Source organism: Antechinus flavipes, chromosome 2 (genome assembly GCF_016432865.1).
Source record: "Antechinus flavipes isolate AdamAnt ecotype Samford, QLD, Australia chromosome 2, AdamAnt_v2, whole genome shotgun sequence".
In the NCBI taxonomy this organism is placed as follows: domain Eukaryota; kingdom Metazoa; phylum Chordata; class Mammalia; order Dasyuromorphia; family Dasyuridae; genus Antechinus; species Antechinus flavipes.
This window is the reverse complement of record NC_067399.1, coordinates 31,887,280-32,463,995: the sequence shown is the minus strand read 5'-3', so window position 1 is coordinate 32,463,995 and position 576,716 is coordinate 31,887,280. Positions and strand designations below refer to the sequence as shown.

The window sequence follows — 576,716 nt, the reverse complement described above, 5'->3', positions numbered from 1 at the left end:
AACCACTATGGAGATTCTTGGAAGATAACTTGTAATGTCTCGATAAGTTTGTTCTGACCGATCAAAGGAAAAGCTAAATAGATACAGAGTGTCATTTATTGTCCAAATTGTGGCACAGATTAGGTGGGTGACCATAGATCTCATCCATCATTATCTTCTTGGGCAGACAATTCAAATGAACAAAAGTGGTTGGGTCGTGTGTATTGACTGATGGACAAGTTGTATCCAAAGTCAAACAGGAGGATGAGCAGGCTGGATTGCCTTTGAGAAATTATGGAACTCTTTTAATTATGGAACGTTTCTAATGACACCAAACTTTTCTTGGTACATCTTTTTTTTTTTTTTTCAGATTATGAAAGATTTTTTTTATTTTGAAGAATAGCTTTTTATTTTCAAAATACATGCAAAGATAGTTTTCAACATTCACCCTTGCAAAATCTTGTGTTCCAAAATTTTCTCCCTCCATTCCCTAGAAACAAGAAATCCAATATATGTTAAACATGTGCAATTTTTAAATACATATTACTACATTTATCATGCTGCACAAGGAACATCAAATCAAAAAGGGAAAAAATGATAAAGAAAAAAAAATCAAGCAAAAAGTAACAAAAAAGGTGAAAATACTATGATGTGATCCAGTCCCCATAATCCTCTCTCTGGACATAGATGGCTCTATCCATCACAAGTCTATTGGAACTGGCCTGAATCACCTCATTGTTGGAAATAGTCACGTCCATCAGAATTGATCTTCATATAATCTTGTTGTTGCCATGTACAATGATCCCCTGCTTCCATTCACTTCACTTAGCATCAGTTCATATAAATCTCTCCAGACCTCTCTGAAATCCTCCTGCTGGTTGTTTCTTATAGAACAATAATATTCCTTAACATTAATATACCATAATTTATTCAGCCATTCTCCAATTGATGGATATCCACTCAGTTTCCAGTTTCTTGCCACTACACAAAGGGCTGCCACAAACATTTTTGCACATGTGAGACCTTTCCCCTTTTTCATGATCTCTTTGGTATATGAGCCCAATAGAGACACTTGGATCAAAGCGAAAGCACAGTTTGATAGCCCTTTGGGCATAGCTCCAAATAAGTCACAGCTTTTAAATACTTAGTTTGCTGTGGATCATGCAGCTACAAGTCATGGAACAAGTCATAAAAAATTATGAAGAAAAATCCCTCAGAAGACTGAAGGGAGGTACCTGGTGGGTGTGAATAAGCTGTGGTATATAGCAAATAAGGAACTATGAAAAAGAACTGAAATAAAGGATGTCATCAAAAAAATATAGAATCAAAAAGGACGGGCTAATCATGTGGTGAGACCAGTGGATAAACCATGTGCTTTGGAGGCACCTTCTCAATGTGAGTAAGTCCCTGTGGGGAACATATGGGAGGAGATGGAGGACCCAGAAGGCACGAATAGGTTGCCATCTTGGTCAACAGAGGAGTCATCCACATCGATAAAATGGCAAATCATTTGAAGACTTGATTAATTAATAAACTATCAGGATGGGGGCAGCTAGATGGCACAGTGAATAGAGCGCCAGCTCTGAAGTCAGGAGGACCTGAGTTCAAATCTGGCCTCAGACACTTAATACTTCCTAGTTGTGTGACCCTGGGCAAGTCATTTAACTTCAATTGCCTCAGGGGAACAAAAAAGAAAAGAAGCCATCAAGATGCTCTGACTTGCTCCAGTCATAAAGCTAGCTTGAGTATATTGGATCTTGAACCCAGGTTTTACCTCCAATTCTCTTTCCACTGTAGCCCTCAATATATTTGCCAAAGAGCTTAGTGACCACATCACCAACATACAGAGAGTATTAATGGCCAGCTCTTTAGAAGCCTCTCTAGATAGTAAGTGCATCATTAGTTACAGTAGAAAGTTAGCAACTGTCTATCTTCCTTCTCCAACTGCCCCACTCTAGGCTAACTCCTTCAGCTCCAGCCCTGCCCCATTGATTTCCCTCTCTCCACCAATGGAATTTGTCTTGAGAAGTTCATTTGAGGGCCTGTTTCATGAATTTTAAGCGGCATGAAAATTGCTAGTTATAGCTCTAAGAGCCAGGGCTTGGAAATGTTGAATGGATATATGAAAGAAAGAATGAAGAAACGATTGCATGAAATGCAAAGAGATGAGTAGTAATCAAGGGAAGAGGCAAAGTAACTGCCATAATATATGCCAGCAGAATCTGGATTTTTTTTTGGAAAGAACCTATTGATTTCCCAGCCCTGCTCTACTGATTTCCCTCTCTCCACCAATGGAATTTGTCTTGAGAAGTTCATTTGAGGGCCTGTTTCATGAAGTTTCAGCAGCATGAAAATTGCTAGTTAAAGCTCTAAGAGCCAGGGTTTGGCAAATGAAAGAAAGAATGAAGAAATAAATACATGAAATGCAAAGAGATTAGTAGTAACCAAGTAAAGTAACTGCCATAATATATGCAAGGAGTATCTGGATTTTTTTCAGAAAGAACCTTCGGTTTTCCTTCATGTACAGTTTACTTCCGTCATATATAATAACATACATATATATAACACTTGAATGGATCCTACAAAGTCAATAACACAGTGATGGTTGCCAATAGGAGGAAGACCAGGGCTCAGTCTCAGCATTTAGAACAATCCCTATCCTGGGGGAAATGGGGAGTTAAAATCTTTGGATTCGAGAGTCTTTTTGATCCTAGATACAGATGCAGAAGGGAAGAGAACTCTGTCCACCAAGACAGATCCCAACCCCTCCTTAGTAAGTAAATCCAGGGGAGTTGTTGGATGTTCAATGACTTGTGCACTGTCGTACAACTAGGTATGAGACGGAAGATTTAAACCCAGACCTTCCTGATGATTCCATCATTCTCTAATGGGCCAAGCTGCCTGAATTCCTTATGTGGCAAGGAACATAGTGTGACCAGAATTATCATACACTCTGTAAAATGAAGGAGCTGAATTAGTTAACACACCTTTATTTTTTTCCTTTTTTAATTAAATCTATTTTATTTTTTCTTAATTAAAGTTTTTTTATTTACAAAACATCTGCATGGATAATTTTCCTACATTGACCCTTGCAAAACTTTTCTGTTCCAACTTTTCCCCTCTTTCCCCCCACCTCCTCCCCTAGAGGGCAGGTAATACATGTTAAATATGTTAAAATCTATGTTAAATCCAACATAGGTATACATATTTATACAGTTACCTTGCTGCACAAGAGAAATTCGATCCAGAAGGAAAAAATAAAGACCCTGAATGCGAGCAAACATCAGCAGAAAGTGTGACACACCTTTCTTCAGCCTTGGCTGTGTGACAGGGACTGCGCTAAGTGTGATTGATCCCTTAAGGGCTTTGTCCAGCTCTAACTCTCCTAATTATAGAATAATGGCTTTCCTCCCCATCCCCACCCCTATCAACAGGGAAAGAGAAATAAGGAGGGCGGGAAATGAGGGTGATTTCCACTTTCTTAATTTCTGCAGTGTTCTCCCTAATTCATGGGCCTGCCTCCAATTTCGGCAACAGCCCTCTGTAAACCCCCCAAATGAGGAGGAGATTCAAGCCCTCTCCAAGCGAGCATTTATTAATCGCCCACTAAGTTCGAGGCACTGTGCGGGGTCTCTGCTCCCCAGAATCTCACGCGGTACCGGGGAGCTAGAGGGGTGGAATTGGAGGAAGGAGAGCCCGGAAGTAGGAAGGTCCTCGAGGCAGGCCCTGCAGGATGTCAGGGGTTCTGAGACCCCCGCTCCCCCGGGGCCGGAGGGGAGGACTAGGATCGGGGCCAGCGCCCTTTCCCAGGGAGCCAGAGAGCCCGGCTTCCCCCGCCCCCGCAGCCACCGCGGGCCCTCCCCTGTGACTCACGCGAAACCAAGTTGAGCGAAAAGTTGTCTGGCCAGTTACTGACTGAGGACCGAGCCGGCTCCGAGCGCGGGAGGCTCTCAGGCAAGTGGAGCTGGACAGCGGTCGGGGACGGGAGGGAGCCCCCTGGGAGTAAGGGGGGCGGCGCCCGCGCGGACGGAGGGCCGGGTGGCTCGTCTCCCCCCGGGCTGCCTGCGAGGGGAGCAGCGGGCGCCAGCCCCTGGGCGCGGGCTGCAATCGGATGGAGCTGTTTCCCCAGGGGAAGGTGGGGAACGGGGTTAGATCTAGCCCGGGCAAACCTGGGGCGATCCAGGATGTGGGGGAGACCCGAGGGAGGGGAGGGGAAGCTGGGGAGAATCTCTAGCTGAACCCCGGACTGAGACTGTGGGGAGGGGACTCACTCATCGTGGAAAGCCCGCCCTCCTCGGGACTCCGTGGCCTTCTGCTGCTTCCCACTCTAGTTGCCAGAGAAAAGGCAAGTTCGGGCCCAGAAATCTGCTCTGACAAATTCTGAATCACAAAAGTTAATGAGGAAAATCTCTGGCATTTAACCGTTTCCAGTTAAATCCGGCCTCTCCCACGAGACTGCCAATTAGTTTCGGGCAGAGAGAATGACCTTTCTCTGCATCTCTTGCACAGTGCTAGGCACCCGGGAGCCGCTCGGTCAAGGCTCATATGAGAATGAAGAAAGACTGGGGAGTTGAGTGGGAGTGACCGGGGGGGGGGGTCCCCTGAGCTGCCGGACTGGGACCAGCCCCCCCCCCCCCCCCCCGGCTGTGGCTCGGGGTGTCGGCCCGAAGAGCTCTTCCTGGTCCTTCTGTAACTGATCATCCCCCAAAGTAGGTTCGGGCCCCGTTTGCAGGTGGCTTCGGGTGCCTGGGGACTTGTTTGATTTCTTGCTGCGGTTCGGCGACACTGACTGATTTCCGTTATGAAGTCAGGGAACAAGTTCGGTTCAGCCTGGTTCGGGCATGTAACAGGACGTTGCGATGCATCTAGAGCTGGAGAATCATCATTTCAACGGTTCCCAACTTTTGAGTTAACAAAAAAGCAGAGGCCGCAACGTTATAGTGGTTGTGCCATTCAGAACATATGAGTCAGGTGGACTGTAACCAGGGTGGGGCAATAGGAAATAGGCTCCAGGGCACCGAAATTTAGAAGGGGGGAGGGGGGAACGGAGAGAGAGAAGTGTGTATATGGAGGGCGGTGATGCGGCGGATTGAGGGCCATTGCTAGAGTCACAGCTTCAGACAAATGTGGGACCCTGGGCAAGTCCCTTCACCCTGTTTGTCTCCCTTTCCTCATTTGGAAATTGGGCTGGAGAAGGGGGTGGCAAACTCCTCCAGTATCTTTGCCAGGAAAACCAATGGAATCACTAAAAGTTGGATGCGGCTGAACAAGGAAAAGGATCGCCAGAAGAAAATAATACTCAGTCTCCTTTACAAAGTTTGCTTCCCGGCAACAGATTAGGAAACTGAAGTCAGTGTCTTACCAGTGACTTGTAGGGCAAAAATAATTACGCTAGGCCTTCAGCCTCGTGGAAGCAACCAGAGTATTAATTACCCTTCCTGCTCAATTAAATGGCCCTACATCGCTTTTTATACAACAAATTACAAAGATGATTGGAGGGAAGGTTTACAGCTCTCTTGGCTCATAGCCCCAGGATCAAAACCCTCGTTTCAGCTCTGAGGGCAGGTCAGACCCAAGGCTTCCCGAATTTCTCCCTTCTCCAGGAATCAGCATTAGGAACCCACAAACTCTTGGGTGGAGTAGAATGAGGCAGGCTGGGGAGCAGAAAGTACCGCTAACCTTGGGAGTCACGGAGAAGGAAGCTCTCCTTGCTGAGGCACTAACCAGCAAAGATGGGTAGGTCAGCTCCCCTCACTTCAGTTCCCCAAACTATGTATCCCAGCACAAGAGGTTTGTGGCTGTACCCGGAAGGACCTTCAGGTTCATTTGACAGATGAGGAAACTGAGGCTCCCAGTGTTCAGTGGTTTGCCCAAGTTGCTGGGGATTTAAAAATTAAAAAGAGACAATTCATATCCTCAAGAAGCTTATGGCATTGGGGCTCCTATATATATAACTGGGACACCGAGAAGTGATTTTAAGGTGTATTGGGGTGCTGTGGAGATCAGGCTTAGCCTCTGAGCTCTAGTTTGCTAGGAAATGGGGGAACGTGGATTAAACGATCTCTTAGAGCCATTCTCACACTAAAATTCTTGATTTCTCTGAAAAATCAGTCTACAATGCTAGTCAGCTTGGAAGCCAAGCTCTGGTCTTCCCTCTGTTGTTCTTTGTGAGTGACCACAGACAATTCATATTAACTCTGGTTTTCCCCATTTACAGAATAAGGAAGTTCTATTAGGAGGAAAAAAAAACCCACTTAAAAAAATCATTCTTTTTTAAATTTTGAGTTCCAAATTCTCTCCCTCTTCTACCTCTCCTCCATCCATTGAAAAGGCAGTAAAGATATACCATAATACATGTGAAATCATATAAAACACATAGAAAAAATTTTAAAGGCAAAAAAGCTGCTGAATTCATATTTTTATGAATTTATATTTTATTCATCATAGCAGCATCGACCTGCATTTGCAAAACAGCCATATAGAGAAAAGCGACTGCTTATTTATTTTACAGAGACATTTAATGAGGCAGACCCTTATCATTTCTTTGAGGATACCCAGGAATTTGAGACCCACAAATTTTGGGGACCATTGGTCCGATCCCATGTTTTAATTTGGATTAAATTAAATATAAAAATTAATTTAATTTAATCCCTCATTTTAAAAGATGGGGAAACTGAGCTTCAGAGAAGTTAATTTCGTGATTCCCTTTGACCCTGAAACTGTCATTAGGTAATCTAAGCTTTGGGAAACTCATTGTTGGGAGAAAGCTTTCTATTTTTGTTTTCTTGCTTTTATTTTTATCTTTGGTTTTTATATCAGCATTTCTGGATATTTTCCTTCTTCTCCCCTCACTGAGTTTCTAAAGAAGAATAAAAAGAAAAGATAGGCCCAATCTGGGGGACTCTCAGGTTAGGAAACTGGTCCATACTTAGGGCAGGGCATACGTAGGGCAAGGACGGTGACAGTGGCACAATTTAGTCTTAGTTAACTAGAGCATTTAGAAATTAAGGGACTTAGACAAGGTCCCACAGCCAGGATGGGGGAGAGGCTGTTGAACCCTAAATAAAAAATCATAGACATCCCCCCCTTCCTTGCCAGTAGGACTGGAAATTGAGTTTAAAGAGCCCGGGTGCATTATCTCCATCCTTGCTAGGATAGGTCCCCCTCCTTTTGAATATTGTCCCTTGCCTCCATCTCTCCTGTCCAAAACCTTATCTTGACCCTTATTCTGTCAGGATTAAGTTATGATCCTTTCCTGGAATTATGGCTTATCTGTCCTCTCAGCGTCCTTGTCCCCCTTATCTGCCTTTGTTTCCCCTATAAGTTTGTATACTCAAGTTATGTATCCTGTTTGCAAACCCTATTTGCTAAAACCCTATATAAGGCCCTGCCTCGGTTTATCTGTGCTGAATGCTTTGGACAAGAATCCCAACCAGTTAGCTAGCTTAAGCTCCACTTTAAAGATTGCAAATCAGTCTCTGTCTGCCTCAGTTTCTCTGGTATTACAAGGCAAGACTATATCCAAGTAAACTCTGCTGAGAGAGACGGAGACAGAGACAGAGAGAAAGACTTAGAGACAGACAGAAATAGTCAGACAGAGACAGAGACACAGAGGCATAGTCAAAGACAGAGGCAGATAGAGACTCAGAGAGAAACAGAGAAAGACAGAGACAGAGACAGAGAGAAAGACAGAGACAGAGACAGAGAGAAAGACAGAGACAGAGACAGAGAGAAAGACTTAGAGACAGACATAAATAGACAGAGACAGAGACACAGAGACATAGTCAAAGACAGAGGCAGATAGAGACTCAGAGAGAAACAGAGAAAGACAGAGGCAGAGGCAGAGAGAAAGACAGAGACAGAGACAGAGAGAAAGACAGAGACAGAGACAGAGAGAAAGACTTAGAGACAGACATAAATAGACAGAGACAGAGACACAGAGACATAGTCAAAGACAGAGGCAGATAGAGACTCAGAGAGAAACAGAGAGAGACAGAGACAGAGGCAGAGAGATAGAGGGACAGAAACAGACAAACACACGGGAGATAGAGACAGGGACAGAGGAGACAGACACTTTGCTTAGAAAGATAAAAAGACAAAGAGATAGATACAGAGAAACAAAGACAGAGACAGAGACAAGATAGAGAGATAGAGGGAGACAGAGAGACAGAGACACTGCACTGAGAAAGACAGAAAGACAAAAAGAAATGAAGAGAGACACAGAGAGAGCATGAGAGGGAGAGAGAGAGAGGGCGAGAGATAGAGAGGGAGAGACAGAGAGACAAAGAGACAGGGACAGAGACACTCACAGACAGAGACAGAGAGGGAGGGAAGGAGAGAAGCAGCTTAACAAATCAAATACGTTGGCCGAACCCAAGAACAAAGCGGCTTTTGCAGATAAGGGAGGGAGCTTCCTCCCTAGTTCACAGAGTTCCCCCAAACTCCTAACCTTGCTCAGGAAAGGCGGGCTAAAGGAGAGGGGGAAGGAGGGGCACCTGAGGAAAGCGCAGGCATGGGTAGGGCCCGGGTCCCTCTGCATTCTGGGAGAGAAATGAGGATGTGGCCTGGAGGAGGGGGGAGGGGAAGGCAGAGACCCCACCCTCGCAGGGTGTGACTAAGCGGTGCAAGGCCGAGCTCCGGCCCGCCCGCAGCTGTGGGAGCATCTGGCACATCTGGAGCAGAAGCCGCCGCTTAGCGGCCTCGCCGCCGGTTTCCTGTGTCTGGTCTCTCCAGCCCCAGCCCCAGCCCTCAGACTTCCTGGGCAGCCAGGGCTGGACCCTGCTTCTCTTCCTCCGCAGCCCCCTTCCCGATGCCTCTGGGCAAAAGGCAGGGCCCCCAATGGGTCTGATTACCCTCCAAATAACCCGATAGAACGCCCCCTCCCTGGGGCAAGGATGGAGTGCCAGGCTTTAAGAAGACTCTTCTCCGTGAGTTCAAGCCTGGCCTCAGACACTTACTAGCTCTGTGACCTTGGGCAAGTTACTCAACCCCGTGTGTCTCAGTTTCCTCATCTGGAAAATGGTCTGGAGAAGGAAATGGCCAACCACACCTGGTTGTATCTTTGCCAAGGAAGCCCCAAACGGGGTCATGAAGAGTCAGATGTGACTGAAAACAACCCAAGGAGACCTGAGATCAAATCCTGCCCCACCACCCATTAGCTGTGCCAGTCCCTTCGCCCTTTTCAGTCCGACTTTACTCATCTGTAAAATGGGGATGATAATAGGGGCCCCTCCCTCCCAGGGCTGGGGTCCCCCAAAGGTACCGGGGCTCTCCTAGCCGTGTCTTCTTTAAAGAAGTGAGACCCCGTGGCCAAATCAAGCAAAAGCATTTCGGGAGGCCCGGGCCCTCTGCAGGCTAGACTTCTGGAAGGAGGCGGCGGCCCGCAGGGATCGTACAGAGAAGGTCAGGACAAGCCGAACTGGCCCGAGCAGGAGAACCGGAGAATCTCTGGAGGTTCTGTAGGGGTCCGGGCCAGGTCCGGAGGAGATGCAGGGAAAAGTCCGCGCTCGGGATTCATTTATTGTAGCCAAGGAAAAAGGGAAAGTGCCTTTGTGCTGATGAAGTGGAGAGGTGGGAGTGTGGGGGAGAGGGGGCTGTTGTTTGTCACGGAGGTGGTGCCGGGTCGGGCCAGTGAATTGGTGAGGGGAGGCAGAGACCCAGAGACCGAGGACCAGAGACACCGAGAGAGACAAGAGACAGAGAAAGAAAAAGTCAGGGAGAGACAGAGAGACAGAGACAGAAGCAGAGACACAGAGACCGGGAAACAGAAACAGAGAGACACAGACAGACATGAGACAGGGAGAGACAGAGACAGAAGCAGAGATACAGAGACAAGAGACAGAGAAAGACAGAGAGACAGTGACACAGGCGGAGAGATTAGAGACAGAGACACAGAGACAGAGAGGCAGAGAAAGACAGAGGGAGACAGAGGCAGGATTATGGCAGCAGGTGAGATTCCTTCACCGGGATGGTTGTAATAATCAAACGAGATCACATTTGGGCGCTCACATTGGCATTTGCGGGCTCGCTCGAGCTGAGCCTCGGCTTCTCCTCTTGTTCGAGGCTCCCGGCCACCTGGACCCGCCCTTTATGGGGTTAGGAGTGTTTCTGCTTTCCCGAAGGGGAGCCTGAGGGTGAGGGCGTTTCAGAGCTTTCCCCCCAATCATAGAATGTCCCGGGCGCAGGGATCTCCTCAGGACCACGTGGCTTCGCAGTCCAGGCCTTCCCCACCTGGCAGAGAGGAAAGAGCCCTGACTTTAGAGCCAGAGGTGCTGGATTCGAATTCTGCTCGACCCTGGACCACCCAAGGGCCATCCCCCGGCTCGGGCTAGTCTGTGGGCAAAGACAAAAACAGACTCATCTCTCGGAGGAAGCTGCTTTTCTTTTCTAGGCCACAGTTTCCTCTGTACAATGGGCAGATGAAGTGGGGGCCCTTCGAACCTGAATAGATGATCCGAGGGACTTTAAAGAGTCTCCCATTTTACAGATGAGGAAACTGAGGAACAGAGAAATTTAGGGACTTGCTAGGGTCACATGGCCAGAAGCATCCAAGGTGGGAAGCGGACCCAGTCTTCTGGACTGTTAAGTCCTAAATCCTCTGCCAGCATCATCCTGCCTCCAGCCTGGCTGTTCCCTCTCTCTCCCCACCCCCAGCCCGCTTCCCTCCACGACCCCCCTTCCCCCGGTCCATACCACTTTGATTGTTCTGCTCCGTTTAAAGTGTTGGACATAGGAAACTAAACCCTTAACCCGGGACTTCCTCTAAGCCCCTTCCTCGGCCTGCTGCACATGGAGGCCACATGTAGCTGGAGATGATGCGAGAGGAGAAATCTGAGGGGCGGCAGGGGGAGGGGTCAGAACGGGTGGGGATGAGGTTTGAGGGAAATGAGGGTGAGGGAGGAAATGAGGGGTCGGGCTGGAGGAAGGTGAAGAGACCTAGCAGAAACAAAAGCAAGGGGAGCCTCTTACACTGCTGGGTCTGGAGAGTGAGGTTCAGGTGCGAAAGACTGGATGGGGCCTGGGAGAGGGACGGCAGAACTCAGCTAACCTATTGTGGTATTTTTGGGGGGGCCGAGGTAGGTGAGGGGCTGAGTTAGGGAGAGGGAGGAAGTTTGGGGGGAGAGAAGAGGCAGGCAAAGACTTAAAGGAAGCCCATCCATCTCCCTAAAAGAGTAAATGTAGAAAATATTGGTGGTGAGGAAGACCGGCCATAGATTATTGAACCCACAGTCTTCCCTGGTCTAGTTAAATCTGTCAAAAACAGTAAAGAGGTGGGTGAGTCTAGTATTCTTGTCTTGCTTTCTTACCTAGAGCTGTGCTCCCCCCTCCCCATTTCTTCTTAGGCTGTTCTCTTAACTGGCCCCTTATAATATTGTAAGATACGGAAGAGAAAAAGTTCACTATCATATAGTTCACAAATTCCATTTTCCTATCCATTTTTTAAAAATGAGGACCGCCACCTTCCATTATTGTGGCAATTCACCCATTCTCTATTGTCTTTCTTTTTAAATAATTTTTTTTCTAACAAAAACATTCCCTCCCTTCCTCCCCCCAAGCAAAACAAACATTGATAATTAATCCCTGTTAAAAGAAAAGTATCTCATTCTGAATCCATCAACTATCTTGATGAACAGCATGTTTTATCACGGATCCTCTAGAACTGTGGTTAGTCATTGTATTTATCAGAGTTCCTAAGTCTCTCCGTTTTTTGTCTTTACAATATTGTAGCCATGGTCTAAATGACTGGCTTCACGTTGTATCAGTTCAGCAACTCTTCCCAGGTTTCTCTGAAATCATCCCTTTTACCATTTCTTACAGCACAATGTATTCAATCACATGCGCCTTAACTCCTTCAGCCATTCCCCAGTTGATGGGCATCCAATGCTTTGCCATCACATAGGTACTTTTGTACATATGGGTCTCTTTACTCTTCCTTTGATCTCTTTAGGGCATAGACCTCGTAGTGATCTTACTGGATATTTAAGAGTTTGAGGGGCAGAGTTCCAAATTACTCTGCAGAATGGCCGGACCAGTTTACAGCTCCATCAACAGGTCATCAGGGTCCCTGTTTTCCTATCATCTTCTATCATTTTTCATTTTCCTCTTTTGTCAGCTTTTCTAATCTCTTAGGTATGAGGTGGAACTTCAGAGTTTTTAAATTGTCATTTCTGTAATTATTAGTAACTTAGAGCACATTTATAAAATATTTTTATTGTTAATTGGAAATTGCCTATTCATCTCCTTTGATCATTTATTAGTTGGATCATTTATTCTTATAAATTTGAATCTATTCTCTATTAAAAGTGAGATTTTTAATCAGAGAAATGCTAACTAAGATTTTTTTTTTTTTACCGGTTACTTGCTGATTTTCTTATCTTAATCATATTCCTTTAATTTGTGCAAAGCCTCAAAATTTCATGTAATCAAAACTGTCCATTTTGCCTTCTGTGATCCTATTTCTTGTCTGGTCATTAATTTTTCCCCTATCTAGGAATCTGACAGTTAATCTCTTCCTTTCTCTTTTAATTTGTTTATGATATCACCTTTTACATCTAAATCATATGCTGATCATCTTTGAATACAGTGTGAAATGGTGCTTTCTATAATTTTTTTTTTATTGATCCATTTTGTTTGGACATAATCCACTCCTTTCTTTTACATACATTAAGCACATTGCCTGAAAATAGTTAAAGAAAGCCGCCCGACACTGTATTTGCAGTGGGACATTGCTTCCACAGTGTGAAATGTTGGTCTATATCTAGTTTTTGCCAGATTGTCTTCCAGCTTTCCCAATAGTTTTTGTTCCAATAGTTGGGTTTATCAGGTGGGCTGCTATGCCTGTATACTTGTATATTATATGTTTATTATATATATTACATATTTATTTTATATTATATATTTAATCTGATCTACTGAGGAAAGAATATGAAAGTACATGATGACTGACTGAACATAGGAAAACAAAAAAGCAGGATGAGGTAAAGGTCATAGCTTTAGAGGTCATTTAGTACTCAATCTCTATTTGTTATCCAGTATTATTATGGCTTTGTAATGTAGTTTGAGATTGGGTTCTGTTAGGCCTCCTTTCTTCTCACCTTAAAAAAAATTAATTATCTTGAAATTCTTAATTTTTGTTTTTTCAGATGAAATTTGTTATTTTTTCCCCTAGATTTATAAAGTGACTCTCTGGTAGTTTGATGATTAGTTTAGCATCGAATAAGTGAGTTAATTTAGGTAGTATTGCCATTTTTATTATAGTGCAATGCCTACTCATGAACAAAGAACACTTCTCCAATTATTTAGTTCTATATTTATGTGAAGACTGTTTTGTAATTGTGTTATCTCCCTGGTCTTTCAACTAACCCCGACAAATGGCTCAGCAACCACATCTGCCTAAGGAAAGGTCAGGTGAATTCATCAAAGACAACCAGGTAACCTTTTACTATGATAAAAATAATAATAGCTAGGATTTATAGAGCATCTTAAGATTTGCAAATTACTTTGTAAATATAATCTCATTTTATCCTCGCAACAACCCTTGGAGGTACATGTTATAATTATCTTCATTTTATAGATGAGAAAATTAAGGTTTACACAGATATAATAATTTGCCTAAAGTCACATAGCTAGTAAATAAGTTTTTGAGGTTACATTTTTAAAAATTCAATTTGATTTTATTTTGGGTTCCAAGTTCTCCCCTCCCTACTGTGCATTTAGAAGGCAAGAAAAAAAAAACAGAACCCATTCCAAACATGCATAGTCATTCAAAATAGTCATTTTGAAAGAAATGCAAGAAACAGTTTGGAAGAAACACCCACATTAGCCAAGCTTAAAAAAAAAAAAAAAAAAAACAAAACTTTCCACATGCACTCTGAGTTTATCCTCTCTCTAGAAGTGGGCAATATATTTCATTATAAGCCCTCTGGAAATGTATTGTATTGATCAGAGTTCCCAAATCTTTCACAGTTATTTGTCTTTACAATATTGTTATTATTGTATGACTCGTTCTTCTGGTTCCACTTGCTTCACTTTGCATCAGTTCATACAAGTCTTCCCAGATTTATCTGAAACCATCCTCTTCATTCTATCTTATAGCATAGCAGCATTCTGTCACATTGATTTATTTTAAGTTGCTCAGCCATTCCCCAAGTGCTGGGTATTCTTTCAATTTTGAAGCTGTACAATATTTTTGTCCGTGTGCACCTTGAGGCTAGATTTGAATTCAGGTCTTCCTGTCCAAGAGCTACCTCACTGCTCTCTAGGAGATCCATTTGCCATCAGTCACTTCTCTTCTATCTTTATGATGTCAAAGATGATTCAAAGCAAAATGAACTTTCTTGCTTGATTGCAATAGTCCTTTGTCATCATTCTATTTCCCTTTTAGCATTTCCTCCTTTCTCCAATAAAGTTTCATTAAGTGAGCTTAGAAGCTTCAGCTCATTTAGAGCTCATTTATAGGCCTCTGACATAGAATCAGGCTAACTTTGAAAAGTCAATCCCTATTATCTGTTGGTGCTTTCTAGTATTTCTTTTTTATTGATATATTTTGTTTGGACATAATCCACTCCTTTCTTCTCCATACATTAAGCACATTGCCTGAAAATAGTTAAAGAAAGCTGCCCAACACTGTGGGACATTGCTTCCTACTTGGGTAGTTTAGAGATTGTTAACTCTGATTGTTAAATATCAGTATTGGTTGTTGTATTTGACCTAGGTTTTTATTTTCTTCTTCTTGTACATAGCTTTCTAAAATCTAAACTGATTAACGAATTCCTTGGTTATCGCTCTGGGGAAAATCCCTCCTTTTTTTCTTTATCGGAATTTGCTTCTCATTTGTCTAAAGAATTTCATTTGTGACACTTTTCCATTCTGTCTGGACTGGTTTCCACTGTAGAATTTTAGTGGATGGGAGTCTCCCTATCTTTTCTCTAATACTTTGAATCTGCTCTCCCCCAAGCTAGGGTGCATATCCTATCGAGTCCATCTCTATCCCAGATCCAGAGAGAGAGCTTATTCTCCTCATTCTCCATCATTTCCACAGTGCCGCTGATTCCTGTTGATGAGATCCAGAAAATTATTTCTCCCTGTTGGGTCTTTCACTTTTTGAAGAGTGAAATTGTCATTATTATTCGGATCAGGAAATGGGAATTCGTGTCTTTAAGCTATGATTCAGAAATCCAAATCTGAATCTGAATCAAAACCACATTCTTAACCCATTTTTCCCTCCCCAGTGATTGCTAATTAGCAGCTGAGGCAAGATTGAAAGTGTTTAGCAACCGAGGCAGGATTAGAAGGCTCCAACTATCATGATCCAACAAGGCAAACATTCTCCAAGGAAGATAACAGCTTATTAGCTGGGCACAAACCTGCTAATAAAGCGGGTCTAGTAAGTTGCCTCAGTTTACCCCAAAGAGGAGAGACAGCTTGTTTTTATAAGAATAGACCGGGGTAAGTAAAAGAAGAATATAATTTGTTACAGAGTCGACAGCGTCATGGGGGTGAGAACAATATAACTGGTTACATCAGGAAAAAAATTTCATACATACCTGGGGAGCCAGGAATACCCCTCTCTATCTTGGAGGAATGCTTTGTTGATTTATGGGATCCACCTCATTCCAAGGCTATTGATAGTAGATCATGGACTCACTGATTCCTGGGAATGAGATAAGATTGTTTTTAATTGGGCTACATGGGACTTGATTAGCTCAAAGATAACACAGTCATCATGGAGTTTCTCAGGAGGAACAAATTTTCTTGGCACAAAGCAATTTGCCGGTGCTGTTGCCTAACAATTCCCTCAGAAATAGTGTTTTATGAGAATATGAACCTCTAGACTTAGCTCAGTTTTTCTTTAACTACAAGTGATTGATGGGAAGGCTGCTTTGGCATCTCATTGTGAGAGAAGCCCGAACGTTTGAGCTTTCGGGACAAAGAAAGGTTTGAGTTATAGGAAATTCAACATAGAACCATTTTCAGGATGGAATCCAATGTAAACGACAGGATCGACGTTTGGTTTTCACCCTCCGATCCAGGCTCTGTTTCTGAAACTCTCATGGGTTGACCTAAGTTTTTGATCTCTTATTGTATAGAGCTTTCTAAAATCTAAACTGATTAATGAGTTCCTTGGGTATCCCCATGGGGAAATCCCTCCTTTTCCTCTTTATTGGAGTTTCTTCTCCTGTCTCAAGTATTTCCTTTGCAACAACAGTCTCCCCATCCTGTCCGGACTGAACTCCAGTTTGGACTGATAGACCCCAGGCTGGAATAGGGCGGGAGCATCAGTTCTCACCGCTGCTAACATTTCCGGGTTCTCCGTCGCCTTCAGGAAAAGTCCAGAGCTCTCTGCTTGGCATTTGAGGCAGAAGTGAGAGAATTTGTCATCTCTCGGATAGAGATGATAATAGTGAGGGGGTAGATAAAGGGAGGGAGAATGGGGAACCGGGAGAAGGGAGAGGGAACGAGAGGAACTCTCCGAGGTACCCAGCTGGGGAGAGAATTCTAACGGCCTCTTTAATCTTCTCTCTCTAGGTACGACAGCAGCCATGTACGGATCCATCCCCAAGAGGTACTGTGCCTGCTCCAGGCCTGCTCCGCCTTCCCTCCTGGTCCCATCTCCCCATCCAGGGCCTAACTGCTCTTAACCCTAACTTAAGTTTAAACCCTGCCTTTTTTTGGCTAGGTAGCTGGGGTTAAAGGTCACACCCCTAATCAGTGTTTTGTTAAACTATGTCTTAAGAAAGAATCCGACCCCAGAGCATATCCCGGTGGGGAGGGGGAAACAGGGAGGGATTGCACTGGCTTCTGGCTTGTGAGCCAGAGGATTTAGGCGAGACTCGGGTCCACAGCTTGTCTCAGACATTTATGGGCCGTGGGAAGGGGAAGGACTTAATTCTCTGCACTCGGTTTCCTTGTCTGTAAAGTGAGGGGGCTGGTGGATGGGGCCTCTAGTCCCTTTCAGCTCCAACTCTTGGATCCTGTGATTCCTCCTTCTCTGGACTTTGGTCCCAGTCCTTTCCTCTCGGCCCGGTCCGCCTCCTTAATCCTCTGCAGGGTCCGAGGTTTGGACACGTTGGAACCTGGTCTTCTCATCCCTACCCATGGTTCCCATCCCTGCTCCTTCCCAAAGGCTTCCCAGTCTTCCTTGGGCCCCCTCCCTTTCCCCCCTTCCATGCTCCTGCGGCTCCCCGCTAAGTCTCTGCTCCCCGCTTCCCTCCTGGCAGTGCTTCTCCGTTTGAATCTACAGTGCAGGCGCCGGGCCTTCACGTGTGGAGGGTGGAGAAGCTGAAGCCTGTGCCCGTGCCCCCCGAGAACCGCGGGGTCTTCTTCTCCGGGGACTCCTACCTCGTCCTGCACAACGGCCCCGAAGAGCAGTCCCACCTGCACCTCTGGATCGGTCAGTGGAGCCGAGCCCAGAGAACGGGCACAGGCTGAGGCGAAGGGGGGCACTAAGGGGGCAAAATCGGAGGCAAGAGGCGGAGCCGGGGAAGGGCAGCTCCGGGGGGGGCGCGGGGAGGGCCGAGGAATGCTGACGGGGACCCCAAAGCCCCCCTCCCTGGCCTCTCCGCCCCTTCTCTCCCCTCCCAGGCCAGCAGTCGTCCCGAGATGAGCAAGGAGCCTGCGCCGTGCTCTCTGTGCACCTCAACTCCTTGCTGGGGGAGCGGGCGGTGCAGCACCGGGAGGTCCAGGGCAACGAGTCGGACCGCTTCATGAGCTACTTCCCTCGGGGCCTGCAGTACCAGGTCAGAGCCCAGGCTGCGGGCAGGGCCCCAGTGGCTCTGCTCTCGGGGTGACTCACAGTGAAGGGCGGGCAGTGGCCCATCTGTGCCAGCTTGACCATTCAGGTCCCGAAGGCCAGACTTCCCTAAACATCAGCCCCAGTGGGCTTTTGGGGGCTTATTTCATCTCCATTTCCTCCTTCAGTCTCTTGTAGGATGATGGTTGGGGGCCTTGGGGCTCTTGCTCTCTGGGGCCTTGGGGCACCCATTCTCTGGGGCCTTGGGGTTCTCTGGGGCCTTGGGGCTCCCACTCTCTGGGGCCTTGGGGCTCTCGCTCTCTGGGCCCTTGGGGCTCCCACTCTCTGGGGCCTTGGGGCTCTCGCTCTCTGGGCCCTTGGGCCTCCCACTCTCTGGGGCCTTAGGGCTCCTACTCTCTGGGGCCTTGGGGCTCCCACTCTCTGGGCCCTTGGGGCTCTCACTCTCTGGGGCCTTGGGGCTCCCACTCTCTGGGCCCTTGGGGCTCCCACTCTCTGGGGCCTGGGCTCTCGCTCTGGGGCCTTGGGGCTCCCACTCTCTGGGGCCTTGGGGCTCTCCCTCTCTGGGGCCTTGGGGCTCTCGCTCTCTGGGTGCTTGTCGGTCTCTCTCCCAAAGCAGGAGCCTTAGCTCAGCTCGGCCTCTACCATCTGTTCTAGGAGGGAGGTGTGGAGTCCGCATTTCACCGGGCCGCGTCTGGAGCTCCCTCAGGCCCCATCCAAAGACTCTACCAGGTCAAAGGCAAGAAGAACATCCGAGCCACCGAACGGGCCCTGAGCTGGGGCAGCTTCAACACCGGGGACTGCTTCATTCTGGACCTGGGCCACGTGAGTTGGCGAGGGCTGTGTGGGCGGGCCTGACTCCCGCTAAACTGAGCGAGTGTGTTTGGGGGGGGCTGCCCCGGGGCAGGGAGCCCCCCACCACTTGTTGGCTCTGTGTGAAGGGCTGGCCCGGGCAGCGCCATCTTGCCCCTCCACTAATGCTGGGCGGAGCTCCAGCATCCTTCCTTTCCTGGCGTCCGTGGCATGATGGGGGTGAAGGACACTAACTCTCACCCAAATGCCCGGCGGGTGTGGGCGAGTTTCTGCCCAGTATAAATGGAACCAAAGTCAGCCTTGAAATCTGGATCCATCCATTGCTCCATGGTGAGCTCTTCTGCCTCCTTCTGGTTCTCTGCTGAATTGCGGCCAGTGTAAAAAACCCTGCTCAAGGCCGTTCCCACCCTTTTGTGAGTCAGACCCCGGCAGCTCAAGCAAAAATCTTCCCTGCCGCGTCTCAGCTTCTGAGGCGCAAATGAGCGGTTCCAGGGAGTGCTGGGGGTGCTTCTAGAAGGATGAGGAGCAGGCCGCAGCATGGGGGCCCATTCCTTTTAGTAGTTTTTATTTTATTAAAAAATAACTGAATAAAAAGAGAAAAACAGGAAAGGAAAACAAGACAAAACAGAACACAGTCATGTGCCCAGCAGAACATCTACAACCCTTTCAGTATTTTAACAAGAGAAATCGGGTTAAAAGGACCATCGAAGGTTCCTCTAACGGGGAAATAAGCTGCAAAAAGACAAGTGTGTGTGTGTGTGTGTGTGTGTGTGTGTGTGTTTATGGAAGGAGTTATTTTCCCTTCAATGTATTATAATGAATTATATTCTTAATATATTGACTTTGAGGTAGTAGCAAGAAGGTTAAATGGAAATATTTAGCAATATTTAGAAAAACTGTCAGGGCTGGGACGAGAAATTGACTGATAAGTTCTAGGAAAGTGTCCCCATCTCTTTATCTTTCTGGGCCTCGTTTCCTCATTTGCACAATAAGGATAATATCAAGATTTTAATGAGGATGATACAAAGTGGTTTGTAGTTATTGTTTTTTTATGGAGATAAAATGAAATAATGAACATAAATGTCATTTATTATTATTCTCTGTTTCAGAGTTATCAACCTAAAGGTGATCACTCAAACCAATAAACAGATGTGCTATCTGAAAGCCATTGGCAAAGAGAGCAATACTGGATAAAGCATATTACAAACGTGGAGGAGAGAAAACAATAAAGTCTTATTAAGGGGAAGATCAGGGTTAGTTTGAACCTAGGGAATAGCTTTAAAGTTCAGCTAAGTGGCTAAGGGCCTGGAGTTAGTAAGCTCTGAATTCATTTACTAGCTGTGTAACCCTGGTCAACTCATTTAACTCAGTTTCCTCATATGTAAAAATGAGTTGGAGAAAAAAATGGCAAACCACTCTAGGACTCTTGCCAAGAAAATCCTAAATGAAGAGTTGGACAATACTGAATAACAATCTATAAAGGTATTAGTCTCCTATTAACATCCTGTACAGGGGTCCCAGCCATGGGGTTATTAAACTAAAAGTATATTTTTAGTGAGGTGAAACATGTCTAAACTAGGTAATAAAGTCTTGTCAACAACATAGAGGATCCTATTTTTCCAGAACTCCATGGAGCAGGCAAATTTGTTTTCCTTTTGAGAAATGAATGCAAAATGTAGGAACTAATTAGGAATTTAGGAAATGTTGAAATTTTGGGAAGAATATAATTGTGATAAAAGAAATATAGACATTAGTTGGGAGAAGAAGCAGAATTAGCCAAGGGAGACAGTTTTAGTCTGGAAGACAGTCTATACTAGACCTTACAAGTACAAGGAAACCCAACTGAGGCATGGAAATCTAATCTTGTCAGCTTCGATATATACAGATCTACCAGGTCCAGTGATGCACTTAGTATTTATTCACACCTATCATGTTTGGGTTTATTTATTTCTTTTTTATTTAATTCTTGAATTAACTTTCTTAAAGAAGCCTCAACTAGAAATATATAATTTGTCACAAAACAGAATTTTTCCCTCTTGGGACTTCACATCAATGGAAAACTTGAGGAAGTATAATTTATTCCTTCTGAATTCATTTGCCACATTCCCATCCCCATTCCCAACACTCACTTCTCCCTGAGAAAGAAGCAGCCTAATTTTTAAACAATTTGGACAATGACTTTCTTTTCAAAGTGCATTCTACTCCAAGGAAGCAAACCAGAGAATGGGAAATTGGCAGGGACCCAAGAAGTCAACAAAAATAATCTTATTTCCTCATTCTAATAGTCATTACTAATTGAGCTAAAATGTTGCTTTGACTTGTTCGGAGTCAAATTTTAACTCAGAAAAGTTTTTCATGATCTTGACTGGCTAAATAGATCCCATGATAAACATAACTGAGCAACTGGGAGTTTCTGAGGGCCAGTCTTCTGGAGTAGGTATTGCTGACAAATTCTGTTTGAGTGCTATTGGTGATGGGAAGAGATCCTTGGTTTAAAGAGAAGAGCAGTCAGTGGGTGTCTGCAAGGGCCTTAGCTGTTTACTGGAGCACCTTCCTTCTCTACTTGAATATAGTTGTCTTTTTTTCTTTCTGTTACTTTATACAGGAAAAATCCTTTCATTTCTTTTCTTTTTTAAAAAAATATTTATTTTATTCTGATATGTAAGAAATAAAATAAGCATTTCCATAACATAATAAAATAGGAAAAAAGATAATAGTACATGAAATTGCAAATCTATTATAAACAACTTGTTATACCTTTTAAATATATAATAAAGTTATCATGTCATTTCCTTTTTTCTTTCCTTCCCTACTCTAGACACCATTAGACACAAATATGTAAACATGTATACATGTAAATATGTAAAACTTTTTTATACAGCTATTTATCAGTTTTTTCCTCTGGATGCAAATGGTGTCTTCATATAGCTTTTGTAGTTAATTTAGCTAGTTATAATAGTGAAAATGACAGATATTCAAAGTTGTTCTTAAAACAATATTGCTCCTATGGAATACAACATTCAGTTCTGCTCATTTCACTCTGTGTAATTTTGCAAGTCTATCCATGTTTTTCTAAGTTTGTGGAGTTCACTTTTTATAACACAGTAGTATTACATCACAATCATACACCATAATTTACTCAGTCATTTCCTTATTGATGGGTATCCCTGCAGTTTCCAGTTCTTTGCAGACACAAAGAGAGCTGTTATAAATATTTCAGGACATATGTTCTTTCCTTTTCCCCTGATTATCTTTGTTTTTCTTCTTCTTCCTTTTTTTTTTTTTTTTTTTTTTGCTGAGGCAATTGGGGTTAAATAACTTGCCCAGGGTCACATATCTAGGAAGTGTTAAGTGCCTGAGACCGGATTTGAACTCAGGTCCTCCTGACTTCAGGGCTGGTGCTGTATTTGCGGCACCACCTAGCTCCCCACCCTGATCATCTTTGGAAATGAACCTAGTAGTGTTATTGCTGGGTCAAAGGCATAGGCAGCTTAATAACTCTTTGGACACAATCCATGGTCATACAGCTAAGTAAATGTCTGAGGTTGGATTTGAATTTGGAAGATAATAAAGTAGGTAAGAAGGAAGGAAGGAAGGAAGAAAGAAAGAAAGAGGGAGGGAAGGAGGGAGGGAGGAAGGAGGGAAGGAAGAAAGGAAGGAAGGAAAGAAGCAAGGAAGGAAGGAAGGAAAGAAGGAAGGAAAAAAGGAAAGAAGGAAGGAAAAAAGGAAGGAAGGAAGGAAAGAAGGAAGAAGGAAGGAAGGAAGGTAGAAAGGAAGGAAAGAAAGCTCGATTCCAAACCACTTTGTACCCCACAGGATTAATAACTGTGTTTATAAAATATCTTAAAATGCCAGTTACTCTGTCACATTTTACAGACGGTTTGAGCTGCCAGGAAGATGAGTGGTTTGCCCAAGGTCACAAGGCTAGTGACGAAGCAGGGACCTCACCCCCAGAGCCGGAGCCCATGGTGGCCCCCAAAGCCCTGTGCTTGTCAGACCATCTCCGGAGCACTGGGCACTGGTTTGGAGTGGCCCATTTTTAGAGAGATTAATAAACTAGTGTGGCCGGGGAAGGAGCTCAGTACCTGGGATAGCAGCCTGTTCCTTTTGGGGCAGCCGTCATTATCGTGGGTTTTATTCCCTTATGTTGGGTTGAAAGCTGGCCGACTTTATTGGTTCTCTCCTCTACTTCAGCAGGTCATTTCCTTTCTATAATGGTCTTTCTGATTTTGAAGGCAATTATCATGTCCCCCCAAATCATCTCTTCTCTCTCCAAATTCTGTTGACAAACATTATCTTCATACATCCAATAAAATTCCCATCTGTTGGAGGACCTCTATAAAAAGTGGGTGCACCAGCTCTCTGGTCAAGCACCCTTGGGTGGTCTTTCTGTGGCAGAGGGGCAGAACCTCTCTCCACCTTGGCAGAGATCTAATTCCCCCGGGGGGCTTCTCAGCTGGCAGAAGGTGCTGGTGCTCATGGGAGGAGGTGGCAGGTCCTTTCCCATCCCGGGCTGTCTCTGCCCTCAGGAGGGGGAAGGAGGAGGCGAGGGTGGGGACCCGAGGCATCCGCTCCTCACTCTGCCTCCTCTTCCTTAGACCATCTTTGTCTGGTGCGGGAGCAAATCCAATATTCTGGAACGAAACAAAGCCCAGGATCTGGCTCTGGCCATCAGGGACAGTGAACGGGGGGGAAAGCCCAAATGGAGATTGTCACCGACGGGGAAGAGCCGCCAGAAATGATCCAGGTTTGGTGGGACGCCAGAAGGGAGGGAGGCTAGTTTGGGGAAGGAATAAGCAAAAAGGGGCCCTTGGGTGGGTCGGACCACGGAAGAGAGTCGTAGGCTGGGGAACCAATGTGGCGGGAGGGGACCGTAGCTTGGAGAGGCACGTGAAGTCCTGTCGAGTCGTTCTTTGCAGGTCTTGGGGTCAAAGCCAGCCCTGAAGGAGGGAAATCCAGAGGAAGACCTCCGGGCTGATCAGACAAATGCGCAGGCTGCCGCCCTGTACAAGGTGAGATCCCAGGTCGGGGAGCGGCGGGTACCGGGACTGTCGGTTTGGGAAACTGTGTAAAAAAAATCCTTCTTAGCCATTCTTGGATTAGAATAAAAAAAGAAAATAAGATGAGTGATTTTGGCTGGAGAAGTCTGAGCTCAGTGGTTTGTTCCAGTGCTTGGGGAGGAAAGATTAAAAAAGAAAAAGAAGGGGGCTGGTTTTAGGTCTCCCTAAAGGGAAGAGGGCTGATGTCTCCCCCTACTTCCACTCAGAGTTTCTTGGGGAAGTGGTATCCTTAGCCCACTGTATTAGGAATAAATCGTTTCCTCTACTAAACTGGGGACAGACTGTTCAGTGCTTTGGGAATGAAGGGCTTCTTCCGGATCAGGGATTGAGAGCTGGAAGAGACCCTGGAGAGGCTTTTTCCCATTTCCACCACTAGGTGTCCTCACCTCACACCTACCTCCTGGATCAGAGGCTCTTAATGTGGAATCCACACTGGAGAGATTTCAGTTGGTCCATGAATTTTGATGGGAAAAAAAAAGACATTTATTTTCACTAACTTTGGGCTTCTTTCATAATTCTGTGCAGTTTATTTCTTGCGCTTAAAAATAATGTTTTAAGAAAGAGTCTCTAGGTCTTCCCATGATCCAGAAAGGATTAAGAACCTCTGGCCTAGGTGATCCCCCGAGATTAGGGCCTCAGATAGTCTGCTTCTGAGTTAAGAAACAGGGTGGAGAGGGAGGGGGTAGGGAATAAGCAACTTTAGATCATGTATATAATGCATTTTGTAATTCTTAAATTACTCTCTAGGGACTTTTGTTGTTTTATAGATTATTTTATATATAGCTTTTTATTATTATATAATATATAAGTCTATAGATCATAGCTATTATAATAGCTATAATAATCTATATGTATCTATATCATAGACATATACATCTATCTATATTATAGATAGTATATCTATATTTATATAAATATAATATATATATATTAGAGAGTACAGTAGAGAGTGAATGATTTGAGGCTTGAGAATTAAGAAAAAGTGATGTGGGTGGTGGGGCTGGTCAAGTATAGTGGAGTAAAGATCATGCCGGCCTCCTTTTACCCCTGGCCTTTTTCCACCTCCTAGGTTTCTGATGCTACCGGCCAGATGCACCTGTCAAAGATGGCGGACTCTAGCCCGTTTGCAGTTGACCTTCTGATTGACGATGATTGCTTTGTGTTGGACAATGGCCTCTGTGGCAAGATCTACGTCTGGAAGGGTACGTAGAGCTTGAATGGGAGTGAAAAGGGATTTATGGGACTTCTCTTTACAGGGGCTCCGCTGTGACGTCTGCTGGTTATTTTTAAGGATTCTTGGAGTTTTCCTAGACTGCATGTTCGCATATTGCTCACTCTTCTCTATTTCTTCCCAGTCCTTTTTGGTGGCTTTCTAGATTGACTTTATCCTGGACTGACACACTTCAGTCTCCTATTTCATTGGGTCTTGTGTTTGCTTAATGTCCGCACATTGTCCATGTAGGGCTAGCCTGTGGGGCTTCTTTTCCCAGGGCATGGCTTTTCCTTAGCCCAGAGAGGAAGCGTAAAGGGGGAGAAGGAGGACTGGACCTGGGGATGATTATGCACTCTCTCCTTACCCTCTCTAAGCCAGTTGGTTCCAACTTCCTGAAGTTGCTTCGAGGATTAAGAAATGTCAGGATGTGCCCAGTAAATCTTAAAGTGCTTTGTAAGATTCAGTTCTTATTAATTAGCTTGTTGCACTTGGTATTTTAAAAAACATAGCAGTCCTTTGCTTATTTTTAATATTGGTTGATTTCTAATGTTCTTGTGTGTTTTAAAAGTCATTTTTTTCTCTTTGGGATTTGCTTTTTGAGGGACCTCCCTTTGGCCCTCTCACCCCAGCATTTTTTATTGGCACTCTGGGATTGAGACTGGAGACTTCAGAGTTGGTGCCGGAACCGTCAGCCCCAACTTGAGCCACAAGCATGAGGCACGAATCTCTTTAGTAGCTTACACCAAAGAGAGTCCCCATGGAAGGCTTCAATAATAGATAGAAATCGATGGATTTTTAATAAGTGGATTTTTTAATAAGAAAAGAACATTGACATCAGATAGCAAGAGAGTTATAGATTTTAGTGCCTTTCGCCACACTACAGAAAAGTTTCAGGCAGGCAGGTTAGAGTGGGAGCGTGATAACCTGGAAAGGCCTTTACATCTGCCTCCTAAGTTTTGTCGTATCAAACGTCACTTGAAAAACTTGACGGTGCGCTACAAATCGAGTCAACGAGCATTTATTAAGTGCTTACTATATGCCCAGGGCTCAGGATACAAAGAAGGCAAAAAATAGTTCCTGCCCTCAAGGAGCTTATACACTGTTAGGATAGAAAATAGTCGGGGATACACAAGAGATGGACAGTGGGAGCAGCGGGCAGCGGTGGAGCCGAGAAAGGCCACTTGCGGAAGGCAGGGTTAAGTTGTCTTGGAAAATCCAGGAGGGGAAGGAGGCAGGGAATTCCAGGCACGAGACGGTCAGAAGGTGGTCACTAAAATGGGAGACACGTGTCGTGTGGACATTGTATATACATGGGTCAGTGTGATTAGATTGCCGCGTATAGAACGGGGAGGAATATGTGAGAAGATAATTTCCTGATGGTGTGAAGGCAGGTGTAAGACAAATAAAAAGAGCTCCTTTATGCAGGTGATACACAGTGAATCTGCCGAGAAGTTATGAAGGAGTCATTAATTACGGGAACTTGTTAAAAGAATTCTATATCATTTTACATTCGATGGGGTTTGGTATTTTGAAAATGCTGATGGGGAAGACGAGGAATGGATCACGTCAGGTGGAGGAGCAGCTTGGGAAACGGGACAGACATCAGTCAGGAATCGTCCGGTCCTGCATCTCAGGGGCAGATGGACGAGCCGGAGATCGGACTGTGCGAAGGGCAGGCGGCATCCGCCTTAAAGCCGGCAAACCTGTTGTCTACCTGGCAACTTTTTCCTTTCATTGCTAGATTTCCTGAAGGAAGAGCCTGACCTCCCTGTGGTTCCCTGACCTCTGGCTTCTCTCCCCTCATTCTCCTGAGACTGTGACAGTCCCTCAGAACCTTCTCACCCAGCTTTTCTTAGTATAGCGTGGGCTGCTCCTAACCCCTGTTTCCATGGGAAACATTAATAGCATAAGACAGGGTCTCAGCTAAGGGGCAGAGGGCAGCCTGGGAAGGAAGGGTGAGTCCCAGAAAAGCTGAGGAAGAAGGGACCGGTTTGGGTAAGACTAGTTAGCATTAACTCAGTGCTTTAAAGTTTGCAAAGTACTTAGGAACTATTTTATCTGCAAAATAACCCTGGGAGGTCGGTGCCATGGAGGAAGCAGACAGAGGGGAAATGACTTGTCCAGGCAGAAAATGCGGTCAGGCTCGAATTCAGGTCTTCCTGAGGGGGACCCGGTGCTCTCTCACTGTGCATTTAGCTGTCCTTAGTAAGTGAACAGATATTGTTGGGAGAGGAGTCAAAAAGGGAACGAGATTGGTTTTAGAAGGAAAAAAAGCTGAGGCGGGGATGTTCTGGTTTTATAGAAAGGACCATGGCTTCTGACGTGCTGCCCGCCCAAGCAGGAACGTCCAGCACGGCTGCAAAAGCAGGGGCGGAACCGTGCCCTTTTAGAGACACCAGCTAGTGTCTGCCCACCAGCGTCTCTTTGATTAGCCCAGGAGAGAGAGGGCGTGCTGTGCTGGGGAGGGAAATGATCAGCTGCCCTGCCGCTCGAGCCCTTCACAGTCGGGCTCTAACCTAGTCTCACCAAGTTCCAGAACGCGGGCTCCCCCCTCCCCTTAGAAAGTGGCTCCCTCCGGAGCTCTCGCTGCCGGCCCCTGAGGCTCCCGGTCAATACCCCATCGTTCGTATTCCCGGCTCCCCTTCCTTGGGCTTCCCCTTGCATCTTCTGTATTGTCTGCAATGGACTGGTTTTCCTATGGACAGCACCTAGCAAAGTGGCGGGTACATAGTAGGTGCTTAATAAATGCTGGTTGACTCAATCCGAAAGAAGGCCGTCGGAGTTCTCGTTAGACAGAAGCCCAGGAAGCTGCTTAATGTGCTTATGGCCTCGTTTGGGGGTAACGTGGTGGGGTCCGCTTCAGTCTCCTAAACTGAGAGTTAGCTGCAGTGTGGCTTGGGCGAGGTTCTGACTGGATCCCCTACGAGCACCTTTATTTGCTCTTTTCCCCGACGCAGGGAGAAAAGCCAACGAGAAAGAACGGCAAGCCGCCCTAAAGGTGGCGGAAGACTTCATTTCCCGGATGCAGTACGCCCCCAACACCCAGGTGAGGCCCCTGCCCCTCCCCCAGGCTCTGGACCGTCTCCTTTCAGCCTTGGCAGCGCTAGGGACAGTCAAGCCCCTGCCTCTGAGTGACTGCGCGGGGAGCGCTCTCTGGCTGCCGAAAACTCCACACTCGGGGTGTCTGTGTAGGAAGCGCCCCAAATCCCGCAGTCGCTCCAAGTGTGAGGGGGCAGCGAGGCGGTCAGTGCGCGGAAGCTTCGTTCGCAGACTCCCACCGGCTGCTTCCCTCCCAAGCGACGCCTTAGAAGCACTTAGGTCACGGTCCCCCGGTCTCCCCGCGGCGTCTCCCGGCCGGAAACGTCCCCCCAGAGGGAGGAGAGAGCCGGGGCTCACCCAGATTCTGAGCGGGCCTGCCCGGGATTTAGGGTTGCCTCTGGGGGCCGGGCCCGCCGGGAGCTGGGCAGGGAGGGAGGCCCCTCCATCAGGGCCAGGAGCAGCGCTGCCAACGCGCCCATGCGCTCTCCCTTCTTTGCAGGTAGAGATTCTGCCCCAAGGTCGGGAGAGCCCCATCTTCAAGCAATTTTTCAAGAACTGGAAATGAGCGTTCCCCTTTCCCCCTTGGCCCTTGCTCCCGGCCCTTTAACCACATGTTATACCACGGTTTATACTCTCCCTACCATGGCTGGCCAATGGTTCCCCGTGCCCCTTCCCCACTTGTGCCCTCCTGCTTCCATCTCCCAGCCGCTTGTGCTTGGCATCTTGGAGCTAATTAAAAGGAATGAACTGGACCCACTTCCCCCTCCCTTTCCTTGGGGCCCGACCAGTCCCTACTGATCCTTTCTAAATCTCCTTCTCATGGGCGGTGGGAGCTTGAGCACGAGGCCCAGGCGGCGCTGCATCTGCCCAGGCCCGGGAGTCCGGCTTCTGGCTCGGCCGGTCTCTGGCCACAGGCCTCGGGACCACCTAGAGCAGACTGGGGAGGGGGCTGTGTCACTACTCTGCCCTGGCCACCCTCGGAAATCAAGAGGGGCCACTGATTGCTGTGGGACGGAGATGTTTCTGCAATTGGAAGAGCTGGTAGGAAACCAACAGGAGGAAGCATTTTCCCCAGGTTTCGGGATCACTTTTTTTTTTTTTCCTGAGGCAATTGGGGTTAAGTGACTTGCCCAGGGTCACCCAGCTAGAGGGGCCATTTCCATAGCAGGATTTGTTTGGTTTTATATTCCCAAGGTTTTCTCACTTTGTGGAAAGCTCCCACTTCTTATAAATTCAGGATGTATCCCATAAAGAATATATCCCAGTAGATGATTGCGCATACGTACAATTCTATAATAAACCAATGATCCAGTTTTCCAGTGTGTCCTATAGAACCGAGTCTCCTTACCTGAGTCACACGTTCTAAGCATTCTAACAGGGAAGAGAAAGCGGGAGGAAGGGTCTCACAAAGTCGGGGGCCAAAGCGTCATGAGAAGTGGGGGCAAGGTCACCGTCCCCGAGGCAGCCAGAGAGCCCAGAACAGCCCCATCACACGAGACCAAAATGCTGCTTTCAATATGGCCGCTTTTTTTTTTTTTTACTTCAGTTACCCCAAGCCAAGCGGTCTCTGGGCTGACAGAGGTAACCGGAGGCTTATCGGGCATCTCGAGCCGGGTCTGTCTGTAACCCGAGACCTGTGACTGATTGTGGGACCTGGCTGTTAGCACCAGGTGACCTCAGGCGCTCTTTGCCGTTGCTCCCAAGCCGCGGGTTAACGAAAGAGCATTTATTCAGTGCTCCCCATGGGCCAAAGCGCTGTGCTGAGCTCTAAGCACGCGGACACGAGGGGGCAGCGCCCGCTCTCTGGGAGCCCCCGCCCGGGGAGGGCAGATGGGAGGGCGCTGGCCCGGACCATTTCTGGAGGCGAGTGGGCCCCACGGAAACAGAGCACGGTCTCTGAGAGCAGCACGAGGCTTCTTAGAGGCAAAGTAAAAATCACAGACAGCCCTTAAAAAATTAAGTAGAAGGATTTTTTTTTTCCTCCAAGCTTCTCCAATTCCTTGTACTTTTTTTTTTTTTTTTTTTGCTGAGGCAATTGGGGTTAAGTGACTTGCTCAGGGTCACACAGCCAGGAAGTGTGAAGTGTCTGAGGCTAGATTTGAACCCAGGTCCTCCTGACTCCAGGCTGGCGCTCTCTCCACTGCGCCCCCTAGCTGCCCCTGAGTACTGATAAGACCTCAGCTCCAGCCTGAAGCAGTACAGCTCCCGTTTGAGAGGCTGAGGGGGGTGGGGCAGTTTGAACTGCTGGAGTTTGGGGACCCAGGGCTTTCCTCATGCAGAGAGTTGGGGGGAGGTGGGGGGGGCTTATGCTCCAGGGGAAGCTCAGGGCTTCTCCTCTCCTGGCGGGGGCTCAGGGCTCCTCGTGCCTGACGAGAGCGGGCAGTCCCACTGGTAACTGGAAGAGGAGTTTCGCCCTTTCTGGATGGCCATTTTCTCCCTGCACAGTCCCTGGCTCCCCGGCTTTAAGCGAGGGTGTTTCTGGGGCCGTGGAGGGCTAACTGGCTTCCATGGGACTCAGGGCAAAAGCAAACTTCCCTCCCCCGAGACTCCTGCGGACGACGACGGCTACAAAGAGCGACACATCGAGGGATGTCACACAGCGGCCCCGCTGCTGCTCTCTCTCCTGCTTCGTACTGAGCCCCGCTTCCCTGCTGCTGCCTCTAACTATACTCAGAAAATTAATGAAAGGGAAATAAAAATTCTGTGAGAATCTAAAACTTGGGTAATCTTTTTTTTATTTGAGAACTGCTCCTTCCTCCGCCTGGCTGTCTCTAGCCAGCTCCCACGTGAAGGTGGCGGGAAGATCAGGAAGCCCCGGGGCTCCGGTGTCCGGCCTAGGGGAGCCACCCGGCCCTGACAGAGGGGACAAGGGCCCAGGCCAGCCTCCCGCAGGCCCGACAACCTCCAACAGCGGTTGCTGCCGTCACTGCCTTTTTCTTCTCTTCTATCCTACTGCTCTTCAGGCTCAGACTAATTCTGCTCCTAGTCACCGAGGTCATTGAGCCTGGAAAGCTCTCGTGCCAAAGAATGAACGCTCTACTTCTTTGAGTTACTCTCTCTTACCTCAATCTGCCCATTCCTCACCCAAATATCGGGCAGAGCGAGAGCTTACAGCCCCACTGGTCTCTGCTGAATCTCGGCACAGAAGCGGGAGCGCTAGGGAGGCCTCTGCTACGCGGACAGGCCGACAAACCTGGGCACGGTCCGCGCGGAGCGGGCTCTAAGTTTTGCTGCCCGTGCTTCTGGGGATCTGGCCCGGGGGTGCTTACCACGGCCTGGGGGCTTGAGGTACTAGGGGATTCTGTCTCCGGGCCAGGTTCTCCCTCTAAAAGCTATACCTCAGCGACAGAAAAGGGCTGACAGGCCGTACTCCTAGGTGACGGCCCGCGCGGGCCCCTCCCAGAGCGTCGAGCTCTGGCGTCCACATCTTGGGGCTGCTGGAGCCCAACAGCCTGCACCCCTCAATTGTGTCTAGTGCAGGTCACATATTCCTGTGAAGGTGAGGGTCTTTGGGTGGGAGCCATGGGATTCAGGGATGCTCTGCGTTCTCGACAACTTCCCCGGGGAGAGCCCTTTGGTCCTTTTGGTCAAGTAGATGTCCAGGTTCCTGAGCAACTGCTTTGGATTCCTTTTGGCCAGGATTTCCAGGTCTGGAAGGGAAAGGGCGGATAGACTCCTTTATCCAATCCCGATAGAGGGACCTATCCCACAGGTAGCTCTCTGACGGGAGATGAGCCTGCAGGCTGGCCCAGGCCCAGAACCCCAAAGGTAACCGCTCTGGGAACACTCCTGCGTTCTGGAAGCTCTGGAAGCTCCCAAGGAGAAAATCTCAAGAGAAGGCGGTAGAAGGTCCTTTCAAAGGCATGAGAGCAGGACTGAGGCCTGGCGGGGACTAAGGGAAGCCAGAAAGGAGGGGTATGGACAGCGAGCAAGTGCTAAAAATGGGGGCAACGGGGAAAGAAAGCAGCTCTAAGGGACACACAGAGGCAGGCTGCTACGGAGCCACTTTAAGAAAACACAAACCTGCAGCTGAAGGAACTGGCCTAGGGGTGCTAAGGTTCCCCTGGGGGGAGGCACACACCTTTAAGAACAAAGCTGGAGTCTAGAATGGTTTTCTGCTGGGTCTTCCAGATGTAGGCCAGGTGGAGAAAGATGGCTGCATACAGGCTGTTCACGACCGGGATCACCGTATGCTGGCGATTGCATTCTCTACGAGGCAGGGGAGGAGAACACGAGTGACTGACTTTGGAAAGCTCAGCAAGTCATTCTTATGCCCTGTACAATATGGGGGGACCTCCAGAATCACTGTTCTTCTCACGCCACTACTGGTGGCGTCTCCCCCACTGACCACTGATCAGAAAGCCCATTCTCGGGCCATTTCCTGACGCTCTCAGGTTACTCTGGAACAGCCCCAGAGAGGGCTTGCTCGTGCTAGAGAATGGCTCCGATGAGCACAGATTTTACCCCTGACCACACGCCCACAAGCGGCTGGTCGCGGACTGGGCCAGAGGCGGATGAGGGACGGGCTGGCCAGTCGGTCCTGAGCCGCGCTGAGCCGGCGGATTTTCCACACGAGCAGCCTGGGGACTCACTTGGAGAGACACTCCTCCCGAAGGGCGTGGATCACTATCTGGGTGATGTTCACGGACATCACACAGAAGGGAAAGTGCTGGAACAGAAAGGACACCAGGTCAGCAGGAGCTCCGGCTCTGATGGTCTTCCCCTGCCACCAATGGCCTTTCCCCACCACCAACGGCCTTTCCCTGCCATCGACGGCCTTTCCCTGACACTTCTACATCCTAAAGCCCCTCTGGGCCATCAACCCTCCAACACCTCCACGACCTCCCTTCCCTAGGGCTGAACTTGAACCCAATGTCCAGCCACTCCCTGCACGTCACTCCGTGTCCCTAGAGATGGGGCACCATAAGGGTCAGTTCCCAAACATTCAGCAACGGACCGTAATCAGGAACGGACTGAACTCAGCTTGTATGGTTCAGCAAAATACTGAGGAGGCAAAATGGATTCCATGGCATGCTGGGCCAAGAATCAGGAGGTTCTAATCTCCTATCAACTGCTGACCTGCTATATAACTTCAGACAATTCATATCAAGGCTCTAAGACCAGTTCCTCATCTGTGAAATGGGGATAATATTTGCCTTACTTATCTCACTCACAGGGTGCTGTAAGGAACTATGAAAACACTTCTCAAGTTGTACAGGATTAATCAAATTAAAGGTATTATAAGATACATTAGAATGAGAAAAAATTAACTATTAAAATAAATCAAGAGCAAAACCAATTTAAAAGCAAATAAACTCTGCCCTGAAGAACTGTGTTATGTGCTGGTGGTTTCCTGTTCTCGAGACCATCTGGACCAGGTACTGTCCTACAGAGTTGGGTCTAAACGGGTGGGGATGAGGTTCTTAGGATCAAGTTCCTTAAAGAGGAAGCCGTTTCAAGCACCTTTAGAGCACTCAAAGGGAGATCTTGGGGTCATCCCTCAGGCCGAGTGTCCCAAACTTATGTTTGATCCCTCAGGCAGCTCTTTGGAAGGATTGAGGGCCTGAGTTTAACTCCAAAACCCACAAGGGGGGTTACACAGAAAATTTCATTTGTCTAAGGAATCACTGAACATACTTTTAGAGCATGAAAGGGTTTAAGAAATCACCTCATCCCTCGCTTTCATTTTTACAGATGAAGAAATAAATGATACGGAGCTGAAGTGACTTGCTTCTGGTCCCACAGCCAATTAATAATAGCCACGGAATCACTATCCTTTCTACTGCTGCCTCCCCACCCCCTTGTACGGTAAGTATGTTAAATTAGTAAGCATTAAAGAGAAAAACACAGTCTCACAAAGAATCCCATAGAAACAAATGAAAACGGAATGATATGGTTGTAGGCAGATTAAAAAAAAAACAGCTAGAGCTCTCAGCTTTTAAAAATAGAACTGGGTGGATGAATGCCTAGCTGGGCTGATTTTAGGGAAATGGCCTTGAGCAAGCCCACAGAAACATGGACACGGAAAACCAAGCGGCCCTCACTCTCCGATCCCGCTGTGCTGCGGAGGACGATCTGTGGCACGGGGGTGGGCCCTTCCCCCCCGAGCACAGACCAGCGAGCCCCCGAGGAATCAGACTGGTCACGGGCGACCTGAAGACAACGCAGGCTTGGTTCCACGTACGAATGGCCCCCAGCACCTACTCTAGTCGGGCCGAGTGTGACTTTTTTCTTAGGAGACTGGGCTTCTCCACAAACCAGCAGAGACCACCTTCCAGGACGGCAGGCCCGAAGACCAGCCATCCTGAGCTTCTTTCTGAACGGAGGGCGTAAGAAACCATGGCAATGAGGCCATCTTGGGGCGAACAGCTCCGGAAGGCCGAGGGCGCCGTTCCTCCTTTTGCCCTGGAGGCCGCAGTGCACACAGCCGGAATGGGGGTGACTGCTCAGAGAGAACTCAATCCGCCCCCTTCGAGGTGCAGAGGAGGCCCAGGGAGGGAACATGCGGGGGGACTCCGGGCTCTGCCTCTAACACCAGAGGCAGCAGAATTAGAGGGAATTTCCCCATGAAGCTCAAACAGAAACAACCAGAGGGGAAAGTCGCCAGAGCTGAGCTAGTTGGAAATGCACTTCTAAAATGGTTTCCCATTCCAAATCCAGATGAAGAGGACCAACTTTCCAGTGCTTAGCTTCATCTGAGATCAGAAGGGGTAATGCGGGAGAATTTACCCACAGAAATAACAGGGGCACTTGCTGTTTACAGCACGCAGTCGGTGCTTAATAAAGGCTTGTTGAGTTGAAGACATTTGGGTCCCTGAGTGGGTCACCAAGCCTGAAGCTGGACCATGACGGCCTAAGAAGTCCCTGGCCAATTACCCATGCATATGTTTTGTCCTAAAAAGCTATAATAAAAAATAAAATTAAAAAAAAAGTCCCTGGCCGTCCCGGGGAATAACAAGGTCATTAACAAGCCCTGTCCGGAATGAGCTGGGGGGGAGGGCAGGCTTGCGAGCTCCCGAACGCCGCTCTTCCCTTTACTGCGGCCTCGGCAAGGCTTTCACTTTGCAGAACATTCTCCCTTTCCCCACGAGGGTCAGAGGCTGAAAGTGGAGAGGAGAGGAATTCCCTAAGGAATATTAGCTCAGGCCTCAGGGAGGCCGGCCTGGGGTTCGCCTAGGGCTGGCAGCCCACGGCCTGTGGCCTGCTGTGCGCCCCTCACTCAGCCCAGGACTGGCCACGGCGCCGGTCAGGGGCTGCAGCACAGCTGGGCCGGCCGTACCTGGACGTGGTGCTGGGAAAGGCGGAAGATCTCATGGGCTAGCAGGAGGGTTTTGGCGTCCATCACCAAGTAGAGCAGATGCAGGAGGGCCAGGAAGCCCGCCCCTCGAAGGTCTGTGCCCGGGTTCGATCCTGTAAGATAGAAGCATCCGGGAGGCAGGGCGGGAGCCAGATCTTCCTGGGGCAGCGAGCTCAGGAGCCCCCTGCTCCCCTTCTACCTCCCCTCCCGCCAGGGTCCTGGACCACTCCGGGAAGGGGGCTCCTTTCTGCGCGCCACTGCCTGACAAATTACTTTTCAAGGTTCCACAAAGGCAGCGAACACGGGGTCAGAACTGTTTACCCCAAGGGTCAGGGAGCAGACCAAGACAAAGTGCGCCCCGACCTGGAATCAAAGGAATCCGTCCGAGAGCTTTCAGTTTGCTTCGTGGCCCACCCGCCCCGCCCCCAGTTCCAGGCTCGGAAGCTTCTGCTCTGTTACCTTGAAAGCCCAGTTCCTCCCAGTGGGTCCCGGAGAGGGCGCAGTCAAATCTGGAACCCGTGAGCCTCTTATAGATGGTCTGCAGGACGCGGCCGTGCACGGGGTCTTTGTGGTCTAGGCTGCCTGCGTCACAAACACACAAGCCCGCTTTCCCCCCTGCGCGCCTCCCCATGGCGGCCCTCCAGAGGAGGAGAGCTCTCAGGCTGGGGGCCGGGCCCTGCCCTCCCCCGCCTCCCTAACTGCCTCCCGGGCTTCCAGCTGACCGAGGTCAGTGACAGTGCTCCCCGCTGACCGAGGTCAGTGACAGTGCTCCCCGCTGACCGAGGTCAGTGACAGTGCTCCCCCGCCCCGCCCTCGCCCCTCTCCGCAGGTGTCTGAGGGCAGGGCCCTTCCCCCAGGCCTGGGTCCCGGGCACACCCGAGGGCGTCACTTACACTGGGCAATGGCCAGGATCAAGTCGCGTTCTTCCTGAAGGCCGTCGCACAGCTGGGGGGGCCCGAAGAGGCAATGGAGGAAAGCCGAGAGCCCCCTGCGAGGAACCGTTGACTGGATCTTTTCCTGAGGAAAAGAAAGGAGCAGTGAGCTGGGGATACTTCTACTTACCCAGGAAGCAGGGGCCCCCCAGGGGCCTGGGCCACAGACCGGGGAGAGGCCCTCTGCGGGACCATCTAAGCCTTAAACCCTTTACAGCCCAAGTCCCCCGCAAGCTGCGGCCCCCCCCCCCCTGGACTTTTCTGGAAACAGACTGGCGACAGCCTCCTGCGGCTGGTGGGAAACACCCCTCGGGGCTGGCGTGTCAGGGCAAGCTCGCCCGGTGCTTGGTCCACGAGTTCCTCCCCTTGCAAGGGGCCAAGAAGGACAAGGGCGTGTGGACCCCCATTCTAGCCCGCTGGGCCGGGGCCTTTTCTGTCATGGTCCCTCCGGTGAAGCCTTTGCACCCACCTCACAAGCACGATAAATACACAACAGAATCACCAATGAATTACCAATGGAACCAGGTCTACCAGCACAGAGAAGTCAGAACCCGGCAGCGTGATGTCAGGACCCACACCACAGGGATGGGCTTTCTAAGCTGAACAACGCGGGGGCCCGGCGTATAAGGGGCCTGGGGTATAAGGGGCCCGGCGTATAAGGGGCCTGGAGTATCCGGAGCTCAGGGTATAAAGGGCCCGGCATATAAGGGGCCCGGCGTATAAGGGGCCTGGGGTATCTGGGGCCCGGGGTATCTGGGGCCCGGGGTATCTGGGGCCTGGGGTATAAGGGGCCCGGCATATAAGGGGCCCAGGGTATCCGGGGTCCGGGGTATCTGGGGCCCGGCATATAAGGGGTCCGGGGTATCCGGGGCCCGGGGTATCTGGGGCCCGGCGTATCTGGGGCCTGGGGTATAAGGGGCCCGGCATATAAGGGGCCCAGGGTATCCGGGGTCCGGGGTATCTGGGGCCCGGCATATAAGGGGTCCGGGGTATCTGGGGCCTGGGGTATCTGGGGCCCGGCATATAAGGGGCCCGGGGTATCTGGGGCCTGGGGTATAAGGGGCCCGGCGTATAAGGGGCCCAGGGTATCCGGGGTCCGGGGTATCCTGGGCCCGGCGTATAAGGGGTTCCTGCATATCCGGGGCCCAGCCTTCCCCAGGCCCAGGAATGCCTTCCCCTCCCAAGCGCTCCTGGCTGGCCGCTCTCCTCCGCCACCGCCCGCTCCTGTTCTCAAAGACTCCCTTCACCCCCTTTCTCTGGGTGGGACTAGTTGTTCTGAAGTGACTAACCCAGGAGACCCCCGGCAGTCTCAGCGGTTCCGTTCCTCGTTTTCCCACCCCCCCAGGTTATGTAACGACTCAGCTGACTTCCCGTCCGCCCGGCCGGGCCAACTCCGCGGTGTCTGCACACAGGACGCCTTTCATCCTGCCTGGCTCCTTCCCCCGGCCCCCTCAGCCTGACCGCCCGCCGTGGCCGTACCCTGCAGACGGAGAGGTCGGCTGTCTGGAAGTGCTGGAGGGCCTCGTTGAAGGAAATCAGCTGCCCGGTCCTGTCTGGCCTCTCCCAGGAGCCTGTGGACAAAGAAGGGCGCGCTCTGGGGGTCACATCCTGTCTCAGAGCTGCTCCTACGTCTACACGGGTCCCTCAGCTCCCCCTCCTGATCCGGGCCCGTTATCCCACCCGCCCGACCTCTGCTCCACCCCAGGCGCGAGACCCCCGGAGCACTGATCCCCTTGAGGGGCTCAGGCCAGAGGCCGGACCTTAGGCCAGGGAAGAGGGAAGTGTCCCTGGTGCTCCCCGACCCAGCCCCCCCCTGCCAGCTCCCGCAGGGCCGCGCTCCTTCACTGACCCACTTCTGGCCGAATGCTCTCCACTGACTCCCACTCCTCCTCGGCTCTGAGCATCTCCAGACTGTCGCCCGCGGCTGTGAGAAAAGGGTCAGGGCGTGGCTGAGTGAGTCACCGCCTTCACTGTGTGTTAAAGGGCGGAGGGGCTCCGGGCGGCCCCGGGGACACAAACTGGGGAGCTGGCTCTCCCCATCCCGAATCCGACCGGGGGCCGGCGCTTCCAGGAGGGCCAGAGAGGGCGGGAATGGCTGCTTGGGCCAAGGCTGGAGACTCGTGCTGCCTCCCAATGCTCACCCGGGTCACTTAGTCCCAAGTTAAAACAAGAGACCCAACGAGCAGAGACTTGAGCTTCTCCCCCAGAGGAGAAGAGGCAGGGAGAGAAGCCGGAGGGTTTGTGAGGGGGCTGGAGGGACCTGGGAAGAAACTTGAATGGAGAGCCTGAGGGCTCGATGCAGACAGAAAGGAAACCGAGCCAAAGCAGCATCGCAGAAGTCCAACTGGAAGGGAGCTCAGGCGTTCTGGCCAATCCCCCCATTTCTCAGTAGAGAAGACTGAGGTTCAGGGAGGTTCTGTGATTTGTCCAAGGTCCCACAGCTAGTACACCTAAGAGGCAGGATTTGAACTCAGGCCTCTGACTCCATTCCCTTCAAGACGCTGCCTTCCCTGGGCAGCTCTACTCTGGGAACAGAAGGTTTCTCTTCCATCTTCTGGGTTATTCTTTGAATATTCAAATGTCTATGGTTGATAATGAGTGTCAAATTCTTAATAAAAAAGAAAACTTGGAAAGTCAAGAAGTCAAAAAGATGATGTCTGAGAGGATTTTGGACTTTAGGTTACAGCTTAAAACACAGAAATGGCAGCCTGGGGGCTGAGAATGACTGCAGCTGAGCAAAGGCTGGAGTCCTGTGAAAAGGGCTTGAGAGAGAAAAGGAGGGGAAGGGATCCGCTGGGTACCATGCCCGCCCCGCAGAACCCTGAACCGGCCCACGAGGGTCCGCACATAGATTTCAGGAGGGCTGTGATTATGAGGAGAGAAAAACTATAACTATTTTTCACTAACTTCTACTTGAAATTTAACCTCTCCTTTCCTTCAATGGTGAGTTTTCAAAAGCCCACATTATTCAGACAGGCCCGTGGGACAAAAAAGGCCAGAGAGGACAGCTAACGCAAGGAGGAGGGGCCCCGAGAGTCCACGAGGCCGAGGAAGGAGCCCTTGGTACAGGGCCAGCCTCGGGGGCCGCTCTCCAGAGGCAGGAAGGCCTGGCTGACAAGGGAGATGGAGCTCAGGCAGAGGGGGAACACGCCCGAGAAGGAGCCCGAGCTGATGCCTCGAGGGCAGGTTGTCTCCGGAGAGCCACTGGGTGCCTGGGGGTGGGGAGCACGGCGGGCCCCAGCAGAGACGAGCGTCACCATGTAGGGACCCGCGCAGACCAGGAAACAGTGACAATCTGGCCGAGGCGGGCTCCAACTGTCCAGGTATCGGGGCGCTCCCTTTCTGCAAAAGCGACAGGTTCACTAATTCCTGAACCAGTGAAGGGGGACCCCATTCTGCGCCTGCCTCCCGTCCAAGGGAAAACTTGGCAGCCGGCTGGAAATGAGGGCCCTGGAGAGAAGGAGAAGGAAAGCAGACAAGGGCGACGGCCTTCGCATCTGTGGGGTTCGAGGAAAAGACAGAAAGGGGCCATCAGACTAAAACTCTACAGCGGAAGTCAGGAACCCCTCAAGAATGATTGGGGAGACACAATTCCCAAGGAAAAGCCAAGAAGAATGCATGGAATTTACTAACCAGCTCAGGTTTTAAGCATCTCATCTGTTGGATGGATTAAAAAACCACCCGACACTCACAAATTTTGTTGGCCCCAGACCGGCTTCGCACCCCATTCAACTATCTACCAGGACAATGGGGGCACACTACTACTGGCTGTGCTGAGCTCCCCCACTGCTCCCAGACTTTCAAAGGCTGGCTCTGGAAGCACCAATAGTACCAATCCTACCATGTGACAAGCCACCACTGCAGTGATGATCCCCCAACTACTGGGGACAAAAGTCCCTTCTCCAGCCGCTTTCCCCCATGTGTAGCCTATTCCCCATCAGAATGCCAATTTTTTGAGAGGAACCACCCCATTTTTGTCTTTTGTTAAGTCCCTAGAATTCTCACACACAGAAGGTAATGTCTATTAAATGCCTTCTAATTAAGAAGCCATGTACAAAGTTAGAAGCAAGGACAAATATCAAAGCATGGTTACACAAATGTGATATGGTCTCACAGAAGTCTTGGTTCTCTACCTCAACAAGCTAAGGCTGTTGAAGAAAGGGAAGGAAAACAGAAAGAGATATATATGTGTTTTTTTAAATACAATGCACTGAGAAATAAAGGAGAGTCTAAGCAACAAAAGGGTCCCTATCATACAGGACAGTTTGGTGATAACTGACAAGGGTGAAGGCAATGATTTAATTTTTATTTTGTTTTTTTTTTCTTTTTTTTAAGAAGAAGAATGATCTTTGGATTGAGAGGGCCAAGACAAACACAGTTAACAGAGAAGACTCCCAAAATCAGTAGGAAGCTAGTCAAAGAACTTCTGGGTGTCCCTGATGAGTTCAAAGTACTTGACCCAGCAGAACTAGATCTTTGGGGGCTGAAAATACTAGCACATGCAACTGCTGAACCACTATTGATCATCTCTGACAGGCTACAGAGCAATAATATACATCAAGAGACTTAAGGAGTCAGTGCCATGTAATGAAAATCTGGTTTTAAGAGGGCTGAGGAAGAGACCCACTTACAGAAACATTGTATAAGAAACATGGAGTGCTAGAAATGCTATTTTGGGGGATTTCTCTTGGCCAAAAAGAAGGATTCTGTGGTGAAGAGAAGTTTACTAGGAAATGATAATAATGTTGGTGGGGGAAAGGAAGCAAAACTTATCAAAAGTCTTTTTAAAAAGAAAGATTGTGGAGGAAAAAAGACAGGAATAGAGATACTAAATGTCCCAAATGTTTTTTAAAAAAGAGAATGGAGTCTGGAATCACAGACTGATGAGCTTTACACTTAATTTCACAGGAAAATGCTAGAATGTATTATTGAAGGGATGGCTAGCGAACATCTGGGAAAAGAAGCAGAAATGACAAAGAACAAGTCCGGCTTCAGCTTTTCATAAATTCCACCACATTGGGTTCTTACGGCTTTTCGGGATTCTTTGCACCAGGTGTGGGGCAGGAAGGGACACCAGCTTGAAAGCGGGGAGATGTGAGATGTAAGGAAAGGTTCAGAGACAATATGAAATTATTGGAAACCCACGAGCTCAGAGCTGGGAGGATCTTGGGGCCATGAAAAAGGCTTCCCTCACCCAAGCTCTCAGGACAATGGGGAGGGCTGTTCTTGATTAATTCTGATGTGATGAAGGCACAGCCTTCATGAGTGGTGTAATAATAACTCCAGGCTATTTGGCCTTGGAAGTGGTGGAGAGACCTCAATAATAATAGAGACCCCAACAGTTTTCAAGAAGTTCCAGGTCCCTTGGAATAGCCCACCTTGGAATGTCACCTTAGGAATGTAGCTACTGGGAAACATGGCCCAACTTTAGAGCACGCGTGGGAAAGAAGGGGAGCTGGGCCTGATCTCTTTATCCCAGGAAGCTATTCCTTTGAGGACATCTGGTTTGTCATCCAAGTGTCTGGGTTGCCATCTCACTCCTGGATTTCTCAGCTTAAGAAAGGGGGTTTTGTTAGCTCCCATTACCAGACCTCCCAGCAATTATGTGAACCCCAATCCCATGATGTCATTTACTTGGCTCTGTTTTTTGTTCTGTATTCCCAAATCCCTATAAATTCACTGCCTCCTCTTTGCTCTCTTGGAATTTAGCTCACTTGAATTGGCATTACAATTGTAATAAAAATCTGCTTTGACTTGGAGATTATCTAAGCCTCCAAATTCTTTTGGGATATCAGTATCACTGGTCCAGAATAACAATATTCTGGGGTTCTCTTGAACCCCAGCAATCTGACTTGGTGTCATGGTAGATTGGCCAGAATAAAGACAATCTCAACCCAAGATGTCAATCTAGCATTTCAAGTGTGGGGAGATTTGCCTAAACCTGATGTCTTTCTTTTTCTTAGTACTTTGTAAATTACTTCCTCTGATTCTCCTCTCTCTTCAGGAGATAAAAAGGTAAATATTGTTCCTCTTTTACAGCAAAGGAAACTGAAATCCAGGGAAGATAACTGAAAAAACAATCCAGGAAAATAGGAAAAGAATTGAGAATAGCTAGTAACATTTGCAGAGGGCTTTTCTGAAAGTACTTTCAGGGATATTTTATCTGCTCCAAACAACAACCTTTAAGCTAAGTAAGGCAGATATTATTCTGATTTTACAGATTGAGAAATAGATACAGAAATTAAATAACTTGTTCAAATAACCTAAGAAATCAGCAATCAAGCTGGAAGCAGAGTCTGCTCTTCTGAAGCAGAAGAGCCCAGTGCTCATGATCAAAAAGCAAAGCCCATGGGATCCTCTGAAAGGGAGCAGGAGACAGGGAACAGCTCTCTGGAGGCCTGACTCAAAGCTCTAACTACGCCTGGGGTTAGCCAGAAGACTCACCGACCGGCTCCAAGCTACTGTCTTCCTCAGTCAGATCCTGGAGGTCCATCTGGTATTTCAGGACGGATACCTGCAGGAGCCAGAGACCATCAGTATGGGGATGGATCCCAATGATGCCTCTGTGAAGTTTCATGCATTAAAACGCCCTGTCGCCACCAGGTTTTCAAGCCCTGGAATTAAGTCCTGGGGCCTCATAAGGAAAGGTTCAGAGACAATATGAAATTATTGGAAACCCACGAGCTCAGAGCTGGGAGGATCTTGGGGTGTGATGACAGCCCTGACCCGGAGGCTTTCCAGTCAGACTCAGGAACCCTCTCTCCCATCATTCCAGATGAAGCCCCTCTTTAAATAATCTGCCCTCCCTTCTTTTCGAGGTTTCTGTGTCTTAAGAAAACACTCCAAGACAAAAAAGCATCTCAGCTTGCGTTGATACTTCAGCTTTAGATAGCACTTGGAGGCAACAAGATGCCTTCCTCACAAGAACCTCACGGGGGAGGCAGTGCACTCGTTATTCCAATCTTACAGATATGGAAACTGAAGCTTAGAAAGCAAGCTGGATAACTTCCTGAAGGTCACGCAGGTAAGCGAGGAGCCCAAAATGAGGATCTGAATATAGGCCTGCTGACTTTAAGATCACTGCTCTTGTCACTAGACCCCAGTGACCCCAGGGAGGCTCCTTATGTGGCCGTAACTCAGTGAAAATATCTGAAGGTCATTTTCTGGAGGGGGGGACCCTGCCTCTCTATCAAAAGTTCCAGGGTCAACAATACAGCAGAATGTGTTTAACATATATTGTATTACTTGCTATCTAAGGGATGGGGGGAAGGGAAGGGAAGGGAAGGAGAAAAAAAAATCAAAACACAAGGTTTTGCAAGAGTGAATATGGAAAACTATCTCTGCATGTATTCTGAAAATAAAAAGCTAAAAACCAAAACAATACAGCAGAGATGGCAAATGTTAATAATTAATGGAACTGGATAGTGCTCCTTGATTTTTGGGACGGAAGCCAAACAATCTGAAGTAAGTAACAATCTGAAGAGTTTCAAAGCTTCTATGATTACAAATAATGAAAGGGCAGTACAAAGAGCTAGGGGACGTCCACATATACACTAATGCTGGCTGAATGATGGATCTATGGGTCCAGAAAAGCCAGAATCGACTCAGGTAGAGATACATACTGGAACACATCTGACGGCTGGAAGGAAGCCGCCGTTCTCATCAATCAGAGAGGACTCCACAGAAATTCTCATAGTCTACAGGAATTAAGGAGAGGAATCAGTTTACTAGGTGTGCATCCATCTCCCATTTAATAGTTTCACGCCCATTAAATGTCTTATTGCTTCTTAACTCCAATGTTCTTTAAAACAAATTCATTTCTAGGAAGGTAACTTTTTAAAAAGGGAAGAGAAAACTATCAAACTGCCTCACATCCTGTTCCCTCAGTTCACAAATGGGGAAACTGAACCCGAACATCAGGGACTGGCCTCCTTTGAGTTCTGATGCAGCCAGAACTCCTCCCCGTGCTAGCCCTCGACACACTGCTGACTCCTCTGAACTCTTGAAAGAGTTTACCATTGCACACGTAGGTACCTCGCCTTCTCTAATGGACTGTTCCGAGAATCACCGACTCTCCCCTTTGGAAAACACCTCGGCCATCTAATCCACACTGTCCCTGAGAATAATTCCCTTTGTTACAGCCCTACAGCGGTGGTGCCTCCGTTCCAGGACGGGCGTGTCCTCGCCCAGCACACCCTGCCCTTCCCAATCATTCTGAAGGTCATCAGCCAGACGCCACTGCCCATCCCCCCTCACTCGATTCCTCATTCCCATTCCCTTCAACCCTCCCTGAAAAATGACAATCAAATGTCGCCCGTGCCCTCTGGAAGGCCTATTCTATAGGCAGTAAGCTTCTCTTCACCCTCAATCTTTTCCTCTCCCACTCCTTCCATCTTCTGGCTGTCACGGCTTCCCCTAATGATCCACCTCCTTGGCCACCCTTCCCAACACTGGCTGCCCCTTCACTCCTTCCCCTCACTTACTGGTCAAAGCAGGCTCCTTGCTCCCCCCCACCCCCAGATCCTCCCCATACCCCATCACTCGTGCTGTTTATCTCTACTGTACAATCAAATGGTGCGGCTGATTCTTGTCATTCATGCTCGTTGGTTCTATAGTCACGGGACCATGAGTTAGAGAACAGGGAACTGCTGCTCCCTTCTCTGGCTCCTGGGAGCCCCGGGTCACAACAGGGCCTTACGCACTTTCCAGTCATGGACAGCTTGTTCTGGTTGTTAACAATGAACGCAGGACCAGCAGCCCTGTCATTCATGTCTAAATGAGGCTTCCCAAAGGCACAAACTTTCTCTCTCAGGGGCTTCCCAGCCTTTAGGATCACTAGACAGCAGTAAAACACTGTCTGGGGCCATTTAAACAATGAAATCTCCGACAAATAAAGTGGAATACTATGGCACCGCAAGAAGGCTGCTTGTTCAGAGCGGGGAGATAATCACTGCATTGACCCTTGCTGTAACAGGTCCTCGCTCTGCACGTGGCCATGGGGGAGGCAAGTGAATCCCCAAATATAGGAGGTGTGAAGAACTGGGCTGGCTGGGCCAGTGCCCGCAAACCTCCACGTCACTCCCTTCCTCCCCAGATGGAGCTGGTCCAGGGCTCCCAGGTTTTCTGGCCCTCCTACTAGGGTCTTAATGTACCTGGGCTGTCATTCAGTGTTCTCTCCTGGCTCCCTCCTGCCTCTCTGACCGCTCCTTCTCCGCCTTCTTTGCTGGATCCTTTTGTGTCTAAGGGTGTCCTTCAGGGCTCTGTCCTGGGCCCTCTTCCATACACCTTACCTCAGTGACCTCATCTGCTCCCAGAGATTTAATTACCTATCGGATGATTCTCAGATCTGTCTCACCTAAACTCGATCTCTTCCCCGATGCTTAGCATAGCAACCTACCCAAACTAGATGCTTTCCAAATGTCTGGTAAATTAAACTTGGATATAAACATTAAGTTCCTCAAATGGAAGATCTTCCTGGATGGGAGGAGAGTTTAAATGTGATGAATGAAGGTCAGGATACTAAATCTTTTCCCATATATTTCTAAATTTATTTTCCACTCACATCAAAAAATTATCTTCTCTAATTCTGTCCCCAGGTCAGAGTACTTACCTGGTCTTCTCCTCTCCCTGCCCCCTTAGGGGGATAGCAAGCGCCTTCATTCATGTCTTAACAGTATTCCTTTTGGAAAGCCTTGGTGGCTCAGCACAAAATTTCTGGTAAGGCTGGAAATTGAGAAGCTGCAGATGATGAAAAACCACGGCCTGTCTTTTCTCTGGTCACGCAGGCTGAGGCTGAAGAAAGAGAACTCATAAGAAATCAGAAGGCTCCCATCCAGCCACCTCTGGGGGCCTCACTTCTCCCTTGGGATCTCCCAAAGACGCGCTGATTCCGGAGACGTGGATTGGCTAACTTTTCTGCGCTATCAGGCCAACCTGTTTCTATAGCTCAAGTTTCTGGATCCTCAGATCCACAGGAACAGTCGATTCTGCCTCAGTTCTGCTAGCATGATCACTGGGCTATGCTTCCACAAACCAGAAAGTCCTCACAAGATCCAGGCTCAGGGAAGAGTTGGTCTTCTTGTGCAGCAAAATCCTAGGCAGAGGCGGAGCTATTGGGATCAACCCTGCAACAAAAGCCAACTCACATTATCATTTGCAATGGTGGTCTCCACTACAGAAGGGACCTGTGCCCCAAGAAGGGGATGGCACCATGCCAAGGGTAACCAGCTGCAGGATGGGATGAAGGGGCTCATGTCACCTTCCACTATTTTCTTTTTATATTGTTTAATTTGTTCTGGTTATTCATGAAAATCAATTTTTAAATACACATTTCTTTATGAATCACATTAGGCAATCCATTATCGTCAATATAATTCCAGCCTGCCCTTTGCAACATTCCCACTGCCTTCTCCCAACCTTTCCCCTCTTGAACCAAGTAGAGGCTCGTTGGGTCAGTTGCAACAGTTGAACAGGCCATACTCCTTTCCCTGCCCAGCCCTCCCCTCAACAACGTGCCCACATTCCGCCCCCTTATTACCTCATGGCCGAGGCAGGTGCCCACAGGAAGGTATCTGTCTCCTTTTTGTTCTTGCTGGGACAGAGTGAGCATGTTGCACCACTGGTCTCAGGATATTATCTTTCCCTTAGAAACCACCGACTTCCAAACTCCCGCTTCTGTTCAGTATGTCACCATCCTTTCAGTCACCTTCCTCCTCCACAAATCCAATCTAATCTGTAGCCAAATCTTGTTCATAATATCTGACACCTTGTTTTTTTCTGCCCACTTCTCTCCACTGAGATGGCCCCTCTCCCCAGACTAATGCAATAGCTTTCTCCTCTGCTTCCTGAACTTGGTTTTCCTTAATAGAATCCAGCTTCCATACTTGTCAAATTGATAGTCCTAATACACAGGTCACTCCTTTACTCAATCAAATGGTAGTTCACCATTGACTCTAAGATGGCATTTCTTCTTTATTTCATCCCTTTTTAAATGTCTATTTTTGTGCAAGTTTAATAATATATGTAATTATTAGTAAATCAGATATAAATACAAACTTTATATATATATATAGCACACAATTCAAATACATTTTATATATATAGTTTTATAAAGTTACATACATACATATATTTGAACTGTGTGCTCAAAATTTGTTTTACTTGTTGGGGTATGTGGCCAAGAATGTCTGGAGACTAATCTAAAATGTCTTTGATGGGGTGGGATCTGGATCATGATTTAATCAATATAGGGAACTCTGTAATTTGTGGAGAATTAATAATCTTAGTGAGTTGTCAGAGGCTCTACAAGATTGGGTCATCTGAGTGAGAGAGAGGGAGAGAGAGAAAAAGAGAGAGAGAAATAGAGAGAGAGAGAGAGAGAGAGAGAGAGAGAGAACGCGCAAAGACTAGATTGCCAGGCCTCCTAATCCAACAGCCAGCCTTTACTCTATACATTAATCTGCCCCGACCCACGTCACACTTTATCAGCTTGTCTAGGGAGCAAGAAGCTGGGGAAGCAGGATGTCCCGCACCCCCAAGCAGGCTGAGCCAGCACTGTGAATAGCAGGTAGGAGATGATCAGTCTGACAAAGTATGTTCTCTTCAGTTTAGGCCAGAGTCCTGCAGGTGACCTCCAATGAGATCCTATCTTTAAATACCAACACGTGGAAAATAGGGAAAAGAGCAATTATGTGGCAAGCAGAACGATGGCTGGAAGACAGGTTACAGAACCAGTGTAAAGAAGGAAGGTTCACCTGTCCTTGGAAGAGAATTTTTTTAATAAAGATGAATCCTTTTCAAATCATCATATATTTATCATCACATGTTATTTGCAAGACAGCAGGTGGTATGGCGGACAGAGCGCTGGGTCTAGACTCAGGAGGACAAGTTCAAATCCAGCTTCAGATACTGCCTAGCTGTGTGACTCTGGGCAAGTCTGCCTCAGTTTCCTCCTCTGTAAAATGATCTGGAGAAACCAGCATCTCTGCCAGAAACCTCCAATGGGGTCACAGAGAGTCGGACAACTGAAAAATGATGAGCAATACCACCACTCAATGCAAGGCGCTGTAGCAGGCGCTGCCATTTTTGCATCTTTCCTTTGGGCAGGAGAGCAGAGCTGAAATGGGAAGAGGATGAGAGTTCTGAGTGCCCTGACCTGTTCTCAGATACCAAGGGGCAGCTCTGTGACATCAAAGTTCTCCTGGAGAAGCCATGAATCATGGGACATTCTCATCTCAGGTGATCCAACTTGGGGATGACCAAAAGCACAATGTGTGTGTGGGGGGACATTACTGAGGACAAATGACTGCAAAGGAAGCACACGAGTGGTACAGAGAGGACGAGGAAAAGGTCAAACCCTCATCCACACAACACCGAAAGCTCCATCAGCACCTTGGAAAGACCCTCTAAGAAAGGGTGCGACGTCACAGAGCCAGAGCTCAGAGTCAGAACTCAGGGAGTCAGAGCTCGTGGAGCCAGAGCTTGTGGAGTCAGAGCTGGAAGCTACTGAGCTCACGTTGTGCACACGAGGAATGGGAGGGGGGAGTCTTCCAGGCAGTAATCTCTGGAGATGAGATTTAAGCCCAGGGTCTCTGTGTAGTACCAGAAAAACTGAGGTGAGTGGAGACTGGTTTAATTTTAAGTGGAGAGTTTAATAAGCCCGCTGGCCGTATGGGAATATGTTCCAAAGGCCGTGGTACCAGAGAAACTGAGGCACAGAGCTCATACAGGGTTTCAGCTAACAATACGGACGCTGAGGATGCAATTAGCCTGACATCTTGCAGCTGTTGTTATCTTTTGGGAAACACTTCAAAGGCAGAACAGGGAAAGAAAGGCAGATGAGGGAGGCAAGGACACTGGGAGGAGAGGAGACAATTCAGGGAAGGACAAGCCTGTCAAGATATGCTTTCTTATCTAGGATTAAGTTATGATCTCATAACTCCTTGTCTTGTGGAGGACAGGAGGCAGTGAGACATGGGACAATTCTCAAAGTCCCAAGGGAGGGAAGGCTAGAGATGGGGAAACGGGCGCCTGGACGATGTTTTTCTTTGCGATCCTTCACTGTGACACAATGGTATGTGAAGGGGGGTCGGAGCCTCAAGGTTTAAAGTTTTCTTTTAAACCAAATTTTCCCAAGCCTAATTGCACAAATAAAAAGAGGAGGGGGGTATGGCCTGCTATCCAGGCCCAACCAGTAGCGTGGCACTGCACTGCCCCTTCGCAGGGATTGGAAAAGCCGAGCTGGCTGCCTTCTACACTGGAGGAAGGTCTGCCCTCACCAAGCAGGCGTCCGTATATCTGCAGAAGGGGAAGGCCCTCTGAACAGGTGCTGGAAGTGAGTGACTGATTTCATCCATGTCTACACTCAGGCAGACAACACAAGTACGTGAGAGCCCGGTGTCTCAGCAGCCAAAAGTCAAGCGAGGTCTGGGGCCTCGTTCACAGAGGTCAAGCTTCTAGGACCCAGGAGGGGATCGGTGGCTCTCCTTCTCCCCATTCAGCCCCTAGCTGGGGCAGTGCCTTCAGGTCCAGGAAGTGCAGCTTTAGGAGGGTCAGAGACAGGGCAACCAGTGTAGGGAAGGGCCCGAGGCCCCCACAGAAAGCTCAGGTGAAGGCAACGAAGAAGTCTCAGGTGACACAGGGTTACTGTCTTTTGGAGGAGGCATTATACTTGCTCTGCTGCCTTCCAGGGGGAGAGCCAGGGGCAACACAGAAAAGGGACACATTAAATCCGATCTCAGGAAAAGCTTCCCAACTATCAGCGCTGCCCGGAGAGCTGGGGGCTCCTCAGGCAGAGGCCGGACGACCACTTGTCAGATGCAGCCCAGTTAGGCTATGCACTGGGATATCAGAATACATGGCTCCATCGCTCCCAGCTTCTTAAACCATGGGTCGCAACCCTACATGGGGTCGCGTGACTGAATATGGGGGTCGTGAAATTATGATTTGTTATCAGTGTTTGACTTGCATGTATCCAGTCAGGTAAAAATCTCTCACGTGAAAGGAGGCTGTGAGCGGAAAAAGTTACGAAGGCCTGCCATCACTCACTAAACAAAGAACTAGGGATTATGGGAGAATAGTGTATCTCTGGCTGCCTGCAGGAGTTCATACCTAATTTCACTCATAGAAGAGACGTTTCCAAGATGGCTCATGCTCAGGAAAAGCTAGGTTAGAGATACCCTCGCCCTGGTGAAAGGCTAATTACAGTTTCATCGCTGTTGCTAAGACTGTTTTTCATTCCCAGTGAAAACTGGCCTCCTGTTCCCATGACAACCAAACTAAACATCAGGCGGAGCTAAGACTCCCAAATGCTCCCCGTCACTTGGGAGGGAAGCCTGTGGGAGTTTACTTCGTGACCTCCATGGAGCAGCAGCTGGGGAGAGTGGAGGCTCCTAGACGCAGCTCAGAAGACCTGCATTTTGCAGCAGATACAAACATCAGAGCCCGAAAACAACACCCCCTTGAGAACACGGAGGCCCTGAGGGAGAAGTCACACAGTTAGAGAGAAGCAGAGCCAGAGCGTGGGCCCCTGGGGCTGGAGCCAAGACCCGCTCCGGTGCCCCTTTGGACAACTCCTCCTCTCTCTGCACTTCACTTTGCCCTTCCACAAGGGTCATTTGCAAATAAACAAATACGATCCATTCCTATTTGCAAGGTACTATTTTAGGTGGCAGGAGCTTTCCAATAGTCACTCTGGGAATGAAAAAAAGTCTCCAAAAAAAATGTCGATTAGAGGAGGAAAAGCATCATAGGGCAAATTATTTCAGTTCTAAGTCTCAGTTTACTCATCTGCAAAATAGGAAAGAGAGCATCTACCTCATGAAGTTGTTGTAAGGCTCAAATGAGATAACTTGGGTAAAATGCTTGGCCAATAGTTAATGGGCTATTTTCTGTCTCTACAGCATCTCTATATTCCCCTTTTCCCACTCACTCATACTTGGCTTACTCCTTCTAAGTGGTTTCTTTGCCTCAAGTTTTTTCTTATTCCACTCCATTGTCCACAAAGCTACTGAAATTATTTTCCTAAAACTTAGGAGTCTGACTGTGATAACCCACTGACTTCCTACTACTTCTAGAATCAAATAGAAGCTCTTCTGTTTAACACTGGAAGCTTTTCATAAATTGACCTTCTCCTCCTTCCTCCTTTCCCCCAATATCCCCACATTTCTCCCCTCCACACTCTCTTGGGTCCTGTACTGATAATCTATATCCCACTTCCACGCCTTTGCCCAAGCTGTTCCCTCCTGACCTCAGCTTCTCATACTCCCTAACTTCTTACAAAAATGAGTGGAAATACCACCTTCTATAGAAGGCCTCGGCCAGTCCTCCCAGCCCTCAATGCCTTCCCCTCTAAGGCTGCCTTCCGTTACCTCTGTATACAGCAATACAACCTATCTATGTTCCATATACATCTCTCTCTATATATCTACTCTGTGTACAAATATATATATCTGTACACATTTATATGTTTATATATACACTCTGTCTATATACATCTCTCTCTCTATGTGTGTATATATATATACCCTGTCTATATACATCTTTCCACATTCTGTACCCATCTATACCTATTCCGTATACATCTACATACCCCCCCCTCTCTCTATATATATACCCTGTCTATATACATCTCTCTTTCTCTCTCTCTCTCTATATATATACCCTGTCTATATACATTTCTTTATATTCTGCACACATCTATATATATATATATATATCTCTATATATATATCTACTCTGTGTACAAATATATATATATATATATCTGTACACATTTATATATGTTTATATATATACCCTGTCTATATACATCTCTCTCTCTCTATGTCTCTATATACCCTGTCTACATACCCCCCCTCCCTCCCTCTCTCTCTCTCTCTCTCTCTCTATATATATATATATGTACCCTGTCTATATACATCTCTCTCTCTCTATTTATATATATATATATATATACCCTGTTTATATACATCTCTCTCTCACTCTCTCTATATATACCCTGTCTATATACATCTCTCTCTCTCTCTCTCTCTCTCTCTTCTCTCTCTATATATATATATATTATATATATACCCTGTCTATATACATTTCTTTATATCTCTATATATATATCTACTCTGTGTACAAATCTCTCTCTCTCTCTCTCTCTCTCTCTCTATATATATATATATATACACACACACCCTGTCTCTCTCTCACTCTCTCTATATATACCCTGTCTATATCCATCTCTCTATGTCTATATATACCCTGTCTACATACATATCTATCTCTCTCTCTCTCTCTCTCTCTCTCTCTCTCTCTCTCTCTCTCTCTATATATATATATATATATATATACCCTGTCTATATCCATCTCTCTCTCTCTCTCTCTCTCTATATATATATATATACACCCTGTCTATATACATCTCTCTCTATATATATACATATATATATATACCCTGTCTATATACATCTCTCTATCTCTCTCTCTATATATATACCCTGTCTATATACATCTCTCTCTGTATATATAGATACCCTGTCTATATACATCTCTCTCTCTCTCTCTATATATATATACATATATATATATATATACCCTGTCTATATACATCTCTCTCTCTCTATATATACCCTGTCTATATACATCTCTCTCTGTATATATAGATACCCTGTCTATATACATCTCTCTCTGTATATATAGATACCCTGTCTATATACATCTCTCTCTCTCTATATATATATATACATATATATATATACCCTGTCTATATACATCTATCTCTCTCTCTATATATATACCCTGTCTATATACATCTCTCTCTCTCTCTATATATATATATATACCCTGTCTATATACATCTCTCTCTGTATATATAGATACCCTGTCTATATACATCTCTCTATATATATATACATATATATATATATATACCCTGTCTATATACATCTCTCTATCTCTCTCTCTATATATATACCCTGTCTATATACATCTCTCTCTCTATCTCTCTATATATATATACCCTGTCTATATACATCTCTCTCTATATATATACCCTGTCTATATACATCTCTCTCTGTATATATAGATACCCTGTCTATATACATCTCTCTCTCTATATATATACATATACATATATATATATATATATATATACCCTGTCTATATCCATCTCTCTCTCTATATATATACCCTGTCTATATACATCTCTCTCTCTATCTCTCTCTCTCTATATATACCCTGTCTATATACATCTCTCTCTATATATATACCCTGTCTATATCCATCTCTCTCTATATATATACCCTGTCTATATACATCTCTCTCTGTATATATAGATACCCTGTCTATATACATCTCTCTATCTCTCTCTCTCTATATATACCCTGTCTATATACATCTCTCTCTCTATCTCTCTCTCTATATTATACCCTGTCTATATACATCTCTCTCTCTATCTCTCTCTTATATATATACCCTGTCTATATACATCTCTCTCTCTCTCTATATATATATATATCCTGTCTATATACATCTCTCTCTGTATATATAGATACCCTGTCTATATACATCTCTCTCTATATATATATACATATATATATATATATACCCTGTCTATATACATCTCTCTATCTCTCTCTCTATATATATACCCTGTCTATATACATCTCTCTCTCTATCTCTCTCTCTATATATATACCCTGTCTATATACATCTCTCTCTGTATATAAAGATACCCTGTCTATATACATCTCTCTCTGTATATATAGATACCCTGTCTATATACATCTCTCTCTCTATATATATACATATATATATATATATATATATATATATATACCCTGTCTATATACATCTCTCTCTCTATATATATACCCTGTCTATATACATCTCTCTCTCTATCTCTCTCTCTCTATATATACCCTGTCTATATACATCTCTCTCTCTATATATATACCCTGTCTATATACATCTCTCTCTGTATATAAAGATACCCTGTCTATATACATCTCTCTCTGTATATATAGATACCCTGTCTATATACATCTCTCTATCTCTCTCTCTCTATATATACCCTGTCTATATACATCTCTCTCTCTATCTCTCTCTCTATATATATACCCTGTCTATATACATCTCTCTCTCTATCTCTCTCTCTATATATATATACCCTGTCTATATACATCTCTCTATCTCTCTCTCTCTATATATACCCTGTCTATATACATCTCTCTCTCTCTCTATATATATATATATATATACCCTGTCTATATACATCTCTCTCTGTATATAAAGATACCCTGTCTATATACATCTCTCTCTCTCTCTCTCTCTATATATATATACCCTGTCTATATACATCTCTCTATCTCTCTCTCTCTCTATATACCCTGTCTATATACATCTCTCTCTCTCTCTATATATATATATATACCCTATCTATATACATCTCTCTCTCTCTCTCTATATATATATAACCCTGTCTATATACATCTCTCTCTCTCTCTCTCTCTCTATATATATATATATACCCTGTCTATATACATCTCTCTCTCTATCTCTCTCTCTATATATATACCCTGTCTATATACATCTCTCTCTCTATCTCTCTCTCTATATATATCCTGTCTATATACATCTCTCTCTCTATATATATACCCTGTCTATATACATCTCTCTCTGTATATAAAGATACCCTGTCTATATACATCTCTCTCTGTATATATAGATACCCTGTCTATACATCTCTCTATCTCTCTCTCTCTATATATACCCTGTCTATATACATCTCTCTCTCTATCTCTCTCTCTATATATATACCCTGTCTATATACATCTCTATCTCTCTCTCTATATATATACCCTGTCTATATACATCTCTCTATCTCTCTCTCTATATATATACCCTGTCTATATACATCTCTCTATCTCTCTCTCTATATATATACCCTGTCTATATACATCTCTCTATCTCTCTCTCTATATATATACCCTGTCTATATACATCTCTCTCTCTCTCTATATATATATATACCCTGTCTATATACATCTCTCTCTGTATATATATATACCCTGTCTATATACATCTCTCTATCTCTCTCTCTATATATATACCCTGTCTATATACATCTCTCTCTCTATCTCTCTCTATATATATATACCCTGTCTATATACATCTCTCTATCTCTCTCTATATATATATACCCTGTCTATATACATCTCTCTATCTCTCTCTCTATATATATACCCTGTCTATATACATCTCTCTCTCTATCTCTCTCTATATATATATACCCTGTCTATATACATCTCTCTATCTCTCTCTCTATATATATATACCCTGTCTATATACATCTCTCTCTCTCTCTCTATATATATATACCCTGTCTATATACATCTCTCTCTGTATATAAAGATACCCTGTCTATATACATCTCTCTATCTCTCTCTCTCTATATATATATACCCTGTCTATATACATCTCTCTATCTCTCTCTCTATATATATATACCCTGTCTATATACATCTCTCTCTCTCTTATATATATATATACCCTGTCTATATACATCTCTCTCTGTATATATAGATACCCTGTCTATATACATCTCTCTATCTCTCTCTATATATATATACCCTGTCTATATACATCTCTCTATCTCTCTCTCTATATATATATACCCTGTCTATATACATCTCTCTCTCTCTCTATATATATATATACCCTGTCTATATACATCTCTCTCTCTCTCTCTCTCTATATATATATATATATACCCTGTCTATATACATCTCTCTATCTCTCTCTCTATATATATACCCTGTCTATATACATCTCTCTCTCTCTCTCTATATATATATATACCCTATCTATATACATCTCTCTCTGTATATAAAGATACCCTGTCTATATACATCTCTCTCTCACTCTCTCTATATATATACCCTGTCTATATACATCTCTATCTCTCTCTATATATATATATATATGTGTGTGTGTATATATATATATATATATATATACACCCTGTCTATATACATCTCTCTCTATGTCTATATATACCCTGTCTATATCCATCTCTCTCTCTCTCTATATATATATATACCCTGTCTATACACATCTCTCTCTCACTCTCTCTCTCTATATCCTGTCTATATCCATCTCTCTCTCTCGATATATACATACACACCCTGTCTATACACACCCCTCCACATTCTGTACCCATCTATACATATTCCGCATACATCTATAACTAGCTCTCTCGGCACCCTATTTACATCAGTGTACAAGACAGTGTATATGAGCATCCTCTCTCTACGTCCCCTCCCGGCCCCGTTAGAATGGGAGCTCCTTGAAGGCAGGGCAGGGCTTTTCTTTTGCAGTCACAGCGCAAGGTCCGGAGCAGGCACTTAAACGCTCACTGGACTGGATCGCGATGCAAAGGGCTGGGGGACGCACGGAAAGGCACAGACATTCCCTGCTCTCAGTCTGTCGGGAGGACAACGTGGGAACAACCACGTACCCACGTGCTGGGTTTTGTTAAGAACTTTGATAAGTCTATTTTCCTACCATCGGCCCCCGCAGCCCAAGGGTTGTATTTGATGCATTTAAGAATACTCGAGAAAAGGGGCCACAACTTCCCCCCAAGGGGCCCGCGCCCCAGAGCCGGGCGGCCCTCAGTTTCAGAGGCGGTGTCAAGCTGCCCGGCCAAGGGCAGCCCCCAGCCCCATCTAGACTCCCCGCCTGCGTAGGAGCCCACGAGGCGCAGGCGCAGGTGCAGCCCGGGGGCTGGAGAAGTTACTTTGTGCCCATCCCTCAGTCACGCCTTCCTTCTGCCCAGAAGGAAGCTCTCGGGGGCGGCCGGGGGGGTATAGGACCTTCCGAGGCGGGTAAGGGACCTACTTGCCTCAGTCTCCTAGACCGCCGCCATCCCGGGGGTCTCCATCCTCCAGGAGCCGCCTCCGTGTAGCAGCTGCCGCCTCCGTGTAGCAGCTGCCGCCTCACACCAACGCCCCCAGAGTCCGCACCTGCGCAGTGCATCGTCCGCGCGGGCCCACCCGGGAACTACACTTCCCAGCAGGCTTGACGAGCGCCCCTTACGGCCGCCGGCCAAGGACAATTTTTGCCTGACCGGGCAGAGGCCCGAGGTGCAAAGTTCTAGGTCGCATCTCTGGGTTCTTCCGCGGACTCGCTGCCAGCTCCAATGGTACGGGATGGGCGGGATGGGCGCCCCGGCGGAGGCGGAGCGATGTCCGCAGCCTTCTTCCACTGGATCGGGTGAGTCAGGGCTCCATTCTCCGCAGGCGGCCAGCATGATGTGGTTGTGGGCTGCGTTGGTGGCGGCGGGGGTCGCGCTGCTAGTGACCCGGGTCCGGAGGTTCCTCCTGGGCTGCGGTCCGAACCCCTTCGCCAAGGACCTGAGGAGACCGCGGGCGCCGCAGGTGACCGACCGGGAGGCTCGCAAGAGGGTCCTCAAGCAAGGTGCGTACCCGCGCGGGGCCTCCGCTTCCCATTTTGCAGGGAGGGGGCGTGTCACTGGGGGAACCCGACACCCGAGTGGGCGAAGTACCCCGCGGCTTCGGGCTCGCTCGGCCTCAGTCTCTTCACATGTCAACTTAGGTCCGGGGTCCCTTCCAGCTCCCTCCTCCCGCCAGTGACCGCAACTGCGCTCGGGGCAGCGCGGAGGGGCCGTCGGGGCCGAACGTGGTCAAATGCTTAGGTACCAGGTCAGCCTGCTCGATGAGCTCTGGCCACGAAGTCCTACGGGTCTCGCACAACGATCGTCCCGGAGCCCTTTTGGGCAGAGTCCAGTTACTCTTGGAGTGGGTGCCCCGGTGCTTGCGCGGAAGGGCTGCTTAGCGAGTGGGCAGATCCCGGGCACATCCCCTTCCACCCTGACCCTACCAGCCACTTGGCCCTCATCCCGAATCTCCGCTCCCTTTCAGCGCCTGCTCGCTCATTCTCTTGCAAAACTCCTACCATTCGACTTCCAATCTTTTCTTTCACTTGGAAATTGAACTCTCCCAAATGATCATCAGATTCCTTGTTAAAAATGATCGAAAATTTTAAACAAAACCCTATTTTTCCTTCGAACTTCTCCAACCCCTATTGAAAAGAAAAAACTAAGTAAATCACTTAGTCAAAAAAAACCACACTAATTCCCTATGTTAAAAAAAAAAGTTCCCACCTGTATCCTGAGTCTCTTACTTCTGTTGGGAGGTGCCACGGGCCCTCTGGCCTTCCCTGGACTTTGCATTCATCAGAGCTTTCAAGTCTTTTAAAGTTATTTGTCTTGACAATGGTATTATATAAAATGTTCTGCTTCAGCTTTTTTTTTTTCACTTTGAATCATTTCATTCAAGGTTTCCCAGACTTCTATTATATAATATGATGTTTTTATCTGATTTTATCAGCCATTTCTCATTAGATGGGCACTGTCTTAGTTTCAGTTCTTTACCATCCCAAAAAAGAACTGTGGGAAAGATTTTTGTAGGCTTGGTCCTTTTGCTCTTGCTTTGATTTATTTGGCTGCAGGCAGAGCAGTGGGTTTATAATTAAGTAACTCTTTGGGCTCCGTTCCAAATTGCTTTCCAGAATGGCTGAAGCAATTTACAGCTCTGCCCTGAGGGCCTCGCCCACTCCGAGATGGCACAGGGTAGCAGAAAGGATGCTGGGTTTGGGATCTGAGGACCTCTCTGCCTGTGTCCGCACTGTCCCGTACCACAGACACTGCAAGATCCCCGGCCCGGGCACCACACCGGTCTTCAGTCCCTCATTCTGTGCCGGTGCCGTTTGGGCTGCAGGTCCCGAGCTGTCCTGAGCCGTCCCTTGTAGTTCTCAGTTGCTGTCCTCTTGGCTCTTCCTGCTTTGCCAGTGGTGTCCATGTTCCCCCTTGGCTCATAATTGCTCTCTCTCCCACACTTTGCCTGCAGCTTTCTCGGCCAGCCGGGTGCCCGACCGGCTGGACGCCGTGGTGATCGGGAGCGGCATCGGGGGCCTGGGCACCGCGGCCATCCTCGCCAGAGCGGGAAAGCGCGTCCTGGTGTTGGAACAGCACACCAAGGCGGGGGGCTCCTGCCATACCTTCGGCCATAAGGGGCTGGAGTTTGACACAGGTAAAGTGGGTCTGGGGAGAAGCGGGCATCCACCAGGGGAGCAGCACAGGCTGTGGACAGAATCACTGGCCTGGGGGCCCAGCCGGACTCTGCTTCCTCCTGCCTCCCGGGGCCTCAGGGCCCATTTGGCCTCCGTGGTCCCTTCCCCTTCAGATGAAGGAAGGATCTCAGTAAAGTCCTTCACCAGGTGTCTTGGACCAGGATTGGGGAGACCGGACAGAAGCAGACACTCCTTCCTAGGGAAGCTTGTTTTGTTTTGTTTTTTTTTTAATTTAAAGAACATACTTTATGACATTATAAAAGAGACCAAATGCTAGTGAACAGTAACCTTATGACAGCCATTGAAAAGAATCCAATCAGAGTCATTCTTTTTTTTTCTCCCTCAGATGTATATAGTAATTAAGTAACAATTCATTAGCTCAGTTGTAATTGGGAAATAGGATACAATTTCCTTAGCATTTCAAAACCTTTTAATAATATCAGTGCAATACATGTGTATCATCTGTTTTCGCAATATAATCACAAAGGAAAACATTAGGAGGGTTTTTTTTTCAATTAGGAAACTCAAAGGAAAGTGCTTTGTTTTTGAACAAGATTTAGAATCTTTTACATTAATGTCATGCTCAAATTCTATTACGTTAAAAGAAAAATCTGGTCAATATAGAGTCCCTGCTTTACCTTCTGAATCCAATTCTCCCTGTGCAACAAGAGAACTGTTCGGTTCTGCACACATTTATTGTATCTAGGATATACTGTAACCTATTTAACATATATAGGACTGCTTGCCATCTAGGGGAGGGGGTGGAGGGAGGGAGGGGAAAAAATTGAAACAGAAGCGAGTGCAAGGGATAATGTTGTAAAAAATTACCCTGGCATGGGTTCTGTCAATAAAAAGTTATTATTAAATAAAATAAAATTTAAAAAAATATATAGAGTCCCTGCAGTTCATCTGCCTTGCAAAAGAGCCTAGATTGCTGTCTATTAGATTGTATTCAGGTAGTCAATTTTTTTTAATGATCCACTGATAATTGCCTGTGAGATCCATCAAATATAATGAGATAATGAGCATGGTCATTTTAAAAATTACACAATTGTTAAATATTATTAATTTTATAAGACCAAGTGCTTTGGACTTCTCATTAACTTTTTTTTTTTCTTTTGCTGAGGCAATTGGGTTAAGTGACTTGTCCAAAATCACACAGCTAGGAAGTGTTAAGTGTCTGAGGTCAAATTTGAACTCAGGTCCTCCTGACTTCAGGGTTGGTGCTCTACCCACTGTATCACCCAGCTGCCCCTCTCATTAACATTTGTTAAAACTGATCAGATATTTTTCTTGTGCAGTATGATAAATGTGGAAATATATTTAGAAGAATTGTATATGTTTAACCTATATTAGATTACTTGCTGTCTAGGGAGGGGAGAGGAAAGGAAAGAGGGAGAAAAATTTGGAACATAAGGTTTTGCAAAGGTGAATGGTGAAAATTATCATTGCATGTATTTGGAAAAATAAAAAACTATTATTTTAAAAAAATAAAACAAAGTTGATCAGCTAGCTAAAATTATACTCTGATAACTATAAAATCCTGACAGGTTAGTAAAAGCCACAGTTAAAAATTATAACATACATGAATTTCCATGTTTAGTGAGGGGCAAAATAGAACACCCTCCCACAAAAAGGCTCTCATTAACTTTAATTCCCTGGAGATGAACTAAAGTCTAGGGGAAACCCAAAAGAGCAGGGTTAAGGCCTTTTGTCCTTTTATTCTCTTTAGCTTCGCTCATGGCCTCTCTACCTCCTCGAGTTCTAGACTTGCTCAAACCACTCCTTTCCACTGTTTGACAGGAATCCACTATGTTGGGCAGCTGAATGAGGGCAGTGTTAGCCGCTTCTTCCTGGACCAGATCTTTGAGGGGCAGCTGGACTGGGCTCCCTTGGACTCCCCCTATGACATCGTGGTGCTGGAGGGGCCTAATGGCAGAAGGGAGTTCCCTATGTACTCCGGGGAGAAAGCCTATATTCAGGGCCTCAAGGAGAAGTTCCCCAATGAAGAGGCCGCCATTGACAAGTACATGAAGATGGTGAAGGTAAATCCGGGGGCCTGTAGAGACCCAGGAAGAGCCACCATGGACTTGCAGGGGGACATGTAGATCGAGGAGGGACAAGAGTCCTGGGCCCACCTGCTTCTCCCCAGGACTTGGACATCATTGCCATGACTAGGCCATTGCCTCAGAGATTCCTCAGTTATAAGGAGATTCTGAGGGCTCTCTTGAAGATATCAATATGTTTCTGGCAGAAGTGGGCGGTCTTTAGTACCTAACAAGTCATTTAACAGTTCAGCTTGCCTCAGTTTCCTCATCTGTAAAATGGGGATAATGTTCACATATACTTCTGAGGGTTGTCATGAGGATCCAGTGAGATAAGACCCTGGGCTGGCACTTACTAAAGGTCATAAAAGCTATCTTTATTAACTAAATCTTAATAGGCTCTAGTTGATTAGATTCCTGAAGAAAAGGGATAAGGGCAGAGGAGGTTTGATGGAGGGAAGGAGGGCTCAGGACAGGTCGGGAACATTGGACACTGCTGTGGAGAATGAGCCTTCTGTGGTCTGTGGGAGGGGCACAGCCTGGGAACATGGGACCTATGGGTGGAAAATCCCTAAAACAAACATCGGGGACTCCCCAGTGTTACCTGGAGTAGAGCAGGGCAGGACTCAGATCACTGAGCTCCCCCCGGGAACAGCATGGCTCTGAGTTAAGGATGATTGGTCAGATGCTCAAGATCCTGATCTTTCTAACTGCCCCTTTACATTTAAGCTGAGCTTCTTTCCCAGACTGCTAGTGCCTGAAATCTGGCACGGGGACTCAGCTCTGGGCCAGCAGGGCCAGAGATTCAGGAACTTCTTTCTCCTGCGTTCCTTTTTTTTCCCAGGAGGTAACCAAAGGAGTCGCTCATATGGTCCTGCTGAAGACCATCCCGTTGCCTTTGGTGAGGCTGCTGGACAGTCTGGGGCTGCTGGCCTTTTTCTCCCCTTTCTTGAGAGCGGCCACCCAGAGCTTGGAGGAGGTGCTCAGCCAGCTGCCTGCTTCCCAGGATCTCAAAGCCGTGCTCAGCTACATCTATCCCACCTATGGTACGGACCGGGGGCTCTGGGATTCTGGGGGTAAAGGGCGTGGGAGCTTAGGAGGGCGGGCTGCTGTCCTCTTGGCTCTTCCTGCTTTGCCAGAAGTGGGAGTAAGAGGAGTTTGGGGGCCCTCAGGAGTCAGTTAACAAGTGCTCCTGTCATCTGTAGACCTCCAGGTGATAGAGCTCTGGGCCTGGGGTCAGGGGGAACTGCGTTCAAATGCAGCATCAGGCATTTAGCAGCGGTTCGACTCTGAGCAAGTTTTCACTTAATCTCATTTACTTCAGTTTTCTCAGCTGTAGAATAGGAATTATAATAACACTGCCCCCCCGGGGTTGTTGTGAGGAATAAGTTCATATTTGTAAAGTGTCGGCACAAAGCCGGGCACGTGGTTGATGCCGGGTAATTCCAGGTATCTTCATTATTATCACTGTTGCTCTGTCCCACAAAAGTTTCACTTTGTGCCGGGGAACCCTGGCTGTCCTGTGAGCAGCAGTGTGACATCAGAGACGGCGGAGGTTCCCGGGTTTGGTGGCTGACAGGGTTCCTGACAGATTGGGGTGGGGGAGGTTCCCTTCGCAGAGGGAAGCTCCTTTTGGAAGGGAAGTTGTCCTGACCTGTGACTGGGAGGGCCAGGCCTAAGATGCTCCCCTGGCTTTTCTCCCACAGGTGTCCCCCCGAAGAGCTCCAGTTTCTCCATGCACGCCATCCTCATCCACCACTACCTGCGCGGGGCCTTTTATCCCCGGGGAGGCTCCAGTGAAATCGCCTTTCACCTCATCCCAGTGATCCAGCGGGCAGGGGGCGCGGTCCTGGCCAGGGCCAGGGTGGAGAGTGTGCTGCTGGATTCTGCTGGAAGGGCCTGCGGTGAGAGCGGGGAGACCCCGCCATGAGAGTGGGGGCAGACTCAGGAAAGCGAGGCAAGAAGGGAGCATGGGGGGGCCTCCGAGGTGCAGTGAGAACTGGGCGCTGGGGTCTGCAGCCGAGGCGGGGGGTGCACAGCTCTGCCGAATCCTGCGGCAGGGAGACGTTCCTGGAGGTTTCCTGTGTGCTGAGCAGGGCTGTGAAGTACAGGAGGGGGTGCGTGGCGAGGTATGCCCCTCAGGAATTGCTGAGGTTCGAGAGAAGAGAGACTTGGCAGGGAAGCCAAGGGGGAGAGAGTTCCAGCAGTGCGGACCAGAAGCGGCGAGAGGCTGAAGCAGCTTGGGGACTGTTTGAGTGGGGAGAAGAGGGCGGTGTCAGAGATATTGTGGAGGCGGGCGTGACGGCTTCCTTGTGATGAGAGAGTGGGAACTCACCGATAATGTCGTCTGGAGCAGGAGACCCAGATATTGGCCATCGGCACCAATAAGCCTAAGTTGTTGGTATCATCACATAGGTTGTGACAGGATCATTGCACAGGGACAGACCAAGCACTAGAGAGATCTAAGGGCAGGAAAAGATTCCGCGGCAGAAAAGTTTCCATGGGAAAGGTGGCATTTTCAGTGTGGGTGAAACTGAGGCAGAACCAGGGGGCTGGGGGTGATGCGGGGAAATAGCAAAAGCAGGAAAGCAGAATGTGTATGAGGACCAACAAGAGCAGCCCCTTTTTAGTGCATCAAAGTAACTGAATAATAAATGACCTTTTATAAGTGCTTAGGAAAGTCTCAAAGTGCTAAGTGCTGGGCCGGAGGCAGAAGACTTAAATCCTGCCTCAGACACTTCCCAGCTGTGGGACTGCCTCAGTTTCTGCTTTCCTGAAAATGCTTTCCTGAAAAAAATCAGCCATTCAAGTCCTCCTTCTTATCAAAAGTCCCACCATAATTCCAGCATCCCCCACCGTCTCCTCCCTAACTCTGACCCTGAGGAAGGGCCAGCCCTTCTCCTGGCCAAAGTCAGTCCTTCTACATGGCCTGTGATACCAATAGCTCCTGCCTTTTCTAAAACGACGCCCCTCTCTCCTCGCCACCTTCTCTAATCTTCCCCTTCCCTAGTGTCTTCCCTGTGGTCTACAAACTCTTGCTCATGACCCCCTCAAGTTTAAAAACCTTCCCCACGGGATCATCCCCTCCCCGGGTCCCACAGGGAGAAGGAAATGACAAACTACTTCAGTATCTTTGCCAAGAAAAGCTCAAATGGGCAGGACTGAAAACAGCAAGAAAGTGCTTCCCATGGGTGAGGCTGGGGGTTAGCTACTCAGGGTGCAAAGAAAAGGGAAAACAACCCCTGCCTTCAAAGGACTCTTGTGCAGGGTAAGACTGCTCGTACATAACAGACAGATGCAAAGAACCTGCCATGGAAGATCCTAGTAGCAGGGGGACTAGGGAAAAGAAAGCTAGGAGCTAAGTCTTGAAGGAGGAGTTTTCAAAGAGAAACAGTAAGATTGGACAACTGGCAGGACGTCGAGATGAGTAAGAGTGGGGAATCGGGAATGACTCCTTGGTTACAAACCTGGGGCCTGGGAAGATGGGTGATGGCTCCCTCAGAAGTCAGGGGGAGGCTCAGAAGGTGGACGTATTTGGGGAGCAGGAGAATGAGTTGAATTTGATGTTTGAGACGCCCTTAGTACCTCCCCTTTGACATCTAATGGACAGTTGGTGACATAGGATTGGGGTACAGGAGGCAAGGATTGAATCTGGAAATGAAATCATCTTCCAAGAGGCGGGGGATCCTGCATGAGAAATGGGGGAGCAGTCAGAGAGGTAGGAGGGGAACCGAGAGGGAGAAGAGCGTTTCCAGGAGCAGCAGCAGGTGGTCAGCGGAATCTGATGCTGCAGGGAGGTCCAGCACTCAAGAAATCGTTGGGAAGGATGAGCTGGAACCCAGATTAGGGGAGCTTAGAAGAGAGTGAGTTCAGGGGAAGCAGACGGCGTGAGCAGAGAGCAGAGAGAGGGCTTCAGCTCAGAGGCGCTTAGGGTGGGACCCGGGGAGGGGATGATCCCGTGGGGAAGGTTTTTAAAGTTGAGGGGGTCATGAGCAAGAGTTTGTAGACCACAGGGAAGACACTAGGGAAGGGGAAGATTAGAGAAGGTGGCGAGGAGAGAGGGGCGTCGTTTTAGAAAAGGCAGGAGCTATTGGTATCACAGGCCATGTAGAAGGACTGACTTTGGCCAGGAGAAGGGCTGGCCCTTCCTCAGGGTCAGAGTTAGGGAGGAGACGGTGGGGGATGCTGGAATTATGGTGGGACTTTTGATAAGAAGGAGGACTTGAATGGCTGATTTTTTTCAGGAAAGCATTTTTTTTTGATTCATTCATCTTTTATTATTCTTTTGGCAAGCCTCATAATATGAGCAAAACTATATTGCTCGCGATAATTAAACACATTCTTTTGCTTTATACAAGTTGTAAACATAGTAAAGTAGATAAAATATTGGACAAAGACATATTCCAGAACTCTGACATATCCCTTTTTGTTCCAAGTTAAGGACAAAGGAAACCCTGTGAAGCTCCAATTATAACAGGTTTTATATCATACAAAACCTAAATTAGCATATGCTGTACTTAATCAACATCTGCCATTATTTAAACTCTGATTTTATATTAATACTTAAATGACAGTAAATAAAGTTGAATCAGAATAAAAATTCTATAAAAGAAAAAACTCCCAATAGAAATCTTGTTCATATCTACTTTTTAAAATCCCACGAACAAGACAATATTTAGCTCATGATAAAAATATGATAGCTATCAGGAAAGCTTCTAAGCTGAGACAGTCAGGCGAGGGGCTGCTGTGGAGGGTTTGGGATCAGAAGACAAAGTTGGAGTCGGCCGCCGTGGTTAATGGCTTGGGGAACTGAGGAAAGCATTGCCTTGCTGTAAAGAGCCCAGTTGAGATTAAGGATATAGAGTGAGGGTCCGGCCTTTGGGCTGTGTAGGGCTAGGGGGCTTCTGTTCCTTTCTGTGCTTCCCAGACCTCATCCCATTTCCTCTGCAGGTGTCACGGTGAAGAAGGGCCACGAACTGGTGACCATCCATTCTCCCATTGTGATCTCCAGTGCAGGAATATTTAATACGTACCAGCGCTTACTGCCTGAGCCCGCCCGCCACTTACCAGGTAAGGGCCGCTTGTCCTTCCCGGCTGCATTTCCAGGCTGGCTTAGGCAGGATGGGTCACTGCCCCCGGGCCCTGCGCCTGGCCAGACTCGGTGTCCGGCTGGCGGCTTCCTCTTGCCGTGGGCCATGAATCCCGATCGTCCTCCCCTTTCCTGATCCTTCTTTGCACGAACCCTTCTCCTGTCCATCTGTCTCTCTCTCTTGATTGTCTGTTGGCGAGTAGCTAGTTCTTGTGTAGCATGTGGCACTTTTCACAGCGCTCTGTAGGTATTTTTGCATTTGATCCTCAGAACCCCAGGAGGCAGATGCTGTTATTAACCCATTTTGCAGGTGAGGGCACAGACAAACAGGTGAAGTGGCTTGTCCAGGGTCACACAATTGGGAAGTGTCTGAGGCCGGATTCGAACTCGGTGTCCCCGCCAGAAAGCAGGAAGCTTGGCGGCTGTTAGGCAGCAGTCATCGACATCATATCCTTGGGGTTCTGAGTCCCTCCTTGTGCTCCGACAGTTGCAGGATTTCGCAGGGGCTGCGTCCCTCTCCCAGCTCACACACACGTTTTTAGGTTTGGGACCGGCAGTGGAGAAATAAGTCCAGGTTCTGTGGGAGGCTTGGGGGTCCCCTTGATCAGGGACTAAGAGGCCAGAAGAAGCTTGTTTGGTGGGAGATGGGCTTTGTGTTTGAGATGTGTAAGAAAAGCAGGAAGTCAGTGAAATTCAATTGGGGGGGGGGCCACAGGCAATTACTGAGCACCTACTATGCGCTAGGCACTGGGCTGCTGCAAGGATGAGGGATTTGACATCAGAACACCTGCATTAGAGCTGCTCACTTCCTCTGTGATCCTGGACATTAACGCAGTGAGCTAAAAAGCCATCATCCTCTGAACAAGGGTTCTTGGCAAGAGAAGGAGAAAGGAGACAGGCTCACAGGGTAATAGCCCAAAGGAAGTAGCTTGAACACCAAGGGGCAAAGCAGGGACAGAGGGCAGCAGAAAAAGGAGTCTGAGTGTGTGACTGCAGATTTCTGCCGAAGATGGAATCTCCTGGAGGATTCATTGGAAGGGTTTGTTGGCTGAACAGCATTAGCAACTGTCCTCGCCCACTGGGGGATTTTGGGTTGTGTCCGTGGGTCAGCTGAACCATTTGCTTTTTCAGTCTTTGCTACAAAGGAAAGTTTGCTGAAGAGAGAGGAGGGAAGAGGGGAGGAGTGCATTTGGAAATGAGGGTTATATCCCAATGAAAATCCCCAATAAAAAGTGAAAAGTGCACCTAGATGAGACCCAGCACTGTGGAGAAAGGGAGTGAAATGTGTTAGGATCCTGTGGAGAAGCTGGAGAAGTGGGGCCGGAACGGGATCATGTGCATGTAGAGGGGTTGACTTTGGCGAGGAGAAAGGCTTCATCTTCACAGGAAAATGAGATGAGGTTAGAAATCTTGGGGGAAGAAATGAGGGATTGAGGCAATGAAGACATGGCTCTGAGAATGGCCTGTTTTTTCAGTGAAATAGGGGACTAAATTCTCAACTAAATCAAGGAGAACTATGGGAGGCTCGAGAATGGTTGGGAAAGTTTGGAAATATTGTTATAGTGAGAGGTACAATGATTCCATGAAGGAGACATAAGAGAGGAGAAGGAAATGAGCATTTGGGTGATACCCATGATGCACCAGGCACTGCTTTACAGTTATTATCTCATTTGATACTTACAACAACCCTGCTGTTATGATCCCCAATTTACAGATGAGAAAACTGGGGCGCACAAAGTTAATTGACTTGAGCAGGGGAAGTGTCGGAGGCCATATTTGACCTCGGCTTCTCCTGCCTCCAGGTCCAGGGTCCTCTCCCACAGGGAAGGTCCTGTTAAGATTAAGTAACATAAGTTTGTGTGGATCCAGTCAAGAGAGTTTCATGAATTTGTTCAGGTTCATTCAGTAGCACATAAGTGGGGCAAAAGTAGGGGATGGTCATCATGTTCCAAGGGCAAGATCTCCCCTAGAATAAAAAGGCAAGGGATTAGAGAGAAGAAGCTAGTATAGGAGTGAGCTTATTGGTGTCCTTGACAGTAGATAAGGAAGTTCAGAAGAAGGAAGAGTTTCGGGGGAAAGATGATGAACTCAGTTTTGGACATGTTGCGTTAAAGACGTCAATGGGACATCCAGTTTGAGGTGTTCGATAGGCAGTTGGAGATGTGAGCCTGGAGGCTGGGAAAGAGATCTTCAGGAGGTCAAAATGGGTAAGGGAAGAGAATGTCACCAGTATAGGGGTGATGGGCTGGGGAAAATCTGCTGGGTGGCTGGATTGGAAACAGTAGTTTGGGGCACAGCAGATTATATCAGTCAGATCAAGGAATTTCAGAATTCCTTGCCCTTGTGGGTGATGGCACTGTGTCTGTAGGAATGATGGGAAATGAATAAGCTGAAGAATTAAGAGATAAGGGGATGAGGGAGTATCAGTAGATAGGTAGAGTACTCTTGGTATGAAGGGAGGGGCTGAAGGGCAAAGAAAGACTGTGGCCCAAACACTGGACTCCCTCGGGCAGGAAAAAGAGCAAATGAGGTCTGCAGACAATAGCTACTGAATCTAATTTTAAAATTTATTTATTTTTAATGTACATTATTTTATGAGTTATCTTGGGAGAGAAAAATCAGAACAAAAGAGGAAATACCATGGGAGAGGTAAAAAAAAAAAAAAAAGTGAACTTAGCATGTATTGATTTATATTCAGTCTCCTTAGTTCTTTTACTGGACACAGGCGTTTTCTGTCCAAAGTCTTTTGGGATTACTTTGGATCACTGAACCACTGAGAAGAACCAAGCCTTTCAGAGTTAACCATCATACATTCTTTTTTTTTTTAATTTAATTTTATTTAATAATAACTTTATATTGACAGAATCCATGCCAGGGTAATTTTTTACAACATTATCCCTTGCACTCGCTTATGTTTCGATTTTTCCCCTCCCTCTCTCCACCCCCCCCCCAAGATGACAAGCAGTTCTATATATGTTAGATATGTTGCAGTATATCCTAGATACAATATAGACCATCATACATTCTTGCTGTTATTATGTACAATGTACTCCTGATTCTGCTTGTTTTGTTCAGCATCAGTTCATATAAATCTTTCCAGGACTTTCTAAAATCAGCTTGTTCATCATTTTTTATAGAAAAGTAATATTCTATTACCTTCACGTACTACAGCTTGTTCAGCCCTTCCCCAATTGATGGGTATCCACTCCTTTGCCAATTCTTTGCTACCACAGAAAGAGCTGCAGTAGCTACTGAATCTTGCTTGGGTGATAAACATGGATTGAGTGTACCTTGTAGGGAGAAAGGTGACTGAGACATGGCAGTGGAAGTGGCAGTGAGGAGCAAGGAGGATTCCAACTCCCCTACTAGATGAGTGGGAGGTGGGGAATAGGAGGTAATGAGTGAAAGTGCAACCAAGATGGCAAAGGGTGGCTAGGGAAGCTGGGTCATTGGGAGAGCCAAGACTCATTGAGGATGGGAAGATAGAGAAGAGAAAGGAAAAAGTCAAGATCAAAGTGAGTGTGTTGCCTGTGGAGCAGTTCTTCCGGCAGGTTCAGTACAGAGGTTTCAGATTGGATGATTGGGGTGGGAAGTTGAGAGGGATGGGAATAAAGGAGCGGTCAGTGGCTGATGGAGAACCGGGTTTGAACTGTTGTTCACAGTCTGAAGGTTTGCATCCCTGGGATGGGTTGTGATTATGATTAATGGAAGTATGTTAATTAAGGAGCCAGGTGATTGTTGTCCACAGGGTCTATCTTAGGGTGGATTTATCTCAGGGCTCAGTGTGGCTAGAAAGAGAAGGGAGCATGATGGTACTTGGACGGGGCGAGCTACCCCTGTGGAGCGATGCTGCTGAGCTATAGATAGCTACCTTATCAGTCAGGGACTCCCTTCTCTTAATCTCAGAATTGCTTTGCCAATCTCATTTGCATCCTTTCATTGAGATCTTTCATTTCTTTGCTTTTTAGTACTTTGTACATTAATGTAAAGACATCTAGACCAGGACTTTTATGGTTGGAACCTTTCTCGGATATTTTCCTTGGGCTTGTGAATTTATTGGAATTCCTCTAATATCCTTCCTCTGATGTTTTGTGCTTTATGGTACCTAGTTTGGGTAATAAACAGGCAGTTTATTTTCTGTTTTCCTTTCTGGTTTAGGGGCAGGGGAAGGGAATAAGAATCTGTGAAGCTCTACAGTGTTGAGGAACTTACAGATCTTATCTGGTTAGATTCTCACATACTCCTTGCAAGTAGGTGCAGGTGAATAGGTGAGGAAACTGAGGCAGACAGTGGCTAAGAGACTTGCCCAGGACCACACAGTATATGTGTCTGGGTCCAGAGTTGAACCTAAGTGTTCCTGAGGTCAGGCCCAGTGTGCTTTCTACTGCTTATAACACCAAGCCACCCAGCTCTGGCTGTGGCCGGAAGCACATCATTCCTGTTTTTTAGGCCATGAGCCAATAGCCAGATTTAGGTTTCACATATCAGTTTCTTACATTGTTCACTTCCTAAATTTGTCTTTCTCTTATAAGACTTTTGTTGATAAGTCAGCAGCAGCGATTAAAATATTTGGGCCACTGAACCTTCAATTTCTTAACAGAATGAATTGATGAAGAAACTTTTATTAGGTATTATGAAGTGCCATCAAGTAGAAATGGAGACATTCTGCTCTCAGGGAGTTCACACGCACAACACTTGTGAGAGTTTAGGTAGAGGTAGATAAGAAGGTAGATAGGACATCCACTGAAATGGAGGGGGCTGTAGCAGAGTGGACGGCCTACTGGTTCTCCCCCTTACTGGAATGGTCACAGCTGATGAGATCTAAGTCCTCTAAGGGGTGTCAGCAGCCCATGGCTCCTGCCTGGCCAGCCCAATGGCGTGAGGGAAGGGAAGAAGACTCCTCCCAGGGAGTCTCCATGTGCTACTGGCGGCTTATACAGTTAGCCTTATTACTGCACGGAGGATGAGTGACGCTTCTGCCTTTGAGAAAAGCCTCATTTCTGTTGTTTAGCTCGAAATGTCCTCTACTACATTCTTCTACTCTCTAACCTCCAGACGCAAGTCAAGATTTCCTTCTGCAAAAGGATCCTTTCTCAATCCCTTTCTTCCATGAGATATTTTAGAAGTAGGAATAGTGTCCCAGTCTGTTCACAAGAGGAAGAGAGAGTATCCAGCCCGTTGACACAGGTAAGATGGGTACGCCAGCAGGCAAGCCTCTCTGAGATCTGTGACTTTAACCAGCCCCGTCTGTGGGCATTTCCATGACTGCCCGTCTGTGTCTGGCTCCTGAAGTCCTGCTCTTTCTGACAGGTATAAAGGCTCAGCTGGGTATGGTGCGGCATGGGGTGTCCACACTTTCTATCTTCATCTGCCTCCAGGGGTCCAAGAGCGACCTAGGCCTGGAAGCCAACAACCGTTATGTCTACTTTGACACAGACACTGACCACGCGTAAGTGCTAAAAGGGGAGGGACGTCTGTGATCTTCCTCTTTCCTAAAGTCTGGGCAGGAAAGGGGCCCAAATGACTCATGAGCCCGGGGTCTGTTCTTTCCAGCCGCCCACTCTCCTTCATTGAGGTCAGGCCCCTGGTAGCTCCTGTCTCTTTTTCTCCTCCATCTCCTAAGCCAGCTGCCTCTCTCCTGTCCAGCTCCCACTTCTACATGATTCCTGTCCCCTTCTTGTGAGAGAGTTCAGGTCCATTGATCTCATTGACTCATCTCCTTTTTCTGCCCACAGGATGGAGAGATACCTGTCCCTCTCCAGGGAAGAAGCCGCTGCACACATCCCCTATTTCTTTATCACCTCCGCTTCGGCCAAAGACCCGACGTGGGAGGACAGATTCCCAGGTGGGACGGAGGCCGTGGAAAGGGGGGCAGGGAAGAGGGCAGGAGGGGCTGGGCGACAGGTATAGTGACTCGAGCTCTGTCTCCTCAGACCAGTCCACACTGATTATGATGTTTCCTGCTCGCTACGAGTGGTTTGAGGAGTGGAAGGACGAGCCCCAGGGCAAGAGGGGGAGTGACTATGAGGCCGTGAAGGAATCCTTCGCAGAGGCTTCCATGTCTGTTTTGATGAAACTTTATCCTCAGTTGGAGGGGAAGGTACTAGAATAAGTGGGTAGAGGGAAAAGGGTGGTCATGAAAGTAAGTGATAGAGAGGGACTATCTCCTTGTCTCAGTGTAAGAGAGAGGGGTCCTAAGGGAATGTCACATCTGGGGGTGAGGGGATATAACCCTGGGCACCTTGGCGGGGTGCAGACGGGAGAGAATACAGAGAACGGAGAAGCTGGCATTAGGGGTACTACTGGATTTCCTCACCTCGGTTCCCTTCCTCATCTTCTCAGGTGAACAGTATTTCAGTAGGGTCCCCACTGAGCAATGAGTTCTTCCTGGCTGCCCCCCGTGGAGAGCCCTATGGGGTCGACCATGACCTGAGACGTCTGCAACCCCACGTCATGGCCGCACTGCGGGCCCAGAGCCCCATCCCCAATCTCTACCTTACAGGTATTCTGTCTCACTCTGAAGTCTTTCTGCTGTTCCTAAGTGCCATCGCATAGCTCCCCACCTACCCCTGAGCCTAAATCCCTTCCTCTTCCCAGGCCTTGCCTTCAGTATTAGTGATGAGCACATGGGAGCAGTCAGCGGCACGTGAATCCCAGCAAAATCAGGGTAGAGGGTCAGGGGAATAATGGGAAAAGGAACAAGGACTGTGGGGTGCCTCAGGGCAGTGCCCTGGAATCTCCAGTGCTGCTCTGAGCAGTGACCCCCTAGCACCCAGGGCCCCCTTGTGTCCTCAGCTGGCAGCCACTTGTGCTGCTCTGATTAGTGTCCCCAAAAAGGCAAAGCTCCCAGAGAGGCAGAGCAGAGGCCAGACCAGAGGGCCCTTCCTCTCCTGAGCTCCAGTGCCGGACTGAGAGACGGGGTCGGAGTTCCCTGAACCCACGTTCAGACCCTAGAACTTGAGAGCTCAACACAAAGGGGACATCTTGTCCAACTCCTACATGAAAGGTTGTTCCCTCTCTGAGTGAAGACTTGGGCTGAGCCTCTAGTTCAATCCAGTCCAATCCAGTCCAACTCAGTCCAATCCAGTCCAACCTAGTCCAACCCAATCCAGTGCAGTCAACGTTGATTTAGCACCTGCCACGTGCCAGAGGCTGTGCTGAGCACTGAGGATCCCTGCCCACCCTCTAAAGGGGAGACAGCATGCAGAAGGAGGCAGGAAAGGCAAGGGGGAGACCAAGGGATGCGCGCTGTGGGAGTCCTTGTTCCTTGGAGTGGGCACCAGGACGCAAAGGTGGAATGGGCTGAGAGTCCAGCTTCTTCCCTCTACAAAGGAAGGCGTTGGGAGTCAGAGGGGAGAGGAGGCTGAGGGTCTATCACTTTGTGATGTCAGTCCAGGCGAGCATTAGCTTGGGGATGACATTAGAAGTGAGGGACCCAACCGGGGGAAGGGGGGGCTCCGTGTTCCCTGCAGTCACACCCCCACCATCTTGGATGGCTCTCTTGTTAGTAAGGTTCTCTTGACATGACTCCCGTGACCCTGCTTTTGTTTTTGCCTTCTAGGACAGGATGTGCTCACTTGTGGTTTTTTCGGGGCCCTTTTTGGAGCCATATTGTGCAGTAGCACCATCTTGCAGCGGAACGTGTACCAGGACCTCCTGCGGCTCCGGACTCAGGTCTTTGCTTCCCCTGCCAAGAAGATGAATTAGTCCAAGTGGACCCTCTCTGCAAGGGAGTCCTAGGTCCCACATGAGCCTGTGAGAACAGGGGAAGGTTCCAGGACCTTTAACTCTTATAACTTGTAATGTAACTCAGTGCCTACTACCCTCTGACTTGGGGAAAGGAGTAACTGCTCAATAAATCAGAGTAATTTTAACAGTAATTGTTGACTCTATTTCCAGTGCATACCCCACAGGGACTTTCTCTGATTTTGGGGCGTGGTTCTCAAAGTTAAGTCTCTGAGGCTCTGCTAGCTGGGCTCAGTGGTGTGGCTAGCCCTACTTCTGTAACATGGATTTTTGGAATTAGGTACACGATGTACAGTAGTCAGTCACCATATAATCATGTTTGAGAAACCTAAATTGCCATATAATCTAACATTTGGGAAACCTAAATCGCCAATAAGCTAACATTCGGGAAACCTAAATCGCCAATAAGCTAACATTCGGGAAACCTAAATCGCCAATAATCTAACATTTGGGAAACCTAAATTGCCAATAAGCTAACATTCGGAAAACCTAAATCACCAATAATCTAATGTTTGGCAAACCTAAATCACCAATAATCTAACATTCGAGAAACCTAAATCACCAATAATCTAACGTTCAGGAAACCTAAATCACCAATAAGCTAATGTTTGGGAAACCTAAATCACCAATAAGCTAACGTTCGGCAAACCTAAATCGCCAATAATCTAATGTTCGGCAAACCTAAATCGCCAATAATCTAATGTTCGGCAAATCTAAATCGCTATATAATCTAACATTTAAGAAACCTAAATCACCATAAAGGCTAACGTTCGACAAACCTAAATTGCCAATAATCTAACATTTGGCAAATCTAAATTGCCATATAATCGAATGTTTGATAAACCTAAAAATTCAAATTTTGGTGGAGTGAGAACTCATTGTTTGACAAAAATTTCTGGGAAAACTGGAAAGCATTTGGGCAAAAACCAGGCAAAGACCAATATATCACATAGTATACCATGTAGGATACTGTCAAAATGGGAACATGAGAAGCAAATGTACTTGTGGCTACAAAGGAGAAAATGCCCCTTCTGGATAAAGATCAGATGACTGACCAGGGGAGGAGTGACCACACCTTTCTCTGTGTCACATTACCCTGGGAGCACTGAAAATTCCCAATCCCATAGAGCCAGCTCTGAAAACAGCAGCATGGAAAAGCCTGAAATGTAGAATGATGTCTGTCTTCATCACCACAGAGCCTTAATATATATTTAAAGTCAAAAAATGGGCTGGAAAAATCCACAAGCAACAGTAAATTATGTTAAGCTGGAAGGGAGATTAATGGAGGCAGGGTCAGAAGGAAAACACTTTTGAAGAAAGATTTGTTTTAAAAAAAAGAGAGAGAGAAAAGGATAAACAGAATGGAGGAAAATGCAGTAAGTAATCATAATTATGAATGTGAATGGGATGAACTCATAAAATGGAAGCCGAAAGCAGAGCAGACCAGAAACCGGAACCCTATGATATGCTGTTTACAAGAAATATTCACAATGGAAAGACACATACAGAGTTAAAATAAGGCACAGGAGCAGAACCTCTTAATGTTTCAGCTGAAGTAAAAAAAGCAAGGGCAGCAATTATAAACTCAGAAAAAGCAGAGGAGGATTCTGGGATGATGGCGGAATAGATGGATAAATTTCGAGCTTTCCAGATTTCCTATATACAGAACAAATTTGTACTTCAGGGCAAACATAGACTGGTGAAAAACCAAGAAGAGTTGGGGTAGAACAGGGGTCCTTTTGGTATAATACAAGGAGATCTGAAGAAAGACCCCAGTTTGGGGTTAATTTGTGTGAAGTGCAAACCCCTCTGGGCTAGCTCCACAGAAATATCAAATGGGGACCCCTGGAGATAGCTGGGCATGGCTGGAGCCTCAACAGGAACCAAAGGCACTTTTACCTCCCAGACTGTGCTGCAGAAACTCAGCCCTGGTTTAGGAGTCAGCACACCAGAAGTGCAGACACAGTAGGGCAGGAACGTTGATGACTGTGGACACTTGCTGGAGTGGGGAGTTCTTGGTCTGGGGTTTCAGGTCAGGAGAAAAAGCTGAAGTGAAGCTAGAGGCTCCAGTTTCTCTAACCCACAATTAGAGATGCTTACACTAATACCTCATATTAAAAAACAAACAACAAACAAACTGGCAAAGAAGAAAGAACCCCACCATAGAAACTCACTAGGGAAACAGGGAAGACCAGGAATTATCTTCAGAAGAGGACACTGAAGAAAAAAAACTTTTTCTACCTCAAAGAGTAATGTGAAATGGCTCCCTGCTCAGAGAGAATTTATGGGAGAACTCAAAAAAATAATCTAAAAACCAAATGAGAGACATTGAGGAAAAAAATCAAGAAAAACAAGATTATGGGAAAAAAAGATAATCAACTAGAAAAGGAAATACAAGTTCTTGAAGACTAAAATAACTCAGAAAATTAGAATTTGGCAAAGGAAACCAGTAAAGCTATGAGAGACCAAGAAATAACAAAACAAAATATAAAAAATGAAAAAAGTAAAACAATGTGAAACATCTCATAAGAAAAACAACAGATCGGGAGAACAGATCAAAAAGAGAAAATATAAGACTAATAGGACTGCCTGAAAGTAATGACTAGAAAATGACACAATATTGTAAGAAATAATCCAAGAAAATTATTTTAGAGTGATAGAACGTGAAGGGAAAAGTAGAAATAGAAAAAAAAAATCTACCAATTACCACCTTAACAAAATTTTTTTTATAGAAAACACATAGGAATAGTATTGCTAACTTTCAAAACTCTCAGATCAAAGAGAAAATTTTGCAAAAAACAAGAAAAAAATTCAAATACATTCGAGCTAAAATTAGAATTGTACAATCCCATAATTCAAAATAATTTTTCTTAAAAATGGCTGTGTGTATGATTTTTCCAATGATATTCAAGTTCATTTTGACTATTTAAGTTATGCTTTAACTCTATTTGAGACAACTGTCTCAAATAACATTTTTAATGACAAAAATTGCTTGATGTTCTAGTTCTAATTTCACAAAATGTTCATTTTGTGGGGATTTTCATTCTGATGAAGTGTAATGACCTATTTAACATTGTGACTTGTGTTGAATTTTTTTGTAAGTCACTTCCATCTTGAGCCGTTTGAAAGTGTAGAAATAAAAATCTAAAAAGACTGAAGATAAAATTCTAAAAAAAGAAATTAGAATTGTATAGGACTTAGCAGCAGCCACAATAAAAGACCACAGATCCTGGAATCATATTTACAGACAATCAAAAGAACTAAGCCTGTGGCTAAAAGTATCATATCCAGCAAAATTATCCATAATATTGAATGAGAAAAAATGGACATTCAACAAACTTGCAGATGACCTGAACTTAATAGAGTATTTAACACATAGGAATCAATATTAAAGATCAATTTCAAAGAATTTAACATGGACAAGTTGTTTTATGTTTTCTTACTTGGGAAATATATACCATATGTTTGATTGACATTAGCAATAGGGTAGCTCAAAAGACAGAGTTAAGGTAAAAATAATAATCATGTTATACAAATGAGATTCAGAGGAGGATTAGACACAGAGGCATTAGAGGGAGGAGGAAGGCTTGTAGTACTAAAAACTTCACATCAGAAATGGGTTAAATAGGCAACACTGCATATATATCATGAAAAGTATAGCAGCCTCCAAAATCTATAAAGAAATAAGCAGGGAGGAAACTAGGTGGTACAGTGGATAGAGTACCAGCCCTGAAGTCAGGAAGACCTGAGTTCAAAATCTGGTCTCAGACACTTAACTCTTCCCAGTTGGGTGTCTCTGGGCAAGTCACTTAACCCCAATTGCCCCAGCAAAAAAAAAAAAAGAAAAAGAAAAAAGAAAAGAAAGAAAGAAAGAAAGAAGCAGGGAGGGATGGGCAGACAGAGAAACAAAGGGTGCAAAAAGACAAGGAAGGGATCCATAGGTGGGGGAAGTTAAGTAATAAAGCAAGTTAAGGATCAGAATTAAAGCAAAGAGTCAGCAAGGCTAGGAAAGATATGTATAAGTGTATATGTGTGTGTGTGTGTATCTACATATGTATACATAAATATATCCTTTCTTAACTAGAGTCTGCTTGGGAGAAGTGAGGAAGATGAAAGGGGTAAAAAAGAATAAAGGAAAAAAGGTGCACAGCAGAGAACAAAAGAACAATTTACAAGGAAATAAAAAAAAGATGGATGCTCATGAATATAGTTTCTTCTACTAACATATATGTATGCATGTATATACTTTCTTGAACTGGTAATTCATTGTTATATATTTTGAATTCTTCCTGATGTTTTGCTGGGCACATGACAATGTTGTCTTTTATATTCCTTTTCTATTTTTTAATTGTTTTTTAAAAAATAAAAGAAAAAGAAAAAGTAGACTTATTTAAAAAGACATAATCTGGGGAGGGGGGAGAAACGGTGCATACAGAGGGTACCGTAATGTAGCATGTAGCACAGGGGATCACTTTCACTACAGTAGCAATTCTCAATAGGGCTTATTTTCGGGGGAGGGCTTATTTTAGAGGAATCTTACACAGTAAGGGGAGGGCTTATTTTCGGGATAGGTCTTATTATCTGGGAAACACGGTATTTCCACAATTAGCGTGCTGCACAAGAAATATCAGATCAAAAAGGAACAAAAAATTGAGAAAGAAAACAAAATGCAAGCAAACAACAATAAAATGTTGTTGTAGCCCACGATGTTGTGGTCCATATTCACCTCCCAAAGCCCTCTCTCTGAGTCTTTCTTCATCACAAGACCTTTGGAACTGGTCTAAATCATCTCATTGTTGAGAAGAGTCACCTCCATCAGAATTGATCATCGTATAGTCTTGTTGTTGACAAGGACAATTTCTTGTTGTTTTCATCTTCCAGGTGCCTAACATGGCCTTAGCAAATGCTTCTGCAATTGAAATGAGGAGGTCTTAGCAACTCCAGAGCAGGGGCACCAAACATGACTGTCACAGTGAAATACATCCAAGTGTTGCCTGAACCAGAATAAAATGGGTTCAGGTCTTACCTTACAGGAAAAATGACCGCGGGAACAGGCTACACAAAGGTTACATGGCTCACTCATAAATCATTGCCTGTGAAGTAAGGGTTTAATGCCCATACACATATGGTGACTTTTCCTGTTTTTTGAGGGAAGATAGAGAGCCTCTCTTTCTTTTCACATCCCACTTCCTTATCACCTTGATGTGTTTGAGATTCAACACCAAAAGAGGTGATTGATGTTCAGGCATAGAATGATGGATTTAGGGGAGCAGTTGGCACCAAATGTTGGAGTTCAGTCATGTGAAGAATTCACAATGGTCATTCTCTTTGGCAAAAGATAGGCAAAAGGCATCTATGAGAAGAGATTACAGACAAAATGAAAGGGTAAAGTAGACATAGGAATGGTAAATATAAAATAGGTTTGGAAGCCCTTGTACTTAGACATCATGAGGCATGGGGCGGGGATGTGAAGAAAGACACCATGAGGCAGAAAGTCTAACACAAAGAGCACGTGGGCCATGAACAGATTTGCTGGGGAAATTTAACCTGGGGGTTGATGTGCTTCTGATTGAAAGCAGTAAGATGGGCTTACCCAAGACTTCCCCAGGGGGTGGGCCTGTAAGGTTGAGCTGATCCCCATCAGTGCCCTTCCCTGCTTGCCTCAGGGAGTAATTTTATCAGTACTTCAGGCTATCTCTGCCAACCTGATCTAGTGACCCAGGACTTCATCAACCTGACATCGTCTCTCTTCTCCCTCTCTGTTCCCTGTGTTGTAACTCTCCCTAAAGTCTGAGTTGACACACTAGTGATTAGTAGTAACATCTGGGACCTGAAATAAAGGTTACCCAAGAACAGAAAGGGATGCTGGTGCTGGAACAACACACCAAGTCTATTTCTAGTATCTTGTTTTGGGCTAAAAAAAAAACCCCAAAGTAGAGATGAGCATAGTAAAACTGGTGAAATTTTTAAAGAACCTGCAGATCCTGAATTGCCGTTGTTTGCCCTTTATTCTTGAAGAGGACCATCACCCCAGGGAGGTGATGCTGTGACAGGTAAGTGAATTGGATTTAAGTGAGAGAGGGCTGTGCAAAGTCACCTGCCTCATTTTCTCCTCCAGAACCATTGGCCAGAAAAAGATCAGGAAGCTTAGAGATGGAGTTAGATGGAATGGGAGACCTTGGTCTTTTAAAACTAAGGTCTTTAACAGGTCTCAATTTGACTGAGGCAACACCCTTTTAGTGATTAAGGCTGGATAAATATTAATGCAAAGAATGGCCTCTTACCTTGTTTAAAAAAACCCAGTCTGAGAGGGGAAGACGCTTCTGGTTTCTGGCCAAAACAGAAACACTTGCTATTTACATTCACTCTAAGTCAATCAGCCCAAACTATGACCAAGCTGGGTTTGGTCTGGGACCTATTGTTGGCCAACCAATAAGAGCCAGAGTGATTTGAGTTTAACACTTGGTCCTTAAGAAGGAAATCTACGTGATAAACCCCAAGATATCTCAGGTGGTTCCTGGGCTCAAAAAAATTTTTTTTATGTTCTTTTGAATGGAGCACCCACAAGGATAAGGATAATACCCACAAAGCAAGCAAGCTAGAAAGAGCTGATTCTATCAGAAAGAAAAAGCTTGAGAATCCATGGCCTAATTTTAATGCTGGTGAGATAGAATTACCTTTCAAAAAAAGATCTGAAATGTTTCCAGGTGTTTTCAAATTTCTCTTTTTAAAGAAACTGAAAAAGAATTTTGTAGCTCAGCTCCATTTAGATAAAACCTTCCCTCTGGCATTTGAAAAACTTGCAGAGATGTTTGTCTCTTTTTTGTTCTTCTGTATTGATAATTTAACCAAGAAAACTTGCTATTTTCAGTAGTATTCATAATGCTGATTTCAAGAGCTAGAATCGAAAGATTAATCTCATTCATAAAGTTAAAAATAACTGCTAAATACACCAACAAATGCCTAGAAATACTTTCTTTCAAAGGGTTTCAAGATAAAAAAAGAAATTTCCACCCTTGCTTTCAAGATTTTCAAGACTTGTCTTGAAAGCCAATGAATGTCCTTGTGGCAGAAAAGCACTTGGTGTTCTAGTCACATTTCTTGGAAACTTTTAAAAATAACATTGATTCAAAAACTTGCTTCTAATAAAATTGGTGACTTTTGGAGTTTTGGCAAAAAGTCTTTCAAAGTTGTGGGAAAGGTCTTTGTTGCCAATACATATTTCTATAAAAAGCCATGAGTGACAATGATGTCGTCTTTTTTTCTCTAAAGTGGCAAAAATCAGTATGGAAACAGCTCCCTCGCTAAAAGAAGCAATTCTTTTTTTTTTTTTTCTAGTCAGATTTTTGTTTAGCAAAATGTAACTTTCCATCATTTCCAGAATGTCAACAGATCTTTATAGTTTCCAAAAAGGACTCACAAATTAAAAATTCTCCTTTAATGGCGTCACCATGTATATAGTAAATAAAAGCAGAGATCTAGTTATACTGAGAAAATACTGGAAAGGCAATGAAGAGACTATGAATTCTTCAATGACTCATTTCAAAATGGTTAAGATGAATATCAATTATTCTAAAACACATCTTATCATTTAACAACAGAGCCTCTTTTGGTTTTCTCCTCTGTTCCAATCCACAAACTAAGTTGGTTATTTCCAGTGCTCAGAACTTTACTCTTCAATAGTGTGAGGTTTCTTCTGTCGAGCAAGCTGGTCAGCAACTCTATAGGATGCTTCAAGGAAAGATTTTTGCAAAGTAGCAATTCCTAGTTTGGGAAATGCTCCAACTTTTTCCAAATTGAGCTATTGTTGAATGAAAAAAATCTGCATCATTAGACACGAGATGTCTTTCAGGTTTTTTGTCTTTGTCTTTCCATTATCTGTGGACAGAATTGGTTCTAGTAGTATAGGTCATGTACTGTGACCAGTGTCTGGTCTAGTGTCTGCTGCTAGTGACCAATGTCTGGAGGCTCATCGTGGGCAGCAGTGGCCCGAACCCTTTTGCAGAGGGCGTAAGGAAGCCTCCATAGGCTCTGGTGACCAACCGAGAGGTTAGAAGGAGAGTCCTTAAGCAAGGGGAGCTTGGGGAAAGGGCACAGGGCCAGGGAGATGCAGATCCATAAATGACTAGTGCCACTAGACTAGGATAGAAAAATCCAATATAAAAAAGAAAGAAAGAAAGAAAGAGGGAGAGAAGGAGGGAGTAAAGGAAGGAAAGAAGGAAGGAAGGAAGGAAGGAAGGAAGGAAGGAAGGAAGGAAGGAAAGAAGAAAAAAAGAAAGAAAAAAAGAAGGAAGGAAGGAAGGAAAGGGAGGAAGAAAGAAAGAAAGAAAAAAGGAAGGAAGGAAGAAAAAAGGAAGGAAGGAAAGAAGGGAGGAAGGAAGGAAGGAAAGAAGGAAGAAAGAAAGAAAGAAAGAAATGAAGGAAGAAAGGAAGGAAATGAAGAAAGAAAAACAAAGAAAGGAAGGGGGCAGGGAGGAAGAAAGAAGGAAGGAAGGAAGAAAGGAAGGAAGGAAGGAAGGAAGGAAGGAAGGAAGGAAGGAAGGAAGGAAAGAAGAAAAAAAGAAAGAAAAAAAGAAGGAAGGAAGGAAGGAAAGGGAGGAAGAAAGAAAGAAAGAAAAAAGGAAGGAAGGAAGAAAAAAGGAAGGAAGGAAGGAAAGAAGGGAGGAAGGAAGGAAGGAAAGAAGGAAGAAAGAAAGAAAGAAAGAAAGAAATGAAGGAAGAAAGGAAGGAAATGAAGAAAGAAAAACAAAGAAAGGAAGGGGGCAGGGAGGAAGAAAGAAAGGAAGGAAAGGAAGAAAGAGAGGGAGGGAAGAAGGGAGGAAAGAAGAAAGGGAGGGAAGGAGGAAAGAAGGAAGGAATTCTAAAAATAAAAACAAACACCAGATGAACAAAATAAAAAACAAACCCCCCAAAGAATGGAATTGATAAATAAAATTAGGAGGGTTTTTTGATGGGCTATTTTAGGCTAATTTGATTTCTTTTTAAAGAGGAAAGAGCAAAACCTAATTATCCACATAAAAAGTTGAAAAGGAGACTCCACAACAAATGGTACACCGGATCAGAGGCAGAAAGGCTTGAATTCAAATCCAACTTCAGACACTAATTAATTATGTTATCCAAGGCACTTTAGATGTCATGAGTTTCTCAATAAAAATGAAAATAATAGCAAATATCTGTCAGAATTGTTTTGAGAATAAAAATACAAATATTATAGAGTGCTTTGTGAACTCTATTATTAGCATTATTATCATTAGAAGCTATTTGGCTTAACTGCCAATAAAAATGACAAATGAGATGGATGAATCTTTACAAAAATATGAAAGCCCAGATTAATAAGACAAGAAATGGAAAACTGAAGTAACCTCACTTCAGAAATATAAGTCAAACAAGCCACAAATGAACTCACAAAAGGAAAAATAAAACAGGGAAGAGATAGATTTATAAGCAACATTCAAAGAACAATGAATTCCATTATTTCACAAACTGTTTACAAAAATTGAAAAGGGGAATTCAATCAAATTTTTTTCTATGATCCAGGAATAATCCTAATGCCTAAAGCCAAGAGTTAAAACTGAAAGAAAATACCAACATCTCTAATGAAAATTGATATAAACATCCTAAATGAAATAGTAGCCAAGAAACTACAGCAATACATCACAAAAATTCTACTCTATGGCCAGGTAGTATTTGTTATCAGAATGCTGAATAGGTTCAATATTAGGAAAGCAATAATTGTGATATACTATTTTAATAAAAGAGCAATAAAATTATGTTTATATTAATAGATAAAATTATTTTTGACAAAGTACAACACGTAATTCTGTTTAGAAAAATACTGGAAAACAATGGAACAAATGGACCTCTCCTTCATACAACAAGCAATATCTATCTATCTAACTGGTGCAGTGGATAGGACACTGGGCCTGAATCAGGAGGACCTGAGTTCAAATTGGACCTCAGACACTTACTAGCCGCCGGTGATCTCCGGCAAGCCTTACCTTGATCTTATTTGTTTGTTTTCTCATTTGTCAAATGAGCTGGCAAACCACTCTGGTATCTTTGCCAAGAAAACCCCAGATGGGTTCAGAAAAAGTTGGAAATGACCCAACAACAATATCTACCTAAAATCCAAGAGCCAACATTATAGGTGAAGGGGATCTTTGCAATAAGATCATCCGAATGGCCCCGAGTTGGGATCCTGGCAAACTGAGAGGATATGGCCCTGGGGACCGAACTAAGGGAGGATTTGGGAGGAAAGAGGGTGATTTGGGTTTGGGGTATGTTGAGGTTCAGTGTCCTAATCCAGTGCAGAACGTCCAATGTGCAGAGGGAGATGTAAGACTGGAGGTCAGAGCGAGGCGGGGCTGGTCAAATAGAGCTGAGAATCATCTGTGGAGCTGATCGGAGTCTGGGGGCTGAGGAGGTCCCCAGGCAAGAGCACAGAGGGAGGAGAGAAGGCCCAGGGCAGTGCCTCGAGGGACACCCATGTTACTGGATGAATTCCAGCCAAGGAGATGGAAAGGAGGGCTCAGGTATCGAGGAGGAGCATCCCAACCCTGAGAGAGGAGAGGACCAGGGGGAAGGTGGGGACCAGCAGGGGTCAGAAAGGAGGGAGCCTGGACAAAACCCTGCTCCCTTTTGATGAAGAAGTCACTGATCACCCGGGAGACACGAGGTCAGCTCCCTGCTGAGGGGGAGGGCAGGGAGGGCAGGGGCAGGGCTTGGGGCACTGCCAGGACCAGAGGCAGAGCCCTCAGCCCACCCTGGGTGGGCCCACTTGTTAAGGCTCCCTTCCTAGGCCCCACTTTGGCTCCTGTTCCTGGCATAAGGTGTAAATGGTATATATCACACAGATGGTGTAAGGGACTTTGGAATTCCCAGCTCAGAGAGGAAGACAAGGTTGCTCCAAGCAGGGGAGGGTTTGCTGCAGTATGGCTGCTGTCCTGAAGGCTGAGGACAGGCTAATCCATATGGGGAAGGCTGGGGAGCTTCCTGCCATCTTTGGGGGAGGAAACAAGCATTGCTTGAGCACCTACTATGTGCCAGCGACTGTGCTGAGCCCGTTATAAATGGGATCTCACCGGAGCCTCAGCAGCCTGGGAGGTAAGTGTTACTGTCCCCCTGTGTTAATAAGGAGGCAGGGGCTGGCAAAGGTTAAGCAGTGAGCCGGGGGTATCTGAGAGCCGGCCCAGAACTGGGTTTCCCCGGCCTGAGCCCACCTCTGCCTGCTGCTCCCCAGCTGCCTCACTGGCTCCTTGGAGGAAGTGAACCCTTTGCTCTGCACCGAGAGGAATCCCCTGCGTCCGGCAGCTGAATGCCCTGGGCCAGATAGACCAGTGTGAATGGAATAGGATTTGTGTGAGTGGAGAAAAGGGATCAGAAATAAAAGACATTGTGGAGGAAAGGCTGCAAGTGTGGTGGGAGAGGGGGGTTCCAGGATAATGTTGAACATGTGAACCGGGAAACCGGAAAGATGTTGGTGTCTTGATTGGGGGCTAGATATGATGAGTAGGGCTTTCAGCACGTTGGGTTTGATCCATCTCCAAGACAGCCAGTGGTCAACTGGTGGGTTTGACGCTCAGAGAGACTGGGCGTCCACCTGCATAGGGATGATCGTGCAATCCATTTGAACTGACGGGGTTGCCAAGAGAGATAGTGTAGGAAGAAAAGGGTAGCAGACTTAGAATAGATGCTTGAGGAACACGTACAGTTTGGGGGCGAGCCGTGGATGATGAGTCAGCAAAGCCAAGGGAACAGTCGCAGGAGGAGGGTTAGTACCGCAACTACCCCGAGAAGATAAAGGGAGAGGAGGTCCAGGGGTGGGCAACAGTAACAAAGGCAGATAGACTGAGCAGGATGAGGACTAAGGGAGCATCAGCTCTGGCTGGGGACACCTAGAAAGGTAAAAACAGTCACTCCCCTCAAGGGGATCATTTACTAACAGGAGAGATGGCACATAAACACTGGAAATTAGAAATAATCCAAGAGGGAGGGCAGTAGCAGTGAGCACAGACTGAGAAAAGGCCATTAGGTCTGGCAATGGAGAAATCACGAGCCAAAAGGGAACCATCCGTGATCAGACTGGCCCACCCTGGGCTTCTGGGCTGGGGCAGAAGCGCAAATCCCCTTCACTGGGCAAATTTCACTAGAGGCAATCGAGGGGAAAGGACTGGAGGCTGGGAAACCCAAGAGAATTTCTTGTTCTGCCAACTCTGCTTTGTTACAGAACTGGGCCCAACCAGCCATCTGGAATTTGGCTGGAAGTGACAGTGAACTCTCTCAAAAGCTGAAGTTGCTAGAGATGTCCAGCGTGCTGTTCTATAATTCAAAGAATGGCGTGCTTGCCAGAGCGGGATTTGGAGGACCCCAGACAGACCCAAACATGGCTTTTTCCTCAAGCTGAATCCTAAAGAAAGAATTCTTTGTATTCTTTCAAGTTTCTGATAAGTGCTGGAGAAGTTATAGATATAAGTATAAAATGTTTTCTATTAGCACATTTTATATCATATGTATGCTGTAAAATGTCATATTTAGATATGCATAAGTAAATACATATAAAATACTATATCATATATGCCATAATGTAGTATATATTAATGCATACATATATTAAATATAACATAGCATATTTATGCTATAATATTATAGATACTCAAAATGTAAATACATACAAAATACTATATCATATCTACTATAATGTAGTATATATTAATACATACATATATTAACTACATCATAGCATATTTATACTGTAATATATGTAGATATACAAAAAGTAAATACAAATAAAACATTGTATCATATATACTATAATGTAGCATATGTTAATAAATACATATATTATATAAATATATCATAACACATATATGCTGTTATATATATTTATATAAGTATAAATATTTAAAAACCAATAGAGCCAGAATCAATAGAACTGGTGACTTAAGTTGAATCCAGGTCATGAGATGGGTTTTGGATGTCTTGGAGAGGAAGGCACCCTGGTGGCTTTTTTCAGTCTCCCTTAATGTTGGTGGCTCCCCTCTATGATCATCTCCAGTTTTCTCTGTATGTTTGTGTGATCACATAGTTGTCTGAATGTATTCTCTTCCATTAGGTTTGAGCTCCTTAAGGGCAAGGACATTTTTTGCTCTTCTCTGTAGCCCCAATGTTTAGCACCGTGTATGATTCAGAGTAGATCCTTAATAAATGCTTGCTAATTGACTGAATCGTCTCCTGGTTTGGGACTAATGAGTAACAGGTCTTCCTGCTCAATGTTTGGTCTGTCCCAGATGAATTCTGGTCCAGCCCAGCCTGAGGGACAACAGAGACTGGGGCCAAGGCTTTCCCTTCTTGAGCATTGGGTCCCCATGCCAGTCCCTGCCTGGCATGTTTCTTTGATGTTTCCAAGGGTCCAACTCTGGGGCTTTCTCAAGGGAGGGTCCCCCTTTGGGCACAGAACTTTATATAAATTATGGGCCTCATTTCTAGTCTCACGCTCTTGCTTTGCTTGAGGGGCCCTTTCCTGTTGCTTGTAGACGTCTGACTGACTTAATCTGCTCTTCTAGGGTAAAAGATGTCACTTGTAATTTTCCATTGTATTTTTTGATGATTATTTAGTCTCAGCTAGTGGTACATTGGATAGAGCACTGAGCCTGGAATCAGGAAGACTTACCTTTATGAATTCAAATCTGATCTCAAAATGTGACTCTGAGCAAGTAACATCACCATGTTTTCCTTAATCTCCTTATCTATAAAATGAGCCAGAAAAGGAAATGACAAATTATTCTAGTATCTTTGCCAAGAAAACTCCACACTGGGGGAAGAGTCAGACACAGCTGAACAACAACATTTAGACTTATGCAAGCTTCAGGATTTTACTGACAAATGGGGGAGTGGGGAAGGACACAGAAGGAAAGCCAAGCACCTTACCTCCCATCTTGGGAGCGATACCAATTGGAGAGGAGATGATGGGGGTCTAGGATATGACTTGATTTCCCTACTGCATACTTCCTCGCCTTTTTAGGTGGAGAGCCTATCAGCAGGGTCTCCGCTCAGCCAAAAGTTCTTCCTGGCTGCCTTCCATGGACAGACCTATGACACTAAACATGACTTCTGGCATCTACAATCCCTTGTAATGGCCACAAATCGAGCCCAGGACATCCCCCCCAAATATCTTCCTATCAGGCATAATGCCTCGTGATGCTAGGACTTGAATTTCCCAAGACTTCCTCTTCCATTCCCTTCATTTCCTTAGGCCCTCTACCTCGCACTAAGAACCTCAATTCCTCAGCCCTGTCCATGCCCTTCCTCCACAATCCTATATACTGTGCTGGAGCGTCTGTAGGACTTCAGGTAAGGGAAGACAAGTGAGAGGAGAAGGAGGAAACACTGAGTAGGCTAATTGGTGGCACCTCTAAGCCAAGGATTTTCCTATTTTTGTATCATAGACCCCTTTGGTCATTTGGTGGAACCTAGAGACCCCTGCTCAGAATTGTGTTTTTAAGTGTGTAAGATAAAATACATACGATTCCAAACTGATCATATGTATAGTTATCAACATATGCATATTGATATCTGTATATATACACATATGTCCAAGTTGTGCAGCAGCACCATCCTGCAGAGGAATGTCCACTTGGACCTCCTGAGGTTCCACTCTCCGGTCTCTGCTGCCCTGCCCAACAAGAGGAATTAGCAGAGTCCAAGTGGACTCTCTGTGGCAAGGACTTTGGGGTCCTGAGGGGATCCAAGAGAGCAGGACCCATGAACTTTTAATACATCCCAGCAATGACCACATTTTGCTTTATTACAAGCGGTACCTATTCAATAAAGTTTTTGATTTAATTCCCAGGGTCACTCCTAAAGTGAAGGTTTTTTAATTTAAATATTTGATCATGGTTGTAAAAGTTCCCTGAAGATCTTCCAAGTATCCCAGGAGGCAATATTTCTAGCATTGTTTATAAGATAATGATCTTATCTTTATTTCAGTTTATGGCTTGAACAAATGATTTATTAATAACAATGAATACAAGTCAAACATTACCTCACTGTTGATAAATCAGGTTTTAATTCCTTCTTTTTGGCTTAAAATATGACCCCATTTGTGCTCTTTGGGAGGCCATGATAAGGTCTTGGGGGAAAAGCTTAAGTGCCTCATTTTAGAAAATCAAGAATAATGTTCTATCTTTGAATTGGGTACAACAGAGATTTTGTATAGTTTTATGAGATAATCCATAGGATAGAAGTTCCATGGTCTGTATCCCAAAGAGATTATAAAAAAGGGAAGAGGACTCACGTGTGCAAAAATATTGGTAGCGGCCCTTTTTGTAGTGGCCAGAAACTGGAAACTGAGCGGATCCCATCAGCTGGGGAATGGCTGAATAAATCATGGTATGTGAATGTTATGGGATATTATTGTTCTGTAAGAAAGGATGATTTTAGAAAGGCCTGGAGAGACTTACACGAACTGATGCTGAGTGAAGGGAGTAGAACCAGGAGGTCATTGTACACAACAACAAGAAGATTATGTGATGATCAGTTCTGATGGACTGACTGTGATTCAGACCAGTTCCGATGGCCTTGTGATGGAGGGAGCCAGCTGTATCCAGAGAGAGAACCATGGAGACGATGGATCACTGTATTTTCCTCTTTCTTGCTGTTTTTCCTTTCTTTCTCCTTTTCTTCCTTTTTGATCTGATTTTTCTTGTGCAGCATGATAAATGGAGAATGAGTAGACCTGCACGTGATCAGCATATATTGGATTACTTTTTACACGCACGGTTTTGCAAGGGTAAATGTTGAAAACTATTTTTGCTTGTATTTTGAAAATAAAAAGCTGTTATTAAAGAAAGAAACAGCAAACAAAAAAATTAAATTAGAAGACTAAAAAAGGCTATAAGCTCCATGAAGACCCACACCATCTCTTATTTACCTTTCTCCATCTCACATCATGTAAATGTATCCCGAAAAATGCTTTAAAACCTTAAAGCCTTACAGAAATTCTGGTTTTTCTTTCTACCAGAACCTAACCCTGAGCTGAGCACAAGTAGCAGGTACTTAAGTGTCGGATTGAAGGCCAGATCACGTGGGTCAACGAGATCCCGCTTCATTCCGCAGCCCCTCTCAGAACGCCCCCCGGAGATACAGCGGAGCGCGGCGCGCTGAACTCGGATCTCTGTCTTAGCTAGATGTGGTCCTGGAGGCAGCGAGACCTGAGTTCAAATTCAGCCTCGCTGCGTGATCCTGGGCTAATCACTCAATCTCGGTTTGCTTCAGTTTCCGCATCTGTGAGATGGGTTTGATAGTAACGCCCCGCCTCCCAGCGTTGTGAAGATCCCGCGAGATCGCCCTTGTAAGGTACCAGGCACTTGGCGGGGCCGCACACGTGTTCCCGTACCTGACTAGCGGAGCAGCCGGGGATGTTCGTGGGCAGAGGGTGTGGCCCCTTTGCCAAGGCCCCGGAGGGACTACAGCGAGCGCAGGCAAGTGGCTGCGGGGGCTGCTGAGGGTCTTGCGCCAGAATTCAGATTTTAGCCTGAGGAATCTTGCGTGTAGCGAGAAAGTAGAAGTGGGGGTGGGGAGGGGGCGCTGCGGCCCTTGGAGGAGCGTCTGCATCTGAGAGGCTGCGGGGCAGGAGGAGTCCAGAAGAGGGCAGCAGAGCGGTCGACAGAGGGTGGCCACCAGAGGGCAGTGCAGCCGACACGTGCTACAGAGCCAGGAAGGCCGGCGCCCGTCACTCACGGACATCCCCCGGGATACGGGGCCTGCGGCTTCAGACGTAAGGCGCCCTGACCCACGTGCCCCTGTTCCCAGGGGGAACGGACGCTCCTCTGTCACTCCTTCTGGCCCGCAGCTTGTCCAGTTTTAAATCGTAGCTGAAAGTTGGCACAGACGCGGCTGAGGGGGAGACGGCGAAAGCTTTCCCCGTGACAGTGGGAGGCAGCGCGGCGGCCCAGCCCGGGGCTGAGGAAGAGAAGCCTAAGGCCGGGAAAGGGCGGTTCTGCCGAGCGCGGCTAGTGTCGGTCGCACGTTCCAGAATCGTGCTGTTCGCGGGGAGGTGCTGGGAACCCCGAGCGTGGGCCCGGCTCCGAGGGGAGATAACCCAGATACCCAGCACGGAGACGGGCTGCCTTTGTTTTGTCCGGGGTGGAAGTTAGGAGACAACAGGGAGAGCTCCTAAAAGGAGAATGGGCCGCCTGCAGCGGGAACGGGTTCTCCCTCGCCGGAGGGTCTGAAGCAGACTGCATGGCGGGTTTTCCAGTCATTTCCAGAAGATGCTGATGCTGTGGGAGGGGCCGGGATTCCGCTTTCTGTCTGACATGCACCGCGTGATCCCTGTGGCCCTTTCTAACTTAAAAAATACATAATGCTCCGCTAAGATGGCACCCCCCCCCCTCCACCCAACCCCCGCTTATTACTGTTTTATCTCCCCCACTTCTCTGTTACAGTCAATGGCGCCAGCGTCTTCTCAGTCTGCCCGATCCCAACTTAGAGGCCATTCGGATGATCTTACTGGAAAGATCCCCTTTACATACAATGTTGGCTCTTGGTTTTAGAAAAATGTTGTTATTGGGTCATTTCCAACTCTTCCTTAACCCATTTGGGGTTTTCTTGGCAAAGACTTTGCAGTGGTTCCCCATTTCCTGCTGCAGCTCATTTGGCAAAGGAGAAAACAGACAAGGTTAAGATAAGTGGGGTCACGTGGTGAGAAAGTGTCTGAGGTCCACTTTGACCTCAAGTCTTGCCGACTCTAGGCCCAGTGCCCTGTGCATACACCATCCAGCTAATCTAGATAGAGATTGCTCGTTGTATGAAGGAGAAGTCCATTTGTTCCGATGTCTTCTAGTATTTTTGTAAACAGAATTATGTATTGTATAAGAGGAAAAAATTGGTAGGATTCTCCTTTTTCTATTTTTGCAAGAAATTTGTGGAATAATGAAATTCATTGTTCTTTGATTGTTTGGAAAAAATTACTTATAAATCTATTTCTTCCCTATTTTTGTTTTTTAGTTTTATGAGTATATGACTTACTCAATTCATTTTTCTGAGATGGAGTTACTTCAATTCTCTATTTCTTGTTCTACTAATCTTGGCATTCATATCTTTGTAAATATTCAGCCATTTCATGTGCCATTTTTATTGCCAAAATAGTTGAGCAAAATAGCTTCCAATAATACTAATAATAGCTAACATTTAAATATCATTTGTAGGTTTGCAAAGCACTTTACAAATATCTCGTTTTATTCTTACAACAATTGTGAGAGGTAGGTACTATTGTTATCCCCATTTTACTGAAAAAACTTCGGCATCACATAGTTAGGAAATGTCTGAAACTGGATTTGAATTCAAGCCTTCCTGCCTTCAAGTCCAGTTCACCATTTGTTATGAATTCTACTTTTTAATTTTTCATATAGATAATGTTTTTGCTCTTCTTTTTAATTAGCCTAAAATAGCCCATTTGAAAAACCCAACTCCTACATTTATTTATTAATTCTTTTTTTTGTTTGTTTTTTATTTTGTTCATCTATTTTTTTATTTCCAGAGTTTCTTTTTTTTTCCTTCTTAAGATTGGACCTTTTTTGCCCAGTGGGAGCAGCTTCTCATGGATCTGCTTCCACATATAATAAGCATGAGTCCTTTGGCCGGCTCCCTTTCTAAAACGGGCCAGTTTACCCCACCCTAGACATTCTTGTATTCACCCTAATTCTTATCCCCTCCCCCATTCCTTTATTTTAGCCATATTGGTTCTGCACTTAATGCTTCAGAATTCCCAAATTTAAGAAATTCACCAGACTTAGCCTCCTCAGAAGCATGGATTTCACCACCTACTATACCTAGCTAATTTGGGATTAGGGGTTAAGTTGATTGATTTTTTTAGAGTTTTTTGTGATGATTCATTGATTTTTTTCTTTTGTTAACAAAAATCATTAGAAATAAAACCCTTTTATATTTTTAGAGATTTCTTTGGTTGCATATTAAAAATTCTGGTTTTCTCCTTGTCATTATTTTAACGAAATTATTTGTTGTTTCTATAATTTTTTTTTAAACCTGCCAGTGCTTTAGGATTAGGTTAATCACCTCTAATTAATTTAATCATTTCAATGACCTTTTATTGAGTTAATTTTATTGAATTGTAATCAATAAGGATGTGTTTAATATATCTGCTTTTTTTTTTTTTTTTTTACAATTGTTTATGAAGTTTTTAAGGCCTGAGATGCTGTCAATTTTCATAAAAGTTATTATCCACAGGTAAAAAATATGTTTTCTCCTTTTTATTCCCTTCAATAAACACCAAAGATCTATCAGATTCTAAAATCCTGTTCATTAATTTTTTTGGTTAGATTTGTCTGACTCTGAAAATGATATATGGATTGATTCTACTATTATAGTTTTTATTATTTATGTCTCTCTTCTTCCTACCCTTTATCTGCATTATATTCCAACCCATTTTGATTAAAAATGTGACTACTGCCACCTTGCTCCAGCACCAAGACTGGTTTCCTAGCTTTGGCCAGGATAGCCGTTACTACTCAGCCCCCAATATCACTATCAATCACCACTGCATCCAGCTACTCTGGCACCCGGGGGATGGCAACACAAGGGCAGGAGAGAGAGAGACAGCGTCTCAGACTGCACCAAGGGCTCAGGAAGGAAGGTATGGGAACAAAATAAGAGTCACCGGCTTCATACAACATGAAAATCACTATGGGCATCTCAAAAGCAGAGAGACATATCATTGGAATAGGCCAGGTCTGTTCCAACAGAACATTTTTCCTCTCTGCCAAGCAAGACCAGAGTGAGCTGGGAAAGGCAAAAGTGACTTCTGAACTTAGAGCCCAAGCAATAACATCATTCCATGATGTACCAGGGACCAGCAAAAGAGAAGGGAAGAAGGTATAATCCAGTGACTTTCACACAGTAGTCCAGGAAGGAACGTTTGCTGAATAGAATAAGCACAGCTGATGTAAATTGCTGTACAATTACTGTGCCTAATTAAAGATAGAGCCTGGGGGCCCTGAAGACTTTAAAGGAATTCAGGTATGAACTTCATGGGCATTGTGGTTTCAGTTCTTGGCCAGTCATTATAGTAGTTATTGCAACTTCAGAAATTAGAAACATGAATCAGAAGTCCATCAAAGGTCTAAGTTCAAGGATTAGATTATACTCTGCTTTTCTGTCAACCTTCTAAATTGCTATAGCATTGTTCAGATAAGGAAACTGAGGCTCAGAGAAGAGATTTGAATTTACAGCTGTCTGGACTCCAGAAGGAGAACTCTACTCTTTCTCCTATCTGCATTGCTCCTATCTCAGACTGCTTTTTTTTTTTTTTTAAATTAAAGCTGTTTAATTTTCAAAAGATATCCATGGATAATTTTTTTTGACATTAACCTTTGCAAAATCTTGTGTACCAATTTCCCTCCCTTCTCCCCAACCCCTCCTCTAAATAGCAAGTAATCCAATATATATTAAACATGGTAAAAAATATATGTTAAGTCCAATATGTGATTACATATTTATACAATTTTCTTGCTGCACAAGAAAAATCAAATCAAAAAGGGAAAAAAATGAGAAAAAAAACAAAATGCAAGCAAAGAACAAAAAGAGTGAAAATACTGTGTTTGTCCACATTCATTTCCTGCAGTCTTCTCTTTGAGTGCAGATGGCTTTCTCCATCACAAGATCATTGGAACTGGCCTTAATCATCTCATTGCTGAAAAAGCCACATCTATCAGAATTGATCATCGTACAGTCTTGTTGTTGAAGTGTACAATGATTTCCTGGTTCTGCTCATTTCATTCAGCATCAATTCATGTAGGTCTCTCATCCTTTTGGTCATTTCTTACAGAACAATAATATTCCATAACATTTGTATATCGCAATTTGTTCAGCCATTCTCCAATTGATGGGCATCCACTCAGTTTCCAGTTTCTAGCCGCTACAAAGAGGGTGGCCACAAACATTTTTGCACATGTGGGTCCTTTTCCCTTTTTTATCATCTCTTTGGGATATAAGCCCAGTAGAGACATTGCTGGATCAAAGGGTGTGCAGTTTGATAGCCCTTTGAGCATAGTTCGGACTGCTTTTTCTATTCACACCTTGCTTAAGAATCCTTCTCCGTGCCATGCCATTGGTCACCAGTGCCCATGGAGGTCTCTCTGCACCATCTGGGCAGGCTTGGGGTAATTGGCCAGGCCCTATTCACAGCAACATGAATCCTGCCACCCCAGCCACACTATGCTGTGCCTCGGGGAAATTTGGAAGCAAGAGATGCATAAAAGTTGCAGCTCTTAGAGAAGTCCTTTAAGGCCACCAGGCTGCCCATCCCATTGCATTGTGGGTGCAATGACAGAGCAGGGATCACTTTGTGATTGCTTTGGACACCTGTCAGCCACCCCTTGATGCTAACTTCCTCCCTGTCCTTACCCACCTGAACTCCAGAGTACGGGATTGTTCTGTGCCAAGTTAGGGCTGAGTTGAATATTGGAGTAGGATCAGAAATTCATCTTTTAATGTGGACTTTAAAAACGACTCCTAACCACTTTGGGAAGGCAGGCAGGAATAAGCTGGAGTTCTTGCTCTCAGGAAGCTTGTGGTCTTCTCTGGTACATGAAATACTTGAGACAAACTAAGATGGATAGATGGATGGATAATGGATAGATGGATGGAAAACGGATGGATAGACAGATGGATTGTAGAGGGCCAGAACTCTGAAAAGGTATACTTGAATCCAGGACAGCAGGATGCTTATAGTTATAGTATAGTGTAAAATAATGGTTCTCTAAACATATACTTAATGTGATGGTGATGTAATGGGCAGTTAGCACATGCTCAGTTGTTGTAGTGATATAATAGTGAGGTATTTAAGATAAACAGAGAGAAGGAGTCTCTCAGCCACAGACACAGAGAAGACTCCGGACACCATCTCTGACCAGCCTCGTGGTGGCCCTCCTGCCTTCATCACTTCTCCATCTAAAGACGAAGGCCCATCCAGAGACCCTCCAGAGAGCTAGCCCGGATATTCCAATGCATGTATAGAAAGAGATGGTAGAGAAACAAACCAGAGACATACAGACACACACACACACATGCACACACATACAAAGGCAGAGAGACAGAGAAAGAGATAACATTATTAAATACATTAACCCCTTAACTAAGTGCCAGGCACATGCTACGCATTCAGGATACAAATAGAAGCAATCTCTGGTGTGTTCTACTTCTACACTGGCTGCCATACTCCCCGGAAAACAGCAAACATCCATGGCACAAGGAAGCCTTCCCAATCAAGCTGCTCTCTGAATTTCCAACCCACCCTCCGATCCCCAAGAGGTACTTTGGCTGTCTTTCTTCCCTCTCAATGTCTACCCCTGTTCAACTAGAACCATTTTATGTTTTGTTTTCCCCTAATAGACTGTAACTTTTTTAGCAAAGCACAATGCCTGACAAAGCTCCTAATAAGTGCTTTATCACTCCATCTTTATATCTGTTTTAAAAAAGACAGTCCCTGCCCTCAGAGTTTACATTCTACTGGAGAAAGTCAAGAGAATATAGAAAGCTGATGAATGGGGGTAATAAGGAGCATAGATGCCCATGTTAATACATGACTAATGAGGAGGGAAAAGTCTGGAGGTGAAATAGCTCAGGCAATAAAATTCAAGACAGCCGCAATGAGGAAAATTTAGAATTTATTTAGTACCGAGCTAGGGGCAGAGTTCTAATCAAATTCCGTGCTTTACAGAACTAAAGACAGCCTTATAAGCATTTCTGTTGGGCCTGTTACATTTTAATCTGTGATTCGCATTTTACAACAGGAAGATAGGGGGTTTTACAGGATAAGAGGAGAAATCCCACCAGGGCATTATCATAGATAGATGGTTTCGGGTACCACCCTCTTGGTACCATCCTCCCGGAGCAGATATCCTAAAGGCATTGTTGAGCTGGCCTTTTGGAATGCAGAAGAAATCCCCCAATCTAAAAACTGAGCAAACTTTCTTCTGCTGGCCCGAGGCAGAAAGGAGGGATTTGTCCATTTCAGAGGAAATAATGATATTTATTGATTTTTATATTGTGTTTTCCTTTGGTTGCAACCATGTGTTTTAGATAATTTGGCACTGAATTCACAAGATTTTCTTCACATTCTTTGATTATTAATCATGAAACCATGCTTTTATCACATTAAATAATAAGTATATATTCCTTGAATAATCCATTTTCCCAAGAAGAGCTTTTATTATTCTTCACAGTTTTTTTTTTTAACAGAATATAACAGGCAAATTCCAAGACCACTAAAGCATGCTTCTTCCTTCCTTTGGATATGGGAGGAGCCAATGAGCTCAGCTCTTAGGAGATCATGCAGAGGGCTAGACTGAAGTAATCCTCACAATAATCTATGGAGCATCTGTAGACATTGTAACTGCATAGGTCTGTTAATAACAAGATGAAGCAAAAGAAGCCTCTTTGATGGGCTGCAGCAGTACAGCTGGCCTTGGGGGTCGGTCAAAGGGAACTTGGCTAGCCAGGTCCTGTCCTTTCTTGGTAAGAGAAGATAGACACATCTTCCTTATTTAAGACCAGTATCAGTCCCATAAACCTGGGTCTCAGATTCTTTGTCTTGCCTTTATTCTTTGGCTTTAGATGAAGGGATTGTGGGCTACAGTCATATGAATTTCAATGATGATAATGATGATAACTAACATAGCTCATCCACTATGTACCAAGTAATATGCTAAGTGAAGATCAATAACCTATTGATTCAAGCTATATTTTTAAAACCCCCATTTTCCCGATAAGGAAACAAAGAAAGTATTCCCTTAGGAATTGGTAGAAATGTTTGTATTTCTTTCTTGGCTCTTTTAAAAAAAATAATTATCCTATTATTGAAGCTAATTAATATTAACTGGATAAGTAGAACAGGAGCTCTAGTCTCTAGTGGTAAATAGTCTGGGATCTACATTAGAATGGGATCTGGAATCAATAACACTGAAGAAGAGACACCTCAACCCCTCAGGGATACCCCTAAGAATCTTGTGAGAAAGTGATATAGTCATCTTTATCCTATTAGAGTAAGTCTAGAGAATTTCCAACCCATTCTCCAATCCCCAAAAGGTATTTTGGCTGTCTTTCTTTCCTCTCAATGTCTTCACATCTTTTTGGCCAGACAGATTTTGTAACCTTTCCTGATGATTTGTATGCTGCAATCACTTATGGGGTATGAAGATCTCCATTTGAGAATTTCTGTATTTCCAGAATAATTCTACTTCTCAGAATTTCAAGATTCATATTTCCCTCAATGAGAACAAAACTTACAAAATGAGAGTGATTTTTTTTTAATTTTATGATATCTTTTTATTGACAGAACCCATGCCAGGATAATGTTTTACAACATTATCCCTTGCACTCACTTCTGTTCCGATTTTTCCCCTCCCTCCCTCCACCCCCTCCCCTAGATGGCAAGCAGTCCTATATATGTTAAATATGTTGCAGTATATCCTAGATACAATATATGTCTGCAGAACCGAATAGTTCTCTTATTGCACAGGGAGAATTGTATTCAGAAGGTAGAAGTAACCCGGGAAGAAAAACAAAAATGCAAAAACAGTTTGCATTCATTTCCCAGTGTTCTTTCTTTGGGTGTAGCTATTTCTATCCATCATTGATCAATTGAAACTGAGTTAGGTCTCTTTGTCAAAGAAATCCACTTCCATCAGAATACATCCTCACACAGTATTGTTGCAGAAGTATATAATGATCTCCTGGTTCTGCTCATTTCACTCAGCATAAGTTCATGTAAGTCTCTCCAAACCTCTGTATTCATCCTGCTGGTCTTTTCTTACAGAACAATAATATTCCATAACATTCATATACCGCAATTTACCCAACCATTATCCAATTGATGGGGATCCATTCAATTTCCAGTTTCTAGCCACTACAAACAGGGCTGCCACAAACATTTTGGCACATACAAGTCCCTTTCCTTTCTTTAGTATCTCTTTGGGGTATAAGCCCAGAAGTAACATATACACAGTTTGATAACTTTTTGGGCATAATTCCATATTGTTCTCCAGAATGGTTGGATTCATTCACAACTCCACCAACAATGCATCAGTGTCTCAGTTTTCCCGCATCCCCTCCAACATTCAATGATAGTGATTAAAAAAAAAATATTACCCCACGCTTTTAGATGGATATTTTTCATTCTGGTGAAGATGTCCAACTCCTAGCAGGCTCAACCTGGAATTCTTCCGACAGTGGTTTGGTATAGCCTTGAATGAAAATATGAATTTCATCAGTAAAAATAACCTTTTTTTTTTTTTTTTCCAGTTCAATACTTTAGTCCTTGTAATGTCTTGCTGGTGAAGAATGGTTTCTTTTCACAGCAACAGTCAGTAGAAGTTTCCTGTTTTGTTTTGTTTTTACTGGTTTCACTTTCTCAAATCTATCCTGCACTTTAAGGAATCAGTATCAATCTATAAATCTCTTTAAGTCTTTGCTTCCTTTCGAAGGACACATTTGTCTATTTTGTAGACAATTTTGTAGGTTCCTAGCATTGTTTTTCATTTTGGTAGTTTTTTCTTTTGAGTTTCATTTAGACTGATTTTGTTTCATTACAGGACTGAATGAGTCAAATGTTTGCCTTCCTCATCCCAACAACAACTGCAATATCTCTAATTGTCAGTGAAGTGGGCTCTTTAAAAGTCACAATTTTTGTGCATTTCTCTGGAGTAATATCCATTCACAAAAACACCACAAAAAAGGATGATGAAGCATGACTCTAGATGATAAAACTCAGCACTCAACTGACAGAAAGTAGGAAAATCAGCTCAATCCAATCTTAGCTGTTTAAAGTTTCTGAGTCAGCCTGGTGTCATTAGAAGCAAACTCACATAATCACTGCTGTCAAATATTAAGATCATATCAAAATTATTGCTTTTGTAAAATAATTCATGCACCAATTTAGATAGCAAGAGTTGTAGAATCAACCAAACTTCTTGTAAGTCATCATCAAGATGGTTTTTAATAATATTTTCAATGAATTTTTAAAAATTCTTTTCCCCCAAATTCTCTTCCCTCCCTCCAGTTCTTCTCCATCCAAATGAGAAGGCCAGCAATAAGATTTTTATTATAGATGTGAAGTCATGCAAAACATATTTCCCTATTAGCTATGTTACCAAAAAAGGACAAGAAAAATTAAGTGAAAAACACTATGTTTTGGTTGCACGGAGATTCATTAGTTTTCTTCTATCTTTATTTGGCATTTTTCATCATGACTTACTTCTAATTGTTGTTTATTATTGTATTGATCCCAGTAGCTAAGTCTTTCACAGTTGATCATTGTTATGACACTGCTATTAGTATAAACAATGTTCTTCTGGTTTTATTCACTTCACTTTGTATCAGTTCTATATCTTCTCAGGTTTTTCTGAAACCATCCTCCTTGTCATTTCTAATAGCACAATAGTATTGCACTGCCACCATATATCACATCTTGTCCTGCCTTTCTCCAGTTGAATGGCATCCTCTCAATTTCCAATTCTTTGCTACTACAAGGAGTTGCTTTATGTATAGGTTCTTTTCCTTTTTCCTTGATCTCTTTTGAATACATACCTATAGCTGAATTAAAGGGTATTATGCACAGTTTTAAAGTCCTTGGGATATAGTTCCAAATTGTTCTCCAGAATGGTTGAACCAGTTTACACTTCCATCAATAGTGTATTAATGTCTCAGTTCTACCTCCTTTCCGGCATATCCCATTTTCCTTTTCTGTCATGTTAGCCGATCTGAAAAGCATGAAGCTTTACCTAAATTAATTTGTATTTGTATTTCTCTCATTATTAATGAGAGCATTTTTTCATGATTATTGATAGTTTTGATTTCTTCTTTTGAAAGCTGCCTTGTTCATAGCCTTTAACCTCAAGATATTTCTCGATTCATTCCCATATTTAGTCTTATCCTCTTGAATTCTGGAATAATACAGGGTCCTACTTGAATATTTTCTTAATTATTAATAAAAAATTTAACCTCTTTTTCATTAATCAATCAATTAGCTTGAACTCTCACTTCATTTCATTTGACATTTGTTGAGTTTAGAATTTATTGAAGGAATTGGAGAAATCTCCATTCCCAATAGTTACTCATATCTTTCTATTAAATCCTTTCTTCTCCTTTAATTAAATAAATATTAAACTGCTAAAAATAAAAGTTAACAATGCAAATAATAAAAAAAAGACAAAAATATTTATTTTATTTATTTTGGCTGTAAGAATGGTCACAATTATAATCTCCTCAAAACTTTACTATAATAGCAGATGACTTCTTTTTATTCCTGAGAACTGTTCCACACCATTCAGGTCATCCAAGTAACAATATTTCTTCACAGAATTTGCTTCACTTTCTTCCCAAGAAAAAGGTTAAAACAATCAAATTAATAATTTTCAGCCAAATTACATGAAGAGAGGAGCATCAAGTCAGAAGAAGCCATGAGTTGGAGCTGAACTGAAGATTGAGAAGGCTCTGTCAGAGGCACAACCAGATTCATCTTCATCTCACACCACTGTGGTGGCTGGACTCCTGCACTTCCCCCACTGAGACCAAGCTGGTCTGAAAGACTCTCCAGAAAGCTAGCAGAGCCCCAAGTGAAGGAGACAAGAGATTCATTCCATCTCTGTGCTGGTTGGAGGCAGAAGAAAGCAGAGGCAGAGGCTAACGGACAGAACCTTTGGATTTGGAGACATTCGGAGGGAGCTCTTGGAACCGAGCAGAAAGATAGGCCTCTAAGAATCTAGCTATCCAGGCCCAAGGAAAGAGACAAGACTTGGAAGGAGAAATAAACATTTGTATTTTTGCCAGCTGGCTGCATTTGGGGTAATTGTTGATCTGAACTGATACTAAAGCTGCCTCCAAGAAAACCTCCCCGAGAAACCTGCACCTCTCCCCCAGAGAGAACTATCATCTCTTATATATTTTAAAGAAGGAAAAGTTCACCTATCTCCTTCTTGTCTTCTCCAGGTTTTCTCCATTCAGGACAGAAAAACAATTCTAATTTTCTCTTAGCTCCAACTCTCAGCAATCTTCCCAGACAGATCTACAATAGTCTATTTGGCTCTTTAAGCTATTATAACAGAAACTGTAGAATCTGTTAGAGGAGATTTTGAAATAGATGTTACATGTCTCCCAGAGACCAGAAATTTTCATCCATTAAAAATTATTTGTGTGTACATTGAATCCACATGAATGTTACATTAAGTCAAAATATATAATTACATATCATAATGCACAACACCATTTAATAGGCTATTTTAAATAAGGAGAAAAATAACAATGTAATGTATTAATAGCAATATGTAATAACGATAGGTTATTGATACATTTATAACAATTCAAAAAGTGTAAAATAGCATTTAATATATATGCATCTATGTCCTGAGCTTGTCTGGTCATACCTAGTTTATCTAACTTGAAAGTGCTCCTGAGAAGCCTTTGGAGCATGTCCACATTACCTTACAGTGGGGATAGCCTCCTTTTGTTGTCTCCAGGACCACAACACACCATGTCTTTAAAAACTGCCAGACTGGGACAGTCTCACTCTTTCCTGCTGTTTCTAGGGAAAGAAGATCACAATTCACCCACAGCATGGGCCCCGTTCCTCCCTCTTACCTCGGAGCCCCCAGAAGTGGGCCCGCAGATGCTTGTTTCTGTTCTGTTTCACTGCCCATGTAGATTATGTACATCTATATGTTTCTCTCTCAATTGGGCTCACAGTATAGACTTCTTTAATGTCTCTTCTCTCACCCTTCTCCAAAGGAGACTTTGACTTCTGCCAGAAGGGGAAGTGAGAGGTTGGGGTCAGAAGGCGGCATCTTCATTCTTTGTGGAGAGAGAAGAGATACTGTGCTATAATTATATCCTTCTACACCTTTAAATATTATTAATCTAAGGGATATAAATTTGAGATTCAAGCTATTGTTCCTGTTCTTTACTAGGAAAAGAGGGCTTCAAGTTCCATATCTAAGGTTTGACCACTTTCCCATCAAATTCCAGTTTCACAACGATCACATGTTGCAAATAGCAATGAAATCCATTTATCCAAGTGAACAGTAAAACAAATCAGAGACCGTGTACTCCGAAGAATATACCGGACAATACAGAATGAAGAAGCTCTGTTGTTGGGAGTGAACCCAATCAAGAGAGCTTAATCAAGGGAAAGAATCTCAGATCCCACCCAAGAAGAAATTCCCAGGAATCTCTAGGGTAGCAAAATGGGAACAGGGATGTGACGTGGACAGAGATTTCCAGTTCCTCTCATGTCAGCTCTTTCCCAGTCTTTTTCCTCTCTTTAGTGACTTGCAGAGAGGTTGGGATGTCCCATCTCCCACTCTTACCAATTTTACTTGCCCTTCATGCAGGATAGGGGCATTGAGAAATCAGCCTTCATTAATATAATCCATCTTTCAAGTCAGGGTTATGTCATTATTAAAATGAAACCTAGAGTTTCTGTGCAAATAGTCAAATTCCAGGAACAACATGACTTCTAACCTACTGCTTGTGTCTATCAGAGGGTTGAAAGTCATTATAAGTGTTAAAACTTGGAACAAATTATAAATTCTGCCTAGTTTTACTTACTTTTCATGAAAATTTGTTACAGATTTTTCAATTTATTTAACGCATATAGAAATTACTTGGTCTTGTGTGCATTTATCAGCAGATTTCTTTAAACTCAGATAAACATTATGCTTTAAACATATCAATTACATCACATATTTTAATTTTATTTTATATTTTTTGAAGTTGAAATATTGAAAAAAAGGATTTTTGATGGAGTTTATGCATTACATTTACACTACTGGATACAGTACAAAGAAGGAACAAAAGTTTTTGGTAATGAAAAATTCTTGCTAATGGAAAGATAAAGGCAGCAAAACTGAGAGACATCTCATGTCTTATCCATCCTGGAAACACATCTAAAGATGATAATTTTTTTTTTTCATTTAAAGATAACTGAATTTGGAAAAAGCAGAAGCACTGTTTTTTCCCCTGACGATATTGGGGTTAAGTGACTTGCTCCAGTTCACACAGGTAGGAAGTATTAAGTGCCTTGAGGCCAGATTTGAATTTAGGTCCTCCTGACTTCAAGACTTGAAGCATTTTTTAAACTTGGAATTGCTGTTTTGCAAAAATCTTTTTTTGAAACATCATACAGAGTTGCTGCCCAGATTACCCAACAAAAAAAGCCGCACACTATTGGAGAGATTTTAGTAAAGTCCTGAATATTAGAAATGTCCAAACTGTTTGTGTGACCAGAACAGAGGAGAAAACTGAAAGAGACTCTGTTGTCAAATGATAGGATGTGTTTTAGAATAGTTGATATTCATTTTAACAATTTTGAAATGAGTCATTGAGGAATTCACAGCCTCAGCATTTCCTTTCCAGTATTTTCTCAGTACAGCCAAATCTCTGCTTTTGTTCACTGTATACACGCTGACCCTGTCAAGGGAGAATTTTTAATTTGCGATTGCTTTTTGGAAACAACAAATGTCTGCTTATGTCTTTTATTTTCCTAAACAAAAATCTGAACAAAAAAAAAAAGAATTAGGGGCAGCTAGATGGCACAGTGGAAAGAGCACCAGCCCTGAAGTCAGGAGGACCTGAGTTCAAATTTGAATCAGACACTTAACATTTCCTAGCTGTGTGACCCTGGGCAAGTCACTTAGCCCTAATTGTCTTGGCAAAAAAAAAAAAAAAAAAAGTATTTAAAAAAAAAGAATTATATCTTTTGCACAGAGGGAGCTGTTGCTATACTGTTTGTTTGTTTTTGACACTTTAGATAAAAAAGGAAGCTCTTGACATCATTGTCACTCATGGCTTTTTATAGAAACATACTTTTGCAACAAAGACCTTTCCAACAACTTTGAAAAGCTTTTTGTCAAAAGCCACAAAAGTCACCAACTTTATTAGAAGCAGGTCTCTAAATCAATGTTATTTTTAAAAGTTTTCAGGAAATGAAACTAGTACATGAAGTGCTTTTCTGGCACACAGAAATCCATTGGCTTTTGAGAAGACAAGTCTTGAAAATCTTGAAGGCAAGGGTGGAAATTTCTCTTTTTCAGAAAGAAAAAAGAAACCCTTTGAAAGAAAGGATTTTTAGTCATTGGTTGGATTACCTGGCAGATGTTTTTAATCTTATATATGAGATTAATCTTTCAATTGTAGGTCTTGAAATCCTCATTATGAATGCCACTGGAAAATGGCAAGCTTTCTTGGTTAAACTATTAATACAGTATTAATACAGAAAAAGAGCATAGAGTCCAACATCTTTGTAAGCTTTCAAATGTCAGAGGCAGGGATCTTCCTAAATGGAGCTGAACTCTTTTTCAATTTCTTTAAAAAGAAATCTGCAAACACCTGAAAAGGTTTCAAAACTTTTCCTAAAGGTGAATCTATCTTACTAGCACTACTATTGAGCCTTAGTTTATCAAGCCTTTTTTTTTTTTTTCTGATAGAATGAATTGAAGATGTTGACCTAGTCAAATAAAATTGGTTTTAGGATTATTGTCCTAAATAACTATTTAATTAAAATAGTATGTAACTAATTTTTTTTAAAAAGCTTGAAGAAGTTTTGTATTTCTTGAGAGAGAATTCCTTTCCTGTGTTTTTTTTTTTTTTATTTATTTATTTATTTATAGCTTTTTATTTACAAGTTATATGCATGAGTAATTTTACAGCATTGACAATTGCCAAACTTTTTGTTCCAATTTTTCCCCTCCTTTCCCCCACTCCCTCCCCTAGATAGCAGGATGACCAGTAGATGTTAAATATATTAAAGTATAAATTAGATACATAATAAGTATACATGGCCAAACTGTTATTTTGCTATACAAAAAAAAATTGGACTCTGAAATATTGTACAATTAGCCTGTGAAGGAAATCCAAAATGCAGGCAGGCAAAAATAGAGGGATTGGGAATTCTATGTAGTGGTTCCTAGTCATGTCCCAGAGTTCTTTTGCTGGGTGAAGCTGGTTCAGCTCCATTGGAACTGATTTGGTTCATCTCATTGCTGAGGATGGCCAGGTCCATCAGAATTGATCATCATATTACTATATTATATATAGATTGTTGTTGAAATATATAATGATCTCCTGGCCCTGCTCATTTCACTCAGCATCAGTTCATGTAAGTCTCTCTAGCCTTTCTGAAATTATGCTGTTGGTCATTTCTTATCGAACAATAGTATTCCATAATATTCATATACCACAATTTATTCAGCCATTCTCCAATTCATGGGCATCTACTCAGTTTCCAGTTTCTGGCCACAAAAGAGAGCTGCCACAAATATTCGTGTACATACAGGTCCCTTTCCCTTCTTTATGATCTCTTTGGGATATAAGCCGAGTAGTAACACTGCTGGATCAAAGGGCCTTTCCTGTGTTATAAAGTGGGTAACGGGAGCTTTAATTTCATTTGTAATGTGTCTTTATAAATAGGGGATTTTGTCTCTTGAAATCATGACAAAAAAAAATTTAAATGAACTGAATATCCAACATGACATGCGTATTGTTTTGTCAATAACTATCTCACAGTTTAATATTATTATTCAAACTAAGCAACAGCAGCAATCACACTGAAATGTCTAAAAAGTAAAATTTAGGTGCAGAGCCAAGATGGCAGAGATTCTCCTGAGCTCTCCCAAGTTCCCTTCCAAACAACTTTCAAACATCACCTCAAAATAAATTCTAGAGCAGCAGAAACCAAGAAAAGGCGAAGATAAAACACTTTTGTAGTATAAGACAATTTGGAAGGTTGGCAGGAAAGGTCTGTCTCCTTGGGGTCAGAGTGGATTGCACTTAAGAGTCGGCCTTCCATTGTTTGCGGAATACTGGTTTTATATGTATAAATGATATAGTCATAAAAATGTTAGTTGTTATTGGCATTTTTATTATTAGCTTTTAGAAATTTGCATTTGCCAATGGAGCATGGTAAAAAAATCAATTGGTACAAAACATACCCTAACTCTTTCCCATAAGTACATATGAACTGTCTCAAAAGCCTTAGTGCAGATTTAAGCTATTAGGGCTTTAAACTTCACTGACTTTTGGGATGTTCTTTCGCACCTTTGCTGGATCTTCATGAAGTTCCTAAATGTATTCTTCTGAGCTTCTTACAAAGTTCTGAAGCTGCTTTTCCTTGTCCTCAGCTTCCAATGCTGACACCACCACAGTCACCACCATGCTGGGGCTACTATAGAACACCAAGGAGAAGCCCAAATCTCAAGGATTCTCCTTGATCAGAGAAGAGAGAAGACACAAAGGCTCTTCCCCTTTCCCTTTCCTCCTCCCTAAATTATTCCCTCTCAAGCTTGACTGGAACACTGTCTCCTGAATCTCAATTAGAATTGTAGAAGATAAACATGAGCCCTGTAGGGCAATCACTGACTCCTGAACCAAAGCTAACACAGTTCTTGGCGAAAGTCAAGACAAATCTTCTGGAGTTAACCATATAAACATCAGGGCTGTAGGAAGGACATTAAACTAGGTTCCCTGGAACTCATCTGAAGTTCACAGAGTTTCTATGTTCACATACACTTGTTCTTTCCACCTTACCCAAGTCTCAGAGTTGAGATGGATAGTGTGGTTTTTTGGTTAGAGGAAGAGTTTCCTAAACTGTAAAAGGAATTCTTTTTTCCCTTAATATTATCAGAGAGATACTTTGAATGAGAAGAACAGAATTGAAGAATTTCTTTACAACGACTGGAGCAATTCTCCATGTAAAAGAGGCAGCTGGTAGCTTATCAGTTAAGAGTGTTGGGCCTGGAACCATGGAGACAAGCTCAAATCCAACCTCAGATATGGATGAGTTGTATAACTCTAGGTAAGCCCCTTAACCTCTGTTTACCTCAGTTTACTCAATTGTAAAATGGTAAAATAGTATCTACCTCCCAGTGTTGTGAAGATCAAATAAGGTATTTATAAAGCATAGTGCCTGACACATAGTAGGTGCTATGTAAATTTTATTTTCATCCTTCCCCCAACTCTTCAATTCAAACCTCAGGTATTTAAGCATCTGTATGAAGTTCTGTAGATATTCAAATGGACCTAAAAGGAATTCAGTAGTTTCTCATTATCTTCATTATAAAATTGAAAATATATCATCTTTACTTGACCTTTGGTTATTGTTTTCATTGAAATACCAGGAGAAACTCCAAGGTTATTTATGCAATCATGAGTCCTTTAAATATATTCTTTTACTCACTGGAAAATATTTGGAATTCAATCACATATCCCAGTCCTCAAATGGAAATAGTCTAATCTTGTCCCCTTTTTCAGTGAGGTTTATACTCTGTTTAAGAATTGGAGCTTTTACCTCTTTATCATTTCCTCCCTTTTATCTTTTATCTTCATTTCATGAGATGGGGGGAGAAGTTTACTGAGACAGAAAGATTGTGAAACTGTAATGATCTTCTTAAACATGAATATATACAACTATTTTTTAAACTAAAATTGTATAAACAGGTAAAATAAGCGTATGTTTTCATAACTAGAATTTATGATTAGTCACTTTTTCTTACAAAAGTGCCATTTATTATTTCACAAGATATTTCTACATGTATGGTTGTTTTAAAATTGCATTATTTTTAAATCGACAAGTTCTACAATAAATTTTGATTAGAAAACTTCTTGGAATATTTTGGTAGGTATCTTGAACTGTTTTTTTTTTTTAATCCTCTAATTTTAGGGGCTTGTAAACATTTCTATTAAAGCACAACAGAATATGTAACCATTATTATGTGGTTAATTATTATACTATAATTACATAGTTAACATATTATATAACAATATGAATCCACTGAACAACGACTTGTCATGTCTGAGAACTGAGTTCGATGATCTTTGATTGGCTGATTGATTCCTTAGACTGATTTCCCGCTGACAAAAGTACCCGGATAGAACATCTTGTTAGTTAACTGCAGGAAGGCGATTATTTGATTGAATCCACTCCTTGTTGCTAAGGCAGCTAGGTGGCGCCCTGGTACCTAGAGAGCGGAGTCTGGAGCTTAAGACTGGTCTTACTGAGTTCAAATTCAGCCTTAGATAGTTGTGGGAGCCCTGCGCAGTCACTTACCCCGGTTTGTCTCGGTTTTCTCATCTGTCAAATAAGGTGGAGAAGGAAATGGCAAATCCTGCTGTAGCCTTGCGTCTCATGGCCGGCTCCCCCCCCCCCCCCCCCCAGCCAGTAGGAGTCTCATACTAACTTCCCCTCTCCTCTCCCCCCTTCCCCCCGTCTCCCCCCCCCCCCCCCCGCTTCTCCTGCTGTCAGTAATCACTATACAGCAACCCTTTCTCTTTGGAGGTTCGCTCCATTCAACTATATACTCCCTCCCCCTCTCCCTCAGCCCAGAGCTTTGCTACTGTGATCCACCCGTTTCTACTGCAACAGGGACCGCATCGGTTAGTTACCTGTTCCACACAAGAACGTGTGCTAGGCTGGAGGGACACAGAGACCAAATAGTCCTCGTCCTGGGGGAGCTTACATTTCATATAAGATTTGTAAATCCTTTATGCAGCTTTCTCGGCTGCCAAATGGCAGGGAGTGGGATACATAAAGAGGATATTGGCGGAGAATTGAAAACTGAGATGGGCCGGGGATCCGCAAAGGTTTAGCAGCCGGCTCAGTCTTGCCTCTTCATCCCAGCCCCCGATCCTCCGCATAACCATCTCCTTCCTAACCCAGGAACCGAACGGAAAGATGGATCTTTCTGTTCTCAACCACCCTAGGAGCTCTCTGCATTTGACACTTGCTCCCAGCCCGGACACGGATCCCTGACCCAGCTCTCTCCCGGTGCGAGCCCATTTGAGTGGTTCTTCTAAGCTGCTAGATCACTACCCGTCTCCTGCACCCCCTTCCCCCCAGGCTCTGTCTTGAGCCTTTTCCCTCTCCATCTTCCCTCTTGACAATTTCATCAGCTCTTAAGGGTTGCAATGTATCTATTCCAGGGCCATCTAGCCCTGACCTCTCTCTAGTACATCACTGCCACCCGCCGGCCGGACGCCTCCCCCTCAGTGCCCTCCTCCGATCTTTCACTCCATCCTCCCAGCGCTTTTACTTCTCGCGCTCCCCCTCCTCGCGCCCGGCGCTCTCTCCTCTGCTAAGGCGAAGCTCTTTTCTCCCCGGTGCCGCTCGCCGCCGCCCGTCCCCCTTCACGGCTCTCCGTACGGGGGCCACCCGATGGCCCGAAGCCTTCAGGAAGCGGGCCAGCCGACCGCTGCCTTCACTCCCGGGGCAGCGGAGCAGCCGGAGGCGGCCAGCCTGATGTGGCTGTGGGCGGCCGTGGGGCTGGTGACCGGGTTCATGCTGCTGATGGCCAAGGTCCGGAGGCTAGTTCTGGGCTGCCGCTGGAACGGCCCGAACCCCTTCGCGGAGGACGTGAGGAGGCCGCCGCGGGCGCTGGTGACTGACCAGGAGGCCCGGACAAGGGTGCTCAAGCAAGGTGCACGTGGGGCGGGAGGGGAGGGGAGCGGGGAATCCGGACGCAGTTTCTGGAGTCCGGAGACCCGGGGGTTCGAATCCCTGCCCGGAGCCTCAGTTTCCTTCTTTGTAAACTACTATAGTAACTTGGAGGATTTATGGGAGAACTGCAACAAAGCATTCAATCCAATCGAATAAGGGTTTACTCAGCGCAGACAGCTGCAAGACAGTGGGGGTGGGGTGGGAGAAGACAGGGGCCTCTTACTCTGACAACTCCAGCAGGGCTATCAGAAGAATTTTAGGATCTTCAGTCATTTACTTTTTAAAATATTAAATATTAAATATATATATGTATATATTAATAATTAAATCAAAATTTAAACATTTTACAACAATATTCTATTTTTCCAAAAACATGCAGATAGTTTTCAAAATTCACTTTTGCAAAGCCTTATGAGCCAAATTTTTCTCTCTCTTTCCCTCTCTCCCCCTTCCCCAAGGACTTCCCCAAGACAACAAGCAATCCGATATAGATTAAACACGTACAGCTCTTCGAAACATATTTCCATATTTATGATGCTGCCAAGAAAAATGTGATCAAAGGGGGAAAAAAAAACAAAGAAAGGAAAAAAATAAGAAAGCAAATAACAAAAAAAGGCCAAAACATTATCCTCTGATCCACTCCATAATTCTCCCTCTGGGTTAGGATGGTGATTGTTGAAAAGACCTAGCCAGGTTCTTGAGTATGATGCTTTCCCCTTGCAGATTACCAACCATCTCCCTTACCCATATTTTGTCTGTGCAAAGTTGTTTGTGAGTTTGAGATCAGGGATGGTGTTTTTGCTCTTTGAACCCCCAGCACTTAGCACATATAAAAACACTTGGTGCTTATAAACTGCCTCAGTTTTCTCTCTTGTTAAAAGGAAGAGCTTGTAATAGATCTAAGACTCCTTTGAGCCTAATCTGTGATTCTATAATCTCTGCCTCATCTCCTCACCCCTAAGGCACTAGCCTGCTTGTGGGCAGTTCTGCCAGTCTCAAGTCTCTTCCCATTCCAGTCCATTCTCCACATGGCCACTGTGGATCTTTCTAAAGCGTAGTTCTGATCACTCATCCCCTCTTCCCCCACTCACTAAACCTCAATGGCTCCCTGTCACTTCCACAATCAAATATAAAATCCTGATTAGTGTTCAAAGCCCTTCATACCCTGCTGTCTCTTTTCTAGTCTTCTCACCCCTCAAGCCCCACTATACACTCTGTCATTCAATGACTGTGTCCTTATTGCAAGACACTCAGACACTCCATCTTCAGATTCTGGGCATTTTCATGGGCTGACTCCTACAACTGGAATGCCCTCCCTCCTTATCTCTTCCCCACCTGACTTCTGTGGTCTTCATCAAGTCCCAGATAACATCCCACCTTCTACAAGAAACTAATCTCAATCCTTCTTAATTCTGGTGTCTACTGTTGATTATTTTTGACACCATACACATACACACACACACACACACACACATACACACACTTTGTTTATGATATTTTTACATGGTCTCCCTTATTAGATTGACCTCCTTAAGGTTGGGGGCAGTTTTTACTATTCTTTATATCCCCAGTGCCTGGCACATAGTAGGTACTTTATAGATTCTTCCCGGCTGACAATTGCCAAAGACCTGGAAGGGGTGCCGCAGCCAGCTTTGTCCTACTCCAGTCTGTGGCATTGGGTGCTCTCACATCACCACTGCAAAACTTATTCCTTTCTCTGTCATGTACTATTTTTCCTAGAGATGGATGTTGTCAATGGCAGCCTCTTTATTGGGAAACTTTTCCTTGAGGCCCTGAACATAGGCTTTTTCCCCAGAGTACATAGAGAACTCTTTTCTGTTTCTGCAGCACCACAGTGTCAAATGGGGAACCCCCAGGGATCTAGAGATCCTAGAGATGTATGTTGAGAATGACCCAGTATCTAGGCTTGAGCATTTGGGGCAGAGACCTGGAGCTTTCGGCTTCCCTCTACGACAGTGAACCACTTTCTCTCTGTCCAGTTGGCTCCAGCAGATGCATATAAGCCTTCTTTCTCTGTTACAATCCAGGGTTTCCTATCCTGAGTTATTGTTGCTTGGACTCCAAGCTCTGGGCTCACCTTTCTGTTTCTCAGCTTCCTATAGTCTGTTCATTCAGGTCAAGCTGAGCAGGTGAGAAAAATGTACATGGGATTGGATGACGTGTCTCATTTTTACGCCACAGCCTCTGAGAACATTCTGATGCACTGGTTTTCCTAATTGCTTCAGTCCCCTCAGCGCATCTCCCTTAGTTTCCCCGTTCGACGTTCTCCCTCCCTGGTCTCTCCCTCCCTCCCTGGGTTGCAGCTTTCTCAGAGACTCCAGTGCCAGACCAGCTGGATGCGGTGGTGATCGGGAGTGGTATCGGGGGTCTGGCAGTAGCTGCAGTCCTCGCCAAAGCAGGGAAACGGGTCCTGGTGTTGGAACAGCACACTATGGCAGGGGTCTGTTGCCATACCTTTGGCCACGATGGCCTGGAGTTTGACACAGGTAAAGAGAGGCTGGGGAGGGATTGGATGTTCAAACGCAGTGAAAATTTTGTCTCGAGCCGGGGAGGGGACCAGCATCCCCACAGAAATGGGCTTTTCCTCAAAGGTGAACAAGGCTGTAGATTTCTAATCATTATCATGTGACTTTGTTTCCTCTTTCTATCTCCTGTGGGGGTACTTCCCATTCCCTGATATTGTTTGATAGGAATCCACTATGCTGGACAGTTGAAAAAGGGAAGCTTTTGCCGCTTCTTCCTGGACCAGATCTCTGAGGGGCAGCTGGACTGGGCTTACCTGGGTTCCCCATTTGACATCGTGGTGCTGGAAGGATCCAGAAACAGAAGGGAGTTTCCCATGTATTCTGGGGAGAAAGCCTATGTTCAGGGTCTCAAGGAAAAGTTTCCCAATGAAGAGGCCGCCATTGACAAGTACATGAAGATGGTGAAGGTAAATCCGGGGCGACCTGGGGGGCCTGCAGAGACCCAGGAAGAGCCAACACGGACCTGTAGGGGGACAGTGTAGATCGAGGAGGGACAAGAGTCCTGGGCCCACCTGCTTCTCCCCAGGACATTGAAGGTTTGCCTGGCACTGCCAGGCCATTGCCTCGGGGACTTCCTCCTTTATAAGTACTGAGGCCTCCCATGAAGACACAAATAAATATCTTATCGGGCAGAGATGGGCAGTTAAGTCTCTGGAATCTAATCAAACCCAAATAGGCTCTAATTTATTAGATCAGCTCCTGTCCCCTTCTAGGATCCTGAAGAAAGGGGATAAGGGCAGGGAGATTTAATGGAGGGAAGGAGGTTTCAGGATGGGTTGGGAGCATTGGACACTGCTGTGGAGAATGAGCCTTCTGTTCTCTGTGGAAGGGGATACAGTCTGAGGGCATTGGACCAATGAACAGGAAGAACCAAATTGTGGAAACACAACTAAAACATTCTCAACTCTCCAGTGTTATCTTGAGTAGAGCAAGGCAGGGGGTTCACTGTGTTCACCAAAGAACACACACTGATTTCTTTTCTTTTCTTTTTTAATTTAATAGTATTCTGTTTTTTCCAATTATATGTGAAGATGGTTTTAAACATTAATTTTTGCAAGATTTTGAATTGCAAATTTTTCCCTCCTTCCTTTACATCCTCCTTCCTCAAGACAGCAAGCAATATGATGTAGGTTATACATGTACAATTTTTTAAAAAAATATTTCTATATCAGTCATATTGTGAAAAAAAAATCAGAACAAAAGGGAAAAACACAAGAAAAAAATTTTTAAAGTGAAAATAGTATGCTTTGATTCACATAAGTCTCCAGAGTTCTCTCTCTGAAGGCGGATGGCATTTTCCATCCCAAGTCTATTGGAATTGTCCTGATCACTGTATTGCTGAGAGAAACCAAGTCCTATAACCTTGCTGTTACTGTATACAGTGTTCTCCTAATGCTGCTCACTTCACATCAGTTCATATAAGTCTTTGGGATTTTTCTGAAATCAGCCTGCTCATCATTTCTCATAGGACAATAGTATTCCATTACATTCATGTACCGTAATTTATTTAACCATTCCCCAATCGATGGGCAATTATCTACTCAATCTCCAATTCCTTTCCATCGCAAAAAAATAGATGCTCAAACATTTTTGCACATGTGAGTCCTTTCCCCTCTTTCATGATCTCTTTGGGACACAGACTTAGTAGTGACAGTGACCAGCACTGATTCTTACTAAGTTAAGGATTTATGAGTCAAATGTTCAGAATGGAGATCTTTCTAAGATGTACTTGAGAAGGACATCCCTTTTCATTTGGAATGACCCAGTATCTAGGCTTGAGCATTTGGGGCAGAGACCTGGAGCTTTGGAGGACCCCTTCCCCAGAATGTTTAGTGATTGAAATCTGGTTCATGTCACTGGGGCTTCAGCTCTGGGTCAGCAGGAGCAGGATCACAGGAACTTCTTTCTCCCTGTATTCCTTTCTTTCCCCAGGAGGTAGCAAAAGGAACACTTCATATGGTCCTGCTGAAGATCATCCCTTTGCCTTTGGTGAGGCTGCTGGACAGTCTGGGGCTGCTGGCCTTTTGCTCCCCTTTCTTGAGAGCGGCCACCCAGAGCTTGGAGGAGGTGCTCAGCCAGCTGCCTGCCTCCCAGGACCTCAAAGCTGTGCTCAGCTACATCTGTCCCACCTATGGTATGGACCTTGGGCGCTGGGGATCCAGGTGGTAAAGGGCGCATCCAGAGGAGGGAGGAGGGGTGGCCTGCATGCACAGGCTGCTATTCTCTTGGCTTGTCCTTCTTTTGTTAAAGATAAACAATGCTATTTAGCCTTTATGAGCTGGTGAACATGCAGCTGACCCTGGAGGAGAATTCTCCACTCTATGCTCTTGACTAACTAGAATTTGCTTCTCTTTCTCTCTCTCTCTCTCTCCCCTCTTTTTTTCTCTCTATCTCTGTCTCTCTCTCTTTCTCTCTCTTCCCTCCTTTTCTCTCTCTCTCTCTCTCTTCTCTGTCTCTGCCTATCTGTCTCTCCCCTCTCCTTCTCTCTCTGTCTCTCTCTGAGACAGTGAGGGTTAAATGACTCGCCCAGGGTTACACCGCCAGGAAGTATTACGTGTCTGAGGCCAGATTTGAACTCAGGTCCTCCTGACTTCAGGACTGGTGCTCCATCCACTGCACCACCCAGCTGCCCCTTGTTGCTCTCTTTAGACATGACACCATTACAGTCTTGAGAGGAGGCTTGACCTGCTGCCCCAGAGAACAAAGGGCCCTTGCTGGATTGTTCCAGGCCTCAGCCTACACCAGGGGGTTCTGGGGACGATAAGATCCGGGCCCTCTGTGACAGTGAGCATCCGCTGGCTCCAGAAGTGATTACTGTCCCAGGCTGGCCGGCCGGGGTCCAGCTGAGCGTGCTCAAGTTTCCTCCCCTCTTTCTTCTAGGAGTGATCCCAAAGAATGCCAGCTTCTCTATTTATGCCTTACTCATGAACCACTTACTGGACGGAGCCTTTTACCCTCGGGGAGGCTCCAGTGAAATCGCCTTTCACATCATCCCTGTAATTCAGCGGGCTGGGGGCGCGGTCCTTACCAGTGCCACGGTGAAAGGCGTGCTGCTGGATTCAGCTGGAAGAGCCTGTGGTGAGAGGGGGGAGGTCGGGATGTCCCAGGCACCCTTTCCTGGGTGGGAGACGGGACAGGCGGGATAGCACATAGGGAGAAAGTGTAACTGGCTTCTCTGTGGGGAGAGGATTCTGAAAGCTCCCTTCAGAGCAGTGGGGGCTGTCAGCTAGTCTGGGAGACACGGGAGATCATGTGTTCACGTGCTTTTGAGCATTGGGGTGGGGTACTGTGAGTCAGACACAGACACAGACACAGAAATGAATAAAAGGTAGCAGCCGGCAGTCAGGAGCACAGCATCTGGAGGGAAAGACAAAGCTAACTCTACGAGTGCTCCTTCGGGAAAATGGAGGGTGTGAGCTGCTGCTGCAGAGGCAGAGACACGGCTCAGTGGAAGAGGAGCCACTGGGAGTCTGGGGCAGGCAGGGATTGGGAGCGGGAGACACAAAGAGGGTGTTGTGGGGAGCTGTGTGAGTAAAGGCAGGACCCTAACTTTCCCTTCTCTGCCTCAGTTTCCTTACTGGTGAAAAGAGAAGCATAATAATGCCGGCCTCTCAGAGCTCTTGTGATGGCGGATCGAGGTAATAGGGAGATTTGCGCTTTGCCAACTTTGAAGAGCTCTATAAAGAGCTCCTCTCTCTCTCTAAAAAGCTCACTCTCTAGGATGGAGTCAGGGCACATAACTCCACAGCAGCAGCAGCAATAGTAGTAACAGCAACCTGTAAAGGCAGATTAAGTTTAGTTTATTAAGAGCTTTTACTTTCAAAATTGGGAGTTTGGGTTTTTTCTTTAAGCCACAGGGGGCCACTGAAGACTTCTGAAATTACAATCAGAGCTGTCCCTTAGGAAGACATTTCTGACAGCCGTGTGTAAGACTGGGGAGAAACAGGGAGAACAGCTGGTTCTGACTGTCTCCTTGGCTCAACCTTGACTGGATTTGGTGCAGGGAAGAAGTACAGACTACACTGGGTTTTCAGGTTTGGAAAAGAAAGTGATTCTGGTACAATTGACCGAAATAGGGCATTTGGGGGCAGATTTGGAGAGGAGGAAGAGGAGATTTGGAGGAGGCTGTGTCTGCATTTGGGCACATGGAATTTTAGACAGCCAAATAAGATCTTGTGCTCAAGAAGGCTGAGAGCAAATATTCAGATTGGGAAGTTATCTTTCTTGAAATGATGGCTGGAACATCAGATGTAGCTAATTCACCATGGAGGACAGAGGGTGAGGTTGGAACCCTGGGAACTTGTCCATAGTTAGGAGTGGGAGGAGGAAGGGGAGGCAGTGTGGGAGAGAGAAGGGAGAAAGGTGTCAGCGGAGCGGGGCATTAAGGAGGCCTGGGGAGGCCACAGTGTTCTAGGGAGGGAGCACCAGTAGTGTAGGAAGAGTCAAGGACAAGGACAAAGGACCTGCAACATCTTTACAAAGCTAGTCGATGGCCCCGGAAGGGGTAGGAGGGGTGGGAGGTGAGAGGTGGCAGGGCTCCCCACCATTTCAGCTTTGTCAGTGTCTCTGGGAAGGCCTTAATTTAAATGGAAGAGTATTCGCTTCAAGCCAAATTGTGAAATAAAATGTTTCTTCCTGCACTCTTGCCCCACGTCTGTCCTTTTAACAGCCTGGGGTACAAAGTCATCCTAATCCTGCCCCTCGTTATTTAAGTGCTCCTAGTACCGGGGTCCAGCTTTCTGGGTGCATGGATTGTCAGTCAGTCAACAAGCGTTTAATTTAGCACTTCCTCCATGCCAGGCTTTGTGCCGAATGCTGGGGATACACAAAAAGCATTCTGGGCTCTCCTCCCCACATATCCCTCCCCCAGAGCAAGAACTGTCCAACTCTTACCTAGGAAAGATTCAAGGGAACTCACATCAATGTTTTAACGGTTAATTCAATGACTGTGTTAGCCCCCCTCCGATGCCCTTATCGACTTTAAGGGCAAAGACTTTAGCTCCAGATGCATTTATGGCTGTGGGAGATAATGGGGCTGGCATCCTGGGGCCCCCTTTCAAATCCACCAGGGTTGTAGCTGGGGCCCTGCCTACGCATGGGCCCACCCTGATAGAAAGATGAAATGGCATGATTCCATCCTGCTAATGGTAGGGTCTGAGGTTGACCCGCTACTAGTTATGACCAGCAGGAACTCTAGCAATACCAGCACACAGGCTAGTGGTTCCATAATGGGAAATCCTTATTCCCCTTGTCTCTCTCCCCCAAATTCTCAAATCCTCCAATTCGCTTAAAATTCTATTGCTGACTTTAGACAGAAAGTCCTATCTTGCATCCAGAAAAAGAATTAAGGAGACTGGATGTAAATCAATATGTGCTCTGTTCGCTTCTTTTTTTCTGCTTTTTTTTTCCTCTCTCCCACAGTTTTTTCCTTTTGCTCTGATTTTTCTCTCCCAACATGATCCATAAAGCAATGAGTGCTAAAACAACCAATCAAATTAATTAATTAATTAAAAATAATCAAATAGAATTCTATTGCTGGAACATCAATCCTCCCTTTAAAGCCTCAGATCTATTAATATGCAAACTGATCCCTGGGGAAAGGCTAATCCTTGAAGTTATTGGCAAGTGATTCTGGTACTATTGACAATAATGTCTGAAGACAGACACAGCCTCCTCCAAATCTCCTTTTCCTCCTCTCCAAATCTGCCCCTAAATGCCCTGTTTTGGTCAATAATGACAATAATTATTGACAATAATGCCAGAAAGAGGAGGCATTTATTTATACTTGTTATATTAATGGGAATGAAGAATTAGAAAATAGGGAGAGACCTTAACAATTAGATCCCTAAGGAAGAGTTAGAGCTGGCTGTTAATCGTACTTCGAGAGCCAGTGGTTGAATGAAAAGGCTAATTGTTTTGGTGGCTACTGAAAGGGGAAGCTAGGACTCAGAAAACTTTAGCTATTCTACAATTTTGTTGGAGATCCAACCTGCCTAAAAGAAAACAGGGCAGACCCTGATAAGGGAGAGAAAGAAGACCCAGGAGATGCAGTTTGGAGAAGTCTCGCACTGTACTACTCTAGAACCAAAGCACTCTTGGAAAGTCCTAAAGCCTTTCCCTTGTTCTCCAAAGGCACCTGTACTTTGTACACTTCATCTAGTTTCCTCTGTTCTGCAGGTGTCAAAGTGAAAAAGGACCGAAGGCTGGTGAACATCTTTTCTCCCATTGTGATCTCCAGTGCAAGAATATTTGATACCTATGAGCATTTGTTGCCTGAGGAAGCCCGCTGTTTACCAGGTAAAAGCCACTAGTTCTGTGGGGCCATCTTAAAGCAAGTCAGCTGAGTTTGTGAGAAAATGTTTCTTCTGCTCAGTTTCTCAAGTGTCCTATAGTCCTTTCTTATTTAGAAAATGGAAATATCTATTCTGATTTCCAGCTCCTGACTAGTCCATTCCCAGGTTAAGTATTTGTGTTTGGGCTGAAGCCCAGGAGTGGGATGGCCACTTTCTTGTTGCTTTGTTCCTCCATTTTTCTAATCTTTCTTGATAATATTGGCTGTTTCCTAATAGTTTCTGTCTTTCCTCTTGCATGTTTATCTTAGTGGAGGGAGAATGGGATTTGTAGCCAAAATGTTTGAGTTTAAATTCTGTATTTCTTGCTTTCTAGCTATATCTAGCAGGGAGATATATATATATATATATATATATATATATATATCATCTCCAAATAATGAATGAAATAATCCATACTGGCAAGGAGCTTAGAAGACAAGTACTTAAGTAAATATATACAGAGAATAAACATAAAGAACATATATAAATAAATACAAAATAGTTAAACATAATATTGAATTATAATTAGGTAGATAATTAGGAAGAAAGGATGGGTTCAGCGATCCTTAACCCTATTCTAAAACGCTAAAAAGGTCCCCAATGATCTTGTGTATTGAACCTTAAAGTTCTAGAAGTATTGAACCCCTAGAGATGTAGGTAAGCACAAGGATTTGGGGGATCTAGGGCAAGGCCAAGTAGAACTGACCATTCCACAAGAAGTACTGCATAGGAGCAAGAGATTAGCCTTGGGACAAAAACTCCAATTCAGGAACTTAAAGCTGGAGAGATGAGTAGATAAGAGAAACACCCACACACCCACCCACCCACCTACCCACACACACAATACACACACACACACACACATATGTACCGACACGCTCATGTCCACATACACACAAACACGTGCACACACGTGAATTATTGCAAATCAAGCTCACAATCCCTGCAGGCAGAGACACAAAGGAAAAAGCTGATTTCCATGCAAAATTGGATTTTCCACAAGAACTACATGAAGACAAGGAAACTGTAAGTGAAAACTGCCTGAATCCCTACAGAGTGAGAGTGAACAAACAGAAGAGTCCATCCACCCATCTCCCACCATGGAGATCTGCTTTCCTAAACTGTGCTAAAATGCACACAAATAAATGCACAAAGGAAGGGCAACTAGGTGGCTCAGTGGATAGACTGCTGGCTCTGGAGCCAAGAGCATCTGAATTCAAATACTTATTACCTGTGTGATCCTGGGCAAGTCACTTAACCCTAATTGCTTCATCCCCACAAAAAAAAAAGTCAAATATAATACTGAATTATAATTAGATAATTAGGAAGAGAGGATGGGCTCAGAGATCCTTAACCCTATTCTGAAATGCTAAAAACAGTCCCCAATGATCTTGAGTTCTGAACCTCAGAGTTCTAGGAGTATCGAAGAAGAAAGAAGAAAAGGAACAGGTTGGAAAAAATGCTTAGAATTTATCATATGTCTTAAAAAAAAGTTACACAAAGTAGATATTTCCAGGTTCATAGATATTCTTTTTTTGTGTGCTTTGCTATCTATATGTAAATGTCCTTTTTTGGGTATTTAAGTTTAGATTTAAAAAATGAAATTGCAAAACCCCAAAGCAAACTAAAACATCCCAAAGAAATGAGGTTTCAATAAGCTAAAAAACAAAAATAAAGATATACTTTTTATGGCTTATTAGGAAAGGATTACCCAGTGTTATACAGGCGTGTAAACTTCGTGCATGATTACCTTACAGGTGGTAGATTTTTAGTCTAACCCATTCATGTAAGATTAGGAATCTCAGGGCCACAGACAGTACCTTGGCTTGCCTGGCATGAGTTACACAGCTAGTTAGGGCATTGGTTCAGGATACCCAGATTCCACTTTTAACTTTGCTTAGATTAATGATGCCAGCTCCAGACTCGTTTCCTCATGAAGCACCTCTCATAGGCCGCAGGTTATTTAAGGGAAGAAAGAAGAGTTTGCGTTATACTCTGAGCAAATCCTTGTGGAGAAGTGCTTGGATAAGAAGTTATGTTAGATTTAAATGGTGACTGGATCTTACAGTCCAACGTTATTCCCTTGGCCCCTGCCAGGTTGTAAGTTTCTGGGGTTTTCAGATAGATCACAAATCAGCCTTCTGTCCAACCCAGTTTATCGCCATCCAGTCCTAATTGTATATCCCTAGACAGGTTTAGCTTAGCTCTATAAAAGAAATGCTAATTGCCATCATTTATATAAATTTATATAAATTATGCCAGATCATCACAGAACAAAATAAGAGTTATACATGTTCATTCTGAATGAACTTTGTGGTAAGATTTGTTTGATTATAACACTGAACTGTCCACACATGCCGTCTAATTTTGATTTTAAAATATTAATGCAATTTGCTTGTTATGCAACATTCATTTCTTTTTTTTTTAACCTTTCCATTTTTTTAATTGAAGACCAATCAATTACAATACTTACTAGACTCAAACATGATTCACTGACTTGTCTGCTGATGATTTATTCCAATTAATACTTTTAAAATTTTATTTTTTATTATAGCTTTTTATATACAAAACATATGCATGGGTAATTTTTCAACACTGACCCTTGCAAAACCTTCTGTTCCAATTTTTCTCTTCCTTCCCCCCACCCCTTCCCCTAGATGGCAGGTAGTCCCATACATGTTAGATATGTTAAAGTGTAGCAACATTCATTTCTAATATTCTTTCTCCTCCCTTGTCCACCCCATGGAAACTTCCCCTTCAGTAATAACAAAAATCTTCATTAAACTTTTAGATGGCTAGAGAATGCAATATTGTTCACCCTTCACCCATTACCTTTTAAACAAAGATTTTGTTTACTTGTTCTGGGCAAAGGTACTGGAGCGGTTTGTCATTTAATTCTCTAGCTCATTACAGTTGAGGAAACTGAGGCAAACTGGGTTAAATGACATGCCCAGGGTCATATGGCTAGTATTTATGGAATTCCTGAGTTAGCCAAGACCTTAGTGGTCCTTTCATGAAACATTTACCAGAAAAAAAAGCTCATTCTATAACAAATCTGATTAAGTAATCTTTTAGTCTTTACTTAGAAACCTTACTTTTTTTAAAATAGAAAACATTACTACATTATAATGGTAGTCCATTCACTGAATTTTAGCTATAAATATTGGGATATTTTCCTTACATCAAGTACAAATTTTTCTCTTTGCAAATTCTACCCATTGCTTCTATTTTGGCTTTGGAGCAAGACAAAATGTGTGTGTGTGTGTGTGTGTGTGTGTGTGTGTGTTAGTTCTTTTACAATTAGTTCTAATTTAGTCTTAATTCCTTTCCTAAGATTGGATTATTTGGGATCTCTATTTGGTCTAAGAAGAATTTTGAAGCTATTTCTCTATTTCTTTAGTGTTCTCAGCTTTGTTAGCACATAACTGTGTGATATATTCTTTTTATTATTTTTTTCTGGTTTTGCTGTGATTTTACCTTGATCATTTGCTATTTTGTTGATTTTTTTTTTGCTGTCTCTTTTTAAAATCAGATTAGCTAAAGGTTCCTCAAAGTTTTCAAAGAACCAGCTTTTAGTTTTATCATTCCTAAGGTTTTATTGTTGTGGTTGTTGTTTCCAGTTTCTTTGTGATCTATTTTTTTTTTTTTTTTTAGAACTCCTCTTCTGTGTTTATTTTATTTGTTAGCTTCCTAATTTAAATGCACATTAATCCTCCCTTTTTCTATTTTGTCAATGTATGTTTGTAGGGCATTGTGAACTTTACATAAGATTGAGTCTCCAGAAAATAACAATATGCTCTATAGAGCTCTGATCCCCCTCTCCAGTCCTTCCCCAAGGACTTTTTGAGCTGCATTCCACAAAGTCTGATATGTTTTTTCCTCATGATCATATTTATTCATATGATTATTATTTCTATGATTTGTTCTTTGATCTACCTGTCATTTAGGATTTCATTGTTGTCTTCCCTTGGGTTTGTCTTTTATGTATAGACCCTAAACCAACGAGTATTTTCATTACATTATATATGGTATGTAAAGGATAGGTTTATTATTTCTACCTTTTTACTTTTGTTTGCAATATCTCTGTGACCTAACACCATCAGTTTTCATAAGAGCTCATAAGAGTTCCATATGGTACTGAGAAATATTTATATTATTTTGCAATCCTATTTAAAAGAATTTGTTCAGTTCTGTTTTCCTTCTTGTTTATCTTTCTGAGAGAGAAATTGAAGTTTCCTGCCATTGCTGTGTTACTATCTATATATTCTTGTAGCTCAGTTAGTGTCTTCTTTATGAATGCTAAGAAATTTGGAGCATATAAACTTGATACTGTAATTAATTTGTTGTCTGTTTTTCCTTTCAGCCCAATTTTGATTGCTTGTTATCCTTTTTTAATTTTTGACAGTTTGCTTTTGCTTTGTCACATGGCCTGATCACACTTCTGCTTTTTTGAATTCATTTAAGGTAATTTCTTCCCTAGACCGTTTTATTCTGTGCATGTATTCGTTTTGAAAATTTGTTTCTTGCAAACAATAGTCTATAGAGTTTTGTTTTCTTATCTAATCTGTTATTGTTTCTCAATTTTTTGGATTGTTTAATGCATTCATATTTCAAGTAATGAGAGTTTGGATTTTTTTCCCCTCCATTTGTTTTTAATGTTGGATTTCCCATCCCTATCTCCTTCTGCTCTAAACAGTACTATATATCTTCAGGTATTTAATTTAGCTAGTCATTTTTAAGGTGACTGTCTTCCCAATGGCTCTTTTCCACTCAACCTCAGTTTCACTCAACTCCTATATGTCACCTTTTGGAGTTTTGCTTATTAGTACCTTTTTCCTTCCTAATTTTGTGATTATTTAATTCTTCTCTTCTTTTTTCCCCTTAGATTCCACCTTCTTCTCCTCCTCTTCTATTAGTCATGTTATTTTTAAAATTCATTTTGTTGTGCCCCTTTCCAGAGAGGGTTTTTTCCCTCACTCTCTAGATCTTTATTCTTTGGCTCACGTCCCTAAATTTATTTAGTCCTCTATTCTCTGCATTCTTCATGGATCAAAAATTCCTAGGTATTTTTTAGGAGGGCTCTGCTTTCCCTTGTGAGCAGTTTCATTGACTGCCATGTAAAATTTGCTCCCTGACTTCCCCTTTTCCATTGTGCCTCACTCCCAGACAAATATAAGTTCCTGCAGATGATAGAGGGTACTGCTCCATGGCAGGACGCTCCTTCCTCTACCACATCTCTGGTTACACAACTCAACTGATCTGACACATCCCTGGTCACCTTCTTTCCCCATTCGCCTCAGAATCTTCTCCCTGGCTCCTTCCCCTTTCCCTCTTGCCCATTCTTTCTTCCTTTCCCTAAGTGCTATTTGTTCCTAGGAGTTCCAACTTGTTTCCTCCTTTGGGAGGGGCCCTCCCAAGGCAGGCCAAGTAGTTTTTTCAAACCTCAAATCTCCACAGACAATACCAATACAAAGTCCCTGTGTCCTCTCATTGTCTTCATCAGAGCTGCCTTAACTCCTGTGTCATCGTGTACGTTTAGAAAGGCATCTCTTACTGGTCTCTTGCTGTTCCTCGGTTATTCTTGCTGTCCTTAGCTGATGCATTCATTCATCTCTCCTGTATTTCTATTGTATGGGATGTTTGAAAAGCAAATCCTGTAATATCTTCAGATCTGCTATTCTTTCAAACTGTCTGTGAAGTACTTGAACTTTTTCTTTCTGGCTGCTTGCAGTATTTTCTCCTTGACTAGGAAATTCTGGATTTGGTCTATAATATTTCTGGGAGTTTTGAAATTTCTGATGGTTCAGAGAGTGATTGATTCTTTCAGTTTCTACTTTATCCTCTGATCCTAAGAGATTGCAGCAATTTTCCTTTTTGGTTTCTTGAAATATGATGTCTAGGCTATATTGTTGTTGCTGTTGTTCATGGGTCCGTTCCCCCTTTGATCTCTTTGAAGTACACTAAGACCAAGTAGCAGTAGTGTTAGATCAAATAATATGTACAGCTTAAATAGATTTGGGGACACACTTCCAAATTATTTTCCAGTATGGCTGATCATTTCACAGTTCTATCAACCATGTATTAATGTATCTGTTTTCCCATAACCCCTCTATTTTTTATCATTTTTAATTTTTTGGGCCAATTTTGCTTATTTGATGACTGGGAGTTATACCTGAGAATTATTTTAATTTATATCTCTATAATGATTAGTGATTTAGAGCATTTTTAATATAAATTGATATTGATAGCCTGAATTTTTCCTTGGGAAATTATTTGTATTCTTTGACCACTTATCAATTGGGGAATGGCTCTAATTCTTATAACTAAATCAATTCCCTATATATCTTAGAAATGAGACCTTTATCAAAAACAAAGATTTTCCCCCTTGATTATTTCTAATTTTTTTCTGCATTTGTTTTGTGTAAAACCTTTTTTCATTTTATATAGTCAAAATTGCCATTTTACTTCCTGTGAACTTCTTCATCCCATTTTTGATCATAAATCTTTCTTTTATCCATACATATGATTTCTTTATTAAATTGTTTATGATGTCACCTTTTACATCTGTCATGTATACAAATGCAGCTTACCTTGGCATACAGTATGAATATTGATCTATATTTATTTTTGCCAGACTGCTTTCTCATTTTCCCAACAGTTTTTTCAAACAATGGGTTCTTCACACCATTCCACTAAAGCTGAGATCTTTGAGTTTATGAAACATTAGGCTACTTTGTTCAATTACTTCTAAATATTATATATCTAATCTTTTTTATTGGTCAGCCTTTCTATTTCTTACTGAGAACCAAATTGTTCTGATGTAATTTATAATATAGTTTGAGATCTGGTACTGTTAGGATCTTTCCCACTCCCCCTAAGACCACTAATTCCCTTTAGTTTCTTGATATTTTGTTCTTCCAGATGAATTCTGTTATTATTTTCCCTAGCTGTATAGAATAATCTTTTGGTAGTTTGGTTAATATAGTACTGAATAAGTACAATGACCTTGGTAGTACTGTTATTTTTAATATTGCCTCAATCTACCCATTAATAATGAACAGTTCTCCAATTATTTAGATCTGGTTTTGTGTAAAGACTCTTGCAACTATGTTCCTGTATTTCCTGCATGTACCTTGGCAGGTAGATTCCCAAGTATTTTACATTTTCTACAGTTATTTTATCTTTTAAGTTATACATGTACAAATCATTTTTATAATACTTTTATTTTTCAAAATATATAGAAAGATAGTTTTCAACATTCACTCTTGTAAACCTTATGTTCCAAATCTTTTTCCCTCCCTCCTTTCTCCCTCTCTCTCCCCTCCCCTAGACAGTCAGTAATCTAATATAGATTAAATATAACAATTCTTCTAAACATATTTCCACATTAATCATGCTGCACAAGAAAAATCAGATCAAAAAGGAAAAAAAATTGACAAAGAAAAAATCAAGTAAGCAAACAACAAAAAAAGATAAAAATACTATGTTGTGATCTACATTCAGTTTCCATAGTTCTTTTCTCTTTCTATTTCTTCCTGATGGATTTTGTTGGTAATGTGCTGATGATTTAGATGGGTTTATTTTATAACCAGCAACTTTGCTGAAGTTGTTAATTGTTTCAATTAGTTTTTAGTTGATTCTGTTAAAACATCCTATCATCTAAAAAAGTGATAATTTTGTTTCTTTTTTGTCTGGAATTCCTTTATTCTCTGGAATTCCTCTTTCTTTTCTTTTCTGATTGCTATAGCTAGCATTTCTAGCACCATATTGAACAGTGTGACTGTCCCCTTATCATTCCCAATCTCTTATTTATCTTCAGTCTGTCTACTGGCTCCTTCCCTACTGCTTATAAGCATGCCTAATTTCTCCCCCATTCTCAAAAATTCATTTAATCTGTCTTCCCACAATTATCACATATCTCTTCTGCCTTTTGTAGCTAAACTCCCTGAGAAGGTCATCTATAATAGGAGCCTTTGCTTCTTCTCCTCCCATTCTCCTTAACTCTACAATCTGGTTTCTGACCTCATCATCTCTCCTCAAAGTTACTAATGATCTCCTTTTTTAATTTGTTTGCTTTTTATCTTGAAAAGAATAATTTAGTGATGAGTACCCAGTTAAAGGAGCGGAAAGATTAATTCCCACTATGGTATCTTCTTCTCAAGATTTCTCTTCTGACAATTTCACACACAGATAATAAAACCAGATAAAAGTTGCATAGTAGCTTCCTACTTCATCTACTTCCTAAAATAATGAATAGAATTCAATTCCTCAGAAGAGTATTTGGATAGATAAGCAGATCCTGGTATATTAGAATCTGATTCTCTAGAATAGAGAGGGTATTATGGCACAATAAAAAAGGGCCATGAGAAATGTTTCTTCAGTCAGTGACATTAATATGTATTCTAGCCAACGGATTTTAATTTCACTGCTGAAAGCCAATAAGGCATAAAACTTCACCCTCAAAATCAAGCTAGATAGAAAGACTAATCTGAAAAAAGCTGCCAGCTGCTAGTATTTTTAAAATGGAAAAGGGGAAAAAAGTCTCAGAGCTCCTGAGAAATATTGCTATTATGAAGTTACCAAAATCCCCAAACAGATTCCTATTAATCCCAACCAGCACTTTCCATTCAATCCCAGTCTATTTTGAGGAAGGTCCAGTCCTCCTTTTCAATAAGTCTATTTTCTGAATGATAAGTATTATGAACAATGGTTTCAGATTTATTGACCAGTGAATTCTTTCTGACAACATGAAGCTTTTTTTTTTTTTTTTTAACCTAGAAGCTCTAGATTTGGGCTATAATATTTCTTCAAGTTTTCATTCTGGGCTTTCTTCCAAGAAGTGACAGATTCTATTTCTTTTTTACCTTCTAGTTCTAAAAGATCTGAGCAGTTTTCTTTTATGATTTAATGAAATATGATGTCAACTTTTTTTTGGTCATGGATTTCAAGTAGTCTGATGATTATTAAATTATATTTTCTTGATCTCTTTTCCAAATCAGTTGTTTTTGCTATCAATTACATTACACTTTCTTCTTCTTCTTCTTCTTTTTTTTTTTGTGTTTTATCTTTGTGTTTATTTATTTATTTATTTTTTAATGAGGGCATTGGAGTTAAGCGTCTTGCTCAGCGTCCCATAGCTAGCAAGTGTCAAATTCTGAGGTCAGATTGAATTCAGGTCTGCCTGACTCCAGGACCAATGCTTTATTTGTAGCTGCCTCTTGACATAAATAAAGAGTAAGTATTAAAAGTATCGCTTTATCAATTTCAAAACAATTTCTGTTTGGACCTGTGCTCAAGCTGCATTTCTGAGTTTTTCTTTGTACAAGTTTTCAAGTCATTCTCTTCTTCAGGTTTTGTCTTGAATTTCCCTATCACCGTAATTTTATTTGTTTGTTTGCTAATTATTCAAGCCTGCTTCCTGACTTTGGACCTTATGTGAGGGTCAGTTTCTTCAGACTCCTGGAGGGAATATATGAACTGAGCTTTTGTTCTCTTAGGTCCTTCTACTGCTTTCTTGGAGTAGTGAATGTTGTGTTACTTTAGGATTTCAGGGTCAGTTTAAGCAGGGAAAATTCAAACTTTCAGTACTCACAGAGTGGTCTGAACTGGGGCAAACTGATTATTGATTTTCTGGTCTAGGATCAGCAATATCCTGACCTGGGTTTGGGTCTTAGCTACATTCTTGTGGGCCTATCTCTGGTTGGAAATTCCAATCAACTGCTGCTAGACTCATCTACTATTAGCCAGCTGGGAAACTGTACAGAAGCTGCAGACTTCCTATTTACCTGGAATTCCTATCCTAGTATGCTATTGAAGGTTTCACAATGGGCTAGAGACTAGAAGTAAGTCCCTGCTTTTTTCCTAAAGTCAGAACCACACAATTCCTGCTTGCTTTTAAACTTGTTCCTCACTCAGGACACAGTCCAGGGAGTGTGCGACCATTGTTCTCCACCACCCCTAGGCATAGATCCCTTCCTCAGTCTACCCTAGTACACAGGGTAGTGAAAGAGCTGTCAGATGGCACCCATTCTTGCTTCCATTCCTAGTTCAGGGAGCCTCTGGGACTGTTTCCTGCCCTGATACTTTCTGCTTTTGTATATAGCCTCCATCCATTTTCAGTGTCTGGGCACTAGAATGTTCTTGACTAGACCCTTCCCAGGTTTCTGTATTTCTCTCTGTCGCAGCATTGACCTAGATTGGAAAAATGATTTGATGTGACGTTTTCTTGCATTTCCACATCTGGGCTTGATCTAATGCATTGTCTATACTTATGAGCTGGGCTATCCTTCCCATTGCTCTATTATATTCAGTGTGCCTCTCTTTTAACAGCCCTTCCAACACCATCTTTGTATTTTGTTACCTTCATCAATGTGATATGACTAAGAATGTACCTCAGAGTTGTTTTAAATTTCATTTCTCTTACAATTAGTGGTTCAGGGGTATTTTTTCCATATGTTTACTGATAGTTCTTTTGAAAAATTAGTTTATATGCTTTGACCACTTATCTATTAGGGAATGGCTCTTATTCTTATATATTTTGTCTTTTTCTTATAGATTTTCGATGTTATACTTTTGTTAGAGATATTAAAGGAAAGGAAGGGTAGGGAAAGTAAGAAGCATTTATAGTGCCAGACAATGTGCTAAGTGCATAACAAATATTATCTCATTTGGTCTTTACAACAACGTTGGGAGGTAAGTATTGTTACTATTCTCATTTTAGTTGAGGAAAATGAGGTAGTGGTTAAATGACTTGCCCAGGGTCATAAAGCTAGTAAGCTGTCTTGAGGCCATATGTGAACTCAGATCTTCCTGAATCCAGGCCAAGTACTCTTCTCTACTGTGCTTTTGGACTAGCTGCATTGATTTTTTGCATATAAAATTTTCTAATTTAAGCAATCAAAACAGTATTCTCATTTTTGGCATAGTTTTAGCAAGCTCTTTTGTTTAAAAGAATGAAGGTATAATAGTTGCAGTGAAAATAAGGGAAGAAAGAAAGGTAGGAATAAGCATTTATTAAGCTTTGTGCTCAACATTTTGCAGATCTTATCTCATTTGATTCTATCCTGTAGGAAGTGTGAATCAGCTTAAGTGAAGTGAGAGTATAAAGGCTAAGGTACATATTTAAGCATTCCCCACACATAATGCTAACAGGAGTAATGGAGATGGCCTAGGAAATGGGGAGGAAGAAAGAAAAAGGGGTTGACATGTAGGGATAAGAAGAACATACAGATGAGAGAAGGTGGAGAACACAAAGTTGAAGAACTTCTTTCCTAGGTGGCTGCAGATTTGGAGCAGTAGGAAAAGGAACTTCATCCAAATATAAAATAGGGGCCAAACTGGATAGGACATTGTCCCATAAGACAGACGGGCAGATTTAAACCTTCAGGCTTTTCCCAAATCAATGACTGTGGCCAGTGCCAGTACATGCACAAGCACTGTTGTCCCTCTGTTGCTGCGACCTGAGGTTACCATGGTCCTGTTCACAGGCATACAGAGCCAGCTGGGAAGGGTGCAGCGTGGCCTATTCACACTCTGTGTCTTCATCTGCCTGCGAGGCTCCAAGAAAAAGCTGGGCCTGGAAGCCAACAACTGTTATGTCTACTTTGACACAGACACTGACCATGCGTAAGTGCTAAAAGGGGAGGGACGTCTGTGATCTTCCTCTTCCTCTTTCCTAAAGTCTGGGCAGGGAAGGGGCCCAAATGACTCACGAGCCTGGAGTCTGCACTTTCCAGTCGCCCATTCTCCTTCATTGAGGTCAGGCCCCCGGAAGCTCCTGTCTCTTTTCCCCTCCATCTCCTAAGCGAGCTTCTTCTCTCCTGTCCAGCTCCCACTTCTACGAAGGGAGAATGATTCCTGTCCCCTTATGAGAGCATTCAGAGGTTCCACTGATTCACACTGTGGGGGAACCATCATGTGGCTTATCTCCCTTTTCCCGTCCACAGGATGGAGAGATACCTGTCCCTCTCCAGGGACCAAGCTGCGGCACACATCCCCTATTTCTTGGTCACCTCCGCTTCGGCCAAAGACCCGATGTGGAAGGACAGGTTCCCAGGTAGGACGGAGGCCATGGAAAGCCGGGGAGGGCAGGGGGGGAGGGAAGAGGGCAGGAGGGGCCGGGCACCAGGCACAGTGATCTGAGCTCTGTCTCCTCAGACCAGTCCACACTGATGATGATGCTTCCTGCCCGCTATGAGTGGTTTGAGGAGTGGAAGGATGAGCCCCAGAGCAAGAGGGGGAGTGACTATGAGGCCATGAAGGAATCCTTCGTAGAGGCTTCCATGTCTGTTTTGATGAAACTGTATCCTCAGTTGGAGGGGAAGGTACCGGTGGGGGAGGCAGGTCAGCCTTAGCTCTCTGGCTTGCTCCGGGGATCCAGAAGTATGGTCCTGAGGGGAAGTCGGAATGCTGGGAGGGGGCCCAAAGTCCCAAATAGCTGCCCTTAAAGTGGTACAAACTGGAGAAAATGGAAAAGGAGGAGCGATGGTGTCTGGAGCTTGAGTGAATTTCTTCTCCATCTCCACCACCTTCTTTACTTCCTTAGGTTCACAATGTATCAGTAGGGAATCCACTCAGCCATCAATTCTTCCTGGCTGCCCCAGGTGGAGAGCCCTATGGGGCTGGCCCTGACCTGAGCCGTCTGCAGCCCCACATCATGGCCACAATGCGGGCCCAGAGCCCCATCCCCAATCTCTACCTTACAGGTACAATACCTCCCCCGTCAGGACTTGAGCTGCTCTTCGTCCTGCTGGCTCACACCTCTACCCCTCCATCCTCACCCATCTTTGAAGTTCTAGAGCAGCAGAAACTAGTAGGTCCCAGACAAGGCTAGGAGACGGTGGGGAAAGGAGATAGAGGGAATTGATTTGTGTTGCCTCAGTCAGGGATTCTGAACCTGGAGTTGACAAACTTGTTTAACATTTTTAACAACTACATTTCAATATAATTGATATAAAAGAATTGGTATTTTGTTTTATGCATTTAAAAACATTCTTTAAAGGGGTCTTCCAAAGGGGTCCATGTCATAAAGCAAGTGAAGGACCCCAGTTCTAGGCAGATTCTTTGGACTCCTGCTACTAGACGAGGTAAACTGGTCTCTTAGCTCTTGGGTCCCTCTTGATCTGCACTCAGCCGCAGATGTTTTACCCACATCCTCATTGATTTCCCCAGAAAAGGAGAATGTCCTCCTGGGAGGTGGGAGCAGGCTCAATCTGGACCCCTGGGTCCCTTCACCTTCTCCTAGGACTTGGGCACAGCCTTCAGAATTTCCTGGCTGAGCAGCAGACTTGCCGTCCTGCTCAGCCCAGCATTCCCATGACCCTGCTTTTCCTTTTGCCTTCCAGGACAGGATGTGTTCACCTGCGGTTTGTTCGGGGCCCTACATGGAGCCCTGTTGTGCAGCAGCACCATCCTACAGAGGAATGTCCACTTGGACCTCCTGAGGCTCCACTCTCGGGTCTCTGCTGCCCTGCCCAAGAAGACAAATTAGCAGAGTCCAAGGGATCCTCTATGGCAAGGAGTTCAGGATCCTGAGTGGGCCTGAGAGCTGGGCAGAAAGCAGGACAATTGACTTCTGCAGTTATTGTAATGGTATTTTTTTCCCTGAGGCAATTGGGGTTAAGGGTCAGGGCTGGTACTCCATTTAGCTGTCCCATTGCCAAATGACTTCCAAGGCACCACAACACTTCATCTAGTGCCTTGATGAAAGCCATAGTTACAATACATAGCTGTCACTTTGGTATCGGAGGAAGTTTTTTATTTTTTTGAAGTTTTTAATTTTAGATCATGATTGTTAATCAGGTCCCTGGAGGTCTTCCAGGTAGGTCAGGGGTGTTTCCTAGGAGTGTTTAAAATGGGATCACACTTATCCTAAGGCTTCTGTTCTGGATTAGTAATTTCCTTAGGACATTAAACATAAAGCAAACACCTCCTTTGTCATCTCCTACGATGTTCTTTACTTAGGTACTGTGATCCAGTGTCTGAAGTCTGGACCTAGTTCTGGTTCTCCTCTTCAATTCTGGTGTCCCTAGGCCCATTTCCTCAGCTGTCAAATGTAGGGGACAGCCAACTTCATTTCTAAAGTTCACAACCCTAAAAATACTGTCCCGTCTCCTGTGTGAGGCGCTATGATGTAGTCATGGCAACAAGCATCAGTTCCATGTCTCGTATGTGCCGAGTGCTAACAATACAAAGAAAAACAAAAAATGGATGCCCAGTTCAATGATACATGGAGAGAACTGGCTGGGTGTCCAGGAAAGCTGCCACTGACAAATGCTGGGCAAATCACAGGGGACCCCCTCAGGCCATCAGCAGCAGAGGGGTTCCCTAGACCAATGAAGTCATAGGTTTAGAACCTGTGCCATACAATTTTTTTTTTTTAAGGAAAGAAAGTTAGGAATTTTCTGCCTCTTAATTGTAGCCTGAGGGCTTATCTTTCCTGACTCCAAGTGCAAATTCTGCCATCAACTGATGTTTCTTATAGGATTATTCTGAAGTTTTCTATCAAAGGCCAGAGACCCCCTTCTGAATAATCAATTAGTGAGATTTTATCTTAAAAGCAGAAGCCCTGCTTTTCTTATTTTTCTACATGCTAAATCCCTTTTCTAAATTATAAGCTCCAAGCTCCGGTTACTATCTGTCCAGAGCAGGCCTTTAAATGTCTGTTAAACTTCACATGCCTATCCTCCTAACTTTCTGCAATGTGGGGAAAGGATAAGTAGAAAGGTTTTTCTGAAGATATCAGTACAGAGACTTTACAAGAAGGCATAGGCCAAATTTTTAGGAAGAACTAGATTCATTTAGAGCTTGCTTTTAAATCATTGACCATAGCCACCTAAAACTGAAGAAAATCAAACTTAAATGGCGAGATTATAGGTAACTCCACTGGAGTCATTCAACTTTTCCACTTACTCATGCAGCTCTTATGATATTTCTGGAAAGTCCTGGGAAGGGGAAGGAGAGAGAGGGAATCGTAGCAATATCCTCAACATCCTAGGAAATTCTCAAAAACCTTTGGGACTTCTGTCTATTTTCTATCCCCTGAACTTCCTCACAGAAGAGGAGAGCCCCAGGCTTATCAACAACAGCTAATTAAAGGTTTAGCTAGAACAATGTTCAAAAGTTTTTGGGGTTAGGTGAGAGCATAAATTCAGCATGTTTCCTTTTTGGGGATAATATTCTTCCTAAGCTATGGCCTCCTATCATTTTGTATTTTTTAAGTGGAAATAAAATTTTCACCAAATTGGTATTTTCTTTCTAACAAGACACTTGTCCCTTAGGAAGAACATTACTGATAAGTGTCTAGGATGCTGATGGAACTTTTAAATCTGTCACATGAAGATGTGTTGAATGACTGGAAAAGCAAAGACTTGAAAAAACACAAAGACTTGGTCAAATATCTGGAGGGCTGACCCTAGAGAGCAGACTCAGGACCAAGGGCTGTAACTTCAGGCCTGCTGTCAGGGAAAACCCAACCCTGGGAGCCGTCCAAACCGCAATGCGTTGCTGCTGCCTCTGGAGCCGTTGGGCCACTTCCTTTTTCAATATTAGTAGTAAAGACGCAATAGTATTCCTCAAATTCATTAATTCTGTAAAACCATTCCTATACTTGTGTTATACAAGGAAATAATGTGCACCTAAATAACGATCATCTTATGTCTATACTAATGAAGGATTTTATTTTTTTAAATACACATTGTTTTATGAATCATATTGGGAGAGAAAAATCTGAGCAAAAGTGAAAAACCAAGGGAAAGATAAAGCAGAAAAAAGAAGTAAACATAGCATGTGTTGATTTACATTCAGTCTTCTTTCTTTTTCTGGATGTACATGGCATTTTCTGTCCAATATATGGGATTTGCTTTAGATCACTGAACCACTGAGAAGAACCACATCTTCCATAGTTGATCTTCACACATTCTTGCTGTTATTGTGTACAATGTATTCCTGGTTCTGTTGTTTCCCTCAGCATTGTTCATGTAAATCTTTCTGGACTTTTCTAAAATCAGCTTGTTCATCATTTTTTATAGAACAATAATATTCCATTATCTTCATATACTACAACTTATTAAGCCATTCCCCAACTTAAGGGCATCTACTCATTTTCCAGTTCTTTGCTACCACAAAATGAGCTGCTACAAATGTTTTTGCATATGTGGGGTCCTTTTTTTGACTTCCTTGGGTAGTAGCAGTAGCACTGTTAGGTCAAAGGATATGCATAGTTTTATACCCTTTGGGCATAGTTCCAAATTGCTCCCCAGAACAGGTTTATCATTTTACAACTCCATCAACAATGCATTGGTGTTCCAGTTTTCTCATATCCCCTCCAACATTTATCATTATTTTTTCTGTCATCTAGCTAATTTGAGAGGTGTGAGGTAGCACCTCAGAGAATTTGCATTTTTCTAATAGTGATTTTGATCATTTTTAAAAGTTTTTTTTTGGGGGGGAGAGAAGGCAACTGGAGTTGTGACTTGCTCAGGGTCACCCAGCTAGTATTAAGTGTTTGACTTTAAGGCCAGGGGCCAATCCACTGAGCCAGCTAACTGCTCTAATGAAGGATTTTAAAATATTATGTGGGGAATAAAAATCTCCATGTTCTTAAACTAATAAATAACATACACATTCAATCAGGTTGGATTTTCTTAACACTGTTAAAAGTTTTAGTTATGGCACAATTCTACTTTAGAACCTCTGATTTAAACATATCTTTTTATTGTGCAGGAAATCTGGATTGAGTGACATGACTATCTCATAAGCTTCTTTGTGTGTTTTCAAATTAAAATGATCATTGAGAAGACAGCACAGAACTTTCTACACTATTTTTCATCTATTTTGGGGGGGGGGCATTAAAATGAACTCTTTATATGTAAGCCAACTCTGGAGTGACAATCTCATCTGATGGGTTTTGTGATGTGTTTGTTCTGAGTTTTACATTACAGAATTGCTCTGGTTTCAGGACTGCAATACAAAACTGCCTCCAGACAGGGACGGCACTGGCAAGTGGACAGAAATCAGCAAACATCAAATAACTTTTAACAAATCAGGTGATTTATTGGTGTAATTTGGAAAAGTTTGGAACACTATATATCAATCCACCAAGAAGGAAATGGGTCAGATAACCCAGAACGGCGATAATGTGAAGTCAATGACTCCTTTTTGCAAGGCAGACTTGGGAATCACAGAACACAGATATCAATGACTGAAAGCTTTTTAAAAGAAGCTGGTTGCAATGCAGTTGGAAATAAAAATCACAGCTCATAAATTCCAACCTTAGGTGTGAATAAATCTCAAGATAAAGTTATTTGGGAAAGCTTTGCTTGATACGCAGAACAGACTATGGCACAGAATATTCTAACTAAGCCCAGATGGTTTACAGGCAAAAACCTTGTCAGTCTCCAACTCCTACCTTCTGGCAGAATGTCCAAGCAACTGGGTCTGATGTACTGTCCAGGTTCTTCCCAGGTTTCTCAACTGTTTCAAAACCGTATGTATAAAGGATTCTAAGTCGGATTCAGCTACGTGAGATTTTAAGGAGGATGAAAGAATTTTACCAAAATTCCTTTAAAAAATTAACAGAAAAAAAATTACCATAGAAATAGGACAGAAATGCATAGCTATTTAGCTGATTTGGGGGGAGGGCAAGGGGAGAAGGAAGGTGTTATTCAGCCCTTTTCAAAAGTAGCTCCTGAAATTTTGTCTTTATTCCCAAATTTCTGGCCAGAGTCTGGCCGCCTAAAAGATACTTGAGAAAAAAATTCTGGAGAAACTGGCCCCAAATTTCCCAAACTGCCATCTAGCTCCAAAGTCCTCCTTGACAAGAGTTTTGGAAGTGAAAAAATCTTAAGCTCTTTGCTCTATTTCAGTATTAAAAAACCCAGCTCCTTCCTTGATTCAAGAAATTACAATTTCCAATTTTTATTGGAAAGATCAAGTCTGTTAATGCAGCATCATACTGCCCTAATAAGGTTAAAATTCTCAATACCATAAAATTCTTCTACCTTGTATTCTTCTTTAGGCGCAAGTCTGTTAATGCAGCATCATACTGTCCTAATAAGGTTAAAATTCTCAATACCATAAAATTCTTCTACCTTGTATTCTTCTTTAGGCGGAACCAGAATTCCTAAACAGCTGAAATCTTTAAGTGACTACTTGCCAAATGGCAAACTTTGGCTATAGGAATTCCAGTATTTACCAAGCAAGACAGAGTAATGATTTCAACCGAGAAGACAAAACTACGTCCATTCTAAATGTCTGAATATTAAAACAAAACCACAAATGTTTAAATTTCTAAATGCTCGAACAAGTTAGTAAATGGTTAGGGAGCTCAAAGAAAATAATGCATATGAACTGTTCAAGGTGAAAAAGGTGGGAATGGAGGATATAGGTGAGGATGGAGGGGTGGTAGTGGAATGGGAACTGGCACAATCAAGAGTAAGCAGGTAATTCACAGGTTAGTGGTAAGATTGCTCAGATTTTAGCACAAAACAAGTATTCTGACACAGAAGAGTTAAGCTTACAGCTAAACTGGTATTTGATTGTTGAGTTTTGAACACTGTGCAAGGAAACCTGGATTTATTCTGAGGCAATGGGAGCTTTTTGAGCAGAAAAATGTAGTGAAAGGAATGTTTCAGGAAAATGAAGCTGTCAGCTGCCTAAGGTGAAAGAAAAGGGGGAAAGAGACTGGAGAAAACAGGATCAGTTGAAAGGCCACTACAATCATTCAGGGGTGAGATGAGAAGGTCTGGATTAGGTGAATGACAGTTGAAACTAAACAAACAAAACAAAGACAGAAGTGAGAGACATGTTAAATGAAGAGTCAATATAGTTCTGCTTGAAGAGTAATGGGACCTGGGGAACAGGAAGAATTAAAGTGACTGTAAGAAACAGGCTAAGTTGGGAGTGAGGAAACAGTTCGAAGGATGGGCATGAGTCTGGTTTTAGCCTTGCTGAGTTCTAAGGGACAGGGAGCCAAACACCTAGGAGGAAACACTCAGCCAGTGAGATGCAAGACTTGGGCTCATGAGGGAAGCTGGGGTTCAAGACACCAAGTCACACAGTGAAGGAGTTCCCTGAGTAAGTAGTAGAATGACAGGTGTTGAAGCACGTTCACTGTTGTAAGGGGGCAGGATGAAGAGAAGCAAGATGTTCCAAAAAAGAGCAGCTGGAGATGGAGAGGGAAAAAGAAGTAATATCACCAAACCAGAGGAGGAAGGACAGACTGTAAAATGTCACTTGCTTGAAAAATTGGGCAGTGACAAGGAGAATGAAAGAGTGATCACTAAAAGGAAGAGAGGTAAAGAGAAGAGGCAGGCTGCGTGCTTAGGACTAATAAGAGAGGGAGAAACTAAAAATGCTCAAAGCTGCAACTGGAGAGAAGGCAAACTATGAAGGGTCTTGGGAAAAAAGGGAGAAAAACATGCAAAGTTGGGGATGGGGAGTCTGCTATAGGATGAAATAACTTTGTTACTTTTGTGCAGTGAGGGATGACACAAAGAAGCAGAGATATGAGCAAAGATTAAACTAGGTGACAGGACCTTGTTCTACTCAATGAGAGAAGCAGAAATGAGAAAAATTGGTCAACTCAAGCCACAGAGTTCCCACAATCTGAAAGGAGTGAGAATCCATATGACAATTTGAAATGAACTTCCGGCAAACTTCCAGGCAGTGCACTGGCTTGTTTGTAGCTGGATTCTCTGGCTTTCCCTGAGGTAAGCTCTTCTGCTCGGGCTTTCCCTTTACCCAAAGTTCTTTCAGATTCTCTGGAACAAACCAATAAAAGCAACTCTCCTGTGACTAACTTACTTTAAACAATGTTTCTGGCAGTAAAACCAAACCACACCTCCTGCCTTATTACCCCGGACATAGCAGAGCAGCTCTGCCCACAGGACCACCAGAGGTTCTCCAGAACCCCTGCAAACAGAGTAAGTCCAACTGGCCAGGAAGTTCTTGGAAAAGTGACGTCAATGACAAATGCAAACTGGGTTTAATGGGAAATCTGCTCAATTCAAAAAATCTTTTGATGAAAATGATATGGTTCTCCTCTACAGATTTTTACTGTGCCTATGGATGAAAATTTGGACCTTTATAAATGATAATTTTAGAATTCTAAATAACTTAACCTAGGGGCTTTGCTCCCAAAAACCAGAGCCAAATAGAAATTCAGTGCAAGTGAAGGGAAGTTGTTTCCCTCATTGGTAGTTTTCCTGAAGCAATCTGCAAACATTAGGAAGAATGAATAATTTACACTGCATGGTAGGATTCCACAAATGTTGAAGAATTCTCAAATCTCTTCCCCCTTTGGTCATTACCATCTCTTACATGAGTAGGGCCTGAGAAATATCCTAACTTGGGTCTGTTCTGGAGCTGGCAGAGAGAAACAGTCAAAGAGTGCAAAGCTTCCTGCTAAGGCAAACCTTTCTACCACAAAGCCCCAGGGGAGAAGTGCAGCAACAGCACATCCCGGGCTAGGATTTTCCTTTGGTCACAGCCCAATAAGCTCTTGCTCCTCTTCACTCATCCAGAGAGGAGGAAAGAACGGAAGAAAACAGCATAACAACCAGAAAACATAGGGAGTCTGATTTTTATCAAAGTGCAGGTGCAAAGAAGAAACCATCCCCTGCCTTGACTGGCCCAGACTCGCCCAAGAGTCCCAGTTCAGGCACCATTCTTCAGGGCTCTTGTACTTCAGACACAAAGCAGTAGGGTGGGCATATTTCTCAAGATGAAATCAGATCTAAAACAACAACAAAAACAATGCAGCTTATTTCCAAGAATTCTTTACTCCCCACCCTGCTTCGAGCTCTCTGTGATTTTGAAAAATTTCCCAAGATATAAAAATGGCTTTGCAAATTTAAATGAGAAAAAAAAGACATACAAATATAGGAATGGTTAAAATGAGTGGCAGAATAAAATGTACTTTGCAGTCTATCTAAAAAGCAATCTAGGGCTCCGACTGTGCCCAGAGGGCCAGCGAACTTGAAAGGGCAGCAAGGCCCAGGGTTGAATTCTGAAACTGGCCTGTATGGCCTCCTCATCTCAGGCAGAAAGCCAAGCCTGGCTCTCTCTATGGACGGCAAATGGCAGCAATGGGATCTTTTTCTTGGTTGTCAACCCTGACCACCTCAAAGGCAACCCCTCTATCATTCCTGCCAATGCTAAGGGCAAGGAGAAGTAAGAGTCCACCCTGAGGCACAGAGGCACTTGTGGTGAAGAGCTTGGTCAGGTTCATTTGCCTCCGGTCAACCTGAAATTCGCTCTGTTCCAAATATACAAGAATTAAGTCAACCCCTACTAATCAAATACTCACTATGTCTTAAACATCTGGCTAACAAAACTACAAAGTCCATGCTCGTCCTAGGCTGTTTTGTGCAGGGAGTCATGGAGATCTGAGTTTAAAGTCAGTTCTCAAGCTACTTACTACCTCTGGGACTCCAGGAAAGTCTGTGCCAACTTCAATCTTCTCATGTGTAAAATGGGGATACCTCCTCCCTACCTGCCTGCCAGGGGTGCTGGGAGGATTAAATGAGATCGTATTTATAAGCTGAGCAAAGCTTAAAGGGCTCTAAATCGCGACTTCCTGATCTTCTTTCCAACCTACAGATGCTGCACAACTGTGGGGTTGACCACCATGCCTGAAGCAGGAGCCATCCGCCCAGGGATCCTGGAGTCTCTTACCTTCTGGTCCAAGCGTTGGTAGTCACTGGCCTTTGGTCTCCTGGTGACTTTGGCTCGCTTTCCTTCCAGGGCAAAAGCAATAATCTGGCAAGAGAGACAGAGGGATGATAGGACTCAAAAAATACGTTCTGAAAGTAGGAAGGTTTTCCTAGCTTTAAAATTAGAGATTAATCTGGAGATTAAATGCTTAAAACTCTACAGAACAGCACAATTTTCATGTCTGGTCAAAAAGAAGCCAAGTTTCCATGGTTATCTACCTATAATGTAGTACACTCTGCATACTTCTGGACAGCCTGGTGGCATAATGCAGGCCCTGGAAGAGCCACCTGCTGAATTTGAATCTGGCTTCAAACTCTCACTAGCTGTGTGACTCTGCTAGTCTCACCTTCCTCAGTTGCCAAAAGGAAACTCCAAGTTGGATATAATTGAAAACTGATTCACCACCACCATATCTGACTATAATGTCGGAATAAGTAAGGTCGGTTCTTGCAATATTAAATTCACATTTTGGTTACGTTCCTAAAATAAAATATTTTAAAGATAGGCTCAAATTCATTTTCGTTACTAACTACTTTTAATCAGGGAATCTCTTCACATTAGGAATCTACACCATTCAAGAATAGCATTTCTAACTTTTAATAACATCTCCTTAATAAGATCCTTTAAGGTTTACAATCACTTTGCAGATTGACAAAATCATGTAATCCTACAATTAGACAGCAAACAATTTTCTTCATGCTTTGGGGAATGACTTGAGGGGAGTCCTGTTAATAATAGCATCTCTATCCTATGAGCTTGGTAGAAGTATTAACTTACAAGCTATAATCACAGCACTTCTTTTTTTTTTTAAAGCATATTTTAAAAAATCCCTCTTTTACAACCTGGCTGCTTAATTTTTCTTACTTTAGACTGAAGTAATATAAATGTTCAAGTTTTTTTAATAAGATTTGACACTGTCTAAAAGTCAATGGAAGAACAGGAGACTCAGAAAAGTAAATAGCCTAGCTGGATCCTGAGGTGACAATGTGAACCCGAAATCCCAAGTTGCTGACAGACATCTGAATAATACGAAATCTCCTTCATAATGAAACTTTGAACCTACCTTTCGCTTGTTGTGATAGGCAATGTACAGGACAGCTACCAGGATGGCTGCTGTGACTAAGTATGCAAAAAAGTGGCTGCTCTCTGAATTTTCCTTGCCAGGGCCACTCTCCTTCAGATAAGGGATGCCATGTTCAATATTGTCTGATGGATGATTCAAATTGTTTTTTGGTGACTGTTCTTTAAATGCTTCACCAGGATTAAACTCAAGAAACTCTTTATCAGAATCAGAGGTTAGTTCAGGTCTGTCTTTTGTGTCGGATTTGGACTCCCCTGGGCCAGCTTCATATTTGCCCTTTCCTGTGTCGGTCCCCTGATTGGCCTCTTCTGTCTTGGGTGAGGACTTCTCTTCCTGGTCGCTGGGCTTCTTTTCTGTGTTGCCGGACTTATCCTTTTCTGTGTCCGGTGAGGAGTCCTCTGTCTTGCCCTCTTTGGGGCTGGTCAGTTTGTCCTTTTCTGTGTTAGTTAGGGAGCTCTTTTCTGAGTCGCTTGGCAAGCCGTTTTTCAGATCAGTGGGCTCATCCCTTCCTGTGCCCGGTGGAGAGTCCTTTTCCTGGTCGTTAGAGTTGTCCTTTCCTGTCTTGGTGGGCTCATTCCTTACTGCCTCCATTGCAGAGTTAGCTTCCTGGTCGTTGAGCTCATCCTTTCCTGTGTTTGGTGGGGATTCGTTTTTGTGGTCGGCAGAGTTGTCCCCTCCTGTGTTGGTGGACTTAGGTGGGGAATTGCTTTTCTGGTCATTGGACTTGTCCCCTCCTTTACTGATGGGATTATTCCCTTCTGTTTTAGGTAGGGAATTCTTTGCCGGGTCGTTGGTGGGCTCATTCCTTCCTGTCTCCACTGCAGAGTTAGCTTCCTGGGCGTCATCCTTTCCTTTGCCTAGTGGGGATTCGTTTTTGTGGTCGGCGGAGTTGTCCCCTCCTGTGTTGGTGGACTTATTCCTTTCTGTCTTGGGTGAGGACTTCTCTTCCCGGTCGCTGGGCTTCTTTTCTGTGTCCGGTGAGGAGTCCTCTGTCTGTTCGGAGGGCTTACTCTCTTCTGCCTCCCGCCCGGAGTCATCTCCCTGGTCGGTGGGATTTTCATTTCCTACGTTGGCTGCCGAGTTTGTTCCTGGTTTGGTCGGCTGGTTCTTTGCTTTACTACTGGCAGGCCCGCTTCCGGCCCCCGAGTCTGCATTGGAAGCCGCCCTCGAGGCTGAGGGTTCCGCTGGGTGGCCGGCAGCGCTGGCATCCTTCTGGTGGGACTCCTTTCTTGGGGGGGCCGCAGAGTTGGCGGGCTCTCCTCCTTTAGGATCAACGTTGGCTCCTGAAGGAAAACAGGAGGTAGGGGTTGTGACAAGTTATGGGGGTGTCGCGACAAGTGGAGGTCATGACAGGTGGGAGAATCGCGACAACAGTGGGAGAAGGAGAAGAAAACGGACCGTGTGGGATGAGGCAAGAGCGGCAGCTGGGAGGGAGGGCCGGGGCAGGGCAGGAAGACACAGAAGGAGGAGGCCGTAGGGCAAAGAGCGCGGGTCTGCCGGAAACCCGGCCCCAGGGCTGGGAGTGAGCGAAACCGCGGCCGAGAGACCGCTGTCCGGCTCGGGCCGAGCCCCAGGGGCTGAGGGGGAGATGGGCCAAGGGTCCCGGGTCCGGGGGCGGTGAGGAGGTTGGTTCCTTACCGGTCGAGATAACAACACTCCATAGGAGCACGAACCAGAGCAGGAACCGCATCCTGCGGCAGAACACTGCGCTTCCGCCCACGCACCCTCTCGCGAGAGCAGCGGGCTTGTGGCGGGATCTTAACGTCACTGCTAATCAGTCCGGCTCCCCGCCTCCTTCCAGAGCGCGATACCGAGAGCCCGCGCTCTCCCTCCCCGCCTCCTGGGGGCGTGGCCAGGCTGTGGCCACTAAGCGGTGGCTGGCGCAGTTTCCGCTCCAGTCCCGGTCTCTCTCTGGCGGCCGGAGGTGGCTCTGCAGGGGGGCGCGAGGCGGGGACCTTGCCCAGCCTCCCCCGCTCAAATCCTGTCACCTGCGTGTCCTGTCGCGGTCCGCTTGGAGAGCGAGGAGCAAACCGCAAGTTCCCGAGGCAGCGCGCCTTCCAGGGGCTGATTTACTCAGAGACAGCCCGCCGAGAGGGGCCGAGTTCAAATTCTGCCCCGGACTCGTCCTGGCCAGCGAGAGCGGGCGCCTGCTCTGCAGGGTCGCCGCGAGACGGCCAAAAGAGAACTGACTTTCCCTCCTAAGCCTTCCTGTTCCCTTCGCCATCCTCCCAGTCCGTCAGACCCTCCACCTCGGGGGCAGGCTGGAGGGTTCCCTCCTCCTCCTGCCCCGTATCTGGGGGCCTGCCCCTCTCACGGCGGCAGAATCTCTCCTGGATTCCCCCTCGGCAGCCCCTCTCCTGGATTCCCCCCCGCCCCATCTCCAGAACACGCTCGGTTCTCCGCTCTGGCTGCCCCAGTCCTGGCGCAGACGCTTTGCCACCTTACACTCAATGACTGTAGCCGCCTGTGGGGAAGCGCCTGTCTGAAGTCTCCCCGACGCCAATTCACCCTCCATTCAGCCCCAAAGCATTTCCCTAAAGCAGGTCATTTCCTGAAGCCACGTCACTCCATCCCCCTTCTCCCTATGCATGCACCCAATAAACTCCAGCGGCTCTCGACTGCATCCAGGATCAAAAAAAATCTGACTGGCCTTCAAAGCCCTTCAAAGCCTAGCCCCCTCCCAGCTTTGCTGTCTCCTCCCCCTTATGAAACCGGGATGCTGCCTTCTAGCTCTTTACAAATAAGACTTCCATCTAATGGCTCTGGTCATTTTTCTCTGTCTCTCCCCTGTCCTTAGAATACTTTTCCTCCCCCCACTTCGATTATTGAATTCCCTGGTTTCCTTAAAGTCCCATCTAAAATCTTTATCTTCTCCAGGAAGCCATTCCCAGCCCCTCTCAATCCCAGTGCCTTTTTATTGATATAATTGGCTTGGTATGTATTTGTTTCCCCCATTAGACTGTAAGTTCCTCGAGGGCAGAGATTTATTTTTGCCTCTTTTTGTATCCCCAGTGCTTAACCACAGTGCCCTAAGGCCCCTCCTCAAGGGGCAAAACAGATCAGAGTCACTAATCAAGAGAGTGGGAACTAATCAAGATAGAACTGAACATATCTGATAACAAACTCTGTCCCAGTTGCAAACTCTAAGAGATGCCAGAACCCTCCAGTAAACGATTTCCTGTGTATTACAATACTATACTGGGATAGAAAAGAGAGAGCTGGCTTAGGAGCAGAGAAGACTGGGTTCAAGTTTTGCCTTTGGTGATCTTGGGTGATGTAACACTCAAAGACTCTAAATGGTGGAGAAGGGGCTGATCTTCACTGATAGAGGAAGTTTCCTTACTTGGAGACTTGGAACTCTACAGCGGTGGAATCACAGGTCAGGGCTGAAAACTCCCCCAAAAAACCCCAAAATATTAGACTGTGTTCTCTTGGGGTTGCATTCTCCATGCAGTAAAGCTCCTTTCTTTTGGCCTCAGGTAAGATGGATGAGAGCTTTTTGTCCCCCCTTCTAAGAAAGCCCTAGATGAGCCTAAAAACCCTTTACTAGTTCTCCTTCAGTCACTTTACTCAACTGGATCCAAGAGGAAGATGAGACACCAGCACCTGATTTCCAGTATATCCAGCTACCAAGAAGGCCTGTTTCTAGAAGTGAGAGAATAAGGGTATTCAAGAGAATTGAAATTAAGCCAGGTCAACAAGGGGTTTCCCTCAGGGCATCAAACTACGTGGGCGCTAACAGCACCAGGGAGCCTTCTATGGCATGAAGATGACAAAGTTTAGCACCTCCTTAGCAAGAATAGTGAGCAAAAAGAAACTATGGGAGGAGCTCACACCTGTCCACTCTACTTTGCTCCCATGAGAAAGTCCAGTAACTCTCTGCTGGTAAAAACCAGTCCTTGCCCTCAAGGAAATGATCATCTTTAACTCTTCAGGATAAAAATACAAACTCCTCAGTTTAACAAACTCTTCACAGTATGGCTCTGGATTCTCTTTCATTACTCTTATAAACACATTAGATCAGTGGTTCTTAAAATGTGATTAAATCTCCAGAAGTACCTAAAACCCTTTGGGGTTAGTGGGATGTGGTCAAAACTCCATCTTTGAGAGCCAGGACTGTGGAGCTTTTTGTGGCCCCAGGGCTTAGCATGGTGCCAGGTGTATTAGGTACTTAATAAATGCTTATGGGCCCACAGACTCTCTTATTTCCCATGGTGTGTGTACAGAAATAGACTCCGGGGTTGGTGCTGCTGGGAAGATGCAAGTGAGAAACTGCTCCCATGCAGAGCTGGACTATGAGGGCTCGGAGGCTATGGCCACGGGGATTAAACATTGAGAGCTGGAAGGGACATCACCATTCAGCTACTCCCGCCTTCTTACTCTGCAGATGAGAAAACTTGGGTGAAAAAAAAAAAAAAAAGAGAAAACTTGGGTGGAGACGGGTGAGTGACTTACTTGCCTCTGGCCACGATCTTCCTGAAGCAGGCCATGGGTAATTCTATGTTTCTACATCCTCTCAGGGATCTTTAAAAACACACTAGGCAATAGGAAGCCCAAGAGTATATGTTGGCAAGAGATGGCGGAGCCCGATCTGTGTGGGGGAGTGAGAGTGTGACAGTGTATGTGTGGGGGGCATTTCAAGCTAAAGATATGGCCGGCTGTGACTGTGATCTGCCATGACCGCTGCCATTGGGGAATGGAGGGTTTCACTCTACCTGAATAATTTGTAATTTAGGGAACTTGGCTGTGTCAGGCTTCTACTAAATAGAAATGCATTTGTCCTAAAACAAAGAGAAGAAATAGTTTAGAGATCCCATCGTGGCCCACAAAACCCAGAGTCTTTTCCCTACTCTTGAAACTACTCCACAGCCAGGACCAGTTCTGGAGGGAAATGAAGGCGTTCAGTTGGCGCCCCAGATTTCACCCGGCTAACGCCCTCTTTTTCTAAAGGATGAGTTAGGGTGGCTGACCTTCATGGGAATGTGTGATCGGTTCCTCAATGGGAGCCACTCCCAGTATGGGAATTGGCTTTACCAGCAACAAGTCTTGACCTTTCTATTTTTCCCTCCCTCCCTCTCTGTCTCGGTCCTTCCCTTCCTTTCCTTCCCTCTCTCTCTCTCTCTCTTTCTCTCTCACGCACACACACACACAGAGATTTCAAACTGGAAAGAGAACTTCAAAGATCACTTAAACCAATCCCTTCCTTACACAAATGAGGCTCCCAGAGCTAAAGCCAGGTCCCCAGGAGCCAGATTAGAACTCGGGTCTTTTTTGACTCTAGAGCTGGTGAATTCTTTCCGATGCCCCACCCGACCCAGCTCCCTGGCTAGAGGAGTCGAGTTTTTGCATTTCTAGCCACAGAACTCAGGACACTATCTGGCCCGATCTAGATCCTTAATATTGCTTGATCTGAGCAAGCCAGGCAGAAATTTAACAATGTGTCCAGATCATATGGCTAATGTCAGAGGCTACTTTTGAACCTCTTCCTGCCTCCCCTAGCCTTTGTCCACTAGGTCTGCTTCTTCAGTGCTTTACCTTTCAGCTCTTTCAGGTATCCAGGTCTGGGGGAGCCCCCGCTTTCTTGGATCAGAAGCCCAAGACCATGTATGGCTAAGAAAAAAATTGAGATGGATTTGGCACATCTCAGCAAGCACTGGGGCTCTTGCTGGCACTTTGGACATAGGAGCCTGGCTGGCCAGAACTTTCTCCCCTCCTCCCCACCACCCTCCCCAGTGGGAGAACACACTGTTGGTCATAATTCCCAGAACCCAGTGTGCGGTAGGCTCACTGTGTGTACTTATTTGCCCATTAAATTAAAGGTTGAATGGAAGGCACATATACCAAGAAGGGCTCTTGCAACTGCAATTTTATTTTCTTTTGTGAAAATAATGTGACAACTGGGAGTTCAAATTGCTCCAAAGACATAAAAACAAAACAGAAATACACACAAAAAGAAGCATGTAGGGGGTAGGGAGCTGAGAGGGAGGGTCTCAAAACTTTGGCAGACTGTGTTAACCGGCCCTCACCGAGGGGCCAGGACTTGGGGTCCAATCCTTTCCCCAGGACTGTGAGGATGAGGTTTGGACTGGTCATGGAGACAGAGAAGATACAGACATTTTTGTGGAGAAGGTGTCTCACATTTGTACACCGCCAAATACTGAGGGGTAGGGCCAAATGCTCTTGTTCGAAGAGGAGAGGGAAGAGATTCCTGTCATAGTCATCGAGTCTGGGGGTTGAGAATGAAAGGGGGTGGCAGGGGGGGGTGGGAGCCAGTAGATAATCCCACTGAGGACAGGGGGATGCTAGTGGAGTCATTAGAATTCAGCTTCTTGGTGGACGGCGTAGCACCCGGCAGAGGACGAGGCCGGGGGGAGTAGAGACATGAGGTATCTTGGATACTGAGAGCTGAGGACGGGAAGGGATGGAGACTCGGGAGGAACAGGGAGAGGAACCAGGTAAGGAGTCGTAGGGGCTACAGACATGCAGACCAGAGAGAGGAGGAGGGGTTAGCGGTGGGAGGGATGGGACTAGGGGCAAGAGAGATGTCTCCTCTGCACAGGTCAGTCCACCATAGACAGAGAGGATAACAAACTACTTTTCAGATTTTTTTTTTCCTTGTCTTCTTTTTTTTTTCTTTTTAAAATTTTTTTTATTTAAAAAAAAAAGCTCTTGAAATCAGCTACCGTTTACATCTACAAAGAGTAAAGCGCTGCTGTTACCAGACACTTTACCGAACAGTCCAGAGTGGTCAAATATTGACCAATAAAGTTTCCTTTTGATTTGTTCTGAATCGCTACTTCTGGAGGAGCCCCTTGGCAGCAAGGAGAAGATGGGGCGGGCTGGCTTAGTGAGCAGGTTTGGTGACCAAGGAGAGGGGCTGGGCCTGCAGGGCATGGAGGGGAGCCTGGAAAGAAGGGGGGGAAGTCAATAGAGTGGTGGGCATGGAGCTGAGGGGGAGGGGCCGGGAGAGGAGGGGGGGCTGGCTGCCCAGGGGGCTGGCGGCGGCGGCCGCCTTGGCGGACAGGAAGGCGGCGGAGTGGAGGGCCAGCTGGGCCCGGGCCTCGGGCTTGGTGGTGAGGGACAGCGGCTGCGCTTGCTCCGAGTGAGTGGCTGCCGGGGCGGCTGGGGAGGCCAGCGCAGCAGAGGGGGTGGCTGGGGAGTCCAGCATGCTCCCGTGGGAGGAGGCGGGGCTGTCACAAGGCTTCTCGGGTGGCGCGTAGTGTAGACACGGCTTCTTGTTCCTGGAGGTCAGGGCGCCTGCGGAAGGAGAGGGAGCTTTAGGCGGGTAGGAGGGGGCAGGGCCTTCGCTCCGGGGTGGAGGATTAACATCATATTATATTATAATAATGCTGTAATTACCAGCTACAATAATATAATGATGAATAATTGTGCTGTGATAATGATAATATAATGATCAGTCACCAGCTATAATAACGTAATGATATTCTGCTCTAATGATAATAACGATTGCCAGCTGTAATAATATTATAAAGCCTCTTGGAAAGGTCAGTTATTAGTATGGTTATCACTCTAGAGTCTGGGAAATGAGGCAGCTGCAATGTCCTCGGCTGCAGGAAGGGGGGAGGCGGTGACTTCTGCTGTTCCTAGGATTTAGAGTGGGAGGGGACCTTGGGGCTCCAGCCAACCTCCTTCTCAGGTAGGTGAGGAAGCGGAAGTCCCGAAGGGGACCGGACCGAGCCCTGGACACTGGGCTCGGGCCCTTTCCGCCGAGCCATCCAGAGGTTTATAAAATACACTGGACAGCGCTTTCCTCCCGCGCTTAGCAGTGGCACATGGTCGGGGCTTACTGCAGGTTTATCGGCCTGACGGCAGGGATGGAGAGCCGGTCTCAGGGTCGGAGCCCCACACCCGCCGCCCCGGGGACGCCTCCTCCTACACATTGCGTGTGGCCCAGACCTCCTCAAGGAGGGGCGTGTGTGGGCTGTGTCTGGGGAAATGGGGAACAGGGAAAGGGGGCTCACTTTCAGCCTCTTGAACTTGCGGCTGCGGCTGCGGGGGAGGCTGTGACAGCTGCTTCTCACGTTTTCTCTTCTTCTTCTTGCCCTGAAACGGAAGCCCACAGAGAGCGGAGGGCATTAGAGACGTGGCAGCCGCGGCCCAGTCTGGAAGAGCCGGCGGGAAGAGAAGGCAGGGAAGGCAGCTGTGCTCCATGCCCAAGTTTTCTTTCTAACAATGGGACTTCTGCCCTTGCCGGGGCCCCCAGACTCTTAATCCTTCCCTCTCAGTAACTTCCCTTCTGATCTTTACCTTATGGGCTTAGAGCAAGGAAAGATCTTGCTCTTCCAAGGACCTGAAGCACTATTATTCCTTTTTTTTTTTTTAAATTAAGTAATAGCTTTTAATTTTTAAAATACATGCAAAGATAGTTTTCAACATTCACTCTTACAAACCCTGTGTCTCGTTTTTCTCCCTCCCCTAGAAGGGGAGATTTCTCCCCAGAGTCAGTCAACAAACATCTCTTTCTCACTTTCTGGCTCAAGCCATCGGACATACGTCAGACATGGCACTCTTACTCCTAAGAGGGGTCTGACTTGTGCTGATTGGCCCTGGACGGGCAGCCTCAGAGGCAATGGAGGAACTCACAGACACAAATTTAATCTGGGGCTCAATGGCTGGGAAAAAGCTGCCGGATGAGGGGGCCTTGGAAAGTGGACACTGAGGTCCCCCCAATGGAGGCCATCCCTCCAAGGCTGCGCGGATGAAGCCATACAGCCATTCTGATTGGGAGGGTGCGGGGAACTGCTCCCCAGTTCCCTCCTAACTCTGGGATTCTGAGGATGTAAAGCCAAGGTGAATGCTGGGATTTAGGACCCCCCGGCACCATCCAAAGTTTCCTGCTGGGGACTTTTTCTCTCCCTAGATCTGTTCTGTGGGGCAGGAACCCCGTCTATCTGTGCAGAGAGGTCCCTGCCCGGCTGACCCAGTTAGTCAGAGCAGTGAGAGATTAAATCACCTGCCCAGAATCATGGGTCAGCCAAGGGGAGGACTCATATTGGCTCTTGCACGATTGACCATCTACGGATGACCACCGAAGCCCAATGCTTGGAGCCCACTAAAGCTTCCCGATTCCCGTCGCCGGGAGGGCACTTACGTAGTTGTCCCGCGCTGACCAGGTGGGATAGAGCTGGGAGTGAAGCTGCCTCTCTTTGCGGGCCAGCTCGTAGTACTTGGCTTGTTCTTCCCTCGAGAGCGAATGCCACTGGGGGGGAGAGAAAGACCAGGAGCTGGAGAGGCGGGAAGGCAAGAGCTCTCCCCAGCGGTCAGTCAGCAAACGTTTATCACTTTCTGCAGGCAGTCAGCAAACGTTTCTTTATCACTTTCTGCAGTCAGTCAGCAAACGTTTCTTTATCACTTTCTGCAGTCAGTCAGCAAACGTTTCTTTATCACCTTCTATGCCGAGGGAACTGGGATGCAGAGCGCCAAGGGCACCGACAATCCCTCCTCAGCGAGCTTACCTTCTAAGGTGGGAGCTAACATATAAGTAATAGAAATACACAGCGTAGACAGAGAGAGGGAGGGGAAGGCCCCAGCAGCTGGGGGAAGCCAGAAAGATATTCTTCGGCTGAATCTTAAAGGAAGTCAGAGGTAAGAGGAAGAGGAAAGGCAGAAAGTGCTGGAGGCACAGGACGGACCAGGTTTCCTGCAGAACACGGACAAGAGTCCAGCTTCAGAAGAGAGGTTTTGAGATGTGATTTTGGAGGCCATGGGGAGCTCCTGGAGTTCCTTCCCTGGGGCAGGGTGTGGTTATTATCCGAGCCCAGAAAAATCACTTTGCCAGTTTGGCTGAGTAGGGAGGGAATGGACTCGAGGGAGGGCAGAACGAGACTTTGTTATGAGAACCCTACCATGGAGAAAGATCACTTTCGGGAGTGGGCAGTCATGGAGGAGAAGGCCCTCTCTGACCTCCGGGACATCATGAGTAGTGCCCATCAGGAGCCATTTGTTTAATATTCACTCTGGTTGCCAAATGTGAAGACCGAGTAACCCTTGGATACCTTAGAATCAGCCGGAGTCAGGATAAGCAAAAGTCCTTGGTCCTTATTCTTGGTTTTTAGGGGTAGAAGTGAAGGGGATGAAAGCAGTGATCCTGGCTTGTCTTACTCCACCCCCTGATCCTTCCACAATTCTCTGTATACACCAAAAGATCAAACCAGCACAGAATAGTGGGAAGGGCCATTTCCCAAGCATATGCTAATAGAGTATTGTCCAATCGGTGATTAGCTTTAAGTGCTCAGTTGTCTGACCCCAGTGCATCAGTTTCAGCCCTTTATATCCAAGTACTGAGGACACAAAAAAAGGATCTGTCCTCAGAGCTTACATTCTAATGGGAAATTCTCAATGTTCAGCTGGATTATGAGTCCAAAGACCAAGGGAAAAGCGATTCCACTGTTCACACCCTTTGACCCAGAGATCGCACTGCTAGGCCCAAGAAACTCAAAGACAGGAAAGTTATCCCTTTGCCAAATATTCATAATGACACTTTGTGCGGTAGCCAGAAAACTGGGAACACAGAGACACAGCGGTTGGGGGACGGAATTGGAGAATGGAGGATGGAATTGAAGGATGGGGGACCAAATAATGGCAGAAAAAGACAATGGGGTTTATTGAACTGTAAGGAAAGGTGATTATGAAAGATTCAGAAAACCTTGAAAAGACGTATTAACTGATGCAGAACAGAGAAGTAGAAACAGGTACATCATACACATATTGACTCTTGCAATATAAATAAAACAAAGCTATACATAATGACGATGGCTGATCCTGGCACTGAAGGATGACATATGGTCAATGATGGAATATGAAAATAAGATATGACAAAATAGAATAAAATTGCCACTTGTCCTGCAATGCTACAGATGCTCTTAGTCACTTCTTTATTTTTCTTCATTCCAGGGAAAGGATCCTTGGGATGAAACTGAAGGGAGCAAATTCAGAAATGACTGTGATATCAAAAGAGAAGGTTTCAAAAGAACTTAACAATAAAAAATGATTTTTAAAAAGCCATTTAGGATTCAATGTGAGAATAATGATGATGGTGATTTTTTTTTAAAGGAAACTTTAAGCTTCTTTAAGCTACACTAATGGCAGTGGGAGAGACCTACCCTTCTTCCCAGGATCTGGTTGATAGCTGCGCTCTCTTTCAGCGTACACTCAGCGACCACCTTGGCCCTCATCTCCTTCATATACAACATGAAGGCATTGAGAGGTTTCTTCACATGGGGCTTCTTCTCTTCCTCCTTTTTCACCGTCACTGGGGATTTCCTGAGAACAGATGGGATTGGATAACGTTTGGTAATCCTCACTGACCCATCCATGGAGATGACCTGTTCCCTATTCTGCCTTGAGGCCCTTGGAACTGGGAAGTGAACAGAAAGCTGGGGGTCCTGCTCCCATCACTTCCCAATGGCTATTGTGGTCCCCACCAATGGGGTGTATGACATATTCTCCCGGGTATGGCAGTGAAACAGTGAGAGGAATGAATTTGGAGCCAGTGGATCTGGATTTATATCTTCTCTGTGTTATTTTTTGGCAAGTCACTAACATTTTCTGGGCCCATCTGTTGAGTGAAGGTGTTGTGTGACATCATTTTGAAGGTCCCTTCTAGCTCCCCTATTCTATGGTTCCAACACTGTCTACTTCACTGAAGGAGACAAAGAGTTCTTCGATGTTTCTGGGAAAAAGTTCAAAATGGAGGGAATGGAACATAAAGAGTCCAAATGCACTATTTCCAAGGGAGAAAACCTAAGGAATGGTTGCCTGTATTGTCTTAGCTTCCCAAGCTACATCACATCATTGTCAATGTGCTGGGGACTGGGGGTGGAGAGAACCGAACCCCAGAACTCCCTTCTGGTACAAGGGTTACTTACGCGCTTACGGATGGGCTCATGGTGGGGGGTGTGGGCTCCTGTTTGACAATGGGTGAGACGATGGCCGGATGGGGGATCCCTGATGTGGGCAGACCATGGTGGGAAGGGGCCACCATGTGTGGAGAGAAGCGACTAGAAACCAAACTGCCGGGAAGTGAAACAAAACATAAGAAAAGATATAAGCTCAGAATTAATGTTCCAAGTCTATGATCAGAAACCACCCTCAGCCTAAGAGCATGAAAAATAAATAATAATCTCCCAGGAGAGCGTCTGAGGAATGGGAAGCTCATTCCCTCCTCAGAGAGAGATGCTAATTCACCCCTGTGTCAGGTAGCTGCTCTTTCTATGGGTTGGATACCAGAAGGGAAACAGTGGCTGCCTTCAAGGAAGTGACAGTGTATTGAGGTGAAAAGACATTCACAGAAGAAGGGAAGAAGAGAAAAGGGGTATATCAGGTGTAGGACCAGAAGGGAAAGGGGCAAGACACAGGGTCAGGTGGAAGAAGGGGTGAGAGCCACTGAGAGAAGGATGGGAGGTTCACAAGAAAAGGGTGTGATGGGAGAAGATCTGCAGTAGATGGAGGGGGTGCTCCCTAAATATGGAGGCCTTTGGGAAGGAATTAGGAGGGAAGGGAAAGAAGGAAGGAGGGATAAGATGGAGGGATGAGGCTAGGGAGGTGAGAGCAAGCAAAATCTAAGGATTAGGGAAGTGCTAATCATAGGAGAGGAGCCAGAGTTAGAAGGAAGGGGATACGAGGGTCTAGAGCAGTGGTTCTCAAACTTTTATTTGCAGCATCTTTATCCTATTAAAAATGATTGAGGATCTCTCCAAAGCGTTTTTGTTTATCTGGATTATATTTATAGACATTGACCATATTGGAAATAAAAACTATTTTTGAATTTGTAGACCCTCTAAAAGGATTTCAGAGATCCCCAGGATTCTCCGACCATACTTTGAGAACCACTGATCTAGATTCCCGGGGTAACCGAGCATGGGCTTCCACTTGTTGTTGAGAGAATGGGTCCTAAAGCAATGAAGAAAATTCTAGATAGGGAGACAGAAGATGTGGGTTCTAATTCTGCTCTTCCCTCTATTACCTTTAAGGACACTTAATCTTTCAGCTGTTCTAGGTGATTTTCAATCCCTGGCAGCTGAGAGAAGGCATTGCTGTGCACTAGCCTAAAGTGTTCTATCAGTTAAATCACAAGCCTGTTCCTGTCATCATCCTTCTCACTGGAGCCAGGATCCCTTGTCCAAGAGGAGCAGGTGGGGAAGAGAGTCCCTGCCTCTATTCTGATTGACAGGACAAAGGCCAATCGATTCGAGGAAAGGAGAGTAACCTGGCAGGGGATCATCCCCCTTCTCCAGGAGCCAGCCCAGTCAGGAAACTTACCTGGACATTGAAGCATTCATGGCAAGGGCTGGGTACGGGTGCCGGAAGCCGCCGGGAGGGATGGAGTACATTGGTTGTCCTTGCCTACATGTCAAAAGCAAGAAAATCTCATCAGTGCATCAAGAAAAGTGGAGGCTGATGGGGGGAAGGGAGACAGAAAACAGAGAAGTCTAGATTCTGCTGGAAAGGGGGAGGTGGGTCTCCAAAGATAGAAGAGGGGAGCAGCATCTCATATGTGCTTTACTGTTTGAGATGTGGATGGCCAGAAGGGTAATTAGACTATAAAAATATATATTCTAGGGTTCATGGGTAGTGACCCCATATAGGGTCTCAAAACTAAACGTGAAGGTCATGAAATTATGATTTATTATCAGCAGATATTTGATTTGTGTCCCTATTTTATATACCTATATACCTGGGGTCATGTAAACGTTTCCCAGGAGAAAAGGGGTCATGAGAGGAAAAAGTCTAAGGGTACACTTCCTGGATAGGTTACACTGCTCTGGATTTAGATTAGAGAAGAAAAAGCCTGGTACAGGCTGACCAGGTTATTTAGGGACTGGGACAAGTGAGAAGGGAGAGCTTCCATCTTCCTTACTGTGGGACAAGCCAGCCCAGTGGATGGGGGATCTGACCAACAGCTCCAGGAGACAGCGGGTAATAAGGTGACAGCTCAGCAGGATGAGGTGGCCTGGGGATTCCTGTTTTGAAAGAAAGACCCATTATATGGTGCCCTGGCTCCTCTCCTAAATCCATCATACCCCACCTTATTTCCTGGTATCCCATTCCATTTTTATCATAAGAAATATCTGCAATTGCTAGCATTTATGTAGCGATTTATATATTATATAATGTCTTACATGTTCTCATTTGATTCCCAAAACAATCATCTGAGGAAGGTTAGCACCTTATTATTATCTCCATTTTATAGATATATTGAAGCGAGATCTGAACTCGGGTCTCAGGGACTCCCCGCCCAGCACCTGAGCAGTTACTGTTGGGCCCAACTGCCTCATTCCTTGCCACGTTCTCTTCCTCCAAGTCACTCCCCAGAGCTGCTGTCAGCTGAGACAGGGCAGGGTTGGGCACTGGCTGTTTAAGCAGACACTGTTCTTGATGAGCGGAATTGTATCACTCAACAAGCCTTCATTAAACACTTACTAGGTGCCTAGACCTGTGCTAAGTGCTGCAGATAAAAAGGAAGGCAAAAGACAATCCCACCCTCAGAGAGCTCACAACCCAATGGGGGAGAACGTGTAAACAATGACATATAAACGTCACACGGAGGCATCATGGGTACAAGGTTTCCTCAATGGGAATGCGTGACTAATGAAATCAGAGATCCAGATTAAACAATAGTATAATGCTACTTTCTGAATCCGTGTGGAGACGCTTACAGGTATAAAAATTGATATGGGGGCAAAACCATTTCTAAGAATTCTACCCCTCCCAATCAAAGGACTATCTCCTTTCCCCCCAAACTGAGGGTATTCTGAATTAAAGGGAAGGGCAATTTTATCACTACTGCCAGGAAAATGGATTAATTTCAATGGAATGGAAGGGACAAGTGCTTGGAAGCTAACCATTTCCTGGCCTCTGTGTCCAGGAGGTCACAAAGTAGGGAGGCCACAGCAGAAAAGGTCTAACCTGCCACCCACTCACTCACCTGTCTTTGGATCAATCTCCGGGGAGAGGTGTGCCGGTGGGGAGCCAGGGGAAAAGTGGTCATTGCTGTAGGTGATGAGGGGAGTCAATGGGTGCATATGGTGAGGGTGCTGGACCACAGGAACTTTGTTGGACTGAAAGACAAAGAGGAAAAACAGAACAGGTGAACAGCAGGCAAGAGAGAAGGTACAGGGGGCTCCTCATTGTGAGCTAGTAAACCAATCAACTTCCTTCCTTCCTTCCTTCCTTCCTTCCTTCCTTCCTTCCTTCCTTCCCTCTTTCCTTCCTTCCTTCCCTCTTTCCTTCCTTCCTTCCTTCCTTCCTTCCTTCCTTCCTTCCTTCCTTCCTTCCTTCCTTCCTTCCTTCCTTCCTTCCTTCCTTCCTTCCTTCCCTCTTTTCTTCCTTCCTTCCCTCTTTCCTTCCTTCCTTCCCTCATGGAGCAAGTGCTTACTGAGTGCTTACTCTGCTCTAAACTTTGGGCTAACCTAGGATAAAACAGTCTCTGAGATCAAAGAGTTCACATTTGCTTCATTCTAGTAGGGAAAGGGGCAACCTCTGGCCCCAGGCTCGTCTCCACCACATTCAGGATGCTCGCTATGCCAGGAGCCATGGGTGGGTGGAGAAAATCCAGAAGGGAAAGAAAAATAAACGCAAGAGCTTCCAATCTCTCTGGGAGATACAATTTACACCAGCAGGACAATCAGAGGACATAGGACTTTGCGCAGAGACTCTGAGATAAGCATGGACTTGTTTTGTTACACATCCAGTTGGGGCAGGGGGTGGGGTTGGACGGGAGAGGAGTGAAGAACTGTAACGTTAGCTCTTCGGCAGCACCACACGCCGTGGCCAAGAATGACAAGGCGAGGCTCCACTGAAACAAAAGCCCAGTTGTCCTGAAGCCCAACACGCTTCAACCTCTCGAGACAGCCTGAAGGACTTTTTAGGTTTGATGGATGATTTTCTGCCCCAGGAGTGGGCAGCAAGGTAGTACTTTGGATATAGAAGTGAGTCTGAAGTTAGGGAGACTCATTTTTCTGAGCTCTGGCTTCGTATACTTCCTAGCTATTTGACCTTGGGTAAGTCTATTTGCCTCAGTTTCCCCATCAGTCAAATGAGCTGGAGAAGGAAATTACAAACCCTCTAGTCTCTCTGCCAAGAAAAACCCAAACAAGGTCACAAAAAGTCAGACACGACTGAACAGCAACATGTCCTGTCACCCCCACTCATATTCCCCTTCTCTCCTCTCTGCCAAATGAAAAGATGGAGAAAGCCATCTGCATCCAGAGAGAGGACTATGGGAACTTAACAACATGGTATTTTCACCTTTTTTGCTTGCTTTTTTCCCCTCCTCAATTTTTTTTTCTTTTTTGGATATGATTTTTCTTATGCAACATGATAAATATGGAAATATGTATAGAAGAATTGTATCATATATTGGATTACTCGCTGCCTAGGGGAGGAGATGAGGGAAAGGAAGGTATGAAAATCTGGAACACACAAGGGTGAATGTTGAAAACTATCTTTGCATGTATTTTCAAAATAAAAAGCATTATTAAAAAAAAGTCTTGGTTATAAAAGAGAAGAGGAAAAGATTACATTGGAAAGTAGAGATAATAGAAAAACAAAAAATATAATAAAAATATTTTTTAATATAATATAAACTTTAAGAAAGTGAGACCAGTGCATCTACTTTCCTTCTCTTTCCCAGCTATCTCTCCATCATATACCTTACCTACAACTGATATTCCAAAAGCAGGCATCTAACCAAGCTACTCCCTTACTCTACAATATACAGTGGCTCACTAGTGTGAAGAGAAAGACCCAATTTTCTTTGGCAAAGTTTCTCCTCATTATCTTTCTAAAGTGACTCTAGATGACATGGAATGTTCTAGATTAACTGGATTACTTGTTTGTTCCTGGATAATAAATTCCACCTCCCACCTCCTGGCTTTTGTACAGGTTGTCGGGCCTAAATACTTTGGAACATTCCCTGTCTTCACTTGTGCTAAAGTCTTAGATCAAATGCCACCTGTGACACATAGCAGCCACAGAGCTCATAGGATAGAGTGCCTGGGCCTGGACTTTGAATCCAGCTTCAGGTACTTACTAGCCACATGATCCTAGGCAAGTCATGTAAATTTCTGCCAGTTTCCATTTACTCCACTGTAAAAGGGAGATGGCAATAGCACCTCCTCCTAGGATTATGAAGATATTTGAATGAGATCATATTTATAAAGCACTCAACACAAAGCCTAGCACATAGTAGGTGCTTAATGAATATTCCTTCTTTCCTTGTCCGATCTCTGCCAAGGCAGCATTGTTTTGCAAAAACCTTGTATTTAATTGTCTATGTGCCAAATCAATGAATCAAAACACATTTATTAAGCACCTACTATGGGCCAGGAGGGCAACTAAGCAGTGATGCTGGACTGGAATGAGGATGACTCATTTTCCTGAATTCAAATCTGGCCTCAGATATTTCCTGGCCAAGCCACTTTACCTTGTTTGCCACAATTTCCTCATCTGTAAAATGAGCTAGAGAAGGAAATGGCAAGCCATTCACTCCAGTATCTCTGCCAAAGAAAACCCCAGATGGGATGATAAAGAGTAGACATGACTAAAACAATTGAACAAACATGCCAGGAACTCTTCGAAGCCCTTTACAAATATTATCTAATTTGATCCTCACAACAAACCTGTGAAAGTAGGTGATTTGCCAAGGGTCAAGTGGCAGGAAGTGACTGGGGCTGGATTTAATTTCAGATCCAATGCTCTAATCACCAGCTGCTTGGTATAGACTGCTTCATTTTTTGTGTTTTTCTATCCTTGGGGCCTAGCACCGTATCTGGTATGTAACTGGTGCCTAATAAATGCTCGTTGATTAAATGAATAAGAATTTTTTGTTTGTCCAAAGAACTGTCCTATGTGCTGGGTGCAAAGATGAAAAGGAGGAATGATTTTACGCCCCAATAGACCTTTACTCCCATTCTTTGAAGACAGATCTTTGATGTTTGTTACTATAGTTTGAATCAGGATTTTACCTTCTATAGCATTGTGTTTTAAGAGAACTCTTTTCTAGAAAGCAGTAAATGATACAGTGGCTAGACTGATGGACCCATAATCAGGACAAACATTAGTCTAATTAAATCTAGCCTCAAATACTGTGTGACCCTGGATACATCACTTAAGCTACTTACCTCAGTTTCTTCATCTGAAAAAAGGGAATACTAATAGTGACTTGGGGGTCACTGCGATGATGAAATGATGTGCAAAATTAGAGAGTCCACCCCCGACCTGTGGCAGAGGATTCTGAGCTCATGTTGGTCTGATGAGTCACTGTAACTCAACTCTAACACATTGATAGCTTTCTAGAAGGAAGGGCAATAATCTAAAATGATAACAATATTTGTACAGTCGCTACAAACCTGAAAGAGCTCACCAAAGATTAGCTATTATTATTTAAAATACATTGATTTTTGTTTTGTTTTTCCAACTCCCTAATTCCCAAAGATACACCTACTTTACAGTGAGCCAGCACTTGTAACAAAAGATAAAGCATAGAGGAACAAAGAAGTTCAGTGCACAGGATCCCACTGGAGCCCCACACCTATAATCTGCTCCCTAGTTTAAGAAAGCAGGGAGGGGGGATCCATTATATTTACAAAGAAAAGAACGCCTCAGGCCTTCTGGAGCTGGGCTCTGCAAGGGACCATTCTAAGAGGAAACCTGAACCTCAGAAATGGGAGTAGGTTTTTTTTTTTTTTTTTTTTTTTTTTGCTGAGGCAATTGGGGTTAAGTGACTTGCCCAGGGTCACACAGCTAGACAGTGTCTGAGACCAGATTTGAACTCGGGTCCTCCTGAATTCAGGGCTGGTGCTCTATCCACTGCGCCACCTAGCTGCCCCAATGGGAGTAGTTTGTACAAGCTTAGGGTAGTTTGTCCAGTGTAAGCAATGGGAACTAATGAATGATTGACTAAGAGTGTGCTGATTGGATCTGGGCCCAGTGAGTGAGTGGAGAGACAGAACTGGGGCCTAAGACATGAAGTGATGATCCTAGAATTAGCCGGCCAACAGAGCCAAGGAGCAAAGCCACAGCCAGTGGCTGCCTCTTATCTAAAAGATGACTCAGGAGCTGATTCATCCGCTACACATGTGACTTGGAAGGGTTGGTGGGAAAAAAACCCAATGGGTCCCTTTAGAACAATTTTCAAATGACAAAAAAATGGACTTAATGCCTCTTCTAGAACATAAACCTTTAAAAAACAGCGGTCCAAAAGTGGTTGGCTGTAGGGATTTCAGCCTCCACTAGATGGTGGCAAAGACCAGCGAATTCAAGGTCAGTAACAGGAAGAAAATTCAGCAAGCTTTGTTCAAAAACCTGCCTATCATGGGGACAATACCAGGTTAGATAAACCTTGATCCCTGCTCCCAGGGAGCTGATGATCTAGCGGGGTCTTAGATTCTCTGATGTAGGGTTGGAAGGGTTAGATTCATGGGGTGGGAGGTGAAAGCGACAGTCAAAGGCTTACTGGACTTCGGAATTCAGATTCCTGAATGCCAAATAATTATATGGAACAAGCTTGGCCAAGGAGCCAACAAGAGCCGATTCATTTCCCCTCTGCCTTGAAGAGGCTTGATAGGTTGTTTTGCTGAACTTTGTTATTATTAATATTATTTTTGTTATATCTTCCATCCTTCCTTCTCCCTCCATGTGTTCACTGATGTGCTGGTGACTGAGGAAGCTAGGTAATGAATGGTGCTGAACTTGGAAGCCAGGTAGGTCAAAGTAAATCCTGCCCCAGACCCTTACTTGTGGGACCCTGGACAAGCACAGCTTCTGCTTGCCTTAGTTTCCTCAACTGTAACATGGGGATAATCATAGGACTTGTCTGATTGTGGAAAAATCTGGAATGACTTACATGAACTGATACTGAGCTAAGTGAGTAGAACCAAGAATATTATACACAGTAACAACACGCAGTACTGGACACAGTAACTACAGGATTATGTGATGGTCTGATCTAATGCTAAGTTTGGTGAGCAGAACCAAGAGAACATTATACACAGTAACAATCCATAATACCTGGACACAATAACAACAGGATTATGGGATGGTCTGACCTGCTGCTAAGTTTGGTAAGAAGAACCAAGAGAATATTATACACAGTAACAACCCACAGTACCTGGACACAGTAACAACAGGATTATGGGATGGTCTGATCTAATGCTAAGTTTGGTAAGAAGAACCAAGAGAACATTATACACAGTAACAACAGGATTATGTGATGATCTAACCTGATACTAAGGTTGGTGAGTGGATCCAAGAGAACCCTGTACACAGTAACAAAAAGATTATATAATGATCAACTATGGGGGAGTTGGCTCTTTTTTTTTTTTTTAAACAATGATTCAAGGCAACTCCAATAGACTTAAGTACTTCCAGAGAGAGAACTATGGGGACTAAATATGGATCAAAGCATGGTATTTTCACTTTTTTTGTTGTTTGCTTTCATTTTTCCTTTCTCATGTTTTCCTTCCTTTTGATCTGATTTTGCTTGCTGCAGCATGATGAATATGGACATTTGTTTAGAAAAATTGCACATATTTAGCCTCTATTAGATTAATATTTGGGGGGGGAAGAGAGAAAAATTTGGATCACAAGATTTTATGAAGGTGAATGTCAAAAACTATCTTTGCATGTATTTGGAAAAGTAAAATACTATCAATAAAAATAATAGTACCTATAGTTGTCGTGAGGTACATGTTTCCTTCCCTGTTTAGTTTTCTTTCTGTCGGACTCTCAGACAAGTTACTTTCCTTCTGGTTCCATCTTGTTTCTTCCCTTCAACCCAAGTCAGAGCTCTGTCTCTAAAACCCCCTAATCCCAGAGCAAGTAAAGTATCTAGATCTCCAGGTCTCACTTTTGAGTTCAGGGTGGACATTTCTGAAAGACCTCAAGGAAAACTGAAGAGCAGCAGTTTACAAGTCAACTCTCGGGAAATGGGGAGAGAAGAAGAAAGAAGCATTTATTAAGCAAATACTACGTGTCAGGCACTGTGCTTGGTAAATATTATTTCATTTGATAGACATAATAACCCTGCAATGGAGCTATTATTATTCCCAGCTGAGGAAATTGAGGCAGAAAGAGGTTAAGTGGCTTGTTCAGGGCCATACAGTTACTAAATGTCTGAGGCCAGATTTTAACCCAGTGCCTTAAACCACTATGCTACCCAAGCATCTCTTGGCAGAAACTAACCCCCCTTTTCCACCTTATCCTCTTAACTGCTTGTTTAAGATCAGTCCTCCATATGTCTCTTGACTTTCCCCACTGTTTGCTGCTCACTTATTGGCTGATGGTTAAAATATTACAAATTACTTAACACTTCCAAACATTAATTTATGTGAAAGACTCAGACAGCGACGTTCTGTCTCCAGAATTTCCAGGAAGGACAAATGCGATGGAGAACTATTTGTCACACGATGTCACTTGAGTATTTATATTACATGTGTGGATGTGGGTGATTTGTTAAAAATGACTTTTTCTTGGCCAATGTATGCTATTCAAGTAGATGGCCCAGCTGATGAGCACATTAAAGTCCTTTTTGGCCTGAGCTAGGGTAGAATTTTAAGAATTATTTAAAAAAAAACAAAAACTCTCAGGGGCCACATCTAGAAACAAAGCTCCTAGTTTTCTTTCCTTCTGTCTGACTCTAGGAGAAGCTACTTTCCTCCTAGTTCAATCCTGTTTCTGCCTTCTAGTCCAAGCCAGAGCTCTGGCTCTAAAATCCCCTAATCCTAGAGCAAGCAAAGACCTCAAAGGTGCGGGAACTCACCAGTGTGCCGAGCGATTCATTCATTAATGGACAGCTCTAAATAGTCAGGGAATGTTGCTTGATATCAGGGCCTACATTGCAACTGCCACGCGTTGCCCCTGCTCCAGCCCTCTATGGAAGAACAGGACAAATCGAATCCCTTCATGTGAAAAGTTCTTCAAGTATGTGAAGATGCTCCAATATCCCCTCCAAAGACTTCCTGTTTAACTATCCTTATTCCTTTGGTCAGTCCTTGCAGGACATGGAAACTGCTCTCCTCGATATGCTCTCCAGTGTGTCAATGTCTCTCCCTTCTGGGGTTGAGAATGAGGAAGAGTCATCAAATCTGAGATCTTGAACATTTCTTTGAGATCTTCTGGCCCAACACTCATTCCGCAATGGAAGAACCTTTCACTAACAGTATGTGTATGAGCTGCAAACACTTTTGATTCTCCCAGCCACTGCTGGACTACCTCCAGTGTAGAAAGGCTTGCCACTTTGAGAGATCAGTCTGTTTTGTTGCCAAATAAAGCTCTGTTGGGAAGTCCTTCCTGAGCCAACAGCTGTGTCCCTTGAACTGGTAACTCTTGATCCTAGACAGAGTATTTCTGGTCCCTTTTCCAAAGGATAGTACTTCAAATATCTGAAAAGAGCTATCATGGTCTCTCACCTTCCAAGCCTCCTTTAGTCCAGGCTAAACAAACACTCGTAATTCAGCACAGTTCAATAATAAAGCTGACACTTCTTTAGTGGATCTGATGTAGGATCTCATTTGATGTACTTCCTTCTCCCTGAAGCCCCCAACTCTGTGAATTGGTTCTGTTATTATCCCTCTTTTACAGGGAAGGAAACTGAGTCTGAAGGAGATGACGTTGCTTACCCAGAATCACACAGCTAGTAAATATCTGAGGTTAAGGTAATCTCAGGTCTTCCTTACTCCAGGCCCAGCGCTCTAGCTACATACTTAGGCTAAACAAACACTACTTGAGATAAAAGGGAGAGGAAGGGAACACCAGCAGCGTGGTTGTCCATCCTTCCTTCCTAAATGGGCCCTCCTGAATCAGGAGGGGGATATCTTGCCTTGCAAGTGTTTGGATTTTAGGGAGACAGGGCTGTGCAAAGTCAGCAGGCTCACTCTGTTCAGGAGAGATGTATAAGCGGTGTTTGAGGAGTTTTGAAGGAAACAAGGGATTCTAAGAATTCTGAAGAGGGGAGGAGCGAGTGAGTCCCAGGAAATGGCGGTCAGTGATTACAAAAGGTGTAGAGACAGAAGATAGGGTTTGGTAAAGCAAAAATGCAACTTTGGGTGGGTCAGAGAATTATAGGAAGGGAAGTGATGCAGAATAATACAGAAGGATAGGTGGGGAACAGGTTGTGAAGGTTTAATAAGCCAAACAGAAGGACACATCCCCGCCCTGGCCAACAAAACACACAAATCCACTGCAAAAATACCAGCCCTGAAAAAATAGCTAGCTCAGCATGAGCTGTCACCATTGCTGCCAACATAACTCTGACTAAAGTGGGGAGCTGGGTTTGCTTCGTGCAACAAGCCTGAGGAAAGTGAATGGTGGAAGGCTTTCGCCACTCGCAATCCTAGAATTTCAGGGCCGGCTGGATTTGGGGAGATGGCCCGACTTTAATGCCTTCATCTCAAGAGGGAACAAACCAGGGGTCAGAGGTGAGCTGATGGGTGTCCAATCACAGGTGGATCATGGTCGAAGCAGCATCACAAAGAAACTAATGGGACTACTGGATCAATGGGCATTCTGCCAAGCTCCAAAGAAGCCAGTGATGGAAAATGCCATCTGGATTGTGCCCACCAGGCTCAGCAGGATCCCTCCACATGTCACCTAGCCATGTGATGGCTTAGCTAAAAAAACAAACTAAAAACAATTAGGTATTAGGGAGGCAGCGAGGATCATGGAAAGGCCGCTGAATCTAGGTTCATGCCCTACCCCTGTTACTCATTAGATAAGTGATCTTGAGCCAGTCACTTCTCGATTTCCCATCTTCAGAATGGGGACAGTGGGGATGGACTATATGGCCCTGCCGGCCCTTTGGAGCTCTCAACCTAAGATTCTATGACCCTCTGTAATTGCTCCATTATAAAACATCAACACGCCCGATTTGCACAATTGGGATGTTGCCAAGGAAGCGCCAAACAAGATCAGCCTTCTTGATGGAGGACTAGAACCGGAAAACTCCTGCATCCATCTTCCTAGACAGCCTGAGCATGCAGTGGCAGGGGAGGCTTGGCGGTCAATTGCTTGCTGCAGAAAAGCACTAGTGACTCTCTAAGGTAGCTCAGTGGGTGGAGCATCGGGCCTCAAGTCAGGAAAACCCAAATTCAAATCTAGCCTTGCACATTTAAATAACTGTGTGACTCTGACAAGACCCTTAAACTCTCTCGGATTCTGTTTTCTCAACTATAAAGTAGCATCTACCTCCCAGAGTCGTTGGGAGAATCAAATGAGATAATATTTGGGAAATGATTAGCACAATGCCTGGCACATAGGAGGGCTCTATGTAAATGCTAGTTATGGCGGCAAAGATATTGATCATAAGAAAGATGGGAACAACCATAACGACTCCATTTGAACTAATCCAGGACAGAAAAGGAGATAAGAAGGTCTGGCTGGGAACCAGGCAAACAGGGATCCTGAACTCCAGTGGGAGAAGCAGATTGTCCTGGGGGGATTTCAATGCATGCATAAACAGAGATATTCGCATGTGAAAAATTAGAACGGATCAGAAGAGATGATTAACAGCAAAGTTCAACTCTTCTTCAGAAAGTTTGCCGCAGAGAGGGATGGTAGCAATTAACAGCTTGGGTAGTCAGAGTGGGCGTGATGAATTCAAATCTGGGCTCACTTATTAGCCCAAGTGATCTTGGGCAATTAATTTACTTGGCTTCTAAAAGCTTTCGTTTCTTTAACTGGGGGTGATAACAACATCTACCTCTAGCACGGTTGTTGTAAGGATCAAAAGATTTAATATTTGTGAAGTCTAAACTGATATAAAAATGCCAGTTATTGCTATTATTATAGTTAATATATTATTATGGTTATTGTTGTTCACTCGTGTTTTAGCCCATCTCTTTGTGACCCCATTTGGGAAGTTTTCTTGGCACAGGTCTTGGAGCAGTTTGTCATTTCCTTCTCCAGATTATTTTACAGATGGGGAAACTGAGGCAACCAGGGTTAAGTGACTTGCCCAGAGTCATACAGCTAGTAAGGGTCTGAGGCCAGATTCGAACTCTGGAATATGAATCTTCCTAACTTCAGGCTCACTTCTCTATCCACAGCACTACCTCGATGCCCCAGATAACCCCAATGCATATTATTTGTTGCTTGGGAAGTAAATATTATTGTTCCAATTTCACACAAATGTAAGAGACTGATTCGTGCAGGGCCACAGTCGAACTGTGAATATCCGAGGCAGGTTTGGGACCCAGGTCCCCTTGCAACCAGTCCAGCACTTTTTAAAAATGGGTGCCATTTCTGTGACACTCTTAGGGGTCACAAAATGCATATTACTGTGGGAGCTGCCCCAGTGGCTGAAACCCATTTCCTACTAAGCAGCTCACTAGGGAGACCCCAGGCATAGATTAGGTGAGGAGCTCTCCTTCGGATTACTGAGAATGTGCCAGCGGGTCGTGCCCATATCCCCAGAGAGGAAGGTTTGGGCAGACAACATTTTCAAACAAAAGGCGACTTTCCAGTAAGCTAAGCTTATTTAATGGGGGCTGGACAGGTGAAATGCCACTCAATAAAGTCCTTTACACTGCCCAGAAAAAAGCAAAGGGAAATCTGGAGGATCCGGTGTTCCATGTAGGGGATCTTACTACTAAGAGGCACTATGCTCTTAAACAGGTCGATTTCCCTGTTAACCAATCAGATTCCTCACCTACAACTCCGGAATCCTGGATGGTCATCTAAAAACGAACAATTGTTTAAGAAAGAAGATCCAGTAATAAATAGAATGTTAGATGTGAAATCAGGCACATCTGGAATGCAGCTGTAGGAACTTGTTGGCTGTGGGATGCTGGGAAGTAATTTTTTTGCCTTAGTTTCCTCATCCATAAAATGGGGATAATAACAGCACCTACTTTTCAGGGCAAATTGTTAAGATTAATAATAATAGCTAATACTTATATATAGCTTACTATATGCCAGGCACTCTGTTAAGCACTGTACAAATTATTATATAAGTCTTGTAATAAAACTATGGGAAGTAGATGCTCTTATTATTCACATTTTAGAGACGGAGAAACCGAGGCAAATAACTTAAATGACTTGGCCAGGATCACACAGGTTATTTTTTTAATTCTTAAATATTTTTATTTAATAGGACTGCTTGCCATCTTGGGGAGGGGGTGGAGTGAGGGAGGGGGAAAATTCAAACATAAGTGAGTGCAAGGGATAATGTTGTAAAAAATTACCCTGGCATGGATTCTGTCAATATAAAGTTATTATTAAATAAAATAAAATTTAAAAAATATATTTTTTTATTTAAAATTGTGAGCTCCAAATTCTATCTCTCCTTTCCTCTCTTCCTCCCCTCCCTGAGATGAGTAGCAGTCAATATAGATTATACATGTGCAACAAATACAGTTACTTTTAAATGAGATAATGCATATAAAAGTAGAAGACAAATGCTTTCTATTTGTCAAAATACAACATTCAAGTGGCACAAAGTCTCTGGAGGAACCCTGACCATTTCCACATGATCTGAAAGATTTCCTTTGACATTATTCCTTTGACATTCAATAGTTCCAGCTCTGAAGGTTCTATTGATTTCAGGGGTCCTCAAACTTTTTAAAGAGGGGGCCAGTTCCCTGTCCCTCAGACTGTTGGAGGGCCGGACTATAGTAAAAACAAAAACTTTGTTTTATGGGCCTTTAAATAAAGAAACTTCATAACCTTGGGTGAGGGGGATAAACGTCCTCAGCAGCTGCATCTGGCCTGCAGGCCGTAGTTGAGGACCCCAAACCTACACAGTGTTTCTACAAATGATATCTGGAATCATCCGTCCAGATCTGAGTCTAGTTATCACCTGATCTTTCTCACCTGTAAAATAAGGATAACAATTTTCATAGCAGCCATCCTCACAGGGCTAATCTGAGACTTAGAGGAGGTCATGGAACAGCTAGATGAAAGAGTGTACTGTATTATCCAAGAGTAGTAATAAGTAAATAGAACCTAGGACTTGGAATCAAGAAGAACTGAGTTCAAATTCTGTCCCAGACTCTTTCTAGCTGGGTGATTCCTTGTAAACACTTAACTTCTCTCAACCTTAGTTTTCTTATCTATAAAATGGGAATAATAATAGTACCTACCTCCCTGGGTAGTAATAAGAATAAAATGAGGTATTTGTAGAATGCCTTGCAAATCCTTAAGTGCTTTGTAAATGCCTATCATTATTAATGTAAAATTAATAAACAAAATATTTACTAAGTAACTAATAAAATACATGACATAATATTTACATTTTATATATATATATATGTTTCTTACATATTATAATTATTCAGTTTTCTTTTACTCATGTGACTTTCCATTACCCTTTTTAAGGCTTTCTTGACAAGGACACCAGAGTGGTTTGCCATTCCCTCTCCAGCTCATTTTATAGATGGGGAAACTGAGGCAAACAGAGTTAAATGACTTACCTAAGGTCACATAGCTAGTAATTGTCTAAGGCTAGATTTTAACTCAAGTCCTCCTGACTCCAGACCTGGCACTCTATCCATTGTGCAACCTAACTGTCCCATAATGTAATTATGTGAATAAAGATAAGTATATTATAAATAAAAAATATATTATATGTAAATATATATTATATATAATATATCAATAAAATCAATAAAATGAGTTCTGAAGGGACAATTACATTTTTTGCCTTTGTAGCCATAGTTCCTAAAACGTCTTTCTCTCTCTCTCTCTTTCTCTCTCTCTCTCTTTTTCTCTCTCTCATACATATACACACACACACACCACTTCCTGCTTGAGCCCTCCCTTCTAATTATTATAGAGTTCCTAATGAGGGAATTCCCTCCACCAAAGTAGGCAGTGAGCAATTCAGAGCCTTTTAGTATTTCAGGGGGATACAATGAGAAGCAGAATGACTTGTCTCAGATTATCAAAGCACAATGTGTTTGAATGGGACTTGGTACAAGTTGAGGAAGCCAAATGGTTATCGAAGAATCGTTGCTGCCCGTCACAGAGTCATATTTAAGAAATGTTTCTCGAATTAAATAATATATCTAAAGCACGTTGGAAGCTCTGGAGTATTACATCAAATTTGGTTATCATTTTTACTGTTGTTTTAGGTATGCCAACAGCTAGGTGGCAGCTTAACAAAATTTAAACGCAGATTTAACAACATCTACAAGAAGCTTCTGTCCCTTATGAACTTATAGTGAAAAGCACCAAGCTCTCCTAAGAGATAAAGAGCTATGATTTGGCAAAGGATGGGAATGAGGTATCCTGCTCCCCCTCCAAAAAGAGAACAGGGGAAGGGCCCTAAAGAGGTTACTGAGTTTCAAAAACTGGATTTGACACTACAGTGATAACCAATGTAACTAGGTTTCACTAGGACACCTAGGAACTTTAGTAAACTTGACATTAGAAAGAAATGACTTTGAAAACTGCCTCAGGCACTTGCTGGTTCCCTGACCATGGGCAAGTGGCTTAACCTCTTCCAGCCTCAGTTTCCCCCTCTGCAAAAGGAGAATAACAAGGATAGCTCCTCTCGAAGGTGGATATATGTATCAGATGACATGATAAATGTAAAGTGCTTTGTAAACCTCAGTGCTTTATGAATGTTAGTTGTTCTTATTTCTTTTTTTAATTTATTTTTTAATATACATTGTTTTATGAATCATGCTGGGGAAGAAAAATCAAAGCAAAAGGGTCTCCAAAAAAATTTCTCCATGGGAGAGATAAAAAAAAAAACAGATAAAAGAATAAATAAAATATAGTGTGGGTTGAGTTACATTCAGCCTTCAGTTATTTTTCTGGATGCAGATGGCATTTTCTATCCAAAATCTATTGGGATTGCTTTCGATTACAAGAACTGTTAAGAAGAGCTGAGTTTTTCATCATTGATTATCGCACACTATTGGTGTTATTGTGTACAAAAGTATTCCTGGTTTTGCTTGTTTTGTTCAGCATCAGTTCATGTAAATCTTTCCAGATTTTTCCAAAATCAGCTTGTTCATTTTTTTATAGAACAATAACATATTATTACCTTCATGTACCACAATTTGTTTAGCCATTGCCCAATTGGTGGGCATCCATTCATTTTCCATTTCTTTGCTACCACAAAAAGAGCTGCTACAAACATTTCTGCACATGTGGGTCCTTTCCCCTCCTTTATTATTTCCTTGGGATACAGAACCAGTAATGATACTGCTGGGTCAAAGGGAATGCGCAATTTTATAGCCCTCTGGGCCTAGTTCCAAATTGCTCTCCTGGATGGTTGGGTTATTTCACAATTCCACCAACAATATATTAATGTCCCAGTTTTCCCACATCCCCTCCAATATTCGTCATTATCTTTTCCTGTCATCTTAGCCAATCTGGGAAGTGTGTGGCGGTATCTCAGAGTTGTTGTTGTTCTTATTTCTTAATAATCATTTGCCTTCTTGGTTCCTTTGATTTGGGATCCTGGTAACCTCTCCTTTATGATCCCTTCTCCTCAGTTTTATATATATGGGTTTTTACAATCTGGCCCTCACATACCTTTTCAGCCTTATTACCCATCACTCTCCCACTCACTCACTCTTAGTGTTGAAGTAGACTGGCCTTCTTCTTCCTCTTCCTCAGATTCATTACTCCACCTCCCCTCTCTGTGCCTTTATACATGCTGTTCCCCATGTCTGGAATCCTCTTCCTCCTAATTCCATCTCTTACTGTTCTTAATCCCCAGTTTCCTTTGTGCCATGTTCTACATGAAATCTTTCTTCATTACTCATCTTTCCCCCAAAAGTGTCTTCCTCCCCAAAATTATCTTGACTAACTTTAATACACCTACTGATGCTAAATTCCCACTCAATTTCATGTCCCTCTTAAATTCAATGACTTTGTAATTTCTCCTTAACTCCACTGAGGGATGACCGGTCAGTTTGTTCAGTCATTTCAGTTCCTGGCAAAGTTACCAGAATGATTTGTCATTATCCTCTATAGCTCATTTTACAAATGGGAAAACTGCAAACAGAATGAAACAACCTGCCCAAAGTCACATAGCTAATAAGTACCTGAGACTAAATTTGAACTCAGGAAGATGAGAATTCCTGACTCCAGGCCAAGTGCTTTATTCACTATGGCACCACCTAGTCGGCTACCTAAGATATCACCACCACATACCAGTGTCATTTCCTTAATCAGAAAATGACGTTTCCCTATCTGACCATAATCTATCACCCTCTCTCTTCTGGTCTCTCATCCCTCCTAATCCCAGCATTCACTCTCATGGGGACTCTCAAATCTATCCTCTCCTCGGTATATTCTCAGGACATTACCCCTTCTCTTTCTTTATTTTCCCTCTCTTCCTCTGCTGGTCTAGACACAGCAATTCTGCCCATCAAGGCCTACATCACTTCATAAACCCTTAATCCCAGCCTCTCCTGTCTTGGTCAATAGGTAACAAACCTGATTATTCTCTAATCTTCAATCCTTTATCTTTGCCCTCCAAAATGTCAAACTATTTCCCAATGCCTTAAATATATTTAAATAAATATAATAAATATTATTATATAAATAAATATATTTATCTTAAGTTATTATACTATATTCTTCATTATATTCTTCCTATATAGCTTTCTCGCTCAAAGTTCTAGGAAAATTTTTTTCTATACTTGCTACTTTCTTTCATGTCACCCATTGTTCAACCCTCTGCAAGCTGGTTTCCAACACCATCATTCAGCTGAAATTGCTCTTCAGAGTCACCAAAGTTCTCAACATCAGATCTGATGGTTTTCCTCAGGTCTCATCCTTCTTGACTTAGCTCTACATTTGAAACTTGAGACTTTTCTCTTGCTGGGCATTCTCTTTCCCTTGGGTTTTCCAGACACTACTTTCTCTTTCTTCTTCTACTCAACTAAGCACTTTTTTTCATTCTCATTAGAAAATACATCCATTTCATGCCTTATAACTGTGGTTATTCCCCAGGGGGACTGTCCTGAGCCCTCTCTTGGTGACCTTATCAGCCCTCATCTCTGCAGACAATTCTATTAACCCCAGTTTTTACCATGAACTTCAGCCCCAGATCATTAATTGACTAGTGGACGTTTCAAAGTGAATATTCTAGAAACACCTTTAAAAACCTTTTAAAAAATAAGTATTTTTTTTCTCCTTCTCACCCTTAATTGCAAGGAAAAAAAACTTCAAAATAGCTACCTAATACTCCTTATATTGGAAATTGAACTCATAATCTTCACTCTTATATTGATCCCTTTTCTTAATTCGCCCATTTCTGCTGAAGGCTCCATCACTTCTTCAGTCATTCAGATTCTTAGGCTTAGCTTTAGCTTAGAATTCTCATTTTCTTTTACCCCAGAAACCTCATCATTTGCCAAAGCTTGCTGTCTCTACTTTCCGAACATATTTTGCATCAATTCTTTCTCCTCACAAAGCTCCCAAGTGACTTGGGGCCCTCATCACTTCTAAACCAGATTTCAGCAATGTCCTCATTGGTCTGTCTGCCTCAATCCACTCACCAATCCGGTCCATCCTATAGAACACTGCAAAAGGGATTCTTCTTAGGTCCTGTCAGCCCCTCTACTCAATCGGTTTCAATGGCTCCCGATTGCCTCTCGAGTAAAACAAAACCCTCTGGTTATTTTTAAATGTCCCATCTGGCATTTTTAGCCTGACTATATAATTCAGCCCTCGGCACTGTGCAATCCAGTCAATTTGACCTTCTCTTTACTTCTTGTAAAAGATTCTCCATCTCTTACCTCAGTGATTTTGCATGGGCCATCACTCCTAGAGTGTATTCTAGCTCACCTTCCACCTAATATAGACCTTCAGACTCATCATAAAGACCATTTTCTCTACAAGGCCTTGGGTGATCCCACCTGTTCGTGCTCCCTCCCAAATTTTGTTATCATTCAGTCATGTCTTAAAGTATTTGTGATCCCATTTGGGGTTTTCTTGGCAAAGATACAGGAGTGGTTCACCATTTCCTTTCCCAGCCCATTTTACAGATAACAAACAGGATTAAATAATTCACAGCCAATAAGTATCTGAGGTTCAAATTTCTTCAGGGATGCTAGATAGTGCTGGGTCTGAAGTCAAAAAGACTTATTTTCATGAATTCAAATCTGGTCTCACATACTTCCTAGCTGCCACGTAACCGCCTGTGCCTCAGTTTCCTCATCTGGAAAATGAGCTGGAGAAGGAAATGGCAAAATCTCAAGTATCTTTGCTAAAAAAAAAAAAACCCAAATGGGGTCATCAAGAATCAGACATGACTGAAAAATAACTGAATTACAACATTTATCCTCTTCATATTTATTTGCTATCGATTTGTCTTTCCTGCTATAATGTAAGCATCTTAAAAATAAGAATTGTTTTATGCTGGATTCCGTATTTGGTGCAGTTTCTGGGACACTGTTGGTACTTAATAAAAGTTGCTTGACTGAATACTAATTAAATTAGCCTCTAATAGTCTTTTACCAAGTTCTGCTACTTTTTCTTCAGACATGGAGTGATCTAAGGGAAAAACATAGCTGGGGATGATAGGTACAAGGTAAAGCGAGAACTCTTTGCTCCTTCACCTGGGTTTTCTACAGAACGGGACAATATGGATATTCTCATGAGTTACAGGTCACCCTTTCCCAGAAGTAGATCCAGAAGTGAGGGCTGGAAACTCCACCAAGTCCTAGCTCTTATTTCACAAAGCTTTGTCTAGTTACTTTTGTACTTAATGATTTCTCATCTCTGAAAACCAATGATCCTTAGGATGTGGAAGCACCAATTTTAAGACTTTGATTTTGCCATATTGTCCAAGACCACGAGAGGGCACTCATGTGATAGCTGATGTCACTCCTTCATTTGTTCAGTTTGGACCTGGGTCTAGGTTCACTATGGGGAAAGGAGAGCTCTGTAGCAATGTTGCCCATGTTATTTTTTCTCTGCATACCCTGTATGAGGTATTATACAGGATCACAGATTGAGACCAGGATAAGACTGTCCCGTCTTTCCCCTATATTTGAGCAATACAGAAATAGGAGGAGAGGTAAAGGGACTTGTCCAGTCTCAGACACTTCCTAGCTGTGGGACCCTGGGCAAGTCTTCCTCAGTTTCCTAACCTGTAAAATGAGCTAAAAAAGGAAATGGCAAACCACTGGAGTATCTTTGCCAAGAAAACCCCAAATGGGATCACAAAAAGGTAGACATAAAACCAAATCTATCTCTTTTAAGGTCCTTCCTGATGCCAAAGACACCAGCCTCTATCTCCCTTGCCACAATATTTCTCCATGAGGTAGTTAAATGCTATCTTAATACCCGTACTTTGTCTCTGTTAGCATAGAAACGAAGAAAACCCAAGAGGGGCAGGAAGTGAGGGGAACAGCTGTGGGTTTGTTATGAGTAATTTCAGGCTTTACATTTATCCCTATCAAATTTCATCTTATTAAATTTAACCCCAAATTCTTGACCATTAAGACTCTTCCTGCTCCTTCTCCCCAGTAGGGGGGTGGGCGAGGGTCTAGATTGGGCTGAGCTGGTCTTCTACTCTTTCATTCTGCATTTTAGTCTTTTCTCCATTCAAAAGAGAGAAGGAGTACACTCCTGGGTTCTGCCATGCTCATCTCTACCAACCCAAGTATGGAATTATCTTGTTATTTGGACCTTTGGTGATCTCTGTGGTTCGGGAGGGAAAGTCTCCCTCTCAAAGCAGATGTAAGTAACTGGGGTCTTAAGAGTTGAAAGGGACTTCAGAGAGCATACCATGTGAGCCATTCACTTTACTATGAGACAATAGAAGTACAGAGATTAGGGACATTTAGTCGCATGGCTGCTATGTATCCAAAGACAGTTCCATTTGACTAACTCCGATGTCCTTACATCAAGTTGAAATCTGCCTTTTTCACCCAGAGCTCCTCTTTTTCCCATTTTGGGGGACCAAGCAGAAAAAAGTCCCAAATGCCATTTCCTCAAATACTAAAACACAGCACTTTATACTCCAGAATGACAGAATTTTAGGGATCTTGTCCAACTCATACACGAAGAAATCTCTACCAGAACACACTCAACGAGTGGCTAGTTAACCATTCTTTGAAGACTCTACCTCCCAAGGTAGACAACATCACTTTTAGACAGTTCTAAGTAACAGGACGTTTCCCCTCCTGCCCAGCATGGAGTTTAACTCTGATGCAGTTCTAGCATTGCTCCCCATCAGTTCTGCCCTCAGGGTCCAAGAAAACAAGCTAAATCCTTTCTGATTCTGGGCATTTTCCCAGCACTCTCTTCTTCCTCCCCTTAGCTTTCTAACTACCCTGGTTTCCTTCAAGCCTCAGCTGAAGGCTCACTTTCTTCAAGGAGTCTGTCCCAGTCCTCCCTGATCTTAATACTCTGATACCCTAATCCTTCATACACTCTGAGATGATCAGTACATATCCTGTATAGAGCTTGCTTTTGCACAGTTGTCAGACTATTGTTTTCCCCCAGCATCTTGAGGATGGTCTTTTGCTTTTGTGTAGCCGACATTCAGCAACAGTTCAGTTTTATCTGACCCTTTATGACCACGGGACCATCCACACCGATGCCGTCTGTGGGATTCTTTTGGCAAAGATGAATGGCTCAAATGCTATGATATCTGAAGTCCATGGTAACTTACTATCTGACCATTTCCTTCTCCAGTGTCGGCAAACAGAAATAGAGGGACTCTCCAGGGTCACACGGCTAGTAAGTGTCTGAATCCAGATTTGAATTCAGGTCTTCTTGACTCCAGGACCAGTTCTCTATCTACACAGGTACCTAGCTATCTCCATGGTACATAGTAGGTGCTTAATAAATGCTTACTGACTGACTTCCTCCAAACAACAATCCATCAGATCTTTGAAGACAACTATCGTGTCTCTGCTGAGCCATCTTTTTCTATTCTCATTTCCTTGACCCAATCCTCAGATAATATGGACTCAAAGCCCTACCCCATCGTATCTGTCCTCCTATTTGGTCAGCCCTGCCCTAACTCACTGGGCTTACATCTATGTCCCTTTCTCCTTTCTCTGTGTGATGTATTTCCTAGATTTAACTTTTCAGGTTCAGTAAAGTAGGATTTTGAATTCTCCAGCTATAAAATTATTAAATGCCCAACATTTGCCTCTCCTTAGACCCATAAAGGGGAAATGGAGGGGTTTGTTATAGAAAAAACGGGCCTCGAGTGCTTTGGGCATAGTGGACTTACCAAGTGTGCAGGGGATGGTGACCTTGTGTCCTTCACTGTGGTGCTTGATGGGACATCGATGAGGGGCCATTTCATCTGCAGGTACTAAAAAGAGAACAAAAAACAGGTTAGAGAGAGAACTACATTGAGGAGACAGATGCCATGGTTCAGGGAGAACTCGTTTCCTGCCTCAGTCTCTTGGGAATTAAGGGCACACTGGGCTGAACTGCCCCGATCCCTAATTATGAATGGGCTATATTTTTTCCCCACCATTTTTGTGTCATCGCCATCACCATTACCATTACCCTTGCATACCTTATTTTCATTTTAGCTTGAATTACCACTTATTTCTTGATCTGATTTTCTATCCCTAAACATTTATCCAGGCCTTCAATAACTTGCATTTATCTAAGATGGAGTATTGGATTCAAATCCTTCTCCCATCCTACATCCTGTGACCAAAGGTTCAATTCTGTAATCCCTCTGGGATTCACTTTCCTTACCAATAAAATGGGGATAATAATACTACTAATAGCCACCTTACAGGGTTGTTCTGTTTTGTAAACCTTAAAGTAATGCTGTGTATTCGTGATCATTACTAGTCTGCCATCCTATTCTCCAAATCACATGGAAATGTTCTTTTCCATTTAGAGTAATGGGTAAATTAGGGTAAAATTCTCATTTTTTCATGTACTAATAGGAAATCAGAAATCTCAGATATGAACTAACCAATCAGCCTTGTGACCATCAGCAAATCACTTAGCTACTCCAGGTCCAAGTTTCCTTACAAATAAGGACAGTGGACTAGATGGGTTTGTAAGGATATTCAATCTCTATACTTCCATCATTTCAAAAGCTCTCATGCTGGGGTAGGAGGGTAGAGGGGTAAGCATGGGAATTAAGGAAATCATGGCGGCCTATTACTTAATGTCCAGAAATGGGAGAAAGGAACACTCTTGGGGTTTGGGGTTGTATGGAAGAAGAAGAGCGAGCCTAACAAAATTTGCATACAGTACTCTCACTCAAGCTCTATGACTTTGGGATAAGTGACTTCCTCTCTGGACCTCAGTTTTCTTATCTTTAAATGACCTAAAGAAGGTAATGGTAAACCAGTCCAGTATCTTTGCCAAGAAGACCCTAAATGGCGTCACAAAGAGTGAGACACCATTGACATGACTGAACATGTCATGTTCAGATTTTGCTGTTGGCAAAATTTCATTTTCCTCTTCCTCAAGCCCTCAGCTGCTCCCTTTTCTCCTACACTCAGAGCTGATTATTTAGTCTCTTACTTCACTGAGGATAATACAAATAATAAATAGTTAATATTTATATAACACTTCAAAATATGATCCGCTCAACAATCCTGTGAGGTAGGAGCAAGTACCATATCCATTTTATAGTCAAGTAAACTGAGATGAAATTACAGAATAAATATGACAGGGAGTTGATAATCAAGACAAGAAAGAAGATATTAAAAGAATAATCACATAGTTGTTTTTGAGGAATTCAAGTCAACTGCTCCAGATGAACTGTATTTTCCGGTGCTGAAAGAGCGGGCAGATGTGATTTTTGAGTTGCTATCATGATCTTAGAAAGGACATGGGGAACAGAAGCGCCAAAAGGTCACAGAAGGGTAAAAGGCCTGGTTTTGAAAGGGGAAAAGAAGAAAGCCTAAAAGAGTAGACTTGTAAACCTGATTTTGATTCCTGGGAAAATTCTACCATGGGACATTAAATCAATGGATGGTGAACACCTGGAAAGAATAGTGGTAATTATGGAGTCAGCTTGAGCCTTCACCCAGGACAGCTTCATATGTAATTCTGAGGTGCACTTTATGAATTTAATTCTGTCCTGTTGTCATTTATGACCTTCTTACATCCTCAGTTAGGAAACACAATCTGCAAGGGAGCAGGGACCATCATGGTTGAGTCAAAGATTGCTCTAGATTTGAATGTTGAGGTACTTGTGGGTCCTTCCCCCATCTCTAGAAAGGTCCCACTTTTGGGTGTGACAATGGTCAGTTGATTTATTCCATTGGACCTTGATTTCTTCATCTAGAAAATAGCCCAAAGGCAGGCTATAACATGTGGATATGCTAGAAAGAGCACTTTCTTTGGGGTCAGAGGATTTTCCTGCTTAATACCTAAATGGCCAAACCATTTCCTTTTTGCAGATCTCTGCTTGACCATCTACAAAATGATGACTCAGAAGATCCATTCCAGCTCTAAATCTATGATTTGAGTGTCACCTGGCACTCAATGTCTCCCAAGATGCCGAATTTCTCTCTTTTGTTCATTATCCCCACCTGGAATTGAACCAGGAAAATCTCTGAAAATATTCAGGATAGGCTCATACTTATGTGGTGGTAACAGGGTCCCCAGTTCTGAACAAAGCTACCAAATACACCCTAGATATTTCAGACCTTAGCAAATGTGTAAGACACAAAGAGCTCTCGAGATCCCAATAACAAATCTAGAAACACTTAAACTCTCAGGGAAGGAGAAAGAACTCAGAATTGCCATCAGAGCAAGCCTTTTGACATTTCAATGAAGCCTTGTTTTCCATAGTCCTATATAATCCCCCCCAGAACATCAGAACTCATTACTGGCTTAGACACGCAATTTCTTTCTAATATTCCCATGTTCTTCAATCAGAGATTGTTTTTTCAGTCAATAAATCTTGATTATGAGTCTACTACATGCCAGACACTTTCTAAACCTGGAGATATAAAAAAAAGTAAAAAATAGTTCTTATATTCAAGGAGCTTACCACTTAATGGAGGAGCTTGTAATCTAATGGGATTTGGGAACTTTTCATTTGGGGTTCCCTATGAGGCAGCTAGAAGGCTTGCTAGTGAATTCAAAATTCTACCTATTTAAGGCAGGAGTTGGGAGAGCAAAAACATTGCATCCGAGCTGCCCATTAGGGCCAAGTGGCTTTGTACAGGTAGTACGTCTTTCTACAGGAAATCAATCAGTGTTCTGGTTGCTATCACCTCTTGGGGCTGGACATGACCACTCTTGGGATTTTTCCTTCCAGACTAAATTTCAGCCAACATATGTCTATTTCTACCATGTGCTTCTGCTACAAGTCACCATCAACTATTCCTCCGGGGGAAGGAATGAGAGGAAACCACATGAAAATAACCCATCCCCAGAATTCAGTCTGCTCTCCTGCCTGCTGATCAGTCCTCTGAAGAGTGGAAATACAAACAAAGGAGGGAGTGAGATGTCTGGTTGCTTGCCTAAATCACTGACTTGCCCCTCTAACAAGTCTGTCCTGCAGAGTCTCAACCGGTCAATCATCTCGGAGGCTAGGCTGTTCCTGTCTCGGAAGGTGAATCTGTAAGGCCCCATTGTTCATGTCTACATTTCCACAGGAGGGCAAAGGATAGTAGATTTGCAGATGGAACTAGGAGGTATCTAGTTGTAAAATATCTGAAAAAGGGTGACCCAGACTCTACTCGAGGAGCTCCAAGATGTCCAATGTCCCCGTTTGGATAACTCTGCCGTTTTCCTGACGTAAAACCTAAGCCTTCTATTTCCCAGCTCTGCTTCTGAGACCAAACAGAGCAATGTGGATCCCTCTTTCTCCTAGCAGGTCTCTACATCTTCTCGTCTCCAGGCTGAAAAACCCCACTTCCTTCCACTGACCCTCACACGGCCTCAACTCCAGGATTATTAGTCTGAGGGCCTTTGGTCAGTGTCCAGTTTATCTCAAATGTACCCATTACTTAAGGATCTCATGATCCAGTTGCAGTCCCAACAACCTAAGTGAAAACTCCATGAAGTCAGGGATGATAATGATGATGGTAGTGTATGACTATCATAGCTAATGTTGATAATAGCACTTACTATGGACCAGACAGATCAGTGGACAGAGAACCAGGCCTGGAGTCAGGGAAACTAAACTTCCTGCATTCAAATTCTGGACTCAGCTATGTGACTGTGGCCAAGCCATTTAATTTTCTCATACGTAAAATGAGCTGGAGAAGGAAATGGCGACCACTACAGTGTCCTTACTAAGAAAACCCCCCAAAAGAGTCACAAAAAGTCAGATCCACCCGATCAACAAAAATGACCAGCACATTGTCATGTGCTAAGCATTTACAAACTCTACCTCATTTTGTTTTCATTGACAACCCTGGGAGGGAGAGGCTATTATTATCATTCCGATTTTAATAGATGAGAAGACTGAGGCTGGTTAGTGACTTGTCCAGGATCACACAGATAGTATTGGAGGTCAGATTTGAACTCAGGACTTGCCGAGTTCAGATATGCTCCTTTCCTTTCAGAGATCACAACGTAATTAAACCACCTGTTTCCCCAGTGTCCACTTTGTATAAAACAAGTACTTGGGAGTCCACGTGTCGGGTCAAGAAGATATGACTTGAAATACACTGTAGACACTAGAAATCATGAACACAGAGACATCCCATCATCCCTGGGAGACTCAATCTGCCACTTCTAAAATGAGACTAATGATTCCCGTAGTCCCAGCTCCCTCAGAGGATTGTTGTGAGCGTCCAAAGAGGAAACCTATAATAAAGCTCTTTGGAACTTTAAAACTACTACGGAAACAACGGCCATTATTCATACTAAGTCTCCGCTTTCGGATTGTCTGTCTTGTAGGGTTGTAAGAGGAGAGAGATCTGCAAACTGTAAAGTGCCATCTAAGCGGAGGAATCAGCACCAAGCTCTACAGTGAGTTCTTCCTGCCAACTGTGAGAACAGCCCAGAAAACAATACCAAGAGGGTGTTGGGGCTGGGGGAGGGGATGGCTAATTTGCTTCCAAGTGCTTTAGATTAACTCCAGTATTAAGTCTCACATATGGAGAGCCTAGGAGGGCCTCTCCTTTTCAAATCAATTTGGGCTTGTTTTGCACCCAGATGCCACGGTTCTTGGACAAAATGCGGGCTCTGTTCCAGGGTGTTTGGAGAGCAAGACCTCATGACACCGTTCCTGGGGCTTCCGGATCGAGAGCTGGAAAGGGACCTTGGTGGTCACCAGGGCCGCCTTATCTCATTCTGCAGGTGAGGAAACTGAGGTCCAGGGAAATGAAGTGACTTTTTAGCAATCACTAAATGAGAGACTTAAACTTGGAAGGGGCCATTCAGGATCAACTGCCTCATTTTATGGATGAGAAAACGGAGGCACGGGGTTTCAAGGGACTCGAATGATCAGAGACATAATTTGAACTCGGGTTTGCTGGCTCCAGACGCAGTGCTCTTTCTGCTATACCACCCTGCTGCTCTCACATCAGTGTGTCCAGTTCCACTTAAGGCAGTAGAGTTTTAAAGCCCAGCCCCTAGTCCGGGGTCCCCCTCGTTTTGCGGTTGCTCCCCATCTCCACGTAAACGGCCACTTGATTGGTCGCCCAGGTCCCGCCGCCTCAGGCACCCGAAGCACCGCTGGGGCTGTTCCGTGCGGGGTGACGTTCTTGGCTGGGGCAGCTCAGAACCCCGTCCTGTGGGATGGCAGCCGGGGAGAATGTGCAGCCGATTAACTGCAGCTGTGCCCTGGAATTTCCCCAACATACAAATCTTCGTGATGTAAAACAGCTGGGAGGAAATCCCAGCATGCCCCGGATAGCGGCAGAGCTGCCAGTAAGCTCAGAAGATTAACCCTCTGACTCCCAGAAGTTAGAAGTTTCCTCTCTCCCTCCCAGTGAGGCCGTGCTCCGTCTTGTACGAGGCTCCCCTTGCGGGGGGAGTGGCGGGGGACCTTGGGGTGGAGGGTCAGCAGATGGGAGAGGCCCGAGGAATTCCCACAATCCCCGTGCTCTCTCACCGGGGCCCTTTCAGGAACACGGCTCAAGCCAGAAGCAGGGAAATCGAGTCTCAAGTTACAGAGTCAACAGCAATTCCTCCAGGAGATACACATTCCAACCAGAAAGGAGGGTGAAGGAGGTGACTCCCCCTATGTCCCAGGTGAGCAGGGCTCCCCTCCTTCTGCCTCCTCAGATATAAAGTGCTTCAGCGAAACAGAACATGGTCACGCTCTGGCCTCTGTCCCTTTGTACCTCACTTTCCCTGCCAGGAAAATATTGGACTTTATCTTGGAGGCGCATTTGGGTTATTATAAAATTGTACTTCCTATGTTCTTTTCTGATCCAGGAAACTTCTTCCGCCAACTCGGCTGGGCAGTCAGTACCAATGAAATCGAGAGCCTGGGAGGGTCGAGATTTGGATGAGGAATAGCCCGGAGCTGGATTACCCTGAGAAAATCACACAGGTTCCGTGTCTGCAGAATGAGCCCTTTCCAGCTTTCGATCTAAAATCTTTATGATCTCCCGCTTGGGTACTGAGCGGAGAAGTGATTTGTTGAAGGACTTTATTAGAGACAGAATTTGGACTCTTGGGTAGCTAAAAGGATGCTGGATTTGGAACACGGAAGCTGTGTTCAGATCTCTGTTCTGCCACCTGCTGCCCAGGTGACCTGAGACCAACCAGCATGAACCTCAGTTTCCTCACCTGTTAAATGACGGGGCTGGGCCCTGACAAGTAGGATCCTACCGTCCCACAAATGCTCGTCCTTTGTTTTCAAAGGACACCGATGACACCATGGAACTACATCTCGACTTGCACCTGAATTGGGTTTAGGTGAGGCAGGGTTGTCCAGAGTCAGCCTCATTCTCTCTTTCAGGGTCATCGATGTCCACTGGCAAGCCAGAAGTCAGAGCAATGGCCTGGATGTGCTGGATGACCGTGGCCTCCGGCTTGTCTGACCAAGCCCTAAGTGCTCTACAAACTCTCCCTGAGTGGATTTGAATCATGAGCTTTTTTTTTTTTTCCTGAAGCGATTGGGGTTAAATGACTTGCCTAGGGTCACACAGAAAGCGTTAAGTGTCTGCGACCAGATTTGAACTCAGGTCCTCCTGACTTCAGGGCTGCTGCTCTATCAAACCATTAGCTTTTTAATCAACAGCCAAACATATTTACTGATTGTACCATAGAGACCCATAGGTTGGAGGGAGAGCTAGGTCTCAAGGTGGGAAGATCTGAATTCAAAGTCCAGCCTCAGACGCTTACTATCAATGACCCAGTCACATAACCTAAGCCTGCCTCAGTTTCCTCATCTGTAAAATTGGGATGATAATGATCTGAGGATCAAATGAGAGGCTTGTAAAGCACTTCGCCAACTTTGAAGTGCTCCATAAACACTAGCTACTGTCTACTTAAGATGATTATTACAACTGGCCCCATCATCTCTAGCTAGCTAGGCTGTCCTATAGGATACACAACTCGGCAAAGACTGTGGCTGAAGAGATGCTCACGGGGCAGGGAGTCTGTCGCCTTGTCCTTCCCAAGCATCCCTAATCCCAATCCTGTGCACCCAGAGCTCTGCCAGCCAGAGCAAGGGCATGAACATCCTGGCTCTCTGGCTTCTCATGGCAGACTCAGCCCCCTGGGGCTCAGAGCGGGGAGCCCTTTGAAAGAGGATCAAGGCTTTCTTTCCATTTAACGCGGGAACAAAATGGCTCTGTGTCTCCTTCTTAGGATTTTAAAAATATTCTATTGATGTTCTTTTATTGGGGGAAGGGGCTTCCCGCTCCTTACAACAGAAGCCCTGCCTTATAAAATGAAACCAGTCAGGACTATCCCAGCCCTCTGGCTGCATCCGAGAATCATGGACCTGGAGCCCCTCCCTGGAGAGGTGACTCCCGCAGCCCCCGGTCGCATAATATGAGGGACCGAGAGGCCACCGAACAACAAAATCAGCTCCCTGCCCGGCTTCATAATTGTGGAGACAATGAACTGCACCCGGAGCCAGGGACATTGTTGAAAGGAAAACAAAACCGACTATTCTTGTCTCATCAAAAGAGGCTATTTTAGAACCCTCAGCAGTGCATTCCCTCCAGCGGCTCAACGTGGGGGCAGGAGCACCCAGAGGACCTTCCGAGCAGAGCTGTAGAGCCAGCCAGCCAGGGGAACCGTCTTACTTTACAAAAAGGGAAACTGAGGCCCAGGGAGGATAAATGGGGAAAAGTCTCACAAAGAAGGTTTGAATTGAACTCAAGTTAAAAGGGGGATTACATGCATGTCACTTGGTATTTGTTTACCTCTTGTATTTATTCACCATCCCCACCAAACCGATGTAAGGGCCTTGTGGGCAGGGGTATTTATGAGTTTACATTTGTAATCCCTGGGCTTTGGGTCGGGCCTAGAATACAGCAGGAAATTAAGAGTCAGCTAGTCAATGATCGGAGGTCAACTATTAATTAATTATCCATCATCCTCTTGGTCCAGGACCTCATTACTTCTCCTCAGTCTCCAGTCTCCTCCTAAATCTCATAGTACACAGGTCTGGAATCATCAAACCTGGCCTCAGACACTTCCTAGCTGTGTGGCCCCAAGGAGTCCCTTAACCCTGTTTGCCTCAGTTTACTCCTCTGTAAAATGAGCTGGAAAAGCAAAAGGCAATCACTCTGGTATCTTTGCCAAGGGAACCCAAAAGGATCATGAAATGACCGAACAGGAACAAGCCCTCCAGCCTCCGGCCTCCCCACCCAGATTGCTGCCAAAGCAATGTTCCTATAAAATAGCATCCGCTGGACTTCATGCCCTTTCTCAAGAAGCTTCGAGGGCTCCCTCTTGCCTCGCTGTTTTCCTGGTGCAGTTCAGACACCGCCAGACTTTTAGGAACCCCTAACTGCTACCCTCATCCTGACTACCCTCATTTATTCTGCGTAGATTATATACTGTTTATCCATGGTGTCTGCCCTGATAAAATGTAACCGTTGCAACAGAAGGGATACTTTCATTTTATTTCTTTCTCCTTCGTGTCTCGTTCAGTTCCTGGCATGTACTAGGCACACAATAAATGCTCGGGGATTGATTGATTGGCTGCATGGAGGATAAAATACAAGTTTCACTGTTTGGCTTTTAAAGCTCTTCACAATCTGGCTCCAAGATATCTTTTCAGACTTAGCGAACATTAATCTCCTTTGCACATTCCAAATTCCAGCCAAATTGGCCCTCCTTGTTTGCTCTTTCTCACGGGACCTTCCATCTTCCGTCTCCGAGCCTCTGCCCAGCCTGTCCCCCCCGGCTGTCCCTTTGGATCCCTCCTCCCTCTTCCTTTCAATGGCAAGGCCAATTGTCTTGACCTCTGTCCTGCTGCAGGACCTCAATGACTGTGGAGGAGAGAGGGAGGCTGATGGGACCTTGTCTCATTTAAATCCAATCCATGACATCACTCATGATGTCACTGGATACAATAAGGCTCCCCAGCTGCCTTCTAGGCTTGCTCAAGTACCAGCTCCTAAAGGACAGGTCTCTTCCAATCCCTCTAGTCCCAAGAACCCTCTGTTTTCAAATCATTTTGCATCTACTTTACATATAAATTATGTATTGATTTTCTGGGAACATGTTCTTGCCTCCATTTCTCTCCGTCAGAGAGAGAGAGAGAGAGAGAGAGAGACAGAGACAGAGATAGAGAGACACAGAGAGACGGAGAGAGAGAGAGACAGAGACAGAGACAGAGAGAAGAAAGATAGGAAGATTATTAGTTCCCTTTGGGCAGGACCTGTTTCGTTTCTGAAAGAACAGATTTTCACTCCACGGCAGAGCTGGCCGGCCTGAAATCCCAGGCCATGACATACGTAGCCAGAAATTGAGGAAGGCCTCCAGCACAGTCAGGGGAGTCCCTGTGGACATCAGCTGGTGCTCCCCTGCCCGATTCCCCCTCGAAGGAACAGGCTGTTTGTCCCAGGTTAAGCTCATCACCTATAATCTCATCACCATGTGGTTAAGTCAAGTCTGTCTCCTTTTCTCTCTGATTAGAGAGCTCCTCCAATGCCTTCCTTTACACAGGAGAAACTAAACTCTCAGCTCATTCCACTTTGCTTCTCTACCCTTGTTTCAACTCCTTGGAAAAAGATGCTCCTGTGCTGGGTACCCTGGTATCTGTTCCCCAACTCCCTTTCTTGAATCCTTTGGTCTCCCTCATTGGAATATGTTTTTTTTTTTAATTTATCATATTTGAGCACTTTGAGCAGAATGCCTGGCACACAGTAGCTGCTTAATAAGTGTTTATTGTGTTGGATTTTGTACAACTGTACAAGACGAGCATAGAAAAGACTGGCAATGAACGGTGGCAATCTATATTACAAGGCGCTCTAAAACTCAGATATATTATCTACTTACCTGTTTTATATTCTTCCCCCTTTACCCCATCGCAGAATGTGAGCTTGTTGTATACGGGGGCTGCTTAGGAGTTTATATTTATATTCCCCGTGCTTAGCAGAAGGCCTTGAATACAGCGGCCAATAAATAGTCAGTCAGTCGATAAACATGTATCAAGTACCTATGTGTCTACAAGTGTTGGACCGGCTCCGATTGGCTCTCACTTCTCTAGCTAAGAAGCTCCCTTGTTGGTTCAGGTTTCAGGTTTCTGGGCCCAGTTCTGAGCTGCCCATCTGGATAGGCTACAGTTGGAAAGGAGCCTTATCCCAGCCCTTGTATTTCACTTAGTGGATTGGTTCAATACCTCCAGAAACGGCAAAAGATGGTTAAGTTCAGCCTCTGTCTAGAAGAGTAAAGGACTTCAGAGAAAAGTTCCTATCTCATCACAAACCACAGATTTGATGTCCTTGAATATCTGAAAATTCTCGGCTCTTGACATAAAAACAAGACCTGAACAGAAGCTCTAAAACATAAGGTAATTGGTGCATCGTTCTCTAAAGGGTACTCATGAAGTAAGTATGAAGTAAACCTTTCCTACTTTTTAATGTGTGATTCTAGACAAGTCATTATCTCTTTGAGGACCTCAGTTTCTGCTTCTAGAAAATGGGCTCATCATATCTGGCCAGTCTACCTCAGGGGTATATCAAAGCCCCCTCCCCCCCGTGCTATTTTTCTAAAAAGAAGTACTTTCTCTATCTTCTGGAATATAAAGAATACCAAGACTAGGAAAAAAATGAACCTCCCCCTTTTTATATACAAGATATACGTCCAGTTCACTAATTGCCCAATCAGCAGATCAAAAAGAGCTTCTGTCTTGGAGTCAGCAATCTAACCTGCTTGATGATTTCTAGGAGTCTATACTCTGATTGAGAAAGTAGAACTTCAATCATTTAATGAATATTTACAAGGTCATGGGATTGACGACCAGAAGGGGCCTTAGATATCAAAAGTAACACTTATCATTTAATATGAGACCAGAGAAGTGAAGGGCACAGCCCAAGATGGCATAGGTAGGTAAGTCAGCAATCGAGGTAATATTTGAAAACAGATGCCCTGACTACACAGTCAGCCCTTTTTCTTTCTTTCTTTTTAATTAAAAATTCTTACTTTAAAAACATATGTAGGAATAATTTTTCAACATTAACCCTGGCAAAACCTTGAGTTCCACTTCCCTCTCCCTTCTTCCACCCGCTTTCCTAAATGCAGTAGGCTCCTTTTCTACTGTTCCACATGAGGCTTCTTGAGTGCCTACACATGCTGTAAGTTAGGGGTGGTGAACGATCATAAAGAATGAAAAGATATTGGTCCCTAAATGAATTTACAGTCTGATTCTTAAATGACCTATCTCAAAAACTCTCTTTAACCCATCTATAGATTTTTTAACACTGGCTGTCTTCCTGCATCCTTTCTCCTCCCCCTCAATTTCAGGGAAATTGTACCTTGTTGTTTCTCCTACCAGTACTATTGTAGTTTCGTGCTTCAGCTACCTCATTACTCATTGGCTGCCTATTAATGGTGGGTGGGTCCCAATGTTCTGTCTTGGGTCCTTTTCCCTGTTTTCTCTATTGGGGTTATCATTTGTTCCTATGATTTCATTTATAATTTTGGAGATGTCTTTTCCAGCTCTTACCTCTCTCTAGAATTTTATATCCAAACCCTCAATTGTCTGTGATAGCATTACTTGGATGTTCAATTGGAATCTTAAATTCAGTATGTCAAGTTCTTTATGAAAATCTTCTATTCTTCCAGTCTTTCAGGTTTGATACATTGTCACATCATTTCTTTTTGCTCATCTTGATTGCTGTGACCAAAATTTAATTATAGTTACTTATAATTAACCTATTATTTCCCAGTTGAGTCTTCTACAACTTCTTCCCTCCTTTCTTTCCTTCCTTCCTTCCTCCCTCCCTTCCTTCATTTCTTCCTTCCCTCCCTCCCTTCCTTCCCTCCTTTTTTCTTTCTTTCCTTTCCTTTCCTTCCCTTCCTTTCTTCAATATGACCATAAATCCAATAAAGGACTCCATCACCTCTCTCTTTCCCTATTCTAACAGTCACCCAATTGGTCCCCTGACCCCTACAATCTTTCCCTTTTACAATCAATTCTTTTCATGGGAACCAAAGATATCTCACCAAGCATGAGTCTTTCCATGACATACTTCTAGTCAACTTTCAATGGCTCCCCATTATCTACAATATAAAATACAAATCCTCTAGCATGTAATTAAAGGACTCTACTACCTAGCTCCAATCTTCCAATCTGGCCTCATTTCATGCATGCTACATTTCAGCCAAATTGACTATTAGCTGCTCCCTGAATATGATTCGATGCTTCACTTCCTGGCTTCATGTGCTCACAAAGTTAACTTTCCCTGCTTAGAATGTATTCACTTTCTCATCATTGCCAGTCAACATCCTGATCTTTCTAGAAAGCTCAATTCAGGAATCTCCATTATGCTCCCTTCTGGGATCTCCCCTTGTTGTCAGTGCTTTCTGCTTCCTTAAATTATCTTGGATTTACTTATCAGTATGCATTTTATATCCCTTTAATAATAATGATGATAGTGAGCATTTATATAGTACTTTAAGACCGCCAAAGTTTTTTTATAAGTATTTTGTTTGAGCCTCCCAACAATTCTCGAAGGCTGGCCAGAGGAAAACTGACGATCATTATTGAACAGCTAGTAAGTATATTAGGCTAGATTTGAATTCAGGTTATACAGACTATTCCTGTCATACCTGGGGGCTTCTAACTGAAGAGCAGAATACAGTTCCTTCTTTTTAAGGTCAATGACTAATTTTTCTCCCCAGAACCACCATGGCTGGCATATAGTAGTTGCTCAATCGATCAAACCAAGCAGCTAAGAAACAAGAGGAGGGGGCAAGCAGTTCTAGTTCTGGCAGTTGTGTTGGGAGACAAAGAAATGATTGAGAAGGTCAAGCACCAAATTCAGTCAATCATTTGCTAAATAAACGCTTACTAGATGCTCGGCAGTAGGCCTATAAAGAAAGGCAAACACAATGGCTGTTCCTCACATTTTATTGCTGGAGGAAAGATGTAAGTACCAAGGTGGATGCAGGATATATAGAGTAGAAAGATGACTGCAATGGATACAGAAAAGGGAAGGAAAAAATGGAAGCAGCGAGGGCCTTGAGCAATTGTCTTCTGCAGAAGATGGGAGGTGAGTCGAACCTTGAGATAGAAGCCATGGGGCAGAAATTCCAAGCATGGGGATAACAGGGCAAAGGTGTAGGAGCAGGAAATGGTGATCTCTGGGCAAAGAATTGCCGTAAACCAGGCTAGCTGGATCACGGAGAGGATGAAAGAGAATAAGGGACAAGAAAAAGGGGGACAATGACAAAAATTAAACAGTCCCTCACCTCAAGAAGATGACATGCTACCTGTGGGAGAAAAAAACAAACAACAAACGTCTCTCTGTGTCTCCGTGTCTGCCTCTCTCTTGATCTACCAAAAAAATAAAATTGATTTTGTGGGTAAGGCACTAGCAACTGGGAATAGTCTCGGGAATAGAATAATGAAGCTTGAGCTGAGTCTTTAAGGAAACTAGGGATCACGAATGACAGATGTTCTTAATAAATATTTGTTGAACTCAATAGTGGGGGGAAAAGGGGAGGAGAGTTTTCTTTTTGTCTTTTTATCTCTTGTACCCGCTCAATACTTGGCCCTGAACCGACATGTGATTAATACGTTTCCATTTGATTGCAAAAATCATAAAATTCTAAATGTCTAATTTTCTTGTTTTTGTAAACAAAATCGTTTGCAAGTTGTAAACAATTGTTGGATTGAATTGACATGATCTTTTGGCCACGGCGGACCCCCTGCACTGAGTCACTCACTGGTCTTGTCCAGGTCTCTACCTTTCCCTCCAGTGATTTCTATGAGAACACAGACCCCGTCTCAAACATTTCCTATACGCCCCGTTGCACTGGCACAAAGAAAGTCCTTACTGAATAGGGTTAAAATAGTAATGAAGAATTTCCTATGGACAGACAGATCTTCTATTTAAGAAGAGATGTCTGGCTTCCACCATCTTGTGTCTAGCTCCTGGGGCTAGAATGGCCCATTCTTTGTTAGAACGAATATCCAAATAATGTCAAACAGGGCCCAAGGCATGCCTCTGCTTCCAATAAGACAACCTGGTTTGTGTCGGTGATTCAGCCACCTCCTCCTCCTATTTTTCTCATTTGGGAGCCAAGCTAATTAATGGAGCTGCGGTAAAGGCACCATGCTGGACTTCTGCAGCTTTAAGCCTAGCTACCAGGGAATGACAGGAGCTAACAGAGCCTTCCTTCAGGCCCCAGCACATTCTGTAATTAATTAGGAGTGATTATCGCACTGCATAATGCTGTCTGATCTTGTATGCAGTGTTCTCGCCTTGAGGTTATCTTCCCCTTCAATAACGTCATATTCCATAATGTGAGTTCATCAGGACTATACAATGGGGCTGTCCTTGAGCATGGTGGTGGAGATGGAAAGCCAAGTACAGAGAAAGGCCCAGACAAGCCAGGGCTAGACAAATCTTGGACGGATTCACAAGTGATCTTGTGGGAAGTTTTATAGAGAAGGTGGAATGTTATGCTTACTTGGTGATTCTGTTTAGGGTCTTAACATTTTAGTTTAGATGAAAATTCAATAAGTTGGTGAAATAGATCAATCAATCAAATGCATATGCTTTTATTTATTAAGAATTTGCTGTATACCAGTTATCAGAGATGTGCCAGTTCATATTGATCGAATAGCTGATTGTTAACATTTCACTGTGAGCATTTACACCTTGGAAATGAGTAAACATTACAAATCGGGATTTGATTTATTGTTTTGTGAACTGCCTAGTACTAAAAAGTCAGAGAAAATGTTCATAAGGGAGATTAAAGTTTAAAAAGTGTTTCATGTTTACATTTTTCCCTATAGAGACGGTTATTAAACATTTACCAACCTATCCCTGCCAGGTATCGTGATAGATGCTGGGGGCACAAAGACAAAAATATTCTCATGGAGCTTATATTCTATTAGGAGAAACAATGTATACACAAATACGTAGAGAATAAGTGGAAGGTAATGAAGAGTTGAATTCATTAAACTAACTGCTGTAGTGACTGGAATGTCCTCATTTGGGGGGTGGGGTATCCCAGTAGAGCCTTGAAGGACCCTTGGGATTCGAAGAGGCAGATGGAAGGAAAAAGAGCATTCCAGGCAGGGATGGGGCAGCCTATGCATAGACACAGAGAAATGACAAATAGAATATTGTGAATAAGAAACAGTAAGACAGCCATTTTGACTAGACCACATAGTGTCTGAGTGAGGGTAATAGACAAAAAGGCTGGATATGGGCTGTGAAGGCCCTTAAATGCCAGGCCGAGTATTTGATGTCCGAGATAACAAGAGGTGGATGGAGATGGGAGTAATATGGTCCAACCTGGGCTAGAGGAGTGTTACTTCAGCAACTCCTTCTCAGGCCCAAAAAAAAGTGATTTGAAGGTAAAAACTTGAAACTTCAGTAAACAGCAAAACTTTGCAGAAGATTTCATTGACAAAAATGTGCCTGGGAATTTCTAAGTTTATGGATATTTTTCCCCCAGTGGGAGGAGAAGCTGGAATGCATCCCAGGTATTGAGGAGACAGGAAGCAGGATCTGTGTGTAATCAGAGGGAACAGGAAGGGGGCTTATCTCAGGTCTGTAAAATACACAACACAAAGGAATGACTTCGAGCTGCTGAGGTCTCCCTTCTTCAGCCGAGATTTCAAGGCATTTGGCGGCTCTGATCTACCCCATTCCTCCAGAGTGCTTAGAGAGCCTGTCCAAAATAAACAACTCCTGGGCACAAGGAAGTGGGAAGTATTTGGACAGGCTCCCTTTGTAATTCCGGGGAGAAATATTCTTACAAGAGAACTCTGGGGAACAAGGACCATAGGGCAGCCCAAAGGGAGGATGCTGCCCCAGACTCTGTTCTGAATTTTACAATCTGCTGCTGGGAAATGGGTTCATATCCTAATTCTCCCTTGTGTGAGCACGAGCAAGTCACTTAAGCATCTCTGGGTGCTAGTTTTCCCATCTGTAAAATGAGATCATTTGGCCTTTCCTAAGGCTGAGCTTCTAACATTCCCTCACTCCCCTAATATTGGTTTAAACAAAGATATTCCTATGAACACACATTCGTAGAAATGACTTTCATAGCAATCCAATTTCCCCACTTAAAGCAGCAAGTGATAGTGTTTTATCCACTATCCTGGAATAATAATAATAATAACTGACATTTATATGAGGCTTACTATATACCAGGCATTGTGCCAGGCACTTTACAATTATCATCACATTTAACCCTCACACCTACCCTGGGAGGTAAGGCGCTATTATTATCCCCATTTTGTAGATGAAGAAACTTAGGCGAGAAATATCAAGACTTGTCCAAAGTCTCCCAACTAAAATAAGTACCAGAGGCTGTATTCGCATTGGATCTTTCTGCCTCGATATCCCACTCTCTGCCCTCTGCCCTCTGCACCATGTAGCCATCTCTAAGATGGCACGTATTCAAATCCTTTTAGCTACAGTGAGCCACAGGCAACGCTCTAAGATCAACAGAATCACCGACTGCAATGCCAGTAATGTCTTGAAAGAAAAAGAAAGAAGCCTCTATTTATAGTGTCAAAAATATTTATAGAAACATAATTTGTTTATCCTTGCTCAGTCGTTTTTCAGTCACGTCCGATTCTGTGTTCCTCCATTTGGGGTTTTCTTGGCAGATACTAGAATGGTCTGCCATTTTTTTTTCAACTCATTTTACAGATAAGGAAACTGAGACAAACAGGTTTAAATAACTGGCCGGGTGTCTGGAAGTGTCGGAGGCCAGATTTGAATTCAGGAACTCCTGATTCCAGATTTGGTGCTTGATCTCTTTGCCACCTAGATGCCCATTTACCCAATATTATTTGTTATTGCATTTATTACCACCCTTCTTTCCACAAAACAAAACAAAACAAAAAACAACAGAAACTGGAACTAGTCATAATTGCTATTAATGAAGGGGATAGCTTAATGAATTGTATATCCAAGGAATGGCATACTAGAACAATATTAAGACTTAAAAGTATGTTAAAACACTAAAAAACAAACAAACAAACAAAAAACACTTGGATTTGGAATGTTCAAATCCTTCCACTGCCTCGAAATGAATGAACATTTTAATCTTTGGGCTTCAGATTCCTACTCTATATAATGAAGGGATCAGATGAAACTGAGTGTAATTGAGAGTAACTGTGTGTTACTCTGGGCAAATCACTTGACTTCAGATTCCCCCTCTGTAAAATGGGTTTTATACTATTGTTCACGTCCCAGAGTTGTTGGGAAGTGGTTTGCAAAATTGCTACACAAATGCTCTGTATTATTACTATTGTTGTTAGTGTTAATTGAGCCTAACTCTTAGCACACAGTTTCCACTTAATATATTATGTTTATTGATTGACTGAACTAATTATCCAGAGTTCAATGAACCAATCTATATTTCAGAGACAGGACTTGAATCCAGAACTTTTGAGCTCAACAATCTGCTGACTATCTACTAAAATATATTAGAAAAGACAATTAATAAAAGTTGGCTGGATTGACTACTACAAAGTCCATAATAAGATTCCTTAGGGAGATTCTCCATCGGTCTGAGCTAAGATAACTTCATAACATCTTCAAAAGGTGGTGAGGAAAAGAACAATTAGGTGGTGAAGTGGATAGAGGGTCAAGAGGACCTGAGTTCAAATCTGACCTCAGACACTAGCTATGTGATCTGGGGCAAGTCATTTTGCCTCAATTTCCTCAACTGTCCAATGAGCTGAAGAAGGAAATGGAAAACCACTCCTGTGTCTCTGCCAAAAAAACCAAACAAACAAACTCAAATGGAATCATGAAGAGTTGGACATGACTAAAATGACTAAAAAATAACAGACAAAGCCATGTTAAATGGAGACTGTCTACATGACAGACAGTGTGACATAGTGGAAAGAAAACTGACTGTGAGGCCAGAAAATCCATAATGACTCCAGCCAATTCTCTAATCAACTCTAAGATTATAAATTGTCAAGAAAGTGCCAATCTACAATTTCCAAGACAAGTCCAGTGTCTGTCCAAAATTCTTATGAGAAAGTCTATAGTCTTTTAGGATTTACAAGGAATTTTATTATAACATTACCAAGAAAAAAGTAGTATAAGTGCTATTATTCAAATTTTACAGAGAAGAGAAACTGAGGCTAGGAGAAATGAAAGGATCTGCAAATGGTTATTTGAAGGGAATAAGATTTAAACCCATATTTCTTAACCCCTTTTCCATGACAGAATAACAATTCTTAATATTATTCTGAAGCAAAACACACCAAAGTTTGGACAAAGATGTTACTTTAAAACTGGAGATGGACAGGATGGATGTTCTTGTCCTGGGTACTGGGTAGCTTTTGTTTTTTTTCTAAGACAGATGCTACAGTTGAGAAAATTGTAGAGACCAGGTGCCTCTCATGACAGAATTTGGTGTACAGCCAAACCTTCCTTGGCTTCATGGGCAATCTTTGAGAAGGATTGTTTGGTTAATATTAGCTGCTTGGAAGTGCCCCAGATTAAGGGTGCACCTGCTTTGCAGTCTGAACAGGGACTGGAGAATTGCAATATATAACCTCCCCCGAAAAGTTTTAATTTCAATGTTTTCCTGATAGAAACTCTGAAAAAGTTGTAAATGTTTTGTAAACGATCAAGAGAAGTTTCTATTTATGTCTCTCAGAGCTAGTCCTGGGTGGCATAAATTATTAGGTCAACAGTTACTGAGTAACTTTCAGTTCTATTACAAATTTTTAATCAACGACTTGGGTAAAAATACAGAAGATATAATTAACAAATTTACAGACAATGTGAGGTTAGGATAGGGAGATATCTAATACATTTAGCTGAATGAAATGAGATATGGAAGGTTTTAGGATAAAATCCTAAAGGAGGAAATTTAATAGGAATAAATGTAAAGTCTTACAATAAGGTTCAAAAAATCAATAGTAACAAGTCTAACGTGTTTGAGATGCAACTTCATAGTACACAAGGAAAAAAATGAAATGAGAGTTTTTATTAAGTGTATGATAATAAGTCAATAGTATAATGTTGCTGCCAAAAAAAGGTAAAGGGATTCATCTTATGGGCAGTGGGTTGAACTAAAATAACTCCACATGTCTTTTTCAACTCTGGGATTCTATGATTCTAAGTCTTTACAAAAATGGAAAAAAATTTATGGCCATAAAATAAAATGAAAGAGAAAACCATTCTCTGGACTTTACAAAATCTATATTCCAATCCAATTAGGCTAGATGGGGTTCCTTCACATCCTTTCTCTATTTTCACACATGACTCCCAGAACTTTTTCTGTCCTTTAAGACTTGGCTCAGATGCTTGCTACAAAATCCTCCTGAATCCCTTCTCCACACTGTCAGCGCTTTTTCTGCGCACACTCAAATTGCTTTTTATCTATCTATTAACTGTGTCTATTTCATACCTCTTCCAGTAAAATGGAAATTTCTTAAGGTCTAGAACCGTCCTTATGCTAGAAATTGGAGATGAAAAACTAAAAACAAAAACAAAATTTTTGGCTTTTAGGAAGCTTTCTTCCTCATGGAATGGATGTGAGGGATAGCCACTAAAACAAAAGGAATCCGAAATTATTCAGATGTATGTAGAGGATCATGGAAACCAGGGCTAGATCTGATCTTGGAGGTCACATGGTAGAATCTTCCCATTTTACTAAAGGGAAAATTGAGGCTCCTAGTTATTAAGTGAGTAGCTTCAGGTCCAGATCTGATCTTGGAGGTCATGTGGTACAATCTTCCCATTTTACTAAAGGGAAAATTGAGGCTCATAGTTGTTAAATGAGTAGCTCCAGGTCCAAAAGATAATATGTGGTACAGCCTAGAATTAAACTCAAGTCATCTGTCAAATGGTGCAGTGCCTCCGGAGCTGCTTAGGTGAATTGAGTCCTGGCTCTGAAGTGAGAGAATCTGGATTCCCACCCAACTATTATCTGTGAAACAGATAATAGTCATTTCCCTTGTGTGGTATGACATTGTTCATTTCTAAAATGAGTAAGTTGGGTTGTCAGCTCTGAGGTCCATTGACATTAATGACACTGTGACAGTTTGAACAGCTAGTATTTATATGGAGCTTTTGACCATCACAGCAAACCTAGGTGACAGGTACCCAATTTACAGATGAGGAAACTAAAGCTATGATCATCTTTCCTTGGGCGCACGGACCCGGAAAGTGAATGGATCCAGTGACGTTTACACAGCTAATACCCATATCAGAGGCAGGTTTCTATTATATCACAAAATCACAGGAGAGATATAGAATGGGCTAAATTATTGTAGATATATTTTGGAGCTACGTGCAATATGTAAATGCATCTAAAAAATGGAGAGGAAAGGGCCAGCCTGAAAAGAAAAGGGACAACACATCCAGAGCTAGGATACTCATGCAAACCATCAGAACAGCTTTGCTGAGACTTTAGCATCCATCTTTACGGTGAATGCCCCTAATCTGGTTGTGACACTGTGACATCCAATGGCTGAGGAGACATCAGCTCAGCTCTAGTCCATCACCGCTCCTCTCTGTGACAGTTTTCACTGGTGAATTTTTCACCACAGAAAACAAGAGTTTAGAATTGAGGGAAGAAAAATCTGGAAGGCAGAACTCTGATTTTCAGTTAAATCAGAAGAGGGGAGAGATAATACCAAAGTACCAAGGCCCTGGGGTGGAGATGGGAAAGGGGACCCAGAGGATCTTTTACCATAAGGTGCTCAATCACAGGTTCAAAAATGTACCCTCATCAATGCCGGGATCTTGTTGTAAAGCCTCGTGATCTATGTTAAATGATTCCCCTGGAACCTGCTAACAAAAAGTGCCTACTATGTGCAAGTTAGAGCTTTCTTAAAAATTATTTTTAATGGAACCATTAGGCAGCTAGGGAGTAGGTAGTACGTAACAGGAAGTGGATAGAATGCCGAGATTGGAGTCGGAAGATTCGTCTTCCGAGTTCAAATCCTGGCTCCGACATTTGCCAGCTGTGACACTGTGGATGAGTCACTCAAGCCTTTTTGTCTCAGTTTCCTTATCTGTAAAATAAACTGGAGAGGGAAACGGTAAGTAAACTACTCCAATGTCTCTGCCAAGAAATGGAGTCATGAGGAATCAACAATGGCATTAGTCATGGTCTATCTATTAATACATTTCATGAATTATCTGTTAATATTCTACAGTAAAAACCTGTACGACATGGGGGAGATGCTGCAGGCCTGTAATCCCCGTTCCAGGTGATCTTGGGCATTCTGAGCCACAGTGATTTAGCCAACTGGGCATCCAGGTTTGCACACATATGGGGAGCCCCCAAGGGCAGGAAGCCAACAGAAAGGGAGAAAGCCTCTTGTGTAATCAGTAGTAGGAAAGTTGCTCTATTTTCAGCCTGGGAGAGATGTAGGAGATCCAGTCTCAGAACCAAGAGAAAACCAAGACCTTCTCAAAGAAGAGGAAATTAAATGATGAGAACACTCAGGTAATCAGAATTTTTGTTCTATGTTCTGCTTGAAGACAACCGCACAGTATGCAGCTAGGTGGTGCAGTAGACAAAGCACAAGAGGAGCTGAGTTCAAATCTGGCATGAGAAACTCACTAATGGTGTGATCCTGAGCAAGTCACTTAACCCCAATTGCCCATCCCCCCAAAAATGAAAGGGAAAATAAATAAATGAATGAGAGTAGAAAAAGGCATGGAGCTGGTTTAAACCCTCCCTTTGGGATCATACTTTCAGGATTACCTTAGACAAGTGTTTCTAGCTTATCTGTGAAATGAGGGACAGGGGAATGAGAAGACCCCCAAGCCTCTTAGATGCAAATCTCAGATCATATCAAATACTAGGGGACAGCTTGGTGCACCTCCCCTAAATCCTTTCCCAGGCTAAACATTCATATCTCCGAGAGGTCCGTCAGGCTGAGTCCTTCGACTGTATCAGCCAGGAGAAAAACATGAAACGTGCCCCATGGCATGTTGGGTGAGCATCCCATCCCTGGAGGTTCTCGAGTCAAAGCCGAATGATCGTGACCTTATCCCGGTCAAGTTCTACAATGTGGCCAGATCTAAGGAACCCTAAACAAGGAACCTTTCCCAGCTCTCCAAGCAATTCAAAGCTCTGGATGATGGGGAGCCATCCACGAGCATAAGCAGAAGAGGGACTCCACATTGCCACCTGGTGGCAATCTTCTCCCCCAGTGTTTCTGCCCTCCTCCTCCCTAGGAAGGACCTCATTTCCACCAGTGCACATTTAAAAGTCATTCAGCTAAGAGATCTTTTGGATTGGAGCGCATGGATTTAGAGCAGAAAAGGACTTCCAAGATCCATCATCTAGTTTGAAGTCAGAAGGGAAACCCCCAAAAGAGTTAAGTGACCTGCCCAAGATCACACAGAGCCGCCTTTTGAACCCCAATCCTCTGCCCCCCAATCCTGCTGTACCCCACTGCAGCCACAGGAATTCTCTGTCGATGACGCACAGTTTATATTCAGCCAGTGGGGAGTAAGGGCGGAGGCAAGCTAAGGCAGCGAGATCCCCCCCTCCCTCCCTCCCTCCTTCAGACCCTTCTAAGTGATCTCCTTGGCGTCTGCCTTCAGGAGCCTCCTGATGCCCCTTGACCAGCCGGGCCTCCAGTGGAAACAGGAAAGGATCTGATAGTTGGTATTCACACTTATCTTAGGCATCCGCAGCCTCCGGGGCTGCCCTGAGTGGGGGGGAGGAGAAGGGGCTGGCTGCAGCTGTTGGGTTTCTATTCCTGGGAGCTACTGGAGGTGGAGGAAGCTGGAAGGAGACTGTCCAAGCCAGAGGAGCCCGCCCGCCCGCACCACAAGGGTGTTCAGAGGCTCACATGTCGCCAAGCCGGACCCCTCACAATTCTACCTGAGACCAAGTTAGACTGCCTCCGTATACGCTCCACTCCACAAAAACAGGAAAAGTCAAAATAAAGCCCCTTCTCTCTGCTATAAGAATCCCAGAGATACAATTTTTTTTACTTTTTTCTCATAAGATAGAGAGTTAGATGGAGACCGTGACGTGGAATCATGAAATAGGGAGTTCAAATCCTTCATCACATATTTATTATTAAGCCCAGGTAGATCATTAAACTTCCCTCTGCCTCAGTTTCCACATCTGTAAAAAGGACATAAGAATAGCAACTACCTACAGGGAACACTGTGAAAATCTAAGTGTGATAAAATGTGCAAACCTATGGGCATATTCTTAACGCTGATACTTTCCTTTTGTCAAATCCACCTCTTTCTGTCCCCATAAGTTCCCATCAAATTCCGTATCCAAATATATATAGGAAGTAGGAGCTGAGAGTTCCCAGCCTGGAGAAAAACCTGGATGAGAAATCCCTCCACCAGTGCAGATCACGACTAAGCGAAGACAGTTCTAGGGCGTTTGATGCAGTTTGTAGAGGATACCTGCGCTCATGGAACTTGTTACGGTCAGAAGCCAAATTGGAATCCAAGATGTCTACTATTTCCAAGCATAGCACTCTACCTGCTTTCTCGGAATGTTGGAAAATTATAATATATTATTTTTCTGCTTCAACTCTGGAGAGTTCACACGAGTTTTTAAATACTTCCCAGAATCCTTCATACTCGTGACTTGCTTCATACTCATATATCAATATTCCACTATATTCATGTCCCACAATTTCTTCAGCCATTTCCCATATCAACAAGCATATTTCCACTTCTTTGGGAAGCATTTGATGAGTGTGAGTAATTTTTACATTGGATCTACCTCTGCCTTTGAGGTCCGGAGAGTGGGAAGTATAATCAGCTCCCAGAACACAAGTAAGGGCAGAAGTGTAACCTAGTGACCAAAATGGCATTTTGTCTTATCCAAGTTCACAAACTCATGGAAATCTACCTTGAAATGATCTGAGGACCCAGGAACTCAGTTTGCTGAACCCCTATAATAGGCAAGGGAAGAAAGACAGAAAAAGCAGGAAGAGGGTTGGGACTGAATAAAATGCAGCAATTGGAAGGGAGGTCCTCTTGGGTTTCTTCTAGGCCTGTGATCTTATGATCCAATTTGGTTGTAGAGCAGAGAAAGTGGAAGGAAGCAGGAATAATTCAGCATTGGTAGAATGCTTTGTAGTTTTCCTTTTCTTTGAATAACTATGTTCTGGGTGGTAGCAGAAGTCTCCTTGGCTCACTTTGATCCTTAAATCTTAAAGTCATGGAATTTTCAGATTTATAATGGGCCAGGAAAAGGAACGAGATAGAAAGAAAAGGAGAGACAGAGAGAGGAGAAAGGAGGGTGAAGAAAGAGAGTAGAAGAAAGAGGCAGAGGAAAAGAGAGACAGAGAGAGAGAAAGAGAGAAAGAAATTCACATACACACAGAAGCACAGAGAGAGAAACAAAGAGAGAGAGAGAGAGAGAGAGAGAAAGAGAGAGAGAGAGATAGAGAGAGAGACATACAGACATGGGGGAGAGACAGAGATGGAGAAAGACAGACACAGAGAGGCAGACGGAGACAGAGACAGACAGAGACAGAGAGAGAAGAAAGAGAGATAGAGAGAGGAAAAAGGAAAGGGTGAAGAAAGAGACAGAAGAAAAGGGAGATCGCAACAGAGACACAGAGGAAGAGGGAAAGGGGCAGAGACAGAAAGGAGAGAGACAGAGATAGACAGAGACATATAGATGTGGGGGAGAGAGAGACAGAGACAGAGACTGACAGAGAAAGAGACAAATAGAGAAAGGAGAAAGAGAGACAGAGAGAGACAGAGACAGAGAGAGAGACAGAGACAGAGAGACAGAAAGACAGAGAGAGAGAGAGACAGAAAGACAGAGAGACAGAGAAAGAGAGAAAGAGAGAGACAGAGACAGAGACAGAGAGAGAGACAGAGACAGAGAGACAGAAAGACAGAGAGAGAAAGAGAGAGAGAGAGAGAGAGAGAGGTCATTCAGCAGCCCATGCACCAAAGAATTGCAAAAATGCCACGAGAGCTGGCACGTATCAGCTTTGCCCGGTCTGTGCTCCGCGGGGTCTCATGGAGTTCTGCATTTTAGGCCCTGAGTGAATGGGCACAGCTGGGCACGGGCCTGGCAGACAACAGTTGCAGTAAAATGAAAAAGGGCTTTAATTAACCCAGCGCTGGCGGACCTGCAGTGATGGGGACCCAGAGGGTCACAGCAAGAAAGGACACTTGTGTGCAGGGAGAGGATGTCCTGACCTCCACTGGGTGTGGACGCTGTATTTCGGTCTGATGGGACAGAAGGAACAGCAGCACGTTCTGCAGGAAGGGACCCCCCAGACCCCAAGAAACTCAAGGCCCGGCTGAGGGAAGTGTCTGTGGGAGGATTCGAAGCCAGGTTCTCTCCCAACAAACCCAGAGTCTGCAGAAGCGGGCTTGGGCGCCCCAAATACAACACTGGCGCTTTGATCAGGGTTCTCTCTGGGCCTCGGTTTTCTCTTCTGGAAGTGCAGGGATCGGCCAAGCTGGTTTCTAAAAGCTCCCTCCTGGGCTACAATCCTCGTGTCCTTTTCTTAATGGGACGAATGTGTAGCTTTCCCGGGCCGGGAGCCTCTGGCATAACTTCGGCGCCCGACCCTCGCCACAGCCCTGGGACCATGAGCCTTTTTACAGACGAGGAAACTGAGGCGGACAGAGGCACCCGCTTGCCAGGATCACACGGCTAACAGGAGTCTGAAGCTGGATTTGAACCGGGACCAAACCAGCCAGGAGAGACGGGAGGGAGCTCCGAGTTCCAGCTGTAGAAGTTCCGGGATGTGACAGAGAAGGGAACCCGGAGGGAGCGGAGCTGCTGCAGACCAGAACTAGAACCTAGAACCCGGAATGTCCGGTTTGTTCTCCTCCCACAGCGTAATCGCTGGTGAAACAAGGGGTGACCCGTTACCGTGCGCCTTCTACAGAGCAGGGGAGACCCGGACTCCGAGGGCGCCCCCTCCCAGCTGCCCAAAGAGAGGAAGAGCTCGGAGGCCGGCCTCGGGCGGGGGGGAGGGGACTGCTCGGAGGCTGCCAGCTCCCAGGGGGCGGGGCAGCCGTGGGAGGGGGCGGGGCAGCCGTGGGGGGGGGGCGGGGCAGCCGTGGGAGGGGGCGGGGCGGCCGTGGGAGCGGGGGCGGGGCGCCAGGGCCGCCCCCAGGAGCGACCTGTGGTCTGTCGGCCCCACGACCCCGTGGGAGCTGCGGCTCCGGTGGGTGACCTCGCTGCGAGCCCAGCTAGGAGGGGTTTCCGAGGCCTGCTGCCTTTGAAGCTCCTCCAAATCCCACAATCAAAGCGACTGGGCCGGAGAGGGGAAGTCCCAGGATCTGGCAGCCGGACAGCTCACTCCTTTCTGCTTCGGAGCACGGGGGGCGGGGCCGGGGGCTAAGATAGCCACACAGCGGGGGGAGGGGGGGAGAAAGACAGAGACAGAGACAGAGACAGAGATAGAGATAGAGACACAGGGAGAGATAGAGACAGAGACAGAGACAGAGACAGAGATAGAGACAGAGATAGAGAGGCAGAGGCAGAGACAGAGAGAGAGACGAGACAGAGACAGAGATAGAGATAGAGAGACAGAGACAGAGGCAGAGACAGAGACAGAGACACACAGAGAGCCACCAGAGGAGAATCACAGCCCCGACAGAAGACTCTTGGAGGCTGGCCGGTCGGGGCTGGCTCCAGAGCCACACGCTGGAAGCCAGGCAGAAGTACAGCCGGGATTCAAACCTAGGACTTCTGATGGCAAACCCATTACATCCACGAACCCTATGCCTCCCCCTTTCCTCTCTCTAACCGTACAAGCTCTGCCCAATCAGTCTGACAGGCAACTCAGAGCCGGTGCATGAGTCAGGAAGGCCCCCAGTCGCCCAGGGCCTGGTCCCTCCGGCAGGAGCCTCCTCCTCGTGCTCCGGGGACACTGAGCGGTGACTCGGGAGCACCCAAGGGGTTCACACAGGCTGGGAGATGGGACGCCCTTTCATCTACTCCCCTGCCAGGGATGCTCCTACTCCCTGACTCCGGTTAACGCCCCTTTCCCACCAGCTCTTGGTCACGTGGCCAGGGCCCAGCCCCCTGGGAGGAGGAACCTCCCCTCCGAATCCCAGCCCCAAGTTCCCATGTGGAAAAGACTCGGGAGTTCATTTAAGCTACAGGTCAGGAAACTGAGGCCTGCGGAGAAGTCCCATTGAGTACCAAGGGGCCGACAGAAGGAGAATTGGAATAAAGGACCCCTAGGTGGCAGCCTAACACAAAGGGAAAAAACACTGGCTCTGGGTTCAAATTCCACCTTTAACACCATTTGTACATACATGGGCAACAACAATAATAGCAGCTAAGATTTATATAGCATTTAAAAGATTCAAAACACATATTTTTAAAATTTGTTTCTGCTAAAAACTCTGGGAGGTAGGTGTCTTCATTCTTCCCATTACACAGATGGGAAAACTGTCTTTGAGACGTTAAGTGACTCTGCTAAGCGGCCGAGGTAGGACTTGAACTCAGATCTTCCTAGCTCAAGCCCAGCACTCGACCACCAGCTACAACGCCTTTAAGCTCAGTGATGGCTTCTAAGATGCCTTTTGCCCCTAGAATTTTGATTCTGGAACGATGGGAAGACGTCCGTGAGATGAGAGATTAGCTCAGCTCCCATCTCCTAAAAAAGGGCCGGGCCGGGTCCCCCAATTTTACAGCCTTGTCTTGCCTCACTTTGTATTTCCATATGCATGTATTTTGGAGAAGGAAACAGGAAACCCCAGCAGGATCCTGGGAAACCCCCGCTGGGTTTTGGATGGCTTGACTGCTGTGGACGAGAATCAGACGCCAGTGGACAGTAACACGGATGTTCTCCTGCCAGACTACACCTGACGCTTCCTCGCCCACAGCCCAGGCGCTAGCACATAGTAGGGGCTTAGTCAATACTCCTAGACTGAATGAAGTTTTTGTAGCCCCATAAACAAAGGCCCAGCAGTGTGGCTCCTCCATAATTTAAGAACGAGGAAATGGAAAGCTCTGAAAAGGGATTTTTGAAAAAAGGAGGAGATGGTACCAGAAAGGGGAGCAAAAAAGGGGAATTTTTTTAAAAAGCCTTCTGAACCGTGCTCCCCGTGGGCAGCCAGGCCATGGGCACGCACTCCTTGCCGCCATATTGAGGCCATAAAGTTTTCCAACTGGGCACATTCCAGGGAGATTAGCACAAGGCCTGGGCTGGCTACTGCCTCCAGTCTCTCTCCCTGGCTCCCTCCCTTCCTCCCGGAGCAGGCAGGCAGGCAGGCTGGGCCATGAATGGGACTTTTAACTCCGTCCCTTCTCCCCACCGGAGTGCCTCACACACAGTACAATGCTCCCCGCTGTTTGCCCATTAACCTCCCATTTGCCAGACAGCTTCTCCCCAGCTAGGGATTAGCGCCCCCCCAACTCCCCCGCCCCAATTCAAACAATAATCCCCTGGCTCCTCCAGAGGAATTCCAAAAGGCTTAGGGACAATAGACCCGGGACAACAGGCCCACGGCTGCCCTCCCCTGTATTAATCACTGTACAGGGGCCATTTCTGGAGAAGCTAGCAGAGTCGTAGACATTCTATCTGGAATCATAGTAACGGCTTGTTTCTGGTCCCTTTCCCTTCCAAGGGGAAGAATGATGGATAAGGGCTTCCCCCCCAAAACAATAGGGTGACAGAAAAACCAACCCCTCCCCCCTCTGCTGACATCCATTCTGACCCTATTTTTGCAACTGAACTTGGGACCTGAACCCCTCCCGACCAGCTCTTGGGCCAAACGCTTAGAGAGAGGAAAACAAAAATGGTAGACGTGGAAAAATGAGACATGGGGGTGAGAAGAGAGGGCCCTGAGATTTGTCAACCTGGTAGAGACTGGAACCCCCCCCCTACTGTGAGCTTCTCTTTTTTCAAAGAAGTAAACTGAGTTCTCAGAAGATCATAGAGTTACATCTGTACAATTCATAGATCCGGAGGTAGAAAGTGCCTGAGAAGGCACCAGTCAAACCCATTTAATATTCTTAAATGGCACCTTTGATGGAAGTCAATAATTAACATTTCCCAGCTCTAGATAGTTTACAAAGTACTTTATACCTATGATCACATTTTACATGAAATCTTTCCTGATATCTCCCCCCGCCAGCTGCTACTGACTCCCCTCATTTGATTTCTGTTTATTTTATTTACTCCTATTTGTGTGTCTTCCTCAATTGTCCCAGTTGTTAAACCCGCCCTCCTTGTTTTACTGTATCTTGTGTGTTCTTATTTGAGAACGTGTATTCTTCTGGAGAAATGTAAGATCCTTCAAAACAGGGACAGCATTTGTCTGTTTATCTCTAGCACACGGTGCAATACAATGAACTGATCGGGAGGATGAGCGCCCCAAAAGCGGGCAGGCAAGTTGCAAAGCCAAGTTTTAGGTCATATTGTTTGAGCTCACACAGCTATGGCCGGGAGAGGAGGCAGGCAAAAACCTCACCTGGCATCCCTGGTTCTCCCCAAATGCCCACAAACATCCCATCTGACTCAGTCAAAAAAGACGTCCGTAACCAGTACTGGAGCAGCCACTAACGGTTCTTGAATTCGGGCCCTGAGTCCCCTGTCGTCCACTCAAGTATAGAACACTTTGTTATTAGACCAAAGAATCAAGAAGCTTGGATAAGAGACGTTCCCGGCTGGCTTGGAATTGATAACTGAGTAGTAAGATAAAATACAATCACGAATAAGTATGCTTTCCAGGAATATATCATCAGTGTGCTCAACTACCCAGCAATGAAAAGACAAACATTTATCGAGGACCTACTATGTACTGACATGCTAGGTGCTAGGAATGGATAGAAAATAGGAAAAAAAAAAAAAGGGCCAGTTACTCCCTCCAGAACTTCCTACTCTGCTACCAAGATACAGAAGGTAGTGCCAGGCACATAGTAGGTACTTAATTTAGATGCACTATAATATACACATAGCTTATATGGAAATACAATATACACATGAGAATTGTGTAACCGTGGTGGGGAGAGGGGAAGAGCAGGAAAATGCTCTTGAAGAACACAGGAGATGGGACTTCACGGGAGTAGAAGGTTCCAGGAATGAATCATTCATTCCACAAACAATCTAAGAAAGAATTAAAGTATTATGTGAGGTCCAAGGAAGAAGGTTTTTACTGACTGGAGAAGGGGTGATGGGCACTCCTGCTGGGCTTTAATGCAAAGATAGGAAATCAGAAGGCAAAGGTGGGAGGTGGGGACGGGGTGGATGACATTCCCAGGAAGAGCCTGGGCAAAGACATCTGGACAGACGGGGCTGGTTTTCTGGGATTCAGAAGGCAATTGATGTATTTGAAAGACAGAATGCACAATGGTTAAACTTCATCACTATCATCATTATCATCACCACCATTATCCTCCTCCTCATCATAAAGCATTTATTGAGTACATACTAATTGATCCGTTAATGAGATTAAATAGAATGGATCAAAACAGCAATTATATCTGACCGTGTATGCAGAGTTCCGCACCCATAGCTCTCCCTCTTCCAGAGGAAGTATGCTACCATTTAAGATCATGACTGGTCAAAGCATAGTAGTCATAGATCAAAAAGGACTTCAAAGGTCATCTAAGTGATAATATAATGTGCTGTCATCTAATATTTATTTTAAATTATATATTAAAAATAAATAAAATTAAATAATATCACAAAATGACAAATTATACCATTTAAGATTGTTTAAATTAAAATTTCTTTCAAATGAATTAAAATAAAAAATTTTATTTATATCATCCCTATAATTTTGTAATATAAAATCATATATAAGATATTATATGCAACTTATTTATAATATAAGGAAAATGAGGCTTAGGGAGAAGGGACTTATGCAAGGTCACACTCAAATAAACAACAGAGCTAGGATCCTAACTCCCAGACCAGTACTTCAATCACTGCCAAATGTGGTTTCATCTGAGTTTAGTTGGATGCAACTTTTCCCAGAAACAGTTCAGGAAGAAGGGACACATGGAAGGAAGCTGGATGGCATCTAAGTGGTGGGGCAGGGAAAGCCTTTTTGAGAATGGAGAGACCCCAATACATAGGGAGAGGAGGAGATGGAAGTTCTTGTATAGACTCATTGGTGCTGCCATTAGAACCAGTTATTGTCATTGTAATTCAATTCTGAATTGATCAGAAGCTGCTCAGGAGGAGAAGGGGAAGGTGTTATCAAGATACTATTTTCAAATTTGATTTCTTCCTTCAAACATTAAATGATTTTCTAAAGCTGTTGTTGCTTTCTTGTTTTACCATCGTCTCACTAAAAGACAGATACTGGTCCTGAGGAACGTACAAGAAGATGGTGCGATCTCTGTTACATCTGGACAGAAATGCTTTGGAACTTCTCTATTAATATTGATTCCCACTGGCAGAGTTTTGTCCCTATGCCTTCTTAGGGTCTACGATCTTGATGCTATAATCCCAAAATATATATCTATATATATATGTGTGTGTGTGTGTATAAATATATATGTGTGTATATATATAAATATATACATATACATACACATACATCCATACTTCCATATATATATACATACTTCCCACAATGATTTGTTAGTTGATATCAATTAATAATCTAGACATAATTAACTTTAAGAAAAGAGATTATTACTAAGTGGTACGGGATACAGAATGTCTTCCACGTCTATCTCATCCCCCCAAAAAGATAATTCCATATCACAATCTCTCATAACTATATAAAGAATCCAGCGGAAAGTGGGACCAAGCTATAAGCCTGGAAGACACATGTTCTAGCCCTTCTGTTGATGCAAAGAAACAGCCCCTTACTATTGGTAGGAAGGGGACAGAAGGATTGGACATGTTCCATGGCAATCCCAATGGCAGAACCAAGACGGCCTTCCTGGCTTCTATTTAACTCCTCAGAGCTTAGCACAGTATCAAGCCTATAGTAAGAAAATGAATCAACTATCCCTACTTGTCCCATCCTATTTCATCCTTATCTTATCCTAACAACCAGCCAATCTTCCCTCTATCTCCTCTCATAAGCACACACCATTACAGGGAAGCAGATTTTGAATAGAAACAATAATAAGAACCACATCTGATATTTAAAGACCCTTTAAGTCTCCTCTATGCTATCTCACTTGATCCTCAAATCACCCTGGGAAGTAGATATGCTGGGGATCAAAAAATCCCATTTCACAGATGAGCCAACAGGCTCAGAGGTGAACACACTTGTTCACGGTGACACAAGCAGCGACTAGAGACTTTGAATCCTGCCCTTGTTGCCTTCAGAGCCAGCCTTCTCCCTATTATGGCCTGCTACCTTCTCGAAGTTTAAAAACACTTCATCTTTATTGAGGAGCTTTAATAATTTTTTTAAAAAGCAGCCCCTAATTACTTAACTACTACATCTTCACAGGAAAACCTCGTTCTGTTGGTGGATGTTGGCTCTTCCCCCATGGTGGTACAAGTTCATAGCAGACAGGATCTCGAGCAGGATTTTTAAAGCTAAAGGGTCTCTACCCCCTCCACCACCACTAAAGGCCAGAGATCCTGTTTGCTTACAATTGCTCCACTAGTTGCTCATTATTTTTCAGGCCATTAAATCCCACTCAACTCTACAAGTTTTGTACAAAAAACTCACCATGGGCAGGTATTGTGGTGGGGACACAAAAGTGAACAGCCCCTGCCCTTGAGGACCTTACACTCTGTTGGACAGAGAGCAGGCCCTTTTCAGTTCCTTTACTTTCCTCAGTCTCCCTTCCTTGACCCAGCAGTTCGAGGGGGCCAGAAAGTTTTGGAGAAGACAGGATGTGGGGGCCAAGATGAGGCAGGGGAAGAGTATCACAAGAATTACACGTCAAGAATCATACTAACTGGTTGGTAAAAGTTCCCACACATATTATGCTGCTACCTAATTACTGAGAATCCTCCAAAGAGTTGCTGTGGGTTATGTCTATTGATACCCACCATATCAGAAAATAAAACCTTCTGTGAACTTCACAGACCCCTGGGAGAGTCGTCCCTCAGCAAAACTAGGGAGAATCTCTCTTTACGCCCAAGCTTCTTAACTTGCCTAAAGATATACTACTTTGTAGTGTCACGGTAATACCTAGAATCCAGTCTGAGAGCAGGGCTCATTGGACAGCAGCGACCTTTGAGATCCCGAGGAAAGCGGAAGGCCCGTTCCCCATCTAGATGAGAAGGGAAACTTCTGGGAATCATCCAGCTCACCCTAGAGTCTGCTTCAGTTTGGGGACTCACCCCTTCTTAGAGTGCCCCAGGGTCCGGCACGCTCTGGCATCCTGCTTCCCCTTTTGTGTACTGTCTTTACCAATTAGATTGTAAGCTCCTTGAGGTCAGGAATTTTCTTCTTATTTGAATTCTCAACCCATTGGCCAGTGCCTGACATATAGCAAGTGTTTAATAAATGTTTTTCATTATTGATAGCCTAATAAGTCAACTATCAGGTATTTAATAAATGCTTACTGTGTGCCAGGCACACAAGGTATAATCAGAACCAAAGTTAATAAAGTAAAACAATATTACATATTTAATATTAACACAATTATTATAATTATTGCAGGTTTTAAAAGGAGGTAGAAGATAAGTCTTGATCTACCTACATATCAGTGAGTTTTCAAAAATAATCCTAATTTTATTTTTAAAGGCCTCCTAAATGAAAGGCTAGTTCCTTTTAAGTTTCCCTCTGTCACCTAACTTATTTCAAGCCATTTTCAAACTCCCATGATCTTATTCTTATTTAAGAATAAGAAAGCAGCTCTTTTGTGGTGGCAAAGAATCAGAAAATGAATAGGTGGACGTTCAGTGGAGAATGGAAGTTATGTATAGGAAAATAATGGAATGTTATTGTTCTATAAAAAAGGCTAATTTCAGAAAAACCTGGAAAGGTTTACACGAACTGTTATAGAGTGAAACAAGCAGAAATAGGCGAATATTGTACAAAGCAACAGCAAGATTGTGCGATGATCAGCTATGATAGATGTGACTTTTCTCAGGGGTTCAGTGATCTAAGGCATTCCCAATAAATTTTGAATGGAAAACACCACCCACATCCAGAGAGAAGACCATGGAGACTGAATGTAAATCAATACATGCTATGTTCAATTTTTTTCTGGGTTTTTTTTTTCTCTTGTGGTTTTTCCCTTTTGTTCTGATTATTCTCTCCCAATAGGATTCATATGGAAACATGTAAAAAATAAATGTACATGTATAACCAAAAAAAAAAAAAAGTTTTACTGGGGAAAATAAGGAAAAAATTAAAAAAAATATATGTGTACAACCTTAAGTCAGAAATATGAATATATTCAAAGAAGTAAACAATTGAGGGAATCAGGAAAGGCTTCACTATAAAAGATGCTACATGAGTTTATGCCTTAAGGAAAGCAAAAATCCCTTAAAGAAATCTCTGCTGAGGTGGCTAGGTGGCGCAGTGGATATGAACACTGGCTCCAGTCAGGAAGACCTGAGCTCAAATATGGTCTTAGATATTTGGCACTTGGTAGCAGTGTGATCCTGGGCAAGTCATTTAACTCTCATTGACTTGTAGAAAAAAAAAAAAAAACCTATGCTGCTTGCAAGATTTTGAAGGAACAACAAAAGTCCCATAAAGGTCATTTAGTGAGCAGGAACCCTATAAAAATAGCTACCACCAGGTGGTGTCTGATTAGTGAAATTCAAGCATGGAGATGGAGAGCCATCCAGTGGAATTTGCGATTTAGAGACGTCAACAAGTCCAGACCCCCTCAATTTTAAGATAAAAAAATTGAGACCCGAAAGAAGCCATATGACTTGCTCATGGTCACTTAGATAAAAAGCAGTAATGCTGTGATTTGAACCCAGGTCCTCGACTGAAAATTTCATACTTCTTCCACTCTACCTTGTTATCTCTTGTATATAGCAAGAGAGATACCCATGAGTTACAATTATTTATTACAATAATTTGTTATCACATAATATTATACTGCACCATAATATATTATAACACATAATGTTATACTATCATAAAATGTAATACGTTATTATATAGTATATTATCTTATACTGTAATATAATATATCACAATATTATCATAAAATTTTAATATTCAATATAATGATTTAAATTTACTCATATGTTAATATTAATTATAATCAGAACCAAAGTTAATAAAGTAAAACAATATTACATATTTAATATTAACACAATTATTATAATTATTGCAGGTTTTAAAAGGAGGTAGAAGATAAGTCTTGATCTACCTACATATCAGTGAGTTTTCAAAAATAATCCTAATTTTATTTTTAAAGGCCTCCTAAATGAAAGGCTAGTTCCTTTTAAGTTTCCCTCTGTAACCTAACTTATTTCAAGCCATTTTCAAACTCCCATGATCTCTCATCTTTGATCTGATGCTGGTAGCAAGTCAGTCCCTACTTTATCTTTCTATGTGACCTTTCTCCACATCCTCCAATAAAGCTTCTACAGGAGGTCAACTCAAAGAGAGAGGGGCCTTGCTTGATCCCTATCTAGTGACATTTTATGAGTATCAAATGAAACACATGAACACCCCAGTAGTCATTCCAGTCATTTTCCAGACAAACACTCCCACCCCCCCGGAGGATATCCTTGAGAATTTTCTGAACAATTTTTCTCACAACCAATGTGGGGTTTCTCCATAATTCTTTCGATAAGCTCCCCCCACACACACACACCAAAAAAAAAAAAAGTTCTTTTAAGAGTCTGGTATTCCGTGATTTGTAATGCATATCACCACAGAAAAAATGGGAATGTTAAAAACACAAGCCTTTATTTCAGCAAGACTCTCGCCCAAGAAAACCTCTATAGAATCCTTCCTATCCCTCCAAAGAAGTAATGAAGCTGGCTTCTCTCTTCCTTTGTAAATTGTGGATCCAGCTGATCGACCATCGTCAGGGGTTGCCCAAGTGGTACTGGATCAGTCCTACGGGCCATTCTCCCAACTAAGTATGCTGGTCTGAACAACAGGCAGATCTCATCCATTTGATTTTTCTTAAGTAGATAGTTATGCTGAATTATCTTAAAGAAGAACAAACCTCAACTGGAGTTAACATGGGGTTATCAGAAATCAAGAGACCTTGGAGGATTTAGACCTTGATAAGAAACCTGTCTTTCCTGTTGGCTGACACTGGATGGCCTCCAAGACAGAGGAGGCTTACCTTTGGTGAGCTCGTGGATTTCTAGCTCGCTAGATGTGAATAATGGGAAAGTTTTCAAACAAGGCCGATTTTATTGCTGCATTGTTCAAAGAATCACGTATGATTCTGTTATATTCATGGGGTACATCTTGTTGGAAAACAGCCATTAAAAGTGAATGTTAGGAGAAAGATACTAAATATTTATTTTCTATTTATTTACTGTATGATATCGGAAATAGCTTCCCCTTTCCTGGGTTGCTCTGAACAGCCTTTTAGAGGGTCTGTCCATAATTATTTCGCACCCAGCTGTTCCTAATTTATTCATTCGAGGCTACTCCCTCTATGTGAAAGATATAGACCAGATTCTTAAAGGGGTCAGACACATTAAGCCCATCCAACTAAACAAGACGTGGTTTAAACAAAATTAAACAGGTTTCCTCACAGCCTCACTCAAGGAATTGTGACATGTTTAATATTTCATAATTGATTTCAAGACAAGTATAAATCATAATCGATTTCAATGCAAGTATAAATAAATATAAGTGAATTCAATTCTTCTGTGTGTGTATATGTCAGAGTTTTTTCCTTGGGGGTGGGGGGGTGGTGTGGGATGTTTGGAGGAGGGAGCTGTTATAAAAACTTATTAAGTCACCTGTCATTATGAAGGAGTTTTAGATTAGCTGTATATGCGGGTTTTTCAAGAGTACCTCCCCCTAAGTTGTTTCTAAGAGATCTCTAGAGTTGATCTCTAGGGAGGAGAGTAGTTTAAAAAAAAATTATTGATGACTTCTGTTTTTACATCTAAGTAATTTCTGGAAATACCCTACCCAATAAACAAAGAAAAACACTTAAGCAAAAATATACAGTAATCCTCTCTGATATAATATGTCATCTTCCTGCCCCATAATCCCCCATCTCTCTAAGGAAAATGCAAGTTCTTAGAATCAATGTGCTTTTGAAAGATAATTCCATTCCTAAAAACCATCCTTCATGGAAAGCAAGCACCTGCTAGGGAAACTATAATACTGGAAAAACTATAACAGAGCAATTATCTCTAAAATGTTGTGTCCTCAAAAACAGTTCTTCTGCAAATGAAGCTTTTATGACTCAGTTTCCCTTTCTGTAATAAAAAGAACCCTATTGGCAATGATTCTTAAGGAGAGAAGAGCCAGTAGAAATCATAAATTCCGTTGGATCATCCCAAGAAAGTCAACAATGGAGCATGATTTACTGAAGTATGATAAGAGAGATGGTCTTTCTTGTGATGAAAAGTGCCGTCCACACCCAGAGAGAAAACGATGAAGACTGAATGTGGATCAAAGCATAGTGTTTTCACCTTTTGTTGTTGTTTATTTGCTTGTGTTTTTTTTTCTTTTTTCCTTTCCCCCCATTTTGAACCAATTTTTCTTTTGTGCAGCATGACAAATATGGAAATATGTTTGGAAAAAAAGCACCTATTTAACTCATATCAGATTGCTTGCTCTCTTGGGGAAGATGGAGAAAAATCTGGAGCTTAAAGTTTTCCTGAGGCGGATGTTGAAAACTACTCTTGCACGTATTTGGAAAAATAAAATAACCCTTAAAAAGAGAGAGAGAAGTGGTCTTTGAGGCCAATGGAAAGGCCGGCCTGACAAATTCAACTTCGGATTCTTTACTTTTCTGGCCCGTTTCCTAACCATGTCCCGCCCCATCCTTTACCCCTTGCCACAGTTTTCGAAGAAGCAGCTAAAAAGTAGCGTCATGGCCGGCTCTCACTCCATCCCTCCCTCAAATCGACCCCCCAGCTTGGGCACTAGGCAAGCAATGTGGAAGGAAAGCACGGCCTGGCTGGAGGCCAACATGCAAAAACTGGGAGAGAAGGCTTGCTCCACCCTGGGCTGGGCTACAGGGAGGAAATGACTTTTGCGAGGGCTCCGTGCCCAGGAGCCCTGGAGGTGACACAGAGCTCTCAGGCTCCAGAAGAGATTGCAAAGCCCCCGAGGAAATGGAGTTCACCTGGTCACCCTGCCAAGATGAGAAGACACGCTTGGCATTCACATCGGGCCTGGGAGCAAACTCGCCTTTTCCTGGCACATGTCAACAGTATGGAAAAGAAGCCCTGGGGATAAGGAGAAAGGGGAGGGGGAGAGAGAGGGAAGGAGGAAATGAGAAATAGAGGAGAGAGAATACAGAAAGAGAAAAGGGAAAAGAAGGAGGGGGGAAAGCAAGAGGAGAGAGAAGGACAGAGAGAAAAAGAAAGAGGGAAGGAGAGAGAAAGAGAGAGACAGACAGAGAGAGAGACAGAGAGAGAGAGAGAAAGAGACAGAGAAGATAGTAGAGAGACAGAAAGAGGACAAGAGAAAGAGGGTAGAGAAGAGAGAGACAGAGTGAGAGATAGAGAGAAGAGGAGAGAAAGAGAGACAAAAATAGAGAGAAGAAAAGAGAAAGAGAGCAGATAGAACAAAAACAGAGGGAGAGACGGGGTGGAGGGGAAGAGGAAGAGAGACAGACAGAGAGATGAGTGAGAGAGACAGAGAGAAGAATAGGAGAGAGAAAGAGGGAGGAAAAGAGAGAGGCAAACAGATAGAGGGAGAGAGAAAGAGACAGAGAGAAAAAGAAAGAGAGGGATGGAGATTGGAAGACAGAGACAGACAGAATAAAAGAGAAGGATATTGAGAGAATGAGAGAGACAGAGAAAGAAACAGGAAAAAAAACAGGCAAAGAGGAAAAGGGGGAAGAAAGGAAGAAACAGAGAAAATGAGAGAGAGAGAGAGAGAGATGGAAAGAGACTGAGAAAGAGAGAGAGAGAGAGATGGAAAGAGACTGAGAAAGAGGAAAAAAGAAAGAGGTGGAGAGAGGAAGAGAGACAAAGAATAGGAGAAAGAAAGAGAAACAAAGAGACAAGAAAAAGATAAAGACAAAAAAATAGAGATAGAATAAGGATAAGGAGAAACAGACACAGAGACACAGAAAAAGGGAGAAATGAAAGGAGGGAGAATCAGGGAGGAAGGGAGAAAGAGATACAGAGAAAGAAAGAAGAAGCAATGATGCTGAATAATGAAGAACCCACAGATCTTTAAAAGATTCTGTTTCTCTGGAGAAACCCCATTTGGGGCCCTTCGTTCTACTCTCAAAGGTATCCCAAGATAAATCATTTTAAAGCCCAGGTCATCATGAAGATGGATTCCATCCTTCAGCAGCTGTCCTTCCTGATGGGAGTCCCAAAGAAAAAGATCACCACCCAAATCCAATTTTCCAACTGAGCTAAAACCGCCTTGCCCTGCAAATGATTGGAAGCCAGCCTGGGCACTGCCTCACTCCACTTGGGAAGGAAAGGAAGGAGGGGAACAGAAGGGGAAGCAAAGCAAAGCCTGTGGTCCCCTTTCCCCTACTCAGCTCTCTCCGGATTTCTCAGGAGGAAAAGAGGCAAGTCAGTCAACAAGTATTTATGAAGCGCCCACAGGATCGCAGATTGGAGAGGATACACATGGCTGCTGGACCAGCCCCAGAGCGGCTCTCATTCCTGGCAGTTAAAGAAAAATGAATCTTCAGGCCAGGTCTGTTAAGGAGGAGGAGGAGAAGGAGGAGGGGATTCACAGTGAGCAGGGGAAAGATCACTGGATTTGGAGTTAAGGGTCCGGGGTTCAAAAGTTACGTCACCGTGACTACTCGTAAAAATGAAAGCCGAGCTTGAAATCTAGGAAAATCTGTGCTACAAATTCTTCCTTAGATGCTTCGTAGCCGTGCGACCCTGGACAAATCATTTGACTTTTCTATGTCTCAGTTTCCGTTTCTGGGGACTGGAGACAATGAATAGGGTCTACTATCAGGGTCTTTATGAGGATCAAAGGAGAACACGTTGATCTGTGGTGGTACTTGGAGGGCTGGGTTTGAAATCCTTCTGGGATGCTTACAAGCTTGTGTAACCCCCCAAGAATGAGTCATTTAATCCCTCTTGGCCCTCAATTTTCTCATTTGGCAAATAGAAATAAGAATAACACCTACCTCTCCCCACGGTTATTGTAAGGATTAAATGAGTTAATATAAAGACATTTTGTAAACCGACATACCATATAAATGCTCGTTATGATATAATTATTATTAAAGTGTTTTGAAAACTTAAAGTGCCACATTAATACTATTATTCCACTACCACTAGCTGAGTTACTTTGGGGAGGTCACCTCAGCTCTGCGACCCTGCGTTCTAACGTGTGAAATTCAGGGGTTGGATCAGATATCCTCGGAGGGCCCTGGCAAATCCTGCTTTTCAACTCCGGGATCTGATGCTATCGCTCATGTTGGGGTCTACACCGGAGCCAAGAATTCTTTTGGCTTTGTGCCGAGGCTTATTCACTCAGCTCGGCTGGGTCTACACCCAAGGGAATGGGTTGTTAGCCATTTGTGGGCAGCCCGATGGTCCCTGGGGACCACACCGGAGTGATAAAAACAGAGGGTGTTCAACCGCCCCTGAAACGGTCATCTCGAGCGGTGGGTGGGGGGTAACGGCCCGATCCGGATGCACCTCGCCAAACTCTGTGTGGGAATGGAGCGGGGGGCAGGGGGCCTGCCCAGTGGCCTGGAGAAAAGAACACAGAGTTTTGGAGAAGTGAAAGGACCTTTACTACCCATTAGCTATGTGACCACTAGATGTCAAGGAACATCTCCGTGGCCCACTTCCACTTCTGGAGCCCCAGTCGCTGAACTAGTGGGGCCTCTGAAATTCCTCTCAGTTCTAAATCGATAATGTTATGATCCCCGGTGGGATCAGGACCCAACCCACCCAGCACAGCACAGAGGAATACGTTCAGTCTGAGGGCTTTCAGAACTCCAGGCTGGGTCCACTCCACGCCTCCTGTGGACCGCCATCTTCCCCGAGATCATGTGGATGCAACTACTGGGTCACTAGGCTTGCACAGGTGAGCTTCTGTGGCACCTGGCCAGGCTCCTGAAAGCTCCCGCCTGCTTTTCAGCTTCTCTTTATTCCTCATGAGAAAGTAAAGCTTCCTTAAGGCAGGGATTTTCTTGTTTGTTTCTGTGGCATCTGTAGCCCAGGGCTTAATATTTAGCAAATGTTTATCTTTTTTTCTTTCTTTCCCTCTCTCTCTGTCCAGGCTTCTGTCTCTCTCCCCAAACTGCAGAAGAACAAAGCGGGCATCTAGGCTCACTGTGACTATCTGGGGGAGCTTGCAGAACTGTGGCTGAATGGCCAGGATGGATAGGGATGCTGATCTAGAGCTGGGGAGAGGCCTGCACACTGGTAGTTACTTCCTATCTTTGTAGTCACAATTTCAGACTAAAACAAAGAAACAAATCCTAAATCCCCAGAACAGTCACCTTGAGAAGGCACTCCGTTGGCCAAGGGCTCGGGCTTCCTCACGTCCCAGGAGTCTCCCACCAACCCTGGGAGGAGGCCTAAACTTCAGTGCCTTCTCTCTGATGCTGCCCCCAGTTTGTCTGGAGACACGGTCTTTGTACATGGTTGTTTGCTTTCTGACTCCCTCATTAAATTGAGAGATCCTTGAGAGAAAGGACTTTTTTGGTATCTAAGTGCTTAGCACATAGTAGGTGCTTAATAAATGCTGACTAATTGACAATAGATATTATGCCTGGCACATACTAGGTCTTATTAATGCTGGTTAACTAATTTTAAATATGTTCAGCACATAGTAGGTGCTTAATAAATGCTGGATGAGTGACTCTAGGTCTTATGTCCAGTATACAGTATGTGATTAATAAATGCTGGTTGACTGACTTTAGATGTGCCTGACACATGGTAAGTAGTTCATAAATGCTGGTTGATTGACTCTAGGTATCATGCCCAGGACGCAGTGCGTGATTAATAAATTACCTATTGGTTGATTATTATAATCCCCAGTGAACAAAAGAAGGATTTGAAACTCAGGTCAAGTGACTAGCTGAGTTCACACAAGAAGCAAGAGATTAAAGGAAAAAGTCCACATAAAGCAATTTGTAAACTTTAATAAAATTATAAAGATAATTTAATTTGTATTATAAACATAGAGACCTATAAAGTACCAGGCATTGTATTGATTGTTATTTACCTACATTTTCTCATTTGATTCTTGTAACAATCTTGGGAGATAGGTGAAGTTATAATTCCCATTTTACAGTTTTGGAGACTGAGGCAAAAAGGAGCTAATTAATTTGCTCAGGTCAACCAGTTGGCCACATTTGAATTCAGGTCTTCCTGACTTTGGGTCCTGCAATCTACCCCCATCACCATTTAATTGTGTAGCAATGTTAAAGTGCTATAAAATATAAAATGCTATTTTAATTAATCAGAGGATGATGGTTTAGAGTGGTATGAGACCTCAAGCCATCAAAGTCAACCCCCTCATTTTTCACATGGGGAAACTGAGACCTATAGGGGTTAAGTGACTTGAGATCACAGATAGTAAGCAAAAGAGGCAGAAATGGAAGCTAGGTATCCTTGAACTTGGTCCAAACTCTACTCCCTGAAGTCACAATCTGCCTCATTAAGAAAAGGAAAAGGTCATAAAACTGACCAAATTTTCAAAGGAGATAAGTTTTTGGAGTTCACTAACAATCAGCATTTGGGAAGTCCTATTTTGTCTGGCTTTAATTTTTAAAACAAGACACTTTAAAAACGATATCATTGAGGAACGGGTCCTTTTTTTCTCCTTTAAACAAACTAATATCTTAATATTCGAGCAGACTAGAAAATAATGGGTTCCATGGTCAGTGTTTAAAGATCGCATATAATCTCATTACATTTACCAAGGAACAACTGGCTTCGGAGCCTTTTCTGTTTAAAATGCCTGTGCCTGGCTAGAATGACCTGTATGGTTACAATTAGGGTCACTGCATCTGGGGAATTCATAACACCAGAGCACACCATCCCCTTCCCCCCACACCATGGCAGTTTTCGTAACAAATAACACATTTGGGGAATGCCATCCAAGCATGACACACGAGGGATCAAGCAACGTGAATTTGCATGTTCACAAAGGAATCCTATTCAGCATCAGCTAAAACGCCCGATCCCACAAAGCGCTAGCCGAGAGAGACAAGAGGAGACCCCGCCATAACTAAGCTCCTAATTGAAGGACAATTTTCAAATCCTCACAACTTCAGCAGGATGCTAAATGTGGCCATTTGGAGGAGGAAGACGATATTGGTCTGGACATCCTAAAAAAGCACGGAAGGGGAAGGACCGAGCATTTATCAAATCTCTACTGAGTTTCAAAGACGTTGTGTTAAGCACTTTGTAAACAGTATTTTATTTAACTGAAGGTTGGTTTATCTAGTTTTTCTAACCTTCCAAATATTAGGGACTTTACTACTCCTTATGTCAAGTGTCACATATGGAAAATGGGAGAGGGAAAAAATGGCCTCTAGCTGGAGTGAGGTTTTTTTTAACATCATGAATGGACTTTTTTTGGGGGGGGGGGATGGGGAGGTCCTCTGCGCTTGGATAGGGGAAAAAATTACATCTTTATTTTTATTTCACCTCTAATGGAAAGTGAGCATTTCCTTTGATTATAAATATAGGTAGCAAAACATTATTTGGAGGTTTCTATAGGTGTTACCCAGACCATCAAAAGCTGTGACCGGCAAAACTTCTGAGCAATGGTCTCTTTCCCATCAGTGACTATGATGGTTAAACAATCATAGAAACTGGGTTCAAATCATGTCTTTGATACCTTACCTGAGTAACCTGGCACAAAATACTTCAGCTTTCTAGATCTAAATTTCCTATTTGTAAAATGAGTCTGAGACAAGAGAAACTCTAGAATTTCACCCAGATCTGAAAATATGATCCTCCGAACATTGGGGGAAAGAGTGAAAAATAGGGAAAAGTCCCAGCTTTAATAATAATTTTTTCTAATAAGATAGAGGAAGTTTGATTTTGAGGTTCTAGCTTGGAATAATTATGCCAGTTGCATTGTGGGAAGAAAGCCATAAAATCATTCTTCTATTTATGTGTCATCCTTTTAAGGAGATAACTCGTTATATCAGGGGAGGGAGATGGAGCAAGAAAGATTGTTACCATAAAAAATTGAAAACATTTGGGTGGGTCCTCATAAAGAATCTTTATTCTTTACAGAGAGTACTTTTCCATGAACGTGGAGTCTACTAAATAACTCATAAAATGATACTATATTTGCAATGATTCAGGAATACTAGGGAAAAATGGAAGGTAATTTCTTGGCCCTGGGGCAAATACAGGTTCACTGTCATCATTATGTCATAAGACCACCAATGAATTGCTTTGGCAATGAAAGTAACTTTTTAAAAATCACATCTTTAAAAAGTAGTCATTAATTCCATTGAAAGGTCCCAACATGAATTGGGCAAGAATGGTACTGTTTCTATTTGGGAACCAAACGTGATTTGGTTCCATATAATGACAGGTTGGTCTTTCCATCAGAGAAGCAAAGGAACAATAATTCTTCTGTTGAGATTTTTTACCTTCCATTCATCAAATTGACAATTTGGTTTTTTAAAAATGGAAATGGTTAATGCTGGAATACCTTTAGGAAGACAGATGGTAGAACTGCGAATTGGTCCAACTATTTTGGAAATCACTTTGGAATTATGCAAACTATTCCCATGTTTTGATTCAGAGAGCTTCTCTACTTGTCACGTAACACAAAGAGATTGAGAAAATAAGAATGTTCCTACATAAAACAATATTAAGAGCAGCGTTTTTGCCTTTTTTATATTCCCATGACTTCACACAATACCTGACACACAGTAAATGCCCATTAAATGATAACTCAAGTTGGTAGTAACCCCCTGAAAGTGGAAACAAAATGAGTAAATTATTGAGGACTGATTGAAAAAAAATGACATGTGAAAGTCTCAGAGTGCTATGAAATGAAAAGAATGAATGAATATAGGGAATTCAGAGAAAAATGGGAAGACATAATAATAACAGCTAGCATTTGTACATCATTTAAATGTTGCTAAGGACTTCACACATCACATCTTATTTGACTTGTATGAAGTAATGCAACTTGAAAAAAAAAAACAAGAACTGAATAAAAATCAACAAGATTACAATAATTTAAATAACACTAAAAAGTGGGAAACCGATAAATATGATTAACCATCTGTGACCTAAAGAACTGATAACAGAACTCTCCATTTTTCCATTCAGAAAGGTGTGTATAGTATGTATGAGAGATTACAGATTTGTATCTATCTAAATGAAGCCCAAGATGATTTGCTTTTTTAGTTATGAAATCATACTATGGGAATTTGCAATCTGAAAAAAAAAACCATATAAAAACCTATTTAACAGAATCTATTTAACTTAAAAAATTTTTTTGCTACAAGAAAAGGTCATTTAGGAATGGAGCCAAAGGCAGAGCCAGCATGACTGGTATAGTAGAAAGAATATCTGACCTGAAGTCAAGAAGAGTTGAATTTGAATCCTGTCTCAAAAACCTACTAGCCATATGCCCTGGGCAGCTCACGTACCCAAGGGGTAGATACAAGAGATGTTAGCTTATTGGATATTAGGAGGGGGATAAGAAAAGTCTTAATAAGAGATTGGGTATGGATAGAGAGAGAAGAAGCTCTTGACAACTGATTGGATATAGGGAAGGAGACAAGAAAAGTCTTATTAATAGGCTGGGAATGGGTGGGCAGACAAGAAGGGTCTTGATAACTGATTGGACATGGGTAGGGAGGCAAGAAGGATCTTGAGAATTGATTGGATATGGCAGGAACTGGAAGAATGACTCAAAGGTTGAGAAGCTTGCTGACTGAAAGGATGGCTATAATCTCAACTTTTCATCTACCTAAAATCAGTATTAAAAAAGGGCAGTTCACGAAGCTTTGATTCGACTGGAATACGGATTCTCAAATGAGGGAACCTTCCATTGCAGATTGGTACCTTCCCTGCAACTTACAATGTAAAGGAATTGTTTTAATTAATTTTTAAAAAATCAGTGCATGTCAAATGTGGCTCTTCCTGAAAGAAGGCTTAAGGTAACACTTAACCTTGAAAAGCCCAGGAGCTTCTAGGGGCTGAAATTTCACTCTGCCCACATGTGTGAAAACATCTGTCATCTCTCTATCCCACAGGCAGACCCAAAGCTTCCTCCATGGACCAATATGCCGCCTGTTCCATTCCATGTCAAAGTGACCTCACCTCGGGATTAAGGTAAAAGCTCACACCATCTACACCCTCCCACAGCCAACTCAGCATGGATGGCAGGATTTCCCCCTTGCATTTACATTCCATCAGTAATCAGTCTAACTCGACTAGAATCCAGATGGGAGCCTTCCGAGCCCGCCCCTGAACCTGGGGAGAGCATTACCCCCAACAAAGGCTGCAGCTGTCCAGGAGAACAGTTGTGACACAATAACTGGGGAAGCAAATGATTTAGGCAGGCTTACCAACGGATGAAGAAGGTTAAGTTGGGAGGAGTGGAATGATAAATTTCCATCTGGCAAAAGCTTGAGCCCTCATTTGCTAAGGAAGTAGTTTGGTCACTGGACCTGGGAAGGTCTGAGTTCAAATTTTACCTTAGGGCATCTCCAGAATTTACACAGTGACCAACACTTAATAAGTGAATACTGAGTGATGGGCTGATCAGCTCTGTGACCTGGGCAATCACTGAACTCAACTCTGCCTCTGTTTCCTCAATTGTAAAATAGTATCTCTCAGGGTTATAGAGAGGGTCAAAAAAGACAAGGTATGCAAAGGACCTTGAAAGTCCCAAAGCAGAATATAAATACAAGTTACTCTTATTAATCACCAGCACACCGAATTGAACAAAAAGACTTTAGAGCTAACTCAACAGACATGACTTAAGATCCAGGATCACAGCTTGGAAAAGAATTTAATCCAATCCTATCATTTTACAGAGGAAGAAATGAGGCTTCTAGAGTGAGAGGGACCTGCCCGAGCTCATCTAGATAAGGAAGAAGATCTGGAGTCTGACTCTGGGTATTCTGTCTTCCAAAATAACGCACCGAGGTCTGTCAGCTTCAAAAGCTGCTTAGCTTGTCTCACCATAAAAGACTCTTAGCTTTGTTCTAGAAAAATTATTATAATAATCATAAATATAATTTAGTAATTACTTAAAACAGCACACTATCATATAAATTTTTATGATATACTTATTATAATATAAAAATTTATAATATGAATAACTAAAACCATATAACTTAACACAAATAGAAATCTCTTCACAAAAGAATATAATATGAGAATAGTGATAACAGGAATAGGGGGCTAGATCTGGGATTTCATTGGTAAGACGAAAATCCTTCTACTGGCAGCTGTTCAGTCATTTGCAGTCCTAGAAAAGTGCCTAGGACATTAGGATAAGTGACTTGAATAGGGTCACATAACTGATATGTGTCAAAGGAGAGACTTGAACTGGTATTATCATGGCTCTTGGGAGCCCTAAGCCACACTGCTTTTCTAAAACAATATTCTCTGATATTCACTGCCACCAGGATATGATGATGATGATGATGATGATGATAATGATGATGATAAACACAATCTGAATTATAGCCTATAATTGTCTACACTGATCTATAAAAATTCAAGAACACCATTAATTAGATGTCAGCAAACCAAATACTCACAGCTTTCAACCTGGGTAGAATGAAAACTTTCAAAATATAGATAGGTCTCTAGCAGGAAAAATCAAAACCAGGTGGGGACAGATTGAGATACTTATCACCTTTGTTGTTTGGTCCACTACTGCCTTGGTGCAGAGGATGCTACTGAGGGGATGGTTTACACCTTAATGCTTTTACAGGGAGCAGTTGTTTTAAGAAACCTATGAAAGAACTCATGGATCACTAAATATGAAAGAATAGTGGGCTGACAACTTACCCCAGGACTGTTTCTTTATGAACATTATGAAACAAGATGAGAATAATTTTCAGTGATAATAAGATGACATTCCTTGTGGGACTCTGAGAGGTGAGAAAACCAAGCTCACTGTGCCAAAGTACTTAGCTCTGTGCATCCTTCTCCACTCCCTTCCTAGCAGTATTGAATTGGGGTTGTGGAGTGCAGTAGTCTCTTCTAAGCCAAAAAGGAAGGAAAGATCAACTTTACAAAACTGGGAGTCATGTCTGGGCAGAGCCATGACTAGGGTAGGGTGACTGGAGCTCTGCCTAAGGGCACCAACATTCAGTGGGTGCTTGACAGAACCTGTACTTTTTCAGCCAGTAGAAACAACAGTTTCCCACCTAATTAGCAAGAATATGGAGTTAAAAGAGGAAGCTGCCAGATGTTCCCCAGACCTACCCTTCTCCCCTTCCCCCACCGAATGTGTGTTTAAGAGTTGATTTGAAGGCCCCCTGCATGTGAGGCTTGTCTGGGGGCACCAGAATTTCTGTTTACTGTTAGAGACGAGGAGAGGAAGTCCAATCAGACAGTGGAAATGTGACGGCTGGAATAAATAGCTAAAAAAGAAGCAGGACTGGATTATTTTAAAGAATAGCCCATTGTGGAAACTAACTCAAAAAGTACTTCTTGTCAAGTCCATCAGTCAACAACAGTTTATTAAAGCTTACTATAGAACAGACACTGGGCGAAGCCCAGAAGATATAAAGAAAGGTAGAACCAATCCCTGTCCTCGAGCGGGGTTCATTCTAGTGGGGAAGACAATATGATGACAACATATAAGCCGCATGAAGAGCAAGAAGGAGGGAAGGGACTCAAGGAGAGGGAAAGGGCTTCTGCAAAAAAATGGGAGGCTTACAGCCGAGTCTTGAAGGAACCCAGGGAAGGCAGGAGGCAGGCAAGGGGTGGAAGGCAATGACTGTGTCCAAAAATAAAGTAGGGGTTTGAACCGATAGCAAAGAGCCCAATTTTACTGGCTCTTAGAATAACTAAGCACCTATTCCGTGCCTAAACCTGTGCCAATTGCAAAGGAGAGAAGCAAAATGAGGGAGCAGCGGGCTCTGAAGGAACTGTCAGTCTCAACAGTGATATAACACACAGACTCTTGGAATAATTAAAGAATGGTAGTCGGGGTCAGGACTTGGAAGTGGCTATTTTTTTTGTCGAGGCAATGAGAATAACAATGATGAGGATGCAAAAATTATCCAAAAGTCTTGTGGTTTGCCACACTTTGCAATAGATAGAAATGGCACTGGCTCCAGCCGGAGAACTTGAGTTCAGATCCCACCTCCCTCGATGACTGTGTGACTGTGGGTCAGCCTTGTAACTTCACTTGACTGGTAAAATATATAGGGTCTCTAAGGGTCTACCCACTTCTAGATCTAGGATACTATAATAAACTAACTCATTGGAACTTCGTGGCAAACAACAGGCAACTTAATGCCCATTTTACAGGTGAAGATTTAAATTTAAGAAATTTAAAGAAATTTCTTTCTTTAAGAAATTTAAGAATTTCTTAATTTTAGAAAGATTGGAAATTTAAGAAAGATTGGACCACTTGTCCATAATAACATTGCTAGTCAGAGGCAGAAGGATTGGCAATCTGAAAGTCTTGGTCTACCGGCTCCTGCACAATTATCTTAATGGCCCAGTATACCTGGGGAAGCTCCCTCTCCCATATAATTTTTTTTCTCAGCCTCCCTCAACCCATGGACAAGATGATCGATTGATTGCCTAGCCTGACCTCACCTTTGACATGGCTCTTCAAGAGAGTGAATAGCCAAAGACCAAAGTAGGAACGGAGGGCAGGGTTCAAAGGGCAACAATGAGCAAGGAGTAAAATGAACTAATGAAAAAATATTCTTTCAACATCTGTATACAAAAATGCATACGGGTTGCTGGATATTTCCTTAGCCTCTGGTTTAGATACAGAGTCAAAGCCTCCTTTTCCTCTAAGTTTACTGGAAATGACAATGTTTTTTAGACTCTACTAGAGCTACTTATTCAATTTAACAAACATTTATTAAGCACCTACTATGTGCCAGGAACTGTGCTATGCTGCTGATCTGTGTGATGTTGACTAAGTAACTTTGTGTGCCTTAAGCCACTCGCCAGGATTAACGTGTTTGGATTATAGTGTTATAGCTGGAAAGGACTTTTGGGACCATCTAGGCAAACCCATACACTTCACAGAGGAGGAAGGTGAGACCTAAAGAGACTCATCCAAAATCACACAGGTAGTAAGAGTGTCAAAGAAAAGGTCCTCTAAGGGGAAATGAGGCATTATGCTAGATAGAGCACTGGCCCTATAGTAAAGAGGACCTGAGTTCAAATCCAAACTTAAGACATTTACTAGCTCTGTGACCCTGGACATATAATTTAATCCCAATTGCCTCAGTTTCCCTATCTGTAAAATGAACTGGAGAAGGAAATGGTAAACAATTCCAGTATCTCTACCATGAAAGCCCCAAATGAGGTCATGATTAACTATTAAACAACCAATTCTAGTTCTAGAGTCAGACTCTATCCTCTGCTGATAATAAATATAGAAGAGGGCGTATACAATTATCCTCTCTATACTGCTGAGGTTAGAGTCACGATACCCACTCCAGCATGATCTGAAAAATCCAGATAATTTTTTGGTCCTTTGTTCATATTAAAGAATTTTGAATTTTTCTTGTTTTTTTTCTTTTTATGGGCTTTTTAACAGTCTTTTATTGTAAATTTGGGGTATTTGGTCACAGGCTATATTTAGGTCAATATTAGATAAAACTGTTTTTTCTCTGTCCTCTGTGTGTCATCCACAAAACTCCCTTAAAATCCTCATTTAATTTCTTAAGCAGACCTGTGATATATAGAAACCACAATGAGGAAAATGGTAATGGGAAAAGGATAACTGTATTTGGTACCTAACACTGAAGAAAGCATCATCCCTCTTTGTTCCCAATGGAGCACAGTGCAAGGAACTAGGGGAATGCAGTGGAAAGGAGCTGGACCAAAGACAGAGAGACTAGACTGCAAATCCAGCTTCAGACACTTAAAAGCTGTGTGACCCTGGATAAGTAACTTAACATCTGTGACTTGATTTCCTTTTAAAAATGGGTATAAAAAGAGCACTTATTTTCTAGAGTTGTTGTGATGATGAAATGAGATTTTGAAATGCTGAGATTTTGAGATTCTGTGACTACCTTTTCACATCAATTCAATTCACTCAGAATTTGTTAAGCTTTTTATACTTCTTAACCATATTATCACAATGCTTAAAATGCAAATTTCCATCATGTTGATTTTTTTTAATTCAATGTATTTATTTAACAATGTAACATTAAAATTGCCTTATTTATGTCCCTTTTTGCACATCTTTTATCTTTGACGCATAGTGATTTTTTTTTCATGTCTACTTCTATTCACTAAAAAGATTTTAATTGAAGAGACTGTTCATGACTGGGCTGTGCTAACATAAAAATGATGATATTTAATCATATCAAAGATTTAGTGCCACCTCAAACCAACTAGCAAGGAGTTATTTTAGAGATTAAAAAAAAACCAGGAACAAAATCCATCTTGAGAAAGAAAAGTTAAAAGCGAGAAGGAATAAGAACTTGGAATAATATTAGATAGCATTTATATAGGATTTTATGAATATTAATTCATTTTATCCAATATTATATTCCTAAGTAGATTATAAAGCAGTAATCAGAAAAGCAATGTGGTTATTGAATGAAAATTTAAAAAGTTGATCAAATTAGGTAAACAACTACAGAGGCAATTAAACATAAAAGAATTATGTTTGATAAAACCAAGAACACCAGCTCCTAGAGAGAAAGGACTCTTTGCAAAAATTGTTGGAAAAACTGGTAAGTAATCTGAGAGGAATGAGCATTTAGTGCCATATACTATCATAAACTCCAAATGGAGATCATATATAACTTAAATATGAAAAATCAAGTAAAAAATAGAGGAAAAAGGAAAGATAGACTTTGAAGTGTTATTGTTGAAACAATTTCAAAAAGGACCAATGGCATCACAGGGTGATCTTTTGACTAATTTGTGAATTGGATTTAAGTGAAGCCCAGTTCTCCCTCCCAAGAGCAGCTCAACAAAAGTAGGGACAGGGACTGTGTAACTCTTTGCCTCTATTTTCCAGTGAACTGGAACAGTGGTTGCATATAGTAAGTGCTTAATAAATGCTGACTGAATTGAATTGATGCAAAAAGGTAGTCACAGAATCTCAAAATCTTAGCATTGATGAGGTAATGCCTAAATCTATAAAAGACTTAAGAAGGAATGAATGAAAAGACCCATACTTACTGTGTGCAAAATTCAGTTCGAAGCACTGGGGAAAGACAGAAAAAAGGAGATACTCTGATCTGAAGGAACTCATCCTCTCATTGGAGGAAGACATCATATAAAATCAAGATTAGCTATAGTGCAGGTGGAAAGGCATAAAAGTCCCAAGGGTGCCCAAGAGTGCTTGGGCAAAACTATTAGCACTATCCCTGCTAAGCCAAGCACTGTGCTAAAGTTTCCATTGGAATGGGGGAAACAAAATATCCAGGAACTGCGTACACATGGGGGATTGTTTTGAGTGTGGAGGGACTAAACTGTGAAAGGCCTTCTACACAAGAAGGGAGGATTTGTGCTGAATCTTAAAGCAAAGTATGGAAACAGAGGTAGAAAACAGTGAGATAGTCAATACAATTGCTTTTAGTGGAGAGAGGTTGTGTAGCATTTGAAAAATAGCAAACGGGTCAGTGGGTCGGTAGGACTGGACTGTTGGGTATGCCGTAACTCAGTCATTTCAGCCATGTCCAATTCTCCATCATTTGACTTGAGGTTTTCTTGACAAAGACACTGCCATTCCTTTCTCCAGCTCCATTGAGAGCAGGTTAAGTGACTCACCCAACATCACACAGTTAGAAAATGTCTGAAGTCAGATTTGAACTCAGGAAGATAATTCTTCCTCGTTCTAGCCTAGTGCTATAGAGGAGTATAGAATATAAGACGACGTAAAATGGAATGGACAGGATTTGAACACATCTTCCTTACACTTTATTTTATTATTTTTATTTATTACATTATTTATATATATTATTATTATTTTATTAATATTTCATTTTAGTTTCAAAAGATGATCTGGTTGGGCAGCCTGTAACACCAAAGTCTCCTGACTTTGCATTTTGCAGCTGATTTGGGGTGACCCATGGAAAATGAGGAAGGAAGGCTTGGTTGGCCAGGGATTCCCCAGCAGAACAGTTGAACTGGATCTTAAGCTCCTGACAAGAGTTTGCTGGGTGAGCATTTTAAGCCAAGATGAGGATTGATGGCCCCAATTTAATTTCCAGTCCCACAGAAAGCAGGAAGCTTCCCAAGGAAGCCTGCAGCCATAAGGTTTCTAGCTGCATTTTACAGACTGAAGAATTATGGGATCATAAATGTCAGAGATGGAAAAAAGACCTGCTGGGGTCACATCTAGTCTATCCCCGGGGGCCCTTGTTGGGGAATGCTCAGTTTAATTTGAAGTGACCCGAGGATGAAGGAATGGCCCCTCAGTTTCTATAGGTTTATCACGTAGTCTAACAGATGTTATTGGACATTGGTTGTATGGGAAATCTTTTTCCTTGAAAAATAAAAATACCTTTTAAAAAATCACCTAAATAATACAAGTGTTCTTTATAGTGCCCAGCACATAGTAAATATCTGCCCCACCATACGTGAGCATCCTGAGGACTTTTAGACCTTTCCATCTGTACTACAGAGAGATATGTGCCAAATTCTTCATTCAGAAACCTAGACTCATGTGACCAGGGCTGAGCAGGAATTCGCTTGAACCAATCCAAGCTGATTGTTAAATTTTCTTTGTGAGTATTTACATCTAGAAATGGGAAAGCTACAAATCAGGGTTTGATGTATTGTTTGGCTGACTGACTGTCTAGACTCAAGAAACGGATGGAGGAAATGATAATAACACAGATTAAGCTTAAAAGTGCACATGCTCACCCCACCCACATACCCATGAGCCGGTTGTTAAACATTCACTAGCACCCTCCCTTTTGAATATGACAAGATTGGGCAAACCATTCCATCTCTCTGGCCTCAGTTCCTCGGTGTAACTTTATGAGGTGGCTAGCTCCTCCATGCAAAGGGATAGATGACAGATCATTAGTAAAGATCTTGTATACATGTTTTCAGATGAGGTCACTCAGCTAAAGGTTCTTGATTAACCACTTTTTTTAAACCACATGGGACCTTAATTAAGAGGAAGATGCAAAGTACTTGTAGAAATTTGATGAAATAAAAACAAAAGTCCCAGTAATTTTTTTTTTCAAATGAGGGGCTTAGACTTCCTGAAGAGAGATGATGAATGTTGGGTGAAGAATGAAATATGCAGTTTTTGGATATGGCCAATATAGAAGTATGCTCAGTTTGCACATTTGTTATAAGATTTTTGTTTTCTTTTATTTTCTTTTTCATGGTTCAGGGCAGAGGTTGAAGGGAAAAATATATAGTTTTTTTTGTTTGTTGAAAAGAAATTAAATTTCTTTTTTTTTTTTTAAATGAGGGAACTGGGCTAGTCAGCCTTGAAAATTCCCTTAGCGTTTTGAATATAAGGTCTCTTGTTCCTATGAAGTCAAAATATGTAAGTCAAATTCCGGCTTTCCCATATTTCTGAATTAGGTAATGATCGATATGACTTTGGAAAAGTCATTACCTGTCGGCTCATTACCCCCCAGCATCATTTCCCTCAACTGTAAACGAAAGAATTGGATCAGATGACATCGAGTTTATTAGTTGTATGACCCTAGACCGGTCACCTGCAACATGGGAATCATAATGGCACCTACATTGCAAGACTATTTTTAGGATCAAATGAGATAATATTTGTAAAGTGTTTAGCACAGTGCCTGGCACACAGTAGGTAAGATAGAAATAATTATTTGAAATTATTAATCATTAGAAATTATTTTTACTGTCCCCCAAAGGGAATAAAACCTCTATCAGGTTGAGTGGGCATAAAATAGAAGATTTACATGGAAATTTACAAAGTCAGGGAATTGCTAGGCATGTATTTAAGTTCCTGCTATGTGCCAGGCAATATGAAACCACATGAGAATAGAAAGACTATTACGCCTTACCCTCAGGGAGCTTCAATTTTTAAAAGTTCATTGCTTTCTTGTGTTTTATAAGTCTACCAAATTTCCTCCAGTATGCTTCTCTTCTCTCCTCTCTCAGAGAGCCATATCTTTGATGAATAATATTTTAAAAGGGAGGTCCTTTTTTAAAAAAATCAACAAAATTAATCTTTTTCAAACATATTGTCTTTATATCACAATCATTTCTCAAAAAAAGGGACCCTTATCCTTCCTTGCAACAAAGAAAGACAATCAAGCCAAAAGAACCCAGACTAAATCTGGCAATGACTGGAATATGCTATCCTAGTGATTGCCCACCTCTCGAACCACCCACTTTCCATCCTTAGACACCAGAATCATTTTTTTTTCAGTCTGTAAGGATAGAAATGACTTGGGGAAACTAAGTTTTGGCATTGACTTTAGAATAAGGCAGTGCCTTGGAGAGGTCTCATATCTAAACAATGGTGGCCAATGAAAAAACCCTGCTGGTCCCAATCAGTGGCAAAGGATTGCTAGAATTTGGGCGCAATTATCCACTCTGGAGGTAATAATCAGGCAACGTTCTGTAGAGAGATGCAAACATGTTGGAAAAATCCCGTGCTTGCTCCCCCAAGGTAGTATGGGACAGAACTAGTTTTTGAATGCAGGTCCTCTGACACTCCTTTGCATTACAATTATCTGCAAAGCTACATTGCAAGCTAGTGTTGGGGCTGGAGTGGTAAATATTAGGTTCTCCTCTTTTCAAGAAGAGACAAAATGGTTAGCCTTCGGAATTATCCAGGTACAACGGGTCACAACTTTGTGAGGGAGTAAAGAATGGAGAGAGATGTTCTCTTAAAAGGCTAACCTCTGGGTGTGCCGCTTCTCTTGAAGTGAGTAAAAACCTATGCTCTCTCATTTCCTGATTTTATAGAATCCAAAACTAACACAACAAACCCTCCAGTTTCCTTCCTTTCTCCATTTCCTTGAAAACAAAAACAAAAGCTACAGCCTTCACATTTCCATTCAATTAGAAGCAAAACACAAGAGAGTCCCACTTCTATTGCTGTCCTCTCTGGTGAGAGACACATTCTGTTATTTTGTTATCACTCAGGATGAAGTTTTTCTATTTATTGACTATTATTATGACTTTTCCTTATCTTCTCCATAACAGGGCCTCAGTTTCCTCATCTGTAAAATGGGAATGATAATTGTACCTACCATTACAGAGTTGTTGTAAGTATTAAATGAAATAAGATTATGGAAAGTGCTATGTGAACCAGGAAATGCCACATAAAGAAATGTGAGCTATAATGTGTGTGTGTGTGTGTGTGTGTAGTCAGTATTTTAAAGTGATAGTTTGTTAGGGACTTTGGTAATCAAATGTAGCATTGACTTATGGCTTGACAGTTTCCAATCTCATTTGATTTTCACAATTCTGGAAGAGAGGTGCTATTATCATCTATAATTTACAGATGAGTTAATCTAAGATAAGAAAGGTACTTGTGGGGCAGTTAGGTGGAGCAGTGGATAGAGCACCAGCCCTGAAGTCAGGAGGACCTGAGTTCAAATGTGGTCTCAGACTCTTAACACTTCCTAGCTGTGACTCTGGGCAAATCACATAATCCCAGTTGCCTCAGGGGGAAAAAAAAAAGGTACTTGTTCAGAGTTACTAGCTAAGAAATGTCTAGGGTAAAATTTGAACTCATGTCTTTACTCCAGATCTAGTATTATATGCATGGTGTTCTGTAACTTTGGGAATATAACAGTATCACTGAACTCTGAGTGGGTGCACTGGAATCAGATGAGTCCTTAATTACAATACTCTATAAGCATATGCCTGGAAAAAGGCCCTTCCCACTATTCTGTGCTGGCTGGATCTTTTGGTGTATACAGAGAATTGTAGGAGGGATTAGAGGGTAGAATAAGACAAGCCAGGGTCACTTTTGCGGTGAATGAAGAGAAGGGAGGTTGTGGAGAGCCTGTGTCCATTCTCTTCACTTCTCCCCATAAAGACCAAGAATAAAGACCAAGGACTTTTGCTTATCCTGACTCCGGCTGATTCTAAGGCATCCAAGGTGCTAACTCGGTCTGCACATCTGTCCCCATTTTCTGATTGTAAAATGATGGGGTTGAAGTAGACGGATTCTAAGGTTTCTTCAATCTATAGTCCTAAATAGAAATGATAAATATTTACTGTTTAAAATCTAAAAACAATAATTTTCCAACTCTCACGTTCTTCCATGTGGAACCTCCCTTAGAAAAAATCAAAATTAGTCAACAAAATAACTATTTGTAACAGTATTCATTCTGTTAATATAGTCAGCATATCTAAACCAAGAAAATGGACTCAAAGAATTGTCCTTCAGTAGTTTGTCAGGTGTATCTGACTCTTGGTGACCCCATTTGGGCACCTCATCATTGGCACAAATCCTGGAGGGCTTTGCCATTTCCTTCTGATCATTTGACAGATGAGGAAAACTGAGGTAAACAGGGTTAAAGTGACTTGCCCAGGGTCACACAGCTGGGAAGTATGTGAGGTTGGATTTGAACGTCCTGCCTTGAAGTCTGGCACTCTATCCACTGCACCACCTACCTGCCTTCAAAGGAGAATAGAATCACACAATCGAAGTTGGAAGGGACTTTCTGGATCACTGAATGCACACCTGTCACTTCACAGACAATAATAACAGTAATAATAGCTAGCAATGAAACAGCACTTTAAAGTCTGAAAAATACTTCACATATGGTGTTTTATTGGATCCTCACAGAAAGGTTTTTGAGAGCAGAGATGATTTCATTTGTTTAATTTATATAGTGAGTCTGCACATAGTAGATATTTACTGTTTGTGGATGTTTTCCAGCTCAAGAGTTGTCATTTCGATGAACCTTTTATTTAGCAAACGGAGTTTTTAATTTTCATTGGAGATATGGCTATCTGCCTGTTCTCCTTTATCTACTCATCTGCTGGCTTCTAGGACCGAATAGCAGATGTCCAAATTAGTCCCGTCACCCTGACGTTTCGAATGGCATGACTGTCGTGTTCACACTCTCACCGAATAACCCAATGTCATCTCCAACTTGAGATTTCACAGCTCCAGATCCAAACCCTGATTTCCCTTCCAGGGCCAGATCCACAGTGCTAGTGATCCCATGGACACCATCACCGGAAGGTCAGGGGTGCCCCAAGCTCAAAATATCTACTATTAAATTCAGCTCATCTGTCACTCCAATTTGTTCCTTCTTCTGGCCTCTCTATTTTTGGGCCACCAACCTCCCCGTCCCTCGGGCTTGAAATCTCAATCATCCTTGATTGTTCCCTCCCTTTTATGTGTCATATGGCTAAGATTATCACTAATGTGCATCAGTTCTACCTTGGCAATATTCACCAAACCTTCCCCCTTTACTCTGCTTCCATAGTTGCCATTGTTGGTCAGGCCCTTATTTCCACTATCTCTCCTCCTCCAAAATATCATATCTGCTGTCAATATATTAAACTTCCTAACATAAAGACTGAATTCGTCACACTGTTGTCCATAAATTGTCAATAGTTCCAGTCTTAACAGAATCTGGCATTCAAGGATCTATGCGATCCACTGCCACCCATTTCAGTTGATCTCATTGGATTTCCTATCACATAGTCAGTTCTTTAGTAGAACAAGCACAATCCGTGTCAATCTCTGGGTATGGGTAAAGCTTTAAGTGATTCAGTGCTGAGGGATCGTGGTCTTGAATGAGGGAACCTCCTTATTGGCTACTGAGAAAGAAATAAAAATGACTCAGTGGACGATTAAAAGAGAGTGTGGCCACATGTTCTATGCTCTTTGCCTTTCACTGCAGAAGATATCAGGACTGCCCTAGCCATATGGCAAGTACAGCTCATGTCCTTCCTATGTGAATCTGAGTTTGGATTGGATTGTCTTTTAGGTCTGTTCTTTCTAGAGCTTAAGTGACTAAATATGGGTATGACCAGGGGTGGGTCTTACGAGCTCAAGGGAGCTGCAAACTCAACATTCTTTGTGTTGGAGCTGACCGGTGACGAGGGAAAACGTTCCCAACAATGGCTCCAGTGCTCTTGGGCAGGGTACCGATATGACGAGACACTGGGAAGAAGCCAGACTTTTTTTGCTGGAAGACAAGGACCAGGAGTTGTTTGGATAGCACGGAGCTGAGGTAAATGTGGAATGGCTACTCTGTGGCCCCACAAAGCTCTTTGTACTTGATGAGATTTAAGTATCAGTATCCAAGCAGACTGGAACAATAGCAATAAATTACCAATTGTTTGAGTCTTGTCAAGGTTCACCATGAGTCTTTTGGGATTTTTCCCATTTCTTTTGTGTGGAGGAAAGAAATACCTGTTCCATATCTGATTAATACTGAGTGTGGTTTTTTGTTCCCTGCTTTTTGGGGAGACCTAGACGTAAGCCAAAATCTAAACAGTTTCCCTGAGATGCTTGGGTGGGAGTTCAGGGAGCTGAAGAGACTGAAAAAAGGGAGGCTAAACCTCTCATAATAGTTAAATGTTCCCTGAAGACTGAACCCAGACCAAGAAACTTGTATGGGTATAGAACAGAAAGACCCCTTGGAGGAGAAGTATCTTAGTTCATTAGGCTTTAAAGTAGCATTTTACTATTATAATGGCCTAGCTATTTGCTGAACACATCCCCTTCTTCATTTCTCACCCACTTACCTTTGCTCAGGCCGTGCAAGCTCAATTAACAAGCATTTCTTGAGTTTTTACAGTATAATCTTCCTCTGTCTCTGCCTGTTGAGCTGCCCAGCTCAAATACCATCGTGCTCCCCCTCTTCCCTCTTTATCCCACATAGAGCAGACTTGATCAGAGTTCTTAAGTCATTCAAAGTTGACGGCCTTTATGATGTTGTGATTATTACATAAATTATTCTGACTGTTTCCACCCTTCTGTATCAGTTCATACAAGTCTAGGTTTCTATGAGAGTACACAATTCATCATTTCTTATGGTACAATAGTATCCTTATATTATGTGCCATAATTTGTATAACCATTCTGAACTGGGGGACACTCCAATTCTTTGCCATCACAAAGGAGCTTCTATACACACACACACATACAAGTTTATGAGTATTAATCACTATATGAACATATTTGATCCATATTAATCCTTTCCCATTTTCTGTGATCTGGGAGGGGGGCAGGCCCAGCAGTAGTATCTTAAAGGCAGTGACTTTGGGAGCATAACTCCCAATTATTTTCCAGAATGATCGAACCCATTTGTAGCTATATCAACGGAGCATTTGTATATCTGGTTTCCTATTTGCCTCTCCAATATCTTTAATTTTCATTTTTTCCAACTTTGCGATTCTGATGGGTATGAGCTGAAATATTAGGCCAATGTTCCTATTTAGCAGTTAGGGAAAATGAAGGCTAAGGAAAGGGTTCAGGGTCACACAAATAGTATCAAAGGCAGAATTTAAACTTCGGTCCTCTGGCTCCAGAGCCAGTGGTCCTGTCACTATACCACGGGGTACCTCCTTTGTAGATACTGTATGATCATTATCCTGGTTTTTCTCATTTTACTATTATTCTCATTTTCCTCATCTTTTCAGGTGGGGCTCAGATGGAAATAGTTTGGGGACAAGGTGCTATTATACCCTGTTCTTTATGGTTAATGTTTGGCAGACAATCGTAGAAGATAAAATCCCTATTTTGTGTGCTTTCTCAAGCTGGGTAAAAGTATTAGGTGGTCAAGCTTATCTTTGGTAGGCACGATAGCAAGGTATCATTAAGATAAGACTAGTAGTAAACAAAACGACCGGGAAGATAAGATACCTTGTTCTGTCTTCGCTTGGTTTTGATGATAATAATAATAATAATAATAACATAGAAAAAACTCCTAAGAGACCTAAGACATCATCTAGCTCAAACACTTCATCTTCTAGAGATGGAAACTAAGGCCCAGGAAGACTGAGGGCTCAACCACACAAGCAGGAGGCATTGAACCCGGATCCCCTGACAATAAGTAATATTCCTTCCACTATTTCATTATGCTAGCGTATTGTTTAAATCAAATAAAAATTATTAAGCACCAACTGTATGCAGGCACAATTCTAGGTACTGCGGATTAAAAATCCAAAGAATGAAATAATTAACTAAATGCTGTCCAGAACTGTCATTCTTTTTCTATAAAATATTGGGACTATTAGGCAATTTTGAGACTATTAAAAACAAACAAACAAAACCCCACAACTCTTCATCTTATAAACGCAGGGATGGAAACGCAAATGGCTTTAGTCACATAGCCAGGGTCCCAGAATTCATAAATGGTAGAGCTGGGATTTGAATTCAAGCCTTAAGATTATTAAGCCAGGACCATTTTTGCTCCCTCTTGTTATCTCAATTTGTTTATACTTGTTCTCTAGTGACTTGACTATCTTTAGAACACTCTGCCCCTGGGAACCAGTACATATATTTAATTTTTAACAAATCAGATTACCACCCCTAAAGTGCACACTGTGAGTGGGTCACTCAGGCCTGCCATGCGCCATTCTCCCATTTAGTCCCTCTGCCCTTTACCTTCTGCTCTCTATTCAGAGGGACATTCCCAGTTCTACATCCCCCTCCCCCTTCCATCAGTCTTTATTCCATGTTCCAAGCAAAAGTCCCAGCCTCCTCTTGTGCAAAGCCAAAGGGGTTTCTGAAAACCTTGGGAGATCTTTTATTTCAACCCCCTCCCTGATATCGTGTCCAGTAGCCCTCCTGTCCCATCCCCCACCTCCTCTGCAGGCTTGGAGGAATGGGAAGGGCCCAGCTTCTCCCTCTCCCTCCCACCCCCTTTACCCAGGCCACCATTATCCAGTGCTCCAGGGCCTCTGCAGTCACTGGAGGCCCTTCTCTCCCTGGACTGTTTACACAGCTGTGGTCTAAGGAGGACTCATTTCTTCCTCCCTCTGCTCCTGGGGAGTTAATATATGTACACTTCCGGCTCCCCCCACCACCTCCACTCTCCCCCCAACCCTCAGCCCCTGTGGTAAAGCTGAATGCAATCAGCACTTATCTACATAGTCTGTGCGATGATTAGGGTGTTTTCTATAGCGAAGCATGTGGAAAAGTGCACAATTGCCTGTGGCTGGGTGTCAGAAGGGAGTGGGGAAGAGGGGGCCCCTTTGGAAAATTCGAGTTCCCAGCTGTTTCCCACCCTGGGAGCCACAAAAGCTTCATGGTCATCCAGTTCCCAACCTTTGTTTTCTGCAAGTAACTGTGCAAGGTTTGAGAAAAACCAAGGGTCTCCAACTTGCGGGTCTGAGCCAGAGCTTTGTGTCCACTTGGGCTCTCAAAGTTAAGCAGGTCTGTTACGGACACATAGGAAAACTCTCAGGGAATATTCGAAGACCGTTATTTTGGAACTGGAAGGGATCTGGAGCCCATGGGAATCCCACTTTACAGATGAGCAAAATGGGACCAAAATGGTTGAGTGAATTATCATGAGTCACATGACTAATAAGTGTCTGAGATGGAATTTGAACTCGGGTTCAAATAAAGTGCCTTCCTCATTAAACCATATTGTCCCTTGGACAGAATCACAGGACTGGGACTTCAAAGACCACATAGTTCAAACCTTTTATTTTGTTATTTTGTTTATTATTCCATGTTTATTTATATTGTGGTTCTTTTTTATTTTATTTATTTTATTATTCTATTTTAAATTATATCAAAAAAATTTTAATGCTTTTATTTTATCCCAAATGTTATCTCATTTGGTTCTCCTGACAACCTTGGGGAGAGCGGTACTATTATTATCTCCATTTTATAACTAACTCACAGAGTGTCTAAATCATTTGCTAGGGCCAGACAACTAGTAAGGGAAAATTTAACTTCAGGCCATGTCTCTAAGTATAATATTTTTTATGTGCTCCTAATTACCTCCCACTTTTCAGATGAGAAGACTGAGGCTCAGGAAAGCAGTTTCCTCCAAATTAGAGTACTAATAATGAGTGAGGAGGGATTTGAATCCAAGTTATATACGCATAGATTTAGAGATGCTAGAAATACAACTTGCTCGTTTTAAAAATGAGGAAACTGGGGGTGGACAAGCTGATGAACTGATTTCTCTAAGGTCACAAGGATCAGAGTGACTTCAATAAGATTTGAATCCAGGTCTCCTGATTGCAAAGCCAGGGCTTTTTAAAATTTTGTTTTCTGGTCTTTTCTTTGCCTATGTCCATGATGCCTTTCTTCCCTTTCCTTTAAATTAAAAGTCTTTTTCCAAAGTGCTTTGCAAATGCTGCTGAAGGAGTTGAAAAGTAACTGAATCTCCAAGCCCAATTCTCAGCATCCATCTGAAGGGCTTTCTGGTACCCAAGGTCCACCAGTGGGAGGGAATGACTCGGATGATGCAATTAAGATGGACAGGATGGAGGACCAGAAGATCATCTGGAAGCCCTCTATGGAAGAGGGACTGGCCAAAATAAATAAGTAATCTGACGCAAGGACTGGGTGTGCCCCGGAGGAGCAGAGGACAGGATGAACAGACTCTATAAAAGGAAAAACATCCAAGAGGATGGTTAGGATAATAGACAGAAAGAATGGGAAAGCAGCAAAGGAGGGAAGGGCCCCGAAACTGTCATACACAAAGCAGAGATGGCATTCGCTGATTCAGGCACCGGCAGGTCGAAGTCAGAAATGTGTAATGGGCCTTGGAGTGGTCTTAGGCAAACAAGGAAGCATTCAAACTTTATCTTGAAATGGCCAGAGTACGGTGCGTGGCACCTCGTTAGCATTTAATTAATTAAATAATGGGAAAATTATTTTCCAATAAATGTTCCAAAAAAAATAAATTGAAGCCAGAGCACAAGACAATCTAAACTACTTGCCTCCCTAAGGAGTTTAGGATAGACTTGGAAGGAATCTTAGGGATCTAAGTCTAGTTTAATTGCGATCTTACAGAGGAGGAAACTGAGGCACAGAGAAGGGAAGGGATTGTTTGTGTTTTTTTTAAATTCTTCATATTATGTTATATTCCGTCAGTTGACATATGTCACAGAATTTCAAACCAGAAAAAGGTAGCATCAGTCATCTAGCCTAACCCTTAATTAAGGAGGAATATCCTCTCTTTGCAGTGTATCAAATAAATTACTTAACCTTTTCTTGAGGTTCTGATGAGGGGAAACAGAGTAAAACACTCATGGCATGAAAGGAAGGGATTGTGATCAGGACTGAATAACGTACTGGAAAGTACCAGGAGGCAGTTAGAGTACGAATAATTATTGGTTAGGATCGGCAGAGGGGATCCCCTTGACCAAAGCAGCAAGCAATTCTTCTAGGATTCAGGCAATCCATGCTTTTAGGGGGGGAAGGGGGAAGAAATGATCAGAAGCCCAGAGTGGTTCAGTGACATTACAAAGCTACTATGTGACAGAGGAGCAAAAGAATCCTGGTCTTCTGGACTCCAAGCCCAGACCTCAAGGCTTTAGCCCCAGGCTGCCTCTATTTCAGTTGAATTGCTTGTTTTATTAGGTTATTATGTAGAGGTTATTATGTGGCTTAGTGCATCCAGAACTGGCCCTGGAAGCAGGAAGCCTAAGGTCGGACCTCTGCTTCTTAGTGCCCCGGGGAGGAGAGGGACAGAAAAAGAGACACAGAGAGAAGGAAGGAGGGAGAAAGAGGAGGAGGATAGATACACGTGTATATGAAATCTCAGCTGACTAAAGAAGGGAAGGGGGGAAGGAAGGAAGAAGCAAACAATATAAGAAACCATTGATTCTAAATTATAAATGACTGGAAATAATCAAAATAGATAATAAGTAGCAGAAATTATATCTGCAAAAGGATGAACTACATGGGTTAAAAAGGGAGTTAGGGGCTTATTTCGGTGACTAAGATGGAAATCAGTCAATTGCAATAGAAAAGTAAAACAGATATAAGAACTATTTTTAAAAAAAATTTTTTTACTTGCAAAATGTATGCAAAGATAGTTTTCAACATTCACTCTTGCAACACCTTGTGTTACAAATTTTTCTCCCTTCTTTCCTCCCACCCCCTTCCCGAGACAGCAAGCAATCCAATATATGTTGAATGTGCAATTCTATAAGAACTATTTTTGCTTTTAAATGACTTTTCCAGGGTCATGCAGCTATTAAGTCTTGGGCCAGGTTTCGACTTGATTCCTCTTGATTCAAGGATCAGTGCTCTATCCACTGTGCAACTTGCTTCATCCCTCCTTTTTTTTCCCTTTTTTTAAAAAGGCAATCAGGGTTAAGTGACTTGCCCAGGTTCACACAGCTATTATGTGTCTGAGACTGAGTTTGAAGTGAGTCTTCCATTGTTGTGAGGACGACGGAGGAAGCGTGCTTAATAACAATCTGGATGATGAGATTTCAGGGTGGATTTTGGATCTGGACACTGTGCAGGGTCAGTAAGACCTGAAGGTGAATCCTGTGCCAGACACTCTCTAGCTGTGTAACCCTCACTCTCTAAACCTCAGTTTCCTCAACTGTAAAAAGGAGATAATTAAAGCACCTACCTCCCAGGCTTTTATGAGGATCAAGAAAGTATTTGTAAAAATAGTTAGCATACACCATAATAACAATATAATGATGATGGCAAAAATTTAATAATAAGTTTACTGTTTAAATAATAAAGTTTAAGGTTTTAAAAGTTTAATAACAGCAGCCATGGCTTTTTATGAGGTGCCTTACTTAAATTATTCTCATTTAATCCTCAATTTCCTATTTTAGAGAGGAGTCACAGCATGAGAAACAATTGACTTCACTTCCTATGGTTGGGGGCTGAGACTCCTTCTGGTGGGTTCATGGGCTCAGCCCCCCCTCCCCGCCCCCTGTCGCAGTTAAAAGGGTCTTCTTTCTCCTTTACTATTTCTAGAGCAACTTGTCTGGATCATCCCCAAACTCCATACATCCTCAGTCTGGTAATTCTTATTTTTCAGAGTTAATCTAGTAGAATATAACCTTCGTAAAGGCAGATGATAAATCATATTTTTTCTTTTATGATTGTAACGTCTTTGTATATTTTTTTGGATCTAATCATGGGACTTAACAGAGATAGGGAATATTCTCAAGAGGTATCCTAGTCTATAATACATATACATATGTATATGTATATAATAATAAGGCACTGAAATTGGGGGCAGCTAGGTGGTACAATGGAATCAAGAGGACCTGAGTTCAATTAAAGCCTCAGCCACTTGACACTTAACTAGCTGTGTGATCTATACATCGCTTAACCCTGGTTGCTTTGCAAAAATAAATGAATAAAATAGCAGATGGATTAATCATTATTCTTTATTTTAATATAATAATGATACATTATTAATAATGTTAATCATAAGGCACTGAAGTTGTTGTAAGGGAGACCAAGGTTCAAATCTTCATTCAGACACTATTATCTCAAAGTGGATTATCCCTATTAAGGAAGGTGGAAAAACTGCTTCTCTCAATGCACCAAAAAGCACTGTTTTCCTAGTAATAGTGTTGGGGGATTAAATGCCTTGCCCAGTCTCTCACAACCTGTATGTGTCAAAGAGGAGGTTTCAATGGAGGTTGTCTCAGATCCAAATGCAGCCTTTTATCCATTATATACCACACTGCCTTGCATCTAGTAAGTACCAATTAGCTGGTTCCCCTAAACTTTCCTACTTAAGGAGGAGACTCAGATCTGAATTATCTCCTCTGGACTTTCCCAGCCATCCAGACTTCCTCTTAGTCCCTTTTATGTGTCATCTTCTAGCCTTAGATTGGGTAGGACAGTCTCTCCTGCTTGAATTTATATTTCCAAGATTAGTGCTTAATACATAATTTATTAACTCACTGCTATTTTAAATATTGATTTTCCAGGTAAGGAGACTGAGGAAGAGTTGTGATCCAACTTATAACTAGGATTCCAAGCCCCATCATTCCGTGGACTACAATTTCATGAGGATTCTGAAGGGTCGCACATACAGAAGATTTGCTTTAGAAACAAAGAATTAAAGAGAATAAAGGCTGGAGCTGTGATTTCTTCCATATTGGGAACTCCCAGGTAAGGAAACTGACCTACTAAAGAAGGCTGGTACATTACTAAGGAAGGCTGGCACATCACTGCAGCGTATCCTCTGAACGAGGTGTCTTGGGCACTAAGACTTTAAATGATGGGCAGCTTGGTGGCACAATGGACCTTCAGACTGAGATCAAGAGGATCCCGAGTTCAAATTCAGCTTCAGGAACTTAATATATTTGATCCTGGACAGATAGGCAAGAAGGGAGGGGAGGGAAAGCAACCAAGCAAGCAAGCTTTAGCTGACATACCCAAGACCACAAAATCAGTGCCTGTTAGAGGTGCAACTTGAACACAGATTTTCCAGGTTCTATCTCTCTATCTTCCCAAACTTAGATTCAGGACCCTTTGCATCCTTAAAAATATGAAGGACTCAACAATTTGTTGATATTTGCCACGTCGGAGATTAACACAGATAAATTTAAGATGTTAATTTATTTCAATACTAATAATAAACCAACCGTATTAACATGAATAACAGTTTATGACAAATAATTATTTTCCAATAAAAATCAGTAAAGACCTATTGTTTACCCCCCAAAAAACTCTCTAATATCTAGCAATAGAGAAAATGGCTTTTTTTCAATCTACTGAGAAGTGTTCTTTTGTTTAAAGTACATAAAGAAAATCTGGCCTCACATAGTAGTTGGAAAAGGGAAGTGTATTAATTAAGTAGACAATAATGTCCTATTATAATCATGAAAAGAGATTTGATCTCACACCTTTCTCCCACAAAAGGGTCTTGAGGAGCACCAGGGGTCCATGGAGCACAATTCTGAGTATCATTCAACAACTAAAAGTTAATATAGAGGGAAACAAAACCACAAATACAGGTCATAATGCCACCAAGAGAAACCAAATCCTTCTTGTCTAGAACTTGGTTCCCCTGGGGAATATACGTTTTCCTTTCCAGGACAATCCCTTTCTCTAAACCGGGCCTGAAACCCTGCGAGCCCCAGAACCTGTCAGATCTCCTTGATATACTCCATGTGCTTCTCCTTGGCCCCAGGGGACAAATGAGCAAAGCCTATATTATTGTGTGCGGGATTACGTCAGAGTCCCATTACACACCTGGGATGAGGATGCCATGAGGTCTGGACTAAGGCAGGGCGGGAGGTCAAGATCGGCCTTCCCCGAAAAGCTTGGAGCATCGGCTCGGGGAGGTAGGGAAGACAGTTAGCTAGATCTGGACTACCGGAATGGCCTGAGAACACAGGCTGCCCTTGAAGGGGAAAAAAATCAGCTCATAGGAAGAAAGAGAGAGAGGGACAAAAAAGCCCCGATACAGATCTATGCCAGGGAGACTTGGAGAAAGCCAGAAAAATGAATTCTGGGGTTCTGGATTCACCTGGCTTGGCCCATAGAATCCTACACCTCTAAACCTGAAAAATCCTTAGAGAGTATCCCTGTTACAGGAAGGGAAACTGAGGGTCATGGGGTAATATGATTATAGATTTAGGAAGCATCTTAGAGGTCAATGAGTCTTTCCCCAACCCACAGAGGCACAGAGGGTAAATGGTGAGCAGGGCTAAGACAGGATTTGAGCCTCGGTTCCCTTGACTACTTGGTCCAATAATTTATTTACATTAATGGTACCATAGAAACTAGACAGAAGGCCCTAAGTCCCTTGGTGATGGGTTCAAGTTTGCTACTGCTCCCATACCAGCTGGACAATCTGACTTTGTCCCGTGGCCAAATTTACTTTTTTTGGCCACTATCAAGAAATCTTGATTAAATGTCCCCATTCTCCTAGTGGAACCATAGACAACAGCCGCCAATGGGCAGTGATAATGCTGAGCAATTAAAACTTAAGGGGGTGGGGAGGAGGGATGAAACAAAGTCCCTTCGAAGGCTAAGGCTGGCCATATCATTTTCCCTACAGGGGACCTAGGTCTGAAAGGAAATGAAAGGCCGGCTCACGGACCGACGGACGGACAGACACACACACAGACACACACAACCTGGACAGCCATTTCCTTAACTCTATTTTTCCACCCAAGAGGCACCAGTGGTTAGCAGTATGGTGGCAACAAGTGGGTCAGAGGTCAGCCAGTCCCGCCAGCTCTGGTTTCCATGGAGACAAGGTCCATTCATCCAGCACACAGAGGGCCCTTCACATCCACTTAGGCACAATTGAGCTATTACCGAGAGCCTAGGAGAGCTGTTTCTGGAGCACAGTGAATTCACTAGACAGGGCAGAGTTTAATGGAGCTGATTAAGATGGTCGTTGGGGGAATTATCCCGGAGCTGAATTAGGGAATGCCCCCTGCCCAGAAGCCGGTTAAATCCCCCAACCTCATCCCTCCCCCTACACGGTCCCTTGTCTCGGAGAGATGCTCTGGGACCTGGGATCCTAAACTCTCACTCTGCACAAAAACAATCCCCACAGCAGCACACTCCCTTGCCTTTTCCTCAGCCCCCTCCCCATCTCAGAGGCCTGACCCCAGGCCCGAGATCCCTGACCTCTGCCACCGACAACTCGGTGATTTAGGGACAAAACTCCCTAAGTCCAAATAGCTTCAGATAGAAAATAAATAATATCAGGAGGGAGAGATTAGTTCTCAAAACTTATTTTAGACAGAAAGAGGGGGGTTCCCTCTAAAGTGAGAAATTCCTCAGCCAGAATTCATAACTTTTCAGGAATTTTTGCGGGGAGGCAGGTTTAATGCCTTAAAGAACACAAAATTCCTAAATTAAAAAGCCACATGAATACAAAGGCAAAGAAAGAGAGGCCTGAGGAGCCAATGGGAATACTAGCAATAAGAGCTACCTTGGGGGCTTTAAGTTTTGTGAAATCCGTTTATTTTTGGCTCACATATTACATAATAATAGCCAGCATGATTATCTCACTTAGCACAGCAACCCTAAGAGATAGATGCTTACTATTACCCCTATTCTACAGATGTGGAAACTGACAATTGGGCAAGGTTAAGTTACTGGCTCAGGATCACGTGGCGAGCAAGTATCGGAAGCTGGATTTGAACGCTTAAGTCCATCCCTCCGGCGATCTCCTCCACATGTCAATTGTGTGAACGTGGCCACTTTGGAAAACCTCTCCGGGCCGAGCTCCGGGACTTTCCGACGAGTGGCTGATCTGCATTTGTGGAAGGAGTGCGCAACATCTGGGAAACCGCAGGGTCCGACCGGAGGGGGAAACCAACAAGGACCTATTGTGACGTCACTAATCTTATTGCCTATTTACGACACATAAAACGCCGTTCCTATGGAAATAACTGCCCCCACGGTTACATTGTTTCATTTAACTTTCTCTTTCCCCCAGAACCAATTACAGACGGAGGGAGGGGGTATGTTCCTGGAGCATTAACTTGGTCCTCCAGGGGGTCTCCGGAGGAAACAGTGTGGCGGCTTGTGCAGACCCGAAATCAAGACAATTGCCATTTTCTCCGATGGCCGCCGAATGTGTCCAATTAAATAAAGTTCCCCTCTCCCGGATTAAAGGCCCCGCTTTAAGAAGTACACTGCATGATGGGAAAATCTGTCTCCAACGGGGGAGCCATGGGAGATATAAGCGGGATGGTGGGGCCATGGGAGATACAAGCGGGATGGAGGGGTTACTGGGGGTGCGGGAGACTGCACTGGATCGGGAGTCGGGAGTTCTGGCTGGGCTCCTAGCAAACACCACCTACCAGTCCCTAGGATTATGAACAGGGGCTTGTCCCTCTCCAGAAAATGATAATAGGCAGCATTTAGAAAGTGCTTTACATGTGTTATCTCGTTGGAGATTTTCATTTTAAAAAGAGGGGTTTTGCATTAAATGGTCTCTAAGTCCCCTCCAGCTGTAAAACTCTGTGGCTTCTCTCCCCCATCCAACTTGTGGCTGCCCCAAACTGCCTTAAAGTGAGCTGAGATCCTCAGGAACTGAACTGCAGAAGAGACTCTGAAAATCCCATCTGCCCCATGCAGAAAGCAGGGTTTGATGACTTCCAGAAACATCTGTACCCCTGAATAAAGTCCGTTAGTGGCTGGCCCAGATACGCTGCTTTCCAGGGCCTTAGAGCTTAAATAATGCTCAGTCTGGCTTTCGGACCCCCGTCTGGACTGTAGACCCCATCACGGGCGCCTTTCCGGCCTGCTTCAGCTCAGCTCTTAGTTAGGACTTTCTGCCAAGAGAGGCAGCCGGAATAGTGACTAGCTCCTCTGGACCTTGAGACAGACAGTCCCCGAGTTCAAATCTCACTTCAGACACTATGTCACTATGTAGATGACTCTTAGTGAAGTACTTAGTTGCTCCAAACCTCAGTCTCTTTATCTGTCGAATGGGGAGAATGATAGCCCCTGCCTTACATAATGATTTTGAAGATCAAAGTACTTGAATTCTTTTTAATTAAAGCTTTTTTTATTTTCAAAACATGCATGGATAATTTTTCAACACTTTTTGTGTTCCAAATTTCTCCCCCCTTCCCCCATCCCCTTCCCTAAATGCCAAATAATCCAATATATGTTAAATCCAATATATGATACTTTAATTTTAAAGAGGAAAATTTGACTATTATTACTGATTGAAATGCAATATATTTTCCCATCTCTCAGGCCTTTGCTCTGACAGTGCTATCGGTACTCTGGAACAGCAGAGAGGGCCCTGCACTGGAAGGCAGGAAGTCCTGGATTCATATCTTGCCATGGACATTTACTAGTTTTGTGCACCTGAGCAAGCCTATCAAGTTCTCAAGCAAAATATGACTCATTATTAATATACTGCACAGGTTTTTTATCAAGCTGAAATGAGACAGTCTAAGGAAAGTGTTTCGTGGGCTTTAAAATACATTCTAAATGTGAGCTATGGTTAGTATCATGAATATCATTATGGGAAAATATAAGCTCTCTGAGGACAGGGATTATCTCTCCCTTTTGCATTTGCATGTCCTGCTGTTAACACATAATGTCTGGTAGAGTTTGGTGTATAATAAATGCTGGATGATTCATACTGGGATGACTTCTCAGTAATTAAACATCTAATTGGGCTAAGAAAAGCTCTTCAAATTTAAAAAAAGAAAAAAGAAAAAAAAAGGCTTGCTAATCTTTTCTTGATCATCTTCCACATCTACTACAGTTCTCTTGGGATACCCATCGGAGGAGCTTGGGTTCTCCAAAGCTGGGCCAACAGACTGGCAAGCTCTGGCACGTGCGACCAAGCTGGCTGAGATTCAGGACCGGGCCCAGCAACAGATGGCGTGCGTCTGTTATCTGAGGACCAGCCCGGCTAAGTCGGGAAGGCTGGCTGCTGGGCGAAGCATCCTCCCGGATGCGCCAGCTCCTGCCAGCGCTAAGGTGGACACCGGAGAGCTCTTCTCTGAGCCAGCACATGGAGTCTTCACGCCTTGATGATGGGATCTCGAGAAGAACTTGTTTTTTAATTTGAGCTCATAAATTTGGTATATATATATATACATATATATATAAATATATATATATACATATATATGTATATATATTTAGATATTGCAAAAAGGGACTAAATGGATGACTTTTTAAAAATTCTTATAATGAATTAGCTTCCCATAGAAAGCAACATTTTAGTAAATGCTTTCCCAACTTTCTTTAATGAATGCTTCCCAAGGAAATGGCATCAGAAATCTAGAACCAGAGATGACCTTGGAGTGCATGCTGTATGACCCCACAGTTTTACAGATGAAGAAACTGAGAACAATAAGAATGAGGGACTGGCCAAGTGGGGAACTTGTCACTTGGACATGGGCCATAGATTTAGATCTGGATGGGACCCAAAGCACAAAGAGTCCAACCCACTCATTTTACAAGTAAGGAAACTGAGATCAAGAGAGGTTCCATCATTGGTTTTAGATCACATGAGCAATAAGTAGAAGATCTGACACTGGAAACTAGGCCCTCAGCCTCCAAAGCCCTCAGACTGGTCCCTGTTCTGAGCACCTATTGTATGCACGGCATTGGGCCAAGTCTAGAGGGTGATAATACCCCCCCCCAAACCCTAAGTTGCTACCTATAAGAGGCTCACAACTGGGAAATGGAAAAGACGGAATCCATGGTAAAACAAAACAAAACAAAACCCAAACTAATCATAAAAGGTCATGGGATTGGCAGACTACATTCCACCCAGATTGAATGACTACTATCCCTAAAAGGAAAGAACCTCTTCCATTTTTGTCTCTGCATCTCTCCTGTCCTGAATACAACACATCCTTAATCAATTGTTGAATTGATTAACAGGTGAGATAGCTTTATGTTCAAGAAAGAAGTATGTTCAGCTGGGCCTTGATCCACAGTTGAATGAATGAGAACTTGAAGGTCACTCTAATTCACAGGAGAACAATTAGAGCTACCTTAAGGTCCTTCAGCCGTTCAAATGTGTGTCCCGAACAGCAAGAGACCAGAAGTGACAAGGAGGATTGACTGGCTGAAAAGTTATAACTGGCATAAAGAGGTACGCCAAGCATAATGATGGACAAACCCCTTTGGAAAACCCTCCCCAAAATAAGGGCCCCAGTGTTGGGAGAATGGTACTGTTTAATTCCACTTTAAAATAGTATGAATGGCCACCTATGTGAAAGGTTCTGGGGTAGGCAATAGAAGTATAGAAATGTTTTTAATATAAAACAAAAATAAAAAGTTTAGATCCTTCAAGAAGCATATATCCTATGGAGGAGGTTAGAATAATAGGAAATCCCTCAATGGGGGAGAGATGTCTGATCTAAGAAACAGCTTAATGTAAATAACAAAAAGCAAAATAGGATCAATGGACTGAGTTCAAATCCAGACTTTGCTAATATGAAAAACAGTGGCACAAAATCTAGCTCTCTGGGTCTCTGATTCCTTCCTTCAAAGAATAAAGATGTTAGACCAGATTTGTAAAGTCCCTTTCAGATTTACATCTCATGATACTAGAGGAGCAAAGACTGAGGGAAAGACAAAAAGTCAGGAGAGAGTTGGAGAGAAGGGTCAATTTCTGCAGGGAGGATCAAGAGAGATCAAAAGTAGGACTTCAGTTGAACTACAAAAGGAAGAAAAAAGGAGAGGAGAACTTGGAACAGATGGAACTGAGGAAGGAGAGTCCATGTTAGCCATGGCAGGGAATGTGCGATCAGATAGGAAAGAATGGAGACAATGATTGGTTTAATGGCGCATGGGCTGCTTAAGGGAGGGGATGTTCTTGTTTTGCTTTGATTACCCAGCACCTAACACAAAGTCAAGTATACAACAGTCCTCTAATAAATGTTTATTTATTTTTTGACAATTTAGCAAAATCAGATTGAGGGAGAAGAGATGTTTATGGGATGAGGTTGGCAAAGTAGACTGGACATACCCATGTAAGGTCTCGAATGCCAGAATAATAAAATCTCCACAACGGAAATCAACCTGAAAGGTTATCTAGTCTAAATTAAACCTGAATAATTATTTTATACAATACATATCAGGTATGCAGAGACCATCAACCTTCCATTTCTGCAGGGTTCAACACTGTGTGATCACAGAATAGTTAGGAAGTTTTTCTTCCATCAAGTTCAAAATGACCCTTTTGGCATTTTCAACTCAAGCGCTTACTATGGGCTCCAGAGTTTACAAAGACAAAAATCAAAAAGTCTCTGCTTTCATGCATCTTACAAAAAGTCTAGGTGGCAGAGTGGAATAGTGTGGGCTTGGAACTGGGAACAACTGGATTCAAATCTTGCCTAAGGTACTTACTATTTGTGTGAGCTGGGAGAAAGCACTTAAACTCTCCTTGCCTCAATTTTCTCATCTGTAAAATAAGCATCATCATCACTGCAAAATAACAATAGCAGAGATTATCTCCAGGGATTCCTGGGAGGATCTAAGACTACACAGTAAATGAATTTGCAAAGTTTAAAGCAATTATCATTATTATTAGGGAAACAATAGGCACAAGAATAAGCAGGTACAAGAAGAAGACAAAGGTACAGGTTTTGTGAGGGTGGGGAGCAGAGAGCCCCCATTGGGAAGAGGATCAGGAAATGCTTTGTGGAGAAGGTGGGTCCTGGTGGCTCTGGAGTGAAAGCCGGAGGGGGCCCAAGCATCCTTAGAGGGGAGGGCCAGGAGGACCCATAGCTTTTGGCTCTTTGCTCAGTCCAAGTCTCTACGGCTTCTTCAGTGTGGGGGCCCCCTTCACATATGAGACAGCAATCATGGCTCTTTGGGCCATGAGGATGGTTTCTAAACCTGCAGGAGGGGATTGTTATTTCCATTTCTCTTGGACCCAGAAGAAGAGGGCTAGGTTTGGAGTCTTAAGGTCCGGGGTTCAAGACCCACTCTTCCCTCTTGGAATCTCCGACTCAAGCAGCATCTTCTGAGTGAGGTTTCTCCCGTGCCTTCCACCACCAAGCCTGCCTTGTATCTACTTTGTTTTTGTTTAATGTACATGAGAGAAAAGATCCTGAAGGGAAGGAAGCAACTTACTTTTCTTTTTGTAAAAGCTAAGTACCAAGAAGTTAGCCCAATTCTTGGCACATAGTGGGCACTTGGGGTAGGTGCCAGGCACTATGCTAGTACTTCACAAACATCCCCTTCTAGCTTCACGAGAATCCTAGGAGGTAGGTATTATGATGATCCCCATTTTACATTTGAGGAAACTGAGGCACGCATCAGTTAAATGACTTGTCTAGGACCACAAAGCTAATGAATAAGATAGAATTTAGTCTCAGGTTTTCCGACTCCTGGCTCTATTCACTTTACCATCCCTTAGTGATACTCCCTGATTATTACTATGAGGAAGACATTAGCTAAGTTCCTTTCTTCCCTGGGGGTGGACCTTTATCTAAAAGGAGGCAGGATTTGAACATCGGTCCTACTAAATTTGAATTTAATTTCAAATCCAAACTCATTTACTAGCTCTGTGACCTTGAGCTTATACTCTAACTCCTCTGAGCTTCAGGGCACTGTGGTAACTGTTTATTTTTTTTGTATCTGTAACCCCAGACCTTGGCACAATAACTAGAACATACTAAGTACTTAATGAATGCTTGTTGATTGATTGAAGGGGTGGCCTGGCCCCTCCACTTAGTTGAGTCTGGGATCTGGCTCACCTTTAACAGCCTAATACCTCAGACAGCAAGGTTGCCTCTTCCACACCTCCTAGACCTGTCCCGACAAGATCGTTGCTCGAAAATTGTATCGCCGGTGGCTTTATTGATCAAGCATGGAGCCTCCTTTAATAAATACTTGTCAAAATGAACAGACGTATCTAATGACCGGAAAGATGAACAAGGGGACACCGATAGCAGAGAAAAGGAGTGGGATTCACAAGAACAGAAAAAGAAACAGATTTGTCACTTCTTGACAGAGAGGTGGGGGACCGTGAGGGCAGAATGGGTCATCAGATGGGGCCATTCTTAATTTTGTTTACTTGTGTTTCTTAACACGGAGATTTTAATGCTGCCCTGGTTATGGGGCTGGGGGGAAAGCTTACATTCGGCAACAACAAACAAAAGACATCAATTAGAGACTGCTCACAACCAGACTCTTTCTTAAGGAGCTAACGTCGGGGCTTCCCCAAGCCAGAGTCATTCTCTGTCATGACATTCGACAAACCTGGAGAAAAACACTATCATCTCCGAGAAAGTATCTGAACTTGGAAAACCTTGTCTTAAACTGCAGCGCTGCTACTTAATCCCTGTCAAATTCTTGCCAAGTAACTCCACGATTCTGGACTTCTGTTCCCACGTGTAGAAAATGAATTGGGTCTAGACTAGATAACCTCTGCAATTCCTTCAAGGCCTATACTTACGAAATCCTTTCGGTAATTCGTCTGCCAGTGGAAAAACAGGACATGGTATTCACAAGAGCATAGTGGTCTGGGGGACGCTCCGTTGGATCCCGGGGATTGACCATTGACCAAGAGTAAGTAGGCAATTTTCCAGCCCCGGCCCCTAGCCTTCCCATACTCATAACCCACACACTGACTGCGGTATCAGCACCAGAACCGAAGTATCTGACGCCTGACACAGATACTACCATGGCCAAGGGGACGGTCCCTCCGGGTGAGCAAAAAGGCTATGGCTATCTCTCAGCCAGCAAAGGTACCGCCTTAGTTACAACAAAAGATCCTCAGAGGAAGCGAGGCAGGCTGAATTATGGTACAGGGGGCTGGCTTATACTGACTTCACAAGATCCATGTTTTCTGGGAGAAAAATAATAACCATGAAAAATGCGATGTGGGCTGGTAATTTTGTCTGCTTTCCTCCAAGGCAAAACTAAGTGGTAGAATGCCTTAATTTTAACATTGCCGACCGCTTTTTAGAATTTGTTTGGAATACCTTCCCTCTGACAATTATAAGTAAAAAAAAAAAAAAAAAAGGGCCCTACTCTCCTGGGTGGTACGGGATGATGCTGTCAGGAACATCCCGGGCAACAAACTAGGAAACCTACAAACTTCGCAACAGCTGGTTTATTTCAGGACCAAGTCCATCCCGGGAAGGGCAACCCAGAAAGATGGAGCCCGGGCCGTGGGATCCGCCGGGGCTCGTCTGCACTTTGTTAGCCGCTAATCGCCTCTTTTGAGTGAGATCTGCAGTCTCTCTTTTTGGGCAGGACAGCCCCACTCCCTTACCTAACGCAGCTCGGAGCGGACTCACCGCCCCCAAGACCAAGCGCCCAAGGAACCTGAAACCGGCCAACGTTAGCACAAGAAGAGAAAAGGGAGATTGTCCGACTTGAACAACTCAAACATTTCATTCTCTTTCGAGGCCTCAAAACCCTAATTTGACCACAAAAACCTGGCCTCTGGTGTTTCTGTTATAAGTATCAGATTCCTTCAGCTGAACTTGGCTGTTCACTGCCTGAACAAATTACATTAACAATACAGAGAAATGTATACAGAGACTTAAAAACACTGCCGAGCTGGGACCAAAACAAAGGCAGGGGTGTCCTAGCAACAAACCTTACCCGCACCCCCGGCCCCCCCAACACACACACAGCTTTAGGCCCTGCCAGGAATTGCGAACCATTGAGTTCTTCTCTTTTCTGCAAACAATTAGGGACGGAGAAGTCACAATTACAGATGGGATTTACAGCCAAAGGAACAATCTATAAATCACAGGGCTCCCACCCCCCACCTCCAACCCCCCAACCATTCCTAACCAAATAATCAGATCCAGATGTTTAGCCACAGCTGCCTAAATGTGTGGTACATTGTTGTCCAACTAGACTAAGATCTGACTCTGTGAACTGTCAGAGACTGAAGCGGGATTTTGCCAAGCCAGAAGGGGCCCTTTTTCCATCCCAACTGCGAGGGAGCAAGCCCAAGTGTGAGGAGATGCTTAGTTGGAGCTATCCGTGGCGTGATGGGGAGATGGCCACGGTGTGACCACACTGCTTGGCCACTGAAAGAGCGGAGTGGCTTCATTCCCCGAGTTCCTAAAGCTTCCCAAATTGAACATCATTTAACGAGATGAATACTATGGCCATCATGTGGGAGAGAGACAGGCTTGAAATTCTCCATTACATTATGGGCCATAGTATTCATCACATTAAATTATGAAATTATATCATGGGCAAGTTTCTTCATTTTTGAGTGCTCTACAGCAAGGCAACATTCAAAGCCTTTAGGTTAAAGAGAAGGTGTTCATTTGCTTTGGTAGAGAGAGTTCCCTGATCCCAAAGTTCCCCATACCAGGAATTCTTTAATCTGGGACCCATGAACCTTCAAAAGATACAGGGACAGATTTCCAGAAGTCTATTCATTTGAATGGGAGGAAAAAATATATCTTCATTTTCACTTATTTCTTGCTTACTTTTTAGTCCTTTTTTATTTTATTTTTATTTATATATTTTTTAGTCCTGTTTTATTTTAGAATATTTTACATTTAGAAGCATTGTTATGAGGAAAGGATCCCTGGGGTTCACCAGATTAATAAAGCAGTATAAGACACTAGAAAAGCTTAAATGCCCTGCCCTATAAAAATGAAATCCCAAGTCTAGTCCCAACCGTTATCACTGATAATATGATTCTGATTCTTTCTTGTTTTTTAATTGTCTCATCGATTCCATGGACAGAAACACAAAGTTTTTCCTCAGAGAATGTCAAGAGTTAAGAGACCCCTAAGACTATGAAACTTAGACTAGAATGCCCTAAATTACTCTCAACAAAAGGCCTGGCAAGTGACAGCCAACCCTTTGCTCAGTCCCATCTCTAAGAATTCTCTGCTATCTTCTGTAGGGACTCACTGGGCTCCTAGATCGTTCTATCTGATGGGCCTAAATCTGCTCCTAGATCTGCTCTCTGGAGCCAGGGAGAGAAAGTTCAAGCCATTTTCCACATGACAAAAACCTAAAGGCAACTTTCAGTGCCCACCTTGTATCTTTTCTTGTTCTTCAAATAAAACATAAATTTAATGTATATGTTAACATAAAGCTATATACCATATAACTCATATAACATAAAGTCAAACTTTCCCTAAGTGCCTTCTGCCAATCAAGGTCCTTCCTACTAAGCGGTGCCCCACACTGAACGCGACAGACAAGGGTATGGGGGGTGGCACTCCTCCACTATCTAGGGCTGATAACACGTTTTTATCATATTGATCCAACCACACCAGAGGCTTCTGGGTAGGACCGTCACAAACAGAGCTCCAAATCTGGCCAGCTGTACTGCAAAAAATGATGCTTTTCTCCATAGACAGTAGAACTCGATAAAATGGCATAACTTGGCAATTACTCACGAGGCTTCTACTATGGGCCAGGCATTGTGATGTGGATAGAGCAGAGGGGGGGAGTCTCCTAGTCAAATCCCAGTCTTACCTGTCACATCACTGTGAGACCTTAACTCACGGAAACTCTCAGTACCTCCAGCTACTCTACATTACCTGATTTCTACTTTTACTGTCTCCTGCTGCTCCTTGTGAGGAGAGACTATATCATTTGCTGAAGTGCTATTACACCATGGGAAAAGTTTCTCCCAAAAGCTCCAGATGCAGAAGAAATCACACATCTGATCTGAAAAGAAAGTGGCAGCCAAAGAAAGGCACTCAAAGTCATAAAGACAAAAATGAAACAGCTCTGCCCTCAAAAAGCTGACAGTTTATTGGGGTGGTTATAATTGCACACATACACTCTGATAAGCCAAGAAGGAACTATTCTTTGGGTTATTCTAAAGTGGAGTGAACTACCATGGAGTCAGTGGAGACTCCTCACAAGATGGAGGAAAGCAAAGATATCTTGTAGAGGATAATTCCAAAGACTGTGGTCTTCGGAACAAAAATAACCCCTTGAGAAAGCCAGAGTTCCTCCGATCCCCTCACCCTGGTGCTGATCCTATCTCCGAACCCCAGGATTTTAAGAGGGCTCTATTCTATCGAGAGCACTTTGGCTGCTACCAGAGGTTCCTCTACTGTGGTGAATATCCAAGAGTCAAGAGTATCTTGTGTTGTCCCTCCAAGACTGCCTGGTAACTAAACACCTCAGTAACAAGTGACATTTAGCTCCATCCTCCTTCATCCATCATCCTTCCCAGACAGGTCCTCTCTAGGATTTCACATGGAACTGAGGCGAAGCATGGAACGCCATGGGATGGGATGACACAGCTGCTGTTTTTAACTGAGGAAGGAAGGAAGGAAGGAAGGAATTCAATGAACCGGGATGTCTGGGCTCCTCGAGGCAGTGGGTTTGAGCATGTTGTTAGCTGGATGGGGACAGCCTCTTCCAACAGGCAACAGGGATTATGCTCCCGGGGGTTACTCCATGGGTGGGATCTCCAACGGAATCTGGAGGTCCATTGTGATCAAGGGAATTTGGTCTCTGGGTCAGAGGATGTTGACAAGATGGTCACACTATCTCATTCACAATTTTCTTATCAACATAATGTGGATTACAACAAAAAGGAAGATCCAACTAACTTTAAACTTCTTGCAAAGAGGTGACCCCCTTCTGGGTTGCCTGGCTAAACTCAAAATTCGAGCAGAAAGTCTACCTGAAATAGGGGAGGAGGAAATCAAGAAAGTTTAGCTATATAGAAGCATCAGGAAGATGGGTTAACATCCCATCATATACTAGTAACAGAACCTTGGGCAAAGTAGTGAATCTATGTGGTCCTCAATGGCAAAATGAGGGCTGAGAGTAATAGATACAATGATCTCAAGGTTTCTTCCCAGCCTTCAACTTATGAGCCTTTGAACGATGGGATGGTGAAAATAATAATGATCAATGCATATAGTTTTTTTGTAGTTGGGGGGAGGGGGAACACTGCCTGCATTATCTCATTTGGCCATCATAAGAGCTGTGTAGCTTCTAATCAATCAGCCAATTGAATGGATTAGAAAACTGAGGTTGAGAGAGCTTAATAGACTTGCCCAAAGAGCCATGGCTGGTAAATGACAGGGTTGGGATTTGGACCCCAAATCTTTTTATTCCAAACCTAACTCTGTATATCTATGATAGCCCAGAGATAAAAGATAGTAAAGAAAAGGTGTTGTCTGTCTTCAGACTTAGTTCATGGAGAGCAGGAAACAATATGTTAATTAAACCTGTTAACCAATCAACAAGCATTTATTAAGTACTAGGCACTGAGGATTCAAGTTGAAAAAAAAAGATAGTCGACTCACAAGGAACAGCAGGAGACAATAGAAGTAGAAATCAAGTAAGCAAAAAATAAATAAAAGTACATTAGAAAGAGAGAGGGATTAAGAAAGACCAGAAAAAAATAGTTCTTGAGTTGAATCTGAGTATAATAATAATTCCACAGTGATTTTAAAAATTTACATGCATTAATTTGGCCCTACCAATACTCTGTGAATTATTTGCTCTACTACACTATGGACCTTAATTTTCTCATCTGTATATGGGGACAAATGACTCGCTGAAGGTCGCACAGCTGGTCAGGGTCAAAGGAAGGATTTAAATTTGAGTGATCATCCCTGGTTTCCTCAAAGCTTCCACATCTTCTCTACAGCATCAGTACCATCCAACTTTGGCGCCCCCCCAAATTCTCCTTATTTCCACCAATAAATACATTACTTTCATTTCAGGAAAAGGAAAGGGCAGCAGTGACTCCCTATTAACCTCTAGGATCAAATGTAAGGTCATTTGTTTGGCCTTTAAAGTGGTCCCTTCAACCTTAGTGGATTTCTCACACTCCAATGCATTTTGCCTTCCAGCCAAAATGGCCTAATTGCTCTAAACTTTTAAGACAGATGATGCATCTCCCATTTTCATGCCCTAGCACTGATGATCCCTTCAGGTCTAGATTCTCTCCCTCTTCAACTTCACCCTTATATTCCTCCACAGATCAGCTCAAATGCCCCTCTGAGCAAGGCCTTTCTCTCCATTACTAGAGTCTCCCCCTTTATGGTTACCTTCCCTGTGTTCTGGATGTGTCTTATATAGATCTACAGACATACATGAAAAATATCTGGGGGCAGATTTTCCCCAACACTTTAACCCAAGGGCCAGAGTAAGCACTTAATAATGCTTGTTGACTGACTATTTCACTGATTATACTTAGATAAGGTGAATTATACTTAAGTTATATGATCTCAAACCACAAAATGAACAATTTTAGCATCTAGAAGAGGGCACTATTAGCTCTATGGCTTTTGGAAAGCCACTCTTCCTTCTTTGGGTCTCGGTTTCCTCTACAAGATGATGGTATCACACAAGCTGATCTCTGTGACGTTCTATCTAAGTCTCTGGGGCTTCCATAGACAGACACTGGGCTGGCACTCCCACAACCAACCAAGTGAACTAGGAATCAAGACTGTTTCTGGCTCTCGCAAACCAATTTTGCCATTTGTGTCTTCCCTCTGAAATTAACTCTCATTTATACGGGTCTTGTATGGACCCAACTGTTTGCATGTTGTCTCGCCCCTTTAAGATGTGAACTCCATAAGGATAACAACAGGATGTTAAAGTTCGTTGTGTCCCAGCACTTAGGACCACTGAGAAATGCTTAAAGCTCAATCAGGCAGAATAACAAACCTTCCTTCACTACTTGGGTCTTCCATACCCGGCTAAGCCATGTCAATTCTAACCTCATTTCCTCGGAGAAAAATATTCAGGAGCAGGTAATCTCAAAGAGGGGCCGGATCCCAGCATCCAAGTGTCTAGCTACCCACTGGCTATGCCAGTTGCCCAGAGGGATACAATCACCATAGGAGGAAGGGAGGACCCGATACCTTTAGCACCCATTCTGGGGCTGGCAGGGACTACATACTTAATTACACTCCAATGCTATAAGAGGATCCAATTTTTTGTTGTTATTTCTGGTGGGATTGGTGCAACTGGGATGTCAATTTAATTATACAAAACTTTCTACTTCCCAAGTCTGGAACAAAGAAAGTAGAATCTCACCCATTTTCTGTTCCTCTATATTAATCTCCTGAGTGGCCCTGAGCCATAGAGGAGGGCTATACATGCCTAACCTCTGAGTTATAAGAGATTTTCTGATGTCAAACCCATGTGGTTCCTCCCACTGAAAGAAAAGCACCAGAGTGCCTGAATTAATAGGATTTGGAATGATGTCATTTTTTTTCTATTGGTGTTCCAAGCTACATGTTGGAAGATGGGGAAGGCAGCTCACCCTCAGAGTTCATGTGTGTGGAGTTCCTGGTTAAACTGCCTATACTCTGTCCCTCTAGACTAACATCTCTACCTTCTAGTCTTAGACACTTGGGAGGCAGGGGATGAAGGGAGAGGAGACCGGACATGTTAAGTGAACTGATCTTTAGCATTTCCTAGCTGACTGGGGTCTTATCCATGAGCCATCATGATGCATTTTAAAATTATCAACATATGTTGTTTGCTTGCTTTTTTTTCTTTCTCATTTTTTTTTTCATTTTTGATCTGGCTTTTCTTGCGCAGAATGATAAATGTAGAAAAATGTAAAGAAGAATTGCACATGTTTAACATATACTGGATTACTTGTTGTCTAGGAGAGGGGATAGAGGGAAGGGAGGGAGAAAATTTGGAACAAAGGGTTCTGCAAGGGTGAATGTTGAAAAATATCGTTGCCTATTTTTTGAAAACAAAAAGCTGTTATTTAAAAAAATCAACATAGAAAAATAAAATGCCAATACAATTTAGAATGTAAGTTCATTGATAGCAAGGGCTCTATTTGTTCAGAACCTAGCCTGTAGCTGATAATTGGCTGATATCCTATAACACCTGTTGACCCGAATTAGATACAAATATAAATAACAACCCCTTTGATTTCCCCTTCCCTTTTCTTTTCCCTTAAACATTGTTCTTAAGTCGCTGTAAAATTATTTTTCTTCGTGAATCTTTAGAATCAATTTAAAAATTAAGATGGGACAAGCTTATTTAAGAAAACACAAGCACTAATTATCCATATGATAATGGCCAAGTTACTTGCTTTCTCCATCCCTCATTTTTCTCATCTATAAAATGAATAGACTGTATTAAAGATCTCTAAGAGCCAGATGACCTATAGGATTCAATTATTCAGGGAATACTGCAAATTTAGGAATATTCATATTCATTCACTTGCCAGCAGCTCTCTTCTGTCTTCTCTTCACTTAAGCCACATATGCTTCAAGACTCAACTCTGGCTCTAACTACCAGAAAAACTTTCTTTTATCATCACATGCTGCAGCTCTATTTCTACAATCTCCTGCTAGTGACTTGAACTGTTCCTTCAAGCTCTCATTGCTATTCCGTTCCTTCCAGATATCTTTCTCTCATCTCACCAAAGAGATTATGTGGACCAGTGGCTAAATGGATGAGAATCCTGGAGATTCGGAGAATAAATGGCCCAAGGGCCTTGTCTTCCATTTCTTTGTATTCCCTGGGAAGGAAGAGATTCCTTAGGATCCAGCACTCAAAATTATTTACTCAAATATTTACTGACTGATATGCCCCTGCTGTTCCCCACAGGAAAAAAACAATGAGCAAATTCATCAAGCAGAATCCCTCTGACACTTATTTTTAAGGAGGATATTGTTTGTTTGAAGTGGATTCTACTTCCATTAACATCAATCACGGCCACCTGAGTCCCCGTGTATTTGAATTCAAGACACGTGATGTAATTCATTTAGAGAATGAGCCAGCCCGGTCTAGTCTGATGAATGCTGGATTTGGGGTGTAATACTGGGAAAATCCTTTATCTTCATTGGGCCTCAGTTTCCTCATCTGCAAAATGAGAGGCTTGCACTAGATTCCTTTTAAGGTCCTTTTTCAAGTTTTAAAATACTGATCTCATGGACACTCACATGAAGTGATATTTATGTAATTCGGACTAGATTATTTCTAAGGTTCTTTTTCAAGCTTTAAAAGGTTGATCTCATGAACATTCACATGAAGTGATATTTATGTAATTCGGACATAGGGTCTTACTTGAGCTGATAAAGATCGCCACCCCTGTTGACTGAAGTACCGTGATTCAAAGGTCTACTTGTGACTTCTTGTATTGTAAAGCCTGGATCCATAAGTATCTCACTTGATCCCAAACTTAATGATTAGGACATCAAAATCTAAAGAATGATGGAAAACCCTGTAACGTAAGAAACTTAAGAAAAGAAGAGTAAGCCCAATCTAGTGATTCATTATACCCTCTCAGTACTGAGGGTAAAGCCTCTTAGGGGACATCAGGTAGACTACAGGAAGGTAAGTTATACAAGGAAGATGTAATGGCAGACACAGTCAATGTTTTTGCTTGAATTGATCATAGGGATGGAGATTCCCCTGGGAAGATGATAAGTGGGAAGAGTCAGTGAGGAAAAAAGGGGTTCCTAAGAAAGAAACAATTACAAAATACATGTTTTAAAAGGAAGTTTTGGATGGTCCTCTAAGGGCAGGAGCAACAATGCTTCTGTTCAGAGGTCTTAGGGGGATGGTAGACAGAAGCAATAGATTATTAACTTCCAGAAGGAAGGGACTGACTCAGATTTTGTCTTTTTATTGCTAGTGTCTAGTTTGTCTCGTACCATGTAGGCACGTAATAAGTATTTATTAGGTATGGATCAGTTGGAAAGGGATAGAGGTCAGATTTTAAAGGAGAATTTGGGCTCTTGTTGGGTCAAAAAAGGATTGTTATCAAGCACACAGGATTGATCTAACAGTGTGTCAGAAGGGCAGGCCAAGTCAGGATGGCTTTAGTATAGGTGCTGTGCCATAGTAACTTGAGGTTCTTTATGGGTACTGGCTCTGGCTCCTTCCAGCAAACCCTGGGCTCTGGTTCTTGGCTTGTGTAGTCAGGGCCCCAAAGAAGCTTCAATTTTATGGACAATTTCTCTCATTCTCCATAGGGAACCTGAGTAGTCAACCAAGTGGAAGATCAGATGAGGTGATACTCAGTGGGGAAAGTCCAGTTTGCCAAGAGTCCTCATCTGCTCTGAGTTTATCATTCATGGGATGTTCCAGAGTGTGAGACCTGACAGCTGAGTAATCCTCAGAGAACTTCACAAAGATAGGATGAGTCAAGATAAGTTGGACAGGGAAATGTGAATCTAGAGCAAGTAGAGAAGGAAGATGTATGCACAGAAGTAATGGTGGGAAGGAACTGGAAGCTGAGTGGCTGCCCAACAGCTGGGATATGTCCGAATGACTTATGATGTATGAATGTTATGGAATATTATTGTCCTATAAGAAACAATCAAAGGGATGTTTGCAGGAAGGCCTGGAGAGACTTAAATGATGCTAAATGAAATGAGTAGAAACAAGAGAACATGGTATCTACCACAAAAACATTATGTGATAATCAACTGATGGACTTGGCTCTTTTCAACAATGAGGTGATTCAGGTCAATTCCAATAGGCTTGTGATGGAGAGAGCCATCTGTATCCAGAGAGAGGACTGTGGGAATTGACATAATATTTCACCTTTTTTTGTTGTTTTCTTACTTTTTTCCTTCTTTCTCATCTTTTTTTCCTTTTGATCTGATTTTTCTTATGTAGCATAACAAATGTGGAAATGTGTATAGAAGAATTGCTCACTTTTCATATAAATTGGACTATTTTCACTCTAGGGGAGAAGATGGGAGAAGGGAGAGAGAAAAATTTGAAACACAAGGTTTTGCAAAGCTGAATGTTGAAAATTATTAAGAAAAAAAAAAGAAAGAAAGAAAGAAAAAAGAAAAGAAACAATTTTTGGGTAGACTCATGGTGGAGACAATCAAGAGGATAACCAATGAAGAGAAAAAAAGTGCATCTTCACATCTGTGGGTGTCTCTTAATGATCAAGTACCTCAAGAGTGGGATACAGGAAGGGTAACAGATGGGAAAGGGAACTGGAACCCTGAGAAGCCCCAGAACTGACCTCTCCCTCTTCCTAGGACTACCAACATTATTATCATGACATATATTGACATAGAACTTTACATATTTATCACATTAATCTTAATACCAAAATACAACTACTGTTATCTCCATTTTATGTAAAAGGAAACTGAGGCTGAGAGTTTCACAGGATGATAGATTTAGACTTTGAACTAAAATGAGCCACACAGTCCAACAAGTCCAACCTCCTCACTTTATAAATGAGGGAATATTTAGAGGCAGTCATCCCAGAGAAAGGGATGAAGGGAAGGACAGATGAATAATCCAGGGAAAACTACACAAAGATCGAATTGATTCTAGAGAATGGATTGAGTCTACAGAGATCAAATGACTCAGGATTATAAGAACATGCAGTTAGGCTGTTGTCAGGATTTGCTCTACATGCTTCAAATAAGAGGCAAAACGTATTCAGTGATCACTCTCAGAAAACAGGTGGATGAAGTGAGTGAACAAAAGCACATGTGGGGGAAATCAATTAGGACTAATAGGTGGTGTGGCCTGAGAGCCAAAGGCCGGGGGGAATCATCCGCAAGTGGGTAGGAAGCTAAGAGAGTGTCCTGACAGAGCCCAGGTGGGCAGGGATCTGACTCTTAATGCACAAAAGTCCAGGAAGATGTCATTCAGAGTGAGTATCAGCAGCCAAGAATCTGTCTGGTGGTGGATGTGAGGGTATCCAGATGGAGCTGCCCCTTTGCGGACAAGAGACTAGAGAGTAAACAGAGAACTCAGAATCTCTCCCAAAGTAGACAGGAAACCAGAAAAGCTGTTCACAGAAGACGGGAACTAAATGGGTGGAGGGGGAAGGATACTTCAGGGTGGATGCTCACACTCCCATTTTAGCTTCAAAAGCCTGGCTACCTTCTTACCCAGGAATTCAATATTTGTTCTGTGACATACATGCAGCAATCAGGCAGATGAAGTAAGTCAGTCAATAAGCATTTATTAAGCACCTAAAATAGTCCAGATACCAGGTGAAGTGCTGGGGATATAAAGAATGGATCACACACACATACATACACACATCTTTTAAGGAGTCTACAATCTAAGGGGGAAGAGGGCTAACAGAGAAATAATTCTATTCAAATAAAATATATCCAAAATAAAATAAAGAGAATCTCAGAAGGAAGGCACTGGCATTAAGAAGGAGGAGGGATGCACGGTTCAGATGGGCATTTTGTGAATAAGACTTGACATCATTATATATATCAAAATCATATAATGCGAGGCAGAAAGATCCCAGCTGGTGATGGGGTATGTGCTGCCCTCTGGCCAGGGCTATTCCACTTACACACCTCTACAACTAAGACTCTTAAAGCCATTCAGGTGGATACAAGGGAATTCCTGTTGGAACATTGCTGGATGATGAGAAATATGTACGAAGAATTCGAATAAGCATGGAAAGACATGTGAACAAATGCAGGATGAAGTAAGTGGAAGCAGGAAAATCATCCACTCAGAACCATCACCATGTTCATAAAAGTATGAAATGGCTCAATACACAGAAGCCGGGTTTTCCTGGATCATCTTACAAGGAGCTCCTGGCTTCCATTTTCCTTCCATCTCAAATCTGTATCAAGTACTTATTAGGTGTAAAATACTTTTTTGCTGAGATGACAAAGATGAACAGTGACAAAGATCTTGCTCAATCGGTCCAAAAGTATTCATTAAGCACCTACTATGTACTGGGCATCGGTGAGACAAGTGCAAAGAATAAAATCAACCCTCTCACAAGAAGCAAACATTCTAATGAGGGGAGGGACTACAAATACACACAACATGAATATAAAGTTAATAAATACAAACCTATGCAAAGTAATTAAATGGAAGGTAGCTGGGGAGGGAGGATGCCGGCATTTGGAGAAATGAGAAAAAGCTTCATGAAAAGATGGTCCTGAAGCTTCTTCATCTTAAAAAAAAAAAAAAAAAACAAAAACAGAGGTTGAGTCATGGAAATATTAAAGTATGGAAATTAAAAGTGTGGAAAATGAAGGTAAAGAATTGCATAGGATGATGTGCTGGACATGAAGGCATTCTCCATCAACTCTAGGAGCACAGAATTAAAGCTAGGGGATACAGGATATACAGTTATATAAAGGATAACATTGATTAAGATAAAGGATAACAACTGTGTGCCAGGTGCTAGGCTAAGTTCTGGGGAAAAAAAGAAAGGGAGAAGACAGTCCCACAATCTAATGAGGGAGAGAGACGTCGCATAAGCAAAATACAAATCGAGTAAACTGCAGATAATCAAGAGAGGGAAGGTGTTAGAATTAGGGAGAATTAGGAAAGCGATCTCACAGAAGGTGGGATTGGAGTTGGAGCTTGAAGGAAACCAGGAGGCAGGGAAGAGAAGAGAGAGCATTCCACGCCTGGGGAACAGCCAGAGAAAATATATGGAGTCGTGAGATAGACTGTATTGTCTGAGGAACAACAAGGAGGCCCTTGTTATTGTATCACAGAGATGTGGGGGAAGGGGATACTGTGTAAAATTCATCACACAAATATTCATCAAATATACAACCGCACAGGGCAAGGCATTGTAGAGTAAAAAAGAGGGATGGCTGGCTAATTTAGTGGAGGAAAATAGGAGGAATACGCATAAAGCTTATTCATACAGACAAGGTAGAGCCAATTGGGAAAGTTCAGGATAACCAGAGATAACCAGAGTGATCCAAAATGATTAAACTATGGCAAACAACATATCTTCCCCAGATAAAGCTGGTTCACGCCTACCCATTGGACCAACAACTGAACCCAAAGATGCATCTGTATGCTGCCTCCAGATAGCAGACTCCTAAGTGGTGGTGAGATAAGGAAATGGATATTATGGCAGGAAGGAGGGGCAACAGGAAGGGGAAAGTGAAGAAGCAAAAGGTGTAGCTAGCAGCTCAAGAGACCTTGGGTCATGGACCCCACTGGCAAAATGGTGAAATCTACGGACCCCTTCTCAGAATTTTTAATGCATAAAAATAAAATACCTAGAAATACAAAGGAAAGCAATTTTACTGAAATATGCTCATCAAAATAATTTCAAAAGGACTGATTTCATGGAGTTTAGGCTAAGAACCCCAGATTTGGATTCTGGATCTGTCCCAAGTTTGACTGGGTATAATCTAGAGATAACACTCAGTCAAACCTTGACCACAACTCTGAGTGGGGGATTACTTAAAGAAGGGAGGAAAAGAGAAGAGCAACACTATCAGAGCCCTATCTAGATTCCTGTTACTTGAAAGCTTCCTCAAGCCCTTCATTCTACCATCATCACTTCCTTACCTGTGGACTATGATAAGACGTCCCCGACTATCTCAGAAAGCAAAACCTCATTGGTTTTAGGCTAAAGGCCCCCAATACAATGTTGTAATCCCACCAAAAACACTTCATGTTATGTCTAACCAGTTTCATTATAACAAGGGAAACCATTAGACAAAAAAATGTATCCTATTATGTTTTATATGTTTAAAAGATTTGGGAGAAGAAAAAGAGCCAATCCTCCCATCTTCTACCGTTTCCTCATTGTATAATTATTTTCCATGCCTGGTTTATTCTTTTCTCATCATTTCTGCCTCTCAGAATTCTGAGTTTCCTTGAATTATCAGCTCAAATGCCATTTCTTTTCTTTCTTTTTTTTTTTGGGGGGGGGTGTAGGGAGAGGCAATTGCAGCTAAGTGACTTGCCCAGGATCACACAGTTAATAAGCGTCTGAGGCTGGATTTGAATTCAGGTGCTTGTGATTCCAATGCCAATGCTCTATCTAACACCCATCTAGCTGCCCTTGCAAGTACCACTTCTTTTTTTTTTCAAAAAGAATTTTATTTTCTCCAAAATACATGGAAAGATAGTTTTCAACATTCACCTCTGAAAAACTTTATGTTCCTAATTTTTCTCCCTCCCTCTTCCCTTCTCCCCCAGCTAAGACAGCAAACACTCCCATAGAGGTTAAACAAGCTAAATTATTCTAAACATATTTCCACATTCATCACCCTATGCAAGAAAAATCAGATCAAAAAGGAAAAAAGAAAGAAAAAAAAAACAAGCAAACAAACAACAAAAAAGTAAAAATACTATGTGCTTTGGATCCACAGTCAGTCTTCATAGTTCTCTCTCTGGATGCAGATGACTTTCCATCACAAATCCATTATAATTGCCTTGAATCCCCTTATTGTTAAAAAGAGCCAAGTCCATCACAGTTGACCATCACATAATCTTGTTACTGTGTACACTGTTTTTTTTATTTTACTCATCAAGTACCACTTTTTTTGTTGTTGGTGCTGAGGCAATTGGGGTGAAGTGACTTGCCCAGGGTTATACAGCTAGAAGTGTTAAGTGTCTGAGGTCACATTTGAACTCAGGTCCTCTTGACTTCAGGGCTGATGCTCTATCCACTCAAATACCACTTCTTATAAGATACTTTTTCTGATTCCTCTACCCCACCCAATGGTCAGTTGCAACTGACTCCATTATTCTATATTTGCCTTTGATAATAATTCATCTGTGTAGATTCAGTTGCCTCATCATACCTCCCCTAAGTTCTTGGAGAACAGGGACTAGTTTCTTTGTGCCTTTCTCTCCCCAGCATTTTGCACAATATCTAACACAGCATATTTGTTGGATAAAGGAATAAGAAAGGGAACATAAAAATCTCTTAAACACTACATTTCACTCTTAAATTTAGTATTATTTGCAAAATCATTTTGAAACAACCTGTGAAGTACAAAAGTAGAGAAATACCCAACTGAGATTCCCCCCCTCTACTTTCTATTTCTCATCTGGGAATGAAAAGATCAGTAAAATGCTGCTTAAAAAATCAAGAGGCAACTTAATATCCCCCTAACTATTTTTCAAACTGTAAATGGGCAGAATGATGTCCCTGGATCAGAGAAAGGGAGGGGACAGAAGCCAAAGTGGCTGAAGGCAGACTCTGGATGCCAAATTATCTGGAGCCAGGTTTTATCTGCCAAAGGAGAATTTGAAAAAACTAAGGGGAGCTCTAAATAGACTCAACCTACTTACTGCAAATGGGAAAGGCAGAAAGTAAATCGACAATTGAGCTCCACAGTAATTATACAGATTGGCGAGAAGCAGCACCAACCCGCTCTAAGTTTAAATCTTGTTTCCACTGACATTTTTCCTAATGTTACTATGTAAATGTAGCTGAAACATTATTAAATTTCTGTGCTAATAGATATTTAATAGAAAAGGCATAACAGAGCTGTTTAAGCAGTTAATAAATATTTATTGTTGGAATGATTGACCAGATAATTTATTATCCCATCACTTATCCGTGCCCAACAAGAACCTAAAGCTTCACTAGAAGCTACTGCAAATGTATTGATTTCCCTTATATTCCTCACCTCCATCGGGTATGTAAAGCACTTGTTTCCCCTTATAAACATGGACGCGCTTCCCTGGAATTGACTTGCATCCTATAGGAAGGGATATGTGGAGAAGCAGGGGCTACTGATGTGAAATATATAAAGCATTTCTGTCCTGATGTCGATCGGGTCTCTTTTCCTCAGCTTTTGACTGTTATATTTTGCCGTTTCTCTGATGCTCCGGCCTGCTTGCCCGCTGTGTGGCTGACTCCGGTTATGTACGCTCTCCTCCCCTGACATCTTATCTACTTCCCTTAATGACCTTTGGCGGCTGCCATACCTCGAGATTCGGTTCCCTGCCTTGCCTTCACCCATGTTACTCAGCAGCCGCTGCTGTCCACCTGCTGCTGGCTACACAAATGCAGGGATGGGATTTAGGTATTAGGGTGCTCAGTTTTAGCCAGAGATCAGATTCCAGGAAGGAAAGAACACCTTTAAGAGCCAAAGGTAAGAGAGTTGTAAAAAATATCTCATTTTAAAATTCACATCAGCCCATTTAACTGGTGTTCTTACATAGAACACTTGACTTAAATGAGCTCAGTAACATGGACCTCAATATGTATCTGTTTCCATTGGCTAAACTGGACACTAGGAGCTTTCCTTTCAGGCTAGATGCCCTATTTTTAGCATTTCTTTTTCCTTGATGACACTTAACCACTGGGGCCATGGGTTTGAGCCCTCTCCTTCCTTCTGGTGACATGATGAAAATCAGAGGATCATTATTAACTCTTTGGATTTACTCCTTAATAACTCACAGCGCATCAGTTCCCCATTTCCGTTGGACAGGCGAAATTGACCAAAGATATATAGAAAGATGGCTGCTCCCAATCTCTTCATGACATGTTCTTGGATTCCAACCTCCACCTCTATTCTCCTGGTACCCTGGACTTCACACCCATAGAATGGACTACCTTCTTTTCACATGAAGCCCTTCCAAGTCTTCCTTAATCTTAAGCGCCTTTCAAAAGGGACCCGTATGTGCCAAAATGTTTATGGCGGCCCTTTTTGTAGTGGCTAGAACCTGGACGCCCATCAGTTGGAGAATGGCTGAATAAGTTCTGGTACATGAATGTTATGGAATATTTATTGTTCTGTAAGAAATGACCAGCAGGATGATTTCAGAGAGGCCTGGAGAGACTTACAGGAACTGATGCTGAGTGAAGTGAAGATTACCAAGAGATCATTGTTCAACAGCAACAAGAAGATTATGTGAGAATCAACTCTGATGGACTGGCTCTTTTCAACAATGAGATGATTCAGGCCAGTTCCAACAGACTTGTGATGGAGAGAGCCATCTGCGCTCAGAGAAAACTATGGAAACTGAAGATCACAACATAAGTATTTTCACCTTTTTTATTGTTGTTGTTTGCTTGCTTTTTTCCCCCTTTTTCATTTTTTTCCCTTTTTGATCTGATTTTTCTTGTGCAGCATAATAAGGGTAAAGATACGTATATTTAGAATTGCATAGGTTTAACATGTATTGACTTGCTATCTAGGGGAAGGAGTGAGGGAGAAAAATTTGAAACACAAGGTTTTGCAAGGATGAATGTTGACAACTATATTTGCATTATTTGGAAAATAAAAAGCTATTATTAAAAAAAAACCCTAGTGCCTTTCATTCGAGATTATCTCCCATTTGCCTTTTATTTATTTTGTTTGTACAGTTGTTTACATGCTATCTTCCTCATTAGAATCAAGCTCCTGGAGGGCAGACTTTGTTCCTTTCTCTGTGTGCACAGTGTCTAGAATAAAACAGGGGCTTCACAAGAGCTTCTAGACTTGACAAATCTGACCGATATCCACACCCAGTTATTCTACCCATCATGCTCCAGAAACCAAACCTATGGCTCCTACATGCTTCAGATTGGGAAGGTTTCACCATAACCAGGCCAGTTCAAGTCCAGCAGGCTACTCTCCAACAGTCACGTTCATGTTACAAAGGCTTCCCCATTTCTCAGCTTTCTAACCTCTTGCTCCAGAAGCACAGTAAAATATTACCGTTCTTGGAAAGGACATGTCAATCAAATGTAAATCATTTTACATAAATTATCTTATTTTATAATAACCTTGTTCACCAAGTAACATGATTAAAATCAGTACCATCTTCTGGATAAGGAAAGGTGAGGCTTAAAGAGGGGAAGAGAACGCCAAAGAATTGGAAAACAATAAGTTTAATAGGATGAATGGGATCAAACTTGGTTCTTCTCTCCTAGGGTCAGCTAGGTAAGATCTATCAAGACCAGTCAAGAAGACATGAGTTCAAAACCAGCCTCAGATGGTTACTAAACTTGTTTACCTCAGTTTCCTCATCTGTCAAATAAGCCTGAGAAGGAAATGGGAAACCAATCCAAGATCTTTGCCAAGAAAACCCCAAATGGTGTCAGGGAGTCAAAATGGTTCAACATTAACAATAGCGTCTCTCCTAACCCCAAATCCAGTACTCTCCACAATGATCCATTGCCCCTCTAAAACATGACTGTGTGTTGCCTTTTTTTTCCTTCTCATAAATACACATTTGGCCATCGTCCAAACTGCTGGGATGCCTTGGCTTAAATCCGAAACTTCAAGGCTACTCCAGGGAAGCCTAAAGGTCTGGACTGACATAGACCAGACTGAAATATATCCATTAACCTTAAAAAAAAAAAAGTCCCGATATCACGCTTGGACCAAATTCAACTACACTAAATGGCTGGAGGATTACAGTGACATCACTTCCAAGTGTTTTGGAAAAAATAGATGTTAATCCCTAAAATAGACTCAGAAAGCTACAACTACACTCTGAGTGTATGACTTTCTTTTTCCTCTTCTCAGAATAGGTCAAATGAAGAGCAGTAGACACAAATAAAGTGACTTTCAATAGCTCTTCACAGTTACAAAGGGATTTCCCAAATAATTTTTTTCATTTGTTCCTCCCAGCAAGACTTCTAAGGAGGTGCTGTGAGAAGTCTCATTGTCCCCAGTTTATAGAAGGAAAAGTGAGACTCCTGAAGTTCACCAGTTCATTGAAGGCGATGCTGATAATGAATGACAGGGCAAAGACTTGAATCTAGGTCTTCAAACAGGACATTGCACAGGGCTCCATCATGTTTCCTTGGAGTTCCAAATCCCACCACATACTATAAAGGCCAAATTTTTAAATGGGGATAGGATGGGGACCTCATACTACATTATTATAAAGGAAATAAACAAGGCGTATCATGAAATCAATGTGATTGATGACCAAGCTTTTTAAAATGCCTATTATGTGCTAAATGCTGTAGGCACTAGGAGCACTAAAACAAAAGCTTTTTAAAAGGTTCTTGATTTCAAGAAACTTATACTATGGAGAAAAAGACACCATAACACCTTTCATTGTAGTAAAAACCCAGGGGCCATTCCCCAAATAAGCACTCATTTCTAGGCTGGGTCTCTAGAGAGCAGCTATCCATTGCTTCCCTCTAGGTATAAACCTGAGAGAACGGGGTTTCTAGGAATGTCCATCAGAAGCCCCCACTAGTGCATCTCCTGTCAGTCATACTTAATTAGCTTTCAGAAAGGAATATTTAGCTAAGCTAGTTTAATAAGAAACTGTCAGTATTTCCCCCAAACCAGGGGTGCATTTTCCCTTGCACACACAAAATCCTGGGGAGAATGGGCTCATACTTAAAGGTATAAAAGTAAATAGAAGTAATAAAAAATAAAAATAAAAGTGGCAAAAGAGTAGCAAATATATAAGACGTGTCGCAAGCATGGACACATGTGGCCAAAATTCCTGATTATAAGAAGCCATTCGGTTCCTTTATTGAGTCTTCATGAAGTTGCTACTTAACTAATGTGTTCTAACAGACTCCCGGCATCAGTGCCTCTTTAGTATCCACAACCAGGGTTTTGCAGGTCCAAAGGGGTGTCGAAAGTACCTGCTGATGAGAATCTTTGTATATAATCAGTAAGTATATTTGTCTGTTTTTGTCTATATTGGTCCACAATGCATCTTTCTCCTCCCTTGGCGAGATATGTGGTTCAGTTGGTGGTCCAAAGTTAATGGAGAAGGGAGAGGACCGTACCTCTGAGAAGACTCCATTCCGTACTCTCTTGCTGCCCAATTGGTAAATTGATAAATCCTGAATATACTCTAGACCTTGGAGTCCTCAAGCAAGTTAGCCATTCCACACTGGAGAGTTATTTTGTCCCTAGAGTCAGAGATGCATCTGATTCTTTCCGCCAATCACAAGATATTTCCTCAGTGGAATCATCTTTCACTATTAATGGCCAAAAGATTTTTCTCTCTCAAAAAATCTTTGAAAAAGATAAAAAGAAAAGATAAAAATCTTTTATTCATACCTAGTCTGTATATCTTATTGATTGCTTTAAAAGCGTTACCAGGACCTTCTATAATTAATTGGGACAGCATTATATGTAAGTATATGTAAAATAAATAGGCAGAAATTAAAACACAGCAAATTTTCAATTTTAACAGGAAAAAAAGAAAAGAAAACAGGGCAAGAAAGAGGTTAAAATACACAGAGAAATTAAGAACTTCCCAACAGGAAACACTCTGCTCAGTACCATCATAAGAATACACAATGCTAAAGTTTCACTGTTCTGGATAAGGAATGGCTCTTTAGGGCCTACAAGAGCTCACACATACCCTGCGCACTTTTGTTTCTTTTAAACCGGCCCTGCATTTTGTTTAGTACAGAGGACACTCACTATGGGGAATACTTCTCGGTGTAAATCAACACCCAGTCTGCAACTTAAGAGTTTTGCAACAACAGTGGTACAGCGGATGGAGCTGCCTGAAGTCAGAAAAACCTGAGTTCAAATCCAGCTCAAGACAATTATTAGCTCTATGACTCTGCCTTGATTTTTGCATCTTTAAAATGGAGGAAATAATATATATAATTTTCCCAGGGCTGTTAAGAAGATAAAATGAGATATTTATAAATGCACAAACCTCAAGGCATTATAATGTTAATTATTAATGTTATTATTATTTTGTGTCATGTGCCCCTTTGGCTGTCTAGTAAAAGTCTCCAGACCTCTTCCCAGAGTGTTTTTAAATGTACCAATTACATAAGATTATGAAGGAAACCAATTATAATGGAAAATAATGTGAAATTTTAGTGAGACATAATACTATATATTAAACACTATATGTACATGTATTTATGTGCATGTATGTGTATATACACACACACAAACTTTACAGAGGGGAAAAGAGGCTCAGGGAGAAGGAATGGGTGCCACATAGAAGTCTACCAAGTAGGAGAATAGCAGAAGTGCATGGAACTTAGAACTACTGGCTGCTGGCAGTGCTATTTCCCATGTACCCCACTGTAGTAAGAATCTGTGAGAGTGTCAGGATCATAGCTGGAAAATCTTCTACATTATCAAGATAAGAATAATTCTGCCAGAACCCATAAAACCTCAGGAATATTCTCATGGACTCATCTGTAGGCTCAGTCACTAAAAGAATCATTCTGAGTACATGGGGGTTGGGGACTAGGGAGAGAAAACTTAAGAGAGTTCTTCAAAATCAGTATAACACTACCTTGTAAATGCAGTCAGTTTCAAGTGTTAGCACTGCGTTTATAGCACTGATTTCTTTATTGAAAAAATAAAAAACAGTAATAATGATAATAATGGTAATAAAAGCTATTATAGCATTTTTTTAAAAATATCATTTCATCTTTTCACAACAATTCTGGGAAATATATGCTATTATCATTATCCCCATTTTGCAGATGAAGAAACTGAGATAGATAAGATTATCAATGACTTCCCTATGGTCACACTGCTGCTAAGGATCTGAGACCAGATTTGAATTTAGGAAACTTCCTGGCCAGGCTAGGTCCTTTTTTATATTTTATAGACTCTATATATGGACAGATTGAAATAGGAATAAATATCTATGTCTTTAACTGGAACTAGACATCTATCATTAAAGAGCAACTACTCTCTGCCATATGCATGGAACACAGGGCTTGGAATCAACTTCCTAGCTGTATGACTCTGGGCAAGTCACTTAATCCTGTTTGCCTCAGTTTCCTCATCTGTCAAATGAGCCAGAGAAGGAAATAGGAAATCTAATATCTTTGCCAAGAAAAACCCAAGTGGGATCACAAAAAGTCAGACACGACTGAAAAGCCCAACCCAGTACTTCTACACGAAGGGAAATTCAAATCCAGAGAACTGGGAAATGGATCGCTTAAGGTCACTAAGGGACCAGGCCAGGATTAGAACTCTTTGTACTGCGGCAAATTAGAGGAAGACTCTGTGTGTTTGGAATGCTATTCCGCCACCCGTCTGCGCTCACGCAAAGAGCCATTTTTCATCACAAACCCTGCAAAGAAAGGCTTATTTCACCTCCTCACTGTAAGAAACCACCCAGCGGCCTTGCTTTCTCCCAGAATCCCTCCTCTGATTTACATCATCTTCACATAAAGTCCATGAAACCAGAGTCCAGTCAGCATTCAGCTCTACCCTCCCTCCTGGACCCTAAAGCAGTTTCCATAGCCTTCTCCAGGGCCAGAGAGGTATTCGTTAGCAGTTATGTGAGTGGCTGCCAAGGCTACAACCCACCAGATCCTTCCCCACAGGCTTTTTCCTAAGACCAGGAGACCTTTGTTGCTTCCTTGAGATCCAGGCTATCAGAAGGGCTGAGCCTGCCTCTCCCTTAGTCCATCCTGTCTTGTCCCGCCAAGGAAGACACACAGACAAATGTTGTGGAGGGTACAATTTGATTGAATCCGTTTTCCTTTCCTTTCTCTTTTAGCTCCCTAGCTCCTCTGCTCCCTCCCTTCTCTCTGAATTCAGCTGTTTTTCTTGTTGAATTCCAATTGGGCTCAAAACATTTCACAATGTAGCCTTTGATTAAAAGCTAATAAAACCTACAACCGGAGGAAATTTGAGAGTCTTGGAGAAGCCAAATGACCTCAGGTAACGGTTGGTCCACTTGATTTGGGTTGTGAGTCTATAAACACGTTTGGGGGCTTCTGTCTAGCGGCTCCTCCTACCCCAGCTCTGGAACCCCCTCCAATAAAGAAATATCTGCATTATTTTTTTTTCCTTCTCAATAGATCGAGACTGGGAAACTCCACCCTATGTGAAGGCACTTACTCAATCTCACTTGTCTGGGCCATGGGGCATCAGGCCTGCTTATGGCTACCAGCTCCGCTCAGTGATTTCACTCCCACTCCAGAAAAAAGCAGGACCTGCCATGGATTTAGGCCCTCCCCTCCCCACTGCCTTTCCAAAGGGCAAGCCCTTCCCTGGGATGGCGGATGGAGCCAAGTCCCAGAAGATCAGAGGTACGGTTGGCTGTGGGCTGAATTTACGGACCAAAGTCACCGTCATGGCTTTGGCTCAGGAGAAACACAAGTTCTTCTACAGACTCCTAGGCGGATACCTGAAGAATGTGGAAATGGCCCCAGGAGCTCCGACGAGCTCTCCCAGAGGGATTGGTAGCCAGGATCACAGAACACAGAGGGAAAACAGCCCCAGACAGATGATTAAAACTAGACCAGCCTGGAAGGGAGCCCCCGGGCTGCTCCCTGGAGACTCGCCTGCCTATTGGCTCCCACCCTCCCCACTGGATGAACAAAGACTGGCCAGTGCGTCTCCACCAGCACTAGTCTGCGGGGCTGACCCTTCCAGAATCTGATCTCTCATACCCATCTTGGAGCACATCAATGGGAGTTTCTTCCTAATTTCTGCAACCCAGCTGTGTTCTATTGCCCCATACGGGTCACTCCCACATAGCACAGAAACAACATAAAGAAGCGCAGTAATTGCCACATATACCTGAAAAAAGCAAACAGGAAGAGTCTCAATTAGCTGACTAGTAAGTGAACACAAAGCCTTTGCTGTTAAATAAGCTTGTATCTGACACCCAGGATAGAGTCATGAGTCGAGAAGCTCTGAATTAAAATCCAGCTTCTGATATTTAATACTTCTATGACATTGAACAAACCACTTAGCCTGACTGCCTCAGTTTCCCCAACTTTAAAATGGGGATAACAATAATACTTACCCCACGGATTGTTGTGAGAGGATCAAATAAGGTAATATTGGTAAAACCGTTAGCACAGTGTCTGACATACAGTAGGTGTTATATAAATGCTAACTATATTTTTAAACCCGTCTAAATGCTACCTATCAATATAAATGCTAGCTCTTGTTATCATTGTTAATAATTTGCAAAATTGTAAATGTAATCTATCAATATGTGCTTATTGCACATTATTGCAATTATTACTAATAATTCTTATTATAACTATCATTGTTAATTTTTTTATTATCAGTGATAATCAGTGATAACTGCTTATTTTTTTCTAACACTTGGAAATTTGCAAAGTGCTTTACAAATATCAATTTTAGCCCCAGAGATACCTTGGGAGGTAGATACTATTATTACTCTGGTTTAAGAATTGAGGAAACTAAGGCAGAAAGCAGTTAAGTGACTTCCCAGGGTCATACAGCTAGTGGGAATCAGAGGCAGGATTTTAATCTTCCCAATCTCAGGTTTAGGATCCTAATTACAGAATCCACTTGCTTTATACATGAAGAAGAAGGGAAAGGTGGATTGATAAGATCAAGAAAAGGAGAAAAGGGAAAGGACTGAGGTGAAGTCCTAAAATTGGAGGCAGAGTAGAAAAACAGCAATGGGAGCAGAGACAGGCAAGGGTCCAGTAGGTTCTTCCAGACGAAGAGAAGGAAAGGAAGATGGGAGATATAAGAAGGAAGAGGGAAAAGAGGAGAGAAAAAAAAAGATGAGGAGGAAAAAGATGGAAGAGAAGGGGAAGAGAGGGAGGAGAGAAAGAAGGTGAGAGGAGAAGATGATGGAAGTAAAAAAAGGAAAAAGGAAGAGGAAAGAAAGAAGGGGGAGGAGGGGAAGGTGGAGATGAATGAAAGAGGAAGAATGATGGGAAGGACAGAAAAAAGATGGGAGGAGAGGAAGACGGAGATGAAAGATGATAGGAAGAAAGAGAAGGAGAAAGAAGGCAGGAAGAGAAGAAAATGGAAGACAAGGAGAAGGAAGAAAGAGAAGAGGAAGGGACAGAAAGGAGTTTGCTTGGGAGGATATACAGAATTTGGGGAGGAGAGTGGCCCAAATCTTCTGGAAAGAAACTAATAAGAATCTAATCACGGTACCACTCCCTAAAATGAAAAAAACAAAGAAATTCAGACACAATTGGGAAGATAACATATATCCCAAGCTCAGTTTTTAATACACAAAACTTACAGGATATAATTATGATATGATTTGGGTTTTTTAAAATAGAAAATAATGAAATTTAATAAACCAATTTCAGAAAAAAAAATTGAACAATTCACATACAAACTCCCAAAGAAAAAATTCCCAAAACCAACTCTATAGATTTAAGAGTGAATTTAACCAAAAATTCAAAGAGCAACCAATTCTAACACTGTAAAAGCTATTTACTTGATGATACAAATATGATCTTTTCCTGAAGCAGGAAAACAAAAGGAGAGACAGAAAAATATAGACCAACATCCCTAAGATTTTCAACTAAGAAAAAAAGAGCAAAATATTACCAAAGAAGCCACAGCAACATATTTAAAAATATGCACCAATACCAGGTTATAATAAATGAAAAATACAGGGTTGGTTCAAAATCAGGAAAATTATGAATACAATAGCTCCTATTGGTGATCAGAATAAAAATCATGATTTTTTTCAACAGATGCAAAGAACAATTTTGAGAAAATGTAACCCCTACTTTTAAAATAAATAATAGTATTTTATTTCTCCCAAAACATGAAAAGATAGTTTTCAACATTTCTCCTTCTTCTTTACCTCTCCCCTCCCCCAGACAGATATAGGTTAAATGTATGTAATTCTTCTAAATATTATGATAATTTTTGGAAGATTCTTCTCATTTAAGTAAATACTCATTTCAGAGAGCAGTGAACATCCACTGTTGCATAGGTGTCAATGTTCTTCATTGCACCCAACAACTGATGGGGACCCTCTGAGCAACACCACTGGGTCTTGGGCTCAAGGCCAGCAATCTCCAGGAAATTTAGAATAAGAGAATGAAAGACACATCTTAATGATCTCTAAAGCCTTTTCTATATGTGACTCAAGAACTTAAAAAAAAAAGATTTTTATTAATGGTTTTATTTTTTTCTGATTACACATATATTAACTTTTATAATACGCATTTCTGTATGAACCATGTTGGGAGCGAAAAATCTGAACAAAAGGGAAAAGCCACAGGAGAAGGGAAAAAAAGGAAAAAGAAGTGAATTTAGCATGTGTGGATTTACTCTCAGTCTCCATAGTTCTCTTTCTGGATGCAGATGGTATTTTCTATCCAAAGTTTATTGAGATTTCCTTGGATCACTAAACCAGTGATCCAAGAAGGAAGTCTTTCATAGTAGATCATCGCACAATCTTGTTGTTACAATGTATTCCTGGTTCTGTTTGTTTCGACTCTAGAACTTTTACGTGCTAAAGTACAATGATACACATAGTATTTTTATTCCTTTTGTTGTTGTTTGCTTGCTTTTTATTTTTTTCTCATTTTTCCTTTTTTGATCTGATTTTTCTTGTGCAGCATGATATTTATGGAAATAGGTATAGAGAAATTGCACATGTTTAACATATATTGGATCATTTGCCATCTGGATAGGGGAATGGATAGGGGGAAGGAAGAGAAAAATTATCGCACAGAATTTTGTAGGGATGAATGTCAAAAATTATCCATGCACATATTTTTAAAATAAAAAGCTATAATTAAAAAACAAGTACAATGATACACATTGCACACTTATTGGGAGATCCTGGGACCTGGAGCAGTGGAGATGTGGGCCAATAGGCCAATGGAGAGACGTGTACAGGTCTGCCATGACCTTGACATCCCACTCTACCAATATAACTATACTTCCCCAATGGTGCCCATCCCAAATCCTCTGACTGCTGTCAGATGGCTCCCAAGACCACACGCCCTCCATCTTACCTCTGACCATTGGCTCTCTGTCCCAATTATTATTCTAGTCTAATGCAAAACTCCCACTTAACAGGGGAAGAATGGAAAGCTAGAGAGGAAGAAGAACCTGTACAAAGTCACACAGTTTATCAATGATAGATCCTTAACCTGTCTTGGAGGCTTATCAGCAGCATGACCTTGGGCAAAGCCTTCTTTAACAGAGTTCAGTTTTCCATTCTCTAAAACAGGAATACTAATACCTCAAATCCCTACGTATAAGATATCTGTAAGGCTCAAATGAGATGTATATGTATTCATAAATGTATTTTAATATATGCTGCATTTATGTATCATTGCATCCATGGGAATGCTGCCGGACACAGAACCAGGAAACCTGGATTCAAATCCTGCCTGGCATGAGCTTTGTGATTAAAACACATCCTTTCTCAGACTCAGTTTCCCCACATGGAGAATTGAGTGACTTATTATCTCTTTTTCTCTGCCAATTTCTTGAAGAGGCACAGAATAATGACAAGACTTTTTCTACCCTGGGAAATAGAGAGAAGTCATGTAGAATGAGGAGGCAGGATTCAATGGCCTCTGAAGTCTCTTCCAGTTATAAATCTAAGATTTTATTATCTTGGGAAAAGATTCAGTCCAGGGCTGAGGAGGGAAGAAGAGGAGAACAGAGCCAGGGAGGATGACGTTGCTAGAGGAGACATTGTCAACCAGAAACATCACCAAGTTCTTAGTGTTCAAATCTGTTTGTATCCCTTCCACCATCATCTTTGGGATCCCCAACTGTAGCTGGAGGTTATTCGCACATCCCCCATGCAGAAGTTTCCCTCGAAAATCAAATTCTCACAGAATGATGGAGAAGGAAGCCAGGTCGTAAGATGTTAAAGAAGGACTTAGAAGGTAAAGAGGATGAAATGATCACTTGACAAAGGGGAGAAAGATTGGCTGCTGTTTTTAAAGGAAAATGGCTGGAAGGGACAGCGGATTCAAGCAAACAATTGAGTCCTCAACTCTTCCTTGTCCTCCTTCCCCCACATCCAACTGGTTGCCAAACTTCCCAATCTATCTGCTCTCTATTCCCATGGCTACAATCTTAATTAATGCCCTCATCACCTCAACAGCCTCTTAACCGGACTCCCAGCTTTGAAATTCTCCCTGGTCAAATCGATCCTCCATACATTGGTCATAATCAATTTTCTAAAGTACAAGTTAATCATTGTCACTCCTCTGGCCCGTATAGCAATCAACAAGCACTTAAGTGCCTTTAAGTGCCTCAGAAGGGTGAGAAACTACTTAGGAATACCTACATTCAAACCCTGTCTCAGATACTTACAATGTGACCCTGAAAAAGTCATTTATCTCAGCTTCAGTTTCTCCATCTGTAAACTAAGGAAATTGGATGGCCTCTAAGGTGTACTCCAGCTCTCCACGATCTCATGATAATGACACAACTAATGCTCCAATAGAGAGGGAAATACATGTACACAGAAAAGGACAATATGATGATGGGAAGGAGAGCAGCAAGTAACACACTGTGGAATCATGAGGACCGCAGAGAAGGGAAAAGGCTTCATAGAGGTACCACTTAAACGGAAGGGAAGGAGGGAGGGAGGGAGGGAGGGAAGAAGCAAAGAAAGAAAGGAGGAAGAGAAGAAGGAAGGAAGGGAGGGAGGAAGGAAGGGAGGAAGGAAGGAAGGGAGGAAGGGAGGAAAGGAAGAAGGAAGGGAGGAAGGGAGGAAGGGAAGAAGGAAGGATGAGGGAGGAAGGAAGGAAGGAAGGGAAGGAGGGAAGGAGAGAGGGAGGAAGGGAGGAAGAAAGGAAAGATCACCATAAGCAGAGATGTTAAGAACAGTTTCCAGGTACCAGGAATGCCTGAGTGCCAGAGAAGGAGGGAAGGGAGGTTGAGTTGGGCAGTTGCCAGTCATCCCAACTCACTAAAATTTCTCATCCAGTAAGGGGAAGTAGTATAAAATATGGCTGGAAGGGCAAGTTAAAGCCATTGACTAGGGCTCTGAATGGCAGGGCAAGTCTCGGTTTTTTACATTTCATCCTAGAGGTACAGGGGACTAAGGAGCAGCTAGGTGGTGCAGTGGACAGAGCACTGGGTCAGGAAGGATTCCAACTCTGGTCTCGCGATGCTTATAGCTGTGTGACTCTGGGCAAATCACTCAGCCTTGTTTATCTCAGTTTCTCTGCAAAAGGAGGTGGAGAAGGAAAGGGCGAACCACTTCGGTATCTCTGCCAAGAAAAGCTCAAATGGGGTCACAAAGAGTTGAGCGTGAATGAAACGACTGAACGACGGGAGGTATGGGGGCTGTTTGAGTTCAGACGTGAAGAGGACACGCCAAAGCATGAATAAAAATTATTTTAATAGCTGTGTGTGATGGATTGTAGAGGGGAGAGAATAGAAGCAGGAACATCACCCAAGAAGCTAAAACAAAAGTCTAAGTAAGCGAGAGGTGACACAGGAACACTTCCCTGATTGGGGAAACTCCTAAGTGAGGGGACTCCATGAACCGACGCGGTTCTCAGCATTTTCATAGGAGAGATTAAGTGACTTGTCCAAGGTCACACAGTGAGTTTGTATTAGATGAATCTTCTTGGTTTCAGAGGACGTTCTCTCTCTGATGATGAGAGCCCAGACTAAGGGAGCGCCCTATGAGGGAAGAGAATTATGGGGGTAGGTGGAAGAGGCCAGGGCATTTCACTGGATGTGGTCTCCCATTTTTCAGGACGCGGTCCATGTTTTTCAGGGCCCAGATCCAGCAAATTTCGACAGCTCAGGAGGAAGTAAGGAGAAGGGCAGAAGATGGGAGTGACGCTGAACGGGGGCTTAGCGGGGCATGAACTATGGAAGGACAACAAGAACTGCAGGGAGGTGGAGGAAGTCATGCCTCAAGAGGCCCAAGGAACCCGGTGTCCAAGTGGAGGACAATTCTCAACCTTCCCATTCAAAGAGGATGCTTTGGCTCCGAAACCCCAGGTGGGGCCAGATGTCCCATTAACTCCTCTTCCTGCCTGGAACAACCAGCTCACAGTGTGGAATCCAGTTCCCAGGCCTGGCACAAAGCACGCTCTTGGCTCACTGCCCTGGTCAGCTTGAACCCTGGTCCGCAGACTCCCTCCTTCCCACCCCTTTTGGTGGCAGGATGATTCATTAAACTCATTCCATCCAAACTCCGCTCTCCCGTCCTCTTCTTTCATTTGTCTCATGCAGCTCAGTTCATGCCTTCCATGGGACCCTGTTGCCTTGAGACACCAGTAACCCTGACCCCAAAGCCTGGGATCTTATGTTGGGGTGCCTCATAACTCTGCTTCTTTTATTTAAAGAAGCTTACATTCTTTTTCTATTTTTTGGTGAGGCAGGTGGGGTTAAGTGACTTACCTAGGGTCACACAGTAAGTGTGTCTGAGGCTGGAACTGAACTCAGGTCCTTCTGACTCCAGGACCAATGCTCTCTCCACTGCATCATAGCTATGGTTCTCTAACTGCCTTTGCTCCTGTACCCGGTTCTTCTTCTCGCCTTAAACAATATCTCTGTGGTGAATCGGTTTGGCCCGACCCACCCAGCCCCAGGACAGCTCCCACCTAATGGATGCCAGTTGAATTGTCCATTGAAATCACACATACCTCTCTTGACCCTATTTCAAGAAAACCTCAAAATACAAAACATATACCCATAAACACACCAAGGAAGCTACGGATGCCAAGTCTAGAGCTTATGGGAACTTGACTTACCTAATAATTCCCTGCCCCTCTACCATCCACTAATAATCCAAAATAGTCCAATATTTGGGCCAGCCTCATCTTCCTTATTTTTCCCTTATTTCTACCCTCTAGACGAGGAGTTCTTTTTTATTTTCCAAAAATTGGTTTTGTTTTTCTTTTCTGTTTCTTTTTTTTATTCCCCTGGGGAGGCAATTGGGGTTAAGTGACTTGCCCAAGGTCACATAGCTAGTAAGTGTTAAATGTCTGAGGTCAAATTTGAACTCAGGTCCTCCTGACTTCAGGGCCAGTATTTATCCATCATGTCATCTAGCTGCCCCTAGACCAGGAGTTCTTAAGTCTATGTCCAGACACCCCAAAAATCTCTGGCTAGAGATTGGGAAGGTATTTGTAAATCCTTTTAAAATGTGTTTGCTATTTTAATAGAATTAGTTTCTTGTGTAATAATATGCTTTTGATCCTATGGATCGAAAAACATTATTCTGAGAAGGGGTTGATGGGCTTCCCCACACTGTCAAAGGGGACCACAACACAAAAACTGCTGCTGTAGATTCAGGATTAGGCCCTCTTTTCTCTCTTATTCCAGGAGTATGACGCCAGAGTCAAAACTAAAAGGGAACCCAGAATCCATTGCCCAATTTAAAAGGGGGAAACTGAGGCCCAGTAAGCTTGAGGGACGACTAGCCTAAAATTCCAAAGCTGGCGAATATCTGGGAAGGGCTTGGATGCCTGGTACTCCTGACAACCAAGCTCAATGCCCAGTCCAGAACACCATTCCATCAGAGAGCCGGCAAACCTTTGTTCCTAAGGCCCATCGCGGCTAAAACGTTTCACTAGCTCCCCCATTACGCTTCCATGGGACCCTGTTGCCTCGAGACACCAGTAACCCTTCCCCATTACGCTTTTCAATTCACAATCAGGATTCCTCCTCTTTTCCAGACTGATTCTACCTTACTTTCCCCTCCCCCTCTGGATCACAACTAAACAAATGGACTTGCCTTTCTATGGGCACAATATTCCACGCCCCACCCCCAAAAAGGCTCCTTAAGTCGGACACTCGGCTATGGAACGCCCTCCCGTCCCATCTCTGCCTCTTAGGACCCCCAGGTCCCTTCGAAGCTCAGCTCAGGTGTGACCTCCTACGAAAGGGGCCTTCCTGCCACCTTCCCTTAATGCCCACCCTCCTCAAATTACTCTGTGTGTGTTTTTCCTGACAGGTTCCTGCCCTCTCATATATTGGCTGTGGGACCCTGGGTAACTCACCTTTTAGTCTTCTAGGCAATTCCCCAGTTATAAAAATAATGGTGACCTGACCTGAGCTGAGCGAGTGACTTTTATTATGCCAGTGAAATCACCTGTCCAGGCCCTGCCACCATATTTAGTAATTATGAAGATAGGGTATGTGGTATATTTAAAAAAGGGGAATTTTGTCTCATTTTAAGTCTATATTTTTAAAGATCAATTATTTAATTTGAAAATACCACTGTTTTAGTTTACTTTTCTAGAATTAAAAATGTGCTTTATGGTTATTAAGTCAATATTTATCACCTTTTTAAAATGATATAAAATTCCCCAGGTGCACTTCCCCCAAAATGTTTGGATGGAACATAAGATCCTTGTGGGCAAGGCTTGTTTTGATCCTCCATGTAGAGTGCTTTGTGGGCAGCTCGGTGGCACAGGGGCTAGAATCAGGAAGACTAGAGTTCAAATCCAGACTTAGACACCTATTAGCCATGTGATGCTGGGCAAGTCACTTAACTGTCTGCCTCAGTTTCCTTATTTGTAAATTGAGTTAGAGAAGGAAATGGCAAACCAATCCAATGGGAAGAAAACCCCAAATGGGGTCAGACATCACTGAAAAACAGTGCTTTGCACACGTTAGGCAGCACTTCATAAACACTTGTAGAATGGAGTTATTAGCTCTACTGAGAGATCTAGGAGAGATCTCTCAGATCTCTTAAGCTATAAGATTGTAAATTCAGTTTTCTCCTCGGTTTTAAGCTGATGAACCCCAAGCTCCCAGAAATGTACCCACAGCATTCTGGGAACAGACATCACGTCCAGCATCCCTCGGCCATCCTGACTCTGCTCTTCATCCTGAATTTTCCCTTTCCCTGTGGATCCTCTGAAAATAGCACATTCCTCCACAGCTCCAGCCCACCCCCACTCCCCAGACCCCCTGGGCTATCCAAACCTCCCAGCTGGGTCACCTCCCTCCCTCCCTCCCTCTCCACAGGGATTCTCTTATCCTGTCCCTCATCTCCTAGCCAGTGGGCCTTTTCAGATAACCGCTGACATTTCTACAACTTAATTACACTGGGCTTACCCTGGCCCCAGCCAGGCTAGAGTTACTTCCAGACACGGAGAGGATTTGGGGGAAAGAATTTTTCATTTTAGGCAAGCCCGGTGTAGCCAAACTGACTTGAAACTGTGTCTTTGAGGCCTTCTCTCTTGGTGAACACCCCAAGCAGGCCCTGCCCCTGACCGTGTGGCTTTGGACACTGGTTAGTCATCGCAGTCACGTCTGATTCTCCACGGCCCCACTTGGGCTTTTCTTGGCAGAGATCCTGGACTGGTGTGCCATTTCCTTCTCCGGCTCATTCTGCAGATGGGAAAACTGAGGCAAACAAAACTGAGCGACTTGCCCAGAGTCACACAGCTAATAGATGTTTGAGTCTGGACCTGAACTCAGGCTCTCCTGACTCAGGAGCTGGCGCTCTATCTACCTTTGCTATCTAGCGACTGTTGGATAAATCACTCGACACTTCTGTGCCTTGACTTCCCTGTTTGCAGATGAGGATAGTCGCTGGTAAAAATGGATAGGAGTCCTTTTTTTGGAGTAACAAGACTGGCTTCTCATCAAATGCATTCTGGGGGGTAAGGGGCGGACTCAGTGGCTTTTAGGGTCCCCTCCCCGTCTGGAAGCAGCAGTCTATGAGTCCATCTTCCAGCTGTGAGAACTTGGGCAGATCCTGTATTCTGCTCTCTGGGCCCAAGGTGCTTCCCGCACAAAATAAATCGTCTCCAAAGTCTCTTACATCAGCAAATCCGTGACCTTACTTTCCTTTTTGCCCTTTCTACTAGACAGTTATAATATGTGAAAAAATAGATTTGTAGACAGGGACCCAAGTAAAATTCTGAGCTCTGCCATGTATTCCCTGTCCTTTCCGGGCCTTAGTTTCCAGGGTTGTGAAGATAAAGAGATATTATTGGTAAAGAACTAGGTCCAGCGCCTGGCACATAGTAGGTCCTATATAAATGCTAACATGAACTTATTGAGATTATGACTATTATTTTACTTCACTTCTCTGGATCTCAGATTTCCTTATGTGTAAAGTAAGGAAGATGCCTCTGAGGTCCTTTCCAGCTTTAAATCCAAGATCTTATCTTCCCTATGGGAAAGCTCCCTGAGGGAAGGAATTATACCTTTTTTCCTTTTGTTTTCTCTTTTTTTAGGGGGGGCCCCACCTCATCCAATCCTTTACACCACCAGGGCTCAAAGGAAAGATTATTATAGAATCTTTACTAGCCACAGAGATTAGCACACAGAACCCCGTACACAGTAGGTGCTCCATAAGTGATTGCTGATTGACTTGGAAAGCAGAAAAGGAGACTGAAATCCTGTCTTGCTAGCTGCCCAACAATGGGCAAATTGCTTGACTTCCAGCTACTCTGCCTTTTTATAGGAATAAAAATAGCCCATTTGTGGGAGGGACAAATGAGAGTGTTTTGGAAAACTTGAAGAACTACTTAAATGTCAGCGGTAATGGTGACTCTGATGACGTTCACCGGGATCATTCGGAGGGCTCAGTTCCTTGAACCCCTCTAGTCAAGCTCCAAAGGCTCTGCCCCACCTCACCACCCCCGTCCCCGACGGCAGGACTGCAGGAAAGTCACTGTACAGGAGGAGCAGGATGTGCCAGATTTTTCAAGCTCAGTGACCTGTGAAATAGAAGCAAGGCCTTCCTGGCTGGGACACTGTGGACAGGCTTCCCACCTCCCCTTTGGAAGGGGAGGACCCCGGGAAGGTCTGTCCTGCTCAATGGGTGACTGACAGCTGGAGCTCAGGTGACGAACCCCTCTGGGGATGGACGAGAAAAGCTGAAGATCCTTTTCCCAAGGGGGGACTCATACAGAAAAAAGGGCTAGTGTCCCCATTGAAACTTTAAAAAAAAATTCAAAAACAGATAGCTTTTCTGGAATTTTGTTTTCTGGAGAAATGTTTTCTGGAATTTTGCTATGAATGGACTCAGAAGTACTTTTAGAATACAAATGACAAAATGCCTTCAAAAGGAATGACCAATTTTTTTTTTTAATCAGACCATCTTCCTTTTAATCTGTTTTGTTTTCCAAATGTCCAAATGGGCCACAAATCACAAAGTGCCCTCACTGAGAAGAGTGTCCCCACTCTCGGGAAGGCAGCCTCGTCACGGAACCGAAGGGAACCTTAGAGGTCAGCGTCCAGATGTCCAACGGGGGGCCTGGCCCAGACCAAAATGCAATCAGGAAATATTTAAGAGAATAGATGAAAAATCCAATGGAACACTCAACTGTGTCTGAATCTTCATGACCCCATTGGGGCTTTTCTTGACACCTACTTTGACAGATCCTTTTCCAGCTCATTTTGCAGAAGAGGAAACTGAGGAAAACAGGATGAAGTGCCTTGCCTAGCGTCCCATGGCCAGGACATATTTGAGACTAGATTTGAATGCGGGTCTTTGTGACTCTAGGCCCAACACTCTACCACGACCCCTAAATTCTCTATAATAGAAGGCAGATAATGTTAATATGTGGTTTTCTAAATCAATAGGCAGCTGCAGCAGGAATCCTTATATAAGGATTAGAATTCTCTTCAGCCCCACCTGCTGCTTTTCTATTTTGGTTTAAAATCACTGAACCACCACCTTCATTTAATGGATGAGGAAACTCAGGATACGAAGGCAGCAGAGGTAAGACCTGAACCTCAAGTCAGTAGTTTGTCCTCGATAGCCCACAGATTTCATGACTCATTGGACCACACTACCTCTTGCCAGGAGGAGTCATCTCAACTGTGGTTTTCCTGGAAAACTTGATGCTTTATCATGTTTCCTTTCAATAGTGCCCCAACTCCCTATGGATACCCAATAAACACTGCCAAGTGAATAGAAGATTGATTAACTATAGGCTGCAGCATAATTATGGTATAGGCTGAGTTGTAACATTTGCTCTCTGACCTCCAAGTCTTTGACCTGACTGTCCCACACGCTGAGAATGCTTTTCTACCTTTGAGATACAAATAAAGGGATTCTTAATCTGGAGTCAAATATATCATAGGATAAAGACCTATGGGGAGTGATGGTCAGAGCAGGGCATTGTGGTCCAGGCAGTCAAAGAGACATGAGAAAAGTGATCAGCTTCCTTTAATGAATGCTGTCTTCTGCACAGAGCCTATCCTGATTTCACCTGTATCACTTTATATGTGTCTTGTAAAGTACAAACTAAAGTTATCAATAAAGAGTTTCAAACAGCCATTACTAAATGCTTATTACAAAAGTCTTTATAGCAGTCCTTTCTGTGGTGGCCAAGAACTGGCCATTGAGGGGATGCTCATCAGTTGGGGAATGGCTAAACAAGTTGTGGTAAATGAAGGTGATGGAATACTATTGTACTGTATGAAATGACGAGCTTCAGAAAAACTCGAGAAGACTTACATGAACTGATGCAAAGTGAAGTGAGGAGAATCAGGGAAATACCATACACAGTAAAAGCAAGATTGTAGTGATTACCAACCGTGAGAGACTCAGCTACACTGATCAAGACAATGATGCAAGACAATTCAAAGGACTTGTGATGAAAAATGTCATCTCCCTCCAGAACAAGAAGGGATCAATTCAGAATGCACACTGCAGCGTAATTTTCCACTTCCTTTATTTTTTCTCTTTTTGTTTTTCTTTTTTTTCTAAGATGTTTAATATGGAAATGTTTTACATGATGTTACATGTATAACTGATACATATCGCTTGTCCTCTTAATGGGTTGGGGAAAAGCAGGAGGGAAAGATAATTTGGAACTTAAAATTTAAAAAAAATAATCAATGTTAAAAATCAACAAATAATTAAAGATAGGGTTAGCTTATCAGTAAAGCAAGCATGGGTAAAAATTTAATTAACAGGATTGCATTGTTTGTAAATTGAGTAGATAGATTGAAAAAAATATGACTTTGGAATGTGAGGACCTGAGTTCAAATGATGCTTCCAGCATAATTGGGTGATGCTGGGCAAGTCAATATAAACTCTCTTAGGTTCACTTTCCTCATCGGTAAATCAAGGTAAACTAGATAGACTTAAAGGTCCCTTTCTCCTCTAAATATAAGGCTTTATAAGAAAACTGAAGATCAAGGACTTTCGCTTATCCTGACTCCAACTGATTTTAAAATACCCTGGATGCTAAACACGGTCATCACACTCTTTTTATTAGTAGTATTTTATTTTTCCAAATATATGCAAAGACAGTGGCTGATTACTTTTCTCACGTCTCTTTGACTGCCTGGACCACAATGCCCTGCTCTGACCATCATTTCCCATAGGTGTTTATCCTATGACATATTTGACTCCAGGTTAGGAATCCCTTTATTTGTATCCCCATTGTCTCTTCCACAACTGGAAAACATACAGTACGGAAAACCTTTTCAATAATTAGAATTATCTGTGAGTGGATTGGACTCTCTTGGGAGATAGAAGATTCCACTGGAGGTCTTCAGGTGTCCAGCTATCTGTCTATTACTGCAGGGAAGGTGGTTCCTCACTTGGGCGTGGGTTATCTAGATGACCTCCAAAGTCCTAGCCATCTCTGATATTCCGTGGCTCCATATTTTTGTCTTTTTTTTTTTTTCCCCTCCTGCCTCCCTTGTCTGTTGTGGAGATGAGTCTGACAGCAGCTCAATGCCCCTCCAGCCCCATAATGAATAAGAAAAACCATGAGGACCACCGAGGCTGGAGAAGCCAGAATACTGGGACTGCCAGCACCAGCCCCAAAGACTCCTGTTTTCAGGCTAACTCCATTCAAGGACGTGGTCCTAAGACCTGGGAACTGGCATAAGTCTGCTCCAAGCTCTTGGCCAGGGACACGTTCCCCATTGGCCCTTCTTCCCCAACTGCAAAGCCTCTCGTTCCCTTCTTCCAAAGATCCTAGAGTCTGCAGAGTGAATGATCCTTCCCCACCCCCAACCCTCATGGCCGTCTCCTGTCACCCCGCCTCTGGGCTCTCTTAGCCGGACTCTAGAAGCCTGGGGGGGGGGGGGAGTTGATGGGGGGAACAATCGAGGGCTTCTGAAGCCCAACAGAGCGGGTGGGATTCTCATCGGTTGGGGGAGAGCCCCTCTCAGCTGATTGTATCCAGTCGGCTGGGATATCGGCAGCGCATGAGTGGCTATGAATGGGTCCATTCATGCTGATGGACGGGAGCTGAAAGCTGTATACACACACACAAAAGCCACTGGGCAGTCAGTGGAAACTTGCCGCTTGCTCGGGGACTTGCCCACGGTGGAGGGGAGGCCAAGAGACGACAAGGGAGCAATGGGAAGACCCCCTTCCAGTCTTTCAAGCACATCGTTTCCCCTGTCAACTACCCTGACGGGCTGCCTGGTAGAAACAGAGAAGGGGCAGCGTGGAGCTTTCAGAAGCCAGAAGGGGCAAAAGTACATTTTTATTTCCCATTGGTTGTTTTACAGTTCAGCGGGGCTGGCAAAGAGGGAGCTACGGGGCAGACGAAGGGGATGGGGGCATCCCAGCCTGGATCTTGTCTTGTCCATTTGTCAGAACTGAATTCCTAACCAAGGCACCGAGTAACCTTTGAGTAGGGCGTCTGCTGACCTGAGATTGTTTAACCTGTCACCAAGAAAAATGATCCCAAAGGCACTGACTCCTATTTAAATGGGAATGGGGGAAAGGAAGACTCTTCCAGGATTACTCTTGGTACTTTCCAAAAAGAATTCTGGCTATTTTCATATTCTTACAATGGGACTAAGAAAGACAGACTCCCCCCTCCCTTGGGGTTTTTCAATTACTTAAAGAGGAAGGCAACATTGACCAAATGGAGAGAAAACTGGTGATATTTACATGGTTTCTAACAAACATTTAAAGTTTATGGTCCCCAAGGGGGCCCGGAAATAATGATTCCCAGCTACATGGGTCATGTTACTTTAAAAAACAAAAGAGTTAATAAAAGAATCGTACCTCTTCCCAATGAAATCATCAGTAGTTAAAAATAAATTGGATTGTCATGTAAAAGACAGGTTACTCTCTAAAGTTCTTACCTATCAATTCATGGCTGCTAATCCCCAGTAAGACAACTGTGCCCATATTAGAGAGATTCTGAAATCTACGACCGCTTCAATGGAGTTGGGATGTCCCAGATAGGGGAAATCCTTCCAATGATGCATATCACTAGCCCAAGCACACCTTTTCATCTTGTGCAATTCCAATCCACGGCAATCCATAAATCTGCCATTAAGCGTTGCCCAAACTGCTGGAGTCCTCCTTAATGGCTTTGAAAACATTTCAAGGATATTAGTGCAACACTCAGGTTGCCTATTCTGTACCTATTCCACCACTAAGTCTCTGCTCTTTTCCATTCCCGTAGAGTTAGAATGATGTTGTTGTATCTTAAACTTACTCTCAGACACACTAGAGATAGTGTGACATGGTAGTTATGAGTTCTAGACTCCCCTGGAGTCAGGAAATCCCAAGTTTGAATCTTGTCTCTGACACCTATTAAGTAAAAAGCCTGACCAAATCACTTGGTACTCCTGAGCTTAGTTTTCCCCATCTGTCAAATGCGTGTGCCAATCAAATTGGATCAACGGAAATCATGTACTTAAAAAAACTCAACAAAGCTATTTATTCTATTAAGCTATTATTCTCCCCAATGGAAATTTGCTGTAGCCTGAAAATGCTATTCACACCTGGGCTCAGATGCTTACTAGCTGTGTGACTCTGGACAAGACATTTAGCCCTGGTTGCCTCAGTTTCTTCATCTGTCAAATGAACAAGAGGAGGAGATGGCAAACCATGACAATGTCAAGAAAACCCTCAAAGCATCATGATATATCAGACAGGGCTGAAATGACTAAACAGCAACAAACACATGCATCTAGTGTAAGAGACTATAGTCTCATAGGGACTTTCTTCTGCCTCCTACTCTTCCTGGCTTCCGTCAAGACTCTCCTCAAACCCCCTATTCTATAGGAAGCCTTCCCTTGTTCCTCACTCTCAACCCCCACCCCCTGCGGTTGTTGGCGACTCCCCTTCTGATATTGCCTCCCCATGGCTCCGAATGCATTTTGCATGTACCTAGTTATCTCCTCCATGAAAATATGAGCGCCTTGAGAGCAGACACATGCTAAGTGGCTCATAACTATATCACTGATTCGTTCTCCCCATCCACCACAACTTGGGCAGCACATGCCCACCTGGGCAATGACCACCATATCTCACTAGACTTTAACCATGACCTTTCAAAGCCTTTGCTGAACCAGCATATCACATGACTGGGTGAGAAGAAAAGCATCACGCGCAAAGAGGAAGAAGAACTAGAAAATCCAGTATGGATTATATCCTATGTTATACAAACTCCCATAGATCTGCAACTGAGAGGGACCTTGATTTTCCAGGTGACCAAAGGACTCATATTCAGGATCTGGGAGTCCAAATCTACTCCTTCCAAGATATTCCCCCTCTCCTCAATCCCCTTTCTACGAAGTAATATCTGAATTACTGTATAGTCATCAATTGTTGTCCTTTGTCCTCAAAAAGGACCAAAATGACATCACTATGTTAGAGTCGAGTTACAGTGTGCCTGAGTGTGACTGATCAGACTAATATGAACTCTGAATGCTCCACCCCAGGTCAGACACAAATAGTCCCTATGAACATTTGGGGCGGACTCTCTAACTTGGTGCATCTCACGTTTCTTCTGGGCTACTTCAATTCTGCTTTGCTCGTAGAGCACAGGACCTTCTCTGATGAGGGCACGCCATGCTGGATGGTCTGTGCCAGTGTCATATGACAGTACAGTCCTGTGTTAGTATACTCAGCCTGATAGTGCAAACTACTAACTCAATTTTTGAAAATTTTCATTTATGGAATAAAATAAGCATTTCTATAACACTATAATTTTTTTAAAAAGATGATCATGTATGAAATGGCAAATATATGATGGATAATTTGCTATTCCTTTTAAATAACTATATAAACTGTTAACTCACTATTAATTTTTGAAAATTTTAATTTATGGGAAAAAAATTTTAATTTATGGAATAAAATAAGCATTTCTATAACATAATACAATTTTTTAAAAAGATGATCGTGTATGAAATGGCAAATATACTATGGATAATTTGCTATTCCTTTTAAATAACTATATAAACTGCTAACTCACTATTAATTTTAAGAACTTAGACTTCAAATGAAATGTCTCATCAAAGTTACCAATTTAAGGAATGCTACTAGGAAGAGTACTTAGTAAATTCATTAACTAGGACCCTATCTACTAACTTTTTAAAAAAATAATTATAACTTTTTATTGACAGAAGCCATGCCAGGGTAATTTTTTACAATATTATCCCTTGCATTCACATGCATTTTGCATGTACCTAATTATCTCTTCCATGAAAATATGAGTGCTATTCCGATTTCTCCCTTCCCTCCTTTTACCCCTCCCCTAGATGGCAGGCAGTCTTATACATGTTAAATAGGTTACAGTATATCCTAGATACAATATATGCGTGCAGAACCAAAGAGTTCTCTTGTTGTACAGGGAGAATTGGATTCAGAAGGTAAAAATAACCCAGGAAGAAAAACAAAAATGCAAGCAGTTTATATTCATTTCCCTGTGTTCTTTCTTTGGATGTAGCTGCTTCTGTCCATCATTGATCAATTGAAACTGAGTTAGATCTTCTCTTTGGCGAAGAAATCCACTTCCATCAGAATACATCTTCAAACGGTATCGTTGTTGAAGTATATAATGCTTATCTACTATCTTACCCAGAATCATAAACTCTCACAATTAGAAAAGACCTCAGCGATATATCTATATCTATATCTAGCTACCTACTCATATAGGTAACCTATATCTAAATGCTTATTATTAGGTCTGGTCTTTTAAAAAAAACTTTAAGGTTATTGTCACCGTCCACAAATGTAGATATATTTGTGGTTAAAGCCATCTCAAGCTAAAAAATGTCAACATAAACATAGGTCAAATGAAGAGGACTGGAAAGGAGATAGACCCCTTGTATGCTGCCCTAGTTAGAACACATCTGGTGTAGACATCCTTATCTGGATACTTCACTTTGCAACGGACATGAATAAGCTTCAAAAATTTCAAGAGGAAGACTTAAATGTTTCTAAACTGTGCTTTTTGAGGATGGGATGAAGGAAATAAACTTGTTTAGCTCTAGAAGTGAAAGCTCTGGGGATGTGATAGTTATCTTCAAGCATCTGAAGGGCTCTCACGCAGGAGAGATCAGACATGGCCTGCCTATCCCCAGAGAGACAATGGAGTTGACAGTGTAAAGAAGCCAGTTTCAGCTTGCTGTCTTCCTAACAATGAGAACTCTTCCCAAGTGCAAGAGGGAGAAGAGAGGTATCTCTAATTAAGGGTCTTCAAGGTCATGGGTTGCTGTCCTTTGTTCTCAAAAAGGACCAAAATGATGGATTCGTAGACCAGAAGAGCACCCTGTCCTTTTCAGGCATAAGTAGAAGCAAATGGCAACCGAGGCCATATCAAATTATGAAATTAATGACATTTTGCACTTGTAGCATAGACCAAGTATAAGCAACCAAACAATGATCCTTTCTCCACTGACATCTATAAACAAAAAAAGCAGAAGGTGCTATGGAAAATAACAAGACATATTCACTCACAAATGAAATCCAAAAAGAAACTGTTTTACTGGGGTCAGTTCTTTCTTCCCTACCCTTTCACCCCTGCTGCTATTAAATTTTGTTTTTTCTTTAAAGTGTGCTACATATTAATTTGGAAAAATACTAAGTGAATGAAAAATAAATAATTGGTTAATACCGCCTTTATTTACCAAATTCCCTGCCCCCTCTATATCAGTTCCCCAGAATATAAAACATTGATTTTCCCTAGATTTCTCCAGATTTATTTTTTGTGACTTGTACTGGACATCTCACATATGTGGAATGAACTTTTCCTTCACTCACTTCAGAAAGCATTTCTGCATAAAACCTTTGCCAATCGCCCTATTGATAGAGTTTTTCTGCACAGATTACATTTAACTTTGTATATATTTGTGAATACTTTTGTATACATTTGTATATATTTTGTACATATTCATTTATACTTTGTATGTATTTGCATTAATCTATTTGCCTCAGTTTTATACCCCATAAGATTAATACCCACCATTTATAGAGTGCTTATGATGTAACAGGCTCTGTACCAAATGCTTTTTACAAATATTATCCCATTTGATCCCTGCTACAACCCCAAGAGATACGTGCCATTATCATCCCCATTTTGTAGATGAGGAAATTATCTGATTTTTATATGTACTTGTTGACACCCCCATTGGGATATAGACTCTCTCCAGATAGAGATTGTTTCATTCTTTACCCTTATGTCCCCAGCACTGAGTCCATGATCTGGCACACAGTAGGTGCTTAATAAGTGCTTATAATCAACAAAGAAGTTATAATCACTTATATTTGTGATTTATGATTATGATTTTCCCAAGTACAAGGTTAATCATCCATTCACCCACCAAATACTTATTCAACATGAACTCTGTGCACAGGATTGTGTTACTTCTTCTCAAAGACTATATGCGCCTTGTTCATTGGTATCTCTTGTCTGATTATGGCTTAAGTATGCTGGGAATCATTTGGATTTTACCTTTGCAACTTTATGCATATTGCCTGGGGACTAAAATTCTTCATGGCAAAGAAGAACAAATACTGCTTTGTGAGTAAATCATGCTTGAAGGAAGAGGAGAATAAGCATTTACAAAACACGCATAGAGCACCTACTATGTGCCAGGCATGAGTGTTTTATAAACATCACCTCAGTAGGAGAATGACTCAGATTTGAGGACCACAGATTACACTCGCCTGCTTTAAGACAATGTTTCTGCATCTGGCATCTCTCCTAGACTGTAAGTCTTATGAGGGCAGGGACAATCCCTAAAACTCATACCTCCTCTAGTCTTTAGGGTGCTCTGCAGAGAGCTACCAATCACTCCCTCTCTATTCTTTCACCAATTCTGCATTTAGACAGAAAATCTTCACCAGCCAATTAGAGAGGAGAAAGGCAGGTTCAGTCCCCTTGAAATACGTAAACAGCATGAAAGAATATTCCAAAATGAGATTATATGATCTCCCTGAGCCTCCACCAGCAAGATCGCTCTGTGACTTAGAAAGGGGCATCCGATGGACAGAAGCAGCTACACCCAAAGAAAGAACACTGGGAAACGAATGTGAACTATTTGCATTTTGGTTTTTCTTCCCGGGTTATTTTTACTTTCTGAATCCAATTCTCCCTGTGCAACAAGAGAACTGTTCGGTTCTGCAAACATATATTGTATCTAGGATATACTGCAACATAACTAACATATATAGGACTGCTTGCCATCTAAGGGAGAGGGTGGAGGGAGGGAGGGGAAAAATAGGAACAGAAGCGAGTGCAAGGGATAATGTTGTAAAAAAATTACCCTGGCATGGATTCTGTCAATATAAAGTTATTATTAAATAAAATAAAATATTTTTTAAAAAGGGGCATCCGAGTGTTAACAATAACTAGAAAAATTCATCATTCAGACCGCATCAACATAGCTAGAATATGCTTCAAATAACAGATGGACAGCCCGGCCTCACCAAGCCCATGTTGTCTTTTGAATTTGGTAGATGTCCTGTCAAGGTGCCATAATAATACCAGCCACCATCATTTATATGGGTTTTTTTTAAGGTTTGCAGAACACCTTACATGTATCACGGAATCCTCAGGACCCTGTAAAATGGGTCCATTTATAAAGTGGAAGGGGTCTAGATTGGAATTTTATCTCAGACACTTACTAGTTAAGATACCCTGACCAAGTCACCCCCTACATCTAAGCTTAGAGACTTGGTGAGGATCACATCAAGAGCTAATAAGTGTTTGAAGTCAGAATTAAAGGGAGGACTTCTAAACTCCAGGCTTAGCACTGGATCCTATGTGCTGCCTCTAGAGAAAAAGTGAAAGCCAATCAGTGCACTTACAGTCTGGCTTCTATCTTACAATGTCCTCAAGAAGAGAGAGTAGTTTTTCTCTCTTAATGGGTCAAGTGCTGAGCTCCTGAAATCAAGAGCACTCTGAGAGCCCAGGAAAACCTCAAGGAATATTGAAAGTGTGGCTTAATTCAAGCACGAGCACACAGAGTTATGGGTAGAAAAGACAAGTGGACCTTCTCTCTAGGACACAAAAATAACAAACAGCATTTTCTGGATGACCATTTGTGAGATATGTATCAGTAGGGATTTCTTTTTACCAATGGTTTGGTCCAGAACTAAGTCTAAACCTTTTTTTTTTAATGCCATCATAGACCCCTTCGGTAGCCCGATAAAACCTTTTTAAATTTGTTGTTTTGAAAATTTAAAGGAAATGCTCAATTTTAGTTCGAAATTAGTGAAAATAAATATGTGATTTCCTCCTCATCCAATTTCCTACCTTGGAAATGCAAAAATTTATCAAGGATCCCAGATTAAGGAAGTCTTTGGATTAAATGGTTGCTGAAGCCCTTCCAACTCTTAACTGCTGCAGCTCTGTGATTACTTGAACAAGAAGAGAGAGGCCTTATGAGCCCATTGAGGAAATGGGTCAGTATTTGCAATGCCCTCAAGTTTTGCCCCGAACATGAAATTCTAGTAATTGTCTATGTTACAACTCAGGAAATGCTAGGATCTCCATAGAATCGAGATTATGAGTCACCAAAGGCCAAAGGAAAGCTGTAGAGAACAGGCATGGTATTAGTGAAGAGACATTATCAAGAAGCAGAATGAGAGGAATTAGGCGAGATGGACTTCAAAAGCCTTTTGGAACTTTAAACTCATAATCCAGTGACTGTGGATGGATGGGCACTGGCTTTATGACAGTTTGGTAATAGATCAGGTTCAAGTTATGCTGATTTGAATGGTCTCATGACTGATCTAGTTTTTCAAAACGATAGGGAAAAAGCCAGCTGGTCTTAGAGTCAGGAGGATCTGAGTTCAAATCTCACTCCAGACACTTAACATTTTGTAACCCTGGCCCAGTCACTTAACTCCAATTCCTTTGCCTTCCTTCCCCCCCAAAAAAGAAAAAAGACAAAATTATCTGAGGGAAGCATAAGCTTCTGTATTACCTAAATAAATTCTACTCACTCCTTATCTCCTCAAATATAAATTCCTATTTGACATTGACACTGATTCCTTCCTAGTTTTCTAATCTTGTTTATATTTACAACCCCATCTGCACCAGCCCTACTTCATCTCCAGCCTCCATGCCTTTGTACTATAGGATATTCCCCATGCCTGGAATTCTCCCTCATTACTCTTTTTCTCAGTTTCCCTATTTTCCTTCAATCCTAGACAGTAAGGTGGTTCCATCCTTAAAACTCTAGACCAGGAGTTAAAAAGACCAGAATTCAACTTCAACTTCTGATATTTAAGTTAGGTGACATACGTAGCAACTCATTTAATATCTGCCTGCCTCAGTTTCCTCATCTGTAAAATGGGGATAATAATAGCATCTAACTTTCAAGATTTTTGTAAAGTTCAAATGAGATAACAAATGCTAAAAGCCTGGCAAACCTTAAAGCCTCATGTAAACATAAACTATTATTATAAGGGAATTCGCCTAAACAGTTTTGAATGTTCCTTTCAGCCACAATATTCTATAATTTTTAAAAGAATCCTGAGGTTTCATCTCATCCGCAGAAAACTGAAAGCCAGCAAAAGTTGGGAAGAAAGAGGGGCTGTGGTAAGACAGGCACATTAATGCACTGTTGGTAAAGCTGTCAACCATTCTGGAAAGCCTTTGGACTTATGTAAATAAAGTCACTAAAATGGTCAGATACTTTGACCCAGAGATCCCATTGTTGGCCATATAACCCAGAGGTCAATGACAAAAAGAAGAGTGACAGATATACCTGGACATTCATAGCAGCATCTTTGTAGCAGAGCAAAGAATTAGAAACAATCATCAACAGCTAATCAAATTCTGGCAAATTTATGTAATAGAATATTGTTGCAGGATAAGTAATTGGAATATGATGAATACAGAGAAGGAAAGAAAGAGTTCCATGAACTGATGCAAAGCGAAGTGAGAGATCAAGACAATTATACACAGTGACTACTATGTAATTAGGAAGAGTAATCCACACCAAAACAATCAAAAGGGAATGCTGCAAAACTACAAAGAGATAGGCCCCCAAAAAGAGATAGGAGAAAATATCTCCTCTAATTTCTTTGTGAGGTGAAAGGAAGGAAGGGATCGATGGGTATAAAACACTGATGTTAAATAAGATTTTTAAAATATATTTTGATCAATTTTACTGATTTTTTTCCTCCTTAAAAAATTCTTTGTGGTAAGGGAGGGTTCTCTGGGAAGGGGTGAGGAGGAAGGATATGGAGGGAATCCAAGTGATGTCAAAACAAAAGTTAGCAAAACAAATCTATTTGGAAAATCAATCTTTGATTCTAGATTCTCCTGCCAGCCCATGTCAAACCCCCTCCAGTATTCCAGGAAAGAAGTGACCAGATCTGCACTTTTGTGCCCCTCTGTTAAGAAAGCAAATGACAAAAGAACAAGCATGGGGAGTGCATGTGGAATATAATAAAGGCTAGCTCATTTTATTTACGGGACAAAAACAATACTGTCCAGATGATATTGCCTTATTTTTCACAACTTAGTTTTCAGCTCAAATGAAGGAGCTCAGGGAGCCAAGGATGCTGAGCAGAAGATGCCTGCTGGATTTACTATTTTCTAGACGCTGATGTTATTATTGATCTCTGAAAGGATCGTATTTTGCTAATCAGTTAATGGAGTCTCAGCCAAATAATGATGGCAACCACCTGTTCAAAATTTCAGGAAAAAAAAATCAAATAAATTTCTAACAGACTCTGCAAAAGGGAAATTCAAATAATACATCTTAACTTGGAGTTATTAATTACTATGATAATCAATGGTGATATTGTTGTTGTTCACTCACGTCCTACTCTTTGCGATCCCATTTGGGCTGTTCTTGGCAAAGAAGTTGGAGTGGTTTGCCATTTCCTTCTCTGGCTCATTTTACAAATGAGGAAACTGAGGTAAACAGGGTAAAGGAACTTGCCATGGAACACACAGCTGATTGAGGCTGGACTTAAAACTCAGATCTTCCTGTCTCCAGGCTTGGTGCTCTATTCACTGTACCACCTAGTTGCCCTAATGATGATAAAATTATCAACAACGGCAGAGGAACAAATTAATTGTATATAAATTATATATCTATATAAATAGAAATTAGTAACATATATGTACATCAATGTAAACTAATCATATATCTTAATCTATACATTAATAACAATGTAAATTCTATACATTAATTTTACTACATGAAATATATAAATATAAGTTTGTATTTTCATAAAATATATAAATTAACATATAAATGTGTTTACTATATGAAATATATAAATTAATATATAATACTAATTAATTTTACTGCATAAGATATGTAAATATGACAAATTAATTTCACTATATAAAATATAAATTAATTTTATTACATAAAATATGAAAATTCTAATAGGAATTAATGTTTACAACAGAAAATGTATAAATTAACGAAAAATTTAAATGACTGTTTACTGATATGTATACATGTTATACCCTTGAGGGCAGAAATTCTTTCATTTTCTGCTTTGTCTCCATGAGGCCTGAAAGCCAGAGTTTAATGGTTGAGAACTAGCTTTGGTGTCAGGAAAACCTGGTTCTTATCTCACCTCTGACACATATTATCTTTGAACTATGGCTAAGTCACTTAACTCTGAGAACAGAGTCATTCCACAGTGGAAAGTTTTCTGGACACCAATTAAATCACGTTTAGACATTAAAAAAGGTGGGGGGGGGGCCTTCAATACAGAGGCAGCTCAGCAGGTGAAAGACCTGAGTTCGAATCCCCACTCAGACACTAGCTGTGTGATCATGGACAAGTCACTTAACTTGTTGGCCTCAGTTTCCTTATCACTAAAATGGGGATAATAATAGCTCGTAGGTGCAATCACATATTTACAATACTTTCCAAAGATTAAATACAATATAAATGTTAGTTTTTGTTATGATCTAGCACAGAACTAAATAGTAATGAACAGACTTGAACCTATTCAGTGTTGTATTCACAGCATTCTTCAAGGCTTTCAAAGAGCTTTTCTGAATAAAAGCCTAGGGGATAGGTAGTACAATTATCCTTTTACCTATTTAACAGATGAGGAAATCAAACCCAGAATCAGAGAGGTGATGTTAAATATTCAGGATCACACAGCCAGGATGTGACCTAAGATTAACCACCTAGAAAAAATACAGCTTTTGGCTTGAAAAGATCTGGGTTGGAATTGTTCTTAAGTAGTGGGAAGAAGTCATTTGAGTCACAGATTTCTAATTTGTAGAATAGGGGTTCCTAACCTTCCTGTCTGTCTTGAGTCCTTTCTCAGTATAGGCTTTTTTTTTTTTTAGAGTATTGTTTTAAAATACATATAATATTGGATTATTTGCTGTCTAGGGATAGGATTGTGGGGGGGGGAAGAAAGACTTGGAAAACAGGCTTTTTGCAAGGGTAAATGTTGAAAACTATCTCTGAATATATTTTGAAAATGAAAAGCTACTATTTAAAAAAAATACATGTAATAAAATGCATAGGCATATGAAGAAAAACCAATGTTATTTATGATCGTATTTAGATCATCAAAACATTATTTTTTTAAGTTCGTGGACTCCCCAGGTTAAAAACACCTGGAGCTGATCCCTGTGGCTCCATCAGGTTCTAAATCTCCAAATCCTTTTAAGAAGCTGTGGGTCTCTTTCTGTTAATGTGTCGCTTGCTATGGGAGGAAAGGAGAAAGACTTGGAACACAGGGTTTTTGCAAGGGTGAATGTTGAAAACTATCTTTGCTTATATTTTGAAAATAAAAAGCGAATGTTTTTAAAAATACATAGGATTACAAAGAAAACCAATGCTATTTAAATTCAATCATCAAAATCTTTTTTAAAGTTCCCAGACTCCCAGGTTAAAAACACCTGGAGCTGACCACTGTGGCTCCATCAGGTTCTAAATCTCCAAATCCTTTTGAGAAGCTGTGGGTCTTTTTCTGTTAATGTGTTGCTTACATTTTTGTTTTCCTTCTCAGGTTACTTTTACCTTCTTTTTAAATCTGATTTTTCTTGTGTAGCGAGATGACTGTATATATATATTTGATTTAACATATACTTTAACATATTTAACATGGATGGGACTACCTGCCATCTGGGGGAGGGGATGGGGGGGGAAGGAGGGGAAAGTTGGAACAGAAGGCTTTGCAAGGGTCAATGTTAAAAAATTACCCATGCATATGTTTTGTCAATAAAAAGCTATTAAAAAGAAGAAGAAGAAGAAGCAGCAGCAGCAGGAGCTGTGGGAGAAAAACTTTGGAACACAAGGTTTTTGTAAGGGTGAATGCTGAAAACTATCTTGTATGTATTTTAAAAATAAAAAGCTACTATTTTTTTAAATACATATAATAAAATGCATAGGATTACAAAAATCCCCAATGATATTTAAATATAGCATCAAAACTTTCATGGACCCCCAGCTTAAAAACACCTGGAGCTGACCACTGAGGTTCCATCGGGTTCTAAATCTCAAAATCCTTTTAAAAAGCTGAGAAAATGAGTCAGTTCTTGAGATACTCAACTCTAGCTGGCAGCAGATTGTGTTCTGGGGGTGAAGGGTCCTGGACCATTTAAGAAGGAAATCCACAGGATCAGTTTGGGGCCGGGCCAGTCTGAGTTCCGGCCCGTACCCGGCTCGGGTGACTGCAGGCCCACAGTCATGGCACATGGACCAGCAATCTCTCCCAACCCCACCCCCACCTCAAACCTCCCCCGTCCCAGCTCCCCACCCTGCACAGCCCATCAGACGGGCCTGGCCACCAGGTCAAGCACATTCCCACTGCTCTCCCCAGCAACAGGCCCTGTTCCCCTGCCTTTTGCCCCAGCCTGGGAAGGAACCATCACCCCACCCCCAGACCAGGCAGGGCAAAATGCCCAGGCCCCAGGCACTCCCCCTGCTCTGGCTCCCCTTCCCCTCCCACTAAACCAGAGGCTCCCAGAGAAAAACAATAGTTTACTAACCTAATCAAAAGCAGCTGTTTGGAATACCATGAGGATGATGAATGTGGGGTAAGCCCCCCCACCCCCCTAACGAGACCGAGGCCTATTGGAGCTGCATCTGGGAATACTGGCTTCCCTACTTGCCATTTGGAGTCAATGTGTTGGAAAGGGGGGGAGGGGTTGAATGGCCTCCCAGTGGGTCTCATTTGGGGGGAGAAAAAAAAAAAGAGGTGAGTAATTAGCTGGAGAGCATAATTAGCCAGATAGTGAGAGATAAAGAGAAGCCTCCAGCACTCACCCAGGCTCCAGCACAGAACACCTCTGGGCAAGATTACCGGCATTCCAAGCCTAGACCTGAGGAGGGGGATTAGACTCCAGTGTTTGGTTTAAAAATAAAAGAGCAAGAAAGATGACAGGACTTTCATAAAGGGATATCCAGGGACGAGAAACTTGGTCTCCCCGGGCAGACTGGCACCTGCTCTGAGACTTATTTGAGGTAAATAATGCAAGCGGACCCTAAATTACTGAATAGGAAACTGAGGCACAGAAAAGTGAAGCGTCCCGGAGTCCCTCAGCTACTGAGAGGGGGAGAGAGAATCAGGAATCCAACAAACTAGCTAATAATAGCTTTATAAAGCTGACAGTTTTTTTTTTTCCCAGAAAAATCACCTCCTGTCTCTTCTGTATTTTGCAAAAGCTAGTATATATCCGTGTCCCAGAAGACCTGGATTCAGATCCCAACACTGGATTAATTACCTCTGTGACTTTGAAGAGATCGCCATTGAACATTTCCCCAGCCTCAGTTTCCCCATCTCTACTCTAGGTGCCTGCGGCTGTTTCCAGCAAGACTGCAATGGAACCCAGGTGTCCCTAATTCCGGGGCCAGCCTTCATTCTACTCCATGCTCCAGCTCTCCCACTAAGGGGCCCCCTACTGCTTTCTTTCCTTTCCTCCCTATTTTTTTCAGTGTTTGGTAAGTAGAGCGTGCAGGGCCCAGCAGGCTTAAAGTCTCACCTCGAACCCCAGGTCTGCCATTTGTGACCTCTATAACTCGAAGAGCATCACTTACTTCTCCAGACCTTATTTTCCCCATTTCCTGTAAAATCAGGAGAATGGACTCTATGGTCTCTGAGGTCCCTTCCAGCCCTGAATCTGTGATCTTGTAATCTGGGAGATTCATCTCAGAAAGATCCTTCCCCAATCCCAATCTAAACTCTCTCCCATGAAGCACCCCCATGAGTTTACTTTCTAAGTGTATCTTGGCTACCAAGACTGAGAGTTATTAAAGTAAGGTCTAGCTCAGTTAACAAAGATGTAGCGAACGACTAATTATTCTCCATCCTACCTGCCTGCCTCATTCCCTAATCCCAGGGAATTGGTTTAAAAAATTATACATCGATAACAATAATATAAAGGAACCACTTCGTTTTATTTCTCATTAAAAAGAAGAGAAAGATTCCTGGAAAATACTTTCCTCCTTTTGCCAGAGAAGAGAGGCCACATCCTGAAGAGTGGATACAACACAGCCCTCCCTGTCTCCATTTTTCAGATGCAGACATTGAAGCTCATGGCGACAAGTCTAGGAAAGTTCCTGAGTAGGATTTGAAAGCTGTAGACATTTTCAGATGGGATTAAGGGTTTTTGTTTAGCTGTTTTTCTGTGTTAAAAAGGAGATCATTCAATTCTGAGAATGAAAGAAGTAAGTTAAAAATTAAAATGACCAGGATGTTTAAAAAATTAAAAAAAAAAGCATCCATCAAACATTTTTAAAAATTAAAAATTGGAAAATCTTAACTGAGCCTGGAAGGATTAACAGGAAGCAGCAATGTCCCCAAAAGCTCACCTCTGAGAGGTATTAAATGCCCTAAGAAATTAAACTCATTTTGGTCAGTAATTAAAATTTCTCCTCCTGGAATCACAATATTTGAAAGTTGGAAGGGATTTCCGAGGCCATTTAGTCAATTTCCTCGCTGATCCTCTAAGTGGTCATAAGCCTTTGCTGGGACAAACACCTAGGGAGGGAGGTCTCCCATGATTCTGAGAGGGCTGCTATTCCTTCCACTTTGGGATAAGCTCTAATTCAAGAAGATTCTACATCTGTCCATCCGCTTATCCAGCCAGCCATCTGAAAATTGATTCTGCATCTTCCAAAGCCTTCGTGTTCTTCAGTTCTCTGAGGCTAAACAAAACAAGCCTAATCTCTCTTCCACATGAAGGACCTTCAGAAACTTGGAGGCACCCAGTTATGTCGTTGTCATCCCCTCCTAATCTTTTCTGGAGTCTTTTCAGCCCATCCTTCTGTAGAATAAATTCAAAACTCTTTACCTTTTTAGCTGCTCAAGCAATCAACAATCAGTCAGCATGTATTAAGGGCCTATTATGTCAATCAGTCAGAAAACTAGCATTGATTTGGCTCTTACTATGTGCACATAGAAAAAAAAAGACAGAAACATAAATAAGTGAATGGATAAATAAATGACTGAATGAATGGTCTCTCAGAGAATTTACATGCAATTGAGGACAGGAAATAAACAAACAAACAAACAAATAAATAAATAAATAAATGAGTAAATAAATAAATATGTGTACGAATATATATATATATAAACTTACACACATATACACACACACATATATATGTATATAGGCAAGGGGCATATGGATAAAATATGCAAAATAAACACAAGTTTATTTTGGAAAGGAGGGTGATGGGAACTTTAGGTTTGGATATAATGCCTTCAAAATTAGAGGGTTGCTTCAGAAGATGGCTCCATTTCTAAATAAGATACTAGTAAGACTACATTTTTAGCTGACATTTATATAATGTGTTAAAATTACAAAGTACCTGATGCATATTAGTTCATGTGAACCTCAAAAACAGCAACCTGAACCCCTCAATCTTGAGGAGTGGATAAAAAACAGCTCTCACTGTCTCCATTTTTCAGATGCAGAAATTGAGGTGACAAGCCGAGGAAAGTTCCTGAGTGGGATTTGAATGCAGGTTTGGGGGCCCTTAAGTGCAGTGTCCTATCAACAGTACAACATACTCCTTCCTGTCAACTAGGTGGTCTCAGAGGCCCCATGGGCTGGCCCAGGGATTCTCCGATAATCCCCCATTTGAATGGCCCTGGCTAGTTTCCCAGAATCCAAAGTAACAAAGGCTATCTCTAGAGCTGTCCAGGATGGGCTCCCTCCTAATCCTTTCAGTGTTCACAGCCAGCTAATGCTCGGACAGGCCCCCAGACAGACCTGAGAAGCAAACAGCCCCCCAGGCAAGCTGGAGAGGAGTAAATAAAAGGCCAGTGGGAGGGAAGAAAAGGTTTCAGATCCAAGGTGTGATAAGAGTGAGAGACAGGGCAGGGTGGGTAGGGATTATGGATTTACTTAAGGAGGGAAGTAAATTAGAAAAACACATTAGGATATTGTGAAGATTAAGGAAGGAGGGGTGATTTCTGGGATGCTCAGAGACGAGATATTTATATAATTTTTTGAAGAAGCAGTGGGACATAATGGGTAGAATGATGGGTTGGCGCCAGGAAAACCTATCTATGTATGTTCAAATCCTCTGATACAGATAGATAGTGATTCTGGGGAAGAGGGAAAGGAAGCATTTATGAAGTGCCTACTGCGTGCTAGGCACTGTGCTAAGAGCTTCTTACTAATATTGTCTCATTTGATCTTTACAACAACCCTGCAAATAGGAGTTGGTATTATATCACCACTCTTAGTAGTAGTGAGGAAACTGAGGCAGGCAGTGATTAAGTGACTTGTTCAGAGTTATAGCTAGTAAATGTCTGATCCTACTAGTCATAGTACACTACTAATCATTTCCCCACCCGCTGCCTCTAGTTTAAGAGACAAATGTTCATAACTCAAGACAGCTCCCTACGATTGTAAAGACTGCATTAATAAAGGAAGTTTCCAGGGCAGCTAGATGGTAAAGTGGAGAGAGAATGGTACCCTGACACTTGACATTTACTATGTGTGTGACCCTGGATAAGTCACTGAACCCCATAGCCTCACCCCCTGCCAAAAAAATAAAAATAAAGGAAGTTTTCTCATTTTGAACAGTTCCCTAAATCACTGAAACCATCTCCTTTCTCAAACTTTCAAAACATCTCTCCCAACTTTTCCTCTTCTATTTTCCTCTTTTATTCATGACTTTCCTCTTCTATTTTTCCTCTTCCATTCATGAGTTCAGGTATCCATTCTCTCCAGTCTCTATTCACTGCAATACCCTTCAACTTGCTCTCTGTTTCGGGGATCTCCCTTTTCCAATCCATCTTCCCTATCACCGGCCAAAATAATCGCCTTCTTGAGGGTTATTAGATCTGATCACATCACTGCCCTGCTCAGATATCGCTAGCGGTTCATTCATTCGTTCAATAAATATTTGCTAAGCACCCACCACACGCCAGACACTATGGGAAGCACTGGGGACACAGCAAGAAGCAAAAACCAGTCCCTGCCCTCAAAGAACTTACAATCTAATGAAGGAGACAGCATGTAAACAAAAACATGTAGAAAGCAGGATAAATAGGAAATAACGTACAGAGGGAAGGTTCCCAATTCCATCTAGAATAAATCGCCAGCTCCTAGCTCGGCATCCAAGGCCCTTCACAATGTGATTCTATCCACTCTCCTCTTTCCAAACTTACTTCAGGTCACTCCACTCCATAACCAAGACCTTGTAGTTAAATGGTCTTGCTAGTTGAGAAGCCAAATGCCAAATAACAGCCATTCTCCTGCCTCTTGGCAAATGCAGGCTGGATCCATCATTCCTTGAAAGCCTAAGCTCAGATACTACCTTTCATGAATCCGTCTTTGCTCCCCGTTATTAATGTTCTCTCAATTTACCTTGAATTAGTACATAATATACGGTAGGATGTAAGCTCCATGAGGTCAGGAATGGTTATGGTTTTGTCCTATTCTCAGGGCATGTATGACACAGTGTCTTGCCCGGATCGGGCAGTTCATTTGCTTTTGAACTTACTTAAAAATAAATAAATAAATAAATAAATATACCAGGAATCAAAATAGATGTCCCTGGAGACTGCTAAACAAGTTGTGGTCCAGGGATGTAATGGGCCATGATTGTTGCATAAGAAATGATGACAACAGAGAATACAGAAAGAGAAAGTTCATGTGATGGATACAAAGGAAAGTAAGGAACCAGCCAATTAACATGCAAAATGATCCCGACAATGGAAATGGAAAGAATGGTCCAACAGTCAACATGGCTGCACAATTATATGTCGAAATGGTAAGACATCTCCCAATTCTGTTTATAGAAATGGGAACCTATGGGTGTGGAACAGGGCATCTAATGCCAGACTTTGCTAATGACTCTCCCACTCCCTTTTTAATTCTTTTTCTCTAGGAAGGAAGGATGGAAGGGATACAGGGACATGCTAGCAATGTAAAAACAAAGGTTAGCCAAAACCAGTTTTTTTTTTTTTAAGAAATTAAGGAGGAAAAAAAAAAAAAACTGAGAGTTGTTAATTCAAGAATCCCATTCTCTTACTTCCCCACACTCTTAAAAATAACAAACAAAAACCCCAATAATTTTCAAGATAATGACACAGAATTTAAATAACTTTGCTACCAATTACAAAAATTGCTACCCTGTTTCTTTGGCCCTTCTATCTTTTGCTAATCTAGGAGGGTTATAAATCAAGAGAAGTTATACAAAATCTGGGCCGGCTTGTCACTGCTCTCCAAACATTTTTACAAATATGAATGAAACAATTAAGGTTGATTATTAACCAGAGTAATTCCTGCCTGTCACCTACTCTCAAACATTCGAAGATACCACTTTCCTGATATCTAATTACCCTCTAATCTGAATTTCTAGGTTTTAAGCAGCAAACAATAGGCAGGGTATTTGTGTGCTTTGTCACATGTACCTAATCGGGGCTTCAACTCCACCAGGGAGGTCACTGACTGAGGGGGGATGGGAAAACATGTCCTCAAAGTCACTTCCTAGCCAAGGCTCCCAATTGCCCTTTAGGCAGCACTCGAAGCCCTTTACATCCTTCTGCAGCCTGCCATGCCCGAGCTTACTGCACACTGCCAGACATTGTGCCATCTCCCACCACCACACCTTTGCACAGGTTATATCCCTATTCTCCCACATTTCTTAGAATTCTTGTTTTCCTTCCATTCCCCCACAGGAAACATCCTAATCTCCTCAGGTGCTATTTGGTCAATTTGGTCAGTATCTGTACACACAAGTTGTATGTCCCCTATAGAATGTAAGTTCCATGAAAGCAGGGATAATTTCTTATTTTTATATACATGGGACCTTGCACACAAAAGGTGTCTAATAAATGCATTTTGGATTGGATTGACTGAAAGATGTCCAATAAGGCAGAATATGATTATCCCCCAGCCCACTTTAACCTGTGTGACTTTGAGCAAGTTACTTCTTTCTGGGTCTCAGTTTTCTCTTCTATAACAGCAGAGTGGGACAGTGGATAAATAGTACAGAACCTGGAAATCAAAAAGAACTGAATTCAAATCTAGCTTCAAAAATGCGTACTAGCTGGGTGAGCCTGGGGGAGGAGGGGGAAATCACTTAATCTCTATCTACCTCATTTTCCTCAGCAGTAAAATGGGGATAATAGTAGCACCTAGCACAGAGACTTGTCAGGAGGGTAAAATGAGATAAATTTTATGAAGTGTTTAGCACAAAGAAGCTTAAAAATCTTTATTTTCTTCCTTTCCTCTTTCTTTTTCTCCTTCCTTCTTTCCTTTTTTCTCACTCTTTTCTTTCTTTTTTCTTTCTCCTTCCTTCTACTTTTCTTTTTTTCCTTCCTTTGCTCATTCCCTCCTTCTTTCCTCTCTTTTCTTCTTCTTCTTTCCTTCACTTTTTTCTTCCTTCCTTTACTTACTCTTTCCTTCTTTTCTCTTTTCTTTCTTTCCTTCTTTCATTCACTCCTTCTTCCTTTCCATTTTTCTTTTTTTATTCTGTCCTTTTTTTCTCTCCTTCCTTCTCTCACTCTCTCCTTCCTCCTTTCCACTTTTCTTTCTCTCCTTCCTTCCTTAGCTCACTCCTTCCTTCTTTCCTTTTTTTTCCTTCCTTCCTTCTTTCTTTCCTCCTGATTCCCTTCATCCCTCTCTTCTTGCTTCCTTCCTTCCATCCATCATCCACATGGGTTGTTAAGATAAAAGGATGGAATATGTGTAAAGCACTTTCTAACTGTAAGGTGTTATATGAAATTATTTTATTATTATTAAATTATATTAAATACTAGCTATGTAACATGAGGGAGTGGACTAGTAACCTCAAGGACTCTTTCTGACTGGAAATCTGGGATCCTAGCCTTCTAAGAGATTCCAGGGCAGCATCTAATGGTAAGAGCCTTTGGGAGAAGGTTATATTTATTCCTTTCTTAAAAAAAAAATTAAGGAAAGGACAAGAGTGCTTTTGGTGCACTTTCCTGGAAAATGCTGAGCTTGTGAAATTCCACAGGCCAAATGCAACTCGACTACCACAGACCCGGCCTCCTGCCTCTCCCTGGCTCCCTCAGGTCCTGTCAAAACCTCCAGTGGGTGGGATGGCGAAAGACAGATAGGACTCTGCCAAGACGTTGGAGGATTATTATGGGGTACAGGGGCTTTGCCCCAGGAAGGCAGGAAGCTACCAGGCTGGGGGGAGGTCTCCCCTAGTAAACATCCCCATGGCGAGCAAATGTTATTACAAGGGAGTGAGAGGTGGGGCAGGGAGGGAAGGGGCAAAGGCTTGGGCCTCCCGGTGGGGGGGAGCAGACACCGCTTATCTCCAGCACAGGAGGATCCCAGGGGTTGGGCTTCATACCAAGGGTAACAAGAAACCCTTCCCCTTGTCCAAACGGGAAACAAGGTGCAGGTGCTCCCCATTTCATTCTGTAAAGTAAACAAGCCCGGGGTTCAAGGTGAGCAGCTCTATTGATGTTGCCATGGCAATAAAGACCAGCTAATCTAGTCTGGCTGTTCAGGAGCAGGGGAAAAATGCCTTGACAATAGGAGTGGATTTGGGAAGGATGTAACTGCATGGAGCCTGAGAATAGCAGGAGATGTCAGCCTCCCCAAAGCCTGGGGCCTCCCCCACTGGGCCCATTCCAAAGGGTGGGAGGCTCACTCCGACAACTGACCTTTCTTGAGCTCTGGGAAGTTTGCAAAGTGCTTTATAGCAATTCAATATAATGAAAATTGAACAAATATTTATTTCAACTATTGCCTTATCTTGCATGGAATTTCCCAACAATCATTTCCAAATCATTCCTCCTGAAATTTCGCCCATGTCCTCCCCCCCGTCCCACGGGAACCTTGGATTCGGTCCCTGGAACTGAACCTGAATTCACACCCCCCCAGCCCACTTCCCCTTTCCAGCTCCCCTTTATTTGTTGGACTTCCCCACTAGAGAGGTAAATAGGAGGTATAGTGGATAGAGTGGACAAGAAGAACTCTTCCTGAGATCAAATCCAGCCTCAGACCCTTACTGGGTGAACCTGGACAACCCTGTTTGCCTCAGTTTCACCAAATGAGCTAGAGGAGAAAATGGCAAACATCTTTGCCAAGAAAATGCTAAATAGGGTCATGAAGAGTCAGACAATCAGTCAAGCTTTTACCTCAAGTGGGTAGGTATTAATCTGGGACAGCCCTCTATCAGGCTGGTGAGTGGGATGGGCTCGAGCCAGAAGGGACCTGCTGATGGAGGAGGAATAAGGAAACTGAGGCATAAAGAGGACCAATAATAATAAGGATCATTTCAACTGTCCTAGAATTGGCTTTTCTAAACAATGCTGGATTCAAGGCAATTCCAATGGATTTGGGATGAAAATGCCATCCACATCCAGAGAGAGAATCATGGAGACTGAATGTGAATCGAAGCATAGTATTTTCACCTTTTTCTGTTGTTTCTTTGCCTGTGGTTTTTTTTTTTCTTTCTCATATTTTTCCCCTTTTGATCTGATTTTTCTTGCACAACATGACAAATACAGAATTATGTTTAAAAGGAAAAAAATTTAAAAAGATAATGTAATCTCTTGTGTTACAGATGAGGAAACTGAGGTCCAGGATGGCTTGATCGAGGACCCCCAGGTCATCGGTATCAAAAACAGGTTTTTGTACCTCGATTTTCCAATGCCAAGAGCCAGGGCTCTATCTACCATGCCCTGCTGCCTCTCCTAAATTAGCTATTATTATGCCTGTTTTACAGACAGGAACTCTAAACTCCCTACCTCTTCTTCTCCTTAGAATCCCAATTAAAGTCAGCAAGGTAGTTGGTCACATTTATGAAGTATCTGCCATGTTTTAGACCTTTTCCTAAGAATAGGGGATACAAAGAAAGACTTGAAGATGTCCCCTACTTTCAAGGAACTCCTGGTCTAATGATTTAATCATTTAGAGATGAAGGATCAAAGAGGTCATTTAATCCAATGCCCCCATTTTATAGATGAGAACAAAGAGACCCAGAGAGACTGAGTAACTGCCCAAAGTTGTAGAGATTGTAAGTAACAAGATCCAAACCCACCTCTTCTGATTCCAAAGAGAGTACCCTTTTTACCACTTGCCTTCTTAAAGAGATGCACATCACATGTGAGATGATTCTGCTTTTCATTGGGGCAAATGTTTTAGAAGTCTGGTTTCCATTTCTTTCTTTCTCGGGGACTAGAAGATATGGGTTTGATTGTATGATGAGGGGTCTAGGGACAACCATTCCACAGAGGACCAATACCAAACTGTTGTATTGAAGATGTTCAACCCAGAGGCTAAGAGGGCTGGAGGAAGGCCATGGCATCTATTTTCAAATATATGAAAGGCTGTCATACGGAGAAAAGGAGCAGATGGTCTGGGTGGCTACAGGGAGAGCAAAAGCAAGATCCAACAGGATACAGGAAAAATACATTCAAATACGGGAAGAACAGAAAAGTACATGGGGACTGACTGCACGGAGGAAGACAAAAGAGCAGGATGAGGTAAAAGTCCTAGTCTTAGAGGTCATTTAATGCTAATTCCCTCATTTTAAAGTTAAAGGAAATGAATCCAGAAGTTAAATAATTTGCCCAAGATGTCAAAGAAAATGTAAGAACTGTTGTCTAAGATAAAGGTCCTTCCTCTGCGGACCCTGAACTCAAAAACATTACACTGGTCCAGTAGCTATCAGGGAAATCAGTGGTCCACATGTGCATTTCTGTGTAACTGAAGCTTAACCCCTTCCACTCCTGGTACTTTTAAGTATAAAAAAATTAATGGAAATATTTTTTAAAATATATTTTATACTTCCCTGCCTTCTTAAACAGAACATATTAATCACCTGTCAATCAATAAACATTAGTGACCACCTATCGGGCATTTTGCTAGGTGCTGGGGATACAAAGCTTTTTTCAAAGAATTTGCATTCTGATGCAAAGGAATAATATCAACATATAAGTATAGACAAAATGTGTATAAAATGAAAACAATGAGTCTTTTTGGAGGGTGATCATTAGCAACTGGTGGTATTGGGAAAGGCAACGTGTAAAAAAAGGCACATGAACCTCTTCTTAAAGAAAATCACAGATGGTGATAGACAAAGGTGAGGTTGTAGAACTTTTCAAGCAAAAGGGTAAGTAGCATAAAAACATTTTACTCATTACTTCCTTAAGATGGGCTCTCACTCCAATGAATCAATGAATCCATAGACTGTGAAGTTTTAAATGTATTTAAACGTGTAAACAAATGGTTTAGAGTTACGATCTCTTTTAAGATCTGATCTCTTTCATTAGGTCAAGTATGAAAGTTATATGATTGACTAATCATGTCCCTTAGGCCTAGGTATAATAATGTACTCGGTCCATCCATGAGCTCAATTCAGAGGCTTCCAAAACAAGAAGATTTTAGTTCTGGAAACGAGGATTCCAATTCAAACCCACTTTTAAGGAAGTAACTTTTAAGGGAAGGAGAGAGCTCTCTTTTCCTTGACTCTACTTCTCTACTTCCACTGACCATGTTATCAGAGAGAAGAAAACAACAGAAAACAATACATCCCGTCTGAATCAGAGGGACACACTAGTGACAAGTAAAGACAAAAGCAGAAATGAACCATAGGAAGAAGCAGCCAAGCGATGCTTGAATTAGAAAAGAATGCTAAGATAAATGTATAAGTATGAATGCATAGATTGGATTTAACATATATTTTTGCCATGCTTAACATATACTGGGTTACTTGCTATCTAGGGGAGGAGGTGGGAGAAGGGAAAAATTGGAACACAAGATTTTGCAAGAGTTAATGTTGAAAAATTATCTAAGCATGAAAATTAAAAAGCTTTAATGAATAAAAAAATAAATGTTAGATTATTTTTACATGTAATTGGGGGAAATAAAATCTTACATTAAAAGCTAAAAAAAATTTAATGAATGCTAGCTATAGACTCAACCAGGGGTGGGCCATACATCTTCTCTACAAATGTGCCTCACTACCACAGCACTCAAGTTTAGATTCATTTCTTTTCTCATATTCGGTGTGTATGTACTTATGGGAAATATGATCCAGACTTTGGGGGAATATTTTATACTAACTCTTCTTACTATATCACCAAAGTAAACACCCTTTTCTAAAAGTTAATTCAGACCACTTGCTGATAGTTGATGAGGAACACATCAGTGGGGGCTCATGAATTAGAGTAATTCGAAACCTCAGAGCCTCTCCCTGAAGGGAGAGTATTAAGCTACCCTTTGGAACCCTGCCAATCTAGCAAGAGTTGGGAAAGTGAGAATAGGAAGATTTTTTTCCTTTTAGTTGTTAGTGGAGTTTTTTTAATTGATGATTTTATGACAAATCATAGTATTGGGCTAAAGCAACAGGAGAAGGTGGTAAGTTGAAAAAGCATTTTACTTGCAGTCACAGGATCTGAGTTCCTTTTCCACTTTCAACAGATGTGACATTAAGGAGAACCCTTAACCTCTCTGGGCCTGACTTTTCTCACCAGAAAAATTAGGGAGGCTGTCATGAGGCAAAAAGAAGGCTGGAGTGAGAGGACCTGGTTCAAATCCTGGCTCTGTCACTATCTCATAGGCTATTTATGATCCCAAGTCTTTTTGATTACTTATTTTCAGATAAGGAGTCTGGGCCAGATGAGCACAAAGCCTCAACATCCTATAGTCTTCCATTTAGATGCCTTTAAACTTCAGCCACCATCTCACTACCTACTCCAAGAGAACAAAAAGGAAGCAGCACAGCTTAGTGCTGAGAGGACAGGACTTATCTCAGGAGACCTGAGTTCTAATCCTGCCTTAAACACTTACTAACTATGTAACATTAGAGAAGTTACTTCACCTTTCCTGACTCAACTATAAAATGAACATAATAACCAACTTCACAGGGATGTAAGAATCAAATGAATGTAATTTAAATGCTTTGTAAATCTTAAAATATTTTATGGTAATAGTAGTACTAATACTAGTGCTAGTAGTAGTAGTAGCAGCAGTAACAGTAGTACTAGTGGTAGTAGTAGAAGAAGAAGCAGTAGCAGCAAAGGTGGTTAATAATGATAGGAGACAAAGGGGAAAAGATGGAGGGGGGAAGAATAGTAGTAGTAGTGGTAAAATAGTAATAGTAGTACTAGGTAGTAGTAACAGTAGGAGGAGGAGGAGGAGGAGAAATAGTAGTAGTAGTAGAAATAGTGCTGATAGTAGTAGTAGTAGTAGTAGTAAAATAGTAATAGTAGTACTAGGTAGTAGTAACAATAGGAGGAGGAGGAAAAGAAGAAATAGTAGAAGTAGTAGTAGAAATAGTGCTGAGTAACAGTGGTAAAAGAAGAAGAAGAAGAAGAAGAAGAAGTAGAAGAAGAAGAAGAAGAAGAAGAAGAAGAAGAAGAAGAAATAGTAGTAGTAGTAGTAGTAGTAGTAGTAGTAATAGAATTCCTGTAAGAGCTTCTATTGAAGTATTTACAAGATTCTTGCCCCTACCCTTATCAGTTGTCCCTTTTTATTCTTGGCAGCATGTCTCCTCATCAGTGCAGCTGCCTTTATCACAATAAGGAGCTAGGTGGCAAAAAGTACTGGGGGTGAGGGGACAGGAGAGCCAAGAAGACCCGAGTTCAAATCCTGTCTCAGTCAAGATTACTGGTTGTGTCAGCCTCAGCAAGCCACTTAACTGGCATCAATCCCATTTCCTCTTCTATAAAATGGGGACAATAAAGACACCTACCTCATAGGGTTGTTGTGGAGTCAAATGATTTGTTATATGAAGCATGTGCTAGCCTTTTGTTGTTGTTCAGTTGTCTACTTGACCTTATTTGAGATTTTCATGGCAGAGATACTGGAATTGGCTGCCATTTCCTTCTTCAGTTCATTTTACAGATGAGGAAACTGAGACAAACTGAAGTGATCTGCCCAGGATCACACAGCTGGTAAGTGTCTGAAGTCAGATTTCAACTCAGGAAGATGAGTCCTCCTGATTCCAAAGCCCAGTGCTCCATTCACCGTGCCACCTAGCTGCCCTCTGCAAACCTTAGGGAGCTATATAAATGCTGATTATTACTGTTATTGTTATTATTATTATTCCCTCTCCCCCAATTTGCTGCTTTTAATCTGCAGTTGATAAAAGAAACTTATTGGAATTGTGCTTAAAAGTATAATGAATGACTATCCGAACAGTTTTCCTAGAGTAAAATAGGCTTATGGTTCTCAGTTTTGTCCCGGTTGATTGACACTGCCAAAAACTTGACTCTGAATAAATGGGACATTACTGTGCTAAATAGATGTGACTACAATAGCTTGCTTACTGATACAGACAGTACATGAAGACTTAGAAACCAAGAAAATTACACCATAAAAAAAAATCCTCCAAGAACTAAAGGACAGGAGAAAGTGGAACAATATATTTTACAACTATATTTAGGGTGAAAATTCATAATCAAATAGAGGAGATAAGAAAAGATAATAGGTTGATTCTATGAAATTAAAACATTTTCCTTTGGAAAAAAAAATGAAAACTGAATAGAAGGAAGCTCTAGATTGGGAAGGAAAAAAAATTTGCATCTAATATAACCAAAATATGTAGGGAAATTATAAACCTAATACCAAGAACCATTCCATGAAAGATACATGGTCAAAGGATAAGTAATGTTTTCAAAAACTTTTGTACTATAAGCGACTGATTGGAAACATGCTTCAAATCACTAATAGTAAGGTAAGTCAAATTTAAAAATTGATTTTGAATTCAAAGTCAAATTAAAACAACTCTGAGATTTCATTTGTATCCAGCAAACTTACAAAAACGACAAAAAGCAGGGAAGGTCACTGTTGGAAGGACTATGAAAAATCGGCCACATCGTTATCCACTAGCGGTAAGGCTAAAGTAATAATCTGTATTTTGGGTGTGATATAATCCCATTTCTGGTCATATATCCCCCAAATGGCCAAAGACAAAAAAAAGGCTTAATATATGTACATACATACACAAAAACATGTGTATGTATATATATAAACATACATAAATATATTTACATGTATGCAAAAGTCACAGGCTTTTTGTGATTGCAAAGAACTGAAAACAAAAAAGGATAGTGCCCAACACTTGGGGAATGATTGAAAAAACTTTTGTATCAAGATAATAGAATAATCTTAGACAATAAGAAATGATGACTGAGAGGACTTTAGAGAAACAGGAAAATTCATATGAATAGATGAAAAGTAAAATAAAGAAAACCAAAAGAAAATATATATAAGAACAATGGTAGAAATAAAAAGATCACTAAAAGAAATGAGACCTCTGACTGTAAAATCATTGATGATTGCTCTGTATAATATGTAACAAAACATAGCTCCCTCTTCACAGCAGAAAGATGGGGATTATAAGTCCAGGTCTTCCTGACTCTAAGACTAGCAGAATCTTATTATTTTTGCTTAATTGTTTTTCTTTGTTACAAGGGAGAATGGATTAAAAAAAAAGGCATCAATATAATAGCAAAGACTAGAGAAAACTTAAGTTTAAAAAAAAAGTTACACCATCAGATTGGTACCTAACTTGATGCAAGTAATGATAATAACAATGGTCATAGTAATGGTAATAATAATAACTAGGATTGATAACAAGCTTTAAGGTTTGCAAAGCACTTTACATATATTATCTCATGTACAAAGAGCAAATGAAATCATCCAGCACTAACACATCATTTTAATTGAGTCCGGGGAACATTGGGAAGCCATTAATAACATTTTTGTGAAGTGGAAAATGAAACTGAAACAACTGAAAAAAAAAAAAAAACGGACAGCTAAGTGGTAAAATAGATAGAATACTGGGGCTTGGAGTCAGGAATGTTCAAATCTAGCCTCAAACACTTCCTAGCTGTATGATCTTGGGCAAGTCACTTAACAGTGTTTCCTTAGTTTCCTTATCGAGAGAATGAGTTGGAGAAGGAAATGGCAAATCTCTCCAGTATCGCTACCAAACCCCCCCAACAAAAACCCAGATGAGGTCATGGAGAGTCAACCAACTGAAGTAACTGAACCAAAAAAGAACTGGAAAGTATTTCTATACACAAAATTACTTGTACAAGTCTACAATGTTGTCACAATTTTACACAACTACAAAATGGCAAGTGGTTGGATTAGAATGAATAGAGAGCCAGTCTTAGAGTCAGGAAGACCTGGACTTATAATTTCCATCAATCACTTACTAACTGTGTGACCTTGGGTAAGTAATTAAATTCTCTGGTCCTCAGAGTGTTTATCTATAAAATGGGAAAGCAGGATTATCAGAAGTGTCGATCTTTAAAATGTAACCAGATTAAACTGTAATTGGGAAATGTTGAACAAGATAAATAAAAATAGGAATGATATAGATAATGTTAACTTGTGATTTTCTAAGGTCTCCGGAATCAGTTTTTATTAGTCTTATTTATTTAATTAGTTTTATTTAGTTTATTAGTGTTTATTATGAGTTAGATGGCACTGGCATAAATGACTTCAAGGGCAACTTTCAACCGGAAGGTATATAACTTCTCAGAGCCTCAACAGCTTTTGTCGGCACAGTGCCCAGAGCAGTGTCCTTGGAATATAGAGGACGGGGGTGGGATTGGAAGCCCCAGCCCTGCTCCTGGCTTGGAAGGGGGTGCAGTAAATATCTGCAACCTGGAATTCCTGAATCTCCTTTGCCTTTCCTGGATCTTTCAGTGATAGGATCTCCTTGAGATGGGCAGGCTTAATCTGTGACAACTTGGATAAATAAACTAACGAGCCTGGTCTTTAGTTTCCTCAATTAAAGGGATTGGACTATAATGGCCCCTGACCACTCCCTATGATCCTCCAGTTATCACCCAGTTGCTAATCTACATTGGAGAAAGCTGCCATCCACCAATGAAAACACGTTTGTCCAAAAAAAAAAAAGTTATCAAGATCTCCACAGAGAAAACAAGCTAGGATTCCTGTTCACCTGTGGGCGCTAAGAAAAAACTTCAATGAAGGTCAGCTTACAAAATGGCAACATTAAGAACCTCTATGTTTCAAGCACATAGTGCAGAAGTGGAGAAAATCACTCAATTCACTTTCCTTGATCCAAATGAAAGTCTCTTCTGTGCAGTGTGTAATTCGGTGATAAAATGAGCGAGAGGCCCCGTAGCAGTGGGACGGGCCGCTGTGTTTCTCAGACACCTACACAAAAGGCTTCCCAGATTGGTTGGGAGCTCAGCACAAGTTCACACCCTGAACTGAAGGTTTCATGAACACCATTTTCTCAATAATAAACGTGGTCTGAGAAAGTAGATCTAATTACAGGTGAGGAGGGAGAATTTTCTTCTCTGGGATGAGCTGAAATTTCACTAGAAGAGAAGGGAGGGGAAAGGTGCTGGGGGAGGGAAGGGACCAAAACAAGAACTCATCCAATTACGCCAAGTTAACTGAAAATTATGGCTTGTGTTGCTTCCAAGGTTGGCTGAAACCTAGAAACTATACAACATGCCTGGGTATGATCGTGGCTATTTTTGGTCACCTCTTTCTTTTAGAAACCCTCATCCCACTGGCCAGGATCCCAGTCCCCACCTTTCTGAAAATGACAACCAGTTACTTAACCGCCAAGGAGAGTGTGGCAGTTGCCACGTTTGAGAGGGACTACAAAACAACAGTAGGATTATACTTTCCCAGTAACCTTGGAAGCCAACAGGTCTGCTTTGCTTGTAGTCGTCCTCATTAGAGTGTGTGCTCGTTTCCTTTCTTTTTGTATTCCCAGTGTTAAGTATAGTGTCTACACATAGTTGGGACTCAAACAGCCTTTGTCAAGAAAATGTTAAACTAAGTCTACCTAGACTCGTCCAACCCCTTCCCATAGTCTCCAACCTCTCTGAAGAAAGGAGGGAGGTCCTCTTCCTTAACTCTTCTCCAGGACCAACATTCATTATTATACACAATATTCTTTAATGTGGATCCGAAGCCATAAATACCTACTGCTCACAAATACTGACTCTGGTACAAATGATTCAACTTCTCGAGGTTCTAGAGCCAGGGGTCCTCAAACTACGGCCGCAGCCAGATGTGACAGCTGAAGACGATTATCCCCCTCCCTCAGGGCTATGAAGTTTCTTTATTTAAAGGCCCACAAAACAAAGTTTTTGTTTTTAACTATAGTCCTGCCCTCCAATAGTATGAGGGACAGTGAACTGGTGGCCCCCTATTTAAAAAGTTTGAGGACGCCTGTGATAATTCTGCAACAGTATTACTGTAGAAAAGGTTCCCATCTTTATTGAGAGGGAATTTCCTCACTTGAGAATTCATTATGTCCATGGAAATACAGATCCACTTCTAATTCCTAATTATAAGGTACTTTACTTTCTCTTATAATTGTTCATTTCATTTATATTACTGAAGTCATTGTATGTATTGTTTTTCTGGTCATGTTCACTTCATTCTTAAACAGTTTTATCATGATTCTCTGAATTTCCCATATGAATAATTTCTTATGGTACAAGAATATTCTCTTACATTCAAATGCAACAATTTGATCAAGCATTCCCTAATCAACAGGCACTCGTTTTCTAGTTCTTTGCCTCCTTACAACCTTACTTTGACACATGTTTAATAAATGCCTTTCCTGAGCAGATTCAGGGCCAGGTAGATTAAATTCTGTAACATTAAGATGCAGCAATAAGAAAATTAAAAGTGATTTTTCTTTTAAAATTCTAATTCTACCAATTGGTACTTCAAGTGCGTTCCCCTATCCATCTCTTATCAAAATAAAAACTAACCATTAGTTTAAAAAAATCTCAATTGTTGTTCATAAACATTCCATGGTAATCATTACTAATGAGGAACAAATGCCATAGTTTATTTAAAGGAACCTAGGAATATGAACAGAAATAAACTCACTGATGATTGCTGGTTGGCAAGTCAAGACAAAAGAAGAATGGAAAATTAAATCAATCCTTTTATAATTCTTTATTGAATGCTTATGATGTGCTCAGTGCCATTGGACTAATGACAAAAGGAACTGACTTTTATGCATGGATTTAAGTGAAATACAGTAAGAAGAGTGTTTGGCTAATACATTGTTGGTGGAGTTGTGAACTGATCCAACCATTCTGGAGAGCAAATTGGAACTATGCCCCAAGGGCTACCAAATTTTGATTCAGCAGTGTCTCTACCTGATCCTAAAGAGATCAGAAAGGAGGGAAAGGAATCTACATGGGCAAAAATGTTTGTGGCGGCCCTTTTTGTACTGGTAAAGAACTGGAAACTGAGTGGATGCCCCTCAATTGGAGAATGGCTGAATCGGTTATGATATAAATGTTAGGAAAAATTATTATTCGGTAAGAAACAATCAGCAGGGAGATTTTAGAGAAGCCTGGGAAGACTCATGTGAACTGATGCTAAAAGAAATGAGCAGAACCAGGAGATCACTGTATACGGCAACAGTAAGATTATACAAAGATCAATTCTGCTGGACATGGCTCTTTTCAGCAATGAGGTAATTGAAGGCAGCTCCAATAAACTTGTAATGGAGAAAGCCATCCATATCCAATGAGAGAACTATGGAGACTGAAGGTAGATCAAAGCATAGTATTTTCACCTTTTTGTTTATTTGGTTTTTTTCTTTCTTGTGCTTTTTTCCCTTTTGGTCTGATTTTTCTTGTACAACATGATAGTGATGTAAATATGTTTAAAAGGATTGCACATTGCACATATTTAACCTATAAATCAGAATGCTTGCTATCTGGGGGGAGGGGGACGAGAAGGGAAAGAGAAAATTTTGGAATATATGTATTTGGAAAAATGAAATACTATTGAGGATAAAAGCACTATTATTAATATTTTACAGGTAAGCTGAGCATCAGAGACATAACTAGCTCAGGGAAATACACAGCTAGTTAGATGTTGGAAGGAGGATTTGAACCATCTAATATTGAGAAATAGAAGGAAGGAACATCTGGGGAAGGGAGTGGAACTCCAGAAAGGCATTTAAAGCCCCTGAGCCCTCAGTCAGGCTGGAAGTTATAGGGCAGAGGAATGTTGTAATGATAATGCTCCCCTTGTATAATGCTGCCTGACCTGCCCATCAGCATTATATAAACCTCATCATTAGCTAATGGAAGAGGAGAACTGATTAAGAGGTATACTAATTAGAGGAGATTGCCATCTCTAACAAGGCATTTAACATCAAGGCAGATGAGGTTGGGAGCATGATATGGAGGTATGGGCCAAACAGAGACCGAGACAAGATCAGCCTGACCATAAAGCAGAAAGTACAGGAGAGAGCAAGGGAGACAAGGCAGGAGAGGGAGGACGGGGCCAAACGACTGGAATATTTGAAAGCCAGACAGAGCAACTGAGGTTGAAGGTGAGAGAAAACAAGGGAAACTATTCCTATTAGAGCAGAGAATTAATGTAAGATGAATTGAGAAGGGGAAGAGAAAGAGAAAGGGAATAAGGGGAAGAGAGAGGGGAAAAGGGGGAATATAGAAATAAAGGAGAGAGGGAAGAAAGAGAGACAGAGAGAGAGAGACAGACAGACAGACAGAAAGTCAGAGACAGAGACAGAGACAAAGACAAAGGAAGAAGAAAAACGCCCTCACCTAATAGATCCCTAGCCCAATGGAAGCATAACCTTGATCTCTATTCCTAAGTTACAAAGACTCCCTACTATTGAGATGCAGCGGGATTATGATACTTATTGAAGGATGCAAGGCCCAGAATTGCAGAGGGGAGTTTCAAACATCCTGAGACCCATAAATATACAATTGTTTAAAGGGTGGGCTCTTTCTGGGCCCTGCCATGCTTCCTGCCCTGCCAGTAAAACATTTTCCCAGACTCTTTCCAGGGTGCAACCTTAAGAGTTGAAGGGCCTGGATGAAAAAGGACACCATCCAAGCTCTGGATAAAAAACTGCATCTAGGAAGTAAATAGTAATTAGTCCTGCTGCGCCAGGCAGGGGCATTTTCCCCCATTTCCAAAGGTAAGCACTTTCCAAGGAAGGGAGAGGAGGAAAAAAAGAGTACATAAATTCTTTGCTGTGTCCTGGCAGACACTGAGGCAGAGGTCCCCGAGGGACAAACCCGGTCAGTGGTCCAAAAGCCCCTCTTTTCCTCCACAGGCTCCGCCTCCTCCACCCACAGCTGCTTGGCAAGCGTTCAGCTTTGGCTTTCCCAGCAGAATCCAAACAAATTTCCAAGGGCAGGTTGCAAGCTTGACTTTTGTCTGGGAATCTCAGCAACATCAAGGAAATACAATCTAGGCCCAGTGTCTTAACTTGGGGGCTCCTTGAAATTGGATGGAGGAAAAATATGACATCTTTTATTTCAATGTCATTGATTTCCATCGTGCATTTGATTTTATGTATTAAAAAAGTATCTGGCTTTAACAGAGTGCCAAGGAAAAGATTAAGAACCCCCTGATCTAAAATACTGGGGATAAAGCATGTAAAACAGTGGATAAACATTGTATTTGTTACCGGAAAGACCAGTTTCCTGCCTCGGTCACTTACTAGCTGTAGGACACTGGCCAGGTCACTGAACTCTCTCTCTCTCTCTCTGCCTCAGTTGTACAGCAAGCATTTATTAACCACTTACTGCGTGCCAGACATAGACACTGTGCAAGGTCCTGGCAATGTAAAGAAAGGCAAAATAGTCCCTTCCTTCAAGGAGCTCACAATTTAACTGAGAAGACAAACACATATTATGTATCTATAAGATAGTGAAGCTATGTAGATATGGACAAAGACAGAGTGAATTGGTGGGAAACGCAGAGGGAAGGTCTTACTAGTGGTGGTGGGGAGGGGAGAGAACAGAAAGAAAAAAGGAAAGGAGAAAGAAGGAGGGGAGGGGAGGAAAGAGAGTAAAACTAACTACTATGCTCTCTCTCCCCTGGCCAGGGATGTTTTCCCTCCAAACCTCGACTTTTTTAGAATCCTTATTTTCTTTCAAGACAACTCAAGCACTACTTCTATATAAAATCCTTCTTGATCTACTCCATCTCCCCTGACCCTTGCCTACATATATATACATGAGAGAAAAAGACAGAGAGAAGAGAGAGAGAAAGAAAGAGACACAGAGAGAGAGAGGGAGAGAAGGGGGAAGAGAGAGAGAGAGAGAGAGAGAGAGAGAGAGAGAGAGAGAGAGAGAGAGAAAGAGAGAGAGAGAGACAGAAGAGAGGGGAGAGAGAAAGAGAGATGGAGGTGAGAAAGAGGGGAAAAGAGAGAAGTGGGAAGAGAGAGGGGAAGAAAGAAGAACGAGAAAGAGAGAGGGAGGGAAAAGGGGGGAAGGGAGAAAAGGAGAGGGGAGGGAGATACATATTCATATATATGCACATATATAAATATATAAAACTTTTATATATACATATATATAACCCTATATATCTATAAATAGATCTATGTCAATCAATATTCTCACAGTATCACTCACTATTTCTTTAATTTCCCATATTAAAATAGCCTTTCCTTAAAACTGCACAAAGACTTGTGGGACATAGTTTTCCTTTTCATTCATTCATTTATATCCCTCTGATAAACTGAAAACTCCTCAAGAACAGGGACTATTTCACCCCCACTTTTGTATCATTGGTGGCTGGCACATAATAGGTGTTTAATAAATGCTTGTCAACTGATTAATTATAATGACTAATCTTGGTCTCAGAACACAGGAGAAAATGCAGCCCTCTCCCTTCATTGATCATTTGGATGTGGAATCCCATTGGAGCCTGTGGGGGTTTGATGTTGGACCCATTCTTAGACCCCATCATTGTATGTCGATTGCTTTTGCTCACTACCTCTCTGTCTCAAGGTTAAGCCGGGAGCTTCCTCCCTTCCATGGACGTGGGGGACCACGAGGACATAATATTGTGTGTACTATCACTCTAAGTTTCTGTAGTAGAAATGTTTGCTTAATTCCTTTTCTTTGTCACAAGACAGTTCAGTGGAGAATAGAGTGCGTTAAAATACTTGTTTAAGACAAAGGGCATCAATAAAAATTTCTTATTTAATTTTTTTTAAAGAGAGCTTACTGGGAAGAATATCTAGAAATTATCATAACTAATAATTTTTAAGAAAGCAATAGTAAAAAAAAAAATTGAAAGCCCACAGGCCACAAGAGAGGCCCTAAATTTAGGGGCTTTGAGTATACATGTCCTTTTTCCCACTCACCAACCAAGTCGGGCAGAGAGAGCTCCTACCCACAATTCCTGCCAAGTTCTGACGCAGCGGTCAGCAGCGCTGCCTTATGGAACACCCCCGGCCTCAGACAAGCGTCTTCCTTTTCCTCTTCACCTCGAGCCCTTTCATGGCACCCGCCTGCACACACCCAGGCCCGAGTTCCAACAGTTTTCAGTTTCCCTGAGAAAAAGCCTCCCCCGGCCCATTCACTCCTCCCAACCCAGAAACAATGGCTGAGAATTTACTGGGGGATTGGGCAGCTGGAACCCATCCTGCTGCGACGTTGAGTCACCATTTCCCCCGTGCCAAGATCTCCTAGGCCCGAAGGGGAGGCTAGAGTAAATAGCAGGTCGGAGGACCAGACGGGCTCAGAGGAATAAAGGAGATTTTCTGCTCTGCAAGGAAAGGTCGGCCCTTGGAGAAAGAGAGGGGGCCGTTAAAGTGTAACACTGGTCAGAGCTGAGAAACCCACAAAACCAAGAGGAGCTGAATCAGTCGGAACCTTACTGAAGAGTCGCCCCACCCCCTCGCGCAGGCCCAGGAAGCCAACTAGACCCAGGCGGTCAACTTGTTACTTCATACCAATTAAGCAGGAATTATTTGTGCTGCAGAAAATTAAGCCGCTTAAGGATTTGGGGTTGGTTGTGTTTTTTTTTTTTTTTTTTTGTTAGATTTACCTTGAATTCCATAATAAGTAATGGGAAAAGTTCTGGTCCTTTCTAACAAGACTTGCTCAGAATTTCTGGCATCCCTCTCACCTGGTTCTGGTTCTGGCTGGGGATTATCAGTCGGGTAAGTTCCCTTTTGGGCATCCAGATCTCTGGGTTATCGACCAGACAGAAAGGGAACAGTGCAGTTAGGGAAAAAGACCTAAGGAAACTTAGTCATTTTAATGGAGCCGCCCATAATCCTAGAGGCCAAAAGAAATCCTAGAGTCAGAACCGGCCGTGTCTTAATATAGTCAGTGGGTTAAGAAGAATCCTGACAACCAAATGGGCCTCTAAGGGACTCTCCCTCAGTTCTGAACCCGCACTAGTGGATAGCCATGAGGTTTCTAGAGAGAGATCACTGGTTTGATCTCTCTCTTTCTCTCTCTCTCTCTCTCTCTCTCTCTCTCTCTCTGAGAGAGAGAGAGAGAGAGAGAGAGAGAGAGAGAGATACACATATTCATACATACATACATAGAGATATCTACAGAAATAGTTAGTCAGGCTAAGTCCATTTCAGGTCCAAGCCAGCTAGGAGGTACTCTCTCCCTCCATAGCATCTTCCCTTAAAGGGAAGCCTTTCTCCTATATCTACGTTTGCTTAGTCTGCTAACCTCCTCTCTGGATCTAATCTGTCAGTCAATGGTATACTCCGATCTCATGACATATTCCTTTAATGGATTCTTCCAAACTCCTTTCCTTGGTAACCCTACTACTCTCCCAAATTTATTCCAGATCTACCACTCCTAATGTCTATTTTACCTCTTCATTTTGTCTGTAACCTACATAAATGTCTCTTTCGGCAAAAGACAAAAAGAAATAGATCCAGATAGAGAAAGAGATAGTGATTCCTAGTGGATAGCACCAAGAAGACCAGAATTTGACTTTTGCCTCTGATGTATGTGGACTTAGGTGAGTTAACTACCTTTCAATGTGTTTACTGGCTTTTACTTAAGGCTATAAATTACAAAAAAGGTCCCAATTTACACTGGCAGAGTGTTTTCCCATCTGGAAGTTCCAGTAGATAAAAGTACTGAGCCTGGAGTAAAGAAAATCTGAAGTACAAATCTGGCCTCAGACAATAACTGTGTGACCCTGGGCAAGTCACTTAACTTTGTTTGCCTCAGTTCCTCATCTGTCAAATGAGCTGAAGAAGGAAATGGCAAACCACTGCAGCATCTTTGAGATGAGAACTCCCAATTAGTCACAAAGAGCCTGCCACACGTAACAAAAAATAGCAAATAAATCACATGTTCAGAACCTACCTGAATTCTGTATCTACTTATGTGTATGTGTGTGTATTTTTATCTATCATATAAGTTATATATTATATACATATAATTCATATTAATTATGCATTACACTATATCATGTATATACTATATTATACTAATATATTAACTGTGTGTATTTATATTGACATAAGTATATATATATATCTGTGTGTGTGTGTGTATACACACACACACACACACACACACACACACACACACTACATATTGTCTTCCTTATATACTCAGTGCCTCACAGTATCTGGTAGATAAGAAGTGCTTAATAATATGTGTTAATTGACTAGCTGATCAACAAACAAATAAACCATTTGGGACTGAAAAGGCCTTGCCTAGGTGTGCTATTGTTTCCTTTCCCTAGGGTTCTACATGCTGATAGTGCAAATAATCATCTATAAGCAGAGATTGTGGTCAAATGTCAATCATTCAATCAACAAGCATTTATTAGATACCCACTAGGAGCCAGGCATCATGCTAAGCACTGGGGATACAAACAATGATAATCACAGCTCTCAAGAAGGACTATTCTATATAGAATAAACAGTAATAATACTAGTACTAGTAGAAGTAGTTGTAATAATAGTAGTAGTAGAAGTAGAAGTAGTAAAAATAGTAGTAGTACTAGTAATCATAATAATAGTAATAGAAGTAGTAGTAGTAATAGTAGTACTAGTACTAGTAGAAGTAGTAGTTGTAATAGTAGTAGAAGTAGTAAAAGTAGTAGTAGTAATAGTACTAGAAGTAGTAGTAGAAGTCATAGTAATAATAGTAGAAGTAGTAGTAGAATAGTAATAGTAGTAGTACAAGTAGAAATAGTAATAGTAATAGTAGTAGTAGTAGTAGTAGAAATAGAAGTACTAAAAGTAGTAGTAGTAGCAATAGTAATAGAAATAGTAGTAGTAGTAGAAATAGAAGTACTAAAAGTAATAGTAGTAGCAATAGTAATAGAAGTAGTAGTAGTAATAGTAGTAGTAGTAGTAGAAATAGAAGTAGTAGTAGTAATAGTAGTAGTAGAAGGAAGAGGAAGAAGAGGAGGAGGAATACTACTAGTAGTAGAAGGAGTAGGAGGAGTAAGAGCAGGAGTAATGGAAGGTAGACTTTAAAGGGCAAGGAAGCAACAGCAGCCCAGGAGACTGGGAAAGCCCTCTGCACCAAGAGTGGTTTAAGTAGTATTTCAAAGGATTCACTGAGCAGATCTAGCTCTCCTTTGACAGCTGGGTTTCAATAACCCAAAGAAACTTCAGAGAAGGAATCAGAGCCTTTCACCCCCATAGCTGGCCAGGGACAGACTCACACTAGGACAATAGCTTTCTGAGAGGAAGCTCCAGACCTCCTAGATAACAGAGGGCCTGACCTCCAAGGAGAAAACAAGCTCTGTTGGAGGCCTGAAGGAAATCAAGGTATCAGGCAGGAAAGGCCTCCCTGCACAGTAGAGTATGTGGGAAAATGGAGTCGCGGGACAAGAAGGCAGCTCTCTTAGTTGTAATCATTATTAATAACAACCCAACTTAGCATTGCAAGGTTTTACAAAGAACTTTCACTAGGGAGATACATGTATTTTCACCTCCATTTTATAAAGCGGTGGAGAAGGTGCTTTCATTGCTTTTAGGTCTGGGTTGCCTTAGGTCTGCTTGGAAATTATTTTTTAATGTGAAGAAAGAGAGAAGGACTAGATTTAGGATTTTTTTGATGTAGGGAAATCCAGAGTGAAAAAACTCTCTCTCCCCCTATATGGGTCAGCACAATTTATATTCTTAGAAAGAGCCCAGACGAGTTAAGATAATTTGCCCAAAGTCACATAGACAGTATGTGCCAGGGACAGAATGTGAGCCCATAACTTCCTAGCCACTTACACCATATCCACTTTGCCAGAAGCAGCTGGTAGCACAATGGATAGAATGCTGGACCTGCAATCAGGAACATCCAGGCTCAAACTCGGACCTCAGTGACCCTAGCCAAGTCACTGAAATCTTGGTGTGCCTCAATTTCCTCAACTGTAAAAAAGGGATAAAAACAGCACCCGTTTCCCAGAATTGTTGTGAGGATCAAATGACATGTTATTTGTAAAAAGCACCTACAGTGCCTCTGACCAAATATATTCAATCACAGGGCAAAAGAAGGCAAACAGGAGCAAGAGCGCGCAACAGTACTGCTTTCTTTCATGTCTTTGTGTGAATCCAGCAAACTACAAGGGCAAAGGCACGTCAGGCATGACGTTACCCACCCATGCTGTCATCTCACAGCAGCCATCAATAGGTGACTCCTTGCTGCTGTCTGAGACTCAGGCCTTCCAGGATCCTCTGGTTCAACCCCACCCCCTTTAATAGAGCAAGGAAGAGAAACGTGGCTTGTTGAAGGACACATATAGTGAGTGTCAGAATCAGGATTCTAACTGGATTCCCCCAAATCCAGCACAATTTCTTTTTTTATGTACAATTCTTTTAAACACATTTCCATATTTGTTGTGTTATACAAGAAAAATCAGACCAAAAGGGAAAAAACACAAGAAAAAAAACAAGCAAACAAACAACAAAAAGGTGAAAATTCTATTCTTCGATCCATATTCAGTCTCCATAATTCTCTCTCTGGACGTGGCTAGTCCTTTCCATCCCAAGTCTATTGGAATACAGCACCCTGCATCACTTCTATAGAACTAAGGACCTCCTGGGAACATCAAATATTCACGGAACCATATGACCCAAGGGGAGACAGCCCTGATCAAATGGCTGAGCCCACCATAATCCAGTCCACTACAGCCCAGCCACGTGAGCTGAGTCCACCATCATCCAGTCCACTACAGCCCAGCCACGTGAGCTGAGCCCACCCAATCCAGCCACATGGGCTGAGCCCACCATATCCACCCAACTCCAAACACTGGAGCACGGGTTGCTCAGTTTTCCCTCTGGGGATTACAAAAGGAGAAACCAGGACTGGAGCTGCAGAGGCCCGCTCAGGATTCTATGGCAAAGCAGAGGCCGGGCTAACAGGAGAACACAAGAGCTTCTGTCTCCCGCCAGATAGACTGGTGCTCATAAACCATAGCCAGAGACAAGCCGCCTCAAAGAGAAGGCCTGTGCAGATGCTTTGAGAGCCCACGTTCCAGTTTCCTGTTTCAAGCTCCCTTCTATCTCTGGTTCCAAGAATCCCATTTCCCTGGAGCTGGAAGTCAGCAGCGGTTTATTTATGAAAGGCAGCCCCCACCTTGGCCAGCTCCAGAGAGCACTCAGCCCTGGTTTTGTTCCTCCAACCACAAAGCTGGGATTGTGCTCAAACATCTTTGTGGCGGGTCCAAAGAGACAATAACTTGACCGACCGAAAACAAGCTGGACCAGATGGAAATGCGGTCACTTCCAAAGGTTTTTTCTTTTAGTTTAAGAACTTAAAAACTTAAACCTCAGCAGCAAAGGCAGAAGACAGGAAAGCTGAAAATAGCAGCACACCCCAAATCCCCCAATGGACAAAACCACACTGGCACCTGATAGGCTTAAGCTTGCGAGCCCAGTCGGTACTTAGGACCTCCTACTCTGTCGACGGAGGCCAGGTGGGGAAGGGACCACAAGGCCTGCGTTCAAATCCCAACACGGATGTTTTAAAATTGTCTTTCCTTTAAAACACGAACAGTTCCATATGTAAAGAATGAGGGGAAAGGATGTTTGTGTATGAAACTGTGATGTTACGTGAAGCTTGGCGGTTTTAGAAAAAGCCCATCTTATTTAGCAGTATCATTGCTGTCCTGTTCAGCTCTGGATACCCACTACTCGACATTCACCTGCCTCCCACCACAAGTCCCTCTCTAAGCCTGGGATCAGTTCCAGGGACAGGAGGGCCCCCTCACCAAGTCACCTTTGGGATCCTCGACCTACTAACTTGGCCCATGAATGGGTTCTACAAATGTCACCTACCGGAATAATATTTGGACCAATTCTGTGATTCTGTTGGACTTTACCAATGCTGGGCCAACTGCCCTGTCTTAAGAGTTAGTTACATGGACACAGAGACATTGAGGGACTCCTCCAAGATCATACAGCCAGGACGGATCCTGAGCAAATCTTGCGCCTAAATTTTTGTGACCTTTGTAGTGACTAGCTTTCTCTCTATGATTTTCCACTGTCTCTCTGCTAACGGCATTTTGAATTTGACACTACACTATGAAATTAGGCTACCCTAGTAATTATCTCATTTTGACTGTTATAATTGTAACTGTTATTATTTTATTTGATATCCATGAAGCACTCTACGTAAGGAATGTCATTTGGGCCTTACAACAAAAGGGAGATACATTCACCCTATTTCGCAGGGAGGAACATGGGACACACAGAGATTAAGTGAGTGGATTAGGAGCATATAACTAACATGAAGTCGGATTTAACTCAGATTTTCATTCCAATTCTATCACTCTATCCACTGCACCCAGCTGTCTCTCTAAGAATAAAAGATATTTCTCTAAAATTTTTAAGTGGACAAAAGGGGCAAGCAGAGGGTCGTGGTCTCAGCTTTGAGATCCAGATAACCAGGGTTCATACTGCACCACTGACACACTGCCAGCAGGACGCTGGCTAAGTCAGGAGCTCGGGCAGTTCTCAGGACTGCAAGAAGCTGAGGACCTGCAAGAACTTTAGGTGCTCCTCCATTAAGAAAATTGGGCCTAGAAAGAAACAAAGAAAACAGGCCTAGAAAAAATAAAGGACATAGATGTAATGTGTGTGCACATTTGTGTATGTGCCTATATAACATAATTATGTATGAATGACATTACCTATAACACACACTGACGCCTACTACTACAGATTAATACCTTCTTATAGTCAGATAAGAACTACTGGATAATACACACACATACACTTATATATGTGCACATATATAACATCGTGTGTCTGTGTGCTTGTGTGTGATTTTTTTTAACCAGACCTCTGATATTCTCAGTATAGAGAACTCCCAAATGATGAGACTGTCTGTCTACCAGTGCAGATGACAAGCTTTTTATGTGTGAACACACACACAACACACATGCATGTTTGTATACATGTACAACCACATATCAAAATATATTTTATATACATGTATGCACATGCAAGTACATATATATTATTTTATATTAAAATATCTATATACACATGTATAAACATAGAGATACGATATATTGTATTAAAATATTTTATATACACATACATAGATACAATGAATAACATTAAATCTATTTATATGTACATAGATATAATGTGTTACATTAAAATATATTTATATACACATACATGTATACATGTATAATGTAATAAATATAATAATATACATGTATGAATAAATACACATATACATGTTGTATTAAATATATTTATAAGTACATATACATTCACATTTACAATATAATACACTAAAATGTATTTATATATACACACATATATACATGCATGTGCATACACATAGATATATTACATAAAAATATATTTATATACAAATACTTATACATATGTATATATATTATGTTAAATTATACTTTACACACACATATATAAAGACACAGATACAATACATTATATTAAAATATACTTATATACATATATGCACACATATGTGTATATAATATACTAAAATATACTTACAAACATGTACGTACATGTATACACACATAGATACATGTTATATTAAAATAGATTTCTACATACAGACCATATCTCCTTTGAGCCTTACAAATACTCTATACAGTAGGTATTACTATCCCCATTTTAGAGAATGAAAAGCTGAGGTTTAAGACTTTAGCCAAGATGATACGGCCAATGAGCCTCAGAGACAGGCTAGGGGCCTATCTGGTGCTGGCTCCAAGTCCGCAGCTCTCCCCACATTCCCTCCTGTCTACATTCGAGGGGAGCAGCTATCTACTGGGCCTTGGAGCCGAGCATCCAAATGTCCCACTTTCCTCAAGAGGCTGAGACAGTACGTTTTGGCTGAGAGAAAGCCTAGCGTACTTTTCCATTCAAGAAGGGAAAAAAAAAATCAAAACTCAACGCTTTTATGAAAGCACTTAAACATAGCAACCAAAAGGAAAGTAGTTACAAGAGCAGCAAGTATGTTCTTCCTTAATCAGAACATCATCATCTGGGATCATAAAAGGAGAGAGGGACCTTGTGTTTCAAAACAAAAGTCTCACTGCTAATTGGCAGGATGCAGTGGGCCCGAGCACAGTGACTGTCCTTACAGCAAGGGTTAATCTAGACAAAGATAGATCTCATCTGCGGGAGTCTATCTTCACAGATATGGATCAAAGTGTCAGAAATAAACAGGCTTTTTAAAGATACTTTTGAGATTCAATCAAACAGAAAATTTGATAGGTTTACAGAGCCCCAGAGCAGCTTTATCATGTTGCATCAGGCCCAGAGTCTTTCCTGCTCTGTACCTGGTCCCTGAGGGTAGGGCCCAGGCAGAATCCTGTTGAAGAAAAGAACAGCTATATTCCACGATTATCACCTGCTAAAGGCTTGGGATGTGCCCAGTCAGAGGTGAGCAGTCAACGAGTATTTATTATGCACTCCTATGTATGGCGGGAATTGTGCTAAGCTTTCAAGATACAGAGGAAGAAAGGCAAAAACACAGTTCCGACCCTCAAGGAGCACATGTTCTAACAGGGGAGATGAAATGTCAACAATTAAATGCCTACAAGATATATACAAGCAGATGGGAGGTAGGTAACCTCGGATAGGAAGGCATTAGCAGTTGGAGGAGACAGGAAAAGCCCTCCTACAAAAGGTGGGATTTGTGCTGAATCCTGAAGAAAGCCAAGGAAACGCCGAATAAAGGTTAGGGTTAGGATTAAGATCTGGGCTATGGTCAGTGGGCAAAGGCAGAGGGAATGTTGTGTTTGAGGAACTGTAAGTAACCCAAGAAAGCTACAAAGCAGAGAATGTATATAGGAATAAGGATTAAGAGGATAGGAAGGTTATAAAGAACTTCCAAGGATGACTTTAGCCTCAAAGTAGGAAGGAACTATTGAAATCTACTGAGGAGAGGGAATAACTTGGGCAGATTTATGCTTTAGAAAAATTACTTTAGGGATAGCTAGGTGGTGCAATGGATAGAGCACTAATCATGAGAGTCAGGAGGAGCTGACTTCAAATCATCTCAGACTTGTATTAGTTTTGTGGTCTTAGACAAGTCATTTAACCTCAATTATCTACAAAGGGAGAAGAAAAGGAAGAAAGAAAAAGTCATTTTGCCAACTAATCTCCATGCAATCCAAGGACCTGAGGAATTAAGAAAAAATCTTATAGCAATCCAAGCAAGAGATGACCGTATCCTGGACCAGGACTGGGATTTGATGAGCCCAGAATGCTCTATTTTCCTTAGGAATCTTTGACATTATAATTCCTTGATCAAACACGACTAGGTCCACTGGACGATTTCTGATTTTAAAGACAGTGTGTTCTGAAGTTGGGCGTGGAGAGACAAAATTCCACCTTCTTCTGCCAGCTTGAGGAGCTGACGGTACTGGTTTGTTTTTTTAATTTCATTTTTCTTTCACTCGGGCCCTTCCTTTTCCTGATAAAGATGTCCAACAAGTGTTACTCATGGGCTTGTCGAGAGGATTAGAGCCCTTACTAACTCACAAGTGGAATGGACAGCAGGAGAGCTGCTCGGCAGTAACTGAACAGAGTTGGCAGAAACACAGAAATGGAATGTGGTCAAACAGGATGTGTGCAAAATGGAAGTTCCTTGAGGCCATGGATGATTTCATCTTTTCGTCTCCAGGGTCTTAACCAGACTAGATGCTTATTATATGTTTGTGAATTAAAATGAATGTGTAAAGCACTTATGCAAAGTCCAGAGCTGTGATGGGTGAAAGAGATCTGGGGTCATGGGGGATGGTAAAAGAAGATACAAATCAGGCACGTGCAGGAAGGCAGGGAGAGAAAAGAATGGAGATCAAGGGGAAGGAAAGACTCACCGCCTGGACTAGAAACTTCACGGTGGCCACCAGGAGGCGCCATCGTCTTGGTACAGCTGGGTTGCTGTCCATGGTGGTGATGGGGGAGCAGGCAGTAATGGAGCGAAAATGGCAACCAGCCCAATTGCAATTTATAATCGTTGGCCACTCCTGGATCTCCCTCCTCAAGAAGTGTTGTTCTTATAATTGGCTGGGTAGATATTAGGCACCAAAAGTACACAACTTATTTGATTAAATCCTTTCTGCTACTAAAAAGAATAACAACTCTTAAAATTTTCATATCTTTTTTTAGATGATATTATTTTTAGAAACTTAAATGTTATAGTTATTTTTAAGCTCCCAAATAGCTTCAAAGAAACTTTTTAACAGAAAAATGGTTTTATGGTTCCAAAAAACCATATTGGGAACAAACTAGCAAACTAAGTAGATTCTACCAATTTATGGAACCAATGGGATCAACCAGAGTGGCCTGGAAGTCCTGGAAGTTCATTTTAGCAAATGAACTATGAAACAGGATCCTTGAATTCTTGGATCCACTATACCACTAACTAGTTATGTGTCTTTAAGCAAATACATAATCTGAGTCTCTTTGTAAAGCCCCAACTCCATGGGAAATCACTTACCTTGCAAGGTTGTTGTGAAGATCAACATGAGATAATGTTTGTAAAAAGTGCTTATGTTCTGGCATAGAGTAGGAACTCTATAAATGCTTATTTCCTTTCCTTTCCCAGGCAGCTAGGTCTCCCAGTGGATAGAGCACCGGGTATCAGAAAGATCTGAATTCAAATCCAGCCTCAGACTCTTGTACTAGTGTGACTTTGGACAACATCTATTCGCCTCAAGTTTCCTAGTCTGTAACAAGAGGAAAATTATAGCACATACCTCCCAGGATTGTTATGAGGTTCAGTTGAGATAATGCAATGAAAGGCTGCAGATGAGATTTGTTGTATAACAAGGTTCCTATCAAGAACTAAAATTGTCTTGGAACAGGGCCCAAGTGAGGCACACATCAGAGCCAGCCAACACCATTGCAAACAGGTCATGTTCTAACAAGGTCCTGGTCTTATGGAATATTCTGTTTTGTTGATATGGTAAGGATAACAACACTAGTGAGACAGCACAAGCAAGAAATTACTCTTGAAATGAAATATAATTCATTTGGAAGACAGTGCCCACTGTGACCAGGGAAGTATCAGTAGTGGGAAAAGATGCCTGTTGTGAAAGGATTAGTATGGACCAACGATGAGGGCAGGGGAAAAGAAATGTCTTGATGCCAGATTACGTGGTACTTGGTATTTTGAAACTTAGAATTGCATTGAGACTTTTGGGACACACTGTGTTCCCTCAGAAATATCCAATTCTACAAGTCATTTGGAAAACCTTAAATTGTATTAGTGAGTTCAAAGTAATGTTTAATTCGAATCAACTGGTTTCTCCCATATATCCCTTTGAACCAGATGGCTTCATCTTTTTTTAAAATGATGTATAATAATAATGATGATGATAAAAGAGCAAATACGATGATTGATCTTGGTCCTAGAGAACAGATGACAAAGTCTGCATCCTTCCTTCTGGAGAGGTGAAGGGCTCACCAGGAAGTTCCTGTTCTCATCAGGATCTTGTTAAACAACAAACCTCATCTACAGCATTCCAATGCCCGGACCCCAAGTACTTCACTTCCAAAATAAATGTTCCATCACTGCTTGTGTCTATGCAGACCCAGATTTTGTGTTTCTATAGTAGAGCTGGTGGCTGACCCCAAGAAGCTGCACAGTCTAGTGCTAGTTTAGGGGTACAGGTCACAAGACTTAGGGCTAGGACAGATCTAGAATTCTTATTTTACAGAAGAAATGGTAGCCTAGAGTGATTATGAGTAGGGTTTACTGAAACAGTGTAAGTGGGTTTTTTTGCTGTACAAGAGGGTTCCACAAGGTTCAGGGGTTATAGTGGAAAATAAAGGCAGTGTAAGAAACACAGAGCATAAAAGAAAAGAAAATAAGGCTCCTCACAACAAAATTCTTTTTCATACAATATTTTAAGCACACTCACGGAAAGTGAATTCGAGAAGAACAGAAGGGGCCAGCTAGGTGGCTGAATCTGGAGTCAGGAAAACAGAAACTTACTAGCTGTGAGAATCTGATAAAGTAATTTAATCCCATTTGCCTCAGTTTCCTCATCTGTAAAAATGAGCTGGAGGAGGAAATGGCAAACCACTCCAGCATCTTTGCCAAGAAAACTTTATAAACAGAGTCACAAAGACTAGGACAGGATTAAATAAAGACTGTAACAGTCTCTATGAGCTTCTATTCCATATTGTTACACATGTAAAGCTGCCTATAAAGGGGGCTGTAGATTGTGTGTGTGTGTGTGTGTGTGTGTGTGTGTGTGTGTGTGTGTGTATAAATACACCTATTAGACTACAGCTCCTCAAGGGCAGAGACTGTGTTTTTGGAGAACCAGCACTTAGTACCAAGCACATAGTAGGACCTAATAAATGTTTATTTCCTGACTGACATTATTAGCACATACATGAAGAAGCAAGCCATTCTTCATGATATCTAAGGCCAAATTGTCAAAAAGCATACAGAACCACAGCCCTGGGGAAAGAGATACTCTGTTGTCTGCTCCCAGAATACTTGGAGCCCACTTGAAGAAGACACTGTACTTAGTCACCAGGCACTTCTGTCACTTTAAAGAATAAGGAAAATACAACATTTTTGCAAAGACCAAACCTCTCTTCTACAGGGGATGCATTGATGAATTGGGATATGAACATGATACTCTCAAGTCCCAGTTCCACCAAGTATTTTAGAACCAATTATTTGAAAAAAAGAACATGGAATTTTCCTAAGGATAACAATAAACACTGACAATTTTCCAACACTTTAAAGTTTGCAAAAATCCTTTAAATACATAATTTGACATCTTTACAATAATCCAGTGAGATAGGTATTACAAGCATCATTGTCCCCATTTTAGAGAAGAGGAAACTGAGACAGAGCTGTTAAATCAAGCGTCTGCAGCAGGATTTAAAGGCAATCTTCTGAGCTCCAGGTCCATTGCTTTCCCTGCTTTATATAGCACAATGTATCTCAAACTTCAAAATCCACTATTCTAATACATCTAGGTACCATTTTGCTCCATTTTTACTCTCCCTCCCTCAATCTGTTCTTTAAAAAGTCTTTATTTCTTAATCTGCCCAGCCAGAAAATGAGCCTTAGTATTCCTGACTCCAAATTTAATCCTCAAGTTTCTCCTCATGATACTTTGGTAGCGAGTGTCAAGATAGTTCATTTAATTTTAATTAAACCTATCTTTCCAATTTTAGCCATTACCTCCTTTCCCATACTATCTAATTCAGACAAAATCCCCTTCCTGTTGTTCCTCATGTACAACAGTTTGTCAGTCAATAAACAAATACTTATTAAGTGCCTATTCATGTCAAGCACTGAGCTAAGTGCTGAGGATACAAATACAAATAAAACATATTCTCAACACTCCATGCTTCTGCACCAGCTATCTCCCTTGCATGGAATATACTCGACTCATCTCCACCTCTGAGCCTGCCTTATTTCTTTACAAACCCATTTATGCCTTTGTATCTACAGAGTATAGTTTGTGGTATACAATAGGCACTTAATAAATGCTTGTTTCATTTACCTTCATGTTCCCTTATTATCATCCTTAGACCTCTGGAGTTTTCCCCTAAAATTCAGTGGCACAACATTTAAAGACATTTGTCTAAATAAGCACTAAAGGATACAAAGCGGGGCAAAAGTCTGTCTCTGTGACAATCTAATGGGGGAAATTAAGCTTAGGTCAATGCACTGGTCTGAGTTCGAACTGAACATAGTTTTGTCATTTCTTATTTCTCCGTTTATTTAGGGAACTTGGAAGAAGCACTAAATTAACGTCTTTAATTTTGTTTTAAAGGATAAATAATTCATGCAAAGTTCTTTGCCAATTTTAAAAGGCTATCACATTGTGATTTGGGTGATGACTGAAATCAAGACATTGATCATTTTAAAAAAATAAAGCAATTATAATTAAAGTGCCATTGACACCCAGAGAGAGAACTAAGACTGAATGTGGATCAAAGCATAGTATTTTCACCTTTTTTTTTTTTTTTTTTTTTTGAGATTGGTTGTTTGCTTGTTTTTTTCTTTCTTGGGTTTTTTTCTCTTTTGATCTGATTTTTCTGGTGCAGTATGATGAATACAGAAATATATTTAGAAGACTCATGGGTAAAGATCTTACCAGCCACTAACCAGTTATGTGTGAACTTGGATAAGTAATTTCTCTAGTATCTGTATCTGTATCTGTAAAAACAGAAACAGTTGACTAAATCAGACACTCATAGCCTGGTGTTCATGAACCTGATTTTTAAAAACTATTTTGATAATTGTATTTTAGTATAATTGGTTTCCTTTAGGATGGTATGTGTTTCATTTTATGCATTTAAAAACCTTATTCTGAGAAGGAATACATGAGCTTCCTTGCAACATATGGCCAAAGAGTGGTCTAATACATTAAAAAAAGGTTTAAAAAAACATCTGGATTGAATCATCTCGTTTCCCCCTAATGCTCTATGACTTAAATGAGTTTTAATTGTTCATTCATTTAACAAACAGACCCTACCTACGTATGCAAGAGATACAATTGGTTAAATGAAACACAGTCCCTGCTTTCATGGAGCTTATAAATTGGTATGGGGAACAAAGACAAATGGAGAGAAATATGATACATGATATTACATGATAAGTGAATTGGACGTACAAAACAAAATGCTATTTAGTTAACTTTTTTTGGTTGTTACGTGGAAGAGCTTAATGTATATAAGAAAGAAAACATCTGGTGACGAATGAAATCAAGACATCAATAATTTAAAAAAAAATAAATCAATTGTGAGGGAAAGTGATATTCGCATCCAAAGAGAGAACTATGGAGCCTGAATGTGGATCAAAGCATAATATCTTCACCTTTTTAAAAGTTGTTGTTTGTTTGCTCCTTTTTTCTTTCTTTCTTGTGTTTTTCTTCCTTTTTGATCTGATTTTTCTGGTGCAGCATGACGAATATGGAAATATATTTGAAAGAATTGTACATGATTAAACCTATAGCAAGGTTTGCTAGCTGTCTGAGGATGGGAGGGAGGGAGAAAAATTTGGAAGACAAGGTTTTGTCAAGGTGAATGTTGAAAACTATCTTTGCATGTATTTGGAAAAATAAAAACTATAAAAAGAAAAAAATAAGTCAAATAAAACTGGAGGAAAATGAAGAGAAAAAAAGATTTAATTCCTTATAGATCTGGAAACATTAGTTGAACCACCCATATGGGAAAAATAAAGTCGATGAATGAGGTATCCCCATTTCTGACATGAGGCAGGACAAGTAGCCAGCCAACTAAACCCCAAGACAGAAATATCCCCTAGCAGGTGCTACAAATAGGCAGAAATCTGGGCCCTAAAAAAAAGAGAAAGAAAGGAGATGATCCCTTTAGGTCCCACTGGGGAAATGTTAAGCACTTCTGATCATTCTAAAATATGACTGAGTAAATCCATCTGGATGAGCCCATTCCCTGTACCATAATGTTCTCCTGGTGAAGTAATATGGCCACTGCAAAAACATGATCTGAGAATGATCTGAATTAAGGATAACTCAAAGAAAAATGAGAAGACAAGAGTGTAGTGTAAGGAGGGAGCTGAACATATCAAAAACCCCTTGTGCTGAAGAACAGAGTCAAAACCAGCATGAAGTATGTGTGACCAAAAAGAAAATGGGACATTCACACCTCAAGAATACAAAACCATAGTAGAATCAACTTAGTGCTACCCTAGAATTCCCAGTCTGATGCACTGGGTAGATGCCCTATGGAAGAATGTTAAAGACAGATTGACACACGATGTGATGGTGGAGAGAGAACCCACTTAAAGTAAAATCTGACAAGAAGATCAATGAACTAAATGTGGAGATTCCTTTAGAAGAATTGCACATGTTTTACCTATATTGGATTACTTGCTATTTAGAGGAGGGAGGGAGAAAAATTTGGAACACAAGGTTTTGCAAGGGTAAATGTTGAAATCTATTTTTGCATGTATTTTGAAAAATAAAAAAGCTATTATTATTTTTTAAAAAGCATATCAATGAACTTCTAAGAATTATTTTAATAGATGCTTTAGGGACAAATTGCTCTCATATTCCCAATATCCCTGCCCCAATGGAACTCTCCCTGGGAGAAGAGAAGTACAGTTTAAACAATCTGACATATTCATCATTTCTGTCAGCATATACCTCATGGCAAACCCATTGCCCACCACCTCCCTACTAAGAGGAGAGAGCTAGGGCTCATCATCAGTCTTCCGCTAGTTAGATAGCCAATTAAGCATTAATTAAGCACCTACTATGTTCTAGGCAGGGTAGTTAGGTGGCACAGTGGATAGAGTGCTTGGTCTGGAGTTAAGAAGACTTGAATTCAAATCCTACCTCAGACACTAGCTGTGTGATTCCGAACAAGTCACTTACACCTATTGGCTTCTTCTATAAAATGAGCTGGGGAAGGAAATGGCAAACCACGCCTGTATCTTTGGCAAAATAAAAAACAACTCAAATAGGTTATAAAAAGTCAGACGTGACTGAAATGACTAAAAAATAGCAATAACAAAACCGTTCCAGGCACTAGGGTTGCAAAGAAAGGGAGAAAAAAACCAAATGAGTGAAATAAAATGAGGATTCTCCCCCATGAAAGTAGCCAAAATCGACAAAATTAGCTCGAAGACAGCAACAAGCAAACACTGTTTGTATGCTTGGTTTTCAAGAACTTAAAAAGAGCAAACCAATTATTTTATAATCCAAAGGGTTAAGAATTATAAGTGGGTGAATTCTCATGTGGGAATAGGATTAGACTTGTTCCTCTTAGCCCACAAAGTGCAAACCAAAGAGCAATGAAGAAATCGGATAAAGGTATTTCCATTCTGTGGAAAGAAAAGCTTTTGATTAATTGCAGCTATTCTAACGGGGTCTAGGGGGCTGAAGGAAGTAGCACACTTCCCTCCGATAGAGGCTGTCAAACATCGAGCGGTTGGATGGATGACCAGTCGTCAGGGACGGAGGACAGAAAATACTCTCCCACCATATGAGCTAAGACTCCAGAGCTTCTGAAGTCCGTTCCAACTCTGAAAATTGTGTGGTTCTGATTCTGCTCAGAAAACACACCCAGAGATAGTGATAAATGACAATCGTGATAATAGAGCATGGAGGGAAGAATACTGGATTCCAAGTTAGAAAAGTCCACTCCAAAACTCACTAGCTTAAGCGAACTTGGGGGCCAAGGGCCAAGTGACTGAAGCATCCCAGAGCTCAGTTTCCTGGTTGGTCAAATTAGGAGGTACTCAGATGATCTCTAAGGTCCGGTCCGGCCCAATCTGGGATCCCAAGGCAAGCAGCATCAGTTTACAGACGAGAACACAGATGCTTGCTGAGTTAAACGACTCCCTCAGGGTCCAAGAGCAGGGACCAATATGTTAAAGGTAAAGTAATGAGGCATGTTCTCTACCACTCAAATTATGAGGAAGAAATAGAGGAGGCCTACAATTTATGAAAGGGCTGTGTTCCAAAGGACTATTTGTAAATCAATTAGTTGGAGCGCTGAGGTATTTTCCCACAGAAACAATGCTATAAATGGCAGTGAGGTTTCCAGGCCTGCCCACACAAAGTCTGGCTTAACCCATAATATCCCTAACTAGGCCCATTTCAGCTGTACCTCACTCCCACTCACACGACTCCAACACGCCCCAGTTCCAATTGAGGCTGCCAGGAAGCCACTAGCATGACGGAAAGAACAGTAAGTTTGGGGTCAAAAGAACTAAGGTTCAAAAGTCAATTCTGATGATGCTTTAAATTCTTCCTCAACAACTAAGAAAATGGCTTTCTTACTCTGGGCTAGAATTTCTTCATCCAGAAAATGAAGGGGTTGGATTTCCTGACCTCCAAGCCCGTAGGATATGAAGAGACCAGATACTTCCCAATGGGGTTATTTATTCAAATAAGACAGGGGAATTTCTTTATGTAAATACATCTGCATAAGAGAAGGTAGCTTCTTAGATCAAGGCTTCTCCCCTTCCCAAATTTTGGAACAAAAGGTAAATTCTCCTTCCTGCCTTATCCTCCAAGCACTCCAATAGCCTCAAGAAGTATTTATGAGCACTTACTAGATGCCAGACCAGGAGTTAAAAGAAAGCTAGAGGGTACAGTGGAAAGGGTGCTGGGTCCTGAGTCAGGAAAACTTCTAAGTGCAAATCTGGCCTCAGATACTTACTAGCTCTGTGACCCTGGACAAATCACCTAATTTTGTTTGCCTCAGTTTCCTCATCTATAAAATGAGCCAGGGAAGGAAATGTCCAGTATCTCTGCCAAGAAAACCCCAAACGAAGTGACAAAGTCAGACACAACTGGGAAAAAAATCATATTGCTCCTGCCCCCAAGTAGTTCATATTCAAAATTGAGTATCTGGATACTAAGGGAGGGAGTTGGGAAAGAGAGAAAAGACAGAGGGAAACAAAAAAAGGAGAGACAAGACAGATACACAGAGAGAGAGAAAGAGAGAGAGAGACAGAGAGAGAGAGAGAAGAGAGAGAGAGAGAGAGAGAGAGAGAGAGACTAATCTGAGCAAACAGTAGGAAGGTACCAGAAAAATCCCAAATTGTAAGTGGGAATTTAAATTGGTATAGCCAACATTTTCTCCACATCTCTTTTTTTTTCTTTTAAACAAAGCAAAAATGAGAAGAAACACCTCACAAAACAGTTTACAACAATGGAGAAGGCCTGGCATGGTACCCACCTAAGACTATTCACTATTCATCCAAAGAACATTTATATAGGTCAAAGTGGGAGGACAACAAATAGAACCAAACTGGAACAGATTTGCCATTGTTTCTGTCAAGATCTCTTCACATCACCAGTTGCAATAGGACCATGGCATTTAGTCCCCTAACACCTTCATGCCTGAGTGGCTATATAAGTACATAGAAATGGCCCCTAGAAAGATAAAGCCAGAATGTGCAGGTAGACTAGACCCCAACAAAAAAAAAACTTTACTGAGCAAACACAATTGAGAATACTAAGAGACACTAAATAGAAATCCCATTCATGTGATGGTTCAGTCATGTCAAGCTCTCTGTGTCCCCATTTCTGAGTTTCTTGGCCCAGAAACTAGAGTGTTTTGCCATTTCCTTCTCCAGTTCATTTTACAGCTCCGGAAAATAAGGATTAAGTGACTTGGCCAGGATCACACAGCTAGTAAGTTTCTGGGGCTGCATTTGAACTCGGGTCTTCCTGACTGCAGAGCTCTATTGACTGTGCCTCCTAGCTGCCCTCTAAGTGGAAAAGAAAGATGTCAAAATGAGTCTCATCATGAAAAAAACAGCCAGTCAGCCCTCAGTTTCCAAGTTCCCTAGACTGTATATATCCTCATTCATCACCAAACCATCTTCTTTACACCCATCAATATGGCAGATTTTGTCGAATACTTTGCTAAGTAAGCTCTATCTTCGGCATTCATCTATCCAGGAACACTGATTCTTCCAAAATAGAAAAGAAAGGTGATCTGCCGTGAAGAAGCCATCTTGGTTTTCTCATAAACAACACCATTCCTTCTCTTTCTAAATATTCATCAACCTTCCTTTTAATAACTGGCCAAGAAAGCAAATAAAGCTCATTCACTGCTCTTTCATATTCAGGCTCTTCTTCCCTTTCTGAAAAATGAGATTTTCCTTCTGTAGGCCCTTAGGACTTCAGTAAGGCAGTACAATGATTAGGGCACTGGGGCTGCAGTTCTGGCCTTTTTATCCGTGTTATGGAGTAAGTCACCTAACCTCTGTCTACCTCAATTTCTAAAATCGGGGATAACAAAAGCACCTACTTCACAAGATCACTGTGAGGATCAGTAAGATATTTAAAAAGTTCTCAGCATAGTCTCTAACATACAGTCGGTGCTTTATAAATGCTTGTTCTCTTCCCTTCCCCCTTCCTTCTCCTTGATCATTCACTGATAGTCACTCATCAACGACTGCCACAGCAAATTTCAGGATCCCAGGTTGAAGTTCATCTGGTGACTACTAGAAGTCACAGAGGGCAGGCCAAGGTGGGAAATCTCACAATCTCTCCCTGCTTATCTTAGGTATCAATGCCTTTCTCTTGGCCAATTTTGTTCTGTCCTTTCCAGTCCAAGGACTCTGCAGCTCCTGGGTAGTAATTGCCTTCTACTTAAATTGTGTGTTCATCTCTCCTAAGGAGCTGTTTATTTACATACTGGCTCCCAGTGAGAATGGGAACTCCTTGAAGGAAGGGTCAGAATTTTCATCTCTCTTTGTATCCCCAAGTTCTTCACCTGCCTAGCATACAATACTTGAGACCTACTCACAGACCTACTGTGAGCAAACTTGTATCCCAGGGGATGCTTCTTTCTCCAATGGCTTCCCCAAACTTCCTCCCTAGGCTCCAGCCAGACATCCTCCTCCACTACAGCTTCTCCCACTCCCCCTAGAGAAGAGGCACAATTGCAGGCTCCCAGCCCTGGAGTTGGAAGGACCTCAGAGACACCCAGTATAACTGTCACAAGTAAACTCCAAAGTCACTCCAGTTGGATCAACATGTTCCTGGATTTCTCTGATCCCATCCTTCTCTTCCCAAATTCATCCTGCCCTATGTTAAAATCCTTTATCATCAACATCTTCATCACTATACCCCCCCACTATCCTTCAAGACACATTCCCTCTTTCCTTCATGATTAAAAACAATGGGAGATTGCTGAAATTGGAATTGGGGTCTGGATGAGGTCTCAAATTCTGCTTCTATATAACATGTACTGAATGGGAAGTAATTGACTCTGAGCCCCAGTTTCCCCATCTGTAAAATGAAAGGCCTGTCAATAGATGACCTGTGAGATCCTTTCAGTTTCTTAAAACTGAAAAGTGAATGAATGAATGAATGAATGAATAAAGCACTTTGTAAGCACTTAGTACCTGCTAAGCCCTAGTAGCTCTGAACTGGACACTAAGCTAGAAGCATTCTGTTGCTGCACCTCATGCTTTGCTATCAGGCATGGCAACGTTGATTACCCCGCTAATACTCCTTAATCTCAACTACCTGCCCTTTGTAATTGTTTCTGTTCCCATTCAGCTGCCCATTTGACAAGGCCACTTTATTCTTTAGTGCCTGGCACACAGCCCTCCCCAAATCTCAAATTCAGAGCTCCCACCTTGGTTCACAGCCCCATTCGTACCTTCCTTCTTGTTTACCTCTCCCGAGCTCCCTGCTTTCCCCCTTAAACATGACCTCTGACACCTCCTTGCCCATCCTTCTGACTCTTTTTTGGCTTTACCAACATCCTGCCAGGTTGGGATCCTGTGGCTGGCCACCTCAATGATATCCCAGAATCCCTCCCTTTTTGACCCTTTGCTATCACTGACACATCAATTCCAAATCCGAACTCAGCTCTCCACCTGCTTTTTTCCATTGGTGGCATTTCCTTATACCTTCAGCAGCTTTTCACAATCTTCCAAAATTAAACAGACTCCTCAGTTTGGCCTCCAAGGCCCTCCACAATCTCAGTTCCTTCTACCTTATCTCATTCTTCATTCTCTCCCTCCAGCACCCTTCCAGTTTCTTTGACTACAGATAAATACCATATTCTCCCTTGAGATCTTCCAATTTTCTACCCTGATCCCATTTAATTAATTAATCTAAAGACCCCATTATCAATAGTCTCACGGTAGCTATTTTTTCAAATTAAGTTATGGTTTGGAGTGCACATTTTTTCTAATAAATTAATCATACGAATGAGCAGAAGGAGGAGATCATTGTACACGACAACAATAAGATTATACAACGATCAATTCTGATGGACACGACTTTTCAACCAGCAAGGTGATTCAGGCCAGTTCCAATGATCTTGTGATGAAAAGCCATCTACACCCAGAGAGAGAACTGTGGGGACTGAGTGTGGATCACAACATAGCATTTTCACTCTTTTTGTTATTGTTTGCTTGCATTTTATTTATTTATTTATTTTTGTCATTATTATTATTTTTTTTGCTGAGGGAATTGGGGTTAAGTGACTTGCCAGAGTCACATAGCTAGGAAGTGTTAAGTGTCTGAGACCAGATTTGAACTCAAGTCCTCCTGACTTCAGGGCTACTGCTCTATCCACTGTACCACCTAGCTGCCCCTCACATTTTATTTTTTCTCATTTTTTTCCTGTTTGATTTGATTTTTCTTGTGCAGCATGATAATTGTATAAATACATATGCCTATGGTAGATTTAACGTATATTTTTACCATCTTTAACCAAAAAAATAAATAAATAAATAATAAACTAATTATATGGATTAATACCCTTCATGGCTCAGGGGAAAGAGCACTGAGATCTGACCCCACTCTCCCACTCAAGACTTTGTGGACAAGCCATTTCACTTCCTTCAAGCTACAGGCCTCAAGTTTCCTCATCTATGAAGTGAAGGGATCGGAGAAGATGTAGTCCAGCTCTGCAGCTCTTTGTAACTACCCTTTGAGGCCTACCCAGCCTCAGTTTTAGAAACAATGATATAATTCATTTTGGGATTCTAATTTCTCCCTTTCAGGCTACCTTCAACTTTCTTGAACTCTCTTTCATTGAAGTTATCTTCTCCCTAAATTATGAGTTTTTAACCCAGAATTCATTGGCTTGCCTTTTAAAATATTTTGTTAAATTAAAAATAAAAACATTTTGATAACCATATTTCAATATAACTATTTTCCTTTGTAATCCCATGTATTTTTATTTTATACATTTAAAAATATAATTCAGAGAAGAGGCCCACGGGTTTCCGCCTATCCAAGAAGTCCAGAACAAAAAGGGAGGTGATGAACACTTGCTCTATCCAAAGATCTTTATAACTTCCTCATTTTTGTCGGGGGTATCATCACCTTCCTTCCAACCACCCATCCAGCTTACCCAGTCTACTGCCAATCTTGTGGATCCCCACTGTATGGTACTTTGCCACATCTGTGTCCTTCTCTCCCCAAGCATAGTGGATTAATTCAGTAGTGGCTCTCCTTCACTTTCAGTCTCCAGTTTCTCCCAGCTCTAAATCATCCTTATCACTGCCGCCAAACAGAACCAAAGCACAGGTCTAACCTTGTCACTCTCTGCTCCCATCCCAAGAAGCTTCAGCGGCTCCCTCTCGCCTCTAGAGGAAGATACAAACTTCCCTGCCTGGCACTTAATTGATCAGTTATTTAACTACCAATAAATTTATCATTACATTCATTAAAACATTTAAAAATTTAATCAAGTCGTCTCCTAGGTGTCCAGAGCAAAGCCCTACAAAATTTGTCTCTAACCTATATTTCTAAACTTTTTTTTTTTCAATTAGTCCCTCTCATTCACGTTACAGTCAGTCAAAATGGCTGATTGTCTATACAGCCTGTGTCTTCCTTCACAAGGCGGCTGGTTCCTGTGTCTGGAATGATTTTCCTCTGGGGATTTTTGGCTCGATTCAAGGCTCAGCTCAGGTATTGCCACTGGAAACGTTCCCTGATCTCCCACCTTTGCGGGCCAATTACTCAAGTGTTTTCTTTCTATATATTTGTATTTGCTCTTCACAATATTGTGGTTCCTTTCTCCACGAGTAGCAAGGTATTCGGCATGAAGGGTAAAAAATGGTCGCATTCTGGGTTTTAGTATCTCCAGGACCTAGTACAGTGCCTGGAATCTAGTGGGTGCTTAACACATGCTTATTATCCAGCTAAATGAAGTTAAATCATTGCAGAATGAAGTTCTATTATCATCTCCATCTCTCTCTCCCTGGTTCAAACCACGGCTCCACACCAACCCAAAAGCAGCAAAAGGGACTCAAAACTCAAGTGCCAGTGCAATCTGTCGCACTAACCACACCTTTACCTACAAGATGGCAGAAGTACAAGAACCCTACCTTCTCCAGCATTTGGGCAGGGATTCTCCCTGTAAAAGTCCCACATTAAACCCGGTTATATTTGGAACAAAGGAGAAGCACTGATATATTTAGCCTTTTAAAAAACAGAGTAAGAGAATTTTCCCCAAAGTAGTTTGTTTATACAAGGCTGAGAGAAAAGGCTTCCCTTGGCTCCAGAGCACATCTGCACACACGACCTCAAAGGTGGGGCCTCCTGGGCCACAGAAATACTCAATAAACAGCAGCTTTGGAAGAATTTCCACTTGGGTTTCTTTCTCTCAAATGGCAGAAGGATGTTTTAAGTGCTGACCCAGAATTTTTTAAATAGGGCCTATCCTACAAAAATCCGCTAATGGGAAATCCAGCAGAAGTCAGATGCACCGACACAACCATCTGTCTAAGATCTCCACGATTCGCCAAGTCTCTCCACCAGTGCAGATCATCGCCCATCCAACCCTTTCCATCCTCGTCCACTACACCGAGGCTTTCATCAGATTCTCTTGGCATCCCGGGGGTACCTGCAGAGCTGGAGCACAGTCTGCTAATTATCCATCGCTGTCAGCCCGTGACCAACCTGCCTTCTTCTTTGATCACACATTTCCTTCAGAACCTTCTTTAATCTAGCTTATCTTTTTAATACCATATTCTCACAGACAAGCAGGAGAGCTTTGAAAGTTACAAGCTGCTTTTATTATCTATCTAAAAGGCAAAGTAGGCCACACATAACAGTTTCTCAGTTTCATGTACAATGCTCTTTTGTTTTCTATTGTACTTGGAAACATTCATTTTATTTGGTAAGTTCAGAACAAAAAAAATTTTTTTTTTAAATAAATAACACTAATATCCTACCGACGCCGTGGACTATCTGTGAGGCACAGACTAGTGAGAGGAAGATAAAAACACCCGCCTGTCATTTGCATGATGGGTAAGAAAGGCAAGAAATCACAGCTGCACTTGGCTTTGAAAAACTGGTTAGATTTGTTTAGGGAAGAGATCCTGGCATTTACAAAGTACTGCATGTATCCGTCCATATCACCAAGGATTTCTTAGGTAACTACTCTGTGCCGGGGAGTGAATTCCAGGTCTCGTGTTCCTGGTATTTTGTTAGACATCAACGTAGAAATATAAAAATGATCTCTTGCCACAAGGGAGGCTGATTCTAGAATCCTGCATCTAGAGCTGGAAGGGACCTCAGAGACCATTAAGCCCAGTCTCTTTATATTACATGAGAAAACTGAGGTCTGGGAAAGTTTATAGAGGTATTTAGTAACAGTGTACTAAAAACGGAGGAAGCATCTGAAAAATATATAGTACTAGGGGAGCACTAATAACAGAGACAAGGAAAAGCCTCATTTGATCTTCAAAACCCTGTGAGAAACATGACATGAATTTTATCCACTTTTCTAGATGAGAAAACTGAGATTCTGAGAGCTGATTGGCACATAGTCCGTTTTAAGAGAGTAAATTCAAATCAATGTCTCAAGCCAACTCCAAAACCAGCAGACTATCCTCTCTTAATCTCAGTAATATTAAGGAGACATTTTAAGCTAATTAACAAGATGAAGTTAAGGTAATACCAACACAGTAGCTACTGTGGGTTAATCCAAGGCTGCAATTAACCCTGAGTTTTTCAGGAAACTTTCCTTTCCAAAGTAATAATCAATAATAACTCTGACTACAATGATAAGCTGTAAAGCTATAGTAATGTTTAAACCAATAGTTTCAACCTTAAATTATTTGTACTAAGAATTGAACCATTTGATTCACAGCAATTCCAATAGGCTTAGGATGGAAAATGCCATCCGCATCCAGAGAGAGAACTCTGGAGACTAAATGCTGATCTGAAGCATAGTATATTCACCTTTTTGTTTGCTTCTTTCTCATGTTTTTTTTCCCCTTTTGGTCTGATTTTTCTTGAGTAACATGACAAATACGGAAATATGTTTAAAACAATTGTTGTATCAGATTGCTTTCTTGGAGAGGGAACGGTAAGGGAAGGAAAGAGAAAAATACGAAATACAGTCCGACAAAAACGAATGTTGAAAACTATCTTTACATGTATTTGGGAAAATAAAATACTATTGAAAATTTAAAAAGAAGGAAAAAAATCGAACCATTTCTGGACTATTTAATTAAACCATGAAGTCAAATAGTTCACATTCTACAAATTTTAAAAGCACCAAAGACAATGTGATAGGCACTAGGCTAACAAAAAGGAGATAAAACACAAAGCTTGCCCTCATGATGTTTACAATATAATAACCTGTGTTTACATAGGACTTTAAGGCTAGCAAAGCACTTTATACACCATCAGGTTCCCACAACAACAAAGTAATCTAGTATCCTTCCAATTTTACACATCTTAGACCCCTAAAGATTAAATGATTTGCCCAAGGTCACACAACTTGTACATAACTGAGTAAAGATTCATACTCAATCTTTCTGACTTTATCTAAGATCAGCACCATCTCACCTAACCCTACTCTGAGTCTCATTTAATTAACTTTGACTCTGACATTAAGTCATTAACTATTAATAATTTTAAAGGATTTTTAAGGTCAGCTCAGAGGTACAGTGAATAGAGCATCAGCCCTGGAATCAGAGGACCAAATTTCAAATTTAACCTCTGATACATACTTACTGTGTCACCCTGGGCAAGTTACCATGTATCTCCCCCTCTTCAAAAAAAAGGATTTTTATTGCTCAAGACATATTTCATCCCCCTAAAATACACCAGGGAGTCCAATCATTAGCTTTCCACAGGTATGTTGGCCATTTTTAAGTCCCCTAAGAATGCCACAGGAGGATTTAATTAATAGAAAAAATTAACAGGGATGTAAGAGAAAACAAAGGAACTAGAAAACAAGTCCAGAGTCCTCCGCTCTCCTGGCTATCTTCAACTTGCATATCCATGTAGATTCAGAACTATTTGAGCCCTCACCTCTTTCCTGATTGCCAGTCTTGCATCTACAATCACCTAATGGACATCGCAAATGAGTGCTCCTCGGACACCTTCAGCATAACATGTCCAAACATTAACTTTACTTCCAAACTCTCCCTTTTCCCTAATTTTCCATTACTGTCCAGGGGACCACCATCCTTCCAGTCATCCAAGTAAGAAAACTGGATATCCTTCTGAACTCTTTATCCTCCCTCTCCGCCCCTGTTTCTCTCTCTTCCTGTCTCTGTTTTTTCTCTCTCCATCTCTTTCTCTCCCTAGTCTCTGTCTCTCCCTCTGCCTCTCCCCTTGTCACTTTCTACCTATCTCCATCTGTCTCTTTCCCTCCTTCTCTATGTCTCTGCCTTTCCCTGTCTCTCTCCTTGTCTTTGTCTCCCTCTCTCTCCATCTCTTTCCTTTCTTTCTCCATCTCCCTTTCTCTCCCTATCTTTCTCATGTATACCTGTCTCCCTCTGTGTCAGTTTCCCTCCTTCTGTCTGTCTGTCTCTCTCCCTCTCTCCACCTCCCCTCTCCATATTCCAGCTGTAAATAACGACTTTCCCTTTTTTGAAGACCTGTATCTGCCCCCTTCTTTCCTCTGACCGTCCCACCATGGCACAGGCCCTCCTCACTGACCCTGGACTACTGCTGTGGCCTGCTGGCTGGCCTCTCTGCCTCCTCTGCCCACTCCACTAACGGCTAAGCTGCCAAATTGCTCTTAAATTGCCTTTCATCTCTGGCCTCTGGGAGTTTTCCCTGGCTCTCCTCCACAACCAGAGGCCAGGCCCTACCTGCATTCTCCTCTCATCTCTGCCTATGCCCCGGCTTCCCTGGTTCTTTCAAGCACCAGCTACCATCCTGCCTCGTCCAGATCCCCTTCTCTCTGTCCATCATCTCCAGTTTATCCTGAATTCACCTGCTTTGTGCTTTGCAAATCCTTTCTCCATTAGATAGCGAGGTTCTTGAGAGGAGTTGTTTCTGCCTTCCTTAGCAGCCCCAGCATTTAGCACAGTGACTGGCACATTGGGGGTTCTTAATAAATCCTTGTTGACTTGACTTCTCCACATTAAGCTGGATGACCTCAGACCTCAGACTATGCCTGTGAACCTCAGTTTCCTCCTAATGTTAAATGAAGGAACTAGGCCAGATGATGTCCAAATTCCTTCTACAACATTTATCAAGCAAGAAAACATCCGTCAACTATAAACCTAAGGACAAGGTAGAGCTTAGAATCAGGAAAATCCAGAAAAATTCTTTTCCTAACACCAGCCAAAGGACTATGGGAAATACTGCTTCCCTGACCTGAGCCTCAGTTTCTCAGCTGTAAAATGAAAGGATTGCACCAGATAAGCTCTACAATCCTTTCCAGGCTTTAGACAACTGATATCCCCAAGCTTCCATTAAGTCCCAACTAAAATTCCACTTTTTATTTCCTATTTTTATAGTCTGTTTTGTATAGATTTGTTGTCCACCTATCAGACTGGAAGCTCCTTGAGGGTGATGACCATCTCCTGCCTCTTTTTGTATCCCCAGAGTTTAGCATGGTGCCTGGCATATAGTAGGTGCTTAATAAATGTTTCTTTTTTATATTAGATCATTTATATATGATATATATATATATATATATGATCTATATTAGATCCTAAACTCCTTAGAAGGCAGTAATCTTTTTTTTTTTTGCTTTTTCTTTGTATGCCTTGAAGTATACAGTAACCTAGAGCCAAACACAGTTATTATTTAATAAAAGCTTGCTGTCTATATACCTATACGGATTGCTATATGGTTGGCCTCTTCCTCCACTCCCCATTCCAGTCCTTGGTCTTCTAAATGGCCAAATTAATCTTCTTAATCTGCATTTCATCTCTGGACTCTGGGAGTTTTCACTGGCCAGCCTCCATGACTGGAGGCTACCCCCATACCAGGAATTCTCTTCCCAACTCTGCCTCCTGGCGTCCCTGGTTCTGAGTACCAGCTACAATCCCATTTTGTGCAAGAATTTCCTGATTTCCCTTCATGCTAAATTCCCCTAGGGCAGGGAACCTTGTTTTTTTCTGTCACTTTTCTATCAGCACCCACCACACACAGTAGGTGTTTAATAAGTGCTCAGTGATCTATGCCCTCATTCAAACCTGACAGAATGTTCCTGTTGCTGGGGAATCCCAATGGAAATCCATTCCAGTCTCAGGGAAAGGACATGGCCCAGAAATCCCTTCAGATGGAATCAGAGATCAGCCATGTTAAAGACTCAGATATAGATATGGAGACCCCAACTGCTGACCGGTGACTCCAGGCATGAACAAGGGACCATTTTTAGAGGCAGCTAAGTGGCCGAGGGGACAGCCTGAGTTAGAAAAATCTGTATTGGAATTGTGCTTCAAAATCAAACCTCTCTCAGCCCAAATTTTCTCAGCAGTAAAATGGGTGCGTACGTATTGTACAGGTTTGTTGCGAGAATGAAACTCTCATGTGTTATTTAAATATCAGCTACAACTGTAAGTTTTTTTAAGCAGATGAATGATAAGATAGCAGTAATACAGGTTTTCAAAGGACTAATCCAGAGGCTGGAAAGAGGCTCTCTAGGAAAGAAATTAAGGGAAGCAACCTGAAGAAACCGCTAAGCGTTTGTGGTGAATCAGGAAGTGTTGGGTTAAAATCCAGCCTTCCCCCCCCTCCCCATTACTAAGGAGCTATGTGACCATGAGCAAGTCACCTCACTCTCTGGCTTCAGTTTCCTCATCTACAAAATGGGAATCCAATAGAACCTACTACATAGATTGGTTAGAAGAGATTTGCAAACTTCCAAGTACTACCTAACTGCCAGTAATGTCCCCATAGAAGGAAAACTCCAGGAGCTTGTTTTCGACTTCATACCCCCTGCAGCTAGTACAGCCCCTGGCAAATATGGTAAGTAATAGGGTTTCATAGAACCGAGTGGCTGAAAGGCCACAGGCTTCAGTTGGTGGCAGTAAGAATGAAGAAATGGGTAGATCCAAGAGAAAATTGAAAGATTCCCCCCCCAAAAAAGAAAGACTTCCTGAAACTTAAAGCAGTAATTGCAAGGAGACAGGATTAGAAGCAGAATGGGAGGGTGGGAAGTCAGTGTAAATGGTGAAGTTACAGAAAGGGACAGTTCCCAAGTCTCAGGTGCCATTGACAAAAAGAATAAAGGTAGGAGAGCTGATTGGGGGGGAGGGGAAGATGCTAAGTTCCTGTTGATTCGCCCCAGTTTAAAATCATGGGATCATGGTACCAGAAATTTAGCAAGAAAGGTCCCTCAGAGTCTAAATCTCCTGTTATACAGTAAAGTAAACTGAGGCAGAGGACAGTTGTGTTCTCGGATCACGAAATTTGGCAGGAGTTGAACACAGATTCTCCCACTCTTTTTCCAATACTCTTCCCATCATCTCATAGGAAAAAAATGAGAACGGTGGGCCAAGATTTCCCCACTCTAAGCATAAAACTCAAATTTCAAACTGATGAAAGTTCTTTCCACGTTAAGTTTCTCATGGATTGCCCTGGCCTGGTGAGGTGCAAGAGGAGACATTCCTGGGAGCCTGAGGACTTGAGTTTAAATTTTGGCTCCGTTAATTACTACCTGTGACAAGTCACAACCTCTCTAAGCTTGTTTCCTCCTGGGTAAATGGGGGTGGGGGTGAGAGAGCAAGATCCTTTTCTACTCTAAATTTATGATTCTAAGTTCCTTAAACAAACTAACCCTAAAAATAAGTGGGATCTATTGCTGGTGCTTAACTCCATCCCTTACCAACTTTGCATTGTAGTTTACTTTTTAAGAAAAGGCAACATCCAGGAATGGTATCAGGCTTTTGTTTCAGAAGGTACAGAGCTCTGTCCAGTGACAAAGCGGGAATCTGGAGCCAGCCCAATGATACCAGTCATTTATTTGCCCATCAGGCCATACTGCAAAGGTAGATGGGAAGTATTTTACTATTTGCTCCCAGTGCCCAACCTGGGCACTAAAACTAAAAGTCATTTTACAGTTGAGGAAAGTGTGGCACAGAGAGGTTAAGGATCTGGCCAGGACGACACATCTAATGAGCACCCGGGCAGCATCTGAACTCGGGTCTTGCTAACTGGAAGCCCACGACTCTCTCCATCGCCTATTCACTTACACGTCACACAACTGGAGGGAGGCGCTTCCTTGCTCTGCACATGGTATGAGAATCAACCAACAAAGGTGTAACTTGGAAAAGATAGACAGCAAAGAGTCACTTCAGCACTAGCACCGAGCCTGGCACGGGGTGGGTGCTTTTTAAAGGCTTGTTCAATTGAATTCAATGAGCAAAATTCAGTTTCTAGAAAGCTCAAGATCTTCCTCCCCCCACCTTAAAAATCCAGGTGAAAGTGGGGGTGGGGTGCTGAGAAAGTGACTGAGACTGGCCAAGGTGGGGAGCTCCAGCAGCCAGGAATCTAGGTCTCCCTCCCCCCACTTTAAAGATCCAGGTGAAAATGGGGGGGAAGCTAAGAAAGTGACTGGGATCCACTAAAGTGGGAAGCTCCAACAGCCAAGGAGGAGTCCCTAGGAAGGCTGACTGTACCCCAGCCAGAAATCTAGGTCTCCTTCCCCCCACCTTAAAGATCCAGGTGAAAGTGGGGGGTGCTGACAAAGTGATTGGGAGGGCCAAGGTGGGGAGCTCCAGCAGCCAGGGAGGGGTCCCCAGGAGGGCTGGCTAGAGCCGAGCCAGGAATCTCGGGCAGCTCCACAACACAAAGAATAATCCTCCTGGGGTCTGAGCCGTTTGCAGCGAGGTGGCTTCGGGCCCCGGGCCCGGAGGAGGCCCGGCCGAGCCACCCGCTCCCCTCCCCAGCTCGCACCCAGGCCCCCGCTCGGGCAATTTGCTTAATCACCTCTTTAAATGCCAATGATGAGGAGCCAGACAATGTAAGCCCATTAAGGGCTTGAAAGCGTCCGGACCCTTCACTTTAAATGAGAAAAGGCCTGCAAACAAAAGGGGCCCCCAGAAACGCCAAGTTCCTCTCCTGGCAGCCCCGCGCAGGGGGGACCCAGGGGGGGCGCCGGGTCCCGCGGCCATTGTTTTCGCCGGGATACTTGGGCTCGGGTTTTGGAGCCTCCAGAAGCCCACAAGTGTTTGCTTTCCGAGCCTGGGTGTGTTTAATAACCCTCCGCAAGGAAGAAATACAAAGTGTGCGCTGGCTGACCGGAAGATGAGGGAAAGCCAACTTGCAGGCCCGCAGCAAGTGGGGAGGGCGCGGGGGAGGGGGTGAGCGAACCCGTTTCTGCAGCGACACCGCAGAGTGCAGCAGGGCCGCTCCGACCGCAGCTGGGCTCCCGCAAACAGAAATTGCCCATCAGAAAGTTGGGCTTCCCAGAAAGGCGGGGGAGAGGAAGGAGACAGACCAACCCCCGCCAGCCTCCCCTCCTGCCTGGCTCTCAATCGCACTTTTGTACAAACTTCCAGGGAGCAGAAAGCCGGGCAGCCCCCAGCCACCTTCCGCTGACACGGGACCCCAAAGTGCGGCCAGCCCCCAAACGGAGGGGGTCCTCGGCGAGGGAGACGTGGCTCTCCGGAAGCTACCGGCTCCGGCAGCCTAAGCCTGCTGAGCCACGGGCAAGGCGGCGGGGGACGGAGGGAGAAGCCGGAGCCCAGAGCCGGAACCCCGGCTTCGCCCAGGGCAGAGCTGAGCAACTCCGCAAACTAGTCGTACCGGAGACCCCGGGCGCGATCCGGCCCACCCCACCCCCTCCGACCCTCCGGGCCCCCCCCTCCCCCGCAGGAAAGGCGAGCGAGCACACACCGCCCCGAGCCCAGCACACATTCCCTCCCCTCTCCCCCACCGAGGGGCCCCACTGCAGCCGCTTACCGTGCGGGCGCCGCTGGGGGACAAGGGTCCGTTGGGGAGGTAGGGGCTGCTCAGATCTGGGATCATCAGGAAGGGGTAGCCGGGGTAAGGAGGTCCCTTAAAGAAAGCTCCATCCTGGGGCCTCCTCACTGGAGGGGGGCAAGAAGGGAGAGCCGGAGTGAGGCAAGGCCAACTTGGAGGGAAAGGGGAGGGAAGAAGCGGGGGCGCGGCGCTGCGAGGGTGCAGAGACCAAGGATTCCCGAGGAAGGGTGCCCACCCTAAGCCCTCCCCAGGGGGAGAAGGGAGCGGGGGCGACAGTTAGGGATGGGGCCAAGGGCTGCTCCGGGCCAGCCAAATTAAGAGGAGAAGGGAACGGAGCAGCCAAGAGTACGCTGCCCAGGGTCAAGGGGCCGAGTTGGGTAGAGGGCTGGGGAGGGAGAAGGTGTGGAGAGGGAGGGGGTTCAGGAAGGAGCTGGCGGGGGTGCCCGCGAGTCGGGGGGCCGGACAAGGGGCCACATACCTTCAGCGAAGTATTCCCGCGGCTTCTGGAAAGGGTCCCGGGGGGGCTGCGGGCGCCGCTCCGCCTGCGGAGGAGACACAAAGGCAGGCGCCGGGTGAGAGAGTGCGCGGGCCGGGATTGGGTGCCGGGGTTCGGGAAGGATGGGGTGGGATGGAGGGGCGAGGAAGAAGGCAGGGGACCGGGGAAGGCAGGCAAGGAATCCAGGGTTAGCGGGCAAGGGAAGCTGATGGGGGACTCGAGGAGGAGGATCGGAGACCCAGGGACGCTGGGGGGGAGGGAGGGGAGGGAGGAATTGGGGACCCGCGGGGGAGGAACGGGGACCCGCGGGAGGAACGGGGACCCGGGAAAGCGGGCCTGCTCTACCTCGGAGTCCGAGCTACTGCTCTGGTTCTCCGACTCATTGACCAGCGAGGACTTGACCTCGTCCAGGTCCCGCTGGGCCGAGGCGCTGTCGCTGCTCGGCTCTTGCTCCTCGCTGCCCTCGTCCTGAAAGGTGATGAGCTCGTCGTTGGCCCCGAGGTCATCGCCGCCGCCTGCACTCCCGCCGCCGCTACCGCCGCCGCCGCCGCCGCCTCCTCCGGCTCCGGCTCCTGCTCCTCCGCCGCTGCCCCCGCTGCCGCTACCGCCGCCGCCGCCGCCGAGCTGGGGCATGGTGGGGCCGGCCGGGTGGCCGGGGCTGCGCTGCGCCTCGCCGATCCGCTCTGCTCCGGGCCCCGGTGTGCCTGCCCTGGCCCCGGGCCCCCGCCGCCGCCGCCGCCCCCGCGGCTGGGCTGCCCAGCACCGCTGCGCTCCCCCGCCCGCTGGGCTCGGCGCCCCCTCTGCGCTCCTCTGCTCTCCTCTGCGCTCCTCCGCGCTACCCTCCTCTCCGCTCCGCTCCACTCAGCACAGTTCAGCTCCCAACAAAGTTTGACAGGGCGTGGCGCCCGGCGGGAAGTGGGGCCGGCCCGCGGGGGAAGGGGCGGGGGGCCGGGAGAGGAGCCGAGCTGGGCCGGGGGGCTGGGGAGCGGGCTCCGGGCCGTGGCTCCCGGGCAGCGTCGCGCCGAGCCGAGGGTTCCCCAACTCGCCGCCGCCGCCCGCAGCCCCACCGGGGTGTCCCAGCTCCTGGCCGGCCGGGGAGGGGCCAGGAGGGAGGAAAGGAGGGAAGAGGGGGGACGGCAGAGGAGGGGCAGCGGGTCTGGGGGGAGGAGCCCCAGCTGCAAGCTGACACCGACTCCGCGGGGACGCTGGGACGGGGCGTTTTCAGGGACCGGCTCTCGGGCCCCCAACTCCTCCCCTCCGACCCAGCGGCATGGGCTCACACCCCTTCCCGGTCAGCCCCGGCCTGCAAACCACGCGCCGATTCGATCCCAAGTCCCTCTCGGGCCCCAGCCCTCGGGCCCCCACCCGGCTCCTGTCAGTCCCCAGCCTGGTCCCCCGCTCGCTCCTCCTCTCCTCTGAGTTTCCCAAACCCCCGCCTCCCAGAGTCCCTCGCACCCCCAGCTCCCTGGACTTCCTTCCCAGCCCTAAGGAACTCTCCTCTAGTGCCCTGGCCCGGGGCCGGCCCCGGCGCGCTGGCTCCATCCTAGTGGGCAGCACTGCCCCCTGCGGGAAGGCTTCGCACAGGCTACGCAGCCTCGGACCCTGGCTTCTCTCTGTCTCTAGAGCCAGGATGGCGGGGGTCCCCCCTAATCCCGAAGCTGCCCTCCTTTCTGAAGGGGCCGTCGTGTATCTGCTCTCTCTTTAGAATCTAGTTCACACCGCCTCCGCCCTCCCCCCAACACACACTCCCCTCCTAGTACCCATCTCTTCACGCCTTTGCACTGGGTCTGTGTCCCGACAGAAAGTTAACCCGATACCAGAAAGTTCTAGATTGTACCACTCGAGATCGGGAAGGGAGAGAACACATTCCACACCCACTCCCACCCCCATCTCCCTTCCCCCCGTAAGTCCCCCCCTTCCCCCCAGGATGGCTCCATCCTCGGAGAACAAACTCATCTTATGGCTAATCCCAACCGTTTAGTTGAATAGCCTAAGAATCCCAGCGAGCTCAATCTAGAACTTGGGGAATCAAGATACCTGTTTATTTCTACGAGAAAGACCCCTAACCTTTTGGTGGTCATAGATCCCTTTGGCAACCAGGTGAAACTATGAACCCATTCTCAAAATAATGGCTTGTTGCCTACATTCAGAATCGAAGGAAAAGTTCAATTCTAGTTAGAAGTCAGTATAAAATAAGAAAATGATTTTATTTATTTTTAGGGCAGAAAGGTGGTACAATGTATAGAGTTCTGTCCTGAAATCAAGAAGACTGATCTTCCCGTGTTCAAATCCGACCTCAGATACAGCCCAGCTGTATGACTTGGAGTTTAATTCCATTTGCCTCAGTTTCCCCATAAAATGAGTTGGAAAGAAAGGGCAAACTCCCCCAGGATCTTTGCCAAGAAAACCCCAAATGAGGTCACAGAGAGTTAGACATGACTAAAACAAAATCTGTTTTCCCAGCCAAGTTCCTAGACCTTCTGAAATTTGTCTCCAGATCCCCTGAGGATCTATGTTATCCTGGTGAAAGATCCCTGCTCGCCACAGATTACACAGCATTAGAAATGGAGACGAAAGACTTTTTTCTTGATACCTCTGAGTCTCAGTTTTACCTTGGGAGATAACATTCCTTGGGCTATTATCTTCACAAGGCTTAAGGGGAAATCAAATGAGATAAAATGTAAAAAACATAGAAGAAATGATATAGCAGAGAGATTCTCCACCTGGAATCAAGAGAATCCACATTTGTTAAGCGGCTACAAATTATTTTACAGACTAGATATGCAGGACTGAATTTGGGGTGAATTTTCCCGCAGAAGGGGAGTTCCAGATGCCATATATAGAGGGAGTAGAATTCTTAACAATATGGTTTATAATGGGATATCCAGTACTAGTTTCCATAAATCCCAAAATAGAGCCTCCCAGACTTGATGACTGTGTGTCTCTGGATGGGTGGCTGGGGGCACAGTATAGAAATGAAATTGATAAGCATCTCGGAAAGCACCCCCAAAGAATCCAGAGAGCCAGCTAGCAGCACTTAAAATGATGCCCTCTGAGAGTCAATTAAGGGAGCTTGGAATGAAGAGAAGACTCACGAGAGATGTGATCACCCTGATCAAGAGTTTGAAAGGCTGGCATGGGGAAGAAAAAAATGGACTTCTTATGTTTTGCCTCAGAATCGGGAGAAATCGCAGAAAGGCGGGTATCTCGTTGATATAAGGAATATTTTCCTCACCAATCAAGAGATATCCAAAATTGGAATGGCTGCTTCCATTGGTAGCAGGCTTCCTCTTAATCTAGAAGCAAAAGTTGGATAGGATCATTGGTTGGGCTCAAAGATCACTGCAGATGGCATCTACCTCCACAAAATTAAGACTCTTACTCCTTAGAAGGACAGCTGTGGCAAATCTGGACAGCGTATTAAAAAGCAGACATCACCTTGCGGACAAAGGTCCTTATAATCAAAGCTATGGCTTTTCTGGTAGCAAGAGGTAGAGTGTAAGGAAAGTGAGTGCCAAAGAATGGATGCTTTCAAATTATGGTGCTGGAAAAGCCTTTTGAGGGTTTCTTGGACAGCCAGGAGATCAAATTAGCCAGTACTTAAAGAAATTAATTTGGGAACTGGAAAGTCAAATACTGAAGCTGAAACTGAAGGTTTTTGGCCACATGATGAGAAGACTTATATGAAAAGATCCTGATATTGGGGAAGACCAAAGACAAAAGGAAAAGGGGGTAACAAAGAATGAGGGGGATAGATAATATGGATATAATAAGTAAAAACTTGAACAGACTTCAAGAGACAGATGGGGATAGAAGGACCTGGTGTGCGATGATCCAAGAAGAGTAAGACGTGATTAAATAATTGACAGCAATAAGCATTTGCTGGGCATGTCAATGGGTGGAAAGCCATTCTTGTCCAGGTCTGAGTTTGCTTCTGAGATCCTTGCCAATCCTGCTATTCCTGCTAATTCTGTGTCTCCCAGAGAATTTAAGAATCTAAGAACTGTCTGGGCTGCTCTATAAATCACAGAATTTGGGGAGTTTGAAGGAATCTCAGCAGCCATTCAGTTCACCCTAGACTTTAAAGGAAAGGCCACTAAAATATTGCTGATGAGTTGCTATCTGTTCTGCTTGAAGACCATCAGTGAGGGAGATCCATCATTCCTCAGAACAGCCCATTTCACGTTTGGATGGCTCTGATAGGTAGGGTAAGGTAGGCTAAGTTCTCCTGACATCAGACCTCAATTTGTCTCTTTGGACTTTCCTCCCTCCCATTGCCTCCTGGAGCCATATATAGAAGGAGGGTGGTTCCCTCTGCCACAGAAGAGCTCTTCAGATACTTCATGCTCACTCTCATATCTCCTGTGAGTCTTTTCTTCAGGGGGAACATGATATCTGTCTTCAATAGTCAGAAACTTAAGTATTCTTCACTTTTCTATAGAGAGAAAACCCAAGGTAAAAGGGATAAATATCTTGCCCAGAGTGTCTCTCTCAAATTGTGCAGTGTAAGCAAAGCTCCTTCCATCATATCTTATTGCCTCTATTAGTAGATCTCTACTATAAGTGGTAGCAGAATTATTTGGGGGTGGGGATGGATAGAGAGGACTTAGTATCAATCATGTCACACTTCCATGTGACTATCAGGACGAACTGTCTAGCATGTAAGCCCACAGGCCCCAGGAACTCTGGGACCAGCATTCCTACTTCCAGCCAGTCCAAACAACAACATCCTGGGAAGCAAAACTTTGGTGTGAGACCTGTTTCTGGGCTTGCTTCAGCTCTGCCTCCTTAGCAGCCACAAGAATCAGAGATCCTGTCTCACCACCAGAATCCCTGTCAAATGGTTCAAGATCAGAATTATATGTGATTGTGTCAGTAAAAAACAAGACCCCGGGAAGATGCATTACCATCTGCTTTGTAGCGATGTCCTAAAGAACCACGGCATCTCACTGATTGGGAGTCAGCACCTCTTACATGTGTTTTCTGTCTGTTTGGCTACAAGCTCCTAGAAAGCATGAACTTTCTTTACTTTTCTATTTGATCCTCGTAGCACAGGCCTTGGTACATAGCGAGCATTTAGCAAACACTTGTTTCATTTATTTCTTCATTATAGAGTTTTTTCAGATGGAAACGACTTTAGAGATCAATTGAATCCAACCCTATCATTTTATAGATGAGGAAATGGAGAGGCAGAGAGATCCTAGGTGGTGACGGGGAGAGGAATAAAACCCAGATATTCCCATAATTCAGCATTCTTTCTACTTAATCATGCTGCTGGAGACAACGTTGTACAAAGACCTAGGTTTCAACTTTGTTCCTTATTATCTGTGGGACCATGAGCAGATCTTTGTCCTGGGAGGCAGCTGGGTGACCTAGAAGCTAAAAAAAGCCAATGCAAAGATCATGGGCTGTGTTAAGGAGGGCATAGCTTCCAGGAACAGAGAGACGATGGTCCCACCACACTAAGTCTTCCCTCATCAGACCTGAACAACTAGGGACTACAGTTTTTAAGAAGGACCTGGAGAGAATCAGAGGGAGACAAACAGAATAGTGAAGGACCGTGGTCTTGGGGAGACCAGTAGAAGAAACTAGAGATCTTTACCCTAGAGAAGAGAAGACTCTGGGGGATATTATGGTGGTGAGCAAGCACTTGAAGGGTTGTCATGGGGAAGAGGGACTTGATTTATTCAGGAAGAATCAGGAGGGGAGTGGTTTTTACAGAGAGGCACACTTTGGCTTGATGTGGCGCTATTAGAGCTATTCAAAAAGGCAATGGACTTCCTGGAGAGGTGCTGGGTTACACTCTTCAAGCAGAGATTAAGTGACCATTTGTCAGGTATGTTACTGAGCAGTAGGGGAGAATACTTCTCTCCTGATCCTCCTCTACTTCTCTGGCCACTTCTTCCTAGGTTTCCTTCATGGGATTATCATCCTTGTGCCAAAACCCTATGACTGTTCCGTCCTGGGTCCTCTTCTTTTCTCTCTTAAAACTATCATTTGTTGACCTCCTTAAATCCTGTGGATTCCCTCATTACCTCCCAGATCTATATATCATGACCTCATATGTTTCCTGATGTCCAGTTCCATGTCACCAACCATCTTTTAGACATGTCCAACTGTGTGCCCACCAGGCAGTCACTTGAATAGGGACTTAAACTGGTGAAAAATGAATTCTATAAGAAATGATGAGTGGGATGCTCTCAGGAAAACCTGGAAAGTCCTCCATGAGCTCATGCAAAGTGAAATGTACTGCGTGCAAAGTAATAGCAATATTGTGGGATGATCAGCTGTGAATGACTTTGCTATTCTCAGCAATACAATGATCCAAGACTACTCTGAAGGACTCCTGATGAAAAAGGCTATCCATACCCAGAGAAAGAAGTGCTTGTGGCTGAATACAGATTGAATCTTTTTTTTAAACTTTATTTTTCTTGAATTTTTGTTTGTTTTTGGAGGGGAGAGATCTGTTTTCTTTTGCAATGTGATTTTTTATGGGAATGTTTTGTAACATGACTTCACATGTGCTTTCTCAATGGAAAGGGGAAGGAAGGAAGGGACAGAATCTGGAACTCAAAGTTTTAAAAACAAATGCAAAAATTATTTTACTTGCTTGTAACTGAGAAAAATAAAACTTTTTTTTTTTAAAGAAAAGTCTTCAAAGTGGCAGGAAATTAAGAATTTTGAAGTCTAGGCCCCTCTGGAATCTATTGTTGTAGGGAAGGAGTTAGAAAGTGAGTGATAGGAGAATATAAGGGGAAAAAAGCCCAAAGATCTTAGGAGAAAAATAATTCATTTCAATATCTAAGCCACCAGAAGATTGCTTTCCCCCCCTTTTTGATCTGATTTTTCTTGAGCAGCATGATAAATGTGGAAATAAATTTAGAAGGATTGTACATGGTTAAGCTATATTGAATTACTTGCTATCTAAGGGGAAGGGGAGAGGAGGGAAGGAAGGGAAGAAAATTTGGCACACAAGATTTTGCAAGGGTGAATGTTGAAAACTATCTTTGCATGTATTTTGGAAATAAAAAGCTATTATGGAAAAAGCACAAGCAGATAAATCAATAAGAAAGATATTTAAACAGAATGGACGAGCTCCACCAAGACACACCTAAACTATTACAGTAGTTTTCTGATTGGCTCCTCCATTGTCTTCTCACACTAGGGCTTCCTTTGTTCAGCTATCAAAGTGACCCTTGCAAAGTGCATCTGATTATATCACCCTTCCCCTTCCCTATTCTAAATTCCAATGCATCCATATTACCTCTAGGATTAAATATAACGCCCTCTGCCCTTAAAAACCTTCATCATCTAAACTCTTCCAATCCTTATATCCTACTTTCCTCTGTAATTCTTCTGTGCTCTAGTGACAAGGGTTTTCTTTCTATTCCTCACACAAGACACCTTCCAATTTCCGACATTTTCCCTGGCTGTTCCTCATACCTGAAATGCTCTCACTCTTCACCTCTGCCTTCTGGCTTCCTTCAAATCCCACCTTAACTGATCATTTCTAAGGGTGAGACAGACAAACAGAACAAAAAAAAAAAAAAAAAAAAAACAGAAAAAAGGAGAAAGAGGCAAAATCTACAAGACAATAACATGGAAATTGTTTCAAAGGATGGACTCAAAAAAAGTACTTTTGATGAATGAATGACTACCAAAATACTAAGTGTAATGAGTAGGAAGCAAAGAATAAAAGTTTAGAATAGAGAGAAAGAGAAGAGAATTGATCAAGAGAAAAAGGAAAAGAAATCCTTTTTAGAAAAGGGTGGGTTTGGCGAAGAGCTAACAAAGAAGTTAAAGAGGAGGAGAGGAAGGGGACTTTAATTGACTAAGAGAAAAAAATAACTAGCCTCTATTAGGACTGGTCTTCTAGACCTAACACGATAAAGTAATATGGCAGGTAAATAGTAAATAGTAACCCCCAGAGGGGGTGTTAAATGTGCATTTTGTACTGACACACAAAAAAGTTATCCAGGTCAATCAACAAACACTTATTAAGCATTTACCCTGATGTAGGTCTCATATTAAGTGCTGGAGAAAAAAAGAAAAAAAGTTTTTTTGAAGTTCTTGACTCTCTAATGGAGAGAGACAACATCTATAGATCAGCAAATGGAAAATAAAGATAGAATAGAAAGAAGAAACCATCAGAGAGGAAAGGGGAACTGGGAAGACCACAAAAGAGCTCCTGGAGGATTTGGCCTTCAGATTCCAGTCTTAAAGGAAACTAGGGATTCTAAGAGTTGGAGGTAGGAAGGAATGGCACTGGAGATTGGGTATTGAGGGAGACAGCCTGTATAATAGCACAGAGGTGGGAGATGAATTGTTTTGTTTGAATAGCTAGTATTGCAGAGTTTGTAGAAACGAATGTAATGTAATAGGACTGGAAAGGGAGGAGGAGATGGTTTGAAAAGCTGTGAATGCCAAATGGAGTCAATGGAGATCACTGAGCAGAAGAATTACATGGTCAGATACAGGCTTTAGGACAATAATATGACAACTGTGTCAAGTGACACAGGACAAGGATGGCAGTCAAGCAAGAGGAGAACCAGAAAAGCAGGTAGTAAACCCCAGAGAAGAAAGAATGTATAGAAGGAGATGATCAACAGTGTTTCAGAGAAGTCAAGAAAGAGGTGTATTGAGAAGAGACCATTTGATTTAGTTTTCTTTTTAATTTAATTTTATTTTCAGTTGTAAAGTCTCGCCATTCTTAACTCCTCATCTTCTACCATTTAGAAGATAAGAAAAACGAAACCCATTAAAAATAGGATTATCATGTGAAACAAGTTTTTTCATTAGCTTCATTTTGTACCCTGAGTCCATCACTTCTCTATTCTGAGGAGAGCAAAATATTTCATCAGAAGTCCTTTAGAATGTGGATGGTCATTGCGATGATCACACTAAGAAGTCTCCCACAGTTGATTATCTTTACACTATTGTAGTTTTTGCATAAATTATTCTCCTGGTTCTACTCATTTCACTTTGCATCAGTTCATATACATTTTCTCAGTTTTTTTTTTCTGAAACCACACCTTTAATCATTTCTTATAGCACAATACCATAACCTGTTCAAATACGTCTCAATTTATGGGCATCCCTTTCAGTTTCCAGTTTTTTGTAACCACAAAAAGAGTCAGTATTAACTTTTTTTCCCCCATAAACCCCTTTTCTCTTTATGTGATCTTTTTAGGATGGAGACTTAGTAGTAGTATTTCTAGGTCAAATGGCATGCCCAGTTTAATAGTTTTTGGGATTTTGTTTTGGCCTAGTTCACAGTTTTACTAACAGTGTATTTATTAGTGTACCTGATTTCCCACATCCTCTCCAGCACTTGTCATTTTGCTTTTTTTAATCTTAATCAATCTGATAGGTATGATGTGGTACCTCAGAGTTGTTTTAATTTATGTTTCTCTAATCATTAGTAGTTTACAGCACTTTCTGCATAGATATTGATGGTTTGGATTTCTTCTGTTGAAAACTATATTCATATCTTCATTTATCAGTTGGGGAATGATTCTTTTTCTTATAAATTTGACTGAATTTTATATATTTATATGTTTTATATATAATACATTTTAGAAATTAAACACTTATTAGAGAAACTTGCCACAAAGATTTCTTCCCCCTCCCATTTTTAATTTTTCTTCTTATTTCAGCAACACTGTGCAAATTTGTACAAATTTCTAAAAATTTTGTGCCATTCAAAATTACCTATTTTCCCTCCTGTGAATCTCTCTCTTCCCTCGTCCATAAATCTAATGGGTCATTTCATTCATATTCTGTTAATTTGACCCTTTATGTCTAAATCATGTACCTATTTTGATTCCTTCCCCACTGTCTGCCCAAGTCTTCCTATCCTTCAAAATTCCTACCACGTTTGTCAGCGATTGTTCTGTTTCTCTTTTTTTCCAATTAAACTTATCTTGGTATACAGTGTGATATGTTGGTCTGTACTGAGTTTTGAGATCATAAAATTTGCCAGTTTGAACAATTATTGGAGGAAGCAATCGGAGTCAAATGATGTGATCTGAAGCCAGCCTGCAGAAAGTTTAGAAGAGAGTAAAAAGAAAGGAAGAAAAGACGTTGATTACATTTGGCTTTTTCTTTTTTCCAAGAAGCAATGACGGTTAATGTCTGAGGCTTGATTTGAGCTCAGGTCCTCCTGTCTTCAGGACTCTATCCACTGCACCATGTAGCTGCCCTTATATTTGGCTTTTTTCAGGGAGTTTAATTGGAAAAAAAAGAGAAACAGAACAATCACTGACAAACGTGGTAGGAATTTTGAAGGATGGAAGACTTGGGCAGACAGTGGGGAAGGAATCAGGAGCTGTGGAGAGATTGACAATTAAAATAAGAGTGTGGACAATCTGTGGAAAACAGGAGTGGATCCAGGAGAGGAGTTTGATGGAATTAAAGTTGGCAAGGAAGAGGACTACCTCATCAGCAGACACTGGACCAAAGGAGAGTGGTGTTAGAAGGATTTGAAATGAAATTAAATGAAAATTAAAAAAAAAAAAAAAAAAGGAAACTCTTGGGAATGGTCTCCGTTTTTTCAGTGAAGTTTAAGATGAGTTCTCAACACAGAGGACAGTGGGAGGGAGTGTTGGAGGCTGAAGGTGAAGGTCTGAAACAGCTGCTGTGGAAAGCAGGGACGGAATCCATTTGAGAGGAATTGTAGGATTGCCTTTCTGAGATGAAGGCTCTGTTGAAATTAGCTAACATAAATCTGCAGTGGATCTTATTAGCTGGTTTTATGATTTCCTCGGGTTCTTTTCAGCCACACAGAAGCAGGATCGAAGGAGGCAGATGGTGAGCATAATCCAGGGATGGGGTTAGCAAGGCGTAATGGGAGACGGACAAGGGGGCAAGAGATGGAAGCAAAGAGGATGGGATTGAGTTTAATGGATTCTCCAAGGCATCGAGATTGGGGAGGAAGAGAATATAAGGAAGGAGAATGTAACCAGAGCAGGGGCGGTGGCCGGGCTAGTACCCAGGAATGGAGGGATTGAGGGTCAAGAGGAGGACAAGATTTAGGAGGAGTTGAATATAGGGAGAGAGGGAAAGAAAAAAAGATTGTGATCGGATCAGGCGGATGATGGCAAGGTCAAAGGTATGATCATTCCCATGGCCGTACTTTTCCTTCCTCTCACTCTGCCCTTCATAGCCCCTCTGCTCTTTGCTCCCCGTGTTCTGCGGGCCAGGCCGGGCAATTAGTTTTAAATCACTCTTCGAAACCCAGCATTTGGCAAGCCCTTTGGAAGAATGCAAATATAACACCGCCGCCGCCTCCCAACCTCACTAACGGGTGAACACTCTCAAGGGTCAGGTTTCATGTAAGCAACTTTAAAAGGAACTTCATGGAGGGAACCACCTGTTCAGGAAGTCACTATAAAAAGGATTTGTTGGTTGAATGTAGACTCAGCTGGAGAGGCCGAGCATCCCTGACCTCATGGAATAAGACAGGGGGCAGCTTAAGAGCGGCTTTGGGGGTGGGGAGGGAGAAGCGGGACAGCTTCAAGGTCATGGGAAGAACAGCCCACGACAGGCAAGAGGGCTTTTGGGTTTAGAGCTGGAAGGAACCTTGGAGACCAGCCAGTTAAAAACTTTACCCCCTCATTTGATATATGGAGAAACTGAGGCGCAGGAAAGAGAAATGGTTTGTCCAGTGCCACAAAACTAGGAAGTATCAGAGGCAGGTTTTCTGGACTCTAGTAGGACTTCTAGGAATATTTCTTAGTCTTGCACCCTGGTGTAAGGGGATGGGGCTGGAGGGTCCCCTAAAGAAATGTTAGGATTTTTAAATGTGCCTTTGAGGGCTATTCAGACCCCAACATGAGGATTAAATTCAGTTCTCAGAACCAAATGGATTCAGGAAGAATTGCTTCAAATCTTTCTCTGGCTTTTCACCACTCTGGTCCCCAGTTTTTTCCTTTTTAAAATGGGGGTGATCATACCTGTTACATCACAAAATAGTTGTTAGGCTGAAATGAGATGATGCATGTAAAGTGTTTTACAGACTGGAAACCATGTATGTAGCGGCTCTTATTGTTATAACTGGGGACACTGAGCAACTGTCATAGGGGGAAGGGACATAGTTTTAGGGCTGGAAGGGTGGTATCAAACCATACATAGAGATTCCCAAGGATGCGTATTGATTCGGAAAACCACATATTAATGTTACCTGTGTTCGCTTGTATTTTATTTTGTTGAATATTTCCCAATTATGTTTTAATCTTCTTCAGGCTGTATTCTGGGAGTGTTGGAGCTCAGCTCCTTGATCCCTCTGTCAAAATTATAGATTTGGGATGGAAAATTCCATCCACATCCAGAGGAAAAATCTTTAGAGGCTGAATGTGGATTGAGGCGTTTTCACCTTTTTTGTTCATTTGTTTGCTTTTTCTTTCTGGTGGTCTTTCCCTTTTGATCTGATTTTTCCTTCACAGCATCACTGACACAAAATATGGTGGTTTTTTAATAGATCTCCTCTAACTCTCCTTATGTAAGGAATTGAGACTCAGTGGACTTCATTTTCTCCTAGGTTCAGATTTGGAAGGGACCACAGATGTCATTTGAATCTTGTCCATAATATTCATGATGTGGCTTTCAGGTTCCCTAATCCTACCCTTCCCACTGCTTAGATCACATGAATATTGAGCTCACCTTTGAGTGCCACATTCCAGAGGTCTCCCATAGCCCTTCACTTTTCTGGGCCTGTTTCCTCACCTGTAAAACGAGTGGAAAGGGCCCAAATAACTATGAGTTTATGTGGCTTTCCCAAGAGCACAAAGATAGGAGAAGACAGAGGCAGGAGAGACATTTTTAGTCATTATTCCAACCTCCTTTGTCTTATGGGCAATGAAACCGAACCTCAGAGAGATCCATTGGCTTTCCCAAATCCCATAGAGATAGAGCCAGAATCCCAATGGAGCTTCCCTGGAGCTGATGCCCATATTCTTTCCATTGCAATACACAGACTCCTGTAGATTTTGATAATTAGGTATCTATCCCCAGGCCCCAAACAGGATTTCATACTTGTTAATTAAAAACTTTTGAAAAGATCTGATAAAGCAAGGACATGATGCTGGTAAGTTATAACAAATATAGCACATACAAGAGACTAAAGAATAATTTGGAAAATCAGGAATCCAGCCATTGAGTCCATCCTGGTCCAATTAAAGTCATTGACATGACCAGAAAGGATGAGTAGATTTAAGACATGCTGTAGAGAAAGAAGAGGATTTGGCTTCAAATGTATGAAGTGAAAAATGAAAAACCCTAGAAGATTGCAAGTCAGAGGAAATTAGCGGAACCTCCTACAAGAGCTACAAAGTTGGAAGCGGCTCAAAGTGAAGAGGTGCCATCTTTGCCACTTACATCATGCTAAAAGTATGCTGTTGCCCCTCTCTTTAGTAGAGAGATGGGGAGCTAGGGTGAAGAATATAAAATGAACCATTACATGAGGTCCCAGGATCTGTTGGTTTTCAATTGCAATGCCAGTTGTGGTTGAGTCATCTCCATCAATTCTGACTCTCGTGATCCCATTTGGGATTTTCTTGGCAAAGATGCTGGAGGGTTAGATGACTTTCCCAGAGTCATACAGATTTGAACTCAGGTCTTCTTGATTCATGTCTTAGTCCTCTAACTACTGAACCACACAGAGTGTGATTATTGATTGAATTACTAGATAATTGATTGACTAATGCATGGGATGTCTATCTGCCATCTGTCATTCACTTCCTTCTAACTTTCATCTGGATATATAATTCAACTATATCTACCAGCTCCCACCACATCAGTCTAGGTCTCTAAGAAAGAACCTTAGATATTACTTTACATTCAAATTCTAACCTGGTCCTAAGGGAGACACTGCTCTATTTCTTTAGTTCTTGAGTCCCACTCAGTGTGTATCAATTTCAACAATCCAGTCTCTCATAACAATAATATTGTTAGATATTAAACATAACCACCCACTTACAATAAGAAAGCATATGTACACATATATTAAAGCAAATGAATTAATAATAAATTCCATTACAACTTATATATAAGCATGACTTATTCTCCCTCACCAAATGTATTCAATATTGATGGGAGAGAATGGATGTACATCTAAAAGAACCTGGAAAGGAAACAAATGAAGGCGGAAAACCTACATGCTTGGGGCCACAACTCTGGACTTCAGGCAAGTCAGGACCACATGAAGAGCTTTTCTACTCACTGTTTGGTCTGCTGGTCTTCTCTTAGACTGATGAAGCATTTACAGCCAACTTTTAACCTGTAATTACCCAAGAGCTTTGGAAAAACATTCCCTCTTTAGGTTGCAATTTCCTTTAAGTCAGAATTTGCAAAACCATCAAGCTGGCTATTTATTTCTGGGCTAAAGAGACCATCTTAGCCAGTCAGTCATTGTCTGGGCAAGACAAACCAGCCAACCTAACTCTCTCCTGATGATACAAGATCATGTACCGTCAAATTAGATCTCAGCCTCACTTCTTATGTAGCAACTGCATAAACTGGCTTTCTCCTTTCAAACTGAGGAGAGGAACAGTAAAAAGCAACAGGTACTTCTGACTGTTATAGACCAATCGTGTCATAAAAAGGAAGGAACTAAAGATGTTTATTGATCCAGGAGAAAAGACCTGGAGAAGATAATCTAGTTTCCTTCAGATGTACAAAAGACTGTCTCATGAACATAGGGCTAACTGTAGTACAATAGCCAGTTAGAGGACTAGGGTTCAAGCACTAGCCCTACAGCTTTTAAGATATGTCTTCTGAGTCTCTGTTTCCTGAACATTACAGAGTTCAATTAGATGGCCTCATATCTTTCCCAATTCTGAATTTATAAACCTATGACTTATTCTGCTTAGATCCAGAAAAATAAACTCATTTTCAAGTCCCTCTCTCCTCCACCACCACCATATAATCCTCTCTTTTAACGATGAAAAACTAAAGCAAAAACCTATGGACACGATAAGTTGAGCAAGTTAAACATAAACCAATGAATACAGAGGGACTATCAGTGTATGTGACATCCCATAATTGTAGTCTCCATTAGTTCTTACAATTATTCAGCAGTTTACCTTCTTTTAGCTTTTTCATCTTTCAAATGAGGAAGTTGAACTAGATGACTTCTGAGGAGATCCTTTGCATGTCTGATTGTCCTATAGCCATTGTCTATATGGTTTTCTGTTAAGAGACAGATCAGTTCCCGCGAGCCTCCACAGCTGTGGATCATAACATCTGAAGGAGTTAACAAGGCAGCCTTTGCTGACATAGGTGTTGCGGACTAGGAATGAGATAAATTGGAGGCAGAGGGAGGATCAATCAGAGCGGTCAGAGAACAGCAACTGCCTCTCAGTCTCCTTGTATCATCCTCTCACACGAGGAGATCCATTCTGCAGGTTTGAGTTGGATCTCCAGCAGCCATGTCAGGTGGCTCCCGTGTAGTCCAACAGTTTTCCTGGTTCTGCAAGAAATTTGTAAATTTGTCCAAAGATCAAATGGGAGTTTCATAAAGTGGTAAGTTTTTTGTCATTATAAATGTGTATGTATTATGTAAAGAAGTTATTTATCCCAAGCTTGGCTCACTTTCCATTCAAATTTATAAGGCTTGGGGTTCTATGAAAAGGAAGGAACTCATAAGTTATGGGAAAGTTGTTCTCTAAACTTTGCCCAAAAAGTTATCAAACTGTGCAAACCTTTGATCCAGCAGTGTTTCTATTGGGTTTATATCCCAAAAAGATCTTAAAGGAGGGAAAGGAACCCACGTGTGCAAAAATGTTTGTGGCAGCCCTGGAAGGAACTGGAAACTGAGTTTATGCCCATCAGTTGGGGAATGGCTGAGTAAGTTAAGATATATGAATGTTGTGGAATGTTATTGTTCTATGAGAAATGACCAGCAGGATGATTTCAGAAAGGCCTGGAGAGACTTACAGGAATTGATGCTGAGTGAAATGAGCAGGACCAGGACATCATTATACACAGCAACAACAAGATTATATGATGATCAATTCTAATGGACATGGCTCTTTCCAACAATGAGATGATTCAGAACAGTTCCAAAGGTCTTGTGATGAAGTGAGCCATACACCCAGAGAGAACTGAATATGGACCACAACATAGCACTTTCACTCTTTCTGTTGTTTTTTGCTTGCATTTTGTTTTCTTTCTCAGTTTTTTTCTTGATCTGATTTTTCTTGTGCAGCAAGATAATCATAAAAATATGTATGCATATATTGGATTTAACATATATTTTTACATATTTAACATTACCTATCATCTAGGGGAGGGAGTGGAGTATCAAGGGGAAAATTTGGAACACAAGGTTTTGCAAAGGTCAGTGTTGAAAATTTACCCATGCATATGTTTTGTAAATAAAAAGCTTCAATTAAAAAATGGAGAATGGCTGAACAAGTTATGATATATGAATGTGATAGAATATTATTGTTTCTATAAGAAAAGATGAGGAGGCTGACCTCAGAAAAGCCTGGAAAGATTTACATGAACTGAAGCTGAGTGAAGAGAACAGAATCAAGAGAACACCTTAACCAGTAACAAGATTATGTGATGATCAACATGGACTTGGCTCTTCTCAGCGATTAGGTGATTCAAAGCAATTCCAGGTCATCCACATCCAGAGAGAGAATGATGGAAACTGAATGTGGATCGAAACATAGTATTTTCACCTTTTTGTTTGTTTTTTTCTTTCTCATGATTTTTTTTTTCCCTTTTGATCTGACTTTTTTTTTTTTGTACAATATGACTAATATGGAAATATGTTTAAAAGACTTGCACATATTTAGCCTATCTCAGATTACTTGCTGTCTTGGGAAGTAGGGAGGTAAGGGAGCGAGGGAGAAAAATTTAGAACACAAAAAAAGTCTTACAAAAATGAAAACTATCTTTACATGTATTTGAAAAAATAAAATGAAATTAAAATTAAGAAATCTTTAAAAGAAAGAAAAGAAGTTGTTCCCTAGTGCAGGAACCTGGCTATTTGTCAGTCTACAAACAGTTATTATAAGTGGTAAGCACTTTGCTAAGCACTGGGAATACAAATTCAAGTAAAGTGACAGTCCCTGTCCTCAAGGAGCTTTTATTCTAATGGAGAAGACAACACTTAAAGACAATTTTGCAAGAGGGTGGTATAAAATTCAAAAGGACTCAGAGCTTAATTAAGGAATTCCAGGAGAATATAGTATATCCAGGAGAAGAAAGAGATAGGACTGCCTGGGGCTTCCACTTCTAAATGGAGGTTCTAAGAGTAGCCATCCAATCAAAGGCTTGATTGTAATAACAAAGGGCTGTAGTATGGCTTCAGGGAAAGATCTGGGCCTGGTACAGGAACCCAGAAAGCAGCCTTGGAGAGGAATGGTCAAAGCATTTGTTTGAGGAGAGCCATTTAATCATAGGTCATTATTGTTTATTCAGGAAATTTTCATAAATAAATTATAAGAAACCTCGATCTGGCAATTAGAATAATTACTATGAGCCATCTAGCTGCATTCCCCTGGAAAATAATCTACAATTCATTTCAAATGTACCCAAGTTATTAATTTGTCCCAATCTAATTTATTGATCTATTTCTTCATTTTTTTAAATCTTATTTTTACCCTATCATAGGATCAAAGACTTAGAGTTTAAAGAGACCTTAAAGCTTATCTAGTTACAATTTTATAACTGAAGAAACTTAATTCCCATTAACACCAAACAGTTGCAGGATATAGTATTTACAGAAGCACTTTATACATATTATCTCACTTGAACCTCCTAACAACCTGGAGAGGTCATTACTACATGTATCATTAAATGCACATTATAGATCAAGAAACTGAGGCAGAGAGGGTTTAAGTGCCTTGCCCAAGATTACATAGCTAATAAGTGGAAGGATAGAAGCCCATTTCTTTCATGCATATACTATAATTCTAGTATTCTTTCCATCACATTCCCTGAGTCATTCGTCCCAATTTTTTATCTGGTCAAGGCAACTGGCCAAGGGATCATTGCTTTAGAGCCATCATGCCCAATCTCTTCATTTTACAGATAAATAAGTTGAGCCCTTCCAAGGTGAGGTGACTGCCTAAGGTCATAGAGTGACTGAGTTAAGGTCTTCAGATCCCAAATGCAATACTTTTCCTCCATTCTGCTATATACATCAAAATGTTTTATTCACCTCCGACTTCATGTATTCTTCATGTATTCATGGATATTATTGTTCTATGAGAAACAATAAGCAGCCTTTCAGAAAGGCCTGAAGAAACTCACATGGACTGATACAAAGTGAAATGAGTAGAACCAAGAGAACATTTTACACATTCATCGATCCACATTGAACTTCGACATTAAAACACAGATACACTAATTGGAAGTAGAGAAAGTAACTAAAAATTAATTTAAAAAACTGAGAGAGAAGAACTATCTGGGGGGGAGGGCAGAGCCAAGATAGTAGATTAATGGCAGCCACCCTGATGAACTTTCCCAACATTCCCCCTAAATAACCTTAAAATGACACTTTAAATCAAATTTTGGAGTGGCAGAGCCAATAAAAAGTTGGAGGGAGATTTTTCCCAGCTTAAGAAAATTTAAGAGGTAGGTGGAGAAGTTTGTAAACCCCAGCACGGAGGTCTGCCTAGAGCCCACCCATGAAGAGGTGGCCACAGCAACTGCATCAGTAGCAGCTTCAGGAATTCTCTGCGCAGAAACGAGGAGGGAGGCAACTGCTCAGAAAGGCAACAGGAGATCCTAGCTGGCACTGGGAACGGCTGGGGCTGGTTGGCAGCTCTGCTGCCCATGTGTAGTTGGGGGTGGCAGAGAGGAGCACTGATGATTGGTCACAAGGGAGCAGGAGTCACAAAACTAGAGGAGAGGGGCACTAGCATGTATAACTGCAGGAGACTGGAGCCCTTTCTTATTAAGGACCAGAGTGCAGACCAGGAGGATGGTAATCTTAACTCTCTCAGGACCACGTGCACCTTAGAGGCACCAAAAACCTTGTAGACTCCCACAGTGGCTCTGAAAACAGCAGCATGGAAATGCCTGAAATTTGAGACAGTGCCTTCCATATTCAGGTGATCAGAGCCCAACTTTAATATAAAATTCAGATTCAGGAAATAGGCTGGAAAAATGGGCAAATGGCAAAAAAAAAAAAGAAATGATCATAAAAATCTATTACAGTGATAGAGAAAACCAAGACAAATTCAGAAGACAACAGCTACAAAATAAGGCTTCAAAAACATTTGCTAAATGAACCCAAGCTCAACAAGAATTTTTGTAAGAGTTAAAGAGATAAGAAAAGTTGAGGGAGATTTTGCAAAAGAAATGAGAGTGACTAAATCACTATTGTTCAGAGAAATGCAAATGAACTCAGCTCTGAAGTACCAATACACATCTCTCAGATCGGCTAAGATGACAGGAAAAGATAATGATAAATGTTGGAGAGAATGTGGAAAAATTGGGACACTGATACATTGTTGCTGGAATTGTGAATGGATACAACCATTCTGGAGAGCAATTTGGAACTATGTCCAAAGGGTTATCAAACTGTTCATACCCTTTGATCCAGCAGTGGCTCTTGGGACTTGCATCCCAAAGAGATCATAAAAAAGGAAAAAGAACCTATGTGTGCAAAAGTGTTATAGCAGCCCTTTTTGTAATGGCAAGAAACTGGAAACTGAGCCCATCAATTGGAGAATGGTTGAATAAATTATGGTGTATGAATCTTATGGGATATTATTGTTCTATGAGAAACAATAAGCAGCCTTTCAGAAAGGCCTGAAGAAACTCACATGGACTGATACAAAGTGAAATGAGTAGAACCAAGAGAACATTTTACACAGCAACAAGAAGACTATGTGATGATCAACTGTGATATAATGGTGATTCAGGCCTATTCCAATAGAGTTAGAATGGAGAGAGCCATCTACATTCAGAAAGAGAATTGTTGGGACAGCTTTGATCACTTAAATCTAGAGAAGTAAAATAAAAATGAAAAGATTTCATTCATCAGCTCCTGAAAGAGATCCGAAAATGAAAACTCCCATGAATATTATAACCAAATTTCAGAACTCCAAGGCAAAGAGAAAACATATTAAGTAAATGAAATAATTCAAATATCATGGAGCTACAGACAGGATCACACGAGATTTAGCAACTTCTACATTAAAAAGAATAGAGGACTTGACACATTATATTCTGGAAGGTAAAGGAACTATAAAACTATACATGTCCTTTGACTCAGCAATACCACTACTCGGTCTGTATCCCAAAGAAATCAGGAAAAGAAAGAGGACCTTTATGTATAAAAATATTTATAGCAGCTCTTTTTGTGGTGGCAAAGAATTAAAAATCAAGGAGATGTTCACTAATTGGGGAATGGCTAAGCGAGTTATGGTACATGATTCCATCAGAACAATCTATCAGAACATCTTAGCCAGGGTGGTTTCAGAAAAAACATGGTGAGACCTATATGAACTGATGGAAAGTAAAATGAGAAGAACTAAGAGATCAGTGTTCAAGTAACAGCCATGTTGTAATGATGATCAACTGGGGAAGACTTGGCTACTCCGATCAATACAGCGATCCAAGACAATTCCAAAGAATTCTTGATTAAAAAAAAAATGCTATCCACCTCCAGAGAGAATTGAAGTCATGATTCTCTCTGAAAATTAAGAATTGAAGCATGGTTTTCTCTATTTTTCTTGCTTTGTTTTGAAATTTGGCTAATATGAAAATGTTTTGCATAATTTCACATGGATAATTGATATCATATTGCTTGCATTCTCAGTGGGTGGGAGGAAGGGAGTGAATTTGGCACTTAAAACTTAAAATGAAAAGAATGTTTTAATTAAATAATTTTAAAACCCTGAAACTAAGAATTAGTAGCAAAGGCGTTAAAACTTAGTTTTTAATGATATCTCTGCTAAGATTCATGTTATAGGAACATCAGAAAGTGTTTTTAAAAATCTATGTTAAAGAAAAGAGGGAAATCAAGGAAAGTTGGTATGGATGAGAAGAAGATAATAAAGGACAGAGAATGTCCACTATTCTACTCCTATCTTGCTGTTGTTATAAAGGACTGGCCAGTGACAGCTGTTCTTAGGGGCATGTTCTTGACTTTAATGCAGTTCCTCACATGGTCTTTAGAAAATATTTTATCTATGTATAAATCTATGCATATTAACACACACATATGTACATACATATAGATACATATAAATACACACACACATATATATGTAAAATCAACATATATGTAATGTCATATTTCCTGTCCTGTTATTTCATGATGGGGAGAAATTTTTGAAAATTGGAATTAAGAATACAAACATGGGGAAATAATTGCTCTAATAATAGAACAGGGTAAAAACTCCCATGAGTACCATTCAGTCTCTTTCCTACCCTCGTGGCATTTGAGAAGAATTTGCTCTAAGGCTCTGGAAAGGCAATGCAACTTTGTCCCTCTCACAGACCTGTAGTGAAACTGCTAGCTACTACTGATGAGAGCGTTAGTGCTGGAGCCAGAAGCCTAATACTCTAGCACAAGCCATGAGAGAACAACTTCTTATTGCTTCTGTCCAGTGGTAGTTACAGTCTTAGGCAAAAGAATATTTGAGATGCAATGGATGGGATGGAATGGAGGAGGCTACAACCTTGTGAGCTCCCAGAAGTCAGCAGAAAAAGCCAGTCTAGGAAATAGAATCTAGGCCAAAATTTGCTGGCCCCTGAGTTCTCTGAAGATGGGCTTGATTGACCCAATAAAGCAGTGTACCAACAGCAGTCAAGAGAACTACTCATCCATCCTCTCTGGATTCAGAAGTGAATTTGGTAATCAGGGTGGATGTTTTATAGCCATCACTCTAAGTTTGAAGGACATAGGTAGTTAGGAAAAGTATGATTCCATTTTTGCATTTCTTTCTTGTTATATTTGCTCAGTAAATAAATTTGCCTCTGTGAAAGCCAATTGCTGTTGTTTCACTGAAATTAGAACATTAATCAGTGATACTGAGGCAATATTAACAGGCACTGGTCATTATTATGAAGGAGAATACATAGGAATGGAGGTTCGAGTTGATATAAAAATATCCCACTGGCCCTCAGGGGTATCCTTAAAACCTAGAGGGGATTGTCCTGACAAAGCTCTGAGTCATCAGTGAGAGTGGATCTCCCTGAGTCTTTAAATGACTGCCCTGTGGGGATCTGACCTTTGTGGGGGTGTTGGCTTTGGGATAATCTCTAAGAATCTATAAGGATTACATTGTTTTCTCATCCAAGGATGGTCTTTAACTTGGGGAGGATGGGACAAATTTGCAAGAAATGAAAGCTCGAGAAAAGCAATAGAATGGGAAGAGAGGGTGGGGCCCAGGAAAAATACAAAAATATAGTGAGAGAGCTTGCTTGCAGCTATGGTTACTGGGCACTGTCAGGTGACTTTGAGGAATTCTGGCAATTACAAGAAGTATCTCAGGATTGAAGATGGGCAAATGTTATTTCATTTTTCATAAAGAAGAATGCCAATATTATAAAACCGTTAGTCCAATAGCGTTGATGTCAGTTCCTGGTAAAATGCTCCAACTTGTTATTCAAGACAAGCATTTAGAAAGGAAGGAGGACATCAAAATAATACAAATGGATTCATTAGGTTCATGTTAATCGATATCAAATTGCTTATCTTCTCAAGGAGGGGAAGAATTTGGAATTCAAAATTTTTTGAATGGAATGTTTTTTTAAATCACATGTAATTGGGAAATATTTTATGAAATAAATGAATTTTCTTAAAAAGGAAGAAAACAAATAGGCTAAAAACCACCAGTAGGCTGGAAAATACCAACATCTTTAATAAAGGCTAAAAAATAGAGGAAAAAAATAAGTCATAGAAAAATATTGTCCACATTCTTTTGGACAGATGGAGGAGTCTTGGGAAATAGAACACTACGTACACTCCCAGATGTTTTCTTTTTCATTTTTCCTCAAGGCAATTTGGGTTAAGTGACTTGCCCAGGGTCACACAGTTCCCAAATGTCAAGTGTTGGAGAGTGAATTTAAACTCATATTCTCCTAACTACAGGACCAGTGCTTCTCTTCGCTATGCCACCGAGCTGCTCTCTTTTTCTTTTCTTTTTTTCTTGTTTAAATTTTTTTCAACATATTTAACTAGTTTTGTTGATTTTTTTTTCTCTCCCTCCTCTAAAAATTATTTACTATAAGAAATATGTCCCTGGAGGAAGTAGAGTGAAGAATACAATTTAGGCAATTTAGAATTAGAAATTTAAAATTAGAACTTAGACAATGTAAAAACAAAATATATTAATTTAAAAACATTCAAAAAAAATACACAGTATAGAAAATGCATCTCCCTCCTTTCATTCTTCTTGACCTCCTTGCTGTCTTGACACTATTGATCCCGCCCTTTTCTTTGATGCCTTCTTCTCCCTAAGTTGCTTGGACACCCTCTCTTCTGCTTTTCCTTCTACCTATTTCTCTCTCGTCTCCTTTGCTCCTGATGTTCTCTACCATTAGATATCCCATAGGGTTCTGTCTTGGGTCCTCCCCTCCCTCTATACTATTTCCCTTACTGAGCTTAGTGGATTTAATTACTCTCTTTATGCTAATAATTCTCAACTCTATTTATCCTGCCCTAATCTTCCTGCTAATCTTCAACTTCCTTTCAGACATTTCAAACTGGATGTCAATGGATTTCTTAAACTCAACATGTCTAAAACAGAACTTGCTATCTTTTTTTCTGAGTCCCTCCCTATTTCCTAACTTTCCTATTACCTTCAAGGACAACACCATCCTCCTAGGCCCTCAGACTCCCCACCTGCATGAAGCCCTCACCTCCATGTCCACCATTTCCAAAATATTGTCAAGGCCTGTTGATATCACCTTTGCAGCATCTCTCCAATATTCCCCCTTTCCTCCTCTGATACCTTCACCATCACCTCAGGTTCTCATCATCTCATGCTTGGATTATTGCAATGGTTGCTGATGGGTCCGCCTGCCTAAGGCAGCCCATCCACTATTCAGCTTCCAAAGTGATTTTCCTTGAGTAAAGGTCTGACCAAGGCAGCCCCCAATTCTCCAGTGGCTCCCCGTGTTTTCCAGGATCTAATGCCAAATCTCCTATTTGGCATTCAAAGCCTTTCCTAGATTCTTCCCACAGGTCCAGTCTTCCATATCTCTCTGCCATTCTTTGAGTTAGTGACTCTTGGCTGTTCCACAAACAAGACCTTCCCTTGCTCCACTCCAGGCATTTCCTCCGTAGGTTCCCCCATGTCTGGAAGGCTTCCAGATTACAATAGGTATAGTAGGATTCCATTGTATGATTATGTGTGACTGGCTTTGCAGAAGGACCCTTGTGGGCAAAGGGAATGTTCAGAGCCAGCTCTGTAGGTTTCAGGTTGATGGAGTCCAGATCAAACAGCCTTTTTCTTCTCCTTCCGGAAGGGACTGAGACTCCCATGAGTTCGCAACCAGCCAATGGGAGTGGAACTAAACTGGGAGGTTTTTAAAATGAGCACCGTGGAAGCAGCCCAAGCCTTCCGTAGCTACAGCAGTGGGAGCAGCAATGGCATATCCAGGTGAATGGAGAGATTGCTGGTCAGCTGGTGGGGGATTAGAGCTGGACAGCCCCATACCTGGGGGGAAGGGTCACAGCTAGAGCCCCAGGCGGTGCACTTGTCTCTGTGTTCCATAGGGCCAAAATGGCACTGCTGGGTTTTGACTTTCTGCATGAGAATGCACACCAGACTGTCAACTATAGTCTCCTCTGGTCTCGGTTTAAGCAGAAACTTACCATGTGAATTTGTTTTTTTATTCCTCTTTTAAGGAGCTTGATTTTCTTTTGCTGCTTAGATAAAGCTGACTGATATTATTATGGGTGTTGCCTTTTTTTTTTTAAATAGGGTTTAATAAGGATTGACTTACAGAGTCCAGTATATATATATATGGATATACCATACAGAAGTATGGGCAATTAGGTGGCAGAGTGGACAGAATAGAGGGCCAAGCCTGAAATTAGGAAGATATTTACTAGCTGGATGACACTGGGGAAATCACCTTATATTATTTGCCTCAGTTTTTTGATCTGTCAAATGATCTGGAGAAAGGAATGGCAAAGCACTGCAGTATCTCTGCCAAGAAAATCCCAATCGGCTCGTGAAAAGTCAGATATGAAATGATTGGACATATGGAGGAACCAAAGATACTGGTCTTGGGGTCCTGGTCCCAAAGCATAAAGCTTTCTTCTAGCCGGGACCACAATGAGAGAGTCTTCTGGCTTGATTTATTAGTCATTTTTAAAAAATAAAACTTCCAAAAGGAAGAATGAATTTGGATCTGGATTTTTTTTCTTCCTTGGATCTGGGCTAAAAATGGGCCAGAACATCTGTGTTTTGTTGTTTGCACAAGATTGAGCATTGGGACACATACTCTTATTCACTTTTCTTTCATCTCACAAATGTGGAGAGAAAGTTCTCTTCAGGGGCAGCGACTAGGGACTCAGAGCAGCCTCCTGGGAGGAGAAAAGGCAGGGCTGGACGTGGTCAGCAAAGCTCACATTCCTAAGATAGGGGCCAGAACAAATGAGTGTTTTTCCCCTTTTTTCTTATCTCAAGACTTTGCCCAGACAGGCATGGAAGGCTACTTATTTATGTAATGGGGGTCTGACTCCATATAGAAACTTTGTTGAGATGATGTCCACATGGGAGCTGGCAGAGACCATCTTCCAGGGAACCACGTGAGGACCAGAATGGCTGTGGACATTCTGTGCTGTGTTTGGGAGTGGCTTTTCCCCATTGGTTTCATAGGTGGGACTGCCGGCGCCTTTAAAAGGTCCTGACTCGGCCCCTGCTGTGGCTCTGGTCTGGGGGAGGAGGTGACCCCTTCCCTCACAACTCACAGAGGCGACCACCTCCAAGTGCCCTGACCCTTGTCTTGCCACTGGAAGACCCTGGAAGAGAGAGGGAGACTGATGACTTTGTACAGCTCTCCTAAGTCCGACATCACCTTCCTGATGTGATCAAGAACAAATGGCAAATAACAAGAAGCTGTTGGGGGGGGGGGAAGGGTCCCCATGGCCCCCATGAGACAAATCTGATTCTGTGGCCCTTTTCTTCCAACTTTTTATTTCAGGGGCGGGGAGCAAAGTTTTTGATCCAGGGATTCAGGAGTCCTGGAGTTCCAACCAGATGTTGCAGTCAGTTCAGTAGGAAAGCCCCAAAGAACAATGATTCTAGGACCTGACCAGGGGAAACCAGCAGCGTAACTAGTTTGGGATATAAACTTGAGACGAATGCTACGTTAGAACTAAGCAAAATTGTGAGCCTGATCTCCCCTTTCCCTCAGCCTAAAGTTGGGGGATCACTCCTCCAAGAAGTTGGAGGCAAATGTTTGTATGTTTTTCCTTGATATATCTGGAAGAAAATATTCCTTTGTAAAAGTCACCTGAATCAAATAGTTACAAGAAAATGGGGGTGCTGTGACCCTAAAACAGGTGGAACTACCAGTAGGGGCTCTAGCCAATGAATGAAAAGATTTTGCCACACTTTGGGTGAGGGAATAGGGTGGAAAATGTAACTCCCGGACATGGGCGAATACATAATCAACCATTTTTTCCCCCAAATACTTCTTTTTTTTAAATAACTTTTTATTGATAGAATGCATGCCAGGGTAATTTTTTACAGCATTACCCCTTGCATTCACTTCTGTTCCGATTTTTCCCCTCCCTCCCTCCACCCCTTCCCCCAGATGGCAAGCAGTCCTTTACATGTTGAATGGGTTGCAGTATATCCTAGATACAATATATGTGTGCAGAACAGAACAGTTTTCTTGTTGCACAGGGAGAATTGAATTCAGAAGGTATAAATAACCCGGGAAGAGAAACAAAAATGCAAGCAGTTTATATTCATTTCCCAGTGTTCTTTCTCTGGGTGTAGCTGTTTCTGTCCATCTTTGATCAATTAAGGCTCTCTTTATCAAAGAGATCCACTTCCATCAGAATACATCCTCAAACAGTATCGTTGTTGAGGTATATAATGACCTCGTGGTTCTACTCATTTCACTCAGCATCAGTTCATGTAAGTTTCGCCAGTCCTCTCTGTATTCATCCTGCTGGTCATTCCTTACAGAACAATAATATTCCATAACATTCATATACCACAATTTACTCAACCATTTCCCAATTGATGGGCATCCATTCATTTTCCAGCTTCTAGCCACTACAAACAGGGCTGCCACAAACATTTTGGCACATACAGGTCCCTTTCCTTTCTTGTCCAAATACTTCTGAATCTTTTGTGTTTTAAGTATTTCTTTTGTGGCAGGAGAAATAAAACTGTTGCCCTTTTCTGTTGCCCTATTTCTGATACCTATTTTCTAAAGAAGGAATCCTGTTAGTTTCTTTAGGAACTCTAGACATGGGTCACACTTAATGTTTATTCTAAGGATCAGCCCCAGAACTCCAGGATAGGGACATAATGAGCCAAAGGAGGTGAAAAAAAAGCCTAGTACCTATTCTTTGAAGTTAAATTCTCTCCAAAATTAAATCTGATCTGTGTGAATGCAAAATGGCAACCACCCATAGGAGGGGCCCTCTTTGGGCTTTGGTAATACAGTCATATCTAATCAGTTGCCAATTCCTACAACCTCTCTCACATATGTTATCTTCTTCTCATTTATCTGACCACCACTTTAATTCAGTCTATCATCACTTCTTGCCTCTATTTTTTTTTTCAAAAGCCTCCAAAATGATCTTCCTGCATCTAGTCTCTCTGTCCAATTCCTTCTCCACCCAGCTAATGAAATAAAATTCTGATAGCAAAATTTTGACCATGTCACTCTACTACTTAAGAAGTTTCATTGATTTCCTCTTGTTTGGGGGAGACCAATAATAAATAAATAAATAATGATAATTCAGGAAGAAAATAATTAAAAGGAAAACAAATTCTAAGTTCTGTGTGGATATCATGAATGAAATTTAAAAGAAAAGAAGGAGTGAGAACTTATATTAAAGAGTATCAGATAGCAAAGAAAGGAAAAAAGTATAAGAAAAGAGGATGGAAATACACAACTAACAATCATAACTAGATTTGTGATTGGAATGAACTCACTTATAAAATGGAAAAAAATAGCAGAATGTATTCAGAAGCAGATTATAGCAGTATGTTATTCACAAGAAACACACTTGAAGCAGAAAGATATATAATTAAAAGGAGGTGGGGCAAAATATATGTCTCAGTTCAACTCAAAAAAGTAATCATGATTTCTGACAAGGCAACCGCAAATATAATCAATCGAATTAAATAAACAGGGAAATTACACTGCTGAAAGATACTATAAACAAGAAAATAGTTTTAATAGTTAACATATATGCACTGAATTACATGGCATATAAATACTTAAAGGAAAAACTAAATAAGTTATAGGGGAAAATATTAAAACCATAATGATGAGTGACTTCAATCTACCCCTTCAGAATTAGATAAATTTGACCAAAAATAAACAAGAAAGACATTAAGGACCTGAACAGAATTTTTAAAGCATTATATTTGTGATATATCTTTTGTGAATATTGAAAGGAAATAAAAAGAAGCATACTTATTTCTCAGATATGCTTGTCACCATTACAAAAATTCATCACATATTAAAAAATTAAAACCTCCCCCCCAAAAAATCTTTGCCAAAATCATACCCCAAAAAGTGCGAAAAGTAGTATATTCCATATATCCTTTGCTGCACATGATGCAATAAAATATATTTAATAAAGGATCATGGAGGAAAGGATCAAAAACTAGCTGAAGATTCTGTGACTTCATACTAAAGAACTGATGAGTCAAATGATAAATCAAAATAAGGAAAATTAAAAGTAAGGAAAATAATGGAACAACATGTCAAAATTTTGGAAATGTAGCCAAGGCAGTTCTTTGGGGAAAATTAATATATCTAAGCACTTTAATAAACATAAGAGAGAAAGAACTGATCCACAAATTGAGAATCAAGCAAACAAAACCTAGAAAACCAACAAAAAATTAAAACTATTTAAATGCTAAAAAAAAAACCATAAAAATCAAAGAAGAAATTTAACATATTGAAATAAAAAGTTGAATAAATGAAACTAGTTGCTAGGTTTGAAAAAAACAATAGAATACATAATTTAATTAAAAAGAAGAGGAAAAGAAAATTACTAGTATCAAAATTTTTTTTCAAAGAATTCACAAAAAAATTCAATTAAAGAATATCATTAGAAACTATTTTGCCCACAATATACTCATGAAGCCATTAACTTAAATGGATACTTACAATCATTTAACTACTCAGAATAACAATGAGAAATTTATGACAGAGAATTTACAGTTAAATCTCAGAATAAAAGAAATAGAAACAAAAAATGAACTTCCAAAGTTAAAAAAAAATCTTAGACTACATGGGTTTATAAATGAATTCTATCAACTGTTGCAGAAACTGTTGAAAAGAAATAGCAAAATAAGAGACTCTACAAAGTTCCTTCATATAATATATATCTATACACACATACATACACACATATCCATATATGTGTGTATATATATTTTGATGGCTAAACCAGATAAAAACAAAGAAAGAAAATTATAGACCAATATACCTATTTGAATTTTTTTTGCTTCAATGTATATTAGGAATATTGGTATGTTGATACATTGCAGCAAAAAACCCCAAATATTCTCAAAGAAAATATAGTAATCTTTCATTAGAGTATACACTATGAACAGATTAAAGTTATACTAGAAATATAGTTGGTTTAATATTGGGAAAACTTATAAATATAGTTGACCATAACATCAAGAACACCAAAAATAACACGATTATAGCAATAGATGTAGAAAAGGCTTTTGAAAAAATGCAATACCCATTTCAGTTTTTTAAAAAAATTAAACAGCCATAATCACAGATTTTATATAATCCATAATGGGATGTGAATCCAGACCTTCTGATTCAAAGTCCATTACACTTTCTTGCTACATTATTGAGCCTATTGTGAATGGCTGACCTCTTCAATTGCCCTTGATATATATAAATGAATATTTCCCAAATAAATTCCAAATCTTTGGACTTTAAAAAAGCAATTATTATATTAGTATTTTCTCTCTTGGAGGCTTCTATACCAAAATATTGGTTCTTATACCATTTATATCAATGAAGCCTGGGTTTTTCTCCTGAAAGATACCCCAAGTCAGAGAGAGATACATCATTGGTCAGCATCTACTCAAAATCACAGTTCATGAACCCCAAGGCCATTCAGTGACTGCATTAGTTCTTTAACACACCAACCAGAAAAGGGCATTTAATTAAATGATTCAGCATGATAAATAATAAGGAAAATGCACAACAATCACATGATTCACAACACCAAGGAAACATGTGTGACCAAAGCACTTCACACTTCTACAGCAAAGTACCAGCTAGAAGCCCTCTCTGCTGTCTATATTTTTAATATATATATTTTGCCCACAATATATTCATGAAGCCATTAACTTAAATGGATACTTACAATCATTTAACTACTCAGAATAACAGAATGAGAAATTTATCATAGAGAATTTACAGTTAAATCTCTTTGCTTTCTTAGCTGCATAGCAAGTTCCTCATATCCTCTGATGAATTATTTTCTTTGCTGTGCTATTCTCTGTAGGTCTTCCATTGCATTGCCTCTTGTTGGTGCTACCCTAAATTGAGATTATTGAGCGACTTGTTCCCCCACAGGGGATGGGGCATTCAGGGTTTTTTTGGCCCATAGTCCGGGGGAATTTATTTCAGCTTTTTTGTGTCAGGCTCACAGCTGTGCCCAGCCAATCAGGAAGAGCTTGAGTATAAGTCTGACTTTTAAATTGACATCCTTTATCCCAGCTGTCACTTCCTGATTTCAATCTGCTATTTGAGTTGTTTGTTATGAGTATATTTCTTTCAATTCCCATCAAACCCATTGAAATCATCCTTGGACATAGACTTAAAGAACCCATAGGGTAGAGTAGCGAATTATATCCTAGCTTCCTAAGTGCACCAAAATTGTTATTTCCCCTACATTGGTGTTAGCAGAATGATACAACTCTAGCTTTAGGTTTGGAACAAAAAGACCCTCCTATAGAGTCTCTGTGTGACTGTAGGAAAACTCTCTCTCCTCTTGTAGTCTCAGTTTTCTTCTTTGTAAAGTGTATTAGATGTTAATTTGTTCATTTTATATATGAGAAAACTGAAACCCCTTTGAATAAAATCTTGTGTTGGAACCAAAATATTGGAAACAAAAACTTTCAACTGAACAACAGAGATGAGTCAATTCCCCTTTCCACAACTTCTTCTTCCCTCTCAACTGGGGGAATAAACCTGGACAATGCATCAAGCCTTTTTAGAAGCTTATGACTAAACTCCCAAGTCAAGGGGAGCATGAAGTTTCTGAAGGCCTTTCTTTGTTAAGGGCACCATTTTAATAGCTTAGGGCCAGCAGCACCAACAAGTAAAGTAGTGCAATGTAGCAAAGAGCCCTGGACCAGAGGTAAAGAAATCCGAGTTCCATTTCTGGTTCTTCCACTGAATAGACAGCCATGTGAACTTGGGCAAAAACCTTTGCCTCCATGAGCCTTGGTTTCCACATCTGTAATATAGAAATAATAATCCTCCCTCACAGGGTTGTGTGAGGCTCAATGATCTGGTAATGTAGTAAAGTGAGCCTTTCTTTTAGAGGCAAAGGATCAAGTTTCAAATCCTAATTCAGCTCCTTATCAGTGAGCCTAGTCCATTCATGTCCTTTCAGCTTCAGTTTCTTCATCTACAAAAAAGTAAAGGCCTAAAATCCATTTCTACTCACACACACACACACACACACACACACAAAAACACGTGTGTGTGTGTATGTGTGTGTGTGTGTATATATATGTATGTATGTGTATATATATATATATATATAAAGAGAGATAAAGCTCTGTATCTATATATTTTCAATTATTATATTTGTTTCCCCAGTGTCTAAAATTTAGTAGGTACCTCACAAATTTTTATTGATTCATTCCAGGTACACCAAGGTATGAATGTGGGGGCAAATGCCCACTCATTTGTTTTTTGCTTTTTCCAGACAGTGTTTTTTCTTCTTTTCTCCTCCTCTCTTTCTTGTTCTCTGCAGTAGTATTTCACGTCTCTCTGTGGGATCCTGTGCTGATAAAAACTTCTCCATTGTATAGAGAGCCCAGTCAGAAAAGGAAGCCCCAATGGTATTGAAAGGGAACATCCCAATTGTCTAAGTAACTTGTTGAAGCCACCAGGAGTTCTATTGACCCTTTTAACATCAGACTCCTACCCCTGGGGCTTTCTTGGAATACTGTGATATGTTTTTTTCCCCCTGAATCTTAGTTTCTTTTAATATTTTACCATTTGTTTTCAGGTCCAGGAACACTTTGAAAATATCCCTTTGAGGATAGGTTGATTTTGATAGACCAACCACTCTGAATGACATATTTGTTGTTGCTAAGACTCATTTGTTTCTTTGCAGGATCTGGGCTCATCAGTTCAAAACAAATCTATATTGTAGATTTCTATTTGTTTTCCTCTGAGAAAATGCAGAGCAGCTCTGCCCTTGTTAATCGTAATAATTTTCCAAGGTTAAGATCAGATCCTTTTTAAAGTTGTAAAGCCCTCTTCTTTCCTTTTATTCACCAAAGATGAAGCCCTAAGGCTTTAGATTCAAAAGAAACAGATACACAGGTTAGAAGAGTTAGGATGGATCTCAGAGATCATTTAGTTCAATCTACTAATAGTATTGTTTTAAAAATCTATTGACTTTTTTTGTTTTGGGGATCACATCTGTAACACACTTTTGGGCCAGAGTCTCTCTTGTAACAAAGAAAAACAGCCAAGTAAACTGAAGGACAAAATGACTGCATATGAGAGTGTATACAGAAATTCTATTCTCATGTCCTCCATCCCTACCAAGAGAAGGGGAGTTATGTTTCGCCATCTATACTGCTGGAGCACGATGGATTACTTTCATTAATCTGATTCTAAACCCCATTTATTATTGTTTTCATCTATATTGTTGTTATTATGTGTGTGTATCTATATTGTATATATTAGCTATGTATGTTATTCTATTGGTTCTTCTTCATTGTGAATCAGTTCATACAAGTTGTCCCATGTTTTTCTAACTTGTTGACATTCATCATACCTTTTATATGATATTCATATAATTCATATTAGCATATTCATAGCATATTCATAAGCCACTGTTTGTTTATCCATTTCCCAGTCGATGGGTACCTACTTTTTTTGCTCCCTCCAAAAGTATTAATATAGTTACTTTGATAAATATGGGACCTACTATCTGCATCTTTGTTTTTCTTCCTGGGTTATTTATACCTTCTGAATCCAATTCTCCCTGTGCAACAAGAGAACTGTTAGGTTCTGCAAACATATATTGTATCTAGGATATACTGCAACATATCCAACATATAAAGGACTGCTTGCCATCTAGGGGAGGGGGTGGAGGGAGGGAGGGGAAAAAAATCGGAACAGAAACGAGTGCAAGGGATAATGTTGTAAAAAAAATTACCCTGGCATGGATTCTGTCAATATAAAGTAATTATTAAATAAAAATTAAAAAAAAAGATATATATGGGACCTTTCTTTCTGTCTTTGACCCCCTTACACGCTCATTAGAGCATTGCTGGGATTGCTGGTTCAAAGAACAATCTGCTTATTTTACAGATGAGGAAACTGAGACCCAGAAAGAAAAATTATCTTCCTGGAGATCACATAGCTAAGACATAACATAACAACATACTTTGAGTTAGTCTATGTCAGTTTTTTTAGCCACCACTTTGAGGGATTGCTAAAATCTTATGGCAACAATAACCACAGATTGAAACAAAAATATTTAAAATCATATATCAATAGATAACAGGAAAAGACTTTGACAAAGTCAACATTCATTTCTGCAAATAAATTAATAAACAAGTCTAAGGAAAAAGCATAAAAAGGGTCATTTTAATGTGATTTTTCTAAGAAATCTAAGACCCAAAATAGATGGTTTATACAATGCAGAAACACTAGAAGTTTTCCCAGTAAATAAAGAGTAAAGCAGGGATGCACTAACAGGACACGTCCTCATTTTTTCAGCTTTTGCAAATAAATTTTTATGCCAGAGGTGTACTCAGAAATATACAAATTTACTACACCAACATGTGGGAGGTGTAATTCTTTTTTGCATTATGTAGCCTGTATTTAAAAAAAAATGCATCCCTGCCCATTTTGCATGATGGCAATTTTTAAACAGGGGAGAATGTGTAATGGTGCTTGAGTGGATATGTCCAGATCACTTAACACAGAAGGTCTTCCCCTATCATGTGGGTAGGGGTAACTTCTTTTAATTGAGTATGGATTGGAACATGCTGCATTTTAACACTGGTAAGAGAGAAAGTAGCTCTTTTTTTCTGGTTTACTCTTTTCTAAATGTTTATTCTTGCTACTTCCAAAGAGTGAATATCACGGTTCATCCATAACGTGGGTGCTATGAACCAAAATGGTAAGAAAGGAAGGACTTCCTCACTATTTTCTGACATAGTTTTGGAAATGTTTCAGTACCAATAATACAAAAGAAAGGAAAACACAGCCAAAAAGGAAATAAAGTTTTCCCTTTTTGATAATAACATAATGTTCCTAGAAATCAATTTATACATTAACAACTTCAACAAAGTAGTAGAATAAAGACACAAAAGTCAAATTCATCTCTATATTGTAATAATGAAGTATAAAAGGGAATGATAAAAAGGGAAATTCCATTCAAAATAATCACAAAATGCATAAAATATGGGAATCAAGGACATTCAAGACTTGAGTACATGGAATTTCAAAACACTCTTCCAAAAAAAAAAAAAAAAGAAAAAAACTTAAATAATGGGAGGAATAGTCCTTTTAGTGCTCATGGCTGGACTGCTCCAACTTAATAAAAATGATACTGCCAAAATTCACTATGGCCTTAGTTCTATACCAAGACTACCAAGGGGATACTTTATAGTTTATAACCATCATAGTAACAAAATTCATTGGGAAGAAGTTTAAAATCTCAAGGGAAATGAAGGGAAAGTGGGAATGAAGGGAGAATAAAACTTTTGACTTCAGATTATACTATAAAGCAGTAACCATCTGATTTCAAAGATAGAAAAGTAGATTTGTGGAACAGAGGGAAAGAGAATAAATTTCACTTTGTCCATGTTGAGTTTGGGTGCCTATGGATATCCAAGGTGGAGATGTTCCACAGTTAAGTGATAAAGGAGGAGAGCTCAAGAGATTTGTTAGGAGTCATTTGAATTACAAATGATAGTTGAATACATGGGAGCTGATGAGATAACCTAGATAGGGTAAATAGGGTGTAAATAGGAAGAAAATAGTGGCCAAAAGAAAGCCCTGCAGAATATCCAAGCAAAGAGGAGAGGTCACAGATGATGATCCAGTAACAGAGACTGACAAAGGCCGGTCCCACATGTAGGAAGAGAACCATTAGTGTCATAAGAGGTAGGAGAGGAACAAACACCCAAGAAGAAGCTGGGGACCAAGAGATCCCTGGTCATGTTGGAAAGAGATGTGTTGATGCAATGATAGTGTCTGATGCCGGATCACAAGGGTTTGAGAAGTGAGTGGGAAATGAGGAAGTAGAGAGAAGGCTGACCATGTCAATCACCTTTCACTTTGTTTTTGGGTGACTGGGCAAATAAATGACCACAATAGCTCTCCGTCCTACAGATCATAACTATCACTCCAGGGCCCTGGTTTTGGAGAAATCCCACCTCTGTTTGTGAACTTAGAGAAGTAACTTAACTTCTCTGGATCTCAGTTTCCCTCTCTACAAAATGAAGGTTTTGGACTAGATGACTTCTGACGACTCTTGAAGCTCTTAATCTAGGAGCTTGTGAATGTTAGGAGAAGGAAAGAAGAGGAAGTCCACAAAGTTATAGGATCACCAAGTCTGTATTTTAACCATGAACCATTTTGTCACTTTATATAGAAAGGACAAAGATTAGGGTCACAAATCTGGAACTGAAAGGAACTTTAATTTTATTTTCCAAAGGAGGAAATTAGAGTCATTAGGGAAGTGACTTGTGTAAGGTCACATAATTCACAAGTGGTAGCAGAGTTAGGATTTCATACAATGCTCTATAAAGCCTTTCTCAAATGGCATCTCCATTGCATCAGCTCAATGAAGTAACTACTACAGGGAGGATGGAAATTGAGACTTAATGAGGGGATGTCAAACATTAATACATGTCAGACCAGCAGATTTCAGAAAGGCCCATCTGGAGAGACTGACAGGAACTAGCTGAGAGAAATGAGCAGGACCAGGAGATCATTATATTGATCTGAGAAAGAAATCAAAAATGCAGGCGGACAAAAATAGAGGGATTAGGAATGCTACATAGTGGTTCACACTCATTTTCCAGAGTTCTTTCTTTGGGTGTAGCTGCTTCTATTCATTATTGAACAAATGGAACTGGTTTGGTTCATGTCATTGTTGAACAGAGACACGTTCTTCATAATTGATCATCATATAGTATTATACTATTTTTGTCCGCCTGCATTTTTGATTTCTTTCTCAGGTCAATTTTACATTATTTCAAAGTCCAATTCTTCTTGTGCAGCAAAATAACTGTATGGACATGTATACATATATTGTATTTAACATATACTTTAACACATTTAACATGTATTGGTCTACCTACCATCTGGGGGAGAGGGTGGGGGGAAGTAGAGGAAAAGTTGGAACATTCTCCAATTGATGGGCATCTTCCAGTTTCTCTGACATAGAGGGAACTGAGTCAAATTTATAAAAAATAAGAGCCATGCCCCAGTTGATAAATGATCAAAAGATATAATCTGTACCCAAAGGGCTAAAATTCATGCATATCCTTTGACCTAAGAACACCCCTACTAGGCTTGAATACCAAAAGTGATTGGAAATAAAAGGAAAATGACCTCTATGTACCAAAAATACTCATAACAATTCTCTTCTCAGAACAAAAAAACAAAATTGGAAACGGAGAAGATGCCCATCAATTGGAGAATGGCTCGATAAACTGTGGTATGTGTTTGTGAAGGAATATTATTGTTCTATGAGAAATGATGAACAGGGTGCTCTCAGAAAAAAAAAAAAACTCTGGAAAGTCCTCCATGAACTCAAACAAAGTGAAATGTACTGTATACAAAGTAATAGCCATGTTCTGGGACGTTCAGCTGTAAATGACTTGGCTATTTTCAGTAATACAATCATCCATGACTACTCTGAGAGATTTCTGAAAAATCCTATCCATACCCAGAGAAGGAACGGATTGGGTCTGAATGTAAACTGAAGCCTTCTCTCTTTCTCTCTCCCTCTCTCTATTCTTAACTTAATTTTTCTTGAGGGTGGGAGATCTATGTTTTCTTTCACAACTTGACTTTTATGGAAATGTTTTGCCCAACTTCACATGTGGTTTTCTAATTGTGGGTGGGGATAAAAGAGAGAACCTAGAACTCAAAAAATTTAAAAACCAATGTATTTTTTTTGTTTTGAATATAACTGGGGAAAATTTTAAATAAATATAATTTTTAAAAATATCACAACTGCCCTCAACATCCCTCTCTTCTGTCCAAAGAACTCCTCTGAATTGTTTTCTGCCTTTTGGGGGTACCCATAATCTTGGTCAGCTCCCCAGACTTTAAAATTTGTTTTTTGGTTCCAAATTGTTTCCTTCTCTCCTTCCCAATTCCAGCTTAGAGAAAGCCACATTTGATACAGCTATACATGAGCAATTCTATCAATTCTCTCTCTGGAGGTAGATAGCATCTTCCCTCATGGGCTGTTGGTAGTTGATTTGAACTAAGTTACTTTTCATTTTAAAGTCAAAGTTTCTCTAAAAAGCCCTAAATTGTTTCCCAGCTCGGCCTTCCTCTGCCCCCCCCCTCCCCTCCCCTCCCCACCCCCTACTCCAGGATAGCAGGAGTTCAGCACTAGCATCTCCCATCCTCTGCGTTCCTTTGTCTTCCCAATCACATGTCAGCATCTTCCATTAGCACATCTATAACCCAATTATATTTTGAATACTCTGGTCCCAGCCAGGCTGGGATACACTCTGACTCCCCGCTTGTCATCCCTTCCCTTCCTCCACAATGGAGGGAGGAGGGGATCCAACCCAAATGAGGAGATGTGAATGGAAGCACACTGGGGCCCGTGAAGAGGAAAAGGATGGGATGGGGGACTGGGGAAGATCCTTGAATTTTTTTTTTAGGTCTACTTATAATGTGTGTTTTTAAGAAAGTCAATTTAATGTCTAAAGCCTGTTTTCTTATTTCCAAAATGGGGAGATTGTTTCATTCTGGAAAGCTAGCCAAGGCCCGGAGAATTCAACAAGCTCCGTATCAGAATTTGATTTATTATTTTGTCTGTTGTCTAATGCGAGTGATAAACTTGATCATGGAAATTAAATTTAAAAGTGTGTCCTGAGGACACCTGTTTTTCCTTTGAGAGGCCATTGTTTATAATAGCTGACCTCCAGTCACTGTTCATCTTTTGCATCCCCAGTATCTGGCACACTGATGCTTAATAAATGTGGAACTGAATCAAGAGTTTTTTGGGGATGTAGTTATGGCAAATACTGGTATACTATCTTGCAGGCTAAATAGAACTTTTCAGAATTAAGATGAGAAGCAGCATGACATGATAGATAGAATGGACCTCAAAGCCAGGAAGAGAGTCGATTGTTAAACATTTAACCAGCATACTGCAGGATGAAGCTTTTTATTAAGTGGCCACAACGGGCCAGGAACTCTGCATACAAAGACAAGCCAGAAAGACAGTTCCTGCCCCAGTGAGGTTCATGCTTTAATGGGGAAGACGATGAGCGAAGGGGACTTGCACTCTTGGAGGAGCCAGGTGGTGCAGTGGGTAGAGCGCCAGCTCTGAAGTCAGGAGGAGCTGAGTTCAAATCTGACATGTAACACTTCCTGTGTGACCCTGAGCAAGTCACTTAACCCCAATTGCCTCAGGAAAAAAAGGTTCTTATTTTCCCCTGGGAGGTGCTCCCCAAAGACTGGGGCAGATGCTGGGGGACTGACTCTCCTGCCTCAGCAGTGTTCCAGTGCAATGGCTGGGAACCAGTGAGGAGTGGGCTGGCTGGGTGGGCTTGCTTCCCAGAGGCTTTAGATCATCCCGCTTAGTCCCCCAGAAGTCTGACTGCTTTGCAGCCGGGGCCCCTGCTTTTAGAGGCACCTCTGTTGGTGGTGAGAGACCCGGATTGGAACCCTGCTGTGCCATAGCCCCAGCACCTGGGTGGTCGTTCTTGGTCTTAGCTTCCCAGGTCTCAGTGCCCTCATCTGTAGAATCTGTAGAACTGGGCTGGGTGATTTCCAGGGTTACCTGCAGCTAGAATGAACATTTTCTTTTGAGCTGTTGCTGCCTCAGGTGAGAGCACAGATGGTACCTCTATCATACCGGGAGACCTTGGGGTTCCCCGGGGCTCCCCTGGGCTGCAGTCCGAATTCGGGGTCTCCCGGGTCCCCTGGAGCTCCTCCTCGGGCACGAGTGGGACATGACCCTTTCCGAAGGGCACATCTGTACTCCTGCCTCCCTGAGGGAGGCCGATGGAGCCAGAAACCTCAGCGGAGAGAAGAGCATCTGCCGAGGGCGCTTCAGGTGTGAGCAGCCGGCTCCAGCCTCCCAACCCGCCCGCCTTCTACTCAGAAGTGTCTGCAAAGCTCGAAGATGCTCTGGAATACTTAATGCCTTCCCCAGGCTGGAGACTGCCCTCCTCAAGGCTCAGCGCCCAGGTCTCGCTCACCTGAGGGTGGGCTCCGCCCCGGCCCAGCCCGGCTAAGTCTTTGTTTCTACTTAAATTGACAGCTGGGGGCAGGTGTGGGGCCGGGGATCCCTGGGCCCATGCTCTGGCGCACCTTCACACGGCTAAGTAGAATCCCAGAATCAGGACTGAAAAGGAACGTGGGTTGGAAGAGTGGAAAGGATCTTAGAGACTCCCTGTCAAACTCTCATTTTACAGAAAGGGAGCTTCAGAGAAGTTTAACCACTTGGGTAAGATTAAACAGGTAGTAAATGGCAGACCTGATAGTAAAAAGCAGACTCGGGATTTGAACTGGAATCCTCTGGCTCCAAATATCGGACCACCCCTCCTCCCCTTCCTTAAAGGCCTTTCAGTCCAAGCCCTATAATCTTACCAACAGGTGGTCATCCCAGGTGTGTTCAGTTGTGCAGATCTTCCTAGAACTCTTTCCTAGAATCAAGAAGACTCCATTCCCTGAATTCAAAAGACTCAACTTCCTGAGCTCAAATCTAGCCTCGGACATTTATTAGCTGTGTGATCCTGGGCAAGTCACTTTATGCTATTTACCTCAGTTTTCTCAACTATAAAATGAGCTGGAAAAGGAAATGGTCAATCACTCCAGTATCTTTGTCAAGAAAATCCCAAAGTGGGGAAAAAGAAAAGAAAAAGAAAAGAAAAAAGGAAAAAAAAGAGAAAATCCCGAATGAGGCCATGAAGAGTCAGACCAAGTGGACAATAAAAATATGATGATCTCATATCATGTTCTTCTATAATGTTTAACAAATGAGTTTTGAATCTAAAGCTATATTGCTATTGGACACTATTGTTTCCCATTTGGCAAGGACCATAGGATCTTAGATTTAGAGCTGAGAAGTTGACAAAACAACAATAAATAACAAAAAAGGTGAAAACCCTATCCTTTGATCCACATTCAGTCCCCATAGCTCTTTCTCTCTCTGGATATAGACGGCATTTTCCATTCCAAGATGACCTCCTCATTCTATATGGTAGGGAAACTGAGGCACAAATACTTGAGTGACTTGCCCAAATTCACAAGGTAGTGACAGAAGCAAGATAGAGCAAATGTTTCCTACCCGAGGCAGTTTTTTTTTTAATCCCTTTTAAAATCCTCAATGTGAAAACTATTTTCCTTTGATTGAATCATGTCTAAGGAATGATGATAGTTAAATAATAAAAAATATTATTTTCATTCACAGATTCTTCAGGGAAGTTGAATTTGAGCTTCTTTAATAATAACAGTGTCTTCTCGCTTTACAAATTTTTCCATCTGGCATTTAAAGCCCTTCACAATCTGACTCTGACTTCTGTTTTCAAATTTATTTTCTAATAATCCTTCTAACACTCAATCATCTAGTCATTTTCATATCAAATCTCATACCTTCAGGCCTTTGTCTAAACCATTGCCCAAAACTACAATGTTTTCTCTCCTCACCTCCTGCTTCTTGGAATTCCTAATTCCATTTAAAGAGCAACATCCTATCTGAAGGCTTTCTGAATTGTTAGCCCATCTCCCAGACCCCCATCTCACCCTCCAATTATTCTGGGTTTCCTCTGCCTATATTCCTCACTGGTTTATCAGAGTTGTTTCCTTCTAATAATGGTTAACTCCTTTTTCTTTTTGTCTCTGTCTCCCATGCACCTAGCACACAGTAGGTACATTAAATAAATATTTATTTGTTTATAACAGTATACAATTTTAATAAAATTCATTAATATATTTATATAAATATATTTACACAAACTATATTAATTTATTTTAAAAATTTATATATTCACATAAATTTTATTTATATTTATACAAAATATATTATTTATTTACATAACTTTATATGAAATATATTAATATACAAATATAAATATAATATGTACAAATATATAAATATAAAATATTTACAACAGTATACAGGGGTCCTCAAACTATGGCCCGTGGGCCAGATGCAGCAGCTGAGGACATTTATCCCCCTCACCCAGGGCTATGAAGTTTCTTTATTTAAAGGCCCACAAAACAAAGTTTTTGTTTTTACTATAGTCCGGCCCTCCAACAGTCTGAGGGACAGTGAACTGGCTCCCTATTTAAAAAGTTTGAGGACCCCTGGATACTGTTGTTTTTTGTTTTTTTTTTAAATCACTTGCTGAGCTGACTGCCTAGGGACAACTGCTTCAGAAATAACGGAATGGGAAATGGAATATCATGTACATGGGACACCAGGAAGGCTGGTCCGGCCGGAGCACAAGAAGATTGTAAAGGGATGCTGGATCCATGTGGATTAAAGTATGGGTTTGAAAGCTAATCTAATCTTTGTCAGGTTTTTCAGAACTTCTTTCTCTTTTGAGACAGACAAATAGCATGAGATTATTTTATTTAAAAGGCATTTTTAGTGTCTGAATGTCTATTTTCACATGTAACAGTTATATCTCCTGGAGAGGGGAGGGGGTAGAGAAAGTGGTCTCTCCCTGGCTGTAATTCTTTTATTCCTCCCCAATAGTATTTTTATTTTTCCAACTACATATAAAGATACTTTTCAACATTCATTGTAAGACTTTGTGTTTTAATTTTTTCTCCCTACCTTTCTTATTTTCCCTCTCCTCAAGACATCAAGCAATCTGATACAGGTTAAACATGTGCAGTCCTTTTAAACATATTTGTCATGAAGTGAAGAAAAATCAGACCAAAAGGGGAAAAGAAAAAGCACACAAAGAAGTTTGATCCTATGCGTTGATCCTCCTTCAGCCTCCACAGCTCTCTCTCTGGGTACGGATGGCATTTTCCATCCCACTGGAATTGTCTTGGATCACTGCGTGGCTGAGAAGAGCCTGGCGCTAATTCCTGTAATTTCGCCCTGCGTTTTATGACAGTGACAGGTCTTCGGGCCCTGCCTTTGCCCAGGGGTCCTCGATGATGACATGCTGCTGCTAACTGCAGCATGAGGGAAATCACCAGGGCTGTTTATGAGTTATTTATTCCACACCTGCTCTGCCTCAGGCTCTGGGCTAAGCCCTGCGGATACAAGGAAGGGCCCTTCCTGCCCTCAGAGGGCTCTGGTCTGAGGGGGACTGGGGCGCGGAAACAATCGGAAACACAACCCGACGCGGGGTGAATGGAAGGGAATGCCGGAGTAAGAACAGTTCCTGGACTGGAATCTCCGAGCAAGCTCAGTGGGAGGCTCCGGTGATGGAATACACGGAAAAGGGGCTGGCAGACTGAGCGCTGGGGAGACGTCCCCTATTCTGGCTCGGCCGCCGGACTGCTGTTCTTGTCCAATCCTGGGACTCCTCGCCTACCATCAGTCACCTGTGCTCACAACCTAGGCTACGGCCCGTTCTTGGCTCCCCTCCTCTCCAGCTCTTCTGCTCCTTTGCTGTAGGTAATTTTAGCTGCCAGTTTGGGAGTCTGTGGATCTATGTGCTGTCATTGCTGATGGGAGGAGGTGAGCAGAACTGCCTTTGATGGACACATTGGGGGGGTCCCGGTAGAGCTCATTAAAGGGAACTTGGGAGTCTCCTGGGTCACCCCCGCTCCCCGCTGTGAAGAACTTAGACCCCAAGACTTGGCTCAGATAATATCTTGGCACAGCTGCTGAGAAATAGGCCATGCCAGCCTCCCCCCTGGATGTGGGCAGTCAGGGATCACAGATGCTTTTGTAGCTAATGATGAGTCTCAGCTGGAGGCGGGAGGCCGCCAGGCAGCTCAGGGGTCCCTGGATTGTTCTGGATTATTCATGAACTCCTGCTCCTTCCAACCACTGGGCTTTTCCCTGCTCTCCCCCATCCCCCAACCCCAAATTCAGGAGGAAAATGAGAGAATAGCAGAAAACTTGGCTGTCATTATTCTGCTTCCGTTGCGGGAAGGGCAGCCCGCTGAATGGGATCCGTTCAAGGCCAGAAGGAGGACCAAGATGATTCCCCTTTTCCCCTCCTCTTTGTCACCTGCCTCTCCGTCTCTTCCTTTCTTAGAGTCCTAGATTCTTAGCTAGAAGGGACTTCAGAGTCCAGCCTCTCATTCCACAGATGAACCCCAGAGAGGTTAAGTCATCTGCTCAAGGTCACACAGTAGGATCAAAACCCAGGGCCCCTAATTCCCAATTCCCCTGCCTTCTGCTATCTCCCATCTTCAATGATTCAATCCAACAAATATATGTTTGTGTGTGTGTATATATATATATTTTCCCCTGACGCAGTTGGGGTTAAGCGACTTGCCCGGGGTCCCACAGCCAGGATGTGTTAAGTGTCTGAGGCCAGATTTGAACTCAGATCCTCCTGACTTCTGGGCTGGGGCTCTGCCCACTGGACCAACCAGCCGCCTCACAAAAACTATTTTTAAGAACCTCCTCTATGGCGAGCGCTGTGGGGGGCACCAGGGGCAAGGATGCTGCACTTTTCAGTCTGTGAGGGACTTTACACACACTTTCTCCTTGCATCCTGGGGTCTCCTGAAGGGGGTTTTACTAATGTCCCCATTTTGTAAAGGATCTGAGCCTGACAATCCAGGAGACTGGGTCAGAGCATCCCCAGGGTCTCAGTTCTAAAACTGGGGCCCCAGGAGCGTAGATTTGAAGCTGCAGATGAGGAAACTGAGGCAGAAAGCGCAGAGCGGAGAGGGAAAAGGAGGTGAACAGACATCCCAAACCCTGGCTCTTGGCGACCCCGTCTGGGGATTTCTTGGCGAGATACCGACGTGTGGCCATTTCGGCCTCCGCACACAGGCCACCAGGAACAGTAAAGAGGAAAGCGGGCGGGGGGGGGGGGGGGGGGGGAGCCGGCCGGCGGGAGTGGGGGCGGGGCGGGGGAGGGGGCTGGGCCGGGCTCGGACCCCGATGCCGGGGACAGCGAAGCAGAGCCATTTCAGTCTCGCGTTGATCTGCTGCCCCCACGTGGTCATCGTCTGTCACTACTTGCCTATTTACAACATCTTGGACGTCTTAGGCAGAGGCGGGGGCCAGCTGAAGAAAGAATGGGGGGGGGGACGAAGGATAAAACCGCCCTGGACCAGAAATCGAGGCCCGCGGCTTGTGGCGCTGGGGACCCAGCCCCGGAGTGTCCTGGGGAGGCAGCGGCTAGCGGGGGGCGGGGGAGGGGGGCAACCCGATCCCGGAGTCCCCAAAATCTTGTCTTCGGATCCTGCCTCCTGGACCTCCCCGAGCCCCCCCCCCCAAGCCTTAACGAGCCAATGGGTCCGCCCCGAGGCAGAAGTCGCGGCTCTGAGGGAGCTGATTGGTCAGTCCGGCAGTATTTATTAAGCATCTACCGGGGCCGGACGGCGGAGAAAGAGGCCAAAACTAGTCCCTGCTCCCCCAAGCTCGCTCTCTGCCAGGGGAGCCCCTGAACACCCCCCCGGCGATGGAAGGGTCGGGGGAAGCTGGGAATGGCGGGGCATTTTGGACTTGATCCTGGAGGTGACTGACAGGGAGCCATGGAGGGACTGGAGGGAGGGGAGGGACGGTCAAATCTGTCCTTCGGGAAAGTGACTTGAGTGATCTAGTCATTAGTATGAAGGACAGTTTGGAGTAGAAAGAGACCTGGAGCAGCAGCCGGAGGAGGGAGGTGAGGAGGGCATGGACCAAGGTGGGGGGAGCATTGGAGAAGAGATGTCTCATCTTGGGGGGGGTGAGAGAGAGAGAGACAGAGACAGAGACAGAAAGACACAGAGACACAGAGAGAGACAGAGACAGAGAGACAGAGACAGAGACAGAGAGACAGAGACAGAAAGACAGAGACAGAGAGAGAGAGAGAGAAAGACAGAGATAGAAAGATACAGAGATATACAGAGAGAGACAGAGACAGAGACAGAGAGAGACAAAGACAGAAAGACACAGACACACAGAGAGACACACACACACAGAGAGACAGAGACAGAAAGACAGAGATACAGAGAGACACAGAGAGACAGACAGAGACAGACAGAGACAGACAGAGACTTGGGCATGGCAATAAAAAGATCACTAATAACTTTGTGGAGGACAATTTGATAGAATGATGAAATCAGAAGATGGATTATAAAAGGTTTAAGAAGAAAAAGTGCAATTGGGTGGCACGGTGAGTAGAGCATGGGCCTTAGAGTGAGGAAGACCTGAGTTCAAATTCAGCCTTATATACATATACCCTTTAAATGCACGAGTCCCTATTCTCCGTATCCCTCTCTATGCAGTGTTGTGGGACGAGGGGAGATCAGGCTTCTTGCAGAAGGGGGCAGCCCTCCCTAACACAACAGATGGTCTGGGTGAGTTTCGGTGGCCAAAGGATTCATCCTGGCCGTGCTGATGAGCAGTCCCCACAAACTCGTGCGAGGGGTCCCCAGAAAACCCTCCCCAGCAGGCTCTTCCAGTTCTGCAGGACGTGGCAGCGTGGACGCCTTTGAAAGCCCACCTTGGGTCCCGGTGCTCCCGACCCTTACTCGGACTGCCTCGCGCTGGTTGATGTCTGGATGCCCCATTGGGTGACACTGATAAATCCGAGGAGGACGGATGGGAGCTAATCATGGTGGTGAGGGATGGAGGAGAGACTCTGTCTAATGGCTCCAGCATTAGAATCTTGGGGAAGAACACCTGGACTTGCAGCTTGAATCAGGAACCTCGGAATCGTGTGACTCTAGGCAGGTCACTCAGGTTCTTTGGGGTTCGGTTTCCTCATCCACCATAATAGTATCCGTTCCATAGGGTTGTTGTGAGAATTGAATGAACATATTCACTACTGTGCCTGTAATAGCTAAGAGGCAGCTGGAAATATCCGACAGAAAGCTGGTCACCAAGCCAGGAAGACCTGGGGTCGGATGCAGCTGGGTGACCTTTACTCCTCGGAGCCTTAAGCACTACCTAAGACTCAGTTTCTGTGGTGGAGCTGACCTGGAAGGGGAAGTTTCCTTTCCCGGGAGTTCCCTATGCTAACCAAATCCCTCACATCCATCACCAATTTCTAAGATAATTCAATCTGGAAAAAGCTAAGTCTACGTAAAGTGCTTGCAAACTTTAGAGTAACATGTCAGTGTTATTGGGGTTTTAAAATTTTGTTTTAATAAAGATTGGTTGAAGGAAGGGGGGATTTTCATACCAGAAAAGCTTTGGGGAGGACCGATAGCTTCATATGTCAGAAAGACTAGTGAGTAGATAGGAGAGGGAGTAGATTGCAGAGGGTGAAGCTGGAATAAATCAGGAGAAGTTACAGAGAGGAAACATTTTGCTCAATATTTATTAAAAAAAAACTGAAAAAACATTCAAAACTGTATCCAAATGGAATGGGATAAGCCTCTGTGAAATACTGAGCTCTCTGTTGTCAAAATCCAAATTCAGGGCGACCAGTCCCCTGCCAGAAGTTATCCTAGAAGGTGTTTCTCACTGCTGGTGGTTTTAAATGGGGACAACGAAGCCGAATAGTGGATGAAGCGCCGGGCTTGGAGTCAGGAAGACCTTGAGTTCAAATGCAGCCCCAGACACTAAGTATGTGACCATGAAGGAGTTGCTGAACCTGTCTGCCTAAGTTGCTTTCTCTGTAAATTAAGGATAATAACTCCCAGGGCCATTGTGAAGAGAAAAATGAGATAATATCTGTAAAGTGCTTTGCAAACCTCGCCATGTGATATAAATGCTATTTTTTGTTGTTTAGTCACATCCAACTCTTTGGGGTTTTCTTGGCAAGAACCCTGGTGTGATTTGCCATTTCCTTTTTCCCAGCTTATTTTACAGATGAGGAAGCCGAGTTAAAAGTGACTTGCCCAGTCATCCAATTAGTGTCTAAGGCAAGATTTGAACTCAGAAGGCAAAGGATAAATAATGGCTTTTTCCAGTAAAGAAACGTCTTTCTGTCTCTGTCTCTGTCTCTGTCTCTGTCTCTGTCTCTCTCAAGTCTCTCTCTCTCTGTGTCAACTACCTAGTTGCCCTTCGTCCCTTAGCATCAATCAATCATTTCCATCATCCTAGATGTAGGATTGATTAAAGAGTAGTCCAGGGAATTCTACAAATCTGAAAGCCGCCCCCCAACTCTCCCCATCACAGGTGAAAAAAAATGGAGGGGTAGTTATTGCTTAGTCGAAGCCTTCTGCCTCCCATCATCTAGGAATGATTTGATAAGAGCAGTTAATTCCACTTGAAAAATGATTCTGACTCCCAATGCTCACCTTAACCCCAAATTCACCCTTGTCTGGATCTGTCATCTTATTCTCTCTAACCAAGTGGTGAGCTTTGTGATCTGGCCATTATGTGTAAATTGAAGTTTGTCGTGATCTAGTCTTTTTCATCTCTAATGTCCACAGGCCATAGAATCCGTTAGCTCTCAACTCATTTTGCTAAACAGGTTTCATCTTGTTCTCTGACTTCTATAATGCTCATCAGTGGACTGGGAGAGACCTGGGGTCAAAACTCCCCAATTTCCCATCTCTGGTTCCTTATCTGCACTATGTAGGTGTTTGGAATAGATGACTTCTAAGATCTAAAATCAGTGATTATAGGAACCATTCCAAACTCAGCTCTCCTTCAGATCTCCCAATTCCTTCCCATGGCACTGCCATCCTTCCAGTTATCCTGGTTTGTAACTCAAGTCATCCTTGATTCTTTCCTCCTTCCTCAACTCTCACATCCTATCACTTGCCAACTATTATTCATTTAAGATTCCATTTTCCCCTTCACTCCAAATGCATCCTCATTACCTCTCACCAGGATTATAACAGCCTCTTAACTGGTTTCTTTGACTTTAGTCTTTTCCCTCCATAGCTCCCCAATAATATTCCCAAAATGCAGATGTGACCATGTCAGCCCTTCTTAAAATGTCCAATGGATATTACTTCTAGGTTCAAATACAATCTCATCTTGAAATATGTAGCCCCCCATAACGTAACTAAGTTTAATTCATAAATTAACTCCCTCCCTTTCTTGTCTCTCCTCCCCTCCCCATTTTCAAAGTAGCCGTACAGGACATTCTATCTCCTATCAATCTTTGCTTAGGTAGAATGGAGGCTACTGGGATTGAGAGCCTTGTATCCCCAGCTTCTAACACAGAGCCTGGCATGGGAAAGGTGCTTAATAAAAGCTTGTTGATTATTCTTTGGAGGCCCCTCATACCTGGAAGGTCCTCCTTTTCCCATGCTCAAAGAATCCCAGCTATCCTGAAAGCACCCTCAGGCATCACCTCCTACATGAGACATTTCTTGAATCCCTCAATTATCATTCCCTCTTCCTTTTGAAAATACTTTCTACATGATTTATCCTTCTTCAAACTTGTTTTTAATTTTATGTGTGTGTTGTATCTGCCCAGTAGTATATAAATTAGGGCAGGACTGTTTTTTTTCTTTTTCTTTTTTGTCTCCCTAGTACCTAGGAGAGTGTCTTGCACATAATACACACTTAATGTTGAATTGAATCCACCATCTCATTAAATGGCAAGACTCCAAAGAATTCCCCCACCATTTGGCCACTCTCTGAAGAGCTATACATTTTACTCAGGAACTTCACAAAAATGGACCTTTCTTTTAAAAAAAAACCAAAAAACAAAAAAACCCATGATCATGAAATGGGAGTGAATCCAAAATCACAGAAAGTCAATGCACCGTGGAGTTCTATCTAGCCTAAGAAGTATCTGAATAAAGATTTGGTGCACAATGGAGATGGTGAGTAGTCACCCTTTAAACTTTTGCTTGAAAAAGAAAATAATTATCATCACTCTTTACTTAGTACTTTTAGGTTTGCAAAATGTCATCTACATTATCTCACTGGAGTCAACAAGATGAACCTCTAGGAAAGGTTCTTCTCTTACACTCAACAAGAAACCATTGGGTTTCTGATTCCAGAACACTCATTATTTACCAAGGCAGTCTACTTCACCTCTGGACAGCTCCAATCACAAAGGGTTTTCTTTACACTAAGCCAGACTCTGCTTTTCAGAGGCTTCTATTTAATTAGTCCTCATTCTGGCTCCTAGGGTAAAGTCTTTGGCTGATGACCCCTAGGTTAATTATTGGTTTAAAAAGCTCTTATGACTAATAATCATAGAAAAAGCTCTTTAGTCATAAGCATGATTACAAAATAAAACACTGAGCCAAGGCCGAATTTTAGGCTTCCACCAATCTAAGCGATGGACGCTTGAGGGAAGGAACCCAATGCCCTGTATGGAGAAGGAATATGAATGGTATAAAGAAAGGCTACTTTCTTAACTGGACAGGGTCGATCAAGTCAAGCAAGTGGTTTTTTTTTTGGTCTCTGATTTTAAAATGAAAGTACTTATTCACCCCAATCCAATCCAACAAGCATTTATTTAGCACTGGAGATGCAAATCCCAAATGAAACGCAGTCCCTGCCCATATGGAGCTTACATTCTACTGCGTACATACATAAGATAAGTATATACACATTAATTTAAGGAAGGAGGGAACACAGCTAGGGAGAGCAGGAAAAGTTTGGTTGAAGTTTCTCAAGCTTAGCTTTGAATGGTTTCTAAGTCGAGGTGAGGAGGAAGTGCATCCAGCTATGGGGAACAGGGGTAAATGTGCACAGAAAGCAAGGGAAATGATGTGAATTTAGCCTGCAGAGGTAGGCTGGAGCCAGTTTGTGAAGGTCAGGGAGACTGTATCTTATCCTAGAGGCGATAGGGAGCTTATGACCTAGGAGCAGGGGAATGACATACTCAGACATGTTTGGGAAGGTTATTTTGGCGGCTAAATGGCGGATGATCTGGAGAAGGTAGAGACTGGAAGCTGGGAGGCCAGTTAGGAACCTGTACCAAAAGTCTAAAGTGAGAAGAATCAGGCCAGTGGACGGTTGTTCAACAACAGATCAGACATGGGGAACATGGGGGAGAACCCCCTCAGTCTGGTCCTCATTTCAGAGCTGAGCTCCCTGAGGCCCACAAGGGAAGTGACTTTCCTCGAGCATTCGTTCTCTACATAGGTTCTCTCAATGCTTTTTTCCTCCCAGACAGCCCCCCTCACTGCCCTCAAGGAGCAAAGGTTCTGGCCTTAGGTGAAAAGTGAAGCAACAAGCGGATCCCGGCTCCCTCCATTTCTTCTGGGCGAAGAGGACCAAAAACCAGACCCCGCTGAGCTAACAGAGAGCTGGCAAGGCTGGGCCATCTTCCCTGGACTCCTTGAGCCATCACAAATGCAGGGTGACCTTAGAACTGACCCCAAGGGTCAACAGCTATGGGTACTCCAAGCAAAACTGAACAATGAAAGCCCAGGTTAATGAAGGAGGCAAGGAAGGAAAAGACCGGGGGCAGCGTAGAAGGCAAAGGATAAATAATGGCTTTTTCCAGTAAAGATTAAGGCACAACTACCAATTGCCTCAGCTGCTGCTGGGGGATCCTGGTACCACAGGTGATTGAGACTGGTCTTGAACATAACTAATATGCTAGTAATAAACAGTAAACTGCCCGGGCAGAAATGTCCAGCAAGCATGGACATCTGCCCCACAATACCCATGGGCAGAACTAGGTTAAAATGTACCTGGGAAATATTTAACAAAATAAAAATTTTAAAAATACAGTAAAACACAGATAACACATTTGAAAACTAATATGCAGCCCTCAGGGATCCTTATGAATGATGTAGTCATTCTATTTGAGTTTGTTACCCAGAAGTCCTTAGCTTGAGACTTGGAATTAGCTCTCAACTGCCCCCCAACTGAAATCAACTGCAACGTGATGAACCCAAAATCCCTTTATGCAAGCATCCGTGAAAGTCGGAACACAAGACTGACTTTGCCATATCAAAGGCTCTTCCCTTTTATAAAGAAGGCAATTAAAATGTACTTAGGTTTGCTCAAGAAGTTTTGGCCTGCATGGGATCCCTTCAGAGAATTATTTCCCCTAGAACCGAGGCCTCCCCATTTCTTGCAGGCCCGTCTGGCCTGGAACCCTACATGTAGTGGGAATCGCTTGGCTGACCGCCATGGCCTCCTAATTGGTCAACCTGCTTCAACTCTGCCCTCTCCAAGCCATCCTTCCACACAGCTGCCAAACTGACAATCCTGAAACACTGCCCTGAGCAAGAAACTTCACTGGCTCTGTCACCTCAATCCTAGCCTAAAATAGACCCCTTCAGGATCTGGCTCCTTCGGGAATGATTTCACTTGGCCTCCCTGTACCCATTCTACAGGTCAGCCATCTCCCTCTTACAATTCTGGTTCAGGACTTGGCTCACCACCTCCGGAGAGACCCTTTTCTGATCATCCCTTTATTTATGCTAGTTACTCATGTGTGAACTTGCTACCTCATCCCAGTAGAACGTAAGCTTTTGAAGGCAGGGACGATTTTTATCTTTGAATCCTCAACATCTATCACAGTAGTCGGTTATGAGTCTGGGTTGAATGGAACCGCTTTTCTATTGAGGGATGGAGAGGAAGCAAAGGAAGCACTTAAGTCTGTAAAGTCAATAGGCGTTATGTGCAAAGATAATAATAGCTAAGATTTTTATATATATATATACTTATTGTGTGCCAGGCACTATGCTAAGCGCTTTACAATGATTTCTTCCAAATCAGGAAAAGAATGGAAGGGGGTCTCTCCATATAGGTACAGTATTTGGAAGGAAGCACCGATGTTTTAAAAAGAACATCCAACACAGGGTGATGAAAAGCAAAATTAAGGCAATCCTTTAGAGTAGTCCTTAGAACTATTTCAATAAAGCAAAGCCGCAGGTATCAAGGAAGCTACTTGAGAATGGCTCGAAAACTCCACTCCATGCATACATTTATGTATATATGTGTGTGTGTAGCTTGAAAAGATGTAGAAACATCCTAATAAAGTTATACATGGAATAAGCTGCCAACAATGAAAGATTATAAGAAAGGAATCAGATGGTATCTAATAATTTCTTTATAAACCTTGTGAAGCATTATCTAATTCTCTGGCAACTTAAATCCATCAGTTTAAAAGATTTGTGACCTTGGAACGGTTTCTCTTCTAAATTCCAGGTCAAGTATCTATCTGGGGTCAGACCAACTGACCAGCTAATAGGCAGACTTCACCACCAGCAGTAGAGGTAGTATGCTCAAATAGATACCTCCATTCCTCTCTCTATCCACCCTTCCCTGTCTCTCCCAGTTGAATCTGAAAGGACAAGAAATGACAGCAAATGTTTTATTTTCACATTAAGAACTGCCACTGGTTATGGGATTAATGAGCCTGCCCAGTTTGTTTACAAGTCACTTGTTACTTGACAAAGAAGCCCTTGGAATTAGGTCCCAGAAGCCCAATTAGAAGGGAAGTTAAGGAAAATTCTATTTGAATTATAATGAAAGTCTTGGGAAAAGATAAATTTTAGGCAGTCATCTATTCTTACAAAAAAAAAAAGATATATTACTACTTAGTTTTAGACTGGGATTTCTTATATTCAAACATAGATGTGCCTAAATCTTCTGAAAATTCATAACCACAGTGATGGAAACAAGGAAACAACACAATTAAGAATTAATTCAAGAGAGGTAGTCACGTATTCCTTTTCTCCATCATGCAACCTCACCCCAACTGGTCTCTGTGCTCATTAACTACAGCATTAAGTTCTCAAGATTAGTGCAAAGCATCCAGCGGAATGAGCCACAATTACATCTGAGGAGAGAAAGATCAAGTGGTTTGGCTTAAAAGGCTTCCAGGTAGGCTTCAGAAAAGGCAAAGGCAAAGTCAAAGAGATAAAAGAAAAAGCCTCTGGATTATCTTCAGAGTAGATACCCTGCCTAAATGAAAACTTAGCAAACTTATAAAAATGACCTCAATTTTGATCCTCTTAAAGTGAGAAAAATATTTCCTACTTACAGTAATACTCATTAGTGCAGATGATTAGAAGTAAAGACACTACAAAAGGAGAAAGGATAAATATCTTTGGGATTTTTAGGAGACTGTTTTGTGTCTATAATGTTTATAGTTCCCAAATTATCCTAGCCAACACAAACCAGAAATCAGATTTTTTTTTTTTTCCAATTACATCTTTCCTCCACCTTCCTGGGTTTTTTTTTTTTTTTCCAACTTCATCTTGTTTTTCTCTCTGTAGTCCTGAAATCCCCAATAGGTTCTGTTGGAAGCGGAAAATTTTCAGGATCTTACTCGACTGGCTGCTCTGAAAAGCCTGGAGACCAAATCTTGTTCCCATCAGGAGCTTCTCAAGAACTCCATCCCCTTCTATGGAATTCTATGGAATCTTTTCAATAGATTAGGCAGCTCTGGAAGATCTTTCCCACTCTTCCTAAGAATAAGGAGGACATTTCATTCACAAGGATGCTTCTTTTTTTGGTGAGGTGGGGAAGAGAAGGGGAAGGTTGAGGGTCATCTTGTCCAATCCCTTCATTGAATCTGAGGAGGGGAGAATGTGATTTACTCAGGAGCGAAGATTCAAACATAGGTCCTAAAACTCCAAAACTATGTGTTCCAGGATTTGCCTCAATTATTTCTTCTGTTTCAATTTAAGATTTGGTAAGTTTATACTTACAACCACCACCCACAAAAGGTAACGAGCTTAAAAAAAATTTCTTCCTTTGGTAATTAAAATATATACATATCAGCACAAGTTCTGCAATTTCTTTAAATCAATACAATACAATGAAAATACAATTTGGGATTTTGCTATTATCACTCCTATCTATTTCATGACACTGTTTGCTCCATAGGGGAACCTTGCTATTTTCTTATTAAAAAAATTCCCTGGTGCTTCTTTATTAAGACACATTAAGAGTATGGTGCTATTTCTGAAAAAGTCACTCTTGTTATAACTATCTTATAGTTGGCTATTAGCCAATCGGTACCTGGGGATACCAGAACCCACTGTGTATACAATGAATGGTACAGAGTACAAAGGAGGAGAAACAGGAAAGGGGTAACCCTGGACAATCCCCTCAGTTTCACCGAGAAACATTTGGCACCGAACCTCCTATAGTACAAATGGTACAATACACACCTAACAGAAAGCAAGTGAAAAATGTCAAAGAATATTTCAAGATTATAAGACAGCTGTCTCCCAAACCAAGTCAGGGACTAGACCAGTGATATGCAAGGATAGCTAAAACAAATGTCAACGTCTATCCATTTCCTTGTTTGGACCCAATCAGTCTTTGCAGCATTTTTTCATTCAAAAGAATGAGAGAAATCAAACGGTGTGATGATGCTAATTTTAAAAACCGAAGAAAAAAGGAGAACACAAATTTTTCTATATATGTGCATCTAAATCTAGGCAGCACATGTACACATGCACCCGCGCACGCGCAAACACACACACACACACACACACACACACACACGCACTTTTGAGTTTTTCTATCTTAAACACATTCCTGAAATATTGGAATGAAATATTTGTAAAATGTCTGCTAAAAACAATAAAATGAATGCCTTGATCTTTAGATATTTGGAAATGTTAAATCATCATTGAGACTTGCACAATGGCCTCCAGGATTCAAAAAGAATTAAAAAAAAAAAAAAAAAGGCTTTTCCATTCACCAAGAAATTCTGAGGAAAAAAAGAGTGAAAAGTTCATCGTTTTTACTTTGCATCCCCGAAGGAATTAACTCACACAAAACCAAAAATGCTCTATCGAGGATGAAGCGGAGGAAAATCTCTGGACAGGAGAGTCCCAATTTGAAATCCTAGAGTAGAGTAGCCAGGATAGTTCACCAACACCAAAGAAATTCAACTGAACAACAGTCTTGAAAATGCTTTATTGAACTGTGTGTCTTATTGTAATGTGCAGAAGGTGTGTCTGAAAAGACTACAGCTTGAAAATTGTTTTTGAAAATCCTCAACAATCAATAAAAAAATCCCTATTGGGGTTAACTGCTAGGATAACCAGAGGCCTAGTGTAAAATTTTTCCCTTAAAACATTTTTTGTTGCAGAGACTAAAGAAAACAAACCTATTATTATGTGGAAATCATTGGAATCTGAAGCTTCTTTAGGAAAATGAAAATGAAACAAACTTTTTTTTTGGACATGTGGGATGACCTTTTTTTTTTTTTTTTTTTTTTTGGTTTAGATTAACAAACACGTCACAGTTCTCTTAAGAACACCAGTGGGTATTCAAGTCTGTAATTTAATTCTAAAATGTTTGAATCATTACAGAAATGGAAGGACACAGAAAAAGAAGGCAAGTAAAGGATGGCAAGAGAAGGAGAGAAAGGGAGAGAGAAAAGGGAACTGGAAAAAGACATGATTATGGAGAAGCCTAGTTGTAAATTTCTCAGAAGCTGTGCGAACTTTGTTTAATGTCCTAAATTTACATTCCAAAAAAATTCCCTCCCCATCCCTGCCAACCCCACCACCCCTATCCCAACTGCTGTCCCTGCCTCGGGTATATTATGAAAGTCTATGCACAACAAAAACCAAAAACAAAATAAAAAAAAAAAAAAAAACCAAACAAACCCAAACTGCTGTACATTTTTTCCTTTTTTTCTTTTTTTTACATAGAGGATTAATAATATAGGCATATAGGTGGCATGATTCAATTAAAAGGCTTTTACTTTTTATGCCAGAAAACCCCAATAAATAGAAGGTGCTAAGGTTAGCATTAAGAATTCAATTGTAATATATTGACAAAGTCTGGGAAGGCAAATCCTCAAGCTTCCCCGTACTGACAGAATCTTCGCGAACTAGAAGCAAATACATAAATAACTCAAAATATGATTGAGAAGGTGAGGCTTTTAAAAAAACTAAGACAACATAATCCAGGTTAACTTTGTTGAACAGTGAATAAATGAATTCATCTACACCTGAATAAAACATGTTTAACAATTGAAAATTTTGAAACAACCACAAAAAAGTAAAAACTTTAAACAAATATGAACAGGATTTGATTCTGAGGGCACACAGACGCCCTTGCAGCAGATTTCGACAGTAGCTTTCCTGGGGCGTCTTCTTGGATGCGTTTAAAGAGGCCGGACTCCACGTGGGCAGCCAAGCGGACCAGAACCCGGGGCGAGGGGGCTTCGCCCTGCAAAGGGCCCACTCCGCTGCACAGCTGGCGGCACGTGCTCGAGGCACAGAAAGGAAGGGGCTGGTTCAGTCAGATGTTAGGACATTATTCAAAAGCTACTTCATGGCTACAAACGGCTAGCGCACACTCACTCTTGGGTCGTGTAACCTTTGAATAATGTTGGGGAAAGCTTTGGGTCTCATATAGTTTTACTCCTTGTATTTAAGTTTTTAAATGACAAGGTCACTAAAACTCATGCACGCTGCAAAAAACCTCATGCAGTAGTTAAGGTAAACCATCCAAGCAGTTTTTATTCATTAATATTCATAAATACACACAGCAGCTTCATTAGAGATTTCAATTTTCCTCTTCAGTTTGAATGTGGAGTATTAGGAGCCTTTTGCATGTCAAGGTACAGGAAGCAGGATCACCCCTGCACTGCTACCTACATTTACCTGCTAGAAGTAAAAATTAGTTAAGTGGAAATGATTATCATATATATTTTTTTCTCTCTTCCTTTTGAATGTACACAATGTAACAAGAGTGACAGACCTGAAATTACAATCACCAAAACAAACCCAAGATAGTTGTTGTCCACTTTCATTGGCAAATACAGCACAGAGGACACTGTCTGCAAATTGGGGTGTCATCAAAGAGGAGGTGGTGGAGGCTCATTCCCTTTATTACTCTCTTTTAAATTTAGGTTTTCTAAAGCAACATCTAAAGGCATAATATCTACACAGCCCATAGCACCAAAATCGGCAATTTCCCCCCGTTCATCCTCATCTGAGGAGGAACTTTCTTCCCGCATCAAAGTGGACAGTAGAAGCTCCTGGACAAACAGGCTACGGTCTGCCCGCTCGCTTTCCATGGACTGACGCTCGGCTTCGGACATCTTAGGATCATTTAACCTGCAAGATGGCAAAAGAGAAGAGAACTGATCAAAGCCGGGCAGCGTCGGGGCAGGTACAGAGGCCCCGGGAGAGAGGCCCGTGCCCTCTGCCGAAAGCTGGAGGTCTCCATGCGGCTCGGGGCCTTTAACAGCCAGAGGCCGCCCCCTGCCAGATGCTTCTCGTCGGGGCCGGGTCTTCTCTTTACCATGATGGAGATCTGGTCCGTCTCAAGGTAGGAGCCAAACGTGTTCTCTCTGATACCCAGCCCTGAGGACCTCCCGAGCCAGACCAAGAACAGCCACCCTGCAGCCCCCCTTACCCAACCAAGTGCGCTGGCATCCTCCAGGTGGGCCGGACGCCCGGCATCTGAGAACGAGACCAGAAGGTCGGGGCGGGCGCCACCGCCGCCGCCGTTCTCAACCACAGCAACTTTTAATACCAGCCATCTACTACTGAGCCCTTGTGGACAATGCCCCATGCTGAGAAAGTCCTACAACTCCCTGGGCCTTAATTTTTCCACAATAAAATTGTGAGTTCAAATTGACCTACTTCCCCTCCTACATCAAGAAAAAAGTCTATGTACTTAGTATGATTTTGTAAGATTTAAGCCATGAAAAAGTAAACACTTTTTTACAGAGCAGGATTTGCAGGAATAGTACCTGAAATGCATCACGGGCAACTGTGAAAAATATAGTGAAAAACAGTGAAAAAAACTAGTGAGAAATATCCTCCATGAAACATTATTTAACTGTAATTAAAAATCTAGAAAAAGGGGCTTAGCTAAGTCGTATTTCCCATATAGACACCTTTTTTTTCTGACCCTCTGCTCCATCTATTTCTTTTCTTTGTTCCCACTTTAAATATCAGAGTATTAGGAGCATAGAAAATCTGGAGAGAATACGTTTGCAATAAAAATGCAAACGGAAGGAACTGATATGTGATGAACCAGTATGATGGAAGGATGGTGCTTTGTGAGATGAGCTGCAAATTTTTACTCAAATAATAGTGTCCAAAACCTAAATAAAGCTGAGATCGTTAGTCCAAAAAAAAAAAAATTAGGGTAGGCAAAGGTATATCAGCTTTACCCTCTTTATAATTAGAGGCCATCTGAGTTAATCAGGGTAGGCTGGCTTTTCTCTGGAAAACCGTTCAGGTTTTAGTCAATCTGTGGATAAAATTGGTACCTGGAAAGGCTGCTCCCAGGAAAAGGGCTAGGAAAGGGCCTGACACACCCCAAAGCCAGGCTACCCTTGGATGGAGGTAACTACACACTCCCTGGCAGGATCAGTGACTCCTCTGTCCCAGTAAAGACCAGGAAAAAAGAAATGGGATCGGAAAAATCAGGCTGCGCCAGAGGCACGACCCACCCAACAGCGAGTGTCTATTCTGAGCCCTGGAAGAGGTGAAGGAAGATTGATCTTGTTTGATGGCACCAGGCTAAAAGGCCCATATTGCAGCCCCTTGTGTTCCGACTAATTCCTGGGAGGTGATTAATGAGCTCAATTAAAAAGCTTTTTGAGGAATAGAAATCATAGCAGGTATTGCTAAGGCACACTGGATCTCAAAAAATGTACCCAGGGTGCATAGTGGTGGCTATCAGTTGGGCCCCTCCACAAGGGGATTTACCCGAGAAAAGTAGGGTTTCAGGTTGGGTGAAGGAATCAAAGTCTATGTTTTCCTTGAGACGAGAGAGGAGAGACTGCCTGGAGGAAGCTGACATTATTACTGACTTCGGGAAGATGAACAAGTGTGGCTGCTACTTTAAAACCCAGCTGTAAGCACATGATAGATGCTGGTCTTACTTTCTCCATTTGCTTTTCCAATTTATATACATATATACAATTTATATACATATGTATATATATATATATATTCTACCTTCCTCCATTCTCTGATCAGGCTCAGTTTTCTTTAGGTTTAAGCTCTGTTAAAAATAAATAAATCCAGAGCTCATCATTTCATTTGTTCCCCTTTCCTATAATCTTCTGAAAATCATACACTTCAATGGTTGTGCGACTTGAGTCCAGAAGGCAGGCGGTCCCCCTCGCAGACGCACAAAGCTGGTTTCGGTGGCAGATTAAGACTAGCTGGGTTACGTGCCATCACTTGACACACTGACCTTGTGGTCTGTTATTTAAATATGCTGATATATTAAATCCCGGCTATGCGGTACCGAAATTTTAAGTTTCTTTGATCCAGGGTATGCATGTATCTTTTAAAACCTTTCAGCACTATGAATGATAACAAAGAAAAAGCAATGTGAATGATGTTCACAACTTTGCCTAATAATATCTATATATGTACTATCGTGATAGGTTAGCTTTTTTGGACAATAAAGATATTTATGCCCAATTAGATGAAATGAAATAGAAAAATACTTTCAAAATAAATACCTGGTCAATCCTATTTTAAAGGAGGCAGAATGAACAGTAAAAAGGACACTGGGATGGGATGGCAGAAGACCTTGATTGGTGAGATCTGCAACAATCCCTCCGAGCCTCATCTCTAAAATGGGATCATAATAGCTATACAAACTGGGGCGATCCGTACATAAAAAGCTTTGGAAACCCTGCTGCATTTCTGGCCATTAGGCGAGGAGCAAGTCCTAAATGTCCAAGATGACTGAGGGAAATATTAACATGGGACTTAGCTTAAGGAGCGGCAGGTTTCATAATCGATAGGAATATAAAGCTTTAAAGTCCAGATGTAGGGGAAAGGCTAAGTCAGTTTAAGATGACTACTCAAAAATTCAATTTCGAAACAGAATCAAAGTAGAAATGCAAAGACTTAACTACCTTGTAAGAAGAAACTGGGAATTCTGGATCGTTTGCTGACTGTTCTCTGTGTTTGTCGTGTTGGTTGTGGCTGTCGATTGTGTAATCGTGGTGGTGACGCTGCTCGCGTTGGTGCGTCGGGTTGCATTGCGGGCCGTCTCCAGCTGTTGCCGTGCTGCCTGTGCGTGCTGGCGTTCTAGCTGCAGCTGCATCTGCAGCTGTTGTAACTGAGAAGCCGAGGGGCCAGAAGAATTGAGTTGTCCTCCCGCAGAACGTCTCACTCCTGATAACTGAGATAAAAGCTCTGCCAACAGAAATGGAGAGATGCTGTAAGCCAGGCCACGCCAATAACCGGGCCACAACGCCGAGAACCACCTCAATCCTGAGATGTTAGGTTAAAGGCCCACTGGAAACTCAGAGCCAGTTATGGGCTATCTAAAGGACTCATCATTCAACTCTGCAGCCGAACATTAAACCCGATGGAGTCTTCCTCCTGTTACTCAGCACTTCTGGGCTGTCTCCCCATCCCACTAAGTGACTTAGACTCATTAGCCAAAATGAAATTTTTAAGAAGAATGACTTAGAACCGTGGTTTTCAGTCTGTGGATTACAGACCTATAGGATAAGGAGAGGAAACAAGTTACTGCAAGGGATCCTCAGACTCACAGGCAAACTGATTATTTTCTTTTTGTTTTTCACCTTAAACAGAATCTCCAGTGTGACTTAATATATTCAATGAGCAAACATACTTTTGTTGACTGTCTCATACAAATATTTACTATTTATTTCAAATATATTACTATACTACTGTTATCAATAAAAAAAATTTCATTTAAGAATATTCCTGAATTTATAACATTTTTAAAATCAACTATGTGAATTCTCAAACGGGTACTAAAAAGGACAACTATTATTAAATAGAGATTTTTTAAAAACCTATCCATGTTAAAAAACAACTACAAACCTTTTTTAAGTTTGAAAAGGCTGGAAACCCCTGAATAAAAAGATGCTTTCTTAAAGCAACACACCCATCAGAAATGATTTTCTAATTCCCCACTATTTGGACTAGATATGTTACTGATTTTTTCCTGCAAAGGAATGAACTGAGCACGTGAAAACAAAGTTATGCTTTTTAGAAGTTTTACAAAATATATTGATTACTATCTTTTGTCTTTATGTCACTTCCGTTCCGTGCTTAGCACAGCGGCTGGCCATATACCAGGTACTTAAAGAATGTTTGCTGACTTAACTTGCATTTCTGAATAGTTCTTGTTCCTCTCTCTTACCTTGTGAGTCATCCCTTGCAATGAAGAATAAAAAGGAGGAAAAAAAAATCCAGTTTCACAAAACTACCAACATAGCAGAGGAGTTGGAGAATGTACCATGAGGAAGCTGAGGCTCCAAAGACCAATCCCAGCTCTGATGGGAAACCCTCGTGTGAGGGGACGAGCCAGGCCCCAGCTTTGGGAAAAAAGGTGTCCATGGCCTGCATCCCTAGGTGGGACTGTGCCAGGGCAGAGGAGATTCTGTTTCCCTTCCTGAGCTCTTCATGCCAATCGCTGACCTCTAGGAGTCCTGCTCCATCACTCAAGCTCTGCTACTTGCTTTTTCCTATCACTTCCCAGGGGTCCCTGGGTATGGTGAGCTTAGATGGCTCACGCTTATCTTCCCTTCTTGTGCCCAAGGGAGTCTCTGTTCCCCAATACAGGACCAGGCCGGGGGCAACCATCACTTCGGCCCTAGATTGACAAACAGCCCCCGGGTTGTTGCAAGCATCCAATAAGACCATGCATGCAGAAGTGCGATGTGTCAGCTATGACTTTCAGAAGCCTCCTTTTGCCAGATGGCTCATCTTGTGCTCTCTTCCTTGCTTGCTCTGCAAGTTCATCTGTTCTTCATCTAAGCAGATGAATGAAATGTATTCACCTGTATTCACTAGGAAACTAGGGGATGAAGTAGACAGAATGGTGGACCTGGACTCAAAAGACCTGAGTTCAAATACTGTCTCAGAAAGGTGCTAGCTCTGAGACTCCAGGCAAGCCATTTAACTTCTGTCCTCAGTTTCCACATCTCTAAAATGGGGAGAATAATAGCACCTGTATCTCAGGCATCATAAATCAAACGGGTCCAAAATGGAACGCACCTTCCTTTTACAACTCTACATTATTTCGGTTACCAATTTGGGTCCTGGAAGTGATTCCTGCCTCTCCTTTCTCCCTGACCTACACTGCACCCTCTCTGCCACTCACATTAATTCTACTTCTGGAATGACTTCTGCATGAGGGCTTTCAGATCCACTCCTAGAGATAGCCATATTGTCCAGAAAATCCACACTCCTTGGACAGACTATTTGACTATCTTGCTAATTATTCTTCCTTAGTCCCACCCCTCCCAATCAATCAATCAATCAATCAATCCATTAAAGTTCAAAGCAGAATTATAGGCTTATGGTTTCTCAAATGGTGGGCAAGGAGGATCAGTTATGAATTTTGTGTCTCAATATATTTTCACATATTTTCATAAGCTATCAGAAGAAATATTTTTCAGTATCTTGCCTTTATATTCTTGTGTTTTCACAAGATCCTCCTGTGATTTTACACAAAAACAAACATGTTCTCATTTGACTTTTGTATAAAAAAAGATTTCTTAATTTTTTTTCTTCAAGGTATAAAAAGATAGAGAAAATATCAAAAGAATTACTTATTTCTTCTTTAATTTACTCAGTGCTTGGGAAAAAAAACAACAAAATTACAGTAAAGTTAAATGATTCATGTCATATATTACTACTTTTTAACATTTGAAGGATTGATTTAAATGAAAATATACCAAAAACTTGAGACTGTCTGATAGAGAACAAATACATGTATATGAGAACCAAACTTGAAAAAGGAAAAAGACAAAGCAATTTTCTTTTTGAGGCAAATACAAAAAGGTCTTACCAGCGATAGGATCCATGGCTTCCCTATTGCTTGGAGAATACGAACTCTGCGAAGAAGAAAGCCCACCAGTAGAACTGCTAGTAAAGTGCATGTTTGATCTACGGGCCCGAGGACCTCCCAGTCCCCGGCCAGGGTGAAACATTCTACGTACATGTCGAACACCACTCGATTCATCGTAACCCGCAAGTTAAGAAAAAAAGTTGAATGACTCATGAAAAGAAACATAGGCTGAATCTTTCTTGGGGGGGGGACACAGATTTCTCTAACATGGTTTTGGAACTTAACGAACACCCCATGACAGTTCATGTGGAGAGCTAGCTGTGCTGCAGTTTCCTGCGTGGCGCGGGCAGAAGGGGGGATGCTGGCGTCTGAGTGCGGGGCTGGCTCACCCTCCGAGAGGGCTGCCTGTAGGCAGGTCAGACACTCCCTCTTGTCACAGATGTCTAACCTTCCCCTTCGCTCCCAGGCAACAGAACAAGAACAAGGAAGCCTTAGGCTCCAGCATCAGGAGATGGAGACCTAAGCAAGGAGCATTGGTTCAGAGCACACAAGGCTCCACGCCCTAGAAGCGGGCAGCAAGTATCTATCTCTTTAGCTTAGAAATGTGAGACTTTTTGGTCCAGGGGCACATCGGCCTAGGGGCTAAGTCCATTCCAAGGTGGATGGGCACTTGTGATGCCCGGATTGATAAGCAAGAAAACAAGATTTAATCAGTAAACTTTTGGAGGGGAAGAATGCTTTTTACAATTTAAAATTCAGTAAAACTTCTATTTGACAACCTAAAAAGCTCTCTTAAGCTCAAAGATTATACAGACATGGGTGATGAGACTAAGTCAACCAAGGCTTTTGAATCTCTTTTATGTCATGGTCCACAAACGCTTCTCAGCAGAAGGTTGTCAAATACACAAAATAAAAGACATGACATTAAGGAGACAACTGATTATGTATGAAATACAATCATCAGTCTAAGAACTCCTGTCCCAGGCAATGCTGGCTAAACACAGGTGTGCTAAAATTAAGACAGGTAGTTGTCACAACTTGATTTTTCAAAGGAAATGAATCATTTGGGTAAATTAAGTTTTCTGGAAAATTGTTAACCCTTTAAATTCCTGTTGGTTGTTTATATTTGATCATTTCTTTCTTTCTCAAACAGAAGACTAAGTTAAGCATCTCATGAGCTTGTTTCTCTGTAAGATTGGGAAATCAAAGATTTGAAGGTTTTTCTATCCATCCAAATCTTCATGTTCATGATTGCTTTCAGATCCATGGGCTTCTGAGAATTACTTAAAACACTATATTCACCTATCTATCACAATGTATCACACGTACCTTCCCTAGTCTTTTGACTGACTAGGGGGATTCTAACTTGTTGGCACCAAGTTTATTCATGAAGTGTAATCTCACTATTACATGAGCTTGTGCTAAGAGTAAAATCTCCTGAAAGTCTGATTTCCAGGGTGATGCAGTAACTCAGGTGTTACTGCACGACAGTAGTTACCTAGTGTCAGAGAGGGCTTGCTTCAAGGCTTACAAATGCACCTCCATCTTCCATTACATGTTTGTAGACATAAAAATTGTGGGCAATTTTTAAAAATTTCTTCTTAACTTAGGAGAAAACTCCAGGTTTGGGAAAAATTAAAACAAACCTAACAGAACTGGACAAAACTATGGGATGACAGAGTTGGACCTGGAAAGGATCCAGAAGTCATCTATTCTCATATTTTACAGATGAGGAAACTGAGTTACCGAGAGGTTATGTGACCTGCCTAAGGTGGCCAAGCCAAGGTTTGTATTCAGGACCACTGAACCCCAACGGACTCTTGTCTCCATTAGACCATGCTATTCTTCCCCCTAAGAATCCCTGCCTGGCACCTACATCGTGGGTCTTTTTGGAAGGAGCTGGGTTTAGAACGGAGGCCTAAGTTCAGGGGGTAGCCCAGGCACTTCTTTGGGGTAGAACTCTGGGCAGCTTGAGCTCACAAGGCCCAAGGGGAGAGAGCGGGACATCATGATTTCTAAGGTCCTTTCCAGCTCTAGAGCCACGATACCCATGCCAACTTTCTCATGAAGTGTTTTCTGTAAGGACATCTCATCTTCTGCGCTGGCTCACGGGTTAAGTGAAGTTGGCTGGGTAGGAAGAAGATGGTAAAAAACAACCCCACTGAACTTAAGACATTAACCTCCTCAGCTGCGAGCTTCCTAACTACAGAGAGGTTATGTCTCTATTCAGTTCTGTTAGACATAATATATACCTTAGTAGAACATAAGCTTCTTGAGGGGCTCTAGTGCCACCCACAGAGAAGGCACATAATAAATCCTTTTTGGTTTGAATTATAGCCATAAATTCACCTTTCAATGAAGGTTAAAAAAAAAAATACAAAAAAATTAATGAGTCAGAAAAAATGTTTTTCCACACAGCTTCTGTTCTGAGAGAGCTCAATGGCTGCTGACTTGTTCCAGTCATCGGAGGTTGGATTCAGTGGCGCTCTGAGTCACTACCAATACACGACAAAAACAACTTGTCCTTACTGGTGCTCAAACTGACAGGGCGGAGTGTTTGATTCATTAGGAGGCATTACCCAAATAGACTGGTTTCCTGGGCCTCACCAGGGATGGGTTATGCTGAACCTCCTCCCCGCTCCCCAAAAAAAGACTGCCACTGCTTTTTATAATCTATATCTAGGTTTCTAAAGTCTTATTTGACTTTCAAACAAACAAAAAAGATCACCTTTAGGCAGCTCACATGGTTTAATTCATTGCCTTTGTTCAGAAAAATTTTTTTTGCTTTCTGACACTGAGAAGGAGTTGGAGGGCACCCTCTGACTTTTTTTTTTTTTGGTTTGCATGAAACAATTAAAACTTAATCCAGATGATACTGACCAATTAACATGCTCCTGGGCTCCCTGTTTCAAGTTGTGGCCAGATTTCCGTGTTTTAAGCTAAATATAACTTTCTCTCTCCCTCCTTCCTTTTAATAAGGGGAGAAATTGGGGCCTTGTGAGCTTAAGCTGCCCAGGGTTCCACAGCAAAGAAGTGGAAGAGCTACATGGACTCAGGCCTGCGTTCTAAACCCAGCTCCTTCCAAAAATACCCATGATGTAGGTGCCAGGCAGGGATTCTTAGGGGGAAGAATAGCATGGTATACATGTGCATCTTTCATCAATTAGGTTAGAATCCCTATCTATCAAGGGATGGCTCCTAAAATATGCTAGTTCTGTTCTGTTGCGCGTGTATATACAGCACTCCATCTGTATCACAGTTTTTTCCGCTTCATATACAGGCAAGTGCCAGACTACCACCCTCTCTGTGGTTTGGTTTCCACATTTCAAAATGGGAATAATAATGTTGTGATTAACCCTTTGGTTTGACTAATATAAAGAGCTTCACCTATTGCTAGCGATGGATTGATCACTCTACCTACTGCCGGCATAGCCTGTCGGCCTTCTCAGCTACCTGTCTATCTGTATAGAGTGTCCGTGTGTCCGTCTATCTGTATAGTCCCTCTGTCTCTGTATCTCTGCATCTCTACTGCAGGCACCCGTCTCTTTGCAATTTTGTCGGGATCCGTTATCTTCCCCTCCTAACATCTACATTTCACTCCCATAAATTCTTCCTTGTCTGTAATTGCTTTTTCACAGACATCATCAATATGAATCCTGAGAGTCCCTTTCCTTCTGCTGAAAGAGCTGCCCAATAAGAACGTGGGGGGTAACCCTTAGCCCTCCCGCTCTTGGTTATTTTCTCTGGCAGTGGACTCCCAGGTTATGCTGCTTAGCTCCCGCTCTCCTATGCTTACTTGCCTCCCCCTCGCCATAGTTAGGTCTGGCCTCCTTCTGCATACTTAGAATTCCTGCAAGTCTGGTTTCCAGGGCCATGGGACAGCCGAGGTGTCTCTGCACTACGCTGGCTACTTCAGAGAGGAGACTCTGCCGGTTATAACAGGGCTGACATTTACCATACCGAGAGGATCAATTTTCAGAGAACTGAAACGCTGACAGTCTTGGTAAATGAATGACAGGGGACATACGAGGAGGTTATCCCAAGGGTCAGATGATTGTCAATCTATGTATGACATGCCATTTAATTCTGAATAATGTCGAAAATAGGAAGACTTAACATGCAGATATGTCCATTTTTAAATGAGTTTTGTTTTTTTTCTTTCTATTGTGAATAAACAGAGTTTGGGAATTTGGTCTTTTCTCTGATTTGCTTTTTAGATAATCAAGCACATGTCAGGAGCTAGAGCCAAGGGTGACACATGTAATTTTTTTCTTGCTGGCACATAAAAGGATATTAAATCTCTAGGGGCTCTGTGTTCAAGTGTGAGATGAGCTGCAAAGTCATCTGTGACATGATTAGGATCTCCGCCAGGTAATGCTGCACAGATTGGACAAATCTGCAACGAAAGCCAGAAGAACAAGTTTAGTAAAAGGCTATTTAACAACAGACACAGGCGCCAATGAGAACCAAGATGTGAATAATACCAGCTAGTCATTAACGATCCCATTACAACGCAGCAAACCCAAACAACAGAAAGTGCTACTCAAACACCCGAAGGAATGTTCCAGCTCTCATCTGGAGAGCGCCGTCACTGCAGTGTCAGATGAGCTTGGGTAGGCGTCAATCCCAGGCAGATCGATGAGAAAACTGCAAAATGGGCTGCACTCAGATCGAGGCTGGACACATCTGCCTCGATGGCTAGCTGTTGATCCCAAATAGTGTCTGCTCAGAGATTTACCCATTCACATCTATGGTTTCCACACCAGTAAGGGCACTGAGTTTGAACCAGAACCCCCTCCCTCTTAGAGCATAAGCACAAGAGTCCTGGCCAAGAGGCCAGGCCACTAGGAAAATGTGAGTGTGAGGGCTGAGAAAATTTACAAAAAAGGAGGGAAAACAAGTAAGGTTTTCCCAGGGGAAAGGAACACAAATATACAAACATACAGTTAAAAACTCCTGTAAATAAAACATCCAATCCATGTAAATGATATCAATATTTAAGAAAATCTTCAGAGAGGAAAGGACGCAAAGATGGAGTTAAGGGGGGGGGGGGGGGGGGAGTAGCCTACTGTAACAAATCTATGACCAAAAGGTAAGGAGCTTAGAAATCCAAATTGCTCTGACTCCAGTTCAGGGAGCTGGGAGAAACAGCTTCACATAAGGCCAGAGAATAAAGGTCTGAGGTGAAATTTAGAGGAGCAAAAATGACCTAAAAGGCAGAGCTCCAAGGGAATACCCCCTGAGTTGATAGGAGAAGGATTTAAATGGAAAGTGAGCTCACCCCTCCAGAAACCCAGAGGGATGTTGAGGGTTCACAGCAGTAACACAGCTTTGAAAAGAAGGAGGAAATCAGAGTGAAGATGAACAACGGCAACTCTGCTGACTCTTCTAGGGAGGCGGAGATCCTTCAGGTGCACCGGCCCTTGCTCACTACAAGTCCCAGAATATTGCAACGCCTCCTCAATGGGGGCCACTATTCTTTCAGGAAATCCAAGTTTTTGAAGAATTCCTGAGTGGGATGGGCAGCCCACTGAATACCCTCAATATGTGAGGAAGAGGCAGAGAACTGGCTGGACTTTATTTGGGAAGATGAATGGCTATTTCAGCACCCTCAAGCTGCTCCCCAAACAAAAGCTCATCCTTTCAACACCATTATTCTGCTGATGCTTTCCTGTGATGCACAATGGATCTCCATGGACCTCAATTGTAGGGGACTGCGAGGGCACAGGAAGTATCTGAGATCCCCTCTAGACCAGGTGTTTATCAAGAGTAAGAGGAAAAAAGACCACCAGCTCCACGTGGCACAGGCACCCACAAAATAAGGCTTGCTGGGAAGACCCCTGGGGAGAACTGATGGAAGGACACAACTAGAGAGCCCCATAGAGGCTCTCGTCCACAGGACCCCAAAGGTTCTGTGTCTTTGGTGGTCTCGATACCAAAGGGGAACCCCGGGGGTGTCGGGCCCTTCCTTGCCAGGGCCCCCTGCTCCAGCTCAGCGGGGCCACTCCTCTCTCCCCATTGCTCTGAGCAGCTGACGCTGCCAGAACGTGCTCAGGTTTGCAAAAGGCTTTCCACACGTTATCTCACCAGAGCCTTGTGCGACAGGCACTTAATAAAGAGCGGGGTTCGGCACAAAGCAGAGCAGTCAGACTGAACCCAAGGAGAAAGGAGTTAACAAAAGAAACAGAACCGAGCGCAGTCAGCAGGCGGCCCACAGGGGGCCTTCCACACGGCCGAGTCTGGCGCCCAAGAAGGCGGGTGCCCATGGGCACACTCCAAAGCTTCTCTCGGCCTGGGATTCCCCACCGGTAAATTGAGAGGGAGAAGCCCCCTTTCAGTTAGAAGTCGCTGATCCTACAAGTTAATCCTCTCTACGAATGAAGAAATGGAGGTTCCAAGGTTAGATAGAAGCTCTGAGGTACTGGAGGTGGGGTTCAAGCCCCCAAGATCGGGGTTCTCAGTCATAGAGCTCATCACTGAAGGTCATCCTCAAGATAATGGACTCGGAGGCTCAGAAACCATCTGGGCTAACTGGCTTATTTTACAAAAAAAGGAAGCTCCAATTCCGTGAGCCTCCCCGGAGCCCAGGGCAGCAAGCAGCCACAGAGGACAGACTTGGGGAGACCCGTCCTTCCAAGTCCAACTCTGGTTTCAGACACTTGCTGGCTGTGTGACTCTGAGCACAGGGTCTGCCTCAGTTTCCTCATGTGTAAAACGAGCTGGAGAAGGGAATGGCCCACCCCTCCAGCATCTGCCAACAACCCTCCCACCCAAAGGGATCACAGAGAGGCGGACGATGGCGGACAAAGAGCGAATGGGTACCAAGCCCTGGCTGTAGACAAGAGCTCCGGCCCTCATCCTCCTGGGACCCGGCAGGGCTCCCCATCTTGCCTCTCCCAGCTGCTCCGAGTGGCCCGAACTACTGCACTGCGCTGAGACAGACAAGAAGCGACCCAGGAAGGGCCGGCGAGAAGCGCGCTCAAACTCGAGAGAAGCCCATGATTCTAGAGCAATTCTGGATGGGAACACGAGCTTGCAAAGGTCTCCTGGGTCCCCGGGGGGCACACACCAGGGAGAAGAACCCCTCTAAGAAAGGGTACAGCCGTTTCACTCAAGGAAGCAGCCAGAAGCATTTAGGCTTATTTGAGCACAAGCAGGAGCAACGTCCCAGGTGCCGGGGACGTGGAGACAGATGATGGGGTTTGGGCACCCAGGCTTCCCCAGGGTCCGTAAATGTAAAAGAGAATCCATCCATGTTTTTCGATATGACGGGTTTCCTTGGTGGTCACGGGTGCATGCCTACGTATTTTATGCTAAGCATTTAAAAACATCATCCTGAGAAGCATCCCACAGGCTGCCCGGGAGCCCAGATCCAGAGAATGTTTACAAAGAGAGCCAGCTCCGGCAGAAAGCAGCATCTTCGCATGGAAGGGCACACACACACAGCGGCGCGGGAGAGAGGAAGGACAGCCTGGGGCTGTGCAGAAGGGGGCCTTTGGGCCGGCCCTGAAAGGAAGCAGATGAGGGAGGGCCAGGGGGGAGCAATGGCCAGACCAGACTGGCTGGACCCCCCTGACCCAGGAGCAGCTCAGTGAGGAGGGGAGAGCTTGCCCAGAGGCGCCTTAGCCCTCCCGGTTGGCACCTGCAGGGGAGAGACTTGAGGCAGGAGCCTCGGTCCTGGCAGTAGCCGGAGATCTGATGAGATTTAGCTCCTGATTCCGACTGGGGGAGAAGAGATGGGAAGGAGTCAGAGGGCAGTAAGGTTTGGGAAAGGAAGAGCAGAGGCATCTTCCTGGGCCGTGCCCTGCTGCCCGGAACACCTTCCTCCCTCCTCCTCCTCCTCACCTCCCAGTCTCCCCAGCTGAGTCCCAGGTGACATCGACCTTCCACAAAAGGCCCTTCTCAAGCCTGCTATTCTATTGCCTTCTTCTGTGGATTATCTCCCATTTATTATATCTCCAGTTTGCTCATGGTGGTTTGCATGCTCTCCCCCAAATATGACTATTGTCCACTTGGGGACAGGAACTTTTTTTTAACCTTTCTTTGTATCCCCGGAGCACGTGACGGGCCCAGAGAAGTCCTTAAAATATTTATTGCCTGAGCCTCGAAAGAAGTTCAGAAAAAAGGTGGGTCTGGGGCTGAGGGACAGTGAGTTTTTCTCCTGTTTGATTTATTTGAGAAGCCTACAGACATCGGGGCAGCTGGGTGATGCAGTGGCTATTGTCAGGCCTGGAGTCAGGAAGCCTCAAGCACTTCCTGGCTGTGTGATCCTGGGCAAGTCACGTTACCACCTGCCTCAGTTTCCTCATCTGTCCAATGAGTTGAAAAAGGAAATGGCACAGCCCGCAAACATTTTTGCCAAGAAAACCCCAAATGGGGTCAGGGAGAGTCGCACAGGACTGCAATGATGGAACAAGATCAGGTTTAAAGTGTCCACCGGGCAGGTAGTGCTTAGAATTCCAAGGCTAGAGCTGTGGCTGGGGGCTTCCACTTCCTCATGGATTTGATAAAATGAGGGGCTGGACTTTAGGGCCTTGCTTGAGACCTTTCCGACCCAGTTATCCCTCGAATTTCTCCAGACTGAAAAGTCAGTGTCTGCCTCCTCTTCACTGCCCTGCCTTGCTCTTGCCTGCTCCTTATGTGAAGATGCTCCGGCCTCTTGGCCATTCTTTTACTTTATCCTAACTTCCTGATCGAGGCTGCCCCTGAAGCCAATTTTATTTGGCTGGGGTGTCACGGACTGGTTCAGCTCTTGACAGTGAAATAGGCTTTTCTTCCTACGGCCTACCTCATCAGGCTTCCTTAGGGATGGGTCTCCATGCTCTTACAGCCACGACATGGCCATTCTTCCCAAGACTCAGTTTTTATTTCACTTTGACCCAATGCCTCATAACTCACTGACTGACCAACAACAGGGCCCAGGAACAACTTTTCCTCGTTCACTGGCTCCAACTGCTTGCATATTTCATGATGAAACATGGCCTTCGAGTCCCTTTCGGGTAGAAGAAAAAGTATGGATTTGCCAATTATGTGTATTTTAAGCTACATTTATAAAGGAAAAAAGTACCATCAATATAAATTTTCACCATGTTCCAAATCAGAGGATTAACCCATCATATTTGGCTTATCCATAATTACAAAGGACCCTTCCACATATAGCAGCCAAGAAAGCTAATGGGCTCTTAGGCTACATTAAGGAATAAGGAAACAGTGAGCCGGAATACTGCAATCAGTTTGGGGGGGGGGGGGACGGGACGACACACACACACACCTTTATCTGCTGGAAAGCATCCAAAGGATGACAAACAAAATTATTACAGACACTGAAATCAGGCCACATGATAACTGGTCAAGGGGAAATTTAGCTTTGATGTTAAGGAAAAACTTTTCAAAAACTAAAGCTACCCCAAAGTGCAATGGGTGCTAAGAAGTAGCAACAACTTCCTTTTTGAAGGGCTTTAAGAAGCTGGACGATCAGCTGTCTATGTTGATAATAGGTCAGGGACTCTTCTTTCTGGATCACGGAACATTTTGGTGGTCTGGTAGAGCCTAATAATACTGTGGTTTGTTGCCTAAATTACTAGTGGAAGGAAATGGCTAAATTTTGGTTAGAGCTCAGAGAAAATAAACACAGAATTTTCCCCATTGAGTTAAGAACCCTTGCTAGAAATCTAGGACAGCTTTTAAAAGATATGGGATGAATTAGAAGGTTGCTTAGGTCTCTCAGAATTTCAAAATTCTATGATTTTGTGATACAACTTTCAAATATCAAAATCACAGGATCACAGATTTGGCCTGAAAAGAGACTTGAGAAAATGGTAGTCACATTACAGATGGGGAAGCTCAGGGCCAGGGAAGGTAAATAGTCTGCCTAAGTTCCCACAGGTGCTTCAGAGGCAGAGTCCTCATACACTGTGAAGTGCTTGACTGAATTGGGAAAGAGGGAGAGTTAAAGATACCGCTGTGCTCTGTGCGCTTTAAGTGAAGGAAATCTTAAACTGAAGAAAGAAATGTACGGTGACAACGAGAAGTTTAGAGATTCAAAATTTTGTTCTGATCTAGAGATTGGTCAATTTTTTGAAGTTGACAATGCAAGTAGCTCAGAACAATCCCTCAGAAAACTTAAAAGTGGTTCATTTAACAGTAAACATATTAATGTCCTATTGTTGTCAAGAGGCCCTCAAATCCATCTTTTGGGGAAACAGTTGGAAGAAGCCATAGATGTGCTTGCTCATTAGTTAAAAGACTTTAATATATCATGTGAATCTCTCTCTTCATTGAGAAAAATGCCAGTGTAAAAGCAAATATAAGAATGATAAAAACCTTTCCCCTGACTTGTTCTTCATTTGGGACTTAGTCACATACTGCCTTGTGCCATCTAGCATTACGTTTCGCCTCTCTGACTAGACCATAATACGTTTCTTGAGGTCTGAGAATGGTCCACATTTCTTTGTACCTGTCACAAGGCCTAATACAGGAATAAGGACACAGTATGTCCTTATCAAGTGTTTGGAATTTCATTTTCCTTATAACCCTGATCTAAAAACACTTAAGATAACTTTTCAATTTCTGTGAACTTTTTTTTTTTTTTCCTGTGAACTTTTTGATCAGCATAATCTCTTTGGGAGGTTCATTCATTTTCAAAAATTGCCACGATTTCCTTCATTTTAAACCAACCTTTGTTTTCTCCATTAGCCCAGGCAGGCTGGGGGTTTACCTATGTCAGCAGCAGAGGTCACACCTGGCACCTTCCTCCCACCTGTCCTGTCACTTCCCTCCCTCCCGCTTCAGAAACACTGTTTGTGAGGTGTCTTAAGAAAGCACCTGACAATGCACATTATTTTCCAAGGCTAGCAGCAGCCCGTCATAATCCAAGGGTCAGGGACTTTTCAGAAGAGCTAGGTTACCGTGTCAGCCACTACTCTGGAGGAAGCAGCAGCTCCTAAGCACGAACGGTGTTGGAGCGCGTGTCCATCCATGTATTAAAAAGTGAACAGAGGACAAAGTATGTCCATACATGTTTACCTTTCTTAAAAAAGAAAACCAAAAACAGAAAACAAAATCCAGCATACCAAAAGCCCCAGTACAATATTCTATGGGGTCGCGATCCTTTCTATTTACCTAATTCTGCACTAGTGCCTAGCACTAAAGGCAAACACATGCAGCTTGCTATAGTGGGGATTGGGTGGCGGGGGAATAGAAAGAAATGACTCTGAAGCAGGAAGCCCTGGACTTCCATCCCACCTCTGGTGCTTCCCCCTTGGCTGACCCTGGTCAGGTCATTCAGAGGGTCTATAAAAACGAAGAGACTGGATCAGAAGGTCTCTGAGCTTCCTCCTGACTCTATGCCAATTCATCCAGTCATCACCATTTACTAACATGCTACTCTGGGTGAGATAATTGTGTTGGGCTTTGGAAGTTACTTTACTTCAAATTTGAAGGACGTGATACATGTACATTCCACTGTTGTTCAATTGTGTCTGACTCTCCATGACCCTATTTGGGGTTTTCTTGGCAAAGACCCTGGAGAGGTTCATTTTGCAGGTGAGGGAACTGAGGCGCGCAGAGTGAAGTGACTTGCTTTACTAGACACACTTGCTGCGCCTGAGGCCAGATTTGAAAAAAGAAACCTTTGAGATCATCGGACATATGGGGCCACTGTAAAATGACTTTACATAATAAATCTATCTTTGAAGACTACATGGTATCTCACTGCTGTGAGATATGAACAATAAATTCATTTGCCATCATGCACCTCTTCCATCGGCAGAGATTAACACAACTATCCCTTTACTTTACTCCCTCTACCTCAGGCCACATTTGAACTCAAGCCTTCATGATTCCAGACCCAGGCCACTAGCCACTCTCCATCTAACTGCCCCCCAATATATACAGACCAATATGTATAATTAGACAATTACTACCATGAAAAGTATAGAGTGTAATAAATACAAGAGACACAAAGTGGTACCTGGGGTCAGAGGGATCAAAGATCACCTCTGAGGGAAGCTCATGTACAAGAGGGAGGTCTGAGGGGTGGGCAGGACCCCAAAGGCTGCCGACGGCATTCCAAACAGAGAAGTGTGAGCAATGTGGAGAAAGGACGTGAACTACCCAGGCGGTCGTGGGCTAAGACCAAGGAAGATGCCCTGAAAGAGGAACCCTGATACGCTCAGGCTGGGAAGGTTTACTTCCACTCTGAAACTGAATCCTTTCCTTGGTCTAAATCACTTTGTTTTCATTAAAAGCATGAATATAGATCAGAATAGGAAACTGTGTAGGAATCCCGAGACCAAATTTCATGCCTCCCGTCTCTTTTTAGAAGAGTGGGCGAATGATGGCCCTTTCCTAGCGGTCACCACTGCGGTTCCGCTGGTTCCTTTGGCAGAAGCAGAAGGCAGATAAATAAACCGTGGCCGGACTCTGTGCCGCCGTCAGTGTCCCGTGCCCGGGACCCCACTCTGCTTGCCGGCACTTCTTGGGCGCTCCTGACAAAGGCCTAACTGTACTCCTTCGCACTTCCTCCTGCCAGGTCGTAGCTTCTACCGAGAACTCCCCCAACACGCACATGCCCCAAAGCCAGCAAAGCAGCTTCTCTCCAGGTAGGATTCTGAGAGCCCCCGAGAGCCCCAGGGGCCAGCGCGGATGAGGATCTGTCGGAGCTTCACTGCTCTTTGGCATCGTTCGAGCTGGGGCCGTGGGTCCAAGAAGTGAATCCGGGGGATCTGCCAGCCTGGTGTTAACAGGTCCCCCGAGGGGCTCCTTGTCCCCCCTCACCCCCATGAGGCAGGCGTTTCAGATTTAGGGCTCACAGAGGGGAGGTCAGCTGCCCAATGCACTCCAGCCAGGGAGAGGGAGGGCCAGGAAATGAAGGCAGCAGCTCCCGTTAGGGGCTCACTGACCAAGTCAGGAGCCGATGGAGAAGGAATGGCAGCGATTTTAGTGCCTGGGCTGAAGGAGCATTTCTATAACACCAGCAACGACGGGACAGGAGAGGTAGGGCAGGCTTCTGAGGGCTAAACCCAGCCGGGTTCTGATGTAAGATGGCAAAAAGAACTTAAAATGATGGCGGTATAGCAGGCTGCTGGTCCTTGCGGTGGAGCAGCCAGAGCTTCTGGGAAAGCATGGCTTGCTGCCAGAGATAAGCACTATATCAGGAGCTTGTCTAGTGAATGTCAAAGAAAAAGAACAATTATGAGATCATGACAAAACACAAACATATTTCAAAGATGAAAACAGCTCAACTTCTAATGACAGTACTTTTTTTTTTCATTATTTTACTCATCCTTAGATTCTCTGCCAAAAATACCCCAAGACAATAAAAGAAAAATGATGTAATCTGTTGTATAAGGACTGTTATAGTGCCTAAATTTAAGGAGATGAAAGCACTAAATTCAGTCTCAAAATGGTTATGGCAGCGACAGGAAGACGGTCAGTGGTCACCACGAGCACACTTCGCGACGGCAGCCACTATCGAGCTGGGTGGCTGGGAAGAGGATTTACTGGTTACTCCCACATTCAGGGGAAAGGAAGGCGCTCTCTCTGTTGTAAGCATGCTTCCCGGCCGATCCGATTGGACACAACCAACTCCTGGCAACAATGGCCTGTCTAATAATTTCCAAGCTGAGGGCTAATGCTAAGAATCTGATTCTCCCACAAGGCAAAGGAGTGAGCTGTAAGTTTTTCCTTCTGTAAAATGATGTGAATTTAAAACACAAGGGTTTGATTCTCAGTCACCTCCCCATATAAGGTTGTCCCATAGTTTATTCATACGGCTCTACCTTAACTAAAGTGACCTTCCCCTGGAATGCTCCGATTTTCTCCAGTTCAATACAAACCCTTGCGGTTAGTCTAATTTCCCTGGCCCCTCAAGGTGCCCCCCACCCCTCCTGCATGCCTTTAGTCATCGCCCTCCTGACTCCTCCCAGTCGTGTTCCAGGGCCGGCCCCGGCCCCACCTCGCTGATATCTCAGTTGCCAAGAATTCACTTCGCCGAGAGGCCTTGCCCTGCTCGCAGGCTGCACCATCCATTTTCATCCTGTCTCCACCGCACTCTAAACTCCTTAGGAGGATAAAACCTGTGACAATTTATTTTTACTCTCCCTGGCTCTCTGCCATACAGAAGAGGTGCTTGGGAAACACCTGCTGATTTGAACTCCGAGTATGGTCCATCTGTTTCGGTCATATAAGCACAGTATTTTGTTTTATTGCTAATACTTCTATATAAAGCTCTTCTAGAGCTAGAAAGACCCTCAGAGGCCACCATGTCTAACTCCCCCATTTTACAGATGAGGAAACTGAGGCCTCAAAAAATTAAAAGAGACTTGCCATGGATCACGGATGCATCTCATCATGAGAGCCCTGGACTAAATTCTTAGGATCCTTAAATAAGAAGCATACATGGCCCTTGTTCCTGTCTGAAACACTTCGAAACTGAGAGTCACTGCAAGGAACTCATCTCATTAAATGACTGTAGAACATAAGCCAATCTACCTTTCGAAGACTAAACTGTGTCTCAATGCTGTTGTGAGCCATAAAACATAAATTCATTTGCCATTACGTACTTCCTCAATCAATAAATATTAATAGTGCAACTATCCTTTTACAAAACCAATGATCTAATATAATTCTCATTTTACAAATGGGGAAACTAATGATCAGAGACCTGAAACCACTTGCCCAACATCTTTTGAGTTAGTAACAAACTGGGGCCAGAATCCAAGTTTCCTGATCCTGAGACTCCTAGTCTAAGTCAATCAATCAATCAACTAGCCTTTATTAGGCATGTACTAGGTGCCAGAGTCACAAAATAAGATTGCAGAATTGAGAGCCATGAAGACTACAAAATTCAAACGCTGTTGTTCTAAATAGCCCCACAAAGCTGATTGTACCTTTTATCAGTAAATGGGTTATGGGTTTCACAGCTGGGCAGCTAGGGGCCACCTAACACGTTCCCCTCCCTGCTGCCTTGTCCACCATGCCGTCTATACTTTGGGTCACCAGACCAGAGACTTGTGCTTCAATGTACTGCTCATCTGTATAATTTACTGACTTCAGCTTTACCTGGGCCAAGCTGGGTGTTTGTCAGCCCCCTTACTCTGGATTAACCACAAACTACTCCTATTTTTCATTTAATTAGTGATATCTTTATGCCTCTTATTACCAATAGTATGAGTTACCTGATCTATTTTCCTCTTCAGTTCCATCTCTCAAGTGTAGGACTTCTCTCCCAGAGATGATACGAGAACCAAATGCGATGTTTGCAAAGCCCTTAGCACGGGGCTTGGCACATTGGAAGCACCATTTAAATGTTACTACTGTTTCCATCAGTTCAACAAGGCTTTTGGAATCCTCATTTCTTTCTATAAGTGGCCTTCGAGTATCTTTTAAAGTTTTGTTCATATAGCAAGGTGGGGTGTGCTTTCCTAAATTTTCTACATTGTTAAAAGAAACCCCCAAATAATCAGCTCTGACTTTGACCTGTTTTACTCACAACTGAAACATGGGTGTGTCTGGTGTTCTGGGAATTCACATTTCAAACAACAAAAAAACGAAGCCACTGTGAAATACTGACTCATAGCTAGATGGGAAGGAAGTTGGTTAGCTTCCTAAATCTGCCTACTGCTTTCCACTCTATGCTCCTTCTCTCAGACTGAAGATAAGCACTGAACTAAATGGTTATAACCTTATTCTTATTATCATTCTTTTAATTGTGATGGTTTGGGGGAAGTAATTAAGCCTTCATTAACTGCACAAAGGAGTGAAAGTTAAAAGGATCAGAAACAGTTCTGACAAACCATCTCCCCTATTTTATCATAGCAAAATGAGGCATTGGAATATGGGTCTCAGAGCTCCCTCTGGAGACTGAGGGCCGGGAGTGTGTGACTCCTAGCCGCAGAGCTGGGTCAAGGCCCCTCTGCTCTTTTAGTGTCAGTTTCCTCAACTGTAAAGGCGACTATAACACTGAGAGTATGTAATCACCACCCCACAGGGCTGTTCTAAGTAACAAATGAGATAAAATACATGCAGATTCTACCTGCAGCAATTTTCCAGAGTTCACAAATGAGTAAGAAATTCAGACGAGACCCAAGTTGCAAATTTACTACTTATGTTTTACCATTTCTTGTTGTCTGCTGGTTTCTTAACCTGCCTTCCCTATAAAAACCAAAATCAAAACCATGATACTTTTGAAAGTATTCAAATAAAAATCTGGCTATCAGAATTCTTTTCAGAAGACAGCTTCCTTTACCTCAGAGTAAAAATCAGTGAAGTTTTTCTCCGTAGAAGATCTCAAGCCCCAGACTTTCTCTTCTCCAACAGCTTCTTTCTGGCTGGGGCCGTTTGCTGCCTGTGACCTCCTGCTGCACTTGATCTCAGTCCTTCCAAATACTTCTTTTGTGAGGACGGGGCTTAGAAAATGCTTCCATGAGGTTTTCTTTGGCCTGGCAAACCAGAACCATCTCCTCACCCCCCAAAAAAAACCAAGGTGAAAGGAAGGCAGCGTCTAGACCAGAATTTGTTGCTACTTTTTAGAGCCACATCTTTTCAGAGCTGCTGTTCTCAGTCGTGATCATCATCATTTTGGAGAAAACAAGTCTAGCACATTAAAAGCAGCGGCAGTGGTAATTATTCAGGGATATTATCCGACAACCACTTATTAAGCTCCTTCAGAACTCTGGGTGAGGAGCTGGGGAAGTAGAGACCAATAAACACCTTTTGGAGAGTGCTTTAAAGTTTCCTACGTACTTCTCTATTTGAGCTCCCAGCAATCTGGTGAGGCGGGTTCCACAGGTAGAGTGGGGAAGGTGCTGGGCCGGAAGCTAAAACACACGTGGGATTGACTCCCATCACTGATGCAGACGGCCCTGCTCATCTGGGAAATGGAGAGAGCAACCCCGCACGAGGCTGGTGGGACACCGACACAAGGTGTCTGCAGGTGCTAGAGAAATGTCAGGTACTGTGACCGTGCTACTTTGGAGAAAAAGAAAAGGAAAAGGCCGCCCAGAGAGTTAATGCGACTTTTCTCATAGCTAATAAAGGACAAGCAAGAAGGGAAGAAAAGTTTTCCTGTGTCTCATCAGCTTAGCACTGTGTCTGCAGGGCCACCGAAATTCAGAAGAAATGCCTGGGGACTGGCTCCGAGGCCATGGGCCGCGTGTAAAATAAACGAGATGGTACCTGAGAATAAGCTCCTCTTGCTTACGGTCTAGCACAGAGAATGCAGCAAATGCAAATCAGCAACAGCATAAATCAAACAGGCAAAAATCATGTACCAGAACAACTGGATATTAGCTGCAGAGCTGAACAGAATATAACGGGGTCGCCATTTGCGGTCATGCTTGTCTATGCTTGTACCTTCAGGCTTTCACACAGGGCTGGCCCACCCCACGTGGTTACTTAATAAATGCTTGGTGAGTTAAAGAACTGCTGCATACTAAAGGTAAAGTGGGTTCTGAAAAACATGCCTAAAATGCTAGCTCAAATGATGCTGTCATACCTAGTAAAATGAATGAAATTAAGGTTAATTGTAGTAACCCACCCAAATTTGCCTTAATCATCAAAAGGAACAGACTTTGGGGGGGAGGGGAGACAGAGAAGGGACGTGCTTCCATTTCAATGAATATATCTAGTGCTACTTTTTTTCTAGCTGCATATAGCTGAATAGCCGGGGGGAAAAGGGGCTCACCATTGGCATGATATCGCCCAACTTCTATTTGCTGTTATTTTACCACAGTGTGTTGTTAGTTCAGAAGTACAAAAATCTTATCAATTTGCTTTCCTCCCCAAGATATACATTGTTGGTAAAAATCAAGGCAACATTTTCCGCTGCTCATTCAGCCTAAATTCTTACTTTTCCTGAGTGATGATAGAGAGTGAAATGCAACGGAAACAAAGTGCCTATCAAGGAACTTCAAAATTACACAGAACTGGATTATGAACACAAAGACATGTACAAGCTGTAATCCACAGAAGCCATCACTGCTTCTCAGTTTCTAACAGAAGGAAATGCTTCAGACAGAAAAACTTTTAAAACCTCAAATTTAATGATTCTATACTAAAAAGGAAGGAAGTCCCAAGTTGAAAATCCATTCCTTTTTTTCTCCTTTTATTTAACTGGTAGAAGCAGGACACAAATAAATCTAGTATTGTATTTATTTACTACATGAAAATGAAAATGAATCCATCACAACTCTCAACCTCCTTAGATTATCCCCCAACAAATCAGTTTGCCTGTCAATTATGGGTCACATCAAGCGTGTCGGTAAGTTATTGATCTCTCTCTTTCTGGAAAGAGACAAGGCAACCTATCTCAACATGCCAGTCATGCCACAGGCACTGAATTGTCGACTACATGGCGGCAAGCATGGCAGGAAGAGAAAAGGGAGAAATCCAAACCCAGACCGAATATCAGGCCCTGGGGGAGCAGAAACCCACAAGGGCAGCTGAGGCAGGGTTTCTTCAGTGCAACAGGATGGAGACCCTCCCATGGCATAGAAGCGTCAGACAAACTGTTCTTTACACAAACAGCAAGGGATTCGCGACCAAACCAAAGGAGAACGGAGGCGCCCACACAGCCTCATCAGCTCTTTTATCACTGGAGGCAAAAAGTGGTTTCTTCCAAGGTCACTTTCAGCCTCAGGTGTCATGGAAGGGAGTGAAAGAAGCCAAAAAAAGCCCTTTTCCTCTCTTCCTGCTCTTCTCGTTGTACATTCTGGATTCCAACACTCACCGTGGAGCTCCCCATAAAGAAGGCCCTTTAGCAATGCTTTTACAGACAAGGAAAGTGGCAGGTAAAGGTTAAACAGTGTGTAAGGGTCACATAGCCAGCAGCGAATGTGGCCAGATTTGAACTCAGGCCCAGTGCTCTATCCCGGGTCAGAGTCAGGAAGGAGAATGGGAAGACCCGCGGCAGCCACCTGAGAAACAGAGCACCAGAAAGTGCGACCCAGTGTCAGCCAGGCCAAGGAAGTGGCAAGGAGGAGTCAAGGGAAACTGGACTTAGTCTTGAGCTGGGAACCTGAGGGAAATGATGGACATCGATGAACCAAGGAGAGCAAGAAAGGAGTGTGAGGGGCTACACATCCATTTAAATCTCAAACCATCAGAAGAAATAGAAACTTCCTGCTGCCTGTGCAAGTGTCGAGGCAGCAAGCAACCACTCCACAGGAACGACGCCGAGGACTTTGTGGGAGAGCGAAGAAGGGGAACGAGGTGTGTTTTTCTAGATCCTATCTCTGCCTCTCAACGCTTGCTCAGACACGTGTACAGACAAGCTAGCCCACCCAGGCCCTCCCCCTGGAGACTGTCCCAAAGAGATGAGGGAGACCCAGAAATATATGCTGGAAAATAGACAGCAAAGACAAATGGGTTAGAACACAGCAAAAGGAGAAAGAAATGAGCAGGGAGATCTTGTTCACAATGACACCAAAAGACAAAGAGTTAATAATAACAAGACTGGCACAAGCCTTTTCAGGTACCACTGTTCTCAAATTGCTTTAATTATCTTTAGAAGCAAGTGGTCCAGGCCTTCAAATAACAAAACTGGGTCAAGAAAATGTAGTGACTGTGGAACAGCACAGCATATTATTTTTCACTTTTTATTGGTCATCATTTTGAAAGAGATTGAAATTTTGGGAGGTAAAATACTCAGTGTCTTTTTACTTTTAGGCTGTTTCAATATGCAATGTCTAAACTTTTCTTGCTTTTTAGAATAAATCAGAAACTTGTAACATTTAACATGAATAGGCAATAGAAAACCATGTTGCCTTCAGATATATTTACAAGAAATGAAATTTACTGTGTGATGAATGAGAACAGAATTTTCGACATAAAAATCTGAGAGAAATTCTCTCACACTAATAAAGATGGCTTCCAATACAGGTGGTATACACACAAATATTATTTCAACACAAATTGCTTCTACTTACCACTTCTGTTGATGTTTCTGCATGTTCAGAAGTAACATGTTCTTGAAGAGATGTCTCCGTATAACCCATTTTTCCACAATAGGGACAAGTAAAAGACTGCGGCTGCTCTACTGAGAAAGCTTCTCCACCATAGTATAAATCTGAAGGAAAAAAAAAGGTCAAATTGTCATTGAAAAACAGTAATTAAATATTAATTTTAAAACAAAAGAACTGATGCAATGAGAGAAAAACAGCTGTTTCTACCAACCATAGCTCATTATTGTTAAGCTTCTTAGTTCCTTCCTCAATATTCCCACTCCTAACATTGTCTGCATCTGGTTGTCTTGTCTACTAAACACTCTTTTCCATCTCAACAAAGTCTGAAACAGATCCTAAAACCCCACATCACATATGTCTCCATCACTTGGGAAGCAATGTTTCTGTTTTCCCTCTAGCCTCAGTGTCCTCATCTGTAAAATGAGAGGGTTGGCCCTAGACCACTTCCAAGATCAATCCAGATCAATGATCTTGGGTAGCAAAGGAAAATCTTAGGCACAAGCCTATAAGATATAATTTATTAATTGAATAATCTTTTCTTTGGCAATCTGGTGGAGCCTATGGATCCCTTTTCAATAATGTTTTTAAATGTATAAAATTAGAAAAGAAACCAATTATAATAAAATACATTTATCAACAAACAAGTCTAAAGATCCCATATGAAGAATATCAGGCTCAGAGAAAAATTCAGAAAGCGACTAAAATCAAAGCTGTCTATGAAAATCTCTCCCCCATCAGCCATTCTGTAGTTATAATTTATATGCAGGTAAATTCATTAGGAAGAAAGGAAGGGAACAAACATTTTTATATAGCCCCTATTACCTGTGCTAAGCTCTTTACAATTATTATGTCATTTGATCACCATAACAATCCTATAAAGTAAATTATCATCCCCATTGCATGATTGAGGAAACTGAGGCAAACAGGGTAACTGACTTGCCTGGAGTCTGAGTCCAGATTTGAACTTAGGAATTCTAAATCTGAACTCAGGTTTTCCTAACTTCTAACTGCCTCAACAGTCCCTTAAAATGCAGATATTTTCTAAAGCACCATTTTCCTAAAACATTCAATGCCTCTTTAACTATTCCCTCTAAAGATTCTTCTTTTAATTATATCAAAGAGATACTTCTAGAAATGAATTAATCAAAGAATTCTTCTTTTTCCTTGTCAGATTATTACTGAAATCACTTGAGGGATGAATCAGGCCCCTCTTCAGAAACTGATGAAGCTTTTCACAACATTCTAAGGCATGCTACCTTTTTGGCCTGGATACTAAAGACTGATAAGAGTTCCTCATTCAAGTAGGAATCAAAGACTTCAGACCAGAGTATTATCCTAATTTTATTTTGTAAAAAAGCAGCTTTGAAATAGGAGAGGAACTCATAGTTTTTTTGTGCATAGGGAAACATTCCATTGACTCCAGATAATGAACAACCTACGCTCAATACTGAACAAATACCTCCTACATTGAAAACCTCAAACATAAGACAGCAATATTTATTTTCATCTTTCCACTAAGATGTGTTCTATGGTTTTCTTAGCTTTGTTACTAAATAGCTGAAAAGACCAGAACTGGCTCCTTCCCTATTTTGTCCTGGTTCCTGTGTATAGGAAATGCTGCTTAGACCAATCCTCACACAATTATCTCAGAGAGGATAAGAAAGAAAACAAAGAACTCAATGTAAAGCATGAACTGGGTCTCATCATTTCATAAAAATGCTTTGAACATATTTATAGCATCCTTAAATTAAAATAGCATCAGATGTGATTAAACATAAATAGCACAAAATGAGATTTTTCAAGGTAAAGAACTATCCACTAATATTGTAAGAATGTAGGAAGAAACAATTGCTTTTGTGGATAAGTATACTTCATTTTTAGTTGGCTGAAATGGCAATCACATCCATTTACATTAGTAAAATTTACACAGTGGGAACAATGATTAAATTTCTAACAATAATTTGTAATTTAAATAGATATTAAAGTTTTTCTAATTCAAAATTATTTCATCAATTAATAAGTGGTTACTTTGTCCAATACTTGGACATAAGAGAAGAATAAGCTGGGTTCATAACAAGACTTTATAAATCCAGATGGTAAAAGGAAGGAGGGCTGACTGAAAGAAGCCCAACCTGACACGCATTTTACCAAGCGCCTCTCAAGCCTGGGTGGTGGTATTCAGTTGTTCGACTCTTGGTGACCCCGGGACTACAGTGCGCCGCCTCCTCTGTCCGCCATTCATTAACTTGTCCATGGGGTTTTCTTGGCAAAGATGCAGAGCGTGTTGCCAGCTCCTTCCCTGGTGGGTCAGGGGAGACAGAGTTCTGTGGCCTGTCCAAAGTCTCACGGCTAGTAGCGTCTGAGGCAAAGGGCCATTCCGAGGAATGAAGGGCTGACGGGATCTCCCAGGATGAAGCTCGCGTGATTAGCATCCCGGCCCTCCGGGGGCTGCAGCCTGGGTCCGCCAATAAACATCAAGCACCCGTGGCCCGCCAGGTACTGTGCTAAAGGCCGGGGACTCTCAGACAGGCAAAATCTAGTCCCGGCTTTCAGTGAGCATAATGAGCATAACGAGATACAGGACATGTTCTAGATGACCCTTGGAGAAGAAGCACTGACATAAAAGGAACCAGAGAGGCTTCCTGGAGGAGGTGGGATTGGGCCAGAACCTAGAGGAAGATGCTGCCCTCGCGGGAGGGCCTGGGAGCCTTCGGCTGGCCACGGCAGTCTGACCCAGCAGAGACTCTGAAGGCGGCCACCTGGTCTGAGCTCTGCAAGTTCCCACCTAGGTTTGGGCCTGCCTAACGTTGGAAGTCTCAGCAGACTGCTGTGAGATGGGCCATTATCAGGCGACCGAGGAGCTCTGCTGGCTCCACGTGACACAACCACAGGCTCTCCTTCCGTCTCAGAATCGTGGGCTGGTGGCTCAGACTGTGCTGGCTCCCGGAGTCAGCGCCACAGAGCTGCCATCCTGGAGGCCGTGGCTAGGCCCAGGTCCCCTCCTCGGGCCGTCCTCCGTCTGTGACTGGGGAGTGAGTGCCAGAACGGCCAGGTGGCACCTATGTCTGCAGCTTCCACAAGGTCGGCCTCTCCGCTGGTGGGTCTGGGAGCTGTTCTCGGGTCACTTTCATTTTCTGTGAGCTGGGATAAGCCACAGGCCTGTCCTTGGCTGGAGCCTGTCCCCAAACCGCTGTCCTATGCTGACCTATGCTGACCTTGGCTAGAAATGTCAATGTCGTTTGTTTTTTCTCTTGGATTTTTTTTTGCTCAGGACTTTAACTCGTGGTTTTTCTTGGAGAGGAGCTCAGATAATTCCTCTGATACTCCCATCTTGGTTCTACCTCCCTGCTTGACTCTTTACTATCACTTACTTGTGATATAACTGAGCATCTTCCACATGAGAATGTGCGCTGGCTTATTCTCACCAGGGTTTCCAAGTTACTTGTGCTGCACAAGTCCAACTCTTGAAACCAATATTCTCCCACTACAAACAGCCCAACCTCCTCCTGCTCCCCACCTCACTCACACTCATCCCTCCTCCTGTTATTTCTATCATCACAATACTTCTCATGTACATCCCCTTCTCTCCACTCACAAAGCCTCAAGGCAGACAGAAGGCCCTCATTCCCTCTTGTCTAGGCTATTGCAATAGCCTCTAAACTAGACTTCCAACTTCCGGGCTCCCAAACTCCAATCCAATCCATCTTCCACTCAGCTGCCAAGGTGGTTTACTTAAAGAATGTCTGACTTAGCTCTTCTCAGCAATCTAAGATAATCCTAATAAACTTGGGATGGAAAATGCCATCTGCATCCAGAGAGAGAACTATGGAGACTGAACATGGATTGAAACCTATGTTTTCACCCTTTTGTTTTGTTTGCAAAATTTTTTCCCTTGTGATTTTTTTCCCCTTTTGGTCTGATTTCTTTTACAACATGACAAATATGAAAATATGTTTAAAAGTACTATACATGTATAACCTATATCAGATTATTTGCTGTCTCAGGGAGGGAAGAATTAAGGGAGAGAAGGGAAAAAATTTTTTGGAACACAAAGTCTTATAAAAATGGATGCTGAAAACTATCTTTTCATGTATTTAGAAAAATAAAATACTATTGAGAAAAAAAAAAGAATATTCTCTCTTCAACCTTTACTTCCAAGTTTTTTGCGGCTCCAAGAGCCTTTAAGACTCAGTTCATATAAAAACTATGAGAATAACTTATATGACAACAACATTGCATAAACAAACAACTTTTAAAGACTTAAGAACTTTAATCAATGCAATAAGAAATCATGATTCTAAAGGATTCATGATGAAACACATTATCCACTTTCTGAGAGAGGAGCAGACTTAAGGCACAGAATTTGGATCTTGACTATTTTTGTTTGTTACAAGGATTTTCCCCTACTATAAGAGGAAAAGATAATAAATGCTTATTAATTTAAAAAAAAACATAGCTCAAATCCTGATTTCTGTAGATCTTTCCCATTTCCTCGCGTTAGTCCCATTTGCTCTTTCTTTGTCTGGCAGTGATCTGCATGTTGCCATCCTCCCAATCACACAGGCAGGCCACCTTCAATTCCTCACTAACATGGACCTCACGTATCCTTTCTGGCCCTAAGTATTATTCTTCCTATCTTCATATCTCTTCTAAGCCATATAGCTTTCTGCTCATTGCCTCAAGCCTCTGCTACTCCAATCTATATTTCCCTCAGCTGCCAAATTAATTTCCTAAAGTGAAGTTTTGACCACCTAACTCCTGTCTTTTCTATCAACTCTGGCAGATCTCTGTACTTCTAGGACTCAATATCCAATTCCTTGTTTGGCATAAGTTTTTTGAGACCAGGGACTGTTTTTTCTTTGTTTTTATCTTATGTTGAATTCTTGGCGCTTAGCAAGGTGCCTATTAAAAGCTTGCTGATCAAAAAAATCGCCACTATAAATGAGCTAAATAGTGATGAAAAGATATGCTCAAAAAGTGGCAGGGAAGGTATCAAAATTCATGTTGTTAATAGAGCCAGAATGAATAAAGACAGAGAGTATAATGTGGAACTCACAAGATACTGAAAAACTAGAGGAAGTCTTCCAGCGCCCTGGCAGATCTGCTCTAAGAGCACACAGACAAAAATTCTGTCGGATCCTGGGCTGCGGTGTCGATGGATCTCAGATACAGACACAGGAAGGTGTGCGGCGGAGATCACCCATCTACTACTGCAACACTGAAATAACAAGCTTGTTCCTTACCTGCCGGCAGTGTCTTAAAGCAGAAACACCTCAAAGCCATGGATCCATTATGGCTAAACATTTAAAACCAAGTCAACAAAGCCTGGCTGAATAGTTCTTTTCTAACAAAGTCCATCATGCCCAGACACTAGTATTCAAGCCTCTCCTTAGAATTAAAGGTAGGCAATCCAGAGGACCTAAAGCCTATTTTATCCATTTAAATGCACTGGCTGAGTTATTGCATATTAGTTAACCTCCTGAACCTCAAAAATGTCTCCTGTGCCACATCTAGAGGGTCGAGTTATTCCCACATGACTATATATCCTACAAGTAACTCTATCCCAGTACAAACTAGGGCAATTTTGCCTTAAAAAGGGATTAAGGCTAGAACCACTGATAAAGCTTCCTACTAGGCTAAGTATAAAAGCTAGCCCATGAGGAGTAACCACATACATAGCCCTATCACTGTAAATGCATACAGAATTGTTGTGGGATAATCCTTCCAGGCCGAAACCTGAAGAAAAATGAAATACAAGTTTGTGACAATTTCTGGAGGGCTGTGCTGTCTCTTACCTTTACTCTTGCTCCTAAATGTATGGGGGGGAGGGAGGTAGGGAGAGGAGTGGAGAGAGGGATGATGGTTTTTAGAAGAATAACTATAATGTTTTAAAAATCTCTGTGTTTTGATTCTTAGGTCTATAATTCACTTATGGACCATTTCTAAGAACTCTACAGTAGGGACAGATTTTAGACATTGAGATGGTCCCTCCACATAAAGAGTACAGTATAGATAGGGGTTTCTGCTGGAATTTTTGCCGGACTTGATGTCTCCCAACAAAAATGGACACTTCAGTTCTCACCACTCTCACTTACTCATCCGCCCACTTGATAGCTCCTGCCAACATTTTCAGACATGAAGTAACAGGCCATATGCAGCCAAGATTTCACCTTATAGAGATCTGCTTTAAGATGTGATTTCTCCCAAGGTTGCCTGAACCTCTCATAAATGGAAGAGCAAATTAGAATTTAGATTTCTTCCTGAAGAGGGTACTGGTATTTTCACAAGAAAAGTAATTTTCCTGTGGGTTTTTTTTTTTTTTTTTTTGGTTTGTTTGTTTTTACAAAGTAGGAACTAAAAAATACTGGATACTTTAAAGTTTTGGAGTTTATAACTCCATTGGTAATAAAAATTAAAAGCATTTAAAATTAATTAGTAATGTTGACATTATAACCTAAATAGGCTACATTTTTAAACTGTTAAATGAACACATTGGGAGCAAATCAAGTTATATACAGTGTATTTCTGTGTTCTTAAACTAACAATGTTACTATATGTGTTCTGGGTTTCTTAAAAGTATTATCTATATTTTAATCTTATCTTCTTTCCTCACTGTTAAGTATAATTTTTCCTCCAAATATTTTTTATGACTTAAAATTTCTAGAAAGGATCTGTCTCTAATAACACCTCATCCATTCCAATTGTAACCTAGGCCATTTTTTGTCTGTGGAGAACTTTCTGTACTAGCCCCAAAATAAAACATTCAGAAAGCCCCAAGCAATTTTGCTTCTTTCTAGTAGGCTGGAGGAAGAGTCAATGGATAGTCTGAATTATAGAGTCAGAAAGGCCCAGGTATATGTCTCATATCAAACAGGTCCTGGCTGTAGGACCCTCTGGATACTAATAGCAATCTTCTAAAATTAAGTTGCTGAATAAACTGTTGATCTATATTGGCTGAAGGGGTTTCTTTCTTTAGAGTCCAAAGCCTTTGTCTCAAAAAGGAATAAGATTCTTGTGCAAGAAATGGTATTTAGTCAGATATTTAATTTAATGAAAGATTTAGAAACTTGAGGTTGTGGGATACTGGACTCTAATCATCCCTTCCCATCCTGAGAGTTGCCCCTTCCCTTCTGCCTTTCCAGGTAGACTAGACCTTCTATGTTAGAAAAAAACAAAACATTTGTTCTTATGGACAAAAAGAGGTGGGGAAAGATCCATGTATAAAGGGACAGCATCAGGAGAGGATTTAAGAAAGTAGAGTGTTATTTTTTGGGGAAAAATGCTAAGGATGTTGTCACAGGACTGGAATTCAAATACTGACTCTGCTACATTTAGGCAATTCACCTTCACCTTCACCTTCTTCTTCCCCCCCTCCCTCCTCCCCATCTCTGAGAATCAATTCCTCAATTGTAAACAGAAAAGGCTGTACTTGGTGGCCTCTAGGAACCTTTTCAACTCCCTCATTTTACATTTGAAGAAACCAAAATAGTAAGTAACGGAGGCCAGGTCCTTTGTAAACCTCTTCTTCATCCTCCCTGAGACCTCCAATATCTGGTGTTTATTCAAACTCTCTCTCCCCCTTCTTCCCTCCCTCCTTATAAATAGACACCCCCTTGTACACTATAGAAGACTGTATGGGAAACTTTTAAAACATGTAAATGTTTGGTATGTAACTTTCAGAGCTGTCTTGCTCTTCTGTTCCAGCATTCCTTGTGTTCTCTTCTTCATTTTAAAGAATGCTTCAATGTCCCTCTTAGTGTTTCTCTTTTTTTTTTTTGGGGGGGGGGGGGGAGACATCCTTTTCCTAGTACCCTCTTCCTCCCACTTCTTTTGCCTGAAAACTTAAAAGAGAAACAGTACATAAAATCCCTGAAACAAATGGCTAGCTTGAAACGATCCCCATGTCGGCCCTGTCCAGGACGCTCTCCAACTCGAGTCTGTGGCCGCTCAGTCAGGACACCACGCGTTACCCGTCCTCTGGAACGCCAACTGCTCCTTGCACTGGTCACAGTTCTGGAGTCTTTTTAGTTGTTTTTGTACAGGGCTGCTGTTAGGGCCTAGACTGTTCTAGGCCTTTCATTTGGGATGGTTTGTATAAGTCTCTATAGTTTTTAAAAAATACTTTGGTATTTCTCAAAAAAAAATTCCATCCCATTCATATACCCTACTTTGTCCAGCTAATCCTCATGAGTTCTAGTTCTCTGCTATAACCAAAAGAGCTCTGAATGAATGAAAAAGCATTTATTCAGCCCTCCTGGTGGGCAACGCAGAACCATTGCCCTTGAGGGGGTTCATTCTAATGAGGAAGCCCCATCTGAAAGGCTTCCCCACCGCCCAAGACAGATCAAAGGGGTCCCTGGCCCCACGGGCACAGTGTCAGAATGGGCCTATTTCATCTATGACACAGTCACGGGCACTTTTTGTGAAGAGCTGTGTGCCAGACCCAGGCAAGATGGGAGGACCTGGCTCCCTGCGGCTCCGGCACCCTCAGAGCTCCCCAAGAGGAGGGGGCCAGGCTGGAGTGGCCGAGCAATCCTCTTTTATTAACCACAGGCCCTTCAGACCTCATGTCCTCTCCTCCGGCCCTTGCTCTCCCAACAGAAGGCCTTGGGCCTTGACCCTTTGTGAGAGGAGGCCCGGGCGTGCCCTCGTACCTGGCTCTCTATCGTGGAGCCCCCCCGGGCACTGCCATCCGCTCTTCCTGTATCCTGGGCTCGGGATGAAGAGGCAGACAGCTCCCTCTCCACTTCCCTGGGTCCCAGAAGACCACGGTTATCCTCACTTCCACCTCTCTTGTCATTTGTCATTACCTGTGCCCTACACTTGGTCGGGGGTTGCCGCCCGCCATTCTCTCCCTCCATTCCTTCCTTCTCTGCGCCTTGATCGGTGACCTCATCACTCATCCCGAGCGCCCTTCCCACAGGTACCAGGGCCTGATGGCTAAGGGGAGCCCCGGCCTTCTGGGCAGAACTCAGTGGCCCCCCGCAGGGCTCTGCTCCAGCCCGTCTGACCGGTCTCTGGGGGCCTCTTCTGCGTCCACCTGCCTGGGCCCCCGGCTGGCAGCAGGGCCCCAGCTCTGGCTCTTTGCCTGGGTTGAGCTGCCTTTGCACATTGGACACGTTGGGCTCAGTCTCTGCAGCCCGGCACTGCCAAATGCCATTGGACGTGCGCGCCCCCAGCGGAGCTCACCCACTTTTCCCTCACGCCCTCTCTCCCCCCATCAGTGGCTCAAGCACTTGGGCCCACAGGTCATCCCTGACTCCTCACTCTCGGACTTCCCACCTAATATGCCCCAAGTCATGTCAGAGCTCTGGGGACACCCCTTGGGTGCAGCCGTGGGCCCTGGACCCTTGCCTTGGGCAAATTACATCTCATAAAGAGGCACAAAAGATCTTGTGCAGTAGAGGGAAAGAAAGGAGGGGGATGAGCACAGTCTGAACCTTAATCTCATTAGGTCTCACTCAAAAAGGAAATAACATACAGACTTAGTTTGGCATATAAAAGTTGCCTCGCTCCACAGGGAAGTAAGAGGGGAAAGGGGAAAGAAAAGGGGGAGGATAGTAGAAAGGCAGGCAAAAAGTAGAAGAAAGGGATAAGAAAGGGGGCGCTAATAAAGCAAGGGCTGATTGAGGGAGGTGGAGATCAGAAGTAAAATTGGTGAGGAGAGAAAGGGGGAAAGAAGGGAGAAAAGTATAAAAGTATAAAAAGGGAGAAAAAGGATGGTGGGAAATGCAGAATTTATAATATTAATTATGAATGTGAGATGAACTCTCCCGTAAAATGGAAGTGGATAGCAGAATAGGTTAAAAACCAGAATCCTACAATATGTTGTTTACAAGAACCACATTTGAAGCACAAAGATACATACAGAATAAAGGTAAAAGGCTAGAGCAGATCTTATGATTTAGCTGAAGTTCAAAAAAAAAAAAAAGCAGGGATAGCAATCCTGATCTCAGACCAAGCAAAAGAAAAAATAGGTCTAATTAAAAGAGGTAAAGAAGGAAACTACATCTTGGTAAAGGGCACCATATATAATAAAGTAATATCAATACTAAACATATCTGCACTGAGTAGTATAGCATCCATATTCTTAGAAAAGTTAAGTGAGTTGAGCGAAGAAATACACAGTAAAACTATAGGAGAGCTCAACCTCCCTCTCTCAGAACTAGATTAATCTAATCACACAATAAACAAGAAAGAAATTAAAGAAATGAATAGAATTTTAGAAAAGCTAGGTATGATAGACCTTTAGAAAAAACTGAGTGGGGAAGAAAGAAACATACCCTTTTCTCAATGGCACTTAGTACAAAACTGACAATGTATAAGGCCATAAAAACCTCACAATCAAATGCAGAATGTCAGAAATATTAAATGCATCCTTTTCAGATCATGATGTAATAAAAATTATGTGTAATAAAGGACCATGGAAAAATCATCTAAAAATTCATTGGAAACTAAATAATCTAACCCTAAATAATGAGTGGGTCAAATAACCCATCATAGAAGCAGTCAGTAATTTCATCCAAGAGAATGACAATAATGAGACAACATACCAAAACTTACAGGATGCAGCCAAAGTAGATGTTAGGGGAAATGTTATCTCTCTAGATGTTACATGAATAAAATAGAGAAAGAGGAGATCATTGAATTGAGCATGCAACTAAAAAGCTAGAAAAGAAGATTATCTGACACGGTAGCCTGTAAGTTCCATAAGGGCAAGGATGTTTTGCTTTTGTACTTGTATCCCCATCTCCCAGAAGAATGTTTGGCTCAGAATAAGCACTTTATACCTGTTGAATAGCGGATTAAGGATATTACAATAACTTATTTCAGAAAAGTAGTGGCTGTGGGAATAGAAAAAAAGGTAGGAGCTGTGAAGAATGGGGAAGGATGTCCAACAGAATCTGGCACTGAATCACTGAATAGTAGAGTAAAGAACCCAACTAGAACTAGACTTTTGAGCCTAAATAACTGGCAGGATGGTGCTGTTATTGACATGGAGGAATTGAGTCAGAGAAGATGAATTCAATATGAAACAAGTTAAATTTGAGGTTCTGCCAAAATATTCAGTGAAATGTCTACAAGACAGTTTGAGATACAAGTCTGTAATTATCCATACCATTTGGTTTTTATATATTGCCAAAAAAAAGAAAGCATGACTGAAGGAAACTAAATCCTAAATAAAACACTGTTCAGAGTTCAGTCAGTCCTTCAATCAACAAGGCTTTAAGTCCCTGCCATATGTGAGGCATTGCTGTGATGGAGAAGACAAAACGGCAAAAATGGTCCCTGCTCTTGAAGAGACCCCATGGGTACAAGACACAGAGGGGGTAAACAGAGGGAAGGCACTGGCAGAGGGGCCAGGAAGGGGCAGGGACCTTCAGGAAACTGAGTCTCGAAGGAAACCAGGGAAATCTAGACAGCCACAAAGAGGAAATAGAGCCCTGGGGGAGAAGCAGTGAAATGGCAGAAAGCCAGGAGATGTATTAATGCCTATTTTCTAACAAAGTCATGCATCTGCACCCAAAATCCTTAACTGGGAATTTTTGCAGAAATGGTATTATTATTCATCACTTACCGAAATCTACCCTTGTTAGTATACACTGCATTGGATGGTCAGTTGTATGCCTTGTTGTTGTCGCACCACTTTCATAACAAGATGCACAAAGATCGTAATCGTAGCAAATTAAACACTTGTATCTTCGACCTCGAAAATTTCCTTTTAAACATGCATCACAGCTGACACCTGTGAAAGAGAAAATAGAGAAGGTATAGAGAAAAGGAGCTCTTGTTTTTCTCTCCAAAAAAATAAAAATAAAAATTATACACACACACACACACACGTATGTATGTATCAGGAAACATTTAAGTCATGCCCTTGCCTTTTTATTTACCTTTCTAAAATGCTCAAGTAGTAGAGATCTCCAAGAATAGAATATGTCCTGCAGTCTAGAAACTTGGAATTTTTTTCAGGCTCTATTGCTAACATTTCTATTCCTCACCAGCTCAATGGGAATGCTGTCAACCTCCCTCTTTCTGCCTTGAGGCACTTTAAAAAATCAAAGTAGCAGCTCAGTGTGTGCCACACAAATGTAAGATTGAGAAAATACTACAATCTGATCAATATTTTCTATTTTTATGCCAAAGCTTAGTCACCAGTCTGAATTGGAAAATAAAGCATTGACTAACAAACACCATTCCAACAGAGCAACTTGATTTTCTCCTTGTACAGTATGTGTAATGGAATTATTTTAGCACATTTTCTAGCATGGAATTTTATACCACTAAGAAATGTGTATGGCCAAGCAATCAGTTAATCAATAAACATTAAGTGGCTACTAGGCACTATGCTAAGCATTTAGGATTACAAAAAGAAGTAAAAGATAATTCCTGCCCTCAAGGAGCTAACAACTTAATGGGGAGGCTACAAGCAAATAAATATATACAAAACAGGCTATAATCAGGATAAACAGGAAATGATTAATAAAAGGAAGACTCTAGAATTAAGAGGGATTGTGTAACGCTTCCAGAAAAAAAAAAAAAAAGGATTTTAATTTGGTCTAATTTAACTTCTCTAGTACTTATCTTAGGACACTCAAGTGTTCAAGTTACATACTCTGTCAAATTACAATGAATATCAATAGATGGAAGCAAAGCCAGGATTATGGAGAGGTACAATTTCCAAGCAGAGCAGTGACAGGATAGAAAGGCCTAAAGCTTCAGATGATCCTGGGCAAAAGGACCATCATCATGGTGGCATCTACAGTAACGCTTCTTACACTACGGGTTGCAGCTCCCTATGGATCCTGTGACTGAATGTGTGGGTGGGTGGGGAGTATCACAAAACTATGATTTATTGTCAGTAACTTTGATTTGCAGGCCTATTATACAAACCTCTATAAAGGTATAAAGGCGTTGTGAGTGGAAAAAGTCCACACAAACCTGAAAGGTTAGGGCCTATTTGAGTTTGGGTTCCATTTGAAAGCCATTTTACAGGACTATTTCTTTCTACAAGAAAAGCTGAGAGTGTTGCTTATGCCCTAAAATCCCAACATTCATATTTCCTTTATGTTCCCTATATGTGTGAGTTCACATTCTACCCTGTGAGGAAAAAGGGCTGGGAGGAGTTTAGAAATTTAGAAATCTTGTTTAGAAATTCTTAATATGTATTGCTTTGTAAGGAATGACCAGCAGGATGAATACAGAGAGGCTTGGAGAGACCTACATGGACTGATGCTAAGTGAGATGAGCAGAACCAGGAGATCATTATACACTTCGACAACGATATTGTATGAGGATGTATTCTGATGGAAGTGGATTTCTCTGACAAAGAGACTTAAATGAGTTTCATTGGATAAATGATGGACAGAAACAGCTACACCCAAAGAAGGAATACTGGGAAATGAATGTGAACTATTTGATTTTTGATTTTCTTCCCGAGTTATTTTTACCTTCTGAATCCAATTCTCCCTGTGCAGCGGGAGAACTGTTCGGTTCTGCAAATATGTATTGTATCTAGGATATACTGCAACATATTTAACATATATAGGACTGCTTGCCATCTTGGGGGGGGGGGGAGGAGGGAGGGAGGGGAAAAAGCGAAACATAAGTGATTGCAAGGGATAATGCTGTGTAAAAATTATCCTGGCATGGATTCTGTCAATACAAAGTTATTATTAAATAAAATTAAATTAAAAAAAAAAAGAAATTCTTAATATGGAAAATTCAAACTCTAGAATTGGTTATTCCTAATTAAGTGCCAGAAGATGAATAGTAAGCATGGAACTAGCAGTCAATATCCTCCAGAGGGAGAGATCATACAAAGCCATGACAAAATCAGGACTTTGACAGATCCAGACGATGTCTGAATACTGCTAGAGATGAGGAACTGAGCATTTTAACAACGTCTACTTTGGCTGCTAAGTTTGTAATTATTATTTTCTAATCTAGTCTTCTTCCTTGTACTCCCTCCCAATGGTACTGGAGTAACCCAAGGCATTTACTAACGATAGTCACTCAAATTTTGGAGGCCATATTCCAACCAAGTGAACGCTTCTCTAAGCCAGCCATCCGCTTCCCTCATCCCTCATCCACACACTTGTCCAGGAGTAGATAGCAATCCAGGTATAGGCTGACGGGAACCTGGCACTATTGCCTTCCTGGAGACGAACATTACTGCTTTTGAAGCACTTGACCCTTCTCTAGCTGCGCTGGGGCACCGAGAGGACAGTTCTAAGGAAGGCCTGGGTAAGAATGAATGAAAAGTCTGAGAAACAATCTGTAAAAAGATTCCAAAGCTAATTATCAAAGAATGGGAATGAAGAAAAGGATGAGGAAATTGGGTTTTGGAGAAATGATGTTCATAGAATGCTCGGAGGAGCCAGAACATGAGCATTTCTTGTCAAGACTTTGACTTATGTACCATTCTGGGAAATAATAAAGATCATGTTTATTCCAGGCTCCCATTTATCATCCTTGTCTGACTGGTCAAAGAATGATTCAGCCAATGCCTGTAGTCGCACCTGATCTGTGTGAAAGGCCGATGGTCTGGCTAATTGCAGAGACAGTATTAGCTCTGAGAGTAAGAGCCTTTTACAATCTCAGATGATAAAAATCTTACTACTTACAAATGACTGTCAGCTTGGCTCTTAACTAGGAATCTGAAAAGTACATAATTATGTTGCTCCAGTTCTGCCACTGTGTGACTGGGATAATCACACCTTGAAAGTAAGGGAAGTTTAATTAGAAAATTTCCAAGGTTCTATTCCAAATCTATTAGACCCAAATTAGAAATGGTTAGAACCAAAATATTTTCACCCCTCCTTTCCCCACAGGTATGTGTGAGCATACAGATTCAGAAATTGGTGATTAGGAATTATTTTAATTTAAAAATAACACAGTACTATTTTTCTGATACCATCAAGGAATCACAAAAGTAAATTTTTTCTAATTGAACTTTTTCCTTTTCATTGACCTAAAAGTATAATGAACACTTTAAAATTAACCACTGGTTCACGTAAGCTGTTGCAGAACACAGGAGCTGGTGGCCTGCGACCCAGCTCGAGCCTTCTCTCCTCCTAAGGCACAGCTGCTTTGCTATACTATTCCTCCCATCCTGTGTCTAGCTGTGGGTTCCTTTTTTCAGGAACAGCAGACTTAGCCTGACGGAGCCTAAGAATCCTTAAGTTCACAGACCCCTGCTCTAGCAGCTACTCATCCTACTTTGCTGCTCTAGGCTTATCAGCCAATTCATTTCGACTTCAAGGAAAACAGCAAACCTTTTAAACCAGGGAGAACCAATAACTTTTCTACAAAGACCTTTAGATTCTAGGATGACACCGTGTGAAAACTGAGCCAAGAAGAGAGAAACCTAAACAGGAGAGCTTGTCCATCTGGGGAGGGAAGAGAAGGGCCCATGGAGTCTCAGAAGGAAACTAAGGAAAGATGTGGAAGAAGGGACACTTCCCTGCCAGTGGGCCCGGGGCTAAGAAGGAAGAGGAAATCCAAGTCAAGGTCTTTCCCCCTTCCTGGTCAATAAGTACAGAGAGCTTCTCTTCTGGGCCCTCTCTCCTGTGGTGCTCCCTGAGGGGGAAAAGCCCTCTGGGAAGCTTGGCCTCTCCAGGAGCCAGACTGCTTCCAAGGAGCATCCACGGCTCTGGGATGTGCAGGAGAGCAGGTGACCCCCCAAGAGTCAGAAGGGCCTCACTGGGCTTGTGCCCGTTTTTGTCAGACTATACAACAGCACAAGGAGCGTGTCTCTGGTACACAAATGAAAATGGAAAAAGGAAACAATGCACTAACAAGTTTTGAGAGAGAAAATGAAGTTTACTTTCCCCTTTCTCTGCAGACCCTCCGGCCACCGCACAAAACTCAGGTCACTCGAAGGCAGCACCCGGCCCCGTGGAGCTGCTAGAGCACAAAACGCCTCTTTGAGGACACACTGAGGGTGCAGAAAGCTAACCGCGGCCTTCCCCAAGATTCAAAGCAATCCCCATTTTTTCAGAAGAGGAAACTTGAGGGAGGGGAAGTGGCTAGAGTCACACAGCTAATAAATGCGCTCTACCCACTGCACCATCTAGTTAGGTCAATCACTTCAACTCTTTGTTCACTTTCCTCATCAGTAAAATGAAAAGGGAAGACTAGAGAATCTCAATTAAAGAAACACTTTAAAACTTTTCTTTAAAAAAATGTTATTTTTTTGTTTTACATTACCTTTATTTCTAAACATGTCTCCCTCTCATCCCCTATTCAGTAAGGAATTCTTTGTAACAAAGAATAAAAAAAGAGAAAACAAAAACAGCTGAGCAAAACCAAGACTTCTGCCTTGTCTGAAAGCATATGCAATCTTGTGGGTGGGTGAACATTGTCTCAATTTTGTCCTCACACTTGTTCATTATATTTGCAGAACAAAAGCTATATCTTGTTAAAAACTGAAATTTATGATCTTTAAACTTATGTTAATTTAAATTCAAGTCATGAATGTTAAAACAATCTGAGTAGGACAATTTTGCCCAAGTATGTGTTATCCACAGGGCTTAGGCTTGAAGCAGATAAAAAAATACTTACTAAGCACCTTATATAAGGCACAATGTCATGCAATGAACTAAGAAAGTGCTTTAAAATATGAGTTCTTGTTATGAAAGATAGGATAAGTAATAATATGTTATAATCATCTCTTCTGAGCTCTGGTTCTAGCCCTAATGACCATAAAACAAAGAAACAGATTCTGGGAGCTATATTGTACAATTTTCATCCTTTTAGAAACATTGTAAAAAGAACAGTTTAACTTTAAAAATAAAGAAAATAAGGCATGAAATGGAGTTTTTCAGGTTCTTAACCACAGTAATAAAACCAGTAACACATTGTACTGTCCTCAAAGGCCATAGGATGAAGGGGAAGGTGAGGGAACCTCCTTCAGCCACTTCCCTCTGGCTGGCCCTTTCACCATTCTTCTGACATGCACCTATTTTTCTCCATATTGACTATCTAAGATTATAAAAGGCTCTTACTTTTAGAACTGTTACTGTCTCTCAAATTACCCAAATCTTCCCCTCCACACAGCTCAGGTGTGATCACAGGCATTGGTCAATCAGTGTTTGACCAGTCAGACTAGGATGATCAGACCATGGGGAAGCAAGATATTTTATAATTAAATCCAAAAATGGGACATAAATCTAATGCTTGACAAGGAAACTAAGTTTTGACTGCTCCGAGTTCTAAAAAACATCATTTCTCCAAAATTCACTTTCCTAATCCTTATGCTCTTTCATAATTTTTCTTTGCTTTCATAATTTTACTATGCTGTGGAATGTTTTTTTAAAAAACTATTTCTATTTATTTCATTATATATTTCCCAATTATAATTAAAAAAACTTTTGAGTTCCAAATTCTTTCCAAGCACTTTGATTTTGATTATACATAAGGTCATACCAAACATTTCCATATTAGTTACAGTGCAAAAGAAAAGACAAAATAAAAACAAGAAAAATAAAGTTTTTAAAAGTATGCTTTAATCTACACCACTATATAAATTCTCATTGTCTCTGTGTCTCCCCATCTCTCTCTGTGAGTTTCTGTTTCTCCCAGTGTAACATTTTTTATCATGGCTCTTTTGGAATTGTCTTCTTCAACTTTTTGATCAAAGTAGCTAAGTCACAGTTGATCATCCTTAAAAGCCTGCTGTTATTGTGTATTGTGTTTTCCTGATTCAATACTGTTGACTTTGTTTCAGTTCATAAGTCTTCCCAGATTTTTCTAAGACCATCCTGCTTGTCCCTTCTTATAGCTCAACAGTATTCCATCACAATCACATATCATGACTTGTTCAGCTACTCTTCCATTGTCAGACATCTTGATTTCCAATTTTCTGCTACCATAAAAAGAGCTGCTAAAAACATTTTTGTATAAATAGATCCTTTTCCCTTTTTTTGTGATGGAATCATTTTCACTAGATTGTTTCTTTTTATAACTCTCATTCACTCTTACCCAGACCTTCCTTAGAATTGTCTTGCTGAATTCTAACTACTGAAGACAGCCTCACTGTGCCCCAAGGCAGCTGCTAAAAAGGTCAACGCTGCCATAAACAGATTTCACAGCAGCAGTAACGTTCACATCCAGGAAGACAATAGTGTTGTCATACCATCAGCCTACTCCTGGATTACAATGTACTAGGACACTGTGGTTCGGAACCTGGGAACCCTCATATGAACGAATACAGACTTAAATGAGCAGAAGAAAAACAATTTATGCAATAGCAAAGGCAAATACCAAAAAATTATTATGATTTTAGTACCTACGGTTCTGAATTCATCCTGTTTCCCATATCTCTATAAAAAACAAAAGTAAAAAAATCCCAAGTTGTTCAGGGAATCCTCTACATATCCATATTAATATCTTCATTCAAACTCTGCCTTAGAACAGTTTACTTTTCTATATTCAAATGCCATTCTTCATAGTTTTCCATTCCTGAGAAGCTGACTTCATCTACAGAATTTTAATTCACTGAATCTTACCCATAAATCTTTAAAAAATCTGCTTCTCCCCCCAAAAATCTAGGGTTCATTTCAGACACTTTCTTTTAAAACCTTATCATTATTTCTATTCCAGAATTCAGTTTTTCTTTTCCAGGGTGACTCTGATCCAGAATAAAATTTCCTTTGTTGGTTTTGTAATCTTTTAAAGGATGAAAATATCACAAAGACAAATCAAGAAATTATGAACTACTCTAAAAAAAAGGAAACAAGTTCCATACCATGGGTCTGTGCCAAACTAGTGATCTACTTAATCTCTGAACTTGACTATTTCTTCTTCCTGTCTAGGTAGTCTAGAGCAGAGCTTCTTAAACTGTTTCTACTTGAAACCCCTTTTTTGTCAGAAAAATTTTTATGCAACCCTAGTAATACACAGGCATACAAAATAGGAATACAAATCAAATATTTGCTGATAATAAATCACAATTTCATAACTCCCACATTCAGTTACTTGACCCCATATGGGGACGCACAGTTTAAGAAGCATTGGTTTACAGTATATGTGGATAACAATCACTTCTGCTTCTGTCGACATCAATCTACTCCTATGCTGCTTCCACGTTCTGGATTTCTCCCCGTGAGCACATCTTCTTACTATACGAAGCTATCCCTTTAACCTATCCTGTTTCTTCTGAATAAGGTATATCCTTCCAGCATCATATTCCAGTCATGGATCTCAACTGTCAGTTAAGACTCATTAAGTCTCAGAGCTAACTATGAGGTCAAATTCAATTCTCTGCATAGTTTGTCTAGCATGGAAGCAAGTATGAATCTCATGCATAAAAATCCGCGGCCACAGTCACCATTTCTATCACTGATCCTAGTATAAACCTCTCCCTTCTGACTGGCTTTAAGCCTGAGGGAGGAGAGCAGAGGACATCTGGAGATGTCCAGAATGAGCGCCACCTTGGAACCCACCCTCCCATGAATTCCTCGGGTCATTTCATTGCTCCAACATTATCTTCTCCATAAAATGGAAGTGGATAACGTTTGCACTATACCCAATTAGCTTAGAGTTACTGCAGATCATTTAACAAAAGAGAAATGTCTCTAGATGATTTTTCAAGTCTGTAAATCCTTTGACTTCAAGGATACAGAGATAGGACATGCTTGTTTAAGGTGTTTATCCTTAGATAGTCTCCCTTTAAAAACCAAAAGTATTTAAGAGGAAAAACCAGCCTTTAAAGAGCTCACATCATTCAGCACACTTTATCTTTTTGCTCATGTTCCATATAATGACGGGTCGTCATCCAACAGGCAGAGTGGAGCACACGTTAATGAAATAACCGATCCAGACTGTCACAGACTGCACAGCTCTATAGTTTTAGAAATTTGGTCAAAGCAACTAAAAGACTGAGAACTAATCCATTTATTCGGCATTATTCATTTAAAATAAGAATCCATTTGATGAAAAACTTCAGGCCTAAAGTTCTGGGGTTTTTGATGGTTAATATTGCCAGGATCACATAGTTTCTTTATTCTATTTATAGTAATGAAAGTAAGCAAGTTTTCTTAAAATCCTCTTTTCCTAATTTCTGATTCAGCAAACATCAATTAAGTACTTGCTGTGTGCGCAGCACTGAGGGAGGTAAAAAGTTGAGATTACTCACTTTGTACCTACCAGGTACTCATAGCTTGGCAAATGTTCACAGCATATAACTATAATAATAATTTTTAAAAGTTCTGCATGCCTCAGAGAGGTGCAAGGTAAAGTGCTATCTATGGTGCGAGATAGTGCAGCTGTTTCCAACTGAGCAGACATGGGAAGGGTCCTGAAGGGAGTGGCATTTGAATTGAATTTTAGAGGATGGGCAGAAATTCAATAGCTGACAAGGAAGAGAAGGCAAAAAAAAAAAAAAAAAAAAAAAAAAATCTTTGCATCAACTATCTCTGATGATGTCCAAGATCAGTAGCTAAGTGTTTACAAAATGTTTTCAGTTAGCAAAATGCTTTTAAAACAATAGCTCCCTGAGTCTGGCCTAGGGGAAATGGGTATTAATAACGCTTTTTCCTTCCTCTCTTCCTACCAAGAATGAATAAGAAGTACTGAGGGTGTCCTATGCATTTGATCAGGGAGCTGTTGTTGCCTAATCCCTCAGCCTTCTTTCAGCTGCTTCTGATGGGATGGTCCAATCCTACCTTGAGGTAGCCAGTACTCACATTGCCAGAACCTTGGCGGTTATTCCCTTGTTCTAAGTCTTGCAAAAGCAATTTCTACTTCCTCTTCAAGGAAGAACTATCGGATTTTTCCTTCTGACCCATGGCCTTCCTACCCTCAACATTTTCTTACTCGTGAATGAAACAAAAAAGCATGGTACAATTCTTCTGAAAGGACGCCAATTCCTATTCTAAGATCATGAACATTCAGAAATGACGTGAGGGTGCTCCTGGGTCAGAACTATTAGGTCAAACCCTGAACCGCTCCCAAATTGTACCTGATGAGTCAGTGGGAAGAGATTCCAGAGGAAGGCCCCCAGGATAGGCGAGCTGCAGAGGCCTGAGTGGGCTCCAGAACTCAGAGCGGGGGCAAAGGCTTCCTGTACAAGGCAGGACTGGGGTTGGGACCTGGAGGAAGCAGAGGAGCCAAGAGGCTGAAATGAGGAGGGGAAGGGTTCAGTCAGAGGCAGTGCCGGGAGGCCGGGGACCTGGATGTCAGTGTGTCAGGGAGGGAGGAGAAAGGCTGGAGGGCTCTGGGAGCCGGAGCACCCTGTAGCACATCTCTAGGGCCACAGGAAGCTGCCAGAATTTGTGGAGGAGAATCCACAAAGTTTAGGAAAAGCACTTGCAAGGGTTAAGCCCCTGAGAGCCTCCTCTGCAGGACAGGCCCAGCACCAGAGGGGAACCTGCCTTAGAATGGGGGCAGCCTCGGAGGGGAGATGCTGAAGGGGTGAAACCCACCGGCCTTGCCAACACATGGATCTGGGGGGTGGGAGATAATGGGGAGCCTCCTAGGTTGTGAGCCCGAGGGAATGGGAGAAGGTTGCTCTTTACCCTAACAGGAAAATTAGGAGATGGCAAGGGTTAAGCTTAAACTTGTGGCTTAAAGAACTGTTGGTTAGCTTTATGTAATCATAAAAAGGAAAATCAGCAAGTCCTTAAGGTACCAGAAGCCAAAATTTAGTTTTGTTTAATTTTTAAAGCCAGCACAGCATAAGATGATTGTGTGATTCTATACCTGTGCTTCTCAAAAAGCAAGCCGCTTTTGTCTCACCGTTGTAAGATGTTGTCTAAGCCCAAATGGAAGTGCACCGGGCACCCCCAAGTTTTTCACTCAGCTTCTTTCACCAAATGCAGTTGTAGGAGGGCTGGCTAATCAATCCGAACAGATAATAGCTACAGAACACATCCCTAAACTCAACTAGCCTTCTTACCCATGTCTCCCTTTGAGGGATCTGGATGAGTCAACATAAAACTACTTTCACACTGTTCATGAAACAACAAACGGCATCATCCTTACATACATTAGAGCATGGACTCCAGGGCACTGATGCTAATGATGGAGGAAGACACCAGACTCGAATCAAATTGAATTGGCGTTCTGACACTTACTGGCTGTGATAAATCATAGGAAATTCTGAAACCTAGTTTCTTCATCTGTAAAATGAGTGCTACCTACCTCACAACCACAGGGTGATTGTAAGAAAAATGCTCTGCGAACTTTAAAGTGTTATCTGAACCATGATTAATAATCATGCTTTAAAATCAATTACTCCCTTCCCCTCCAAACAGCAAATTTGCCTTGCATGTGAACTTAAATGTCCTAAAACACAATCTTCATGTGTTCAGGAAAGATATTCATAAGCCAGGAAGAGATCAGGGAAAGGAGAAGAGGAGGGAAGAAACCTTCAAGATGAGGCTGTTCAAGGGTTAGCTGAACAAAATCAGGGAAGAAAAGACCTAGTCACCCACAGTGGTTTCCTTCAAATATCTCAATGGCCGTGATCTGGAAAAAATATTTCTCTTATTGGGCTCCCAGAGACCAGGGAAAATTTAAAAGCAGTAAAACCGAGGGGTGATGGAAGGAAAAATGAGAGTGGCAAGGTACAGCCTTACAGGCTTAGGGTACAGCCCTAAGTCAGGAAGACCCAAGTTCAAATCCTGCCTCAGACACTTAGCAGCCATATGACCCTGGACAGGTCTTAACCTGCTTGCCTCAGTTTCCCCATCTGTAAAATAAGCAGAAGAAAGAAATGGCAAACACTTCAGCACCTTGGCAGAGGAAACTCCAAATGGGGTCATGAAGAGTTGGACAGGCCCAGTTCACAAAACAACAAAGGAAAAGCTTCATAAAAGATTAAACTGCCCAAAAAAGAACTGCCCCCCCCTGCCTGTTGGAACTCTTTAACAAGGGCAGTGCCAGCACCTTTTGTGTGAAGCCCTTCCCAAATACTAGTGCCCTCGAGTGCCCTGCCTGTCCCTGTGTTCATGAGTGCTGAGGGTTAAACTGCAGGCTGACTGCAAGCAGACATTTCTGCTCCGCACCGAGATCCCCAATTCTCAGCACACAGTAGGTGATTAACAGATCCTTGTAGTGAGGATCCATTGTGGGAGGTTAAACTAAATGGTCATGGAAGTCCCTTCCCCCTGAGAGAGACAGAGAGACAGAGTCAGAGACACACATGGTCAGGGCCATGAGTCAGGAATTTCTGCAGAGAAAAGGCCAGTAATCAAGGCAGAGCTCTACCAGGAATTCTGGTGTCTAGTCAGCCTTGCATTCTGGAAGACGGCTCCCCAGGAGTGATAAGCTGAATCTGTTTTTAGTTATTCTTAAATAATAGATAACAAGTACCAGATAACTGTTATTTGCTTCTACAGGCAAAGAAATCTTAAATCAAAAATAGGTCTCTCTCACACATGCCCTTCTGCTCGTCTCTGATAAATTCGGAAGCTCCCTGCCTTTTATGCTCACTCAATTTTCTTTTACTTTTTGTACTTTTTTTATGCCTAAAACACCTTCAAATTAAGAAGTTTGTAATAATATCATTTTTATTTGACCAAAATTGGGTACAAATACAAGAAAACACAGGAAGCTAATACTACAAGAAAAATGCCGACTCAAAATAACCCGCACTTGGCATTAAGCAAAAAGTGCTTTGTTGAATCCTATGGCTATATTCATGATAATGTTGTTTATAAATCTGAACACCTACAAACCCCAAACGACAAGTTACACAGGAACTGCTAGGCTGGGACACGTACACAGACCCCATTTAATTCTGATCCCATCTTTGAAGTCCCAACTCCAAAGCCCTCTCTTCCAACCTGCAGTCCTGACAGATCTCCCTGCATCCCCCCAACCCTTTGCTTGTCCATCTTTTAAGCCCCTTCTGTTTTGTACTGCAGAGGTACATGTCATACTCTGTCAGAGGGGGAACTGTGCTCTACATACTGTAAACTAAACTTGAACTGAAGTGGACACTTTTCTGAAATTTAAATATTTAATTTAATTATCCTTGCTTCGATCACCACTCTGTGAGAGGCGAGCATTCTGCTGCTCCTTGACCCACAAAGACTGGGGCTAGTTTGTGTAGCTCTAAAAGCTTTACAATTATCTTCTCATTTGATCCTCATCACCACCTTGCAAAGGAGGCACTGCTTTACATACATTGTACAGGTAAGAAACTGAGGCACACAGAAACAAAGCGACTTGCCCCGGATCCCAGCGCTAGGAAGCATCTGAGGCCAGGTTTGAACTTGCCCTTTCTAACTCCAGGCCTGGAGCTTTATTCACTGTAATTCCAATCTGGACTCAGACCTGAAGGCTTGGAGACATTGAGTTGAGGGCAAGAGGAAAGGAGGGATGGACGCCCGCGGGCACAAATGCACCCGGGCTGGAGAGGGCAGGCCCAGCATGAATCAGGGCTGCCAGGCAACGTTAGAGCCAGGCTGGGGAAAGGCAGCAAGACAGCCAAAGCCTGCATGTGGCCATGGTGACCAGTCAGAGCCGGACCTTTGAGCCTGAGTCGGGCCGGACTGGCTAAGAGGGAGGCCTCCAGCAGAGAAGGAGGAGCTGGGAGGACCTCCTGCACTACACAGGTGGACTTGGAGCTGAAGGGCTTTGAAGGTCATCTGGACAAGGCCTTTTCTTTTACAAAGGAGACAACTTGGGACTCTTCTTAGATGGAAGAGGTTTCCCAAAATGGTTCAAAATAACTTAGAAGCCCCCCCCCCAAGTTAGCCGAGAGAGAGAAAAGGGGGGGTGGGGGGGAAGTGTGATAGATAGGCTGGGAAGGCAGAGGCAACAGGACTTAGCCACTAGTTGGATGGGGAGAAACAGAGGTAACTGGAGAGCTCATAACCCAAGGTCTTCCTCAGTTTAGATCAGGGTCATATTTATACTTCAGCTGTCAAATTTCATTGTTTCCCTTGTTTGAATGGAGACCTCCTTACTTTCCCCTTCTCACTGTTTACTGATGCATAATAGGGGTTCACCTGCCCAAATGGTTAGAATTTCACTGCCTGATTTCCCCAAATCAGTCATTAATTGTTTTGTATTAGTCATAGAGACGACAGAAATCTTGCTTGAGCTAGGGCTTGCTTGAGGTTTATGTGAGATCATACTTGCCAGTGGTCACTTAGGCCTCAGCCAGCTCCCAAGACGGCACTTCTTGGTACCTTGCCCAATTCTAATTGTGAGGAAGTCTCTTTGGTTCACTGAACCCCACCCATTTCTTCCAACACCTGCGCCCACGTGACAGCCCTCCAGAGTCCCCTTCCTTCTCTTCCACATGCCCAACACGCCCCGCTCTTTCAGCGATGCTGCTGTTAGTGCCCCGAGCTGAACCAGAGGCTCCGGTGTGGGGCAATGAGGGCAGGGTCCATCACTCTCCTGGATCTCTTCTTCTGTTACTGTGGCTTGTCCTGTATATTGAATTTTCAGACCACTAACAACCCCTTAAAGCCTTTTTTCCCATGAGCTTAGACAGACTTATGCCCTCCTATACTTGGAAGTAAGACTATGGCCTAGGATCCCTTGGCCTGAATGCAGACCTGCCGAGGCTTCAGTTTACTCACACAGTATAGAAAATAAGAGGGTTAGTCCAAGTATGAGAATCACAAATCATTCTAACTGGAATCGACTTAATCCAAATTATAGCCGAAGACCATCCTAAACATCGTGATTGACGAATAGTTGTAACAGTGCTAACAGGCTAAACATAAAAAGTGGGTAGATAACATGGCGAGGATTGTGATGACAGAATTTATGAAGACCTGTAAACTGACTGGATATGAGGGGCCAGGAGGGCATGGCTCCTGGGTTTGATTTTGTTTGTGGGAGTGGGTGGAGAAGTCAATAGTCTGCAGCTTTTCATCAAGCGGCTCTGATGTGCCAGGGACCACGGGACACCAATACAAGCCCGTGAGCGGGTGAGAGATGTGATGGAGGGCAGTGCAGGTGTGCAGTCCGTGGCCTCTCTGGCTGAGGAGAAGGAGCCCTGCTGCTGCTTCGGTCACCCTGATAACGAGCTTCCGGGGTCACGGTGGAGAAGAGGGATGAGTGGGAAGCTGGGGTTTTGGAAAGCTGTGTTTGAGCTGCCTATGCATCTTTCAGTATTCAGAAGCGGGTTAATGGTGGGGAACTGTAACTCCAAATAGCAGGGCTGGATAGGTAAAGAAGGGAGTCGTCTCCACAAACAGGAGAGTGAAATGCAAGCCTGTGGATGAGCTCAGCAACAGACAAGGACAGAGTTGAGGGCCTAGGGCAGAAGGGAAGGGCCAGAAAGGAAGGAGGGAAACCCTGTAGAGCTTGGGACCTTTCTTAGAATTATTTGAAATCTTCCCTTCTAAAACCTAGGATGGCTCACCTGTATCACAAATTCTAAGAAGGAATGATTACTTTCTCCCTCCCTCTGATTACCAATGTTCCTATTCTTGACCTCCAATAATCAGCTCCCTTCTTGTTGATGAGAATCAAGACTAAAAGGGAAATTCTTTGATTTCATTTTGTCAAAGCAATGAAATTTTCCTTAAGGCAAATCAAGAAATCATGAGCTTTGGACAGGAGAGATTCAGCCCAGGATGGCTAACTTCGTTTGCCCATCCCTATTACGTCACGCCTTTGTGCCCAGGCATCTGTTCCTGGAACTTGTTTCTTTCCACTTTCCTTCCAGGTGATCTGGGACACTGGTGACAGCTGGTTCTGCCTCCACTGGAGGCCAAATATTCTCCACTACACTTCCTTCTTTGGTTCCTGGGTATTTTCTTCCTATAGTCACGTCAGTTCAAACCTTGCCTCTTCCACTTTGTACTTGAGTGACCATGGGGAAGTCACTTATTCCTTCTGAGTTCATGTTTCCTTATCATGGAAATCTATGAGAATCTAACGCATATGGTGGTAGTGAGACTCAAAGAAGATAGTGTATGTAACCTGCTCTGCAAGCTTTAAAGTCCCCTAAGATGCCTATTAGTGTTAATAATAAATGACATTCCATGCTACTCTACCCCTTTCACTAGTTTCTCCTAGAACCATGGTAGCCCCAGATCTGATTCCAACCATGTCTCAGCAGTGTCTCTAATGTCGCACGCATCTCCTGGTCCTTCACTTTGTTATCTTCCTTTGTGCCTTTAAGGAAAGGCATCTGAGGTCAGTGGTTTTGTTGCCGGCTTTCTTGTGCATTAGTGAATTCTCTTTCCAACATGACCACTCCTCTCTGAGGGAGGACAGGGGAGGGAAAATGAGGGAATCCTAGTTTGGTAGATATGCATAGCTAGGGTTTTTCCCTCTCCGTTTTTTAAACCGAAAGATTATGGGCAAATTCACGGTTAGCGCTCTTATTGTTAGAGTAATTATGGATATTTAATGAAGGTAGATGTGGGGAGAAAGTGGAATAAAAGGGATAATATTCTCCTTCTTGGAGATAATTCTATTAAGGAAATGATGTGTTTTCTATTAAAATATAAATGGGCAATCTTATTTACTTAAATGGAGCTGTGATTTCATGAATATGAGTATTTCTTCCATTAGAACCAGACGTTCTTAATCCTTTGCTATTCTTGTTAAGATTCTCCAATAGTTTCTCCAGAAAGGTTAACTCAAAGATTCTTCCTCTTAAGTCTTGTCTCACTTTTGGCTTTGTATATTAAGTGCCTGGCATATAATGGGGACTGAAATATTCCCTGATTGAATGATTTCTTAGGCACTAGAGAATCACTTGGACACGTACATATAGACTCTCTCATTATATGACCACCCCACCACCTCCTCTATCATACATTTTCTCTGAGACAGCTTCTATGTCAATTGTGGATAGAGGTGCCACAAAGGACAGAGGTGACAACCTACTTGTTTTCCCCACTCCGTCTCTTTTCATTGTCCTTTGGATCACCTACAATTTTGGTTCCTTAAAGCCTGGAGTTCTAAGATATGTAATCAACTTCATTAGAAGGATGTTTGTAGTGAAAAGATGGGTCTTTTTTTCCACTGTGATTCACTGAGCTTGTTTGATAGTACTAAAAATAGGTATTATGAAAATATGGCATTGTGTTGTTAGGAAGAGACTTCTGAAAAGTGGATTTGATCGCCAGATTCCTTCCGGAGTCAACACCTTTTTTTGAAGATGTCCTAAGTATATCACAGAGAAACAAACCTATAATGAAGCATTCCTATTTGCCAGGCACTGTGCTAGGCACCAGGGACAAAAAAGCAAAACACAGTCCCAATCATGATAAGGGCATAGTCTTGGGGGAGAATGGGTGGAGAAGAAGGGAGAAAGAATGAAAGTGGGGCAAGAGCAGGTAGGAGAGGGAAGAATTTAAGACAGCAGAAAAGAAAACAAAGGAAGATGAAAGCAAAAAGGGATCCAGAGAGTAGATCCCAGGGAGAGAAAGCAACAGGACAGCTCTGACAGCAATGAAACAGGAGGAAAAAGCACAGAGGAGCTGCCACCTGCAAAGCTAGAGAGAATGCTCACAAGGGTGAAATCATGTATCCTTCAAAATATCCAACACAACAGAGCAGGCAAAAAAGTTCTAAAGTCTGAATTTCACAAGAACCAAAATCAGGCTGTGCTGAGGGAGCATCAGCATGCTAGGACAATTTCAAACACAAAGTCCTGTGGCAGAACTAACATCCAAAGAAGAAGAAAAATCTTCCAGTCAGAAATCAAATGAGAAGCTCCAAGGGAAAGCGAATCAGCCTGAAATTAAAGGCAGATGAAAAGCAGACTCAATTCAACCAGGTTACACTTAATAAAGCAGCCTGTGTAAAACCCAAGAAAGAAAAGATTCTATTGTCTGAACCAGCACAGAGTAAAAGTAAACACAACTAAGAATATTTTAGACCTTGTCCAAAAAATTGTAAAATCAAATAATGATGACTTCACAATTCTTGCAGATTAACAGGTTCGGAAAAAAAGCATGCACTGTCAGATATGACTAATGTGTAGATTCACTTTGCTTGACTGTACTTAGCTTTAAAAGGGAGGGTAGGGTTCTTTTGGAAGGACTCATGGGAAAGTACAAAGAATGTAGCTTTTTTTTTTTTTTTTAAAGACATAGAGTATCAGTAAAACATTTTAAAAGGAAAAAACCCTAAAATAAACTAATATTACTTAGTGGAAAATATTCCATACCTCAAAATCTTTCATTACCCATAGTATAGCAGGTTTTTATGTGCTAAAAACTGACCTTAAATCAGACATTAAGCAACAATTATTTAATAAGCACCTACTATATGCAGACATGATTTTTCTTTCTCATGAATGAAGAAGCTCACAGAAGCTTAGCCCTCAGGGGGCAGCATCGCCCTGGGCAGAAGGACCAGGCTGCAGCACCAGGGCTCCGACCCTCCTGGCACCTCGCCTTTGGTTTCTAGGATCCCATTGAGAAGTCTAGCATCCCCTGGTTTCAGACCTCTCATCACTACTAATTCTACTCTCCTGGCTCTCTGGGACTTTCTCGGGGGCACATCTTTTTTCAGGAAGGCAATCACTGAGCCGCCTCTGGCTTTAAAGCTCTCCAAACTTCCTGGTGACTTCTCAGCGCGGGAGTTCCCAAAGTACCTTCCGTTTTCACTGTGAAGTCCGTGGCCCCGCGGCCACCGCACTCTCCCCTGGTGTAGAGGAGCAAGGGAATGGCTCCAGCAGAGAGCAGCAGCTCCTCCTCCTCCCTCCCCTGGCACCTCACCTGTGTCTCATGCTGGGGGATGATCCTGTAAGGATTGCACCTGGATTTTCAAGCTCCTGTGTCCGCCTGGTTAATCCAACAGCACTGCCAGTCTGGGGTTTCTACTTCTTTGGGGTCTTCTTCCCCACAATGCAATGGGAGACCCTGCACAGTCCTGCCTCACTTAAATCCAGGTCACTTGCAAGTCATGGCAACGATCAAGAGCAATGCTACCCACGCAGGTTCCAAATACAGGCCAGTTAGTGTAATGCCCTGAACACACACTACCAAGTTTAACGGGTATATCTTTAATAAATGATTATAATGAGCCTGATGGGAAGGCTCCCCTGCTCAGAAAGAAAAGCCCAAAGCACTTTAAAACAGTTATTTCACAGCTCCCCAAAGGATCTCAAGGGCTGCACCAGTTAGGACTTACACTAATAGAATCTCAAAGATCTTATACTTAAAGATTTCACAAGATTTAACCCTACTGTGGATGTGTGTACGTGTGCAGAGACCATGATGGGTCAAACAAGAGCGAAGAATCAGGCATGAATGCTGTGACGCCTTTAGGATTTGTCTGGGTATTTTTACTCAGTTACACTTTGTTGTAACAAGAGAGAGTTCTTGGGATCAATGTAGATCTTGGAAGTAAAAGCAAATTTTTTTTCTCCAAACCAATCAAATATTGAAACCAAAAACATCCCCAAGATGAGAAGAGATTTATCTTTGGCACTAGAACGCAAGTTCTTTGAAGACAGGAACTGATCTTTGCTTTTTCTGTGCGTACCCAAAACTTAGCACAAGGACCTGGTAAGAGTTTAAAAATGCTTGATGAATACATAGGGAAAGATAACAGATGGTTTTTCAGGAGTGTTTCTAAATGGGAGACAAGGTCAAGTTTTCTATGCCATCTCACAAAATCGTTATGAAATATGCTTGTATACCGAATTTTAAACTTAATCACTCTCCTTAAGAACAAAATTGTATTCAAGTCCATGATGAGAAAGAGGACGCTCATCAACGATAAATGAAATTTGAGAATATGGGAAAGTAAGGCGATTCTACTTCCTCAACACATCTAGATATAGTCCCCCTTCTCCCCAAGAGTTATCACCTTTCTTCAGCCTCTCATCTCCTAAACTATTCCAACAGCTTCCTAACTAGTCTCCCTATTTCTGTTCTCTCACCATTGCAATCTACCTTCCATGAAGCTAATGAAACAGTCTTTCTAGGCTAAGGTCTTCTCATGCTCCTTCCCTGTTCTTTTCAGTCTAAGTACTTTTAAGGCTCTCCACAATCTGGTTGTAATGCACTTTCTCAGCTTTATTTCCCATTACTCTCTTTCACAAACTTTAAGCACCAATCTACACTGCCAGCTGTTTACAAAGTCAAACTTCCATCTCCTTCCTTCACATATCTGCTATACCTTTGTCTTTAAGCCTTTACATCCATATTCCGATCTACCTTTCCAGCCTCACTGTCCACCACTGTCCACTCTGCACTGTGTTTTTGCCAGATTTTCCTTTCTTGTATCCTCACACAGAGTATCCTCCAACTTTTCTCTCTGCAACTCGGCACTAGCTACCCCATCAGGGCCAGTATGCCTTTTCTTCTTCCGGCTGCCCCTCAAAATCCCTCTCTTCCTTCAAGATACACTTCCTTTAACATTTTTCCTGATTACTTCCTCACAACTACTAGTACCTTCCCCCTTGTATTTATCGGCTTTGCTTTTAGTTCTATTTATTTATTATAGATACATAATAAATAAATACATATTTATCATGTATATATACTTGGGTATCTCCTCATTAGAATGTACAATCCTTGAGGGCAGAAACCATTTTGACTTTTTACATCCTTACACAGTCCTTGGCACTTAGCATATGTCCTTAATAAATTTTGAGTGATGTCATCTTTGCTTTTCAGAATTCTTATCTTCAGTCAAAGCTCAGCTGAGTGACCACGGCTTTCTCTGCTCCCCACAGTTGCTAGTTCTCTTCTTCAAACTATCTTCTATTGACTTGCAATTACATATTTTGAATCACCCCCAACAGAACACAAGTTCCTCGGGAGCAAGAATTGTTTCATTTTTATCTTTTTATTTCTGGCATCTGGCACACTGTCTTACACACATGGCTGGCAACTTACAGATCTTTCAAATAAAAGAGGCTAAATAGTAGCGCAGAGAGACAGAGAAAAAGACAGACAAACAGAAAAGACAGAAGGCAGTTGGCCAGGTTTAAGGTGAAAGAGAAGCATGGTTTTGGACATAGAGTTTGGTATAACAGTAAATTTGGAGAAGTCCTGAATGCCCGTGGGGATGTTCATTTTAACTTCAGAAGGGATACTAGGGGGGAAAATACAAATTTAAGAGTCATCTACATAAGAATGGCAAAATGCAATTGAGGAGATACTTTTTCCTCCCCAATATGGGCACAAGATGACCTAAGGATGGAGCTAGAATAGACACATGGTCAATAAAATCTACTAATATCTTTTCCTGGGTGACAAAATATCAAGAGTTTTTCTGACCCAATGGAAAGGCAGTCTGGTACACTGGTAAATGTGCTAGTTAGAAGTCAGGGAACTTCAGTTTTAATTTTGATTTTGTAAGTTACTAGCTGACTTTCAGCAACTCAGAACTTCTCTGGATTTTATCCATAAAAAAAGAATTGAACCAGATGACCTCTAAAGTCCCTTTTAGCTCAAAAATGATCATCTCATGACATGTGACCAGTCAGCAAGCAGCAGAGGTGGGCCATGAGCCCACGCCTTCCTGACTTTCAGCCCAGCACGGCCTTACACTGCCCTGCATCATTTCTAAAACAGCACAGAAAGTTAGACCAAGTTAGATTCAATAATAAATAACACTCACAAGTAGGAGAGCGGATGTGACAGGAGCTCTCAGACCTCTTCACAGCACTTCTATCGATCCGGGCTCCTTGTTTGCTTATGTTGCCTGGGTCCCTAAGACCAACCTGACAGGTACCCTGGGCCTGTTTCTCTACAACCCCGAATGCCAGGCTAAGCATTTCCTTCTGGAGGCAATAAGTAGTCACTGAAGCATCGCTAGAATTGCCTGAGGAGGGAGGCAACAGAACCGCTCTGCACTGCGAGAGAGCCACCCCCTAAGGACAAGTGCGGCCACCTGAGAGGTGGGCAGTTGTGTTAGGGGAGGAGGGGGCGATTTGGACAGGAGAGGCAACAGGTAGTGAGGAAGGCTCCTAGGCTGTGGATCGGAGGGCCCAGGGGAAAGAGTTGCCTTTTGCAGTAACAGAGAAGGATTTGGGAGGAAGACAATGAGTTTGGTTTTGAACATATAAAGTTTAAGATATGAGAAAGACAACTGAAATTGCAAGATTGGAAATCACCAGAGCTTGAGGCAGGAAAGGCAGATTTGGGAATCATGAGCATAGAGAAGGCAACTAAATCCATGAGAGCTGAGGCCATCAGGTGAAGTAGTAGAGAGGGAAAAGAGGAAAAAGTTCAGGAGAGAAGCCTGAGGGTTCAATGATTCCAGTTTGTCTGACTCTTCGTGTCTCCATCTGAGGTTGCCTTGGCAGATACTGGAGGGGCTCTGCCATTTCCTTCTCCAGCTCGTTTTACAGAGAGGGAACCAAGGCGAACGGGGTGAAGTGATTTGCCCAAAGTCGCACAGCTGTAAGCTGGGACCATATCTGAACCCAGGTTTTCCTGACTCCAGGCCTGGTTCCCTATCCAGTGCACCTCCTCGCTGCTGCCCCTCACCGACGGTTGGAAGGCCTGAAGAGGGTCCAACAAAAAAGACAAAAAGAGCAGTCCAAAGGTAGAAAGTAAAGCAGGAAAAAATGTTATTCTGAAAACCCAGAACGAGGAGGGTATCGAAAGAGAAAAGTGTCAAAGGCTACAGAGAGGCTCAGGAGAATGACTGAGAAATGACTACTGGGTTTGGCAAGTAAGAGATGGTCACTAACTCAGGAGAGACATCAATGGGATGATATGGTCAGAAGCAGACTGTAAGGGATTAAGAAGAAGAGGAGAAAAACGGCTTTTTGTAGATAATCTTTTCCAGTTTAACTACAAAGAGAAAAATATAAGTGAAAGCATGGGAATGACAGAAGAGATAGGATGGAATGGAACAGCTCTGGTAAGGAGCCAGGCCATTTCATTATATGAGACAGGAGTGAAGGAGAAGATAGTGGCAGAAGACACCTATAGGAATGATGAAGGAAATGATGATGAGAAATGATAGAAAATAACCAAGAGGACAGTCACAGAGAGCAGGTTCATTTTCTTTTCTATAAAACATGAGACAAGATTTTCAGCTGAGAGAATTTGAGAATGAGCAGAGTCATGAAGGTTTGAGGAGGGATAAAAAGGTTTCCAAGAGGTACTCTGAAAAGTAGGACAGTGAGTAGATAACAGAGGTATAGTGAGATTGCCTAGCAGGAGTGAGGACCCATTTGGATTTGCGACATATGTTTGTGACCTAGTCAAAACCAAAAGTTCTTTTCATTGTAGCAGTGTGCTATTAGCAATAAATCATGTAAACCAATGTATACTATGTTTACTTCTGTTTTCTGTTAGGTTTTTATTAAAAACTCAAAATAAATTTAATTGCTCACTACTATGCAAAGGGAAAGGGACATGCAATTTGTGGCATTAGTGACCACAGGTGGTAACCATCAGTTATATTATACACTACAATTTATTCACATTCCTTTAATTTTCCTTCCATCCTTCTTACTGAATCTGGAATCAGAGGACTTGAGTTCAGGGCCTGTCTCTGATGCTTACTACCTGTTGTAGCCCTGGGAAATTCCTAGGCTTGAGTATTCTCAAATGTAAAATAAAGATGTTGGAGCACATGGCCTCTGCTTTCCTTTCGGCTTCAAGGGTGCTCCTACGAACTTTTTTTCCTTCTATTATATTTTGTGCCATCCGGTGGCAATCAGAGAGAGTTTGGTTATTAAATATTGCTGATGGTTCTGAGGACTAAAGAGGTTTCTACTTCTTATATCAAACTCATTAATGTCCCAGAAAACTCATGGCTGAGCTGTAAGTTCACCGTTATAAAAGGGTACAAAACTCGAAGGTGGCCGTATGTGATCAGACTCCCATTATTCATCTTGGCAAGAGAAGACCTCCACTGGATGAGGTTCCACCTCTGCTGACACTATCCATTCCTTCCTAAATGCTACCACCCACACCAACGGTCTACAGTAGAACACTGCAAGACTGCTGGCATTTGGAGCCTGTGTAGCCCGGAGTTCCTAAAACAGGAACACAGTGCTACAAGAAGGTTAATGTACAGTGATCTCAGAGAATGGATAAACTTCGTCATCATTTCACATACAGAGCCGTCCAAAGAAATACTCCAGTCTACTTCAAGGAATATTGGCAGCCAACGATTTCTAGAGATCTCCAGGATTCACAAAAAAATTAAAGCAACACTGCTAAGATGCTTTAACAATAAAGAAAAATCACCATTCCCAAGATATTTTAAGCAAAATTCCACTTAATTACAACCAAATTTGAAGCCACGGGGGTTCATGACAATTTTAATATATAGCGCCGCTAACACGAGAAACAAACTATCTACAATTTACCATCCTTTTTGCTCTTATTTACCTTTATTAATGTAGAAAAGTTGTACTAGGACACACATTTTCTTTTAGATGTTACTCTCTGATCTAAGTAGAGTAGCGTAATGGGCTGAGACTTGAGTTGATGCACTGAGGTCCCAAGCACATGAGGCTAAATAGTAATTGGACCATACTCTATTAATATATAAGCTTGGAGAAAGAATGGCCCCCACCCACTCTTTGTGCAAGTCCTGATGTGTTGTATAGGAAATGACGATTCTGGCGGGTGGAGGCAGGGGAGTGGAGAAGGAAGCAGAAAGGGAGACAACTGCTCGCATTGCTATCGCGATCCCCCTTCACCTCTGCTAGCTGGCAAAAGACTTTATAGAAAAGTAAAGGCAAGCTGCCTCCACAAGAAGGAGAGGGTGGGTAGACAGGGGAGGGACAGTGAGCCTATCAGCTCAGCTAGAGCAGAAAGTCCTTGTTAGGGAGCAGAGGGAGATCAGGCCAGTTGTAAAGGTAAAGTGGGATCAGTTTTAATACACTCTTGAATGCCAGGCAAGTATTCACTGATATTTGCTAGCAACAGACTTCATCACGCTTCCCTGAGATAATGATGATGGTCTCTCAACCACCTTGTGTCTCCATACTCTAATCCAATCTTTACAGAGCTCCCAAAGTGATTTTCCCAAAGCAGTTCTGACAATGTACCACCCTACTCAATAAATTCTAAATGCTCCTATCACACCTAGGATGAAATATAAATTTTCTGGAATAATCTCTTCACTACATGGTCTAGACTTTCTAAACTTATTATACATCATTCACCATTCCCTTTTCTGCACCCTAAGGCTCTTTTCTATTAATAAAGAAGGCACCTAAGAGCAACCTCAGGAGGCAGCCTGGGGGACCTGAGGCTTTGTTCCCTACAAAGTGACCAACTTCTATTTTCTGCTGAACAGCCCTCAGTAAGGCCGCCAGGGTGACCAGGAGCTGCCCCCCAGCCCCACTCCCAAACCTGTTCTCTCTCCATTTGTCTGCCCATTGTCACTTCGGACAAATTAACCAAAAAAGTGATTCTCTAGGTCACCGACTGGCTGCAGTCACCCTCATGACGATCGGTCCTGGACCAGGAGACCCAGCCCTCGCCTGGCTTGGCCCCCCCCCCCCCCCAGCAGCTTCCCTGTTTCCCCTGCATGTTGGCGTCCTTCTCTGCCAAATGAGGGCGGTCACTTAGCTCTCATGGTTGTGGTCAAGATGGCAAGGTAGGGCAACAAGGGCAACATTTTGAAACCCCACTGCATGTAAGCTCTGAGAACTGGCTGAGGCTGCCCCCATCACAACCTGGCCCTTACGGCAGAGAGTTCCGTAACAACTTGACTCTCACTAAGCCGTGTCCCTGTGTGGGACCCATCACACCTCTGTAACAATCAGAGGCCTCCCAAGGAGGCCAGAGAATTTTACATCCTGAAGAAGAGCTTGAACACAAGCATCAATTTGGGGTCAAAAGCCATAGAAGCAGGGCCACTAATCCCTAGATAAGGCTCCTGTTATCCAGGTTTATCTTATTTTTGTTTATTGAGTTAAATCTCTCCCAATTCCATGTTAATCTGGTTCCAGAGTACTTGACAGTGTTGGGGGCTGCTTGTTTGACTTAGTTTGTTAAGCATTCTCTCTCTTCTTTCATTCCTTCCAAGTGATTTATACTAACATCTGCATGATAGAATTTGCAATGGACTTTTGAGATCATTTTAGCTAACCTACTGGATCTGTAGATGACAAAAAAGAAAAGATTATGTGACTTGACAAAGCTGACCCTAAGGAGTCAGGGTTAGAACACTCAGACCAGGGGACTCAAGTCTTCAAAGCTCCAAAATCACTTCTCTTTCCATTGTACCATATTCTGGAACACAAAACCCCTCTAATTTTACATGAGCATAAATTCTGAGAAATAGATTATCAATGCGAATGGACAGATTATCAATGAATCAAGACCAATACTCAGAAGTACAATGGACACCATGATAATGTTGAGCTCACAGTAATAAGATTTTCCCATGTCCTGGTCACTAATCTATTCTAAAAACCACTCTGCTAATGAGGACACGGAAAAATTTAAGAAGAAACCTGAACAAAAAGTATTCTGACAAGTCTTTGTCCACATAAAGCTAAAATCTCTAACTAAAGTGTCCTTCTAAGTAGAAGTATGAAATATATGTCCTTAACCATCACTCCCTAGTGACTCCAAGACAAAACTCTTCAGGTTGGCTTTTCCAGCCCCTCCACAATCTGACTCTCTTGCAGCCTGACTTCACCTTGCTTCCACAAGTACAATCCATCTTCCATTCAAACCAGAAGAGCTGGTACCAAAAATTAACTTGGTATAGCTGCCCCTCACTGCAGAGGAGCACTGCATCCTTCCACATCTGCCCTTATCTTCCTTAGAAACCCAGCTCGAGAGCCACTCTTTCTCCCTCCTGGAGAACAAGGGTTGTGATCTCGCATTCCCCACCATCACAATGCTTTGAAGTCGGCATGATCCGCTTACTTGTTGAATTCTTGAAAAAAGTTTTAATCAGGATGCTGAACATACATACATATTAAGGGGACTGGGAAGAATAAGGGTAGAGATACAGGCACCTACAAAGTGCAGGAGGCAAGACAGCCTCAGTCTCGTACTTTGAAAACCTTACTTCCATGAGGGGGAAAACTAGGCTGGCTCTTGTGGGCCGGGCTGCTTCATTTCTTGGGCATGGGCTCTAAGAACCCCCAATCTCCCTTTCAGGAAATAGGCCCCCATCACCCTCTCCTTTTCAGCCTTCCAGCTGGTCCCTTCCCTAACACAGCTCAAACATATCCGGGGCTTCCTCCTCCTTTCCCAGCACTCTCCTTGGTCGACATTTTACCTCTTAGCTACCTCTCCCTGTCTCCCTAAAAAGAGCTGTTTCCTCTCCCTATCTCTTCTTCCCGCCCTGCTTCCTCCTTCTCAGCTCCTCCCCATTAGGCTTCCCAACTCACCATGCTAAGACCGCTCTCTGAAGTACCAACAGTTTCTTAACTGCTAGAGCTGAAGGGCTTTTCTCAATCCTCGATCTGCCCTCCATCTCTCTGGTCGGGTCCCCAAAATCACCAGATATAGAACAAAAATGAGACTTAGAAATCATCAAATGCAACCCCCCAATTTCTCCATATGAGGAAGCTGAATCACCAAAGGGCAACTTGCCCAAAACTCAAGGGCTAGGAAGGACAAAATTCAAACCCAGGCCCTCTGAATATCCCCATGCTTTTCTGGGAAATGTCACTGCCAATCCCCAGATACTTTCTCACGCACTGACTTCCCTGATACTGCTTTACTCTGAGTGTTGGACAATCTAACCCACCTTTCCCACAGCATTTTAGAACCAGAAGTGACTGGCCATCTATGTCAGAAATCATAGATTTAGAGATGGAGGAGACCTTAAGAGGACTTTAAATACAATCCCCTCATCTTACAGACAAATCAGATGGCTTGCACAGCTAGTCACAGAGCTAACAATGGTCTCAGGCAGGGCCAGAATCAGGTCTGACTTCTAGTTCAGCCCCCAGCCACCATTCCATGCTACCTCATAATCTAACCCTAACCCTGAGAAATAAATAAAAAATCCTTCTACAGCGTACTAGCTGAGGCCCACCCAACCTGACCACCTCCAATGGGGGGGGGGGGAGGAGATAAGAGGGAAGGAGCAAGGGGGGAGATCCCTCTACCTCCAAATACAGCCCATCTACTTTTTGGATAATTGTAACCATTAGGAAGTCTCCCCCTGACAATTAAGCCTAAATTTACTTCTGTGCAGTTTCTAGTCCTTGATAGCAGTTCAGTGCCCTGGTACCAAATAAAATAAATCTAATCCCTCATACATAGGACAGCCTGCTAAATATTTGAAAACAGCTACTTTATCTTTCTCAGTCTTCTCTAGGCTAAACTTGGCTAGATTTTTCAACCAATCCTCAATGTGGGATTATAAGCCCTTCATCATTCTGGTTGCTTTTCTCTGTCACTGTCAGAAGCTGGTCACTATGCATGTTCTGAATATCTTTCCTAAACTGTAGAGCCCAGAACAGAATACTCCAGACTGACAGGGTCTTTCAACCTTCTTTACTTCTGGAAGCTTAATGAAATCCAAATTTTTAGTAGTTTTTTTGATCCCCCTATCTCACTTATGGTTCATGTTGAACTTATAATACACTAAAAATCCAGTCTCTTTTCTTTCCTTCCTTTTTTGCTGAGGCAACTGGGGTTAAGTGACTTGCTCAGGGTCACACAGCCAGGAAGTGTTTAAGTATCTGAGGCCAGATTTGAACTCAGATCCTCCTGATTTCAGGACTGGTGCTCTCTCCACTGCACCACCTAGTTGCCCCGACCCAGGCTCTTTTTCAAATTGCCTTTGAGCTATTGTGTACTTATGAAAATTTTTTTAACCCAAGTGTAATTCTTGACATTCATCTTTCTTAAACTGTCATATTAATCAGTCCGATGTCAAGATCCTTTCAAAATCCTGACTCATACAGTATCCCTCGTAGCTGGGGACTACTTTCCAATGTGATCGGCCTACTTTATGCCTTAGTCCAGATCAATCCAAATCACTGGTAAAAAATGTTCAACAAACAGCTCATTGACAACCAAGCATAGATCCCTGGGGGTTCTCTATTTGAGAACTCCTTCCAAGATGATATGAAATGATTAACAATTCCTGGGTCTGTCCAACCAACTCCAAATCCATGTCATTATACTATCATCTAGCCCACATCCATCTCCCTCATAAGAATTGTATAGATACTGTTATCAAATGCCTTGCTAAAACATAGGTAAACTAGACCTACTGTATTCCCCTGACATACTCTTCAGTATTTATGTCCAAAAAAAAATATTCTGACATGTCTTGTTCCTAATGAAGGCACACAAGCTTTCTTGTAATCTCTTCCTTTTTCAGATGTTCACTATCTCTCTAACAATATATCAGAATTGTACCAGTGATCAAAGTCAAATCCACTTGTCTATAGTGTGGTAACCGTATTATCTTCCCTTTTTTTGAAAAGAATATTTGCTTTCTCCGATCCTGCATCACCTCCCCTACTCTTCATGATTGTTCACAACTCATTAACAGTAGCTCAACTTCACACCAAAGTTCTTTTAGTTAGTTCACTTGGGCCAGGTTGACTTGAATTCATCTGGGACAGCTCAGTATTTTTACTATCTCTATTTGTTTTGGGTATCAACTCCCTATTATCCATTTTTGTTCTGTTCTTTTCCAAAGTAAAGGTCATTCTCCTTGGCAGAAAAATCAGAAGCAAAATTAGAAGTAGGCTGCTCTGCCTTTTTTCTCTCTGTCATCAGTTATCCCTGTTCCATCCAGTCTGAGCTACAGCGCTTGAACTCTCTTTGATCTTCCTCTCTTCCCCCTATATCAGATTTATCCCTCCCCCTTTTGTTTTGTATACTTGGAACTATCGCATCCCACATAATCCTTAGGATAATGTGGAATGTTGTTTTAGGATGTGTTCTCTGCAGATATATTTTAAAAATCTAAATGGTTAATTTTTTTTGTACATTCTTACCTGCCTCTTCGGTAATTCTCATTTTTGACTCTCATAGAGATTATTCCCCCTTGGGTGTTTGAAACTTTATTAAGAGTTTTCTATTCCTCTTGTCCTGATTTCTACTACAGACTTCCTAATGATCACAATTATCCAAAAAATACAATGGGCTGCATTTGGAGTTAGTAAGATTCCCTCCTTATTGAAGGTGGTCAGGCTGGGGTTCAGCAAGTATGCTGTAGAGGGATTTTTTTTTTAGCATTAAGAATTCTAAAAAAAAAAAAAAAAAAAAAAAAAAAAGAATTCTACCTACCTTTTCTCTGACTCCTCTGAAATCTTTCCCAAAAAATCTTTTGCTGGTTCACCATCCATTTTTCACCCACTCTTTTTATTGCTACAACACAATAAACTTTTTATTAAGCACCTACTACATTCCTGTTAATGGACCCACCATCCTTCTAGTGATCCAGGTACAAAATCTTAAGCAAAATCTTAAGTGTCATCTATGAGTCTTCTCTACCATTCACCTCATCTATTCATTAAGTTATCAGATATCTCACTGTTTTTATCTCCACAATATCTCTCACCTCTCTTCTCTCCACTAATATAGCTTTATACCATTTCAGATCCATATAAACACTAAGGTTGATTATTCAGTAGTCTTCTAATTGGTCTTCATGCCTCAAGTCTCTCCCCATTTCACTCTATCCTCTACTCAGCTGCCAAGGTGATTTTCCTAAAATGCAGATTTGTGCAAATTAAAGCAACTCTGAGGTTCCAATTCGTGCCCACTACTCACAGCAAAGATGTACAAGAGAAAAAATGACAAACGATGGAGGAGATGCTAGAAAACCAGACCCTAATGCATTCTTGATGGAACTGTGAATAAGTTTAGCCACTGTGGAAAAAATCTGCAAATGTTACATTTCTGCTCCCTTTCATTATGTCTAAAAAGTTATTATTGGACTGAACTATCCCTCAGAGATCTAAGAAAGAGGATTTCTATTTAGAGAAAATATTTAAGGTGGCTCCTTTTGTAATTGCCCCAAACTAGGAACTGGATGGATGAGTGGGGAATCTTTCTACTGAGAAATGGCTAAAGAAATTATGGCATATATATGCTGTGGAATATTATTATTTCATAAGAAATGAAGAAATGGATTGCTTCAGAGGAAGCGTGAAAGAAAAGTATCCCAACTGGAATAATTTTTATAACATTGTAGAGAAAAACTTTAGAAGACTTTGGAACTGTAATCGATGCAATAATGAACCACTAGCCTAGAAACAAAACAGCCGCTCACCTCTTTGCCAGAGAGGTGATGAATCTAAATGCAGGCAGAAAATTTTCCAGCGAGGTGAGCGTGGGGATTGTTTGCTGGACTATAAATACATGTTTATGATTAGGGTTTTATTATTGATATTATTGTTGTTTCTTGGCGTTATTCAAGGAAAGAAGGGAAAGTTATAAAGATGGGTAATAAGAGTCCAAGTTCGACCATGTCACTGTATCCCACTCAAACTTCCGAGGTTTCCCATTATCACTAAGACCAGATATATTCTTCTCTTTGCAATTCTTTGGCCATCTCTCCAGTCTCCTTATATAGAGGCCCCTTTCATACACGCTACAGAATTCCACCAAACTGGTTCCTCAGGCAACAGCACTCCCCATTTTCATCCCTTTGCACTGGCTATTCCCAATGCTTGGAAGAGTCTTCTTCCTCACCTCAGTCTTTCAGAATCCCAGATTTTTACTTCATGATTCAAGTGCCATCTTTGACAATCCCCTCCAACTACTGGGATGCTCATCTTTTATCTACTTTGTCTAATACATACACTGGCTCCTCTATTAGAATGTAAACACCTTAACAGCAGAGAGATTAGCAACATTTTCTTTTTCTTTGTAACCCTAGTGCTAGGAAATGCTTTGTAGTACAGTGCCTAGCACATAGTAAATCTTTAATAAATACTTAGATTACCACAGGAATTTGTTCTGCATGACTACACTTTGTGTGAATTGAAAATAAACCAAAAAGTAAACAAATAAATGGCCACTTCAGTAGGGATGTCCAGCACTCCCCAGCACAATGTCTTCTTTGGTGATCTCAACAGCTCTTACAGACTCGATTATTATCTCTGTTCAAATGAACACAGCTCCATAAGCAGAATGTCTATTCCAAATCCTAGCCTCACGTCCCAGTCTGCATTTGAGATATTTCTAAGAGATTGTTCCAATGGTGTAGCAAATTCACAAAGAATTCACAAGAGAACTCATTTCTCCTTCTAAATCCTCTAACCCTCCCCACATCTGTTGATCTGCCCACTCTTTTTTACAGAAGAAAGAACCAAAACCCAGAGACAACAATGATCTTGCCCAAGTGCTCTCCCTCTTCTATATACCCCATTACTGCTTGCACTGACACTTAGTTCTGTGAAATGGCAGAGAAATGATTTTGCCTCTTTGATCCTCAGTTTCTTTGTGTGAAAAACAAGGCTATGTAGAAGACAGCTCTGAACCTATGGCTCTATGTTGTGCCAAACCACCCAGATTTTTTAACCTTGATACTTCTCCACTTAATCACCATTAGTTACCAAGTCCTGCCAGTTCTACCACACGTCTTCCACTTATTTCTTTCTCTCCATTTATATCCCCAGCTAGGCCTTCATTGCCTCTCTTCTGGGCTTTTTTAATCATCTCCTTATAAATGATCTCTAGTGTCCAATTTCTCCCCCTTCTATCCCAGTCTCCCTATAGCTGTCAAAAGAATTTAGAATAATTCTCTAACATTTCCTTACACAAAAACTTTCAAATAGCTTCTCATGGTTCCTCAGTTAAAATAAAAACTCTTAAACCTGGCTTTTAAGACTCCCATCTACCTGGTTCAGGCTGATTTCACACATTAATCTGTTCCCATCTATATTCCAAATATGAACAGCTCTTCCCTGAACGCAACATTCTCTCCTCCCCTATGCACTTGCATAAGCAATTCCTGATGCCGGCAATAACTCTTGCCAGTGACATGGGCCTTCTGATCCTCGCACAAAATAGCCTATCTCCTAACTGCTCTATTCCCCACACCCAGAATTCCTTCGCTCCCAACCTTCACCTCCTAGTTCAGCTAAAATCCCACTTTTTCTATGAGAATCCTTTCTCAGTCATCCCTATCTTGATACTTTATCTCTAATTCATCCTGTATATATTTTGTTTGCACATAGTTGTTGGCACAATATCTCCCCCATTAAACTATGAGTTCTTTTGGAGCATGGTTTGATTTTATTTCTGCATTTGTTTATTTATTTACTTATTTATTGCCTTTTTTTGTGTCTCCATATTTAGCCCATTGTCTGGAACACATTAGGTGCTTAATAATTGCTAAGTGATTGACCTCCAAAGCTAAGAATCCTTGACTCTCTTTAGGACTCTATGCTGCCTGCTCCAGGATGCTTTCCTTTATTCCCCTAAATTTTTTTAATGGTCTCTCAAATGCTACCAATTCATGCACATGCTACATTTTCCAGTAAAAGGGATGCTCCTTGAAGACGAAAATATTCTTGTGTTCCCTATAAAAGTATGTATAACCTATTTGTCAAACAGAATTAAATATTTATTGAAGCAACAATATACATACAATACATGAAAGCGTTCAATAATTACCTAAATAATTCCTGTCTCACACAATGTAACCAACAGCAGATTTACAGTGGAGGACCTGTGCTCCCATCCCAATTCTGCCATTCAGTATCTTCATTTGTAAAATGAAGGGAGCTCGGGCCCTCTAAAGCCCCTTTCAGCTCCATGATTGGGCAGCTGGGAGGTTCCGCCACAACAACACTGGAGCTGGAGTCAAAGAGACATAATCCAAGTCCAGCCTCCGGAGTGTAACCAGTGAGGTGATCTCAGGAAGTCATTCCTCTCAGCCCCAATTTCCCCAATTATAAAATGGGGGTAATACTAGAACCTACCTCACAAGGTTCCTGGGAGGATAAAATGAGGGAAGTTGTGAAAAGTGCTGTACAAGCCTGCTCCCTGTACTATCTCTCAGGTCTCTTCCAACTCTGTCTCTAGTCCTGTGACCCCCTCTCCTTCCCAAGGGAGAAGACTTGGGAACTGTCTGAACAATGGCTGCCACCCTGCCTAAAAAGCATTCTCAGCACATCTCTTGGCTTTGCTTTCCAGGGACAATTGGCAGAAACACCCACCGACCGACAAGAGAGACCCAAGAAAAAGGCACCTGCTCCTCCTAAGAGTCGCCATTGTTTTTTCTCATCTCCCAACCATCCCAAGGGAGTTTCTTCTCTCCTGCCCCTCCACAAAGGAGACATGTGGCTCAGTAGTCTGTCCTCAAAACCAGACAGTCCCAGGTTTAAGTGCAGTCTCCAAGACATTACAACCTGAGTAAGTGACTGAACATTTTGAACTCCACCTGTTCTCTATGAAGAAGTGCAAATCTGCATCATTAGAGGGAGCTTCCTCCAGGAGTTCCAGATATAATCTCCTTATCTCAGCCAAAAAAAAGTCCTCCATTCTTCTACTTAGGCTGCACTAGAACACAGAAGCAAACATGCAGGAGAAGCACTTAGCAGCTCAGATTATGAAAAATGGGTAAAACCACCCCAAAAAACTAACACTCTACCACCAACTTAATTTATTGTTTTTTTCACACCGAAACAAAAACTAGATGCCCATCATAAACAAATGAAGCTGTAGACACAACAATGTAACCTGGAGGCTGCTACTTAAGTATTTATGTGAAAAATCCAACCAACCATAAAGCAAATCTCCTAATGGTAAAAAATGGTAACAACATATACACAAACAACCTTCTTTTGCCATTTGATCAAGAAAGGAAATTTAGGCACAATTTTCCTAAGGACACAAAATGCTCAATTCCCTGGGTAGTGTTTATGGAATTTTAAAGCTACGAAGATGCTCAGACTTTCACTCAACTGACATTTATTAAATGCCTACTATAAATACTATTATACATTCATCGGGAATGACAAGGACAAAGCGACTATGGTGCAAGGAAGAAAGAACTAATGATAAGGAAGTAATTGTTTTATCTGGGGAGGGGGAAGGGAAGAGGTAAATACAGGATGGGAAAATCACCTGAGCAAATATTCCAAAAAGAGAGGACATAACAAGAGCAGGAGGCCAAGAAGAGCACAGTTGTTCTAGAAATTGAATATATTAAGAATATAAGAAAAGGCTGAAAGGATGGGGTCAGGATGGTAGGAGCCCTGCCCCTAAATGTAGGAATCAGTCATTTAAACTTTATTCAGGAAGTGGTGAAAAGCAACTTACAACATTCTGAGAGGAGCCACATCATCCAAAATGAAATCTTCTCATTTGAAAGATGGGTAAACCAATTTCCAGAGACATGACTTGTCCAAATGCAGATGGCTAATTAGTTTTAGTAGCTGTATTAGAACTCAGTTCTCTTGGGCACTATTGCAATTATCTGACTGCTAATCACAGAAGAACCACCAGACAGTTGAAAATTGATGCCTCCAGGGATTTTAGAAATTAAAAACTTATGTGTGGAAAAATCCATTCTTGGTGGAAAAAAAAGGGGGTGGGGTGGAATATCAAATATCTAGAAACTGCCATTGCTGATAACAAAATGAAAATCTTAATCTCTAAAACAACATACAGTGGGATCAGAGGCTACTGACACAAGAAATACAGCTGAGATTATTTATTATATTTCATAATGATTATCCTTCACAAAGAATTTTGATCTGGGTACCATCTAGTAAGTGACAAGATTTTTTTCAAAAACACATCAAGGGCTTCTCCCTATACTTAGATCATTTCCCCCAGTTTTTTTGCTAAGTTACATAACCAGAGCAGGTAGAAGAATCTGGGGGATATTTAGGGTGGAGAGGACAAGACCTGGGACGACCTAATCCTCAAGTGGAAGAGGACGTAGATCATAGATCTGTTGTTCTCTGTGTGATACACAAAATCAGAAGAAAAACGGATTTCAACTTGATGTAGGGCAAAGAACCCTTCCTTAGTAATTAAGGGCCCTGAGAACTGGGACAGACTGCCTTGAGAGAGAACCCCTAATGAAACAGTCAGCAGTAGTAGGCACTGTCCAGGTGAAAACGGCACCAGTGGCTTTTGAGTTCTCCTCCAATTCTTGCTATTCTGGGGTCCATTCCTGACAGTTGGTCGGTTGGTCTGTCTAGCTCTGCGGGCATGGGAGAAGACAACAACGAGCAGTTCTGGAAATCAGGACTACAGTGTGCCATCAAATACTTGAATGACAGAAAGTAGGTGAGAGCTGACAAGACCAGGGTGCTCCTTGTCACCCCCAGGGTGTCAGGAGGCCTCTCCCTTCCAGCACATCAGAAGAGCTTTTGCGACAAATGTTTGGGAAGATACAGACCAGAACTGCAATGGATTGGCAAGCAGGGATGGTTTGCAATCTGCTTTGTTGGAGCACACTCCCAAATCAATGAGATCACAGGTCCATGTGAATAGGAGATTTATAGATCAAGGCTTCTCAAAAGCTTTGGCTCATGGCACAATGTGTTTCTTTGGCATGAGGAACTCTGCCCCCTAAGACAAGTTCCATACAAAATGTTAAGTTCCATACTTTTTTAGTAGATCACCTAGGAATGTATGCTGCAGGATCTAGTCTATCTAAGGCTTTTACCAAAGAATTTCAAATGCAGACAGAGAAGGAATGCTTATCAAAGTGGATTATGACCGAAAACTTGGCAGCTCTTACAGTATAACAGAGGTGGGGAGTAGAACACTGGGCCTGGAGTCAGGAAGACCCGAGTGCAACACTTACTAACTAGTTGGGTGACTGAACAAGTCACTTAACCTTGTTTGCGTAAATCCACAGGAGAAGGAAAGGGCAACCACTGCGGTGCTTTGGCAAAAATCGGCACCAGACAGACAGCAGCAGGCTAGGGTACCCAGAGGCAGGCCCGAATGACAATAGCTGATAAATTCAGCTCAAGTTGACAGCTATTTCTGCTACATTTCATCTGGTTAGCTGTCTACCAGCAATCTTTACACATTTAAATTTTACCTAATATAGTAGTTCACTTTGTGTTACCATCAAATCTGATGTTGTCAGCACACACACGTGTGTGTCATCAGCAAACTGGACAGACAGGTTCAAAAGCCTAAGCATGAGTTCTCAGAGTGCTGTAATCTTAAATTCATGTGAAAGATTTGGGGATTTTATTTTACTACAAGCTCAAAGAAACTACAATTTGACTTTGTTGCTAAAAAGTCCCTTCAAAAACTATTGACAGGTATAGTTTCCAAATCAAAATAATGGCCACATGATAAACTGTAATGGTCAAACTACATTAAAGATACCACGTACTGTTTAGGGTGCCACATTAAAAAATACTTATAAAATTAATGAAGAACAGCCAAGACAGTAAAGGGTCTGAAAATCAGACTTCATGAGAAAAAGGTGAAAGAACTAAGAATATTTTGCCTAGAAAAAGGAAGGGTAGTCTGGGGAAGAGCTAACATGACAGCTGTCTTTAAAATACAGCATGAGCTTTCACTATGAAATGGGATTAGATTTATAGTATCCATTTCCACAGGATGAGGACCTTAAGGGCAATTTCAGCTACATATAAGGAAGAACTCACTAATAATTAGAAATGTCCAACAATAGAATAAAAGTAACTTATTCTAAGCAGGAGATATTCTGTGACTGGAAATGTTCAAGCAGATGTTGAAATGACACATAACTACAGTCTCACATTGCCTATTTGTTCATTTTAGCAATGAAAATTCAGTACCTTTAAAGATTACATGCCTTCAAAGAGAAAATAGGGCATCATGAATGAAATGTTAGACTTGGAAATCAGAATCCAGAGACTGTTTCCTCAACTCAAAAACGGAGATAACAATGTCCATTAAGTACAATAACCAGAACTCAAGTCCAAGGGCTTATTGAAACACACTACATTATTGTCCACTCAACATGAATTGAAGAAAACATATTTGTTTCCAAAACCTTGCTCCTCCAAAATCTTTTAGCACATCTCATTATTTTAATATAGTAACAAATAGGTTAAAACAAAATGGAGTGCTAGATTTATTATGTGGCTTTCAACAGGAAAATTCTCTCCCTGGGAGATAAGTCCAACGCTGGGTCTTTGCATATAGTGGGCCCCTCATAAATGTTTGCTGAAATGAATTACACACCAAATAGTAAAGAAAGCACAGAGTTGAGATCAGAGGAGCCGAGTTAAACACTAGAAGGACCAGGTACATCAAGTGACTTTGAAATAAAAATTTTCCACCTACTATTTTTTTTTTGCCTTATGGATTACAAAATAAAAACATACAAAAAAAATAATCCTGAATGCTCTGAAGTTATAATAATTAACTTTGACCTCAAAGAAGAAAGAAAAGAAGATTTCTTGCTTCTTTACAGAAGTGGAAGATCATGGGTATGGAGTAGTGCACATAACCTCAGACTTTTTGTCATTTTTGCTTTCATGAATTTGTTTTCATCTTTTAAAAAAATTCTTTATTATAAGACATGGTTCTTTTGGACAGAAGTATGAGAAACATACAGTGGAAAATGTAGGTGAAGTAAAAACAAAAACTAGAAATGTAAATGCATATTTTTTTTTCCTTAAAATAAAAAAACTGGATCAAATATGATCTTTATGGGGCCTTCTCATTTAAAAATTCTTAAGCAAAAACCTCGAATTCCAAGTAGAGTCAATTTGGGTGGAAAGAACAATACTCCAAGCTCTAACTAGATATACTTCTTCAAAAAAGAATGGACTCAAACCAGCTTTAGCTCTTATGCACACTTCTGACAAGCACATTAGCAAGAAATGAATCTCCCCATTATAAATGCCTGCAATGCTCAGGGTGTCACGCACAGGCAATCCACAAAACTGGAAGCAGCTGGCTTTAGGGGAGGCGAGCAAAACACAGCCAGCTCCCTGGGTAGGAGCCGCTCTGCCCAGACTGCCCAACAGGGAAGCTTATCCACACTTCTATTCTTGAGGGCTTGGCACTGCATTATTTTTAACTTAGTTTAATTCTCCAGATTTTACTTATTACACTTAGCTTGTCTTTTCTAAAAAGTTGTAAGAATCTTAGTTAAAAGGTCAACATATCTCCTATCTCCTTCATGTGCCAGGCCTGCAGCACCAGGTACAAAGCTTATTTTAATAAATAGTTGTTGAACAATCAACAAGATTAAGGATAGTGCATGTTCAAAACCCTAATGGAAGTCAAAGGAAGAAAGCAGGATTCATTTTACAAAATTTTCATTAAAAAAGTTAGGCATTTACCAAGGTATTATGAAACAGAATATAATGTGCCCGTTTCCAAATTTCACAAAAACACTGCCTACAGATTTAAACCTTTATTACTTCAGGATACAAAGCCATTTCTGTTAAGAAGGTTATTTTATCCATAAAGGGGGGAAAAAAATCAATAAAGGCTAGAGGACGTAAATAAAAAATATTTTTTGTTTCCCCACAAGTTCTCTATTGACAATCTATCACTGTGCAGTCTCCAGAGCCACTGGGGCTCCCTCGAGCCCAAGGCCCTGAATGCATGGAATTTCCTTCTGAAATCTAAGCACAGCTTTTGTACAGCTGCCTCACTGGCCTTCCAACTGGTTTCCTTTCTTAGATATAGCCTCAGATTTTTTTAGACCACTATATAGTTTACCTTTTACCTACTGAAGAAGATGAGTCTAACCTCTGTGAGCTATCCTTCAGCTCCTTAAGAGACCTTTTCTGAATCAATGCTACAAAAAGCACTCATGGTCTATCCTTGGCATTGAGTGTGCTAAACTTGGAGAGCATGGAGAAAGACAAAACAGCATCCTCTTCCAGGAGCTCAATTCTAATTTGGGAGAACAGGCACATTGGAGATCCAGACAGAGGAAATGAAAGGTGACCTCAACCATTCTTAGTCTTTGTGGCACAGATCCCCTGCTTTGGTAAGCTTCTCACAAGGTTTTTAAATAAAATAAAACTGGGAAACCAGTTATATTTAAAAAGTTAATCAAAATATGCAAAACAGAGCAGTATTGTTGGATTGGAGAGAGTGAAGTATAAAAAGGTAAGACGATACTAGATTATGAAGAGTTTTGAATATCCAACAAAGAACTTTATATTTGATCCTATAAGTAATTTTACTGGAGTTTATTAAATTGAATAGGGAGGATAATGTGGCCAAGAGTCATGCTTTAGGTAAATCACTTTGGTAGGTGAGTGGGCAAGACAAAAAACTGCTCAGAAATGTCCAAAAGTAGTCCAGGTAAGAGGTGCTAAGAGCTAAATGAGGGTGGCTGTGTGAGTGGGAGATGGGCATCTTTCCCTGAGAGATGTTGTGAAGGCAAAAATAATAAGATTCAGAACTGAAGCTAAAAATAGTGTTTTAAAAAAAATACTTTGCACATATTTATCCTGATCTTCCACTATAAAATTCAACCTGTGGTCCATGAACTTTAACAACAATAACAACAACTGGCAACTATATTTCAATATAATTGGTTTCTTTTTTAGTCTTTTTAATTTTCTGCATTAAAAACATTCTGGGAAAGGTTCCAGAGACTTCACCAGATTGATCAAGGCCCGTAACATAAAAAAGGTGAAAATCCTGTTCCAAATGATTTCAAAGTGTCCTATGGGTCACCAGCTTTAACTAAATCTCTCCATTTATACTCCAACAATTACATTTTGCCTTTTTCAATCACAAATGCTGAACAGAGCTCATCAGGACGCTGGATTTAATGATGCCAGGATCATTGTTATACAACAGCTTAAAAAGGGGATAAGGACTCCCTTTTATTAAGTAATACTTGCTGCTTCTCTGGTTTGAGTCTCACTAAAACAGTTGCAAATGAAAGTTAGCAGCAGAAAAAGGAACAACAAGAAAAATTTAGAACTTTAGAAAACTGGTCACAGCTCAGTTAGTTAAGACAAGATTCTATACCTGCTTTCCCTGAGCATGGAACTGAAGCTTTGAGGAAAATAACAGATGTGAAGGCAGAGTCGGGCACATGGGTTACAAAACAATGAAGTGTCCCAGTACAAAATTAAGGCTAGCAAACCATCTGAGGGGTTGGGTGAGTCCCAGCTACAGGTATGACCGCACAGCTTCAAGGGCTTTCCAAAGGGAGGCTGGATTGGGAGAGACTGGGGCCTGGCTCACTAGGCAGGTGTCAGTCAGAGCACGAGGTGCAGGTCTGGGGGCTCCCAGGTTTGAGACTCTCTAAGGGTCACTGGAAGGGGCGGGGAATGAAAGAAAGAATCAGAGAAACAAAACAGCTGTCCTGAAGTACCTGAAAGGTGGCCAGGCAGAGAGGCAGAACCATGAGTTACAAGGTGCAAAGGAACAGACTTTACTCCTTTACAAAAACAAAAACAAAAAACCCACTCTTAAGAATCAGAGGGACAGGGGGCAGCTGGGTAGCCCAGGGAGAGATGGAGTGCCCACCATGGGTCAGGAAGACCCGAGGTCAAGTCCAGCCTGTGACCCTGGGAATCAGAGGCACATAAATGAGGGTCCCCATGGGAGAGAATGTGCTCCACACACCTGGACTGTTTACCAGATACCGTTTAGCCTGACTGACTTGCGGTTTTGCGGCAGTGCCACTGTGTGAGTATAGTGAGTATACCACTATGTCTCGATGGGTCCCACAGCCATGCCGATAGGAGGTGCCGTTTTTATTGTTCCCATTTCACAGGACAGAAGAAGGAGCAAAGGGCCAGCCAGTTCCCAAGACCCTCTGCCTGGGCCCAGGCTTCCACCCACAGCCTCCATTACAATGGAAGCTGTCCCAGGCAGAAACCATCCTTTTGCTTGTATTTATATGCCCCAGTTTAGTGCAGTGCATGATGGTAGCAAAAACTTGAGAAATGCAGATTAAAACAGCTCTGAGGTACCACCTCTCACCTATTTGATTGGCTAATTCGACAAAAACGGAAAATGATAAATATTGGAGAAGATGTGGGGAAACTGAGACACTACCATTGATGGACTTGGGAACTGATCCAACCATTCTGGAGTGCAAAAAGGAACTATGCCAAAGGGCTTTGATTCAGCGATATCACTGCAAGATATGTGTCCCAAAGACATCATAAAAAAGGGAAAGGACCTGTTTGTAGAGTATTTCCTGCAGCTCTTTTCTGTGGTAGCCAAGAAATGGGAATCAAAAGGATGGGGTCCATACGGCTAAACAAGCTGTGGTATATGATCGTAATAGACCATTATTGTACTGTCAGAAAAGACAAGCAAGATGATTTCAGAAAAGCCTGGAAAGACTTACACGGACTGATGTGCAGTGAAGAGAACAGAACCAGGAGAACACTAAACACAATTAACAGCCACACTGATGACAAACCGAGAGTGACTTAGCTATTCCCGGCAATACAATGATTCAACATAATCCCAAAGGACTCATGATGAAGCATGCTATTTTTCCACTTTCTTTCTTACACTTTTTTAAAAAATTCAAGTCTTCTTGTATAAAATGACTAACAAGGAAATGTTTTACAAGACTGCACATGTATAACGTATATAGGATTGCATATGGTCTCTGGGAGAGGGGAATGGAGGGATATACTTTGGAACTTAAATCTTTTTTAAAAAAGATTTTCAAAAAGTATTTAAAATTGTTTTAACAAGTAATTGGGGGGGAAACCCAAAATATGGTATTTTTTAAAATGTCAATTTGTCTTGATTCTTTCCTAGCTCAGCATATAAAGGACATGAGAAAAAGCATATTTAGTAATGATGGCCAGAGACTGTGTCTCCAGGGAAAGCTAGTTTTGAGTTCAAGAAGATGGAAGGAAAATGAGAACAGGTTCAATATAGAATGCAATAAATTAAAGGAGAGCCCAATAGAAGAAGAGAGCAGAAAAGGAAAGCAGCTTTTTCAGCAGAAATGCTGAAAAGTTTGAAGTGGAGGCTGAGGTGGACAAGAAGGTGGGAAGGGGGGCAGAGGAATGGTGCTGACAGCAGCTACAAACACAGAAATAAGGGAGGCAGGACCTTCTTATAGTCAGAAAGTCCTGTTCAGGTTTTTTTTTCTGACTATAAGCCCAAAGCTTCATTCACCATCCCTATCTGTTGCCCATGAAAAGGGCCCAAGGAGGTTTGTACACGTGGCTAGAAGTTTAAGAATAAAAATGCTTCTAAATTCGGTATCTAGATTCATCCACCACCACTGGCGATCCAGGACAGAGGAAGTAAAACCCAAGTAGGGTTTTGGAGCAAGAAAGCTCCTTAACTCTCCCTAGGACGCCAGTGTTTGGTGAGTCCTGCTCTCAGGTCAAAATAATGAAAGCCTTGGCTTTAGTGAGGGCTACCCCTCCATCTGGACACTCAGTAGTAACAGAAGGGAAAGCTAAACTCAGAAAGACCCCTGTGAATCTCTGGCCCCTTACCAGGAAATGGGTGGTAAGCTTTAAGATCTGTTCTAAATTTTAAAGTTCTAAAAATTCAGGAATATGATACTCAGGCTTAGATGGGACAGGAGCCAAGGAAGAAGAAACCCTGCAATGTCCCCTTTGAATCCTGAGTCCTGAGCATCTATACACTTCTCAAGAAATGAAGGACTTTTTTGACTCAATCCTACGTAGTATAGAGTTACACGGAAAGTGAGAAAAGAGGATTGGAAGAGACGTTTGGAACTAACTCCAAGAATTTTGTAACCTGATCAAATTAAAGTGGGAGAAAAGGCAGCTTTAATCCCATCAATTCCCAACTCCAAGAGTTATCAATCCCTTTACAACACTCCCCCCATAGAGCTACTAGAACTATGGCAGAGTTAAGGAGCAGTTTGTTCTGAAGTGGTCCATTCCACTGTTGGCCACCTCTGTGTTTTGGTATATGGAACAGTTCTTAATTAAAATGAATTGCCACCCCATAATAATATTTCAATTCAAGATCCTAGTATAGCAATCCGAAAATAATGAGCACATTAGTCCATCAACCATAACGATGATGAAATACATTCCACATTCCTTCACCTAATAGGGGAAAACAGTTGTCCTCAATACCCTTAAGTGTTCCTACTCTCTAGCTTGTCAATATGTTGAGCCTGAGATGAGCTATGACTGCAACCATGTGAGCACTCTCAGCCACCAACATGTATCACGATCTCTTTATGACATAGTGTGTCTTTAAGGCTGCTGTGGTAAAAAATGTCATAAGCCTATAACCAATTTCCTGCCAAGTCTGGAGCCCCCCAGGGTGGCACATAATACTTCAGAGGAGGACTTGTGAGAGAATACAGTAGTAGCCCCTTCCCACCACATGCTAATAATCTCTACCATGAAAGACTGCTCCTTCATATCAAGCTCAAATCCTTAAGTCTTCTATATTAAATGCTAAGCCAGGGTCTTCCTCATTGACTTCTATAATTGATGTTTCAAAATTAAATACTGTGGGGCTTCAAATACAGGCATTTCATTCAGGCTGAGTTAATTTACAGTTCCGATTCTTCCACCTGACCTATTAGTGAACATACTTAACTTGGTGTTATCTGAAAATGCAATCACAGGCCCTTTTGTCACTTCAATTTATTTCAATTCAGGAAATAATTATCCAGGTTCAACCATTTGCAAAGCACTTTACAAAGGGGCAGAAAAGCAAGGATGAAAAATGGGACCCCTGATTTCAAAGAGCCTGCAAATTGTGAAGAATGAAGTGATATTACAAGAAGTATAACCCAGGTAGGAATATGCACAGAGATGCAAAAGAAAAGTCACCCAGAAAAAGATGAGAAATTCAAGGAGAGATTCACTTTAGCACAGTGGTTTCATAAACTGTGATATGTGAACTAGGATTTCTAGGAAAACAAAATGTTTTCAACCAAGTTACTAATTTGAGAAAAAATGTTGGACAAGGCATGACTGAGGACACAAGGACCAGTCATTCAAATGAGTTATTAAAAACCACTCTCCAGGTTAGCAAAATCCATTCTGGATACAATTGTTAAACTATGAATCTCCTTAAGTAAACTTAACATTCATCCCCCCCACTTCTACATCTCATCTACAAGAATATCCCAGAAGAAAAGTCTAATGACGTGCTGAAAATAGCACATACTATATGGCATTCCCTTATTCCGTCACCACTTAGTCCAATCAAAAAAAGAAGCAATAAAAGTTAATTTGGAAGAGTTTTTTCTAACTAAAAACACATAGATCTCTTTCCTGAACATCCCCCAAATATTGGTCAGTAATCTATTCTAGAATTTTGCTTAGCATTCTAGATATCCTAAAATTGACTTTCCCCACACTATTTCCTTACACTTTGATCCAATAAGTTCTCTCTAGTAAAATTCATCTGCCTTAGTCCACATAAGTCTTCTGATTTCCAATTTTCACACCAATGTTGATCCCATTCCTCCAACCTGAAATGGTCGGTCATACTCTGTCTCTGAATACACAAATCAAACTCAACCTTCAAAGCTTACCTTAAATCTTCCCTCATCACCATCCTTAGAACACCTTAAGCTCAGTCTGCCTGTACTTGTCCGGTCCTAACAGTACATCTTACCGCCTCAAGTACAGTGTAAGCATCTGGAGGCGTAAGGCCCATGACACAATTCTTTCTCCTTTATAATGCTTGTCAGGCATAACAACGTATATTGTAGATGTTCAATAAGGTAGCTAATGACTGATTAAGCATCTCAGAACAATAACTGACATTTGGGGGAGGAAACAAGCCTTTATTAAGTTCCTACTATATTTCAAGCACTGTATTTACAAATAGTTCATGAGATCCTCACAATAACCCTATGAGGTAGGTGCCATATAGTTATCCTCAATTTACAGTAAATTGAGACAGACCATGGTGAAGTATCACATAGCTAATAATAAGCATTTCCGGCAGAATCTGAACTCAAGCCTTGCTGACTCTAGGCTCAATGCTCTCTCCACTGTGCCACCTGGCTATCTCATTTACTGAGCAGTTAATAATGCATTAAATATTTGATCTCATACCTGGAAGAAAGGTACTGAAGGTGTTGTTTCCATTTCCTAGATAAAAAAATAAAACAATTGAGATTCACAGCAATAAAGTAGCCTACCCAACTATTAAGTATGGGGGTTGGGATTTGAATCTGGGTAAGCAGGTTCTGACTCCACACCAAGTATTCTATTCATGATGCTTGCCACACAGCTTCTAAAGGTCTCTGTCCTTCAGAAGTAAAAAATCGAATGAGGGAAACACAAAACTAAGAATATAAGATAAAGAAACTGTAGATATGCTGAGTTAAGCCAACCAAAAAAAGAGTGAGTAGCATAGAATGGCAGAAATAAGGAAATTTTTCACAGCAGATAAATCTTTGCGCCAAGTACTTTGGCTATCATTTCATAGCTGCTTTCCAAGGAAAGCCTCAAATTTTTCCATGGGAAAATGTATTTTTCATTTCTCCAAAGTGAAAAGATCCTATAAAGCCCATCCCAAATGAGGAGGATGCAGATACTGCCAGACACTCAGAAGGCCAGCATTGACTTGACTGTCATAAGTAAACAGGCATGTTGTCAGCTCCCAGCTTCTCTCTACAAGAAAAACCCAAACACTATGGAAAAGGTGGCGTGATAGTGCCAACATTGTAATAACTGATGCTGACCTTGGCTCTGAAGATAGAATTAATCACAACTGATCCTCTGGGGATCCTTATCTCAATCTAAAAGTGAAAAGTAGCTTCGATTCCCAAATACACATCAAGTCTACAGTTGAGGGACAGAGCCCAGGAACTTGCCTACATGAATAGAGAGCATAACTATAGTAAAAAGTTTAGCACAGATAATCAGAAGTTGATTATACAACCAATTCTCCTTGGTTCAGTCATGGAAACTAGGGACAAATGACATTCAGTTAAAATTTCAAAGCATTTTTTAAAAAAAATCACATGTGCAAAGAAAGGGAAAAAATCACAGAGTAACTAGAAAAGGATACAAAAGACCTAGATGAAGACTAAACAACTGTATAATCTGCCATTAAAAAAAATACATCCAGGGGAAACATTGTGCCTGAGCAATAAGTGAAAAGATAGATAGGAAACAACAGACTTCAAAAGATTCACAAACTCAGCAACCATATGAAAAAATGCTCCAAATCACAAATAAGAAGACAAATGAAAAATTTTGCAGGTGGTCGTCTGCAAATGAGCAAAGATGAAGAAAATAAGGATAGTGAGGGTTGGAGGGATTGTAGAAGGCAAGAGAGTCACCGCACTATTGGAGGGGCTGTGATAGAACGACCACTTCAGAAAACCATTTGGAATTATGCAAAAAAGCAACTGAAATGTCCCCACACTTTGACCCAGAGATTCCATTACTGGGCTTCTACACTAAGAAAGTCCTCAGAGTCACCACCATCTCTATAGCAGCTCTTTATGGGCAGACAAATAATAGGAAACAAAGTAAATGCCCATCAACTGGGAAACGGCTAACAAACTACATGAATATTATTGTGCTACAAGACATGATGGCTAATAATGAGCTACATAATGAAAACTAATAATGAAAGAGCTACATGAACTGATGTAGAGGTCAGTAAGCAGAGTCAAGAAAACAGCATACAGGACTTCAACAATGTAAACAGAAAGAAACAGACAGACAGACACACAATCAAATGAAAATGTTACAAAATTACAAGGAACAAGAAGCATGGCTCCAAAGAGATATGAGAAGATACTCCACATATTCCCTCTACATTAATGGGGGGGTGTCCATAATTGAGGTATATTACACACACTTCAGGGGTTTGGATGTATTAATCAATCATATTAATTTTTCCTTTCTTTTTTTTTGCTTTTAAAAATATTGTTATATGGGATAGCTCTTTGGAGCAGGAGGGGATGAGAGGGGAGGGGACTGAGTCAAAACTATGGTGATGTTAAAAAAAAATCAATAAAAACATTATATGCTGTCTTTGTCTCTATCTCTGTCTATCTCTCCAAGTATTTGGCTAGTGAAACCAAGTTTGCAGGATCAATTTCTCTATAGGCTGAAGCTGGGACTACATCAATAAAAATTGTCCTTCAGACAAGAAAGGCATCCCTAATCCTAATCATCTTAAAAAATACATGGCATTTCTAATAAGGAATAATAAGAAAGGAGTGTATAAATTAGTCAATCTACACCCATTAGCAACTACTAGGAAGAAGGCAGAAAAAACTGAAAACTTCTTAAAAGTGTGTGTACACACACACACACACACACACACACACACGAAGTGTTACTTAAACATTTATATAACCTTTAATACTAATTACACATAATTTGTACATAGTCCCTGGGAATTTTTATATTAAAATATAAAGTATCATCTTTATTGATTTCTATTTTTTATTTATTTTCACTTGCTATTAGTGAGCCTTATCTTTTATACTAAATATATAATATGGAAAGTGGGACAGAAGCACTTTACCTGAGAAATGGACATAATGAGAATTGCTTCTTAAGAAACTTTCCTAGGTCTTAATTTTGAGAACTCCATTTAAAGTATTATGGTTTGAAAGCCAAAGAGAATACTATATCAAAAAAGGTTATGACTTCTAAATCTGATGAACATTTTATTTCATAACAGGGGAAAAATCCCACAAAATATTTAGAAATCGGTATAGAAGAGATCACAGAGATGGAAACGATCTTGAAAGATGCAATTCAATTCAACTGTTGTTGAATTTAAATCACCTACTAACTTCACAGATGAGGAAATGGACCCAGAAAGATTAATTTGCTCAAAGTCATACAATTAAACGGAAGAACCAGCACTATGGCTAAAGCTCCAGCTAAAATTTTATTTGTTTTGGAGGGGAAAAAAACCAAGAGAGAATTAAAGAGAAGTACAAATTGATAATTCAATGCATGTGTTTACAGAAGTTTAGCAAACACTATACTTTATATATCTAAAGCACCACCCTTCCAAAAGTTCAAGTGTCTCAAAGACTTAATTATAAATCTAATTCAAACTGGTTACAGAGCATAACAAGGTCAATGGGTAAAAGGAGACCAGTTTCCAGTAGGGAACCCATGTTGTTGACAGTTGGGCTTAAGGTGATCTACAGTGTCTCCCCAGAGCTCCTAAAATCCCTTTCAGTCCCCGAGTTTGTCACATCATCATCCAATCTGACTCCCCACAGTGGGAGCTGTGTTTATCATTATAGAATAAAATCCTAGAGATTTTGTCAATTAAATTATGGTAAAACATCCTCATTTTCAATTTATTTATTTCAAGTAACCAAAATTCTACTTCTGGCTAGAGATGAGGAACTATCCCTTGAGGGTTCACGATTCAGTCACTCACTCATTCATAAACCATTTAATTAAGTGTCTACTATACACAGACTGGCAGCTTGGTGACTTGGGAGTGTTGGCCCTGAAAAGAGGAAGCCCTGAGTTCAAATTCTGCCTTGAATACAGCTCCATGACCCTGTAATAGCAGTACCTAATTCATGGGATTTTTAAGGAGGGTCAAATGAGACAATATAAAGTACCCTACAAAAGCTAACAAGCAATATAGATGTTAGCTACTATTTCAGTTCTGAAGATAGAATTTTAGAAAAGATATTCCTTGCCTTTATGGAGCTAACAATCCAGCATATGACGACGATGCAGACATAATAATAATGTACACATTATCACAGAGTTGGAAGTATATTTGAGGGGATGAGGCATCTGAATGGCCCAATCCATACAATGTTCAAATCCTGGCTCAAAAACAGACTTTCCTGCTGCCTTCTGGAAGTCTGGCCCCATCAACTCTGACAAGGCTACAATTTCAGGACCCCTGGGGGATAAGAAGAGCACCTCCCTCCCAGTTCTAAGGATAAAGTGTGCTAAAAAACCATGTAAGCTAACTTTCCAAAAATGATAGACCCTGATTAGCTTTGTAATCCTACGACTTCATCTGCACATGGAACTTGTGGTCCGGACACTCTCTCCACTAACAGAGGAATGCAGCTGTCTTGAAACTTATGATTTGGGGAATAAGGATGGGGGTGGAGGAGAACAACACAATTCAGTGGCTTAGTAACCCATCTGCTGTCATAATACTCTTCAGTCAGAGGCAGGACACGGACCCGGGAGCCCTGATCCTCTCAATTCAGTGTCTATTCTGTCTCTCATAGTCAATAATGGCAAAACAAAAACTATGGGGAAATGCCTGCCAAGAGAATCACTTCAGCAGCTCAAAATTGGAAAGTTCTCAGAGATAAATCTGGATCCAAATGAGAACCTCAAAGAGGGGAACCCTCAATTCCTGAGCCAGTGCATTATGAGGACATTATTCCTTATAGAAAGCTAAAGTCTGTCTCATGACCCACTGCTCCTGGCTCTGCCCTCGGAGGCCAAGCTGCACAAACCTAATCTGTATTCCAGGTTTAAGAAAGCCAGCAGTTCCCCTCCAAGATAAGCACCATCAGTCAGTGGTCCGGATTTTTGGATGATCCTTCCCCATGCATCCTGGCTGCCTTCTCCAGAAATTCTACAGCTTATTCAAGGTGTTGCTAAAGATGGGACCCCAAATGGGGGACCTAAACCTGGGCAGTGTGCCTCTCAACAAGGTCTAACCTGGTAGGGGTTTGACTGCCAAAGAGCAGGGCACGGCCAGCTCCCTGCTGGCACTTCTCTAACTCCCAGCTCACTCTCCGAGGGAGGGCCAGCCATATCTCAACCAAGGCAGAGTTTGAAGTGTTAGTGTAACCATCCAGATGGAAATGTCCTGGAGGAACCTGGAAAGTCTAAGAGGTCAACAGAGGAGACACACACTGAGGAATCATCTGCCTGAGGTGGCAGTTAAAGTGAGAGGAAGGCCCTGTAGCCCAAAGATGGGGCTGAGTCTGGAGTCGAATCTGATTCCCATCCTATGACACTAATTAGCTGCCTGCCCATGAACGAGCCACTGTCTATTCCCTCACTTTCATCATCTATAAAATGGGGATGCCTCACGCTGAGAGGCTAAAATGAGAAGGTGCTAGTAAGCTATTTTGCAAACCTAAAAGCGCTACATAAATACCATCTATGATTAAGGCCAGCGGTAGAGAGAGAAGGGATTGGAGGAAGAAAAAGAAGGAATGATGATCTTGGAGAAGAGAAGACTTAGGGTAAATGTGATAGCTACCTTCGAGTATATGACATTGGGAAGGGGACAAGGAGGAAAAGAAATAAAAAGAAGGAGCAGTTTCAAAACCAAGGAAGCTCAGAGCAGTAGTAGGTATCAGCAACAGCACTGAGATCAAGGAGGAAGACTGGTAAAAAACAAAAACAGGCGAGATTTGATGGGGAAGAGGTCCACAATGACTTTTGAAAGAACAGCTTCAAGTAATGGGCAAAGTAAAGTCATCAGGTACAGATGCTGCTGTTTTGTCTTGTTCAATTCTTCATGAAAGCTTTTTCAAAAGTGTTACTATTGAGGAGAAGAAAAGAGAGATGAGCTACAAGATCATGGGAAAGCTTTTTGAGCATTGTAAATACCTGAGCAGGTTTGGAAGAAGATGGGAAGGACCGAGGAAAGGAGAGAAGCAGGAGAAAGGCAACCTGCAAGGTCTTAGAAGAAGCATAAGGGAGAAAGGCTGAGTATACTAATCTGACAGAGATGTTCTCTCCAAAGCCTTATTCCCTAAGGACATGAGATCCAGAGGAAAAAAACCCCAAATTCACTTCAAAAATCTTTCAGTAACATGGGCTTCTAAGCCCTACCTTTTTTATAACGCAGGTAGGCACACACTTAGATTGATGGCTGTTTGCATGGTTAGGTTAGGTTTTGTTAAAGTATAAGTAAGGCTACCCAATACCTTTGGGAAACAAGAGTAAAGTTTGATCTTAGGTCCTCAGGAGGAAAAACTCAGAAGACATTATAAAACAGGCAGTGGTGACCAACAAGTTAAAATACATTTACAAGGTAACAACAACATTCATCAAACACACATACAAAAAAGGCCAAGAGTGAGCAGCTACATCTTTATACAACTCTAGAAGTGTGGATCAAGCCCTACACTCAGATTAGGATGCATAAATAGCAAAAAAAGGATACAAAGAAATCAGAGATCACAGGAAGTTGGAAGCAGAGCTGTAGAGAATCCACCCCCTTCCTTTTACAGAGAAGATAACTCCCATCCCCAAGAGGCAAGGAGATTTCCCCAAGAGTCCACAGAGGGAATAGAGGAGCTAAGACTTTGACTCAGTTTTTCACCATGTAGTCTTCCACCTCCATCAAAGAACAGTCCAATGAATGGAGTAGAACAAGACTTGCTAGAAAAGACCAAGGAGGTTTACTTATCAGAATTTGTTAAAATAAAATAAAATTTAATTTAGGTCATCTCAAATTGACCTATAGCTGATGATTTTGTTTTTTATGCCTGAATTCCCTAAGACAACAGTCAACTGTTTAAAAAAGGTGGCTCTGATATCTCCAGCTGTTTTAAAACACGGATTTCTGATGCCTCCTTATCTCAGGTAAGCTTCCAAACCAGTTTGTAGAAAACGTCTCAGAAAAATGGGAGATCATTTCCTTTCTTTCTATACTTTTGGTTAAATATAAAAATTCTCCAAAAATTCTAACATATGCTTTCATCATACTTTATTTTTCCCTTTTAAAGGGCATAGAGGATTACTGATCTAGGTAAATAGCAAATCAACAAGTTAAGATCAAAATTAAAGTTAGAGCTATGTAAATATGATAAACATGAGGCATAACAGAAAAATAATCTGACAAATATTTCCATACAAGAATAGAAAGAATCGTGGAGTTTGAAAAATCAGGAGCTATAAGATCAAAAAACGGAAATCCAGAAGGTTCTAACAGCTTGCATGAAGAAACACAGTCAGTAACTGGATGGTACACTGACCTCTAATTAAATTTCAGCATACTCCAATAAAAGTTGCTGTTCACTGCTAGCAAAATGGTTCTGATGATCATTTTCTCCCATAAAAAATGAAAATTATTTCCATCTACACACACACACAGACACACACAGGCAAAGACAAACAGACACACACACACAGACACACAGGTTTCAGATGCTCATATGCCTAAATTATATATTGTCATTAATAAGAATAAATGTTAAAAGTGATTGAGGGAGGGGAGAGAGTAAAAATTCACTGCCTTACTGAAATAGCAAATAAAGTTATGTTTTCCTTCTAACAGTCATCCTTCATTTCCCAATTTTATACCATATCAATTTTCCAGAGAATGTACAGTGCAACAATCCTGGCTCGTTCTTGCTGCTGTTTAACTTGCCACACTGGTTCTCACACTAGTGGCAAGAATGTGAATAGATAAATGAACTTTTGTACAAATGCTTGGACTAATCCATGTATTACAATAAAGTGTTAGTGGAACCCGGTAGAAGTACTCTTATATAAACTTCTCCAATGTTATCAGTTGTTAGAGCTACTTTACCACAGAAGAGGAAGCTTGGGGGCGCTGCTGAGACAGAGCAGTAGGCAGGAAACCTTATCCTCTGAGTTCAAATTTGGCCTCAGATACTTCCTAGCTGTGTGTGACCTTGGACAGGTCACTTCACCCTGTTTGCCTCAGTTTCCTCCTCTGTAAAATGAGCTGGAGAAGGAAACAGCAGATCACTCCAGCATCTCTGCCAAAAAAACCCCAAATGGATCAAGAAGAGTCCAAAACAAGATGGAAAAAAACAACTAAACAACAAAATGAACACTAAAATAGTTTTTCTTCCTAAGCATCAATAAAATAAATGCCACATATATAAGACCAAAGATGTACCATAGATAGCAGGAAAAGAGTCAATGCCTAGGTTCCACTTTGGCTTTGTTATTAAGAGAAGCTGTCCCCTCTCAAGTTCTCTTAAAGGAGGAAATCATCTCCAAGATCTAACTCATATCCAAAATAATCCATAATCCTGTATACATAAATACTTTGAGATTTCAGATGACAGAAACATATAAGATATTATTTAAAGAAATTTATAATTAAGCAGAATTCTAAAAATAAGTAGGAAACACTAAAGATAATAACCACTTTTTATACTGTACATAAAGCATATATGTATATGAGTGTGTATACATATGTCTAAATGTTAGGGTAACTAGTTTCAGTCAAAGGTTAAAAACCTTGCTTTTAGACTGCTTGCCATCTAGGGGAGGGGATGGAGGGAGGGAGGGGAAAAAAATTGGAACAGAAATGAGTGCAAAGGATAATGTTGTAAAAAAAAAAAAATTACCCTGGCATGGATTCTGTCAATATAAAGTAATTATTAAATAAAAATTAAAAAAAAAAAACTTGCTTTCAAAACACACACATGTTTGATAAGCATATTTCAATATAATGTTTCCTTTGTAAGCCTATATATTTTATTTAAGCATTTAAAAGAATTCTCAGGAGTTTACAGACAAACTGACAAAAGGATCTGGTTTATGATCCTCCCCAAAAGCTTAAAAACCCTTGATTTAAATATTTTCCTATCAAAACTACAAGTTTCCTAACTAACTCTTAAAATTAAAATAAAAACTGATTTTTTCTTGTGTAGCATAATTGTGGAAGTACTTATAGAAGAATTGCACATGCTTAACATATATTGAATTATCTGCAGTCTAAGACAAGGGGTGTGGGGGAAGGGAGGGAGAAAACAAATTTTTGGAATACAAGGTTTTGCAGGATGAATGTTGAAAACTATCTATGCATGTGTTTTAAAAATAAAAAGCTTTATTAAAAAACAAAATAAGAAAATGGCTTGAAAAGTTAAGAGATTACAAACAAACTTTCTGAAGCAGTAAATATATACGTGGTTTCAAAAACATTGAGTATGAGATGAAAATATTTGACAGACACCAGAAATGATTTTCAGTGCCACTTGAATATCTGTCAAAAGAATGAATGAATGCTGGTCCAATTTACCAGGTGAGGGAAATATAGAATGGTTGTGAGTAAGCACCAGCTCAGGAGTCACATGACCCGAGTTCAAAACCACTAGTTATTTGGCTCAATCAATCTGGTGACCCTGACCAAATCATTCCCTGTCTCTTCCTCTGCAAAATGTGAAGGCTGAAACAGATAGTCTCTGTGGTCCTTTCCAGCTCAGAGACCTAGGATCTCTTGGTAGTCAAAGTGCTGCAGATAGGAAAGTACTACCTGTCAAAGGAAAGCGCGAGAAGATCACATTCTGCTCAGTTCTAAAAGAAGAGGCTTGTTTTCTTTTTTCTCCAGTACTTCCTCATATTCAGCTCACATAAAAGTTTTTGCTTTTCCTCTTCTCCAGATCCCTCAGTTTTTCTAAAAGCTCTCTTCCTTCACTTCTCAGACCTGCTAACCCATCTTGGTCACAAAAGGCAAGATTTCACTGTTATCTTTGGCAAACATTAAACTTTAGTATATCTTAAAAAAAACACTAATTCATCTGTCCTTTTAGATAGATTTGGAGTTTTTAATTCAAAAAGGATTTCTAAAAAGTTATTACTAGCACACAAAACTAAAGCTGGGAAGAAATGATTTGAATACATCACTTATGAAAGGTTGCTGATCCTTCATTTAGAATTATAGTAGGATAAAAATAGACCCAAACAAGAAATTTTAGTAGAAAACACCTGTTAAAGACTGCCCTAAGAGGTTTTTCATTAGCTCAGCATTTGAATATTTTCTAATTAAAGTTCTCTTACTGTATCATGTTATACAATAATTCACTTACTTCAAGCAGAAAAAAGTCCACAATTCAGACAAATTGTGAAAAGCTGGGACTCTTCTCTCTCACACTCAAGGAAGCTCTCCTAAGCATTCCTTGCCTCTTCTCCATTTTCATTTCCCCCCTCTCTCGCCTATACCTTTATCACTTTCATATAGGCCAGATTCTTTAGTGTTCCATTCAAACTTTCCCCATGCTCATGTCCTAATCTACCTTTCCTGCCTTCTTTTTCAACTTTCCTTCGGGCCTTTTATTCTGGATATAAACTGGTTTGGGTACTCTCCATTACCATTTCATGATGTTCCTGAGGCCTGGAATGCTCTTTCTCCCCCTTCCAAACTATATTTGTCACACTGCTATGCTTTGGAGCCCCAGCAAAGAGTCTCCCATAAAGATCTATAAGCTTTGGGCTGGGCCTCTCTTCAGTTGCTTCCTGCCCCACCAGAAGACTGTGCCTTAAAAGCAATGAGTGTATATTATACATGTTTGTATTCTTTCTAGCATTATGTAGATACTCAATTGATAATTTGATGAATGACGTCACTTGAGCTTCTGTTAGAATATGATACTACTGACCAATCATCAAGGAAATGTTGTTTTTCCAGTAAAAGTGATAAATCTGTTCTAGTCCACTCTTCTCTCCCAATCTATCTTAAGACAAAAGGCATGTATTTAACAGAATGGCTGGCTGGGGTTAGGGTTCTAGTCTGTAGCCACAGAGCAGTGAAATCGGCTGATCTCAAATAAAAGACTACCCACAACTTTGGCTTCCTTATTGCTCACTGAGGCAATACCAAAAGCACATACCATGCATACGTGGCATATCCTCCAAATGTAATTTTAAGCACCACAAGGACAGAGACCCATCAGATCCAAGATCAGAGAGGTTCCTAGACTGAAATCTGAAAGGGATTTTAGAGATATCTAGTACAATACAGATGTGAAAACTGAAACTCACAGAGCAGAAGTGATGAGTTCAGATCTGACCTCAAATTTTTGTTCCGAAGCTACCACCTCTTCATATCTCCCTAAGCCCAAATAGTATGTAATTAATTGTTAAAAAGAAATCAAAACTGTCAGTAATTGACTAGAGCAGAATAGTAGAAGGGTAGCACTGAAGAAAAACCTGAATATCAATATTGCCTTATATACTAGCTATGTGATCACTGGCCAGTCAAGAGTACTTACATCAGGAGTTCCCAAACGAATTACATCATAGTTCAGGACCACTGCCTCAATAACCACTCCCCCCCAAACAAATATGCCCACGTACCTAACATCCATGCAGAAAATTACTAGGCCCTCGGTATTCAAAGGCATATTAAAACATGGAAACATTGTGTCAGACTCCTTATATCTTAGGAGGGACCTCAGCTACCCCATTCAAACACCTTCATTTCACATACAACAGAGCCAACAGACAAAGGGGCCTAGCCTGTGCCCTCAATCCCAAGCATCCTTTCAGGAATGCCTCAACCCCTTCTGAATTTGGGGGTTTAATAGATAATTGCCTTTGAATATAATTAGTTTTCCTTATAATTCTATGCATTTTATTTTATGTATTTAAAAACATCTTCCAAAGGGGCCCAGAGGTTTCACTAGTCTGCCAGAAGTCTGGGACATAGAAAAGAGTCCTTACAAGAGTGTGAGTTCTTTCATCTTAAGTAACCCCCCCCCCCCAAAAAAAAAAAAACCTGAACCACATTTCCCCTAAACAGGATGGCTGTTCATAAGAAATCCATCCCCCCAACACTCCATCAAATCTATGATCTCCTATCTCTACGGACCTGTCTACAATGAGATCACCTAGCAGAGAGTCACTGGGCCTTCTTCTTTACTCCCCCCCCTCCCATCTCTGAACATCTTCTTCCAAATATCCTGGGCATCCCACTTCCTTCATCTGCATATATTCCTTCTAGAAACTGTTTCTAGTAATCCCTCATTCTACAAAGGAATTACAGGTCATGGCCAGCTGCTAAACCTGATAATCACTACATTATCTCTCAGTGTCCCTGAAATTATAAAAATAATTGTGACAAATATTTATGATTGTAGTCCTTCCTGAACACTACTTACTTTTGTTTTCCCATTTCATATCATAAGTCAATCTGAAGACTAAAGGAAATATACTGCTTCAGATTTAGAAAATGAAATCAAGCCCTCTAGCTAAATACACTATTCACTTCTGAAAGAACAGAGGAATTTTACTTAAGAGTCTAGCATACCAAAACCTGATTTTTGTAAACAGTATGAGAACTGGTGTCTATAAGAACTGAAATTCAAGTGACTGCCTTTTCTGTAACACTGATATTTCCAGTATAAACAGGACATTTATTGCTACATGAATCAGAAGAGATTCAAAGTCCAGACTACTTAAACATCCATTCAAAACAGTTGTGAGAATTTAGTTCCTCAAATCTGGTGAATCTGTACTACCAATCTGATAATACTGGATACTTAAATGGGAAAACTAAGAGACTAAGGAATCATTTGCCTAGCTTAAAAATAGTGATAGTGCTGATACAAAACTTCCAAAGCAAAAGTTAAGTGCTGAGCTACTACTCTGTTGTAAAACTGGCAACTACACCCAAATAAACTCAGCATGTCTTGACTTTCTCTCCAAAGCCATAGAACAAATGCTTTTCCCTTCAAAGCTGAGCCCTGACTTGTCTGAAAACTGGAGCTTCCTGTCCCTGAGCTCAATTGCTAAGTAAGGTTTGGGAAGTCAGTATTCAAATCTCCCGTCAGATACACTTAGGCACACAGGGCAATTGCTTCAACAGGACACTTCTACACTCAGAACAAGCTTGAAGCAGCATGAAATCAGAACCTATGATGTTTACCCCCTTCAATCATACTGAAGACAATTCAATTGTCAACTTAAATCTGAGCCATAATTAATATCAGCATCCTAAGTTCGAAGACATTACAGTAACAGCTTAAGAGTTTATCACAGCTTTTTTTTTTTTTAAGGTGAAGAGGGATACAATGCTTTGATAGAAAGTTAAATGTTTTTGAAATGTAAAGCATACATTAAAAACCTGTTAAGTATAGATGAAAAAATGGATGTGCCAATTGACAATCATAAAAGGAGACAGCCAGGAATCATCAGAAGAGATGATTGCTAAGAGAACTTAGTTTTACACTAAATTCTCAAAAAACAAAATTTAATTTAACATATATTTGAGATAGTATGACAGTGGACAAGAGTTGAGACCAAGTCCTGTGTCTGTTTCTGTGTCTGTGTCTCTCTCTCTCTCTCTCTCTCTCTCTCTCTCTCTCTCTCTCTCTCTCTCTCTCACACACACACACACACACACACACACACCACACACACACACACACATATACACACACACTCTATGATCCTGGGCCAAGTAACTTAAACTCTTAAGACTATAAAGAATCAAGTTGATAGAGGACATTTTCTCAAGAGGGAGTTCTAGTAACAATGAAATACATCTAGTCTCTAACTCTAATTTTTATGAGTGTATGTGTAGGGGTGGGGTATATATATATATATGAAAGAACAAAAAGGGGAAGTGGCTACAGTGTTGCACTGGAAGCAAGAAGGACTGAATTCAAATCCTGCCTCATACCCTTTCAGACTGTGACTCTATTCAAGTCATTCAACCTTTCTATAACTAATGAACACTGCAATCTGGGCAGCCTCAAAAACTCCTTGCCCGCTCTAATCTATGAAATGAAACACATAAGGAAAGAGAACATCACAATTTCAACATCACTGGGAATCAATGGCATCATGATGTTTATTTTTACATCCTAAAAGTGCTTTGGATCAGATACTTTCAGATTGTCTGTTACCACTCAACATCCAGCTACGACACCATCAAGACAGATCTATCTTCACCCTAGATGATACTGAGTAATGCAAGTACGATACAAGATAATTTCAATTTGCCTGGTACAAAATATTTAAATATAATTTTTTAAAAAACTTCTTTCACAGGAAGAGAACAATAGGGAGTAGATAAATCTCTCTGGCACATCCATTGGATCATCAACTCTGAAGCTCCCCTTCCAGCTTCAGATTAAAACGCGAGCCTATGATTCTCTAGCCCAGAGCCACGAAGGAGATGCTTCATCACCTCATTGGACAGGCATCCCAACCATGAGTCTATGGTCCTAGAACTCCCAGATAATCAAATAGAAGCAGTAAAGGCATATCAGAAAGTAAGGGGATGGATGGCCTTCACTATATAATGTCAGGCTGAGAAGTCATTGAGGAGAGTGAGTGATATATTTAGGAATGAATGCAGTAGTTTAAAAAAATGCATGAAAATATTTTAAAAAATTCTTTCATTTACCAAACTATAATGAAATGAGATTCATGTGAAATGTAAAAAATGTCTTTCATCTGTTTTAGATGTATTCAACAAAGTGTTTAATAATGGCAAATACAAAAAAAGAAAAAAAATTAAGGGCCTTTCCTGGGAGACAAGATGGGGCAGTAAAAGAGGACTAGCTCCCATTATTTCATCTTTCTGACCCTCCAGTGTCCCCATCAAGAAGGGGGATAACATGACCTGTACAGCCTTTCCAACTCTAAACTGACAGAGATAGGGTTGATATAAGTATACAGTATTACAAGCAAAGTCTTAGGTCAGCTTCAAAGAAAACATTTTCTGCCACGCCACTGGGGGTACCTAAATTGTAAATAGGGACAACAGCTTACAAGAAGATGTTTCATGCTCTTTTGCCAAAGTTTGCTCATCTGGGCAACCCCAGGTCTTAGTAATGACAGCTCTGCTCATGTCGGGGCTTTCTCAGGATCCCAGATTTGGAGCTAGAAGGAACTCCAGAGCTCCTCTAGTTCAACATTCCCATTTTACAGACTAGGACAATGGGAAGATAAAATGCTCCTCAGGAGTCTCCTAGATGAAAGAAAAGGAAAGGGCTGGGAAATACTGGTGTGATAGAACAGCCTGTTTGCCTGTCTCAACTCACACAAAGCATGTGTGAACTGAATTAGCAACTACTGCCCTAGAGAATCGGTCTCAAGATTCTGTCTCTTCTCTTTCAAAGGAAATGGTTCGACCTTCAGCAGCATCTCATTCTGCTCATAGAAAAGAGCTTCCACTTTCTCTGCTCCCTAGTCAATGATACCACAGTGGCCTACACAGGAGTGTCACCTGCTCCACCAAGCTCACCTTGACATTCCCATAGAGTTCTAGTCTCATTAGCTGTTCAAAGATCACTCCTGCTGCCATGAACTCTCTCCTTTGCTGTTTCACCAGAGAGAACATTCTACTTTAAGAGGCATGGTATGTGTATAGACTTGCCAGGTAGAGGTCGGTCTTAATACTCCAAGCTTCCTTGTTTACCAAAGGTAAATGGTTTCACTGTAAAGTCTCACATTCAGCAAAATGTTTACAGAATGGGCATTAAGACAAATGGGCAGTATGATGTCAGTAAATGCATACAGTCACACAAGCCAAAAAGGAAGCAGAGAGCCATAAGTGGAAATAAAGCTTAACAAACTCATTACAATCACAGTGTTTAGATCTTTATACCCAGTTCTGAACTTCACTACCTCACAGGAAGGGGGGAGAGGGGGGAGAATTGAAAGTATTCAGATAATAGCAATAGAGATGATTAATAGGTTGAAAAATTATAGCAATGAGAAACAATGAAAGAAAAAGGATTTGGTTTAAAGATGAAAGAAAGCAACTTTAAGCATCTTCATTAGAGTACTAGCATCATACTCAGATTTACCAATGGACTAAAATTCTTATGAGAATCCTAACACAAGCTGAATGTTCACAAAAAATAAATCCACAAACTAAAAGATGATTTTAAATGAGTCATGTTTAGATTGGAGCTTCGTGATTAATACTCAAACTTTGGGAACGGAATAGGGTCCCAAGAAGCAGAAAGGTATTTTTTTTATTATTATTATAACGTAACAAGGGACATATAATTGATAGGGAATAATTTTGAAACTTAAGCTGCCAGAATAATTAGTTGTTTTTTTTTTTTTAAGGTACCAGTTTATTAAAGTGAATCAAAAGTTATTCTAGACTTTCAGAACTAGTTCTTTGGGAAATTATCAAATGTTGGAAAATGGTTAAGCCCCAAATCTCAAAGTACTTAGACATAAGGGAAAATGTTTAACAAGAGACTCTTTAGCACTAAGAAAAGGTTATTGGGAGATCTGAAATCAATCTTTTTTTGAAATATCTTTAAAAATAGTCTTGCTTGAAGCAAGGGGAATGGACTATTTGACCTCTCAAGGTCCCTTCCAAGGCTATGATTATGTGATTTTAACTTACAGGCCTGCTGTGTGAGGGGGATGTCATACTGTCTCTATCCCTTTGACATAGGTACCACAAACCTAAAACTTGCAGCCTGAAATAAAACTTAACATGACAACTAAAATCTGATTACAAAATCTAATACTTTATTATAGCCCATCCTTAAATGATTCAGGCCTGGGAGGCAAAATTTTGAGAAGTGGAAGAAATAAGTGTAACTTCTAAATGTTACTATGTTACAATGTCACTAGCTTCCTAAATATTTTAGGGCTGTCGCTGCTGTTTCCAGCCCTTTGCGAGGCAGAATGATGCATTAGCTGGGGGACTACGGGCACCTATCCCCCTCAGTTGGGCAGCCCCGACTCCAGGACAAGTTACAGGGAAGGGGCTAGCCCGGGAAGAGCTGAGCAATCTCCGGTCTGGCCGAGCTGGGCCCTGTGCCACTTTCCAGTCCAGCACAATACACGGCCCACAGGGTATTTCCTAAGGAGTCCCTGAACCTGGAGCCCGGGGTGCTCGGTTCCTCTGGTCTCCCTTTAAAATCTAAACTTTGGCAGAGCATGATCCTCGAGTCCAAAGTGCTCCGGGCCCCCAACAACTGGCACGGAGCCTTGTTATTTTTTGAAACTTACTAGGAATAAAATCCAAACTAACCGGGCAGGAATCGATCCGAGTTTAAAAGGGGTAGAAAACCTGAGACTGCTCTCTCCCTAGGCGGTGAACCCCTAGGGCCCCGGCGCGGCTCCAGCAGCGGGCTAGACTCGGCCCGGAGTCCAGCACAGAGCAGAGGCCAGCGCGGGCCCCGACTCCGGCCCCCTAGGACACTGGGGCCGCCGGGGCCCCTACGCGGCTTAACAAAGACGGCCCGGTGGCCCCCGCCTGCTCGTCCCGACCATATGGCCCCGAATCCGGCTGGGCCGAGTCCGGAGCCGGCCGGCTTCACCCCAGCAGCTCGAGCGGCACAGGGCCGGGCAGGGCCCGAGTCCCCCGGGGGAGCTAGTTACCCGAGCCCCGGGACGCGGCGCGGCCTAAGCCAAAAGGGCCGCGCCAGGGTTTCCCGGGCCCTCGCGGAGCCGTGGCGAGCCAGGCGGCGTCTCCCCAGCGACCAGCGCGGTGTCAGGGCCTGGGCCCTGGTGAAGGAGGAGACGGCGGCGGCCGCCCGGCCTCCGGTCCGTCCCGTCCCTTCCCGCCGGGTCCCGCGGGCTCCGCACGGCGCTAGGCCGCGCCCGCCAGGCCCAGGCCGCCGCGTCCGTCCGGTATCGGCCGCCGAGCCCAGACCCCGCCGCTAACGGGCCCCGCCGAGGCCTCCCCCAGCCGCCCCATGACAGTGCAAAGCCTCGGGCCGGGTCGGGCCCGGCGGCCTCCCCTTTCCTGTGCCGGCGGCCGGCGAGCGGGCGCGGCCCGGCCTCTCACCTTCATGTCGGGACATCCTAGTTCAGACGGTGGCGGCGCGGCCCCTCCCGGGCTCCGGCTGCACGCAGAGTCCCCGCGGGGGCCCCGGCGCTGCCCGCACCGACCGAGCGGCCCGGCCACAGAGCGGCCGGCGGCGGCGGCGGCGGGCAGGCGGGCGCCCTGCCTCCGGCTCCGGGCTCCGGCTCCGGCTCCGGCGGCTCCGGGCTCCGGGCTCCGGGCCGGCCGCGGGGGCGGGGTGGGCTCGGCGGCGGCGGCGGCGGGGGCAGCGCTGGCTCCGCCGCGGCGGCGAGGAGGAGAGGAGGAGGAGGAGGAGGAGGAGGAGGAGGAGGAGGAGGAGGAGGAGAGAGGAGGAGGAGGAGGAGGAGGAGAAGAGGAGAGGAGGAGGAGGAAGAGGAGGAGGAGGAGGAGAGGAGGAGGAGGAGGAGGAAGGAAAGAGGGAGGAGGAGGAGGAGGAGGAGGAGGAGGAGGAGAGGAGGAGGAGGAGGAGGAGGAGGAGGAGGAGGGATCGGGGCCGGGCCGGGCCGGGCCGCGCTCGGCTGCGCGGCTCCTCCAGGAGGCGGGGCCGACGCCGCAGCTCCGCGCCGCTCGCTCGCTCAGCCGGCGCCCGTCACCGTGACACGGTCCCTGTGCGCTGGGCGGCGGGCCCGGCGGCGCTCGGCGGCAGTGGCGGTGGCGGCTCCGGCTCCAGCTCCCGCTCCTCCCCCTCCCTCCTCCCCTCCCTACCCCTCCCCTCCCCCTCCCCCTTCCGCCGCCGCCGCCGCCCCGCCTCCCGCTCCCGCCTCGGGCCCCGCAGCTGCTGCCGGAGGAGGAGGAGGCGGCGGCGGCGGCGACGGCGGCGACGACAGCGCCGACGACGGCGGCCGACGAGGAGGCGGCGGCGGCCGCGGCTCCGGGCGCTCGGCTCTCGGGCCCGCGCTCGCCCGCACGGCCGAGGGCGGGGCGCTGCCTCCTCCGCCTGGGCCGCCCGCCGCCCGCCGCCGCCTGGGCCGCCGCTGCCCCGGGGCGCCCGGGAGGAAGAGGAAATGCCCGGGCCCGCGGCGCCCCCTCTGACGGACCCTCTGAGCCGCCGTCGGCGCCGCCAGAGCGAGGCTGCGGCGGGGCCGAGACCGAGGCCGGGGGTGAGGCCGGGGAAGCCAGGGGGGAGGGGGAGACCGAGGTTGGGACTGAGGCGGGAGGTGAGGGTGAACCCGGTTCCGGGACTGGGGGTGACACCGAGGCCGGGGGAGGGGAGGCCCTGCTTGGGGTTGGAGGACGCCGGGCGGGAAGAATCCCAGGCCCGGCCGGGACCTTGGAGTTCTGGGGAGGCCACAGAGCCGGGAGCCGGGCCTGCTTCCCGGGTCGGAGCGAAGCTCCGCGGGGCCTTGGTGCCCTAGGAGCCGGGCTCCCGCCGAGGTCCGCCCTGCGTCGCCCCTCCTACTAGCCATGTGCGCGGCGGGGCCTGGTGACAGGAAAGCGGCCCCGACCTGGCCTAAGGCCTTAGCCCGGGAGCCCCGACCTGCGGCCATGTGCAACCCTTGGAAGGAGAGCTGCGACCTCCCGCTCCGGAGGAGTGATAAATCAGACCGGTAGATTACAGGCGCCGGAGGCCTCCTCATCTTTATGGCGTTAGGAGTGAAAACGGAGCCGTTTTCAACCTAACATTTTCATTTAAAGTTTCAAGTTAAAAACGGAAAAGTTTTTGGAATGTTTATTAATTCATTGAAAAATAGCAACAAGAAACCATTCCAGGTTAACATAAATAATAGGTCTTAAAAAGAAAAAGTAACTGCATTTTCCACAGCAATAAGTTAGTGAAAGTGGTGGCATTATTTTACACATTTTAGAAATCTCATTAATATCTAATTTTATGGGAAGGAGACTCAAGGTTGTCCGATGCCTCTGCATTCGGGCTGTTTATATAAATTATTTTGGTTGAAGCTTACCCCATAGGCACCTGTTTGCAATTTATATATAACTAGATCACTGGGACATGAAGTACCATGTGGAGGCCCAGTTGGTCAGTATAGGTCAGACAGGCCTTGAATCTCCCCAGTGGAGTTAGGAGATAACAATCTCCAATTATATAGCACATGTGGTTTCATGTGATCTGCATCAATTCTAGGAATTAAGGGTATTGTTAATCTGAATTAATGATAATTATATGAATTAATAATAATGAATTAAGAAAGAAACTGAGGCTTGGAGAGGTCAAGTGAAACACCCTATCCATACTTGATAGATTTGGTTACCCATTTGAGGTGGGATTCAAGCTCAATTTTTTGATTTCCCCCTGAGTACACTATTCTAAGCCACTGAGATATCTGAAGAGCACAAAGCACAGTGGCTTCATAGTAGGTGATAAATAAATGCTTGTGGACAAGAATATGATTCACAGCTCCCTGCCTTCTAGAAGTGCCTTATTTATTAGTATAGGGATGCACTAGTCCTGGAACTGCAATCAAATCCCACCAACTTGGTGATCTTGGGGATGTCCCTTAACTTTCCTAGGCTCTTTTTTTTTTTTTTTTTTTTTAAATCTGAAAAGGGGTAGGTGGACTAGATGGTCTCTGAGGCCCCATCAGTTCTGTATCTGTAAACCGGTGTTCCTATTAAGTTCAGCTGTCTATTGAATGCAAACCACAGAGCCAGAAAATGCTGGTATGATCCGTCCAAACCTGGATGGGTGTTGCTGATTCATAGAGGAACTTCTTAAACATTTTGGAGTCTGAACTTCCAAAATACTTTCTAATATGGGAGAAATTATAGGAAAATACTTCCATTAAAAAAAAAATCAAAACATTTTCAAGAAATAAGTGATCTCCTTTAAATACTTAATAGTAGTTACACTAATCTTTCAAAAGATCTCTGATTCTCGCCCCAGGGAGGTGATATTTAAGAGTAGCTCTGGCCACTCTGCTGAAGAACTTTAGCACTTGGGTAATGAGTAAATGGAGTCTGTCCTTTAACCTATACTCTTAAGTCTTCCTTGTTGGTAAAATCAGCCAGAACTTTGGTTCCTCTGGAATAGCCTCTGAGAACAAATTTTATATCATAGTACAGCAGTGAAATAGGACTTCAGGGGAGGAATATAGTACTGCCCATATAAATAGCATTGGAGAAAAGAGAATGATTATCCTTCAACAGGTTGAGTTTGCTCTTTTCAGCATCATTCAGTCCAACAATGATTCAATACCAACTGTACTGTTTTTCTCACTGGTTATTTAAAGGAGTTATTTTGCATTTCAGATAGTTTAGGTAAATCAAACCATATGGTAAAACTACCAGAGTAACCACCTCCCCTTCCTGGTTTACTCCATGGGTCCCTCATATGTATATATCCATTCAGGGCCTATATTTGCTAGTAAGGATAGCAGTAGAACTGGGAGGAATGTGGGGAGAGATAAGGTTCATTTCTGCACCTGTGCAGAAATGTGGTATTTCCACTTTAGCCTCAGATCAACTTGAGTCCAGGCCAAATGTAGCAAAGAGAAGCTCGGCCTTCCATCTGCCAGGACCATCTCTTTTCCACCTTTAACCTTTCTCCCCACTAAAGGATAATTACTCCTGTCATCCTTTGTTGAAATCTGGAATTCATTTTAAATAATGATTAGGAAAAGTAAGAAAGATATTGTTACCAAACTTCAGGTAGGTTATGGGTGAAATAAGTTTGATGGGCTGTAACATTGTTTTTTTATAGGAAAATATATTCCAAGTTACAAACAATTGAATTTCAAATGAAGTTTTGGAGCATCACCTATAAATTGGGACTGCCCCATGCATGTGAAAGGTTGATGTGCTGACTTAACCTCACACTGAGGACTGAGGAGGAGACATGAACACTCAGAAGAGAGAAATGACCAAAGCGGACAGAAGATGGACTGGGGCCCTGTGAGCTCCAGCTGAGGAAGGTTAAAGACAGGTCAGACACTAGGACGCGTCTTGAGTAATGATGTGATTTCAGGGCCCTCCTCCACCATCCCTTTCTTTCAGTGCCCTCCTTCATCATGTCTAAGTTCTAGCTTTCTTCAGGGTTCAGATCAAGCTCATATTCTTCCACAAAACTGTCACTGACCCAAGCTCAGCCTACATTGATTTCTCTCTTATCTCAGCTTCCACAGTGCTTGTACACAGCACTAAGCATTTGTGCCTTTGTACTGGCCACCCTGCATCCTGGGATGCTGCGCCCACGTGCTCTCCCTCTGTCTCTCTCCCTCTGTCTCTCTCACATACATGTGCATGCGCGTACCTTCCAGATCCAGTTCAGAGACTCTGTACAAGAAGCCTTCCCTTTCCTTTGGCCAGCAGGCCCTTGTCCTTGGAGCTTCTCTTCTAGGGATGTCATTAAGTGCCTGCTGGGATTGTCTCTCTCCCTGTTAGTGTGGGACTTCCCTGGAGGTCATACACAGCTGTGTCTTTGTCATTGTGTCCCTTGTGCCCGACAATACTGGAAGACAGCACCTTTGGTCTGTTGGGTATGCAGTGGTTTACAGAGGGCAGAGAGCCAGGTTGGAGGCAGGCAGCCTGTTCTTCCCCAGTTCAAATCTAGCCTCAGATGTTTACTAGCTGTGGGACCCTGGGCAAGCTACTTGACCCTGTTTGCCTCCGTTTCCTTAGCTGGAAAACCTTCAGAAGGAAATGGCTAGCCGCTTCAGCATCGTTGCCAAGAAAACCCCCAGTGAGGTCCCTGAGATTTAGATGTGACTGAAACGGCAGCCCGAGACCCTTCCTTTCACCCAGTTGTCCCTCTATAATGTGTGAGTGGGCAGTAAAGCAGAAGGTTCACGTGGGCACTTGGTAACCTGTGAAGAGGACATCACCAAGAAGTGTCAATCATGGCTGCCAGGGGCTGGGCCTCCTTAGTCCCTTAACTGAGGTCCATCCATAGGACTGATTGAGCACCTACAGGATACTAATTATGTCTTGAGCTGCTCAACAGTCCCAGGCTGCATTTATAGCAATTCAGTGGTCTAAAAACTGCTTCCTGCTTGGAGATCCTGTGAGCCACTGCAGGCTGCTCATCAAAATGAGTGTTTATCCATTAAACAAAATGCCAACACGTGGAGCTCAGCTTAGCTGACAGCTTAGAATTGGACTCAGGAGGCAGCTGTGAAGGCTGAGGATGATATTACACGATGTGAACTTGGAAAAGTCACAGCTTCTCTGTGAAACAAGTAGAAGGCACTTTTGGTTCTCATCAGTCTAGTTTGTCATGATTCTGTAATCAAAGTCACTTGTAATTCGGCCATTTCCTTTACACCTAGAAAGGAGAAACCTTATTATCCAGAAAGACAGGAGTGTAGTGTTTATAGCTCAACATTGCTGATCCCCTCCTTGTTCTCTTTGTAGCCAAAGGTATATAGTAAAGACCATCAGTGGGAATGTAACAGTCCCTATCTGTATCGTAGAAGCCGACCTCACTGAGGTTCAAAGGGCTAGGGACCCAGACATTGGGAAGTACTTTCTAAACCCCTCTGACAAGGAGGTTGCCCTTGCTGCCTGGTGGGATGGTACTGAGCAGAGAAGCCCACTTTGCTGTAGATTAAAATTGAGCAGCCAGTACTCTGACCTTCTGAACTATTCCCCATATTGTGTTCTAGATTCTTCAAGACTTAGTAAGAATTACCTGTTCTGGGTACTCAATCTGTACCCATGATCTTGAGTTCATTTGGCACCGCTTTGTGGGTGAGTGTAGCCTATCCATAGTCTATTGGGATTAATTGTGTATTTCTCTCCATCCCCTTCTCTGTGAGGTTTTGTTCTTTCCCGTTGTGTCTTTACAGAGAAGGTAGCTTTCATTTAGTGTACCCGGCCCCTGTGTTTTCTTGGAGACAATCCCTCTTTGCACAGAGCCCAGTCATGGGCTCTTGTCCCTTCTTTCCTTGTAAACTCTTCTGGACTTTGCCCTCTGTTGTTAGACTTTTTTTTTCCCTTATAAACGAATCTTTTCCTGAATCTACCCTTCCTCCTATTGCCTTCTCTTTTCTTTCCTTCCGGTTTCCTGGTAGAGTGAAATGCATTATTCTGCACCTCCCTGTGTAAGTCTTTGTTTTGACCTTCTTGCCTAGTTCACTTGAAAATGAGACTTGGATGTTTCCCATTCTTCCTCCCCTTTCCTCCCTATCTGTTTGGCCTTGTACTTGCGATGATATGAAATAATTCACCTTTCTTTCCATTGTTGCTGGATCGTTTCAGACTCCTGATGACCCCATTTGGGGTTTCTTGGCAGAGATATTGGAGAGGTCAGCTGTTTCCTTCTCCAGCTCATTTTACAGAGGAGGAAACTGAGGCAGATGGGGGGTAAGTGACTTACCTAAGATGACACCACATCCAGGGCTTCTAAAGCCAGATTTGAAGTCTTCCTGCCTCCAGGCCTGGCCCTCTATCCCTGGCACCCCCTGGCTAGTTTATGTCCCCTTAGTATATATCTTTTCTTCTTCCTCTTTTCAGAGAAATAAACCATAAGAAAACCATGCCTGGCTGGTTCAAACATAAGAAGCAAAGCTTCCCAGGAGAAGTAAAGATTTGCTTCCTGGCTCTTCCCTACTTTCCCCAAGAAAGTCAGGTTCTACCTCACCTCTGGCTCAGACCCGAATGCTCAAATCAGTGTGACACCTTCTGGAAAAAGCAGGCCAGTTGTGGCTGATTTATGGTTTGACTGTTAGTGACTCCCCTGGCCACTCCCCTGAATGTACCATCTCCACCCATTCGAGAATATTAGATGACTGGAACTGGCTCCCTCTTTGTATTTGTATCCCCATGGAACCTGATCCATGGTGCTTAATAAAAGCTTTTTTGTTCATTAAAGGGGATACTAAGTTGATTTGCATGGGAATTTTTAGCTTGCTGTCCAACAACCAAAGCTTGTTGGTTCTTACACCTATATTTTTGTAATTGCCCTTGCCCTGTCTACCCTCCCTTTATCTCCTGGCCCCCCCAGTTGACATACCTTGATTGACAGGTTGGTACAGAAGAGAGTGTTGGGAGTTGGAGGTAGAAGATCTCTGTTCAAATCCCAGCTCTGCTACTCCCTACAGGACACATCAGCATCCTCATGTATAAAGTGAGAAGGTTGAATTAGGTGGCCCCAGATCCTTCTGGCTGCAAATCTGTTATTCTGTGATCTAGTATGTAGTTGTGATTCTAACTCTATTCAGTAAATATTTATTAAGCTCCCACTCCATTTAAGGTCCTAAGTCTAACCTCCTTTTCAGATGACAGTCCCTCAAATTTTCAGTGACAGCATCAGTGAAAGAAGTCCTAAAAACTTACCTGTTGCAAATTGACACAAGAGGCATCTCACCATTGCTGTACAAGCACTTCTCTGTCCTGGCATTTTACTTCATTCCTCACAGGGGCCTGTTCCAAACTCTTCCTTCTCTTCATTCACTAGCAGGTATGTCCCAGATGACCTAACCTAACTTTGCATTCCAGTGAGGTGATGGAGACTTTCTAATCCGTCCTCAGCTCCTGCAGATCTCTCCTCTTCTCTGGCACAAGAGAGCTGTTCTTTCCCTCCACAAAGGTCAGGTCTCACACGTGCCCCGGATCCCACTCCCTCCTGCCTCCGTCAGTAACTCACTCTGGTGAGTTACTCCCATGCATCCTCAATCCTGCCCTCATGACTGGCTCTTTCCCACAGTTCTCCAAACATCTTCAGGGTTTTACGTGTCCCTTCAATTCCATCTTGTTAGAATCACAAAAAGTCAAAATCCAGTCCGATGCAGACCGGAACAAGAATCCTTGCTTTCCTATACTTGATCAGTGAGATCCTGGCATCCTCTTTGAAGAATCCTGGTGAGAGGGCACCTGTTACCTGCAGAGACAGGTCATCCAGGGCTTAGTATTGATCACTTTTGGTTCTTTGTAACCATCACCGATTATTCCTCGTTCCACCCTTCACATCTGTTCCTTCTTGTGGATGTCCTCTAGTTTTATCAGCACCTGTCCAGGGCTCAGAACCGAACTCGGTGTTCCAAATCTCCAAGTGGGGTAGACTCCAGTGGGAAGTCAGTGGGAAGGCCTAGGATCACATGGCCTTTTTTTGGCTGCCATATCCCTGTTCGCTCATATTGAGCTTTAAGTCTACTTAAAATATCAGATCATTCATCTGTTTGATACATGTGAGGGTTACTTTTTGAATGCGAGCATGAGACTTAACATGTAACTCTATTAGATTTAATAAGAGTTATTCCCCTGGTGGTTTTGAATCTTGACCACATGTGTAAAGGATATCTCCATTTTTGATAGGGTACAATGAGACCTTGATCGAGTCATTCACAAAGCCGTGAAACCCCACAGGGACAGCCACGTGCAGGTCCCTCCACTGAAGATCCTGGCCTGGACTCACTCGGGTGGCTTTAAGTGGAGCCATGCAGCCAGTGCTGGGTGAGGGCACTGGGGCCCAAGTGGTGGGGGGCTTACCCGAGTCATAGGGGCAGCACCTGTGCCCTGAGAGGAGGACTCTGCGACGGGCCACGCTGCCAGTGCGAGGAGACTTGGGTGAGCCTGAAAGCATTATGTATGAGATGAGTTATGGGGAGCAATGATGGACAGATAGAAAACATCACCACGTCCTGCAGTGGTGGAAGCAGATCTGGAATTACCATCAAGCACCTGCCGTCTCTTGCCAGGCTTTCCAGCCCCTCCTGGATCTGGCCAGCGCTCAGCTGGAGATGAAGTGAAGGGCCATGAGTGGCCCCAGGCCAGTGAACACTCGAGGGGAGTGCCAGAGGCTGACCTAAGTTCACAAACATTAATGGTCCTGAGAACTCAAGTCTATGGATTTATTCAGGTAAACTGTTCACAGAATTGACCTGATCTAACTATTTATTACTCCATCAAAAAGGAGAGCGAGTTTAATCTGGCATAACCTGTTCTTGAGGAAGCTCTGGTGGCTTTTTATGCTCAACATTTTCTTGACCAGCTCCAGCTGTTATAGAATGTTCCCAGGAACATAGTCAAGCTCACTAGCCTATAGCGGGGCAGATTCCATTTTCTTCCCTTTGGGGAAAGTCAGTATAACATTTGTCCTTTTCCTTAATATCGCCGAAAAATTGCAGTGTTCTCTACTACCATGTGACACCGCCCACTGTTCCATGTTGCCATCTGTCTTTTGCAGTAGGTTCTTTGCAGGTCTGACTGCTGCCCCCAGGTCCTCCCTGCAATCCAGACCAACACCCAGATATACTTCCTAGGGGTGGATCTTGCCAGCAGTCATCGTGGCTCCCTGGTGTTCACCACCCGACGACATCCTCCCATGGCCTTTGTAGGCTTTGGGGCATCTGTCCCCACTCCCACGCTCCAGCTGCACACCCAGGGGGCAACTTCTCTGACCCCTCACACTCTAGTTTATGGGACACTTCGGAAGATGCTGTAGCTTACGAGACCCACCCCCACGATTATCAGATCTAATGAACTTTTATTTATTTTGTTGATAAGGTATGTCCAATTGCTACAAACATTCCCCTGTAAGTCAGTAACAAGCACTCCCACTAGTCCATACAGTGTAGAGAAAGTGGGCCCAGACTGGGTGACCACCTCTGACTGTTAGCAGGTGGTCCTTTTCTTACTCTTGGTGGGGCTTGTGACCCCCCTCCTAGGGGAAATGAAGGTTTTCTGCTCAGATTCTTGTGGGGCTTTATTCCTAGTGGAGTCCAATTGGTTCTCAAGACACTGCCACTAGGTGCTGCTATTCTGAGGTCAAGGCCAGGATACCAGGGACAAGGTGAGAACTAAATTCGGCAGACTTTCTGAGACTGAAGGATCTTCCTCTGGCTAGGGTGTTCAGAGAGGGGAGGAGGCAGTCTTCTTCCCTCCCGCAGCCTCCAGCAGTTCCTTTTCAGGAGCTTAGCTGGAAGGCTTTTACTCTAAGATTCTAGAAAGTAGTTTTTCTACAGGCTTTGGCAGGTATGACCTAGTGCTTCAGCCAATCTGAACAGATTTCCTGTCACACTTAGGGAAATTTCTAGGCCTTGCTCACTCCTAATGAAAAATCAAGATGTTCTCAATGACCATAACAAGGCCAATATGAGTGGGGTGATTTCTGCCAGACCCTTGTACTGTTGCCTCTTCAGCTTTGTCTTGGAGCACTGCCTGCCATATATTCACTTCTTTAGAAAGACGAGACATTTCTATGCCCTTAAACATTCTGTTGTTTCCTTGCCATTGTTCAGGCTTTTCCCTGTGTCTAGAAGCCTTGCCCTTCCTCATAAATTGCTACCCAGTTCCCAAGTCTAGATCTTGGCTCCTAGGAAACCTTCCTGATTTACTAACAGTCTTCCTCTTTGTACTTCATGGAATACTTGATTTTGTAATTCTGCTGCACTTGTGTGAGGCTGTGGTGCGGCTATTCTGCTCTCATTCGCTTGAAGTTCCTCCTTGCCCAAGGCCATGACATCTCAACGTGTGATGCTGTCCCCTATACCTGGCCAAATGCCTCGCACTGCGGAGTTGCTTAATAAATGATTACTATATTGTATAAGCCCATTGTGTCCTAGTATTTAAATTAGAAAGGTCAAAGTGGAAAAAAAAAATTAGGGTGGGAACCTGGCATTCCTGGGTTGGCTGCTGCAGTCTGTGTGATGGCAATTTTACCAGCTCCCCTTGGTTCAGCTGTCACCCCTGTGCAGGGGACCCTCAACTCAGGGCCTGGCTCCATTCTCTCATGAACTTGAATTCCTTATTAACTGCCTGCTGCACAAAGTCCATTGCATTACTTTAAAGAACCTTAAATTTGACACGTGGGAAACACCTCATCATTCCCCTCTGTCCCCAAATGCTGCTCTTTCCAATCAACATTAGTGTTGATGCCGTGCCCATCCTTACACGTTTGCCACCTCGGCATCACAGACTGATGTCCAATCCATTGGTCAGCTTCCAGTCAACAAGCATTTATAAAGTACTTGGGATGCTGCTCAGTGTAGCGTCGAGGACACAAAGGCAGGAGCAGTGCCTGCTTCCCAGGAGCTCCTGGTGGAGACCCTACAGACCGTGGATGCACAGAAGAGTAGAGATCCCTAGGGGGCTGCAGAGGCTTCCTAAGGCAGAGCGGTTATTAGGAAGGGTGGAGGAGGAGGGGCAGTGCCAGGTTTGGAGTGCAGCTAGGGAACACGGTCATGTCCAGAGAGTCTGGGCACTGGCAAAGACCTGCTTTAGGCTGATGGGTTAAAAAGCTGGGTGGAGAGAGGCAGAGCCCTACAGTTTGTACTTGCAGTTTGCATCGATGTACAGTTTGTCTCCTGAGCTCAGGAGATTCTGGACTCAGGATCCCAAGTTGCCCTTCAATGGAACCTGCCCTGATCTCCACTCCCTCCTTCCCCATTCAAGTTCTCTTCCCCCTGGACATTACTTTGTACACATTTATTTTTTGTGTACTTGTTACTTCCATCTAGTAGAATGTAAGTTTCCTGAAGTCAAGAAATGTTTCTGTTTTGTCATTATAGCTGCAATCCCTAGCACGTAATAGCGCTTAACAGTATTTTTTAATTGAATTTGTATTTCAGTTAAAATTGGTTCAATAAGCACTTATTGCTCTGACTAGGGTTGATTATATAGAGATGATGAATGAAACCCTGGAAAGGAGAGCTTCCCAGTATCTAACATGTGGATGGCATTTTTTTAGCGGAAATCAGCCATGAGCAGGTGGAGGGCCCGATCTTGCCGGCTAGTCTCCGTGTGACGTTGACATGCGCGCCACCAGTTACAACTGCCCACTGAAGCCGAATTTGCGGTACATTGTGGCCAGTAATCTAAAACGGTTTAAGCTGCCACCCCGTGTAACTGGCTCCCCAGGCCGAATGTAAGGACAGGAGCAGCCTGGCTGCAGAATCGGGGAGCACGGTTTGAATAAATGTCCCACAACGGCAGAGGGTGCAGGACTCCAATGACAGGATCTAATTAGTCCAGGGAGCAGTTCATTCGGGGCCATGCTCATCAGCCAGCCCAGTCAGCAGCTTGAATCGCCTCCAGGAGTCAAGAGCACTAGGGCACGATGACCTGAAAGCACTCTCCAATGGCTCAGCTAGGACCGTCCCATTGATGAGTGTCCCCACTAGAAGGAGTTGGTCTGGAGCTCTCATCCAGCTCTGGGTATTCATCGGAGGCTCTTGGTCTCATTATGTACCTGTCTTGGCCTGTTGAAGAAAATGATAGCAGGTGCTTTCAGCTAGGCTTCTTTATGCTAGGAAGCAGGTGCAGAACCCGGCGCCCTTGGGGCCATAGCTGAGTGTGTGCCTTATCCTTGCCTTCCTGTGCCCAGATCCCAACACGGGGAATGTGTTGTCACGGGCTCAGGTGGTCAGGGGGCCCCCGCTACTGAGAACTGACCCGGGGTAGGCTAACTGGAGGCCTTCGGCTGAGCACGTGACTCAGGCTGCCCGGGTCTTGGCTGCCAGGTCTACCACATGGAAAAAGGCAACTCAGATAGGTCTTGTGGATTTGGTTATTGGAGTCCCCCCAGTTTAATAAGAACCTCCTCGTGCATAGTCTATAAAAAAGATGTCATTTAGTAGGCAAGTGCTCCATGGTCAGAGTGTTGTGCCAGGTCCTATTAACAAAATGCTGAAATGTGGGCTGTGAAGGCAATCCAAAACGCCGCCCGTCTATGTTGGAAATGTTTCTGATGGGCGTGGAGCCTCAGAGAGATGTGCATCAAACCCTGTGACTGAGGAGTTTGTGGGGCAATGGGAAGAGATTTTCTTCCACTCTCCTTTAGCTCCTAGAGTTTGTAGGTAACTTTCCTCTGCCATTTGGGAGCAGGAAAAGGAATGGCCTCTTCTGGGGATGGAGATGGGAAGAGAAGTCCCTTCTGGGTTTCCTTCAAATACCCTCCAGACGCAGATGTTCTTCTCCATGTTGCATTCTGCTCTGATCTTAAACTGCCATGAGTGTAATATGTGTAATATGAGAAAGATGGAAGGGCTCAAGGCCAGCTCAGTCATGGGTCCTCGTGAACCTCAGAGGGATTGCCCTCACTACTTCTGCAAATTGTCCTTGATATTGCTCTGAATGCTTCCTTAAAGAAGACTTCGTTTTCAGCCAGGGTGGCCCGTTCCGAATTTCTGGCAATTCTTCCTTCCATCTGATGAGGAATGAGAGGAAATCTGCCTTCCCGGAACTCCCATCATCGGTTCTATTTCCACCTTCCAGGAGTTAGGCAAAATTAAATCTAAGCCTTTTCTCCATATTCAGTGACACTCATCCCTCCAAGTTTCCTCTTCCACTTCCTAAGTCTCTTCTTCATGTTAAATTTTCCCTTCAGCTAATCCTTATGTAATTATAAGAGAATAAAAGGAAGGTGAGATTCATGAAGGTAGGGATTATCTTGCTTTTACCTAGTGCCTTGCTGAAAGTAAGTGCTTAATAAAAGCCTGTTGATTGATAGTTTTAAATTGCCTCCTTGTCTTCATCAGCCCTCCTTTTAAATTTTTTCAGGGTCTTATATAAAATAGGGGTCTGACTAAGTTCTCAAGAGGAAATCTGCATGGAAGCCCTGCCACCAGCCCTACCCTTGTGGGATGGAGTACCACGTGACCCAATCACCAGCCTTGATTACCAAACTCCCCTTGATGCCTTTTGTCCCATTCAGTTCTGATTCTGCTTCTGCCTTACCTGGCAAGCCCTCCTGTAACAAGCATGGAACTACCACAGGACGGACAGCTTAGCAAAAATCACCTCGACGGCTAACTTAAGATGGTCTGAAGATTGCACAGCGCAGCCCCGTACCTCTTCACCAAAGCAAGGAAGGTTCTTTCCCCTCGTTTCCTTTTTTTGATATTACAGCATGCGTTTATTAAGAGCTTCCTGTGTGCCAGTTACAGTCCTGGTACTGGTCTGTGCCCTCAGGAAATCTGCAGCCACGGGAGTGCCCACCAACATGAGGGACCTGCCGTGTGTTTGGGGGCAGTGTTCATAAACACATAAGAAAAAATAAATGTTTTTACATGACCACTATATGTCTGCTCCTGTGCTGAGTGCTAGGGACACACAAAAAGGCAGAAGAATCCCTGTCCTCGGAGAGCTCACAGCCTTGTGGGGGGAGGTGGCACATTAACAAAAGAAGGGAGTTTGGGGGGGGCATGAGGAAGATCTGCAGCTGAATGGAAAGTGATGAGATGGAGGCTGAGGGGGGAGCTCCCCATCCTCTCCGAGCAGGCGTGAATCAGAACATGGGTCATCAGCTGGTGGGAATCACCAGGTGCACTGAGGGCTGACTGCAATTTTGACCTTTGGTGTATCGTCCATTCCGTAGCCGCCTATTCCACCTTTACTGAAAATTAGTCACCTTTACACAAGATTCTGGGTTTTACAAAGCACTTTATTCACAACAACTCATTGGGAAAATACTGAATTCTCAGTTTGAGGACTTGAGTCTGTTATCTGTGTGACTTTGGAGTGGTCACTCACCTTCCCTGGGCCTTTGTTTCTTCCTCTGTAAAATGGGGGAAACTGGACTAGAAGAAGGCCTCGGGTCCCTTTTATCTCTTGCTCTGTTATGTAGTGAATTGAAGACCCTCTAAAATGAAAGAATCAGGCTGGGTCGTCTTAAAAGGCTCACTGCCAAGGCCTCTGACCCATGGGCGAGGTAGTGCCAGCAGGATTATTCCCATTCTGCAGAGAAGGGAAGAGGCTCATAGAAGGGACCTGGCGGGCACGTGGCTCCTCAATGAGGAAGTGTCAGCCATGTAATTCAAAGTCTGCATTGCCCAGGCTGCAAGGATCTAAAAGACCATCCTAGGGAAGAAGGCACAAAGAGGTCACAGATCTTCCCGGTAATCAGGACTCGAGCTTAGTCCTAATGGTCTCTGTTTCCATTCAGAGAGATTCCTTGTCCAGTAACCTCCAAAAACCTTTTTGTTGATCAAGCAGACCCCAAAGGATACAGAGCTATTGGACGGTACTCTTGTTGTTCACATTGGGATCACATGATTGTATAGTCTTAAATGTTTTAAGAAACAGAAGAGTTCTACAGCTTCCTTTATTATGAGAAGCTGGCAATTCAGCAGATAGTAAAACTAAGGTCGGTGGGCTTGTTAAAAGATTGATTCCAACCAGGTTAGTGTTTTTGAAATCAGATGTAAATTGCTGCATATAAAATTTTTAGGAAAAATAGAAAAAAGAACCCATGTTCCCAGAGCCGGCTGGCCTGAGAACCAGTCCCTGGGACACTTTGCAGGCTGGGAGGAGCAAGGACAGAGAGTTTCCTGGACTCCTGATCTCTCAGGTGGCACAGGCTGGAGGGGGTGGGATGGTAGCAGGGCTGCCCCCTCCCTCCCACAGCTTGGCTTAGACTGGGGAGAGCTGCTGTGGCCTTGGGTGAGCGCCTGTGGGGACATGCCCAGGGAGAGGCACTAGGATAGGGCAGAGCCCCTCTGCCAAGGGCGTGGCCACAGGGCAGACCCTCTTGAGCCCTAGCCTTGACCCCAAAACAGGCTGGAGATGACCACCGGATGGCAGGGGTGAGCGTTAGAGAGCCGCCCTGCTGCTGCCCTACATTTACGGCACTGCCATGGGGCCTGCCACCTGAGGTACCCCACCGACTCCCCACCCCAGCTCTCCTTGGCTAACTGCGTCCATGCGGGACCCCCAGCTTCCCCAGCCCTCACGTGGCCCAGTCTTCGGCCCAACTGGCAGCACAGTTGAGGCTGGCAGAGGGGCCTGCCCGGGTCACCAGCAGCCACACCAGCCCCTGTCCCTCGTGGCTTGGCTGTGGGTCACCATTGTCATGTCCCAGCCACTAACCTGCATATCCTGTCTCCGCTCTGGAGCCCCCTCCCAGGGCCTTCCTCTGACCAGAAAAGGGGTTCTGGGCCGGCGCCCATCAGTGCCCCCTCCCATGCTAAATCCGGTTTCACTGATGAGGTTCCGCCAAGGCGCGTGCCCTAGTTCTGCCTCTTCCCAGGAAAACCTGAACCATCCAAGAAAGAGAGCTGGTAGAAGCAGACAGGGCTGGTGACCTGAGCCGGCCGGACCACTCAAGCCCAGCACTTGTCGGGCCTGTCTGCCCCATGAAGGAACAGCGAGCCAGAGGAAGCTCTGACCCCAAAGGCCAAGCAAGTTTCAGAGGTGTCCATTGGAGCATTTCCCCACAACCTGAGCTCTCCAAAAGGGAACCTACTGCTTCAGGGGCAAATGCTCTCCCCTGACCAGAGGACCCACCTGCTGGGGGTCTTGGGAAGGGTGTCCGTGCATTAAGGAGGAGACTGGTAGCTTCTGAAGGTCTTTCAAACTTAGGTTGTGGGATTCTTTCCCTTAAACCTAAAGGAAACACAGTCTGAGAAGGAGGAAAAGTTAGATCAGAAGCAGAATTGCTTCTGTAGGTGGAGCACAGCACCGAGATGATCTCGCCTCTCAAACCTGTTCTCCCCATGTACAGCAGGAGGACGGATAGATAGTCCTTGTCCTTACGCCTGTGATCCCGTGACTTGATAAGGTTTATCCTCCAGGTCCTATAAGCTGAGTTGCTGTCTGAGAACCCAGGTGGAAAAGCCTATCTCTAAAAGAGAGAATCAGCTTAAAGATGGTCTAATTAATGGATCTCTCACCAACTGAATGGGATGGAAGGGTCAGACTAACAGGGAGACTCCAGAACAGACTGAAGAGTAAGAGGGCAGCCTGAGCTCGCTCTCAGCGGATTTAGGGGTCAGCTAGCTTGTGTCTCCAATAGAATCAGGGCCCAGGGCAGGAACCATAGAGCCCAAGGGATCCCAGACATCTAGGCACATAGTCCTAGAGGAAGGTATTAAGGTAATAGTTACTAATATTTAGGCATTTAGGTGACAATATCTAGGTAGTAAACTCAATAGGAAACTTTAATACTTTAGGGAACAATAAAAAACGTGGAAAGAAATATAGGAAGCAAAGGTGTATTAGAAATTCTTGGTTCACTTAATGAGAAGTTGAAAGCAAAAGTCAAAAGCAAAAAGGAGTTAGTCATACAGCAACGTAAAACCAATTGAACTTTAATTAAAAAACCACTTCTACAAAGGCTTGCCAAAACAATTACACAGAGCAATAAGATGAGGGACTAGACACAGTCGCTCAAACCTCTCCCAAAACGAAATATGCTATGCCAAAGAGAAAAACTTATTTGCTATGAGGGGAGGAAAGGAAGGGGAAATCTTGATTGAGAGAATATGAACAGATAAAAGCAGGAGAGAGGGGGAAAAAGAATAAGCAAAACCTCAAAGAGCAAAGCTAACAAGGAGGGGATCAGGAGTGAGGGGAAGCAAGCCAAAGGCAACAGGGACACTTCTAAAAGAATTAAAGTAATTGAAAGAACATATTAATCTGTTTACATTAGAAGAGGGAAACAATCGTAACTTTAAAAAAATAAACCTAGTATAAGAACAAAAAGATGTTGAAAATTAGAGAAGAAACCAATGAATTATTTTTTAAAAAGTGGTATGACTAAAATCTGGTTTTTTGAAAAAAAAATCAGTAAAGCTAATCTGATTAAAAAGAAGACTGCCAAAAAACCAATAACATCGAATAAGAAAGGTACAGGGGTCCTCAAACTATGGCCCGCAGGCCAGATGTGGCAGCTGAGAATGATTATCCCCCTCACCCAGGGCTTTGAAGTTTCTTTATTTAAAGGCCCACAAAACAAAGTTTTTGTTTTTACTATAATCCAGCCCTCCAACAGTCTGAGGGACAGTGAACTGGTCCCCTATTTAAAAAGTTGGAGGACCCCTGGATTAGGTCATAGCAAAACAGAAAAAAAATTTTTTTAAAATACTCTTACAGTTATATAGAGGAATACCTTCAAAAGTATAAAAATACGAAAACTATCAGAACAGATTGAGATCGTAAACAGCCCAATCTCAGATCTACTTGTAAAAAATTACCAAAAAAAACTCAGCCCAAATGACCAAACTCCTGGTCCTTGATGGATGCATAGGTGAATGCTATTAAACTTTTAAAGTGTAATTAATACCTATTTATAAAATCTCTCAAAAAATAAGAAGGAAAGCATCCTATCAGAACTTTTTAATAAGATACATATAGTCCTAAGCCAGGAAAAGACAAAATACAGAAAAAAAAATGAGTATTGATTCAAAAATTTTAAACAAATTTCTATTGGATTAGAGCCAAAAGTCATTCATTATGACCAAGTTGGGTTTATTCCATCACTTCAAAGATGGTTCAATATTAAGAAAACAATCAACATAATGAATCTTATTAAAAACTAAACATCCAAAGCCACATAAATGATCTCAATCAAAACAAGTTAAAAACCATACAAGGTAGAGTCAGAGAGGGATTTTAAAAATTCACAAAAAATAAATCCAAACGTATGCAATGAGAATATACTAGGACCTTTTCCAATAAATACAAGAGTAAAATAAGAATGGCCACTTTCCCTGCTATTATTTGTTTTAACTCTGGAAATGTTAGCCACATCAATAGCACAAGAGAAAGAAATTAAAAGCATAAAGATTGCTAGTTGCTGATGATATGATCATTTACTTGGAAATCCTAAAAAGTCATTTTAAGATTTAAGATTAAGATAATAGCTTTAGCAAAGTTTCAGGCTACAAAATCTTTAGAAATAACATTAGAAGCTATGAGAAGAAAAATCTCTTTTCAAATAACTATAAAATGTATAAAATAGCTACAGGTGGACCTATCAAAGGCTTGTATAGATTCAATTACAAAGTAATTGTCTAAAGAAGTGAAGAATAACTTAAGTAACTGATGCCATGATAGAGTACCAATTCATAAGTCAGGACTCTTCCCATGTTCAAATATGACCTCAGACCCTTCCTAGCTATGTAAACCTGGGCAACTCATTTCATCCTGTTTGCCTCAGTTTTCTCATCTGTCAAATGAGATAGAGAAGAAAATAGCAAATCACTCCATTATCTGTGCCAAGAAAACCCAAAATGGGGTTATGAAGAGTCAGGACTGAAATGGCTAAACAACAACAATATAAAGTGTTTATGAGCAGTGTTAATAAAATAAAAGTGACTATGCTGCCAAAAATAAATAATCCATTAAATGTTATATCAATCAAATTATAAGTGGGATACTTTACAGAATTTCATAAAATAACAGCTATTTATTTTGACAAACAGAAGGTCGTGAATATCAGAAGAAATGATGAAAAGAAGCAGGAATAAAGGGAAAATAGCACTTCCAGACCCGAAACTACAGTATAAAGCAGCAATGATCAAAACTATCCAATACTGGCATAAAAAGAGAGAGAAATAAAGCAGACTAACCAAGGGAAAATCAGAAAGCAGAACTCAATAACCCAGTATTTAATAAAATGGAAACATTAATTATCTAGGAAAAATCTTATTTGGTAAAAACCCTATCAGAACACACACACACACACACACACACACACACACACACACACACACATATTAATAGCCATTTCTCCATAGATAAGTGGTCAAAGGACATGAACAATCAGTTCTCAAGAGAAGAATTGCAAAGTATTCACAAATACATAAAAATGCTACATAGCATTAATAATAAAAGAAAACCAAGTCAAAACCATCCTGAGATTTCACTTTATATTCTTTCTAATTGGCAAAAATGACCAAAAATAGAAAGTTAATGTTGGAGGGATTGTGAAATGATAGACACACTAATTCATTGTGGGTGGTTCTGTAAAGTGATAGACACACTAATATATTGTTGGTGGTGCTGTGAAATGATACAGCCATTTTGGAAAGCAATGTAGAATTATCAAATTAAGTGAGAAATATATTCATACTTACTGAGAGATTCTATTGCTGGCTTACCCCCAAAGGAAGCCATCAATAGGAAGAAAATCCCCATAAACTTGAAAATTGATTGCAATACTTTTCATGAAAGCTATTGGAAACAAAGCAAATGCCCTTCAATTGGGGGATGTCTAAACAAATAATGGTACATAGATATAAAGGAATATTACTGTGCTGTTAAGAAATGATATGTATGAATTTGGAACTCTACCCAAAGGGCTATAAAATCTTGCATACCCTTTGGCCTAGCATAACCACTACTAAGTCTGTATCCCAAAGAGATTTTTTTTAAAGGAAAAGAACCAATATGTACAAAAATTATTTATAACAGTTTTTTATGGTGGAAAAAATTGAAAATTGAGGAGATGCTCATTAATTGCAGAATGTCTGAACAAGTTGTATTATATGATTATGAAGAAATATTATTGTGTTATAAGAAATGAACAGGAAGTTTTCAGAAAAACTCAGAAAGACTGACATGAATGGATGAAAAGTGAAGTGATCAAAAGCAAAAGAACATCATACTTAGTAACAGTAATATTGTACAATGATCAGCTGTGAATAACAACTGTTCTCAGCAAGACAATTCTGAAGGACCTATCATGAAAAATCCGCCTTCAGAGAAAGAACTGAAGGAATCTGAATACAGGTTGAAGTATACTGGGTTTTTTTTTTTTGGGGGGGGAGGGGTTGCTTTTTTACTTAATTTTTCTTTTTTGGTGTTTTCTTTCACAACACTAATATGGAAATTTGTTTTGCATGATGGCATATGGATAACCTTTATCAAATTGTTTGCCTTCTTGATGAGGAAGGAGGGAAGAGAAGGTGAGAAAGAACTCAAAATTGTTAAGGAAAAAAAAGGGACTAAACTTTGTTTTTATATGTAATTGAAAAAATAAAATAATAAAATTTTTTAAAATGATGTGCATGATGAATATAGAGAAGTATGAAAAGAGGTATATGAATTGATCAGAATGAAGTAAACAGAGCCAAGAAAACAATATACACAGTAAGTTCATTAATGTAAATGGAAATAATTACACACCAAAAACTCAAAAGTAAAATTAACAAAATTATAAAGAAGATTTGGAATAAAGAAATTATAAAGATCAAGCAGGATTCAAGTGAAGGACAAGAAGACATCCTCAACTTGCCTTTTTATGGAAATGAAAGGTCTGCAGTTAGACATTGCGTGTTTTCAGACTTTTTCAGTGTACCATTTAGTTTTTTTCCTCTCCAAAATATACTATTTGTAATATGGGGTGGCTCACAGGGAGGTGAAGGGAGAAGGACACATGGGATAACCATGATGATGTAAGTAAAAAGAAAACTTCAATAAACAGATTTTTTTAAGCAATGATCTCAAAGAATAAAAGACTCATGACCATGAAATACAAATTGGATCAAATTTGGTACACACTACTAATATTAATAAATGACAACACATATCAAAGGAGGTACCTGGAATTCTGACTTCCCTGCAAAGCAGAGGGACTAGATTAGATCCATAATTATTGATTCAAGTACTTCAGTGACCTATGAATTGCTAACAAGACACTTTACTATCTGCCTCTCAGAAGATTTCCTTCTTTCTTACTAAAAGGCATCACATATATATTTCCAAAAGATGAGAGTAATAGGACCACTCCAATATATAGTCTAATTACATGTTTTTGTAACTCATATGAAACATTCATGAAAAAAGAAATCTATCAACCCTTAGAAAATAGTATATCAACCAAGAAGCAAAAAGGATGTGTCAAAAATTTTGAGCAATATGAAGAGCAATGTATCAATTTAATAATTATTGAACAAACCTTCCCAAAGGGCTCCTATTGATTATTGAAATTTGTCCCCATTCTATTTATTTGGCATATTCACATACTTTAGATATAGGTAATAAAGCAAAGTTTAGCTATTTCCATTAAAAACTAGTTTCTATTTAAAACACACAATAAACCTGATGTCAAGAATGACTGAAGTAAAGTGTGGTATCTTTCAGGGAGACCATTTAAACCCATTATGATTCTGCCTTGCCTTAACCCCATTTTTAATCTTTTTAATAGAACTAAGTATGCATTCCATGTTAAAGAGGAAATCTTAGTTGTTGATATGGATTATTCACAGAAATAATAGAAATAGAAATATTTCCATATAGAAATATGGAAAATCCCATATCAGTGATATGAGATGCTAATTTCTCCACCCATTCCTCAATGGCTATATATTTTCATCTTATGTACTTCTATTATGTGATGATTTCCTCCCCTTCTTCAGCATAGTTCCCTCTCCTTTCTATTTTTATCTTCTTGAAGACCATTAAACAGAACAAAACCACCTACACACCCTCTGCCATTTCAACCTTTCTCTGTTGAAAGATACTAAGATTCTGAAAGAACATTTGTTTCTTTTTCCTCCTATTACTATGTAAATAGTTCGTTCCCACGTGTTCCCTTTTGATTATATATATGTACCTTTATTTGTTTTCTTAGTGCCTACGTTTCCATTTTATAATATTTATTTTGTCTGACATTTTTGAATACTTAGAAATACTCTGTTCCTCCAAAGACCACTCTCCCCTCCCCCGTTTCTTAGGATTATATTTGATTCCAACCCTCTTTTTCTTTATAGTTGTAGCTGGTAAATCTTGTATAATTCTCACTGTGTCTACCTTTGTTTTGAAATCCTTCTTTTTGGCTGCATGTATTATTTTTTTTCTTTTTTCCTAAAATATCTATACCTTGATTAACGTTCCTGGAAGTTTTCATTTTGGGATTTCTTTCTAAAGGTGAATGATTTTTTTTTTCTTTTGCCCTCTGATTTCAAGAATCCTAGAGAATTTACATTTATAATTTCTTGCAGTATGGTATCTAGATTTTCTATCATGGTTTTTTATATAGTCTAATCATTTTTGGATTATCTCTTCTTGACTATCTTCCAGGTCAATTAATTTTCATATAATTGTTCTTTTTTCTGGTATTGAGAGTTTGCTCATGGGAGCAGCATGGCTCAGTTTGGGTCAAATAATGTGGGTACCTGAGTTGAGACCCCTTCTTTAAAGCATTACTGGGTTGTTCCCATGCTTCTTCTTGTCACAGGGCTAGCTTATAAAGGGTTTTGAATATCAAAAAAGAGGATTTTTCTGTTTTATTCTGGTGATGACAGAGAACTACTGTGGTTTATTGAATAGGTGAATAATATAGTCCAACCTGTGCTTTAGGAAAATCACTTTAGTAACTGGAATAAGGATGAACTAGAATGGGGAGAGACTTGTGACCAGCAGAGCCACCGATAGGCAATTTCAATAATCCAGTCATAGTGAGGTCTGCAACATAATAGGGACAGTGTCAGAGGAGAGAAAAAGGCTAGCATATTTAAGAGATGTTGCAAAAATGAATCAACAGGCCTTGGAACAGTTTAGCTATGGGAGCAAGAGCATGGAGTCAAAGGAGGTTCCTACGCTGTGAATCTGAGGTACTGGGTTGAATTTAAGTTGTCTGTAAGATATCCAATTCAAGTTATCCAAGAGACAGTTGCAGATGTGAGGTCATGAGAGAGATAGTAAGGCTGGACAATTAGGCCTGACAATGAATTGGATAATTGAATCCATAGTAACTGATGTGATTATCACAAGAGAAAGAGAGGAAAGGTCCAAAATTGAGCACACAATAAGCACTTAATAAATGCTTCTTGTTGAGTTTTTAAAATACTCTGCTTGATTTTTATTAATTTGGATATTTTATTTTTGTAAGAATTTCTCTTTCATTTAAGTTGGCATATAATTTGGCAAAAGTTTGTAACAATTTCCTTTATTTTGTTATCAGTTCTTTTTCATTTTTGAATTTGTTATTTTATTTCCTCTCTGTCTCTCTATCACTCATCTATCTCTTTGTGGATTCTATTCAGTAGGTTCTAAATAAGCAGATGGCAAAATTTCAATGCCAAGGAAGGTGATCTGTGAACTTGATGAGAAAAAAATTACATCTTTATTTCCATGGAATGTTTTCCTTTGTAGTCCTGTGTGTTCTAGTTTATGCTTTTAAAAACATTATTCTGAGAAGGGTCCATTGGCTCCAGAATGACAAAGGGGTCCAGGACACACAAAAAACAAAGAATCCCTGGATTAGAGAAATGCAAGCAAGCAGTTTCAGAGAGGTCTATGGTGTAGAATAGCAATAATTATAATATAATAGCATTTATACAACATCTTAAAGTTTGCAAAGTATTTTACATATCATCTAATCAATCTAATAATATATCGTATATTAATCTAATGTTATCCTCACGATCCTGTGAGATGGCGTTTTCCTCCCCACTTTATAAATGAGGAAACAGAGGCAGAGAGAAGTTAAATTTCTTGCTCAAGATCAAACAGTAAGTGTTGGAGGCAGGATCTGAAAACTGGTTTCTTTCTGTAAGTCCAGCACTTTATCCCCTGCTCCAACGAAGTGGGTGGCTCACTGTGTCTAGGACAAAAGCTATCTGACTTTCCCCTAGCTTGTGTCTCCCCCCAAATCTGGGCAGAGAAGGGCCAGCATCCAGGAGGGGCAAAGCCCGGCAAGGAGCAATTGTTTAAAGCACAGGAAGTCAGCTGAGTTTTCTGAGAATCTCAACAGTCCAGCTCAATGATCTTCCAGCCACACACTATGAAGTCCTAGCAGATGTGTTGCTGTCCAGAGTTCTGACCTTGATCTCTGCTCAGAGAACAGTGCCCTGCACATAATAAATATTTGTGCTGAATAAACACTTGTTGAATGGATGACCCTGAATCTTCACCTTTTGACCTGAACTACTGACTGATCCACTAACTCCTATTCCAATCATTTGAAAAAAATTTTAAATAATTTTTTCAATGATGGGGAAAGATAATTTTCAACATTTGTGGGGGAGGGGGAGGGCAGAAGCAAGGCAATCTGGGGTAAGTGATTTGCCCAGGGTGATGCAGCTAGTAATTGTCAAGCCTCAGGGGTCAGATTTGAATTTGGGTCCTCCTGACTTCAGGCTGATGCTCTATCCACTATACCACTTAACATTCTTTTTTTCTTTTTAAATTAAAGCTTTTTCTTTTCAAAACATGCAAGAACAATTTTTCAACATTGATCCCTGTAAAATCTTGTGTTCCAAATTTCTCCCCACATCCTCCCCTAGACAGCAAGCAATCCAATATATGTTAAACATTAACATTCACTTTTTAAACTAAGATTTTGAGTTCCATTTTTTTCTCTCTCCAGCCTTCTCCCCCCCAAGATGGAAAATAATCTAATATAGATTATACCTGTGCAATCATGTAGATATATTTCCACTGTATCATGTTCTAACCATTCTTGCTCCCAGTCTATCCTTTTATCATCTACCTCCCTCTTCATTCTGGTAGTAACCCAGTAAACCCAGGTGAACGTTTTCCCCCAACAGAAAATGCAAATAAGACTTTCCTTTATATATATCATCAAATTATGTTATTGTAATATTAAGAGATTCATTAAGAATTTCTGGACTGGAAGCCTTTCCATTTAGACTAACATGTATTCTTCACAGCAGCATTTGTGTAAGTTCCATGGATTGTTTAAGTACTTCAGAAGATCTGTGAGTTCACCAACTTGGTATTTCCTGCGCTAACACTGGTGGCAGGCTTTCCATGTCTTAGTAGATATTTTCATAAATTGGAGTCAGAAAAAAATCATTCCTGGTGGCTAGTCTTTCAGCAGTGATCCTGAAGGACAATTCACCACCATCTCCTCTAGAAGCTCTTCCAGCTTGATAAGACTTGCCAGAACCAGCCTTTCACTAAAATAGCCTGTAAAAACCTACTATCCCCGATGTGGCTCTCTTCAACAATGAGATGAATCAAATCAGTTCCAATAGAGCAGTGATGAACTGAACAAGCTACACCCAGTGAAAGAACTCTGGGAGATGACTATGAACCACTACATAGAATTCCCAATCCCTCTGTTTTTATCCACCTGCATTTTTGATTTCCTTCACAGGCTAATTGTACACTATTTAAAAGTCCGACTCTTTTTGTTACAGCAAAATAACTGTATGGACATGTATAGTTATATTGTGTTTAACTTATACTTTAACATATTTAACATGTATTGGTCAACCTGCCATCTGGGGGAGGAGGGTGGAGGAAGGAGGGAAAAATTGGAACAAAAGGATTTGCAACTGTCAACGCTGAAAAATTACCCATGCATATAACTTGTAAATAAAAATCTATTTAAAAAACCCTATTATCTCCTTACTGCCAGAACACAGTATCAGAGTAGGAACTAGGAGACAAATTCATTACAAAACAAGGCAACAACAGCAACCTAACAAAATCAGAGAGCTTTAAAGGACTATTGAAATTATTTTCATTGAATTGCCATTTGGTTGAAGATATTTTCTACGTCATTTCTTCCTGTAGCCTCCCACCTTGTAGCATGCTTCTCAGGCCCCGCAGAAGTTTAGGATTTACCCACTTCTTATTTGGGGGGAAAGAGGATCTTCCTCTCTTTTACTTCAATCCTGCACAGATGTAACTGATTTCTTACTGTCTGATAGTGACTCAAGGATCCCCTGCCAAATGGCAAATCATTTTATTGGCTGCTGAGCCAGAACTCAGGTGATACAGTGAAGGGGATGATTCCACAACATCCTCTGTATCCCGCTTTGAATTAGGAGAACTGCACGGAACTTCCAGCAAGGAGGAAGGGACAAGTTGGGAGCAGGGAAACCAATTAGCAGGTTATTGCAATAGTCTGGGTGTGTTCATTTAGAGCACGTGGCAGCTCTATTGCTTTTTGCTCTATTCTTCATCTCGGGTGGATTTGAGCTCATGAAGGGGAAACTTCCTGGGTCCAGACCTGGTACCCTAACCACAGCAGCTGCTCAGTCTTAGCAAGTACTCTTTTTCAAAAGCTGGTTCCGGTCAGCCGGTTGCTCATTGGGCCACACACTGGTGGAGCACAGGAGAAAAACAGTAATAGAGGCCCCGTCTCCTCAGGGTTATCCCTACAAGCTAGAGGGAAAAGTAGGCCACTGCTCTCTGGCAAACTGCTAGCCCCATGTGGATTGGGAACGGGAGCCTGGAGGGGACCCCACATCTGTAACCATGATCCTGATTCTTCTTTGAAATGACTCCTTGAATCACCTTCTTAGCCCATTCATCAGGCTGAGAACACCCATAGAAATGCTGCCAAAGCTTCATTTCCCATGACATTCGATCACTCTTTCCATGGCTGACTGAGCCTTCATTCCTGTTTCCCAGCACACAAAGCCAAGAGGGTCTTCTTGCTCCCCACAGCTACCAGCTTCCAGATCTCTTTGCCAGCAGTCAGCAATCTTTGCTCCTGTGAGGTCCATTCCATATCATAAAAGGAGGGCTCCTTGGGGAGGAGGTATTAGTTCCCTCCCAAAATTTTATATTTATTCTGTATCAACACATACACACACAGGTCAGGACCTAATTGCAGGTATCAAAGGGCAAGGGGCCATGGAATCAAATACGGTGGTGTTCCAAGACAGAAGAAGTGAGCTGACAAAGTGACGTAGAGCTCCAAAGCCTTCACTAGCTCTTAGACTACATAATGAGCAGTCCAAGTAGCCTGGATGTAAGGGACACTGAGAGCATCCCTTTCTGCCCTCCCTTATTGCCTTATCAGAAATATCCTACCTGAAACAAATACTCTCTGGTTGAGAACCTGTATCTGCAGGAGCTCCTTTACATGCAAATGTACAACTTCAAAGAGTTGAGTTTATTAAGCTAATACTAATCTTTAATATCTCAGAATATACTAATTTATCAGATCAATTAGCTGCCACTCAGCAAACAATATCACCCTTAAGAAATAGGGATGCTTGCAAGCTAAACTTGGAATGAGAAGGGAAAGACAGGAGCACGGAGATTGGGAGGGGAAAGGAATGAGGGAGCAATGAAAAGCCACAGTGAGAGTCTGCAGTCAGTCAGAGGACACTGGGCACCTAAGAAGGAATACAACAATGGGGAATTGTGAGTGTCCAGGAGAGATGGAAGGGGCCCAAAGGCAAAACCCACCTTTCAAGGACTGAACGTGGACAAGATGTGCTCCGTGAGGAAATTGTTTTTGGTTTTATCTGGATATTCGATTGCACATTTGGAAGATTTCCTGATGCAGAAATGCCCTCTCCAGATGTATATAGCTTTTTTGTCTACCATGAAAAGTCTTAGAGAAGCTCCTGGAGGTGCTGAGAAGTTAGTTGACTTGTCCAGGTTCCCCAGTTAGTCTATGTCAGAGCTGGCTGAAGGAGGCAATTCCCTTTGGCAAGGACTTCTGGTCCCCGAGACTAACAAAACACAGGGATGACAGGAAACAAGTTGAATATTTTCCTGTGGAAAAGGGGGCTTGTGGGCAAAAACTAGAGAGAGCATAGCCTAAGAACATTTTTGAGGTGAAGAAAAAGATTCAGAATGAATTTGCCGTCTAGGTCTGTGAAATAGAGACAGCACTGTGCAAAATCATCAACCTCACACTCTCTCCAGAGCCACTGGTCCAGTGGCAAGACATAGATCAGAATGGCTGGCAGTGACCCCAGATGCCATTTAAGCTAAGGTCTTTCGCAGGTCTCAATTTGTTAGAATCAGCACCCATTCTGTGATTAAAGACCAGATAAGAATTGAGGCAAAAGATGGCCTAGATTGCCTTGACAAAAGAATCAGTCTGGGAGGGGAAAACCTTCACACCTCATTACTCAGATGGAACCACTTCCTTCAAAGTTGCCAGTTATCTCTTAATTGCCCGGTATGATCATCTTTTCTCAGTACTTATCCTTCTTGACCTTTCTGCAATCTGAGACACTTAATTATACTCTCCTCCTGGAGATCTCGCTTTTCTTTTCATGACACCGTTCCCTTGGCTCTCCTCCACCTTGTCTCACTCATCCTTCTCATTCTCCTTTGCCAGATCATCATTATATTATGTAAACTCTTGATTATAACATTTCATCTCCTATCTCCAAATCCTGGAAAAGGCTGTTGCCCTTTCCTGCAATGGCAAATGGATAATGAATAATCACTGTCAGCTGGAACTGTGTTCAAGTCTTTCCTCAGATAAGTGTTTGTAAAAAGACTGGGATACAGTGATTACTTGAGACTCACTAAGACAACAATACATTTTAACTTTTCAATTATTGCTCTCATTTTAGGGCAAGGTATTATTTGTCCCCATGGTACTACTGGTAAACTAACCCTACTTATTTCTTGAATCAAGCTCCATTTTTGGTCCAACCCATGTTTTCTGATGCTGATTTCTCTATTCACCTTTTCACCCACCAATTTGACTTTTCTCTCTCTGTTGCACGTTTATGTCCATCCAAACCCTGGAAGATACCTCTGATATTTCTGTTTGTACTGTTCTGAGGGTCATCTGCCATCAGATGGTCTGGATCTCTGGGCCCTCACTCCCTAGCTCCACCAAGTGGAATGCTATTGTCTGATGGCCTTTCTCTCATTGGGACATTGATAGGTTCGTGATTTCTGAGAAATCATGGAGTTTTCTTGAATAGTTTCTACCCTCCACATAGAAATTGATGTTTTGAAGCCAGACTGATTGAATTTTCACAGGTTAATTCACTCTTGTGGTTTGGAAATAACACTCAAAATGATTTGCTATTTTTAACAGCTCATCAACATTTGGCAGCTTTTGTTAATAATCAAGACTAATGAGATATACCGTCAGCTCTTTGAGCTACATTGCCAAGTGCCAGCATGTTCACTGCAGCCTAATCCCATCTGCTTGGGTTTTACTGCTCCTCTCACAATCAGTCTTTCTAACTGACTGTCTTCTACTTACAAACTCAGAAGGGGTTTCCCCTCTTGTGGAATGGCATATAAACAAAACTGGCCTGTGCTTGCTAAAGGGCTTTACCAATACCACATTGCTCTTCCAGTCTCTGCAAGCACCTTGTCAGGTGCTTTCACCTTCATATTTTATATAAATCTAAATGCTGACCCTTTAAGACTAACAATCTCCCTCTTTTTGCCCCAGCTTTAGGTAGTAGTACCTACCACTAGTGGAAGGCTTCACTTAGATTTCTTGTCCAAATATCTCATTTTTCTTTTTCTAAGGGGTTTTTCTTCCCCTGAGGAAATTCCTAGGCTGGGTCTGTGGTTCCACTGTGATGTAATACCATATTATACACACCCTCTTACCTGGGGCTCCAAGAAGCTATACCATATGCCGTGGCCATATGCCAATAAAATCATCTTGGCAGATGGGCTTAAACCAGGTTGAGAGTAACCCAGGAGCCATTCATGAATTAGGGGAATACCTACTCCAAGCATGCAAAGACTTTCCTCAGCAGAATGGGTGAAAGAGAACAATCTGTTCCAATAGCTCTGAAGGTAGACATCAAGGTCATTTGCCGCATCTGGAGCCATCACCAATCATCCTAATTTTTGTCTTGTCACTGGACTTCAGTGATTCTGGAAGAGAGTGAGCCTTAATCCCTGTGGCTGTCATTGGTCTTCAAAAATGAAAGACAAACAACAATAATATTATACACAATGGTGTGGTCGAGTCTGATAACATCTATAATTGTTTCTTTTTTATTACAAATTAATTTTAATAATTTATCTCGATACTCTCCTTAATGAACAACATTTTAACTCTATGCTGTATTCTCTCTTTCTCTGTGAGAGGTTTGGTAATCAGACTCCAATAATCCTCTAAAATCCCTAATACTAATGAAAGCTAACCTTTACATAGTACCTTTATGGTTTGCAAAGCCTTTTACAAATATTACCTCAGTAGATCCTCATAACTGTGGAGTAGATACTATTGTTATCACCATTTTCCAGATGAGAAAACTGAGACAAAGAGGTCAAGTGATTTTCCCAGTGTCATGTTGTCTTTTTAATTTTTAAAATTTAATTTAATCTTTATTTAAAATTTTCCCCAGTTACATGTAAAACAGCATCTTTTGGTTATATATGTAACATTTCCATATGAATCATGTTAGGAGAGAAAAATCAGAACAAAAGGGAAAAACTATAAGAAAAAAAAAAAACCAAGAAAGAAAAAAGTGATCATAGCATGTATTGATTTGCATTCAGTCTCCATAGTTTTCTCTCTGGGTTCGGATGGCATTTGACATCCAAAGTTTATTTGGGATTGTTTTGGATCTTTGAACCGCTGAGAAGAAGAAAGTCTTTCATAGTTGATCATTGCACATTCTTGCTGTTACTAGGTATAATGTTTTCCTGGTTCTGCTTGCTTCACTCAGCATCAGTTCATATAAATCTGTCCAGGCCTTCCTAAAATCAATCAGTTCAACATTTTTTATGGAACGCTAATATTTCATTACTTTCATATACCATATCTTATTCAGCCAATTCCCCATCTACTCATTTTCCAATTCTTTGCCACCAGAGATGCTACAAACATTTTTGCACATGTGGATCCTTTTCCCTCTTTTATGATTTCTTTGGGATACAAAGTCAGTGGCCAGGATCACTTTGTCAATAAGTATCTGGGGTTAGGATTTGAATTCAGGTCTTTCTGATTCCAGTTCTAGTTCTTTATCTACTATGACATCTGTCTTATTAGGAATTTTAATTTCCCCAAAACAGATGTGTGTTCTTTCTTCCCTATACTTCTTAGTTCTTCACATTTCCCTACATTTTCAATAGCATCTTGTAAAGTACTCTCAATACCTTTCATTCATTTGCTAGATAGACACATATAGGAATAGTCATACTACGTCTATGAAGTGTCAGTGTCAGGCAGCTGCTTCGAAGCCAAAATGATGAGTAGATGTAAAGTGATAAAAAAGTTATCGAAGAAGGCATACGATTAGGCATCTTGTAAAATACTCTCAATACCTTTTATTCATAAACTAGATAGTATTCTCTTACCTGAACAAGCTCCTATATGGCTCTCTCTGTTGTAATCAGGGTCTCTAGACATATTACATCATTAATACTCACCTTCACCTCAGCTAGGTAGTGTAAGTCAAGTAAACAGGTAAAGCAAATCAACAGACCTTAACCCTTAAATATTCAAATAATGAAAACCACGTCACCAAAAATTGTCTGACTTGTCAAGCACAACAAAAAACTTTTTTTCATATAAAATCACTTTTTAGCAGATCACTGTGACATTAGAATATTAAATAAATCCTAGATAGAGAATCTCTCTGTTAAAGCAAAAGTAATTCCTAGATGAGCCCTGACAATGCAACACAGGTGAGGCTACAAAATCTGGCCACTATACTTATACTGAGAGTTTAGTCTTCAGGCTTGATTACTGACAAGATTCTACCCCAATTCCTCTTCTTTATCTTCAGGCTGGTATACTCAACCCCAGTCAGGAGATCTAGGAAAGGCTGGCCAGTACCATGGCCACTCAGCTACAAGTCCACTCTATAGGTCCTAGGAGTAATCCTGGTGGGGGGGAGGGGAGAGGAATACTATCTTTTTACTCCCTGCTATAGTTCCCAAGTGATTCCCCTTTATAAAATCACTAACAATGACACTATTGACTTTTCTTTAAATTAAAAAAAAATTCTTAATTTATTAAACACTAATAAAGGAAATCATTTTCATACATAAAGTGGATCATAAAATAGGTTTACATATGAAACCATGAATCTCTTTTACACTGAGCGTGCTTTAAAAAAAGTAAATAATAAATCCAACATGCTATTTTCTTTTTTAAAATTAAAAAAAATTTCTTTAGTTTTAATTTTTTTGTTTTGATTTTCCATTTTATGTAGAAGATTAAAATTTTGTTCTGTACATATATATTCCACTTTATTTTTTCCTTCTCATGAAGTGAGAGCTAAAAATGTGGAAACAAATATTCTTTTTTATTATAGCTTTTTATTTATAAGACATATGCATGGGTAATTTTTTAGCAATGACCCTTGCAAAACCTTCTGTTCCAACTTTTCCCTTCTTTCCCCCCACCTCCTCCCCCAGATGGCAGGTAGACCAATACACAACATGCTACTTTCAAAGCTGTCTCGCTTGTCTGTATTTACTTCTGAACTTCCTTCTGTTTTCTTCCATGTATTTTAAAAATACTTCACTCATTTTTCTTTCCTTTTTTGGTCAATACTAATACAAGTTCCTCTTCCTTCATAGCTCCCCAAAAGAAAAAAACAACACAGTACTTGTAAAAAAAATAAATATAGACAAGCAAGATCAATTGACACATTTGCCCCATCCAAAACTGTATATCTCATTATTTACCTTGAGTTAATTTCTCCTCTGTCAGGAGGTAGATAGCATATCTCATTATCTCAGTCCTCTGAAACTGTAGTTAATCATTGCTATGTGAGTAAGCTCATCAGTAATACCATTCCACCTCTAAAAATGAAGTTTTTGCTAATAGAGAAATCAAAAAAAAAATCAAAATATGTATTCAGTAGAAGGCAAAAGCAGGAATAATCAAAACACAACTGTTTCCCACAAATCTGGGTCACATTACTTCAGGTTTGGGGTGGGGAGAGTGGGCAAAAATTTACAGAAAGTAGCAGTGAAGGACAGAAGGAAGGAAACACATACCCCACGACCCTAGACTGAAATATTCAAATAATGGATTGCAGGCCCAATTTTGGTGGTTTTAGTGAACCATCTGCACCCCGGGTCACCTGCTCTTCGGCAGGATGGAGCTGCTTTTCTGCTACTTCTGGGCTGCTGAACCGGTATTAGGCTTGTGAATGAAGCAACAGCTTTATTCTTTTTCAGTGAAACAGCTGCCCTGGGCCTGGAGTCTGCAGCTTTCCAGGCTGGCTTCCTGAGCTGGGTGTTAAAGCAGTGTGAAGCTATTTCAGTGACAAGCAGTTGCTGTAAGTCGGAGAACTGCAAATTTCCTCACATCTCCTTTCTAGGTTTCTCAGCAGTTTCTCTCTCTTTCAAGGCAGTAACAGGCAAGGCAGTCAAGTGCCTGCAAGACGATTCCCCTCTCTCAAGTTCCAGGGGCTCAGTTCTTTCCCAGAGGGTCTGTCTCCTCCCTCACTTCAGTCCAATTCCCTTGTCAGTCAGGACATTGCCTTCCCCATAAGAATGAAGGACAAACGGCAAGAAGTCACTTCCAGAGCACCTTCAGGGAGCTCTCCAGCCGGAGGGGGTGCTAACGAGTAGCGGGACAAGCCCAGCCAGCTCTTCCCTCAGCAGGACTCTGCTTCCCCCAGAGAGCACCAGCTGCCCAGCAATGGCCTCCTTCTCTGTTGACTGCCCCAAACAGCTGCTATCCTTTTCTTTTTTCTCTTCCTTCCTTTCTTCCCTTGACAGCTGATGGCTTGGAGAAGGGATCGACCTGAGGCAGGGCCATCAATTAGGAGGTTATTGTAATAGCTCTCCTTAATGAGGATGGGAGTTATTCCAGGAGATAAAGAGACAGACACCAGAGGTGTTGTAGAGGTAGAAATGACAAGCTTTGGCCATTGATTGGAAATATGGATTGAGTGAGTGTTGGAATCCTTACTAACTGCTAACTAATTAGAGTTGATCTAATCTTACAAGAAGATTTTGGCCAGAACCTGAAACAAGGTACTAAGTAGAACTAATTAAGACAAGGCTTGTGTTCACACCTTTACTCATTGGAGTCCACAAGTATGCCAGCTTCACAAAGTAAACTTTCTAACTTCAAGGGAGTTCACACCTCCCTTAAAGCTCTTTGGGTCAGAGAGCACTATGGGAGAAAACCCATAATCCTATTCTCTCAGAAGATTCGCATATAAGGAGAGAGAGCTATTCAAGAATACATTTTTTCCACTTGGCTGGCTGGTGGCAGACGAAGAGCTTTCAGAGGATAAAGCTACGAGTGGAAAGTTCAGTGGACAACCAGATTCATCTTCATCTCACACCACTGTAGTTGGTGGCTGGGCTCCCCAGAAGGAGACAAGAGAGACATTCCATCTCCGTGCTGGTTGGAGGCTGGAGAAAGCAGAGGCAGAGGCTGAAGGACAGAACCTTTGGATTTGGAGATATTCGGAGGGCTCTAAGCCTCTAAACCGGCTGTGCTTTGAGAAGAACAAGAATTCTAACATTTGAACTCCTAACAAGTGAGAATGAGAAATTAGTGATGACATGAGATGGAGTAGCCAGAAGTTTGGCGGTGTCCTTCACAGGAATAGAGAACTTGGGAAGAATGCTAAGTTGGGGTAAATTGGAAGTATGTTGTAGCCAGCTTATATCTGCCACGAGCTTCTTTATTACCTTTTGGGTGGTCTTCAGCTTAAATTCCTTTGACTTCATGGGACAGTGTAATATTCCATGATTCAGTCATGTAAACATCACTCAAAGAATATTAGTGTTAACATAAGGTCTCAAGCTGCCCTTCCAGGACCATTTGACAGCACAGGAATTTTCCCAACCCCCAGGAAATAGCTTAGAACAGTATTTATCTTCTAAGAAACTAGAAAGTTTTTAAAGCATTAAGTCATCAGCTACATTGGTTCAGCAGTCAAATAGGAGTCACATATGACTGGAAGTCTCCAAAACTCCTATCCGTTCACACAGAACCAAGAAAGGCAACTTTGAGCTCTTATGTTAAAAAAAAAATGGCTCTTTGTTTAGGTGAGACGTTTGGGATCATTAAAAGAATTATAGTTTCCCAAAGAGAGTCCAGCCCATGCTCCCCCTACTCAAGTTCTGTTTCAAGTTCTGAAGAAAACACGATTGAAACACTATATACACTGTCTTCAACTGTGTCAATATTCAAATACTCCAGTGGAGCCATGATCTTATTATCAGTAAAAGGATTCACTCCAGGGCTCGTTCATGGCAGCCCATCCTGCGTGTTTTCCCATCAGTTCAGGGCAGCAGATTTCCCCCAAAACACACACACACACACACACACACACACACACACCACACACACACACACACACACACACACACACACACACACACACTATTGGGAACCTTCCCCATTTTCTCTTGGCAGCAGGAGCACTGTGCATTGACCCTTGCTTTTATCAGAAGACCAGTCCATTTTCCTTTTCACTTATACAGCATCACATAAGCCCTGCTCTATCCCTTCAGCTCTGGACCTCATCCTTCTGCCCTGGGCTCCCTCCCTCCCTCTGGGCAGTGAACAGCAAAGCATTCCTCCCAGAACCCCCATTTGAGAAGGACACCTGGGCCAGTTACCTCTTTATTTGTTTCTGGACTTCTCCAGCATATCCCCTCTTTGGGTACTTCCACCTGCCTTTTCAGCTTCCATTTGTATGTTGTCTTCTCTAATGAGATAGATCATAAGCCCCTTGAAGACAGGGACTGACTTTTATAGCTAGCAAGTGGTTAAGTGCTAAGCTAGGAGTCAGGAAATCCTGAGTTCAAATTCAGCCTTGAACCTGGGCAAGACACTTAGCCTCTGTTCAACTCAGTTTTCTTGGCAATAAAACAGGGATAATAACATTGCCCATCTTTCAGTGTTGCTTTAACAATCAGTGGTCTAACATTTGTTTCCCTTGCATACAGTAGGTGCTATCTAAGTGCTTATTCCTCTGCCCTTGTCTCCTTTTGCCTTCCCTTGTATCTCCAGCACTTAGCACCATGCCTGTATTTAGTATTTAATTTAATAATGTTTCTTGACTAACTGATGAAATTAATTTGTCTTTTTCATAAGTTCCTTTTTTATAAAGTGTTGCTTTGTATTCTCATAAGTAACATATCTATTGTAATTATTATTACATACTTCTTCATTGGCCTGAGTGATAGTAATGTTCAATTCTTTGATATCTGTGGGTATAACTAACATAGACTACTCTGTCCCCCACTGTCTAGAGAATCAGGTAGGTTAGATTTTGCTTTTCTACCCAAGCACCCTTAAGGGGCTGGGGGTATCCAGGCTCTCTAACAATGGCCCCAGCCCCCAGTGATGATATCCTAAGCATAGGGCAGGTGCTCCCTTGCTCCCCAGTTCCAGGCAGTCAGTCCTCACAGACAAACTGGCTTTTACACAGTCTTGCGAAAGTATAATCACAAATATCCACCCTCATCCCCCATCACAAGGTCTCTGTAGAAGAGAAAAGGATTAAGATCATGACTTAGCTCAGTTGCCATAGAGCACAGTCCCGGTTCCAAGTCCAAAACCTTGCTCGGGCCAGTGCCGGGCGCCCCGACCCGGCATCCTCCCTCTGGAATCCACGCTTCTAGGTCACCATCACCCCAATTCTCAGGTTCAGTAGGGACCCCCACTTGGACCTGGGACCGGAAAGGATGAATGACACAGAATAGAAACAGATTCTCTCAGAGCCAGGGCAGAGAAAGGGGAAACAGAGGAAGTCCCTCTCCCCTCACTGACTTGGGATCTTTACTCTCTGAACAAAGCAGGAAGGAGAGGCCAAAAACATGGTGGGAAAGCCCTGGCTCAGACTCCCTAGTGCTAAAGACACAGACAGCCAATGAAAGGCGGCTGCCCCGACCCCGCAAAGGTAGTGGGATGGGTGACTGCCGCAGTCATTGAGGAAACACGGGTTCGACTTCTTAACTAATCGATTTATTGGCAAGATGTGGTGACATAAATCAGGACCAGGCTCCCACAGAAAGGCAGGGGGGAGATCAATTTGTAATGTATTATAAGCAAAGAATTAACAGGATATCAAGCAGGATGCAGGCTTAGTCATCTGATTCCTAAGTGGGGGAAAGATTGGGGACTTTCTGAGTTGGGAAGGGAAGGAGTGAGTTTCAGGAGCTGGAAGAGGAGATCCTGAGCAGGCCAGCTTTCCTGGATGTGGAAGAGGATGCCATTCAGTTCCTATAGTTAGCAAGCAGGTGGAAATTACAGGAAAATTAAACTTTTAAATCTCAACACAGAATCAATTTTACAAGATACAATTCTCCACAGTAGGAGACGCAGAGGCTTCCATGTTAGGCAACTTGCTCCAAAGGTCCCTCTAGGCAGCTCCATGTTAGGAGAATTGGACAAGCCCAGAAAATCCCAGGTTACAAAGAGAAGGGAAGGGGAATAAGCATTTACTAAGTGCCTGATGCTTGACAGGTACTTTATAGATATGACTTTGCAACACCCTGTGAGGTGGGTACTATTATTATTCCCACTTTACAGTTGAGGAAACTGAGGCAGACAGGTTAATTGATGTGTCCAAGGTGTTACAGCTATGACATGCCCTATCTCAGAACCATACAATAATACTCTTAGAATATTGGTATTAGAAATGTGGTCTATTCTTCCAGGGGAAAATGTGAAACCATTAAGTAATTTGGAATTTTCTGCTTAATTCTAAATCCAACTCATTGTTCCAAAATATCTATCCAAGATACAGATACCTCAGTACTGTAGGGGATAGATAGCTTAAATTTCTGCTTCTATTTCTGCCCTCTGAGGTCAAATGGAAGAAATCCAATCCCTTTCTCATATTTATGGTACTTAAAGACAACTGTCATGTGCTTTCATTGTCACCTCTTAGAACCCTTGCATTCCTTCAAGGCTTAACTCAGTGCTTTGGAAACTTACTGGCTGTGTGACTAGTCCCTTAATCTTTCTCAGTGTCAGTCCCCTCATCTGTAAGACAGACATAATAATAACAGCTACCTTACAGGGACTTGGAGATCTATGGATCTATATATAATCTATATATTCTATATATATAATAACTATAGATATAGTTATTATTATTACTATTGAAAAATGAGCTCCATAGGTTGCCAATATAACTGCATATGACAGTCTAGGCAATAGATATTCTTCATCCACTTGTTTTTTTCCATGTGGATATTTAGGCCAAACTCTTAGGAATGATAATATTATGTAGGAGGCTCATTAGTCTACTAGGGATTGATATAATCAGCCCAACATTTGTGTCATATTCAAACAGGTGTGTTTCAAGCCATCGCTCTCTTTATAGAATCCTTTGAGCTACACTTTGTGCTGAATGTCCTCAATGACAGTGACAATTATCTTTGGGAGAAATAAGTCTTATTTTATGCTTCCCTCGATAGTAATCATCAGCACATGGTTGAACGAGGCCATATTTTTCACTATGTCTTTCAAGAAACCTTGCATGATTCTTGCTAGTGCATAGGAAACGTGGTTGGGGGAAATCCTCCAAAATTATACTTTGTACTAATAAATCAATTGCCTTTTCTTACAGTCAACATGAAAAAACACTGGGAATATCATATTTGTTATACCTTTCTATCAATTATGTGATTATAAGTGAAATATTGCTTGAGAAAATCTTCCTTCTATTCGAATCTTCTTTATAAAGGCTTTTTAATGTGTGTATAGATTATTTTCTTTTTTTTAAATTTTAAAAGCTTTTTATTTACAAGTTATATGCATGGGTAATTTTACAGCATTGACAAATGCCAAATCTTTTGTTCCAATTTTTCCCCTCCTTCCCCCCACCCTCTCCCCTAGATGGCAGGATGACCAATACATGTTAAATATGTTAGAGGATAAATTAAATACAAAATAAGTATGCATGTCCAAACCATTATTTTGCTGTACAAAAAGAATCAGACTCTGAAATATTGTACAATTAGCCTGTGAAGGAAATCCAAAATGCCGGCGGGCAAAAATAGAGGGATTGGGAATTCTATGTAGTGGTTCTTAGTCATCTCCCAGAGTTCTTTCGCTGGGTGTAGCTGGTTCAGTTCATTACTGCTCCATTGGAGCTGATTTGGTTCATCTCATTGCTGGAGATGGCCACATCCATCAGAATTGATCATCATATAGGATTGTTGTTGAAGTATATAATGATCTCCTGGTCCTGCTCGTTTCACTCAGCATCAGTACGTCTAAGTCTCTCATTTCACTCAGCATCAGGTGTATAAATTATTTTCATAAAATTTTGGTATTACTAACAAAGTAAGGAAATGGAACTGTGAGTGGAGGGTATGTAATGATTATAAGGAAGAGGAAGAAATGAAGTAGGGGATGCTAAGAGATAATCTTCCTGTGGTCAAATCTATACCTGAACAAGAATCCCCTCTATATCCTATATTCCCCCAAATGGTCAACCAGCCTTTATTTGAAGAGACATCCACTGCATCTTTCATCTTGAGCAATTCTAATAGGTAGTAGAATCTTAAATCAATTAATACCTGAAACCTGTAGAGGTTCAATATAATTTCCATCCTGTCCTCCTAGCTCTGCTCCTTAGACCACACAGAACAAATCTGAAGTAATTCTTTATGCTGGTTTTTCAAATATTTCAGATATTTAGAGATAGCCGCCATGTTCTGAGGCTTTTCTTTTCTCTGAATTGATTTAGCTCGGGTATGGCAGGGACCGGAGAGCTTTCACTATTCTTGCTGACCTCCTTTAGACATTCTCTAGTTTACGTAGAGCTGCATCCAGTACTTCAGACGTGGTCTGACCAGAGCCAACACTTCCCCCCTAGAGAGGATGCTCAGGTAAGTTTTTGTCTGAGAGGAGGCAGTGTTGAAGGGCAAAGGAAAAGAAGCAGATTCGGGGCAGATTCCTAGGATTGGGATATCTTTAGGGCCTGGGAGACATTGATGGGCTTCCAGGAGGTTAGTGGACCTTCTTCAGAAGGCCTTTCTCTTTGTCCTCTCCCACCACCACACTCCCAGCCCTGACAGAGCCTTCTCTTAGAGATTCCTCCCAATTATGCTCGCCAGCTGTTTGCATGGGGCCTCTTGGGCAGAGTATGAGGTCCTTAAGGAAGGCAGAAACTCTGTTTCTTTTTTTACTTGACACATAGTAGGCACTTAATAATTGGGTGCTGATGGTGCAGTGGTGATGGGGATGATGGTGATATGGTGGGTACCTTTGGTGACCAAATGGATGAGGACCAGATGGAAGAACTGAGATGAAGAGAAAGGGCCCAGACAAGCGCCTTGAAGCATTGGAAGGGCAGTTGTTGGTTTCAGAGACTGAACCAGGAGTGGTGCGGAAGTTCCCCAAAGGCCAGTTCAGCTTAATGTCAGGGAAAACTTCCTGTTCCAGAGTGAGAGACAGCAGCTGCCCCTTCCCTAGAGGGTCAAGGCTGGATGGCCACCTATCATATGGCGCCTTCCTTTTAGGTGTGATTGGGCCGAAGCCCTGCGGAGGGTGCTCCAAATTCTGTGATGGGACCGTTCTGGGAATGCATCACTAAGTCAGGGCTTCCATGTTTGCTTTTGCCTTGGGACTTCCCTGCTAGACCTCAAGGCTCACAAAAAAAGACAACAGGGAGAGTCCAAGGGAATTCTCAGCTGGACTGATCCAAAGTCTAACATGGAAAATGCTATCCAGATAATTTGATATGTCACCAGGCTGTATATTCATATTCTAGCCACCTGTGAATGGGCTTCACCCAGAGATCACTACACAATGGAAGCAAATAGTTTTTCACTCACAAATTGGCTTGAATGAGCCTGTTTATACCAAAAATACTGTAGAGGAGGAGCATGAAAGAAAAGTAAATAGGAAAACTCAGATCTCAAGGTGGAAGGTTTTTTTTTGTTATTATTAAAGCTTTTTATTTTCAAAACATATGTATGGATAATTTTTCAACATTGACCCTTACAAAACCTTGTGGTTCCAGATTTTCTCTCCTTTCTCCCCAGCCCCTCCCCTAGATGGCAAATAATCCAATATATGTTAAACTGGTAAAAAAATATATGTTGAATCCAATACATGTATTATATTTATACAATTATCTTGCTACACAAGAAACATCAGATCAAAAAGGAAAAAATGAGAAAGAAAATAAAATGCAAGCAAATAATAACAAAAAGAGGGAGGATGCAATGTTGTGATCCACACTCAGTTCCCACAGCCCTCTCTCTGGGTGCAGATGCTCTCTTCTTCAGAAGATCATCGGAACTGATCTGAATCATCTCATTGTTGAAGAGAGCCACATCCATGGAATTGATCATCGTATTGTTGCCGTGTATGATGATCTCCTGGTCCTGTTCATTTCACTCGGTATCAGGTCATGTAAGTTTCTCCAGGCTTCTCTAAAATCATCCTGCTGATTGTTTCTTATAGAACAAAATTGTTCCATAACAATCATATACCACAATTTATTCAGCCATTCTCCAGCTGATGAGCATCCTCTCAGTTTCCAGTTTCTGGCCACTACCAAAAGGGCTGCCACAGACATTTTTGCACATGTGGGTCCCTTCCCCTCCTTTAAGAGCTCTTTGGGACATAAATGCAGGACAAACCCTGCTGGGACAAAGGGTGTGCACAATCTGATAGCCCGTTGGGCAGAGTTCCAAATTGCTCTCCACAATGCCTGGGTCTGTTTGCAGCTCCAAGGTGGAAGTTTTTAGAAGAGATTAACCCTGAGCTAATGATTGAGGAAAGAATCATGCTCCCAGACTTTCTGTTGAAGGATATCCTACCCTTGTTTTAATAACTCACTTCCATAGGAGTTTAAGGTTTCCAAAGCCCTTTCCATATTTTTATGAGAAAGGTGGCTGTAAGCAATATTATCCCCATTTTACAGATGGGGAAACTGAAGCTCATAGAGAAGAACGTGACTGATTGGGGTGGGGGGAGGAGTTACAAAACTAGTAAAAGTCAGAGCCAAGATTTGAACCCAGATCCCTTGATGGCGGATCCCTTCACCACTAGCAAGGACCACCGTGGAAACAGGCGTTATGGGGCCTGCCCCCGGTCCTGTTTGTCCCTGACTAGCCATGAGGTTGCTCTTCCAGCTCGGGGAGAGCCCTCTTTCATTGGGTGGCAGGCCCCACTAGGCCTGACTTTCCCCTGATTTCCTCCCCAGGACCAGGCTGGCCACCCCTGGAGCCCCCTCCATTTTCTAGAGCAGGAACGGGCCCAGAGCGGCTAAGTGCCTGGCTCCAGCGGGCCCCGCCCCCTCCCTGGGCACACGGGCAGTTGGCAGCCCGGGAGCCTGCAGGAGGGCCCCATGGCCCTCCACCCCCATGGCGGATCCTGTGATTGTTAACTCATGACTCAGACATCTACCAGGAAGGACCGGGAATCGGACAAAGCAAACGAGGGAGAACGGTGAGCGAGCCACCTGAACAGAGCGCCCATTGTGGTCTCCTCGCAGCGCAGGAGTCAGAGCTGGCAGGGAGGGCCCGCCACGGTCTTCTCCCTTTACAGAGGAGGCCCCGGCAGGGGAGTGGGGGGGCTGGTCAGGAAAAACAGGCAGGTTGTAGCAAATGAAAAGAAAGAGCCAGGGAAGGACAGCTGCCCGTCCGGTCCCTGCCCTCCTCCTCAGCTCTAAGCAGGAGCCGCTCTTCAGGGGGTGACCGGCACACGGCTTGTGTCCCCCCTGACTCTCCCCGGAGGTCTTCCCCCTCCTCCTCCACTGTCGGACACTCTGTAGGCTCTCTCCCAATAGAATGGGAGCCCCTGACCTGGGACCTGGCTTTTATGCTTGTTTTTTGTTTGTTTTTGTCCCCAGGGCTTAGCCCAGTGCCTGGCACATAATAAGAACTTAATAATTACAGACCGGTGCATTCTATCCATCCAGCTGTCTGTCTGTCTATCTGTATATCCATCTATCCATCATGAAGAGAAGCAGCGATCCATCCGGCCGGCCGTTTGCCTGTCCATCTGTCTCTCCTCTAACTTTCCATTCTGCTGTGATCTATTTCTCTATAACATGTCCGTCATCTCTATGCTGATCCATCTATCTGCTTATTTTTGTTTTTGCCCCACCCCCATTTCCTGGCTTCCTTTTCTGTCTTGTTTTCCCAGATTAGAATTGTAAACTCCTTAAGGGCAGGGATTATCTTTCTTTTTGCATATTTTATTTGTATCACTATCCGTTAGCACAGTGCCTGGAACTTAGTAAATGCTTAATAAATGCTTTTTTCTTTCCTCACTTCCTTCCTCCCTCTCTTCTTTCTTCTTCCCTCCCTCTTTTCTCCCTTCTTCCTTCCTTCCTTCCTTCCTTCCTTCCTTCCTTCCTTCCTTCCTTCCTTTCTTCTTTCTTTCCTTCCTTCTTTCCTTCCTTCCTTCCTTCTTTCCTTCCTTCCTTCCTTCCCTACTCTTCCTTCCTTCCTTTCTTTCCTTCCTTCCTTCCTTCCTTCCTTCCTTCCTTCCTTCCTTCCTTCCTTCCTTCCTTCCTTCCTTCCTTCCTTCCTTCCTTCCTTCCTTCCTTCCTTCCTTCCTTCCTTCCTTCCCAAGTTGTTTGCCTTGGCCTTTGTCTGCCTTGTTCATTTTGTGTTTTCTCTTCTGAGTAAGTGACTGACTGAACATTGTTCTTGAGATGATTATGTCCAAACCTGGAGATAATGCCATGGATTTTGGGAGGGTCCAGAGAGTCTCTAGGAAAGATTGAGCATAAAACTAAGATCTGTTCAAACATAGCATTAGTCCCACCAAGTTAATCCCAAAGGTCATTCCCAAAGACTGCTCCTTGCTTCCTGGGGGAGCCATTCTCACTGGCTCCCAAACCCAACCTATATTTAGATTTCCAGATCCCTCTGACTCATACTCCCAAGCCAAGATACAGAGATTCTACTCCCTACACATAGAAAAGATCAGAACTCATGAACAGACTAAGGAAGTCTCAATTCTTGGGGGCCATATAGCCCAGTTTCCTCAGCTGTAAAATGAGCTGGAGAAGGAAATGGCAATCCACTCCAGTATCTTTGCCAAGACAACTCCAAACAAGGTCTTGAAGAGTATGACTCTTAACTAAGCATGACTAAAACATGACTAAAAACCAAAACCAACAAAAGTATAACTCAGTGGTCTGCTTTCTTGAATTTCTAGACTTCCTATAAGCATGATCAAAAGCATCATTCCTTGAAATTAGCCTCAATTCTATCCCATGTCTAAGCCCCCTTTCTTCTTTTCTTTTGTGATCCACTTTTCCTTAAATAAGATTATAGATTTAGAGTGGGGGATGGAAGTGGAGGTCATTGAAGTTCATTTAGTTCAACGTCCTGTTTTTATAAGTGAACCCTCATAAATTCCTTGAGATTGGGGACTAGTTTTTGCACATCCAGTGCCTCATATACAGGGCGCACTATATAAATACTTTTTAAGTGGAACCAATATGCCAACTGGGGTTACAGATGTAGCCTCAGAATTTACACCTAGATTGCTTTCCTATATATCCCAATGACAAGTCTCAGAGGCAGGATTCAAACACAGGTTTTCCTGATTTCAAATCTAGCTCCTTTTCTACATTATTCTTATCTCTCCTCCTTTTCCTCTTTTAAATAATCTTTTTCTTACCTTCCTTTGCTCCTAATTCTATTCCATTCACAAACCTCCACTGACTCCTTTGTTATTAAAAAAATTTTTTTTATAATATTAACTTGATGAATTTCAGGAAATGAACATTTCCTTATACAAAGAACAGAAAGAGGTGGTATATGACATTGTATTATGTCATCTTGGATTTTGTAAAATTATATTCAGCTGACATAGTAGTTGCAACATGGTCCTGCTTGTCTGGTTTCCTTTCCAAACTTCCTTTCGCCTAATGTATTTTTTAATGTTTCTATGACTCTCTTTTATTTCTTTTGTTGTTGTTGTTATTGTTACTATCTCTATTCTTTACCCCTATAACTCTCCTTTATCTCAAAAAAGGACCTCCTTTTCCTATTATTATTATTTTTTTTTTTTAGTTTTTGCTGAGGCAATTGGGATTAAGTGACTTGCCCAGAGTCACACAGCTAGTAAGTGTTAAGTGTCTGAGGCTGGATTTGAACTTAGGTCCTCCTGACTTCAGGGCTGGTGCTCTATCCACTGGACCTTCTTCTAATAAGTATAATATAAGATTTGAAAATCCCAACCTCAGTCAGATACAATTAGGTTTTTTTTTTGTTTTTTATAGTATTTTATTTTTTAAATACAACATTCATTTCTGCAAACCCTTGTGTTCCAAATTTATCTCCTCCTACCCCCAAGACAGCAAGCAATCCGATATAGGTTAAACATGTACGATTCTTCTAAATATATTTCCATGTTCATCATGTTACACAAAAAAACATGATTAGGTTTTCAAAATGGATAAACATGCTTTTTAAAAATATCCTAAGATTCCCTTATTATGCTCGAACCCTTCTTTAATTGTGTCAAGAAAGAAGCAGCATGATTGTCTAATCAAGTGAGTCACCATCACTTGGGGCCTTTAAATAGTGGAAGAAATTCATTAGTTGTCCGTTCAATTGATAGGCAACGATCTTTACATTTGGAAGCTCAATATTTTGGGTCTAGATGAAGAAATTTTGAGGAGGGGAGATGCTGGTCTCCTTTCCTCCTCCTCTCTCCCATCAACCATGTTCTTTATCCATCTCAGACTTACAAGAAACAGGTAAAAAAAAAAAAGTTACTTAGAGGAGGAAGCAGCCTGAAGAAATTAATACAAGTATTGGCTGGGAACCTGAAAAAAACACCTCATAAAGAGCTGTACCTTCAGGGAATCTCAACAGCCCTCCAAGGACGAGAAGACTTGGAGTAATCAGGACTTGTGCTAACTCTTTGCCACATGTATTTTCCACACTTGGGCCTCTCTACTTTGGTACTTAACATTTAAGTCCACTCTCCCCAAGGAAATGAAATTGTGTGAGCAAGGGGAAAGTACTGTTCTTATTATACTTTCTCAGCAAATACATTTTATGAAAGTGAAATAAAGTCCAGCTGACTGACCCCAATGGAAAGCACACCATGAGGTCTCTTTTCCTCTCAGCCTGAGTAAATCAGTGTCATTATTACCTGGGTATTCTCAATCCTAGAATATAAATGCAGGTTGGAGAGAGTAAACTCAGAGGAGGTGTTACAATAGTCGAACAAAACAAACCCACATATTAGGGACTGCCCCTTCTTTTACTTTTATTTCTTTTTAATTTGATTTAACTATAATTAATTTTTATTTTATTTTATTACTTTTATTTATATTTAGTTTTGAATTCTCTCCCTCTCATTTCCATTTCCCCCCATCAAAAAAGCAAGAACAACAAAACTCATTGCAAATATAAGTAGCCGAGCAAAACAAATTCTGGCATTAGCCAAATCCAACATTTGCATTAATGTACATATATGCACACATGTGTATAAATATATGTGGGTGTCTATATGTATATATATATATACATACATACATACATATACATATATATATATATATATAGGACAGATTCTCTGCAGCTGTGGTTGCTTCCGTTGTGTTGATTAGAGTTCCTAAGTCTTTCAAAGTTTGTATCTTTACACTATTGCTGTTGTAGTCTCTTGATTCTGCTAATTCCACTTTATCCGTTTACACAAATGTTCTCAGATTTTTCTGAAGCCATTCCTCCCATCATTTTTAATTGCACAGTAGCGTCCATCCCATGCCAGTACTTGTCCAATCACTCCTTCTTGATGGATGCCCCCTTAGTCTCCAATTCTCTATCCCCCCAAAAAAGAGCTGCTACAAATGTTTTGGAACATATGGGTCCTTTCCCTCTTTCTTCGGGGTATAGACCCATAAGCAGCATTTCTAGGTCCCATTCTAGTAACCACAGTTCCAAATTGCTCTCCACAATGGATGGACCAGTTCCCAGCTCCACCCACGGAGCATTAGTGGATGTTCCCCTCAGGACTCTTTAAATATCTGGAGTCTCATGAGCATGATTTCTTCCTAACCCATTCCATGATGTTTGCTTGTTAATCACCTTTTTTTCCCCATCTCTTTCTCTCTTTCCATCCCATTCTTGTAGAAAAACTAACCTGCTGTTTCTCTCATTGTGCTACAAATGCCTGCTCAAATACAATTTCCTCCAGGTTTTTTTCTTGGGGTTCCCAAGATGGGATGGAAAGATAAGAGGACCAAAGTTCAAGTTCAGGTCTGCTAATTCTTGTTTGGACACATCATTTCCTTTGACTGTGAGTAACTAGGGATTGGCTATTTGGACCTAGTCTTTAGGATGTGTGTGTGTGACGGGGGCACCTGCCTGCTGCCAACTTAGGCAGGGCATTTGGTGAACCTGTTTCTGGAGGGGAACGTAAATGTGCCCTGGAGGAACCCCCTTCCACTTTGAGCATGTTGTGACTTTTAACTGGCTGCTAAGCCAGGACTGGCCCCCTGGCAGAGAATCCCGCGGCAGGGGGCTTGGGGCTGACAGGGTGATGGGGCGGCCTGAGAAGCCCCTCCGGCCTGAAGGAGCTACCTTCGTGACCCAGCACCAAATCTGCTCCGATGCCCGTCCTGCGGGCAGGAGAGTGACGGTTGGGAGCAATGCCATTTAGTGACCAACTGAATTTACTCTCCCAAGAGACCAAAGGCTTTGAAGATGGTTCCCTTTGTCTTTTGCCGCACCTTTTATGTAAATCTCTCTTTGTGAAAGGGAATACATGTTAATTGGTTATCAGTGAAGTGGAGGAGATATCAGTGGGGTTGAGCGTGATCACTAGTAGTGCTATTTCAAGGAATAACCCAGAATGCTTAGCAGCAGCATTGGAAGAATCCCCCATCTCCAACCTCCCCATTACCTATAAAGTAAGAGGGTTGGACCAGATCTGGCTTGAAATCCATGCTTTTGGCCCCTTTAATTTGCATCCTAATACTACACTTGCACATACTCCTTTGTGTTATGTTGATTTGTGTGAACAGATTATTCCACTGGAGTATAAACTTCCCGAGGGCAAGGAATTTGTCTTTTTCCTCTCGGCAACATCTTGGTCCCAGTAAGAACTCAAATAAATCTGGGGAATTGAATTGCCTTTGCTTTTGGCTTCCTTTCGCTCCTCTGCCCATTACGGGAGATCATCTAAGGTCTAAGCTGCCCATGCTTCTGTCTTTACCCTCTCTAGAAAGTCATCTGTTCCCAAGGTTTCGGGTACCACCCGTATCCACACCCGAGTTAAACTCCCAGCTCCGAGGCTCTTGACTCAGTTTCCTCATCTCTCACATGAGCACCCGGACTAGACAGTCCTGTAGGTGGTCCCTTCCAGCTTCAGATCTCGGTTCCCTACTCACGTGTTTCCAGTTGTCTGCATTCTACAGGACAAATCACGACAAAAACGTGTTAAATATAGAAAACGAGTTAGTTACATAAGTGTGGATTTTCATGCATGAAATGACTGGATTCACAAACGCTGTATGGGGGAGAGAGGGAAGGAAGGAAATCCAGGTCAAAGAGCAAGTGGGCCATTTGGATAAATAGGCAGGCGCTGGGGGTGTGGGAAAGACATTTCCAAGGTAAGTCAGGCCGGGCCATCTTGGAGCAGGCTGAGAGGAACCTGGAAGAGAACCCTGGAACAGAACTTCAGGGTGAGATCACTCTGTACAAAAGAGCAAAAAATCCCCGTCAGAATGCACAGGAATATGTGCAGCCCCAGTCACTCCTTCCTTAAATGATGTTTTAATGAGTAATGAGTTGATTGAGTTGATGCCCACCAAGCTGTATCTCTAGAACCCTGCAGGGTTCCCATTTTTCTTCAAAGCACAGCTGGGGCGCTGTCTCCTGCACGAGGCCATTCTTGACTTTCCCTTACATTTCTCCCTCTTGAATTTACCTCTTACCCGGACTATTTGGCAGGAGCCTTCTAACTGGTCCCCCTGCAATCAGGTCTTTCCCCATTCCAGTCAACCCTCCATACAGCTGTGTGGGTCAGAAACCATTTAATAAAAAGCTGGAGAGAGCTCTAGAAGCAAAGCAAAGTTTATTATACATACGTTCTCCAGAGAAGCCATCGAGCAGACAATCAGAGGAAGCCCCATCGTGGGGCAGGGTCAACACTTTTAATCCCTAACACAAATACCCCCTCCCACCATTGACCCTCATCCTTATTGGCTGAGGATCTTACATTCTAAAGGCGGAAACTGCCCAAGAAATTGAACTTGACCAATAAGCACATAATTGCCCATATTTGACCGAAACTGAGAGACACTGAGGCCATAACAAGAAGGGGACTTAAGTATGCCCTTGACTCAATGCTTAAAGTCCTTCAGGCCTACTCAGATTTTGAAATAGATGAAGCCTTACTCGATTTTCACAACTGTCTTGAAAGATTTCACCTCATCTCATTCACAGCTATCATGGTATTCTCTTAAAGCACAGTCCTGACCGTAGCCACCTCCCCCCAGCCACCAGCCATTCCTTTTAAGACAGTCAAATCTCTCCATTTGGCTTTTTAAAACCATTCTCAGGTCACACCCAATACATCTTTCCAGACCCATGACACTTTCTTTCTTTTCCACACCGTGTGGTCCAAAAAAACTGGTCTTCTCTCTGTTCTTCTTGCATGGATTCCATCTCCATCTTTCTATTGTCTGTTCCCTGTGACGGGGAGTCTCCTGGAGCCTCCTAGAACTCCCCACTCAAATCAGAGCTCCTTGTCCCCACTCTGTCGTCACATTCTGAGCCTGACTTAATCTCTGCCTCACGATTCTAGCGCCCTTCCACAGGAAGCCTTTCCTGATCCCTCCAAGTGCCATTACCCTTCCTTTATACTGTCTATATTTATATGGGCACCTGTCTTCCATAATGGAGATTCCCCCACAGTGACTGGCCCAGGGTAGGCCCTTAATAAATGTTTGTTGATGAACATATATTGAATTTACTTACTTACATATATATATTATATTCCTCCAACAAAATGGAAACTCCATGAGAACAGGAACTATTTTCTTTCTGTCGTTATAGTGTCCAGTGATTACACTTTCAAAAATCAAAATAATAATAATAAAAAAAACCAACCCATAATCATGGTTATTGTATTTGGGCATCACTTCACAAAGAAGTATTATAAGACTTCCTTTAAACTCCCCAGGAGCAGGAATTCTTTATTCAGCAATTCTTAACCATGAACTTGTCTTAAAGATATGATAACCATTTCAGGAACTTTGGTGCAGGAAGAAGACTCATTCTCCTGAGTTCAAATCTGGCCTCAGACACTTCCTAGCAATGTGACCCTGGGCAAGTCACTTCACTCAATTTTCCCCAGTTTCCTCATCTGTAAAATGAACTGGAGAAGGAAATGGCAAATCACTTCTTTATCTTTACCAAAAAAAAAAAAAAAAAAAAAAAAAAAAAAAACCAAGAAAGTTGCAAAGAGTAAGACATAATCGAAGTGATTTAGCAACAGCATAATTTTTCAATAGAATTGATTTTTTTGTGTAATCCTATTTTTTTTAAATTTATACATTTAAAAACATTCTGAGGGTTCCCAGACAAAGGGGTTCAGGACACGAAAAGGATTAAGAATCCCTGTATTTCTATCTCATCCACCAATGGAGGTTTTAGCCATGGCCAAGAATCACCTCTGTAAACCGAAGAGTGTGTATGTGCGTGTGTTTTGCATACATAGATTACTACTATATAATTAATCCCTTGTTTCTGCCTGTGTTCACCTCAGATTATCTCAAAAATTTAATTTAATTTAATTTAATTTAATGAAATTTAATATTGAGTTCATTTTCTGTTCTTTGTGTTTATTCTGTTGTTTCTTCAAATTTGTGTTCCTTCTTGGTTGCCTAATTATCCAGGCAGTCATGGGATCACCCATTTAGAGGGGAAGAGATAAGATTAAGCAAGTTATGCATCCCTATTTAAGGACACCATGAATACAGAGTGGGTCCAGGGGACAGTGACTATGATAATGAAGGTCCTTAAATGCAGGGGAGGAACTAGGGATGATCACAAGGAAAAAAAAGATGGGGTGGGGAGGACATTTATGATGTGCCAGGTGGAAAAACAAAAGGTGCAAAAAAAATGTTCTTTGACCTCAAAAAGATTGGACCCGGAAGGCAATATCGAAACAAGCATGTGATATATAGTGATGTAACTGGGAGGGGATCCTGAGGGAACAAGGCATGAGGACTGAAGGGGACTTGGAAAACTTTCTACAGAAAGTGGGATTTGAGCAGAGGCCGGACAGAAACTCTAGACTTGTTTCACGGGGCCCTGGAGGGCAGACCCAGGAGCAATGGGGGGAAACTGAAAAGGACCAAGTTTGGCTTTGCTGCTGGTCAGATCTGGAAGGGGCTTTCTCTCCGGGGGGGTGGGCTTCCCCTTTGGGTGCAATAACAACCTGTCAGTTTATAAAGGAATGGGTTTGATGAAAGGAAAGGAAAGGATGGGAAAGAATGAGGGCAGTACTTGGAGACCACTGCTCTTATTTTACAGATGAGGACACGGAGACATAACAAAGGGGGCAAGCATCTGAGTCAGGACTGAGGAAGTCTCTGAGCTCTGGAATCTGTGATCTGCCCGGTGTCCTAGGTAGGAAATGCTGATAGCTAACATGTGGTGTCCTGGATGCTGACGCCAGAACCCTTTCCTCTTCTCTTTCCTGATTGGTCCCTTCCTCTTGAGTTCTACCCCACCATAAGAGCCTGGTCCTGCATCCCTTCATCCGCAGTCCACCTTTTATTTCTCTGCTCACCAGCTAGAAGAAGGCCTCTTACACGGTGTCTGATGACAGCCCGGCCTCCTCACTCCAGCAGAGCTGACCCAACTGTACTTTGGCAGAAATCAGCCTTCTTGCCTTTCCTTGACGCCCATCCACTCCCTCAGGGACCCTCCCCTCCTTTGAAGTCCGGCTCTATAAAAGTCCTGATGGGGCTGTGAACTTCCATCTTTCCGGTCCTTCCTGACCTTGCAGGCAGGGAGTCTTGGGCTTCTTAGGGAAGTTGTCTGTTTACCAGGAAGAACGTTCCGCATTCTTGATTATCTTATTGCCACGATTCTGTGTTGGGTAAACATAAACACCCTAAACATTTATTTCTAGGACTTCTGAAATTTGCTCATTGTGGCCGAGCTCTGTTGTTATTCGGTCACATCCAGCCCTTTGTGAGCCTGTGGACCACAGCACTGTCTGGCCATGAGATTTTCTGGGCAGGAAAACTGCAATGATGCGCCATCTTTGCTTTCTCCAGCTCATTTTACAATTGAGGAACTGAGGCAAGCAGGGTTAAGTGACTTGCCCCGTCTGAAGCTGGATTTGAGCTCATTTTTTTTTTGTTTTTAACTTAAGTGTATTCAAGCCTAGCACTCTATCCCCTGAGCTGCTCAGCTGCTAGTCCTGAGCTTTAGCGAGTCTCCTGGTTCCCAGATTGTGGTGCTAGAGCCCACATGGGGTCTCGTAATCGAATGTGTGTGTGTGTGTGTGGTTACACAATTATGATTTATTATCAGTAAATGTTTGATTTGTGTTCTATTTCATATATCTATATACCTGGGGCCATGTAAAAATTTTTCCGGCAAAAAAGAGTCTGGTGTGGAAGAAGTTTGAAAAGCCCTACCTGCTCTACTTCAACTCTGCTCTTGAAGGGTTAACTCCTGAGATTTGACTATAAATAGGGGATCAATGGATTTCAAACTCCCTCCCCCCCAAAATAAGTCTTGTGTTCTAGTCCAGGGTTCACAGCTGCCAGTGCACGTTTCCTATCTAATACATTTATGGGATGCTTGTGTGGATTAGATAATTTATGTGATTCCTTTTGTGGATTATTGGGTCTCTTACCATACTTAGTCACGACGCTGTCCAGACTTCATAACCTTTATCCACACCATGTGACATATAGAAAACAAAGTCATAAATATAATTTGGGGAAGGGGGATCAAGAAAGGCCCTGGAGACAGGAAGTGCTGAATTCAAATGTGGCCTCAGACACTAGCTAGGTGACTCTGGACAAAACAATTAACCACAACTGCTTCCCACACAAAAACATACCAACCAAAAAAGAAAGGCCTTATGGGGAAGATGCTATATAATACACATCTTCCTATACAATGAAGACAGAGCTTCTCTTTTCTTTGTCATCTCCAGGGGCCTATCCCAGTCTCTGGCACATAATAGGTGCTTAATACTAGTTTATTCATCTTTCTCAGTGACCCTAAAAGTTCTAGCTTTTCTGTGACACAAATTCTTAAGAATTTTTACACTGGAGAGACTTGGGGCCCAGCCCACTATTCTTCCCAATAATAATCCCAAGAGAGCATTTTTGGAAGGATATGGTCAAGCAGAACCCCCCTCGCCCCCAATATCCCTAGCTTCAACATGAAGTATTCACTCCTTGGTGGATTTCTCTAAACTTTTAACTATCTCCATAGGTTTCTCTTGCCCCCACTCTTTATCTTTGTGTGAAGGAGTATTTTTTTTCACAGATTAACAGATTTAGGGTTGGAAGGGACACAGAGGGCACTGAATCCTTTTGCTTTTGAAACTCACACCCAGATAAGGTCACCCAGCAGTAAATAGCAGGCAGGTCTTGAACTCAAGGTCTTAGCTTCGGAATGCCATGTTTTTCCCTTCCCCCCTCGGTTGCTCTTTCCCCAACCTTTTAAGCTTCAAGGGGAAACTAAACTCCAGAATATCATTTCCCCTTTTATTCCCGGTGTGCTTTGCTCAGTTTACCCCATCTCTCCCTCAGGGCCCGAGGTCAGCCGCCCAGGGAAGTTTCTATACTTTCACCAGAATCCGCAGCGGCCTTCAAGGCTCAGTTCTGCCCACCTTCCCGATTCCTTCCTCCAATTCCCCTAGGATCCGTTTTAAAACCGGAAGCCTTGCCCCATATATACCGAGACCCAGGTTTTGGCTTGCCCAGCAAGATATTTGGGTTTACCCGTTACACTGTGCCCCCCACCCCTTCCCGAGGGGCTCCCGAAGGCCCCTTCTATTCTTGCCTCCATAATCAGGGCCTAGCAATGCTCTGCAGCAAGGCTGGTGCAGAGGCGGCCTTTGTATACCGCCGGTGTCCAAAGGTCTCTACCCCGTTAAAGGCTGAATTAAGTATCTTAGGATCGAGAAAATGGGCTCCATTTTTACATCCAGCATTACTCAAAAACAAAAAGCAACCCTTCTCTCCAAGCAACATTTTCTGTAGTTATTTGGAAGCCACCTTTTCTCCCCAGCCACGCCCCCGTCTTCCGCCAAGCGAGGGGTTAAGGGGCTGTGATGGCTGAAGAGAAGGGGATGGGAGGGGGACAGACAGGGAGGGGGAGGGCGAGAAAGCACGGGAGAGACAAACAGGGGAGATGGACGAGACAGCAAGGGAAGGGAGGAAGAGGGAAAGAACGAGAGCGTGGAAGGGCAGAGACACAGACAGGGAGGAGAGAAAAGAGCGCGAGCGAGGGAGAGAACGAGAACCGGGAACAAGCAGAGCGCGAGCGAGACAGAGGAGGGGAGAGCGAATTTAGGGTTAGGGCAGAGACAGACCAGAGGAGGCGAGAAGAGAGCGCGAGGGAGGGAGAACGAGAAAGGGAGAGACAGAGAGCGCGAGGGAGGGAGAACGAGAAAGGGAGAGACGAAGAGCGCGAGGGAGGGAGAACGAGAAAGGAGAGACGGAGAGCGCGAGCTAGACAGGGAAGGAGGGGAGAGCGAGACAGGGCAGAGACAGAGAGGGAGGGAGGGAGGAGAGAAGAGAGCGCGAGAGAACGAGAAAGGGAGAGACAGAGCACGCGAGAGAGACTGGAGGGGAGAGCGAGACAGGCAGAGACAGAAAAGGAAGGGAAGAGAGGAGAGCGAGCCCGAGAGGGAGAGCCCGAGACAGGGAAAACCAGAGCGCGTGAGGGGAGAGACAGAAAAGGAGCAAGAAGCGATTTCATCAAGGATAATAAAGGCTGCTCTCGCCGGTGGCTGGTATTTTTTTTTTTTAATCAAATACCGGCACTGCATCAGTCCGGAAGCTTGGTCCAAACACCGGGCTCCCAAATTAATCATCGGCCTTTGGGGGCGAGCAAACGCCTCATTTTTACCTATGGATTAAATCAGCAAGGGAATTCGGTGTTAAAGGCACCTGGGCATCGGGCTCCACAGGCGGCAGCCATTAGCTCTCCTCGTTCGCTTTCGGCCTCGGGGGCGGCGCGGCTGGCAGTCTGCCGCATGCACGCTCCCGGACACGGCGGCCACACACCCCCAAGGAAGCGACTGGGGCCACACCAAGCATTTCACAATGTAATCTTTATTTTCATCGGTCATACAAATAACTTTCTAGAACATTACAGGGCAATCAAGTTAAGATGCGGCGGTTCAAGATCATGAAGTCCAGTGCCGAACCCTTCGTGGACGGGTAACTGCCCGATCGCCGGCCCCTGCCGGCGCATCTCGACTTTACATGTGGATAATGCAGGTAGCTATCTAAGTGCCCTCGAAACCAGGACTGGGGAAGGGGGAGAGGGATCCCTTCACGGCGCATGCCTCGCAGGGATCTAGGAAACCTCACTCCGCTTCTCTTGTTCAATTGCTGCGGGGACCAGAAGATACATTTTAGTCTAGAGCCCAGAGGAGGGAGGGGGGAGTGGAGGGGAGGGGAAGGCCACGGCGGGGGCGGGGGCACTGGGAAGGGGCGAGCCGGGGGCCGCCGCCCGTCCTGGGGGTCCCTCGGGGGGCCGCACTCACTCTCTTTGGTGGGCAGAGTGTTCTTCTCCTGCGTCTCCGTCTTCTTGAGCTTGGCCTTGTCGAAGCTCGCGATCTCCCCCAAGTCCGGCTTGTCTGCCATCTTCGGTTCTAGAGAAGCCTGCGGGTCAAACGGACGGGCCTGACCCGGCTGGAGACGCCCCGCCCCGCGCTCGCTGGACGCCCACCCAGCGCCGCCCGTCCGTGGCCTGTCACCCAGTCCGAGGGCGGCCCCGCAACCGCTCACGGACACGATTTCCCAGCGCCGCCGCCGCCGCCACAAGCCCGAGGGCTCCACGTCTGGTGCTGCCGCCGCCGCCGCCGCCCCAGCCGCCGGCCTCAGCCGCGCGCGCCCTCCAGCCCCGGACGCCCGGCGGCGGTTCCTGCACGCTGCACACGTCCGGAGGCCAGGCGAGGAGGCGCGCGCCGCCCGGCCGTCAGTCGGTCCGCTGGCCAGGCGGGGTGTCCCCACGAGCCGCGCAGTGCCCAGCCGTGCCCCGCCCCGCCCCATCACAGTCCGCCCGAGCTCACCTCGCCGCTGTTGCACCTCGCTCCTAACGCCTCCTGCTCCTGCGGCTGCAGCCAGAGACAAAAGAGCGCGGCCCGCCCCGCGTCTTATATAGCCCTCCGCCCCAAGGCCCGGCCCGGCCCGCCTCCACCGCCTCGCCCCGCCCCCACTCCCGGGAGAGCACCACCCCCCGGGCCGCCGCCCACCCGGGAGCTTGCGGTGGGTCAGAGCCTGCAAACTAGGGGCGGTGGCCGGAGGCGTGTGCGAACCCATGCACATAGACACGCATGCAGACACGCACACCCGTGCACGCACACATACATGCACGCTTCCGTGCGCGGCGGCCACGTCCTGGACCCTCCGTTCCCGCGGTTGTCTACTTCCCGATCCTCGTTTTTCTTTGCTTTTTGCAAGGCCCGGTTTGCAAGACTGCAGAGGCGACTTTTTTCCCGGGGCATTTCTCCCTCCCGCCAAGTCCGGGCTCTGCTCGTTCTAGGCCGGTGCCCGCCAGACTTTTGTTTCTCTCGGCAACGAACGCAGCCCAGGGACGTTACCCTGACTCCCACTCACGTGCCTGCGGGATCGGGACTAGGTGGGCCATGCCAGCAGACCCCACGCGCCATCCAGCCCCTCCTGCGCGGAGACCCCTAATCCTGGCGCTGGGTGCATCGTGGCCACACCAGGCAATCCCTTTCCCGCAGGAGCCAAAGAGCCTGGCCTCCGCATTTCCCCCCAGGGACATGTTTTTAGAGGCTTGACCTGGCTTAGTCCCCCATTCCGCAAGGAGAGGGGGTCATGAGGCAAATGTGTGCTATATGGATATGTATATAAAATGCACGCATATCCACACGCGGGATATATTTGTGTATTTCCCTACACACGCGCTGAAATACACACTCCGTATTTCCCCTAGAGACTCGCTTTTTTTATAGACAGACCTGTCCATTCCCCAATAAGGCAAATGTGTGCACGTATGGATGTGTATATAAAACACCCACGTACGCACGCGGGGGATATACTTCTGCGTATCCATACATAGGCACTAATATGCCCATAGAGACACGTGTGTATGTACGCTTACACACAAGCCCTCGCATCCATACACATTGCAGTGCAAATCAAAGACCAAAATCCCCAGCTTTCCCAAGGTCGGTGTGAGAAACTTCTCTACTCCAGTCTAACATTTGTTTTTATTTCAAAAAGAACCATCAAAAGGCTTAAAACTCCCACCGTGTAAGAAACGCGCCCTCCCCTCCCCCTTTGAAATGACACTCGTGGAGACAGACCGCATGCATTCGAACGTGATGCTTTCGGTTAGCTCCTGCAAAGTCACGGTGCGGAGCGCGCACGGTGCGGAGCGAGCGCCGTGCCGATGGCGTCCCGCAGCTCCCGCCTCCCGGCCACCCCCACCCAGCGGGGACTTCATTTCTCCGGCTCCCCACCTGGCTTCTCAGGCCCGTCCTCCTGCAGTCTGGCGGCGGTTTCTCTGCATTTCCCACGGAAAGAGAGCAGCGAGCACCGGGATGAGAAATGGAAAAGGATTTCAGTTTCCTGGCCCGGGTTCCCCCTCCTCCCCCCCGCCCCACCCGGTCTGAAGGGCCAGGGTCGAAGGGAGGCAGAAGGAGATCTCAGCAAAAGAGATGCGGTCGCGGCGGCGCGGTGCGG

General features: G+C 42.7%; 8 protein-coding genes, 1 long non-coding RNA gene and 1 other non-coding gene across 23 annotated transcripts; 4 read left to right on the top strand and 6 right to left on the bottom strand.

Annotated features, from left to right (window-relative positions):
* The first annotated feature begins 3,697 nt into the window (after positions 1-3,697).
* On the top strand, positions 3,698-29,187 carry CAPG (capping actin protein, gelsolin like). The gene is given in 11 exon segments (XM_051974359.1): positions 3,698-3,933; positions 16,507-16,543; positions 17,199-17,371; positions 17,563-17,717; positions 18,386-18,553; positions 23,140-23,227; positions 23,230-23,288; positions 23,461-23,553; positions 24,671-24,803; positions 27,772-27,860; positions 28,353-29,187. Coding segments are annotated over 10 exon segments (1,047 nt in total). The 5' UTR covers positions 3,698-3,933; positions 16,507-16,520; the 3' UTR covers positions 28,419-29,187.
* Positions 29,188-30,571: 1,384 nt separating this feature from the next.
* ELMOD3 (ELMO domain containing 3) lies at positions 30,572-57,113 on the bottom strand. Of its 3 annotated transcripts, XM_051974355.1 has the most exons (13): positions 56,966-57,113; positions 46,016-46,206; positions 45,693-45,874; positions 43,705-43,779; positions 42,527-42,596; positions 37,932-38,006; positions 37,562-37,653; positions 36,044-36,167; positions 35,610-35,732; positions 35,133-35,263; positions 32,446-32,522; positions 31,935-32,062; positions 30,572-31,503 (listed from the first exon to the last, which is right to left on the bottom strand). In XM_051974355.1, the coding sequence occupies exons 3-13, from the start codon at positions 45,744-45,746 to the stop codon at positions 31,325-31,327; spliced, it is 1,128 nt and encodes a 375-aa protein (XP_051830315.1). In that variant the 5' UTR covers positions 45,747-45,874; positions 46,016-46,206; positions 56,966-57,113; the 3' UTR covers positions 30,572-31,324. The 3 variants fall into 3 exon arrangements, with proteins under 3 accessions (XP_051830315.1, XP_051830317.1, XP_051830316.1); XM_051974357.1 differs by lacking the exon at positions 37,932-38,006 and having other exon boundaries at positions 56,966-57,109; XM_051974356.1 differs by lacking the exons at positions 43,705-43,779; positions 56,966-57,113.
* A 114-nt stretch (positions 57,114-57,227) lies between these two features.
* On the top strand, positions 57,228-74,232 carry RETSAT (retinol saturase). 2 transcript variants are annotated; one of them, XM_051974353.1, is made up of 12 exons: positions 57,252-57,269; positions 57,367-57,544; positions 58,996-59,178; positions 61,022-61,263; positions 62,108-62,309; positions 62,970-63,167; positions 66,214-66,333; positions 71,663-71,801; positions 72,088-72,197; positions 72,286-72,452; positions 72,695-72,854; positions 73,914-74,232. In XM_051974353.1, exons 1-12 carry the CDS (start codon positions 57,267-57,269, stop codon positions 74,057-74,059), a joined length of 1,848 nt encoding a protein of 615 aa, XP_051830313.1. In that variant the 5' UTR covers positions 57,252-57,266; the 3' UTR covers positions 74,060-74,232. The 2 variants fall into 2 exon arrangements, with proteins under 2 accessions (XP_051830314.1, XP_051830313.1); XM_051974354.1 differs by lacking the exon at positions 57,367-57,544 and having other exon boundaries at positions 57,228-57,340.
* Positions 74,233-109,434: 35,202 nt separating this feature from the next.
* LOC127547433 (all-trans-retinol 13,14-reductase-like) lies at positions 109,435-136,741 on the top strand. 6 transcript variants are annotated; one of them, XM_051974350.1, is made up of 12 exons: positions 109,441-110,574; positions 112,919-113,101; positions 113,306-113,547; positions 115,073-115,274; positions 116,021-116,218; positions 119,318-119,437; positions 130,959-131,097; positions 131,418-131,527; positions 131,629-131,795; positions 132,017-132,176; positions 132,473-132,557; positions 132,816-132,911. In XM_051974350.1, the coding sequence occupies exons 1-11, from the start codon at positions 110,313-110,315 to the stop codon at positions 132,523-132,525; spliced, it is 1,836 nt and encodes a 611-aa protein (XP_051830310.1). In that variant the 5' UTR covers positions 109,441-110,312; the 3' UTR covers positions 132,526-132,557; positions 132,816-132,911. The 6 variants fall into 6 exon arrangements, 3 of the variants coding, with proteins under 3 accessions (XP_051830311.1, XP_051830310.1, XP_051830309.1); XR_007950182.1 differs by lacking the exon at positions 132,473-132,557 and adding an exon at positions 136,430-136,741 and having other exon boundaries at positions 109,444-110,574; positions 132,816-133,062; XR_007950183.1 differs by lacking the exon at positions 132,473-132,557 and adding an exon at positions 136,195-136,741 and having other exon boundaries at positions 109,444-110,574; positions 132,816-133,062.
* TGOLN2 (trans-golgi network protein 2) lies at positions 136,500-144,021 on the bottom strand. Of its 2 annotated transcripts, XR_007950184.1 has the most exons (5): positions 143,906-144,021; positions 142,250-143,550; positions 141,148-141,231; positions 137,562-140,206; positions 136,500-137,471 (listed from the first exon to the last, which is right to left on the bottom strand). XR_007950184.1 is itself a non-coding variant. In XM_051974352.1 (4 exons), the coding sequence occupies exons 1-4, from the start codon at positions 143,955-143,957 to the stop codon at positions 140,201-140,203; spliced, it is 1,443 nt and encodes a 480-aa protein (XP_051830312.1). In that variant the 5' UTR covers positions 143,958-144,021; the 3' UTR covers positions 136,500-140,200. The 2 variants fall into 2 exon arrangements, 1 of the variants encoding a protein (XP_051830312.1); XM_051974352.1 differs by having other exon boundaries at positions 136,500-140,206.
* Positions 144,022-148,118: 4,097 nt separating this feature from the next.
* TCF7L1 (transcription factor 7 like 1) lies at positions 148,119-361,904 on the bottom strand. Its single transcript, XM_051974348.1, has 12 exons — positions 361,602-361,904; positions 361,239-361,302; positions 360,740-360,867; positions 177,441-177,524; positions 157,215-157,347; positions 156,147-156,249; positions 155,549-155,632; positions 154,156-154,299; positions 153,391-153,550; positions 151,380-151,487; positions 150,250-150,331; positions 148,119-149,524 (listed from the first exon to the last, which is right to left on the bottom strand). The coding sequence occupies exons 1-12, from the start codon at positions 361,887-361,889 to the stop codon at positions 149,112-149,114; spliced, it is 1,791 nt and encodes a 596-aa protein (XP_051830308.1). The 5' UTR covers positions 361,890-361,904; the 3' UTR covers positions 148,119-149,111.
* A 56,343-nt stretch (positions 361,905-418,247) lies between these two features.
* KCMF1 (potassium channel modulatory factor 1) lies at positions 418,248-518,744 on the bottom strand. The gene is made up of 7 exons (XM_051974347.1): positions 518,632-518,744; positions 456,111-456,278; positions 444,497-444,636; positions 428,863-428,964; positions 424,569-424,743; positions 421,651-421,933; positions 418,248-418,873 (listed from the first exon to the last, which is right to left on the bottom strand). Exons 1-7 carry the CDS (start codon positions 518,645-518,647, stop codon positions 418,612-418,614), a joined length of 1,146 nt encoding a protein of 381 aa, XP_051830307.1. The 5' UTR covers positions 518,648-518,744; the 3' UTR covers positions 418,248-418,611.
* On the bottom strand, positions 479,253-479,499 carry LOC127552674 (small nucleolar RNA SNORD17). The gene has a single exon (XR_007951529.1). It is a non-coding gene; the product is annotated as a small nucleolar RNA SNORD17 (small nucleolar RNA).
* An 830-nt stretch (positions 518,745-519,574) lies between the features above and the next one.
* LOC127547430 (uncharacterized) lies at positions 519,575-532,560 on the top strand. 4 transcript variants are annotated; one of them, XR_007950179.1, is made up of 9 exons: positions 519,587-519,749; positions 522,308-522,529; positions 524,803-524,907; positions 525,058-525,734; positions 525,822-526,003; positions 526,858-526,995; positions 527,241-527,401; positions 530,231-530,338; positions 532,042-532,560. It is a non-coding gene; the product is annotated as an uncharacterized LOC127547430 (long non-coding RNA). The 4 variants fall into 4 exon arrangements; XR_007950177.1 differs by having other exon boundaries at positions 519,586-519,749; positions 526,858-527,401; XR_007950180.1 differs by lacking the exon at positions 525,058-525,734 and having other exon boundaries at positions 519,575-519,749; positions 526,858-527,401.
* Positions 532,561-574,093: 41,533 nt separating this feature from the next.
* Positions 574,094-575,188, bottom strand: TMSB10 (thymosin beta 10). 2 transcript variants are annotated; one of them, XM_051974344.1, is made up of 3 exons: positions 575,075-575,188; positions 574,547-574,654; positions 574,094-574,391 (listed from the first exon to the last, which is right to left on the bottom strand). In XM_051974344.1, exons 2-3 carry the CDS (start codon positions 574,644-574,646, stop codon positions 574,357-574,359), a joined length of 135 nt encoding a protein of 44 aa, XP_051830304.1. In that variant the 5' UTR covers positions 574,647-574,654; positions 575,075-575,188; the 3' UTR covers positions 574,094-574,356. The 2 variants fall into 2 exon arrangements, with proteins under 2 accessions (XP_051830304.1, XP_051830305.1); XM_051974345.1 differs by having other exon boundaries at positions 574,547-574,664; positions 575,075-575,172.
* Between the last annotated feature and the right edge of the window lie 1,528 nt (positions 575,189-576,716).

Bases quoted from the DNA above. Each gene is read 5' to 3' on its own strand.
- TGOLN2 (XM_051974352.1), bottom strand. From the start codon at position 143,957: ATGCGGTTCCTGCTCTGGTTCGTGCTCCTATGGAGTGTTGTTATCTCG. The intron at 143,551-143,905 runs GTAAGGAACCAA...GTTTTCCTTCAG, and splicing joins GAGTGTTGTTATCTCGACCG to GAGCCAACGTTGATCCTAAA. The intron at 141,232-142,249 runs GTAGGTTCAAAG...CTCTCTTGCCAG, and splicing joins CCTATCACAACAAGCGAAAG to ATTATTGCTTTTGCCCTGGA.
- RETSAT (XM_051974353.1), top strand. The intron at 61,264-62,107 runs GTAAATCCGGGG...TTTTTTTCCCAG, and splicing joins AGTACATGAAGATGGTGAAG to GAGGTAACCAAAGGAGTCGC. The intron at 62,310-62,969 runs GTACGGACCGGG...TTTCTCCCACAG, and splicing joins CTACATCTATCCCACCTATG to GTGTCCCCCCGAAGAGCTCC.
- KCMF1 (XM_051974347.1), bottom strand. The intron at 444,637-456,110 runs GTAAGTGATGAA...TTTTTCCTTCAG, and splicing joins ACTAACAAGGGTAGATTTCG to ATTTATACTATGGTGGAGAA. The intron at 424,744-428,862 runs ATATCCTTTTAT...CTTGCGGGTTAC, and splicing joins ACAGAGCCCCTAGAGATTTA to GATGAATCGAGTGGTGTTCG.
- TCF7L1 (XM_051974348.1), bottom strand. From the start codon at position 361,889: ATGCCCCAGCTCGGCGGCGGCGGCGGCGGTAGCGGCAGCGGGGGCAGC. The intron at 156,250-157,214 runs GTGAGTGAGTGG...CTTTCAAAACAG, and splicing joins GGAGATTGATCCAAAGACAG to GAATCCCCAGGCCACCTCAT. The intron at 153,551-154,155 runs GTAAGTAACCCT...ATCTGTTCTCAG, and splicing joins ATGAGCCCATCCGTAAGCGC to GAAATCCCCAGTGACGGTGA.
- TMSB10 (XM_051974344.1), bottom strand. From the start codon at position 574,646: ATGGCAGACAAGCCGGACTTGGGGGAGATCGCGAGCTTCGACAAGGCC. The intron at 574,392-574,546 runs GTGAGTGCGGCC...TGGTCCCCGCAG, and splicing joins CACTCTGCCCACCAAAGAGA to CAATTGAACAAGAGAAGCGG.
- ELMOD3 (XM_051974355.1), bottom strand. From the start codon at position 45,746: ATGAATGAAGGCGCTTGCTATCCCCCTAAGGGGGCAGGGAGAGGAGAA. The intron at 36,168-37,561 runs GTACGGCCACGG...TCTTTTCCTCAG, and splicing joins CCGACCTCTCCGTCTGCAGG to GAAAAGATCCAGTCAACGGT. The intron at 35,733-36,043 runs GTAAGTGACGCC...TTTGTGACGCAG, and splicing joins GATCCTGGCCATTGCCCAGT to GCAGCCTAGACCACAAAGAC.
- LOC127547433 (XM_051974349.1), top strand. From the start codon at position 110,313: ATGGCCCGAAGCCTTCAGGAAGCGGGCCAGCCGACCGCTGCCTTCACT. The intron at 115,275-116,020 runs GTATGGACCTTG...TCTTTCTTCTAG, and splicing joins CTACATCTGTCCCACCTATG to GAGTGATCCCAAAGAATGCC. The intron at 131,528-131,628 runs GTAGGACGGAGG...CTGTCTCCTCAG, and splicing joins GTGGAAGGACAGGTTCCCAG to ACCAGTCCACACTGATGATG.